The 576716-nt window shown below is 40.1% G+C and overlaps 4 protein-coding genes and 1 pseudogene across 18 annotated transcripts; 2 read left to right on the top strand and 3 right to left on the bottom strand.

Moving 5' to 3' along the window:
- Positions 7335-280480, bottom strand: TMEM178A (transmembrane protein 178A). 8 transcript variants are annotated; one of them, XM_005655244.3, is made up of 8 exons: positions 222700-222778; positions 199394-200737; positions 196959-197085; positions 118868-119287; positions 113555-113670; positions 22965-23078; positions 19514-19651; positions 7335-8322 (listed from the first exon to the last, which is right to left on the bottom strand). In XM_005655244.3, the coding sequence occupies exons 5-8, from the start codon at positions 113559-113561 to the stop codon at positions 8081-8083; spliced, it is 501 nt and encodes a 166-aa protein (XP_005655301.1). In that variant the 5' UTR covers positions 113562-113670; positions 118868-119287; positions 196959-197085; positions 199394-200737; positions 222700-222778; the 3' UTR covers positions 7335-8080. The 8 variants fall into 8 exon arrangements, with proteins under 8 accessions (XP_005655301.1, XP_020944004.1, XP_020944003.1 ...); XM_021088345.1 differs by lacking the exons at positions 118868-119287; positions 196959-197085 and adding an exon at positions 280375-280480 and having other exon boundaries at positions 222700-222788; XM_021088344.1 differs by lacking the exon at positions 118868-119287.
- LOC102166345 (melanoma-associated antigen B16-like) lies at positions 156721-158388 on the bottom strand. The gene is made up of 2 exons (XM_013987916.2): positions 158332-158388; positions 156721-157443 (listed from the first exon to the last, which is right to left on the bottom strand). The coding sequence occupies exons 1-2, from the start codon at positions 158386-158388 to the stop codon at positions 156721-156723; spliced, it is 780 nt and encodes a 259-aa protein (XP_013843370.2).
- On the bottom strand, positions 221950-222742 carry LOC102166222 (annotated as a pseudogene). The gene has a single exon (XR_001303324.2). The product of XR_001303324.2 is annotated as a histone H3.3-like (transcript).
- Positions 280605-478124, top strand: MAP4K3 (mitogen-activated protein kinase kinase kinase kinase 3). 7 transcript variants are annotated; one of them, XR_002342963.1, is made up of 35 exons: positions 280622-280983; positions 350678-350735; positions 380650-380740; positions 394148-394212; positions 399980-400035; positions 400636-400683; positions 404185-404227; positions 406085-406157; positions 411441-411572; positions 411765-411827; positions 411911-411992; positions 412095-412205; positions 414853-414931; positions 420304-420362; positions 421649-421711; positions 431519-431577; positions 433139-433171; positions 437728-437766; positions 438016-438069; positions 441836-441878; positions 443403-443562; positions 444945-445057; positions 448476-448517; positions 450563-450647; positions 452053-452132; positions 457435-457495; positions 457579-457696; positions 459581-459639; positions 460922-461025; positions 466020-466191; positions 469469-469537; positions 469620-469712; positions 473499-473594; positions 476004-476059; positions 476694-478124. XR_002342963.1 is itself a non-coding variant. In XM_021088335.1 (35 exons), the coding sequence occupies exons 1-35, from the start codon at positions 280888-280890 to the stop codon at positions 476779-476781; spliced, it is 2718 nt and encodes a 905-aa protein (XP_020943994.1). In that variant the 5' UTR covers positions 280622-280887; the 3' UTR covers positions 476782-478124. The 7 variants fall into 7 exon arrangements, 6 of the variants coding, with proteins under 6 accessions (XP_020943995.1, XP_020943998.1, XP_020943994.1 ...); XM_021088335.1 differs by having other exon boundaries at positions 473524-473594; XM_021088336.1 differs by lacking the exon at positions 433139-433171 and having other exon boundaries at positions 280605-280983; positions 473524-473594.
- Positions 480613-532296, top strand: CDKL4 (cyclin dependent kinase like 4). The gene is made up of 10 exons (XM_021087585.1): positions 480613-482809; positions 495555-495776; positions 499867-499988; positions 511522-511594; positions 520045-520135; positions 521404-521601; positions 523675-523757; positions 525391-525447; positions 527637-527771; positions 530480-532296. The coding sequence occupies exons 2-10, from the start codon at positions 495609-495611 to the stop codon at positions 530579-530581; spliced, it is 1029 nt and encodes a 342-aa protein (XP_020943244.1). The 5' UTR covers positions 480613-482809; positions 495555-495608; the 3' UTR covers positions 530582-532296.

Raw genomic sequence — 576716 nt, forward strand, 5'->3', positions numbered from 1 at the left:
CTGGAAACGTGGGAATTTCTCAAAGTGTCCTGTGAGGGGAGTACCAAGAAAGTAATTAAAATTGCTGTCATACCTTTAGGCTACTGCAAAGTCCAGGGTCTGCTGAAGGTCATTCATGTACGGAGAGGTTCCGGGCTTACAAAAATAGGTCTGGCATTCTTTACAGAATTACAAAGGGCAGTGACTGCTCTGATTTAGAAGGGCAGCATCTTGATTAAAAACTGCAGAGGAATAACTTCCAAGGGGAACCATTGCAGGGGCAGGGAGGGAGGCAGGGGAGCTGTGAACCTACAGAGATGTTTGTACTTTTGAAAAATAAGCTCAGATAGTGTATTCGAGGTTAAAAGTACACGACTAGCATTTGTGCTGGGAGCAACAGGCCAGAATCCAGACATTAGCTCTGCCACTTGATACCTTAGGGAGGCTTACTTTCTCCACCTATAAAGTAGGGGCTATAAGGTCAAGAGAAGATTTGGAAAGAGCATGGACTGGAATAGTCCCTGAGGAAACTCAGACAGTCCCTTTGGCATCTCATCAAAGTCAAGAGAATGGGAGAAAGCTTGAGAATCACAACTTTCTTATCTGCTTCTTATTTATAGCTAACATTTACAGGAACAAAGGAAACCCAGGAATGACAGAAACAGGCCTCCAGCACCATCCTCTTAGAATCAGTTGGTTTGAAAGTGGGAAGTGGTTTTGGGGTTTTTTTTGAGCAACTAGTAGAAGCCAGAACAAGTAGAAACTGGGGCCTAGGGAGAGATTAGGAAACCACCAATTATGCAGGTGTCTGGGTCCCTTTTGGCTCCTGGGCTTAACAACTTCACCTGATGTGATGGGCCGTGATGTGTGATGTGTTTCCTGTGTGGGGAATGAATTTTTCTTTTCTTTTTTTTTTTTTTTTTGTCTTTTTAGGGCTGCACCCATGGCATACGGGGGTTCCCAGCCTAGGGGGTCTAATTAGAGCTGTTGCTGCTGGCCTACGCCACAGCCACAGCCACGCCAGATCTGAGCCACGTCTTCGAACTACACCACAGCTCATGGCAACACCGGATCCTTAACCCACTGAGCGAGCCCAGGGATCAAACACACAACCTCATGGTTCCTAGTCAGATTCGTTTCTGCTGCACCACGATGGGAACTCCCAGAGAATGAATTTCAAGCCCACTGATGCCACAGCCCAGTGAAGTTGGGTTCAGGCATGACCAGATTTCTAAAGCAAGTATTTAGGTGCTCCTCACGGTCAACCAGACAGGCAAAGCCATAGGGGTAAAAATAAAAGGAGTTTTATGATTCAAAAACTAAACATCCTGAGTGTGACGTCTGCGATTATGAGAGAACTATTGTGTTATGTGGGAACTGTCAGTGGGGTCCCAAGCCCTTCTTGCCAGGACCCAATGGAGCCTCCATAAATCTCTGCTCCATCAAGGCTTCCATGCATTTTTCCAGAATCCCCAGAGGATGTCCTCCACATCTATGCAGTATTGAGGGAATTATCTCTATGGTCCTGTATAAACTTAGAATATTTCCTAAAGAGCCTGAGGGTACCATTCGTCCATCTTCACAACCCATGCTCAAGATGATGACATTGCCTGGGTCTTGCCCATCCAGAATGAGGAGGTAATGGGGCAGTGGTCTGTGCATTTTGTGAATGTCAGCCATGCCAGCCCTGATACAGGATGGAAACTTAACAAAAGCAGGCCAATAGCCTATCAGGGGAGAGTTAATCTGAGGGCGGCCAGTGTTGACATCTGCCTTTCCCATTCATGGGCAATCGATACATCTGTTCCTCTGTGGCTGGACTGAAATCTTCCCAGTCACCACGAATTGGTCAAGTTCACATTCAGACTAAATCCTATTTTCCAACTCTGCTAGAGGCAGCTTCTGGAGAACAACTTAGAAACCAAAAAGGACAAAGCTGGCCATTGGATCAATTAGAGAGAAGGTGCATCGGGGGCCACTGGACCAGAATTTCAACTATAGCTTTTCAATCCTGGGCTCCATTCACTTAAGGATTTATCCTAACCGAGGTGCCACCCTAGGCTACAGTGGGTTTGCCATAAAACTTTCTATTATTTCCTTTTTTCAAACTATGGCATCCCATTTTTGATACAAGATCCATAGTTTCATTAGTAAATAACCTAACCCTAAAATGATGCAGTTGTTAACCTTGATCATGTCTCTTCTTTTCTCCTCTCCATCTAATTTACTAGCATGCCTGGTCAACTCCATCTCTAAAATGTATCTGCCCACTTCTCTCCATCTTCATCACCATATTCACAGCCACCACTGTGTCTCCTGGCTTCCAGTAGCACCCCGCCCCCCAACCGCCACTGACTTCAACAGGTTTCACCTCCTCCAGTCTTGCCTTCTTCCAATCCATTCTCCACATGGTAGTAACACTGATGTCCATAGTTAAAGTAGAAATCCGATCCCATTGTTGTCCTTTAAAGACTGTCATTGCTTTCCACTGCCAGAATAAAACCCTTATGGTGGCCAGCAAAACTCAGCCTATCTTGGAAATCTCACATATTACACTGCCCCCTTGCTCTCACCCCTCTACCCATGGCCTTCTCTCAGTTCCTGTCTGCAGAGAGGCCTCACAAAAGTCCATGGGTAGCTCAAGGCCTTATACAAAGCAGGCAGTAATTTATAAAATATGCTGACAGAGAGAAAAAATAGGAGACAAAGACAGAAAAGTATCTTATTTTTTAGCCAACCAGTTTGTCTTTCTCTTATGAGTGCTTTAAGAACACATATTAAGTTTTAAAACAATTAAAAGCTTTGCTTTAAAGGTTGGCAAAATATAGATTGTATATAAAAAAGAAATATAGTGGATAGCTGTGTTTCCAGGATGCAGTGGGGGTGCCCTGAGCATCCTCAAGCATCTGCGGTTGTCCTGCAGCAAGGAGAAATTCTGGTCCAAGGACAGGGCCCTAGGGAAATTCATATAATCCAATTTAAAAGGGTTCTTGGTCAGCATAGCTATTTGCATTCAAAGGAAATCATTTTTGAAGCATTCCTTTCACAACTCCAATTAGAGATTTGAAACATTATTAGCACATAAATGGTAAAGCTTTAAATTGAGGTGTAGAACCGCATTGAGGTTACTAACTTAATATTGTCTGAACCATCAAATGTTCCATGGTATTTAGTTCATAACACATTTCAACTTGTATCTGGGTTAGTTTGGGTTAATAGTCCTTTTAATTATTCTAATGAGACTTCCTTGCTTGCCAAGCTATATTCTCATTCCATTTAGCCTATTAGATGACTGTCTGTTTTTTATGGGTTCCCTAGAATTGATGCTAAGGGAGTCAGTGCTGTCCAGGGAAGAGGAGAGTTTGTCTTTGTGACTCAGAATTCATGCATTTATTCCCCAAAGATTTATAAGCACCTGCTGGGCTCCAGGGCTACACACTGGAGACAAAACTTGATCAAGACACAGTTTACACACCTTGCAACAGTCTACAATCCAATGAGGGGGGAGCAGGTGATTACCACTCGGAGTGTAACTGGGCGGGAAAGGGGTTAAAGCAGTGTGGTGTCCTCATGATCATCGGCTTCTAGGAGGGTTATGTTGAAGCTGAGACAAAAGGAAAAGCCAGCGTGAGCCAGGAAGAGCACAAGTGGGTGTCCCTAACACAGAGGAAACAGTATCAGCAGCCAAGACGTACTGGCCTCCACTGGGTGGGTTACCTCGACCTTGTGACTTCCTGAGTCTCCAGGATCCCAGGTCCCTTCTCGACCTTAGCTCAGGTAACCTTCAGAATCAGGTTCCTTAGCTCAGGCGACCAAGGCTTACTTGAATGTGCACCTTTGTCAGATTTAAGGTTCAAATGGGAGAGCTTCCAGAGGCAAACTCATCCCTCCCCCACACAAAAGTTAATAATGTACTTTTGATGTCACTGAGGATAGATTCAAATGAGAATTATATGAAGTGGAATGCACAGCCAATGAAAATGTAGTTCAAACAAAACTTAATTTAATAACTGTGTTGAATTACCTTAATCCTGGATTTTTGAAATCATGTGGGGCTCAAAAGGGTGACTTCGATTTTTTTACTTGTACTTTACAGCATTTTACTAGAATAAGCTTCACGGGGCAAGAACCTTGGTCTGTTTTGCTTCATTCATGTTTCCCAAGTGCCTAGAATCCTACTAAGCACGTAGTAGGAATGCAATAAATATTTGTTGAAAGATATAATGACTTTTATGGAGAAATTACATCCTATGTAAGTCTCCTACCTCCTGGACTCCTAAGGATCCATGGTGCTGCAAAGAAGGAGGGAGTAGGGTTCCCTTGGAGTGGCTGCAATAGTTCTAACATTTCAAATAAACCGAGAACATTGTTTAAAGGAGGGGTATGCAGGGCCCATGGTTATCTCGTCAAGGTTTGGGGTAAAGCTCACCATTTTTTTTTTCTTTTTAGCGCCGCACACACAGCATACGGAAGTTCCCAGGCCAAGGGCTGAATCACAGCTGCAGCCACCAGCCTACACCATAGCCACAGCAACTTGGGATCTGAGTGTGTCTGCGACCTATACCACAGCTCGTGGCAATGCTGGATCCCCAAATCACTGAGCAAGGCCAGGGATCAAACCGGAGTCCTCATGGATACTAGTTGGGTTCGTTACTGCTGAGCCACGACGGGAACTCCCTATAAGTCCACTTTCTATTCAAAGTCCCTTCATGCAGGACTAAGGGGAATTTGCCCTCAATCATTACTGGGGACACACACACCCCAATGTGCCAATGTCCCCAGACCTTCCAAGGATCAGACTGGCTACCAATGAGAAGTCCATGATTCCAAGGCCTGGTCTCTCCCAGTCCATTGATTCTGCTGCTCTGAATCCATGACTGGGGTAGGAAAGCCACAGGAGCAAGGGCCCAGTATCCCTGGATACCACATAGCACCATCCTCCCCAAGGCCCTTACCACCTCAGGGTGAGCATGGACCCAGCGAATCCTGGGACTGCTGTCTTTTTCTCTGCCAGTCTCTGGGATGCCCTTGAGCAATTCCAGCCCACAAACTCAGATCTCTGGTCTGCCCTCCTTTTTGGACCCACTGCATCCTCACTTCAAGGAGCTTAGCTACCTCTGTTTCTGCCCTGACAAAAAAAAAAAAGTCCTCCCCCTGCCCCCAGGCAAAAAAACCCCACAACAGTGTGGCTACAGGAATGCAGCTAGAAGTGGGACAGAGACAACCTAGAAAGAATAAACCAATGGACTCAATTCTTCTGCCCGTGCAGTACCATGTGGCCACTTTAACCACTCTCCATTTGCAAGCCAACTAAGAAAACACCCCTAAGAGAAGCCTAAGGATGGGGAGGGGGGCGGCCCAGATGCCCGGCTTTGGCAACATTTGCTCACACTCCATGACAGTAAACAGAAGGCCAGGAATCTTGCTCCGAGCTCACTTGGGCTGAAAGGCAAGGAAGCTCTGTTCTTGCCAACACATGTTTGCATTCGAAGTGAATTCCCCTGGCTTCTGGGAAAATCTTTCTGGTGTGTGAACCCTTCAACCTTCTGTCATGCCGAGGCTTTCTTCCATTCACACCTCCAACCCCTAGGAAGCTTCTCAGAAACTTCAAAAGTCACTCACTCAGACGCTGCTCCAGTGGTTGGAATATAAATGTTCAAGAGTCTTGACATCTTCTGTGGGGCTCTCTAAAGAAAACTTCAAAGAAATAACTCCCCTGCTTTGAAATGTTCCCACGTACGTAATAAATTGAAAATAAATGCCCCTTTCTCTGTGTCTCTGATCTCATCCAGGGGGACGGGTTTATTAAACAGGCCTGAGAGATTGCCAGGGAATATAACCCCAGGCCTTGGCGAGAGCACCTAACCTCTTCGGAAAGGCTCATATGACAATATATGGACACTATCACTTGGAAAGCAGGCTTGATTTGGGGGGTGGGGGTAGGCAGATGACCCTTATTCTTTTACAAGTACCAAGTCAGGTTTTATGATGAAGGAGGAAGAAAAGCGTCTTTTGTGAAATTAAATCTGAAACACGGCTGTACTTCTGGCGCCTTCCCTATTTTACAGAGCAAATTTCTCACACGTTGTGTGCAGCACATAGGATAATGCTGGCGTTAAAAGGAAAAGCTTAGACGTTCGCTCGTGCCCAGCCTTCCAGGGAAAGGTAAGAAAACACCATGGAAGGGTTTGTGATTCCATCCTATACCAAACAGAGAAAAACGTGAGGCAAAAGCTCCGACTCTGCCCTTCAGCTTCTTCATCAGCAAAATGGAATAAGAGTACCTACCTGTACGGTCAGGCCACTCAAGACGGCGGTTCTCTTGTGCTTTGTACATCCCTTGAGCCACCAGACTGTTTCCCCTACACCCTGCTCACACCGATGTGCTTGCCTTCTGCCCCAGCCAGTGATGGCTCTAACCCTTAAGTCTGAATGGCTCCACACCTGTTGATTTATTGAGGGGAAGCATCTGCCCTCATGATGGTTGTTGACCTCTGGGGCTGTGAGGGATGTGCCCACGTTGCTGACTTCCCTGGTAACTGATGAAGCAACCTGATGTCAATTCCCCCTAAAAGTGGTAGCCTCCTTCTCCCCCAGGTAGGGAAGCTGCTGCCAAGTTCAGCCATCCATGGTGGGGTGCTGCTCCAGGACCTTTTGCTTCTGTTGTGTGAGATCTCCTGTTCAATAAACCGTGGCTGTCTCTGTTGCTGTATCCTGGCTCTTTCTTCAGTCTGGAGGCTGGACAACTAACTACAAGGCTTGCAGGCCTGTGGAGTGCAGCCCAACAGTACCTCATAGAGCTTTTGAGAGGATTAAATGAAATTATACCTGGAACAAACATAGCCCGGTTATTGAGTGCTAAGTGTCAGCTACTAAGGAGATCACTGCAGCTCTGGCCCAGGACAATCCCAGCTGCACATCAGAATTATCTGAGATTTTTTTTCAAAAAGACTCAAGCTCAGGCCCAGCTGCAGACGTTTGGAGCCAACTGGTCTGGGGTGGGACCCAGTTTAGGTACAGTTGAAGAATTAATCAGGTGATTCTAATGTGCAGCCAAGGTCAAAACCCAGGTCCAAGGATAAGGCCAGAGACTGTGAATCCTTATGGTTGGCTGTCTCCAGGCAGAACAGAGAGGAAGAGTGAGAGAAGAAAACTCAAAGGACTATGGAAAAGTTTGAAAATAAGTTTGGAAAAAGACGTATTTTGTCAACAGCAAGCGTGTGGCTGCTACAAAGGATCAATTAAAAAAGACCAACAGAAGGCCTGATGAGAACTATTAAAACAGCAGCGTTTCCACCTGTCCGAATGGCTATCTCCCTATTGCCACGGCTGAAAGACAGGAAGACACACCCAGGTTAACAAGGGGGCAGTTGTTTAATGCAGAAATCCAGTTAACATAAAGAGACAGGTTGAACGATAGACAGGACTTCAAATACTGCATAGTATTACAGATTAGTTCTTCCACGGTTGATCTGTTTCTCTTATGATTTTTGATACCAGCATAAAGACGAAGAAAAGACTTCAATTAAAAATAAATAAGGCAACAGAAGAACCTTCCTGTCACAAGGAACATCCACAAATAATGCACAAATACTTGGTGCTGACACAACAAGACACCATTAGGACAAGTTCTGAAGGTGCCGCATTAAAATTTAACAAGCACGGTCCAATGACAAGAAAATGATACTCGCTTTGTTATGAATCCCTTTGCAAATAGAAATGACTCTCGGGTAATTGTTATATACAAACTTTCTGAAATAAATGGCCATCATACAAATTTTTCCATCGAGGTCCCCTCTTGTTCCAAATTCAAATGCTCCATGGCACTGCTCCCCACACCTCACAGTCAAAGCATAAATAGTCATTAAAGCACTTGAATCCGCTGTAGTTTCGTCCTTGGAAAGGTATGGAGGTTTAGCAGGATTTGCTATCAGTCATCCAGAAGGGGCTGGCAGGCAACAGGCTGGAATGACCGTTTTTGGTCTATGACAAAAAAGACCGGTTTTGTGCTTAGGATGCTGACTCGAACTCTGCTCCGTCCCCTTCGAGAGTGGTCCGCACCGTGGACGGGCCACCGAGCAGTGAACTTGAGCGTGGACAGTCATACTGTGGAGTCCCTGCCAGACTTTAGATGTGCAATCTTGGTCCGGCTAATCAATGGGTAAGCGATGCAGAGACCTCCAGCTGTCACAATAAAGCCTAAACTGCACCAGGCACAAAAGATAGACCAGCTGTAGCCATGTTCCACATCATCAGGCAGGCTATAAATTAGCTTCGGGAGCCGGTTCAAATCATAGGAGATGCTGGCAGCGTAAGTGCAGAGGGAAATGGTGCAAAATATTCCTATAAATAATACAAAGAGAGCAGAGCCATCGGTTACAGTTTTGCCTGCTACAAGGCAAATGCCAGACAGGCCTTTGTGAAAAGCAAATCAACAGATGAGATGATCAGTCCAAATTAATAAAGGACCCACAATTCTTTCACTTGAGCTACTTCATTCAACAAACATTGGCAAAACCTTTATGTGCCAGACTATATGGTAGGTTCTGGAGATAGTGGAGTGGAAAAAAAAAAGGGGGGGGGGTAAATCTGATAACTTGAATTATTTAGAATTACCTCATTTAAAGGCTATGTAAATTTGAATTCAGTTTTTTATCCTTAAAAACTTAGTAAAAAATTTTAATTGAAGGGAAAAAAATCTCGTAATCACTCAAACCTAATAGAGATGGTTTTCATTTCCCTTTGATCCATATCTGAGTTGACACATTTTCAGACTGTTGCAATCATTATACTAAGTCTTCATTTTCTGATTACCATTATCACTGTGTTTATCACGTTGCCTGTGAATAAGATCTAAAATGAACTTTCACAAGGTTTTTAAGGCACAGAGCCTGGCACATTCTAGGGCCTCAAAAATCTTGTTTTTTTTTTTTTTATGAATGAATATAAGACTTTAACATAAATTAAATCCAGGAAGTTGGACTTCAGGTAAAATAGCTGACATCATATATTTCAAGGAGTTCATATAATTCAACCACTCAGAATGCAGGTAATTTGGGTGGCATAAGGACAATGGACAGACCCAGAATTTTATCTTTTTTTTTTTTTTTTTTAACAACACATGTTATGTATAATTGTTCTTTCAGGATACTAAAATCAGGATTCTGATGAAAACGCTTCAAAAGCCCCAAACACAGGATTTTTAGTACCCTAGGATGTAGATACTAGGGTATCTAGTATCTGGTAGCATGGGATCCCAATGAGGCAGTTGCTGAGTTGAAGGGGGCGATGAATGCAAAAACTGGCCCCAGTCAAGTATCCACTCAAGTTTCAGAATGTTCAGTTCTGTTCCAAGTCCTCCACGTTTCTTTTTCATACTTTGGTTTATCCCTGTTGTAATGGAGGTTACATACATTTGCTGGAAAATTGCTTTGGCGTGTTTTTTGGTTTTTTTTTGTCTTTTTTCTTTTTAGTGACGCACCCCTGCACATGGAGGTTCCCAGGCTAGGGGGCTAATCAGATCTGTAGCTGCCGGCCTACGCCACAGCCACTCAGGATTCGAGCCTCATCTGCGACCTACACCACAGCTCACAGCAATACCAGATCCTTGACCCCCTGAGTGAGGCCAGGGATTGAACCCGAAACCTCACGGTTCCTAGTCAGATTCATTTCCGCTGCGCCACGATGGAAACTCCTGGAAAATTGCTTTGGCAACCTTAGGGTTCTATGCAGCACCTTCGCAGGAGAACAGACACTGATTTGGGGACTGAGAGGCTTAAAAGTAACAGGACCTCCCCCCACTTCTTTTTAATAGAGCTTCGGAGATCAGAACACTAGCAGAAAAACAAACTCAGAGCAGACAGAAATGGCCATTTTCAAGTGCTAGAATTCTGCCTGCACTCAAATACATAAAGGCACAGTGCCTAAATCCTTTTCCAAATGTGCATTTAGAAAAGAAATGTTTTAAATTAAAAGGATGCTTGATCTGAGGTGATTCGATACCTCCTATTCTTTGCCCAAGTCTATTTCAGACTCTAAAGCGATTCTGTTTTTCTAAAAAGGATGAAATCTTGTCTTCTGACTTCTGGCTCCAGATTACTACGGTAAACATATCACTTTTTGAATTCTCCAAAGAAAAAGCATGATGGAAATAATTCCTTCACAAAGGAATGGTCCACTCAAAAACTGAATACTCCTCTGCTTTTTTCAAACCTTGTGAAGAGCAAATGTTCTTACATCTCCATGAATGTTTTCACAGGCATCTAAACAAAGACAGCGTTTGTATATAACAAGGTCCTTTTAATGAATGCTGGTAATAGAACAATGAGGCAGTTAGAAAAATTTGATCTCTGGAGTATCAACAGGTAAACTAGAATAATAGAATAATGACTACTTTACCGGAAAAACAGCTCTATTTTGCATTTAACCGACTGCACACAGCTGAATATCTAAGAGGCTTTTTACAAGTACATAGTTGGGGTTTTTTTGTTTGTTTTGGGGGCTTTTTTTGTTTTGTTTTGTTTGCTTCCTTGGGCCACACCTGTGGCATATGGACATTCCCAGGCTAGGGGTCAAATTGGAGCTACAGCTGCCAGCCTACACCACAGCCAAAGCAATGTGGGATTCAAGCAGGGTTTGAGACCTACACCACAGCTCACGCAATGCCAGATCCTTAACCCACCGAGCAAGGCCAGGGATTGAACCCTGATTTGATCCTCATGGATACTAGTCAGATTCGTTTCCACTGAGCCACAACAGGAACTCCCTACAAGTACATAGTTTTAATGACCTCTGAAAGCTTGAGTTCAAACTAAGACTTTTAATCATCCTTTGATGTCCCAACGCACTGGGCTGGGATGCAGGGAATGCATATTCTGGTCCCTAGCTCTGCTACTAATCACTATGTGAGTGTGACATGATCTAACCTCTCTTGAGCTTCCTCTAGAGGAAAAAAATGGGGGACTTGGTTCCTGAAGTCCCTTGCAGTGTCAAATTGCTGTGACTCTAAAATTGGACACAGAACATAAGCATTTCCCAAGATTTCCTAGCCAATCTAGTACTCAGTGTTAGGCAGCTAAATAAAAAATTGAATGTCATGGATTTTTCTTTCTGCATGTTTTCCTTTGGATTTTATGCTCAATGTTGATTTTATTAGCACCTCTCCCCTGCCAACTCCATAAAATTGCTTTTGGTGAAATGAATTTCAGCATAACTACCTCCAATTCATACCAAATAGAAAAAGATTATAAGGGACAACCTACCCTGAGGGCTTAACCTCAGGATGACTTTCTCTGCCCTGAGTGTCATGAGCACTGTGCTTCCCCAGGACACTTGGTTTGTACTTACCTCATGGACACTGTGAATGATGTCACTAAGAAAATGGCTTTATTTAACCGAGTTTGCCAGAGACCTGAAATGTCCCCCAAACTAAATTAGTGGCCCACCAGGAGCAGAAATCGGGGACTTCATGGCAGGTTTTTTGGCTGCTAATCTCACCCTTGGGTCTATCTTGCCTTGCGAACCTGATTGCTTGTCTTATTTTTATTCCTTATTAGTGTTTATTTTATCCTGAAATAGTACATACATCTCTGTGACACAAGATCTTTGTAGAAAAGAACATCATCAAACCTTGATGAAAATCTGCTGTATTTCCTGCTGCTTTTTACTCATTCAGCTGAGAGAGGTCACATGATCCCGCAAACATGCCCCCTGTCTGCCCTTCCCCCTTCCCACAAATGGCCCCAAAGCTCATCTTCGAGTGACCTTTTTCTTCCTCCAAGATGCTCTTGAAGTGGTTCTGAGTGAGAGAAAAGCAAAGGTGAACAAAAGAGCTTATCTAAAGAGCTTCCCCCTTCCAGACATTCACATCTCTAAGGAAGCTGGCAAATAGATAGCTATCACAGCTGTTATTGGTAGGATGGGCAGGGATGTTTCTGATTATTACAAAAAAATATTCAGAGAGGAGACAAAGCATTGTTTCCAGTGTTGACAACAAGCTTTTGGTAAAAGAGGCCTAACCCATTCAAGATATATATATATAATTTTTTTTTTTTGGCTTTTTTAGGGCCACAACCTGTGGCACATGGAGGTTCCCAGGTTAGGGGTCCAATCTGAGCTGCAGCTGCCAGCCTACGCCACAGCCACAGCCACGCAGGATTCGAGCCTCATCTGTGACCTACACCACAGCTCATGGCAACACTGGATCCTTAACCCACTGAGTGAGGCGAGGGATTGAACCCGCAACCTCATGGTTCCTAGTTGGATTCATTTCTGCGGCGCCATGACGGGAACTCCTCAGGATATTTTTTTAAAGGGGGAAAAGAAAAAGTGTTGTTTAAAGGATGAAAACATCTTTGTGGTCACTGGATGAGCAGTTTTAGGTCCATTTGGATCCTGTAGAATTCTACTTTAGTTCCATATGCATGTTTTACAGCTCCTCATGTCTTGGTTCTCTCAGGCTGTCATATCAACAAAGTCACACGGACCAGGAGGCTGCCACAACTGAAATTTATTTTCTCACAGTTCTGGAGGCTAGTCATCTGAGATGGAGGTCCTGGCAGGGCTGCTTTCTTGCCAGGCCTTTCTCCTTGGCTTAAAGATGGTGACGGTCTCCCCCTGAGCCTTCACAGTCTGCTCTCTCACTGTCTGTGTACAGATTTCCTCTTCTTTATAAGGACACCAGTCCTATTAAGTTAGGACCCACCTTAATGGCTTCGTTTAGACTTAATCACCTCTTTAAAGACCCTGTCTTCAAATACAGTCACATCCCTAAGTATTAGGGGTTAGAACTTCAACATGTGAGGTGGGGGGCATGCAATTCAGCCAATAACATTGTCTGTGTGTGTGGTCAGTGTATGAAGTATATTTCTACCCCTTTTACAGGCCCAAGCAAGATTTTACAATTAAAGTGTTATTTAATGTTATTCAAGAATTATTTGGGAGTTCCCATCATGGCGCAGTGGTTAACGAATCCGACTAGGAACCATGAGGTTGCGGGTTCGGTCCCTGCCCTTGCTCAGTGGGTTAACGATCCAGCGTTGCCGTGAGCTGTGGTGTAGGTTGCAGACGCGGCTCAGATCCCGCGTTGCTGTGGCTCTGGCGTAGGCCGGTGGCTACAGCTCTGATTCGACCCCTAGCCTGGGAATCTCCATATGCCGTGGGAGCAGCCCAAAGAAATAGCAAAAAGACAAAAACAAAAAAAAAAAAAAACAAAAAAAAAGAATTATTTGGAGTTCCCGTCGTGGCTCAGTGGTTAACGAATCTGACTAGGAACCATGAGGTTGTGGGTTCAATCCCTGGCCTTGCTCAGTGGGTTAAGGATCTAGCGTTGCCGTGAGCTGTGATCACCTCAGATCCCACATTGCTATGACTGTTCCACTGACAGTCTTCAGCCCCGGCTGGTGGTGCCAGGGGGAAGCGCTTCACAAGCCCCAAGCTCAGTACCAGCTACTGCTGGTAGCACCCTCAAAAGGGGGGATAATTACTGTTTCTGAAAAGCCCTGTATGCAGCTACTTTTCCTCTAAAATATTAAAAGGTTTTCTGCCAATATTCTTAATTAGAAGATACAGTGATATCACAGAATTACAAGACCAGAAGGGATATTTTCAGATCAGGACAGAAGTAAATTTATACTGCCATCCCAGATCATCAACCTAATTTCCTTCCCTAAACTCTTCACGGTGCCCATGGCCAGCTGGTACGATGAAAATTGGTAACTGGGCCCACTCTCTTGACTGTCCTCCTTTGATGTGCTTGAAAGGTGGAAAGGAATGGAAGCTGCTTCACCCTGGTTAGCCTGCTTGATAAATAACATAGCCGCGGAGTTCCCGTCGTGGCGCAGTGGTTAACGAATCCGACTAGGAACCATGAGGTTGCGGGTTCGGTCCCTGCCCTTGCTCAGTGGGTTAACGATCCAGCGTTGCCATGAGCTGTGGTGTAGGTTGCAGACGCGGCTCGGATCCTGCGTTGCTGTGGCTCTGGCGTAGGCCGGTGGCTACAGCTCCGATTCAACCCCTAGCCTGGGAACCTCCATATGCCGCGGGAGCGGCCCAAGAAATAGCAACAACAACAACAACAACAAAAAAAAAATAACATAGCCGCAACACCCAAAGGCGTAAACATTGATTTTTTTTTTTTCCACTCCTTCAAAAGATGGCCTGCTCATCATCCTGGTCTCTTTGCAATTCCAGAAAAAACGCCTCACACTCCTTTTCACACCGACTGCTCAAAAAGCCATTGCTAAGTTGCCTTAACCAAATGACTGGGCAGGACTAATGGAGACAGACAAAACGTCAAAAAAAAAAAAAAAAATCAAATAAAGATCCACAATCTGCAATTGTTAAATCCAAAACACATCCCATCTTTTTCCAAAAGACCGCAGCAATCTCATTGACCTGCAAACCCTGGCTCGATGTCACATAAGGCTATTTATAGTCCTTATTGATCCCACCTAGTGTGAATATTCATGTTTTGCTGCAGAAATGTTAATGCATTTGATTTCAGACTCTGCTAGAATGTTAGCTAATATAGGATATATACATAATATTACCTTTCTAAAATAAAACTTAAAAATATTGAAATCCAAAATGTACCCTGGCTCCAAGGACTTCAGATAAGGCATTACAGACCAATAGTTTTAGGTCACAATCAATGGATAACCTGGATAATTCAATACGTCTACAGAGGAGCCCCTTTTGGGAATGTATTGAAGCAAATCAGGGGGTCACCTAACATGAGCGTTACCCCTTCCTAAGCTTTGCTGGGGCAGTCTGAGCTGTCTCCTCTCTCTGCTGTCCCAAAGGCCCAGCCTCGTCCACAGGAGCCACTCAGGGCACAGCCTGTGGAGTGGAATGGAGGCGCCCATCAAGGCAGGACCAAGCTTTATCCAATTTTTGAGACCCCTAGTAAATGAAAAGATCATGAAAACCCTACAACAGAGACATAAAAAATTATACTTAAAATATAATCTGCTGTGAATAAACTAACACTTTAAAATATCTATATTGACATCGAGTGATAATCATCATTCTATCACAATGGCAACCTAATAGAATGTATCGTTTAAAGTTGATGGGAGGAGTTCCCACTGTGGCACAGTGAGATCAGCGGTGTCTGTGCAGCATCCAGATGCAGGTTCGATCCCGGCCCAGTACAGTGGGTTAAAGGATCCGGCTTTGCCACAGCTGCAGTGGCAGCTCAGATCTGATCCCTGGCCCAGGAACTCCACATGCTGAGGGGCAGCCAAAATAAAAACCAAAAACAAACACAAAGTTGATGGGACTGCTCACTCGCAGTGCCTGAAGGCAGTGGGGTCCGCTAACCTGCAGCCTCTTACCACTGGATGGATGATGTTTTATTCCCTTACTCCCCTGCCTGTGCCTGTGGCATGTGTGGAACTTGAGAGGACACGAAGTCCAAAGGCTACATTTGGGGCTCTTGGGGGATGTGGGGCCTGCCCCTGGCCCTGCTGGAAGACCCCTTGAGAGGCCCCAAGAAACAAGAGAGAAGTGACAGCCAGCAGCCCTGCTGTTCCAAACGTGGGTAATCAGGAGCTGTCTGTATGCAATAAGGCAGAAGCACAGAGATTGTTTTCAAGTTTCCATTTTAACATCTCAAACTGTCACATCAGTGATGATCTTCATTGAAGGCTGGCCTAATCAATTCAGGTAGAGACTGAAGACGCCAGCACATTAGAAGAGGCTAAGTTTAGCATCAAAACTCTGTGGGAGTGACGCTGACTAGGGCTGCTGAAGACATTTCTGCTTAATTAAAATCAATTCTTTTAACCCTTACTTGGGTCATCTCCTGCTGCTACAGGCGAAGGTCCTACAGCTAATTTATCTCATGCAACAAAGTTGCATAGTTCTCTCCATGTTCACAAAGGAAATGGAAAAGTATTATTTGTAGTAGCAAAAATGAAATAATCCTCCCTAAATCCCACAGTAAGAGAGCACAACACAGCAACTCTACTCTGTAGAAGAACATACAGCTATCAAAAGCTATTAAAAACCAAATACAGAACAATATAGGGACATGGAGAATGCTTATGGTATTAATGTCACATGGAGGCCCAGAAAACGAAATACTTTCCACGTGATGATGGACACAAACATTTTTTCTTCTAAATTTTTATTCTGAAATAAATATAGAGTCACACGCAGCTGAAAGAAGTAACACAGAGAGAGCCATATACCCATTGCCCGATTTCTCCCAATAGTAACATCATACACAGCTAGAGTGTAATAGCACAGCCAACAATGACATGATCCATCACCTTATCCAGACTTCACCATTTTTACACACACTCACTTGGGTGTGTGTGAATTTAGTTCTGTGCAATGTTACCACATGTGCAGATTATGTGACAGCATCACAGTCCAGATACAGAGTATTCCCATCAAAGTGATGCCCTGAGCTACCCTTTCAGAGCCATAGCTACTTCCCTCCCTGCAGTTGCTGTTTTTAATGAGACAAAGACTTGGATGAGATTTGGGCCACAATTAGGAAAGTATTTTAACAACCTAATTTTTCAGGTGGTGGGATCTCAAAGTGGATTTTCCCTTTATTGCAAAAAAAAAAAAAAAAAAAATGTTGTTTGGGCAATCAAAAAAAAAAGCCAATCAGTGTTATGTTGCCTGTCAATCCTTCGGAAACAATCATCAAACTATTGAACTTTAAGTTTATATGTTTGTGGTGAGTTTTTTGGTTTTCTGTTTTTTTTTTTTGTGGGGGTAGGGGGGGTTCCTATGGGTTTTTGCTTCTGTGGCTACTGTTCTGCTGGTTTTATTTTTCTCTAACAATTGTACAGGTGCTTGTGGTGATAAATTCCACCGAGCCCTGAGCCAGTCTGGCCTGGAGTTACAATGCACAGAAGGATCAGGAGTGAGGACTGAGCAGGGGAAGCCAGGACTGACCTAGTCAGGCAGGCTCCTAGCTCTCCTCTGAGCCAACCCAGAACCAAGCTCCCACCCTTCCTTCTTTCCTTTAAAACCAAACCAGCCCCTCCGCCTCCCAGGGAGTGCTCGCCAAGCCTGGTCCTGTGATTTATTTTAATGCCAACAATTGTTTTATATCTAAGAGAATCCTAAATTATTCATGTATTACCCATACAAAAAGTGTCTTTTAAAAACTACTACTACTGAGGCTTTCCTTTCATGTTCCTAAGGATGCCATGCAGGGCCTTTCCAGGGCTGGGGGAGTGAATCTGCATGTCTTTGATGTATATGAGGACAAGAGTTAGAAAAATGGGGGCTCAACTAATAAAGGGAGAGAAGAAAACAGGGGAGAGTTTTTAATGAAATCCCCTGGGCAGCACAGGCCTCTTCAACTCTGCTGCCCTCACCTGCTCTGTCTATAATTTGGATTTTAAATGAATCCCCTAGGCAAGCACCCACCCCATGGCTGGTCTTGTGGGTTCAAATCCTCCTTCAAAACCCGAGGAACTAGAATTTTAGCCTCCTTGGGCTACAGTCCTGCAGCCTCTGTATATTCACTCAAATCTGGAAAACTCAGGGTGCTTCTCTGCAGATTTATTCAGGAGCCAGTGACTTCTGCAGGTGTGTCTGGCGCTTACAACAATCATCCACATCCCACGTCGCTGCCAGTGACAGCGCCATCTCAAGGAAGGGTCTGTCCGTGAGGTGGGTTACCGAAGCTAACTGGTGGACCCACCCGAAGGCAAGCGCCACCTACCTGCCAGCTCCTGAAGCTATGAAAATGGTACCGGCCACCGAGGGGCGCCACTGCCTCCCCTTAACAGGGGCTTGAGTGAATGACCCAGTCGTGGTTACTTGACTAACAGAATTTCAGGGAAGCAGAAAATGCTTATTCAAAATGGCCACACATTTAGAGTAATACTACTTCCAATACCGCGTGTACTCTGTGAACCCGTTAACCTGGCATTCACTCATCACTCACGTACGCATTTTCTGTGAAGGAGCAGGAAGGAAGATTTCTTTCCTGGCAGCCACCTTCAGTCAATTTCAGCCATCAACTCAGCTCCTGACTCCTTCTTAGACAAAAACATCCTTCACCTGCTAATCAAAAAGACCTCAGTCGTCTCCGCACACCCCCTTCCAATCTCCTGATTTAAGATGAAGTCACTCCTGGGCTTAAACCCTCTTGGCGGCTTCCATCGCCCTTGAATTAAAACCTAAGCTACTACTTGCTTCTCCCCTCCTGTGATGCTGTCCTTTCCTTCCTTGCTCTTCAGCCACACACCTCTTCTTCTGTGGCTCATGGCACCTGCATCAACCCATCTCCGCCTTCAGGCTCAGTACTGCGGTTTCCTCTGCCTGTAGGACACTCCCTTCGGGGAACAGGGTCCCCTATTGCAACTCATTTTTCCTCCTCGTAGTTTTATCACCATCACATATTATTATTTGTGTCTCCCCACAATGGAAATGGAGGAGGATTTTGCCTGCCTCAATCACTGTGTGTCCCTAGCACCTACAACAGTGCCTGGTCCATAGTAAGTCCTCAAAAAATACCTGTGGAGTGATATGAATGAATGCTACGTGTGTAAAACTGACACCAATGACACCATCACTAAGAGACAGACTTAGAGTTAACGTTCAGCCCAGGGGGCATGGGCCGTGCTCACTTCTCACCCTCTTTCAGCTCACCAGCTTCTGGGAGGCAAAGGCCCACGTTTGCCCAGAGTGCAGGCCAGGGTTAGGGGCAGGGAATGAAAGAATGGGACAGAAAAATCAGACCTGGCTCATGTGCAGATGACACCCAAGACATTTCCATCTAACTTTTTTTTTTAAGGCAAACTTTTATTATTTTTTAAGGGAATACACGGATTTAGAAGATACAGAAGTCCCATTTATTAAATTAGGGAGGGACAAACAGAAGAGATGCTGCCCAGGCTGGTGTGCAGTGGCTATTCACAGACTGATCCCACTACTGATCAGCACGGGAGCTTTAACCTCTGTTTCCGACCCGGGCCAGTTCACCCCTCCTTAGGCAACCTGGTGGTCCTCATTTCTGGGGAGGTCAACGTACTGATGCTGAACTTAGTGCAGACACTGGATTGGCTTAGTGCACTGCAGTCCAGAACTCCTGGGCTCAAGAGATCCTCCACCCTCAGCCTCCCGAGTAGCTGGGACTACAGGCATGCACCACAGAGCCTAGCTCCATCCGTCCTTGTAACAGGCCAACATAGGGAAATCCGGGCTGCACTTTTTTTAGGGCCACACCTGCAGCATATGGAAGTTCCCAGGCTGAGGGTCAAATTAGAGCTGCAGCTGCCAGCCTATGCCACAGCCACAGCAACACTGGATCCTAACGCACTGAGCAAAGCCAGGGATCAAACCCATATCTTCGATATTAGTTGGGTTCATTACCGCTAAGCCATAATGGGAACTCCTGCACTTTCTAACACTTGTTTCCTTTAAATTCTATATTACCTACCAAATTCCAACAACTTTTGTTTTTCTCACAAGTGAAGAGAAAACTGACAGAGAACAAAGTGAAAGCTGCAGGCAGGGCAGCCTTCCCCATTGCCAGAAGTGTCAGAGATGTTCCCCGTACCTGTCATGAGGAAGAGGAGTCCGGCCACGTGCTGAGTCAGGCTTTCCTCCCAGAAGAAGCTGACCGTGGCTACGATGCAGCCACAGAGCAGGACGGCCACAGCCATGCCCAGGAAGCCAGCAGTGATTCTTCTTAAATCTAATCTCAAAACACAAACATTCAAAATAATAAGCAGAAGAAGAAGAGTCACGGAAAATTAGAGAATGAAGAGCTTTGCAGACATGGTGAAAGTTAATGAGGTACGCGGGCAGGTGTAGGGTCCACAGGGCCAAGCTGATTTAGGACATTCTCTTCCCCAGGCATTTCGTAAGAGGCCAGATGAGGTGTAACCAACTGAAGTGTCAGCATCTACCTTGTCTGAGTCCATGGAGAAGTCGACATCAAGTAGAAAGCAGACCAGAGGACACCAGGGTAAACTTGGGTAATAGATAGCAAAGCTACTTAGTACAATGAAGAGTGAGGAAGGTTTGCGAAATATTTTTATTATCCTTAAAAGAATGATAGAAATGTAGTGGTTAATTACACCCTGGTAGTGGCTATAATTAATCTGACTTTGGAGAAAGAGCCTAAAAAGTGAGCTACAGCGAAATATGGTTCTACCTATGCACCAAGGATGCCATTTGTTTTATTTTTTAGTTATATTTACTCCTGCCTATTTTCAAAAAGGATCTGAGAAAGTGAAGGCAATTGTTACTGAAATAGGGACCATATGTATATGCAAGAGAGCTGCTCACAAACGCTCTCTCCTCTTAAACATAAGCCTTATGACCCAAGCACCCAAGTACTCAGGTGAAGGAAGGACTGTTCCCATGGGTCAAGCCCCACTGTATACACAGTTGTCCAATGGGGTCCATCACAAAGGCACAACTGTAATCACTGGGCCAGGAACCCAGCCCCTCCCCCACCGTCTGCACCAAACCAAGAGATGGGCTGACTATACACACCTGGGTACACTTCCACTTTGCATGAACCCCACCCCACCCCTGCTGTCTTGCTTTTTTTCCATTTCCTCCCTCTCTTATTTTTTAAAACAAGGCCAATTTTTAAAATTGTGCCCTAAATTTCTATGATCCTTCTTAAAGCAACAGATTCCAAACCTAAGTCTGCCCCTGAGGCCAGTCAACAGGTCTGGGCAAGGTGGACAATGCGCACCTGTGCACACAAAGAGCCAAGAAGAGAGGCACACCCCTCTGCAGGAGTGTGGGCTGCTGCGAATGTGCTCGGGCAGCCGCCACCTCCTTGTGTGTTCCTGTTTCCCCCGCCCCCCTGTGACTCAGAGGTGATGTATAGAGGGTGCAATCCAGCAGCTTCCAGTCGGGCCCTTGTCACACATGGACCATCCGTTTCTTTTAAAGGGATTTCTCATTTCCAGCTCAGAGCATCTAAATTGAAGCAGGGCATCGCAGCCTAGAAGAGGAAGCATTGATACCACAGAGCTAGGGGTCAGAGGCACCGATCACTTAAAGGGTCTGTTTAATGTTAAGGTGTAAGTCGTTCTGAGACATGCAGTGTAATAATAGTTCAGCCACCATTATCTCACACCCTCCTAAATTCCCTGTGGTTCGAGTTTTATTTTTCTCTGGCCATTAAAAAGCACAAGGTTTGGCTATAACCCACGTGGGATTTGCCTTAGTACCAGACATGTTAAGTTTATCTGGTAAACATGGTGCAGATCACCAAGTGAGATTTTCCTGCAAAGAGCCATGCGTGAGACTGCCGAAAGCATCTTTCCATGCACTCCCCAAAGAGGCTTAAGAGGAGAATGCTCAATAATGCCTTGCTGAGCAGTAACAGGGTACAAACTCTTAAAGAGATAAGGCTTCATTATATATATGAATGGATAAACAAAGCGCAGGGAACTATATTCTATATCCTGTGATAAACCATAATGAAAAAGAATATGAAAAAGAACATACATATGAAAAAATACATATGTAATTGAATCACTGCTGTACAGCAGAAATTAACGCAACATTGTAAATAAACTACCCTTCAAAAAAATTTTAAAAAGAGAGAGAGAAGGTTCTCTTTCAGGATTCTGTGATGATCTTTTCTCACCTGACTAGAACCAGTAACTATGTGGCTTTCTGGATAGACGATTAGGGCAAAGAACTCCAAATATGTTCATAAAGAATTAAGATATAAGAACACTTAGATGAGGCTCTAAGTTCTACAGAGAAGTGGTCATTAAGATCAGCCAGCAAGAAAGAAGTTTCAGGAAGTCATACTATTAAGAAATAAAGCACATTTCATGGAGGTCCCGTTGTGGCTCAGTGAAAATGAATCTGACTAGCATCCATGAGGACGCAGGTTCGATCCCTGGCCTTGCTCGGGCGTTGCCATGAGCTGTGTTGTAGGTCACAGATGTGGCTCGGATCTGGTGTTGCTATGGCTGTGGCATAGACCAGCGGTTACAGCTCTGATGCAACCCCTAGCCTGGGAACCTCCACATGCTGCCGGTGTGGCCCTAAAAAGACAAGAAAGGAAAGAAAGAAAGAAAGAAAGAAAGAAAGAAAGGAAATAAAGCACATCTTAGCCAATGACTTTCCAAGTCCTAAATTTGTCAGTCATAAGATTTATAATATTACACCAGTGCTGTGGGCAATATCTTAAGAGTTTCCATTCACGTGTCTGAGATTCAAAATAGAGCCCTTTGATCTGCAAAGAGATTTCTCTTACAAAATGAAATTCTGTTTGGTTTTCTGTAGTGACTTTGGTCACCAAACAAACTCACAGAAGTCCTTGCTGCTTATGTCACTGGAAAATGACAATGTCAACCTCTGATTAGGGTAAACACGAAAAAGAATGAGGCCTCGTTTTTTGCTTTCCTGAATTATCGATCCCTAGGTAGCATGAATCGACAGTTTTCAGGTAAATATCAGCCCTCTTTGGGGTCGCACTGCATGATCCTTTCTAGAGTTTCACATTTTTCCTGGCAGCAACAGAGACAGTTTCTGCCATCAAAGTAACAGACACCCTCTGAGAAAACTGCCACATCCACTCATAAAGATATTTGAGCAGAAATACCAAGGTCTGAGATAGATACAGTAACTAAAATGAATATTGGATAAACAAAACAAAAATAGGAGCACCTAAGGTATAATCTCCTTGGTTTACTAAAACAATTGTCAGATCAAGGCCTCACACCGCATGACGTGGTGGAGGAATCACTCTGGAGGTGGCTTGTGTACATATCCAGCGGGGACAAACACATTTACTGCACTGTCCCACAAAGCCCCGCACCTGACTCTCACACCCTCGATCTGTAAACAAGTTGTGACCAGGGCACAGTGAGATGACCCTCTGCATCTCTGACCCTGTTGGTTGGGGTCCCAAGGGCCCCAGAGATCAGCATGGCATCTTTCAGGCCAAGCCTGAGAGGGCTGGTGGGAACTCTTTTTTGTTCAGAAAGACACCGTTTGCTCACTGACCCTTCCCCAGAAATACTCACGAAGCAGGTGCCATTCATCTTGCTGTATTGTCTTGGTCAAATTGAAAGGAATGTTTCGTAAGCGGATCGGCTGAGAAAAGTGGTACTTGATAGCTGTACATCGCTGCGCAATCCCTTAAAGGAAATAAGAAATGCGATTTACTTGCCTGTGCATTTGTAATAGAATTCTCAAATTGAAGGCAGGATGGATAATGTGCCCTACACTGGGCTGAAGAGGGAGGGCATAAGAATCTCATGATTACTCTCATTAACAGAGGCAAGTCAGAGCAGTAAAAACCCCAAACAGGAAATAATTTTTAAAATCAACTTTCGTTTTTGAATATATTAAATTTGGTAAGGATCTAGACTCCCCTAATTGTTCTTTCAACACTGAATCTGTATTAACTAAACACAAAACTCCTCAAGGAGAAAGGGCCTAAAAGTATACAGACAGTTGGGAGAAATCAGCTTGGAATTTTAAATTAACACAGATAAACTTCACGAGTCCAAATATGAGCCAGCCTCAAACTCTCAAATGGGCTGAATCAAAGAGTATGTTAGGAAGTGTGTTACTGGGAAACTAGAAGACATTTTTCCATAAAGAAACTTCTACGTGTTGGTTCCAGTGGTGATTAGGTCTCCAGACAACCCACAAGAGTCTAACTAACCCTAGAGCAGCTGATGTAATTCTTAATACAAATTGTACTGAGCTGAATTCTAGGTCCTGAGCGAAAGAGTAATAATAAAAGTAGAAAGGAGGGAAACAAGTTTTGCCTCCCTTTTCTGGTCGTAGGCACAATATTTTGAAATAGCCAGATGGACCCACTGCTTTATCTAGTACCGTCTAGCCTCCCTCCCAACCCATGCTTTCATTGCAAAAATTAACACAGGCCTACTTTCCCCCAAAGTCTTCTGAATACCATGAAGGTAGCTATCCTCCCTTCAAATTAAAACAAAACAAAACTTCCTTCTTTCCCTGCAATTCATTTTGGTCAGTTGTTTGGATAAATGCGATCTGATTAGATTAATTTTAAAGAGCTGTGAGTGAAGTTAATCCTTTAACTCTGGCAGCTGTTAAAACAAATCCTCATAGATGCAAATAAATCTCTAGTTGGTAGAATTTGAGTAAATGTAAAAATAAAGTGACTTTTAAAAAAAAAATCAGGCATCGAAATGGGGGAGATTAGTATTTCAGCACAGTTTACATCCTGAGATAGTTAGTCCCTGATGTGAAGGCGGCTTAGGATCATCTTCCCTAAACAGTTTCTCAGTCATTACTGTGCATAAGAATCCCTGGGAGGCTAGTTGAAACTAGCTTCCTGAAAGCTATAAAATTTGGTTGTGATGCCCGTTGTATACCTATAAATGTCATAAAATTCAGAAAAAAATATCCCGTGATAAACCATAATGGACAGGAGTATGAAAAAGCATATATGTGTATAAGTTAATCATCTTTCTGTACAGTGAAATTAACACAACATTGTAAATGAACTATGCTTCAATAAAATACATTTTTTAAAAAGTAGCTTCCTGGACCCCACCCAAGATATTTAGATTCAAAAGACTTGGGATAGAGCTAGGAATCTAAATTTTAATAAACAGCCCAAGTAATTCTGATGCAGGCAGCTGAGAAACACTACCCAATTCTATCTCTGCTTTTTGGAGCTTTTTTTTTTTTTCTCATGAAACCACAGAGTCTCTAAAAGCTCCAGGCTCTTTATTTTTCTCTTTGTTTTTTCAACATAGGCCCTTGGCCGTGGTTGTGAAGTCTAAGGCATATAAGTTCAGTGTTTACATATGAGTTATGTGTTCATAAGTCAGAAAATGCTTGTACTTACAAAGAGCAAATGATCTGCTATGAGAATAATAACACATAACAGACTGCAAATGTATTAATAGCTCGCATTTGTATTTTTAAAAACTACCGTTCCACTTGATACTCATCCTCATCCTCAGGCTAACCTTGAAGCTCTGTGTAAGCAGGAAGTGAAGGCTAAAGCAGAGTTGAATGCATGCCGCAATGCACACACACAGGGCCCTTTGGCAAAGACTGGAGGACTTCCTGGTTTCAGGCATTTAAGGACACTTCTGTCCAATAATTAGCTTCCCATGAAGCTATCCAAGCAGAGACTTCAAGGGCTACATACAACAAAGGATACAGACTTTACAGAATTAGCTCAGGAGAGTCACTAAAGAAATAAACAGCAACAACACAAAAACATTAACAAACACTGAAGAGGAGAGAATCTAATTTTTACAGTTGCTACATTATATTATTTCGGATGCCTAATTTTTTTCCCCAAAATTCCTAATTCATCCCACTCCCTCCCCTTCCCCCTTGGCAACCGCAAGTCTGTTCTCCATGGCCATGATTTTCTTTTTTGTCAAAAGGTTCATTTGTGTGTATATTAGATTCCAGATATGTGATATCATATGGTATTTGTCTTTCTGACTTACTTCACTTAGTATGAGAGTCTCTAGCTCCATCCATGTTACTGCAAATGTTCTTTTTTACGGCTGAGTTGTATCCCATTGTGTATATATATCCATATTCTTAATCCAATCATCTGTTGATGGACATTTAGGTTGTTTCCATGTCTTGGCTATTGTGAATAGTGCTGCAATGAACATGTGGGTGGGTGTGTCTTTTTCAAGGAAAGTTTTGTCCAGATATATGCCCAAGACTGGGATTGCTGGGTCATATGGTAGTTCTATGTATAGTTTTCTGAGGTACCTCCTTACTGTTTTCCATAGTAGTTGTACCAATTTACATTCCTATCAACAGTGCAGGAGGGTTCCCTTTTCTCTACACCCTCTCCAGCATTTGTTATTGTGGATTTATTAGTGATGGCTATTCTGACTGGTGGGAGGTGGTACCTCGTGGTAGTTTTGATTTTTTTTTTCAAATGCCTAATTTTCAATTAAAAAATACAAAACATACACAGAAAAAAAAAAAGAACATGTGGTTCAAATATGATGGGGGAAATGCCAGTCAATAGAAATTATCACGGATGAAGCTGAGACACTGAACTCACGGAACAAAGATTTTAAATCAGCTGTTTGAAATATGTTCAAAGAGCTAAAAGAAACCATGTCCAAGGAACTAAAGGCAAGTATGACAATGATGTCTCACCAAATACAGAATACCAATAAAGTGATAGAAAGTGTGAAAGGAAAAAAGAAAAAAATATATAGAAGTTACGAAGTAGAAAACTATAATGACTGAAATTTTAAAATTTATTAGAGGGGCTCAAGAGAATTTTGAGCAGGCAGAAGAAAGAACCAGCAAACTTGAAAACAGATCAACTGAGATCATCCAGTCTGAGGGGAAAAAAAAGGAAAAAGAATAAAATGAATAGAGCCTCAGATAGCAGTAAGACACCATCAACCACACCAACATAAGTGTAATTGGAATCACAGGAAGGATAGAGAAAAGGTGACAAAAAGAATATTTAAGAAATAATTGTCAAAAACTTGAATCTACACAAATTTGATGAAAAACATGAATCTACATATCTAAGTAGTTTGATGAACTAAAAATAGGTTAAACACAAAGAAATCCATATCCAGACACATCATCATCAAACTGTTGAAAGCCAAAGATAGAGAATCTTGAAAAGAGCAAGAATGGAGTTCCCATCATGGCTCAGTGGGAACAAACCTGACTAGTAACCATGAGGACGAAGGTTTGATCCCTGGCCTGGCTCAGTGGGTTAAGGATCCAGTGTTGCCATGGGCTGTGGTGTAGGTCATAGATGCAGCTCAGATCTGGCATTGCTATGGCTGTGGCATAGGCCAGTGGCTGCAGCTCCAATTTGACCCCTAGCCTGGGAACCTCCATATGCCACAGGTGTGGCCCTAAAAAAGAAAAACAAAAGAAAAAAGACAAAAAATAAAACAGCAAGAAAAAAAGCAATGAGTCATGTATAAGGGCTCCTCAAAAGATTAGAAGCTGATTTCTCATCAGGAAACATGGAGGCCGTGGAGTTCCCTTTGTGGCTCAGGAGGATAAGAACCTGACATACTATTCGTGGGGATGTAGGTCTGATCCCTGACCTCACTCAGTGGGTTACCAGAGCTGTGGAATACGCCTGTAGCTGCAGCTCCAGTTGGACCCCTAGCCGGGAACTTCCATATGCCACAGGTGTGGCCCTGGAGAGAAAGAAAAAGAAAATATGGAGGCCAGAGGAAGTGGAATGACATATTCAAAGCACTGAAAAGAAAGATTATTAACCAAGAATTCTATATGCAGCAAAGTTATGCTTCAGAAATGAAGAAAAAAAAAATAAGACATTTCTAGTTAAACAAAAACTGAGAGACTTTGTCACCAGCAGACCAGATCTACAAGAAATTATAAAGGGACTCCTTCTGAAACAAAAGGGCAGTAACTGAATCCACATGAAGAAACAAAGGAGATTTGTAATGTTACAACATAGATAAACATTTAAATGGAATTACATTAAATGTAAATAGACAAAACACTCCAATTGAAAGCAGACTATGACTGAAAAAAACAGCACGATGCAACTATATGATGTCCGACATACTTCAGATTCAAAGATACAAGTAGGTTGGAAATAAAAGGATGGAACAAGATACATACCATGCAAACAGGCATAAAAGAGAGATGAAATGGCTATACTATTATGAAACAAAATAGACTTTAAGATAAAATTGAAAATTGTTACGAGAGGCAAATAAAGACATTTTATAATGATAAAAGGGTCAATCCACTAAAAAGATGTAACAGCTAAAAACATATACCCACTTACCAAAAGAGCCCCCAAAATACAAGAAGCAAAAACTGACAGATCTGAAAAGAGAAAGAGACCATTTAACAGCAATATATGGAGACGTCAGTACTTCACTTTCGTTAATGCCAGAACAACTAGACAGAAGGTCAGCAAGGAAACAGAAGACTTGAACACCACCACAAATCAACGAAACAAAACAGACACCTATAGAGGACTCCACTAAATAACAGAATACACACTCTTTCCAAGTGCATGTAGAACACTCTCCAAGATCCCACATGTTAGGCAATAAAACAAATCTCAGTACATTTAAAATAAAGTCATACAAAGTATGTTCTTTGACCACATATAATGAAATTAGAAATAATAACTGAAGGAAATATGGAATTCAGAAATTTGTGGAAATTAGGTAACTCCCAAAGTATGCTTCTAAACAACCAATGAGTCAAAAAAAAAAGAAATCACAAGGAAAATTTAAAAACACTTTGAGATTAATGAAAACAAAATCACAGTATATCAAAATTTATGGGATACAGCTAAAGCAGTGATTAGAGGGAAATTGATGACTGTAAATGCTGTAAGTTTACACTAAAAGAGAAATTTTTTTTTTTTTGTCTTTTTGCTATTTCTTGGGCTGCCCCTGCGGCATATGGAGGTTCCCAGGCTAGGGGTCGAATTGGAGCCATAGCCACCGGCCTACGCCAGAGCCACAGCAACACGGGATCCGAGTCTGCAACCTACACCACAGCTCACGGCAACGCCGGATCGTTAACCCACTGAGCAAGGGCAGGGACCGAACCTGCAACCTCATGGTTCCTAGTCAGATTCGTTAACCACTGCACCACGACGGGAACTCCTAAAAGAGAAATTTTTAAATCAAATCTAGCCTGACTTTCCACCCAAATACAAAAAAAAGGAACAAACTAAGCCCAAAGTAGAAGGAGATTACATAATTAAAGTGGAAATAAATGAAGTAGAGACTAGAAAAATAAAAAAAAATAAACAAAACCAAAAATTGGTTCTTTGAAAATATTAATAAAATTGGCAAATCTTTATCTAGACCATTTAAGATAAAAAAAGACTCAAGTTATTAAAATCAGGAATGAAACAGAAGACATTATTAACAATCTTATAGAAATAAAAAATTGAATAAGAAGAGTATGAAAAAATTATATGCCAACAATAGATAATATGGGTTAAATGAGAACTTCCTGGAAAGATACAAACTACCAAAACTGACTCAAGAAGAAATAGAACAGGTGACTAGAGCTATATCCCTTAAAGAGCCTGAGTTAGCAATTAACTTGTAAAAAAATTTTCCATAAAGAAAAGTCCAGGACCAGATGGCTTCACTGGTGAATTTTAAATTAACAATGTTTCAAAAACTTTTCAAAAAAAAAAAAATAGAAGAGGATAAAACAATTCCCAAGTCACTATATGAGGCCAGTAATGTTCTGATCCAAAAAAACACAAAGGCATCATAAGAAAAGAATATTAGAAAATATTTTTTATGAATATGTATTCAGAAGTCCTCAAAAAAGTACTAGCAATCTGAATTCAGGAACATATGTAAAGTATTGTACATCATGACCAAATGAGAATTATGCCAGGAATGTAAGGCTGATTCAAGATATGAAGATGAATTAATATAATATACCTTATTGATAGACTAAAGCACAAAAACCACAAAATCATCTCACAGATGCATTAAAAAAGCATTTGACAAATCCTTTTGATTCTCACCAAAATCCCCTATGAGCTGGATATAAAAATAGGTCTTATTAGCTAATGGAATTAGGTAGGTAGAAAAAATCTGAAGTTCAGAGAGGCTAAGTAACTAGCCCAAGCCCACAGTGCAAAGTAATAACCAAACTTCAACACATATGCTATTACCCAAACTTTACATAATGCTCACTCAGGAAATTTAGAGATCCTTAATCTTTCAGAACTGCATTTTATTCTGTGGGTAGTGAGAACAGCAGTTATAAAATGAACTGTCAGTTTGAAGTGAAAAACAAATTTTTTCAGTTTAGTACAAACATATGCTCTTTTGGAAACAAAGCTGATACCTAATTGAGGTTTCTGCCTGTAATTATCCATGTTCTTCAGTACATGTTAAATACTGGACTGGTTCATGGCTGACTCAGTGGCTTTGTCCTACCTGCATCTCAGATGGGCTGAGATGGGGTATGGACTGGGGAGAAATTCTTCTCTCGGACGCAGACCAACTCCTGTGCTAGGGAAATGTGTGGTCCCTTTTACATTATTGCTAATATTCTCAGAGCCCATCTCCTCCTCTGCCCCTTGCTGGGAACAGCCCTGATCCCAGTGGGCAGAGAAGAGTAGCAGAAAGGAGGCAGGCAGCCAGCCCAGTGCTCTCCTGCTCCCCCAGGAGAGCCCCACATGTGCCAGGAATGAGGTAAGCTGTGCACACATCACCCAATTACCTTTCCTTCCGCACTAGGCTCCCAGGCTAAATTTAAATGGCCAAGAACTCTGAAATGAGAAGAAAAAAGAGGTGGGGAGAATGCCAAGGTCTGGACTGGAAGGTAACAAGCATTGACCCCCAAATCCCAAAGACTGGGAATCTGGTGGTGAACCCACGGCATCTCCCTTGAGTTTGTGGGGGAAAAAAAAGAAGAAAATTGCTTTACAGCCCTGGAGCTCCACTCCCTTGCAAAGTGATTAGAGCCTTCAGGCAGAATTAGAAGAGAAAGATGGTGTAAAGGACAGATCAGCAGTAGTGTCAGAGTCCTGCCGTTAGCTGTTTCATTTCCTTATTCTTAAGCACTTGTTCCACTGCCACAGCAGAAAGTCAAACAGATTCGAAAAGTCTATTATTAAGTGTTGGCTTCCTACAGTACGCACATAAAACTGACAAAGGAAAGCTTGACAAAAATCACACAGGAAAAGACTTGTAGTCCCTGGATGGCTTGCCCGAGACAAATGAAGTCCTTTTGGTCAAAAGACAAGAATACGTATATATACAGACGGCAGTAATGTATGTAACAGAAGTTCCATGCGAGGTTCTGTTTGGGAGTGATGCTGTGAGAATCCACAAGGAGGCATGAGATTCAAATCTTTCCAAAGCCATGCCTGTGAACTTGGAAATGAACTGGCTTTCCGGGGTTGAGCGAGTCTGGCTCTCAGAAAAGGAACACAAAAGGCATGAGCTCACAGCACCAGATGGCATCACGCAATGGGGGGAAGAGACACGCGGGGGGTGGAGGGGGACAACTTGTGGTCTATATTTAGTGATTAATTAGCTTCTTAAAGGGCCAAGGAAAGTCACTTTAACGATGATATAAACCACAGAATAAGATATATAAAGATGGCTTGCACAGGGGTTAAAAATGGGGTGCCTGGACTGGCGAACTTCTGTTGTTTCTGTTGCTTAGAGAAATGAATCAAATGCTAAGTTACAGAAACCCACACTCAAGGTTAAATGAGGGAGAAAAGTGAGAAAGAGCAGAAGAGGCTGTAAAGAGTTGTTAGAATCCATCAACGATGAGTCTATGCCATGGCTAAAGGCCTTGCAGTCAGCCAGGCTTGGATTGGAAGCCCAGATGCGTGACTTTTGGCAAGTTACTTAACCTCTCTGAGCCTCAGTTCCCTAATCTATACAAGAGGAGGGAATAATGGCAGATACCTTAGGGGGTTATTGTGAGGAAAGAAAGAGATGTAGCACAGGATGTGGCCCGCTCTGAGCACTCAATACATGGCAGCACTGGATTATGAGTTATCTCTCGGCAACTGCCCACATTCACCAACAGAACCATTGCCACAGGCTAGGAGTCTGAACTCTAAATAGGCATCGAAGATCCCTGAAGATAAAATAGACACATGAAACTGCCTGAACAACAGTCTGAACAGTGGCCCTCATGTTTCCTCTCCATTCTCACCACCCCTCAAGACTCCTACTAAAGAGTCTTCACTTCACTCCTAAACAGCTGGCCAACTGGCCTCCTTGCCTCTCTTTTTCCACCATCCCCCCCACCCCCACCCTGCTCTTAGATAAATCTGCAGTGTGACGATCTGGGGCCTCTGGAGCCTCAGTTGCCCATATGCAATGCAGAATATGAGCACCTTTAAGATTTGGGCTGTATCTACCCGCCTTTTACAGAATCATGAACTTAGTACATTTCTTTGAATTGGTAACTGGAAGCGGGACACCCCTTTACCTGACATCATGGAACACTGCACTTTTTTTTTCTTTTTCTTTTTAGGGTGTCAGTTGTGGCCTAGGGAAGTTCCCTGGCTGGGGTCAAAACAGAGCTGCAGCTTCAGGCCTAGCCACAACCACAGCAAAGTGGGATCCAAGCCACATATGAGACCTGTACCGCAGCTTGCAGTAATGCTGGATCCTTAACCCATTGACTAAGGCCAGGGATCCAACCCACATCCTCAAGGACACTAGTCAGTTCTTAGCCACAACAGAACCTCTGATATATTTATTTTATTTTTTTTAATTTTATTTATTTTTCTAAGGGACATACCCATGGCATATAAAGGTTCCCAGTCTAGGGGTCCAGTTGGAGCTGCAACTGCCGGCGTACACCTCAGCCACAGCAACACGGGATCCAAGCCACGTCTTCGACCTACACCACAGCTCACGCAATGCTGGATCCTTAACCCACTGATCAAGGCCAGGGATTGAACCCACATCCTCATGGATAATAGTCAGGTTCATTAACTGCTGAGCCACCACAGGAACTCCCCCAAAGTATTTATTTTAGAATTACGTATTTATTTAAAATAATAAGGTGCCTGGCATAAAGTAGGTGCTACATAATTGTTTATCAAATAGCTTTCCTGCTGTTCCAAGGTATCAACTTCCACACTTGGGCAAACAGAAGATGAGAAAATCTCTAGTGTTCCCTGAGAGCAGTCAGCCTGGGGTTTATACCATCCAGCTCTGCTCGCCCCTTTTGAGAACATGCCAGCAGCTTCCCCCTGAATAAAACCCAGGCTCTGGGCCACTATCATCTATCCCTGGCCCCCAGCTCACTTATATTTACCTGTGACGGGTCCCTAGGGGCTACCCCTCCCAGATGTGTCCCTGGCAGTGTCATGCCCATTTCTTCCTACACCTACAGCCTTCACCTTAAAACAATCCAAAACTTAACAAGCCCTCCAGGCCCACAGGCTTCATTCAAAAAGCCATGCAGCTCACTCTCTTCTCTCATTTTATTCTGATGTTAGAAATGAGCCACACAATCTGGCTCTAATTACTCAGCCTTTATTGTTTCCTAATAGATCAGCAAGTCTGCCTCCCCCCGAACATCCCAAGTTCCTTAAGAGCCAAGGCTGTGACTTCATTCTGAGTCCATGACATTTAAGAGGTACATCAGCCACAGGTGCGGACAACCAGAGTCTAACTGATGCTTCAGGTCTTCCGGCAGACAAAAGGGTCAGTGAATAGTCTGCACTATTTCCTAGAACATTTCAAAGGCACCTTGGAGTTCCACAACTGGCCCATGGTAGAAATATGAAGACCTCTTTCCCCATCAGCTCTGCCTGCACACATCCCAGTTTAAAAAGAAAGACCAATTGTGGGGTCTCAGGGCAGGGTGGTTCTTGTCTGAGAGGTTTAATTTCAGAGGGAGTAGACAAAAGAAAAGGTTTTCCTCATCACTTCCTTGAATGAGTCTGAAAAGCCCTCGCTTATATATATACATAAAAAAATAAGTACAGTAAGCTTAGGAGCTTTACTATAAAAAGTAGCTGACTTTGAACCCCGAAATGACCAAAACCAGTCCTGAAGGGCAAAGCCATCATGAAGTCTCCAGAATTGAAAGGAGAGAGATAGAAAATCAGTAAATCAAGAGTGGCACTGTCCAGTGGAAACAGAAAGCAAGTGACATAATTTTAAATTTTCTAATAGTCATACTACAGAAATAAACAAGTGGCATTAATTTTCAGATTTTTAATTTAACATGAAATTAAGATTCTGAAATTTATTAATGAGGTATTTCACAAGCTTTTTTTTCACACCAAGTCTTTGAAACCTGGTGTGTTTTCCCCTTACGGCATCTCTCTTTTCAGATGAGTCTCATTTCAAGCTCAGTAGTCTCATGTGGTTGGTGGCTTCTGTACAGGAGAGAGGAGAGTTCCAGATGAAAATGAGTAAGACTCCAGTGAAAACAAAAGCAACTAAGAGCAAGTGCCTAAAAGGTATGAATGTTATTCTTTGCTTACATTCTCTCTCTACAACATACGAGTTTGTTCTACTATAATTACTTTGTATTATTAATGAAGAATCAACTTCTTAGAAGCATAAAGTTATAGCTGTATTCACTCTATATTCTCTTTGGAGCAAGACAGTCTGGATTTGCATTCTGGCTTCAGCAGAGTCTGATTAACTGTGTGCTCTTGGCCAGTTACTTAACCTCTCTGGGCATCAGTTTCTTCAGCTGTAATGTATAGACAGTAATAGTCCATCTATCTCACAGGAGGATTCAATATATAATACTTATATAATACTATTAGTGTAATTATTATTATCATTATTATTATTGTTATACTATTTCTACTTCTTTATTTACCTGAACAAACCCAGACAACCAGACTATTCCTTATAGGCAAGACTCAGGTGACTTCGTTGAACTGTAAACACATGGTTTCTGGGGGCCAAAGAAGGAGGGTTCAATGGCATGTCTGATGGATTCAACCTATCGCAGAATAGTGAATATCAGCACAAGAAATTGGAAAAAAAAAACTGACGGTGGAAAAATCCAAAAATAATACTGTTCAAACAGGCTTGATCCTATGCAAAGGTAGAAACTGTCATCAGGTTAGGTTAGTGGATGATGACTAGTTGACTGAATTAAAATTTAAATTCCCTTTAATTTAGTTATGTTTCCGTGTCTACAACAAAAAGTAATAAAATATTTAAAGTTTTCAAACCAAGGATTCTCAGGTTCTTAGAACCATCATGGTGCCCAGTCAGTGATGTAGCTGGTGGGGTAGGGACTGATGATTAGAGGCTGGAGAGAGGATGTGGCTTTACTTGGTTTACAGGGGATCTCAGCCCAGCTGGGCACAACTCCACCTCTCTCTCCTTCCCTGTTCTCTTCTTCCCTGCACCTCCCCTTTCCAGCAGGAGACAGGAGAACCAAAATGTGAAGGCAGGTCCTATTCTCTTTTCTCCATCTCCAAGTTGCCAATGTGGGAAAGGGGGAAATGATTTTGCCACTGGAGAGAGGGCAGACACATCAACCAATACCCCATCCCATGCCTTGTTCCCTCAGCCCCATCTCATGTGAAACCAAATACAGCCACCAACTCTGGGGACACAGGACCACCACATAACCTGCTGTTTCCCCTTCCACAGGGGATACTGTGTTATGGGGACAGGCCAACAGTCACTTCTAGTTACACTTGCTCTGGTCCCAACATGCTGACCTCAGAGAGATCAGTACAGTCTGGACAAAAACCATCTTACTAGTACATGGGTTTCAAGCTGCTGTTAATTCACACTTGACATTAAAATCCCCTGGACTCAGGAAGGCATCCAAACAGTCAGTGTGGGAAGCAGACCTAAAAGCTTTCTTCCTTCTCCAGTCCTCATGGCTTTGCCATTCATGTGAACATCAATGAATATAATTTTTTTAATCAAAAAATCAAAACTGTGTACTCTAAATATTGAGAGAAACTTGGGAATATTAGGTTTTTTGTGCATTTAAGATGGGCACATAAGAAGCAGCATGCAAGAGGACAAACTAGGGAGTTCCTGTTGTGGTTCAACGGGTTAAGAACGCGACTAATATCCATGAGGATACAGTTTGATCCCTGGCCTTGCTCAGTGGGTTAAGGATCCTGCAATATCACAAGCTGCGGTGTAGGTCACAGAGGCAGCTTGGATTTGGCATTGCTGTGACTGTGGCACAGGCCTGCAGCACAGCTCTATATACTGCAGGTGTGGTCCTAAAAGGCAATAATAATAATAATAATAATAATAATAATTTTTAAAATAAAAAGAAATAAAAATTTTAAACAGAATACAAACTAGAATATTGGCTTGGCAACCAGCTACATGAATTAGAACAATAAACTGGACCACTCTGAGCCTCCACTTTGTCATTTATAAAATAGAGTTAATACAGTATCACAGAATCCTCATGAGGATCGAATGAGATCATATATATAAAGCGTCCTAACAGGTTTAGTCTGTAGTTGATGCTTAATAAAGGCCAGTGTCCATCCTCCCCCTCTCCTCCTGTCCCCTTCATAAGCAGGGACCAGTAAAGTGTGAGGCCGGACCTGAGGGACTACAGTGAGTTCATCTTCCTCTCCAGCATTTTGGAAAAAATTAGTGGCCACTACCTTTTGCCATCAAAAGTCAGTCATGTTATCATTTATTTTACTCATTTTACTCCTTTGTTCACCAAACATTTATTTTAGCAAGTGCCTTTTAGATGGAGGACTGACTTTCTGAATCTAGAATATGGTTCCACAAAAACTGAAAACTAATACAGTGAAACTAAGCCACAACTCTGAAATGGGGGAAGGGAGGGAGAGACAGAGAGAGGGAGCGACCTCCCATCTGCCACATGATGACCTATAAATATTGACGACTTTAGCAATTTTCCCAACCACTCAGAAAAGAGCAACTTGCTGGAGAAAGGCTGCCTGTTTTAGAGTTGGCTGGGGGTGTGCCAGGGCAAATTCTCCTTAAAAACAATGCACTATGGGCCCCTTCCAGGTGCCTTGATAGAACCCTTCATATTGAGCTACCCTTTCAGAAGTTTGTCTCCTTCATGCAAATAAGGCTTGGATCAAACTGAATTGACTAATGGCCACCACACATGGCAAAGAGGACAGCAATGTTTGGGATAGCTGATTTATGAAAATGAAGACAAGGGCAATGGCTCTGCTCAGACTGTGAAAAAGTCTAAACACATTTGCTCCCGTGAACAATGTTCTCGTGTCCCCTTCACCAGATGGGCTGCTGGATTTATGATGGGATGTGTCACAGATACACATCAAGATAGATGGAAACTAGGAGTTCCTTTAAAGCCCGCCTTTGGGATCTGAAGGAGAAAGCTGTCCTCTCATTGGCTTAGCATTGATAGAGTTGTATTCCTGGGCTTTAATAGATGATTGCAATCAATTTCAAAAAACAACATAAACTGCTTTTAAATAATAATTTTTTTTTTTTTGTCTTTTTGTCTTTTTGCCATTTCTTGGGCCACTCCCACGGCATATGGAGGTTCCCAGGCTAGGGGTCTAAACGGAGCTATAGCCGCCGGCCTACACCACAGCACAGCAACGCTGGATCCGAGCCGCGACTGTGACCTACACCACAGCTCACAGCAACAACAGATCGTTAACCCACTGAGCAAGAGCAGGGATCAAACCCGAAACCTCGTGGTTCCTAGTCGGATTCATTAACCACTGCGCCACGACGGGAACTCCTAAATAATATTTTCAACATTTCCTAAGTAATGATCAAGGCTAAGCAATGATTGGAGTTCCCACTGTGGCGCAATGGGATTGGCAGGGACTCTGCAGCACCAGGACGCAGGTTGGAAACCCAGCCCAGCACAGTAGGTTAAATGATCTGGCATTGCAGCAGTTGTGGCAAAGGTCGCAACTGTGGCTAGGAGCTGATCCCTGGCCCAGGAACTCAATATGCCATGGGGTGGCCAAAAAAACAGGGGAAAAAAAAAAAAAAAAGGCTAAGCAATGATTACGCAAAACTAACAAGTTTGAACTTCACTTGCTTTTACTTCCTCAGCCTACCCTCTCCTAGTTAGGTGGCCTGGTAGGTAGCAGGGACAAGAAGCAAAGGAGCAAGAAATCTCCAAATTGGCTGAATTATCAAGGATTCACCCAGTAAGAGCTGAGGATAGCATTTACCACCTTCCAGTGGTAAGAACCTTGTGACAGAAGAAGCCAAAGCTCAAAGCCACTTGCAGCAGTGGTGGGAAGATGAAAATCAGGGCAGGGCCCTCTGTCTTCAGCAGCCTTTACCACCATTCCCCATGTGTTCTGGCTCCTCCGACAGCTCCGTGGGCATCTCTAAATCACGACATAAATCTGCAGCCAGAGAAGCACACTTTTGAGACTAACCAGAATTGCTTTATTGTAGGTATAAGAAAATGATAATCATGCTTTTATTTATTATATAGCCTGTGATGCTGTATTCAAAGAGCCTTGTCATGCACCCTTGTAAGTTACATAAGACAGATATCCTGCCCCCTTTGCAAATAAGACACAGAACACTTAAGGGACCTGCCTTCAGCCACGTAACTAGCAGTGATGATAATTTACCAAGGGCTTGCTATGTGCCAGGCTCTATGCCAAAAGCTTTACCCACATTTTCCCCATGAGATAAATTCTGTTTTACAGGAGAGGAAACTGAGGCTCAGAGAGGTTAAATAACCTGCCTGAAGTCCCACAGCTAACAAGGGACAGAGCTGGCACTGAATGTGCATCTGCTTCCAAAACAAGCTCTTACGTATCTAACCAGACTGTCAGATGAGAGTCACTATGACGACATTGGATTATGCCTAATTAGTTCTTTTACGTGGACAAGGACAGAGCAGGCAGGTATGGATGGACACGCGGCATTGCTTTTATCTTAATATTAATTTGTATATTTCCATCCCCTTTGCTGTCACACTGCCCTCTACCCACAGGCAAGCAAAAGCAAAGACTGGAGGAAACCACTGTCCAAGCGCTGCAGACAAAGATTTCTTTCCCTGCTTGCAGAGCAGGTTTTCAGGTGCCTAAACCCCTGACCAAGGCAGAGGGAAAACAGAGGTGGCACAGGAGTAGCTAGGGAGAGAGTGGAAAGTGTGGGAAGGACGGGACAGTCATCTGGGGCAAAGGCTCCACCCCAGGGCCCCAGACTCACCCACAGTTCCCAGATGCGGGGGGTATGGGAGATTCATACCTAAAGTGCCCCCTTGGCCAAGTGGAACTGTCTCCTCCTACAGGAACCTGTATGTGGGGGGAAAGGGGGTCCACTCCCCAGTCACACAGTCTAAACTAAAGCCCCCATCCTTCTTCCTACCAGAACTACCCTCCTACCCACAAAGTTCAAGCAGTTGAAACAACACTCAGCTGCTTAAGCCTGCAACACAAATGCACTTCTGGTCCAGTTCCAATGATGGCAGGAAGGAGGGTGGCAATTCTCAGTTTTCCACCTGTGCTTATCACGTCTAGTCCTCACAAGTCCTTGTCTGAGGACAAGGACAGGATGAGGTAAGGTGCCTATAGTCCACGGGCTGTACCTTATTTACTATTGTTCTCATTGCACCTATTGAGTTCACGCAAACACACACACACCGCCACATTTCAGCCCACACTTTACCCACAAAATATTTCCAGCCCTAATTTTACATCAAGCAGCAGAATGGCATAGACAACTGGGCTGGGGTGGGGGGGTGGCGGGGAGTGCCATTAGGCAGTTTTGCTAAGCATCATTTCAATCAGCTATTTGAGGATACGGTGCTAAGAATCCAGGGAAGTAGGCAGCGTTTATCAGAATCACAAAAATTAAAGGCTAACCCCAAGCCCCCATTCATCTAGGTGGGTCAGCAGGCAGGCAAGAAGCCTCTCATCGGCTCTCCACCCAGCCCCCCCCGCACCGCCCCCCCAGCCCTGTGCTCAGTGAGGCCTCTCCTTTAGCTGCCAGCTCGCCCAGAGCTACAGTCCATTAGCATTCCTATCACTCCCCGCCACCCAAGGGGAAAAACTTCCAGCTGCCTCGGACTTAAGCATCACCCTCGGCACCATAAGCCTGAGCCTGTGCATAATTGACAAGGAATATGTTGATAAGGAGTGGGACTGTTCCAAGTTTCTGAAGGATAACTAGGTAATTAAAAGAAAAACCTAATTTAAGAAATTTCGGAAGAAATGTTTTTAAAACTCTCTGGCAACATCTTTTATGGATTATTCTCTTTCACAGAGACTTCCCTTTTGTCTTTAGTTTTCAAAGCCTGGGGATAGATAGCCAGTGCTCCAGGGCATCCACCATCCCCAGCCTCCTCTGAGGGTAACTTTAAAAGACCTGGACTTGGAGTTCCCATTGTGGCTCATCGGTAACAAACCTGACTACTATCCGTGAGGACGCAGGTTCGATCCCTGGCCTTGCTCAGCGGGTTAAGGATCTGGTACTGCTGTGAGCTGTGGTGTAGTCACTGATGCAGCTTGGATCCTGTTGCTGTGGCTGTGGCATAGGCCAGCAGCTATATCTCTGATTTGACCCCTATCTTGGGAACTTCCATATGCCACATCTGCAGCCCTAAAAACCGAAAAAGCCAAAAAAGCCAAAAAAAAAAAAAAAAAAAAAAAAAAAAGGTCCTGGACTAGAGACAGAGAGGCCAGAGAGGCCACATCGGTTGCCCTGCAGGGCTCATAAGAATGTGAATCTTCTCAGGTCCAAGCACCTGGTGACTTCTTGGTCACAATTTAGCACAGTGCCTTCTGAGGACCCTGACACCCTGGTCAGCAGCCGCCCTTACTTTTAACGGGCAAAAGGCCTCAGAGAACACCAGGAGTTCTCAGGAACACGGATGTGCTGAGAGAAAATCAGTCCCCACCATGCTGCCTGCTTCTGGCTGCAACGCTTCACTTCCTGGCTTGGTTTAAAATCTTACAATGAGCCAGTCAGCTGCCCAAATGCATCCTGAGACACAAGCAAACATGTGGAGCTCCACCACCACACACCAGGAGGCCCATCACCTCCCACTGGACAGCCTGGACCAGCATGTTCTTCATTCCGCACGGCCCCCTCTCCCCAAGGTTGGCTTAACATTAAATTATGGCCCCACTCCTGTAACCTTTATGAAAATCTCTGAGTCTTAGTTAAAATGAGGCTGATAATGTCAATTTCATAGGCTCTTCCAGGGAGAATGGGTACTTTCAATGCAGGATCACCTCTAATCCACGCCTCCTGCATTGCCCCACTTGGTGACATTGAACTAACTTGGTCTTCTCCAGCTCGATTTGTTGAGGGCTTCTCTTTCTTCCTTTCTTTCTCCTTTCCTTCCTTTATTTCCTCCCTCCCTCCTCTCCTTCTTCCTTCCTTTTTTTTTTTTTTTTTTTTTTTTGGTCTTTTTAGGGCTGAACCTGTGACAAATGGAAATTGCCAGGCTAGGGGTCAAGTTGGAACTGCCTGCCAGCCTATGCCTGCATTACTGCTGAGCCACAACAGGAACTCCTGCTGAGGGCTTTTCTAACCTCAGCTATCGGACCTTGTGATCTCCCCCCAGTCCAATCCTACTTATAAACTGAAAACAAACACAAGTCTACCCTCCAAGAGCTTAAAGTCTAATAATAGCACACATAGATGCAAAATTACAAGTCTGACCTATAGGAGAAGCACACAGTGCCAAGACCATAGGAGAGGGTACCTGAGTGCTGATGGAAATGTGAGGAGTCCAGGAAGGCTGAGGGTCCAAGAGTCCAATGAGCAGGATTATCTTCGTGGAGCAGAAGGAAAGGCGTGTACCAGCGCTTGGGTAGAAGAAGGCATCTCAGACTGGGGTGCAGAGGCTGAGGAGGTGTCAGGGAGGAAGATGCTAGAAAGGAGGGTGGGGGCTAGATCACAGAGAGCCTGAAGGTGGATCAAAGCTTGGCCTCAGTGGTAGCCATCACAGACGGCAAATGATGAGAATCAATGATCAGAATTAGTTTGAAAACAAATCAGCCAGAAAACACTTGCCTCTCTTATCCTAGCATGGAAAATGGACTGGAGAGGGCCCAGAGTCATCTAAGTGACACAGATACAAGCAGGTCACTACAGAACTGCCCAGGGAAATAGGTTCCCAACGCGGAAAAGACAGAGAAGAGCTTCCGGAGTGAATTTTAAAACAGAGCCATGGACTTCCTGTCGTGGCGCAGCAGAAACAAATCTACCTAGGAACCATGAGGTTGCAGGTTCCATCCCTGGCCTCGCTCAGTGGGATGGGATCCAGCATTGCCATGAGCTGTGGTGTAGGTCACAGACTCGGCTCAGATCCTGCATTGCTGTGGCTATGGTGTAGGCTGGCAGCTGTAGCTCCAATTAGAGCCCTAGCCTGGGAACCATATGCCACGAGTATGGCCCTAAAACGAAAAAAAAATCAAATAAAATAAAATGGAGCCAGAGTCTGCCAGGTCACAAGGGTGGTGGCCTTAGAGATGGGAATGAGCATTCCAGACAGAAGAATAGCAAAAGAGAAGAAATGGAGGTAAGGAGTGTTTCCAGGGACAGACAGGACAGGAAGTTGGAGCGTAAAGAGTGAGATGGAGCGTGATGAGAAATAAAGAGCTAAGAGGGAGGCTGGCAGAGACCAGGCAGGAAGACCTCCTTCCCCCACTGTAAGTCCTCATCCAGCAAGTTATCAGGAGCCACAGACGGGTTTAAGCAGACAAGTGATAGGATCGAGTTTTATTTCTGGTAGATGATGGCATCAGGAGGACAGAAAAAGGGATGTGGGGAGAGACAGGCAGATTAGTTACCTAGAAGGCTATGCATGCACACATTAAAATACTCTGCAGATATTAAAAACAATTAAAGTTGGAAAATCCTTATGGCTTCATGCCGAATACAAGGCAGTATGTATCATATTATCTCATATATGTCTTTGGATATATATTGCACAAAGACTGGATGAAAGAAATCAAACGTTTAACAGGATTAGATAACAAAGTCGCAGGATAACAGTTGATCTTTGTTTTCTTCTTTGCAGTTTTTTGCATTTTCTATAATGAGCGTGTGTTTATGAAAGCTCATGATTAGAAAGAAATAAAGATGTCAATGACATGGAGTCAGCATGAAGGGTCCTAGCAAGCGGATAGCAACAATTTACATTTCACAAGTGCCTGACATTTAGTGACCCTAAATCTTAAGCCACAAGATAAATATCATTCTGTGTTCACAGAGAGGAAAATGAAAAACAGGGAAGCAAAATGATTCATTTAACATGACACAAAGGGCTGGGAGGCCGAAGCAGATAGGAACTAGGTAGATGTGTGTACTCTTGAGCCGGGTCGATTCTTCTTGCTGAGAAATGATTTGAACAGAACAGATCATGCACAATCCAATAATTAAGATAGCCAAAATAATTAGAACCAGCCCAACAGACTGCATGATTATCAGCCCACGTCAATAAAGCAGTCAATCCAAAGCTGTGGATAAATAAGGCTGCAGGCTACACTGCTACAAAGACTGTAGTTCCTGACACAGAGACTGTAGTTCCTGACACTTGAGTATGATTATGACAGTATTTTTCTAGATATGAGGAGGGGCCAGCCTCCGCAGGAAAGAAAGCAGAAGTGGCTCCCGCACTGTGCCCATCCTCATCCTTCCCAATGGTGTTAAAAGACAGGAAAAGGCTGACACTAGTGACATGCAATGGTGGCACATTTAACCCCCATGCCCAGAGGGGTGGCACTTACAGTTCCTTTCTCTAACAAATGATCATCTCATGGCTGTTCCTCGTACCTCCTGCACCCCCAGGAGTTCCATAAACACAACCCTGGATGAAGCCACAGCTACAGATATCAGACCTTCCTGGCTCCCCGCTGCTTAGGATGAGCTCCCACCCCCCTCCTGGGCAGGGAGCTGTGGTCCCAAGATAGAACCAGGCTTGACTGCCTTTCTTCCACAAGCCCCCAGAAAACACAGTGAAGAGAGCCCCTTGGGAGACCTGTCCATGTGATGCCTATTTCTTTCCTTCTTTGTATCTATCTATGTATCTATCTCAGAAAACCTTAGAGAAACCCAGTGGTATTTTTTAATATGGATCCAAGAGGCTAAAAGAATTCTCTTGGCTTTGTTGCATGGGAGAGGTGAGACCATGGAGAGGGAGGATGGAGGAGGTAGGAGGCTTCCCCAAATTGCTAAACTTGCAGATTAAAGTGCAAATGAGTCAGCGGCCAAGTTTATGCTGTGCTGGAGGACTCTGTATTTTTCGAGCTAATAGAGCAGCAGTTACCGTAATCACACAGGAAGTGAATAACAAATTTACATTTTCTTGATCTACCCGCAAATGATCTTGAGGATGGACAGAAGAACAATTAACTGGAAGGTCAGCATGCACGGGTCCTAACTCAGCCTTGCCACTGCCAATCCCCTGTATCTGCTTTATCTAAAGAAGGCAGCGATAGGCCGTCATGGTGGAGAACGGCTGGCAAGCCAAGGCTGTGAACAGGATGACTGAGTGGGATGCCCTGCAAATGAGACCTGGCCCTGCCTGTCAATCACCTGCACATCTTCCCCTAAGGTGATCCTTTTCTATTTCTGGGCCCTCTTGGTGTCCCTTGGGCCAGGTCATTCCTTCTCAGCTCTCATTCTATTCTCTCCTCGAAGGAGGATGGCTGCAAAGCTAACATCATCCCATAAATAGGAAGTGCCAGACACCTTGGTACTGAACTTTTCCAAGGGTCGCTTATAGCCACACAGAACACCCCAAAGACCTCAGGGATGTCACTACCTGAAGAAGTCCCCAAATCTTCATTCTCAGGGGTGCCTCCTGAAACATCACCTAGAGATTACTTGCCCTAACTTCTGACCTAATTCCAATTTGCTTCATCCACGACCCCCTGTTCCTAACCCATTAGAAGCAGCAATACAAAAGGGAACAGACAACAGAAAGAGGAGAAAATGATATTTAGGAAAGCAGCAAGCATAAAAAAAATCAGAACTGGCACAATCATTTTTGTGAAAAGGATAATATACTGCGTTGTTCAGCTCTGAGGCACATAGTTCCACACACCTCTCTCTATTCCTCAAGGGCACCTGGGTATTACATCACAGTTCATAATGACAACCTTGAGTCATTCAGCAAAAGTGAAATTTAGCACTCTTTCTGAAGGCAGAGATGTGCATAATGATTGAATAAGTATAATCCATCCAATTGGATAAGAACAAGCTTTTGAGGCACAGAAAGGTAGGTTTTTAGCTATCTAGAAAACTCCCTCTTTCCTTCCCGATCCTCTAAACAAATCCTAAAATGTAATAATTTGGAAAACTCTTTGAAATCGTGGAGTCCAACATTTAAAATGCAAAACTGAGATCTAGAGAGGCTTAAATGACTTGCAGAGGTCCCCCAGGCGGCAGAAAAGCCAGGACCAGGCCTGTCACTCCCAGTTCCCAGGGCTGCTCATCACCCCCACCCTCCACCTGGACACCTTGCCCTCCTTATAAACAAATGGTATGAGCAGCAGGCCCAGTGCTATTCCCCTCAATCACATACGCTTAGTCAGAAAACGTGTCTCCTTTTTCTCTATGTTAAAACTGCTTTGAGTTACGTGGAAGGAATTTGCTGTGTTAAATTAAGATGCCTTTTCTTACGAATTCCATGAATATCATATGGCTTCGACAGAGTAATTTCAGTTTCCTAGTTCATAATCTCCCATGGATTTTATAAGACTCTTCCTAGTGGGACTGTTTGTAAGGGGAAACAAACAAACAAAATTCCAAAAGAATGAAGAAACATTCTAAGAAATATATTCCCAAATCAAGAGACTAACATTGAGACCGTTGCTGTGATGACTTTCATTCTTCATGGAATGGCCTCTCCCCATCTTCCCCATCACCATTCAGTGCAGTTTTGCTTACTTGTTTTGAACGGGTTTTTGTTTGTTTGTTTGTTTGTTTCTCTCTCTCTTAGATAACCGTCTGAGTCTTCCAAATGACCAGGATGCTTAGGATGGGGCAAAGGTCAGGTGGTACACTCCGCAGCTAAGACCATATCCATGCTGACTTCTGGAACTCACATTGTCTCTCAGAGGAACCAGCCTGGGAATGAAGCACATGTTTGGGCTCCTCTACCTCATCTCTGTGCTGTGTGGAAGGATTTCAGGAAAAACAACTGGTCCAATCAAGCATCCAAAGTTGCGCAGCAGATCTGCCATTATAATCACCGCCATGGACAGCTAAAGAGGTCTACCTGGGCACATCCTTTCATCTACATAAAGGAGAAAATTCGGGGTCAAGGAAAGTCATATCATGCTCGAATGTTTTGAATAGGGCTTTCAGTGAAATGAACTATTATGCCAATTATAATATGTGTTAAGCCACCTAAAATATCATGTGGGGGAAAAAAACAACTGAATAATCAAGATTCATAATGTGAATTAAAGTGATCAAAAATAACTTCCAGGCATTTAACACAGTGCATTATTAAATTCAGAAAACGCATCTCTAAAACTTTTGAACAAAATGAATCATAATAGATAACCGTAGATTTTTCTTTGCCTTCACATGGATTATGAGTATTAAATACTCTCGTGAAGCAAAAAAAGGAATAAAAGGAGGAGTTTTTTTCCTGTGAAGAAAAAAACAGTATGTGATTTTTTTCTTTCATCAAATTCTTGCAAAACTTCTTCAGAGAAATTTAAAATGAGCAAGTAAGGCAAAATTTAAATTATCCCGTGCAATTTTCTAAAGAGGACTCCTTTTTCGCTCTCTATTATAAACTCTAACTTCAGTTCCTAAAATCAGATATAACTTACTATTACCAATTCCTTGTGAAATTACCTAAGAAGAAAAAAATTATACAGTTAAGTCCTTCCAACCAAATGGCAAACACTGCTCCCACAGAAGCGAATTCCTGGAATAATATAGAAAGTCCCGCTTCCTCCTATGAAACCCTCAGGAAATGAAAAAGAAAATTAGCAATAAGAAAGCATGTCACATTCAAAAGAGCAAAGGAGAGACATGTGGTGAACCACTGAAAAGAGAAAAAGGTAAGCAGGTCCTAATGCTTACCTGCTTCTAGAGAGAACTGACCTTTTTCCAGCCTTACACTTTGCTGAGTTAATTAAGCTGCTGTTTTCTGGGCATCCTATAATTACAGCCAGTTAAGGCTACAAGAGACCCAGCAGGTTACACCAATCCAACCTCTATATTTACAAATGAGAAAATGAAGATCTGCTGAGGTGAGGTGACTTGTCCAAGGTCACATATCTAGTTAACAGCAGAGGGAAGAAGGTGCCCCAAGTCACCTGACTCCTGTCACCTCAATAAACTGGGAAATAAGCTTGCTGAGAGGGAGATCATTTCAGCACACCAGAAAAGCCACCGGTCTCTTGGAGAGCTATCACAGCTTGGAGAGGCCGAAAAAGCACTCTCGAACCCCACACGGTCCTCCAGGCTTTTTTCAGCACACAGGACGGATGACACAGCATCAGAACAGCTCAGTGAAGAGCCTGATGAAGGGCTGCCACCAAGAGCTTTCCGTGACTCATTCCAGCTTTCTGCTAAAAGGAACTGTGTCATTGGACTTGCAAGAGTTTTACTGAAAAACAGAATATGTAATAAGCCAAACCTGTACAAGGAGGAGTTCCTGCTGTGGTGCAATGGGTTAAGAATTTGACTCAGTGGCTTGGGCCACTGTGGAGGTGCAGGTTTGATCCCTGGCCCAGTGCAGTGGGCTAAGGATCTGGTCTAGGTGGCAGCTATAGCTCAGATTCAATCCCTGGCCTGGGAACGTCCATGTGCCACAAGTGCAGCCATAAAAATGGAAAAAAAAAATTACAAAACTGTACAAGAAAAAACTTGGAATAAACTTGGGAAAACACTATCCATCTACTGAGTTCCTATTTGAAAAACCACCCAACTAAGTCCTGCGTGAGAAGAGAGACAAAGGAACAGTTCCTTGAAGGTAGGGACTCCCTGTGGGATATAAGCACAATGACAAGAAAATGGCAGTAATAATGTAATCCTTTTGTTAAGGATTAAGAACATTTTATGAGGAAAATCCTCCATAAAGAAGCATCCTGTTAATTTTACACTGACTTTTTGAATACTTGGAAAATAAAAGCACCCATAAATGCTTTTTTTTAATAAACATATACTATTACTGCTTTTTTAAAAATGCCAAATACCTTGTCTTCTTTGACGTATTAGCGTCCTGGTCTTTGAAAGCTTAGAATAATTCTCTCTTCTCCTTGCCCCTGAATTGAATGAGAAACACTGGAATGAGCAAAAAAGAATGGACCAGATACAATGGTAATTTGAATCAATCCAGTGCAATTTTGTCAACAGCTATTCTATGGGAAGATCGCCATGTGCCAGATACTGATCTGGGTGGCATCTGTCCCTGACCTTAAGGTAGAGGGTAACATGGGCAAGGAAACAAACCACAGTACCATGTAGAAAGTACTATAATAGAGCTATGTACAAAGCACACTGGGGTCCTAACTAATAAAGCAATTAATTCCACAGGTAATGAGAGGCTAAGGGGAGAGTCAAGGACATCTAGAGAGGAAATAACAACGGCACTAGGAGGCTTTCAAGGAAGAGTGCTCAGATGGATGAGAGGCAGTGGTATTTCAGGCAGAGGAAAGAAGCTCCTAAAGGACACAGAGCGAAGGGCACACATGCTGAGGGAAGAACAAATGGTCTGGTAGAGCCTGATTCTATATTTCATAACCAGAAAGGGAGTTGGAGCCATAGCATAAAGGCTTTATTACGACCTCCTAAGAAGTCTGGACTTGTAGATGTGGGCAACACAAAACCATCAGAGATTTTTGTTTGGGTTTCGTTTCATTTTGAGCACATTAACTATTTGACAGTGTGCAATTCCGTCTACGGCCATACCACCCCCAACATGCCTGATCTCGTCTGAAAGTGTGCAATTCTTTTTCATTTATACACGGCACAACCATTCCCATGACCTAACTCCTGAACATTTCTATCAACCCACAAGACAACCCTATATCCATGAAATGGTCCCTCCGCATTCCTTCCTCCTTGAGTTCTGTCTCAATGGATTGGCTTATTCTGGATTTCACATAAATGGAATCACACCATTCTTTCCCGTCTGTGTCTGGCTTCTTTCCCTTAGCATAATGTTTTCACAGTTCATCCATGTTGTAGCATGTATCAATACTTCATTCCTTTTAATGGATGTGGGCAATAATTCTATTATATAGATACAGACCATTTATTATCTGTTCATGAACAGCTCACCTCATGCATACTGGGGTTGCATCCACCTTTTGGCTACTGTGAACAGTGCTGCTATGAATGTTCATGTATGAGTTTTTGTTTGAGTCCCTGTTTTCCATTCTAGGGTATATTCCTAGGAGTGGAATTGCTGGAGCATTTGGTCAGTCTATTTTTAACTTATTGGGGAATCCATCAGACAGTGATTTTTAATCAAAAGAAAGATGTGATATGTATTTTAAAAAGATAAATGAACCTCATAGATAATTCAAGAAATAAGATCCCAGAGAGATGGTTCCCCCAGAGATCCACCAAATAATTGTTCATTTGCTCCTTTCTGCTCTCCTCTCTTTCCTGCCTCCTCATTTACTTTTTTTCTTTTTGAACCTACAAATTGGCATGCAATCTGGTAGTCCAAATATATGTCCTCCCACATACCTTGTGGCTCAACAGCATCTTTTAAGGCTTCTGTGCTAAAATCCTGCTAGCTCAGCCCATCTGTAATAGTTCAGATTGTTTTCTTGCTTTGTAATTCCTTCTCTAAGAGGTGTATCAAGCTTTAATAAATAGGCTTCTCCGTTTCAAATGAGAGGTCCAAGGGAAGCATAGCAATTCCATCAGGAAAAGTAAAGTGCCCAGGTGTGGTCTGACTTGAACATTCCCGCCCAGATGCCTGGGCTTCATCTCAGCATACCCTCCCTCCATCCCACTCCTCAAATTCAGAAACATATGTTGCCAAACAACCACTTCCTCAGGTGGCCTTCTGGGTTTGTGACAGCACCAACCTCATTAATCCGATGTGTATTAAATTTATGACAATTGCACTATCGGACCACAGAGTGCATCGAAATCCCCTAAAACATGCAATTTTGAACATTTTACATTCCATTTTTTTTTTAACTGCAATAATGAGTAAGCCTCCTTAAAAACAACCATGCAAAGTCTGGGTTACTAGAGGTTAAAGAGTCACAAACAGCTCTTCCAAAAGCAAAGCACAGGGTTTTCAGGGTGCTTCCATATACCCGTGAAGAATAGCAAAATATTTGATCCCTGGCCTTGCTCAGTGGGTTAAGGATCCTGCGTTGCCGTGAGCTGTGGTGTAGGTTGCAGACACGGCTTGGATCCCGCGTTGCTGTGGCTGTGACTGTGGCCGGTGGCTACAGCTCCCATTTGATCCCTAGCCTGGGAACCTCCATATGCCACGAGAGCAGCCCTAGGAAAAGCAAAAAGACAAAAAGAAAAAAAAGAATAGCAAAATATACCACCCCAAAATGTGCCACTTTGGCTTAAGAATTATTTTGAGCTGGAGGCAATTGAGAAGAAGCAGATATAAGGAGTTCTCTGCCCTTCTCTTACGGGCCTAAAAACAAAAAATAAATTTGTAAAGGTGCCCCTCCTTTTTTCTATCAGGAAGAAGAGAAGTTAATCACCAGAGATAACTCTAGACCCTTCTCAGCCAGAGAAAGTACCAGTGGGATCTGCATAACAAGCCTTACTAATACTAGCCCTTACCTATCATAAGTTTCTCCTTATGTTTGCCTTTGCACACCATGTCAGCCCTAGAAACTCAAAGTCCTTTTCCTTTGCCTTGTCACTCTCTAAGATGCCATATAAACCCAAGTTCAAACCATCATTTTGAGTGACCCATCTCTGAGGGCTCCATATGCATGACACCCATGTTAATAACTTCTGTTTTTCCCTTGTTTATCTATCCTTTATCAGTCAATTTATAGGGACCTAACCTGAGAATTTAGGAATATAGAGGAAAATTATGTTTTTTTCCTTCCCTGTTCCTATCAGGGCAGGATGTGGAGAGAACATAGTAAATCTGGAAGAGCTATCGAGAAATCTGTGTTCTCCTCTCAGTCCTGTTCTACCTATGGAATGATCGCAGTTAAGACAGGACTTCCATATGGCTGTGTACACAAGAGCCAGGCTTCCTTAGCTAACATTAGCCGGACTTTGTCCAGGTGTCAAGCAGGCAAGTGCTTCCTGGGGAGACTGAACCCTTAACCTTTATCAGTGGTCTAAGGGAATCATGATAATCTCATTCTACTTGCCAGGGATTGGTTTAGGAATGGTCATGTGACATACTTCTAACCAATGAGACCCGTGGGAAATCTGCAGGGAAACTTCTGAGCAATGACTTTCACATTAAGAATGGTTTAGAAAAATGGGTGAGTTCCCATCATGGCTTAGCCGAAATGAATCTGACTAGTATCCATGAGCACGACGTGGGTTCGATCCTTGGCCTCACTCAGTGGGTTAAGGATCCTGCATTGCTGTGGCTGTGGTATAGCAGCTTCAGCTCCTATTCAACCCCTGACCTGGGAACCCCCATATGCTGTGGGTGTGACCCTAAAAAAAGACACTAAATAAATAAAAAGAAAGAAAATTGGGGCATGGCCTCTCTCCTGCTTCAGCCTTTGAACTATTGCTGTGTGAGGAAGTGACTGACAGCCCTGCCAGTGACAAGCCTGACGGCAAAATCACCTATGTTGCAATAACTAAAGCCCAACAGAATTCAATCTTTAATTAACCAGCCTAGGTACAGGCTTCCTGCAGATTCTTGTTATGAGAGATATTACATTTTCCTTGTAGGTTAAGCCATTTCTCTTTGGGTTTTCGGTTATTTGGCACTAAAAGATCCTTAACTGATAAACCCACCTACATGAGGGGATAAATGTTTACCAAGCACTTTATTAATAGCATTTTTAAAAAATTAGACTCACGACCCAAATTATAATGTTTCTTACCTGACATTTTCGGGTATAAAAACAACTCCAGAAAGCTACATACAGGGGAGAACACTTGCCCAGGGGGGGGGAAAAATAGGTCTGCCATTTTAACCTGCAAATAGAACCGGAAGAGTGCTAAAACAAGAACTGTGTGAGAATTTAGAAATAAAAACATGCTGTAAAAAACACCCATGCCACAAATCTACAAAATGAAAATCTGGGGCATACTAGTAAGAAGCACTCACTTTCCCTCATGGCATAATCAAATATGACTGCAGAAGCATCTGTATGCGAAGTTTACCGACTAGTGAACTACTCTGTTTAATGCCTCTCAAGGACTTGCAGACAGATATATTTAATAACTCTGTCACATTTGGAGGGCAAACCAAACTGACCTTTTAAGATTTCTCCTGTTGTTTTGTTTGTTTGTTTAACTTTCTGAAATCAGGTGTGTTGGAACTGGCTCAGAAGACTAACAGGTAATGAGTTATTAATACAGCTCCCAATTTCCAAATCAGTGGTTGCGTCTGGGGAGACTGAAGTACACAGGCTCACTGTATCCATCAGCTCCCTATACCAGCCTCACCCCCAAGAAATACACAAACTGGATAAAGCCCCCCACTCCCAGAGCCAATCAGACAAAGCCTCTCCTTTTTTTTTTAAATGATTTTTATTTTTTCTATTACAGTTGGTTTACAGTGTTCTGTCAGTTTTCTACTGTACAGCAAAGTGACCCAGTCACAAACACACACACACACACACATTCTTTTTTTCACATTATCCTCCATCATGCTTCATTACAAGATATAGTTCCCAGTGCTATACAGCAGGATCTCATTGCTTATCCATTCCAAAGGCAATAGTTTTAAGCCTCTTCTATATAAGATCAAAGGGCTGCCTCTATCCAAGTGACAGACTTTGTTTTCTAAATTAAAATTGATTCAAGATTACATGGATAACAACATCCCCTCCTTCAAAGGCATTCTGAAAACACGCTTTCAGAGAGAAAAGGAGGGAGTTAGAGCTGGATGCTAGGAATTACATGTAATTGACAGACATTTGTAGCGAATGTAAAAATCCACTATCCCAGTACCAGAGTAAAAAAAACTGGGTGAGGATCACGGCTCAAAGTTCCTTTCAATTCTATGAATCTTTGATTCTACATGTGCTTATCCATTTTTCTCCAACCAATTTGGGTTTGTTTCAAAAACAAAAGGTAACCCTTGAGAAAAAAAAAAAAAAAAGGGAGAAATGCATGACTTTGATGCTTCTTCAGTAGACATCTTCGGGCTAGATTTATCTTTTACTGGTGAATAGTAAACGGTTTCCTTGTGCCTTTTTTGTTTTGTTTCAAATATCTGAACGAAAAGACAGTATTTTTCAGAAATGTTCATGTTAGCAGTCACTGTCATTTCTTCTGCCACTTTAGTTCAGCCCAGCTCTTTATTTTTCTAGTATTTGTTAGTTTTAGCTTCTTTCAACCAATATTTCCATTGTCTGAACACCAAAGTTTTCCTAAAATACATTAGATGCTAAGGATTAAATAACCTGGAATAAGTGATTAAGTATCAATGATAAAAAACAAATATTGAGCTTCAATTGGCCCAGACTCAATTATTCCCAATGGCCATTATATTTTTGGTTTCTTCCCCCCTACAGCTTATCTTCTGCTATGTCAAATTGTGGCTCTGATGATCAGTTCCATAATATTTCAACCACATGAAACGTGATCAGTTCTGTTGTTTTTCAGGATAACTTCCTTGAATGCCATTTAACAGGCTTCACATGCTTAAAATGACAAGTGTAAATATTACTATAAGCAGTTTTCAAAACTGTGAGAACATAAGAAATGGCATTCAAACTCAAATTAACCAACAGCTCCTCCCACCCCCTTCGACCCTCCTCCTCACTATTCTGGGTGAACCTAGAGCAAAACCTCACGGGACAAGGAGGACATAGCATCCATGTTTTTTACTAAGCAGCCTCTTATTTTCAAACTCATTTCAAGGCTCAGTACCATTTGCTGGCAGGTTTTTGAGTGAAGCAAATGCTCACATCTCCAACACCAAATAAAAATCCCCTAAAATGTAGACAAAAGAGATCCAAGTCACATTCCACCTCTCACTCTTACCCCATCCCCACTCTCCTAACCTTGCTTGTGGCAGACCCTAAGTATGCAGGTCAGGCGCTGACTGGCACGGCAGGCAGACGGAAGCATCTGCTTACATTTGAGAGACCTATCTTAAAGGGACAAGGAAGTGTTCTGGAATTATCTATACATCCAGAATTTCCCACTAATACTTCTGGAATCCCTTCCCGGTCTACCTGTATGGTGCTGAATAACTTGGAGAAACTAAAAGAGAATATATTACATCCTTTGGTCCTTAGAGAAGAAATGAGTTGATTGATTTTCATCTATGAACAAAATACTTAAAGTCTGAACACTGGGGGACATCCAGCAAGTTACAGAAAATAATTCAGTGTGTCCTCAGTAAGTCAAGATAAAGGAAAGTGAAATATGGTTTGTATTGTTCCCTTTTTTCACTTGCTAATGCATTCCCTGATGGGTGTCCCCATGACATTATTGTTTGGTCTGCAGTCAGCTTATCTGGCTGAGTTACAAGAAAGATGGAGTGAGCCTGTAGTTTCCGTTTGTTACTCTGTAGCAAACAAAGACTGTCAGCCTCATGACTGGGGATGGATGCAGACTCTCTCATGCTCCAGGAAGTTCAGTTATATCCTTTTAGTTAAAACTTGCAATAAAACAGATTAATCACTGCAATTACTTTTAACCACAGGAAAACATTGTAGGGAAGCGAAAAACCATCATAAATTTTACCAGGTTTTGAAGATAAAGTCCCTTTTCTATTGACAAACGCTTTTACTTTGATCAAAATCTTTACAACCAGTTGTACAATGCTTTAGACAATAGCAATGGTCACACCTGCTAGTATATGGAAGTTCCCAGGCTAGGGATCGAATCCGAGCTGCAGCTATAGACAGACACCAGATCTTTAACCCACTGTGCTGGGCCAGGGATCTAACAAGCAGCACCACAGAGGCAACACCTGGTCTTTAACCCACCATGCCACAGTGGAAACGCCCCAAAAATGTTAATTTGTAGAAAAAACTAACTTGTTGAACCTAAAGCAAATCTCCAGGGTTAAAATGATCTTATCTGAACTGCCAAAAATTATCAGACTAATGTTTTACTCCAAAGGAGATATATTTGCCATCTGTATTATTTGCCAAAGGTCCAGTCTGGTTGCTTTCAGCTTTTTTCCTTCCATTTCACCAGTTGCTTTTGCAAAGGGGAGGGAAGTGAAGGAAATGACCAAATCTCATTATTTTTATTCTTTTAACCAGCAAGTAAGACAGGAAAATGGGCTTCAGATGGTCATACAATTGCGTATCAAAGTACAGTGGAATCTCTCTGAAAGATAAGGTGGACACAAGAAAGAGGAGCTCAAGGAACAAAGACACAGCCAACCCAAAGTCACAGCTTGCTTGGCAGAGGACACAGATCAGGAACCTTGGTGTACACTGCACTGCGGTGCACTCAAAGATGAAAGGAGAGCTCATTCTTGGTAACTGTTGGGAAAACCCTAGGACCTGCCTAAATTCCTTCAACGTCACCACTCCTCATGGCCTCCCACGTAGCACTGACACTGAGAGTCTCCATTACCCCCTCAATGGCACGTAACTTCCAGATGCTCCCCCAACAAAAGCCTATCTTCTATGGCAATCAGGAACACTTGCAATTTTGAGCAGTCTGCCTGATGGGGTTTAAGGGCCCTTTTTGAGCTCTGAACAAGAAAAATCAGGAGAGAAGGAAAAAAATCATGGAGACTTGGGTATAATTGGATGTGAACTTTCTATGGCATAGCAAAAAACTCATCTGGTTTTCCCCTCAAGGCCATTGCTAAATGTTATCCATAAGACATGGTGGATACAAATGTCATTGACTCTGGCCATTCTGATGACAAACCACTTAAAGCACCATCACTTCTGTGTTTATACATCATTTTAAAAACATGACTTCCCTGTGGGGATGGAAAGAATGGAAGCAAGAATCTTTTTACTTTTTTTTTTTTCCTAGCAAGTATCTTTTTAGATAGCAGAGTGGTGAGTAAGAATTTGATTTCCATGCACGACAACCTTCAGGAGTGTTAGCAAGAGGGTGTGTTGAAACATAGGGTGTCACACTTGGGTATGTTCAGCCTCAAGACACCACAGGACAAAACCGCAAATCTAGTCATTAAGAGTTATATAGTATGAACTGGCAACTGTTTAATCAGAAAGGCACAGGTTATACTGTGTCTAATGCCAGAAATGATACAGGAGTTCCCGTTGTGGCGCAGCGGAAACGAATCCTACTAGAAACCATGAGGTTATGGGTTCAATCCCTGACCTCGCTCAGTGGGTTAAGGATCTGGCATTGCTGTGAGCTGTGGTGTAGGTTGCAGACGCAGCTCGGATCCTGTGTTGCTGTAGCTGTGGTGTAGGTGAGCAGCTGTAGCTCCAATTTGACCCCTAGCCTGGGAACCTCCATATGCCATGGGTGAGGCCCTGAAAAGCAAAAAAAGAAAAAAAAAGAAAAAAGAAATGATACAGAAATAAAATGTATCTACTTTTCTCCCCTGTGCAAGATGAATATATGCGATACTACAGTGCACATATAGGGAGACCCACCACAGAGTTCAACCATGATGGGGGTAAAAAAATGATCCTTCTGCCCAGATGAGAAACTCAGCTTTGCTGATGGGCAATGAGAAAGGCAGTCTTCCTGAGTTCCCGTTATGGCTCAGCAAGTTTAGAACCCAATGCAGTCTCCGTGAGGATGAGGGTTCAATCCCTGGCCACACTTGGTGGGTTAAGGATTCAGCTGCTGCCACAAGCTGTGGCGTAGCTCACAGATGCAGCTCAGATCCAGTCTTGCCATGGCTGTGGTATAGCTCTGATTCCACCCCTAGCTTGGGAACATCCATATGTTACAGGTGCAGTCGTAAAAACAAAAAGGAAAGAAAAGCAGTCCTCCAAGAAGAGTGTATATGTGCCAGGGGGTAAACAAGCATCCAATTGGAATATGGGGTGAAAATAGTTGAACTTCTTTTTCTATTTATTACTCTATCCCATCAGAGTTTGCTTTCATCTGTGTTTCATGATGTATATGTTAGTTCAGTCCACGCACCCAATTTTAAAGTGAGAAAATATAAATAGCATAGAATGATGCTTAAGACAGTTTTGGTGGAGCTCCCGTCATGGCTCAGTGGTTAACGAATCTGACTAGGAACCATGAGGGTTCGGGTTCGATCCCTGGCCTTGCTCAGTGGGTTGAGGATCCGGCTTTGTCATGAGCTGTGGTGTAGGTCGCAGACGCAGCTCGGATCCCGAGATGCTGTGGCTCTGGCATAGGCCAGTGGCTACAGCTCAGATTAGACCCCTAGCTTGGGAACCTCCTATGCCACTGGAGGGGCCCTAGGAAAGACAAAAAAAAAAAAAAAAAGACAGTTTTGGTTATCATTTGCCTTGAGAAGTAAAGAAAAAAAGGAAATCTTTTTTTTTTTTTTTTTGCTTTTTAGGGACACACCCACAGCATATGAAAGTTCCCAGGCTAGGGGTTGAACTGGAGCTACAGCTGCCAGCCTAGGCCACTGCCACAGCAACGCCGGATCCCCGACCCACTGGTGGAGGCCAGGGATCGAACCTGCATTCTCATGGATGCTAGTCGGATTCATTTCTGCTGAGCCACAACAGGAACTCCGAGAAAAAGGAAATCTTAATGATATCCCCAGCACCCCCAAATGAGAGGAATCCCTCTGCCAGTAGCATCTTCTGGTCCAAGAGAAGGTCTGAGAACAGTATGTGAACTAATGGGTCAGCAAGGAGAAACAGTGCTTGCCTCTCAGATTTCCCAGATACATCTGCTCTTGGGAGATAATTATTCTAACCAAATGATACTCTGGTCTACAAATGAGCTGAAGAAAATCATCAATCTCTTTCTGTGTCAGGTAGAACTTGGTGGGTCCTGTACAGACTATTAATTTCATGGAAAATAAGCCAACAGGGGAAACAGATAAATCATTAGTGGAGTGAAGAAGAGACGCAATAAATTCCTACCAATTCTCCTACTTTCTTTTTCTTGCAGAGAGCAAAATGACAAAGTATTTATGTCCTACTGTCTTTGATATCTCTGTTTATCTCATTAAAGGAAAAATGCTTCTGAAACCACAAGGACATGTTCTATTTCAAGTTTCAAGAATTCAATCCCAAATGATTTACACAAGTTAACAGTATGCCTACAGAATTTTAATCTCCACATTTCTGAAATTCTATCACTTTTAATTTCATAAAAAACAAAACACCACAACATTCATTTTCCTTATTTCAGCCAATATATAACATTAGGATTTGGTTGACGTGAACAAGGTGCATTTGAAAAGTAACACTGATTGTTCTTAATGAAAAATTTTTTTCAATTAAAGTTAAGGCTAGTAAGAACAGTTGGCACTTTTGATATCATTTCAATGACTAAATCTTATTCAAAATTAATTTCTCCAAAGTTCCACAGAATGTATTTGCAAAACTCATTAATGTTTATTTATTAAAGTCAGTGTTTTCAGTAACTGATAGAAGCATTATATAGTGTTTCCAACTCAGTCTCTTTCCATCTGTCCTCCTATTTTACTGTTCATCCCGTTGTTTAAACATAAGAATTACGCTTGGAAAAGACCAGCCGGGCATCCCCCAAAGGGCAGACTCTCCCCATCACTTTGCACCGCATTTTCTGTCATTCACCTACCAGTACCAGCAGCCTTCCCAAAGTGTCCCTCCCGCAGCCCACCAAGATTAGTTACTGAGCAATCCACTAGAAAGTAACTCTACCACTTACGTAAGTTCTATCACGGCAGTATTTTTACCCACCTTGTTCACTCTTATATCTTCTGGAACAGTATCTGACCCACAATATATATATATATATTTACTGAGTGAACAAATTGGATGAATGAAGGAATAAAGAACCTATCCCCCCCCTTTTATTTTTGTCTTTTTAGGGCTGCACCCCCGGCATATGGAGGTTCCCAGGCTAGGGGTCGAATTGGAGCTATAGCTGCCAGTCTATGCTACAGCCACAGCAAAGCAAGATCTGAGCCAGGTCTGTGGCCTACACCACAGCTCATGGCAACACCAGATCCTTAACCCACTGATCGAGGCCAGGGATCAAACCTGAGTCTTCATGGATACTTGTGGGGTTCGTTAAGCACTGAGCCACGACAGGAATCCCCCCCCTTTTTTAGGGCCACGTCTGTGGCATACGGAAGTTCCCAGGTTAGGGGTCAAATCAGGCTGCAGCTGCTGGTCTACGCCATAGCCTTGGCAGCTCAGGATCTGAGCCACATCTGCTGGGAACCTTAACCCACTGAGCAAGGCCAGGGATCGAACTCGTATCCTTATGGACACTATGGCAGGCTCTTAACCCATTGAGCCACAACAGGAACTCCTAAAGAACCTCTCTTTCAGTCACCTCCTCTCATTTCCTGGGCTCCATGTACCCCACGTGCCTTACTTGCTTTCTGTGATTTTTACACATAATGTCTTCTTTCTAATGTCACACCCCCAGTGGCACAGGGGACCTAGGGCCCTACCCTCTAAACCCATTCTCTCAAGTTCCTACCACAAGGCTCTGTGACTATTCTAGCTTCCAAGTGCTAGTCAGAGGATAACTTCATCTGCATAATTACCAGAGATAGTCTTTACTTTGACCAGCAAAACTTGCTTAGCACCAAAAGTTAGCTGCAAGAAGGGCCCCCAGGGAAGAATAATTTAGTCAATTGACCAACTCAAATACAAAGTCTTCCTAGTACCACCTTACACATAATAGGCATTCAGTGGGCATTTATTGCACTGGCTAGTAAACCATAATGTGAATCTAATATCTCTAAAGCATTTGTAAGTTCCCATGTTATCCAAGAGGGCAAGATAGTGAAATGTGGCCTGGTCAATACTGTGCTAGTAAGAGAACTTGCTGCTGGAAAAACAATTTAACTCAAACCATTCTGGTGAATGGTCCTTTGTCAGCCTGGTAGAGGAGCACAGAGTCCCAGTCTTGGTTCTTAAAGGGTTTATCAATAAGTTTATCTCCATTCTTATTGAAGGTCCTAGTTGGAAATCCAGTCTAGACCTCCTAAGGTCACTCTGGGCTAGAAGTAAACTAGAATCACAATGAACGGGTGACAATCAGAGAATATTTCACAATTTTCCCAAATACTTGTCCCAATGCGACGGTTGCTTTTCTGGCTCAAGTGATTTCTCTTAAGTAGATTAACATTACGGAGCCTACACATTGCATTTCTAAGCCAGTCTCTCATTGTCCACATTGAATGTTCCTTTTTCCTCTACATCTCTCAAAAATACTTGCCCCGCCTCCAATAACAGGAAGTGCATCCAATTCCAATTGTGAGAGATGTTCCGTGTTAGCAACTCTACATTTTCCCCTCCGCAACTTTCACCTACCTCCTGGCTTTGTGCTCTAAGTCCACACAAAGAAAGGCTGACCTTTTTCTCACTCAACAGCTCACAAATATGCCAGACACATCTTATGGCCTTTTCCACCTCTCCCCATTCTCCCATCTGGGTCTACTTTTCTTCAAAACGTTAGGACTCATAAGATAATTTAGAGAAGAAAGTAAGAATGAAACATGGGACCTCGATTGCTCAAATTTTTAATTAAATGTGATGTCAATTTCTAGTTATATGGAGCTCATTTAAGAAATTCATACCACAGACACTAATGTCAGATGCCAAAACAAAGGTAAAAATGTTTACTTAATATGGGTGTCCAAATCATCTTGAGGTTTAGAATTATAAAATTCTAAAGCTGTTCATTTCACCCATTCATTTCACAGATGATGAAACCGAGATCCAGAAGAGTTACGTAAGTCGCCCAAGATAGACTCCTAGCAATGCTGACAGTCCTTGAGGTTCTTTTGGCCATGGCCCAGACGATAAATTATGAGCCCATAACCTACCGAAGGTTTGTCAGTTTCTCCAAACTCCTCATGTCTTAATAATGTCAGCTCATTAACTTCCCAGGAAGCTAAATTTACATTGTCATTATTACCACCATGACAGATTTTAGAACTAGAAAATCCCCTAACAATAGCGAGCCTTCCTACTATGGACAAAATAATTGAAGGCCAAGGAGGCCCGGACACATGTTAGTCAAGGAAACACTACCATTGAGGGGTAAAGCCAGCAACGGAGCCCAGGTCTACTGATTATAACCTAGAACTCTTTCGTGCTCTATACCAAGGATTAGCTCAACACCATCAATATTATAAATCTGAGATTGGTTTAATATAAACATACATTTATGGCTAGAAAACTATAATTGTTTTAACTAGTGCACAAGTTGTATGGCTTATGGAAGTGCTAGGCTGGACATCCATTTGTCAGAAAGATTGTAGAAGACGGAATGGAACGATGGGTGGGAGGTTGGGTTCAATGACCTCTAGAGTCCCTTTTACCTCTAGGATTATTCAATTCTGGACTACCAGGGAGCTGGGCACCTCAGCCAGCCAGGGCACATGCAGAGGTGGGGAATGAGCAGTATCCTAGGAGGCTCTCTCTCCTGCCCTTGGGGTCAATGAACTCTACCCTCCTCTTTCACACATCATTCTATATCCAATTTACATGCAAGCAAATACTCCAGGCACATGGAGAGAGTAAGGAAATGCAGCTCTGTCATTTCCAAAGACAGACTACACTGCTTAGCTTTCAAAATTGCCTTGCCTAAATGAGCATTCCATAACTGAGCCTCTGAATTCAGCTTTTACAGTTTGTTCATGTACTCCGCTACTATCAGAATTAATTATGCAGTATCTTCACAAGAAGAAATCAGATTTGGAGGAGAGTTAGGAAAGGAAAGAATAAAGTGAAGGAAGGAAGATTACTGTATCTGATTTCTCCCCCCACCCCCGCCCCTACCCCAAGCACAGGGAGTCCTTCCACACACAGACAGATTTCAGATTTCAGATGGCAGTCCCCAGCTGAGCTAGCAATGGGAAGGAGGAAGTTGACATGTTTGAGAAATGAAGAATGCGCCAACTAACAGGACTCTGAGGCCAACATGTTATTAACCCCGTCCTCTCTATGCAATTCCACTACAAACTGGAATTCGACACAAATCTGTTTCTCTGCCTTCTTGAATGGCTACTAAATATTAAAATGTACTGATTTTAGACTTTTTCTTTTTTGGCAATAATGAGTACAAGGGAAAGAAGGTGGGATTTTTCATCTCAGAGAAAAAGAATTATACTAAGGGTCAAGCTCTGAAAGTTAGAAGGAAGCTTCAGCAATAGGATTGTCACACTGAATATTTTTACATGAATGAGATTACAAAAAAAAAAAAATTCAAAGGGTCTGATTACACACAAGGGAGCCAGGTGTTCCACAGACTTCAGAAGAGCAAATTGATGCTCTACAACTCAGCTTCAAATAACAAAACAACAACAACAACAAAAGCCTTGCAAGGTCTCACAAGTAAAAGATGGAGAGACTCCATGCGAAATCCGGAAAGCTCTACTTTAAAAGGCTTGGACGGGTTTTCCACTCTCCTCGACCTGGTGTGACTGGACACGGGGAATGGTGTGCCTAGTCATAAGGAAGGTTGGGAAAAACTATATATTCTATCTGCATTCAGCTGCCTTCACTGATGCATTAATGTTATCTAAGGTCTAAACTAAAGGAACCCTGCACTTGGAGGGTTTGGAGGAAGGTTCCTCCCCTGGCCTCCTTAGCTCCCCATCAGCCTGTCAGACTGGCATGACCACATCAGTTCTGTAGGCTACCAACATCAGCACAATACTAGAAAAAGCCCTTTTCCTCCTCTTCGGAGGTTTGCACCACTTTTCTTCCAAAGGTGTTTCTAAAAGGGAAGCACAACTTGAAACAAGGAGCCCGCCTGCGAAAGGTCGGGGTTTTTTTTTTTCATTGTTATCCTCCTGGGGTGCAGCGTCCAGAAAACTGACACATGCATTCCAAGTCAGGCAGGTGTACAAAGACAACGAAGGACGAGAAACCAGGAAGAGAGGAAGGCAAGGAGACAGAGGCAGGGCTCTGGAGTACAGATTTGAGGGAAAAGGAAGAGGAGGATGAGAGGGAAAAAAGAGTGTCGTGGAAAGAAAGCAGAGCAAGAGAGAAGAAAGGAGGACCGGGAACGAAAGAGTGATAAAGGAAACGGTGGGGAAGATGAAAGAAGGTGCCAGGGACGCGGCAGAGAAGCGGCCGTGGGGACCGGGGCGCCCCTGGGGAGCTGCGCTCCACGCGCTGGTGCTCAGGACGCAGGGTGCGTCCGCCACTCACCTTTCAGGATGAGGGTGTCGATGTCCCGGTCGATGCCCAGGAAGTAACACTTCCTCCAGAGGCCGGAGTAGGTGGCGAAGAGCGGCCGGCCGCACTCGGCGTCTAGCCCGCCGAGCCCCAGCAGCGAGCGCCAGGACTCGGGGTCAGCGCGCCCCGGGCCGCCCGGGAGCAGCCTGCGCCCCAGGGGGGGCGAGTCCCGCAGCGGCAGGTGCGACAGCGGCATCAGGCGGTTCTTCTGGTCCGGGGGGTCGGCGCCGGCGCGGCTGCGCTCGCAGCTCTCCTTGTGGCGCCGGGGGTCGGTCTCGTACCAGTGGTCGGTGAAGATGGCCGTGACCAGCAGCCCCAGGGAGCAGAGGCTGAGGCCGAGGCTGAGCGCGGTGACGAGCGCCCGCGGCTCCATGGCTGCCCGCCCCGCCGCGGCCGCCGGTGGGCTCGCGCGCCGCCGCCAGACACAATGCACTTGGCCTCGGCTCGCTCCGCGCTCCCTCCCGCGCTCCCCCACCTGCCCCCACCTCCTGCCCGCCTGCCAGCCCGCGGCCTCCCCGCCCTGCTCCCGGCCCGGCGCGCTCCCTCCCCGGCTCCCTTCCGACCGCGCGCCCGCCCCCTCCCCGGGCCGCCGCTCCGCGCCTCGCCGCGCCTCGAGCACTTCCTTGCTCCCTCCGCTCCCGCAGCCCCCTGCCTCCTTCCTGGCACCCCCCACCCCCGCTCTACGGCTTCGCCCCTCCCCACCTAGCCGTCCAGCGGTCCACCCCGCTCTCCTGCGACCCTCCTTCCCTTTCGAATCCCTCCTCGTCGCCCTCACTTTTCTCTCCTCCTCTCCCCTTAACCCTGTCCCTACTTCCCCCTTACTTTTCTTCAACTCTTTTTCCCCACTCTTTTTGTCCCTCTTTTGCCCCCGCTCCTGTCCCTTCCTATCCCTGTCCTCGGCTCGAGGATTCTCTCCAGTTACCCCTGAGCGCAATGCCTGCCTTCCTCTCCCCTCCAACGACGTGAAAAGACATCAACAGCATCAGACTCAGTCTTGTCACTTGTCCAAGTTGATTTTGATCAGTGTCCCGTTTTGTACCCAGAAGCAAATCCCATCCAGGTCGGGCTGCGTAGTGATCAATTTAACTCTCAGGAATCTCCCATCTGGAGCTGAATACCCTTTCTCCGCCTCCTAAAGGATGCAGCCTCTGCGACCCCTTGGCCACTCTCTGGCTGCGATCCCCCCCTTTCCCTCTTACTCGCCCACGGCAAGCTCTCAGCGCTCTCTCCGCTCCAGCCCCTCTTCTGAAAGAAAAGCAAGCGAGTGTCACTGGAGCGAAAGACCAATGGCCAGAGATTTTTCTCCTACTTCACTTCAGCCTGCTGGGAGGTGGACTTCTTCGTTGACCACCTCCTGGAATTTCTAGAAATGCATAGGATCAATAAGCCCTTGCAATGGCACCTGCTCTGTGAGGTGATCGTTGCCCTTGAATAAAGAAAATCCTTAGTAATAAATCAAAGGAATGATTTTTTTTTTCCCCTCCAATGCGAGTTTCTTGCCTGGGCTGGCAGGGTCGACAGCGACGACGCAATACTGCACAACAAAGTCAACATCTCAGCTTGCTTCTGTTTTCCATGGTACTCAGGCGGTCACAGATGTTAATTCTGAGAATGGGAGGCGGATTCACATTTTCTAAAATGAGGAAACGTGAGGACGCAGGGTCCTGAAAGAGTTAATCGCTTGTGTTGTGGCGTCTCACCACAGAGGACCAATACCCTTGTGCCACTTAACGCCCTAGGGGCCACATCACAGACAGAGAACCGTGCTGTGAAAGCCCAGGATGCCAATGCTTGTGTTCTTATACGATGAAATATTAATGATCTAAAGATTATAAGGCATTCATTAGATGCTAAATGTCATTACTCCACGATTTAATGGGACTTATTAATTAGTGCCCCCATCAACTGATATTAATGTGACATATATTTCCTCTGAAGTGACGTCTGTAAAGGTGGTATAAGAATCTTGCTGGGATTTATTTTCATTGCTGTTTGTACTCAGCACCTTCAGAGAGTACCTTTCTGAGCTTCTCAGTTCAGATAGATCACTTAAGCAAATCTTACAGTCATCGTGGAACCCCATGTGCATTTCTGCTGACCCGACAATGTGAATTATTACTTGGATTTTCTCACAGCTTCAGCAAGATCTATGGTGAGCTCCAGTCTAATTAAGGAAGACAAATAATTATAATTTTAGTGTTCCTCTCACCTATAAGCTTTTCCTTAACAGGAAACGCTAAGCTCATCAAAGGAGTCTTATCTAGATTTACACAAAAATGATGAGACTTAGAAGCTTTCTTTTATTTATACTCTATAATATGTGTAAAATCCTAAAGCTTTATGGATACACAGAGAGAATATCTTTAACTGTTGAGCCCACAGTTGACAGATGAAATTCGCTTAAGTTGCTACGTGTCCCTCCATTTTTAAAAATGCCTCTTGAGATTACAGAACTTGCAAGTCCCAAGGGTGGTCAAACCTTTAGCAACTCTTCACCCTCTTTTCAAACACTGATGTACTACAAGCAATAAACATTCCGCCAGATTTCAGAGTCACCTGATCATATTCATACCACAACCATGTCCTCAACTGGAGCCAACAAAAGGAAAGCTCTTTTCCAGGCACATCTGTTTAACTTAGAAGAAAAAAATGTTCTGCTCCATTTTCCTAGCCAGAACCCTTTGATCATACCCATCTCAGAAAAGTAGCATTATCCTTGAAGTTCATTTATGACTATGTTTAAGACCAGTCTCAGCATATAATCTAAAGGTTACTATATGATGGATTACCCTTGACAGTGTTTCATAAAAAATGTCACACATTACAAATATGGGCCAGCAGCATGTAATGAGAGCTCTGCCTCTGCTGGTGCAGCATTAACGGCATCAGCAGCCATGTGACATATGATGTGTGCACAGGTTTTGCTACAGCAACTGTGTATTGCTTCATCCATGTTTGTAAAATTTCTGTTTTGGATAGTTCCAACAGTGAAATATCACCCACTAGCCCCTCTCTGGTAGGGGAGTAGGAAATACAAAGAGGAATACATGGCTCCCATCTTCAGGATGCTCTCAGTCGAGTGGCAAGAGACAGACGCATAGATTTTTCTATGCACTCTGGTAGAAATTGGAACAAAGTGTGTGAGAACATAGACAATGAAAAGACTAACTGCCTGGGGAGTTGGGAAGGCCACTTAGAGACAGTAACTAGTGAGTTAGCTCTCCAAAGATGAGTTCAACTTTACCCAGAGGAATAGATCAGAAACACCGGCATTATGATCAGAATATAACTCTGATTTATGTAGCTACCTGACAGATTTGGAGGCTTCCATATTTGAGGCCACTGTCAAAGAAGAATGCTTCCCTACATTTTGAAAGCATAAGGTTGACATGTTCTAACCCCTGACCACAAGCTAAATACTTGCAGAGGAGAAGCAGAAGTCTAAGCCATTTGTGGCCACTTTGATGGAACTAGAGACTCTCATACTAAGTGAAGTAAGTCAGAAAGATAAGGACAAATACCATATGATATCACTAATATCTGAAATCTAATATATGGCACAAATGAACCTTTCCACAGAAAAGAAACTCATGGACTTGGGACTTGGAAAACAGACTTGTGGTTGCCAAGGGAGGGAGGTGGGAGTGGAATAGACCGGGAATCTGGGGTTAATAGGTGCAACCAATTGCATGTGGAGTGGATAAACAATGAGATCCTGCTGGATTGCACAGGGAACTGTATCTAGTCACTTGTGATGGAACATGATGGAGGATAATGTGAGAAAAAGAATGTACATATACATATGTGTGTGTGTGTGAGAGAGAGAGAGAGACTGGGTCACTTTGCTGTAGGTAGAAATTCACAGAAAGCTGTAAACCAACTATAATGGAAAAAAACAAAAATCATTAAAAAAATAAAAATAAAGGAGGTGGGGGTGGTTAGGATCCAGCATTGAAGATCTGGCATTGCAGTAGCTGTGGTGTAGGCCAGGAGCTACCATTCTGATTTGACCCCTAGCCTGACTACCTCCATATGCGGCAGGAGTGTCCCTAAAAAGACAAAACAAAACAAAACAAAAGTCTAAGGCAGAATACAGTCACTGTACAAGGGCATTCCACCTGGCAGGGAGTCAAGATGACAGGGGATCAAATCCAGTCAGAACACTGAGGCATGTATCAGCTGTGGTGGTACTCTGCCCTCCACGTTTTCAAACTTAGCTTGTTCACTTGTCCTCAATTTCTCTTTGCCATCTCCAGATTTGATATCACCAGTATCTCCCTTGCAGAATAACACTGTGCTAAAATGATAGGGATGGAGTGAGAGAATTTCCACCCGGATGTCTCACTGTATTGTAAAATTCAGTGTGTCCAAAGGTCCACTCTTATATTTCCCTATGGCCCCACAGCCCTCCTCTCTTCTCTCTCTTTCTTGCATGGACTCATCAATCAAGTGACTCAGACTCAATATTTTAGAATTATCTATTGCATTCACAAAGTGGTAGGGATTCCTCCTGGAACTCTTTGTAACCTAACTTTCCTCTGTGTTTCAACCATTGCTGTCACTGTGCCTCTGTCACCTCACATCTGGATTATTATTCCCAGTGCCCTCCTTGGCCTGAATGATTTCAGGATAGCTGGATTCATGGGCAGCTCTTCCTGAAGTTATCCTGGACACTGCTGCCACATGCATCTTCCTCAAACATTGTTTTCATGATGCTCTGCTTCAGCATAACTCTCCTCCCTAGGTTACAGCAAATTCTCCTCCATATTACTCTACAGCCCTTCTGTGTTACTCTGAGTATTCCCCTAGCATTTAAACATCCCATCTGATGTGTTGGCTATGTTTAAATATTTAGAAAACAAAACACTTTTGCCTTCTCCAAATACACTTATCACAATATCTAGGTGCTTTGTGACATTCATTGTATTTCTCTCTACGGTCAGAAATTTCTTAAGTAAATATTTTCTTACAAAAAAAGTATACACACAGAGAGAGAGAGAGAGAGGTCTCCAATTATCACAGAGCTTTGGCAATGATTTATTGACATACCTGTCCTAAGCTAACCATGCTAACCACGAATACCCTAAAAGGCATTCACCATTTTGCCCCAGTGCTGCCACTAAAAGCAGTATCTTTCCTCATTTCAAACATTTAGATTCCACAGGATTTAGATTATGCAGTTCAACCAAAACCACACACCGGATTTCATAAAGAGCAGGGGTTTATTCTTGGTACTCGCTAACATTTTTCCAGTCTTGAACATGAGGATGGAGTCAATGATGTCGATCTACAATATGTTATTTATGCAAATCATTGAGGTACCTCATATTAACGTCATATTCTAAACTGTTCCCCTACAACAATTTTATTTTAGTTTGACAGCATTTATTGAGCACTTCCAATGTGAAGTTCTTGTGCTGGGTCCCACTGGGTTAAGCGAAGATGAGAAAAACCGTGGCCTGTGCCCTCAGGGAGTCTTGGGTTAGGAGAGGAAGGAGAGAGGGAGATGCAAGGGGTTGTAAAGAGGGATGCCTGGGCTGAGTGCCATCACAGAGATGCAGACAAAATTCAACAGGGAAACATGGTACAGAGAGGCCGATTTCCAAGAATGTGGTAAAGCCAAGGAGACTAGATGCTATGTGAGCGAGGCCTGGGAAGAAGCAGGGTATTTTCTGTATATGTGTCAATTTAGTCCAGGGCAAAGCCAAAAGTAAATTTTAGAAGCAGCACCTACCATGGGGCTTCTCTCTACCCCACGCATGTGGTAATTCATCTGACCATTCTGTCACTAAGTAGAAGCCTGGAACCAGAAAATACCACAAAGACCCAAAATAGACAGTGCCTGATAAGTTTCTCATTTCACTGACACACCATGGAATGTCACCATTCTTTTTCACATTTCTGGATTAAGCTGTTTCCTTTTTGGAGCCTTTAAGCACATATGGTGGGAAAAAAAAAAAAAAAACCCACGTTCAAAGAAAACCCATAACCATGTTAAGTCCCACTCACAGTGTGATGTTTTAGCAGATGGAAGCTCATTAATTGCCATACCTAACTGGATTCCCTGCCTTATCTGTAGGTTTCTAAGTTGAGGGCTAATTCAACTCATCCGGGCCATGTCTGACAACCAAGGCAGCTGGACATAACGAAGATATCCAGTTTCTCTGATTCACAGCAGCCTGTGAAACTGCCTAGGTGAACAAAAAAGCCAGTGTTTCCAGGCATCTCTCTCCTTTTTCTTACTTTCAAAGCTCTCTCTCAGTTGTGTCTGTCTATGTAAAGGCACCAGGATAACACAGGGCACTGGAGTCAGATCACCTGTAAATTCCAGCCCACTGCTCCTTACCTGCTCATCCTTACCAGTCACACAACCTCTCTGAATCACAAGTTCTGAAAAACAGGGATATCAATATCTACCTCTTAGGATTAATGAGTCCTAATTACTGCATACTAATTATGTTTCCTCCCACCATCCATGTTATGTTTACTCCATCCATGTAAACACAGAAACGTGCTTCAGAAAACCCGTCATCTAGGGGTTCCCCCTTGTGGTGCAGCAGAAACGAATCTGACTGGGAACCATGAGGCTGCACGTTCGATCCCTGGCCTCGATCAGTGTGCTAAGGATCCAGTGTTGCCGTGGGCTGTGGTGTAGGTCGCAGACATGGCTCAGATCTGGTGTTGCTGTGGCTCTGGCGTAGGCCAGCGGCTACAGCTCCGATTAGACCCCTAGCCTGGGAACCTCCATATGCCACAGGTGCAGCCCTAAAAAGCCAAAAAAAAAAAAAAAAAAAAAAAAAAAAGAAAGAAAACCCATAATCTAATTGTAGTAAGCCCACATCATTTAAATGCCATAAATACAAATAGCTAAAGAAGTTCTTAATGGCATGATTTTTTCATATTACTTATACATCTTATTCAAGTAGGAGAGGCAATCTACCACCCTCATTCGTTCAGTTAACATCTACTGAGCACCTATAAGCCAAGGAGAGGGCATCCTAGGCAGAGGGAACTGCCAGTGCAAAGGTCCTGATGCATGAAAGAGCTTTTTATCACTGAGGAACTGGAGAGATACCACTGTAGCTGGAGATTCAATAGCAAAGTCAGTCTACAGCCCATTCATGTGTGGCCTTGAAGGGCATTCTGGGGAGTCTGGACTTCGGTCAAAGAAAAACTTTGGAGAGTTTTAAGGAGGAGGGGGCATGAGTTGATTCATATTGTCAATGCCACAGACGAATAAGTGAAAAATGAATTGGGACTAGGGATGGCAAATATGAAAGCAGAGAAACGAGTCAGGAGACTATGGCAATAGTTTAGACAAGGGCTATTAGTAGCTTAGACTAAAGAGATAGCAGTGGAGAAAGAGAAGTGGTTCAAGGTTGAACTCATGGAATATCTGTGAGTCCAGATGAGGAAAAGGAGAAATCAGGAAGCAGGCCCACATTTCTGGTTTGAGTGTTTGAATGGTGGGGTATCATGTACTTAGGTGTGGAACATTCTTGGGAAGGAAGTAAAAAATTGTTTGGGGCAGGTTAAGTTGGAGATGCCATTTAGAAATCTCAATCAGAGGTATGAATCTGAGAGTAAAGGCAGCAGTCTGGAAGGAAGATTTAGATCTTAGAGATGTCAGCAGATAGGTGTTAAATGCATGTTTATATTTAAATTCACAGGAGTAGATGAGATTGCTTAGGGGAGAATGTAGCTAGAAAAACTAGGAGGTTCAGGCCAAGACAGGCTCTAAGATGTTGGAGACTTTAAAAGTTCCATGAGGGGAGGAAGAGCCACAGAGAGGACCAGGAAGGAAGATAGAAAGGAAATTGAGAAAATGCATGTCCCCAAAGCCAAAATAGGAGAGTCTAATTATATGCTTTGATGACACAGCAACAAGACAATATAGAGTTCGGGCTGTGGGGTCAGAGGGACTTGGATTCAAATTCTATGGGATTATCTTGTGGGAAGCAGGATTTTTTTAATTTTTTTATTTATTTTTTTTTATTTTTTGGTGTTTTTGTCTTTTCTAGGGCCGCACCTGTAGCATATGGAGGTTACCAGGCTAGGGGTCTAATCAGAGCTGTTGCTGCCGGCCTATGCCAGAGCCACAGAAACTCGGGATCCAAGATCTTCCTGTGACCTACACCAGAACTCACAGCAATGCTGGATCCTTAACCCACTGAGCGAGGCCAGGGATCGAACCCAAGACCTCATGGTTCCTAGTTGGAGTTGTTAACCACTGAGCCACGATGGGAACTCCAAGTGTACTGTCAATTTTCTACTGCGCAGTGAGGTGACCCAGTCACACATACATGTATACATTCTTTCTTCTCACATTATCATGCTCCATCGCAAGTGACCAGACGTACTTCCCAGTGCTATACAGCAGGATCCCATTATTTATCCATTCCAAAGGCAATAGTTTGCATCTATTAACCCCAAATTCCCAGTCCCTCCCACTCCCTCCCCCTCCCCCTTGGCAACTGCAAGTCTGTTCTCCATGTCCATGAGTTTCTTTTCTGTGGAAAGTTTCATTTGTGCCATATATTAGATTCCAGATATGTGATATCATATGGTATTTGTCTTTCTCTTTCTGACTTACTTCATTTAGTATGAGTCTCTAGTTCCATCCATGTTACTGCAAGTGGCATTATTTTGTTCTTTTTTATAACTGAGTAGTATTCCATTGTGTATATATACCACATCTTCTTAATCCAATCATCTGTCGAAGGACATTTAGGTTGTTTCCATGTCTTGGTTATTGTGAATAGTGCTGCAATGAACATGAGGGTGCATGTGTCATTTTCAAAGAAAGTTTTGTCTGAATATATGACCAAGAGTGGTGTTACTGGGTCATATGGTAGTTCTATGTATAGTTTTCTAAGGTATCTCCATACTGTTTTCCACAGTGATTGTACCAATTTACATTGCCAGCAGCAGTGCAGGAGGGTTCCCTTTTCTTGTGGGGAGCAGGATTTACTTAGCCTCTCCAAGCCTCAGTTTCCTCATCTGTAAAATGAGGATCAAAGTAATAATATCCATCTTATAGCTGCTATGAGAATGGAACACATGAAGAAATAAAGCATTAGCAGCACAGTGAATGTCAAGGCTGACATGTAACAAGTGTCCCTGTGTACAGCAGCTGTTGTGATTGTTATTACTTACCACCCCCAACAATAATATCCGTTGGCAGCTCACATCTGCTGGCCATGATCCTGTGCATTACAGAACATCCTCCTAAGAACTGTGCCCCATTGAAAAGCCTGGAGGTTTACCTTAAGGCTCCCACAAACATAAATCGTCTGTAGTATTGGTGGAATGATGGGCGTTCAAAAGTACAAGAAAACATTATGTGCTTGCGATTGGCTATTTTATTACGAGCCCATAAAGGGTGTTTTGTGAATAGCCAAAATAAGCTGCCAGAGTCCGATAAGGTATCTCCATTTCTCAAGGTCTCTAAATGGACTAGACAGAAAGGCCTCTGTAGAAAATGACTGCCTGTTTTTATGGATTCAAATCATATGAGGGAAATAGAGGGAGAACCTGGAGGTTCCCTCCCCATGCAAGGGGCTGGGGAAGCCAGAGAGGACAGGGGGCCATTAAGCCAGCAGTAAACAGCATCTGGATGAGAGAAGAAAAAGAGACAGCCTCTTCTAAGAAGGGCGGAGAGAAAAAGGCAAAGACACAGGAAGGACTCAAGACCCAGCCAAGATGCGGCCCCTGGAAGCCAGAAGGCAGCTCTCCATAAAGGATGGGAAATCCAAACTTTGCCCACATAACCTAAGTCGACCTTCCTGATGTACATCCTCAAGACCAGGAGATAAAGACTGAGTCGTGTCCCTGAAAATGATGACTTCAATGCAGGTCTGGAGGCATCTGCCCCTGCCCCCACCTGAGAGAGCAATGGCACCACCCTAGACAACGCTTTCTTCTTCCTTCAATTCTTTTTTTTCTTTTTTCTTTTTCTTTTTTTTTTTTAAGAGCTGCATCTGCTGCATATGGAAGTTTCCGGGCTAAGGGTCAAATCATAGATGCAGCTGCCTGCCTGTGCCACACTCGCAGCAACCCTGGATCCAAGCTGCATCTGCAATCTACACCACAGCTTGTGGCAATGCCAGATCCTTAATCCACTGAGCCAGGCCAGGGATGGAACTTGAATCCTTACAGAGGCTATGCTATGTCAGGTTCTTAACCCACTGAGCCACAATGGAAACTCCTTCCTTCAATTCTTGACTTGGATAAGCCTCTTGAAAAATTATTTGAATTTGGGTAATCATTAGCCAGTATGTGAAGAGCTACCATGAATCAGATACTTGGAAGAATACCTAAGAATATATAACAGAAGCTCCCATAGTGGCTCAGCAGAGACAATCTGACTAGTATCCAGGACGGAGGTTCAATGCCTGGCCTCGCTCAATGGGTTAAGGATCAAGTGTTGCCATGAGCTGTACTGTAGGTCACAGACATGGCTTGGGTCTGGCGTTGCTGTGGCTGTGGTGTAGGCCGGCAGCTACAGCTCCAATTCGACCCCTAGCCTGGGAACCTCCATATGCCACAATGCGGCCCTAAAAAGACAAAAAGACCAAAAAAAAAAAAAAAGAAGAAGAAGAAGAAAAGGATGCGTAACAATGTGTCATGTTCCTTGCAGCTCTCAGCATGCCAGCATTTCATCAGGCACTGTGGAGGGCTGTCATCCACATACACAGTGCTTGGAGATCCATCCAGTTCTTTTGGAAGGAGTAACCAGTTTGGCAAGACTTGGCCCACAACTCCCCACAGTCGCACCTGAGCCCCTGTACTGAATGGGTGCCACGTGGCACTGATGGTCACTCAAGTGGAGAAGCAGATGAAAGATTGAGGACAAATTACCATCTCACTATTGGGATGAAGAGGTAGGACCTTGTCAGGGTCAGATTTATGAGGCTGATTTAAAAAGAGAGAGAGCAAATGCACCAATGGCCAAAAAGGAGTCCAAGTAGGTGGCTTTGATGTATGAGTTCCATCTGCCTAATTTATTCCGTGTCTGTAGTCAGCATGTGATCGAGAGCCTTGGACAATGTGAGTGGCAAGTCAGGAAGGGGGCTGACAGTAGGGGAGATGTTGCTTAGTGTTTTCCAGCCAGGCCACCATGTGCCCTTATGAGACCCGTGGAAACAAAAACACAACAGAGAAGGATTTTCTCCAAAGAATCCTGGAGGTTAGCCAAAAGAGATCCTTGAAGTTGTAGACCTTGAAGTTGAATCCCAACTTCAGGACTTTCTAAATATTTAGGGAAATTCTTTCATTTCTCAATTTTTTCCCCCTGAAATCTGCCTGGCTCTTTTTGCCCTGAACATTGTGTGTGTAGTTTTAATTAGTGAGCTTTTTCCATGCTCACTCAGCAATCTACCCTTTTCCCTACCAATCACTTTGCAAAGAAGCCCAGGTGCTTTGTGTCAATAAAATGAGAATTGAAAATGGCTCTCACAGCAGTATTGTTAACTGGGTTTATAGAACACCTTTTTAAAGGTTATATTTGGATAGCAGTGACAGCAAACTAGATATAGAATCCTGACTGGGAAGGGCAACCCAAAATAGAGCCAGGATCGGGACTGAGGTTGTCTGGGGTTCCTGGGATCTGAAAAGAGATTTGGAGAAGAGAAGCTACAGAAAGTGTTCTCAAGACAAAAGAAAAAGAGATGACAATAACGAAGAGTGCATGGTCAAGAGATGTTAGCTACGTGCTATTATTCTATAAATTTGTAGGTAAAAACTGCCCAAGATAAGCAGTAAGCACAGGTCAGAATGGGCTGGAACAATTATTTCCCAGGCTGGTTCAGTGTAGGTTTAGGTATTTAATGGTTTGAATGGCTTATGCTTAGAAGAACGGCCATTTCCATGGTTTCCCTGGTCTTCTTGCCTACTGTTTGCCACCTCTTAGTCATGGAGGTTTATGGATTTATAGAACGATAGTACATAACTGACATTCCTTGATCGCATACTATTTACCAGGCATTGTTCTAAGCACTTTATATGTTTTTTCATTTAATCCTTGTAATAATCATTTATCATCATCATCACCATCAATATTCTTATTTTGCAAATGAGAAAACTGGAGCACAGAAAGGGTAAGTAACTTGCCCAAAGTCATATTCTTAGTAAATGGCAGAGCCAGGATTGAAGCCTGCATGCAATGACTGCACTCTTAGCTGTTATTTCTATCGTTATAGAGAAATGAAAGTGTTTTAGACCAGGTGATGACAGTGGAGTGGCAGTAAGTGGATGGATTCCAGATGGGTATTGAAGATAGTGTCAGCAGGATTTGCTAGTGCACACAATGTGTGCTGAGAGAGAGAGGAAGGGACTATGTGGAATTGTCATCGATGAACATGAGGCAGCTATGGAAAGGGTAAGTTAGAACAGTAACACTCTCAGGAGATAGGTTTGGGATGCACTAAGTTGGAATGCCTGTTAGGTATCTAAGATGCTGAGTGAGCAACTAGATATACACATCTAGGGTTCAGGGAAGGATTTCAGGCTAAAGATATAAATTTGGGAGCCACAGGATCCACATAAAGATAGTACCTTAACCATGAGATTAGATGACATCATCCAGGGAGTGAGTGTTGACAGAAAGAAAAGAGGGCCAAGGACTAAGACATGGGAAACTGCTGTAATTTGAGATCTGGGGGATGCGTAGGAACCAGCAAAAGAGAATGGAAGGGTGTGACCAGAGAGAGAGGAGAGGGTAGAGTCTGAGAAGCCAAGAGAAGAAAGTGTTTCAAATAGGAGAGAGTCATTAAGGTCTCAACGTTTCTGATAGGTCAAGCACGATGAAAGATGAGACTTGAGCATTGGAGTTAGCCAAGTGGAAATCTTTGGCGACCTTAATAAGAGCATTTTCAGCAGAGTGTTGGGGATGTAAGCTTGACTGGAATGCATTCAAGACAGAATAGGAAGAGAGAAGTTAGAGCAGTGGAGATCACTTTTCAAGGAATTTTGCTGTAAAGAGAAGGAGAAAAAATGAGTAATATTTAGAAGTGGCAGTTGGATTAAAAGAGGGTTTGTTTTCTTGAAGATGAAAAGATAACAGCATGCTTATATACAGATGGAAATGATCTGGGGGTGATGGGGAAACGGATGCAGAAAAGAAGCAGAAATGTTGGAGTGAAGTCAGCGAATGGGCAAGAGGGAAGAGATCTGGTAGCTAAGAGGAGAGTTCACCCATAGTACCAGTGGAAAGAATTCAGGACATGGTGACAGTCATGGGAAGATGGGTAGGTGGATGATTGGAACTTATGGAAGTTCTCTGCTGATTTACAACATGCTCTGCAAATGTGAATGTGTTCAGAGGAAGGAGAAAACTTAAAAATGGAGATGGCCAAAGAAGTATTGATGGGGAAAATGGGACTTGAGCTTTGAAAGGTCTATGAGAGTAAATTGGTGGAGAGGGAGATAATATTTCAGGAATGGAAAACCAGGCGAACCCAAAGATAGTTATGAACAAAGTATGTCTGTGGGATAGTGTCCACCTTGGTCTGGCTAGAATGGAGTGTTTTGGAGTGTTTGTGATGAAAAGTTTATGATAAATTTGGAAATAGTCATTAGATTCAGACAGTAGAGGGTTTAACCAACACTAAGATCTTAACTACCGAAGAAAAGAAGAATGACATGATGGAAGCAGAGAGGTTAGGAAGTAATCTGGCAGTGGTCATGAAGTGAGCACTGGGAAGGACTTCAGATTGCTCAGGCCTGGGTGACAAGAATCATGAGCGCAGCCTTGGAAGCAAAGAAAGAGATGCCAGAAACATTATGAATAAAGATAGTGAATAAGTCAACTTAAGGGGATAAAAAGAGTCAGACACAAATGCTAGAGATTCAAGCCAAGATGGCTAGGGCCATGATAGATCTGTTGACTAAAATAAATAAAACTTTTTTTTTTTTTTTTTTTTTTTTGCTTTCTAGGGCCCCACCCACATCATATGGAGGTTCCCAAGCTAGAGGTCAAATTGGAGCTACAGCTGCCAGCCTACACAACAACCATAGCAACGCAGAATCTGAGCCACATCTGTGACCTATACCACACATCATGGTAATGCCAGATCCTTAACCCACTGAATGAGGCCCGGGATCAAACCCACAACCTCATGGTTACTAGTTGGATTAGTTTCCGCAGCACCAGAACGGGAACTTCTAAACAAACTTTATATAAGCAAGTAGGTAAGCAAGTCAGGAGGGAGGACAGATTTGGAGGCATAAGCTCTGCCTTATGGGTCTGAGAGGAAGGAAGGATATCTGAATTGAAATATCCACCGGATAGAAAAGTAGATTCAGCAGGTATCTACCTAGTGGCAAACATGAGGAAAAGGATGAGGAACCCGAATCTGGGAGTTTGCTATGAGTGAATCAGGAGAACCACACAAGCCAGGGATGGGGAGTTTCAAGAAGGGTCTGGTCAGTGGTATTGAAAGCCATGGGAATATCCAGCAGCCGATAGAAGAGTGAGAAAGGGTCTCAGTAACATATTACCTGGGGCCTCAGCAGGTCATGGTCAATGAAGGAGTCAAGGCAGGAGTCAAACTTCTGGTGTCTTAAGGATGAATAGAGGTGAGGGAACAAAAATGATAACATGTTGATTAATTTTCAGGGAACATTGGGAGTCAAAGGAGGGAGGGAATCTTTCTACAGCTAAGAGAGGTCAGCTAGTTTAAAGGTTTTTGAAGACAGAGAAAGCTCATAGATATTTGAAGGCGAGACATGGAGAAGGAGAAATGAATGTTACCTCTGGAGTTCCTCTCATGGCTCAGTGGAAAAGAATCTAGCACCCATGAGGATGTAGGTTCGATCCCTGGCCTTGCAGTGGTTAACGAATCCAACTAGAAACCACGAGGTTGTGGGTTCGATCCCTGGCCTTGCTCAGTGGGTTAAGGATCTGGCATTGCCGTGAGCTGTGGTGTATGTCGCAGACATGGCTCAGATCTTGAGGTGCTGTGGCTCTGGCATAGGCCAGCGGCTACAGCTCTGATTAGACCCCTTGCCTGGGAACTTCCATATGCTGGAGGTGAGGCCCTAAAAAGACAAAAACAAAAACAAAAACAAAATAAAAGGATTCTTTTAAAAAAATAAAATAAAAATTTTTTTAAATAAATAATTTGAATAAAGAAAAATTATGATATAATATTGCTTACTAATAAAATGTCACTTACAGACTGATTTGATGTCAAATAGAGAATTGTTGAACATCTATGAATATCCCATTAGATCTGAGGGAGACAGAAGGGTAGAAGCTTCTAGGAGTTTCCTTTGGGGCTCAGTGGTAACAAACTTGACTAGTATCCATGTGGATCTATGTTCAATCCCTGGCCTTGCTCAGTGTGTTAATGGTGCAGTGTTGCCACAAGCTGTGGTGTAGTTCAAAGACATGGCTTGGATCTGGTGTTACTGTGGCTGTGGCATAGGCTGGCAGCTCCAATACCTGGGAACTTCCATATGCCACAGGTACTAGCTTGAAAAAAAATAAGGTAGAAATTTCTTCCTTTTTCTGTCTCATTGAGGTTACTGACTGTGTGGTTGTGCTAGGATCAAATAATCTGCCCCCACCCCCACCCCAAGAACCTATGAATATGCTACCTTACATGGCAAAAGGGACTTCCTGGGTGCAATAAGGATCTCAAAATGGGGAGATTATTCAGAATTATCCCCGTGGGTCCAATCTTATCACATGCATTCTTAAAACCAGAGAAAATTCCCTGGCTATAGCCAGAAGTGTACGATGGAAAAGGGGTTAGAGAGATGTATTGTTTCTGGCTTTGAAGATAGAAGAAGTAGGTCCCAAGCCAAGGAATGCAGGAAACCTCTCAAGCTGGAAAGGGCAAGGAAACAGATTCTCCCCTAGAGCTTTTAGAAAGGGATGCAGCCCCATGATGTCCACTACCTTTGGACTTCTGACCTACAGAGCTGAGGTAATAAATTGTCTTAAGTCTTTATGGTGGTGGCAGTTTGTTATAGCAGCAATCAGAAACTAATACTTTAGTTAAACTGCTTTCTTTTTCAGCCAGGTAGCCCACAGGTCACCACTCCTTCCCCTCCTCCCTGATTCTGTTTCCCCTTCACTCCCACTCCAAGGGTCTGCTGAATTCCAGCAGACCTGATAATTAAAATTCCTGGCAGCTGGAGAGTGAATGTCTGAACCAATCCCCCTGAACTCCGGGCATTTATTTCAGCTGAGCACTCATTCCCTCGCCCAAGGTACCACCCTGTCTGCCATCCAGGGAGAGGAAAGACTTCCTAAGGTTTGCAGTGCTTGCTCCAGAAAGCAACAGAGAAGCCTGAGCACCAATGATTGTGTCCGCTACAATCACAGGAAAGATGTATTTGATGAGTTCTGATTTGTGCAGAACCATGAGCTGTTTCCTACATCAAACAGCTGGGAAGTTGTGGGCTTTTTTAATTCAATTTCACTTTCATTCAAATATGGATCTCCACCCCTTATTTAACAGAATGGAGCATATGTAGCTATGGCCCTAATTATCTGAACCCAAGTTATCAAAGCCCTAAAGGCTGCCTTTGGGCTCCAAATATGAATTCTGAAAAAGGACCCATGTGTCCTGAGAGTTACTTATAAGGCAGGTGTGTATTGAATGAGCAGTTTTGATCCAGAAGAAGAATTTATTGTACAGGAGGAAGGAAGGACATCAAGGTTAACTAGTAGATATAAAAGGAGATAATAAATCTAGGGAATGCAGGCTGGTCATGAACACTTTATGGAGAAACTGAAGAATGCTTATATTCTTAGCACCATAAAAGTGATAAAAGTGAATGGTGTCAAGAACACAGTTGGGGTGTAGGCATAAAATGCACAAGGTCTGCCCCAGTCATTTTTGGTTGATAGTGGGCCTTATTTCTCTTGTTAATGATGTTATGATGAGAAAAAAAAGTCCTTTAAGTTAGTTATTAGAAACTGGATTCCATAAGCCCCATTTTGAGAGGCGATTTGAGTAGGGGTTTAGAGGAAGGTGGTTGTGTGGCCATGAATGAGGTCATGAAAGAAATTAGTTACCTCCCAAAGGGTTAAATTGGATTCTTCCAGCTGAGAAATTTCTGGCTCATAGATCCCCCTCCCCATTGCTTCTCTGGCTAAACCAGCAAATGGGTATAAAACATATTCTATATAAGCTTTGTCTTGCCAGGTCTATGTGGGAGAGTGGGAGAAAATTCCTCACGGGTGTGTACAAGAGGATAAAGTCAGTGGCGCTAATGACTCACCATAAAAACAAGACCAATGTTCAATAATACATATGGGCTAAGTTTTTAAGTAGACTTGCTTGAGGGTACCATACATTATAGCAAACAAATCTATTGATCCTGATGCTGTCTTTACATAAGTCATTCCTGAAAAAAAAAAAAAAAAAAGAAAAGGAAGATGTGCACTTAATTGTTTATTTCTCAGAGATCTTTCACTAGACAAGGGAAGGGGCAGGTGTTGAGGGTGGAGATGCAATAGTGTGATAAATCTTTTTCAACTTTAACAGGCACTGTTGTTGAAATTCCATGCTTATGTTAAGGTTTACGTTTTGTTTTCCTGCACCTTGATAAAAGGTATGTGCATATATCGACTTGCCTACACTCACACACATTTGCAAATATTCTACCTCTCAATTTGACAAATAAGCTAATAATGAATGTACGTATATGGGGGGAGGAGAAAGGGGCTACACAAATCCCACACCAAGAACCCATTGCCACCTGGTAATTGTATAACTCCACTGCAGAAGAACTGAAGAAATAACCTCTCTCATATGACAAAGTAATCTAGTGGTCTTGGAAGCAAACACATACCTGCCTTTCCCAAACTTACGAATGCCAAACCAGTGATCCACAATGAAGGTGTACTCTGTCAGTACACATAATATTCTACAGAGTGATGGGTAATATATCCAGTTTTTATTAGCACCCTGCTTGACAATTCCTTGCTTCCTTTGAAGGCTAACCTAATTTAGATCAGCCTGTAGAATACCTTTTCACTCTGAAGCTTTGACACCTGGGTCCTTGTTGACCCTGGAGAGACTGCCTCTCCCTGAGTAGGCAGACTCCTCAGTTAAGGAGCCCTGGAGCACATCTTTCATATGCAAACCAACAAAGCCATGCCCTTACCATCTCCCAATAAACTGGGCTTTCTCATGCTGAGCCACTGTCCCCTGGCCCATCCGAATCACCCCAGCGCCAGGGTACCAAAAGCCAGAGACAGCCCCTATATCCCAGAACCCACTGGAATGATTCAAATTAGCAATCCTAAACTTGTTTACCCTGCCTCACCTGTTTCTTCCCCTGGAAACCACAGATGGGCTCTTGCCCTCATTTTCCTGTGCTCATTCTGCCTCCTGACAGATCCTGCTGCTTCCCGCCTGACTTTCCCCTCCCCTCAAGGCATGGTGTGCCCCCCACCACTCGTGGGACCTGTGAATAACTATTTTTTCAAAGGCAGTCATTTATTGTTCTCACCGTTCCTGAATAAAAAAAAAGCTATGTCTTAAAACACAGCCCTTAGGGGGTAGGTTCATGAAAACTGTGTTGATTAATGAAGTGATTAGGATTCCATTGTTTGGGAGATGGTACTAATAAGACCATTAATTCAGTCATAAGAAAAGTCCATTTCTTTATGGACCAATTGCCTAATATGCACACTGCAGATCCAGTTATTAGCAAATATTTATTTAGCACTATCATTGTACCCACTAGAGCTGTATAGAACCACCTCTCTAATCCCAGTGGAATGCTTAGGTAAGCAGCTGGAATTACCAAGGCCAGGAAAAAAGAATCACAGTTCGACTCTGATGGGCCATAACCACCTGAGTTAGTACAGATGCACGATGTCCAGAGGCTTCCCGAGTTCCCACCTGTGCCACCTGGAAAAGAGGATCACGCATGGTGGGGATGACGTGACCATGCCACCTTGGGTTCCTTCCAACCAAATTGCAATAATTAGTCCTTTAAATCGCTTCACAAATATCCAGCCCTTTACCTTACACCTATACACACTAACAGAAAGGATGGTTTCCATATCTTTACAATGTTCAGTATCTTTAAACATATCCATGGGATTGTCCCAAAGTTAATTGGGGTGGGGTGGGGGGTAGGTAAATTCTGTCTAAACAATTATAGACTTTCATACTTAGAAAACTTCACCCTCCCAGGTTTATAGCAGAGGAACCCAAGACCTAGAAAAACAGTGATTTTTCTAGAATTAATGGCTAACTTGGGATTGGGATCCCTATCTGACTCCCACCGCAGTTCTGCCCTAACTAGTTGTGTGATTTAGAGCATGTCTATGAACTTCCCTAAACCTCAATTGCTTTTTCTGGAAACGAGGATAATAGTACCCCTTCACAGCTTTGCTGTATTATTCAAGAGATGAAAAGTACTCTGTGAACCATAAAATAGGAAATGAATAATGTATGTTATTAATAGTATCATTAAGCTGATAGAACAAAGGCCCAGGTTGATAAACAACGTGGACTTATAGTCCCACCTTCTCTCAGAAGGCAGAACACACACATCCTAGAAATACACTCAGGTGATATGCTTCATCTAAGAGCCCAAAGTGACGGTGGAACCTTTGTTTGTAATTATGAATTTACTCTTTTTGGCTACTGTTTAATCCCAGGATTACTCTGGGAATCTTGACTGAAAAGCTTTTAAATTATTTAATCTCCTTTTGCAAATATATATTTAGTTACAGAAGTAAAACATGTTAACTGCAAACTCATCAGCAAAACAGAACTTCAGGAAGCCAGGAGTTCCCATCGTGGCACAGTGGAAATGAATCTGACTAGGAACCATGAGGTTGTGGGTTCGATCCCTGGCCTCGCTCAGTGGGTTAAGGATCCAGTGTTGCCACAAGCTGTGGTGTAGGTCGCAGATGCAGCTCAGTTCTGGCGTTGCTGTGGCTGTGGCGTAGGCTGGCAGCTGTAGCTCCGATTCGACCTCTAGCCTGGGAACTTCCATATGCAGCACGTGCGGCCCTTAAAAAAAAAAAAAAAAAGCAAACACTGTAGGAAGCCAGAGTAGTGATCATCCTTCCCACACCTTCCCAAGCACAAAGGCAGCACACACAAAATTTTAAATCCAGAAGTGGGATCATATTTTATACGTATTGATGTTTTCCCCTCAGCAATCTACGAGGGTCATTTTTATTCAGATAAAGGCTGTCTGGCTGGTTTTTTTCACAGCTATATATAATACTCCGATGCATAAATATAGCATAATTTATGGCCCCCCTCCCACTTAGGTTGTTTCCAGTTTGTCATTCTTTTTTTTTTAATATATTTTTTTTAATTTTCCCACTGTACAGCAAGGGGGTCAGGTTATCCTTACATGTATACATTACAATTACATTTTTTCCCCCACCCCAGTTCGTCATTCTTTTTTTTTTTTTTTTTTTTTTTTGTCTTTTTTTGCCATTTCTTGGGCCGCTCCTGCGGCATATGGAGGTTCCCGGGCTAGGGGTCGAATTGGAGCTGTAGCTGCCAGCCTACGCCAGAGCCACAGCAACGCAGGATCCGAGCCGACCTACACCACAGCTCACGGCAACGCCGGAACCTTGACCCACTGAGCAAGGGCAGGGATCGAACCCGCAACCTCATGGTTCCTAGTCGGATTCCTTAACCACTGCGCCACGACGGGAACTCCCCAGTTCGTCATTCTTATACGTGATGCTGTAGTTAACTTCACTGGGGATATTTTGTGGACACTTGCTTGAATATTTCTGCAGAATTGATTCCTGGAAGTCAAAGAGCAGACAACTTTGGGAAGGCTCAGAGGACCTAGATGTTGGTATTTTCACTCTGTCTTGACTTTCACTGTTCTGTATCACCAACTATGCCTCTAGGCAACAATGGTGCCCAAGCCGAAAGGCAGATGCAGTCTAGCTGGTGCAGAGTCGGTGGATAAGGGCAGGAGAACAGAACTTGTTGTGTAAGAGGGGTTTTATGCTGTGCTCTGCAGAGTGACTCAGCCCTCGCATCATTTGCTACTCACCCTGTCAAACCTGGCATTCCTGCTGACTCTCGGCATCTATGTGTACAATGAGACTTTTGACAACACCAGCCTAGGGTTGCTTTAAACACACCAAGGAGGTCATGTCACAGTTAGTGAGCATTCATAAATAACTTCCTAATGAATAAAAACAAGAGGAAGCTGAAACTCCTATCTTGCAAAAAGGTCAGACTTGATCTCCATTTGGAGACAGGGAAAATCCATCTTTCATTAGCCAGGCAAGCCCTGGCTCACCCAAGGCACAGTTTTATCCAGTGGGCTGCTCACAACTACAGCCTCTCTCAGCTCCCACAGTCCCAACCCATGCATCTGAACTCCAACTCCTGGGAAAATACTGGAATAAACCCCATCTTTTGAAGTTGTCTTCAGCTTTGAGAAAATATTTTCAGGACTCCAGTTGTATTTACTGAACATTCATGGACCAAATTCTGGATGCATCCAATTTTCTACACCAACTGTAATTCACCTGCTACATGTGGACTTTTGGCTGTGCTATATTTTTCCTAAATTGAAACATTTCATATGCTCGAAAATCTCCCTGGTGTTCAAAAGCAAAATTTGTTTCTTATAAAATCTTGGCATCGCTATCATTAATTAACAGAAAGCAGAATGCCTCTGTGTTTACCTTTACAAAGTGTATCCATGCAATGCATTTCTCTCCCAGAGGCATGGTTTATTCCTATAGATGAGAAATTAGGCATGTATTAAAAATAAATGCATGCTTTCCACCAGCGGGGAAATTTTGAAAAGTAGACCACTGTATTTCATGGAAAGATATTGGACACAGGGGTGTGAAAATTAAATAGAGCTTCTCTCACTATGAGAAAGTAAATTATGCTAAATCATTCACTTTATCTGAAGCTCATTTTCTGTGGCTTGAGACGATTTGCCAAACAATGTACAGGCTGATCAGCCAGCCAGCCAGTAGCTATTCATGGGCCAGTTTTATGGCTGATCCAACTTGCTAGTCATATTGCAAGATAGACGTGTGTGTGCGTGTGTATACACATACACTATAACAAAAGGACTACATTACTATAACAAAAGGACTCACATAACTTTAGGGCTTAAAGTTAGAATTCTCTTAAAGACTAGTGCTGGAAAGTAAGATTATAACAAAGTTTCTCTGTGTGCTTTAAGTCAACATACTTTCAGTTATGGTATACCCAAATCCATGAACCATACTGTGAAATTTGTTACATTTCTATACGCATTAGATGACTTTAAATCATGATGATTTCTAGGTACAGCCTTGAAGTCTGGAACCACATTTTATATTATTTTTGCCTTTGTGCCTTTTATAACAAGGTTAGGGATATAAGTAAAACCGATAAATACTAGACATTGATACATTTGCTGACTTTAATTAGAGATGATTTTTTCCCTCTACTATTTATGTTCTATGATAGACAAACAAAATAAAATGCTTGAATTGAAAAATGCTTCTCAGAATCCTTCAGGTTTGTCCCTAAGAAGCAAGGGGCATGATAGGACTTCGAGTTGAAGGCCCTGTTGGCAGGTCTCTTTTCTTTCCCCCTTCTGTTGAAATCAGGGCCAGAGTGAAACAGAGAGACGCCATGTGTCCTGGGAGTGCTGAGTAACATCAATTCTATTAAATGGAAAATGGGACAGAGCCCAGGCTCAGGCAGGCAGGAGGCTCACTGAGGCCTTGGCAACAAAGGACAGGCAGGAATGGGCTTCATGAACCAGAGTACAAGGCAGACCAGCTGCAAAATTGAAGGTCCCGAGTCCAGGCTGACAGGTGCACACTCCCCAGCATATAAAGTGTCACAAGGCCCACAGTGTTCACCCCTGCTATCACCAGCCCTCACCTAGATCCCTGCCTGGCCTCTGTGCTAGGCCACCATTCATTTCTGCCCCAGTTTCCATGTGTGTACCCCTGGCCACCTGTTCTTTTGTATAGTAATGTACCCCTTCCCCTCTAAGCTCATGGCATTTCTTCTCCTTCCTTGTTTAGAGATGCTTAACTGCTTTTCTAGAATCACAAGTGTCACAGCCCTTCAAGACTGTCTTCAGCACTCACTTCTGTAAGTGCCCCCATAGGCAACCAGAACATCCAGCCCCAAGTGCCCAGCTTATGTTTTGCCCTTAGCTCTGGGCAGAAAGAATCAGACTCAGTCTCGAGACATAATCAGCCAAGGGCGTAGTGACGACAGGGTTGGTGCAGAGTTTTTGGATACGCAGAGTTTCAGCCCAAAGGGAGGAAGACAGTAGGCAGAGATTCTTAGAGCAGGCTTAGGTCAGGAAGAGGCTGTGGTCAGGGCTGGGTGATGAGGAAAATCGTGGGGCCCAGTATTGGTGGCCATATCACTGGTCATCAAGGCTGACTTGCCTAGTCCCAAAGGCAAGGCTGATACATTTCCTGCCAGGACTGATTTTGGAACTGAGGTGGACATGAGGTTGCAATTGGGACTGGTTTAAAATCCAGCCTTTAAGGAGTTAGGGAGGGCGAAGTCAGAAGACTACAGATGGTATGAGAAGCAAGTGATGTGGGTGCTTCTTGGAGGAGATGCAGACTTAAAACATGGCTATAGTATATTAAGACAGAAAACGCCTTTTATTTCCACTAAAAGAATTATGTTTGAGAGAACTTCTAAGGAAGGAGAAAAAAAAAAAAAAAGACGGAGTAGGTAGCAATTTGGGGTTTTTCAAACTAAACAGAAAATGGTTATGATAGTAGCTATAAACTTACAAGCCAAGAGCATTTATTTCTGGCAGGCATGTGCCTCGCTGAAGGAAAAGGAATAAATGTCCCTTTCAGAACTCACGAGTTCCAAGTTAAATGACAACTCTCTCAATAGAGCAGGTGGTTCAAAGGAAATAGTCAGGCCAGGAGAAGGCCTGCTGGTTCGAAGGGAACATCTGAACTCCCACACCAAGATCAAAAGATGTCCACCCCAAAGCATGTGTCCGTCATTTAATCCTCAACATGTAATCTGATTTGCTGCTCTAAGTCAATGCAGTAATCACGGCAGCAAAGACTTAAACATATGCTTCAAACCTGGATAATTGCCCAGAAGTAAAATGCATTGAAGGATCTGATATTCTGACATTTAATAAAAGTCTGAATTATATTTGCCATCTGCTGTGATTTAATTTTCTTGCGTTCAATATTTAATAAAACAATAGAAAATTATGACAAGAATCTTGTGCTATTCGGAAACTGCTGGATATGAGCCTGGTTCTGGGGTCAGACTGTAAAAGATTAAATCCCATTTTATCCACGTACTAGTTGCCTGACTAGCAAATTACTCAACCTGTCTGTCCCTCAGTTTTTCTCACCAGCAAAACAGGAATTATCCCCGAATCTACTTACCGCGGCTGTTGTGAAGATTAATAAACAATTACATACAAATTGCTTCAAGCACTGCCTGGCTTATAGAGAGGACTCAGCAAAAGTTAACTAAGTTTATTATTTTTTAAAGTGAAGTCAGGCTACTCATTCTTCTTCTGTTTGTTTTCTTGCTTGTTTGTTTCAAATAGCTATATACCAACATCTGCACATTTTCCCAGTTTGTTTCAAATAGTCTTCTAATGAACTCTTTTTAGAAAGAGAAGAAGTGAACCAAGTATAGAATGCAACACAGAGTCTGCAGTGACATTCGGTGAGAAGATACCTCATCAAACCTCAGCCACAGAGAAATCTGACTTTGGAGCATCCTTAAAACTGGCACCACAGAGTTCCCACTGTCCTTCAGTGGGTTAAGAACCCAACTAGTTCGTAGCAGAGGCTGGCCCAGATGACTGCTACGGCAAGCCCTGGGTCCCCTGCCCTGGGACGTGGGGATAAGTTTGGCTGTGAATATGTTGCCCCTGGGGGAAGAAAAAAAAAAAAGCCCCCAACTAGTATCTGTGAGGATGTGGGTTCCTTCCCTGGCCTCGCTCAGTGGGTTAAAGAACTAGCATTGCCACAAGCTGTGGCATAGATCACAGATGCGGCTTGGATCCGATGTGGCTGTGGTGTAGGTGGGCAGCTGGAGCTCCAATTCAACCCCTAGCGGAAGAACTCCACATGCCACAGAGGCGAGGCTGTAAAAAGGAAAAGGAAAAAAAACGAAAACAAACAAGCCTGGCACCAGCTTCTGAATTTGAAAAAAATTTCCAGAAAACACAAGGAAAGAAAGAGCTGATGAACAAGATAATGTAACGATATTGCTCAAATCTACCTCTGCCTTCCCCGCTGTGAGCCCCATGATAGCAAGAACGATGACATATTTGCCTCTTTATCCGCGAGGCCAGTTAAAATTTCAAGAACCTAGAAGGCATCCAGTGAGTATCTGGTGAATGCTGGTTGGTTGTTTAAATGAATGAAATTAGAAATGAGCCACAGACATGGCACTGAGCTCATAATTCATTCTTCATGAAGGTACCCCTGTAGCAAAGTACTTGTGAAAATAATGCTAGTTGGGGACAAGGATTGGGCTTCATTTTTCAGGAAAATTTTGCTGAGGGTTTTGTTTTTCTTCTTGGGTCTCTGATTATTTAGGTAAACAAGAGCACATAATAAGAACTCCCATTTATCGAGAATTTAAATGTGTCAGGCACTGTGTTAAACACAGTACATTTGATCTTATAGGAATTCTAGGCTAAGCTATTACAATTGTACTAGTTATCCAGACTGTGAAAATAGAGAAAAGGCTGAGTTTTTCAAAATCACACAGCTAACAAGCAGCTGACATAGGCCTGAAACCCAGCTTTATGCAATTCCTAAAGATCCTACTTTTAACTACTGTATTGCATTAAAGCTTCTTAAAGTCACAAAATATCAGAGGCTAAGAGGATCTTGCATATTTTACAGGTAGGGAAACAGGGACCAGAGGTATGAGATGTCCTGCCAAATATCACTTGATTCATCAAAGCAGAGCCAAGGACTACTCAGTTCTGACAATCCAAAACATTTTCTCTTGTACCTAATCACTTCCTTTTTATCAAAAGCAGCCCTGGTCTCACTTTGGTAAACCCAATCAATCTCTTTACTGAATGTTAGAAATTCCCTTACAGAAATGTCTTACTCTTATTTCAAAAGCTCAATCAATTCTTTTGTAATCCAAAATATGCATCATGAAATAAATTCCATGGGTTAGTAGTCTAAGCACTCATTTGGTTTTTTTCCTTTTTTTTTCCCCTCTACCTTCAAAATCACCACTCAGAGCATGGTGCCTGACACAGATGCCTTCCCAGGGATTGGGACTGATGGAGAAAAAGGAGAAAAAAGACAAGGTGCAAATCTATTTTCACAATCAGATCTCGCATTCACCGGATGATTGCCAAGTAAGAGATGAGGATGACAACAGTTACCTGATGAGGTCTAGCATCTTAACTAAGACGTCCATTGTGTCCGATCTATTTATTTAAGATGCCCATACTATACCAACCACGTGATGATGAAGGCATTGTTCACCAAACCAGGCTTTACGACTGATGTTAAAAAAAGTGCATATATGCAAAATGCAAACCTGACTACTTTCTTTAGTTTAAAAGGAGATGCTATCCCAGCATGTATGAGGGGCTGTTTTACTCCAGCAGTGATGGAGGTTGGATCACAGGCCCCGCACTCACTCTCCTGTTAGAATCAAGGGGTGTCTTCACAACGGAGGGGGGGAAGAGAAAGGATCCAGTTTACAGATAAAAGACAAGGGGAAATGGACATGGGATTTATATAGTCTCTTTGAATTCACCAGTAGAGCCCCCCGCCAATAGTGTCCTTTGCATATAGCTTGCATGGCAAAACATTGAATATGGGGAATGGGTAAAAGGGCCTAGTATTCTTTTCTATTTTTGGGAATTTGAAAACTTTCACAATAAAAGGTCTTTTTTTTTTTTCTCTTAAAGTAATCTTTTCTTTGGGAAGAAGCTTCCCAGAGTCTTATCTTAGTGACGATGCTCACCTAGGAAGCAGGGATTAGTAGAGGGCATTGGACTTGAACTCAGAAGTCCATGACCTCTAGCAGTCCAGCAACCTCTAGGGCCACAGAGCCTTAAGGATTCAGCCTTCTCTAACTCCTGGTTTGTTTCATATTCTCCCCTCCATTTGCTCCCATCTCCCCCTGATAGTCCTTTTTCATATCCTATTTCCTTTGTCTTCTTCCCCATTTCCCCAGGAATACAAGAACTCCTTGAGAAATGAGGTCACAACCCACTGAATGTTGAATCACCTAATACAGCGTCTGCCTGTGTGTAGTGCTCAGTAAGTACCTATGCAGTCGAGGAAAAAAGCCGCAGACAATGATTAGGTACACATTTATTGGCAATAGCCTTTTCTTACTACTGCTGTAGAGATTGAGATCTCCTAGCACAGTGGCTGGTGTGCAGTAAGCAGTCATTTAGTGGTAGCTGCTTTAACAACAACGATTATTTCCACTACCATTATTATTAACCATTTATCATATGCTGCTTAATCACCACCTGAAAGAAAACACTTATGGAATTCCCAATCACACCATCACTAAGTGGCAGAATTCACACCTAAGACCATTTGCCACCAAAGCTCATGCTCTTAGTTCTGCATCATTCTGATTTATTTGTCAGGTCACTGCCAACTCAATCAGTCCGTAGATGGCCCTACAAAGAGCCAAAGGTTCTCATTTATGGATGGTTATCCTCACCAGCAGGATGTCAGAGTCTAGAGGCAAGACACCTGGCACCTTCCACGAATGAAAGGATGAGGCTTCAAATGGTTCCAGGCTGCTTACACTCAATTTAATCCCTGAGCGAACAGAAAGAAACAAATAGCAGTCACTAGAATGCATGCGGTTGAAATAAATGTATATTTTGCTTGAGTTAGCATTTTCTCCCCCAAATGCTGTAGTGTCAGTTTACTGTACATGTACTTTTCTCTTTAGATTTAGTCTAATCATGACTATATTAAATCACATGGAGGCCACTAGTCCAGCAGTGTAGGTTTAGATTAAATGTTAAAATACCACCAGATTGGGACAATTTCCTTTTCCTTCATCTGCTTTTGAACTTCCCTTTTCCTAAGGAGCTGTGAAAGGCAGCTGTCAGGAAAGCTAAGGGTGTGGGTGGACTGGCTAGGCAAAGGGTGCAGAAAGGGATAATCAGTCTATCAGCTCTGCCTACTTCACTAATTTGGTGACCTCAGACCAGCCATTGCTTCTCTCTAAGCTTCTGTGTGTCCAGCCATACCTGAGAAAACTAGTGCCCAGATGCAGTGAGTTGGGAGTTCACATTTGCAAAGTATACTGAAAACCCACATAAGAGTTAATAAAAAGGATTTTATTACACACACAAATCTCCATATTGTTACAGCCCCTATTAAGAAGATATCAAGACGGGGAGTTCCATTGTGGTTCAGTGGTTAACGAATCCCACTAGGAATCATGAGGTTGCGGGTTTAATCCCTGGCCTCGCTCAGAGGGTTAAGGATCCAGCGTTGCCGTGAGCTGTGGTGTAGGTGGCAGACGCAGCTCGGATCCTGCGTTGCTGTGGCTCTGGCGTAGGCCAGCAGCTACAGCTCCGATTAGACCCCTAGCCTGGGAACCTCCGTATGCCGTGGGTGCGGCCCTAGAAAAGACAAAAGACAAAAAAAAAAAAAAAAAAAAAAAAGTCAAGATGAATCTCATATGGTATCACTTATATGTGAGATCTAAAAAATGATACAGGAGCTCCAGTCATGGCTCAGCAGAAATAAATCTGACTAGTATCCATGAGGACGCAGGTTCAATCTCTGGCCTTGCTCAGTGGGTTAAGGATCCGACGTTGCCATGAGCTGTGGTATAGGTTTCAGATGTGGCTTGGATCTGGCATTGAGTGGCTGTGGCGTAGGCCAGTGGCTACAGCTCTGATTTGACCCCTAGCCTGGGAACCTCCATATGCTGCAAGTGCAGCCCTAAAAAGACAAAAAAAAATTTATAGATAAAACATAAAATGATACAAATGAACTTATTTACAAAACCAGAAACAGAGTCACACACATAGAAAACAAACTTATGTTTACCAAAGGGGAAAGCAAGAGAAGAGATGAATTAGGAGCTTGGGATTAACAGATACACACTATTGTATATAAAATAAACAAATAACAAGGTTCTACTGCAGAGCACAGAGAGCTATATTCAATATCTTGTAATAACCTATAATGGAAAAGAATCTGAAAAGGAATATATATGTATAACTGTATCACTTTGCTTTTTATCATGAACAAAAGAGAACAATAGATCAAGACACCCAAAAGATATGCACCCAGCCCTGAGAGTTAGGGAGGAACAACTGGTCTTGTTCTTGTGTGATGCGCAAGGCTGAACATAATTAGTTGTGCAGTGAGTTGACTAGTTGAACGAACACTAATTCAACTCTACTGAGCACACAGAGTTGTCTTCAAATAACCCACTCGTGTTTTTAAGCTTCAGTTCAAGAGCCTGACCACGTATTATTTACAGCAACAAAAACTGAAACTGACAGACCCTAAATGCCACCTGACATCCGCAACCAGCAGATAGATCAACCTAAACTGGAAATACCTGCACACTCTATCCCAAGGCGCATGTGTGTAAACACCACATAGAAACGACCATATCCAGCCTCCATGCTTCCTTGTTGGTCTCTAAAACAAATGTTGTGACTCTTCACTGAGTTTGCCTCTCCCAACATCATCTTCATTGCCCACGCCCCCTCCTCCTCCCTGCAAATAACACTCTTGTTCCCAGAGTTTGCAATGATCTGGTTTAAGTAACTTAAATTATGAATTTTGGATGGCCCTAATCTTTCCAGAATAATTTGCATTTTTAAAATAGAAGACTCATTAACTTCAATTGACGTTCAATATAAAGGTTTTAGTTACATGCAGATGAATTTTTTTAGTATTAGAGTGTCTTGGTGAAATGCAAATTATTGAAAATAAATCAAGCTACTGCAAGCCAAAAAAGAACGTGCATTTCACTTGGCATGACTAGAGGAAGACCTTCCACCATCTAGATTCTGTGGGACTTTCAAGGAGGAAATCCCAGGCTTTCTGGGGAGGATAAAGAAAACCCATGAGAGAAGGACCCACAGAACTTCCTATCTGCCCTCCTTGAAGATGGCTCAAAACCTAAATAAGACAGACTGAATCATGTCCTGTATTTAGAAAGTCAGTGAGTGGCAGTCTAGATGTGAATCCTCATTCTACTAGTTAGGGCCTGTGGGTTTGGGCAAATTGCTTAATGCTTTTACATCTCAGTTTTCTTGTCTGTAGAATGGGATTAATTTTTATCCTGCCTCCTTAGGATTGTTGAAGGATTAAAATAAGGCATGTAAAGTTCTAGCATAGTACCTAGAACATAAAATAAGCATTAATTGTGGTCCTCTGTGGCCCTATTCAAGGAAAGGGTGTTCCTTGCTTTCTAAGAAACAGACTGGTTCCCTAGGCCAGTGGATTCTCAGTGCCTAAGAATCCCCTAAAGATATTGCTAACATGCAGATCCCATTCAGCAGGTCCGGGAGAGGTGGGGGGGCTGAGGATTTGCTTTTCTAACTAGTTCTGTGTAAACCAACGCAGCTGGTCCACCAGGATGGCGATGTTACCAATTCTGCCTCGGAGAAACCTGAACACACACATTTTTCCTACCTGTTTCCAATATGCAAAAGCACCCTCAATTAGCTGGAAAGCTTTAGGAATGAGGCTTTTTAATTACTTTAGATGTTCTCGCTAAATTGGGGCTAAATACCTCCATGTTTTCAGTTTCAGCTCCTGGAGCAACTGTGTCTAAAATATATTATTAGTTCACTTTTTGGCTCTGGTAAGTTCAGGACATAATTTAATCTTTCTTTGATGATTTCTGAGCACTTCACACCCTTGCAGCGCCTCAGGTCATTATTTAGAACATTCATTTTCATTGCCTGGCTCCATAGACACAAGAGTTATGGGGTAAGAAATTGAACTGAATTTGTTCAGACCCAGAGCATAGGCTGAACTCGTTGAATGGTTTTATGTGTTTCTACTAACTCTCTAGAAGGAGTGTCTTTTCTGGCCATAAAGTGAAATGAAGGATGCTCTTCTGGATACTTGAAGGGTCCAATTGTGCTCCAGGTGGTGCTACCCTGCAACAGAATAACACCGTGCCAGGGACACGGCCAGGGTCTCCCTGTCTTTCTTTGCAGGATCCTATAGGAAAGTCTTCAAGACCTTGGGGACCCCAGCAGCCCTTTGACCTCATCGCTTATGCAGATTCTCCTTTCGCCACCGTCTTGTCTTAACCCAGAACCAGGGCAGCTTCCAAGCCGTTTCTCAAATAAATACACATAAGACTGCTGCTACTGAACGTTTAGGAAAGCTGGGTTTCTCTTTAGCTTGTGGTGGTTTTACAGAGGGTTTCTGCTCCATGGAGTGGTTGTTTCTCAAGCTGTTTCAAATTCACAGGATCTATTAGGAACCACATGAGCCATGTCTAGCCTCGCCTGGCTATTTTTCTCAATTCAGTTCTATTTCCTTCCTTCTCCTCCATCTCCCTCCTTCCTTTCTTCTTTTCCTCCCTCCCAGGCATTTTTACTGAGGCTTGACAGTGGCGGTCACCCTCACGGAGAAGGCCACACCCTCGTCTCCCCTCCTTGCCCCCAGAGGTTTCTCTGTTAATACCAGTTGTATTCTTGTAGGAAAACTTGGTCTCCTTTTGATATACTTAAGTCAGGCTCCATTTCTCCCAAATATCCCCCTGACTCTGAATCTTTCCAAATGCCTGCAGGCCTCAGCACACAGATGTACTTACCAGAGACTGCTGAGAAATGCTCCTTTTGGAGCCTGAGGGAGATCAAGTCTGACCTCCCTGCCATTTGGGCCATCAGTGGACACGGATGTGTTTCCTTGTGACACCACCTATACCAGCCCCAAATAAACACGAAGCTAACTGCAGAAGTTTTGAAGTGTCATGTAGATTAATATCACACCATAGAGATATATGAGCCACGTTGTATTTTAAATGTTCTAAAGATACTTTATTCTGTTGGTTTGTTTTTTTTTTTTTCTTTTCTTTTCTAGGGCCGAACCTGCGATATATGGAAGTTCCTAGGCTAGGGGTGGAATCGGAGCTACAGCTGCCAGCCTACACCACAGCCACAGCAACACCCGATCCGAGCCTCATCTGCAACCTACACCACAACTCAAGGCAACACCAAATCCTTAACCCACTGAGTGAGGCCGGGAATTGAGCCTGCATCCTCATGGGTCCTAGTCGGGTTCGTTAACCACTGAGCCACCAAGGGAACTCCCTAGAGATACATTTCTAAAGTAAAAAGAAGCAAGTAAAATTAATTTTAATGATATACGTTAACTCAATATATTAACAATGCTATCATTTCAACAAGTATTCAACATAAAAAATGTATCAGTGAGATAGAGATTTTACATTCTATTTTCTACACTGAGTTGTCAAAATCCAGTGTATATATTAGACTTATTGTGCGTGCATCTCAATTTGGATCAGCCACACTTCAACGGCTCAGCAGCCGAAGGGGGGTCCTGACTCCCGCAGTAGAAAGAGCAGACCGCAGACGTTTATTGTGATTTCGGTAAAGGAGCAGGGTGAGGGGTTTTACAAGCATATCATAAAGGCTGTATCCTTAAAATCTTCAACAACTCTCGCCACCCAAGGCAACTGCTAAGACTCTCTCACGCAGCTCACCCCACCCCCCACAGCTCTGTCCTCCTCCCCAACTTGCCATTCCTGTCCTAGGCCCCTGACACTGAAAATGCTCCTCTGACTGCTTTTCCTCCAAGAATCAGTCCTCCTGGAATTATGGTGAGTAAAATTGTCTATTTTATTTGCTGCTTCTTAAAGGTTCCTGGTTCAGCTGGCACCAGCTCTACAGTCTCCCAGGTTTCTCGTGGGTGCCTGGGTGAGCACAAGTGATCCCCAGCCGGAAACAGATGAGCCAGTCTTCAGATGCGTGGGGGCTTCACCAAGGCAACCAAATCTGCCTGCAATGAAAACGCTCCTGCTAACCAGCCCACTTTTCAGATCCCTTCTCAGGACCGCTGCCAGCACTGCAGCTCTAACAGGAGAGTTATCAGGAAGAAAAAGGATTCTGCTCCTTGGCAAACACTATTCCTTGCTTCTGACACCTAGAGTCCTGGGAGTGAAAAGGTAGAGGACACGGAGGCAGAGCCCCATTCCCTGCACTCCCAACTTTATTACATTCAGCTATAGGGGCTACAGAATTAATCACGATCTGTTTGTACAACTTTTCTGTCAACACCAATTGTATCTACTCTTTGCTTCTCTAGGACTCAGGTGTGCTGTCCTCCAAAGACAATGCAGGTTGAGTTACAGCTACCTGCTGCCGGTGGTGAGGATAGAGTTGCTCTTGTTCGGCCCTATCTTCTCAAGTTTCCTTGGGAAATGCAAGTTTTAAATCGTTGCCTTGGAATGAAGATGGCAAACTTTGCTCATAAAACAGATCTTCTATCTATAGCAAATACATAAACATAATCACATGGAGGTAAGTAGCCTTGACTGTCTTGAGACACTTGGATCTGACTGAATGAACCTTCGTTATTACTACATCCACACAAAAGATATGGTTGTACCATGCGAGATCTACTCCCAAATGACCCGAATGTTCACAGGAATCCAAATCAACTACCCTCCCAAAGGTCATCCGGATCAAAAGAGACCTAAAGCTCATCTTGTAAACCCCTGAAGTTTTCTAAGCCAATGCAGTACTGGCAGAAATGGGTCATCCAGGGAGAGCCCAGATTTGAACAGCACTCGATTCAGCATCTTTCACCTCACATCAGTCACTCAGAAACCTTGGATGAAAGATTTGGCTACTCTCTCTACACCCTCTTGAATCTAAACATTAACAAATATCCAAGAAATATCAATTGCTCTTTTCATCTTTCCCCAGCTGAATCGAGTCATTCTAACACTGAAAGGCTTTTTAATATCTTTGACACACTCCTCCTCCTGTGTCTGCCAATATTATAATGTATTATTTGGCTGGTGATTTTTCTCATTTCTCATCTCAACTCAGCAGCCAGAACTGCTCCCCCTGACTTGGCAGAAGTTGAGGATGTCCATTCTTGCTGACTTTTGTGCCTGTTCATTGCCAAAAACCCATAATATTTAAGGTTTAAAATTTTTTCTCTGCATTTTTAAGGGGGGGTTTCCTTGTGGCCAGAAATACAATATTTTCCAAATTTATTCTATAGTTTATAAAGTACCTAACAAGATTCTACTTCCTTGCAACCCTCAAGAAATATTTACTTGTCAAGTGGGGGAGGTTATGCAAGAATTCTCTATACAATCTAACTGCAAATGTTTTGTTATTAAATATAGGGACACATTTTCCTGTGTGTGGTACAGAATCTGTTTCCTCTAAGCAAGTTCATTTATAATACTTCTCTCTGTTGATCTGGATGAATAATTTCAGAAAAGTTTAAGACAGCTGAGGCACAGTGGGAAAGGTGCCAATGAAATGGACTCTGCCACTAGCTAGTTATATCTTTTGGAAAGTCATTCAATATCCACAAACCACATTTATCTTCATCCATTAAAATAAAAGACTAGATTAGATCAATGGTTTCCAAGGTGCAGGTTCCTGGGGGCCTCCAAAGTCATGGAATCTCTAAATCCATGTGTACACCTAGTAGGCTATAGATAAATATGTCTCTACTCATATAGGTATAGCTCTTTGTTTCAAATACATGTAATTGTTGTTCTCATTCATAAAGTTTAAATTCATGCCAGATTATTGAAGCCATAGTGGCATATTATCATTAGGTACCATCTCAATCCATGGATACAGTAAGTTTAAGTCCTACTGAATGGGAATCCAAGAAATGTTGAGGTTGAAACGGGGTCTCACACTTGAAAAGGCTTGGTAACCTCTGTGGTATAATGATCTGTAAGATTCCTTGCAGCAACACAATTCTGTGCCTAAACATTTCTATTTTGACATGGGGGTCTTCCATGCTCCAACTCAAAGGCCAATAAGGGCAACAGCGGAGCAAGGGGCAGACTTGGAATAAATTTTAATTTGCATCATGCAAACCAGTGCTCTCTCTGGTCACATGGCACTCTAACTGCAAAAGCTCTTGCAGAAGAGAGGAAAATTCCAGATGGGGGCTATTACTGTCTTAGAGGATTTCTTGAGATTTTTTTTCTCTTCCTTGTTCCGTTCAGCTGCTTACTTCTGGTGGTATGTTTCTGGAATAGGCAATATATATCAACTATGACAGCCAAACATGAAGCACCTAGTCTATTCTCATTAATAGCCTTAGTGTTTTAACTTGAAACAAGAAGTGTTTTTTAAATAGGCATATGCAAATACTAAGCAAATTATACCTAAACCACTTCTTTTGGGAACCATCTAATTTTTTTCTGCTTAATATAAGCCTTAGGATAATCCTGACGGTGAGAGTTATTCCAAGGATGTAGTACTACATACTTATTTATGTAAGAAGTCAAGTTTAATGATTATAAAAATTAAAGGATGTGAATATCGTTTAAAGAAATAAAGAAGGAAGGGATAACTTCATATTTAAAAGATATGAATATCCTTTAAAGAAATAAGGAAGGGACAACTTGAAGGATGGACAATCTTTTTTATCTTTTGAGTCCCTGTATCCAGGCATGATTTTATATGTGTTAAATGGTGAAATTCCTGAATATAAAAAGAAGCATTAGAATTCGAAGAGGATCTTGACTGCCCTTCAACTAAAAGGGGTAGAACTGGAAATAATCACGGTCTATGAAATTAATATGAATAATACAGAATTGAAGAATATTTATATGAATGCATTTTCTAACAGTTTGGGTGGAAAGTGGGAAAGGAGCCAACAGAGCTACCAGAACATACTTTGTAAAGTGATAGATACCAATTTTTCCACTACCTTAAAATTGATGTTTTGGGAACTGGTTTATCAGATTAAATGTGAAGTTAGCAAACTACTAACTTATATGAAGTGGCTAAAAACGTCTGAGGAAGGACCCGAAGGGACCATTTGCTCCAATCTCAAGATGCCAGAGAGTAGTAGGCACAAAAAACTCTTAGGAAAAGAATGAAGCAAAATGGTTAAAAAGAGAGTTGGATCAAGATGCTCAAGAAATAAAAGTTTAGGCAAGATCAAAACAGCTGAATTAGAAGGTCCCAAAAGAGAGAAGGCACTGGTGAGTTTGTGACATATGACTAAATGGTTAGCTTGACAACAAAGAGAAATTTCAAAAAAAAAATTATTTACAGGAATAATAAAAGTGGAAATCAACACATTTTTAGTGAACATTATGTATCTGGCACTATTCTAGGCACTTGACTTTCTCATCTAATTCCACCTTCTCAGTCTGCTAGTAGGTATGTGCAGTGTGATCCCATTTATTAGATGAGATTGAAGTTTGCCCCAGAAGATCCAACCAAAGAGTGGCAGAGTCAGGATTTGAAAACAGAACTCTGGCATGATAGGTGCTCAGCATAACAATGCTCCAATTAGGGACCCTAATGGAAATAAAGAAGCAAGGGGGTTGGGGAGTAAGAGAAGTGCCTTTGTGAAATTCATGAGAAAAGTCTAGCTGCCCATGGAAGAAAGGTGACATGGTCTACCCCATAAAACAAGGGATGTGAGCATCATTTTAAAAGAGAGAGAAGAGGAGTTCCCCTCGTGGCTTGGTGGTTAACGAATCCTACTAGGAACGATGCGGTCGCGGGTTTTGTTCCCTGTCCTCGCTCAGTGGGTTAAGGATCCAGCGTTGCCGTGAGCTGTGGTGTAGTTCGCAGATGTGGTTCAGATCCCGCATTGCTGTGGCTCTGGCGTAAGCTGATTAGACCCCTAGCCCTAGAAAAAGGCAAAAAGACAAAAAAAAAAAAAAAAAAAAAAAAAAAAAAAAAAGAACAATAAATAGATAAAAGAGGGAGAAGGAAGGCATTAGTAGCAGAGGCCACTAATACTGCAACACACTGTTTATGAGATTTTTTGCAAAAGTTCTGCTGCAATGGCTGACAGAAGAATAGCCAAAGGCATGATTTATGCAATCTGGCAGTCTACCATGGAGAGGGCGGGAAAGAGCTGACAGTTGGTGAACTTAAGTCACAAAGAGGGGGTACAAAAGAAATTTACTAGATTTTGAGCAAGGAAAAGGCTTTTTCCCCAGACAACACAAATCATATAAAAACAAACTAGACAATAATACAAAGCAGCGTACTATCAAGGGGCATGGGAAATACTACTTGCGATACAGACTCTAAGTATAAGAAATCAGATATTGGGGCTAGATACTATCTTTGCATTTTATCATGCATTTTTTTTTAAAAGAACGATAACCCTAGAGCCTAGTTTGAAAAGCATTTTTAATTAGAATTCCATTAAACAAAAACCAGTAAGCATTCATTGAGTCACAGGGACAGTACTGGACTAAAAGTCCAGAGATTCAATATAACATTTCAATTTAATAAATTATAAATTTATATAATAAATTATATAATTAATTTTAATATAACATTTTAAAACAAACATATCTATTGCTAAATTTAATTTCCTCACTGGTATACAGGGAATAATATGAGGCTCAGAGGATCTTTATGAACATTAAATACAATGATATTTGTGAAAATTGCCACAACAATTCAATCTTCATCATCATCATTGTTATTCCTGCCCCAGTCCTACTTAGCTGTATGACCTTCACAACTAGAAAGTGGAACTGGAGATGAGTAAGTTAGACTAGATTGCCCCTTTAAACTCATTTTCTGCTAATATAAATCATTGCTTTTCTTCAAAATTACATAAATGTATTTTGTAATAGATAAGCCATTAAAATGTGTACGAACCCAGTATCCCCATACTTAGTGGTTAGAGAGGAAGAGAAATTAAACTGACAAGGAGAGAGGCAAAGCTGCCCATCTTACCCCTTATACTGTGTGTGGCATGCAAATCTGTCAGTAATAAGAAAGCATTTGTGAAATTTAAAAGCAGTGGAGTAAAATTTTGAAAGAAATATCAGTAGGCAGGCAGAGACCCCATCATAGCCTCATTAAAAGGACACATGTCTGTGATAATAGAATAACACAGCAATGCCTCTTCTCATTTGGTAAATTCCAACTGATTCTACAAAGCTTGATATAAATGTCTGTCACCTCCCCTGTGAAGCCTTCCCCAAAGGGTACTGCGTATATTATAGGCTTACCAGTCATTTGTAGTTGGTTGCTTTATACATCGCCAGAATGCTAGATCCTTAAGAATTAGAATAGCATCTTATTCAACTTTATGGCCTAGCCAACGACAGGGTCTGACATATAAAAGTTGCTCGATAATGCTGGTTTGAGAATTGATTTAATGAATTAAGTGAATATTAAAAATACAAATTACATGATAGAAGCTGGCTCTTAAGTCAGCAGAAAAGACTTCCAACTTCAAATGGCATCTGACCCAATCTTTCTAAAATTTTCATTGAAATATGTATGAATCCGAAGGGAAGGACGGATTAAAAACTGATGTTTTCATTGACTACCATTCTGATGGAACTGTACCGAAGAGTGAACTGTTGTGTTATGCTGCATGAGTAGAAAGACTGCCCATCCGGGGTTGGTGGGTGGGGGGGGGGGCACAAAGACCATTCATTTCTCCCAACTGTCTGGCTCACTGGAATAATAATGCAAGACCTGTCCCAACCCAGGAAATGGAGCAATGGCCTTTATTGACTAGCTTCTGCTTTTGGAGTCTGTCAGAATACTGTTATTTCCCACCTTCTCCAACTTATAAACATCCAACCTATGAACTATAGGTAAAAGAAACCAAAGCAAGTAGAATGGAATTTATAATCAATTATACAATCGAAAAAAATTAAAAATGGGAAGAAGCCTCAATTACGCAGATGTAAGGAGCCCACAGCGTTTCAGTGGGGGAAAAGATATGTACAAATAAAAATATTTTCAAGCATCCAAACAGAAAAATCAAGTTGTATAATAAAGGGGAGAAGTCAGGCTGATCACGAACTTCTTTGTATTATGTTAGAAGGAAATTAAGCAAAGTGTGCAGAATTTTGAGGGGCAAAACTTGTTATTCAAGGTTTTATACCCAGCTTTTATGACTCTTAGATGCAACTGAGAGGAAACTCAGTTCAAACTAGCTTAGGAGGAAATAAATGGAAACTCCTGCTGTGGCACAATGGGACCAATGGTGTCTTGGGAGCTTTTGGGATGCAGGTTCAATCCCTGGCCCAGCATGGTGGGTTAAGGATCTGGCATTGCCACAGCTGTGGCTTACTGCAGTTCAGATCTGATCCCTGACCTAAGAACTCCATATGCCTCGGGGCAGCCAAAAAACAAAAAACAAAAAACAAAAAAACAACAAAAAAAAAAGAGGAAATAAATGAATATATTGGCTCAAAAAACTTCTAAGTTAACTTCAAGTACAGCTAAACCCAGGGGCTCAAATATTGTCATTGTCATCCCTCTCAATCTTTCTCCACACCATTAACCCCATTACCTCCTGCTTTATCCTGGCTCTGCTTTTCTTTCTATATTGGCTTCATTATCTCCCACTGTTAAGTACACCTTCTCCCTATCCCAGGAAACATGGCCAAGGAAACAATCCCATGCCCATATTGTTTTAGCTCATGATTCAAATGGAAGACAGACTCCATGTATCCATGAGATTTAAAATCTCATTTAAAAAAAAAATACTTTCGTTGCTTGTATTCAGACCATGTCTAATTACCATGGATGAGAGGTTGGCCCATTATCGGTCACTCCTGGCTCACTCACTATTCCTGCAGCTAGGGGATACACTGTGATTAAACAGTCTCATAGGAACATAGTAAGATGGGATAGAGGCAGTTCTTTCACAGAAAGAAAAAAAAAAGTGGGCAAACAATAAGAACAAATACCAACTCTATTTCTCTCATGTTAACACAAGCTCATACAATTTCAAAAATCCTTCCACCTACTATTTGTCCAACTAATGCTAACTAAAATTACAATTACTCCAAAGAGGGACAACACAGAACCACATCCAATTAGCAACCCATCTTCCTATCCAAGATTTCCGGGTGATGTACACATCTCTGACACCCAGATATGGTTCCTCTTGATTCAATAACCTGTACTTTATATTTTAAAAATAATATTCATGAAACTGGAAATTTGAGCACTGGATATTTAATAATAATAATGAATCATTGTTAATTTTTAGGTATAATGATATTGTGGTGTTTTTAAAATCACTCATGACTTATTAACAAATGTAATGATATGATGTGTAGAATTTGCTTCAAAATAACCTGGTGAGTGGAAATATTCGTACAACCAGACTGACTATAAATTGACAATTGTTGAGGCTAGATACATCAGGGTTCATTATTCTATTCATTGTGGTTATTTAAAATTTTTCACAGTAAAGGCACAATAATTAGTTATAATTTTTAAAAAGATAGTTGAAATGATCGATGTAAGGATCCCCTACACTTCTATTACACAGTAGAGGGAAAACATGATATCTTCAATTAAAACTCCATTCAGAAAGGTGACGTGACATATGCCACAGCATGTACCAGATCCTACAGAATAGCACAGCAAGAATTTATGTCTTCACAGTGAAACCAATCTGACAACGTGAGGCTTATCCCTGTGCAAAGATCTCTCAAATTCATTATTCTTCAAGGCTGTGCCTAAAATAAATGTAAGGAAAAATCCTCCTGGAGGTCCTGCCCCTTAGCATCCCTCTTACAGTTAGGGTTATCACAAGGACCTGGAGATTGCCTTAGAAACTTAACAATCCAAGTTCTTTGGGCTGTCATATCTCTGGCAATTCAATAGTTTTAAAACCCTAGTCATCTACTGATTGAGCCTACTTCTATAGATAAAAATCAGAAATCCAGTCTGTCCTTGAATATAAACCAGATTATTTTGCATATCTGCCCCTTAACAGCAAATCTTAGCCCTCAGACTGAAGTATTGAGGCAGAACTAATCAGTGCTGTGCCCAGGCTGAACCCATTTGTTGGCTGTTTACTAGGAATTAATTGTACCTTCGCCACCAGCCAGTGCTCAGCAGGTTAGTTGGGAGAGGGGCATAAAGAATTAAGCTTCCAGATTTCTCTAAGTTCTCCTGAGTCCCCATCACATCCCCTACTCCATCTCCCACCTCCCAACCTCTGCTAACACAAACTTTGGTTTGGTGAAGGGCTTTGGGCCTTTGTAGTCCCACGAACCGCATGAATATCTGATGCACAGCCATCTTGGACTACTGTCCACATCCAAATGGAGGAAAAGCCTCTCAGCAAAGTTACATACTATTTCCTTCCTGCTTTCATAGGGACCAGTTTATACCAAAGCCTTTTCTTTTCTTGAAAGATATGCAAGAAGCAGACAACATCCTGAAATCTTGATGATTCTTTTAAATCTCCAGTCTCAGCAAGCACATGGTCTGAGTCTAAAGAAGGAACAGATGACCCTTTAACCATGTTTCGGAATCGCATAACAAAGATAGTCAATTTTCCTGCCCTTGGTATGGGTGTCCTCTCCATCATCCTGTGCTACACTTCACCTCCACTAAATCTTCACTCTAGAGTTTGCTTCTAGCAATGGCCTATTCCTAAAAGCAATTCCAGATTTACTTTTCAGTTGTAAAGGACAGAAAACCAACCCAAACTATCTTAAGGAAAACAAAGGAAAGGTATTGTCTTGTTTGACTAGAAGGTCCAAGAGTAAGATTTCTAGCACAGCTGATTCAAGATTTAAAACAATTCCCCTGAATCCACCCTCACTTTTTCATTCTCCTCCCTCCCAGTGCTCCCTTGCTCTCTCTCCATCTTTAAGATCTGCTTGTGTTTTTTTTTTTGTTGTTGTTTTATGGCCATACCTGCGGCATATGGAAGTTCCCAGGGCTAGGAGTCAAATCAGAGCTGCAGCTGCAGGTTTATGCCACAGCCACAGTAACGTGTGATACGAGCTACATCTGTGACAATGTCAAATCCTTAGCCCACTGAGTGAGGCCAGAGATTGAACCCACATCCTCATGGACACTATACTGGGTTCTTAACCTGCTGAGCCACTACAGGGGCTACCAAGATCTGCTTATTTCTGTTTGTTTCATTCTGTTTATGTTTGTCTCATCCTCTTTTCACATATGAACTTTGTTCACATGACAGGGAAGATGGCCCCTGGCAGCCCAACTCTTACATCCATATAGCTCACAATCACTACATACAATTTAATTCAAGGGCCCCAGTTGGCCAGTCCTATTTGGATCATATAAGTTATTAAGGACAAGTTATCACAATTAACCAGCTCTAGGTACATACCTACTCTGAAGTAATAACTGCACCAAAAACATATGGGTTGAAGGAGTAAATTTTCCTCAGAAAACAACAACAGGAAAAGCTTAGCAGAAAAGCACAACAGATATTCCTATATTCCAACATACTTGTTTTCTGTGCCTGAAGACATTCCCAATGTCCACAGAATCAGAAAATATATTATCCATTTATCTTTTCTGAAAAATGTATTTGAAGAATTCCATCTAACCAAAATTAAGATCCTAAAATAGGAGATGTTCAGATGCTAAAAAATACCAATGTACCCTAGACTTGAGAATTAGTTTTATTTGTGCTTTTGGGTAGACTTTGCCATCCTGGGGTGAGACTTGGTTCCTCTTTTTTTGGTTTTCAACTTAGCTTCAGTTTTGGTTCCTTTCCCAATTCCAAAAAAACTGATTCTGAAGTCACATCCTTTATCAAATGTTTCAGATAGAACCTCTTCTTGGATCTGACCAGTTAAACAACATAGTTGGTACATAACTACTAGGATGGATAAAATCCAAAATACTGACAACACCAAATGCTGAAGGATGCGAACAACAAGAATTCACTGCTGGTAAGAATGCAAAATGGTACAGCTACTTTGGGAGACAATTTGGCAGTTTCTTACAAAGTTAAACATAGTCTCACCATATGATCCAACAATCACACTCCTAGGTATTTACCCAAATGAGTTGAAAACGTATGTCCTACAAAAACCTGCACATAAATGTTTATAGCAGCTTTATTCATAATTGCCAAAACGTGGAAGCACCCAAAATGTCCCTCAGTAGGTGAATGGATAAATAAACTGTGGTACATCCATACATAAAATATTATATAGCAATAACAAAAAAATGAGCTATAAAGCCATGAAAGAGATATTGAAAAAACTTAAATGCCTATTGCTAAGTGAAAGAAGATGTATCCTACTCTATGATTCCAACTACAGGACATTCTGGAAAAGGCAAATCTATGGAGACAGTACAAAGATCAGTGGTAGCCAGCAGTTTGGGCTGGGAGGAGGGGAGATGAGTAGGTGGAGAACAGGGGATTTTTAGGGCAGTGAAACTCTTCTGTACGCTACTGTAATTGTGGACCCATGACATTATGCATTTGTCAAAATCCATAGAACCATGCAACACAAAGAGTGAACCCTAATTTAAACTATGGACTTCATGGAGTTCCCGTCGTGGCGCAGTGGTTAACGCATCCGACTAGGAACCATGAGGTTGGGGGTTCGATCCCTGGCCTTGCTCAGTGGGTTAAGGATTCGGCTTTGCCATGAGCTGTAGTGTAGGTTGCAGACGAGGCTTGGATCCCGCGTTGCTGTGGCTCTGGCATAGACTGGTGACTACAGCTCCGATTAGACCCCTAGCCTGGGAACCTCCATATGCCGCAGGAGCGGCCCTAGAAAAGGCAAAATAAATAAATAAATAAACAAACTATGGACTTCAGTTAATAAGACTATATTGATGTTGGTTCATCAATTATAACGAATACACCCTATCAATGCAAGATATTAATAATGGAGGAAAGTGAGGAAGGGTATATGGGAACTCTCTGTCCTTTTTGCTCACTTTTTTGGTGAACCTAAAACTGCTCTAAAAAAGTAAAGGCCAGGAGTTCTCCTGGGGCACAGCAGGTTAAGGATCCAGTGCTGTCATTGCAGTGGCTTGGGTCGCTGCTGCGTAGGTTTGATCCCTGGTCCCATGCCAGGGGCACAACCAAAAAAATAATAATAATAATAATAAATAAAGTCCACTTATTTAAAAAAAGAAAAAGAAGAGAAAACATAATTGGTGAAAGTGTCTTCTGGTAACAAAAATAAGGAAGTGCTCAAAAACAAAATGTGGGCATGTCAAAAGGACACAAGATCCAATCTGAAAGAGCTCCCAGTAGCCAAAGCTGGATCAACTTATATAACGAAATAAATAGTAGGGTTATATATAATCCAGAGAATAAAATAAATACCCATAAATCCATATTGACATAAATAAGATACAAATCTTCCTTGCAGAGGAATTCCAATTAAGAACTATAGAAGGAATAAGAGAAATAGAAAAACACCATTAGGGAGTTCCCGTCGTGGCGCAGTGGTTAACGAATCCGACTAGGAACCATGAGGTTGCAGGTTCGGTCCCTGCCCTTGCTCAGTGGGTTAAGGATCCGGCGTTGCCGTGAGCTGTGGTGTAGGTTGCAGACGCGGCTCGGATCCCGCGTTGCTGTGGCTCTGGCGTAGGCCAGTGGCTACAGCTCCGATTCAACCCCTAGCCTGGGAACCTCCATATGCTGCGGGAGCGGCCCAAGAAATAGCAACAACAACAACAACAAAAAGACAAAAGACAAAAAAAAAAAAAAAAAAAAGAAAAACACCATTAGAACACTACCATAATAATAGCTGCAGTCAAGATCTACCTGATGAGTGCTCAAATTAGTGGGTGATAGCCTGAAAAGAAACAGGATATTTGTATAGTCTCAAAATATTGTCCAAAAATTATTTATTCATTACAATGAGAAACTAGAACTGGGAGTTCCTGTTCTGGCACAGTGGTAACGAATCTGACTAGCATCTGTGAGAATGTGGGTTCAATCCCTGGCCTCAGTCAGTGGATTAAGGATCCAGCGTTGCCATGAGCTGTGGTGTAGGTTGTAGACACAGCTTCAGTCTTGCATTGCTATGACTGTGGTATAGGCCAGCGGCTGTAGCTCTGATTGGCCCCTAGCCTGGGAACTTCCATATGCCACATCTGTAGCCCTAAAATGCAAAAAAAAAAAAAAAAAAGAAAAAAAAAAGAAAAAAGAAAATAGGAACTATACAATAAAGTAAGGCAGACACCTTAAAGTTAATATCACTAGTAATAAAATATATTGAATCCCCACTCCTGGGCATCTATACAGAGAAAACCACGACTCGCAAAGACACATGTACTCCAATGTTCACTGCAGCGCTATTTACAATAGCCAAGATGTGGAAACAACCTAAATGTCCATCGACAGAGGAGTGGATCAAGAAGGTGTGGTACATATACACAATGGAATATTATTCAGCCATTAAAAAGAATGAAATACCAGCATTTTCAGCAACATGGATGGACCTAGAAATTATCATGCTAAGTGAAGTCAGCCATACAATGAGACACCAACATCAAATGCTTTCACTGACATGTGGAATCTGAAAAAAGGTCAGACTGAACTTCTTTGCAGAACAGATGCTGACTCACAGACATTGAAAAATTTATGGTCTCCGGAGGAGACAGTTTGGGGGGTGGGGGGATGTGCTTGGGTTGGGGGATGGAAATCCTATAAAATTGGATTGTTATGATCATTATACAACTACAGATGTGATAAATTTATTTGAGTAATAAAAAAAGAGAAAAAATAAAATAAAATATATTGACTCATGTATCCACCAAAATGCACCAAGGGAACATAACCCCTGAATCCTTCCCAAATGTGTAACTGAAATCTAACCATGAAAAACACATCAGGCAAATCCAAGCTGAGCAACATTTTACAAGCTATCTGATCAGACGCTTCAAAAATATCAAAGTAACAGAAGACAAAAAAAGGCTAAGGAACAGTCACCCATCAGAGAAGATTAAATGCAAGGAGATGGTGGCTGGCTCCTGGACCAGAAAAGGAACATTAGCAGGGAAATGAATGAAATCTGAATAAAGTCTGCAGTTTTGTTAAGAGGTTGTTTTTGTTTTTGTTTTGTCTTTTTAGGGCCACACCTGCAGCGTTTGGAGGTTCCCAGGCTATGGGTCGAATCAGAGCTGTAGCCACCAGCCTATGCCAGAGCCACAGCAACGCCAGATCCTTAACCCACCGAGCAAGGCCAGGGAGCGAACCCGCATTCTCATGTCAGATTCGTTTCCTGAGTCACCATGGGAATTCCTATTAATAGCTTTGTATCAACATCAATTTCTTCGTTTTGATCATTATATCATGGTCATGTAAGATGTCAGCATTAGGAAGTGAGGTGAAGGTATATGGAAAGTCTCTATACTCTTTTCGTTAAAGATTATTTCAAAATAAAAAGTTAAAAACAATAATTAGTATTTTCTGTGCTGACATTTGTTAGCCATCTAAACTGTCCAGGGGGGCTGGGAAAATTAATAAATAAATGTTTTGTGTTTTAAGATTTTTTTTTTCTTTAGGACCTCACCCACAGCATATGGAGGTTCCCAGGCTAGGGGTTGAATTGGAGCTGTAGCTGCTGGCCTATTCCACAGCCACAGCAATGTGGGATCCGAACCAGCTCACGGCAACCACTGATCTTTAACCCACTGAGCAAGGCCAGGGATCGAACCCACGTCTTCATGGATACTCGTTGGGTTCATTAACCACTGAGCCATGATGGGAACTCCAATAAATAAATGTTTTTAATTTCCCCAATGACAGAGTCATATATAATGTTATATAATCATTTTCACTGATAAGAAAACTGAAAAAAAGAATTTCTGTGTTTTAAAAGTTAATACTGGGAACTCCCTTTGTGGCACAGTGGAAACAAATCCAACTAGTATCCATGAGGACCCAGGTTCACCCCTGGCCTTCCTCAGTGGGTTAAGGATCCAGTGTTGCTGAGAGCTGTGGTGTAGGTTGCAGATGCATCCTAGATCCTGTGTTGCTGTGGCTGTGGAGCGGGCTTGCAGCTGTAGCTCCCATTTGACCCCTAGCCTTGAAACTTCCATATTCTGTGGGTGTAGCCCTAAAATAAATTTTTAAAATAAAAATAAAAGTTAATACTGAATGGCCCTAATACTTCGCAAGTCATCTTCCATTTAGACCTATGTTCTAGTGCCAAATATCAATACAGAAAATGTGGCCCCTTAACTAGGTTTTTAAAGCCTGATCTAATAGCATATTATTCCAAGATACAGGAAGTGGTACTTGGTTGCCTGGAATCACTGTTCAACCCTTAGTGGTCATGTGCTTTGGAGAAGAAACTCATCCTTTCCATGCCCCAGTTTCTTTATCTCTAAAATAGGGATCATTCTACCTCTCTCACAGGCTCTCCATGAGGACTAAGATGTTATTCAATATAAAGCACTTAGAATAGTGCCTGATCCTTTGTAGGCAGCAAATTGACATTAGCTGCTGTAATGGCTGCAATCATATAAACCACATAGAAGGTCTTGCTTGGTTTTGGAACTCCAGGTGACTTATATTGTCGTCTTTTATTTTTCTGTACTTTTCAAAATTGCTTTAATGCTTATATTATAAAAACAGTGGGCTCTTAGAAAAGATTCATATGTTTGTAATTTTTGTTTTAAAAAAAGCCATACACATATGTATTCCTACAACTTCCTCCATTCCTATCTCCTCCTTGCCTCAGGAAAGGACTGCCAGAACCTGCTCTTCTTTCCTCTTCAGCCTGGCTTCTCTCACAACATCACAATCTAGCTACCATTACCTTCCTTCAGGTACTCAAAATGTCATTTTCTCTCCGCCAAGCCTTTCTATTCTGTTCCTTTCTCAGTATGCGTTTCTCCACCACACTGCCAAGGTTGACATCTTTCCATCCTTCAGATCTCCGAGCGCATGTCTGTGTACTCATTCATCACTCATCCATGCCAAAGAGCCTTACTGGGCTGCTACTGTAGGCCAGGACCCCGAGGAAGAAGACGTGAACAAGGCAGACCAGGGCCCGGCAGAAAATAGCTGGCATGCTCATGCTGGGAGATCTGAGGGGACTTTCCACAGGGGTAGTTTAGGGGAATCGTAATGGATGGTCACCGTGGCCGCCACTGGGCTTGAGGAGGCAAAGGGAGGTAGGAGTCAGTGGAGCCTAGAAAGAAAGTCTGGGAAGGGCCCACCCAACAGGACCTGGGACTTTCGGTCAAGGACACAGCCATCCTGAGATGACTGCCCCAGGGAGGGAGCCAGAAGAACAAATCCCCAGACCCACTCTCCCTGCTCCCTCCAATCTCCTGCCAGTGCTCCACAGGAGTAAAACCCAATCTGGAGCCAGAGGTAAGGACCATAGATGTGGTCCACGTAGACTCATCTACTGGGTCAACATGCAGGGTGGAGAAGGGGGGCCATGGATCTGGAGGGACAAATGGAAGCCGTTCAGCACAAAGCTTACTCTCACAAAGCGTATATTCAGGGTTGGGGGAGACAAAATGAGAGCAATCGTTCAGTGAACCCTGACTATGTGCCAGGAGCATTCTAAGCACTTTACATATTATAACTCACTCCTCACAACAGCTAATGAACTCAAACAGATGAGGAAACTGAGAGACAAAGAGGTTAGAAACTTTGTGTAGCATTTATATGTGGAGGAATTGGTTTCAAGGCCAAGAAGTCTGGCTTCCCAGCCTTCCAAGACAGCTACTTTGCAATAGTGATACGGGCTTGCAAAAACAAAAATAAATTGGGATAAGGGGATAGAGAGTGATAAAGTTGCAAGGAGTAGAAGCAGGGTTGGGGTGGTGTTAGGAAGGGTATTTCTTTATTTGCTAGATGATCTTAGAAGACCTTTCTAAGGAAGTGGCTTAAGCTGGGACCTGGGACCTCTCACCAGAATGAGCCAGTCCTACAAAGAGTGACTCTGGGCTGAGGGAAAAGCAGACACAGAGGCCTGAAGGCAACCCTGGCTTATACGAGGACACCAAATCAGCTTCTGAGACTGGAGTCTAGGAAGCACGTTGTGAAATTAAGCTGGGAAGACAAGAGCCAGGAATGAAAACAATCAGAATGGAGTTCCTGTCGTGGCACAGTGGTTAATGAATCTGACTAGGAACCATGAGGTTGCGGGTTCAATCCTTGGCCTTGCTCAGTGGGTTAAGGATCCGGCATTGCCGTGAGCTGTGGTGTAGGTCGAAGATGCGGCTCGGATCCCGCGTTGCTATGACTGTGGTGTAGGCCATCAGCTACACCTCCAATTGGACCCCTAGCCTGGGAACCTCCATATGCCGCGGGAGCGGCCCTAGAAAAGGCAAAAAGACAAAAAAGAAAAAAAAAAAGAAAACAATCAGAAGGTATTAAGCAGGAAAGTGAAGTTATAAGAGTTATGTTTTCAGAAGATTGTTATGAATACTGGGCAGAAAAAAAAAATTGACTCAGGGATGGGCTGGGGAGGGGAAAAGACCCAGAGACCAGTTAGAAAACTACTGCAGTTATTCAGACAAGAGATGATGAGATCTTGAACCAGGCTAGCAATAGAGAATGAGAAAATGGGCAGATTCTGAGGACATTATGGGAAAGAATTGATGGGAGCTGGTGATAGATTAGAAGGAGGGAAGATGAAGAGAATTTCCTGAGAAAGATCTTGGGAAAATAACTGGTGGGATGTAGGAATGAAAGAATCAATGCTATCTTCCTTTTAACATCCCTATCAGACATTCAAGTAGAAATGCCAAGAAGACAATTAAATCTACAGTCCAGAGTTCAACAACTTCAGGGCAAAAGATCAAAATTTGAGGGTCATCATGTGTATATGTAACAGTATTAATTTAAAAATTCACTTAATTAGGAGTTCCCGTCATGGTGCAGTGGTTAATGAATCCAACTAGGAACCATGAGGTTGCGGGTTTGACCCCTGGCCTTGCTCAGTGCGTTAAGGATCCAGCGTTGCCGTGAGCGGTGGTGTAGGTTTCAGATGCGGCTTGGATCCCGCATTGCTGTGGCTTGGGCGTAGACTGGTGGCTACAGCTCTGATTAGACCCCTAGCCTGGGAACCTCCATATGCCATGGGAGTGGCCCTAGATATGGCAAAAAAAAAAAAAAAGAATTCACATAATTATTATTGCTGTTTAACATCTACATTTTTCAAGTAGGGAGCATATCATCCCCAAAACATTATACTATGGATATGGAAAATAGTTGGCATGAAAAGCCAAGAGGCAAGATGGGATTTCCTAGGGAGTGAGCATAACCAGAGAAGACAGCCAGTCTGTACACTCTCTAACATTTAAAGGTCTAATACAGCATGAGGGAGCAGCCTTGGAGTCTTAAGAAGCAGCTGCTGATAAGATGGGAGGAAAACCTGCAGAGGCCGATGTCACAGAAGCCAAGAGAGAAAAACAGTATCTCTGCAAAAAGTAAGACAAATGTGTTGAATGCTGCTTAGAACCTGAGTGACAAGAAGACAAAGAAATGGTCAGTTTGGCAAGAGGGGCTTTGTTGGTTGCCATGCTAACAAGCAGATAGCAGTACGTGCTTCAGGCTGACCCGAACAGCATTCATGGAGGGAAACAAAAACACAGGAGCAGTAGTAGGTGTGGGGATGCTCTGTTATAATGCACAGAGACCTAGTAGGACTGGACATCAGATTCCAGGAGAGGGGCCACACCATTGGCCTGAATGGTTTTTATCCTGCAGAACTGGGGATACAAAAGTGATATACTTCATGTAAATTTGGCTCCAGTCCTATTCTTCCAGCTCAGTATTTACTATTTAAGGTGGACGTGGCCTTTCTCCTGGACAGTAGGAGGCGGAAGTCCAGCTCTGGTGGGTGACTACTTAAGCAGTTGGCCATGGTTGGTTTTGATGGAGTCCAACTCCTTTCCTTTCCTTATCCAACCAGCTTGTATGGGAACAGTACTAGAAAAGTCAACCCTTACCTTTCATCAGTGATCTTGATAAGAAGAGCTTCAGTGAAATGGTGAAATGAATTGAAGAGAGTCTCAAAGAAGAGGAAATGGAAAAGCAAGCGAAGGCAACTCTTTCACGCAGTTCACTGTGAAGTAGAGCAGAGAAATGTCACATTAGCTACAAGAGTGGTACCCAAGGAGGGTTCTTTTAAGATATTCTGAAGCATGCTGATCTGAAAGATCCATCAGAAAGTGAGACTGCAGAATTGAAGTCCTTTGATAGCATGGGGACACTTCTTCACTCTAACAGGATGGCAGGAAGAGGACACTACTGATAGGTGTATAGATTTGGTGAGGGAAGATGAAGGTGTCTCTTATGATGCTTTTGTTTCCTTGGTCAAGGTGAGTCTAAAGATCACCTACTCTAAGATGCCTTCAAGGGACAACCTCCACCCCCAGAAACTGAGCCTTTCTGTACATTCCCAAAAACTTTCATTTATTTTACTGATAACACCGTATCTTAGGTTTTTGCTTACTTGTCTACATCTCTATCTAGGCCATTAGCTGCCTTGAGAATAGGTTATCTTGTTATCATGGCCACATTGTAGATATTCAACAATTTTTTCTTAGGGCCACACTCACAGCATATGGAGGTTCCCAGACTAGGGGTCGAATCGGAGCTACAGCTGTTAGCCTAAACCACAGCCACAGCAACATGTGATCTGAGCCGCATCTTCAACCTACACCACAGCCTATGGCAATGCCGGATCCTTAACCCACTGAGCAAAACCAGGGATTGAATCTGAGTCCACATGGATGCTAGTCAGATTTGTTTCTGCTGAGCCATGATGGGAACTCAACAATTATTTCTTAAATGATGGAACTAATTGTTATTTGCAGAAGGAACATGGAAGACAATTTTTCTTCTACTTTTTCTGTACTATCCAAATATCTACGGTAAGCATGTCTCATTTTAACAGAAGAAACAAAGTCAAAGTCAATACAATAAACATAAAGCTTAAACTGAAAACATAAGTACAGTACAATAGTATCAGAGACATAAAAGTAGGGAGTTTCCTTGTGGTGCAAAGGGTTAAGGGTCCAGCATTGTCACTGCAGCAGCTCAGGTTACTGCTGTGGTATGGGTTCGATCCCTGGTCCAACAATTCCATGTGCTGCAGGCATGGCCAAAAAAAAAATTTTTTTTTAAAGATGTAGAATGATGATAAAAAAATGATCTCATATATTATGCAGGGCATAAAAGGCAGAAAAAAATTGGCATATAAAGAAGAGGCAGAGTCTCCTTTTCTGCTCACTTGCATCTCTCACAAGTGTCCTATCTTAATAAATCTATCTCTTGACTAAAATAGAAAATTTTAAAAATGAAAAAAAGTAAACATGGAAGGATTCAAAGTTATCATTAGGATACAGATAAAGTTAATTGTGTAATTTATGGCATTAAATACATTTTCCATCAATTGCATTTTCATCCCATGAATGTGAAGCCAAGTTCCTCTGGTGTAAGAAAAATTCTTAAGATTTATGGACTGCAGTCCTAAGGTACTGCTGCATAACTTAAGTGTTTTAAAACAACAATAAACAGGAGTTCCCGTCATGGCGCAGTGGTTAATGAATCTGACTAGGAACCAAGAGGTTGCGGGTTCGATCCCTGGCCTTGCTCAGTGGGTTAAGGATCTGGCGTTGCCATGAGCTGTGGTGTGGGTCGCAGAAGTGGCTCAGATCTCACGTTGCTGTGGCTCTGGCGTAGGCCTGTGTCTACACCTCTGATTAGACCCCTAGCCTGGGAACCTCTATATGCTATGGGAAGCAGCCCTAGAAAAGAAATAAATAAATAAATAAACATTATCTTGCACAGTTTCTGTGTGTCAAGAATCTAGGAGCAGCTTAGTTGGATGGTTCTGATTCTGGTGGTTACAGTTGAGACGACAGCTGAGGCTGTAGTCATTCAAGGCCTGACTGGGGCTGCAGGCTCTCTTTCCAAGATGGTTCACGCAGAAACTGTTTATTTTGGGGCAGAAAGCCTTGATTCTTCCCACGGAGGCCTCTCCTCTCTTCAGTTATCACAACATGGTGGCTGGCTTTTGACTTTTCAACAGAGAGAACAAGACAGACGCCATAGTGTCTTTTATGATCTAGTGTCAGAAGTCACACACCATCACTGCTGCAATATCCTAGTATCAGCCCTATCTCATGTGGGAAAGGGCACGCGAGGGCATGAACTACAGGAGGTAGAGCTCCTCAGGGCCAGCTGGGAGGCCAGGTACCACATGGACCATAGGGAAAAACTTAGAAAAGGTCCTAAGTCTCCAACAGTACATCAGATCTAAATGAATGAGGCAAGTAAAGAGTCCATTTTGGTTCAATGCCTTGGTATTGAAAAGGCAGAAAATAATACCCATGGAAAAGCAAACATCAAATTCTACCTGCCTCTATTAAAAGACTGACCAGAAGTGTAAATCTGCTTTAAAATTTCCTTTGTTTTTTAGGTAAAAGGGGGCAAATATAAAAACACCTCCCAGAATACAACTGCAGAGTGGAGAATAAAGATTGGTAATCTCAAAAGGGAAAACCAGCCAAGTATATACAAAGTCATGAGTAAAATCTGTTTCCATTCAAAACAGAAATCGGTGGTGGATTTATCACTGAAGATATTTTTTCAAGCTTTTTAGAAGTTTCTAAGGAGATAGAATGTGTCACATAAAATATTAAAATAAACTTGTATCTGAGGTTTCATGTATTCGGTGCAGGCATGGTACCTGCCCCCTCCCCTAATTCTCCCTCCTCTCTTCCCCATCCCCTGAATTGAAATGTTTTACTCAATTCTCCTTTGTTTACATCCAGGGATCTGCCCTGGCTGCTATGGTCAAAATGCAGGGGCAGAATTACTAAATAATGGGGATAAGTGATGGAGAAGATAAAAGGATACAGGAGATTAGGAAAAATAAAGGAAGAGTTGATGACAAAACAGCCCCTAGGTACCGCAAGGAGGGGGTGGATGCTTTTTAATCCCCTTAGGATACAAGCAAGGAAGCAGAGACACGGTCGCATCTCTGCCTTCTCCTTTTCTTACAGAGGTTACTCCAGGAGCTAGAGTGATCAAACATCACTGAAGCTTTTCCCAAGATGTAGGATATTCAGTGCTAAAACTAGGACAGTCCCAGGCAACTGAGACAGTTGGGCACCATACCTATGGGTTTTTTTAAGCATATGCGAAATACAGGTTCACCTCTGGGCCCTTACTCCCTTCCTCCATGCACAGGACAATCATATATTCTTCAGAGTTCAATCCTTATAGAATTCAAGAATAGGAAGGAACCATACATAAAAGGATTTGAAAAAAGACAAAGCCACATCTAAACACTAAATTAATCACAGCAAAACATTTTTGGAAACTACACATTAGATTTCAGGGGAATGGCAAATGAGGGCAAAATGAATATTATGGGTAAAAAACAAAGGGCCTTTTTTCTCTTTTAAGTAGTGAGATAAAGCACTAAAACTAATGGTCCCGGGGATCAACTGAAATACAATTGCCAATACATGTTTTAAAAAAACAAACAAAAAAAAATGTCAGAAGAGCTGGATCAACAAGGAAAACACATTCTAGAAAAAGAGAAGAGGGAAATGGGAGGGGAAAGTAATATTAGCATATTCTGTTAAACAAAATTAATAGGCAATTGTAAGTATTTAAGCATTCATACTATGTAAATGCCTTTTGCAAATGAGATTATAGATTTGCTTGCAAACAGTAAGCATGCTAAATAAATGTAAGGTGCTATTATTTAAAACGACAATAATAACTAGTGGATAATATTGGCAGCAGTCCCTACAGAAATCTCAAGCTTCCAGGAAGATACTATCTACAAAGAACTGTGCACTGCTCACAGCATCCCCACAGCCAGAAGGGGCTTAGCCAAGGAGAAATAAACATTTCTGACTTCTCCCTTGAATTGAAATTGATTGGCTTGCTGGACAGTAACATGGTGAGTTTCAGGCTAGAAGTTAAGAGGACAGAATCTTTCAGCTTATGATTGCTCCACAAAGTTTCTCTATGGGGGCAGGACAAACTCCAACAGGGTCTCAGTTCAAGTAAATGGCCTCCAGCTCTGGTACTTGCAACTGTAAACATGTCTGTTTCACTCCAGTCCTCTCCTCCCCTTCATCTACAGAGCTGATGAAGCACAAGGACAGCAGGGGAAGCTGAAGTCACTGCATGTTTAGATCAGTTCTGCAGGACACAGCAAAATCTGAAATGGATTGTGACCTGCTGATAATCTTTCACAGCAAATCAAGTGATCACTGATTAAAAATAGCTTCAAACATGTATCGCACATCTATTTCAGGCCTCATTTTATTTGGAATGCAAATACTGCTGGAAGCCAGAGCTACATGAGCAGCAGCTGGAAATCTACTCAGACATTCCAGCCAATTCACGTCAAGCCCAGTTGGTGAAATTAATGCCATTCTGTGGTCTCAGTGAAGGAGAGATTATTAATTACACCCTACTGCCCAGTGGTTTCTATTATGGACACATCTGGACTGAGAGGCTCATTTGAAATCCCCAATTCTACTGCTTCCTCGAGCCTAAACCAAGTTTAAAAATTGATTTGTGAGGATAAGAGGGTAGCGCATACAAACTACCTCGCCCACAGACTCCAGGTAGGCTCTAATGAATGTCTGTCCTAGTTTCAAAGGCTCTTTCATGCCTCAGGTGCTCAGATTTTCCTCGGTATTTCTTACCAGTTCCTAAAATGCAGTGTTTGGACAGGCTTCTCAGTAAATAATAAATAAAACACACAAGCCCATCCCTGCACCTCAGGGCAAAGGAGTTTAGTTTCCACGGCGCCTTCAACCACCGCAGGCTGTGATATTTTCATCTCTCTGAAAGGAAGGTGGGCTGGGACCTCATCTGTTTCAACAGAAAGCCTTTCAAGGAATGTCTATGCCCTGCATCAAGAGACACGGCCGTTTGTTCTGATGAAAACTTCCCTCCAAATGATTGCTGACTCTTGTTTTGGAAGTGGGAGGGAGAGGGGGGATGAGTGGTGACTGCACAGTGGGAGGTGCCATCTTGAGAAGGGAATTAAAACAGATCATCAGTCAGACCCCAGGGTGGCTATTCAGATCCACTAGGCTTCACTTTTAGCCAAGGAGCCACTCTCTATTGCACTTAGACCTCAAATAGCACAGGTCCCTAGCCACCCCCACCCCTTGCCCCTGATGCTTCATACCACCTTCCCATGAGACCACCAGTATTCACAGAGCAGAGAGCATCATCAGACCAGGCAGCAGCACAGGATGGAGATGCAGGGCCAGGCTCACCTGGTGACTCAGGTGTCCCACAGGATGCAACACTGTGACTGAACAAGAGCTGGCTGCCCAAGGTGACCAGAAGCCAATACTACGGCATCAGCTTTTGAGAAAAGAGCTTCATGGTGAGGTCAACTGGCAAGGAGACCAGAAGCAAGACTCTCAACTCTGTCTCCTCTATCCGGGCTTCAGGGAGAAATTTAAAGGGTTAGTGGAATTTCAAATTCAGAAGTTGATTGGCTGGTCTTGAATTAGTCCATGTAAGCTACTCCTGCTGCTGGAAGCCAGATTTTCCTTATTGAAGGACTTTTCGCTTCATAAAGGGCTGTGGTGGCAACATTTCTATTCTTTAGGTTTGCACATTGAAGATTCTTGGTTCTGGGGTCATCCTGGAGACATGGGTTCCTGTGTTGCTCATGTTCGGTGCTGTCTCTGTAAAGTAACTCAAGGTTTGATTAATCAACCTATTTATGGAGACAAAGCTGGTTTAAGCTGGTGCTGTTTCAGTTTGATTAATCAACCCTCCATTTAAGGAGGCAAATCTAGTTTAAACCAACCAATGTTTTACCTGATGTGTCAAGTATCAGAAGCACTGGGAAGCTATGCTTCCTTATGCCACCATCCCTCAAACTTCCTGATGACTAAGATTCATTTTGAGTTTGTTCCTGTATGCCAAACCTCAAGGCCTCACCCTTTTTTAAAAAGTGTAAATGCTCTTAGGAGGAGACAACCATGTTTTATCAGTCACTTAACCCTGATAGTGGCTAAGCTTCCAAACTTTCTCTGATGGCAGGAATTCTGATGGGGTAAGTAATGTTAGACTGAGAGACTGAGAAGGGACTGTCCCTAAAGGAAGGCCAAATGATCAAGGACAATGAAAGTAAATGAACCTTATTCATTTAATTTTGCCTGGAACTAGCCTTGCTTTGTCCAACCTAATACAAACTACTTGGCTGATGGATCAACTTTAGAGAAATCAGCTTTGATAAGATTGAGGAAAATCAATCAGCTGAGGAACTTGAAAATTATAGAGCAATATATATATATAAGCTTAATTTTTTTGGTCTTTTGTCTTTTTAGGGGCATACCCATGGCATATGGAGGTTCCCAGGCTAGGGGTCTAATTGGAGCCGTAGCTGCCAGCCTACGCCACGGCCACAACACACAGGATCCGAGCCACGTCTTCGACCTACACCACAGCTCACGGCAACGCCAGATCCTTAACCCACTGATCAAGGCCAGGGATGGAACTTGCAACCTCCTGGTTCTTAGTCGGATTCGTTTCCGCTGCACCACGATGGGAACTCCCTAGAAGCTTAATTTTAAAAGTTTCTGAGGAGTTCCCTTTGTGACTCAGTTGTTAACAAACCCAACTAGCATCCATGAGGATTCAGGTTCTATCCCTTGCTTCACTCAGTGGGTTAAGGATCCCAGCGCTGCCGTGAGCTGTGGTGTAGGTCGCAGATGTGGCTCGGAACCCGCATTGTTGTGGCTATGGCGTAGGCTGGCAGCTGTAGCTCCATTTTGGCCCCTAGCCTGGGAACTTCCATATGCCATGGGTGCGGCCCTAAAAAAAAAAAAAAAGCCAAATAAAAGAGTTTCTGAGCTGCCAGAGCTGCTTAATGGTACCAATTAATGTGGGAGACTGTGACATTCCCTCCCCAGGAAGCATGTAAAGAGTCAGATTCGTTTCTGACAATGGTGCCAGACAGGGCTTTTCTGCCTTAGGCAGACATGGAACTAGACCAAACTGGAAGTCCATTCCAGCTCTAAGGGACTTCTGGTTTATTCAGCTATCTCACTGAGACTCCTGATTCTGACCAAAGAAGCTGAAGTCAGGGTGAGATCACAGCAGCCAAGCAGGAACACAGGTGCCCACAATTCAAAGGATTAGGAAGTCAGGCCACAACTCTTTTGTACCTCTTTGAACCCCCTGGCATCACAAGAGGGAACTCCACACTTATCTGGCCTAGACATAAAGATCCTTCAGAGTCGAAGTCACTGTGCAGACAGAGCCTCCGGCTCTGAAAACAGCCATATTCTGAGCTGCCTAAAGCCCACAGGATAGAAGGTGGTATCTTTAGGGAATTCCTTTTGCATGTCTCTACCATGAAACCAAAAGTTCAGACTACAAATGGTGCCTCCAGCTGGAGCTAGAACCAAGTCAAGGAAGAGAATGATAGGCTGGGGACAGATTTGGAAAGTAGGTGGAATCCAGATTTTCTCAACACTAAGGTTAAGGGTGGAGTCTGAGTTAAGAAATACAATAACAACAAAAAAAGCATAGTGCTGTGGAAAGACCAAGTACTTTAGAAGCAAACAAATTTGCATTCAAATTCCAGTTCTGGAGTTCCCGTTGTGGCGCAGTGGTTAATGAATCCGACTAGGAACCATGAGGTTGCGGGTTCGGTCCCTGCCCTTGCTCAGTGGGTTAACGATCCGGCATTGCCGTGAGCTGTGGTGTAGGTTGCAGACGCGGCTCGGATCCCGCGTTGCTGTGGCTCTGGTGTAGGTCAGTGGCTACAGCTCCGATTCAACCCCTAGCCTGGGAACCTCCATATGCTGCGGGAGCGGCCCAAGAAATAGCAACGACAACAACAACAAAAAAAGACAAAACAAACAAACAAACAAACAAACAAACAAAAAAAAATTCCAGTTCCACTTCAAGATCTTCAGCACTTTGTTTTCTGAGCCCTCATTTTCCTCATAGGTAAAATGAGGCAAATAGTTTTTTCTTTGAGAAATTATGTGAGAATTAAATTAGATAGAATATGGTGGGGAAGTTTGGCTGCAAATAAAAATCCTGTTCCCTATTCCCTCGGCCCAGTGACTGCAGATTAGCACCTGGGGAAGTTTTTTTTAATGCATTCCTATACCTAAGCCTCTCCTGAGCCAGAGACTCTGGTGTAATTGATCTAGGACAAGATATAGTCATCAAAATTTTCGAATGTTTTAAAATTCTCTTCAGAAGATTCTAATCTGTTCTCAAGAGTGGGAACCACTGCCCAAGTATATCCAAATGAGTATCACCCTTGGACTTGAAATTTTCTATTCCGGTTTAGGCAAATATTTTCTTCTCTGAGGCCTAATTTATTACTTAAAGAAGGGAAATAATATTCTGATTTTACAGGATTGTTTTGAGTATATAGATATTTAATACATCTCCTAAAACAAGTAACTGACAATTAAGAGATGTTTAAAGAATATTCATTTTTCTCTTGTCATTAGGGAGCACACTGGTGTCAACATATTAACAAAATAAATAAGGACAACAGACATGAGATATTACCAATCAGGCAGCTTTGAAATTAAGATAATTACTAGGCAAAACTGTCTTACCTATATTGTACTGGAACATGAGGGTAAATCCCAGGATAGGGATGGCAAATATGGTGTCCCTTTACCCCAATGTCCCCCAGCCAGGCTCACGGCAGACATGACTAATCACTTAACAGTATTCTTTCCTACTGAGCCCTGATGAGGCTGCAAAGCCCTTCAACAGACAACTCTCTCTCAGGCCTACTCTAACAAGTAGACCGCATGGCTTGAAACAAATCTGCCATCCTTATTTTAGGTCAGGGCTGTCTTAAACCTACGAATGAGATATATTTCAGAAATGATTAAGTGGGTTCCCTGGTTAGTAGGGAGTGTGTGGCCAAAGATAAAGGCAGACCCTGAGAGCCAGCCTTATGCAATCTGATAGGCAAACTAAGCTAAGAATCTATGCTTTCTGGTGAGGGCGGGGAATGCAGCTGGGAGGAGTCAACAGCAAGAAGACATGAAAGAGCCAGCACTGCAAGGGACTTGGTGCACTCAGGGGGTCCCCACCTCCCACAACTCCCAGAAAGGATTAAGTCCCAAAGCCAGATTGTTTCTCGGACTTAAGAAATGTGGAAGTAACTATGGCAGGGTTTCTCCCCTAAGGTGAGAGACAAAGGCCCTGAAGAGAAACACCCCAGAAAGCTCAAGTCAGTGGGTGAAAGCCAGACCTTGGTGCCTACAGGCTTGTCACAGCTGGGACCTCAAAAATGCCAAGGCCGTAGGACTGGTGCACATGGCTGGGACCCTTGCCCACTGCGCCTGCCCACGGACAGAGAACACTCTCATGGTGGAAGCCTCTGCTAATACTCCTTATGACTGATTAACGCCTTTTAAGGCCATAAGTGTGCTCACCTGTTACAAAGCAGCATTAGACCCTTCTGGGCAACACTGGGAAAGCTTTGAGCTGATTCCACAGCAGGCACATGTTCTAATAGCCTGTTAAAAAGTCTTCTGCTTGGGACTTTAAATAAAATTGTAGTTTGCTCCATCAATCTTTCTTTCTCTTTCTTCCTTCCTTTCTTTCTTTTAAGACCGAGGGCTGGAGTTCCCTTTGTGGCTCAGCGGAAACAAATCCACCTAGGATCCATGAGGATGTGGATTCGATCCCTGGCTTTGCTCAGTGGGTTAAGGACCAGGCATTGACGTGACCTGTGGTGTAGGTGGCAGATGCTGCATGGACCCTGAGTTGCTGTGACTCTGGCGTAGGCCGGCAGCTACAGCTCTGATTAGGCCCCTAGCCTGGGAACCTCCACATGCCACGGATGTGACCCTAAAAAGACAAAAAGACTGAAGAAAAAAGAAAAAAAGACTGAGGGCTTTCTTTGTAAAAATTCAGGAACAGGCGCAAAGAAGTAAGGCGACACTAAGTGGAGCAGAAGGTTGGTTTTATTCATTTGGACTTTTTCCCACCAAAATGTGTTACCTGCACCCTCTGCTTCCCTTCCCGGCATGGAGAACTCAGCACATCAACTGAGATCACAGGGAGGTGAGAGGGTTGAGGAAGTCGTGCAGAGGCATGAATACAGGGGAGGAGGAGGTGAGACACAGGGCCAAGAGAAGGTGGGATGTGGAGGTGGTAAGTAGAAGAGACAGCTGGCATGGTTGGGAGATTGAGCCAATAAGTAAATATATTAGGATAATAGGAGCCAAAATTCTCATTGCCAGGGAAGGTATTTATAAACATGGAAATGGGGAAGTCTAGAAAGAACCCTGAGGGGTTGGATTGGAACCACAGTATCAGTATAAACTTAGCTTTTATTATTATGTATGTTTCTGTATATAAATATGTTCATATATACAAATAGATATAGTTATAGATGTATACGTGTATATGTATAAACACAGATATAGCATACATATATCATATATGTGTGTATATAATATATACCTCCTTTGTCTGTCCATGGAGTGAATGAGACTAAAAGCAATGATACCTCAGTAGCAACTAACATAATCAGTGCCCAAATCTTGGTTTCTAAATATACCCTTGATTAAAAGACACCAGAGATCCTTAGAAAAATGGCTGATCCCAGGGCTGCGATAGGGAACGTACAAGTTGAACCGAAAACATCATCTTAAGCCAGAAAATAAGGAAATGCTTAATCAGCAATGGGGATGTGCAATAACATGGATGAATGGCAACATCGTTATGCTGAGTGAAAGGATTGTTACACAAAGGACATCTATATGAAGTTCTGGAACAGATATCTATGGTGGGAGAAAAATCAGAGCAGTAGGAGTCTGGTGGGGAAATGGTGATAGGCAGCTTAGTAAGGACCCCAGGGAAGGGGCATGAGGGAACTCTCAGGTCTGGTAAAGTTCTCTCTGGGTAGAAGTTTGAGTTATGCAGATGTACACATTAGGTAAAAGTCAACAAACAGATGCACCTAAGATTTGTGCATTTCCTGTGGGTAAATTTTACCTCAGAAGGAAAGAAAATGAACTATAAAGAAATATCTGACTACAGTTGTTGATATGTACACTAAAGCATTTAGGGGAAAGTGTACTGATTGATGTCTTCAAACTACTTTGAAATGCATCCCCCCAAATGACGTGGATCAATGGATGAAGAGAGAGAAGTAGGTTTGGTTTTTGTTTGTTTGTTTTGCTTTTTAGGGCAGCACCTGCAGCATATGGAAGTTCCCAGGCTAGAAGTCAGATCAATGCCAGAACTTTAACCCACTGAGTGAGGCCAGGGATCAAACCCAAATCCTTATGGATACGAGTTGGGTTCATCACCACTGAGCCACAATGGGAACTTCCGAGAAGTAGATTTGTGATGAAGCAAGTATAGTAAAATGTTTACTGTACAATCCAGATGATTAATACATATTTTCCCTGCAGATTTATCTGTTCTGTATGTTTAAAAATTCCCAGAATAAAGTGTTGGAAAAAAATTTTAAACCTTGCTGTAGACTAAAAGTAGAGCGGAATGAAGTTCCAAAGGAAAAATAGCATAATGCAAAGAGTTGAACCAACTGAGAAGCCCAGAGAAATTGCCCTGGAATATTTCTCCCTAGTGTGTGTCCTAAAAGAAATGAAATACATCTATGGGTCAGTTCTTCCCATCATCTGTTATGCTGAGATCAGTCAGAACAGAGCATCCATTTGACCCCCACAGACAGTATCCTCTAAACCACAAAATCAACCTAATCATTTTTACTTTCTCTTCTCCTGAAAGAGTTACCAGTTAACCAGTTACCAGTTTGCAAGAAAACAGCTTGTTTGGATATAACTGAATGTCCTTTCATCCCTATTCTATATCAGTAGTTATCTACCAGGGAGTGTGCCTCAGATTTGAATATATTATTTTTGCTAGTATAACAGTAATGCACACTATATTATACATAATGTTCAGCTAATTGCTTTCTGCCTATTATATCCCCAGACAGCCTTCCGTGTCAATACATATAAATTACATCATTGGTAAAATGGAAACATAATTGTGAATACAAATTAGTTAACATTTATAAATACCTTAGAACGATGTCTGGCACATAGTAATTGTTTAAGATTAGCTATTGTTCTTTCACTATAAAGATGTTTCATAATTTGTGTAATTTATTGACAGGCATATATAGGTTACTGTTAGTTTTTCCCAAATACAAATAATGTGGGACTGAATAATCTTATACATACATCTTGATATTCCTAGGGTAAATTCCTAGAAGTGGAAGTTCTGGGTCACAGAGGATGTACCCTGTACCAATTATATATCTCTCGTCTCTCAGCCAAACCCCATCCTCCCACACTTTTTTTTTCCCACCCTGGGGTAGGAATCTGTAAACTGCCTTTCCCAGACTGCCTTACCAGCTGGCTTCCAGGAAGATATTGCCAAATCCACCTCCAAAATGGCTGAATCAGTTTGAATTCCCACAAGAGTGTATAAAGGGTCTCTTAGTGAGTTTTTTAAAAAAGAAAAAAATGCATAGCTCTAGGGCCCCAATCGAGGCCTTTTAAGTAAGGATCTATAGGGGTGCAGCCCAGGCATCTGTGTTTCTAAGAGCATCACAAGTGATTCCAATGCACAGCCAGATAAGAACCACTGTTCTAGATCTTTGATGTTCCAAGTGTGTCCTTAGACCAGCAGTGTGAGCCCCGCCTGGGAGTTTGTTAGAAATACAGAATCTCAGAAGCTGCATCTTAACAAGATCCCCAGAGGATCCAAACGCAATTAAGGCTTGAGAAACACTCTATAAAGGATGCTGGCCGATGAGCAACAGCAGATCCAGTTTTGGGGACCTAAAGCTTAGATGAGTTGGGGACTCTTACTGAAAGAGAATACCAAATAACAAAAATAGAGAACAAATTTAATATTTATTTACAATAAAGAAATCATAATAAAATACTAATTTCTAAAACTGAAAAACTCCACAAACATCACAAAATTCAGGGAGAAAAAAATGATAAAACATGCTTCCTAGTGAGCTGCCTAAAATACATAATTTTTTCTAGATTTTTAGTCTTCTCTTTATATGACAAATTTTCCTATAATCTTTCTATAAAGAGATGAGAAAGATAATTCAGTTTACTAGAAATTTGCTTTTTCATTATTGATAATTTAGAAATTGTTATCTCTTTATATGACAAATTTTTCTATAATCTTTCTATAAGGAGATGAGAAAGATAATTCTTATACTAGAGATTTGTTTTTTTCCAGGAGTTCTCATCGTGGCTCAGCAGTAACAAACCCAACCATTATCCATAAGGATGCAGGTTTGATCCCTGACCTTGCTCAGTGGGTTAAGGATCCCATGTTGCTATGGCTATGGCATAGGCCAGCAGCTGTAGCTCCAACCCAACCCCTAGCCTGCAAACTTCCATACACCATGGGTGCAGCCCTCAAAGGCAAAAAGAAAAAAAGAAAAAAAAAAGGTTTTTTCCAACTTCCAACTCATTACGATGTCATACAACATTCTTAGAATTTTGTCAAATTTGGACTAGGCCCTATCCAGTTTCCTTTACCCATGAGCTAACAGCGTCACGACATTTCAGACTTCTTGCACAATGGCTATTTTTAAATACCCTTTGACCCAATGACACACATTACCTTTTCTGTGGTTTATGTCCTTATGCAGATCATTACTTTCAACCTCCTTCTGCTCCTTTGTTCCTTGTCCTGGAGTGTCCCCAATCACATAACTTTTCTTTCTCTTCTGTTATTGTTTTATGCATGTTTATTTTGCTGTTGTGATCCTGTTTCTTTATGATCTTTTTTCTGTTTACTGCTGTACCTGCAGCATATGGAAGTTGTGGCAACCATGAACCCTTAACCCACTGAACAAAGCCAGGGATCAAATCTACATCCTCACAGAGATAATGTTGGGTCCTTAACCCACAGAGCCACAATGGGAACTCCTCTGTCTTTATGATTTTGACCACCAGTTTTTAGCTTCTGTTGTGATAAGAGAGTTTTCAACGTTTTGAAATTTCTGCTAGTCTTCTTCCTTTTAGTTTAGGTCATCGCTTTCTAGTAGGATATATCCTTCCTTTCCTCTTTGAGTTTTAATGTATCACCCATTGTGAAAACAGATACAAAATTAATCTGAAAATAAGGCATGCACAAGAGCAAGCCAAATACATTTCTAAACTGTGTCTACAATGTATTGAGCTCCATAATAGTATAATCAAATCACCTCACTGATGCATAAAGGATTTCTGTCACTAGAACCCTTGTTTCTTCAGGACTTTTTAATGCATTATGTCAGTATTGCATGCTCTTTCATCTGACACCAGCAGAATTATTTCAACAAGATGTGTCAGATATGCTAAGACTTATTTTTGAGATGCATAAAAGCTGCAACATCATAGACTTTCGGCTTATAGTACTGCTTAAAGGTCTCTGCCCCTACAATCATGGGCGTTTTGGAAAATTCATTTTGAGCGCATACAATCAGAAGAGAGAAAACCCTGTGTTTATAATTGTATATGCTGCAGTATTGAGTATATTCCTGATGGAAGAACATTTCAATTTTGTTTGAGCATCATTGAGAACTAAATCCTCCATTTATAACTTTATGTGTCTGATGATGGGAAGAATTTTCAAGAGAGTAGCTTCTGGCTCTGTACCTTTCAAATCTTGTCTCTCTCCCAATCCCCACATGCTTCCAGTGCCAAGTGTTGTAGGATAAGCTCACCCCATGGCACCACGTGTGGCCTTGCACCTTCATGCCACACTGGTGAGTGAGCCAACACGTGGATGGCAGAAATATTCCTAGAAGCCATAACCTATACTAGAATAACTAGTGATGGCATAACTATACACAAAAGTAACTATAAAGCACATAGAAATATATCATTAAACTTCAAATCAGCATATCCTCAACCCAAGTGCCCTCTGTCTGAATCCCCAAAATGCCTGCAGCCACTTCAAGGCCACCCCACACCTGGGGAATTGTCATGAAGGGAGAGGGGGAGTAGAAACCAATTTCGGTTAAAACAGCTTACTTTTGAAACTTTTCAAGAATATACCACCATGTAAAAGATGTCGATGGGGCCCCTCCCGGGGCTTCTGAAAAGAGCTGTGCAAACAAAGCCTAAGCTTTGTTAAGTTCACAATCTGCCCCTGCAGAAGAGCACATGGGATCAAAATGATAAAGCAGAGAAATATCTTCAGAGATCCGTAGTCAAGCCCCCTTGATATAAAGATGGGGAAATGGAAGCCCTTGGAGGTTGTGAGACTTCCCCAGGATTACCCATTGGGTTAGTAACAGAGCTGGGACAGAAATCTTGACTCTAAGTCCACTGCTCTTTCTCTAGAGTGCTTCTAGGCTTGTAGGGTATTCCCCTTGAGACCTTTAGATGTAGTGAGCTAAACGTATGCCCAACGTGTATGGAAGGAAATAAAGCATGAGAAGAGGTGTCACTCCAGATTTTCTCAAGGCACATTACCAAAAAGAAACCCTTTACCCTGTGACCAGTCTCATGGCCTCTCACAAGGTCCTCGCCAAAAGAGACACTTTGCTGATCCATTGAATCTTACATAGCAAAGAAAAAATCCCTTCCATAAGTCATAACTCACAACACATGTGCTAATGAGATGTGGTTTGATACCAAAGTGGGCATTCTCTACCCCAAAGAAGGAAGGACTAGGTAATAATAATACTAATGGTAATGTTTGCCTATTACAAAGGCCTCATGCTGTGGCTCTATTATGATTTATGCCTTGAGATAAAGATTTAATATCCCCCACTTAAATTACAGTATCCATTGGGTTTTTATGGGCTGCGGCATAAATGTTCCTATACTAACATTTCGAAGCAGTCATTTCCACCCTGAAGATTTATTTGGTCTGACAATTCACACACACCACACAATTAACTTAAATATCAGCTCTCTGGCCATGTTCTATTGTCCTCATGCATGCAACAATCATTTACTGGATGCCCCTGCTGTGCTGCACACTGTCATAAGGGAAATAAGAGAGGTATCTCACATCGAAGAGGGACTATAAAGATGAAAGACACAGGGTGTTTGCCCTCGTGGAGCCTCTAGACAAGGGGGACGGGGACAGACATTGCTCTGCAGTATGGTAGAATCTGAGGGCAGAGAGGAAAGGAACCATCATTTGGCCGGTACAGGGAGATTCAAGAAGGCCGTGAAGAACTGACTCTGGAGTTCATTCTCAAAAGAAAATGGTCACCATAGAGAGAGGAGCAAGGGCATTAGAAACAGAAGGGCCAAACTGTTCAAAGGTTTGGGGATGTGAAGGAGAATGTTCAGAAGCCAGCTAAACATTTATGTAGGCTGCAACCTAGACGCCTGGGGGGCAGGGAGAATGGTGGCAGGGGAAAAGCCGAAATGCCAAGAGTATCTTACCTACCTGGGAAGGCTCAATGGATCAAGCTAAGGAGTTTAGACTTGCTTCTTCAGGAAAGGGTAAGCTTCCAGGCAGCGTGGTGACATGTTTGGATGTGTGTTTAGGAAAACCAAGTACAGGGGAGAGGTGTGGCAAAAGGTCCAGGCAAGAAATAAAAGAGCTTGAGCTAGGAAAATCCCAATGCCTAGGATGGCAGCATACACTGGCAAAAGATCTCAAGAGATATCTTCTGATAACCATCTCATTGTAAAAGTAGATAACTAGATTGTCAGGGCTGGAAAACCAGATTGGAGCTCTCCTTGTCTTCTTTCATACAGCAAGGAGTTATTTCCAACATAAAGTTCACAATCATTTCTACACGTAAATAAGAAGTGTCCCAGGATAACCAGTATCTGACCACTTTCTCCTGTTCTAGCCTGATGATGGCATTTTTTTTTTTTTTTTTTTTTTTTGCAGTCACTGGCGGGGGGCGGGGAGGGGGGGCTGGATCTAGACTGACCAGTGAGTCTGATTTGTAGAGACAATAATCATGTACGAGGCTTGGGACCTGAGTCTCAAAGCCGCTCCCTTCTAGGTCAAACAGGAAAACACAGAAATACACTGGCCCAGCGGCAGTGAATATATCAGATTATCACTGGACGAGCAAGCACTCAATAATCCCCCAAATGCAAAGTTCACTGGTAAAAGCCAAACTGGAGACAAAAGATTAAATTTGAGGACAAACAGGGCCTCTGCTCCCATCCTAAATCAACACCTTGGAGCCCAAACCCTTGAGCATGTCTATGATAAAGGGGCCCTCAGAATAGACTGCAAGTTAGCCACTTAGCCACGGGGATGGATGAGGTCTGTGGTGGGCAGCAGGACAAAGGGACAAAGGGAGAGTTACCTGCTCAGGGGGCTCTTTCAAGAGAGAGGGAGAAGATGAGATCCCTTGGTTCCTGTGTCCAGCCAGTGGATGCCAAAGGCCTTCCCTTAGATACAGTTATCCTTGTCAATCAAATGTGGCCAAGGAATTTTGCAGATTCTGACCAATAAGATTAACCAGGAGGTCCTAATAAGAGGATGAAGAGAGACAGAAACACCTTCTCCATGTGGTGAGAGGGGCAGATGTGTTTGGTGAAAGAGGTCACCAAATAGAAAATAGAAGGCCCAGTAAATGCCCAGATAAACAAGTAATCTCAGAATACAAGTATATCCCAAATATTGCATGGGATGTGCTTTAAAAAAATTTATTCATCATTTATCTGAAATCCCAATGAAACTGGGCATCTCACACTTTGGTAAATCTGACAGCCCTAGTGGAAGAATCCTCACGGCACAGACCTTTACATCCACACATCTGAATTAGAATCTGAAGGTTTTAGAAATAGAGAACTTGAAAATTACCAAGTCCATCAGCTTAAATGTATCCATGATGAGAGCAAGGAGACCCAAAAAAACCACAGTAGCTTGGCCCAAAGTCACACTTCTAATTAATGGCAGACCAGGGCATAAAATACATCTCTAGATCCTATTGCCATGTTCTTTCCCCTCTGTCACCCTGAGCCCCTTGGTCCCTTGGCTCACTAGCTCTGGAATTACATGAAAATTCCCTAAGGGCAAAGAGAATTATTTTTTAATACCTTCTCCCAATGCCTAACACAATGCTTTATGAGCCCTGGCAGCGCAATCGATATTATGGAGTGGCAGGCCGTGTGGCTAAATTACCTGGACGACTGCCACCTCTCTCCACTTCACTCACCCCTTCTGTGTCCTAAGCTTGTGAACCCGTTTGCGGGGCTGCTGGGAGGTTGGCACGGCCTCTAGCCAGGTGTGAAAATTGTCCCAGCCCTCCTGAGGGGCCATGAAATATGACTTTCTGAATAACACGCAGCCTTTGGGAAGGATCTTCTCTACCGAGGTAATGGGTTCGAGGAAAACACAGCTGAGACCTGCGAGGCTTCTGTGAAACGCAGTCGTATTTTAATCAGAAATTTCAGCTTCTTTCACAGCAAACCTTTGATCAGAGCTGCCAGCACAGAGCCAGCTGGACTTGTAGGATTTCTTTCTCTCCTTTCCCTTGCCTCCCTCTTGTGGACAAGCAGGCAAGTAGTTAAGAACAATGGACGTGAGGAGGTGAGGAGCCCTTAAACACACGCATAGAACAATAGATCCATGTCTCTGCCAAGTACATCACCTGTCCGCCAGCCCTTGACAAAGTGATGAAGTGGGGTGATCTTCATTGCCCTCTGTCACTTCTCCTAACCCATGCCACTGTCTTCTCCCTGTTCCCAGGACCTGGTCATCTGCCCCCTACCCCAGTCTCTCCTAGCCTCCCTCTCCCTGTTCCTGACCTCCTTCCACTGTACCCTAATCAAGACTTGGCTTCTTGGGGTCCCAATGCCCCCGGCAAGCAATTCCTTACCCCCCACCCCCACCTCCAGGGAACAAAGTGCATCATTTCAATTAGAGGAGGCTGCACAGTCTCAAGTTCCCATTGGGGCTCAGCAGAAATGAATCCGACTAGTATCCATGAGGATGCAGGTTCGATCTCTGGCCTTGATCAATGGGTTAAGGATCCTGCATTGCCATGAGCTATGGTGTAGGTTGCAGACAGGGTTCAGATCTGGCATTGCTATAGCTGTGGTGGAGGCCAGCGGCTACAGCTCTGATTCAACCCCTAGCCTGGGAACCTCATGTTCCACAGGTGTGGCCCTAAAAAAAGACCAAAAAAAAGTCTTAAGTAAGATACCAAGTTGCTTAAAGATGATAATAATATTTATTTAGTGCTTAATAAGTGTAAGCTCCTTTTGCAAAGCTCTCAATGCACATTATCTCATTTACATTCCTAATTGTCACAGCAAAACCAATGGAAGACGCAGTGCTTATGTCCATTTTACAGCTGAGGAAATCGAGGTTTAGAAACATTGAATAATACACTCGAGCTTTTACTCTAAATGACAGAACTGAGATTGGAATTCAGAAAATCTGACTCTAGATGCTAGAAAGCCCTGTCCAAGAGGATATCCTGCAGTAGTGGAAAAGTTCTGTGTTGTCCAATATGGTAGCCACTGGCCACAAGTAGCTACTGAGCATTTGAAATGTGACTTCTGCAACTACATTTTATTTATTTTTTGTTTTTTCTAGGGCCGCTCCTGCGGCATTAGGAGGTTCCCAGGCTAGGGGTCTAATCAGAGCTGTAGCTACCGGCCTACACCAGAGCCACAGCAATGCGGGATCTGATCTTCGTCTGCAACCTACACTGCAGCTCACGGCAATGCCGGATCCTTAACCCACTGAGCAAGTCCAGGGATCTAACCTGCAACCTCATGGTTCTTAGTCGGATTCGTTAACCTCTGAGCCATGATGGGAACTCCTGCAACTATATATTAAAATGTATTTCAGTTTACTTTAAATATCTGCAGAAGGCTAGTGGTAGCTCTACTGAATGACACGGCTTAGAACATAACTCCTGTGTTATTCTACTTACTTGCTTTCTCCTTCCCCACACACAGACACCCAAGCACACCCTGAGGGGGTTAGGGAGATATTTTGTCTACATCATTTCCCTGGCACTCACTCCACACAGATTTAAAGTAGATCCTGACTAGAAAATTGATCATTGATTTGTGTCCTCTTTGATGTAACAAGGCAAGGGAAACTGAATCTGTGGTATGAGAGATCTGAGCTCTTATCCTCACTCTGCTAGTAACAAGTCACATAATTTCTCTGAGCCTCGGTTTCTGCCTCTGTCCAAGGATAGACTGTACTCCCTGATCTCAAAGATCCCTTCCAGCCTTAGTGTTCTGCTGTTTGAAAGTGCCCCACAGAACCCCTCCCTGGCTCTCAAGGTGGCATATTGAAAACCAGAGCCCCAGGTGAGGAATCTGGTACCAACAGTGATCACCTGCAGGAAGTCAGCAAGCCTGCTTGATTGTGCACATCCAACACCCCATAATATACGGGGTTCTTTTTTTAGAACCCTAATCAGAGATTCCATTTGCATAATTAACATCTTTAGGAATAATTGCAAATGACACATCTGTTCACCATCGCCCCCTCCTTGGCAAACTACGTGTTATAAACACAGCTTCTTCAGCTCTGTAAACACTTGGTGCCTGTCCTTTGCTTGTTGCTTTAGTCACTCTCCACCTTGGGGTGGTGATAACCCTGTGTGACCTTTCCCTGCATGGTCCCATCCTTTCTGTCAGTGGTACTCAAACCATATTAGGACCTGCTTGCCACAACTACCCATTTTGACTGGCCACAGAGCATGATTCTTAATCTTGGTTCCCTAGACCAAGATTACAAAAGAAGTTCTGGATGCATGAAATTTTCTGAAGTTCTGGGTGAATATACTTGCATATGTAATTTCTGAGGAGAGTGTTCATGCCATTAAAGTTTCGATGGGTCTCCATGATCCAAAAAATTGTTAAGAACCACATGTTCCACAATTTCATTCACATGAAAGTCCAGAATGGGTAAATTTATAGAGATAGAAAGTAGATTAGTTGTTCCCTAAGGCAGGGGTGGAAGCGGAGTATGCAAAGAAGGATGAGGGGTTATCACTAAGGGATACAAAATTTCTTATTGAGGTGATGAAATGTTCTAAAATTGACAACAGTGCTCGCACATACCTGTGAATATTCCAAAACCCACTGAATTTTACACTTTTTTTACTTTTTTCATTTTTTTTGCCTTTTTGCCATTTTCTTGGGCCGCTTCTGTGGCATATGGAGGTTCCCAGGCTAGGGGTTGAATCCGAGCTGTAGCCACCGGCCTATGCCAGAGCCACAGCAACACGGGATCCGAGCCACGTCTGTGACCTACACCACAGCTCATGGCAATGCAGGATCCTTAACCCACTGAGGAAGGCCAGAGATTGAACCCGAAACCTCATGGTTCCTAGTCGGATTCATTAACCACTGACTCACAATGGGAACTCCAACACTTCTTTTTTTTAGATCATGCCACTTTATTGTATATTCTTAATTTTTTACTATAGTTGATTTACAATGTATTTAGAGTGGATAAGCAATGATTTGGAGTGGATAAGCAATGAGATGCTGCTATATAGCACAGGGAACTATATCTGGTCACTTGTGGTGGAACATGATGGAGGATAATGTGAGAAAAAGAATATATATATATGTGTGTGTGTGTGTATGACTGGGTCACTTTGCTTTATGGCATAAATTAACAGAATATTGTAAATCAACTATAATAAAAAAAGTTTTAAAAGACAATGTTCTATCAATTTCTGCTGTACAGAGAAGTGTGAATCGTACACTTTAAATGGATGGATTGTATGGTAGGTGAGTTGTATCTCAATAAAACTTCTTTAAAATGACTAAGGAGGAGTTCCCATTGTGGCTCAGTGGAAACAAATTCAACTAGTATCCATGAAGATGTCTGTTGGATCCTTGGCCTTGCGCAATGGGTTAAGGATCCAGCATTGCCGTGAACGGTGGTATAGGTCACAGACTTGGCTCGATCTGTTGTTGCTGTGGCTGTGGTTTAGACCAGCAGCTGCAGCTCTGATTGGACCCCTAGCCTGGGAACCTCCATATGCTGCAGGTATGGCCCCAAAAAGGCCCCCCAAAATTTTTTTAATAAAATAAAATGACTAAGGCTTTCCCACTGTGGCACAGTGGGTTAAGAATCCAACTGCAGTGGTTCTGGTCACTGTGTAGATGCAGATTGGATCCTCGTCCTGGCAGAGTAGGTCAACGGCTAAGAACGCTTGCTTAGAGAAAAGTGCTATAGACAATGAGGCTGAGCTCTCTCTACTCCCAGAAGGCCTTGGTGGTACCAAGCACAGTTCTTTATTGGAAGTAAGGCCACCTTTATGGGGGGCCTGCCATGGGGTATGAATTAAGGGTAGAAAGCTCTCTAGGCCAGTGCTTCTCAAACTTGAACAAGCGTATAAGGCACTTGACGATCTTGTTAAAAAGCAGATTCTGCTTCGATGTTCTGGGTGGACCCAAGACTCTCCTGGCGGTCCAATGAACACATTATGAAAAACAAGGCACTAGACCAAAACTATGGTACTATGTTGAGCACCTTTCGCCTCCCCCGAATCTCCACGCCATCCAGCTACTTAATTTCCTGAGATGTATAGCTCTGGGTACTTTCTTCCTGAATACAGCTTTCTTCTCAACTAACTTATCTGCTCTCCTGCTCTAGTGAACTAAGCCGAACTGCTTGGAAACCTCAAGAGTCCCCTTTATCCTTCTCCCTTTAAGCCTAAGCCAGATACAGACCCAATCAGTCATTAGTTTTATTTCCCCTCAGCCCCCCACTGGCCCAATTTAGCTCTTCAGAATGAGGTTGCCTTCTGTGAAAGGCACACCTAACTCAAACAGAACTTAGGCAAAATAAGTTAGTCCATCTGTGTGTCATCAATGTAAAATTTCCCTTGCTCACCCCACTAATGATTTCGCTTCTCCAGTACTGGATAAGAAAGGATGGGACCCTGTCAACTTGGGACCTCCTCATGTAGACTACACTGCCCGTGGTCTCCATGATGCAGTTGCCTCAAGAAAGACTACGGACCCCTTCATCAGCCTTATTCAATTTGAATAGTTTCACAGGTGCTACTACACTGTAGTGGACTGAAAAATATAATGATATTTTATGACTCCCATCAAGGAGTAGAGTCTGTTTCTCTGCCTTGAATCTGGGCTGACCCTATAACTTGTTTTCACCAATCGAATGTGGCAGAAGTGCCACTGTATGAGTTACAGAGCCTAGTCCTCATGGCCTGGCAGCTTCCTCCCTCTTGAAACACTACACTGAGAATGCCATATAAAGAACCCAGTCTAGGCAACTAGGATGAGAGGCTGATAGAGGAGAATGAGGCACCCCAGTCAACAGCCAGGACCATTTGAAGGGCATACCAGTGAATGAAGCCACCTTGGACCCCCCAGTTCAATACAGACACTTAGTGAGTCCAAGTGTAAACAACAGAGGAATCACTACTCAACCAACCCCCAGAACTGTGAGAAATAATACATCACTGTTGTTTTAAGCCACTATATCTTGAGGTGGTTTGCTATATACAATGTAGATAAATAAAACAGCTGGGATGATGAATTAGATAATACCTAAAGACTCTTCAGACATGATTCTGCGTTTTAAGAAATGTTCGGGAAGTGGGTGGGGTGGTGATTAAGGCTCAGTCAAGCTGTTTCTTCTATCTACAGGTCTTTTCTCCATCCTCAACAAGCTGGTTTCCACATGTGCTTGTTGCTGATCTGCCATGTGAAGAAAATAATGAATGTCCCCAAAGGGCCTCTTCACATCTTTAGTGACACTATTGTAACGGGGTGTCTTGCTTGAACTGCAGCAGGCTTTAGACATCTTTTAAGGGACGGGTGTTAGATCACATCTCCTCCATGCCAGTAAGTGCAAAGCCTGCGGGCACTTGGACTTAGACTGAACAAACCTGGCAGAGGGCTGATGTGGGCTGCCGAGTGGGAGAAAAGGAAGAGCAGGATGGCAATGGTGAGGATGGAGTAATAGTCCTCCTTCCCCTGACTTTGAGCTCATTGCATAGCATGAATTTTGAATCTTTAAGAAAAGAGGGGCATTCCCATTTTGGCTCACTGGGCTAAGAACCCGACTAGTATCAATGAAGATGCCGGTTTAATCCCTAGCCTCGCTGGCCTGGGAACTTCCAGATGCTGCATGTGCAGCCATTAAAAACAGGCAGATGGAAAGAGAGAGGAAGGAAGGAAGAAAAAGGGAAGGAAAGAGGAATTAAGGAGTTCCCACTGTGGCTCAGAAGGCTAAGGACCCGATATAGTCTCTGTGAGGATGCAGGTTCAATCCCTGGCCTCAGTAAACGGGTTAAGGATCTGGTGTTGCCACGATCCAAGGTTTAGACTCAGCTTGGATCCCCAGTTGCTGTGGCTGTGGTATAGGCCAGCAGCTGCAGCTCCAATTTAACTTCCTAATTGACCTCCAATTAGCCTGGGAACTTCCATAGGAAACAGGTGCAGTGATCAAAAAGAAGAAGAAGGAGTTCCCGTCGTGGCGCAGTGGTTAACAAATCTGACTAGGAACCATGAGGTTGCGGGTTTGGTCCCTGCCCTTGCTCAGTGGGTTAAGGATCCGGCGTTGCCGTGAGCTGTGGTGTAGGTTGCAGCCGCGGCTCGGATCCAGCGTTGCTGTGGCTCTGGCGTAGGCCGGTGGCTACGGCTCCGATTAGACCCCTGGCCTGGGAATCTCCATATGCCGTGGGAGCGGCTTAAGAAATAGCAAAAAGACAAAAAAAAAAAAAAAAAAAAAAAAAAAAAAAAAGAAGAAGAAGAAGAAAAAAAAGGAATTAGGAGTTTCCTGCTGGCTCAGCAGGTTAAGGATCTGGTGTTGTCACTGCTGTGGCTCGGGTCACAGCTGTGGCATAGGTTCAGTTCCTGGCTCTAGAACTTCCCTGAGGCAGGCATAGACAACCCCCCCCCAAAAAAAACCAGAATTATGTCAGGAGTTGAAAATCTAGGTAGACGTGCTGTTTTAGAGCCCTGGAGACATGGGTGGAAACAGGGTCTCTCTTCCTTTCTTCACCTGCCCCAACTCTGCCACACATACAAAGCACCTTGGGTTTCCTAAGAAGGGAAGACCATGGATGTGTCTGATGGGGTTGAATTCTCACTAAGGGTTGTCATCCAACATGGGGTCAGGGCCCCCCTCCCCCACAAAGAAGTCAAAGCATATGTGCAAATTCATTTCTGATCCCTTGTGATCTAGCAACACCCCAGGGACCCTCTTAAAATAACTAGAGGAGCCTCTGGAGAAAGGGTGGTAGAGGGCAGATAGAAATCTATCAGGCACACTGATGTGAATGTGTCCAAATGTACACACAGGCTGGTTACACATGAAATGAAGACCTATTTGAGTTTCTATTCTGATGGTCAAGCTCTCCATGACCCTGGATCAGACGTTCTGCTGTCCTCCTGGTGCTCTGTACATTCTTCCATTTTCAAGACATCTCTTTCTTTTTTCTTTTATGGCTGCACCCAGGACATATGGACATCCCTGGGCCAGGGACTGAATCTGAGCCACAGCCGTGTGACATATGCCATAGGTGCAGCAACACCAGATCCTTTAACCCAAGGCACCAGGCCCGGGATCACACCCGGGCCTCTGCAGCAAGCTGAGCCACTGCAGATACTTAACCCACTGCGCCATAGTGGGAACTCCAAGAGCTATTTTTCTATAGGTGTTTGAGGTTATATAAAAAAAAAAATGAAGCTAATTTCCCAACCTGGATATATATTTTAACTAAGTTGAAGATAAAGCTATGGAATCAAAGTTTGGAGCTCAGAGGAAGAACTTAGATTCTCTCCTCCAGCTACTCCCCTTTTGTTTATTTATGGTAGAATAACAGAGATGCTAGTGCAGGCATTTTACCTCAAGGAGGATACAAACCTTATTTCAACAAGGGAAATACAGGCATAAGTATTATGGACCAGGTTACCAGAAATAAACACAATTTGCCTGACTCAACTAGTTTTTTGTTATGTCTTGTTACTATTAGTTTCCTATAGCTTATTCCTCTAGTAGTCTAATCATTATAGGAATGCTATATGAACAATTTTTTGTGTTTGCTTATTTATTTTTTGCCCTCAGGGCATACAGAAGTTCCTGAGCTAGGGATCAAACCCAAGCTGCAGTTGCAGCCTGTGCCTTTGGCAACACTGGATCCTTAACCCACTGTGCCACAAGGGAACTTCCTATACGAACTATTTTTAAGTGTATACAGTTTAACAATTTGGTAATAGCTAGTAAAACTGAAGAAACCTTGTAACCCAACAATTCCACTCTTAGCTATAGACCCTGAAGAGAAAACTTCATGCATGGGCCTGAGGAGACTTCAGCAAGCTGTACTACAGCACTGTTTACAGTAGGGAAAACAAGTTTATCAATAGGGTGGAGTGAAATAAATTTAGAATTACTCATACAAAGCAATGCGGCAGTTAAAATCACTGAACTAGATCAATTGGTATCAAGATGGGTAAACTGCAACATCATATCAGAGGTAAAAAGTTGTTAGAGGTTATATACAGAATATATCCCAAGGATTAACAGTGAAAGTCTACCTTCAAAGGGGACTACATATTCTTTCTGCATAAAAAGCTAACTAATAAAAGTAATTTTAATCAAGAAAGATAAATTATAATGCTGTAATTGCACTTTTCTCTAGAGAGAAAGAGAAAAAGAATAGAACAGTGAGTGGAAATATGGAAATGTAGCTCTATTGCTTCTGAGGAAAGAAGGGAGGAAGGAAAGAGGTAAGGAGAGAGTCTATGCTAATATGGCAAAATGGCAACTCTTCAACCTGGTAGTTAATACATGAGTGTCAATTACATTTTTTTTTCACAGTTTTCTTGTATATTTAAACTATATTTCTATTTAAATTTTAAAACAGACTGCTCACCAGCAAAAGGACTTCACCCCCTCTGCTGAAGTGCCTTTTCACTTCCTGGGTTTATTAATGACCAAGGCACAAGTAAGCACATCCTTGGATTAAATGCTAATGATACTCATCTCTTCTCATTCCCACACAAGCTGTATTTTCTCCATATTATATACATGCATTGCCTTTGGTTTCTGCAGAGGACACTAGCCCCAGGAGAGGAGAAGAGGGAGGAAACATGAAACTATACCCTTGTAAGACAGAAAGAAACACTTGCTCTGTTAGAGCCCACTTTGGAAGGCTCTGTGTTTCTGTCACCTCAGGCATTCTGATTCATTCTGAGCATCTCCTCCAGATACAAGTCATTTAGCCAGCCAACAGGAGTAACAATTACTGCTGGCTTAAAAGATTGGTTGATTTCTCCCACGTCTATTTGCCTGCAGTTCTGGCTCTCTGACAAATTAAGTCAGATCAATTTGTACCCTAAAGAGTAAATGGGAGGATGTGATTATTTTCTGGTTCAATAGAAAAGCATTTCATTTCAAAAGGCTGCTGCATAGCATTTCTTTTGAGACTCACTATGAAGGGGTCAGGTCTATAGAGAGTAAATGATGGGTTCTCAGGAGGACCGCTTGGCTTTGCGTCCCACCTAAGCTTTGGGAACAGAGGCAGGATGTGGGGTGAACAGAAAGCACACTCCACTAAAAGGGAAGGCCCTACATATCCCTTTGTCTTAGTTCAGGCTGTTACAACAAAACACTGTAGATTGAATGGCTCAACAACAGAAATTTATTTCTCACAGTTCTGGAGGCTGGCAGGGTCTGAGGTCAGGGTCATGGTAAGGGCCCTCTTCCAAGCTGCAGATAGCGGACTTCTCTTTATATCCTCACTTGGCAGAAAAGAGAGATAGCTGGCTCTCTAGCCTCATCTTATAAGGGCATTAATCCCATTCACGAGGGCTCCACCATCATGACAAAATTACCTCCCAAAATCCCTATTTCAAACACCATCACACTGGCGTTCCCATCGTGGCTCAGTGGAAACATACCTGACTAGCATCCATGAGGACACAGGTTTGATCCGTGGCCTTGTTCAGTGGGTTAAGGACTCAGTGTTGCCATGAACTGTGGTGTAGGTTGCGGATATGGCTCAGATCTGGCGTTGCTGTGGTTGTGGTGTAGGCCAGCAGCTGCAGCTCCAATTTGACCGTAGCCTGGGAACCTCCACATGCCAAGGGGTATGGCCCTAAAAAGATAAAAACAAAACAATACCATCATATTGCGATTACAGTTTCAACACATAAATCTTGGAAGGGCACATTCAGTCCACTGCACCCATGTTGAAGGGATACCTTCTTTGTCTCAGAAACAGTGAGTCTTCTAAAAGAAAACATACTAAAGATTCTTGAGGACAAAAACCTAATTCTACTGGCAGCCACATCAAAATCTAGAAAATTTGTTGTATAGTCTGAAGTCAGAGAGCCTGATTCCTCCAGCTCCGTTTTTCTTTCTCAGGATGGCTTTGGCTATTCTGGGTCTTTTGTGCTTCCAAACAAACTTTAAAATATTTTGTTCTAATTCTGTGAAAAATGTCCTCGGTAATTTGATAGGGATTGCATTGAATCTGTAGATTGCCTTGAGTAATATAGTTATTTTGATAATATTGATTCTTCCAATCCAAGAAAAGCTACAGTCATCAAAACCATATGGTACTGGCATAAAGACAGAAATATAGATGAGTGGAACAGGATAGAAAGCCCAGAATTAAACCCACACACCTACAGTCAACTAATCTATGACAAAGGAGGCAACAATATACAGTGGAGAAAAGACAGCTTGTTCAATAAGTGGTGCTGGGAAAACTGGACAGCCACATGGAAAAGAATGAAATTATAACACTTCCTAACACCATACACAAAAATAAACTCAAAATGGATTAAAGACCTAGGTATAAGACCAGACACTATAAAACTCTTAGAGGAAAACATAGGCCAAACACTCTCTGACATAAACCATAGCAATATCATCTCAGATCCACCTAATGACAATAAAAACAAAAATAAACAAATGGGATGTAAACGTTTATGCACAGCAAAGGGAACCCTAAACAAAACAAAAAGACAACCCACAGAATGGGATAAAATCTTTGCAAATGAAGCAACTGACAAGGGATTAATCTCCCAAATTTATAAATACCTTCAGCTCAATACCAGAAAAACAAACAACCCCATCAAAAAATGGGCAGGAGATCTAAACAGACAATTCTCCCAAGAAGACATACAGATGGCCAAAAAACACATGAAAAGATGTTCAACATCACTAATTATTAGAGAAACGCAAATCAAAACCATTATGAGGTACCACCTTACACCAGTGAGAATGGCCATCATCAAAAAGTCTACAAACAGGGAGTTCCTGTTGTGGCTCAGCAGTTAAGGAACCCATCTAGGATCCATGAGGATGTAGGTTTGATCCCTGGCCTCACTCAGTGGGTTAAAGGATCCGGTGTTGCCATGAGCTGTGGTGTAGGTCACAGACGTGGCTCAGATCCTATGTTGCTGTGGCTATGGTGTAGGCCAGTGGCTACAGCTCCAATTTGACCCCTAGCCTGAGAACCTCCCTATGCTGCAGGTGTGACCCTATAAAAAAAAAAGGTCTACAAACAATAAGTGCTGGAGAGGGTGTGGAGAAAAGGGAACCCTCATACACTATTGGTGGGAATGTAAATTGGTGCAACCACTGTGGAAAACAGTATGGAGATTCCACAGAAAACTAAAAATAGAATTACCATTTGATCCAGCAATCCCACTCCTGGGCATCTATCCAGAAAAAACCATGACTCGAAAAGACACAGGTACTCCCATGTTCACTGCAGCACTATTTGCAATAGCCAAGACATGGAAACAACCTAAATGTCCATCGACAGAGGAGTGGATCAAGAAGATGTGGTACATATACACAATGGAATATTACTCAGCCATTAAAAGGAAAGAAATAATGGCATTTTCAGCAACATGGATGGACCTAGAAATTATCATGCCAAGTGAAGTCAGTCAGACAGTGAGACACCAACATCATATGCTATCACTGACATGTGGAATCTAAAAAAAGGACACAATGAACTTCTTTGTGGAATAGAAACTGACTCACAGACTTTGAAAAACTTATGGTTTCCAAAGGAGACAGTTTGGGGGATGGGGGGACACACTGGGGGTTTGGGATAGAAATGCTATAAAATTTGGTTGTGATGATCATTGTACAACTATAAATGTAATAAAATTCATTAAATAATAATAATAAAAGATCTAGAAAATTACTCCTGAGAAGGGACCAAAATCAAACAACCAACCCCAGAAAGTTCTGAAAAACAAAAAGGGAACAGAGGTGGGGAAACATTAGAATCAGTTTGGTCCTTGACTTTCTGATGCTCTTTGCTTACCTGCTAACAGATCTGTTGGTTGAGACACAGCCCTGGGGGCTCCTTCTGGGTTCCTGTTACTGAGGGCTTTCCCTGTGGGCTCTGCCTTCGCTGATGTTCGCTAACACCTGAACTCAATCTTCGGGGTTAGCCACAACCCCTGTTCCTGTATATTTTCCTTTCCCTCAGCCCACAGACTATACAATTGGTACAAAGGAGTTGGAATAACAGAGAGGAAACACTCTGGCTTTGGAGGCAGGCTGCATGGGTTCAGTTCTCCCCTCTGTGGTTTATCAGTTATAAGATCTTGATAAACAACCTACACTTCAATTTCCTCATCTGTAACACAACAGTAACAGTACCTTCTCAAAGGATTGTTCTTAAAGAACATGGTGGGTAAGAAGCCCTTAACACAGTACCTGATGTAGATCAAGCACCCTGTAGATGTCCATTGTGATTATTGCTGTTATTGTCCACTGCTTTGCCTATACAATGCTGTTTGGTTTCCTATGAAGGACTTGTGGATTTTAAATCCAAATTTTTGTGGGAATATGTGTTACCTAAGCATCAGATATATCCATTTTAGTGGGCCTCTAAGCTTAGAGGTTTGATAAAAATCTCCCTTTGAGGAGTTCCTGTCATGGCTCAGAGGTTAACAAATCCGACCAGGGACCATGAGGTTGTGGGTTCGATCCCTGACCTCGCTCAGTGGGTTAAGGATCTGGCGTTGCCGTGAGCTGTGGTGTAGCTCGCAGATGCAGCTCAGATTCCGCATTGCTGTGGCTCTGGCATAGGCTGGCGGCTATAGCTCCAATTAAACCTCTAGCCTGGGAACCTCCATATGTCGTGGGAGTGGCCCCAGAAAAGGCAAAAAAAAAAAAAAAAAAAAAAAAGACGAAAAAAAATCTCCCTTTGAGTCATTCCCATCCATGATGGAATTGTCATCCTCCCTTATATTGACCTCCATGGCAAAAAATAAATAAATAGATAAAGATCTCCATGGCAATCAGATATTTACTCTTGCTCCCCACCTCTACAACACTCTACATGAGATAACTTTATTCATGAGCACCACCATGCAGCAATGGACAAGAAGTCTAAAGGCAAGAGTTCTGGTTCTGTCTGTGGAGATAATGTGTTGTGTGTGAGCAATTTGTTGATGATGTCTGCCTTTCAGTTTCCTCATCTATAAAGTCCAAATCATTTTTCTTGCTCTATTTACTTCACCAGGTTATGAAAAACTGAAAAAATGAATGTGAAGATATGTTGACTCGTAAAGAGTAAGGAGGAAACGCAAAAGACTATGTACGGCCGGCTGGTTATTTTTTTATTTTTTATTTTTTTTGTCCTTTTGCCTTTTCTAGGGCCACTCCTGCAGCATATGGAGGTTCCCAGGCTAGGGGTCGAATTGGAGCTGTAGCCGCCCGCCTACGCCAGAGCCACAGCAACGAGGGATCCAAGCCGCATCTTCGAGCTACACCACAGCTCACAGCAACGCCAGATCCTTAACCCAATGAGCAAGGCCAGGGATCGAACCCGCAACCTCATGGTTCCTGGTTGGATTCGTTAATCACTGAGCCACAACGGGAACTCCCTGGCTGGTTATCTTAACTCTGGCATCTACATGTCCTTGAATGCATGAACCCAACAGTCTAACATGGTTAACGCCTAGAAAGCAGGAAGTATGTCTACATAATACTGCTTTAATCAGCCTCATATTGTAACAACAAGGAACTTCATAAATATCATTGATAATGGTGGATCCCTGAATAAATTTCTATCTGTAAATTGTTCATTGCTGCCACATATTATATAAACTTGGCAAATTAAAAGATTTCCAGTCTTTTTTTTTTTTCTTTTTACAGCCAAACACGTGGTATATGGAATTTCCCAGGCTAGGGGTAGAATCAGAGCTGCAGCTGCCAGCCTATGCTACAGTCACAGCAACACCAGATCAGAGCTGCATCTGGAACCTATGCCGCAGCTTGTGGCAGCACCAGATCTTAACTCATGAGTGGGGCCAGGGATCAAAACTGCACCCTGCAATGCCAGGGTTCTTAACCCACTGAGCCACAAAGGGAACTCCAAAAAGCCTTACTCACCATGTACACTTTCTGGTTGGTTTGTATATAGCATTTGTAACTGATTTTAAAGTTTTGGGGTTTTTTTTCATGAAGGATTGCTAGGGGACAAATACATTTTTGGCTTGTATTCTTTTTATTTTCAAAACACAACTGTCCTGTAAAGTATTAACCAACTTTGTGTTATCTGGCTATATTTTGAAAGATTGAGAGCTGTAGCCAAGCCCATTTAAACTTTGCAATGGGGAATGGTTGCCACTTGTGAACATTTTCTTTGTGTTTCTAAGACTGGGCTAACACCTACTATTATCATTATCTCCTGCACAGTCCCAACAGAAATGATGCTTACAAAGTAAATTGTAAATAGTGTATTTGCAACAAGCATTTCCTGCTGCTAAAGACTTATGAACACCCTGCTTCATATCCTTGAGCAATTTGGAGATGATTAATCACCACTCCTGCTTAGAGGATGCAAATATAAGCAACTAGGGAAAATGCATTTATTGATATTAATGGGATTTATTTCAGATTTTTTTGTAAGTGTTCAGTCTCCCTAGTTATGGTGAGACTAGAACTCTCAGACCCTTTTGTTCCAGGGAAATGACTATGTCCTTATCTCTATGCCTTTGTTCATACTGTTTCCCCAGCCTGGATGCCCCCATTCTTCCATTATTTCTATATCTGTCAAAATCCTTTCATATGCACCTACTCTGTGATACCTTCTTCCCACCCTAACCCCAGTCCAAATCTCCCTTCCCTAAGTTCTCATAGCAATGTACTTGTATCACTGCACAATGTTTTTTTTCTATTTTGCTTTTTAATTCTTCATCTCACGCAGAATTTTATGTTTCTTGAAGGACTTTCACCTATGTCATTCTGATTTTTCCCTCTCTCTCTTTTTTTTTTCTTTTTAGGGCTGCACCCACAGCATATGGAAGTTCCCAGCCTAGGGGTCGAACTGGAGCTACAGCTGCCAGCCTATGACACAGCCACGGCAACACAGGATCCGAGCTACATCTGCAACCTACATCACAGCTCATGGCAATGCCAGATCCTTAACTCACTGAGCAAGGTCAGGGATCTAACCCGCATCCTCACAGATAGTAGTTGGGTTTGTTGCCACTGAGTCACAACAGGAACTCCTCTCTCTCGCGCTCTCAATACAGCCCCTCATGATGCTTTGCACATAGTAAACATACAGTAAATAATAATTGACAGATCACAGCAGCCATAATGTACTCAGTCAAAGAGCATTAAGTACTGCCCTTATACTAAGTACTCCCTGGCTTGTGCCAGATTCTGAAATTAGAAGAGAATAATAAGGACAAGTAAGACATGGTCTAATGAAGGAGACACACACACACACACACACACACACACACACACACACACACACACACACACAATTACAACACACTGTGATAAATGCCCTGATAAAAATATCCAAAATAACATGAAAGTACAAAAGAGAGACTGATTCCAGTAGGGGGAGTCCAGACAGACTTTACAGAAAATGCAAGCTCCAAACTTCAACTGAAAGAAAGAGAGGAATCTACCAAGTGACAGGGGCGTGGTGGGTGTGAATGGCAGTAAAAGGAAAGGGGGAGTTCAGGGATTGTATTAAGAGAGAGAAAGAGGAGTTCCTGTTGTGGGTCAGCGGCAACGGACCCAACTAGTATCCATGAGGACGCGAGTTCAATACCTGGCCCCACTCAGTGGGGAATGTGGCATTGCTGTGAGCTATGGTTTAGGTCACAGTCTTGGATCCCATGTTGCTGAGGCTGTGGTGTAGGCTGGTAGCTACAGCTCCAGTTTGACCCCTATCCTGGGAACTTCAGTATGCCACAGGTGCAGCCCTAAAAAAATAAATAAATAAATGGTAATCATTTGTGAAAAAGTCATGGAAATGGGAAAAGGATGGTGATGGGGCAGATGGGTAGGGGTCCTATGATTGGAGCCTTGGGCAGGTAGTGGTGAGGGGGTTGGGGAGAGATGGGCTGGAGAGAAATAGAGCCAGGTTGTGAAATATTTTCTATGCCAGGCTAAGGCACTTCCCCTTGATCCAGCAGGTGGGAGACCTGTCTTGGGTTTTGCAGCAGGAGAGAAAGTGGATCAGACCTGGGTTTTAGAACGATCATGCTGGCGGCCAACAGCTCAACTGACCATCATTTTTGGCTTTGGCTTCAATTTCCCACCCTGGCACTGGTGTTTCACTGTACTCTGAGGAATTTAGAGCAAATGAGGATGAGTTCCCAGGAACTGTTAATTCCCTTTAACACGTCAGTCCAAAGCAGTCGAATTCTCAGAACATAAATTTACTTTGCATACTTTCACGTAGGCAATCACAGTAAAATAAATGTTGTTAATTAGTGTTGGTCTTAAAGACTAACAGCATTTAATTTCTTCCCCCTTCCCCATGAAACAGTATTGCATTTATAAGGAGCTGGAAAGGAAGGGAATGGCAAGGGAAATGTATGAATAAAGCAATCACAGTAGTTTAATTAAGTGAAACTCTGCCAGCTGCTGTGAATGTGACCCAGTCTTATTTTGTTTCTATTCCAATCATCCTTTCTAAAGAAAGAGAAACGAGCCTAGTAAGAATCTTCCTACACTCCTCTCTCCCCATACACACCCCCCTGCGTGCGTGCGCGCACATACACACACACACACACACACACACACACACACACACACACACACACACACACATATGCACATGCACACTCTTAGGCAAACTAGACCTAAATGAAATCGTTTTTTCAGATCAACAGTAAGAGGCAAAGGGAGTAGTTGGCAGTGACCCTCTGAGCCTTGCTAACAGCACCTAAAGTGCTTCATGGATCCTGCAGGGAGTGGAAATATCCCAAAGCTTCCAAAACCAGGAAAAAAGCAGTGGGGGAGGAAGGATGCTCTAATTCTCAATGGGTTCTGCCACCCTTCGGCTAATCTTAAAGAGCAGGGAGGGGCCTTGCTATGAACTGAAAACCCTAATTTCCTTAAATACCATGCTCTGTTTTTCAGGACCCCAGTCTTTAACAGCCCAGAGTACAAAGATCTCATTCCAAATAGCCAGCTTCCTTTTTCCAGTCCTTTGAGGGGAAATAATCAGCCTGTTCATTTTAACTGCTGACTTATCTCCATCCAGTGAGAGCAACAGTTCAAGTCTGGACTGGAAAGTCAGACCTCCCAGGTTCTGATCTTTAATCCACAACTTTCTGTGTGCTTTGGGGGCAAACCACTTACCCTCTCTAGGCCTTGAGTCGCTCCAAAAGTTTGTGAGGTTGAAGTAACATAATGGGTGTGTCTGGCACCAAATAAGGACCTCGTAAATATTAGCGACATCAGCAACAAGTGTCAACAAGACCTAATTACCTACTACTTGTTATCTAGTAATACTAATTAGTGTGAATTGGTTTATCAAGTTGCTTTAGAAATAGAACTGTAGAGGGAGTTCCCATCGTGGCACAGCGGGGAATGAATCCATGAGGATTTGGTTTGATCCCTGGCCTCATTCAGTGGGTTGAGGATCCCGAGTTGCTGAGAGCTGGGGTGTAGGTTGCAGACATGGCTCGGATCCCGCCTGTGGCTATGGCATGGGCTGGCAGTGTAGCTCCAATTTGACCTCTAGCCTGGGAACTTCCATATGCCATGGGTGCGGCCCTAAAAAGCAAAAGCAAAAAAAAAAAAAAAAAGTCAAAGAACACTAAATCCAACTTTTCCTTCAGAAAAGGAAACTGAAGTTCAGTGATCTACCCTTGAATTCCTGCCTCTTTAGTGATCAAACAGGACCCAGAGCCCAGAGTTACTGATTCTAGTTAAGTGCCCTTTCCACAGTGTTATGCTTTGCACTGTAAGAGAAGAACTGAAAACCACAGAAGGTCACTGAGTACCTGAGAGGCTCAGGTCAGTTATACACTCAGCTCCTATATATAGGAGTGCAGTAGACAGTGTTGAGCTTAGGGTTAGGATGTCCAGCTGAGTTTTCTCAAAACTGAGGGGGTTCCAGGGACATAGCACTTTGAGTTCTAAAACCAGGACAGTGGCAGGTAAACCGGGCAGTTGGTCACCTCACTTAAGGCAGACCCTTGATAACTATTTATGGAACAGGGGAATGTATGTCTCCTAAGTACCACTTTAGTTTTCTGTATGAAGGTGCTGGCTTATGCTGGGACAGGGAGACATGCATGAAAAAGAGAAAGGGGAGGGGAGTCTGGCCCCTTGGGTCAACAATGAGAAGTCTGGTTGTCCAGAAAACTGTATCTTCTTGGTCTCTCAAAAATGGATCCCTTGTGAGAAAAGAAAAACTGAAAAGTAAAGATGAACCATGATGGACTCTGTCTAAAGGAAAAAGACAGAAGATTAGCCAATAAAACACAGCCACAGCCAGGGGCTGACAGGCCCTGGCTCATTTTTTCTTGAAGCCCCCTTCTTAGCTGAGGTCTGGGAATGAGGCTGGGGCTCTCTCTAAATGTGGACAGGGACATCTGCTCTGTTCCAGAGCAGGGACACCCCGTGTCTGCACCTCCAAGGGCTGCACGGCACAGCTAAAACTAGGAGAAAAAGCTTCAAACCTGGAGAACTAACACTGTCTGAGAGATAGAAATGGAAGGAGAGAAGGAAAAATACAGCCAGCCAACTGCTTTCAGAATAATTAAAGGATTCTTATACTATGAGTCACAGGCAGTGTAGAGAGACGGTCAGGAAGTACAAAGCAATATTTCAGGGCCCAAGATTTTGCTGTGCATAAACACCCATCACTGTCCTTCCAAAACAAAATGGTGTTTCCCTGAAATCTAGTGCGGCATTAAACTGGTAAAATAAGTGTCTTCCCGCCGCAATTTATATAAATTGTATATTAGCAATATGGTTTTTGTTCAGTCTGTGGGTTAAACCCTGAAACACATAGAAGTTATTTATTCCCTTTTTATTTATAATAGTTTACTACCCAAACTCTACCTGATGGTGAGAGGTAATAATCATGCCCACTGATAATTTTTAATTTCTTTTTGGAAAGTTTCCACTTCTACCGAACACTCTTTCAGATGATCCTAGGCAAATCACAGCCCTCCTCTGGACCTGAGCCTTGTCCTCGATTTAAAGAGCTTCTTCCTGTTTTCCCATTCTATTCTATGACAATGGAATAATGGAAATATTTTGCCTATACTCTCAACACAGCATTGAGGCTCCGACTAGTCTCAGACTGTTCTTAGAACTTAGATCTATAACAGACCCAGGAAAAGATGAATGGGACAGATGCCTCGACCTCCTAGAAGCTAGATTTAGGAGCCCAGCAGAGATTTGCCAGAATTAACCAGACCAACCCTCCAAACACCAGACATGTATAAAGGGCAGGACTTGGAGTTCCTGTTGTAGCTCAGTGGTTAACGAATCTGACTAGGAACCATGAGGATGCAGGTTCAATCCCTGGCCTCGCTCAGTGGGTTAAGGATCCGGCATTGCCATGAGCTGTGGTGTAGGTCGCAGACACGGCTCGGATCCCATGCTGTGGTGGCTGTGGTGTAGGCCATCAGCTACAGCTCCGATTCAACCCCTAGCCTGGGAACCTCCATATGCCTTGGATACAGCCCTAAAAAGAAAAACAAAATAAATAAATAAATAAATAAATGGCCAGACCATCCACCTGGTCTCCATCCAATAACTTTACTTGTTTCTGTTGCCAATTCACGAACAAGTTATTCTTGCAGCTGGACCAAGATCACTGAACCAGAAAGAATAAAGTCCATATGTCCCATGATGAAAATTGGCAGCCAGTCTGGGATTTCCTTCCCCAGCAGGGCTGTGGGTATGGATGCTTTCAGCCTAAAATCAACTCACTAGGACTATACCTGTTGTTCGTTTCCCACTCTCATCAATAGTAGGCTTTTTCTGATCTGCCACTACTGCTTTTCCTGATGCTTAACTAACTGTACTAAGCAGGGTAAAGTGTAGATAAAATTTAATAGAGATGGAGTCTGTCTGAAAGATCCCCTCTCTTTCTCTCTGAGCATGATTTTGGCCATGTCTGTACCTCCTCCTGCTGCCTGAAGGTCAATAGGACACTACAACCTGGGCACCCCAGCTAGAATTGCCACTTCCATGGTATTAGCTCTAGCCCTTTCCAAAACCACGTTCCAATTCTTTGGAGTTACCTCTCTCTGTCCTATTATTTTCAGGGCCTTTACAGCCACCAAGCTAATGAATCTTAGTTAATTTAAACGCTAGTGAGGGATTCTGGTGTATTTGCACCTTAAGTCCCTCTTTTTTTTTTTTTTTTTTTTTTTTTTTTTTTGTCCTTTTATCTTTTCTAGGGCTGCACCCAGGGCATATGGAGGTTCCCAGGCTATGGGTCTAATTGGAGCTACAGCTGCCAGCCTATGCTACAGCCACAGCAACAAAGGATCCGAACCGAGTTTGCAACCTACACCACAGCTCAAGGCAACACCAGATCCTTAACCCACTGAGAAACCTCATGGTTCCTAGTCAGATTAGTTAACCACTGAGCCATGACGGAAACTCCTAAGTCCTTCACTTTTGTTAAATCAGGAAAGTTATATAATAGTGGAACCAATGTCTTACCCAAAGTGCTCTTCTGAAAATAGCAGAGCTGGGATTCAAAGTGGTCTGGCTCTAGGTCCAGTTTTCCCACCACAGCAAATAGATGGAGCTGCACTCAAAGACATTTTTTTCTTTCTTTCTTTTTTGTCTTTTTCTAGGGCCGCATCTGCAGCATATGGAGGTTCCCAGGCTAGGGGTCTAATCGGAGCTGAAGCCACCGGCCTATGCCACAGCCACAGCAACATCAGATCCCAGCAACCTACACCACAGCTCACAGCAACACTAGATCCTTAACCCACTGAGTAAGGCCAGGGTTCGAACCCTCAACCTCATGGTTCCTAGTCGGATTTGTTAACCACTGAGCCACAATGGGAACTCCTTTTCTTTCTTGTTTGTTTTCATTTTTGGCTGCTCTGAGGCATCTGGAGCTCCTGGGCCAGGGATCAGATCCTAGCCACAGTCACAACATAAGCCAAAGCTTCGGCAACACCGGTCTTTAACTCTTTGTGTGGGGCCTGGGATTGAACCTGCATTCTGGCACTCCTAAGACACCGCTGATCCTGTTGTACCACAGTGGGAGCTCCAAAGATATTTTTTCTTAAGATGTGCTAGCTGTTTTTGATCTGAGATCCTCAGTCTTTCTCTACTAATGCCTTATTTTGAGGTGCGCAACTGAGCAAGTAAAATCTGGTAACTCTTGGCAATATTCTCCAGGAGAACTCTCTGCTCTCTATAGGAGATCCATGATGTCAAATATAAAATAGAACATTGCTTCAATTGCCTTTATCCAGAGGGTCAATTCCTATACTGTGAACAAGAACTATCTTCCACATCTGGTTGCATATACTTCTCTAGATCACCACCCAAGATACAAACAACCCTAAGGACTTCTGAGAACATTTCCAGTCAACTGAGCAGAACATTTCCCAGACTGTCAAATGAAGTAGAGAGATATCAGAACAATCTGAATAAATAATTATAGTCAAATAATTCCTGGCTCCATAAGCCATGATGGTAGAAGAGGATCATTCTGCATTCTCCCCAGCTCTTTAAGGCATTCTATAAGTCCCAACAGCTAGATACCAGACTGATAATGTAGAGAATGCTGCCCTTTTATTTTTGTTGAGAAGAAGGTCTGACAATTTAGCAAGTGCAGTTGCATGAAACAGAAAGCATAATTTGTCTTAAGAGAGTCTAGGGAAGTTTTATCCGTAAGAAATGCTAGTATATTTCTTGGAGCAAGTTGTTTTGGTTTTCTTTTCCCTTATGTATACAAAGATCTAATGAATTACTTGGGAAAAGAAGTCAAAGCCTGGGGTGAGTGGTAGAGAAACCATTCTGTAACTTTTGCCTTTTTCTACCTCCACTTTAAATTTTCTTCACTTTTCTTTCATTAGAGATAGGAAAGAGATTTATAAATCTAAAAGAATTTAAGATACAAATATCTCTTAGAAAGTCTCCTTCAATGATTATGTAAAATATGAAAATGCTGCATAAACTTAGAAGTCAGAGCTGCTAAGAGGGAATCCAATTGGTATTAGGATTCATTATAAACTAAAAGTCAAGAGACCAAGAGCTTAGGATAAAATGGCAGGTGGGATATACAGTGTCAGTGGGTTGCTGTGGTCATGAGCAAGCAAAAGATGCGGGAATCAAAAGATCAAGTATAAGAGGAAGGAGTGAGTAGGTCCATGGGTCACAGCAGACAAAGTCAGGAGCCAAGAGGTCAAGTCCATCCAAGGAATGACTCCAGGAAGCAGAGACCTTTCCAAGTGGGCCTCACCTTGGGACAAAGGTTCCATTCCACTTTATTTACAAATTCTGCCTACATAGAAAACAGCCTAGGGGTGAATCAATGAGCAAATGGATATTTCTAATGAAGAGGAAAAGGAAACAAAAAATAACGAACCCCAGAAGCCCACCAAACATGGCATACTCGCTTGGTTTTCACAGCTCTTTGAGAGAAAGTACAGCATATTTTCTGGTTGCTTCTCACCTTTTGTGCATTTTGCTATGTTTGGGGAGTTCCCTGCCTTATAAGTCTTGCCTCTCTAAAGTCAAGTCAGAAAATTTGCTTCCCCAGAGACCTTGGCAGCTAGAATACAGGCATAAAGCCTAGGATCTGCCACTAAGACGCTCCTAGGCAACAATTTAAGCAGAAAAGATGAGCCAGAGGAAGGAGGGGATGCCTGGAACCCATTTTCTGACAAGGGCAGTGGCAGAGGCATCCAGTATTCTGGGGTATCAGTTGTTGCAAGATCAGTTCCTGGCCCAGAAGAATCAGTGCTGGCAGAGTTGCAGCAGAGTGTACATTTCTGGCAGCCATTCTGTGCTCTGGGGGGAAGTAGGGTCAGTAGCTTCCTTATTGGACCACTTCTGCAGCATAGTTTCAGGCCTTGACCCCAAAAGCTTAGCCTCATGCCTGACTCTCTATGCCTGCCAACTACTCTGTGAGCTACCCAATATCTTTTCTACTTAATCAGCATGAGTCAGCTGCTGTTGCTATTAATTAAGAGCTCTGAGTGTTTAGAGATAAGTATTGCTACTATCTCTTCTCCCTGAATGAAGACCAAAATTGAAAAATGATTTGAAAAAAAAACTAAACTAAAAGGAAAGTAACTCTCCCAAGGGCATAAAGTTCATAAGTAGCAGAGGCAGAATTTGAAGCCAGGATTGTCTGACTATAAAACTGGTGTTGCTTCCCATTTATAACTGGAAAAAGACCAGGGCAGGAGCACTTATGTGGGGTTGGGTAGAGAACAACTTTCATTTCCTCCAATTCCAGATACCTTAGTAGTTGGGATACCTTTTCTCTCTTTGCTTGTGCTCAGTCACTTTTCTGACTTAACTGTGTGCCAATAAGCATATGGACGATGCTAAAGATAAATCAGCACCACCAACTTCCATTGCTACCTTCAAATATTGCCGTTCACACTTTGTAAGGGGTGGGACCACGGTCTGTGGATTGCTGAGGAGGTGGCCAACTGTTTGGGTTTTGTTTACCATTGCTTTTGATGAGTCACAGCAAGTTATGCATTATTCATAAACTTTAGGTTTGAAGAAAGTTCCCTTGTGCAATTTCTGCTCATTGGCTCCTCCAACCCAAGACTGAAACAAGTAGCAGCAGATCATGAAGTACGTAACCCCACCTGCACTTTCTAATTGTGTAAACTAATACCCAGAGAACCAGACAGGTTGGAAGAGCAGGTTTTAATTCAGAGTTCTGCCATGTGTATTAAAAAATGAAAACTGGGCGTATTGATAGATACATAACAAACTGGAAATAATCCATTGGCACCTGAAAATTCCAATATCCCTTAAGGTGAAAAAAAAAATAAAAACAAAAAAGATCTTAAGCAGGCGCTAGGAGTTAGAGCAGTTCAAACCAAAATGTGAAGTAGCAGAAATCTGTCTTTGAGCCCTCAAACTCCCATTCTCTCCTCTTTTATTCTTCTCATGGCACTCCCCACTTTTCTACCCCTCAAAAACCTAGATTTAAATTCTCTCTCCCACCAAACTCCATTCAACAACCCACTCATTCACCTTCAAACCAAGGTACAAATGACTAACACCAACTTTAAAAACGACTCCTTTTTAAATTAGGCATTTATATATAAACTCAGTCAAAATCTTAATTACAGGGACTACATTTTGGGATTTTTCTGGAGGGTCTAATTTATTAAGATTTATTTCTCTTACATTCTCCAATAACATAAGCAAATGCATATATATGTCATCTAATTTTACACAACAGCAGATTTAAAAAGATAGGAGAAGCCAAGAATTGACAATCTTTTTTTTTTCTTGAACCCAACTATCTTACTGCTGAGTTTTTTGACACTTCCAAGAAAATGCCTATTCAAGTGCCATGTTATCTTTTCCAGATCCCAAAAGAAGATGGTCAATTTTACAATGTTTTACGAACAAAACTTGTATTCTTAAATTCCATATACAGCAATAATGGTATGACCAATGTCATTCATAAACTTAGATTCTGAAACTAATGAAATGTTACATTAAAAGGAACAACATTTGAAAACAGCCCCAAAGAAGATAAACCTATGTTAACATATAGAAGAGGGACACAAAACAGGATACACTGTGTTCCCTAGAGCCGCACTCCAGCCCTCCACTACGTAGAAAGTTGACTGCTGCTTTTAATGGCAAAGTGAAGAATCTGCTTCACATCTCACTATGGGTGGGAGGAGCTGCTGGACCTGGGACTGGAACATGCCCTGGCCTTGACGCTTGTGCTAATACGGGTGGCAACTCTAGCTCAGGCTCTCTCAGCTTCATCTTTCAAAGTCTCCTCACACTGAGATGGGAAGGAAGTGGGGTCAGACTCCTGGATCTTGGTCAAAAATTCAAGCAATTTCATTTTGCTGGCTTCAGCAAGGACTCTTGGGCCCCATAGGAACTCATCATGTGGAAGATCACTGTTGCGCACCTGGTGGTACTCTTGGTACCCCTTCCTCACTAAATCCTTGGTAATGAACTTTCTGGGATCCCTGAAGATGAAACGCTTCCTCCCAGAATGTAAGTCCATTGTATTCAGGACTTCCGAGATCTCCTCCTCAGTGGCATGATTGCCCTTCATGAAAATCATGCCCAGGATAATTATCAGGAGGCTAGTCTCGGGCCTGCCCTCATTACCACTGAGCCTGGCATCATAGGTGAGGCCTAGTTTGTTGACGAGAGCATAGCCATGGCTAGTGGGATCGACTTCCTTCACATCTACCCCGAAGACCAGCTCTAGGTGTGCAGAGGGCTCTCCGAGGATCTCAAGGAAGTCATCCTTGTGCTCTCTGATAACATCACTAATCTGTCTGCCTTTGTGATTGGCTCTCTTTTGATACTTTTGCAGCAGGAACCGCACCAACAAATTCACCTTCTCATCAAGAGGGTCTGTGGACAAGTTCTGAAGAGGACTCTGAAGAAACTGAACCACCCTCCTTTTCTTGGCTGCTGGAGTGCTCACCTGATTTGCTTGATAAGAAGGCTGTGGTGACAGCATAAGCTAAGCAGGCACTCCAAGGACCCTGGCAAGCACTAGGTGCCCCAGCAGCCAAAGCCTCCTCCAGGTTGCCAGGCGTTAGAGAATTGGAGGAGGAGGGAGAAGCCTCCCCTGGATTCTCGGAGGCATGTGCAGCCCCCAGGCCCTGGGCATGGTGTTGTTCCTGCCGGCAATGTGGAATCTCCCAACTCTGAGACATTCTCACTCTGGTCAGTGGTAGCAGGTGGGAATGTGAGCAGGAAGGTGTGTAACAGAGGACCACAACCTTGACTCCTGGCAGGGTCTGAGACTCCTCCCTCCACTCACCTGAGGCAGCAGTCCTCAGAGAACGCCTCCCCCTCAACTTAAAGAGGCTGGAAGTCCTCCTTTGGCTGACAGGACGCTGCAACCCTCACACCAAGGCCTTCACCTTCCTCAGATTCCTTGACTCCTGGCAGGGTCTGGGATTCCCTCCTCTGCTCACCTGGGGCAGTAGTCCTCAGAACAGGCCTTACCTCTTTGACATCTGCAGGGCCTAGGACTCCTCTCTCTGCTGAAATTAGGCCTCCTCTTTCAGACCAAGATACTCACCATTCTTAGGTTTCCAAGGCAAAAGCCAGGGGAAGCCACCCCCTACCCCAACTCAGCTCATCTCCCCCACACACACACAACTCGGCTCATCCCAGATCTTGTAATGGAGTTTCCAGCCACCTCTGCCTGCCCACCTGGGTTGGGTGGTTCCCTCAGTCCTCACTTGGCATCTTCCCACAATTCCTGGAAGGGTCTGGGATACCTCCATCCACTCAGTTGAGCCGGCAGTCCTCAGAGCAGGCCTCACTTTCCTTGACACTTGACCAGTCCTAGGACTCCACTTTTGGGGGATGGAGCCCTCGCCTGTCGGTACCGGCCGTCGCCAACCACCCTCCCAGGACTACATTTTGTAGTGGACATCAGTCATTTGCAGTTGCCCCCAAATCCTTTTTTTGATTCTCATACCAAAAATAGTATTCTTCGATATATGCATAAAAAGTAGGTAAAAATTGTGATGGTCAGTTTTACGTGTCCATTTGACTGGGTCATGGGATGTCCAGATATTTGGTTTAAACATTATTTCTGAGTGTGTCTATGAGGGTGCTCTGGGATGAGATTAGCATTTGAGACTCAGTAAAGCTAACTGTCCTCCCCCATGTGGGTGAAAACCTAAGTAGAATAAAAGGCTAAGTGAGAAAAAATTCTTACTCACTGCCTGATGGTGTTTGAGCTGGGACATTGGTCTTCAGCCATCAGACTCAGACTAGAACTTTATCATGGACTATTCTGGGATTCTAGGTTACTACTGACTATAGATCTTGGGACCTCTCAGCTTCCAAATTCATATAAGCTAATTCCTTACAGTAAATCTCTAGAAGATAGATAGATAGACAGACAGACAGAGAGACGGATCCTCTTGGTCAGTTTCTCTGAAGAACCCAGGCTAATACACATATGTATTCATTATAAAGTATTAGAAAATAATGAATCCTTGTTGACCTACCACCCAGTTCAAGAAGTAAATTGCTATTGTTCTTCCCGTTTCCATTCTCCAGCCTCCTTATCAGATATCCAAAAATATTTTAACACCTTCTTAACATTTTGATAGTTCCTCACTCTGTAGATTCTGCCTATTCAACAACAAATAAACAAATTAAAAAGTTGTATTTCCCAGTTCTTATGCAGGATGCCTAGGGTAACGGATATTCCACCCATCAGATGTACCTATAATTAGACTGATTCAAAACTACGTTATACAGCAAAGAGGCAGGGCATGAGGCATATTTCTAGCATGGATCGGAACCAGCAGTGTGGTGGCTTCCTGATCATAGCAGATGCCGTAACTCCTTCGGAAGGACATTTTGGAATGTGGAAACGCACTCTGGGGTTCTTCCTGGAAGCTTACCAGCAGTCTGTTTCTCCTACCTCTATAATGATTCTTTAAGCACTTTATCCCCAAATAAATTCCTTTCTGTTTAATTAACCAGAGAAAATGCATTGACTACAACTAAAGAACTCTGACCAATACAAAAATTGGACTACACATGATCGCAAACAACAGATTCAAGGACATAGAACATTTGATTGACTATGTGACCTATTTGGGTTTGAATTAAGTATTTGGGTATCATTAAATGATGGAACACTAGTTATCCATGGTATGTGAGGTAGTAAAACAGCAACATAAATGATTATCTTTTGTCATTTGGAATAAAGTGTCTACTGAAGCCAAAGTTTTGGTTTCCCATTTGATTGCTTTCCCACTTACACCACTATGTGGGGCTGAGGAATACAAGAAATGGGGGTTGGGATGGCTGCCTCTATAAGTATCCATGAGCTTTCAAAAATAAAGGCTTGGAATTCCCTGGTGGCTTAGTGGGTTAAGGATCCAGCATGACTGCTGCAGCTCAAGTCATGGCTACGGCTCAGCTTCAATTCCTGGCCTGGGAACTTGTGCATGCTATGGATGCAGCCAAAAATAAATAAATCAATAAATAGAGATAGGCTAAAGAATTTAAATCTCATATCAAGGTACTGTTAGAGAATAGGTAGCTTCTAGAACTACTCTAAAAGAATTTCTTCTGTCTTATAGTCACAAGTTCATCATGGCCAAATGCAAAGCAAATGGAGAGTCAGATCTGGCAAGGTACTAAATTTCAATGTAGGTTGAATTTATGTCCTCACTAGATATCTTGGGTGAAAATTAGGTCATTATTCGGGAAAGAGAGGGCCACAAGAATTGGAATGAAGGCATTTGAGAGGATCTAGATGATTCTGAGAACCCTCAAATTCTGTTGCACCTCTCTTACCAAAAGAAGTAGTTTGTCCTCCCCTATCTGAAGATGCTTGTCTGGCCTCATAGAGACCTCATCTGAGATAGTTATCTCATACAGGAATTCCAGTTCTCACACCTTACGCCTGTGACTCTTCATTTCCTGCAGACTTGTAACTGATTCCAGATCTAGCATGCCCTTAGGGGCCAATTTAGAAAGTGGAACATTGAAGGCAAAGATTCACAGGTCAAAAGAATTAGAAGATTTTGCTAAAATATTGGCAAAGCCTAGAGAATATATGGGGTATTCTACCAGAAACATAATTTTATGCACCAAATTATTAGCATGGGTCCACTAACCCAAGAGTCTGGATTCATTCTCCTTAGCTTGAGCCAATTGTTAACTCAGTTGTTTGACTGAAACGTGGATTCCACCGTGGCCTATCACTAAAGGAAGCTGAAACACTATGATTCCAGAGACTTAGGGAGATAAGAATGGTGGGATGGACTTATCATACACAACATCTAGCAAATGCCGGAGCTAAGCCTAGCGAACACTCCCTTTTCCAAGGCATTGAGGAAACATTGATGAAGAGAAAACCAAACCCCTTCAAGAGTGCTTTGTTGAGTTTCTACTATACTCTGGGGATGAAGGTGGAGATATTGCTATTAAAGTTAGTTCCCGTTGTGGCGCAGTGGTTAACGAATCCGACTAGGAACCATGAGGTTTCGGGTTTGATCCCTGGCCTTGCTAAGTGGGTTAAGGATCTGGTGTTGCCGTGAGCTGTGGTGTAGGTCGCAGACACCGCTTGGATCCTGCAGTGCTGACGCTGTGGCATAGGCCAGCAGTTGCAGCTCCAATTGGACCCCTAGCCTGGGAACCTCCATATGCCGTAGGAAGCGGCCCTAGAAAAGGCAAAAAGGCAAAGTAAATAAATAAATAAATAAGTTAGTTCCCTGATTTCAGCAGGGCTGATGGATGTAAAGGGGCAGACACTAAATAGCAGGATTTAATTGCTAGAAAGAGAATAGATGTGATTATTGTAATAGCAGAATGACTTGACTTACAGGGATCTTTTGATGGTGGCTAATTGATCACTATGTTTCTATAAACTGAACTAGATGGGCAGCCTCTGAAGGATATACTTGACCTGTAAAACTGAAAAAATTCTAAGCCTGATGAACCTAGACTTAAATCATCATTCCTGACTTAAATCATCATTGGAGAATCATGGCCTGTCTTTCAACATCCAGACTCTCAGTTCACTGAATGAAAAGGAAAAACCTTGAGGAAGGACCTGGTAAGAACATTGTAAGAACCTAGGAAGATCTTCTACTCCTTCACCTGCATACATTTACCAAGAAAACTGTGTACTAGATAAAGGGAACTACCTAGACTTTTCACAAACTATCAACATGGCTTTGGATTTATGCTAATCCCTAGGGAACCAGCATGTCACTCTTTTCCCCACACTCACACTCAGAGCAGAGCCTTATATATGGGGATCCTGTGATAAATGGAGTTTGAGTTCAAGTCTATCTCATGGTGGGAGCAAAGTTTCTATTAATCCAACCTCTGGTTATTTGCTCCAGTTCCCAAACTACAGTCTGAATGAATAAATCAAGTATATAGCAGAATCTTCAAATTGACTTCCTGACCCAAAGTAAGTACAACTGGGACCATCCCCTTCTAACAAAAGAGTAAACCAAAAGCAATGCTTCTTCTTCTTTTTTTTTTTTTTTTTTTTTTTTTTTTTGTCTTTTTGCCATTTCTTGGGCCGCTCTCGCGGCATATGGAGGTTCCCAGGCTAGGGGTCTAATCGGAGCTGTAGCCACCGGCCTACGCCAGAGCCACAGCAACGCGGGATCCGAGCCGTGTCTGCGACCTACACCACAGCTCACGGCAACGCCGGATCTTTAACCCGCTGAGCAAGGGCAGGGATCGAACCCGCAACCTCATGGTTCCTAGTCGGATTCGTTAACCACTGCGCCACCACGGGAGCTCCAGCAATGCTTCTTTTTGAGAGGATTCTGGAAACAAGAGTCATCATCAAAGAAAACTAAAGGAATGCTGATTTCTATTACATCCTCATTTAACTCACCTGCTTAACACGTGCAGTGACTAGATGGATGGTGGAGCATGATAGTAGCTTATCAAAAGCTTAATCAGTAACTTCTGTTGCTGCTGCTCTTCCTGGAGTTGTCTGTGCTGGAGCAACTTGACAGTACTCTGGCCATCTAGTATGCAGTTATGAAGTCTACAAATGCTTTTTTTCTTTATTGTAATAAGCCTAAAATACCAGAAGCAACTTGCTTTCATGCACAGGCACAACACCTTCATGTCCTGCCTCTAAGCTACACCAATCCTCTTTGCTTCTACTACGTGTGAGAAAAAGGACTTCTGTCTTGTATAAGTGTTATTATTAGTCTCCTGTACTAATGGCTAAACAAAGCTCCTAACAGACGTATGGACCATGTTGAAATTCACACCGTAGTCAATGGATATGGAAAAGATTTGGAGACATTTGGGCTTTTCCTATTTAATAAATGCCCAAGAATGTGACTTCAGAGTCAGATTATTTTTCTCGGAAGCAATCCGAAAGACCATCTTGACTATAACAGTCCACATGCTTCTGGTTCACATGCAGTCAATTTAGGTGGGAGATCAATCAAACATCCTAAGTTTTGGGGGGGCTTTTAATCCATCAAAGTGGTGGTTAGGGTGAACTGACCAGTTCCATAGAATTGATGAGTCAATTCTAACCAAGCCCTGAATAGATTCAGTCTGTGAGACTCACCTGCTCTTGATTAACAAAATGTCCTCATTTCCACCATATAATAGCAATCTTTAAAGTTTGGGGTTTTTTAATGCAGACACAGCCACACATACTCCTTTTCATTGGTTCTGGAACCAATACATAATTTGCTAGTTTGACTGAAAGCTTAGTCTCTCTAGACCTCAGTAGTCAAAGAATAATAACACTACATTCACTATAAATTCCATCAGTAGAGGAGTTATGAAGATGAATGAGGCAACATTGGGCCAATTTCCTGTTTTATGTAAATCTAAAACAAAGTCGGAGTCACATGGGATTAGAACGACAGGCGCTATTTTTTAGATTCCCAGAAGAAAGTTACTTATCAACAAAACTTGGCACAATTTTGAAACATAACAGCATCCATCTTATTGGCCCATTGACTTTCTGTAGTACATTGTGGTGCTTCCCTTATTATTTTACATCCAGAGCCCCAGAAAGATTAATGTTACAAGTTAAGCAAACAGTGGGATATTTACAGCTTAGTTGGTGCATATTAAAGTTCTTTCCTAAGTCCAGCTTCCTGAGGACCCCAGGAGAAGGTCACACATGTGCCTGGAGTATACTTTCCATAATGTTTAGTTCACAGATTAATGTCCATGTTCAAAAGCAGGAAAGATGAGAAAAAGCTACCATTTGTCATTCGGAGCAGGGGTGTAGAGTGGTGAATCAATTTAGAGAATATACTGTCTATGAATAAGAAAAAAGATCTGTACCCAGCTCTGGGTCAGAAACAAGCCTTGATTTAATAGATGAGAAGGCAGCGGTAAAATATCACTTCCAAAGGGATCTGATGGTTTCTCAATTTTCAAAATATCATCTCCACCAAGAAGTCTTGTGGAGAATGTCAGATAGAGGATGCTAAAGCCACTGAGGCCCTTGAGAAGCTTTATTTCTGTGACACTGGGGAAGAAGGGAGTGAATTCTAGGTGATGCTGTAAAGTGATTATCATGGGACCCTTTTCAGATCTGGTAGCATAATGAACATATAGACTCTAGGTTATTCATGAAGAGTAGCAGAATATGCCACCCAGAAATATAGCACTTTGACACATTGATTATTTTGAGCTAAAGACAACTGAGAAGCAGCAGACGCCAAAACAGTATTCTGCCCCGCCCCTATTTGCCTAAAAGCAGAATATAAATTTGTAAAAGTTCTCCTCTCTCCTCTATTCCAGGAAAGGCAGAAGTCAACCATCAGAGACAACCCCAGAGCCTTATCAGCCTAAAGATGGCATCAGAGGAATCTGCATAAAAAACTTGACTAACTAACACTTATCTTCTCCCAATCCCCTTATATATTTACCTTCCCCAGTTTGGCCCCCTAGAAACAAAGTCTCTTTCCTTTGTCTTGTCTTTTCTTTAAAAACACGTTGTTCTTTTGTTAAGAAGAATATAAGCCCAAGTTCTAACCATCTCTTTGAGTTAACTCATCTTTGAGGGGTCACATGTGAACATACAAGGTCCATGTTAATAAACTTCTATTTGTTTTCACTCTCAATCTGTCTTTTGTCAGTCTGATTTGCAGAGCCCCAGATGGAGAACCTAAGAGGGTAGAAAGAGAAAGAATTTTGTTCCTCGTCTATACCTAGATTAGGTCATCAGGAAGTCAGCTGTCACATGTAGCTGAACATTCACCATGGATCAGAAATTGGACTATGATGGAAGATACACACAGGGTAAGACAAGGAGTCTTCAGCGAACTCATAATCCAGTAGAGAAGACAAACATGCAAGCCAGCCATTAACATAGAAGAGTTTTCCATCTCCACCCACCCCTCACCTTACACACATATACCCACATAGAAAATGCCGTCTTTCTCGGCCCACTGGTCCCTTCCTGGCCATTGGAGAAGTATGAAGCTTTCCCAGACAGTTCCAATGCAATCTTGGAGGAAGAAAATATAAAGACTGAAGGAGGGGCTTTGCTTATGAAGTGAGACCAGACAGATATACCAATAAGAAGAGGCAAGAGAACGGGAGGGGAGGGAGAGGAGAGAGATGGAGAAGGAGGCGTAGGAAGGGCTCCAGAGAGCTGTGGAAGTGGGTAAGATTGGAGAAGAAAGATGAAAGGAGTTTCAAGAAACACTGATGGGTGTGTCCCGGTCTTCATTCCTTTTTATATAGCTTGGCAACTGTAAGGTAAAGATTGGAGTTCCTCTTCATTGCTTTGGTCTGCTTAAGCTGTTTCTTTTTATTCTGTGTCCTTGCAGAGACTAGACCACATGGGACTTCAGGAGCAGTACTCAGCATCCCCCTGGATAAAAACCCTCTATACCAGAGGGCACTTTTCACCAAAGTTTCTCCAACGAACAATAGTGTGAAGAGCAGAGGTTAGAGAGGCTCAAGACATATAGTCATTATGAAAACTGGAAAATCAGATAAACATTGAGGACACCACACCAGAGTCAGTGCTACAGAATATGGGAGAATGAACATTTAAGAGGCAACATGCCAGCTGGAGAACCAGTCTGGGCGGTAGAGCAGCTTCTCAAATTGTAACCAAATACAATCACCCGAGGACCTGGTTAACATGTAGATCCTGCACCTCACACCCATTAGGATCGCTTCTATCAAAAACCAAACCATAAAATAATGTTAGCAAGAAGAGAGAGAAGTTGAACACTGTTGATGGGAATGTAAAATGGTGCCTGCCATTTCTGTGGAAAACAGCATGGTGGGACCTGAAAAAACTAAAAATGAAAGTACTCTATAATCTAGCAATTCTACTTCTGGATATGCCCCAAAGAACCAAAAACAGGGTCTCAAGGAGATATCTGTACACATGTTCATAGTAGCACTATGCACAATGACAAAGAAGTAGAAACAACTCCAGTGCCCACCAACAGATGAATAAACAAATAAGCTGTGGTCTGCACATACAATGGAACATCATTCAGCCTTAAAAAGGAAGTTCTCACACATTACAATATGGATGAACCCTGAGGCATTATGCTAAGTGAACTAAGCCAGTCACATACACTCAAATACTATAATTTCATTTATATGAGGTACCTGGAATAGTTGAATTCATCGAGAAGAATAGAATGGTGGTGTATGATCAGGCCACTCAATACAGTTGTTCTCTTATTCTTTGTAATCCCCTGCTCAACCAGTCCCTGCTTCACCTATACCCTACTCATACAAAACATGCTTGCCCCTTACCTCTTAGGCCAGAATGGCTCCACCTACTAGTTTATTAAAGGGAAATATATGCCCTTGTGATGGTCATTAACCTCATGGCTGTGGGGGATGTGCCCCACCTGCTGGTTTCCCTGGTAACTGATGAGCCAACCTGACATCAATTCTCCCTATAAATGGTAGCCTGCCACCCAAGTAATGGGTTGCTGCTATGTTTTGCTTGGGGTGTTGCTCCAGGACCCTTTGTTTTGGATGTGTAAGATCCCCTATCCAATAAATCATTCATGTCTCTGTTCCTGTCTCCAGGCTCTTTCTTTAGTCTCGATGCTGGGCAACTGCAAAGCTTGCAGGCCTGTGGGGTGAAACCCAACAGTGAAATTCCCCAGGGCCTGGGGAGAGAAGGAATGGGAAGTTGTTGTTTAATGGGGGTAGCGTTTCAGTTTTGACTGCACAATAAGGTGAATATACTTAACAGTATGGAACTATATAGTTCAAAACGATTAAGACAGTAAATTTTATCTTATGTTTGCAGAAGACCCTTTGTATTCATGGGTTCCACATCCACAGATTCAACCAACCATGGGTTGAAAATATTTGGAAACAAAAATTTCCAAAAGGCAAAACTAAAATATGCCACTTACCAGCAACCATTTTCATATCCCTTACATTGTATTAGGTATTATAAGTAATTTAGAGATGATTTCAAGTATACTGGAGGATGTTTATAGGTTATATGCAAATACTATGCCATTTTATGTAAGGGACTTGGGCATCTGTAGATTTTGGTATCAGCCTGGCTCCTGGAACCAATCCCTCTCAGATACTGAGGGATGACTGTATTTTTACCACTATTTTTTAAAAATGTATATGCAAATTCTTATTCTGAGATCTGGAGTGGGCTAGAGATTATGCATTTTGGGGGGATCTCTTTAAAGTTCCAAAGCCTGGTCTACACCCTAGACCCATTCAATCACAACCTGTGGGTATAGATCCCAGGCATAGGGCATTCCGAAGCTCCCCATGTCATTCCAATGTGCAGTCATGTTTGGGAACCACTATTCTCCACTGAACTGATTTTCATGGAGAATCCAATTCATTCTCTTCTAGTAAAGACCTGATTGCACAGCCCAGAACAGGGGCTCTCAATCCAGGCTATAATTTAAAAGCATCTGAGGAGCATTTTAAGGTACCTGCACCTTGGTTCCACCATTTCCCACCTCCTCAGAGATTCTAATTTAATTGTTCTTGAGGAAAGCTCAGGCATGGGTAGTTTTTAAAGCCTCTCAGATGATTCCAATTGAAAACTCATAGCTGAGATGTTTCCCCGTTCACTGCAGCCTTCTGCTGCGCCTGCCACTCTGCTTTCTTCTTTAACCCACCTGTTCAGCCTCTGCCCTTTTCCTGTCCTCTGTGCATCCCACACTCTGACATCAGTTTGATTATCCAAGTATTAAAGTGCAGCTGATGACTAAGGGAGCACAGTTCCTACTAATCAAGTGTATCTGCAGGCACCGAATGCTGTCAGAAATCACTGCTCTACTCCTTTTGTGCCAATCAGCTTCATGCCTAGAAAATTTTCATCTGTGACCACAAACCACACAGTTTACTTTAGCCTCACAAATGCATTCATTCCTTACAAAAGTTACAGAAAAAGTGCTTGTTTGTGCAACTTGTCCTACTACTGGGCATGGGGGAGTTGGAGGGGGCAAGGGATTTCGATAATACATGTAGGCCAACTTGCCTGGACCACACGGTGCCCAGATATTTGTTGAAACATTATTTCTGGGTATGCCTATGAGTATATCTCCAGACGAGATTAACTACAGATTAATCTGTAAACAGAGTAAAGCAAAGTGCCCTCCCCAGTGTAGGTGGGCCCCCTCTAATCCACTGAAGGCCTAAATAGAATAAAAAGCTGAGTAAGGAGTTCCTATCATGGCTTGGTGGTAATGAACCCAACTAGGATCCATGAGGAAGAAGGTTCGATCCCTGGCCTTGATCGGTGAGCTGAGGATCCAATGTTGCTGTAAGCTGTGGTATAGGTTATAGACGCAGCTCAGATCTTGCCGTTGCTGTGGCTGTGGCATAGGCTAGCAGCTACAGCTGCTATTTGACCCCTAACCTGGGAACTTCCATAAGCCTCAGGTGCAGCCATAAAAAGACCAAAAAAAAAAAAGTTGAGTAAGAACAAATTTTCTCTCTCTGCCTATCTTTGAATGGGGACTTTGATATTCAGCCTTCAGACTCGAACTGGAACTGGAACCTACACCATCAGCAATTCTGCTCCTCTGGGCCTTCAGACTTGGAGGGGACTATATCATTGGCTTCCGTGGGTCTGGACTCAGCATCCACAATTGTGAGAGCCAACTTCTATATATACATATGTATGCCTTATATATGTTTATATATGTATGAATGCATATATGTATACATACACACATATACATGCATCTTATTGGTTCTGTTTCTCTGAAGAACTCATACAGTGTGCACTAGTAGTATTTCATACATTCATTCATCGCTCAAAGCATATATTTATGGACAGCGTATTATGTGCAGACACAGTTCAATATATTTCAATAAAATCTGCATACACTCTCTCAGCTGTGGGAGCCACGCTTTTTCAGCCTAGTATAAAACTACAAATACCTATACCTTATGTACAACATACAAATTCTATACAGATTAGTGTCAGTGTTGTAAGCAGAACTTTAGCAACCAGACATCATATTAAGTCCCCACCTCTAGATGTTAGACCCAGAGGGTCATGGCAGCTCAGGAGCACAGCGTCAGGCAGACCAAGGAGAAAACATACTTTATAAACACTGATTGCTTCTTGTTACACCTTGCTAATGTAATCTGTGTTGCAGATTAGAATTAGCATAATATTATCAGTAATGCCAGGCAAAAATGGTCTGAGCTGCCTTGTTGTTTGTGGTTTTGGTTTTGTTCTTCAGGAACTTGCTTTAAGAAGGGCATAGCAAGACCTTGTATTTTCCTGCCAGAGTTGCAAGGGAGAACAACTTCTCTGCCTTTTTATTTTTCAAAGAATAAATTATGAGTAATGAGCTACATCACTGCATCATGTACGACTGCTCCTGGCCAAAGAACATTTAACAAAATTCTGGTAAGTCACAATTTTTTGTTGTTGTTGGGTTTTTTTTAAGTTCCCTTTGACCTTTTAGATCAAAAACTGTGACTAACAGTAATATTTGGGCCAATTCCATTTATGGTGTGCTATTTGTAAAGAACCTAAACTGTGACCATTCTAGAAATTGGCGTTTATATACACCTACGCCTAAGTACAACCCTTCCAAGCGCTAGTTTTCTGCTGATTACATGTGTGCCTCACTTACCTGCTGTACTTTACTATAAATCTCTCATAGGCAGAGGCCTTCCCTGTTCAATAGGCTATATTTCTTGCCTGCTTGGCTGCTCGACTTTTGCAGCTCTTTGACTATTGTTCACCCACCTCCTTTAACATTGAGAAGTTCAGACTACGGAAGAGACTCTAGCTACTGATTCCCTAGTCAACCTTGAATGCAGAGGGTCCAGCGGCACTTGCTGGATCCTGGGAAAATTCCTGCTGAGGAGGTAGGGAGGATGCTTGGTCTATATCTCCCTCGGAGTTCCCAGGTAGCCTAGCGGTTAAAGGATCCAGCGATGTCACTGCTGTGGCTCATGTCACTGCTGTGGCACAGGCTCAATCCTTGGCCCAGGAACTTCTGCATGCCACAGGAGGTGCCAAAGAAGTAAATAAATAGATCTCCACTCTGAATGTGGCTCACTCTCTTAGACACGCCAGCCCCTTTCCTGTTGAAAGACATCCCCACTCTGACGTCAGCTTGAACACCCTGGACTGGGTCTCCACCTCATGTCTCTAGAACCCCCTTATTCCCAGACCTCTCTCCTGAAAAACTGTTTCCTGACTAAGATATTAGCTCTCAGATTCACTCAAAAGTAAAAGGATTTAAGCTGAAAGATTTAATTAAGCTTGTAATTTTTCTGGTGGTAGAACCAAGGGCTGAGGTTGTGGTTTTGCTTTTTCCCCAAGTGTAGAAACAAGGATGCGGTGATCTCTGCGCTCCTGACAGACTCTTGGAAGTCATTTCTCCCCCTGAGATAGAGTAGCACTGACTATGAATACCCCTTATTAATCCCATTTTCACTTATCCCTGATTTTTTTTTAATTTTTAAAATTCTTTTTTTTTCCCCTGATTTTATTTATTTATTTATTTATTTTTGCCTTTTTAGGGCTGCAACCCCTGGCATATAGAGGTTCCCAGTCTAGGGGTCCAATCAGAGCTGTAGCCACTAGCCTATACCACAGTCATAGCAACTCGGGATCCGAGCTGTGTCTGTGACCTACACCACAGCTCACGGCAACGCTGGATCCTAACCCACTGAGCAAGGCCAGGGATCGAACCCACGTCCTCATGGATGCTAACTGGGTTCATTAACTGCTGAGCCATGACAGGAATTCCTTTTACCTGATGTTAGATAGTTCCATCTTTTCTGTTGCACCTCCCCAGGTTAATTATAGAGAAAGATGATGAGTTTTTTTCTTAAGTACTTAACTCAAGAGTGGTTCAAATATTCAACTTGCAAGTACTTGAGATTAGGATGCATGAATTGCATCTTAAGGAAAGTTCAAGGTAACTTTATTTTGTGCAACTGATATTTTTGTGTTTTTCCCCCATTAGAATATCTCCATTCTTTTTCTCTGAATATAAAAATACTTGCTCATTCTTACAAAATTCGGGCAGTATAGGGACGTATACATAAAGAAGTGAAAATTATCTACAATCTCACCATCCAATAACTTCTATGAATTTTTTAAACTGAGTCATAGTTCACACACCATAAAGTGAACAATGGGAGTTCCCATCATGGTTCAGTGGTTAATGAACCTGACTAGTATCCATGAGAACACAGGTTCAGTCCTTGGCCTTGTTTGGCGTTACCATGAGCTGTGGTGTAGATTGCAGACGTGGCTCAGATCCCATGTTGCTGTGGCTGTAGCGTAGGCCGGCGGCTACAGCTCCAATTGAACCCCTAGCCTGGGAACCTCCATATGCAGCGAATGTGGCCCTAAAAACACACAAAAAAAGTGAACAATAAAGAGGTTTTTAGTATATTCACAAGATTGGGCAATCATCACCACTATCTAGCTCCAGAACTTCTTCAGCCAAAGAAACCCCTGTACCTATTAGCAGTTATTTCCCACCCCTTGTCCCCCAAGTCCCTTGCAACCACTAACCTACTTTCTGTCTTTATGAACTCTCCTATTCTGGACATTGCATTTAAATGAGCTCATACGTCACTAATATGTGAGATCTAATAAAAATGACACTAAAGAACTTATTCACAAAACAGAAGCAGACTCAAAGATTTTGAGACCAAACTTCTGGTTATCAAAGGTGAAACATTGAGGAGAGGGATAAATTAGGAGGTTAGGATTAATATATACTATACATAAAATAGGTAAGTAACAAGGACCTACTGTATAGCACAGGGAAGTCTCCTCAATACTGTGTAATAACCTCTATGGGAAAAGAGAAAAGGAATGACTATATGTATATGTATAGCTGATTTATTCTGCTGTACCCCTGAAACTAACACAACATTGGAAGTCAACTATAGTCCAATAAAGGTCTTTAAAATGATGTCATATAATACATGATCCTTTCTGACAGTATTCTTTCACTTAACATAATGTTTTTGAGGTCCATCCATTTTGTAGCAGGTAACAGTACTTTACTCTTTTTTATGCCTAAACAAAATTCTGTTGTATGAATATACATTTTTTAACCATTCATCATTCATTGATGAATATTTGGGTTGTTTCCACTTTAGGGCTATTATGAATAATGCTTCTATGAACATTCATGTACAAGGTATGTTTTCAATCCCCCTGGCCTAAGAATATTTTAATGAATAATGAATTTCAGACATTTTTCTATGCACATCTATATTTATGGATAAATATATTGTGATACATTATTGTCCCCAACTATTTACTCCCATTTTCCTATAGGAGAAAGAATTCCTGGAGGCAATGAATCAGCTGCCAAATGACTTGCACTGCCTCCCCAGGGAAGAATATCTATCGGTACCACGTTATCACCATGCCAACATGATGCTTGCCTTGGCCAATGGTCCACGAATGGATATAATACACTGCAAGTCTGAGAAGTTTTAGAGCCACTGTATGTTTCTGTGAGCTGTCCTGCTCTTTCCCTCCACTGTGGGTAGGAGACTGCTTCCAGTGTGGGTCCCAGAATAAGAAGACACAGAAGCTAAAACGCAGCTAACGGTAGCCATTAACAAAATGAAAGAGTAATAAATTATTATTACAAGTCACTGAGATTTGGGGGTCATTGTTTCTGCAGCAAAGCTGATTAATGCATAAATAAATAATTTATTATCTGCTTTTCCCACTTACTGATATGGCATGGACTTTTTTTAATTATTCTTTTTAGGGCTGCACCAGTGATATATGGAAGTTCCCAGGCTAGGGGTTGAATCAGAGCTGCAGCTGTCGGCCTACACCACAGCTCACAGCAACGCTGGATCCTTAACCCACAGAGCAAGGCCAGGGATCAAACCTGAGTCCTCATGGATATTAGTCGGGTTCATTAACCACTGAGCCACAACGGGAACTCCAGCATGGGCATTTTTACAGATGTAAGTTTATAACAGTGGTGTTACTGAAACTAAGGTCAAAATGGACTACTGTGGCTTGTTCCAGATGACAAAATTAGTAAGAAAGACAAAGTCAATTTTATATCCTTGTTCTGATTTGTAATCCTGTTTTCTCCTTTTTTTTTTTTTTTTTTTTTTTTGGTCTTTTTGTCTTTACTAGGGCCGCTCCCATGGCATATGGAGGTTCCCAGGCTAAGGGTCTAATTGGAGCTGTAGCCACTAGCCTATGCCAAAGCCACAGCAACTTGGGATCCGAGCCATATCTGCAACCTAGACCACAGCAAGGCCAGGGATTGAACCTGCAACGTCATGGTTCCTAGTCAGATTCGTTAACCACTATGCCACGACGGGAACTCCATAAACTTTTTTCTAATTAAAGCAAAGAGGCGGGTAATTTGGGACATTTTGGTGAGGTTACAGGACATTTATAAAGATCCTCATGCAACTGCATGATTGTTGGGCTGAAAATCCCAAACTCTTTCATGAGTTAAAGAGTTAATACTTAATTGGAAAATTGTAAAAAGCTGAAATGTATGTGTTGTGCTTTTTGCAAAAAGTTTCTTTTTTCAAGCAGGTAGCATATTATAAGTGTTAATCCTTATTCTTTATCTCTGCAGCCTTCAGGTCCAGGATCAATACTGAAAAATTAACTAGTTCTCTGCTTTCAATCCATTTTGTGTGCCTCACCAAATTGCCACTCTGCTTTGCATGATTTAACACAATTGTCTGCCTTTGCCCCAGAGGCTGAATGCTTAGCCTGCAAGGAACCACAAATGGAAGGAAAGCTTGGCCAGCATCTGCCCACACTTCGTCTGGTTTAAGGCAGTATTTCCATCTCTTTTTCTATCTTAAACTTGTAAATAAATAACAGTTTCGCATAATTAATTTTCAGAAAAAAAGGATTTTGGTAAATCACCACTATTATTTAATATTAGCCAATAGCTTACAAATTACCACGGTTAAAACATAGAAGTTTTACTCTTGATATCACTTTCAGGTAATAAAATAGCCACTGGTAGACTTCAGAAGCCTGAACCCAATACAGGAAGAATTTTCTTTCCTTATGTTATACTGAATAGGCAAAACTCCATTAAAAATAATTGATTTTCATGCTTTAATAGAGGTGAGAATAGTTAGGTAAGAACTTTCTTTCACTAATTTCTTTTTCTCTCTGATCTACTGGCACTTATATACATAGCTATGACCAGAATGCTACAGGTTATAAATCTTTTATATCAAATCTATTTTATATTTATTATGGCATTGGCCTTTAGAGATGAGCTTAGTCTAATTGCCTGAACTTACTAGCAAGAGAAATAATATCCTTAGAACATAAAGAGCATTCCCTAGGTCATGAAGCAGGTGGCAGAGCTGGGCCCAGCACTCCTGTCTCCTGACCCTTAGTCCAGGGATCTCCTCTCGCTCCAGGCCACTCCCTTAGCAAGTGAATAACTGAGAGGGAATTTGTTAAGACGTGCTCAAGATTGGAATAAAATGGCACCACTGAATTTTCTAGAAAGGTGAACAACCCAGGGAAAGTGCCCTATGAGTGGGCATGAGCCCTACAGGGAATAGGAACATAACAGCTGCTAAGGTGATGGATAGGAGCAGATATGCGCTCTTATCTAGTGACAGAATTATGACCAAGTAAAGTTTCTCCAGTCCTCATACTGTCCCCCTCAGTGGGACAAGCCAGGGCTAGTCAGAGCAATGGGACATGGAACATGAGGGAGCAGTGGTTAAGCCACTGCTAACGCAGTAACCCCTGAGTTCAGCAAGATCTGGGTTTGGTCTATGAGAGGAAGGACCAACTTTGACCCCACCTGTGGCCAAGATGTTAAGCATTCTCCCCATTCAGCCAGGAGCCTTCAGTACCTGGATCTGAAGGGAGAGACACATCCTCCGGCCAGACTCACCAGTGTCCACACTGCCCCATGACCACGTATCCTCTGGAACTGGGAGAAAGCTCAGAGGAAACAAGACCTTGACAAAAGGGGGAGGAGAGGAAACTACACTCAGCAGTTAACCCCCAAATAATACTACCCACTCTGATCCAAGCTCAAGCTTTTAAGAGGGACTTAGAAATGCCCTTCATGGGAGGCTCACACAGGGCTTAGTCCATTTGTTTTTAAACCACCAGGTTATTCTTAGGCACAGTGTTTCATAAGGTCCCCAAGATAAGCCAGTGTTTGGAAGGCTAAAAAGGTGAGACACCCAAGCTCAGTAACAGGACTGGTGGAAAAAATTAGGTCACTCATTGTTCTAAGGCCTCAGAGGGCCCCCTTTCTAAACGATTTTGCTTTTTGAGCTTTAGACAATGGCTAGGGGCATGGGGTGGGAGGAGGAAACTCAAACTATGAAACAATGTGGAAAACAGACGTGGTGTGAATCATCATCAAAAGATCTTTTTGATCTAAGTAGAGTTGTAAATCAGTAGAATTTCTGGTAGATTATAGACACAGATTATTCTTGGCATTTGAAATTTCTTTCCCTCTTCTCCTTTCTCTCCCCCAAATAGCCTCTGCTCACTGAAAAAACAAATCCAAAGTGCCAAATAAATCTTCGCTCTGAGTACAAAACTCCAATGTGCAGGCACTCTGTCACTGCTTGTTATTACACAATTTCTGTTTCCAAAATGTAATTTTCCCCTCTTTTCCTTTTAGACTTCTCCCACCTTTTGTACGTCCGATCACTTGTTTCTCAAAACATACCTATTAGGCAGGTCAGGGAGAGTTTTGTCTGCACATTCCGCTGGAACCCAGAAAGTGAGGTTCCATGGCAAGATCAAGGACACAGAGCCAGCCAGGAAGACAGCAAGATCCTGCAAGAGCCTGCAGCCAGCAAAAGCTTGGAGCCCTCCCACCCAGGGTTCTGCATGCCTCATTATTAAACGCCTCTTGAAAACACTTGCTGAAACTGGAGTTCCTCCAGCTTTGACTGTCACCGTTAAAATTATTAATGTTCCAAGAATCCAGAAGCCCAACTAGAGTTTTCTTGAAATACCTCACCATGACTGAGGCACACTCAGTGTGAAGTGCCATTAAACTCACTGCCCATGAACCAAACAAGACAAGAGAGCTACAGAATCTTACTTGTGAAACTAAAGGGAAATTCAAAGACATTTTCATTAGCCTGAGCTTTTCACCCACTTTACAGTCGCTCCTCTGTTAATGGAGGAGACCCCATTCCAGTACCACTCTGGTCTCAGCATCATAAGTTCCAGAGGGAGAAATTATATCTGAAATGTTAAGATGTGTTTAGGTGCTGGCTTTTTTAGGAGGGTGTTGGTGATCAATCCTCTATCTCACCAGCCCCTTGCAATCTAGGTTTTGCAATTACTCCTTTCACGGTAGGATGGGAGCCCAATGGGAACTACCAAGGGCTGGATTCAGAAGTATCATTCTGTTCCCATGAAGCTGAGCTCTGTGGGTTCCAAGTGTAACCCTACCCTCAGGTAGCTCAGAAGCTAGGATCACCTCCAATAACATTGTCAGCTGTTGGTCTTCCTGACCATGACCCTGAGCTGTAAGGATCAGAGCTGCTGCATGAACTTCATTAGTGTATTCCCCTGCCCACCCAGGCTTCCTATTGAACATATCTATCAATACAGGGACACTAAATGGGATTTAGAACACAAATCTGGTGCTCCAAACCAACATTTGGACTGTTTACTATGAGAAACTTGGGGCTATAACTTTAAATTCTAACGAATCATTCATCCTGAGATGTTTGATACCAAAGCAAGAAGTCCTCAAAGGTTGATCCTGGATGCCATCAGCCTGAATCTCTCTGACAACAGCACACAGGGAAAAACACCTGCTTTCTAATCTCATTTCCATCCGTAACTAGTCATCTGACCAAGTCACAGGATCTCACTCAGCCTTCTCAGTTTCCTTAGCCAGGGAAAAGCAATACTTCACACTTTAACTTCAAATATTTCAACGATGACGTTAGGAAACACAGACAAAGACACAAGGTAAAATGCAATGCACTGTGTTCAAGAGGGAGATGTCTGGTATTTCCTTGTTCACTTGTGCTAGCATCCCTGCCATGTGAAAACTTAAAAGACCCTGGTCAGCCAGAGCCAATGTCAACCAGATTTTAATCATCACCACTGCAGCCTAGGAGCTGTCTGTTAATATTCTCTGAAGCCTTGGTGTATTTCTTCACTTTCCAATAACAATAATACATTTGCATATGTCTTCATGGGGTGTGTGTGTGTGTGTGTGTGCGTGCATGCGTGCGTGCGTGCGTGTGTTCTTATCTAAACATTTCAGTGACACAGGAACCAGCCTTCAAGGGATTTTTTAAATGTGTTTCCTGTTAAGGACATCTTTTTCTCAGACCTTCTCTCCAGCGTCTACTTAAATCAAAGGCTGCTCTGCAGCCTGTGTGTAGCCTGAGCTTTTATTTAACCCTATCTTGCGATGTTAAGGGACACAAATGAAAAGGAAGTGTTGAGATGGCAACTGTTTGGAAAGCAGCCTGGAGGTGCAACAGAGACCTCTGTTACTCAGCTTGAAAATGGCCATGGCCTCCATATATTAAAAAATAAAACGAATAAAAAAAAAAAAGTCTACAGATTTTTCCACAAGTAATTTCAATAGAAAAGAGAGAGAGGGGAGTGGATTAAAAAAATTGAAAAGAGACATGGGAGTTCCCTGATGGACCTAGCAGGTTAAGGATCCAGTATATCACTGCAGCAGCTCAGGTCATTGCTGTGGTGCAGGTTTGATGCCTGGCCCAGGAATTTCTGCACGCCACAGGCACAGCTAAAATAAATAAAATAAAATAAAATAAAATAAAATAGACTGAAGGTCATACATTGATATGTACCCCCTGATGTAATTCCCCTGAGAGGGACGCCTTACCCTCTGTGACATTCTTCCCAAACCCATAGCCCCAGTCTGGTCATGAGAAAACATCAGGCAAATCCAAACTAAGGGACTTTCTACAAAATACCTGATCACATCAAGACAAACAAGACTAAGAAACTGTCACAAATCAGAGAAGCCGAAGAGGTCATGATGACCAAGTGTACTGTGGTGTCCAGAACTGGATCCTGGAAGGGGAAAACTGGTGAAATCCAAATAAAGCCTACAGGTAGTTAATAGAAATGTCCCAAGGTTAATCTCTTAGGTTTGACAAATACACCATCAATATGTAAGATGTTACCATTAGGGGAAATTGAGTGAAGGATGCACAGGAACTCTGTATTATGTTTGCAACTTTTCTCTAAGTCTACAATTATACCAAAGTCAATGGTTTATTTTATTTTATTTTTTTATTTTTTGCCTTTTAGGGCTGCACTCATGGCATATGGAGGTTTCCAGACTAGGGGTCCAATTGGAGCTGCAGCTGCTGGCCTATGCCACAGCGACAGCACTGCAGGATCCAAGCGTGTCTGTGACCTACACCACAGCTCATGGCAATGCCAGATCCTTAACCCACTGAGCAAGGCCAGGGATCGAACACACAACCTCATGGTTCCTAGTCATATTTGTTTCTGCTGCGCCACGACGGGCATTCCAATAGTTTATTTTAAAAAGAAAGAAAAAAAGACTTCATAAACTTACCAACCAATCAAATTGTGGGACTTTATTTGAATCTTGATCCAAGAAATTATTTTTAAAAATTTGTTTATGAGACAACTGGAAATTTAAACACTGGATATTTGATTATATGAAAGAATTATTAATTACTTTTAGGTGTGCTAATGGGATTATGCTTATAGCTTTTTTAAAGCAGTCTTTATTTTTTTAAGAGACACAATCCACACTATTTGTAGATGAAATAATACAATGTCTTAAATTTGCTTCAAAAATAACACAGGAAGGGGAAGTTGGTGAAGGTGTCAAAAGCATGAAAATGGGTGATGGGTATATGGGAGATTATTTTATTTTAACTGTCTTTGATATGTTTGAAATTTTCCATAATTAAAAACAATTAATTTAAAAGATTCCAAGGAGGGGGTTTCCTTGTGGCTCAGTAGGTTAAGGACCTGGCATTGTCACTGCTATGGCTCAGGTTGCTGCTGTGGCACAGATTCAATCCCTGGCCCAGCAAAAAAAAAAAAGATCCAAAGAAGAAAAACCTCAATCCCCTACATTTTGATCACATAGCAGTAACTCTGCTGCTATACTCACCACCTCAGCAACCCCCCAATTATATTCATGCAGCCTCCCATTCTTACCAAACCCAGAAACTGGCTTTGGGATCAAAGTTCTCTCCGAATCTCCCACTGACGTTTGCCCCTGAAACTTGCTCAGAGGTACCAGAGCATTATCACCCAGCTGGGAAAAAAGCCCTGGGAACCTGAATAGATTTTCCTGCATCTGGTAGCCGCAGGAGCCACTGGAGCCCAGCAGTGAGGGAAGAGGGTGTTTATTGTGAGTCCAAAGGCAGCCACATCCTTCAGCCAATTCTAGAAGCAGAGAGGTCCCTCCTCTCTCTTAGCGATGGTTTTGACATTTGAGTTCCTTTCAACCTCAAGCAAATTGGATCTAAACTCAGATGAACAGGAAGAGAAGTGACGACGACGAGACAAGTCAAGGCTTAATTTTAATGCAGAGCTTTTTTTCTTTCCCAATGCAGAAGTCTTATTAAAGAAACAGCAGGATGCTGACAGGAAACTGTTTGTAAGTAGAAATAACACTTATTATAACAAGTCAGAACAGCAGGCAGATAGGTTTGTTTGTTTGTTAATTATATCTGATTTTATTTCCTAATGAATGCCTTCAGAAAGGGGGGGAATCATTCTGACAGATGTTAGAAACCAAATTTTAAATCCTCTTAGAAAGAGGATATGAAACAGGAGCAATCAGATTCTATGAAGCAAGAGGAGGTCTCCTCCAGCCCCTTTTGTTGATCAGATCTGTGAAGCTTAATGATTTATAATCCTGTGAATGAGGATCTAAATTCCTGCTTTAACTGATGCCTGTGTCAATTGATGCAGAGAGTCTTTTGCTCACCTAGGGGAAGGTACGGATCAAGACATGCACGGAATGCACGTGTAATTTGCCAGGATTTATAACAAGTCATCTATAGCTCTTTTCTATGTATGATATTCCCAGAGAGAACAAAATACATTTGCCTTAGAGGAAAGTGTTAATTTTATCCAGATTAACTAACTAAATGCTTGCATAATCATGAATGGAAAGAGATATACAGCTTTTAAAATGAGGACTCAAACGAGAAAGCAAAAAAACTATTTGGGGAGCAGGGTTGGGAATGAATTAACTAGCCAGGGTGTTTTTAAATTGCCCTAGAGGTGAATTAAGTCTCCTGCTTTTTGTGAGAAATGAGCAATTACTAAAAGGAGGCAGCATAGTTCACATCTTGGCATTTTTATCCAGAATTAAGGTTTCACATTATACATTCCCACTCTATATGGCACTTATAATGTAACACAAATACCTGCAAAAGCAATCAAGAATACCTTGGAGATCACATCTATGCAGACAGAGCAGTCTGAATCATTTAGACCAGAGCAAAAACACATGTGCTAGATAAAATACAATCATTAACGGAAAAAGATGTCATCTAGATAATTCAAAGCTTCATCTCAGTTCCCAAAGGGATTGCCCTCCCTCCTTTCCCTTGGCACTTCGCTTCATCCAGACCACCTTCAAAACTCTGCTTTGGGACTTCCCACTGTGGTGCAGCAGGTTAAGGATATGGCATTGCCACAGCTGTTGTAGCTGCACCTGGGATTTGACCTCTGGCCCTGAAACTTCCATATGCTGAGGGTGCAGCAAAAAAAACAAAAGAAACGAACAAACAAACCAAAAAAACACACCTGCTTTGAATGGTACCTCCTCCAGAAAGTCCTCCCTGGTTAACTGACCTGACCCTTTCATTTTGCTCCTTTTTTTTTTTTTTTTTTTCTAGTAACACACGCACCATGTAGAAGTTCTCTTGCCACAGCTGCAACCAGAGCCACAGCAGCAACACCAGATCCTTAACTTAATGAGCCATAAGGGAATGCCCTCATTTTGCTTCTCTGCCACAAGAAACATATCTGTGTTCTGCATTTGGCCCGTAATAGCCTGTTTTATATCATTAAGGTGTTTCTCTGTCTTCGTATCTTTATCTACCCCCTTATAGCAAAGTCTTTAAGGACACCACTGTGTCTTCCATTTGTTGGATATTTCCCCAGTATGCTCACCGATCAGAAAGAAGGACTCTCAGGAATGTTGCCTATCAACTGTGTAGAGCCAGCCTCCAACTGGTGGCTTGGGCTTGGGCTTTGAGTCCGTCTAAAAGTTTGGAGGGAGAAAAATGTGAGATTATATAAATAATTTTAATGAGATTCTCTTAAGACCTCCCTGAACTTCTTTCATTATCTGTTATGTAGAGATAATGTGAAATTCCCATTCCTCCCCCCAACCCCGATTTTCTGTAAACTGGCTATTCTTGTTTTTTATTGAATTGAGGGTTTCTTCAGGCCTGCTTTCATTTTGCTAAGAAACTCAAAACCCAGCCTGTGGGCTAGATGCAAGGCTATGTCAGCCTGGATGCCAGCTCAGGGCAGCAGTGCTTCCTTCTCAAAGGAACTGGCTTGGCCACATTCCGAAGTTAATGCAATGTCTGCAGCTTGGGGAAGTTTGGCACAAGAAAGGGGTCTGAATTCCTACAGCCACTGACTGGGGAGCCACTCCTTCTGGGGAGAAAGAAGGAAATGAAATTCTTTATCACATTCTCAAGTCCGTGGAATTCTGGCAAACAACAGAGACATGTTTAATTCAAGATGGGGCTGAATTAAGATAGAGCCAGAGATAGGGAATTGATTTCCCAGGGATTGACGTAAGATATTTTCTCTTTGAAACATTTTGAAAATGGAATTTCTTACCCTCTCTTTATTAGTATCCAATGTATTCTGGAGCCTTCCTGAGTCTGTTTTAGCCAAGACGTTTAGGCTTGCACTTAGGAATGAGTGTGAGTTGGGATTTGGGATTTGTGAAGAAATGTGTCCCTTTTGCTTCTGAGCGCCAAGGAGAGCAATCCAATCAGTAAAATGTCTCTCATCTGCTTTCTTTCCACCAACATCTCACAAATCCCTTCCAAGTTTATAAGAAAACCAGTGGAAGAAGCCATGCTGACAATGAAGGGAAACTAGGCAAATTAGCTCAGGTGTGGAGTTAGGAAAGCAATCAGGCTAAGGGTTGGGACAATTAAAGAAAATGCTAAGAGAAGAACATCCAGCTGACAGCACCAGGGAAATACCCCAGCTGCCACATCTTGATGATGCCGAGTAGTGGGAGATACCCAAGAACAGGAAACCAAGTGATGGGCGCCATTACCAAATGTCCAGTGACCAGGTTCTGACCCTCTCTCCAGCACCCATCAGCTGGGTCTTGGCAGCATCTTTTATGCCTTCTAGACCTGGGTTCTCCCATCTGTAAAATATGCAGGGCATGGGCATATGCGCTGGGCTTAGTGCTCTGCTATCACCATCTTGAATTTCTTAATAACAAGGGACCCACATTTTCAACTTTTACTGGGTCCCACAAATTATGGAGCCAGTCATGAAACTGAAAGTGAAATATTAAGAGGTTCTGGTTAAATTAATTGATTCATTTATATTATTTTGTTTTAAGCTGTCTGTAAAATTATTCTATGAAATCAGGGTGATGAGAGGATGAAAACTTTTAGAAAGGGACCACACTTTAAACATGCTTTATTAACAAATAGTGTGGTCTTGATCAATATGCTACTCCAATTAACCGATAAGGTTAGCTGATCTCCTCCATATAGATTATCTTGATGAGACGCTGAGTCACATAATAAACATGAAAACATATAATGAAGGTGTTTTAATCTCCCAGCTCTTTCAATGTCAGGAGATGCTCGTTCTGCAGTAAAAATTCACATTGAACAACACAACATATAAAGTATACAGCTGTTTTAGTTTCCAGTGATTTTAGCAATGTCCACAGTACTAGTCCTAACAAAAAGAAAACACATATTAATTTTATTTTTTTGTCTCTTTAGGGCACACCTCCCCCAATCTAGAGGTTGAATTGGAGCTGTGGTTGCCGGCCTACACCAGCCACAGCAACATGGGATCCAAGCCGAGTCTTCAACCTACACCACAGCTCACGACAATGCAACATCCTTTAATCCATTGAGTGAGGCCAGGGATCAAACCTGCATCCTCATGGATACTACTCAGATTCGTTTCCTCTGAGCCATTACGTCCCAAACACATATTAAAGACCAAATATGAGTTGGGATCTTTGTTAGACTTGGGTTTCAGATTTAGTGTTAGGATAAAAGTCAGGATTAAAGTTAGGTTTAGGATTAGGGATAGGGGTTGGGAATGGGATTAAGGCACAGTACCTGACCTGGAGACATATTATACATAGCAACCAAGGCAGATTATTCTGTGGATAGATAATATACACACGCTTGCAAACACATATGCACACAATAGAAAAAAAGAAAGTTTGTTTAGGGGCCACTGAGCCTCAGAATATTGTAGGAGTTCAGGGGAGGGCAATCTCAGAAAGCAGGAAGCCAGTCTAAATCATCATGGGGGCTTTGGTGACAGTAGAGTGGACCCCATGGTATCCCTTGTGGTTGGTTCCTGTTCCAGTTTGGGAGTCACCATCGAGTCAATGAAAGTGCAGTGACCCCATTTCCTGGGAGGCTCTGACTAGTCCTATGGAGTCTCAGAGGTGAACCAGCTGAGATTCTGGCTTCCACACAGCTCCAACCCAAGTGAGTGAGGAACCCAGAGCACCTCCCCATGACCACCAGCCCCGCCACCTGCCAGCTGAGTGACAGGAGGGCTTTCAGAGAAGATGAGTCAATAGGATTCTCTTTGAGTTGGTGTTGGAGACAGTGAAAAAATGAGAAAAATTATCAATCAGAAGAATCAAAAGAAGGAATAGTCCATCATTGCTCCAGGTAATGGTGAGGTGAGGATGTGACATCAGGTAGAGGCCCCAGTTTTACTCATTAGCTGGCTGCCCGGCAGTCCCAAGATCTTCCCAGTCCTATTTACTTAGACCAAGTCACAAACAATAACGCTGCCCAACTTTTCCAAAAGTAAAGGAACATGCAGCATCATTTTGCTTTGCTTGGAAAACAACACTGATTTGCAAGATCCAAACAGATAAATCACTGAACAATCCTTGACTTCATAAAATGCCTTAACCACAACATGGCCTTAAAAAATAAACTCCCAGAGTGGCGCAGTGGTTAACGAATCCGACTAGGAACCATGAGGTTGCCCTTGCTCAGTGGGTTAACGATCCAGCGTTGCTGTGAGCTGTGGTGTAGGTTGCAGATATGGCTCGGATCCCGCGTTGCTGTGGCTCTGGCGTAGGCCGGTGGCTACAGCTCCGATTGGACCCCTAGCCTGGGAACCTCCATATGCCGCAGGAGCGGCCCAAGAAATAGCAAAAAGACAAAAGAAATAAAAAAAAATAAATAAATAAACTCCCATGGTAGTACATTTTAGGTAGAATTCGATGTCCAAAAAAAAAAAAAAAAAAAAGAATTTATATGCAACACTGAATCAGGACATCTACTATGTAAAGTCAGGTAGCCTTGTCGTTGATCCAAGTCATAAAAAAAATATGAAGCAGTCATTCTTCACCCAGATTATTCAATTGAGAAACCTGGAAGAGCAATCTAAACAACAATCTTCCTGTCAGTGGCTATATTATTAGACTGCAGGTTTCCAGTTTCCTGCATGTTGACAGGAAGCTGATCTCCTGAAGTAGAAAGAATAAGACAATGTATACCCATGGGATCATTTCTTCAGCCCCATTAAATATTAGTCAGGACTGGCTTGTCTACATATAGCCCCTTCCACTGCAGGGAAACGTCTGAAGTAACAGACTGCCATGCGGGGGTTTCCAGGAAAGTTCTAGAATGGACTATTTAAGTGATGATTTGTGAGCACTTAGAAATGATGAAGTGATCACTAACTTGTATTTTCTTGAGCAGTCATACTAAATGATTGATGGAAAGACTCATGTGAAGCTGGAGGGGGGTGCCTAACAGTATATCACAGGTTCTTTCCTGCTCAACATTTTGTCAATGTCTGAAGCAAGGATTTGAAAAGCCCTGTTATCAAAATCATGTAGTACACAAAGCTGGGAGGCTAACATATTAGGGAGCAGAATTTAGATTTAGAGAGTTTCAATAGTATGGAAGAAAGAAATAGATGCAAACAAAATATAGGTGATAAGGGATAAATGCAAAATTTTGCATTTAGGGGAATTCCCATTGTAGCTCAGTGGTAATGACCCTGACTAGTATCCATGAAGATCCGAGTTTGATCTCTGGCCCCGCTCAGTGGGTTAAGGATCTAGCATTGCCATGAGCTGTGGTGTAGGTCACAGACGCAACTCAGATCTGGTGTCACTGTGGCTGTGGGTAGGCTGGCAGCTGCAACTCCTATTCAACCCCTAGCCAGGGAACCTCCATGTGCCACAAGTGCAGCTCTAAATAGAAAAAAAAAAATTTTTTTTTTACATTTAGGATTGTATATAAAGGAAAAAAATCTGACTTGATGGAAGATCATGTGATAGAGAACTAGGTGTCTTAGCTGGCCACAGGCTGTTAGGGACTCTAAACAAAATATAGATGTTAATATAAACAACAAAAAGCTAATGAATTCTTGGCAGTTAATAATTAGTTTCTCCTTGTTTATCAAGGATTCTTCTTTTCTTTATACTCTTCTGAACTTTTCCCAGTTTTCTACAATGAGCATATGTTTGTTTTGTTTTGTTTTGTTTTATCTTTCTAGGGCTGCACCAGAGGCATATAAAAGTTCACAGGCAGGGGTCGATTTGGAGCTGTAGCTGCTGGCCTATACCACAGCCACAGCAACTCAGGATCCTTAACCCACTGAGCAAGGCCAGGGATTGAAAACACGTCCTCATGGATGCTAGTCAGATTCATTTCCGCTGAGCCACAACAGGAACTCCTGTTATTTTTATAAACAGAAAAAATTACTCTTAGTATTTGAAAATATTTGAATGACTGTCTATGGAAGTTGAAGCAGGCTATTCTGTATACTTTTAGAGGCTGGAACTAGGAAAAACAGCTAGCATCCAGTTCATAGTGGAGTGCGTTCCTATCCCTGAAAGTATCCACATAAACACTGGCTAAGTAGAAAGGTAGCACAGCATAGCACAGTGGCTAAAGACCAAGCTGCCTGGGTTCAAATCTTGACTGTGTCACTTTATTCATATGACTTAGATAAACATTCCACTCTTTCTCCGTCTATAAAAGACGGATGATGGTAACATGCTTACCCATACATTTGCAAAGGATTTAATGGTTCATCCACATCAATGGTCTTAAGACAGTAACCGGCCTATGCTCAATAAACAACTATTTTATCTGTCAGGAGTGGCATGAGAAAGATGTCTGCTTTGCTTGAGAAATTAAACTAAATGATTACCAAGGGTTCCCTCCAATTCTATAATCTTATTGTTCTAGTTTGGGCCATAACTCCTCCTCATAAAATACTCTCTTATTACCTAAGCCTGAAGTTCTGAACAGAATCCTGATCTGAAAATTATTTCAGGAGAGGAAGTGTCCACAGGAGGACAATGTCCAAAGGTTACGTAGTATCTCGTGAGTTTCATTACCAATAAGAGGAAGGAGGCCCAGCAGTGGTACCAGATAGATAAACCAAATTCATGATTGAGGTTCCAATGACTAGACAAAGGTTCTGGTATGGGTGAAATAGCCAGAAGAAGAGGGAGCCAAAGGAATTACAAAAAACAAAATTCATTCATTTATTCATCCATTCATCTATTCAATAAATATATTTACTAAGCAATACTATGTATATAATAAGCACTGTGCTGGTTCTAGAGACAGAAAACCAGGAACAGTCCCTGCCCTAATGGAGTCTATGGTTAGTGGGAAATTTATTTGAACTAAATAGTCACACCAATAAATATAAAATTACAGCCATGATCAGCAGATGAAGGAGAAGTACCCAAGGTTATATGGTAGAGATTTGCCTTGGTCATAGAAGTCAGGGAAGACAGCCCTGAGGAAGCCATGGCTGAGCTGGGATTTGAAGAAAGTGGGGAAGTTACAAGATGAAGAGGGGGAAGAGCCTTCTGGGCAAAAAGCAATTGGAGAGGGGGAGGCATAGCAAGTAAAAGGAAGTGAAATAAGGCCGGAATGGCTAGTGTGCAGGAACTGTGGTGCAGCATGGTTTGAGACAGCTAGATAGGTGCAGGTCGGGTTAAGATATAGTATCCTAGGCGTTCCCGTTGTGGCAGAGCGGAAACGACTCCGACTAGGAACCATGAGGTTGTAGGTTTGATTCCTGGACTCACTCAGTGGGTTAAGGATCCAGTGTTGTGAGCGGTGGTGTAGATCAAAGACGCGGCTCAGATCTGGCGTTGCTGTGACTGTGGCGTAGGCCAGCAGCTGTGGCTCTGATTCAACCCCTAGCCTGGGAACCTCCATACGCCGAGGGTGCGGCCCTAAAAAGCCAAAAAAAAAAAAAAAAAGAAAAGAAATGTATTCTATAGTAATGGAAAGGCGTTCAAGTATTTTAAACATTCTCAGGCTGGGTGGGGGTGGCCATGAAGATCAGACGAAGAAATCACTCTGGATACACTGGGAAAGGGGTAGGTCAAAATGACAACGGATAGACTAATAAGGAGGCTTTTACAGTATTCTAGGTAAGAGATGATAGTAGTTTAGGATAGTGGGAAAGAAAGAAGGGAGAAGAGTGTGGATGCAGGAGAGGTTTCGAAGGCAAAATTGAATGTGAAGGGTAAAGCAGAGGCAAGGGTCCTGGAGACTCCAAGTCCTCACCTGCTTAACCCTTCAGTGAGATAAGGAGCACCCAAGAGGTCTGGGGTGTAAGATCAGGAGTTTTGGGTTTTGGACGTGTTATATTTTAGCTGGTGAGATGACCAAGTAGAAACCTTAAGCAGGGTTGGATATGTGGGTCTAGAGCTCAGAGAAGAGATCTAGTTACAGAAACATTTTTTGGCATAAACAAAATACAGAGTAAGAAGAGAAGAATGCCTTGGGGTAAGCCTTGAGTATTTTAATATTTACTGACTAGAGAAGAATAGATTAAGGCTGCAAAAGAGATAGTAAATTAGCTGTCAGAGAAAACAGAGGAAACCAGAAAAGTCTTGCGTCAACGAAGCCAAGAAAAGACAATGGTTCCAGGAGGGGTGGTAAACAGTGTAGACTCCAGCTACAAGGGCAAGGACGAGGAATGATCTTAGCACAAGCTGTTTGGTTGGGCTGATGGGCAACTTAAGGAGTAAGTGAGAAGTGAACAGATAAAGTCCACAACTATAAATATTCTTTCTATAAGTCTCTGTAAAAAGGAGAAGAGAATGTGAAGGTTGAGGAGAATGTAGGATTGGCATAGAGTTTACTCCACTCCCAATGGAAGTCTTCATTATGCTGTAAAGCCAACAAGAGGAATCCAATTGAAACTGATAATGAAAGCATGCTGAGAAAGCAAGCAGCACAGTGTCGGGATAAGGGACTAAAAAGGATTCATGGCTGGGGACTTGGCTTTGACCAGGGAGATGAGGCAGACAGAACTGCCTAGTGACAGACTGGTCACAAATGGCAGGAATCCATTGATGTTATAACAATGCTGGTGGAGGAGTTCCCAACGACGCTGCAGGTTTGATCCCTGGCCTCACCCAATAGGTTAAGGATCAATCCAGTGTTGCTGTGGCTACGGTGTAGGCCGGCAGCTATAGCTCCAATTAGACCCCTACCCTGGGAACCTCCATGTGCTGCAGGTGCAGCCCTAAAAAGACCAAAAAAAAAAAAAAAAATGCTGATGGAGAGAGAAGCAGTTGGAGCAAAGCTCCATGTTGCTCCCTGGTTTAGGCTTCCAAGCAAAATATCTGTGATTGTGAGAAGTTGGTATGGTACTACCAAGGAATCTTAGCTCAAGTATCAAAATTGGGTCCTTTCCCCTTATAGAAACAGCAGTCGACCATGGGGAATTCTTATTTCTTTCTCTTCTTTTTTTTTTTTGTTTTTTTTTTTGTTTGTTTTTGTCTATTTGCCATTTCTTGGGCCGCTCCCGCGGCATATGGAGGTTCCCAGGCTAGGGGTCTCATCGGAGCTGAAGCCGCTGGCCTACACCAGAGCCACAGCAACGCTGGATCCGAGCCACGTCTGCAACCTACACCACAGCTCACGGCAACGCCGGATCATTAACCCACTGAGCAAGGGCAGGGATCGAACCCGCAACCTCATGGTTCCTAGTCGGATTCGTTAACCACTGCTCCACGACGGGAACTCCTCTTTCTCTTCTGAGTTGAAATCCAGGCCAATTATTTTCTGAGGAAATGATATCAGATATGTTTCCTCACTCAGGTCACAAGATCATTTCCCAAAACCATAATATTTTGCAAATGAACAAACTGAGCTGCATCCTTAGTGATGATTCATCTCAACCAAAACGTAAGAATTTGGAGTTTGCATGAGTACAACTTTCCAGTGTTCTCTAAAGTGCAGAATACCAGCATGGCATGAAGCCATCATCTGAGACACAGTGTCTTCAGACAGCCACTCTCAGACCTTATGAAGTCACTGCAGGGAAGGAAACCCAGTCTGTCTTGAGCATCTGCTAGGTGCTAGGCTCTGTGTCGGTCACCTTGGCAGACATTATCTCAATTAGTCCTCATAATAATCCATGACTTCTGGATCTGAGCTTCTACCCAAGATAAGAGAAATCTGCTTTGCTGCCTTTCTGAGAGCTCCAGGCTGGTTCTTTTACTTTCCTAGTGGCCTTCATGTACGGCCCTGGGCTAACCTGGCCTGCCAGGCCCATGATAAAGTAGATTTTTGAATATATGGCAGTATGTTTCCCTGAGCTTTTCCATACTTCTCCCAGCCAACCCAACTGCCAGGAATGGTCTTAAGTCTTATCTTAACTTTCCTTTCTTCCATTCCAGAAGAACATTTGTGACCATTGCCCACTGAAACCAAAGTACAGAAATGCCATGTGCTTAAAATAAAAGGTAGGAGGGGGAGTTCCTGTCATGGCGCAGTGGTTAACGAATCCAACTAGGAACCATGAGGTTGCGGGTTCGATCCCTGCCCTTGCTCAGTGGGTTAATGATCCGGCGTTGCCGTGAACTGTGGTGTAGGTTGCAGATGCGCCTCGGATCCAGCGTTGCTGTGACTCTGGCGTAGGCCAGTGGCCACAGCTCCGATGAGACCCCTAGCCTGGGAACCTCCATATGCCGCGGGAGCGGCCCAAAGAAATAGCAAAAAGACAAAAAAAAAAAAAAAAAAAAAAAAAAGGTAGGAGGAAGGATTTTTCTGAGTACTTACCAGAGACCTGATACATTATTTATTTTATTATTTATTTACTTATTTATTTTGCTTTTTAGGGCCACACCCAAGGCATATGGAGGTTCCTAGGCTAGGGGTCAAATAGGAGCTACAGCTGCCAACCTACACAACAGCCACAGTAACACGAGATCTGAGCCACGTCTGCAACCAACACCACAGCTCACGGCAATGCTGGATTCTTAACCCAGCAAGTCCAGGAATTGAACCCGCAACCTTATGGTTCCTAGTCGGATTTGTTTCTGCTGTGTCACAATGGGAACTCCAACTTAATACATTATTAATTTTTTAAGCCAACAATGCAACCTTTTATCAAAACAATGCAACCTATTATCAAAACCCTTTTCATCTCTCAACTGACAGAACCAGAGCAAGCCACTGAGCAGGGCTTCTAAAAGGAAGTGAGGGGAGTTCCCATCATGCAGAAGTGACTGACTAGCATCCAAGAAGATGTAGGTTCGATCCCTAGCTTTGCACAGTGGGTTAAAGATCCAGCGTTGCCATGAGCTGTGCTATAGGTTTGCAGATGCAGCTCGGATCCTGCGTTGCTGTGGCTCTGGTGTAGGCCAGCAGCTGTAGCTCTGACTGGATCCCTAGCCTGGGAACCTCCACGTGCCTTGGGTACAGCCCTATAAATAACTAAATAAAATTAAATAAAATTTTTTAAAAGGAAGTGAGGTTTCTAAGAAACAGGAGACAAGTCTCTTCTCCTCTCCATTTCTCCAACAACATATTCAGTCCGTCCTTGCCACCGGGGACACTTGGGACCAACACTCTCTTTGATCCTAGTCACCCTACTATAATTACAAGACCACCTATGAAAATACCTCAATATTCAGCTTTATGTTTTGAATTTTTATAAATTTTTCTTGGTATCTTATTTTTCCCAGTTTTATAATCAGGTGATACAAGCCTAAGTAGAATGCTGAAAATCGATCCCAGACTTATAAAATCCCTGAACAGTTTGTTCCTAGGAAACAGCAGCTCCTACCCCAAAGGATACTCCTTCGCAGGGCAAATAAACACAATGTGCCTATAACCCCAGTCCCCTGAGGACTGCTGAAGTGGATCAGGGATTCAGACGGCCTCTCCACTCCCATCTGAGAGGAATTCCTACTTTCTTCTCTCTCCCGCCTTTGTCTGCCTGCCTCCACCCGCCCCGGCCCCCAACACTCCCCACACTTCCAGTAAGTTTGCACCAACCTGTCCCCCATTGAGTTCAGTGATGAATCAGTCAATAAAAATGTATTGAATACCAGCTACATGTAAGACTAGATTACCTTTCATTACCTATGTCTGCATAGCTCATTAGAAATGAGAAACATGACTCTTTGAAAACACACATTGTAGAAATGCTGAATCATAATGATATCTAATAACAACACATCAGCCTAGGTAGAAAGCAGGTTTTACAAAGGGGGATAAAATTACCTGCGGAGTAAAATGCATCTACTGAATAAAGCAAGTCAGCAGCCAGACACGTGTGCTATTTGTAACAGTGAAATTCTTTTTTCAGCTTTTATGTCACACCTGGCATTCCAAGCCTATTTCTCAAACACAAGTTACTTTGAAAGCTTTTCTTTTTTAATAAACATGCAACATTATTTTTTTCACTAGAATAATTTCAAGTTATGAGCTCTTTTCCCAAAAAGGTCAGATAGAAAAAAAAAAATGTTGATATGAACATTTTTTGGTAAGTGATTGATTAATTCATTCCTTAGTAAGCTTGTGTTACAGGCCTGCCATGCTTCAGGCATTAGGCACTGAGCTACCAGGGTGAGCAAGATACAGCCGTGCCCACAAGTAGCTCACAGTTTAGCAGGCACCTACCCAAATTACAGCAAGTGTTAACAAGTGCCCTGACACACATCTGTGAAGTCATTACAGTAGAGGCCCAAAAACCCATCACATTGGGTTATACCTGAGAAAGGTCATGAAAGACTTTACAGAAAAGATGGAAAACAATCACTTGACCAAAAATGTGTGACATTTCAGATTTGCATTCAAACATGTTTCTATAAGTTCTGTCATTAAGTAACTAATTTCTCTAAATACAAAAGAATTTGTTATTTCTGGCAGTCAAACTTAGGAACTGAGGTACTGGCTCAATCGATATGTGACTTTTTCTTTTTTATTTTTAAGGCCCCACATGCAGCATATGGAAGTTTCCAGGCTAAGGGGTTGAATCAGAGCCGCAGCTGCAGCCCCATGCCACAGCCATGCCAGATCTGAGCCATATCTGTGACCTACACCGTAGCTTACACCTCACAGACATTATGTTGGGTTATTAAACCACTGAGCCACAACGGATCTCCTGTGAGATAGGCTTTTTTTTTTTTTTTGGCCACATCATGGCATATGGAAGTTCCCATGGTAGGGGCTGAATCGAAGCTGCAGCTGCCGGGTTACATCACAGTCACAGCAACACCAGATCCGAACCACATCTGCGACCTACACCACAGCTCACGGCAACACTGGATGCTTAACCCACTGAGTGAGGCCAGGGATAGAAACCAGCATCCTCATGGATACTAGTCGGGTTCGTGACCACTGAGCCATAACGGGAAACTCCGTGTGAGATGTTTTTAATTGAGGTTTGTGGTTTGTATACTATTCTACAGAACAAGCCACCATTGCCGTCAAACTTTTCTAATTCTCAGTTGGCTGATCTACACACAAAATAAAGCAACAGTTTCAATACATTCTGGAAAAATATTTTCTACCCCAGTATCTACTAAAGTTGTGACTTCCTAGAGTTGTGACTTCACTATTTAAAATATATTTGGTGGAGTTCCCGTCGTGGCACAGTGGTTAACGAATCCGACTGGGAACCATGAGGTTGCGGGTTCGGTCCCTGCCCTTGTTCAGTGGGTTAACGATCCAGCGTTGCCGTGAGCTGTGGTGTAGGTTGCAGACGCGGCTCGGATCCTGCATTGCTGTGGCTCTGGCGTAGGCTGGAGACTACAGCTCCGATTAGACCCCTAGCCTGGGAACCTCATATGCCACCAGAGTGGCCCAAAGAAATAGCAAAAAAAATAAAATAAAATAAAATATATTTGGTGAGGAGTTCCCGTCCTGGCTCAGAGGTTAACGAATCCGACTAAGAACCATGAGGTTTCAGGTTCGATCCCTGGACTTGCTCAGTGGGTTAAGGATCTGGCGTTGCCATTGCTGTGAGCTGTGGTGTAGGTCGCAGACGTGGCTCGGATCCCGCATTGCTGTGGCTCTGGCGTAGGCTGGCGTCTACAGTTCGGATTAGACCCTTAGCCTGGGAACCTCCATATGCCGCGGGAAGCGGCCCTAGAAAAGGCAAAAAGACAAAAATAAATAGATAAATAAATAAAATTTAAAAAAAATAAAATATATATATTTGGTGAAATCTGAATAAGTTCATAGTTAATAGTTTTGTACTGATGTTAATATCTTCATTTGGAAAATTGTACTATGGTCACATAGATGTTAAAATCGGAAACTAGGGGAGTTCCCCTCGTGGCGCAGCAGAAACGAATCCGACTAGGAACCATGAGGTTTCGGGTTTGATCCCTGGCCTCGCTCAGTGGGTTAAGGGTCCAGCATTGCTGTGGGCTGTGGTATAGGTCACAGACACGTCTCGGATCCAGTGTTGCTATGGCTGTGGTATAGGCCAGCAGCTGCAGCTCCGATTCGACCCCTAGCCTGGGAACCTCCATATGCCACAGGTGCGGCCCTAAAAAGACAAAAAAAAAAAAAAAAAAAAAGAACCCAACATAGTCTCTGTGAGGTTCTATCACTGGCCTCACTCAGTGGGTTAAGGATCTGGCATTGTTGCAAGCTGCAGCCTAGGTCACAGATGCAGCTTGGATCCTGCATTGTGGTGTGGTGTAGGCCAGCAGCTGCAGGTCTAATTCGACCCCTAGCCTGGGAGATTCCACATGCCACAGGTGTGGTGGCAAAAAAATAAATAAATAAAATAAAAAAGGGCAAATATATGTGTGCATGAACAGATATATTTACATGTCTTTTGAGATCAATGCTACACAAAGTATGTCCCAGAAACTCTTTTGGGGGGAGGGGCTTTGGGTCCCCCATCCATGGGGTTTATTCCACAGTAGTTTATTTTATACCTCTAAGATCTTATTTAGAAGTGCAGCTGTGTGGAGCTCCCGTTGTGGCTCAGTGGTGAACGAATCCCACTAGGAACCATGAGGTTGTGGGTGTGATCCCTGGCCTTGCTCAGTGGATTAAGGATCCACTGTGGTGTAGGTCGCAGACACAATTCAGATCCTGTATTGCTGTGGCTCTGGCATAGGCCAGCAGCTATGGGTCCGATTTGACCCCTAGCCTGGGAACATCCATAGCCGGAGGAGCGGCCCAAGAAATGGCAAAAAAGACAAAAAAAAATAGAAGTGCAGCTGTTAATATCCTTCTTTTTTTTTTTTTTTTTTCAGTTTATTTAAAAAAAAAATCCCACGGGCATTTGGAGGTTCTCAGGCTAGGGGCTGAATCGGAGCTGTAGCTGCCAGCCTACACCATAGCCACAGCAATGCTGGATCCGAGCCGTCTCTTCAACCTACAGCACAGCTCATGGCAACACCAGATCTTTAACCGACTGAGCAAGGCCAGGGATTGAACCTAAGTCCTCATGAATGCTAGTCAGGTTCGTTTCCGTTGAGCCACAAAGGGAACTCCTAATAAAAATATTTTAAAATATGAAATAATGCTATTTGCAGCATCATGGATGGACCTAGCCAAAGTAAAGTGAAAAATGAACTGTTACCTAAAGGAGGGTATGCGATGAGGGTACAGTTTATAATTGCTGAATGTTAAGGTAAAGTTTTGGGGTTTCTTTATTCTCTTTCTATACATGCTATCTTTTCCATAGGAATAAAGTACTTTGTCCTACTCTTGAAAAACATTTTTTTAAACCTGAAGTATAATTGATTTACAATGTTGTGTTAGTTTCAGGTGTTCAGCAAAGTGATTCAGTTTTATATATAATTATATGCTTTGTATCTATATACATATATATTACTGTTCTGATTCTTTTCCATTATAGATTATTACAAGATATTGAATACAGTTCCCTGTGCTATACAGTAGGACCTTGTTGTTTATTTTATATATAGTAGTGTGTATCTGTTAATCCCAAACTCCTAATTTATACATCCCCACCCATCCTCAATATAGAAAGTACAAACAACCTAATCAAAAAATGGGCAGAAGACCTAAATAGACATTTCTCTGAAGAAGATATACAGATGGCTAATAGGTTCATGAAAAGACACTCAACATCACTAATTATTAGAGAAATGCAAACCAAAACTACAATGAGGTATCACCTAACACCAGTCAGGATGGCCATGATCAAAAAGTCTACAAATAATAAGTGCTGGAGAGGGTGTGGAGAAAAGGGAACCCTCCTACACTGTTGGTGGGAATGGAAATTAGTAAAACCACTTTGGAAAAACTGAAAATAAAACTACCATATGATCCAGCAACCCCACCCCTGGGCATACATCCAGAAAAGATGAAAGCTCTAATTTGATAAGATACATGTATCCCAATGTTCATAGCATCACTGTTTATAATAGCCAAAACATGAAAGCAACCTAAATGTCTACTGGCAAATGAATGAAGAAGATGTGTGATAATAAACACAATGAAATATTACTCAGCCATAAAAAAGAATGAAATGATGCCATTTGCAGCAATATGGATGGACCTAGAGATTATGATACTAAGTGAAGTCAGAGTAAGACAAATACCATATATTACTTATACGTGCACTCTAAAAAAATTACACAAAAGAACTTATTTACAAAACATAGACTTGCAAACTCTTTGTTACTAATCAAACTAAATATGGAAACTGAAAGAAAGCATTTAGAAGCTTTTTTTTTTTTTTTTTTTTTTTTTTTGTCTTTTTGCCTTTTCTAGGGCCACTTCCCACAGCATATGGAGGTTCCTAGGCTAGGGGTCTAATCAGAGCTGTAGCCACCAGCCTACGCCAGAGCCACAGCAATGCGGGATCCGAGCTGCATCTGCGACCTGCACCACAGCTCATGGCAACACCGGATCCTTAACCCACTGAGTGTGGCCAGGGATTGAACCCGCAACCTCATGGTTCCTAGTCAGATTCGTTTACCCACTGAGCCATGACAGGAATTCCTAGAAGCTTTTATAATAGTTTAACATTTCCACAATATTTAAGCATATGATTATTTTCCTAGAAATTTATTTCTACTGTACCTTTAAAAAGTATCAATCTGTATTAAAATTCTCCAGAGAAACAGAACAAACAAAATGTGTGTGTGTGTGTGTGTGTGTGTGTATTTACATATACAGAATTCCTCCTTGTTCAGGGGAGTTCAGTCTTTGTTCTGTTAAGACCTTCAAATGATTGGATAAGGCCCACGCACATTATAGAGGCAATCTGCTTTACTCAAAATCTACTGATTTAGTTGTTATTCTCATCCAAAAAAGCACAGAAGCATCCAAAATAATGTTTGACTAAATATCTGGGCACCATGGCCCAGCCAAGTCAACACAAGTTATCACTTAGTCCATGAGATAGTGGAAGGTAGCTTGGGAAGCACTGTACAAGATAACCTTAACAGTTATTAACCAAATAGTTCCATTAATAAAAACATTCAAAGATTGCTGCTTGTATGTGGGAACAGGGCAAATACTGTGAGCAGTTCCTTGGATGGTCTAGGGAAAAAAATAGAATCACTTTTCCTTACTCACCCTTGAGCTTAAGCCATTAAAATTCACCTTTGCTCACTGATACAGTTTGTATTGTTCTAATTCTGAGGTTCTCAAACTTTCTCAACTCACAGCATCTTAGTATCTCAGTAATTTTTTCACAGAGCACCTAGTCAAAGAAAAAAAAAAAACTAACATAAATCTCATTAATCCAGTTAGATAGGTCCCAACAATTTAGTTGTTTGAAAAAAATAATACACATAAATTGAAAGAAAAAATATTTCCTTTTTTTTTTTTTTTTTTTTTTTCTTTTTCTTTTTCTGTTTGGCCACTCCATGGTATATGGAGTTCCCAGACCAGGAGGGATCAGATCCAAGCCACAGCTGCAACCTACACCGCAGCAATGCCAGATCCTTTAACCCACTGTTCTGGGCTGGGGATGGAACCTGTGTCCTGGCGCTGCAGAGACGCCGCCAATCCTGTTGCACCACAGCAGGAACTCTTAATTTTATTCTCAAGCACAGTTATTTATAAAAGGATGTCTATGCCACTTGGGCACTGAGTGTCTTCTCAAACCTTCACCTCAAACCTTCTCAAACCTTCAAATTCACCTCGTGTTCCAATTGATTTTCACTTCATAATTGCATTTTATAACAGCTGCTGAAAACCCAGCTTCACAGAGATAAGACATCTTTGAAAGGAATGCAGCACAATCTAATGTTGAAACTGTGAACTGTCTTGACTGAGTAGTTCACCTGTGGCCAAGAGACGTCAAGTATCACCATGTCTCCCGTGACATTTAACATATGCCACAGAGCCTCTGTGAGTTTGCTGAGCTGTCCTGGGCATCTGGCGCCAGTTTGGGATTCTTGGCTCTATTCTTTTTTCCATTTTTGATTCTGTTCTCCCATTTGCAAAATCTAAGCATCCATTTTAAGTGTCTAGCAATGATCTCTATGAAATCTGGGGTTAAGCAGAATGTAAGATTTACTGTCATGTTATAACTCTGACCTTTCATGGCTAGCACTCAAGAAGCTGTGTTTTTCCTCCTCTGTTCTTTGTTTCTGGTGAAGGCTGTAGAGGCCTAGCAGGCCCCCAGTGGCCAGGCATCCCAAATATGTGTCTCAGAGAACATAACAATCTTTTGCTCTCTCATATATTTAAACAAAAATACAGTTTTTCACCAAGCTCATATATAGATAAAGAGAATAGATGGGTGGTTTCTGGAGGAGTAGGGAGCAGGGGAGACAAAATGGATGAGGGCAGTCAAAAGGTACAAACTTCCCGTTATAAAATAAATAAGCCATAGATATGTAATGTACAGCATGGTAACTATAGTTGATAATACTGTTTTGCATGTTTGAAAGCTGCCAAGGGAGTAGCTCTTAAAAGCTTTCAACACAAGAAAAAAAAATTTTTTTTGTAACCATTTATAGTGATGGATTTAACTACACTTATCATGGTATTCACTTTGCAATATATACAAATATCAAACCATTCGGCTGTATACCGGCAAACAATATGTTATATGTCAATTAAACCTCAATGTGGAAATGCTATAAAATTGAGTTGTGATGATTGTTGTACAGCTATAAATGTAATAAAATTCATTAAAAGTAATAAAACATTTAAAAAGAATACAGTTTTAAACTCGTCGTGTTATCTTTTAACAGACAATTAGCTCAAGACTGAAGGCTGAAGACTCAAGACTGAAAGCAGTACAAAAATAGGTACTTGACAAAGGGAATTTAGTACCTTTCTCAATCACATATTAATCTAATCCTGATTTTTCTATCCAATTGTATTTATTTCACTCATCCTAAATACCTTTCATTATAGTCCCCGGGATCATGTAAGTGGCTCTAGCAGCAATACTTTGGGATTTAAGCATAGTTTGAAATCTTTGTTTTTTTCGTCTGGGCCAATAACATCTCTTCGTCATTACGCTTGTCATCATTATCATCATCATATGAACTATTTATCCTATTTGGCTGGGACCAACAGTTGGAGAGATAGCTTCTCTCTGTCTCTTGTTTCTAGCTTTTTCCTGGCTCATTTGCCACAGGCGGAGGAAGAGAGAGAAAGAGAGCAACTCCTATGTCCTAGGTATCAGATTGTCTCTTCCTGGCAACAATAAAAAGGCTTTCTCTGTGTGTGCGTTTCTTACTGTCTCCCCTCCTTTTTATAAGATACCTTATGTTCTCTTATCTACTGCTTATTACCACCTTCCTATAGTTGGTACAACCTACCTTTGATATTAAGCTACTGTCATAATGGAAACTACATTCCCTCTCCAAGGATAAATCCAAGCTTATCAGAACACAATTTTTAAAACCTCTTTCATACAAAACAGCACACAATTTTAGATAGTGGCACAGAGCCACCAGGACACCAGGACAGGTAGCTGATGCCAGAAGGCAGGAGAGCAGTGCCCTTCACTGCTGCACTCATTTCCCCCAGCCTGATGTTGAACTTACCCTTTCTTTCTTGTTGGAGATTTTCTATAAACCAGATGTCAACAGATCTATTGGATTCTTTATACTTTAATCTGTTCAATATTTCAAAAGTGTTGAAAGAATTAGGCATGTTATTCATTCAACTGCAGCTACTTTCTGATAACCTGGGGAGGGGATTAGCAGGATACCTGTTTGAGGCAAGGTAGCCCAGAAGCCACCTCACTGTGTTTAGACTCCAACTGGCACACAGCCTGCAGTAGGAAGGCTGATGGATAGTGTTCAGTAAAAATTAAAAGCCTGGGAAAAGTACAGGCCCCCGGGCCAGAACAAAGCAACTGAAGTGATGGTTCCATTTGAAAGTAGAGGTGGGAGGTTTTTCTTGCCCTGCTCCTGGGGATAAAAGCGAAGTCCACACTTCTTGGCAACAGTGATTAATTCCTCATCAGACGGCCTCCTGCTTTTCCTGAGCTGATGTCTTGAGTGGTAAATGAAGTGTTCCTCAAAGGGAGAGCTGATAGAGGAGGAAACAGAAAAAGTACAACCGAATTCTCAAACATTAGCCGCATTGTAAAACAGGAGGACATTTTCAGAAGCAATGAGAGATCAGCTCAACCCCAAATCTCCCTCAGACACTCTTTTTTTTTTTTCCTTCCTGACTCATCTGAGTTTCTTTAGGAAAGCCTGGTGAGAAGGGATTAGGAAGCAGGCAAGCGAGCCAGCCTTTTCTGGCAACACGGGGCTTTTTGATTTTAGATTCTGCAAGTCTTCAAGAACAGACTCGGTGTGCTAGTGTTCTAGGCTGGAGGCCAGCCACGGTTCAGCTACAGATGAAGCGCATCAGATGGCTGGTGCTGTCGGCCAGAGACCCGAGGACTTTCCTGGGGCTGCCCCTCTCCGGAAGTTTGAAGATATGGGGACAGGTTCGCCTTCTTGAAATGTGCAAATGTCACCAGCCGGGGGTGGCAGATGCCAAGAGGCGTCTGAAAACAGATCTCCATCTGGTAATGGGTCAGGCTTCCTGGGACACAGATTAGAATAGTTGGAAACAAAGTGACGGAAGCACTGGCCCGGCTTTTCACATATTGTTATGGTCTCTGGGTCATTTCCTGCTTTTGGAATTTATTTCCTTTCCAGGTTCCACAAAACCCGATGAATACAAGAAAGAGGTTGGGATTTTTCTTTGCCTCGGGCCCAGCAGAAGGGCAGCTCTGCATCTGTGAACTTGTGCCTCTGAGGTGGCTGCCTCTTCACTACTCCTGTCTGCTTACACCAAGCCTGAGCGTGATATTAGGGAAGCTTCAGGAGTGGAAATATAAATTAGGGAAGGGAGCCATCTCCAGTTAAGTCAGGTGAATCCTCTGGTTCCTAGAAAACAAAAAGGGAAAGAATAGATTGGGAAGGGTACAAATGATGTTTTTTGGAGGAGAACTTTTTACTTAACAGTACTCCCTTCAGGGACATGGTCCCTCTTGGTAAGAAACTAAAACCAGAGAGTTTCCGTCGTGACCCAGTGGTAACGAACCCGACTAAGATCTATGAGGACGTGGATTTGATCCCTGGCCTCGCTCAGTGGGTTAAGGATCTGGCGTTGCCATGAGCTGTAGTGTAGGTCACAGACAAAGCTCTGATCTGGTGTAGTAGGTATTGCTGTGGTATAGGCCAGCAGCTACAGCTCCAATTCGAACCATAGCCGGGAACTTCCATATGCTGCGATGCGGCCCTAAAAAAGACAAAGAAGCAGCTAAAATCAGCTCCACACGGCCCTTCCCCTAACCTCCAGTTACGTACTGACGAAAGTGACATTTGCTACACAATTGTGATCTGATTTGTTTTTAGTGGTATTTAGTTCCCACTTTGTCCTCTGAAAGATTTAAGGTAGCAACAACTGTCTTCCTGGCAGCATTTTTATGCTTGTTTCAGGCACTTTGAAGCTGACATGAATCCTTTTTGCACAATTTCTCTGCAGCCCCCAGTATGCCTTGAACAGCTCCTGTATTTCTGCAGTGCAGGCACGCCCCAGAGGTCAAGGGCTGCAAGAACTGGTCAGAACTTAAAGCAGAGGCTGTTGCCACTGGTGTTTCTCTGAGTCTGAAATGGTCTGTCTGTTTGGAGAGTGATGCACAGTCACAAGTTCCTTTCTGAAAAGCCAGCTCATGCAGTCCTTGCTGTCAGGAGGAAGCTTGAGGAGTCTGTTCACATGTCCAGAGCCCATCTCTCTCCAGACTGAGATCAATGCTCACAGCTTTAGAGGAAGGGGCCATTTTTGCCCCCACCCACAGTCTAAGCACAGCCAAGCTGGCAGCAAGTGCTTTGTCAACGCAGAGGAAGCAGCAGCTGGTGATCAGCCTTTACCCTGGTGGTCCCCTACTCCATCCCCAGAAATAAGAACCCAAACTCCCTCCCCTCACCCACTGCCTTGACAAGAGGCCAGGTTAACACTGTGGCTCAGGAGTGAAATCAAAGTGACCTTCCCGAATCCTACCATTTCACTGGGTGTCCACAGAAAGGGTCTGTGATCTTCACAGCGATGTTTCCAACATTTAGGAAGTTCTGGGGGAAGGAAGGAAGTAGCTAGGGACAGAGTTGGCTCCATAAATAAGCAAGGTCAGAAACACCTCTGAGGTATGATTTTCAAAGCAGTGAGAAGCCTGCCGAAGGGCCGCGATTTTCCTCCACAAAAGAGCACTCAGGTAGATTAAGGTATTATGTTTCCACATAAAAGTACAACCTGGGACTGGCTAACTTTCTAAGCCTTTGCTCTTAAACTTCAGAGAGTCTGATTGCACAGGTCTGGCAGGAGGCCAGGGAGCTGCATTTTTATCAAGCCCATCTGCTGATGCTCGTACAGGTGGTCTATGGCTCATACTTTGGGAAACCATCTGAAAGAACTGGGAATCATTTTCTTGTTAACATGGATTAACTGGTAATACAGGAGAGCATTGCACTTGGATTCCAAGCCAGGCTTTGGCACTCTGTGCCGCCATGGGCAAGAGAGTTTAATTCTCCAAGACTGAAGTCCTCAGGACCAGATGGTGACCTCTAAAAATTTAGTTGGAGGAGTTCCTGTCGTGGCTCAGCAGTTAACGAACCCGACTAGCATCCATGAGGACACAGGTTCCATCCCTGGCCTTGCTCAGTGGGTTAAGGGTCTGGCATTGCCATGAATTGTGGTGTAGGTCGCAAACGCAACTTGGATCCCGAGTTCCTGTGGTGTGGCTGTGGTGTAGGCAGGGAGCTACAGCTCCTATTCAACCCCTAGCTTGGGAATATTCATATGCTGCAGGTATGCCTTAACATTTTTTTTTTTTTTTCAAATTTTTACCTCTTTTTTTAAAATTCTTTTTTTGCTGTCCTGCAGCATATGGAAGTTCCCTGAGTCCAGGGATCAGATCTGAGCCACAGTTGTGACCTACTCCAGATCCTTTAACCCACTGTACTGGGCCAGGGATCAAACCTATACGCTGGCGCTGTAGTCACGCTGCTGATCCCATTGATTCACAGCGGGAACTTATGCTTTACCTTTTATTTTATTTATTTATTTATTTATTTTAGGGCCATACTCAGGGCATATGGAAGTTCTCAGGCTAGGGGTCGCCAGATCCGAGCTGCATCTGTGACCTACACCACAGCTCAGGGTAATGCCACATCCTACTGAGTGGAGTCAGGAATCAAACCCACACCTCACAGATACTAGTCGGGTTCATTACTGCTGAGCCACAATGGGAACTCCTGCCTTACCTTTTAAATTCTCAGATAACCCTAGTATCAATAGTCCCATTTTAAAGATGAAAGGACTGGGAGTTAAAGATGTTGGAAAACTTTCGTAAATCTCTAAGGTTATATATGGTTATCAAATGCTTGAACTGAAATTTGAACTCATGTCTACTAAGGTTCAAATTCTACATTCTACAAAACCATTCATAACTGAAAATTATGCTCTTGCCATTATGAGGGCCTAGATGTTTTAAGACCCTCCAAATACTCTCACCTCTTCCTGACCTTCATCCATACCTGTTATACCTATTACCCCTGTTACCCGCTTTATTTCAGAATCTCACCTCAGTTTTGATTTTTATTCCATCCCTGGCCTGTAACCAAACCCTCGGTCCTGCTCATTTATTACAACCACCAATTCTTTCACCCCGGGGTGAAATACCATCACCTCCTATGCCCAGGAGGATTTTCTGGTCCATAATTACTCTAGCCACTGATGTTAAGACCCATGGGTCCTAAAGAACGCAGCATATTCCCAGAGGTTTCTATGGATTAGGAATCTTCAATTTCCTGTTGTGGCTCAGTGGTAATGAATCCGACTGGTATCTACGAGTATTCAGGTTCAATCCCTGGCCTTGTTCAGTTAAGGATCTGACGTTGCTGTTGCTGTGGCTGCGACATAGGCCAGCAGCTGCAGCTCTGATTCAACCCCTAGCCTGGGAACTTCCATATGCATCGGGCGTGGCCCTAAAACAAACAAACAAACAAAAGAATCCTCAAGTGCTTAAGAGGCATTAGTGGACTCACTGATTTGAGACCCCTCCCCTCACCCCATCCTTGCACTCCTTAGCCCCCATCCCCAGGTATCTTCTCACATCAGGGCAGAGGTGCAGGAAACCTGGATCAAGTCAGTACCCTTCTCTTAGGAGATGCCCCCTCAAACCTCAACTTCTTAGTCATAGTGATTATTCTGGGAAGCTGGGCACCCCCTAGTGGGAGTAAGGGAGAGAGAAGACAGGCTTTTGATGCTGTTCTCAATAAACCACCCACCCCCAGCTTCCTGCCCCTCCACTGCCTTTGCCTTCCAGCCCATCACGCTGCTCTCAGAATGATTCATTCTTCCCACGATGACTGGGCCTTTTGCCCCATAAAGCCCTCCCTGTTTTTACCGACATAATGAACTAAAATTAAGCAGACGGCAACTCCAGCAGAACAGCAGGAAAAACTTCCTTTGGTGAGAGCTCTTAAAACCCTGCAGTCCCTTATAAGGCAAACCACGACCTAACTGCACTGGAAAAACAATAGAGAATATCTTGGAAAGATATTTTTGGAAGTGAGGAGGAAGAGGGAAAGGCTACTTTCCTGATTTCAAGATATTTGTTAATGCACACATCTGACCGCCTCAGCCCAATTTCAAGACTTATATCAACGCCCTGGACTATGTCTTACCTCTTCTAAGGCCAAGGGAATACTCAGCTTGACACATTTTGGAATAAACAGATGAAGCCCTGTCCTAACAGAGGGACAGTCTCATTGTGGGACATTCTGAATACTTGTTACTATCGCTCTTTAAAGACCATGGCCACAGCCAGCCTGCAGGAGATGAGCTCTATAAGATTGTAATCAATACACCATTTTCTAAGTACCTACTATATACAAAGCTCAGATGGACCTTATCTTATGCATTTCAAAGATCTGCTCACATTTTGTACAGTCCTTTGTTCAAAGAAGGGCTTTAATGAGAGAGAAAGAGCAAGCTAAATTTATTCAAGTGCATGCACTAAGAATTCTTCTGGGTATATCCACAGTCCATATTATAGCTGAATATCTGATCATTTGCTCACTGGGCAGGGGTCACCCAATCTCAGCCTGCAGCGCAATGCCTGTCCCTAGGGGATATTATAATTACATAGAATCTCACCTCCTTATGACTTTGGTTGCTGTGGTCTTTCTTGTTGCTGGATTTGAGTGCCCATTCAAGTTAATATTTTCTGATAAGTTCCCCGAAATCTTGCTCAGAATCCTAGCAACTCCAGGGCAGAAATTCCTCTGCTATGGCTCCTGCCTCATCTTGAACCACATCGCTTAGACAGTCTAATCTCCTAACTGCTTATAATGTTGATTCCTTTCATCTTTTCTGTCAGAGCCATTTGATGCTGGTCATCTCTCCGAAAACCAAGAACTCTGGAAGAATCCCTCCCCTCAAGCACTTCCATTTTTGTGTCTTGATTGGCAGCCTTCCAAACTCAGCCAAAGCCTCACAGAAGGAAACTCTGTGGAGGGTTAAAGGACATATCGGACACCAGCTCCCTGGACAACTGGGAGACAGGGAAGGGTCAAGGATGTGTCATGGTCAGCCTTTTGGGCCTGACAGCAGAAGCTGGGGCTCCTTCCTGCATAACTTGGGCTTTGAATTAAAGACATTTTTTATTCTGGAGACCTGGGAACTTCACTCTGGTTGGAACACTCAAAGGGTGAAGTAAGGGTCTCAGCTGGCAGGAAAGACACACTGACCTCTAGCCCTAGTGCTTCCTCCAACCTTGGAAAGACACAGAAACTGTGGTATGTTAGCTGAGTCATCGTTAGTGCTTCTTTCAGGTTAAACTGTTCTTCATCACTTAAGCTGGCTTTGACTTTGGAAGAAAAGGTGCTGATGTGTTTATGTCCTCAGAGGAGAAAACATAATGGACAGAGAATGAGAATTAAAAGGAATAAACCCTGGAGTTCCCGTCATGGCGCAGCGGAAACGAATCCAACTAGGAAACATGAGGTTTCGGGGTCAATCCCTGGCCTCGATTCATGGGTTGAGGATCCGGCGTTGCCATGGGCTGTGGTGCTGGTTACAGATGTGGCTCGGATCTGGCGTTGCTGTGGCTCTGGCATATATCCAGCGGCTATAGCTGCGATAGGACCCCTAGCCTGGGAACCTCCGTGTGCCACGGGCACAGGCCTAAAGGGACAAAAAGACAAAAAAAAAAAAAAAAAAAAAGGAATAAACCCAAACTAGTGGCAGCTTTGGGTGGCTGGAAAAGAAATACTCCTTAGAGAAGAGGCCCCAGTTCTGACAGTTAGAGCTATGGGAACTTCCACTACTTATGTCTCTATTTTAGAAGAAATAAAAAACAAATCATAAATCTAAAGATAAAGGTGCATTTATCTGGCAAGAGGACCAAACAAGCTGTTACATTCCAAACAGATATTAGGGCTGCTTTTTTTTGAGGGCCGCACACTGGCATATGGAAGCTCCCAGGCTAGGGGTCGAATCAGAGCTGTAGCTGCCAGCCTAGACCACAGCCACAGCAATGCAGGATCCAGATTGCATCTGTGACACTCACTGCAGCTCACAGCAATGCCAGATCCTTAACCCACTGAGCAAAGTCAGAGATGGAACCCTCATTCTCATGGATGCTAGTCAGGTTTCTTACTGCTGAGCTACAACAGGAACTCCAAAAATGGAGACTTTTTTTTTTTTTTTGTCTTTTTCGGGCTGCATCCGCGGCATATGGAGGTTCCCAGGCTAGGGATCTAATTGAAGCTATAGCTGCCAGCCTACGCCAGAGCCACAGCAACACCAGATCTGGGCTGCGTCTACAATTGTACAACACAGCTCATGGAAATACCACAGCTCACGGCAATATGGGATCTATAACCCACTGAGCAAGGCCAGGGATCGAAACTGCAACCTCATGGTTCCTAGTTGGATTCGTTTCCGCTGCGCCACAATGGGAACTCCTAAAAATGGAGACTTTTTAACTTGCCAGTAGAAGCATTTCTTTCCTGAAAATCATCATCAATTAGGTTAGACACCAACACAAAAGAAAAGGTTACCCAAAAATATATTTTTTTCCTTTTTAGGGCCTGCGACATATGGAAGTTGCCAGGCTAGGGGCTGAATCAGAGCTGCACCAGCCAGCCTACACCACAGCCACAGCAATGTGGGATCTGAGCCTTGTCTGCTACACCACAGCTCATGGCAACATCAGATCCTTAACCCAATGAGCGAGGCCAGAGATTGAAACTGCGTCTTCATGGATACTAGTTGGGTTTGTTGCCGCTGAGCCACAACGGGAACTCCAAAAAATGATTTTCATACAGGTAAGGAAGCAGTAACTTGGGCTGTCTGTAGAGAGCTGGACTCCTAGCAAGGGATGCTTTCCAAGAAAAGAAAGGTGTGCAACCAGAGCAGTTATGAGAAATTCAGGTGTGTACTTAGTAAAGATGAGGAGAGGGTGGTTCAGCTGGCCCAGAACTGCACCAAACAGAAATCAGTGGTTATGGAGCTTGGGAGGTGCCCAGACGAGATAGGGCTGGTGGATCAGGCACTCCTACAAGGCGGTGCTTGTAGGAAGGGGGAGAGGTCTAAGCTGCCTGCTACGCCTACAGCAAGTTAGATAGATATGCATTATCTGCTTGTATCCCCCCCAAGGGTAGGGAGTTATGTGCCCACTTGAGGTCTCCCCGGAAACACAGGTATTCCTTAGATGGCATCCAAGGAACCAGGTGATGGCTTGAACTCTGGCCAGAAAGGCAGGGTGTGTGACACCCAAGGGAGTTGGCCGGAGTCACTGGGAGTCATTGGGACTCCACTCAGGCAGAGGAGGATGGGGTGTGTCATGTCCAAGAAGGGTGGGTATGAGCATTCCAGAGCCTGGAGAATGTTTACAGAAGAAGCTTTAGTAAATACTGACTATAAGTCACTCTGGCTGTCCTAAAACCTTTTCTCCAGCTGAGTTTCTGGTTCTTTTAGAGCTACAACTAAACTAAAGGATATTCTCAATAAAGTTGAAGCCAAGAGATAGCCACAGACTGGATGAGATGGCCAGATCTGCAGCCAGGCGATAAGACAAGCCCCTTTGACTTGAAGGAGATAGTTATGTTTCAAAATCATAGTAATGGAAGGTAAAGCAAGCAGTCCAGGCCCTCAAAAACTTAATTTTCTTTCCCTCACTTCTGGGAAGGCTGTAAACTTTCACTTGGTCCTTCCGACTTTTTATTTCCTGGGATGTGTTGGAGCCAGTTTGTACCACCTCCCAACTCTGTGTTCAGCTCCCAATCAGCCATGGAGGGAGTACTTACACTATGGAAATTGGTCAGCGCTACAAATCAGAGCTTTGTATTTGTTTCTGGAGAGCCACTTGTTAAACATTTACAAGTACACCATGCCTGTAACTGAAAGTTCTTACAGGAGAGAGGGGGCAGTGAACTGAGGGGGGGAATGACGTCAGCAGGTAGGGAGGGATGATGAAGGTCAGAAAGAAGGAAGGAGTAGATTGCCAGGATGGGTTGTCTTCCTCACAAACACACTCCCTAACACAAGCCTTGGATTCAATATTTATCAGTAGTTCAAGAAGAACCTGCTGTGTGTCTACACACAGGCAGATGTTATTTTCTGTTGACTGGAGTGGGGAGGTGTTTTATCTTCCCATTGAACATTTTTTTGAGGTTTATGATATAGGATATAATAACCTAGGTACAGAGCGTTTTTCCTATTATGGACTTAAGGTATTTTCATGTAGATTCAATCCACTTTTCCTCTTCTAACCTCCTCCCCCCTCCCCCCGCCCCATATAACAGTATGAGCTCTCCTTCCCCTACTTGTGATTCCCATTGACCTTTGGATGCAACATCTCACCTCTTATAAAACTATCTCTGAGCTGGATAACTATTACTCCCTCTACAGCAGGTTTTTCTTTTTTTATCATACATGTGAATCACCTGGGGAATCATGTTAAAAAGCACATTTGCAGAGTTCCCACTGTGGTGCAACAGGATCAACAACATCTTGGGAGCCCCGGGACACAGGTTCAATCCCTGGCCTGGCACAGTGGGTTAAGGATCTGATGTTGCCACAGTTGTGGCTTGGATCAAGACTGTGGCTCAGATCCAATTCCTGGCCCGGGAAGTCCATATGCCTTGGGTGACCGAAAAAAAAAAAGAAAAAAAGAAAAAAAAAACAGATTTGCATTCAGCAGGTGCAGCTGGGAATTCTTCATTTCTAAAAAAAAGCTCCCAGAAGCTATTGGTGGTGGTGGTCAACAGATCATTCTCTAAGCAGCAGAGCTATAGCCTGAAAACATAATTAGTTTTGCGTCCAAGAATCATCCCTCCCTTCTACCTCTTCTACTTTAAGAAGTTCCACTTACATCTTTGGAAGAGACAGCCCCTCACAGGAGATTGGAGCAGGAGCAGGATCATAATCCAGCAACCAAATCTACATCCCAGGTGGTTTAGATTCTCTTTTAAGAATTTTAACTAGAAGAGTTCTCGTCGTGGCTCAGTGGTAATGAACCTAACTAGTATCCAAGAGGACACGGGATCAATCCCTGGCCTCGCTCAGTGGGTTAAGAATCTGGCATTGCCATGAACTGTGGTAAAGTTCACAGATGCGACTCAGATCCCGAGTTACTGTGGCTGTGTCATAGGCTAGTGGCTACAGCTGGGATATGACCCCTAGCCTGGGAACTTCCATATGCTGCGGGTGCGGCCCGAAAAAGACAAAAGACACACACACACACACACACACAAAAAAAAAAAAAAAAAAAAAAAAAAAAAAAAAAAAAAAGAAAGAAAGAAAGAAAAGAAAAGAGAAAAGAATTTGAACTAGAATTCTGTCCTAGCCCGGGCACCTGCCCCGCTGCGCCACACATACACACACCGCAAAAAGCAGAGCCTGAGACAGAAGTTTGAACACGGCAATTTATATGGGAATCCCAGAGAAAAAAATGCAAGAAATGGGGAGTGAAAGAGAAAAAGGAAGAAAAAGCAATACTAGGATATGTTTGTTCTTGAAGTGATTCCAGCAAAAGGCAGCAGGTGCTCAATCCCACAGGACCTTCTAATGGGCCTTATGCTATGGATCTCAGTACTATTTCAAGCATCTATACAGCCTTTCCTTTATGAAATTATTGATTAGAGAGTTCCCGTTGTGGGTTCCAAACCCAACTAGTATCCATGAGGACTCAGGATCACTCCCTGGCCTCACTCAATGGGTTATGGATCCAGCGTCACCGTCACTGAGAGCTGTGGTATAAGTAGCAGACTCGGCTTGGATCTGGTGTTGCTGTAACTGTGGTGTAGGCCGGCAGCTGCAGCTCAGGTTCCACCCCTAGCCTGGGAACATCCATATGCCATAGGTGCAGCCCTAAATAGAAAAAAAAAAAAAAAAAAAAAAATTACCGATTAAATACTTGGTAAGCCTTTATTTTTCAGTTTTCAAATAATGACTTATTTCCCTAGCATGGTTAGTCAGCAATACATTTTTTTTTAATAGGATTATGAACTCATGGATTTAAATATATTTAAGACACTTCAATCCACTGCAGTTATTATTCTAATCAGTACTCAACTTACCACATCTTTGGTCAATAGAAGTTTATTCCTTTTGGTCCCTGAGTTTTCCTAGTACAACCCCAGGAGTCTTTCATGGCTTCCTTCTTTTCTGGTGTGATAAGATATCCAATAGACCTTTCTGTGATGATGGTAATGTTTTGTATTTGCAGTCCATGATACTGTAGCCACTAGCTACAGGTAGCTATTAACTACTTGAAATGTAGCTAATAAAACTGAGGAATTGAATTTTAAACTTTAATGTTGATTGATTTTATTTTAAATAGCCACATTTTATTTTAAATAGCCAACTGCCACCATATTGGCCAACACAACTCTATTTTGTAACAAATAAAGAAAATTAGATACAGAGAAGCAATAGGATTTGTCTTATAATTCAGTCCTTATCATTGGACTAGGTCAGGGACTGAATGCATCTACATAATCTGGGAAACCGTTGTCAAATACTGATTTCTGAGCCTTACCCTCAGATTTTCTGATAAATTGTGTTCTGAGGTGGTGCTCAGGAATCAGTTGTTTTAACATCATGGGATTCTGATGAGCAGCTAGGTTCCAGAACCACTGTATTAGATTACTGGAATGTAATATTTATGTTACAGCTATGGTTCATTGAAGATCATTCCAATGAAGCAACTCTACATCTTTAACTCCTCGTGGCCAGTTTCAGAACTTCTCAGAAGATCACAGCACGCTGCTAGTTAGGAAATCAAGAGCTAGTTATGGACTCAAGATCTACAGATGCTTGCAGAAGCTGGCCTCTCTCTGGATTCAGTACAGCCTTCTGGCCTTAGTCTGTTGTGCCTGCTATAACACAAATACCAAGACCGAGGAGCTTATAAACAAAGGAAATTTATTTCTCACAGTTCTGGAGGCTGGGAAGTCGAAGATCAAGGCACCAGCTGATTCAGCGTCTGTTACCAGAGTCTGCCTCCTATACAGACATCTTTTCACTGAGGCCTCTTTTACAAAGTCACTAATCTCATTCATGAGGATTTTGCCCTCATGATCTAATCACTTTCAAAAACCTCCACCTTCTAATACCATCACCTTGGGGGGTGAGATTTCAACATATGAATTTCGGGGATAGAAACATTCAGATCTCAGTATGGCCTGCATTCATCCATCCATAATTTTAAAAGACACAAAGCCAAGCCAAGAGTGGACAGCCTTCACCCTCAGATCAGCCTTCATAACCCACTGTACCACCTGTGTATGTTGAGAATTGTGAAAGAGCTAAGATTTTACCCTGTTTATACAACAAGTCAGCCTACCACAGATTCATGGAGGCTGGCAGAAGCCATCAGACTCCTGGGCCAAAGCTAAAGGACTTCATTTCACTCCACACAGCAAGTGACATAAGATTTATGTTCATGTCATTTCCCCCTTGACCCCCAGTTACCACGGGGGTGACAGGATAGGCCAGGTGGATACTACACACACTGTGGGTTTCCAACAGAGCTAAAGATCTCCAATCTTTATAAAGGGCTGCAAGTAAACATACCCAACTTTGCCCCACAGGGAAACATTATCTTTATGATAAAGTAAACAAAACTCCCTTCTGCTCTAGAGGGAGATAATGTCTCTACCTGCCAAGGCTGTTCAATAGACAAACACCCTAAAAAGACAGTCTTCAACAAAAGGCTGCCATTTCCTTTGCTTGAACACAGGCAGAAACATGAAAGACCCATGAAAATTGTCTCCCCACAGTGCAAACCCCAGGGCACTATTCTTGGTTCATCCTAAGCACAGTGAACCCCTAGAACCTGAACCGAGACTAAAGTACCTAGAAGACTTTGGACTTGGCTTTGTCCCCTGGTGAGAGGTTGAAGAACCCCCTGTTCACTGAAGAACAATCTCTGAAGTCACACTATCTGGGTTCACATCTCAACTATATCACTTACTTGCTGTATGTCATTGAGAAATTTATTTAGCCTCTCCATCTTTCAATCTCATCTATAAAATGGGATTATAATAACACCTACCTCAGGGTTAGGTTATTACAGCAATTTCTTGAGATTACAAAGTTAGTATAAAGATTACATGAGATTGTAAAGATTACATGTAAAGCATCTAACACAAGTTTCATAGCAAGTCCTCTGCGAACATTAGCCATTGGTATCATCACTCTTTTATTAATGCCTTCTCATGACTTTTCCTATCCTAGTGGACCTACTTGCTTATATAGAACCCCAACATTCATTGGCTTCTTTGGGCTTAGCTAAAATGTCCAGTCCTAGCCTGCACTCTCCCATTGTAAGCTGAAAACCAGTCTGACATCCTGATGGGTTTTCTCTTTTCCAGTAGTGGGCAAATTATGGCCTAATAATCCGAATACAATCTGCTCCTCCCCCTTTTTTAAAATAAAATTTTGGGGAGCCCAGCCACTTCTGTTCATTACATATTGTCTAAGACTGCCTTAGAGCAACAACAGTAGAGTTGAACAGCAAAGCCTAAAATATTTACTATTTGGTCCTTTAAAGAAAAAGTTTGCCAGTCCTTTCCCTCTGTCTATCTGCAGCTGTATATCAACCCCATGCAACAGTCTTAGGGTTACTGATCACCAAGGGGACCAGGTAAGGGTGGAAATGAGTCACTGCCAGTTCTCTCCATTAGAAAAACCCTTCCAAGGTACTATTAGCAGAGAAGGCATCGGTTTAACCTTTTAAGAACAGTACTTTATATTATCCTTCTCTGAATTGGAGTAGTTACATAGACCATCATTTGGCTAATATCCATTCAGCCAGCAAAACTAATAAACTTTCTGTGTGTCAAATGATTAGCCTGAAAACAGAACACTATTTCTAAAGGAAATTTCCTTTTATTAAAGGATTTTATCAAAGAGCTCTAAAAATAAAATTAGCCTTTCAAATAAGAGTAAATATAGATAGAATTTATCACTTTCATTTTCTCCATAGATATCCTTGACATGTTAATAATTGCCTAATGAAGACAGACATTTGATGAATATTTATGAGGATCATGGTTGATGAATTTGAGCCATGAACTATGCATTGAGTACTGGATTTCAGAACAAAGTCATAAGATACAGTTAGTCTGTATGCACTGAATGACCATTTTGTATTAGGCCCTCGACCCACATAGAACTTTCGTGCAATACGTTTTCAGGGCAGAGAGACAGAAAGTTACTTGAGAAACCCAGCTCTAACCAAATAACACAGATGCTTTTATATTGTTCAGAGAGCAGGCATCAACAGCCTTCTGAAAACAGCCCCAAAAATGCAAAAAGGGAAGTTCCCTTGTAGCTCAATGGGTTAAGAATCAGGCGTTGTCACTGAGGTGGTTCTGGTTACAGCTATGCATGGGCTTAGTCCCTGGCCTGGGAACTTCTTCATGCCATGGGCAGGGCCAAAAAAAAAGTTCAAAAAGGGTAAGTAAGGAGGGAGTATTTGGTAAATAGTGGATTTTTTTTGTAATGACAATATAGTATTTTAGAAATTTTAAAGAAAAATCCCCTTTATCCCTGTACCCTAGTACATTTGGCTTTTTGTGTTCATTTTGGTGTATTCCCATTTAGTCGTCGTCCAAATGCATACACATGTTCACATATGGTTGACTCTTAGTGACAGTTTATCCTAATAGGAACAATTTTTAAAATGTGTCCAAAGGTTGATCCAAAAGATGTTCATCACAGAGGAATCAATAGCATTGTGTATAATAGCTGTAAGTGGCTCTCAAAGCCTGCTGCACATGGGCACCACTTGGGGAGGTTTTCTAATGTGCCAGACCCACCTGCCAAACATTTTGATTTAATTAGCCTGAGGTGGGATCAAGGAGTGAGTATTATAAAGATCCAACTCTGGTGTGGCTGTGGCTGGCAGCTGCAGCTCTGATTCAGCCCCTAGCCTGGGAACTTTCATATGTTGCAGGTGCGGTCCTGAAAAAAAGAAAAAGAAAGAAAGCAAGAAAGCAAGAAAGCAAGAGAAAGAAAGAAAGAAAGAAAGCAAGAAAGCAAGAAAGCAAGAGAAAGAAAGAAGGAAAGAAAGAAAGAAAGAAAGAAAGAAAGAAAGAAAGAAAGAAAGAAAGAAAGAAAGAAAGAAAGAAAGAAAGGAAGAAAGAAAGAAAGAAAGAAAGAAAGAAAGAAAGAAAGAAAGAAAGAAAGAAAGAAAGAAAGAAAAAGAAAGCTCCCCCAGGTAATTCTAAAATGCAGCCAGGCTGAGAACCTTTGATCAAGCCCAATGCCTTAATTTTACAAGTCAAACATCGAGGCCTGGGGTGTCCTACAAACATGCTGCCCTTTCCTCAGCCAGAAGCTTCCTGGGGCCCTGGAAATCCCAGTAAATAAACAGCTGCTTAAAGCCCCCCTATAAAAAATAAAACACTTGGAGCTTTCGTTGGATGGGCAGGTGAGATGTACTCCAGGGTTCTGTGAGTAAGGATTTAGCCCTTGCAAAGCAAAGAATAAAAAGTCCTTGAAAGAGTCAAGGTCTGTAGGTGTGGGGTCTGGTATCACAACTTCAATTGGAGCTTTATCTTTGGCCTAGTTAGGATACACTGTCCAAGCGGTTGGAACTGGGTTCTCTCAGCCATCCTATCCTCAGCTGAACATTCAACAGAATGACTACCAATATTTAGAATTCTTCTTGAGTATGTGGGCTCCAAAACTGAAGACATAACTTGCTCCCTCATTTCTCTCTTCCACATGGTTGAAGTTTGAAGGGCTGCTGTATTGTCTCTCCCTTTGGGACTTTCCTCTGGAACTGGAGATTAATCATTATGCAAATATTAAATACTTTGAAAGTTCGAGAAAGGAAGGGAATTTGTTTAAGCAATTCTGTTCTTGGAGTTTAAATGAGAGATAACAAACAGCTGCTGCGATTTGACCTGCATTCAAATTCTTCAGTAGTGTTTGTATGGTTATCAAATTATTTTTAATTCTTCTTTGAGACTTATATGTACCTTTGCCAAAATTTGTATGGGTTCCCATACATTTCCAAATAAACTGACCATCACCCAGCCTGTCTGTATTCCTCCCAGACTTAAACGCTGTTCTGGGAAAAGACAGATTAAAACATTTCTCACTTGGAATGCTAGCTTGACTGAGATGTCATTTAGATTTTTTAAATAGCCTAAATGCCTGAGGTGCTCTGAAAAGAAATGCTGCCGAGTCTAGTGTTGCCTAATAAATAGGGCAAGTCATGCTCACTTAGGCACAGCCTGGAGGTAAAAACAGTCTTCACTCAGCCTGAAGGTCAAAACTCCTCGTCTTCACTGGTTGTATTTTCTCCATGTCCTCACAGGTTTCTGAACAATAGACTACTAGTTAATAATTCTTTATATTAAACTTCCCCTGTTGGAATCACGGCATGGTTTCTCTCTCCTGATCTGACCCATCCTGATACCAGGCCCTCAACAGACTCTGAGTTTGCTGAGAGCAAAGGAAGTGCTGCGGGGCTGGGACTGAAGCCAGGCAAGCCAGACACATAGGTTCATGGCCTTACAGGGTTATTCACGTGCAGGGTGGGCACTGGAGGGTGGATGCCTCCCAGAATGCTGGGCTTAGGTCATGTGTTTGTCTCTCCCTAATCCAGGCCCTGCTGTGCTCTTTTTTTCTTTTTCTTTCTCTTTTTTTTTTTTTCTTCAGAATTTAGTCTAACATATTCCAGAGAATTCTAGTTAGTACTTGCTATGGGCTGAATGTTTGTTTCTCCCCTGCACATACACATTTTGAAGCCCTAACCTACAATGCAATGGTATTTGGAGATGAGATCTTTGGGAGGTAATTAGGTTTAGATGAGATCATGAGGGTGGGGCCCTCATTTGGGGATTAGTGCCCTTATAAGAAGAGAAAAACAAGGAGAGCTCAGGCTCTCTCTTTCCACATACACTCACCCAAGGAAAGACCATGATAGCACACAGAGAGGCCAGGAAATGGGTCCTTGCCAGGAAGTGAATCTGCTTTGATCTTGGACTTCCCAGTCTCCAGAATTAAGAGAAATAAATGTCTGTTGTTTCAGCCACCCAGTGATGGTATTCTGCTATCAGCCTGAGCACACATAGTGCTCAATTAGCATTTAGTGAAAGGCTAGATTACTTTCTCTTTCAGAATCATTTCTCTAAAACAGCTTTAAAAAACAGTTGAACCTAGGAGTTCCCGTCATGGCGCAGGGGTTAACGAATCCGACTAGGAACCATGAGATTGCGGGTTCGATCCCTGGCCTTGCTCAGTAAGTTAAAGATCTGGCATTGCCGTGAGCTGTGGTGTAGGTTGCGGACGTGGCTTGGATCCCACGTTGCTGTGGCTCTGGCGTAGGCCAGCAGCTACAGCTCTGATTCGACCCCTAGCCTGGGACCCTCCATATGCCGAGGGAGCAGCCCAAGGAAAGACAAAAAGACAAAAAAAAAAAAAAAAAAATTGAATCTAGAAGCAGTATAGTGTGGTAACCAGAAGTTAGACTTTAGGGGTTCCTGCTGTGGTGCAAGAGGATCAGCAAGCAGCATCTTGGGAGCACTGAGGCACAGGTTCTATCCCTGGCCTAGGACAGTGGCTTAAGGATCTGGCATTGCTGCATCTGCGGCTTGGGTCACAGCTGCAGCTTAGATTTGATCCCTGGACCAGGAACTTTATGTGCCAAGGGGCAGCCAGAAAAATGGAAAAAAAGTTAGTCTTGTAGACCCAGGGTAAAACCTATCATGAACCTGGTCTAGTTATTCTCTGTGCTTCAGTTTCTTTAGCTGTAAAATATACATAATAATACCTACTTCATGGAATTATGGAAAGGATTAAATAAACTTATGCATGTAAAGATTTAGCTCGACCCCTCAAATGTCAGCTTGTAGTGTTGATAGTTAAAGTCACTCCCCATCAAAGTAACTAAAATTCCCCCTTCTCTGAGCCACAAAATGATGAAATTAAAACCCAAAATTCAGTATGTCAATAATTAGTCTTTCAGAGGAGTCCAAAGTCACAAAGGTTGAACATTGCCTGTGTCCCAAGAGCCAAACCAAAGCCAAAGTAAACAAAGTTTAGGAAGGAATGTAAAAAGCAGAGCAATGGCATCAATGGCCTTTCCCATAAGAGAAGATTGGATTAGAGTAAATATTCAGTCTGTTCTTTTTTTGTTTCCCTTTCAAAAAGTTGAAACTTTTTTTAAATTCAATTCAATGAAGATGTTTAATGCTTCTTTCATGTTCCAGGAATTATGTTAGGGAGTAAAGATTTAAAAATAAGATATCCTTGCTCTCAAACAGCTGAAGGTCTTGAGATACAGAGATAAGCATGTAAACAAAGCAAAGGTTATTTTGAGTGACGGTTACTCTAACGGAGGTGAAGTCCACAGGCTCTGCAGGAGAGAAAGGGTAGGGACCTGGCAAGGTCAGAAAATCCTTCCAGAGTAGAAAAGGGTAATATTGGTATTGCTATTGTCCTGCGAAAATGGAAAGGGAAGAATGGAAGGCATGACTTGCATTTTTCTTCCTTTCTTTTTTTTTTTTTTTTTTTTTTTTGTCTTTTCAGGGCCACACCCATGGCATATGGAGGTCCCTGGGCTAGGGGTCGAATGGGAGCTGCAACTGTCAGCCTGCACCACAGCCACAGCAACGCCAGATCCCAGACGTTTCTGCGACCTACACTACAGCTCACGGCAACGCCAGATCCTTAACCCACTGAGCAAGGCCAGGGATTGAACATGTATCCTCGTAGATTCTAGTTGGATTCGTTTCCACTGAGCCACAACAGGAAATTCTGACTTGCATTTTTTAAGTGACTAAAACAAGTTGTTTGTGATGCGACCAACAAGGTCTTAATTGCCAAAATATACAACAGTTCATATAACCAAAAAAAATGAGCAATCAAATAACCAAAAAAAATGAGCAACCGAATCAAAAAATGGGCAGAAGAACTAAATAGATATTTCTCCAAAGAAGATATACAGATGGCCAGTAGGCACATGAAAAGATGCTTAACTTTGCTAATTATTAGAGAAATGTAATTCAAAATACAATGAAGTATCACCTCATGGCAGTCAGAATGGCCATCATTAAAAAGTCTACAAATAATAAATACTGGAGAGGATGTGCAGAAAAGGGATCCCTCCTATACTGTTGGTGCGAATGTAAATTGGTGCAGCCACTATGGAAAACAGCATGGAGGTTCCTTAAAATACTAAAAATAGAACTACCATACGATCTAGCAATCCCATTCCTGGACATTTATCAGGAGAAAACTCTAATTTGAAAATGTACATGCACCCTAATGGTCATAGAAGCACTGTTTACAATAGCCAAGACATGGAAACAACCTAAATGTCCATCAACAAATGAATGAATAGGAGTTCACATTGTGGCTCAGCGGTAATGAACCCAACTAGTATCCATGAGGATGCAGGTTCTATCCCTAGCCTTGCTCAGTGGGTTAAAGATCCAGCATTGGAATTCCTGTCGTAGCTCAGTGGAAATGAATCCGACTAGGAAACATGAGGTTTCGGGTTTGATCCCTGGCCTCACTCAGTGGGTTAAGGATCCAGTGTTGCCATGAGCTGCAGTGTAGGTCACAGACATGGCTCGGATTTGGCGTTGCTGTGGCTCTGGCATAGGCTGGCGGCTACAGCTCCGATCAGACCCCTAGCCTGGGAACCTCCATATGCTGCGAGTGCGGCCCTAAAAAATTAGGACAAAAGACAAAAGACAAAAAAAAAAAAAAAAAAAAAAAAGATCCAGCATTGCCATGAGCTGTGGTGTAGGTCTCAGACAGGGCTCAGATCTGGCATTGCTATGGCTGTGGTATAGGTCAGTGGCTGCAACTCCGATTAGACCCCTAGACTGGGAACTTCCACATGCTGCAGGTGCAGCCCTAAAAAGCAAAAGAAAAAAAAAGAAAGAAAGAAAATCAAATGAATGAATATAAAAGATGTGGTATATGTGGTATAAATATAGGTATATATGCTATATATAGCAAATCTGACCTAAATTTCTTCATGAAATTTACCCAAACCCAAATGATTTATTATAGCACATCTCTAAAGCACTTCTACCAGGTTATCAGTTGTAGCTACAAAAAATAACACAAGAAAATGTTCTTGTATTTATACCATCCTTAGCCTCATACATAAGACTCTCATCACAGAGCCTATCACACCGTTGTCTCTTTCTCTTCCTCTGGTACAAGTTGTAGAAATGAAACCATGAACTGTGCAGGCAGATCAGGAGAAAATAGCTGAAAGGAGGCTATCCAAAGACAACAGGATAGAGAGTTACAGGCTGATCACCCACAGGCATGACCCACAGTTTTCTCCAAACCATGATGCCATTGCCAGTTATGGTTTCACCAGGAACTGACCTTGGCCCAGAGCCTTCCATTCACTTGGCCAGGGTCATTGCACACCTGAGAGGTGATTCCTAGCCAACAGACATACTCTTCATAGTCCCTTTAATCAAGCCTTGTATTGATGTTGGAGAGAAGCTCATTAAGAGTCACTAAAGGATAGAACTGGAAACTACGGAACTAGGATAGGAAGAGTAAGCTACATAAAATGGGAACCCTTGAAACAGTTGTACGAACACTCCCAGGGGATGACTTTGACGCGAAGGGTCAGAGGGAAGCAGGACATGTCTATCATGGCATGTCTACTTAGATTCTGATGTCCAAAAAGGAAATTTATGATATTTGAACACACACTTCCTGATTTGGGAAGGAATAATAATGAGATGAATAGATTACTATGTGCTGAGCACCCTGACCAGTACCCTGGAAGTACTCAATAAAAAAGAGCTGCCACTATTATTACCATTTAAAATATGCTCCTTATCATTAAGACTAGTTAAGGATGTTATTTAACACACAACACATTTTTGTACATAAGGGTCTCCTAAGGCGGGCACAGGGTAGGCTTAAAATGGCCCCCCCAAAGATACCAAGTCCTAATCCCTGGAACCTACAAATTTTGCATTATTTGAAAAATCAGTCTTTGCAGGTGAGATTAAGTTAAAGATCTTGAGATGGAGGAGATTGTTTTGGAGTACCTGTGGGGGCCCTAGATGCAATCCCAAGTGTCCTTATGAGAGAGAGAGAATTTACACACACACACACACACACACACACACAGGCAATGTGAAGATAGAGAAGAGAAAAATTTAAAGATGTTGGTCTTGAAGTGGCCTTAAAGATGGGCATAATGAAGCTACAAACCAAAGAATGCTAGCAGCCACTGGAAGCTAGAAAATACTAGGAATAGAGTCTCTCCTGGAGCCTCTGGCTACTGTACCACAAGTCCTGCCAGCACCTTGAATTTAGCCCCTTGATACTGAGTTTGGACTTCTGGCCTCCAGAACTGTGAGATAATAAATTTTGATTGTTTTAAGCCATCATATTTGTGGTACAGTAGCCAAAGAAAACTAATACAGGCATTACCTAGCTTGTCAACCTAGCAAAACCGCTCAGTAAACTGTTGTCCAGCATGAGTCCTAGGTAATGGGTATTAATTGAATTAATGGTGTGCTGATCAATCAGGACTCTGGTAGGGAGGGGGAGAGAAGAAGCCCTGATTTTTAGCAGATGCCAATTCCTGCGTGATAAATACCTCCACTACGGCCCTATGCCAGAAGCTTAACATCTGGTTTGCACATTTCTTTAATACTTAACAATCAGCTCTCACAAGCTGGTAGGAGCCGACTTCAGCACCTCCCAAGTAGAGGTGCTCTAAACCACTGGCAAAGTTGCCTTCAAACTGTATTGAGCATAATTTAATTTCTCCTTGATAATCCTGAAGGGTACTTCATGGTATCGTAGTTCCTGAGAGTCAACATGGGGAACATTAATTACTGTTGCACTGTGTATGTGCAGAGTTACTAATCAACAGCATTGGGGTGGAGAGCTTAAACCCTGAAAGGTTGAGAAGGAAAAGGCAGAACAGAACGTCCTGTCGGTTGTCAGTGTCTGGTTTTATTCCTTACGGAGCTCTGCAAGGAATCCAGCAGGGGCTATCTACTCCCTTAGGTAAATTTATTACAGTATAAATAGTAACAGCAGTGACAGAAATCATAATCATTTTCTTCCAATGGAATAAGGCTTTACAATTTTCAAAGTGAATTGGACTTTCACCTTCAGGAAAATAGAATAGAGACTTTATCTCCAGAAAAAAATGATGTGTGTGTGTAAAATTCAGTCTCTCTCTCTTCAGCCCCATGCTGCTGACTTCTGACTAGCATTCCAGTTGTGCATATCTGGGGCTTGGGAAATTTTCCTAGTTCCTGGGAAGGAAATTAACTAAAACATACAGACATCTCTGGCAAAAGTTACAATTTCACATAAAAACTTCCTTGCAATAACTTCACATATTGCTTCCCCTGGTGGAAGCAGTATCTCTAGGGAAAGCTTGGGTCTAAAACGACAACCCTGTTTTTAATGAAAATGAGAGCTGCAAGGCTGAAACCAGCAGCCTTTATTTCTCAAGGAGAAGTCTCCATCCTAAAAATCACTTTTTACAGATGATGTCATGACAGAGGTAAATTCCTCCAGATTTTTTTCTTCATGTTTTCAGAGAAAAACATTTGAAAATTTCTTTTTTTTTTCCAGAAAAATTTAACAGGTTTATTTATAATTGTTATAAAGTTGAACTGCTGAAACTTGTTCACTGAAACATTTTGACTTGCATTAATGCTTTATGTCCCCGCATTTATATTAAAAATTCACACACAAATGAAAATGGAAAAACTGCCAATACCTGATTTGTCCCCTATTTTTCCACTTGTAATCATATACTTAGATACCTTTTGACCCCATGGAAAAAAAATATCTAACGTTCAGAACTACCAATAACAGGAAGAAGAGAATTTTTTTTTTTAAAGAATGAAATGTTTCCCATCATAGTGGATTCTTAAGCATGTTCTCCACGTATGCGGCGTGCTAGCTGGAGGTCTTTTGGCATAATTGTTACATGTTTGGCATGGATAGCACACAGGTTGGTGTCTTCAAAAAGGCCAACCAGATAGGCCTCACTTGCCTCCTGCAAAGCACCAATAGCTGCACTCTGGAAGCGCATATCTGTTTTGAAGTCCTGAGCAATTTCCCGCACCAAGACGCTGGAAGGGAAGCTTGCGAATCAGAAGTTCAGTGGACTTCTGATAACGTCTAATTTCACGGAGTGCCACGGTACCAGGCCTGTAACGATGAGGTTTCTTCACCCCTCCAGTAGAGGGCGCACCCTTGCGAGCGGCTTTTGTAGCCAGTTGCTTCCTCCGTGCTTTACCACCAGTCGATTTGTGGGCGGTCTGCTTTGTACGAGCCATGGTATAAAGACCTCCTTACTTACCCCGCTTCTCCTTTGGCTGGAGCTCGGCGAGCTAGAGGCGGCGCTGGCGTTGGCGAGCGACGGCGGCGCGGCGGCGGCTGCGAACATTTCTTGAGTGAAAAAATAAGCAAATATGGTTACTACTCCTGCAACTCAAAAGTGTTTCCTGCAGATAAGACATTCCAGAGTATTTGCTATTCACATGAAATTGGAAGTGGGGGTGATCACTGGAGAAAGGATTGACAGATTGGTGGTTATGTTATCTATTCATAAATTAGATTGGTTATGGAAATCAATGCTCTCAAATTTCAAAATGTGTTATATATAGCATATCTACAATATATAAAATATGTATATATACATGTAAATGTATATTGTATATACATAAAATATGTATGTGTATTTACATACACATGTAAGTATATATTTATGGAAATAAAAGCAAGACAGTTATCCTTGCTAGTAGAGGACAATAAAACCATTTCAATAGTAAAGGACGAGGTTACCACTTCCGTTTCAATACAGTTGTAGTGTGTGCTGTTTATGTTCCCATATATACAAGGACCAGGACCTAAACCACAGGCTGTCTGATGCTGAACTTCAAGGTGTACTTTATTTATAAAAGATTTTCAGAACACATTTGTTGATCATCATAATGATGAGATGGTATTAAAATGTTTGACAAACACCAACTGCAGACAACATGTTCATTCCCTATAGGAAGGGGAAGGTCAGAGCTAGGAGGCTGAAGGAGTAGACTTAGGAAGCTTCAGTCCTAAGAATGAAGAATGACAGGGAGCCAGTTCAAACCCTTTGTGCCACAGGCTTTGTGGTACAAAAGGAGATAATCTGCTGTGTGTTTAAAATAACAAAACTAATAAGAGTCTGAATTTTGCTACTGGATTGACTAATTATTTTGCTTGTAAAATTACGTAGACCTTGCAGAGAATTTTAAGAAAATCTTTGCAGCGTACATATGTATAGGCCCTGTTGGTGACTTCCTTCCTTCTAATACAAGGCTATAAAAACACAAATTTCTGGAGATTGCTCAGAAAACTAAAAACAGAACTACCACCATTTGATCCAGCAATCCCACTCCTGAGCATCTATCCAGAGAAAACCATGACTCGAAAAGACACAGGTACTCCCATGTTCATTGCAGCACTATTTGCAATAGCCAAGACATGGAAACAACCCAAATGTCCATCGACAGAGGAGTGGATCAAGAAGATGTGGTACATATACACAATGGAATATTACTCAGCTGTTAAAAGGAATGAAATAATGGCATTTTTAGCAACATGGCTAGACCTAGAAATTATCATGCTAAGTGAAGTCAGTCAGACAATGAGACACCAACATCAAATGCTATCACTGACATGAGGAATCTAAAAAAGGACGCAATGAACTTCTTTGCAGAACAGATACTGACTCACAGACTTTGAAAAACTTATGGTTTCCAAAGGAGACAGTTTGGGGGTGGGGGGATGCACTGGGGGTGTGGGATGGAAATCCTAGAAAACTGGATTGTGATGATCATTGTACAACTATAAATGTAATAAATTCATTGAGTAATAAAAAATTTTTTTAAAGGACACAAATTTCTGTCTATAACAACTTTATTTTATTATTTTTTTTTATTTTTTGTCTTTTTTAGGGCCACACCTGCGGCATATGGCAGTTCCCCCAGCTAGGGGTCTAATCAGAGCTGTTGCAGCCAGATCCAAGCCGCATCTGTGACCTACACCACAGCTCACAACAATGCCGGATCCTTAACCTACTGAGCAAGGACAGGGATCGAACCTACAACCTCATGGTTCCTAGTCGGATTCATTTCTGCTGTGCCACAACGGGAACTCCTGTCTAAAACAATTTTAACTCGCACTTTTCCACGACAAGTGAGTATGTGGGATTCAAATAATCCCACACAAGATTCTAATAATCAGATGTCAAATATAATGAGGTAGGAGAACAAAGAAAGAGAGTACGAGAAATAATCCACAGATAATCCACTAATCTCTTAAATTAGAACATCTCAACAGCTACTCCAAGAATTTCATAGCATGTTCTTACTCTTGGATAAAATCTGTAACAAAAAATGAGACGGTCAAAGGATAACAGCAAAAGCAATCAGGAGAATCATGATTTTATAGTATTCCTAAACCAAAGGAAAAATCCCTGAAGAGTGAGAGGAACACGATGTTGGATTAAGATATAGACCTATGTTTGAATCCTGGTTGTCCATTTACAAACTGTGTAATAACCTTGGGCAATTCACCTAATTCCTCTGAACCTTAATTTCCTCTTTTTTTTTTTTTTTTTTTTTAGGGCCGCACCCACAGCATGTGGAGGTTCCCAGGCTAGGGGTCGAATCGGAGCTATACCTGCTAGCCTACACCTGCATCCTCATGGTTCCTATTTGGGTTCGTTAATCACTGAGCCACAAAGGGAACTCCAATTTCCTCATTCCTTAAGTAAGATAATTACACCTATTTCATAAGGTTTTTGAGAAAATGTACAGTAGAAGCTCAATCACTTTAATCTTCACCCAACAGATAGGAACGCCTGCTGTGCAGTTTTCTTTGAGGCTGTGAGGAAGTGGATACGGATTTCTGTAGTTGATTTGTGCCAAGAGATATAACTATTTGGAGAGGCAGGAAGGGCTGGAGGTGTGTGAAGGCTCCCCCGCTCCGATAGTTCATTTATACACTTCTGTCACCACCAGAGGAGTCACCTGGCTGTGGTTAAGGCTTCACTGAAATGGTTTGCATCATTCACATTCCCATCTGGAGAGAGGAAGCCTGGACATTTCTGCCCTGCCTTTCAGCATAGAGTCACCCACTGCCCACCTCCAGGAAGTCGTCTGAGGGGCAGGTATCATATGGTGGTAAGAGGCCTTGTAGCTGACACTGTTAGTTCTTTGCGCATTCTATATATCTTGTTTTTGGTTGTTGTTACTGTTGTTTTGTCTGCTCCTAGGGCATGTGGAAGTTCCTGGGTCAGGGACTGAACCTGCACCACAGCAGCAACCCGAGCTGCTTCAGTGACATGCAGGATCCTTAACATACTGAACCACAAGGGAACTTCTATGTATCTTGTACTAAGAGGCAGAACAGCACAGCGATGAGGAGGGCAGGTTTTGATGCCAAATAGACCTATTTACTTTCTTTCTTGGCCATGCCCATGGCGTATGGAAGGCCAAGAGGGCCAGGGATCAAACCCACACCACAGCAGCAACCTGAGCCACAGTAGTGACAACGCCAAATCCTTAACCCACTAGGCCACCAGGGAACTCCCAAACAGACCCATTTTCAAAGCCTACTTCTGCCATATGCCAGCTCTAAGCCTCAATCTTCTTCTTCTTTTTTTTTTTTTTTTTTTTTTTTTTTTGCCTTTTTAGCGAAGCATGTACAGCATATGGAAGTTCCCAGGCTAGGGGTTGAATTGGAGTTATAGCTGCTGGCCTACACCATAGCCACAGCAATGTCAGATCCAAGCCTCGTCTGCGACCTACACCACAGCTCACGGCAACGCCAGATCCTTAACCCACTGAGCAAAGCCAGGGATCAAACCTGCAACCTCATGGTTCCTAGTCAGAGTTATTTCTGCTGCACCACAACATGAACTCCTAAGCCTCCATCTTCTAAACAGTAAATGATGTTCACAATAGCATTTATCTCATAGGGTCATTAGGAGAATTAATGGCCAACATATACTGAGTGCTGTCTCCACATGAGTATCATTCTAAGGACTAGAACTCATTTCTCACTCAACTCTGTGAAGTGTTAGTATCCGCTTCTACAGGAGCAGAAGCTGAAACAGTTTCTACTACTTACCCAAGGACCCAGAGCCACATTTGTTTGGCTCTGTGTCCATATTGTGGACTACTATGCAACCCGGCCTAAGAAAACCAAATGAAATAAATGCTCTTAGCACAATGTCTGGCACTTAGAAACCTCTTCATATGTGGTAGTTGTGTACTCTATTTAGCTACAGTATATCTGAGACTTTATGAATTCCTGTTTGGGTTGCCACCTGAACTTCTCTTGGATATGTTCACAGCATTTGTAGTCTGGCTCATCAATAGATAAAGTCACAATGCAGATTTCTGGGGGCCATTCTGGCTGAATTCTCCCAAGCCACTGGAAATATGAGTGAACAACTGGGCAGGCTGGTCAGCAGGACCTGCAGTAAGTGTTATTCATTGCCTGGGTAATTTGACACTTGACCTCACCAAACCATTGAGAGATCAGTTTTATGGGCGACTAACTTCAGAACTGGTGAATCCTGCCAAAAACTGTGGCTGTCACTTAAAAGAGTACATTTTTCTATGTGATAATTAACTATGTGAGTTATAAACTTAGACACATAACTTGCAAGGAAATTATTTTCTGTTCATTGTACGTGGGAGCAGGAGAGGAGTGAGGAGAGAAGGAAAGTTAGAGGTTAATAGTGTAATTATGCAAATATCGCAAGTGGAGAAAGAAAACAAAGTGACAGAAAAAGGAATTATTAAGGGAGATGCAATTGCATTTTATTGGATATACTTTTACCACCATTTAATCCATGTAGCTTTTCTGAAAATCAAGACTATCAAAGGGATCATAAAGTAATTCTACTCTGTGTCAATTGTGTTTTGTAGAGGAAAGAACAAAGGTTCTCAGGCATTACAACAGATGGGCTGGAATTTTTTTTTTTTGTCTTTTGTCTTTTCAGGGCTGCACCCACAGCATATGGAGGTTCCCAGGCTAGGGGTCCAATCGGAGCTGTAGCCGCCAGCCTACACCACAGCCACAGCAATGCAGGATCTGAGCCATGTCTGCAACCTACACCACAGCTTACAACACCGGAGGGAGTTGTTGTAACCCCACTGAGGGAGGACAGGGATCCAACCAGCGTCCTCATGGATACTAGTCGGGTTCATTAACCACTGAGCCACGATTGGAACTCCATGGGCTGGGATTTTAATAATAGCCTTCATACTCATCAGCTGTGCAAACCTAGGTGTGTTACTTAACCAATATGAGTAGAAATTTCCTGATATCTAAAATTCAAATATTATCACTCATCCAGTAAATTTGCTGTAAGGATTAAAGTGTGTTTAAGTTTTGTCATATAGAAGACACTCAAAAAATGGTAGTTCGAGAGTTCCCTGGTAGTCTAGTGGTTAGGACTTGGCGCTTTCACCACTGTGGCCTGGGTTCAATCCCTGATCTGGGAACTAAGATCCCACATCAAGCTGCTGCACACTGTGGCCAAAAATAAAATAAAATAAGTGGTAGTTAAAGTCAATGTTATTATTATGTTTGATTGGTTTCTTTTCTTTCTTTTTTTTTTTTTTTTTTTTGTCTTTTTGCTGTTTCTTGAGCCGCTCCCGCGGCATGTGGAGGTTCCCAGGCTAGGGGTTGAATCGGAGCTGTAGCTGCCAGCCTATGCCAGAGCCACAGCAACGCTGGATCCGAGCCGAGTCTGCAACCTACACCACAGCTCACGGCAACGTTGGATCCTTAAACCACTGAGCAAGGAGCAAGGGCAGGGACCGAACCCGAAACCTCATGGTTCCTAGTCGGATTTTGTTAACCACTGCGCCACGGACGGGAACTCCTGATTGGTTTCTCTTCAAGTGAATTTCTGTGACCTAAATGAGGAAGCTTATTCAAGGCATACATCCAGATATTTCTTAAAGGGGATTTTTTTCATCCAAATTATACGCATCAATATTGTTTACTTGAGTGGAAGAAATTATAGAATGGAAAACTGACTTTCTAATGACTAAACAGAATTAGTTAAATAAATTATCCAATCAGTGCCGGGGGGGGGGGGGAGAAAAAAAAAACAAAAACAGGGTTCAAAGGTTTTTTCCTGTCTATGGGTTCAATTTATTGCTACAACCCTCTAATTTGTTTTAGCTGTGGGGATATGGTCATGCCACTTCCAGTTTTACCAAGGAATTGGAACTATATTTCAAAATACAGACAATTGGATTTAAAAATCACTTTTATACAAATGGAACTCATTTACAACTAGTTATTCAAATATCCAGCAACAGCATAACAAAAATTTAGGCTCTTCATTTAATTAAATTCTCCGTTTACTATTCCCTGGAAGTAGTTACACACATTTGGGAACTGCTCTCTTTCATGTATTTAAAATAGCATCTAACATTAAGACAGTCATTTATTAAGAAGTAACTTGCTTGAGTTCCCATCATGGCACAGTTGTTAACGAATCTGACCATGAGGTTTCGGGTTCGATCCCTGGCCTTGCTTAATGGGTTAGGGATCCGGCGTAGCCGAGAGCTGTGGTGTGGGTCGAAAACTCAGCTCGGATCCTACGTTGCTGTGGCTCTGGCGTAGGCCAGCGGCTACAGCTCTGATTAGACCCCTAGCCTGGGAACCTCCATATGCCTGGGGAGAGGCCCTAGAAAAGGTGAAAAGACCAAAAAAAAAAAAAAAAGAAGAAGTAACTTGCTGATCTGAAAGTGCTGATGTGATTTCAAAATGTATTTAGGATGACTCCAACTCACTGAGGGTTATATACATAGATTTGGGAAATAAGAAGCTTATTATAGGATTTTCATAGCTATCTCAAAAATGGCAAATGAAGATAAATTGCAGAAATCAGGACTACATGTTGTAATCAAAAAGGAACCTTTCTACAGACTGAAACAAAGTTGGAAAATAAATGAATGGAAGATTAAACAATGAAGTCTGAGTAATATTACTTGTTCCCCTGTGATTAAAGCCTGACAGGAACCATGAGTCAAAATGTAAACACATGCTAGTTATAGTGGCCCTCACTAGTTTATCTTTGGTAAACCACAGCTGCCTCAAACTTACCATTGAAAAGGTGTTTTAGGGAAATGAAACTAGCCACAACCTTTTTTGTCATGCATGTGATACGTTATTCATAATAAGCAATTCTTATGAGAGGAGTTAGCTTACTTATAATATTCTAATGACTTTTTTAAATTATGCAGAATATACTTATATAGACTCCTTCATCTGAATCTAAAAGTCAACTATATTTTAACTTGAATATATATATAATTTTATATATAAATATAATTTTATTTATATATAATTTTTATATAAATATATATGTAACTTATTTATATTTTTCATACCTAATTCATACCTAATTTCATACCTAATTTACAAAGTATTTAAGAATTTTCCATTATGTGCTTAATTTTAAAGTTTGAATTTTTAGATGCCTTCTTTTTTCTGAGTAGTGTTTTAGTAATACACTACTACAAACATACAGAGGGGAGACCAAATAATATATTCCAAGAAAATGTAGTGTAGATACTAGTCTGATTTGTTTCCACTGAGCCACGCAGGAACTCCAAGAATGTAGTATAAATGAGGGGAATCCAAGTATGGAATCAGCTAATTGTAGTAAAGCTAATGTTTATTCAGTCCTTACTATTTGCCAAACACTTTAGAAGAATTATTTCATTTAACTAGCAATCCCAACATGACAGAATCCCAGTGTAATCTCAAATTATAAGAATAAAGAGTTTTTAAAATCCTAGTGATTAACAAAGAATTAAGTTCATAAATGAGAACAGAAGGTCTTTTCCAGGTGATTTCTTGGTGATCTGTAAAATTAACATTTTCCTAAAATTAACTCTATACTGATATATACTAATCATATATCACCCATGTCTATAGCCAAATTCTAAGTGATTTCTCTGCTTTGTTAGTCTTTTTTTTGGGGGGGCCACATATGCAGCATATAGAAGTTCTCAGGCTAGGGATCGAATTCGAGCTACAGCTGCCAGCCTAGGCCACAGCCACAGCAACTCCAGATCCGAGCCGAATCTGTGACCTACACCACGGTTCACGGCAACACTGGATACTTAACCTACGGAACAAGGCCAGGAATCGAACCCGAATCCTCATGGTCCCTAGTCAGGTTTGCTACTGCTGAGCCACAATGGGTACTCTTGTTAGTCATTTTTAATCAGCTTTTATATGAAACTTCCTTTTTGCAGGTCCAAATGAAGACCAAAACATAAAACTTCCTTTTTTATACTTTCAGCTAATTTTCACTAAAGTATACTGTCATCAGAAACCTACTGCTAAGTCTAAAAGATCTTCCATGATTTGCACTTTTCATTACCTCCTGTGCTCCAAGCTCTGGGAATATAAATAGGGCATGAACTCTGTCCTCAAACAACATTCAGAGACATGTAAACAACCATGGCAAATACAACGTGCAATATATCACACACTAGAGGTAGACAGAATGGAGGCAAAGGAGGAAGTAGTCAATTTTCACAGAAAGAAAAAAAAAAAAAGAAGATTCTAGAAGGCTCCATGGAAGCAATGATACAAAAAGTAGTCTCTTAAATGTAAATGAAAATCTGTGGCTCTCAGTGGTTGTTCAGTTTACTTGCAGGTTCAATCTGCTTTTTGGTCAAAAGATGAATTAATTTCTAAAAAAAGCATAGGATTCTATATCTAAGTCACCCACTAGTCTATACTATTTTACATCCTATTCCTGATATTTCTGTTTCTTCTAGCACTTATCTTGACTTTGTTATTTTCTTTTAAGTAACTAATCAGAGTGTTTTACTATCAACATGAAAATCCTTTGTAAAATACTTAACAATGCAACCCAGTGATGCCACACCTAGGTATATAACTCTCACAAGAAGACATGTACTAGAATGTTTATTTCTGCCTTGTGTGTAAGAGAAAAATAATGGAAACAATTGAAAAGTCCATGGAACAATTGAAAGACAATGGGTAAAATATGTTCTTTTTATACAACGGAATGCCATATAGCAGTTTAAATGAATAGAAGATATATATTAATCCATGTTGAGTGAGAACTTGAGAAGAAAGAATATCTTATTTAATAAAGATGGAAAACAGACAACTCAATACTATGTATTGTTTATGGATGTATGTATAAGAATTTAAAAAAACACAAAAATTAGAACTGGAACTTTAGGATAGGTGTTAGCTCTACAGATGGCAGGAGAGGCATGGGACAGGTTGGTTACAGGGGCTTTAACTGCATGTGTAAGATTTTAATTTGGAAGGAAGGAAAAGAAAAGAAAGTAGAAAGGGAGAGAGGGAAGAGAGAGGGAATGAAGAATGAGATCTAGATAAACATGGCAGAATTTTATTATATGCCTGAGCTGGATGGGAGATACATGATTTTTTGTTATATTATTCTCTATACTTCTCCGTGTATTTTAAATATTCTCTAGTAAAATTAATGATGTGCTAATTTTTATAATATTAATCTCCAGTGTTATTAACTAAATCTAATCGTCAAACAAAAATTTCAAAGTAAAAAATTAGCAAACTGCACACATAATTTTCTAGTTCTACTAGTAAAGAAATGTATTTGCTCCTAGGGAAGATAATATGTGCAGTGTAACTTTCCCATTCCCTTTCCAGAGCATCCTTAAGGAAGACTAAGTGGGTGTCTTGGTATTACAAAGGCAAGTATTGGTGTTAATGAACTACTCTGCTATGAAGCAATTTGTGATCAAATGAAAGAGCTCCTCGGAGACCAATGAAGGATTGACAATTTGCTCAACACTTCTTCCACTTTTTTTTCCTTTTCAAGTACCCTCAGAATTTTTAAGTTCATAGTTCAGCAGGCCCCCAAATGGAGATGCTTAATGTTAATTTTTTTGCTGATAACTAAATTATTAGTTCCAGAGGCAGAATTAAAGCATCAATATGGCAAATCAAAGAACCAAGGTCAAATCCATGTCAGGTCTCTGACATCAAAATAGGATGAAGATCTAAAGAGTGCTATTTTTAGGGAAAAGAGCCCAGAGCTGGGAGGATGGAGACTTAGCCCCTGGGGCTAAATGCTACTCCTAGTAGGGTGGTTTTAGAGGATTTCCTTAACCCCTCTAAACCTTCATGTCCTTGTCCTATAATTGTATCTGATAATTTTAAAGTTCTTTCTAGGTCTAAAAGCCTGTAATTTGTGTTCTAAATCATAGCAACATATGAGCACTTAGATTAAATCATGAGTATTTAAGATATTTTCATTAGAGATTTTCACAAGTCTGATAAATGAGGTAAAGCACTGAAGGAATTCAGTCCCAACCCTCAAAAAGCTCAAGGTTTTGAAGGAAAGACAGACAAAGATCTGGATGTAACTATTGTACTAGAGGCATATACAATGTGTTACAAGATCAGATAAAAGCACTTAATCCTAACTAGGGAAATCAAGAAAGGCTTCCTGGAGGAAGAAAAGCTTAAATTAAATTCTAAAGGATACACAGGAAATAGCTAAGGGAAGAAGCAAGTAGGAACTCCATATGAAAACGTAGAGAAGTAAAATGAGAACACGGGTTATTTCAGTAAAGAGCAAGTAGTGTGGTGTGGATGTAATTCAGAGTAGGAGAATAGGGCAGGAGAAAGAGTGATTTAGGGAAAGGTCAGATCATAAAAGTTATTGAATGCCAAGAGTAATGAGGAACCACTCTAAGCCAAGAATAGAGATCAGATAAAGTGAATTTTAGCTAAATCTTTCAGAAAGCTCTGCGGCTGACAGATTGAGAACATGAGAGACTAGAATCAAGGAGACCAGGTATAAGATACCAATACACTAATTCAGGTAACAACTGATGAGGGCCTTTGCTAATACAAGTGTTTTGATTCTCCAAAGGGCAGAAAAGGATAGATCCTGGAAAGCATATATTGCTGAACTACATTTTTCTCTTTAGAAAACCCTGCAAAAATCACCTGAAGGGTCATTGGGAAGCTTTGGAAAACGTGTTGAATGGTTGATCACTAGGAACCACTAATGAACCACACATGGTTTACCCAAACCAAACTCCTTCCCTTGCGATGGAGCTGCCAAAGTGAGAGATCAGAGAAGGAGGTGATGGATGTGTGCCTTGACTTCTCTGCTTTGGTGGCTCTGTTTCATCGTGGAGTGTGGGCACTAGCACCAACCCCTGCTTTGTTTTTGGCTTTGCCCTACATCACAATAACCTCAATGAGGAATTCATTGTAAGAAATGTTAGGACCTCAGTGAGACCCTCACAACTCAGAGATGGGCCTTTAAGTCCCCCAAAAGTTCAAATGAAAGGTACTGGGTCATGCCTAAAAATAGTTTCCCATTTCAGAGGTTATGGCAGCCAAATTACCCATGAGCCTTGACACACACCACTCTGAATGTGCCCTGATCTCATCTATGTCAAGAATTCAACATAATATTCCAGATGAGAAATGACCGGCCCCTCAAAGCCAACTGATTTGTTTCATACCAGTTATTCTCAGCTTTAATTCTTTTTTTTTTTTCTTTTTTTTTCTTTTTGTTTTTTCAGGACTGCACCCATGGCATATGGAGGTTCCCAGGCTAGGGGTCTAATCGGAGCTACAGCTGCCGACCTACACCACAGCCACAGCAACGCAGGTTCCAAGCCATGTCTGCAACCTATACCACAGCCCATGGCAACACCGGATCCTCAACCCACTGAGCAAGGCCAGGGATCGAACCCACAAACTCATGGCTCCAAGCAGATTCGTTTCCACTGCATCACGACGCAAACTCTCAGCATTAATTCTTATGTCAGTTTGTACCCATTCCCAATGGACAGCTATGGATTCCCAAGATTCTGCCAGGCTCTCTCTTCCACACCACATTCTTTCCCACCCTTGGGCTTTTGCACAGCTGTTTCTTGACTAAAGGTACCCTTCCCAATTGCCTAACCTCTATGCTCTTAGCTCTCAGCTGAAGGCCTTCCCTGACCATCCTACCTAAAATAGGGTACCCCTAGGTTTCACTATCTCTCATCCTTGTTTTCCTTCATTCAGGACACTCATTCCAGCCTGCACTAATTTATTTGCCTGATTTCTTATTTGGTTTGGTTTGGTTTGGTTTGGTTTTGTCTTGTCAGTCTCATCACAAGAATTAGAATTCCCTGGAGCTCCCGTCGTGGTGCAGTGGAAACGAATCCAACTAGGAACCATGAGGTTGCTGGTTCAATCCCTGGCCTTGCTCAGTAGATTAAGGATCTGGCATTGCCATGAGCTGTGGTGTAGGTCGCAGATGCAGCTTGGATCCTGCATTGCTGTGGCTATTGCATAGGCCAGCAGCTGTAGCCCCAGTTAGACCCCTAGCCTGGGAATCTCCATATGCCACGCATGCAGCCCTAAAAAGAAAAAAGAAAAAAAGTATTAGAATTCCCTGAGGGCAGGAACTCATTCTGCTTTATTCATCACTGTATCACCAGCATGTAGCATGGTGCTTGGAACATAGTAGGTTGTTGATTAATATTTATTGAATGAATGAGTGAATGAATGAATGACTCTCTGGCTTCCTTGATTCAGACAAGACTCACTTATAAGACTCCATTTTGCCTCAGCCTCTCCACTTTGCTTTTTGTTGTGACCAACCTTCTCGCCCACACAGTATCCTATTTCACCCCTCACCCCTGCCTGGTTTAGCCCTTGCAGTCTTGACCTTGTCCCTCAGGCTACACACGAGCAATGTGTTTGTCTTGGAGCTGTTTCTCTTGCTGCCTCAGTGATCAGCCAGAGCTGTTAACCTCAGTTGCTCTTTGCTGCCTTCACTTGTCAAAAAACAAAAACAAAACAGCCAAAACCATAGCTGCCTTGGGATCCTACAGCTAATCCTTGAGAACTGGCTCTAATTATCAAATTTACAGAAGGCACAAAGTTGACAGTGTGGCTAATACAATGGTAAATCAACACCACAATGACCTTCACAGATTGGTCGATCACATCTCTGGAAAGTTGTTCTCAAGCTGGGTTCCATACTTTAGGAGGAAGAGACTGAAAAGTTAAAGTATGTCTAGGAGAGCATGATAAGTTTGTAAAACTACTGGAATAGGAATGGGGCTAAACATCCAGACTCTGGGGCGAGGCTGAGTTTGAATCCTGGCTCTAGTACTTACTATGTAATATTTGGTCAATTAATTAACCTTGGGTCTTGGTTTTCCCAACTGTGAAGTGGGGCTAATAGCAGTGCCCATCTCATAGAATTATGAGGGTTAAATGAGTTGATGCAGGCAAGGCACTTAAAATAACATTAGACACATACGAAGTGCTATGTGACTGTCAGATATTATTATACGAAGAATGTTATAAAACTGTATTTGATTCACTACTCCTCAAGACCCTTGGTATTTAGAATATGGTCTAAGGCCCAACAGAATAGGCTTCATCTGAGAGCTTGTTAGAAATACAGAATCTCAGGCCCCACCCTTGACCTACTGAACTAAAAAGGACACAGCAGGAAATAAGTGGGGAGAGACAGAGTAAGATGCCAAGTCGATGTAAAAAAACAAATTAATTTTTTCATTCTTCTTTATTCTCCCCCATCTCCAGTTCTGTCTCCCTGCCCGCTGCCCCCCCCGCCCCCGTCTTCTTGCATAATACTTTAAAAGAGAAAGACACACCAGTCAGAGAGAAGCAGCAACAAGCTTGGAGAGTGTGCCCCCTACCAAGTGCAGCACCACCTGGGCTGCTGTCCCAGATAGTCCTAGGCTAAAGGAACCCCAGACAAAAGCAGCCAACAAGGTTCTCTCTCTTCACCTACCAGAGAGCAACATCAAAGAATCAAAAGTGGGCTGAGGGACAATGGTGAGGGGAGCAGGCCAGGCTCCTGACTCCTCTTACCTCTCTGGCTCCTGAAAGGAAGAACTTCCCCAAAGGCAAAATCCCAGCTTGACCAGCTAACTGTGCCCTGTACTGCAGCCAAGTGGTATGTCCCTATTCCGGACCTGCCTCATCCACTTGGGAGGAGGAGAAGGAAGCAGCCAAGGGAAGAGAAAAGAACCTCAAGCTGCCTGGGGGCCCTCATATTGAAGAGGCCAGACGAAAGGGTATGTTTGAGTTCCCACCATGAGACTCACCCAGGGGAATCCAGACAAGCATATCGTCAGGTCTGGCTCAAAATGGCCCGTGATGTCTACTAGTGGACACCCAGGTTCCTCCTCGTGAAGCACTGTGACATGTAAGAGAAACATAGAAAGCTTGGTAAATGGACAGCAAAGATGTCAAGGAAATATGGGAGGAATGGATTCTTATTTGGTTCTACTTTGAAAGCAGAATAGGCAATTTTTTTTTTTTTTGGGTCATTTTTTTAGGGCTGCACCCATGGCATATGGAGGTTCCCAGGATAGGGGTCGAATTGGAGCTGTAACCGTTGGCATACACCGCAACCTCAGCAATGCCAGATCCAAGCCACATCTGTGACCTACACCACAGTTCATGGCAACGCTAGAGACTTAACCCACTGAGCAAAGCCAGGGATCACACCTGTGTTCTCATAGATACTAGTCAGATTCGTTTCTGCTGAGCCACTACAGGAACTCCAGAATAACTAACTTTGAAACATCATATTAAGAGAAGTTTGGCTGAAATGTAAATGCTGTGGAAAGGCAAGACCATTAAAAAGGAAAAAAGTTTCACCTTTTTTAAAGGAAATATGGTATAATACAATTTTTTTTTTTTCCCTTGTCAAGGCCGCACCTGTGGCATATGGAAGTCCTGGGCTAGGGATGAATCGGAGCTGCAGCTTAAGCCTATGCCACAGCCACAGCAACACCAGATCTGAGCCCAATCTGCAAACTATGCCGAAGCTTGCAGCAATGCCAGCTCCCTAACCGACTGAGCAAGGCTGGGGATTGAACCCTCATCCTCACAGACACTATGTTGGGTTCTTAACCTGTTGAGCCACAATGGGAACTCCCATATACAGTTTTTTAATATCATTTCTGTGCATTTGGTTTCCTAACTAGAGTATAAGATACTATATTTCGGGGGCCATATCTTTTTCTTTCAGTTTCCCCCAAATAGAACCTAATACACTGTATTGATGCAGTCAGTGCTCAAAAATGCACTGCAATTCAGGAGATGCTGATCTCACCAGAACTTAAAATGACTTAACAGTAATCAGATGATTAATAGCATTAATACAAAGAAAGTACATGGCACTAAAAGACCAGAATCTGTCACAGTCTTTTTCCTCTTGCGTTAACCAGGTATTTACACGGAAGGCATCAGGTGGGGATTGTTAGGAAAAAGTACAAACAGATAAAAATTGAGAACCCTTGTTGCTCCTCTAATTTTCTGAGTCCTGCTCTTAGTCACTTAACATTTATTAGGACTTCGATTTCCGTATATGAAATAAAGGTGGAAGACAATAGCTAGCAAAGCAAATAAAATCGACAGACATAGGCATCATAGACATATCTGGGCAGAAATTCTTTTCTGTTGAATTTCCTGGCAGAGAGATCCCTGGTTTCACTTTGGCAGTGTCACAGCTTCCCAGGTTGTCCCACATAAGGAATTTATCAACTACCTGCTTCATTTGAAAAATGAAGAAAATGAAAGTGGTCAGTGAAGCCTGATTGAATATTTGGGAAAGATTCTAAATCCATCAAGGTTCACAGGCAAATCAACCTTTTTTATACCTGCTAATAAGCAGCATTCTAATATAGATGGTCTAACACAGAACTTGAGAGAGTGAGGAAGAAGAGGTCACATACAGACTTCAGGGTGTGAAGGGAATGGGGAGATAGGACGAGATATGGAATCAGTTGGCATCCGTTTGGTATATGGCATCCAAGCTGCAAAGATCCCTCCTGCCAAGTGAGGGAATGGGAAAGGGAGTAGGAAAAAGAAGAGAATCCAAATTGTCCTGATTTACTACACCCTAAAGAGGCCCAAACAAGGTCTCTGTATGGATTATAAACAACAGAAATGTATTTCTCACAGTTCTGGAGGTTGGGGAGTCCAAGACCAAGGTTCTAGTACATTCACTGTCATCTATGAACCACTTCCTGGTTCATAGATGACAGTCTTCTTTTTCTTCTTCCTTTTTAAAAAAAAATTTTATTGAGGTATAGTTGATTTACAATGTTGTGTTAATTTCCACTGTACAGCAGAGTGATTCACTTATAAATAAACATATGTCCATTCCCATAAAGGTTACCACGGAATATTAAGTAGATGGGAATTCCCCCTGTGGCTCAGCAGGTTAAGAACCTACCATAGTGTCCATGAGGATGAGGGTTGGATCTCTGGCCTCATTCAGTGGGTTAAGGATCTGGAGTCGCCACCAACTGTGGGCATAGGTTGCTGATGCTGCTAGGATCCTATGTTGCTGTGGCTATGGCGGAAGCCGGTAAGCCAGCAGCTGCAGCTCTGATTCGACCCCTAATCTGGGAACTTCCATATGTCACAGGTGTAGCGCCCCCCCAAAAAAGAAAAAAAAAAAAAAAACAATATTGAGTAGACTTCCCCGAGCTACACTGCAGGGCCCCCTTGACCATCCATTCCATATACAATAGTGTGCGCATGCCAACCCAAGCTCCCTATCCATAGATGGCAGTCTTCTCATTGTGTCCTCACTTGGGGGGAGGGGCAAGAGAGCTCTCTGGGGTCTCTCTCTCTCTCTTTTTTTTTTTTTTTTGTCTTTTTAGGGCCGCATCCATGGCATATGGAGGTTCCCAGGCTAGGGGTGGAATCAGAGCTGTAGCTGCTGGCCTACACCACAGCAACAGCAATGCAGGATCCAAGCCACGTCTGAAACCTACACTATAGCTCACAGCAACCCTGGATCCTTAACTCACTGAGCAAGGCCAGGAATTGAACCTGCATCCTCAGAGATGCTAGTCAGATTCATTTCTGCTGAGCCACAGTGGGAACTCCTGAGGTCTCTTTTATAAGGGCATTAATTCCAGTCATGATGGCTCCACTTTCACGACATAATCACCCCCAAAGCTCCCACCCCCAAGTACCACCACAATGGGGATTAGGTTTCAACATGTGAATTTGAGGGTACACCAACATTCAATCTATTGCAATATACTTGAAAGGGTAAAAGAGGCCTATCTTCTTCCTAAGCTCCTCATTACTATCCAAAGGTCAAAACCAGTTATTGTTTTAAGACTGCATTGTAGCTTAATCTTAGTTGAAAGAGAATGACACAGGCTGATGTTTTAATGTCAGGATGGTAGCAAGAAAATCTGGTGCCAAATGCGAAAGTTTATTATATCAGAAGTGGGATGGAGAAGCAAAGAATCAACAGGAACATATGTAACACATATGCCCCCAAATTTTCTGTTATCTCATGATGAGTATATTTGCTGAAAGCAGTGTTTCAGGAAGGCTACACCACATTTGGGGGCTATGTTAAGTAACAGAGTGAAGAGGGAGAAAAAGGAAATAGAATCTTATCAAGAAGGAAATGAGTCAAACAAAAGCAAAAAAATCTCTAGAATACTTGTGAAGCCAATCTGTTTAGAAACCTTAGAGACCCTTAAACTTTTGGGGAGGAGAATCATCAATCTAGGCCCTTCTTGGTTTATCATTTACAGTTCTGAAAGTTAGCCAAGTTCAGTGAGAACCACAAGATTGTATTTTGTTTTTTATAGTATTGCCGGAACAACAGCTTATGGGGAAAAAAAACAACAGATTTAAATTTTCTTCTAATTTTAACACATCATAAAGGTGATGGCATCTATTTCCTGCATAAACCTGAGACGCAGCTTTCCAGAACAAAAGACAAACTAAGAAACCAAACAAAATGATTTAAAAATCTACAATCCTTAAAATGAGCTCTTAAAAACGATACTCTTTTTAATCTCAGTCAGTTACTGTGTTGTAAGTGATCCTTTTGCATAGTGCTTATCAATGCAGAAATGTGTGACAACTTTAATCATTTTCAGTCCTGCAAGTTATTTGCAATAAAATTAGAAACTCATTTCTGTTTTGCTTTATTGTTTTTTTCAAATTAAGAAAGTGCCATTATCGGAGTTCCCATCAAGGCGCAGCGGAAACGAATCTGACTAGGAACCATGAGGTTGTGGGTTGGATCCCTGGCCTCACTCAGTGGATTAAGGATCTTGTATGGCCAGGAGCTGCGGTGTAGGTCGCAGACACAGCTCGGATCTGGCGTGGCTGTGGCTGTGGCATAGACTGGTAGCTGTAGCTTTGATTAGACTCCTAGCCTGGGAAACTCCATGTGCCGTGGGTGTGGCCCTAAAAAGCAAAAACAAAAAATAAAGAAAATGTCATTATCTTTAGCTCCATCTCCTCTAATTCTAGCAGTATCTCTTGAACCTGAACACTTGGCATGTGCTACCTCCAGCTGACACATCCCATATACAATTCATATACAGGAAGGGACTTCCCAACCCACTCTTTCGTCCTTCTTTATTTCAAAATTACAACTCAGGGTTCAGTATTACACATTTATTATGGCCACTAGAAATTCTTTTTTTAATTTTTAAAGGGATCTTTGAACATTTGAATTGATTATGTCTAAACCACAGAATTATGGAGTTATAGGCAACAGCCCTCTCATTTTACTTCAGAGGTTAAGTGACTTGCATCATTTAGCTCAGTAAATAGAACTCAGGTCCAGAACTCAGGTCTTGCTCCCAGGTGACTAATCCTGAGTGTGTGTACTACAAGATAAACACAAGTAACAGAGTCGGGTTCTTTGTTGAGGAGAAAATGAGAATCCACGTTAAAATACCATTCAGCTCCATAGGTTTCCAGGCTATTCCAGCTCTGCTCTAAATGAATAGGAATGTGTAGATTTTATAAACAGAGCTACATTTTCAAATAAGGGAAGAAGACAAATGCAGCCACATAGGAGGTATGTCTGCTAAAAAAAGCATGTGCCTCTTCTCTCAGAAAATCTTCATATATATTTTCTTAACTTGAGAAGTCAAGCTAAATTTGATTAAGCACATTTCTACATATCACGTGAACCTACCACTAGTATAGAAGAAAGAAGAAACCGAAAGAAATGCCACATACTTCATGGTGTGATTCAGTTTCTTTCCAAATGATACTTCCTTTGAAATGGCATAGATCTGGAATCTGCCTTTTGGAAAATGCTTCTTTTCAATTTTCAAATATAATTGTGATGTAATTGATCTAATCTGCATTTCAAAGCTTCTAGAGCTGAGCTTTCCACCAAAACTAAGCATGAGATCTCCTTTTATGGACCAAAATAAAGAAGAGTGTATTGAATTATTAGACAAGTTTTTGTTCTTTCCTTCAAATATTTGCATGAATTATTCAGGCCTTGTATGGATGGAGCTTTGAAATATTCAAATTCCTTGAAATATTTCATTATTTAAGGTCCATACTTATTAAAGTGTGTAGGATGTACTTTTCCTGTGAAAGTGCAGATTCAATTCAATTATTATTCACTTCAGTAGAGATTGTATACAGAGCAGAGACTCAGGTGATGGAAGAGATGTAAAGATAAGCAAGGCACTCTTCAGAGATTTTACCCATGGGAGAATACAAAGCTATAAAATACTTGCAAGCCACAGTTATAGGGTTTATAAAGAGAAGAGATACCTTCCAGCCGGGAGCTAAAGGAAAAACTTCAGAGCGCACCTGGCATTTCAGATGGGCCCTGGAGGACCAACATAAATAAGGGAGCCAGGAAACGAAGGGGCTGAGATCTCCACTTAACTCAGGCTCTCATTTTCATCTATGAAACCCCTTTTAGGCATGATAATGCATGCAGTCATCTTCCTAGGCAGGATGCGAGCTCCTCTGGTATAAACCTTGATCTGGTCCCCCATCTGGCAAACACATTCTGACTATCCCAGGAGCCCCCTTTCTGAGGGCTGCTCCTACACTCCTTCCCCACAGAGACTCTGAGCGTCACGAACAGCCCTAAAGAAGGAGTGCAGAGCAGCAATCACAAGCTCATCAGAACTCTTACACATACCTGTCCCTTCCATCCCTTGAGTCCTGCATGTGGAAAGATAGAATCCAAAGCTGCAGATCTGGCCAGAAGTGTGGCCATGCGACCCCACCCCTACTTCCAACGCATCCATGCTGCCCCAGGAGAGAGTCCTTAACTTAGTGTACAAAACTTTTCTGTCCAGCTTCATTTCTTTATTTAGGCTGGGCCTGCAGCATGCAGAAGTTCCCAGGCCAGTGACAATGATGGATCTTTAACCTGCTGAGCCACCAGGGAACCCTCAGTCTCATCGATCTCCCCTCTCCCTGGCCTTACAAGACCCCAAAGCACACACATACACAAATGCTCACTCACTCAAAGGCACCATGTTGTATTTTGTTTCTGTTTGCTTGTGCTTCCTCTTCTATTTGGAAAACAAACTCTCTTCCTTGGGTTGTCAAAATACTTCCTACTCAACCTTTAAGTCTCAGCTCAAATGAATTTTTTATTTTGACAGTGTCCTGCTCTTCTTTTTTTTTTTTTTTTTTTTTTTGTCTTTTGTCTTTTTAGAGCATATGGAGGTTCCCAGGCTAGGGGTCCAATCAGAGCTGTAGTTGCCAACCTACGCCCCAGCCACACCAACACCAGATCCAAGCCACATCTTCGACTTATACCAAAGCTCACGGCAACACTGGATCATTAACCCATGGAGCAAGGCCAGGGATCGAACCTGCAACCTCATGGTTCCTAGTCAGATTTGTTTCCGCTGTGCCACAAGGGGAACTCCATGTCCTGCTCTTTCTAACAGAACAATTTAGCCTTTCTGAGCTGACCCCACAGTGTGTGATCAGCACAACACTTCATTCTTGATGTTTTGTCTGTACAATAAAGGATTATTTCTCCTTATTGGGGGTAGGGGAAAAGGAAGAAAACTGTGAATATTTATAAGATATAAATAAGTTAAGTTATTACAAATAATAACTATTAAATTATATAAATTATATAAAAAAGTTGTTATAAATGTTAAGTCTTTTTTGGAGGAGGGTGTCCAAATTTATAAATTTTGACACAAACATATCAAAATACTGCCACATTTAACTATGCTGCTACTAGGAAGACACTGAAATGGTCTAACAGAGGAAAGAGAAGGGATCACAACAGGTATGTGAACAGTGCAGTGGCAAGAAAGAGGACATTCAAGGAAAGAAGATCAAAAGAATGTGTAATCAACTGGCTCTGGAGAAAATAGGATGGGTATGATTTTGACACTTTGAAACTAGGAGAAGGATAGCATCTGTGATGGACTTTGGAAGGTTCAAAAGGGGAGGAGATTTGATGAAAACGAAGGACATGAAGTGGAACAACGATTATGGGATAAACATAGGGACTCATTTTAGAGATTACTTAAGACATGGGAATGCATAAAGGGAAGAGGGAGTGAAACCAGAGGGCAAAGGCCTTGGGACAGCTACAGTACCAAATGAGAGGGGGAAATGAAAGCAGTTTTTAAAAAAGGAAAAGTCAGAAGAGGTAATGAACCAGGACAGGGGAGCATCACATTAGCCAAAGGCAGAGGTGGGTAAAAGGAAGCAAGCAAGGTCAACAATGCTGGTTGCTGCAGAGGAGTGAAGAAAGATGAGGACTGAAGGAAAAAGCCATTGAATTTGGTGATTGCAAAATGACAGTGGTGACCTCAAATAGAGCAGTTTCCCAGAGAAAGGTGGGAGGTCAGGAAGCTAGATCGCAAACAGTAGAGAGCAAATGGGAGTTGACTTATAGCCAAGATGGCATTTTGAGGAACATCCTAATCCAAAATGATAGTGATAACAGATGAAATATAAAGTGGGAGCAACATCAGGCATGTTCATGCTCAAAAACACCTCTGTTGCCCAGAAATGGAATGGACATAATACAGTAAGTGGCTGAGAACTGTACACCTGCCAGATTTGGCCAAAAGCAAACGAAGGCATTTAGGACCTGGTATTAGGGGCTAACCCTCACCTGAAATCAAGGGCCAGATAGGGCTGCCCTGTTGAAAGGAGTTGCCTAAGGCTACAGGTTTGTACAAATAGACATACCCAAGGAGGATGGAAGAATCAGACACAGATTCACAGCCAGAATTTGACTCTGGAGAAGAGATTGCATCTATACCACCACTACAAGGATCTGGCCTGGGAGTCCCAGGAACGAGATGGAGAAATCACAAAACTACTAAACAGGGAAGGTTGAGTTTGGAGGGAAATAGAAAGAAAGGAAGGCCAGCAGGGAGGAAGGAAGGAAACTAATGCTAAGCAAGAGAGCCAAAAGCAGGAGCAATAACATGGAGAATTCACAACAGACAGGGAAAAAAAAAAAAAAATGGAAGGGAAATTTCTAAGACCAAAGAAAAGAAATCAGATTTAAATATGGAAAATATTGAAAGAAATTTAAATATGGTAGAGTGGACAGGTCTTGTTTTTTCTCTACCCAGCAACCCTGTCCCCTTCTTTCTTTTTTTTTTTTTTCTTTCTTTTTTTTTTTTTTTTTTGTAGTTATTTTGTCTCTTTAGGGCTGCACCTGTGGCATACGGAGGTTCCCAGGCTAGAGGTCGAATCAGAGCTGAAGCCGCCAGCCTATGCCACATCCACGTCAGATCCAAGCTGCAGCTGTGACCTACACTACAGCTCACAGCAATGCCAGACCCTTAGCCCACTGAGTGAAGCCAGAACCCACAACTTCATGGTTCCTATTCGGACTGGTTTCTGCTGCACCACAACAGGAGCTCCATGTCTTCTTCAATATGCATACTCTAACCCACTGACTAAAATGATTGGTTCAGAGATAAACATGTGACTGAATCAACCAATCAAAACCATCCTAGAATTTTTTCAGGTAGCGACAGCTAACACTAAAAAGGAAGTTTTGGGTATTGCTGAGAGAATGTCATATAAGCCTTAGGCTTCCCACATCTTGTTACCACACAGGGAGACCCTGCCTAGAAATGGAACTAAGACAGAGGGAAGGACACTGGAGGAATTGAGAAAGCAAGACCAAGATCTAATGGTAATGTATGATATCCTGGATCCAGACATATTGGCTTCTTCTAGTTAAGTGAGCCCATAACTTTCCCTTTTTTGGTTAAGTTGATTCCAATGAGGCTTCTGTTATTCTTATCTGAAAGAGTCCTGAGAAAACAGAAGAGACACCGTTTCTATTTCCATTTAACAAGATCAGTTATCTAGAAAATCCAAGAGGGAGTTCCCGTTGTGGCAAAGAGGAAAAAAATCTGACTGGTATCCATGAAGATTCAGATACAATCCCTGGCCTTGCTCAGTGGGTCGCAGATCTGGCATTGCTGTGAGCTGTGGTATAGGTCACAGACATGGCTCAGATCCTGTGTTGCTGTGGCTGTGGCACAGGCCAGCAGGTGTAGCTCAGATTCGACCCCTAGCCTGGGAACTTTCATATGCTTCAGGTGCAGCCCTAAAAAGCCAAAAAAGAAAGAAAGAAAGAGAAAATCTAGTTGGACAACTGAAAAACAATTAGAAGCAATGATGCAAAATAAACATACAAAAAGTAAAAAAAAAAAACAAAAACAATTATTTTAAAAATAGAAAGTGTGATAAGAAGAAAAAAATAGGTTCCATTTACAATAGCAACAAAAACAACAAGACAGCCATCAAAAACAGCGCATAAGAAGATATGTGCCAGAATTATAAGAAAAAGTTGGAAACCTAGACAAAGACCTGAATGGGAGGGCTTAATGTTGTCAAGATAACAACTGTCCCCAAAGCATCCATAAATTTGATACATTTCCAATAGAACAAAAATTGATCAATAGCTCGGGAAAAAAAAGAGCTCAGAAATGAGCCCATGTTTATAGGAATTTAGTACATTACAAAGGTAGTGTTGGAGTTCCTGTTGTGGCACAGTGGAAATGAATCTGACTAGGAACCATGAGATTGTGGGTTTGATCCCCGGCCTCATTCAGTGGGTTAAAGATTCGGCATTGCCGTGAGCTGTGGTGTAGGTCACAGATGAGGCTCGGATCTGGCATTGTTGTAGCTCTGGCTTAAGCCAGCAGCTATAGCTCTGATCAGACTCCCAGCCTGGGAAGCTCCACATGCTGCAGGTGTGGCCCTGAAAAGACAAAAAATAAATAAATAAATAAAATTAAGGTAGTGTTTCAAAACAGTAAGGGAAAGAATGGACTGTTTAATAAATGATGTTAAAACAAATGGCTATTCCAAGACATTGAAGCAACTTAAATATCCATCAACAAAAGAATGGATAGAGAGAATGTGGTACATATAAACAATGGAATATTATTCAGCCATAAAAAAGAATGAAATAATGCTATTTTCAGCAATATGTATGGACCCAGAGATTATCATATTAAGTGAAATGTCAGAAAGAAAAATATCATAAGATATCACTTCTATGTGGAATCTAAAAAAATGATACAAATGAATTTACTTACAAAATACAGTCTCAGATTTAGAAAACAAATTTATGGTTACCTTAAGAGGAAAAGCTAGGGGGGAGGGATAAATTAGGAGTTTGGGATTAACGTATACATACTACCATATATAAAATAGAAAATCAAAATCAAGAACCTACCGTATAGCACAGGGAACTACTCAATATTCTATAATCATCTAAATGGGGAAAGAATCTCAAAAGAATGGATATATGTATGTGTATAACTGAGTCACTTTGCTACATACCTGAAACTAATGCAACACTGTCAATCAAGTATACTCCAATATAAAATAAAATTAAATGAAATAAAAAAACAATTGGCTAGTATTAGAAAAATTAAGTTACTTTTTTTAACTTCACATTACTTATTAAAATAAACTCTAGATAGATTTGGGTGAAAAAACAAAAATATTATCAAACTATTAAAAGAAAACTATTAAAATAAAATATACAAAAGACTACGTTTCTGATCATGAGGGTAGGAAAGATCTCCTGAAATATTCAAAATGCAAAAGCCATAAAGAAAAGGATTGGGGAGTTCCAATCACGGTGCCGTGGAAATGAATCTGACTAGGAACCCTGAGGTTGCAGGTTTAATCCCTGGGCTGGCTCAGTGGGTTTCAGTGGGTTAAGGATCCAGTGTTGCCATGAGCTGTGGTGTAGATCGCAGACGTGGCTTGGATCCTGCGTTGCTGTGGCTGTGGCATAAGCTGGCAGCTGTAGCTCTGATTGGCCCCCTAGTGTGGGACCTTCCACATGCTGAGGGTGCAGCCCCAAAAAGCGAAAGCAAAAAAAAAAAAAAAAGATTGGAAAAGATTAAGAAATCTCACTTTATTAAAACTTTAAATCTGTTCAACAAAAGAAACTATAAATGAGATTAAAATGCCAGTGAGACTGGGTGAGAACTTTGTAACATACAAAGCAAAGGACTTGCTCTTATATAGCCTCCAAAAAAAAAAAAAAAGACAAACAAAACAGAAAAATGGACAGGGAGTTCCCTTTGTGGCTCAGCAGGTTACAAATCCAACTAGTATCCATGCGGGTTCTGGTTCAATCACTGGCCTCATTCAGTGGGTTAAAGATTCGGCGTTGCCGTGAGCTGTGGTGTAGGTCGCAGATGTGGCTCGGATCCTGTGTTGCTGTGGCTGGCTGACAGCTGCAGGTCTGGTTCGCTCCCTAGCATGGGAACTTCCATATCCTGCAGTGCAGCCCTGAAAAGCAAAAAAGAAAGAGAGAGAGAGAGTGAAAGAGAGAGAGAAAAAGAAAAAGAAAAAGAAAGGAAGAAAGGGAAAGAAAAACGGACAAAAAATATGAACAGGCAATTCACAAAAGAGGAAGCATGAATAGCAGACATTTGAAAAGATGCTCTGTCTCACCATTTTAGGGGAAAATGCAAATAAAAACATGGGAATATCATTTTTCATATTTAATTAGCAATAAGTAAAAAAGATTGATGTCAAGCATTGACAAGTATGTTGGAAAACAGATGCTCTCTTAAACCACTTCTGGGAATATAAACTAGGCAAACCCTTTTAGAGAACAAATTGGGCAGTAGTCCTTCCAATTTTATTCCTTTTTTTTCGTTGTTGTTCTTTTTTTTTTTTTGGGCCGCACCCATGGCACATGGAGGTTCCCAGGCTAGGGGTTGAATCAGAGCTGTAGCTGCCAGCCTACACCACAGCAACAGCAATGCCAGATCCGAGCCGCATCTGCAACCCAGACTACAGCTCACAGCAACGTCGTGTCTTTAACCACTGAGCAAAGCCAGGGATTGAACCCGAGTCCTCCTGGATACTAGTCAGGTCCACTGACCACTGAGCCACAATAAGAACGCCAGCCCTTCCAACTTTAGATGCATCTATCCTTTGACTCCACTATTTCATAGCTTGGTATCTACCATAGAAGAATACTTGCATGTGTGCAAAAAGGAAGTGCTACAGGGCTGTTCATTGAAGCACTCTCTGTAGTAGTAAAAACCTAGAGCAACTTAAATAATCATCAAAAAATGAACAGTTAAATCAACAGTGATGCATGTGTGTTATATAAAGGTACGCAGCAGTTGAAAAGAATTAGAACACACTGACATAGAAAAATCTCCAAGAGACATGGCTACATTTAAAAAACAAAAACAAACAAATAAAAACAAGCAAGTTGGACAACAATCCATACTATATGATACCACTCAGCTCAGGTCAATGCAAAATTCCCTCTCTCTCTAATTCTCTGTAAGTGTGTGTACATATCTATATAAATATGTAAGATACACATAAATAATACAGATATTTAAATATTTGAAAAGATGAAAAGATACAGTCCAAAGTGAAATCTGTGTTGGCCTAAAGTTGGAAACTGAAATAGAGGTGGGAGGAGGAATAGAAAGGAAAATATTTGACATACCCGTAGTGTGTGATTTTTTTTTTTTTTTAAGATCCCTTGTAGCTTTATGAATGTAGGTCTTCAATCTTTTTAGGAAAAGACCCTTCCCTTTCTAAAAGCCTGCTCCAAATCAGGCATCTGCGCCCCATGCGATGCATTCCAGACTAGCTGCATTCCTGGTGAAGCAGTGACTCAGCCCAGTGTGCCCTCAGGCCAGGCGGGGGGGAGGGGGGGGAGTCATTCTGTGCCTCAGTCCTGGGTCAACATTCGCTCAGACAGACCATGGGCAAGTCAGTTTCAGTTCCTTTCTCACCACCAGCTCAGTCTGGAAGCAGTTACCTCCTGATGGAGTGAGAACAAGGGTGCAAGCAAATTGCCACCCTAGAGGCCACCTCCTCCCTTCCTCTCAGTGCTTCTGGTAACCAGCCAAACCCGCCATGGCAGTGAGGAGGTGGAGACTTCAAGGCAAATGCTTGTGGACTTTGTGCACAGCTCACAGCAAAAGGGCAAGCTGAGAATACCATGGCTGGAAATTTTTTACTGCCGTCAAGTGTTTCTTGCCTATGTGGCAGATTACGTACATAGATTTTCTTGCACTCTTTTTGGCAATTGTAGGGCAGACAAAATGGCCCTGCACCATGAATGAAACCCTTGCTGAGTTGAATTACAGACTGTAAAGACAGATGGAACTGGGAAGGAGGACCCAAATGCTGTGAACAATCTCTTTAGGAGAATGCCTTAAAAAAAAAAAAAAAAAAAAAAGCCTTACTTAACATCAGGACGTCCTAAAAGGAGAGGAAGTCATCATGTGTAAAACGACTGTGTAAATTACACAGCTTCCAGGGTACAACTGACAACATCATGCTACTTCCTAAACATTGGATTCCCTTCTCCTTTCTCTACTTCTACCCCCAACATAATCTAAAACAATCTTCTAACAATTACTAAACTAGGGGAAAGACAAACCACGCTGGGAAGGAAAAAAAATAGCAGCTGTTCTAGATACGTTTTTCAGAGTTTGTTGAAGTTATTTGTCATTTTCCTTTCTTCTTGGCTGCCTTGACAGCCCTTCAGGATTTTGGCTGGTTCCAAGCACTGCTCAATAAAGACCATTCCAGAGAAGTTTCATATTCCTAAGATTCCTTACATTTCTCTTTCTTCCCTTTAGGAAATGAGGTTGAAAAAGATGAAAAAACAGCCCAGATTGCACCATTTCCTATGCAACTTTCTTGCAAAGCAAGCTGTGCCTCCTTTTCCAACAAGAACAGAGAGAGGCAGTTCTGGCTGGGAAGTGGGCGTTGGGGCCTCTGGAGCAGCAGGAGGACTATTTGTCTTTTGAAAAGTCCCCAGCAGCTCCAAAGGCTGTTTGAAAACTTTTTGTAAAGGAGGGGAGGAAAAGGCAAAAAAGCAGACTTTGGTGTGCTCAGCCATTCAAAAAGCCTGTGACTGCACCATGGACTTCATTCATTCACCACATGTTTATCCTGTGCCAGCCTCTGTTCTAGATGCTAAGGGTAGAGCAGCAAAGACAACCATGTGTCTGATCCCTGCGGGGAGTGTCTGTGAGGGTGAGCATGGGGGCCGATCTATGAAGAGAGCACCAGGAAGCCCTTTCCTGCTTCCTCTCAGCTGGGTGCATGCTGGTCCCCCCCTCTTTGGGCTCTTCCTTCTCCTGTGTCCTTGGTTTATTATTCCCTTCACCTTTCCCCTTTATAATCACATGTCCCTTTGTAAACATCAAAGCAGGACAAGGGAGCTGATGAAAATAAGGCCTGTGACTCATAGGAGGATGTTTTTCTCTTTTTCTTTTATACCACCCTCTTCTCTGGAGAATTTTTTCATTATGAGACTAACTTGCCTCCTCTTTTTCAGAGATTCCTCATTTTAGCTATGCTTGTTGAAATCTACTCTCAACCTTCCACTGGTGTTACAAGCCACCTACGACTTGCCTAGCCCCTCAGAGTAGCCTGGCAATCATTTCTTGTTTCCCTATGCAGTCTTTTTTGTGGTTTGTTTTTTATCCTTCATTTAGACTATGCCCAAGAAATCTCCATGCCCCTCAGAGTTCTTTACCCATAACCCAATCCCAACCTTCACACTCACCCAGTAAGACTCAACAGATGACAGAGAACATGGAAACCAAAAGAATGCCATGGAGTTCCCGTCGTGGCTCAGTGGTTAATGAATCCGACTAGGAACCATGAGGTTGTGGGTTCAATCCCTGGCCTTGCTCAGTGGGTTAATGATCCGGCGTTGCCGTGAGCTGTGGTGTAGGCTGCAGACACGGCTCTGATCCCGTGTTGCTATGGCTCTGGTATAGGCCGGTGTCTACAGCTCTGATTAGAACCCTAGCCTGGGAACCTCCATATGCCGCGGGTGTGGCCCTAGAAAAGGCAAAAAAGACAAAAAAAAAAAAAAAAAAAGAAAAAAGAAAGAAAGAAAGAAAAGAACTCCTTCCATTTCCAGTCACCTGCTATAGCTAAATGTTTGTGTCCCCTGCCCCCTAATTTGCATGTTCTGCTCTGATCGCCAATGTGATGGCATCTGGAGGTGAGGTCTTCCAGGGTGATCAGGTCATGAGGGTAGGGCTGTCATGACTAGGATTGGTGCCCTTCTATAAGAGGCCCCTCTCTACTCAATATTCTGTGATGGTCTATGTGGGAAAAAGAATGAATGTGCATACATGTGTAACCAAATCACTTTGTCGTACAGCAGAAATTATCACAACATTGTAAACCAACTATATTTCAATAAAACTTTAGAAAATGAAAAAATAAAATAAAATAAAATAAAAGAGGTTCCAGAGAGGTCTCCTGCCCAATTTCCTGTGTGAGGACACAGTGAGAACAAGGAAGTAGGCTTTCATCAGACACTGAATGTGCTGGCACCTTGATCTTGGACTTCCTAACTTTCAGAACTGTAAGAAATAAACTTCTGTTGTTTGTATAATTCACCCAGTCTATAGTATTCTGTTACAGCAGCCTGAAAGGACTGAGAGAGACACCATGAGGTTACCTGCACCTGCACATGTTTTCCACCCCTGCACAAAGAAAGGGCATCCTGTCACCAGAGTCACCACATTTAACCTTCTCAGGGAGAACACTCCACCAGTTATCTCTTCTTCACCTCCCCTTCCACTTCTCCCCCTCTGGCCAGATCCCTTCCTTCAGCCTAACAAAAAAACCCTGGCCTTTCCTTGTGTGAACTACCTGCTAGAGCAGGTCCAAAAACAACCAAAGGTGCATATTAACAATAAAAAGAACCAGGACAGGATCTACATAAAGATACTCTTAATCGACTTTGGATCTTTTGAAATTATCCCTCATGTCTTTCCTTGTCTCTCATATTCTACTTTCTGGGGTATTTTTATCAACTTCTAATACTTCCAGTGAATTTTTTTTTTTTTTTTTTTTTTTTTTTTGCTTTTTTAGGGCTGAACCTGAAGCATATGGAAATTCCCAAGCTAGGGGTTGAATTGGAGCTGCAGCTGCCACGCTATGCCACAGCCACAGCAACGTCAGACTTAAGCCAAGTCTGCGAGCTACACTGCAGCTCGAAGCAATGCTGGATCCTTAACTCACTGAAGGAGGCCAGAGATTGAACTCACATCCTCATGGATCCTAGTCGGGTTTGTTTCTGCTGAGCCACAACAGGAACTCCCCTTCCAAAGAAATTTTTATTTTGCCAATCATCCTTTTCTTCACCAAGACTTCCTCATACGTCTGATCATTCTTTTCATAGCATCCTTGCTCTTGTTTTAGGTAGGTGATATCCTCTCAAGTTTCTGAAAATGCTAATTAGAGGCAGTTGGGATTTTTTTTTTTTTAATAAATTTATTTCTTTCTTTAAGTTACCTCTGTCAGCCTTGTGGTCTCCTCATCTTTAATAGACATATACCAACAAAACAGACATTCTATTGCTGCTCTAGGTCACATTTCTGAAATCCAGAAATTTATCTTTAATTGCCTAATGAACAACTCTAACATTCTAAGGGCACCTCAAACTGAACTCATATTTTCTTCCAGACTTGTTTTTTCCTTTCTTTTCTTTTCTTTTTTTCTTTTTCTTTCTTTTTTTTTTTTTTTTTTTTTTTTGTCTTTAGTCTTTTTAGGGCTGCACCCACAGCATATGGAGGTTCCCAGGCTAGGGGTCTAATCGGAGCTGTAGCTGCCTGGCCTATGCCACAACCGCAGCAACGCCACATTGGAGCCAAGTCTGTGACCTATACCACAACTCACTGCAATGCCAGATCCTTAACCCACTGAGCAAGGCCAGGGATTGAACCCGAAATGTCATGGTTCCTAGTTGGATTAGTCTGTGCCACGACTAGAACTCCAGACTTGTTTTTTCTTTGCTCTCACTAAATGGCACTACACTCAATTACCTGAGTAAGAAACCTAGGAGTAATTCTTGACTGGCTCTATTTTTCCTTACCTATATCTAGTATATTAATTCCTAGTATAGAGGTCTCAGCTGACCTTGGGGGAGCTCCAAAGCTGGGATGACCTTTCAAAGTGGTCTCAAACTGGGGCTAAGGGACCAAAGCTTTATAGCCCTCACTGAGCAATCATTGGATGCCAGCCACCTCAAGGAGACATAACTTTGAGCTAATGGTTCTTTTTAGCTAAGGCCCTCCCTCAAGAGGGCTGCTAGCTGGTGGTAGGAACAGCACTCCCAGCAGCCAGGGGAATAAGTCCTTCATTTCTGAGGAGGGGTCCAGGTGACACACCTCAATGTTGGCCTCAGAGTGGCCTGCCCTCATCAAGGGGTTTACTTAGCATCTCCTTCAGCTCTCACACTAAGCTATGACCTCCACTGCAGCTTTTTTTCAGCAATAAATGACGTTTTAGAGTCTATCTGCCCATCCTTAGTTTTATTGCCTCATTTTTCTGAGACCTAGGCTGAAACCAGGGATGCTATTTAAACCTAAGATACTTCTGGGAGTTCCCATTGTGGCTTAGCAGTAATGAACCCATCCATGAAGATGTGGGTTCAATCCCTGGCTTTGCTCAGTCGGTTAAGGATCCGGCGTTGCCACGAGCTTTGGTGTAGGTCACAGATGCAACTCAGATCTGGCATTGCTGTGGCTGTGGTGTAGGCTGGCAGCTGCAGCTCCAACTCAACCCCTCGCCTGGGAACTTTCACGTGCCCGGGTGAGGCCCCAAAAAAAAGCCTAAGACACTTGTCATGTCCTTGCTGCTGCTGGCTAGGAAGAGGGCATCCTCAACTCCTTCCTAGAATACAGCTGTTTCTTATCTGGCCGTTCTATCTCCATTATCAACCTCGCCAGTTTTTTTTTTTCCTCCACATTTTAGCCTAAGGGAGATTCCAAAAGCACATATCTGACCAGCTCAATCCCTGCTTTTCCTTTGCCCTCACAGATAAGGTCTAACCTTCTTAACAAGGCTGAGAAGCCTACAAGATTTGATTTGAGCTTCCTTGTCTAGTCTGATTCTCTTAACACTCCCTTATCCCTCAGCACTGTACTTGCTGCTCCTGCAAGAGTAAAGCACTTGCAGTCTCCATTAATGACCACTGGTTTTTTGACTCGGCGCTTTTAAAATATTTCTTTAGATTAGAAAGTATTGAACTGCTTCCCTGTCCATCTATCTCACTTGAATATGAGCATCTTAGGAGCAGAGAGACATTTCCCTGTTCTTACACTAGGCACTCAATAAATATTAAATGAAAGCATGAATATTCTGGAAAGGATTTATGGCCTGCTGCATGGTTCTTTATTAGCAAGGGCTACTGAACATGGAAAAATACTCAACCTTACTATTAAAAAGGCACTCTGAAACAAGGAGGTACAATTTTTCACTTAGAAATTGGCAGAGTTACTAACAACAATATTTGAGCCTAGCAAGGTTATGGTGAAATGGGTACTCTGATATACTGTGAATATCAGAGAAGCATTTGGCAATATATGACAAGTCTTGAGATGCACAAACCATTGTCCTTAATAATTGCACACTTATATACTATCCTATATAACCAGAGATTGAAGTAAAGATATTCATCATTATATGTTTCTCCATTATATCTGTACCTTTAAATTGTCCATATGTTCTAAATTGGCTCTGTTATAATTTAAAAATGAGCAAAATGTTAATAAAATGCTCATAAAGAGTTGGGAACCAGTCTCTAGGCTAGCCCAATGATTCTCAGTTCCTGGTATTCAGACTCTTGGGGAGTTCCCTCTCACATTGTTCCAGAGTTGATCTGTGTGGCCAATAGAATATAGCAGAAGTAATGACATAACTTTCTTTTTTTTCCTTTTTTTTTTTTTTTTTTTTTTTTCCAGGGCTGCACCTGTGGCATATGGAAGTTCCCAGGCTAGGGGATGAATTGGAGCTACAGCTGCTGGCCAACACCACAGCCACAGCAATGCCAGATCCAAGCCTTATCTGCAACATACACCACAGCTCCGGCAATCCTCAACCCGCTGATCAAGGCCAGGGATGGAACCCACATCCTCATAGATCATAGTTGGATTCATTTCCGCTGCACCACAATGGGAACTCTGACATGCAACTGTCAAGATAAGGTTACGTAAGACTCTACAGTATCCAAGTTAGCCTTTCTCTCAGATTACAAGCTCTTGGGGAAAGCCAGCTGCTATGTTATGAGGGCAGTCTATGGAGAAACCCACATAGCAAGACATTAAGGGCACTTGACAAAACCACAAGAGTAAGCTTGCGAGTAGATCCTCCAGCCCCAGTCAAGCCTTCAGATGACTGCAGCCCCAGCTCACATCTTTGTGTGTGTGTTTCTTTTTAGGGGTATACCTGTGGCATATGGAAGTTCCCAGGCTAGGGGTCAAATCAGAGCAGTAGCTGCTGGCCTACACCACAGGCACAGCAATGCCAGATCCAAGCCGTGTCTGCAACCTACAACACAGTTCACATTAACGTTGGATCTTTAACCCACTGAGCAAGGCCAGTTATTGAACCCACATCCTCATGGATACTAGTATGGTTTGTTAACCACTAATCCACAATGGGAACTGCAACTTTCTTTTTTTAATGGCTGCATCCATGGCATGTGGAAGTTCCCAGGCCAGGGACCGAATCTGAGCTGCAGTTGCAACCTACACCACAGCTGTAGCAATGCTCAAACCTGCACCTCCACAGTGGCCTGAGCCACTGCAGTTGGAGTCTTAAGCCATTGTACCGCAGTGGGAACTCCCTAGCTGCAATCTTGATTGCAACCTCATGAGAGACCCTGATCCATCCAGAACCAAATGGTTAAGCTCCTCTTGGATTCTTTTTTTTTTTTTTTTTTTTTGTCTTTGTGTCTTTTTAGGGCCACACTGACGGCATTTGGAAGATCCCAGGCTAGGAGATCAAATCGGAGCTGCAACTGTCAGCCTATGCCACAGCCACAGCAATGCCAGATCCTTAACCCACTGATCGAGGCCAGGGATTGAACCGCATCCTCATGGATACTAGTTGAGTTCATTACCATTGAGCCATGACAGGAACCCCTCTTTCTGGATTCTTACTTTAAGGAAACCATGAGAAAACAAAAGCTTATTTTTTTTTTGTTTTGTTGTCTTTTTGGGGCTGCACACATGGCATTTGGAGGTTCCCAGGCTAGGGGTCCAATTAGAGCTGTAGCTGCCAGCCTGCACCACAGCCACAGCAACACAGGATCCGAGCCTCATCTGCAACCTACACTACAGCTCATGGCAATGCCAGATCCTTAACCCACCGGGTGAGGCCAGAGATTGAACCTGTGTCCTCATGGATGCTAGTCGGGTTCGTTGACTGCAGAGCCACAACAGGAACTTCAAATGCTTATTGTTTTAAGCTGCTAAATTTTGAGTATGGTGATCAACTGTCCGGTTTTACCAGGACTGAGGGGTTTCCTGGGATATATGACTTTCAATGCTAAAACTAGGGAAGTCCTGAGCAAACTGGGACAGCTGGTTACACTAGTATATATATATATATATATATTTTTTTTTTGCCTTTTTGTCTTTTCAGGGCTGCACCCACAGCATACAGAGATTCCCAGCTAGGGGTTGGATTGGCACTACAGCCACAGCCACAGCAACGTGGGATCTGAGCCACATCTGCAACCTACACCACAGCTCACGGCAACACTGGATCCTTAACACACTCAGGGAGGCCAGGGATCGAACCTGTGTCCTCATGGATGCTAGTTGGGTTCGCTAACTGCTGAGCCACAACAGGAACTCCCTACACTAGTATTTTTAAACACAGCGTTATTCAAATATAATGCACATACCATAACAATTGCCTATTAAAAGTTAAATGGTTTTAGTATATATTCAGAGTTGTGCAACCATCACCTTAATTCAATTTAAGAACCTTATAAAGAAATCCTGAAAAAAGCCCCAAAAGAAATCCTGTACTCTTTAGCTTTAGTCATCCCCTAGTCCACCCACTCCCTCCAGCCCTGGGTAATCAACTAATGTACTTTCTGTCTCTAGTCATCCTAGTTTTGAGGATGATTTCTTATGCAGCAATAGAGGATTACTATAAGGCTATGGGTAATGGGATAAAGGATGCTTGTGGTTGGTTTTTTTTTTTTTTCATTTTCAAAGCAAATGGTAAGTTTTTAATGCAAAAATGTATGTTTTATTGTTTTGGTTTATTTCTCTGCAAAGTATTTTTTTTATTACTCAATGAATTTATTACATTTATAGTTGTACAATGATCATCACAGCAATTTCATCCCAAACCCCCAGCACATCCTCCCACCCCCAACCTGTCTCCTTTGGAAAGGGATGCTTGCTTTTTAATCACTCTTTTACTTCATATTTCACTGAATTTTGCAAATTTTCTACTATAAGTGTATCTTCATTTAATGTAAGGAAAAAAGTCATAATATTCTAATTTATTGAAAAGATGATGTGTGATTTCATGGAACCTATTTTGGCCCACCCAGTATCTTTCTATACCCTGTTCTTCTGGTAACAACACTACCCCTCTTCCTTAGGGAAGTGTCTTTCTCCAGTTTCAGGTTGTTCTGATGTGGCTGCCAATCAAAGGGTGAGGTGAATACTTAGGCCAGAATGACCAGATTTTCTCTTCCAACAATTTGAATCTTGAGTAGAGGCACATAGTCATTTAAAACTAGTCATCAGGAGGCAGAATCCTAGACAGTTTGTTGGGGAACCTTTTTTCTAAATTCTCTATAACTTTTCTAGTTCCTCTTCTTTCCTCTTGGGCATTCAGTAATTCCTTTGATTCTGTAAGTTACTCCTGTATGACTTCATAAATCTCTTTTTTTATTTAAGTTAATTTCTGTTGTTTGCAACAAAAGAACTCTAACTGATCCTAATACTAGAAAAAAATTTGAGGGTATAGGGTAAGGTTTACCCCCTCAAAAAAATCCATAAATCTATCACTCCAACACAAAAGTTTTTTTTCCTATTACCTACTGGTTCATTTTTACATAGTTAGAATCATGATGTACATATCATTTTATATTTTGATTTTTCTAACTGGCATTGAACCTGCAAAATTTTTTAGTGTTTTTAAAAAGTCTATTCATCATTTTAAATGTATGTTATTATCTTGTACTGGTATATCATAATTTATTAAATCTTGATCCACTGGTTGGATATTTGGGTAAATTTTAGCTAGCAGACATAATGTTTAATATGAATATTTTCACAGCAAAGCTTGTGCTTCTGTTGAATTATTTCTTTCCTTAGGATAAATTTACAAAATTGAAAAATGGCTCAGCTATGGTATTATCTTATTCCTTTCATGCTTTTGATGTGTTGCTTTGTAAAGTGAAAGGTGTTTTCATGCTACAAGTAATATTCTGTTTTGTGTGTTTGGATTTCCATTTATAAGATTCCTTAGTTTGGGCAAATTCATACTTTTTGTTTGTTTGCTTAGGGCCACAGCTGCAGCATATGGAAGTTCCCAGGCTAGGGGTCGAATCGGAGCTACAGCTGCCAGCCTACACCACAGCCAGAGCAATGCTGGATCCGAGACAGGTCTGCGAACTATACCACAGCTCACAGCAATGCCAGATCCTTAACTCACTGAGCAAGGCCAGGGATTGAACCCAAGTCCTCATGGACACTAGTTAGGTTAATTACCACTCAGCCACAACAGGAACTCCCGGGGAAATTCAAAGGAACAGAATTTACTTAGTTACAAATTGTGCTCTGTATTATGACATTATAATATTATTCACATGATTACAACTATTTATATAAACTTTTTTTTTTGTCTTTTTGCGATTTATTGGGCCGTTCCTATGGCATATGGAGGTTCACAGCCTAGGGGTTGAATCGGAGCTGTAGCCACCGTCCTACGCCAGAGCCACAGCAACGTGGGATCTGAGCCCTCATCTGCAATCTACACCACAGTTCATGGCAAAGCCGGATCCTTAACCCACTAAGCAAGGCCAGGGATCAAACCCGCAACCTCATGCTTCCTAGTCGGATTCATTAATCACTGAGTCACAACAGGAACTCCTTAAATAAACTTTTTATTGAATATAACATACATAAATAAAATGGCACGAATCATAAGGGTAGATCTCAATGAATTTTCACTAAGTGAATACACCCATTAACCAGTATGAAGATCAAACAGGACTAGGCATTCCCTTGTGGTGCTGTGGGTTAAGAATCCAGCACTGTCACTGTAGTGGCCCAGGTCGCTGCTTTGGCATAGGTTTGCTTCCTGTCCTGGGAATTTTCACATGCCATAAGTGGGGCAAGAAAAAAAGATCAAAGGGGACTACTAGCCTTCTAGAAGCCCACTTATGCTTCTACCCAGTTATAACTTTCTGTCAGATAACTACAATCCTGACTTCTATTACCATAATTTAACCTCTTCTCTTTTTGAGTTTTAAATAAATGTAGCCTCTTGTATGGTTTCTTTCACTCAACATTATGTTTATAAGCATCATCCATGTGTAGCAGCAGTTCATTCATTTTCATTCTGTGTAATATTGCATTGTGCAGATACATACCATTTATTTATCTATTCTACCGTTGAGTGAACATTTTGATTGTTTGCAAATTTTAATTACTACAAATAGGACTAAATTTTTTAGGTCACAGGTTACATACACTCAGCTTCTGTATAAACTGCCAAACAGTATATATATTCTGTACATACTGCCAATTTACATCCTCACCAGCTGTGTAAGAGAGTTCCAGCTGTTTCACATCTTCCGATTTTGACTTGTGTTTTTTCACATTTCTTGGGCACTTAGATATCCCCTCTCTCTCTCTCTTTTTTTTTTTTTTTTTTGGATTTTTAGGGTCACAGGTGTGGCATAGAGAAGTTCCCAGGCTAGGGGTCAAATTGGAGCTGCAGTTGCAGGCCTTACACTACAGCCACAGCAACAAGTATCCTAGTTGCATCTTCGACCTATGCTACACAGAGATAATGTCAGGTCCTTAACCCTCTGAGCCACAATGGGAACTCCAAACTTGTAGATGGATGGATAGATAGATAGATAGATAGATAGACAGATAGAGTGGGAGAGGAGTTCCCCTTGTGGTGCAGTGGAAAGGAATGCAACTAGTATCCATGAGGATGCAGGTTCGATCCATGGCCTTGGCCAGTTGGTCAGGGATCCAACGTTGCTGTGACCTGTGGTGTAGGTTCCAGATGCTACTCGGGTCTTTTGTTGCTGTGGCTGTGGCATAGGTTGGCAGCTGTTGACCCCTAGCCTGGGAACTTCCATATGCAGAGGGTCTGGCCCTAAAAAGCAAAAGAAAAAAAAAGTGGGAGAAAAACTCTCTTTTATACTAGAATTCTAACTAATAAATATGGAAGCAATTATCGGACTAGAAAATCATCATTTTGCAATCATCATAGTAATTATTCATTCAGAAAAAATCATCGAAGATGTTTAAAATGAGTAGATGAAAGCTTAATGAAAAGTAAGATATTGACACAGTTCTTAAATATTTCCACACAGGATACTTTTAATTACATAGGGAAAATAGTAATTTTACAATAGAGGAACTGACAGACATCACCTGAACTAGTTGATTAAAGTCAACATTACCAGCAATGGGACAAACCAGCACCATGGGCACCCTGATGGAATATACTGACACAGATACAGTATCAGTTCTGTGGTATTCCTACCAAAAATGCATTATCTGAATCTATTCATGAGGAAACATTAATAAAGGTATTTCTACAAAATAACAAGCTTGTACTCTACAAATTTTTATAGTTATAAAATAAAAGGAAAGATAATGAGCTATACTGTATTTAAAAAAAGACATGACAGCTAATGCAATGTGTGGTCCTGGATTGGATCCTGGACCAGAAAAAAATGCTTTTTAAAAATTTTAAAAGATAGTTCCCATCATGGCACAGCAGAAACAAACCCGACTGGGAACCATGGGGTTGCAGGTTCGATCCGTGGCCTTGCTCAGTGGATTAAGGATCAAGCGTTGCCATGAGCTGTGGTGTAGGTCACAGAGGCGACTTGGGTCTGGCGTTGCTGTGGCTCTGGTGTAGGACAGCAGCTACAGGTCCAGTTCGACCCCTAGCCTGGGAACCTCCATGTGCCGCAGGAGTGGCTCTAAAAAAGGCAAAAAGACAAAAAATTAAAAAAAGAAAAATATAATAACCAAAATAAAAAATTCATTAGAAGCAGCCAATAGCAGAATACAGGAGGCAGAAGAATGAATAAGCAATGTGGAAGACAGATTAGTGGAAATTACGAATTCGGAACAGAAAATAGAATAGATTGAAAACAAATGAAGAGAGTCTCAGAGAACTCTGGGACAACATTAAACACACCAACATCCCTATTATAGGGGTGCCAGAAGGAGAAGAGAGAGAAGGGGACAGAAAAAATATTCCAAGAGATAATAGCCAAAAACTTCCCTAAGATGGGAAAGGAACCCCTCACTAAAATCCAGGAAGTACAACAAGTACCATATAAGATAAACCCAAGGAGGAATACCCCAAGACACATATTAATCAAACTGATCAAAGTTAAAGACAAAGAGAAAATCTTGAAAGCAGCTAGGGAAAAGAAACAAATAACATACAAGAGAACCCTGATAAGGTTATTGGCAGATTTTTCAGCAGAAACTCTGCAAGCCAGAAGGGAGTGGCATGATGTACTTAAGGTGATGAAAGAAAAAAACCTCCAACCAAGATTAGTTTGCCCAGCAAGGCTCTCATTCAGATTTGAAGGAGAAATCAAAAGCTTCACAGATAAGCAAAAGCTAAGAGAATTCAGCAACACTAAACCAGCCTCACAACAAATACTAAAGGAACTTCTCTAGGCAGAAAAGAAAAGGCCACAACCAGAAACAAAAATACAACAAATGACAGGGCTCACCAGTAAAGATATATATACAGTAAAGATGCGAAATCATCCACGCACAATTATGCCACCCAAATCAGAAATCGTGAAAAGAGGAGGGTATAAACAGGACACTGGAGATGTACTTGCAATTAAGAAACCAACAACTTAAAACAATATCATATATATATATATAGAGAGAGAGACTTTTATATCAAAACTTCAGAATAACTGCAAACCAAAAATCTACAATTGATACATAAACAAATAAGAAAAATCAACTCAAATACAACACTAAAGATAGTCATCAAACCAGAAGAGGAGAGAACAAGAGAAGAAGGGAAGAAAAAAGAGCAACAAAAACAAATCCAAAGCAATTAATAAAATGGCACTAAGAACATACATACCAATAATTACCTTAAATGTTAATGGACTAAACGCCCCAGCCAAAAGACATAGACTGGCTGAATGGATACATGAGGATGCAGGTTCAATCTCTGGCCTTGCTCCCTGGGTTAAAGATCTGGTGTTGCCATGAGCTGTGGTATAGGTCACAGACATGGCTCAGATCCTGCACTGCTGTGGCTGTGGTATAGGCCAGTGGCTACAGCTCTGATTCGACCCCTAGCCTGGGAATCTCCACGTGCCACAGGTGCAGGCCTAAAAAGACAAAAAAAATTACTAGTTTGCTAAGAGTTTTAAATCATGAATGGATATAGAATTTTATCAAATTTCTTTTCTGTTCCTATAAGGATGATCATATACATTTTATTTTATTAATTGGGTAAATAATAAGACTATTAATGTTAAACCAACCTTGAATGCTTGAAATAAACACACATTTTGTGGTTTGTTTTGTTTTGTTTTTTGCTTTTTAGGGCCATACCCTGGCTAGGGGTCTAATCAGAGCTACAGCTGCTGGCCTACACCACAGCCACAGCAACGCAGGATCTGAGCTGTGTCTGCAACCTACACCACAGTTCACGGAAACGCTGGATCCTTAACCCACTCTGGTGAGGCCAGGGATGGAACCTGCCACCTCATGGTTCCCAGTTGGATTCGTTTCTGCTGCGTCACAAGGGGAACTCCTAAACACATGTTTAATTATTGGATTTGTTTTGCTATTTAATTTAGAATTTTTTATCTCTGATAAAAGGGAAACTGATCTATATAATTTTCCTTTTTTGTAATGACCTCAGGTTTGAGGATCAACATTTTATTGACCTCATAAAATGAGTTGGTATTTTTATATTCTCTGAAAGAGTTAGTATAAGATTGTTGTTATTTCTTCCTTAAACTTTTAAGGAAGACTTTAATGGTGAAGGCGTAAGAATCTGGAGATTTACTGTGTGAAGACTTTTAATCACATTCAGTTTCTTTAGTAGATATAGAACTATTCAGGTTTTTTTTTTTATTGTTACTTTATAATTTGGGTTGTCTAGAAATTTTTTAGTGTTACTTTATAATTTGGGTTGTCTAGAAATATCCCATTTCATCTGAATTTTCAAAGGTATTAACATTAAATTATCCAAAATAGTTTTACTTCAACTTTGTAGTGTCTATAGGATTCATAGTTATATCCCCCTATTCAAGTCTGATAGAGGTAATATGTACCCTATTTGGGTTTTTTGTTTGTTTCTGTTTCGTATGTATGATCAGTCCTAACAAGGGATTTGTCAGTTTTACTGTACATTTTTTCCATTAATTTCTTTCTCTTCACTTTACTATTCCTTTTTAAAAAATATTTTCTTCAGGTTTAACTGGTTTTTCCTAGGTCCTCAAAATGGATACTTAGGTAATTCTTATTTAAAGCCATACATTTTAGCTTTTATGTTTCCCACTAAACATAGTTTTAACTGCATCTTACAATTTTTGATGTCATATTTTCATCATAATTTAATTCAAAACATTTTCTAATTTTCATTGTGATTTTTTCTTTAATTATTTAGAGATACATTGTTTCAGAACACTGTAAATCAACTATACTTCAATAAAACTTTGTAAAATAAAAAGAAATACATTGCTTAATTTCTATGTGTTAGAGAATATTGCAGTTGTCTGGTGCAGTATTCCATATATATCAATTGTGTCAATTTTTTTAGTCATGTTGTTTAAATGTTGTGTATCCTTATGAATTTTTGTCTCCTATTCTCTCAGTTTTTGAGAGATGTGTTAAAAGCTCCTACTGCTATTGTAGATTTGTTTATTTCTCCCTCAAGTTTTGGCTTTTTTTTTTTTTTTTTTGCTGCTTCTTGTATTTTGTAGTATATTGCTAGTTATGTGCAAAATTAGAAGTGTTATACCTTCCTGATGGCTTAATATTTTATTACTGTAAAATTCGTTTCTAATAATGCTTCTTTCCTTAAAGTCTACTTTATGTTATTTATAGCTATACAAGCTTTCTTTGTGTCGGTGACTGCATACAATGTCTTTTTATTCTTTTATTTTAAACTATTCTGTTTTTTTATTTTTAGAATTATAGTTGATTTACAACTATTCTGTGCTATAATTTTAGATTATTACTCTTGCAGCTTTTGTAAAAAGCACATATATTTTTAAAACCAGCATGAAAATCCCTGGTGGCCTAGTGGTTAGGACTTGGCACTTTCACCACTGTGACCAGTGTCTGGGAACTGAGATTCCACATCAAAATAAATAAATAAGTAAATAAATAAATAAAGATAAACAAAATTAGTGTGAAATCTTCATTTTTTAATAGATCATTATGCCATTTATATTTATGGTAATTAATGATATATTGGGGTTGATAGCTAACATTCTACTATTTTAGTTTTTCTTCTTTTTTTTTTTGCCTTTTTGCCTTTTCTAGGGCCACTCCTGCAGCATATGGAGGTTCCCAGGCTAGGGGTTTAATCAGAGCTGTTGCTGCCAGCCTACGCCAGAGCCACAGCAACACCAGACCCAAGTCGCCTCTGTGACCTACACCACAGCTCACAGCAATGCTGGATCCTTAACCCACTGAGTGAGGCCAGGGGATCGAACCCACAACCCCATGGTTCCTAATTGGATTGGTTTCCACTGCACCACAATGGGAATTCTCTTAGCTTCTATTTATTCCACTTGTTACTCATTCCTCCCTATTGTCTTTCTTGCCTTCCTTTGGCTTAATTGAATGTTTTCTTTGTATTATTGTTTTCTATATTTTTATTATTTATATATACTTTTACTATTCCTTTTCTTTCTTTCTTTCTTTCTTTCTTTTTTTTTTTTTTTTTTTTTTTTTTTTGCTTTTTAGGGCTGCACCTGCAGCATGTGGAGGTTCCCAGCCTAGGGATCGAATCGGAGCCACAGCTGCCAACATACACCTCAGCCACAGCAACACAGGATCCGAGGCATGGCTGCAACCTACACCATAGCTTATGGCAACTCTGGATCCTTAACCCACTGAGTGAGGTCAGGGATCAAACCAGAAATCTCATGATTACCAGTTGGATTTGTTTCCACTGCACCACAATGGGAACTCCTACTTTTACTATTCTCTTAATAGCAACCATGGAGTTTACAACAGGTACCCTTGATTTGTTTCAGCTTAGTATAAATTAATACTTTTACTACTTCTGAGACAACATATCCTTGCTGGCATCCCCATGAGAGGTCTGCACCATTTTGATCTGTTATTTGGGAGTGGACATGAGTCTTCCCCATTTATGGAAACTGACCCTTGTCTGGTCTCTCCTCCTCTATACTCAAGAGATCCAAATTCTCCTGAAGTCAAGCCATTCCCACTTTCTAGGAACACTTCTCCTTCCAGATAATTGACTCTTCTGCCTCTCTAAGATTTTAGAAAATCACCACATTTTAACCTTCCCTCTAGAGAAGAGAATGGACAAATGCTTATTTTTCCATGACAGCCCACGACAAGAAAACAGAGGTTATTTCTTAATCAACTGCCAGACCTACTAATTTTATTTGGGTTTTGTGGCCAGGACTTAGAATGTAACCATAATTAATCACACTATTTCCATGGAAAATCAGTTCCAAGTTATACACACTTATCCTTTAGGAAACTTTGAGAACCCAGTGTATTCATTGGCCATATTATCTGTATAACAGTATTTCTCTTGCTTCTCTTTATTTAAGGGAAAATGGTAGAGCTCAATGGTAAGGTTCATTATTACTATAAAAATATTCTGTCCACCACTTTAAGGCTTTGCTTGAACATTAATGCCTACAAATGAGCTGAACATGAAGGAATATATGATCTCTTATCAAACTGCAAAATAATTTTGTATCTTTAGTTTTCTTTGTCAGGACACAAATGACAGAGATAGAGAGGGGTAATAATTTCAAAGATATAACCTCCCTGAAGCACACTGTAGAACTAAGAATGCAGTCATATACAAATTGTACCAATATTTTCTTAGGTCAGTCTTCCAAGGCAATTGAAATAAAAGCCAAAATAAATAAATAAGACCTAATCAAACTTATAAGCTCTTGTACAGCAAAGGAAACCATAAACAAAATGAAAAAGACAACCTACAGACTGAGAGGAAATATTTGCAAAGGATGTGACCACAAGGGCTTAATTTCCAAAATATTGGGAATATCATACAGCTCAATAACAACAACAAAAAAAAAACCCAATCAAAAAATGGACAGAAGACCTAAATAGGCATTTCTCCAAAGAAGACATATAGATGGCCAAAAAACACATGAAAAATGCTCAATGCTAATTATTAGGGAAATGCAAATCCAAACTATGATGAAGTACCACGTCATACCAATCAGAATGCCATCATTAATAAGTCTACAAATAACAAATGCTGGAGTGTGAAGAAAACCCTCCTACACAGTGGGTGGGAATGTAAACAGGTGTAGCCACTATGGAAAACAGTAGGTAGGTTCCTCAAAAAAAAAAAAAAAATAGAGAGATGCCATATAATCCAGGAATCCCACTCCTATGCATATATCCATACAAAACTATAATTCAAACATACATGTACCCCAATGTTCACTGCAGCGGTATTCACAAGAGACAAGACATGGAAAGAACTCAAATGTCCATCAAAATGAATGGATAAAGATGTCATATATACATATATACATACATACATACACACAGACACACAATAGAATACTACTCAGACATAAAAAAGAATGAAATAATGCCATTTGCAGCAACATGGATGTACCTAGAGATTATTACACTAAGTGAAGTAAATCAGAAAAAGAAAGGCAAAAACCATATGGTATCGCTTATATGCAGAATCTAAAATATGACACAAATGAACTTATCTACAAAACAGAAACAGACTCACAGACATAGAGAACAGACTTGTGGTTGCCAAGGGGGAGTGGGAGGGGGATGGATTGGGAATTTGGGATTAACAGATGCAAACTATTATATATAAAATGGATAAACAACAGGTCCTACTGCATAGCACAAGGAACTATATTCAATATCCTGTGATAAAGCCATAATGGAAACGGATATTAAAAAGAATATATATATATGTATAACTGAATCACTTTGCTGTACAGCAGAAATTAACACAACACTGTAAATCAACCACAATAAAAATGTTTTTAAAGGCAGACATAAATACAGATGTAGGTAAGGTTTAATTTAAGGAACTGTATTTTGGGATTGTAGCACTTGGACCAAAGAACCATGAGATAGTGGCCTGGATTAATAAAACATCACAAAGGTCCATTAGGAAAACACTCCAGGGACAAAATGGTAGTAGTTTTGAAATAGATCATAGCACCTGCTGCTTTCGTTAAAAGTAACTTTACTGATTCCTAAATTATCTCATCCTATGCTAACTGACTTTTCATTTTGAGAAGATATAATGAAGTCCAGACCTCTGGACTTCATAACATTTATTATGTTCTTTAGCTTTCATCATGGGTTGCTATAGACTAATCTTTTACTCTGCGGTGTCAGGTAAGGTGGTTACCTTAAGTACCAAGCACTTTTTACAAGATGGACTAAGGTTAAATTGAACTCAAAGAAAATTTTTTTTCCAAAAATCCTTTCCTGATTCCATAAGTGGTACATCTTTTGTTTTTTAGTTTTTTTCCCTGGATTACCATTCCCATGTTTAGTCCAACAAACGCTGGAATGAAGGCAGAATAATAACAAGGTATATTTGGTTATAATTATGCATCATAAGAGGAGTGTTTTTCCAAAATACTTTGTTTTTCCTTTTTTTTTTTGGACTTCTTGCGGTATATGGAACTCCCAGGCCATGGATCAGATCTGAGCCACAGCCTCAGTACGAAGCCAAGGTTGCAGCAATGCTGGATCCTTAATTCACTGTGCTGGGCCAGGATCCAACCCATATCCCAGCGCTCCCAAGATGTTGCCAACCCCATTGTGCCATAGCGGGTGCTCCCAAAGTAATTTGTAAGTTTGACCTACGATTATCTGAAAACTAGATACAACCTATAAAACCATTCAACAGTCATAACATGAATTTTTTGAATCTGCTTTTCCCCATAAGAGATCATCCACACTTAATCATTCAAGAGCTGATTATCCAGAATGTGTAATATACAAACCCGTTATTTCTTCTTTTCCCTTCTGCTGCATAATTTTTGGTCATTTCACAGCTCATTAGTATTCTCTCTCTTGGAAAATAAAAGCAAATGTAGCTCAAACTAGTGTTTTCAACTTTCTATGTAAAGGTTGTATAGGACGGGTTGTAATTATCGGTTTATATATCACTGCTCTTTAATCAGTATCTGGTTAGGCTCCACTGGGCACTGGGGAAGAATTAAAGACATTTAAGACATTGTCCCTGCTCTTATGGCTCTTACAGTATAAATGGAGAAACAAGGCTTATGCACAATAAAGTTAAATATTAAAACAAGACAATATGTATTTAAATAACAGTATGAAAGAATCTGGTCATACATACATAACATGAACTTTATGGACCCACGATGGTTTAGAAAAGCAAGAGCATAGTATGATCTGAGAAGATTGTCACAGAAATTCTCAATAAGGTAGTGAGATGAGGTACACATCAAAGAATGGATGGAATTTCAGCTTGGGAAAAGGGGGAAAAAAGAAAATTCTGCACCAACTAAAAAACACAAAATCCCAGAATTCCAGGGTGTGAGATGTACAGTTGCTTTTTTTTGTTTCGTCTTTTTAGGGCCATACCCATGGCATATGGAAGTTCCCAGGCTAGGGGTTGAATCCAAGCTGCAGCTACCGGCCTACACCACAGCTACAGCAACAGAGGATCTGAGACATGTCTGTGACCTACACCACGGCTCACAGCAATGCCAGATCCTTAACCTACGGAGTAAGGCCAGGGATCAAACCCACATCCTAATGGATACTAGTCAGGATCTTAATCCACTGAGCCACAATGGGAACTTCCACAGATACTTTTAAACGAAATATTCCAAGAATACAGAATATAGAAAATTATATAACAAGTTCTTTTATCTTTCCTATCCACTTTGTCACATATTTACTGTTTGCTATATTTGCCTCAAATCCACCCGTTAAAAAACAACAACAAAAAATCTGGCTAAAGGCTTCTATGTACTCTATCATTTCCCTACTTTCTCAGTGAAGGTAGGAACTATCTTAAATTTGGAATTCACCATTATCACACATATTTTTATTTTTTTTAATTTTTTGTCTTTTTGCCTTTTCTAGAGCCGCTTCCCACAGCATATGGAGGTTCCCAGGCCAGGGGGCCAATCGGAGCTGTAGCTGCTGGTCTATGCCAGAGCCACAGCAACACAGGATCAGAGCCATGTCTGCAACCTACATCACAGCTCATGGCAACGCTGGATCCTTAACCCACTGAGCAAGGCTAGGGATCGAACCCTCAACCTCATGGTTCCTAGTTGGATTCGTTAACCACTGAGCCAAAACAGGAACTCCTATCACGAACATTTTTAAATGTTTATGGTAAATGGAAATATGTAGTACTGTTTCATGTATTTACATTTAATGCAGGAGTACTCTTGTGGTTCAATGGATTAAGGATCTGGCTAAGGCGAAAGCTGGATCCCTGGCCCGGGAAATTCCACACACCACAGGCATGGCCAAAAAAAAAGTTAATACACGATGGCATACTTAATGAATCCTCTACCACTTTCTTTTTTTCACTCAATATTCTATTAGTTGAGATTTATGCATATTCTAGTTCTAGTTCTAGTTCATTTAACTATAATATTGTATTCCACTATGTCATCATACAACAATTTACTTATGCATTCTCAGGTTGATGAACATTTAGGTTGTTTCCAATTATTTTCCTGTTATAGACAATGCTTCGGTGTCTATTTGTCTCCTGCATTTGAGGGAGACTTTCTTGTATGTACAAAGAAGTGAAATTGTTAGGCTGTAAGATTCTAAGGCCATCCTTAGCTTTAATAAATAATGAAAAATTGCCTTCTGACGTGGTTGTACCAATTTATTCTCCTCCCCATAGTGTATGATATTTCCCATTTCTTCCTTACTTTTGCAACTCTGATGACTACATCATAGGCACAAAACAGCCAGAGTACCCCAGAGTCAGTTCTTCCTGTAAATTAGCTCACTGTGTAGGTGATGCTCAGCTTTAGATCCAACCATGAACCAGTCCAGCCTGAGTTAAGAGGAGATATCAAACCTCTAGGAGAGAACTGGAGAAGAGCAAAGAAAGGACTGGTTTAGTGGTTGAGGGTTGGGTGCATATTTTATTAATTTTTGCAGCTCCAATATCTAATACAACCTGAAACTCAGTAATCAAAGCTCAGTTTAGATGTTAAATTGACTGGAACTAATTATAAACCCTGATTTGCTTCTGGTTTTCACTCCTCTGATCTTCGATTTCCCCACCAGTAAACTAGGGATGATAATAAATGGACCCATTCCAAAGATAAAATGAGATATAATTATGAAAACATTTCTAAATGCTAAAAGGCGATACAAATTGTCATAAAAGGTTTGAAAGCTACTTCTGTGTTGTGACTTCTCAGATATGACCAGATAATATTTAAGTGGTTCAGAAGTACTGACAAATTTCTCATTGGCATTCTTATTGCAAACCTAATTAATCCCAGGATCCCACCTACTTCAGACTCTGTTCAGGATCACATATAAAGATACACCATAATCTTGAGTTCCATTCTATTCTCTCTAGTCCCCAAATATAAACCTACATACTCTTTCTCTAGGACCCAATTTATTGGGCTCTTGGTTATTTTCTCCCTTCTCGCTTTCTTCTAATGCCTTTAAGGTAGATTTAGGTCCTTTCTGGATAAATTATCTCCCTTGTCTTCTCACTTCCCCACTATCACGTCTCCACTATCCTTTGCTTAAATTCCATATCACAAATATACGAAGCAAAAGCAAGCTGGAAAACACTGCCTGGGGGAGAATGGATACATAGTCATATCTTAATAAATCATCCCACAGCATAAATTTTTTTTATGGAGGTCAGTAACATTATTTTCCCTTTAAATGTTTAAAAAACAAGATCCAGAAACATTTTCTACTCTTCTCAAGTGGCCTTCATTAAAAAAAAAAAAAAAAAAATTTGCTCACCATTGCTCTACACTCTGACTCTCACTTTGAAATCTCATGATTCCACCATCATTCTTTGTATGACTCAAATTTACATGTCATGGTCTAATTTCCTGTTGCACTTTCTAAATCTGTCACTATCTTTGCAATGGCTTCTCCTTAATGCCCTTTCATCTTCTCAAACCGAGTATGCTTAAAAGTGAGTTCACACTCATTCCAAATTTAGCTTCCCCCAGGACTTCCATATTTCCATTGTTGGCATTTTAAGAAGTATATTTCTTGGCCAGGTGTGGTATTATCAGAAGAGAATGGGGCCAGAGAGACTAATTAAAAGGCTTGTACCCCATGGCAAAAAAAAAAAAACAGACTTTGCTCAGATTTGCAGACATGGTGTTTGGACTTATTTGGAAGGGCCAAAGAGGACTCTCTTTAGGTGAGAGGTAAGTCCTGAATATTGGCATCAGCAATGTAAGAGTGTTATAATATTAGGTATTAAAAGTTCATACAAACATTTTCAGATATCGATGCCCAGTTAATGGTGTTGATGTTGAGACAGAGAGAATGCCTGTACACAGCTCCACACTTATGCTGAGAAGGATGATTCACAAATTTCATATGAGCTTAGCCATTTGTAAATGAAATACAAAGCAGTGGGGAAATTTTCATGAGTTTCCTTCCTTCCATTCCTTTTACAATGAGAACAATTATTCCATCAACACATGTTTAAAATATTTCTGATGGGATCAGATGCTCAGCTGGGAACGTTCATACTACCAGACGAGTCTTAATTTAAACATAATTTTTAAAAAACAGTGTGTTTAAGTAACCCAGATGGTCAGATTCCAGTCTGAAGTTTTGGCTCTAATGCTGAGAAGTGGCCTTGATCTAGCTGGGCTTTGCCATGAGCTCAGGCCCAGCAAACAGATTTGTTTCCTGGGGCAGAGATCTGGGTCAGCTTGAGAAGTGGGTTACCTTCACATCTGTCATGGGCTATGAGCAGGGGGTAAGGAATAATGAAAAACTCCTGGTACACTATCTTAACTGGGGCTTTTTATTTCTTCTTCTTCTTCCTCTTTTTTATTTTGGGGGGGGTCTGTTTTGATCAGGAGAAAAAATCCAATCTATGTTTAAACCAAATTAGTGGATTTTTTTTTTTTTCCTAAAGAGGCGAACTTTCTAGATCGATGAGTGGATTGCTTTACTACAGGTTTTGCTGGGAGCGGGGGTTGGAGTCCTCCTAAGGGTATAATTATAACTAGAATAAAGCTTCTAAAGACAAGACCAGCAGGGTAACATGCTGGGCCGTAATCTACCCTGGAACCTCACTGCATGTAACCACATTTGCTCTGGGTCAACTCAGTTTGGCCCAACAGTGGCCTTACTCTGTACTTGAGAACTAGGGAACTGGGCAATACCCTTTAACCAAGGGCAATTTTAGGCTAGATGTTATAGGAAAGGGAACCAGGGAAACACTGTGCTCTAACCCATCAAGGGATAAAAGGTGAATATAATTAGGAGTTTCGTCAGTAAGATTATCTTGGCATATATCTTGTATCCAGCCTATATTCAGCCTGCCCTTCCTTACTTTGTATTTATAAGTATTAAAAGTACTTCAATACTTTGTTGTCAGTTTTTTAGAGAGCCTGTACCCCTCAAGAATTAATTGTGTCTAAGAAGATATCAATTACCTAAAGTGCAGGCCCAAAAGCACCCCCCTTGAAATCTTGGCTTTTCAAAAAGATAGGAGGTTCTTGTCTACAAGATCTCACCTGGTAGCAACACTGGGTAGAGATATTTTGTGTTCTGCTTTGTTGGTATCTCTCCTTGGTGATGAGAGGATGATTTGCAATCTGATAAACTGCAGGCGGGGCGGGAACTTCATTGTAGAATCTATGACACCAGGCTTCTCGTCCCTGGCACTTTATGACAATGGGGATCAAGAACACTTCTGATGATCTAACTCACAGGGGAGTAAATATGTTTTTTGGAGATGTTTCTTGATGGGGACCCAGACTGGACCTGAAAATTGTATAATTATAGATTTATAATCTGATCCCCTGGAGTTTGGCAGCACAGTGGCCCTGAGTTTGTTGCAACTATAAAAAACTGATTCATAGTTTAGGCTACAATATAGTGTTGAGATAATAGGTAGTTATAGTCCTCCTGTAATCAACACTGCCCAGACTGCATGTGGAATACTGTGCTTGTACCAGAGTTTAGAAAGATATTAATACATTAAATGTGTCTATATGAGGGAGGTTCAGATGAAATATATGAAGACTATGATGTCTAAGAAAGGCTGAAGGGGATCTGGAAGAATATAAGAGGAGACACAATAGCAGAAGTGAAACTATGAACGTCAATAATTAGGTCAGCACTGACCCCCATGATGACAAATCTAATGATACTTTTTACTTCCTTCCTACTTAGACTCTCTTTGGCATCTAACGCAGATGATCATTCTCCCTTAAAATTCCCTCCTTCTTTGTTTCATGGATACTAACTGAACTAGTTCCAAAGATGGTAGAGTAGAATTAGAAATGCAAGAGACTTTTGTGTGGAAACAGCTGTGAAGAATAAAGCGAACTGGGAGCAGGAGTAAGAGGGAAGAGTCTTAGACTGCAGAGCAGCTCTGAGAAAGGCTTAGTGAGGTCGATGAAGAATGGTCAACAAAGCTCAGTCATTGGCTGGGAGCATCTGGGGAGGGCCAGACCTCTGCATCAACGTTATGATGGATCCAGAAGACATGGTGGCTGGAGGCTGTCAGGCACACTCCTTACAGCAGGTGCTTCTTTGAAGGGAGTCCAGAGTGCTGCATTTCTATGGCTGCTACACAAAACTCCATTTCTACATGACATACCAGGTGCCACCTTCCTGGCCTCCTTTGCTGAGTTTTCTTCTTTTGCTCACACTCTGAATGTTGGGGTTCTCTAGGATCCCATTTTCTGCCTATTCCATACATCTTCCCTATGAGAATTCATCTCAACCTACAATTTCAAACACTACCATCACTGAATGTTGACACTCATACCATATGCTAACTCAGGTCATCATTTTCTCTCACCTGCTACAAGGGTCTCCTAACCTCCATCTCATCTCCAGTCTTGCCACCTGCCTTCAATTCATTTACCACCTGTAGCTAGTGGGATATTTCTAAGGCACAAATAAGATTATACCACTCCCGTGCTGAAAACCCAGCAATAGCTCCCATGTGTTTTTAACAAAAAAAATCCAAATTACTTAAAACAATTTGCATATCCCTCGAAGGAATGGTCCTTGTTTATTACTCTGGCCTCATCTGTTATTCACCCCAAAGAGCTACTTTGAGTGTAAACTTTCTACTCTCAATATGGAGTATACCTTCTTACCTGGCTAATTCTCTACTCGTCTTTCAAGTCTCAGCTTAGAGGTCCCTTCCTCTGTGAAGGTGTCCATAGTCTGCAAAGACTAGATTCAGTGTCCCCTTATGTGACCAAGAACTATATAATAAAGGGCAGGTAGAATCTTTGTCATGCATATACAGAGGGCAGTGAAACATGACTCAGATCTTAATACTGGAAATGTAATGAGGGACAATATTTCACATATCAGAACTTCTCTCAGGGAATATACTATATAAAACAGGAATTCTATGATAGTCTGGTGTGGGTGATAGTTCTCCAATGATGTCAGCATAACTCAGAGCAGTATTAATGGGTGGCAGAGATGTTATGATCCTTGGGGACAGTCCCACACAAGGAAGAGCTGTCCTACCCTAAATGCTAATGAAACCTTCATTGAGACACACTGTGCTGGGAGGTAAGCAAATTTGGGAGCAGAGCTGAATTGCTCAGAATAACAGAGTGGAAGCTGAGAGCTGGTACCTGAGGACTTCCACCTGCACCCACTCCCCATGCAGCACTCCACCTCATCAGTAAATAAATGTTGAATACATGCTTTTAAAATTTTCCTTTTAAATATATTAAAAATATTTATAGTCACTGAAAAAGAACCAAATTGTTAGGCCAAGTGACATCAAACACCTCCTTCTTGTTCTGCTTGTCTGCCCCCTAGTACTTATCTCACTGTCAAGAAATTATCTGAGAACTTGTCTATATCCCTAACTTGAGTTCAGGGACCATTGCATTGCCAAAACCCAATATATGTTTGGCGTACAATAGATGCTCAATAAATATTTCTGAACTCTAATTCTTCAAATTTAAAAATTATCCCTGACCTCTTTTCTAAGTTTCAACTCTAATTTTCATTAGTGCTAAGTATAAAATGTATCAATTATTTTACATTTTTTATTTGAGCACCTCAAACTTAACAGATACAAAACAGAATCATCTGCTTTGATCCAGCGTTAAAATCCTCGCCCAGGAGTTCCTGCTGTGGTGCAGCAGAAACAAAGACAACCTGGAACCATGAGATTGCGGGTTTGATCCCTGGGCGTTGCCATAAGCTGTGGTGTAGGTCGCAGATGTGGCTCAGATCTGGGGTTGCTGTGGTGTAGGCTGGCAGCTGTAGCTTCAATTAGACCCCTAGCCTGGGAACCTCCATATGTTGTGGGTAAGGCCATAAAAAGACAAAAAAGAAAATAAAAAATAAAAAATCCTCCCCCAAATATCCCCAGTTCCTCTTATTATAGCAAATGCTATCATCTTTTTGGGATCTTCTCAATTGTTTAAGACAGAAACCTACTTATCATTCATGTCTCCTGCTCCCTTACCTCCCAGAAACTGGCAATTCCATCTTCTAATTATTTCTTGGTTTCTCTCCCTCCTCTCCAACCTAGCCATCCCTGGCCTTAATTCACGGTCTCTTACATGTGTTATTGCATTTGCTTCCTCAATTATATCTCCATCCCTATCCTCATGACTGTTACCATCTAAAACATTCTAAAATGTACTCAAAAATAACACTAATTAATACTTTGCATGATTACTGTGGTGCCAGTACTACTACAAGGGACATGGAGTTCTCAGGCCAGGGATCAGATCTGAGCCAAAATTGTGACCCAAGCCACAGCTTTGGCGACGCTGGACCCTTAACCCACCATGCTGGGCAATCAAACCTGTGTCTCAGTACTCCCAAGACACTGCCAATCCAGCAGTGCTACAGCAGGAACCCCCACGTATTCTCCTTTTGACTCTTTTAATAGCTCCAGTTTGAAATAACTTCCCCTTATTACTGCCTTCTTACTGAAGACAGAAATGAAATTTGAACCCAGGTAGCCAGGCTCAGAGCTGTGATAGCTAGGCCAGGCTATATAACCTCCTCAAAGTTTCTCATATTGTTTCACAGACATGCAGGGGTCTTATTCTCCTTCTGTAGTGGATGGCTTTACTTCAGTGAGTCCTTTTTGAGCTCAGGTTGGCTCAGGATTCCTTTCCCAAAGCTGCTGGTATATTGAAAATGTGAGTGGTGGATATAAGGCCAATGAGCCAAAGGGGATCCAGTGGGTTATTAGACAAGATGTCCTGAGGATGAAACTGAAAGCTGGTGTGGAGACCAAGGAATTTCTAAGCCACAGACCCGTGGGGGATGTGCTAACAGAAAGATGGTCTGGATATGGTGACAACCGCCACTGCCCATCTTAGCCTTTATGTACTTCCTACTGCGTTTGATGCTTAATATGGGTGAGTACTTTAAGGGCTTGGGCTAAGTGGCCACCTCCTCTATGTCCGTCTGGCAAACTCCAAAATAATCTTCAAGATTTAGCTTTAGCATCATTCCTATACCTTCCCGTCTACATTTATGCCCCTCCTCTGCTTTGTGAGACTGCAAATTTCTTGAGGGCAGGCACAGTGGTTTTTCTTCTTTGTACTTTGCACCACTGGAATCTAATCATCACTGACTCAAATGGTTACAGGGAGGGAGATTTTGGCTTAGCATGAGAGAAAAATTTTAAAGTATACTTTAACTACAGGCTACTAGCTAACAGTCTGGCCCTTGTGTCATACTACCTCTGCTCAAATTTCAGCTGTGTTGCCTTGAGCAGCTTAATCTGTGCCTCAAAAAAAAAAAAAAATTGGAGCTAATAATGCCATCAAGTTGTAATCAAGTTGTGAGAATTAAGTGAGATAATACATGGAAAGGACTTGGCTCAGTTCCTGGCACTCTTTAAGCACGTGGGAATGTTAACATATATTTTTTCTATTATTTTATGACTATTCACTACCACCATCTCATAATGAAGCAGGGTGTTTTAGAACAGTGAGTTCTACTTTACTGAAGGTATTCCAGCAGCAGTAAATTCATGAGAGATGCTGTAGAAGCAGTTTATGACTTCTAAGAATGCTTCTAATCGTAGAAGAGGGATGCTATTTCTCTGATTCAAAGAAAGTGTGATTATTAGTGTTACTTCTAGTGAAATTGAGGAATGTTAGAAAAAAAAAAAAAGACTTCGGCTTTGGCTCTATGTATATACTACAAAGGACAAATATTTTATTCTTGATTGCAAAAGCCCTTTTATTTATGTTGTAATCCATATGGCAAATCAGGCCCTTACATGCAAATCCATGTCTTTTCTAAAGGCCTAGCTTGGCCCTGCCAAAATGGAACAGACACAACTTTAAAGATTCAGCCCTACTGAAATGTCTTTTCCCTTTGAAAGAAGTCTATTAGTGATGCAAATGCAAAGTTATCTGCACAGATGACAATCCAAGCAAACAAAACAGTGAAACCATTAGAACATTCTTACGCAGGATTCAATCCTGAGAATTTGGCTTTCTGGTATTAAAAAGGCAGAGAAAGAAAGAAGAACTGGCTCCTATTTGGGATGCTTTATTAGGTCTGCTTATCTGAACCCTGGGCTAATTATCCTCATGTTTGGCTTAAAGAGGCCAAGCAATTCTCCAAAAGTGGACAGGCTGAAGGAAGGCCTACATTCTGGGCAAGTGCCTTAAACAGGCAAAAACAGGGTCCTTAGCCACGGAATAACATTTATAGTCAGTTTTCAAGATACCAGAGCTTTAAGGCAGATCCACTTAGAAGAACCTGGAGTTCCCATTGTGATGCAGTGGGTTAAGAATCCAACTGTAGTGCCTAGGGTTGCTGCAGAGGCATAGGTTCAATCCCCAGCCCTGTGCAGTGGGTTAGAATCTGGTGTTGTCACAACTGAAGATTGCACCTGCAGCTCAGATACAATTCCTGGCATGGGAACTTCCACATGCCATGGGTGCAGCCAATAAAAAAAAAAAAATAAGATGAAGAAGAAACCCAAAGATAAGTACTCATCAGGTAGCAATTTAAGTGATGATGTTCATAGTACTGATACTTTAAAATAATTAAAAACTAGACAACTGAAAGTCGGCTTGTACAGGTCAAGAGATGGTCATTTCCCAACATCTTTCAGTCAATAGATGCCCAGAGCAAACAACTTGAGAATTTAGTAAACATGCAATCTTGCCATAAGCCAAAGGATTGAAAAGACAAAAAAAGTATGAGGCAGTTAACTCTAAGTATTTCACTTGACTATTATTTGATTATACTTATTTTATCCTCAACTGGTTTGATAAGACCTAGTTTCTCAGGGAGCCATAAGGCATTTGGGAACATTAATGTTCAGAAGATGTGGAGCCTAAGAGTATTAGGAAAGCGTTTCTGAAGCAAAGCTCCAAAGTGGTATTGCCAAAGTGGCCATCACCTACCTACTTGATCAAAGCTTTTGAGAATGCCTAGTGGTCAATTTATCGAGAACAAAAATTAATCCCCCATACCCACATGCTTTCTTGGACAGATGGTAAGAGCTGGTGCTAGTGTTCACAGAGATGGCACGCAGTGCTTGCAATCTGGGTCTTATGCAGGGTGGGGCTTAGGGTAGGTAAACTATAGAGCTTCCATATCATCACGTGTTGACATTTCAGCTGTGGGAAGGGATCTTGTCCACACTTCACCCCAACCCTCACCTCTCCTCCAGAAGGTTGCTTGACAGCTTACACAGTCCCCGCCCGGGTCTTTGATATCCAGACGTCTCTGGTCAAGGTCAAGCTTTAGTGCTGGGCTCTGTCTGCTCCCACGCCCTTCATGGAGGCTAGCTGGAGGCCGTTTGGCGCATTTTCTCTCGTGTTTTCCCACGCCCACCGACTCCTCCCAGCCGCCCTCCTGGCCTATCTTCTTTTGCACACTGGCAGGTCAAGTCCAAGGGCCTGAGTGGACCACGCACAGCTCACTTTCCCAAGGGCTTTCCTCAGGACGACCCCTGAAAGTCTGTGGTAGTGGGCTGTGTTCTATATGTAGCTGTTTCTGAAAAAAAGAATAGTTTGGGTCACTGGTCGTCTTGCAGATTAAAACTATGCTACCTGCTTAGGATGTGGACCTGATGAGGCGCTGGGGGAATGAGAGGCCACCAAGGGCTCTTTTCTGCTTGCCCCCCTCCCCCAGTCCTTCCCCCCGGCCGGTGGTCCCAGGGGCACGCGAACCTTTTCTGGCACCTCACGGCAGCCGTCGCGCGCGGGTCCACGGTCCGCTCGGGCCGGGTAGTGCAGGCAGTCTGCCCTAGCTCGAGAGGCGCGCGAAGCGGAGCGCGCACCGGGCGGGCCGCGCGCGGGGTCGGAGAGCGCTCCCTCCGGGATCGCGGCTGCGCAGTCGCGCCAGAGCCGGGAAAAGAGGGAGGAGGGTGGAGGAGCCGGAGTAAGGGGAGGGGGAGGAGCGGCGAAAGCGGAAGCCATGTTGGAGTTTCACCCGGAGCGAGGGGCTGCGAGCGTTCTTCGCTCCGTGTGGGTGTGACCCGGGTTCGGCGCCGCGGCGGGCTGCGGGGGGCGGGGACGGTTAGGCCGGTCGTCGTCGTCCGCGGCGGCGGCCGCAGCGTGGGGCCGGGCGATTGTGACCGCCGGGGGAGCAGGGGGCCGGCTGCGGCTCCCACTCTCCGTGTGGCCCCCTGAGCGCCCCCCTCCCCTGCTCGGGAGGGAGGCGGGGGGCACCCGGGGCCCGCCATGAACCCCGGTTTCGATCTGTCCCGCCGGAACCCGCAGGAAGACTTCGAGCTGATTCAGCGCATCGGCAGCGGCACCTACGGCGACGTCTACAAGGTGAGGGTGAGGGGCCGCGCGCCGCCGAGGCCTCGGGGGCGCTGACCCGCCGCGGGGAGGGCCCGGGGCGCCGGCGAGCCGCTGCCTCTCGGCGAGAGACGCTGGCGTCCGGGAGCCGTGGGGGAGGAGGAGCAGCGGGCGCCCAGGGCTCCGCGGCCGTGCAGCGAACAAAGGGCCAGACGATTAACCCGGGGACCTCCGAGTCCTTACCTGATCTTGCCCCGGACGCACATTTCCCGGGGAGGGCTGACCGGCGGCGGCTACGCTGCTCATCCGCGCGCAGAGAGGGTCATCGCGTTTGTTGCATTGGCAGGATCCGGGCGGCCAGCCGGACCGCAGGGGTTTGGCGTCTGTCAAACCTGCGTGCTTCATGCGGACCTGGGGTTGTCCGCGATGCGTTGGCAACTGCTGTCCTCCAGACCTGGTGGTGATTGCACTGGGCAGCCGACATCGACCACCCCTCAGCTTTTAGCCTCTTAGCGTCCGCAGGCTAGTTTCTTTTAATTTTCCAAGTAATGACTTTGTTTTGTAAAGAAAGAGAGATCTAGTTAGTATAACTTTCTCTCTCTGACGAAAGAGCAACTTTGTTTTCTCCAGCTCAAATCGGAATATGGTGCTTTATTAAACTTGTTTTTGCTAGTGGTACATAGGAATCAGCTTTTTTTTATTTAGCAAATACTTAGGAAAGGTACTGGTATGACAAGGTGAGGATTCAAAGTCCATTAGTAGTACAGCATTCCTGTTGTAGAGGGACCACTTCTAAATGTGGGAGATAAATCATGCTTCCCTGGCCAGCTCAACTCTTGGCCCCGCAGAGACTGCCAAGAAGAGGAGGCTAGTGCCAAATGTGGCAGCAGTCTTGATTTGGTCGAGTATCTTCTTACTTGTAACTGAAGTGGAACTCCTCCTGTTTCACATAACACCTGAAGCTGTGCAAGGGAACTAATTTTACTTTGGAAAGTTTAGTCTTAACTTTCTTTTGTCCAGATTGAAGCGGTAGATTTTTGCTTTTGCTTCACTGTAACACATATGGTAAGGTAGGTATTTAGTACAGTGCAGCCAGTAATCTGCATTAGTCTTGTTTTGTGGATGATTTGCTTTCCATCATCACTTATTTCACCACTTTTCTGCATAAAACAACACGGGTGCCTTGCATATAAGGTACTGTGCATCTTTCGAAGCACTTGGGTTATAGTAGTAAAAGAGACATCTTCCCAAGTCTTACTTGTCTTTATTTTTTGGAGAGGAACAATATTAAATAACCATTGAAATAATTTTATTGCAGTTTTATTTTGTGCTGCAGAGGAGAAGAGAGGATTAGGATTAGGGTTATGAGAGCATATAACAGAGGGACCTCATCTCCTCTGAGGAGTCCGAGGCAGTGAAGAGGGGGATATGCCAGTTAGAGGGAGCATGATCTGTGAAGGCTTGGAGGCCCCAAGGAACAGGGTAAGGATTTAAAGAAGGCATGTATGGCCTGAGCAGCCAGAGGGGGATTATGGTTTCAGAATCATGCAGGCCTTTTAGGTCTTATAAAGAGATGGGACTTCTCTTTAGCCCAAAAGGGAGCCATTGCAAAGGTTTTAAGTAGGAGAGTGAACTTAGATTTGGATTTTTATCAGGTTTGCCTTCTGTCGTGTGGGGAATGGAGATGGAGGGCCAGGGGTAAAGAGCAGCTAGGAGGTCACTGTGAGAATGACCATTATGGTATTGTGTTTGGAATTTGTAGGGATTGTGAAAGTCGAAGTGAGTGGATCCAGGTAGCTTAGAGGTGGTTTAAGGGAGTCTGGTTGTATCCAGATACAAAGTTAACTGAAACTTTGCTGATGTGTCAGACTTAGGTGGCATTGTGGACAGTAAATTCTTTTTCAGTTCTTTGCAAAAATAATTGGCCATTATTTACTATATTTAGAAAAAAACAGCTGGTAGTTAAGCCACATGATTAAAAAGTAAAAAAAAAAAAAAAAATTAGGGCCTGTGATTTCCTAAGGACGTCTAAGTACAGTACAGGCATAAGTTGATTATTGTTGTCGTCTGTTTAAAATAATGATAATATAAGCTAACATTTGTAGAGTGCTTATTCCTTACCAGGCACAGCTCTTAAGACTTCTCCATGTATTAACTTACTTAATTCTTACAACAATCCCTGAAATAGACCCTGTTATTAAGTCCATTTTGCAATGGAAGAAACTGAGGCACAGGGAGGTTATGGTAACTTGCCAAAGTTGGTAGGTGGCAAAGCCAAAATGTGAACCAGTTCCTTTAGCCACTGCATTCTTAACCCTTAGGCAGTACTGCTTTTGTCTGAAGACGGGATATAGACAGATAATATATTATCGAATTTCCAGTGGAGAAACAGAGGCACACACTTGGTTCAGTATTTCATTTGCAACCACACTTTGAGTTAAAGTGGATCTTTAAGTAGTAGTTGGAATACCTAACTCCTGCTGTGCAGCCAGGCCTCACTGTTTTTGTAGAGTCTGCCAAGGGGACATCAGATAATAAATGCTTGATCCCTGCCTGCCAGACTCTTAATACCAGGGGCCCAAAGCAGAGAAACGCCGTGTGGTTTTTGGCATCATATCCTCTGCTTGCTAAATAACCAAAGGCTTAAACTATTTGTATTTTTGTCTGAACATAATCATGTTTATGCTGTAAAGATAATAGGTTTTTTTTTTGTTTTTTTTTTTTTTGTCTTTATTTTTAAGGCTGCATCCGAGGCATATGGAGTTTCCCAGGCTAGGGGTCAAATTGTAGTTGTGGCTGCTGGCCTGCACCACAGCCATAGCAACATGGTATCCGAGCTACATTTTCGACCTACACCACAGCTAAGCTCACGGCAACGCTGGATCCTTAACCCACTGAGCGAGGTCAGGGATCGAACCTGAGTCCTCATGGATACTAGTTGGGTTCGTTAACCTCTGAGCCACAATGGGAACTCCGATAATAGGTTTTTTTGCATTTGTTTTGCTGTTTTGAGTTTTCATTAATTTTAGAAATGGTGGTAAGTAGAGAGGTGTGCATTAAAAGTTTTTTAAAAAGCCAGTATATATAATTTGCTCCTTAATTTGTTAGTGTTTAGGTGCTAAAAATGGAATGATCTGGTTAAGTAAATAAGTTAGAGACCTGATTATTTATAGTCATTCTTAGAAGGTTGGTGTTTTAAGGGACTTTTATTTTGAATACTATGTCCTACCCAATTTAATAATATGCTTATTATATTTAAGGTGGCTTGATTTAGTTAAGAAGTACTGAGTTAGGATGTGGAAGATCTGGTATGTGTTAGCTTTGTGGCCTTGTAAATTCATTTAGCCTGTCAGAGCTGTTTTGTGAAAGTATTACCATCATATGCCCTTCTATTTATGGTGTTAAATGACTTGAGTTTCACTCAATAAATAAGTTTTCATTTTTTTGAGGCCCCAAAATGCAAAAATACATTTCCTCTGCACTGTATTAAAAATACATGAAAACATAGGTTAAAAGGTCATACATACTTTCAAATGTCCTGTAACTCTGGGCTTTATCTGGTAGATGGAAGTGACCTAGGGACCTGGGAGTTAGAGCTAGAAAGAGCTCTGTGCTTAGGCCTCAGGAGGCCTACAAAACCCTCTTAAATTAATAGGCTTAATGTTGTATGTGTGTATTTTTTCTGGAGAGATGGCTTATGTTATTCATTATGTTTTCAGAGAAGCCCATGTTCCCTGAAAAGAATGATCTATTGATTTGTCTTTTGAAAAAGATTTTTTGGATAAGTTAGGTAGTTCTATACCATATCATGTTTTTTTTGCTTTATTTTTATTACTCAAATGAATTTATCACATCTGTAGTTGTATAATGATCATAACAATCCAATTTCACAGGATTTCCGTCCCATAACCCAAGCACATCCCCCCGCCCCCAAAATGTCTCCTCTGGAGACTGTAAGTTTTTCAATGTCTGTGAGTCAGCATCTGTTCTGCAAAGAAGTTCAGTCTGTACTTTTTTCAGATTCCACATGTCAGTGAAAGCATTTGGTGTTGGTGTCTCATTGTATGGCCGACTTCACTTAGCATGATAGTTTCTAGGTCCATCCATGTTGCTGAAAATGCTGGTATTTCATTCTTTTTAATGGCTGGGTAATATTCCATTGTGTATATGTACCACATCTTCTTGATCCACTCCTCTGTCGATGGACATTTAGGTTGTTTCCATGTCTTGGCTACTGCAAATAGTGCTGCAATGAACATGGGAGTACCTGTGTCTTTGCGAGTCGTCGTTTTTTTCTGGATAAATGCCCAGAAGTGGGATCGCTGGATCAAATGGTAGTTCTATTTTGAGTTTTCTGAGGAATCTCCCTACTGCTTTCCACAGTGGTTGCACCAATTTACAGTCCCACCAACAATGTACCTAGGGTTCCTTTTTCTCCACACCCTCTCCAGCACTTCTTGTTTGTAGACTTTTTGATGATGGCCATTCTGGCTGGTGTAAGGTGGTACCTCATCGTGGTTTTGATGTACATTTCTCTAATAATGAGTGATGTTGAACATCTTTTCATGTGTTTTTTGGCCATCTGTATGTCTTCTTTGGAGAACTGTCTGTTGAGATCTTCTGCCCATTTTTGGATGGGGTTGTTTGTATTTTTGGTATGGAGCTGCAGAAGGTGTTTGTAGGTTTTGGAGATGAATCCCTTGTCAGTCGATTCACTTGCAAAGATTTTCTCCCATTCTGTGGGTTGTCTTTGCATTTTGTTCAGGGTTTCCTTTGCTGTGCAGAAACTTTGAAGTTTGAGTAGGTCCCATTTGTTTATTTTTGTTTTTACTGTCATGACTCTAAGAGGTGGATCTGAGAAGATGTTGCTGTCGTTTATGTCAGAGAGTGTTTGGCCTATGTTTTCCTCTAAGAGTTTTATAGTATCTGGTTTTATATCTAGGTCTTGTGTCCATTTGGAGTTGATTTTTGTGTATGGTGTTAGGGAGTGTTCTAATTTCATTCTTTTCCCATGTGGCTGTCCAATTTTCCCAGCACCACTTATTGAACAAGCTGTCTTTTCTCCATTGTATATTCTTGCCTCCTTTATCATAGATTAGTTGGTATACCTTATCATGTTATCAGCATTTATCAACACTAATATACTTTTCACCTGTGTTACTACTTTTTTTTTTTTTAGGGCCGCACTTGTGCCATATGGCAGTTCCAAGACTGGGGTTGAACTGGAGCTGCAGCTGCCTGCCTACACCACAGCCACAGCCACAGCCACAGCCACACGGGAATCCTTAATGGACTGATCGAGACCAGGGATCACATCCACAACCTCATGGATGATAGTTGGATTCTTAACCCACTGAGCTACAACGGGAACTCTGTTGTGCTATTTTTTCTTAGGCAGTTTTCCAATTTAATTTGTTTTATTCCTACCCTTAGAGTCTTTAGGTCCTGATGTCTTTCTAGATTTATTGCTCAAGAGAAGATACTAAAGCAGTAGATGTAAGGCAAGGTTGTTTTGAAGGACCGGTCTTAATGTGTTTCTAAGGGAATATCTCATCTGGTCTCCGGGCTTTAGCCTGGTCCCTGTGAACGACTCCCAGATGTCTCCAGCTTGTGTTCTCTCCTGAGTTCTGGCCCATTGTCTCCAGGTGACCTCTTCACAGACTACATTTTCCTCCAAATGTGTAACTTTTCTCATAGCCTACTTTTGTCAAATGTCCCAGTAATGACAGTTTGCTAAGGCTTAAAGCCTTGGGATCATTTACTTCTGGACTGAACTTTGTCAGCATTTTCCAAAGTGTCACTAGGGCACTCACGGAAAAGCAGTACTATGAGTGTATCAGAGACTGAGGAGTCCTATTGTAAAAGAAACCGGTGACCTTTGCTTAACCCAGGAAACTCCAAACTTACTTGACCGAGGCATTCTTTTTCTCTGTAATACTGATTCCTTGTCCTTAGAATGGGTGTCTTGTAGAACATGCTTTGGAAATGTTGATATTGATTTTATCTACATGTGTTTGGGAGCCATTCCCTCTGAAGCAGAGGCTGTAATGTGGCTAAACTCCAAGGTAGCATTCTCATGGTAGTCTGTAAACAGACTGGAGTCTCTATGAAGGCTGACAGAAGAAAAATTGAAGAATTTAACAGTGAAATCAAGACATTAATTCATGGAGTTTGCGTTGTGGCTCAGTGGTAACAAACCTGGCTGGTATCTTTGAGGACTCAAGTTTGAACCCTGGCCTAGCTCAGTGTGTTAAGGATCTGGCATTGCCGTGAGCTATGTGGTATAGGTTGCAGACGCCGCTCAGATCCCCTGTCGCTGTGGCTGTGGTGTAGGCCAGCGGCTGTATCTCCAGTTCCACCCCTAGCCTGGGAACTTCCATGTGCTGAGGGTGCAGCCCTAAAAAGCAAACAAAACAAAACATTAATTTGTATGTTCAAGAATTTACTGAATTATAGGTTGGCTTATTTGTAACTGCATCTTTCAGGGAGGTTCTGATATTATCAAACACATTTTTTTCATTATAGTCAGGATTTATAAGAACTTTTTTGGAGGAGTTCCCATCATGGCTCAGTGGTTAACGAACCCAAGTAGTATCCATGAGGACGCGGGTTGGATCCCTAGCCTTGCTCAGTGGTTTAAGGATCTGGTGTTGCCATGAGCTGTGGTGTAGGTTGCAAACGTGGCTCGGATCCCCATTGCTGTGTCTGTGGCTTGGGCCAGCAGCTCCAATTCGACCCTAGCCTAGGAACCTCCATATGCTGAGGGTGAGGCAAAAGCCAAAAAAAAAAACCAAAAAAAACAAAAAAACAAGAACTTTTCTGGAAAACTCAGTTCTAATACCTTGCCTCTTATGGGGAATGTGAAGACCTTAAGCATTTAGAAAAGAACAGCTGAAAGAAAATAGAATGTGGCTGTCTGGGGTATGTTCCTTTTTATTTTCATGGAGGACAAAGTCTAGGACCGGAGGAATTGGTCCTAAACTTCAAAAAGATTTTGAGTATTTAAGGTAAATTAGAGTTTTCTAGCACCAGTAGTTATTTGAGATGAAAAGTGACAGTAGAACAGCTTGTGGAATAATTTCTCAAGAGAGCTTTAAAACAAACAGGTTATCTGACTTTGATGTGGATCTGATTCCCTAAAGTAGGTACTTTACCTTCAAGATTTGGAATTTGTATATATAGTTACTTGTGAAGGAACATTTAATTATTTTGTACTGAGAATAAATAGTTAATAATTCTCTCATGAGAGTCCATTGCACATCCATCCTACACTGAATAGCTGGAATATAAAAGGAAAGGGTCTAAGGACTGTGCATGGAGTAGCAAAAATGACAAGAACTTGGTGCTTTATTTACAGGGAAATGAAACATGAACCCTACTTTTAGCTTTCACAGTTTGATTATTATTATTATTTTTTAATTTTAGGGCCATACCCTCAACATAATAGAGGTTCCCAGGCTAGGGGTGGATTCAGAGCTGCAGCTGCAGGCCTACTCCAAGCAACACTGGATCTGAGCTGCATCTGTGACCTACACTGCAGCTCACGGCAGTGCCAGATCCTTAACCCACTGAGTGAGGCTGGGAATCTAACCCGCGTCCTCATGAATACTAGTTGGGTTCATTACTGCTGAGCCACAGTGGTAACTCCTAGCTATCATAGTTTGAGATCAAAACCTTGTTGATTTTCTCTTTTCTAGCACATTAAATCTCTTCCTGGCTGAGGGATTGTTTTGACACTACATAATCTGGACAACCTACCTCTCTGTAGCACAGTATAGTGATTTAATAGGTGGGTTCTGGAGTCAGACTGCCTAGTTTCACTACCCACTAGCCGATTACATAATCCTTCTCTCTGTGCCTCAGTTTCCTCAGTTGTAAAACAGAGATCCTTAGAAAAGTGCTTAGGACAGTGCCTGTCACCTAATAACTCAGTAATTGTTAATTCCTGTCAATAGTATGATTTATTTTTCAATTTAATTTTTTATTTTGTAATGAAGTATACTTCACTTGTACAGCAAAGTGATTCAGTTATGCATATACAAATATCCATTCTTTTTCGGATTCTTTTTCCATATAGATTATTACAGAATATTGAGTACAGTTCTTTGTGGTATACAGTAGGTCCTTGTTGATATATATAGTAGTGTGTATATGTCAATACCAAACTCCTAATTTATTGCCCCCCCCCACCTTTCCTTTTTGGTAACCATAAATTTGTTTTTGAAAGTCTGTAAGTCTGTTTTTCTGTTTTGTAAATAAGTTCATTTGTATCATTTTTTAAGGTTGCACATGTGAGTGATATCATATGATATTTTTCTTTCTTTCTGACTTCACTTAGTGTGATAATCTCTTGATCCATCCATTTTGCTGTAAATGGCATTGTTTCTTTTCTATGACCAAGTAATATTCCTTTGTGTATATGTGCCACATCTTTTTTTTTTTTGTCTTTTTAGGGCCACACCTCATGTCATATGGAGATTCCCAGTCTAGGGATTGAATTGGAGATGCAGCTGACAGCCTACACCACAGCCACAGTAACACAGGATCCAAGCCATGTCTGTGACCTGCACCACAGCTCAGCACAACACCGGATCCTTAACCCACTGAGCAAGTCCAGGGATCGAACCTGGGTCCTCATGGATGCTAGTCAGATTTGTTTTTGCTGAGCCACAACAGCAACTTCTGTACCACATGTTCTTTATCCATTCCTCTGTCAGTGGGCATTTAGGTTGCTTCCATGTCTTGGCTATTGTTAATAGTACTTCAGTGTACATTGGGGTTCATGTATTTTTTGGAATTATGCTTTTCTCCAAATACATGCCCAGGAGTGGGATTGGGATTTTTAGTTTTTTAAGGAAATTTCATACTGTAAAAACAGTGGTTATACCAGTTTACATTCCCACTAACAGTGTAAGAAGGTTCCCTTTCTTGACACCCTCTCCAGCATTTATTATTTGTAGACTTTGATGGCCATCTTGACCAGTTCGGGGATACCTCATTGTAGTTTTGATTTGCATTTATCTAATAATTAGCAGTGTTGAGCATTTTTTTATTTGCTTTTTAGTCATTTGTATGTCTTCTTTGGAGAAACGTCTATTTAAATTTTCAGTTTTTGATCGTGTTGTTTATTTGATACTGACCTGCATGAGCTGTTTGTATATTTAGGAGATTAATCCCTTGTCAGTTGCTTCATTTGCAAATGTTTTCTCCCATTCTGCGGGTTGTCTTTTTATTTCGTTTGTGGTTTTCTTTGCTGTGCAAAAGCTTTTAAGTTTAGTTAGGTCCCATTGGTTTATTTTAGTTTTTATTGTCATTATTCTAGGAGGTGAATCAAATAAGATATTGCTGTGATTTATGTCAAAGAGTGTTTTGCCTGTTTTCCTCTAGGAGTTTTATAGTATCTGGCCTTACATTTAGGTCTTTAATCTATTTTGAGTTTATTTTTGGGTATGATGTTAGAAAATATTCTAGGGGAGTTCCCGTCGTGGCGCAGTGGTTAACGAATCCGACTAGGAACCATGAGGTTGCGGGTTCGGTCCCTGCCCTTGCTCAGTGGGTTAACGATCCGGCGTTGCTGTGAGCTGTGGTGTAGGTTGCAGACGCGGCTCGGATCCCACGTTGCTGTGGCTCTGGCGTAGGCCGGTGGCTACAGCTCCGATTCAACCCCTAGCCTGGGAACCTCCATATGCCGCGGGAGCGGCCCAAGAAATAGCAACAACAACAACAACAAAAGACAAAAAAAAAAAAAAAAAGAAAATATTCTAATCTCATTTTTTAAAATATAGCCCTCCAGTTTACCCAGCACCACTTATTGAAGAAACTGTCCTTTCTCTATGTATATTCTTGCTTCTTTTGTCATACATTAGTTGACCATAGGTGCATGGGTTTTATCTGGGCTTTCTATCCTGTTTCATTGATCTGTATTTCTCTTTTTGTACCAGTACCATACTGTTGCAATTATTGTAGCTTTATAGTATAATCGGAAGTCAGGGGGCCTGATTTCTTCAGCCCCATCCTCCCCCCCCCAAGAATAGTTTTGGCTATTTGAGGGTTTTGTATTTTCATACAAATTTAAAAATTTTTTGTCCTAGTTCTGTGAAAAATGCCATTGGTAATTTGATAGGGATTGCAATGAATCTATAGATTGCCTGGGGTAGTGTAGTTATTTTGATAATATTGATTCTTCTAATCCAAGAACATGGTATATGTCTTTCCATCTCTGTTTTCCATTTCTTTCAGCAGTGTCATAGTTTTCAGAGTACTGGTCTTCTGACTTCTTAAGCAGGTTTATTCCTAGGTATTCTATTCTTTTTGATGCAGTGGTAAATGGGATTGTATCCTTAATTTCTTTCTGATCTTTCATTGTTGGTATATAGAAATGCAAGAGATTTTTGTGTATTAAGTTTCATATCCTGCAACTTTACCAAATTCATTGATGAACTCTAGTAGTTTTCTGATAGCATTTTTAAGATTTTCTATTGTATCATGTCATCTGCAAACAGTGGCAGTTTTATGTCTTCTCTTCCAATTTGGATTCCTTTTGTTTCTTTTTCTTCTCTGATTGATTTGGATGGGACTTCAGAAACTGTGTTGAATAAAAATGGCAAGAGTGGACATCCTTGTTTCGTTCCTGATCTTAGCGGAAATGCTTTCTTTCAGCTTTTCACCATTGAGTGTCATGTTAGCTGTGTCGTATGTGGCCTTTGTTAAGTGGAGGTAAGTGCCCTTTGTGCCCACTTTCTGGAGAATTTTTAATCATAAATGGATATTGAATTTTGTCAAAAGCTTTTTCTGCATCTGTTGAGATGACCACATGGTTTTTATTCTTCAGTTGTTAATGTGGTGTATCACACTGATTGATTTGCAGATATTGAAGAATCCTTACATCTGTGATAAATCCCACTTGATCATGGTGTATGATCCTTTTAATTTATTGTTGGATTTGGTTTGCTAGTATTTTGTTGAGGATTTTTGCATCTATATTCATTGGTGATATTGGCCTATAATTTTCTTACTTTGAGGTGTCTTCATTTGGTCTTGGTATCAGGTGGCTCATAGAATAAGTTTGGGAGTGTTTCCTCCTCTGCAGGTTTTTGGAATAGTTTCAGTAGGATAGATGTTAACTCTTCTCTAAATGTTTGATGGAATTTGCCTATGAAGGCATCTAGTCCTGGACCTTTGTTTTTGGAAGCTTTTAAATCACAGTTTCAATTTGAGTACTTGCAATTGTTCATGTTTTCTCTTTGTTCCTGGTTCAGTCTTGGAAGATTGTACCTTTCTAAGGTTGTCCATTTATTGGCATTTAGTTGCTTGTAGTAGTCTTTTATGATCCTTTGTGTTTCTGTGGTGTCAGATGTAACTTCTGCCTTTTCATTTCTAATTTTATTGATTTCAGCCCTTTCCCTTTTTTTCTTGATGAGTCTGGCTAAAGGTTTATCAGTTTTGGTTTTTTTTAATCTTTTCAAAGAACCAACTTTCAGTTTCATTGATCTTTTATATTGTTTTCTTTGTCTCTACTTCATTTATTTCTGCTCTGATATTTATGATGTCTTTCCTTCTACTAACTTTGGATTTTGTTTGTTTTTCTTTCTCTAGTTGCTTTAGGTGTAGGTTTAGATTGTTTGAGATTTTTCTTGTTTCCTGAGGTAAGACCGTATTACTATAAACTACTCTCTTAGAACAGCTTTTGCTGCATCCCATAGGTTTTGGATCATTGTGTTTTCATTTTCTTTTGTCTCTAGGTATTCTTTTATTTTCTCTTTGATTTCTAAAGTGATCCATTGGTTGTTTAGTAAATATTGTTTAACCTCCATGTGTTTGTGTTTTTTACATTTTTTTCCTTATAGTTGATTTCTAATCTCATAGTGTTAATGGTCAGAAAAGATGTTTGATATGATTTCAGTTTTATTAAATTTACTGAGGCTTGCTTTGTGGCCCAGCATGTGATCTATCCTGGAGAATGTTCCATGTGTACTTTAGAAGAATGTATATGCTCGTTTTGGATGGGATGTTTTATAAATATCAGTTAAGTCCATCTGATCTAGTGTGTCATTTAGGGCCTGTGTTTCTTTGTTGATTTTCTCTCTGGATGATCTGTCCATTGATATAAGTGAGGTGTTGAAAGTCCCCCACCGTTATTGTGTTACTATCAATTTCTCCTTTTATGGCTGTTAGTTTTTGCCTTATATATTAAGGTATATCTATGTTGGGTGCATATCTATTTACAGTTATTATACCTTCTTCTTGGGTTGATCCCTTGATCATTAGATAGTGTTCTTCTTTGTCTCTCATAACAGTCTTTATTTTAAAGTCGAATGTCTGCTATGAGTATTGCTCTTCCAGCTTTGTTTTGATTTCCATTTGCATAGAATACCTTTTTCCATAGCCTCACTTTCGGTCTGAGTGTGTCCCTAGATTTGAAGTAGGTCTCTTGTAGACAGCATATGTATGGGTCTTGTTTTTGTATCCATTCAGCCAGTCTTTGTCTTTTGGTTGGAGCATTTAAACCCTTTACATTTAAGGTAGTTATCAGTATGTATGTTCTTATTGCCATTTTGTTAATTGTTTTGGATTTCTTTTTGTATGTCTTTTTTCTTCCTTCCTTCTTTTATTCTCTTGTATTTTGGTGACTGTCTTTATGGTTGTTTAGATTGCTTTTTCTTTTGTATGTGTGTAATAGTATTCCTTATTATTGCATATTTCTCCCACTACTTATCTCCTCACCTACTCTGCTCCTCATGCAGCTCCCTCAGTGTTTTTGCACTTTCTATCTGTGCTTGAAAATTCTCCTCGTCCAGTGGTTTGCTTCTTCATTTCCCTCAGGTCTCAGCTCAAATATCACCTTTTAATGCATCTGTTCCTTATCATCCTGTAAAAGACAGCTCTCCTTTTCTGTCTTTACCAAGGATGGGTCCAGATTTTGTAGGGCCTGAACTTCATACAGTAATTTAGGAGTCCTTAGGAAAATAAATAAATTAGAATTAAAAGTTTGGTGTGAAAGTGAATATTTATTTAGAATGAAAAAAAGATGTCCTGGTAAAATGCCATAACCTTAGAGTCAGGTCCCTTTTTTTCAGGCATTTAATCAAAACTGCTTTCATGAAGTACTTCCTGATAGCCACCTGGCTTTTCTTCTCCACCTACAACATTCTGCATATCCCAGTAACTCTCAACACTCATAGAGGGCCATCCAAGTGAAGAGGCCTAAACTTTGTTTTATTAGCTTAAAAAAAAATTCAGCTCTGCCCCTTACTGTTCCTAATTTTCCTTATAGTGTCTGTCACCTTATATTTATTTTTTTATTGCCTCTCTCTCCCCACTAGAGTGTAAGTCCAGGAAGCTGGTGGTTTTCTTCATGACTGCATCCCCAGAGCCTAGAAAAATGTCTGATGCTTGTTAGATTCAATAAATATTTGTGGTAGTTCCCATTGTGGTGCAGTGGAAATGAATCCAACTAGGAACCATGAGGTTTCGGGTTCGATCCCTGGCCTCACTCAGTGGGTAAAGGATCTGGTGTTGCCATGAGCTGTGGTGTAAGTCGCAGACGTGGCTTGGATCCTGCGTTGCTATGGCTGTGGTGTAGGCCAGCAGCTGTAGTTCCAGTTAGACCCCTGGCCTGGGAACCTCCAAATGCTGGGAGTGTGGCCCAAAAAAACAAGAAGCAAAAAAATGAAAACAAAAAATTTGTGGAATGAGTGAATGAACTGGTATGAGAAGAACAAACCATGTGCTACTACCTAAATTCAGAAAAAGGAGATAATTTTTTCTCATTCGGAGAGATCACAGCAGGTTTTAAAATGGAGATGACATTGGGTTTGATCTAGAGCTTTGGCTTCAGTGAGTACAGAATGAATTGTGGATTATTATTAGGCCTAAACTAAATCAGTAGGCTTAATATATCTTCTGCATACTAAGCAGTGTTCATAACTTATATGCAGATAAGGATGCTCTGTCATTTTAAACTAAAGATCTTTAGTGACTAGTGAATATACATAGCCATTACATACTGGGTTTTTTTGAAAATATGATTAAATTTGACTGCTAAGCGGGAAGAGAACTTTGTTTACCAATACCAAAGAGCCTTAGATTTGAGAGATGAAGTCATGTTGTTTTCTGCTTTAGCTTTGTCTTTTACAGTCTTTTTTGTTCTGGAAAATTCCATGTTTCATAGTTCCAGCTGCCTTGACCTGAGATTATAGGTTTGGATTTCTAATGTGCAGTTAGAAATTGTCCTTATTCCTTAAAATCTATTGGAAAAATTTTAGATCTTGCCATAAATTTAGGTATGTCCAAAAAAGACCTTTAGTTTGTTTAAACTGTTCTTATGAAACTTGAGGTGGGAAGAAAGTTCTTGCTGTATAAATCATTCACATTTTCCTGCTGAAAGAATCTTCTCTTCATTGCTTATAGACTAAAGTACACATTATTTAAGTTGGAGTATAGTTGCTGTACAATAATATATGTAATAGATGTATAATATAGTGATTCATAATTTTCAAAGATTATACTCCTTTCATAGATTAAGGGCATTGTCCTTTTTGCCCTTTGGCCCCTTAGGATGAGAAAGTTTTGATTGGAGGAAGCAGGGAGAGAGGAGGAAAGCAAAGGAGAGAAGGGGGTTGGGAGGTGTATTCTAGGTGAGTGTAACTATATGAGTAAAGGTTTAGAGACTAAAAGGGAGTATTAACTAACATGGAAAACTTGTTTGGGGGAGCATGGAGAAATACAACTTGCTAGAAGAGGCAGGGCCAATTTATAAACTTCTTGAGAGCCAGGTAAAATTAGGAAGAGGCAGGGTGTTAGGAGCACTGAAGGCTTTTGTACAAGAGGTAATAATGTTGAAAGTGCCCAGGGTTATTCTGGCAGTCATAATGAGAATGGATCAGAGAATCAGAAGGACAAAAATAACTGCTAAATACAGTTTGCTTCAGAATACCTTAATGTTCTTAAAAGTTACTGAGATTGCCAAAGTTATTTATGTTAACTATATTGCTGTTGACTGTGTTAACAATTATGCCTGAGAATTTTTTTCAAATATCAATTTATTAAAAATAAGCCTAGAGTTCCCACTGTGGCTCAACAGATTACAAAGCCAGCTAGTATCCATGAGGATGCAGATTCAATCTCTGGCTGTGTTCAGTGGGTTAAGGATCCAGCATTGCTATGAGCTGTGGTAGAGGTCAAAGATGAGGCTGGGATCCCGTACGGCTGTGGCTTAGGCTCCAGGTGCAGCTCTGATTCGACCCCTAGCCTGGGAACTAGGGGTGTGGCCCTAATAAACAAAACAAAAAAGTAAGTTTTTTAAAAAACCTATTACATGTTAATTATAAATGACATTTTATGAAAAATAACTATTTTCCAAACAAAAAATTTATTGAGGGGGTTAGCATTGTTGTACATTTTGCAAATCTCTAATATTTGGTTAAATAGAAAAACAGCAGATTCTAAGTTCTGCTTTTTGATTCAGTCTATTGATGTATTTTGTTTTGGTTGGCATGTGAAGAAAATCTGGTCTCAAAACATGTATGTATTTGGAAAAGGAGAATATTTTAATAATTTTTTCAAGTGATTGTATGTTTGATACTTCTCTACAACTTCGCAGTTAGTAGCTGCTGCTTCTTTTTTTCTCCTCCTTCTTTATTTGGCTGCATCCATGGCATGGAGAAGTTGTTCCTGGGCCAGGGATCAAACCCAAGCTACAGCAGTAACCTGAGCCACAGCAATGACAATGCCGAGTCTTTAACCACTAGGCCACCTGGGAACTGCAGCAATTAATAGCTCCTTAAAAATTAATTGCAAATGTTGAATCCAAGACCTACTGTTAAAATGCTATTTATTAGTCTATGGATCGTTTTTACCTGTCTATGATTTTTTTAAACATCTCACATTGGTCATTGGGAAAATAGGAATTTGTAGCATTATGCAGACCTTCCCAGAGTTGCCCCATTTCAGTACATGGTATCAAAAATCATCAGTCATCTCTTCAGAACATCTTAAAGTTGATGGTAGATACAAATTTTCCAAGATTCAAATTTCTCTTTTAAAAGTACTAAATGCATCACTTGCAACAAATAGTGTTGGTTTTTTTCACTGAACTGACAGATTCATTTAGTTCATTTTCAAGAAAATGTCACATATCGCAGCATGAAGAATCACAGTTTGTCAGTTCTCTCAAGTAAAAATGGTGTTCTGTGCAAAAAGTGGCTAGCTCAGTTTGTAGCTCACAATCACAGGTGCTGTTCTTTGAGATAGTCATTGTACTTGGTATGCAGAGGTGCTTTATGCATTTCATCGAATAGAATAGTCAGATGATAGTATTTAAGGGTCAAGATATAGTAAAATCAATAATGTTTAGGCTTCAACAAGGACATTCTTAAATGAAACTGGCTTTTTTCCCCCAGTGAGCGCATGGTAGTGAAGAATACAGTGACTGCTATACATTATGGGGCCTCTGTCTTGATTTGTGCTAAGGCCCCTTCAGTTTTATCACCATTACTTTTACACTATTAGTGCAAGTGTCAACGCAGTGAAAGGGGGCCAATAACATGTCAGTATCATTATGAAAATAGTTTTGACCTTTCAGACCATCAGAAAGGAATCCCAGGGACCTCCAAGGAATCACAGTACTGTGCTAGAAGATTGTATGAAGTAAGGTAAGGGTGAAGTTAAGTGATGATGGATCAGAGAAGGCATATAGTAGTGAAGAACAGAAAGGAAGGAACAGATAGATGAAAAGCATCTTGGAGAGAAATTTGACAGGACTTTGTGGGGAAATAACAAGCTTGGAGAGAGATGAATTGAAAGAGGTGTTCATAATTTTAAGCCTGATTGGGGAGCACACAATAGGTGCTTTATAAATATTTGTTTAAATTAATAGTGGGAGAATGGCATCAGTTACAAAAGACAGTAACGTTGAGAAAGGGGAGCTATGAAGTAGTTTGAATGTTTTATTGGAGAAAAGATGCTTGTGAGATTTCATTTTTTTTGCTGTCATTATTCTAAAGAAACAGCAATAGTAATGACTTATGTTTTGTGGAGAATAACAATTCTTTAGCAGTGTCTTCAGGGACTGATAGAAACTGATAAGGGTCAAAACCTGTTTCCCACCTCTTATTGAGAGATTAGCGGGAAGATGTACAAAGATATGTCCTCCTGTTGAAGAAACATGCTACAGATTTGGAAGGTAATTTTTATAAGGAATTAGTGAATAAGACAGTAGAATATGGCTAGATATTCTTATTCTGGAATAACTTTAAAACGTTTTTTGTTTATTCTGGTTATAAGATATACATTTTAAAAGAAAAACCAGAAGTTCCCTTCGTGGCTCAGCAGAAATGAATCTGACTAGCATCCATGAGGACGCAGATTCGATCCCTGGCCTCACTCAGTGGGTTAAAGAATCTGCTGTGAGCTGTGGTGTAGGTTGCATACGTGGCTCGGATCTGGCATTGCTGTGGCTGTGATATAGGTCAGGGGCTGTAGTTCCTGGTTCGACCCCTAGCCTGGGAACCTCCATGTGCCATAGGTGCGGCCCTAAAAAGAAAAAAAAAGAAAAAAGAAAAAACAGACAAGAAAACTGTAGGAAAAAAAAAAAAAAAGATCAATAATCTTACTCCCAAGAGATAAATACTATTAGTATCTTGATTTTTTTTTATTGGTTAACAGATATTTTACAAAACTTGTATTCTGTTGCATATTTTCAAAATTTAATCAGAAATTCTCAGATGAGTTTTGACATATATACTGTGCAACTCATGCCTTTATTAGCCTTTTCTTAACCTCAGAAAGTTCTCTTCTGTCCCTTCCCAGTATGACATCCCCCTCTCCTCCCCATCCTCAGCCATTGCAGTCACTGTTCTGATTCTGTCACTATAAAACTCTTCTAGAATTTGATATACATGAATCACAAATAAATTGCCTTGGCACCTTTGATAAAAATCAGTTGGCAGTACATGTGTTAGTATATTCTGCACTCTGTTTTGTCCTGTTGAGCATTTGGCTTTATTTTCAGTAATACCTCACTGTCTTGCTTACTGTAGCTTTATAGAAAGCCTTGAAATCAGGTAGTGGGTCCTCCAACTTTTTTACTTTTTCAAAATTATTTTATCTATCCTAGGTCCTTTACTTTCACCATACAAATTTTAGAATCAACTTTTCAATCATATAAAAGAGCTTTCTAAGATGTTGAATTTTTATTTTGAAGTAATTATAAACTCAGCAAGTTGCAGAAAGAGTGCAAAGAGGTCTGTTGGACCCAACTCCCAGCTTTCCCCAGTGGTGACATCTTTACCTAACTACAGTGCATTATCAAAACCAGGAGATCGACTGACACAATGCAGTTAACTAGAACTTAAGAGTTCACCACTTTTTGTATGCACTCATTTGTTTCATGTCTTTGCGCATAATTTTGTGACATTTTATCACATATCTAACCTACTGGGATGTTATTGGGATTATTATGGGATCTGCAGCTCAGTTTGTGGAAAATTGAAATTTTTTTTGTCTTTTTTAGGGCCGCACCAGGAGCATATGGAAGTTCCCAGGCTAGGGGTTGAATATCAGAGTCACAGCAACGCCAGATCCAAGCTTCGTCTTTGACCTATACCACAAAAACACAGCTCATGGCAACGCCGGATCCTTAGCCCACTTAGTGAGGCCAGGGATCGAACCTGTGTCCTCATGATTGTTAGTCAGATTTGTTTCCACTGAGCCATGACAGGAACTCCGAAAATTGAGATCTTAACAGCATTGAGTCCTCTGATCTGTGAATATTTTATTTCTCTCCACTTAACTTACCTCTCCTTTAACTTATCAGTGATTTTTTTTTTTAATTTAGAAATTTCATCCTTAGCCTTTTCTACTAATGTTGTGTAGTAAAAGATATCTATTAGGTAATACTGCTTAAAAGTGGTTCAGTAATTGTAATGTGAGATGGATTTTCAGTTTTTATTAGAATCTTCACTGTACTAGTGACACCTGATTTCCTTTGATTTAACCTTGAATATTTTTAGCCTTGAACATATGGACTTTTTTTTTGTCTTTCTTGGGCCAGAGGTTCCCAGGCTAGGGGTTGAAACAGAGCTGTAGCCGCTGGCCACAGCAACGCCAGAATATTGATTGCATAGAGTTCCCTGTGCTGTACAGCAGGTCCCCATTGGCCAGGCATTCAAAATCCAAGCCACATCTGCGACCTACACCACAGCTCACTGCAGCTCCGGATCCTTAACCCACTGAGTGAGGCCAGGGATCAAACCCCCAACCTCATGATTCCTAGTTGGATTCGTTTCTGCTGCGCCATGATGGGAACTCCCTGGACTTCTTTTTTTTTTTCTTTTTTTTGGTCTCTTTTTGGCCACACCCTTGGCATATGGAGGTTCCCAGGCCAAGGGTCCAATCGGAGCTGTAGCTGCTGGCCTATGCCACAGCCACAGCAACGCCAAGATCTGAGCCATGTCTGCAGCCTACACCACAGCTCACGACAACACCAGATCCTTAACCCACTGAGCAAGGCCAGGGATAGAACCCACAACCTCATGGTTCCTAGTTGGATTCGTTAACCACTGAGCCACAACAGGAACTCCTGGACTTTTTTTTTTTTTTTTAATTGGCAAATGAAAACGGGGAAATTAAAAGGCTATCCACGTCAACTATATTATCTAAAGATTAAAACAGAGGGTATTTTTTTCCTATATTAAAAAATTTTATTGAAGTAGAGTTGATTTACCAGTTGTGATCATTTCTGCTGTACAACAAAGTGATTCAGTTACACGTATACACACATCTGTTTTTTTTCAGATTCTTTTCCCATATAGATTATCACAGAATATTGATTGCATAGAGTTCCCTGTGCTGTACAGCAGGTCCCCATTGGCCAGGCATTCAAAATACAGTGTGCATGTGCCAATCTCAAATCCCCAGTTCATCCCTTCCCCGACCCCACCTGTCGCCTTTGGTAACCATAAATTTGTTTACAAAATCTATGAGTCTGTTTCTGTTCTGCAATAAGTTTATATGTATCTTTTAGATTCCACATGTAAGTGATATCATGTGATGTTTTTCACTGTCTAACTTAAGTTAGTATCTCTAGGTCCCATCTATGTTGCTGCAAATGGTATTATTTTATTTCTTTTTATGGCTGAGTAATATTCCAGTGTGTGTGTGTGTGTGTGTGTGTGTGTGTGTGTGTACGTGTGTGTACACATACCACATCTTCTTTATACAGCATATATATGGGTCTTGTTTTTTTATCCATTCAGCCAGTCTATGTCTTTTGGTTGGAGCATTTAGTCCATTTACATTTAAGGTAATTACTGATATATGTGTTCTTATTGCCTTTTGTTAATTGTTTTGGATTTGTTTTTGTTGATTTTCTCTGGCCCTTTATCTCTTGGCCTTTTTTCTTCCCTTTTGTTCTCTTGTGGTTTGATGACTATCTTTAGTGTTGAGTTTGAATTGCATCTATTGTAGATTTTTGGTTTGTGGTAACCATGAGGTTTTGATGTAGGAGTCTGTATATACACACAAGATTGCTTTAAGTTGCTGGTCTCTTAATTGCAAATGCATTTCCAGGATCCTGCATTTGTACCTTCTTCTCACAATTGCTGCTTTTGGCGGCATATTTATGTGTGGATGATTTCCTACCTTTACTAATGCTTACTGGTGAGCCTCCTCATTTGTAATTTTCCTCTTTCTAGTTGTGGCCTTTTCTTTCTGCCTAGAGAAGTTCCTTTAATATTTGTTGTAAAGCTGGTTTGGTGGCTCTGAATTCTCTTAGCCTTTGCTTCTCTAAAACAAACAAAGGATATTTTATATGTATGTGTGTTTATATTTATTTATATGTATGTGTGTTTACTTGCACATGCTTTGCAAAATTAATGTTTTTGTGCTTATTTAAGGAAAATAACTTAAAGTTTACTTTGTCCTTAAGTGAAAAATAAACAACAGTGTATTTGATTGTTTAGGAGATCCTAAGTAACTTCTTTTTAATCTTGAGGAGCTTATTATGATTTGATTTGGGAAGCAAAATACACTGAAATGGAGCATTTAAAGAACATTTCTGAGGCAGTATTTTAACAATTAAAAGAGCAATGGCATGTTATAAATGCTATAGAAATTCAGTTTCAGGAAAAGGTGAGTTGGGGTTAGTTTGGTAAAAAGACTTCCTTTCAGGAATAGCAAATCTTGGCCTAGGAGGCAAATATTTAGGTTTTCATTTGTAGAGAACCTTTTGTTTGTGAGGGAAACCATTCCAAAAGAGTAGATATGAATAAAAATACAACTTTGTGACTAAACTGAGCAAAGAGGTAATGAGACATTCTGACTAAAGCAAAGGTCCGTATTTCAAGATGTGATAGATAATGTTTCAGATATCCAAGATACAGAGAACTGAATGCTTGGAGAATGTGCACCTCATTTGATTTACTGTAAAATATTTTCCAGATTCATTAGAGCCAGTCTTGTCTTTCTAACTTTCTTGGGTTACTGTTCTGATGGTATCAGTGAGTTTGATTTCACCCTTTTCCCCTCTTTTGGCATAGAAGTTAAACATTTTTAATCTTTTGATGGTTACCTTAAATTTTCAATGTGCATAATAAAGTTAATATCTTTCTTTTCTCTTTCTGATCAGTACATGGACTTCAGAATGATTCAGTTACCACCTTCCTATTTTGTGCTTTTGTGTTTTAATTTTGTTTTTGTCTCCCATTTGAGTGTTTATGATCATGTTTTATACAGATAGTGCTCTTTTATGTTTACCCATACATGTTTCCAATTTCTTTGCTTACTCTTGGTTTTTGCCATCTTACTCTGTCATTTTGGCTTTAGTTTTCTTCTTCCTGGTGAGCATTATTTGGTAGGGTTCTCCTCCACCTCTTCCTTTGACTATGTAAGGTAAACTCAGTCTCTCTCTCTTTTTTTTTAACGTCTCTATTTTGTCCTAGTTTTTAAATCATAGTTTAGTGTGGTTATGATTTAGAATTTTAGGTTGACAGTTATTTTCTCTCAGAACTTTGAAGATATTCTGTTGTTGATGCTAAGAAGTCTTGTCAATTTTAATTGTTGTTCCTTGTAATTAATCAGTGTTTTCTTTCTGACTTTTAAGATTTTTTTCTTTGATTCTGGTATCCTGTGGTTTCAAATTGATGTTGCTAGATGTGGATTTAAGTAAAAATATTTGTTTGTTTTTTTCTTTAAAAACTAAATTATTTCATCAGTCCTAGAAAATTCTTAGCTGGTATTATCTTTGATTGTTATGTACACATCCTCCCCTTGGAACTCCTATTGTATATTTTATTCTTGTATTTTTTCATGTCCCATAACATCATGATTTTTTTTCAGCTCTTTATTCTGTCTTGCATTCTGGTTATCTTCAGTATTTTCAATTGTGTCTGTGTCTAATCTGCTATGCAAAATTTCTTTTGCTTTTTAAAACAAAAACTTTTTTTTTTTTTTTTGTCTTTTTGCCTTTTCTAGGGCCACTTCCGCGGCATATGGAGGTTCCCAGGCTAGGGGTCTAATCGGAGCTGTAGCCGCTGGCCTACACCAGAGCCACAGGCAATGCGGGATCCCAGCCGCGTCTGCAACCTACACCACAGCTCACGGCAATGCCAGATCCTTAACCCACTGAGCAAGGCCAGGGATCGAATTTAAACTCATAGGAAAAATGAAGGGAATAATACAAAGAACTCTCATATACCTTTGCCCAGTTTCACCAGTGGTTGACACTTTACCACAATATACTTTATCATTTTTTCCTCTCTCTCTCCCCTCATAATTATTTCTCAACCATTTGAGGGTAAATTACAGACATCATCATCCTTTACCCATACACAACTCAATGTATATTGCTCGAAGTAAATATTTTCACTTAAATAAAACCACAGTACAGTTATCAAAATCAGAAACTTTTAATGTAAATGTAGTACTGTTATCTGATCTAAGACCTTATTCAAATTTCTACCAGTGGCCTTCATAATGTCCTTAGTAGCATTTTCCTCCCTAGTTCAGAAACGAATCCAGGATCATACATTCCTTTCAGTTTCTAAGACTGGAGTCTTTTTAAATCTAGAATAGTTTTTCAGCCTTTCTTTGTTTTTCTAGACACTGACATTTCTGAAGAGTATGTGTCATTTATTTTGTAGAATGTCCTTCATTTTCAGAGTGTCTGGTGTTTCCTTTTAAATTCAGGTTACAGTTTTGGACAGAAAAGTATGTAAGTGATGATGTGTACTCAGTGAATCCTATCAGGAGACACATGATGTTGATTTGTCCCATTATTAATGTTAGTTTTGATCACTTGGTTAACAGGTTTCTTTATTGTGAAGTTACTTTTTTTTCCTTTAGTAATTAATTAGGAATTTGTGGGGACATATATTCTGAGACTGTATAATATCTCCTTCCTCATCCAATTTACACCCATTAGTTTTAGCATCCATTGCTAGCTCTTAGTTGAATTATTACTCTAATGATTGCAATGTAGTGGTTTTCCAACTCCATTAATTTCTTCTACATTTATTGGTTGACATTCTGTTGTGATGAAGAGCTTTTACTTTTCATTTTATTTATTTTTGGACTTAAGGATTCTTTTTTTTTTTTTTTTTCGTCTTTTTAGGGCTACACCTGCGGCATATGGAAGTTCCCAGGCTAGGGACTGAACTGGAGCTGTGGCTACTAGCTTACACCTCAGCCACAGCAACATGGAATCCGAGCCACGTCTTCAACCTACACCATAGCTAGTAGCTGTGGCTACTAGCTTACACCTCAGCCACAGCAATGCCGGATCCTTAACCTACTGAGCGAGGCCAGGGATTGAGCCCTCATCCTCATGGATACTAGTCAGGTTTGTTACCGCTGAGCCACCACAGGAACTCGTGGACTTAAGGATTCTTATTTTATTCATTGAGTCTATTTAATCACTATCACTTATTTTAATGGTCAGACTATTTAAGATTTGGATAGCTGGATTCTGTCTTAGCTCGGGCTGCCAAAACAAAATACCATAGACTGATGGCTTAAACAACAGAAATTTTTATTCTGACAGTTTTGGAGACTAGAAGGCTAGGATTAAGGTATGCCAGCACTGTTGGTTTCTGGTGAGGGCTCTCTTCATGGTTTGTAGATGGCCCTCATCTACCTTCTTATTGTGTGCTCACATGGCAGAGAGGAAATGAAGCTCTCTTGTGCGTCCTCTTCTAAGGACACTGATGCCATATGAGTACCCCTACTCTCATGATCTCATCTAAACCTAATTATCTCCCAAAGGCCCTATCTCCAAACACATCACATTGGGGATTGGGTTTCAACATATGAACTGGGGAGAGGGAGACACAGTGCAGTCCACAGCAGACTCAGTTGCTTTTTAAATTTTAATAATTACATTTCTAGAAGTTCTGTTTTACTCTTTTTCAAATTTGTGTAATTTTTTGCACAGTTTCTTGTTCTTAAGGTTTTGACCCCTTTTTATAACTTTAACATACTTATTAACACTCTCTTTCAAATTACTATTCTGTATTTTCAGATTCAGAGAGGGGTTAATCTTGCTGTGTGTTGGTTTGTTGTGTTTGCTGATTCTCACTTGTGGTACTTTTTTTTTTTTTTTTTTTGGCCATACCCAAGGCATGTAGGAGTTCCCTGGCCAGGGACTGAACCGAAGGCGCTATAGTGACAATGCCAGATCCTTAACCTGCTGCACCAAAAAGGAACTCCTATTTTAATTTTGAATTCATCTGAAATTTCTGTAAGAATCTTTTGTGACTCAAGTTATGCTTTTAGACCCATCAGGAACCAGAACCCATTAGATTCTAGGACTAATTTTTTTTTTTTTAATATATTTATTTATTTATTTATTTATTTATTTATTTTGTCTTTTGTCTTTTTTATTGTTGTTGTTGTTGCTATCTCTTGGGCCGCTTCCGCGGCATATGGAGGTTCCCAGGCTAGGGGCTGAATCGGAGCTGTAGCCACCGGCCTACGCCAGAGCCACAGCAACGCGGGATCCGAGCCGCGTCTGCAACCTACACCACAGCTCACGGCAACGCCGGATCGTTAACCCACTGAGCAAGGGCAGGGACCTAACCCGCGACCTCATGGTTCCTAGTCAGATTCGTTAACCACTGCGCCACGACGGGAACTCCTAGGACTAATCTTTATGTTGATTGCTCAGTTTGGAATTTCCGACACCTTACAGGAAGTGCAGTTTTGAATCCCAGACTCAAATGAGCAAGAAACTCCTGGTTTTGATTTTTTTTTTTTTGTCTTTTTGAGGCTGCACCCATGGCATATGGAGGTTCCCAGGCTAGGGGTCCAATTGGAACTGTGGCCGCTGGCCTACGCCAGAGCCACAGCAACACAGGATCTAAGCCACATCTGCAACCTACACCACAGCTCATGGCAATGCCAGATCCTTAACCCACTGAGCAAGACCAGGGATTGAACCTGTATCCTCATGGATGCTAACCACTAAGCCAAACAGGAACTCCTTAGTTTTAACTTCTTAAGGGGCTTTTTTCTTTCCTCCTTGTAATAAATATCTTCATACAGAGGTTTTTATGTCAACGTAACTTTTCAACTCTTTCAGATAAATACCAAGGAGTGCAGTTGCTGGGTTGTGGTAAGAGTCTGTTTAGTTTTGTAAGAAAATACCAAATTTTGTTCCAGCGTGGCTGTACCATTATGCAGTCTCACCAGCAGTGAATCCTGTTCCTGTTGTTCCACAACCTTGTTCAACATTTGTTGTTGTCTGTATTTTAGATTTTGGCTATCCTAATAGACGTGTAAAACAAAATCTTGTTTTAATTTGCAGTTCTTAGTGACATTGATGTTGATCATCTTTTCATATGTTTATTTGCCACCTGTATATCTCATTTGGTGAGGTGTCTCTACAGGTCTTTTGTCCTTTTTAAAAATTGAATTGTTATCTTACAGTTGAATTTTAAGAGTTCTTTGTATATTTTAGACACAAGCCTTTTATCAGATATGTTTTGCAGCTGTTTTCTCCCATCTCTGGCCTGTCTTTTCATTCTCTAACAGTATCTTTTAGCAAAGAAGAAGTTTTTAATTTAGTGAAGTCCAGCTTATCAGTTATTTCTGTCATTGATCATACCTTTAGTGTTATGTTTAAAAACCCATTACAAACCCAAACCAAGGTCACTTAGGTTTTCTTTTATAGAACTTTTATAGTTTTGCATTTTATATTTAAGTCGGAGTTTGTGAGCAGTGTAAGGGCTGCATTTAGATTCTTTTTTTTTTTTTTTTTTTTGCATGTGGTTATCCAGTTGTTCAGTACCATTTGTTGAAAAGATCAACCTTTTCCATCAAATTGCCTTTGTTCCTTTATCAGAGATCACCTGACTATATTTGTATGGGTCTATTTCTGGGTTTTTTGTATTAGTTTTCTGGGGCTGCCAAAACAAAGTATCACCAACTGGATGGCTTAAACAGCGGGACCTTATTTTCTAGTTCTGAAGGCTAGAGGTCTGAGATTAAGGTGTTAGTAAAGTTAGTTTCTTCATTGGTCTTTCTCTTTCTCTCATAAATGACTGTCTTCTGCTGTCTTTACGTGGTCTTCCCTCTGTAATTGCCTGTGTTCAAACACAGATAGTTTGAGGTTATTAAAGAGTAGCAATTTGGAGTCAGTTATAGCATAGAACTAGGGAAAGTAAGGACTGGGAATCCATTGAGTCTAGTTAGGAGGGTGTACTTTCTGTCTATAGAGTTGTTTTCTGGAGTCGTTAGAATGGTTGGGAGTCTATCCTGTTTACAAGTGATTCAGAAGGTAAAAGGAGATGGCGACATCTTCTGTAGTGTCTTGCTGAGGCGTTTCATCCTGTTACTTCTTCCTAGTTCCATATCTTTCATATCCTTCTCTTAGTGTGTTCCCAGGCGTACTTTTTTTTTTGGTCATGCCCACCGCTTGTGGAAGTTCCCGGGCCAGGGATCAAACCTTTGCCACCACAGCAACCCAAGCTGCTGTGCCACAAGGGAACTCCTGCCCAGGGAGTACTTACTGAGCATCTGTGCTGTGCTTTGTACCATAGCTGATGCTGAGAATGTGATCCTTCTTCTCAAGGAAGTGACAGACTGAGTATGGGTATAACACTTAATAATTTAAATCAGCATAAACATGGAACATTTTTGATTATGTATTGAATTATGTGATTCTTGATAGAAGTTCAAAAGATCAGAAAATAATTATAGTCCGTGGCCAAATAGGAAAGCCTTTTTTTTTTTGTCTTTTTGCCATTTCTTGGGCCACTCCCGCGGCATATGGAAGTTCCCAGGCTAGGGGTCGAATTGGAGTTGTAGCTGCCGGCCTACGCCAGAGCCACAGCAACACAGGATCCGAGCCGCGTCTGCAACCTACACCACAGCTCACGGCAATACCGGATCCTTAACCCACTGAGCAAGGGCAGGGATCGAACCCGCAACCTCATGGTTCCTAGTCGGATTCGTTAACCACTGCGCCACAACGGGAACTCCAGGAAAGCCTTTTAAGGAGAAACAGAATGAAAGTTGGGATTTAAAATGTGATTTGGAGTTCCCACTGTGGCATAGTGGGTTAAGAATCAAACTTTAGTGTTTCGGGTCCCTGTGGAGGTGCAGATTGGATCCCCAGCCTAGCACAGTGGGTTAAAGGATCTGGTGTTGCTACAGCTGCAGCATAGGTTGCAACTGCAGCTGGAATTCAATCCCTGGCCCAGGAACTTCCATATGCTGTGGCCATAAAAAATAAATGAAATATAATACAATACAATAAAAAATTTAAATAGGTGAAGTGTAAAGGCATTGTAATTGAGGTGACTATTGGAAAATGAAGACCTGATAGGGAGAGGAATAAGCAAGAAGGGATCATGCAGGAAGTAGGTCAGACTGCATTAAATGATTTGTATTGAGAATAATGGGAAACATTGGCTATTAATAACAACAACAATAATAATAACAAATAACAGTTATGGAGTACTTATTATGTACTAGGCATGGTTCTGTGTAAATACTTTTCAGGTATTCTCATTTTAATCCTCACAGCTTTATGAGGTAGGCATTGTTAGTTCCATTTTACAGATGTGGAAAGCAAGGCACGAAAAGAAGGATCAAGAATAGGCCCAAAGTCATACATCTAGTACGTGGTGAAACCAGGATTTCATTCAGGCAGTCCTAACTTCAAAAGCTACACTTTTTAGTAACTATGTTTTGCTATAGAGAGGTGGGTGAGACCAAAATATGTCTTGAGAAACCATCTTTAGCATATAAATTAAGTATAATAGACAAAAGGGAACCATTGAAGATGTTAGAACGGAAGTGTAGATAGTGAGCTGTGTGATGACAGGGACCACTTCTTAGTCCAGTGTGGGATGGATGTGTGAGATATCATGTGGACAGTGAATCCTCAATCTGATATTTCAGATTATCTGGAACGTGGTGTACCAATCCAAGACTGAATGGTAAAGACGTGAATTAGATTAATTAATAACAGGGAAGTTTGGGGCATAGATAACGTGGAAAGATGGGAAACTTGAGTAAGACAAGCTGTGGAGTTAGATTGTAGACAGGTTGCTTGAGATAATATATTCATGTAGAAAAGTGTCATCACATTCCCCCACCTCTCAACCCCTGCAGTGGTAGACCAGCTGATTTGAAGGGACCAGGGGGGAGAAACTAACGAAATTACACGTGAGACAGCAAGAATTCTATTGTGATGGAAAGCAAAAGAAGGGACATCTTGTGCCCCAAGTTTACAGATAAAGAAGAGCTCTCATCTAACTTCCTCTTCACTTTTAATATCCAAGAGATTCAAATAATTCGAGATTCAAATAATTCAAATTCATGGGTTTTTTTGTTGTTCTGTTTTTTGTGGGGGAGGGGGCAGCATGTGGAAGTTCCCAGGTCAGGTACTAAAACCCAAGCCATAGCAGTGACCTGAGCCAGAGTGATAACAATGACAGATCCTTAATCCACTGAGCCACCAAGGAACTCCGCAAGATTCATGATTTTAATCTTTCTTTTGAAGTGTCATATATGAGTGAATGGGTGAAATACGCCATAAAAGGCCTATGCTTTAAGTACACATGTATGTGAAAGTTACGGTCTTTAGGAATAAGTTTGGTATTACAAGTTACTGAATATTTTCTAGTTGTAGCAGGTAAGAATAATGGAGTAGAGATAGAGATTACCCACTATTGTTATCAGAGTTTTCTTTCAACACCTGTGCCTCTTTAAATCCTTTGGATTCCTGTATTCCTTTCAGTGCCTCAGGAATAGGTGACTTACGTCTCCCACTGTCCCTCTACCTGAGGGTTCACACTCCTCTCCCTCCACATCATTCTTAGGAGATGACAGAGTTAGTGGAAAGAAGAGAACATCGAAGGTGCCAAGTGATAGAATCCCAGATGGACAATGTCATTACTAAAACTTATTCATCTTTCCCGTTGCTTCTGCTGCATCTGTCCCTACTCCTGCTCCTCCACCCTTTCTGCCTTTAATGAAAATTCAATCCTCAGACTTTTACAGAGGGTTGAGTAGAGACTGTAAAAGTTTTTTTTTGCAGAAGCAGGCCACACACACTTATGTTTACTTTGTTAACAGTCATTGTCATTTTATTTCACAACCATCACGTTGACATTTTTCTTTGGGATCTCATGTTTCTAATTAGTGCTGTGATGTTCATTGGCTAACCCTGCCGAAGTCTGCTAATCAAATAAGATGTTTTGATTTGGAATGTTGAGATTTTTTTTTTCTTCAGTAAACTGGGGTTATATGAGGCTTGGTTATATGAGGCTTTCAAGAACCAAAATTGAAGGTTACTCCTAATTACTGGGCAAAGTGGCTATTTTTACAGTAGTTTTGTATTGTTTGTGTTGAGAGTTCCTTAGCTGTCTGTATCATGTTATAAGACAGTATTTGAAATAAAATTTAAGGAATATTTCTATAGCATAACCTGTGTTTTATAAGAAGTGATCCTATAAAAGATGTGAAAGTTAAATCTATGTTTTATAAAATTTTAGCCAAGGTATTTGTAAAATATAATTTAACTTATTCTCATGGGTTTTAGAAAAGCCTGGAAACTAACCTTATTTTATGTGGCAGTAAAGGGATCTAGTTTTTTTTTTTTTTTTAGCAACATTGTTTGAAGAAATTATTTACTTGATAATGTTCAGCTGTTTTGGAAGGCAAATACTTTTTTGTTTATCTGGCCGACATTTAAACTCACCTTTTTAAGCTCATACCATTAAAAAAATTTAGTTTACGGAGTTCCCATTGTGGCTCAGTAGGTTAGAAACCCAGGGGTGTTCCTCTGAGGATGTGGATTCGATCCCTGGCCTCACTCAGTGGGCTAGAGATCCGATGTTGCCATGGCTGTGGCGTAGGCTGGCAGCTGTAGCTCTGATTCAACCCCTAGCTCAGGAACTTCCATATGCCACAGGTGTGACTAAAAATAAAATTTAAAAATAAATAATAAAAATTTAGTTGAATCTTTAATTCTTTGAATTAATTGAGATTTTTCGAAAAACATTTTAAACAATTTTTAGATTTATAAAAATTCAGAAAGATTGTAGATAGTTTCTATAAACTCCTCACAGTTTCCCCTTTTGTTAACGTCTCTCCTCTCCATGGTACATTTGTCTGCACTGAGGAACCAACTTTGGTACCTCATTAACTGAATGCCATTTATTTGAATTTCACTGTTTTTTCTCCAACATCTCTTCTCTCCCGGGATCCCATTCAGGATACCATGTTAACATTTTTGTCATCATGTCTCTCTCTCTCTTTTTTTTTTTTGGTCTTTTCGTCTTTTTTAAGGCCGCACTTGCAGCCTATGGAGGTTCCCAGGCTAGGCGTCTAATTGGAGCTGTTGCTGCCGGCCTATGCCAGAGCCACAGCAATGCAACCTACACCAGAGCTCACAGCAACGCCGGGTCCTTAACCCACTGAGCAAGGCCAGGGGTCAAACCCACAACCTCATGGTTCCTAGTTGGATTCATTTACACTGTGCCACGACGGGAACTCCCCATCATGTCTCTTTAAGCAGAATTTTCCTCTCTTTAGCAGTTTCACAAACTTTGTGATGACCTTAACAGTTTTGAGGAATGCTGATCAGGTATTTTGTAGTGTGTCTTTTTCCATTAAGGTTTGTCTGATGTTTTCCTCATGGTTAGGCTGGGGTATGGATTTAGGGGAGGACGAAGTATCCAGTCTATTAAAAGGACTTATTCCTGCTGATGTTAACCTTGATCACCTGGCTGTGGGGATGTTTTCTAGGTTTCTCCACTATAAAATTACTTTTTCCCATCTTTCCATGTTATGCTCCCTGGAAATCATTAAACCCGTACATTTTGGGGGTGACAAGCTCCATCATTTTTGAGGGAGGGAGTAGCTACATAAATGACCAGAGCTTTTCTATATGGAGATTTGTATCCTTGCCCTTCAGTTATTTTATACCACTATGCATCTATTGGTATTTACTTTATATTCTGCATTATAATCCAGTACTCAAATTGCTCAAATTGTTCCAGTTTAGCCGTTAGAAGCTCTTTCAGGTTGTCACCTGTGTCCCTTTGATATGTCCCCATCATTTTAATTCTTGCTTGCTCTGGCAATATAAAATGTCTCAGGCTCATCAAGTATATTCTCTGCACAGCCTTAGGATCAACCATTCTCCAAGGATTCCAGGTTCCTTTTATTGGAGAGCAGTATAAGAAACCAAGATTTGAGGAGTTCCTGTTGTGGCTCAGCGGGTTACAAACCTGACTAGTGTCCATGAAGATGGAGGTTCGATCCCTGGCCTCGCTTAGTGGGTTGAGGAGCCAGCATTGCCATGAGCTGTGGTGTAGGTTGCAGAATTGGTTCGGATCTCGCATTGCTGTGGCTGTGGTGTAGGCCGGCAGTTGCAGCTCCGTTTCAGCCCCTAGCCTGGGAACTTTCATATGCTACAGGTGCAGCCCTAAAAAAACAAAAAAAAACAAAAAAAAAAAAAAGAAAAGGAAGAAAGAAACCAAGATTTGGGCTGCATGTGCTCATTCTTACCAGTGAGTCATCACTTCTAGGCCTTCTCAGTAGATGGCTCTAGGAAATACATATATATGATAAATACTTTATACATTATATATGTAATAATCTTATATATTATATAGTAAATACTTAACACACATATATATACATATATTTCTAACTCATTCATACATATCTGTAATTATTTCTGTATCTATCTATTCATTTTAAGTTAAACATGAATTTATATTGATGTCTCTGAATCCAGTCCAGTCCCACATGGTTCATTCTAGCCTCCTCCTATTGCTTATTCTAGCCTCCTCCTATTGCCTTCTTCTCTAATGGTAAGAAACCTGGCTCCCAGCATCTGCCATCCATTTATGTCTTTGTTCAATTTCGGTATATCTGTACAGCTTTTTAGAAGTTGTCACAACTCTGTTTTACAGGGTTTCAAACCAAACTGTTTTCATAGTTCAAGTTGCCCATTTACTCTTTGAAATAATAATTATGACCGTAGATCATGTGCTAAGCATTTTTCTAGCACCTTTTACCTGTAATAACCATTTTAGTCTTAATCCATACTTGATGTAGGGTCTTTAATTATCCCTGTTGTGTAGATGAGAATAGAGGGGCACAGAGAGCTTTGTGATTTGCCTTGGAACTCCCAGCTAGTAAGTGGAAGGGCAGCAGTTGAACCACAGGCAGCCTGTGGAGGCCGTGCAGCTGCACTGCCAGAATTAGGTGTGTGAAAATGCAGAGCTATGCAATACAACACAGAGTTGTGTTGGTTTCTAAATTTGTTTAATATTTTTTGGCAAAGGAAGGAGAATTGGAAGTGATTCAGTGATAACAGAAAAATCCCCAAAGTATTTCCCTGGACATGAGAGGGGACATTGGTTAGAAAATAATAAATTTTCTTAAAAAGTCAGCCATGCAGTGAAACTGTATAGTAAAGGAGAAAAACTTGTTTTCTTCTGTGTTAGTTGAGATTGAGCTTGTGAGGAAAGGAGTTTATGCTTTTGAAAATGTTCTGGCATAAAATATGGACAGCTCCCTCCTTTCTGCTCCAAATCCTCCACCACTATTGCCAGAATATTATTTTTTCCTGCTGGTAGAAGCATGTGGTTCTCACCCTCTTCAAATATGTCCCTTACACGGAGGGGAAAGGAGTGGGTCAGAACTGTAGTTAACAAAGGCATTTATATGGCCGCTGATCAAGTCAAGAACCCAGTCAGTTGAAGGGATTTCACAGGCCAGAACTATCAAATCTATGTCTGGTTTCACTGGCCAGCTTATACAGAAAAGCTTGATTATTCTGGAGCTTTGTTTTCAGACACTATAGTCTTCCCCTTCTCCCCACCCACCCCAGCATGTGACTAAAATTTTTTAGCAGCTTTATTGAGATAAAAGTTCACATACAATACCATTCACTCACTAGAGGGTACAATTATGTGAGTTGTACAACCCTCTGACTTAAGTTTGAGTCTTAAGATCAGAGAGAAGATACGATAGGTGGAATTTATTCTTCTGATGTATATATTTTATATAATTTGTAATTCTGTTTTTATATTAGCTGCTATTAATGGACACCAAAGGTGACTATTATTGCCTAACTTTATTAACTTATAGGGATTGGAGAGACGTAAAAACCATTAGAAACTATCAAAGTATGACTTAATTTGTTTAGTCCACTTTGGAATAATGCATATTGCCTTGTTTTCACCATAATTCCATTTTCCTTTCTTTGCTTTACTGACTTCTTTTCTCCCACTCAGTTTTAAATGGCATCCAATCCCTTAAACCTGTTTCAGCTAAGTCATAATTAAGCTGAAGCTAGATTCTGTTTATTACTTGTCTACTAGTAGATGCGAAGGGAGGAGATCTTTTTTGTAATTCCCATTTCTTTAGTATGGAACAGGTTCAGTTTCCTCTGTTGCTTATGCAGAGTCAGATCATCTAGCATAGAAAATTTGAAGGAAACTTTTTTTTCCTTTTTGGGGCCACATGTGTGGCATATGGAAGTTCCTGTGCTAGGGGTTAAAGCAGAGCTGTACTGCCGGCCTGCACCCACAGCCGTAGAATGCCAGATCTGAGCCATGTCGGTGGCTTACATTACAGCAACACTGGATCCTTAATCCCCTGAGCAAGGCCAGGGATTGAACCCACATCCTCATACATACTAGTCAGGTTTGTTACCACTGAACCACAAAAGGAATTCCCATGAAGGAAACTTCAATCATTAATTCTTATGCTTATTTAGTTGGGCAATGTGCTTTTAAAATGATGACCATACATTTGGAACTGTTTGAGAACTGTATTTTTTTTTTTTTTTTTAAAGCACCTCACTTCCTAGAAGGAGTTTGGACTTTACAGATGTAGGCTGTCATTTCGCAGAAAAGCATACCTGGTTGTGAACCACACCCAAGTTGGAGGCCATTATACCTGGCTTATCATAGAATTGCTTTTAGCCTCTTAAACTTCATAGTTCTTCCAAAAATTGTTGATGAGAGTAGTTCATTTTGAATAGATGAATTACCATTTACATAATATTTGGTGTTCATACAACATGCAAAGTATTATATTGGTGGTACATACTCCTAAAAGAATTGAGACACAGGGTAGAAAATAGAGCTGTGTAAGCAGGTGGCAGTGGAGGTGGGATATGGGGGCAATTTCTCAAAAACAGTACTGGCACATTTTCTTAAAACAGTCTTCTGAAAAGTTTGCCTAATATTGTTGTAAGTAGCAGTTTTGTATTGCTGCTTGCCTCTCACATCTACCAGAATGATATCTAAAAACTATTTAATAGAACATTTTAATGTAAAATTCTAAAATTCCCAGACGCTAGGATTTGACAGTAAGATATTCACGTTCCGAGCAGGATTTTTTCCCCAGCATCTGGATATCACAGATCTTCAGAGAAGATTGGTGCCTCTTTGCTTCTTGTTTTTGGCTTTTAATGGAAAGTTTGGTGGGTATGTTTCTGATTTCCAGACTGAATTACTTCTATAAAGATTAGGAGCATGTTGCTTGTTGTAAAATTATCAGGGCAGAGGGAACATCATATTTATCTGTGACAGAATGTTTTAATGCCATCCATGATGATCTCATTGTTTGGCCAGCAGATTCTCCTTGAGCTCCTCCTCTTTCAGGGTCATCTTGGGAAAGTGTAATGGGAATGACTGCGTGCTGATTGTATTCTCTTCCATGTAGTTCCTGTTCCTAGAACCTGCACTTGTACTATGTTTGCTGTTCCATGTGCAGCAAGTGGATTCTCAAAGTTAATCTCAGTCTTTGTAGTGACTGGCTATGACATGGTTTTGGCGATTAGTCTTTGGTTTCAGATATTTTGTGGTTGTACTTACTTTTCTCACCAATAACAGTATCTGACCACTCACTCTGTACTCCAGGTACACTGGAGTTTTCAGATTTCTGCTCTAATCTGGGTCCCATCCTCCAGGCATGAGGATAATGGTGGAGAGACATTGAAGAGAACCTTGATTCTGCTCCTAGCCCCTTCATTACTTAGAAATATGATTGTGGTTCAGTTACTAACTCAGGGCTCTTGTCTTTTTATCTCCTGGTAAGTTCTCTTTTGTTTGTATTGGAATTTGGTTATTCCTGTATTCATTATCTTTTGGTCCAAGGACTTTAGCTTGGCTCTTTCACTGCCACTGTGTGCTCTTTGATTAATTTCTTTATATTCTGAGTAAAACTGAACATCAGGATGCAGTTTCTACTTTTGCTGAGAAAAAATAATATAATGTAATCTTTTGTTGGATCTCTGATGGTAACTCCAGAGAGGTAGACAGGAGTTATATTACAAGTAATGACAGTGAAAAGATGCAATCTTTTTTTTTTTTTTTTTTTTTTTTTTTTTTTTTTTTCAAGGCCTCACTCATGGCATGTGGAGGTTCCCAAGCTAGGGGTTGAATTGGAGCAGCAGCTGCTGGCCTATGTCACAGCCACAGCATCGCCAGATCTGAGCCCCGTCTGTGACCTACACCACAGCTCACAGCAACACCATATCTTTAACCCACTAAGCAAGGCCAGGGTTCAAACCTGAGTCCTCATGGATACTAGTCAGATTCATTTCTGCTGAGCCACGATGGGAACTCCAAGAAATCTTAAAAATTGCTGAAATAGTTTAATATTAGCCAAGGAGATGCTTGCTTGGTCACATGACCAAATAGGAAGTAAGCCTCTTGAACTGGAAAGTTGAATTTGAAAATAAGCGCTACTGATTTTTTTTTTTTTTTGCTTTGTGACCTTGGACACAATTTATCTGTTCCATGCCTTGGTTTCATTTGTGAGATGAAAATAAAAATAGTACTTACCTCAGAATACTGTTGTGAAGTTTAAATAAAACATTTAAATCTTAGTACATTACCCTACACTTACTAAGCATTCCATAAATGTTAACTATTATCTTAACAGTATTTGTTCCTGTTATTTATTATGTAAATCTGATCCTGTATTCATGGCTCTGTCTAGGAAAGCCCTTCTAAATATTTCCAGGGCTTTTTGTTTGTTTTTATTTTAGTATCAGCCTGTATCAATCATAATCTCGCATCCAGGTTTTGTTTGTTTTTCCTCCTTCATAGCATTAATCAGTCTGATATTTTGTGTGTGTGTGTGTTTCCCACAACTAAAATATAAACTTTGCGGGATCTGGGACCTTTTCTGCCCTGTTCGTTGTTAAATCTTCGACTTCTTGTGTAATCCCTGGAGCACATAGAAGCTCAGTAAATATTTTGGAGGCAGACCTTAATTGCTCCAGTTAACTGTTTAGGGTATAGCTGAGGGGACATGGCAGTGACTTTGCAGCTGGGAGTTGTAGACATTTCGCCCTCCTCTCAAGCTATTTTGTCCTCTTTTTTCCAGTTCCCTGACTTTCTGACTGTTGATTTTGTCCCCGGAAGTATGTTCTCCTCTGACATGATTCTTCTTAACTTGTTTGGTACATAGTATCATTTCCCAAAATTTGTTTTTTTGGAGCATTTGATTCTTAAAGTGATCGATCCTTAATTAAAGGATTAAAGATTCTGCGATCAAATGAGTTTGGGAAATGCTGCTATTCCTTCTTCCACATGGAGATTCACATTATATATTAATATATTAAAGACCTATAATAGAGGTACTTTTAGATGTTGATCAGTTATTTTCCTAAATAAATTGATCATAAATGTAAACACTTTTTAAAAATGTTTTTACCTCATAACTATAATTTCCCAGTTCCACAGAACACATTTTGGGAAATGCAAGGGCTATCCTAGTGCTAAAAAGCCCGGTTTACCCTCTCTCAGTTCCTTCCTGTGTAAGATTATAAGGTCAGGAAAATTAAAATGAAATAATGAGAAAGTGCTTTGTGAATTTTAAAGTGCCTTAAGGCATTTCATTGTTGTCAAGTACTTAAACCTTCTGTTAGCCACCATGGATCCGAGCCGAGTCTGTGACCTACACCACAGCTCACGGCAACGCCGGATCGTTAACCCACTGAGCAAAGGCGGGGACCGAACCCGCAACCTCATGGTTCCTAGTTGGATTCGTTAACCACTGCGCCACGACGGGAACTCCCAGAGAACTCAGAATTCTTGATTCCAGCTATTTGTGATATATCCTGCCGATCTAGCAAGGGCCCTTCTTTTACTTAAATGCAGTGGCCTGTCCCTTGTTAAAAGGCAGATGAGCAGTCCTTCCTCCAATATTCTAAGTTACTGGCCTCCCACCTAGACCTAGGTATAATAGAAACCAAAAAGAGATCAACCAAAGTTATTTCTCTGATGTAATCAGGAAAAGGAACAAATATGGATATAAACAGCATTTTGTGGAGAGAAGTTTTTCAAAGTACCTGTAACAATTGGAATCCCTTTCTGCTGTTTTTAGTGCATTGTTGGAATTAGTACTTTGAAACTATCTACTTAAGCACTGTTGACCCTCTTAAAGCTATTTCTTCCCTTAACCATACCATCCTTACCTTAGTGCCTGTGAATTAGAGGTATGTCTTTACTTTTATTGTAGTACTAGGTAAATAGGCATTTATTTATACAGACTCTAGCATAAACAGTGACTGCATGTAGAATATGGATAGTGTTTTTCAATCTCTTTCTGTCCATAGTGTTAAATTACTGTGTCTTCTTTAGTTTTTAACTCTGATTTTATCTCAGTACCTACTATATTTTATTTTTTCTACTCATTTCTGTTCTCTGAATTCTAAATCTTTCTGGAGAAGTTTATAAACTGGATGTTTTTACTGAAGCATCTAACTTCAAGTGGATTTTTGTTGAGATTCCTGTGCAGTACCTACTTTCATACCTTCCAATTATTTTTATTCAAGATTCTGCATTTGATTTTTTCAAAATTAAACAGAAATTCAACTAATTGTACATCTATTTTGTACACTTATTTTATATACAAGCACTACTGTACTAGGTTCTGGATATAAAAATATAAATAAAACAGTCCAGGAGCTCACAGTCTAAATAGAAAATAAGCATAGAAGTTCCCATCGTGGCACAGCGGAAACAAATCTGACTAGGAACCATGAGGTTTCGGGTTCGATCCCTGGCCTTGCTCAGTGGGTTAAGGATCCGGCTTTGCCATGAGCTGTGGTATAGGTCACAGATGTGGCTCAGATCCCATGTTGCTGTGGCTGTGGTGTAGGCCAGCAGTTGTGGCTCCGATTGGAGCCCTAGCCTGGAAACTTCCATATGCCTCGGGTGAGGCCCTAAAAAAGCAAAAAGAAAGAAAGAAGGAAAATAAGCGTAATAACAGTGTGATTTCATTTTAGACGTATATTTTAGATTCCATGATGTGGTATGAATACAGATTCTTGTTGAGGATGCCAAGAAAAGTGACAACGTGGAAATGGTCTTTAAGGTCTTTTTTCCCCCTTTTTAAAAAATGCTTTATGGAGATGTAATTGACATACAGTAAACTGCACATATTTAAATTTATGATTTGGTAAGTTTTGATATACATATCACAAACCCTCAAACCATCACAGCAATCAAAATAATAAACGTATTCATAATCCTCAAAAGTTTTTTTGTGACACCATATAATCTTTCTTGCCCCTAACTGGTCCCCAGGAGACCACTGATCTGTTTTCTGTCAATTTAGATTAGTTTTCAGTTCCTAGAATTTTATACACATGGAATCAAAGAGTATGTACTGTCTTGTCCAGCTTCTTTAATCTTTTTTTGACTTAAAAATATTTTATCGGAGTATAGTTTCTTTACTTGCTTAATTATTGTGGCATTTATTCGTGTTGTTGAGTGTGTCAGTATTCCTTTTTATTGCCAAGTGTTTTATTGTAGGAATATAAGACAACTTATCTATTCAGGATTCTTTTTCATGCTCTTTTTATTTAAGAAGTATTTGCTGAACTCAAGGTCACTAAGATTATCTCTTAAGATTTCTTCCTGATGTATTTTTTAAAATAGTTTTTTAGCTTTGTTGAAGTATAGCTTACAAACCATAACAATTACTCAGGACTGTATTACAGTCTGATTTCTAGTAAATGTATACAATCGTGCAGCTGTCTCTACTGTGTGATTTAGAGGACTTCCCTCACTGCTAAAGGTTTCTTTATCTCAGCTCAGTCTGATTATGATGTGCTTTACTGCTTTTCTGCATATTTCTTGTGCTAGGATTTAAGTTTTCTTGGATCTGTGGATTTACAGTTTTCATGAAATTTGGGAAAAATTTGACCATTATTAAAATTTTTTTTTCTGGGAGTTCCCATCATGGCTCAGTGGAAATGAATCTGACTAGCATCCATGAGGGTGCAAGTCCAATCTCTGGCCTCGCTCAGTGGGTTAAGGATCTGGTGTTGCTGTGAGCTGTGGTGTAGGTCACAGATGTGGCTCAGATCTGGCATTGCTGTGGCTGTGGCATAGGCCAGCAGCTGCAGCTCTGATTCGACCCCTGGCCTGAGAACCTCCGTATGCTGTGGGTGCAGCCCTAAAAAGAGAAAAAAATTTTTTTAAATAATTTTTTTTTCTGGTTGCCTGCTTATCAGTCTGCTTGAAGTTGTCCCACAACTATCTGATACTCTGATAACTTTATTCCAGTCTTTTCATTTTGCATAGTTTATATTTATCGTTTTTTCAAGTTCATTAACCTTTTCATCTGTGATGTCTAATCTGCTGTTGTTCTATCCAGTATATATTTTACCTCATTTATTTTAGTTTTCGCCTATTAGTATGATTTGAATTTTTTTTTAAATTACATGTTTGTAGTTAACTTAGTCTTTGCTTTCTTTAACAAAGGGAATATAGTTATACTATTTTATTATTTTTGTCCTTTATTATCTTAATAAAATTTTCATTGTTATAATTTTTTTTTCTTTTTAGGAGTTCACTTTTGTCATATGGAAGTCCAGGGCTAGGGGTTAAACCTGAGCTACAGCAGTGTTGGATCCCTTAACCCACTGAGCGAGGCCAGGGATTGAATTTATATCCTCATGGACACCAGATGGGTTCTTAACCCACTAAGCTGTAGCAGGAACACCAAAATTTTAGTGTCTAGTAATTATTTTTTTGACTCTGTTCTTGATAGGTTTTCCTTCTCATTTTATGAGTTGATGAGTTGTATTTTCCTACTTCTGTACATGTTCAGTAATTTTTTTTTTTTTTTTTTTTTTTTTTTTTTTTTTTTGCTTTTTAGAGCCACACCCATGGCATAGGGAAGTTTTCAAGCTAGGGGTATAATTGGAGCTATAGTGGCTGGCCTATGCCACAGCAACACAGGATCCGCACCACAACTGCCACCTACGCCACAGCTCATGGCAATGCTGGATCCTTAACCTACTGCGCAAGGCCAGGGATCAAACCCACATCCTCATGGATACTAGTCAGGTTGGTTTCTGCTGAGCCACGATGGGAACTACTTTTTTTTTTTTTCATGCTCAGCAATTTTTATTGGATTCTAGACATTGTGAAAATGTGTTGGATGTTTCTGTGTTCTTGAGTTTTGTTCTGTGGACCTTTGTGCAGGTAAGTTGCTTTGGAAACAGATCCTTTAGAAGTTTGTTTTAAAGTTGAGTTAGGTGGGAACTGAGCATCCTGTAGCTTCGGGCTAATTTTTCCCAATACTGAGGTAATATCTTTCTGAATACTTTTACTCATTGCCTCTTAAGTTATGAGGTTTTCTTCTCTAGCTAGTGAGAATATGAATTATTCCTGGCCCTTAATGAGCTTGAGGAGTTATGCTGTCTCCTCTTTCCTAGTAGTTCTGTCTTAGGCCTAATGCACTGGCCTAATGGTACTGAGCTGAAAACCTGAGGTGGAGATGGACTCTCTGCTAATCTCTGAGGCTGTCTCTCTGTGGAGTTCTCTTTTGGGTACTGTGTCCTGCAAATTCTGGCTGCCTTGGTTTTCCCATGTTCCTAGCTTCATTGCCTCAACTCCGGGAGATGATCAGACCATCTGGATTCTCCCTCCCCGCCCTGAAGCCTGAGAATTATCTCTAGGCTATAAGCAGGGACAGTTGTAGAGCTCAGTAGGGTTTTGTTTTTCTGTTTTCAGGAATCACTGTAGTTTACTGTCTTAGTTCAGTGTCAAACCTTTTAACTGTTTAATATTTTATTTTTTTAGTTTTTTCAGAGGGAAGGGTAAAACTGTTCATAGGCTGCCCTATCTTCTCCAGGTTAGCATACTTTCGGAACCTAAAATAAAAAGCAGAGTAAATTCATAGGCACTGGAAGACACAGAAACAAAAAGAAGGGGTAGGACTTGTATAGAAAAAAGAGAGAGAGGAATGACTGATTAGTAAAACCTGAAGTTGGATATTTGAAAAGAAAGGGAAAAAAGACAGGTTTCTGACTGAATCACCTAAGAAGGAAAAAAGAGGGCATAAATAGTATTTATTTGTTGACTATTATTTGGAAAAAAAGAGGGCATAGTTACCAATAGAGCAGATATTTTAAAACTCTTAAGGGAATATTATGAGCAATTTATGCTAATAAAAAGTGAAAACCTGCTAGATGCATGGATGATAAAAGTCAAGACAGAGTCCGGACTGGAGACCATTGCAGTAACCCAGAGAAAAGATGATGGTGGCTAGAATCCTACGGCACTAGGAGTGGAAACAGCAATGAAAAGACTGAGCAGACATTTGTAATCCTGGGAATGGAGAGGTGGGGAGTGTCAGAGAAGGGTTGGGTGTGGGGTATTGGATGGTATTGTACAGTAGCATTACATCCCAGGAATAGCAGTATTTGTGGAGGTGAATTTGAGGTATGTGGGGGGACAAGTGGCATTGTCTTATTGATATATGGGTCTTGAACTTTGAAGAGGAGTCTGGGTAAATTGCCACAGGATTGGGTTCTTGTTTCTAAACTCACCAGCTTGTTTTTGTGAATCTGCCTTTAAAACATTCCCAGATATATAAAATACCTATTTTTATCAGATTAAACCCTCCCCCATATAAATATTATTTACCCAGCTAGATCTTAGGTATCAAGAACAAAGATCTTACTTAGAGCAGTTTCTTCTAATAAACACTGAAATGTATGCTTGTAAGAGGAGCCCTTAAATTTTTGGCACAGTTTTCTGTAACTACTCAGATTTCTCTGAGTGATGTGGGTGTAACTTAGATTCTGATTCTCTAAAAGTCATTTGCCAGGCTTATCTGACCCTGATCCTGGGTGTCTGGGGCAGCCTTTGCTAGACTGTAGCCCTTTCATCTTACTTTTCGTTTCACTAATTAGTCTCTAAAATACTTTTTAAATGAGCTGCTTTATGTTAGTTAGGTGCTAAATGTGGACTTTCCTTTCCCCTCCTTCTGGTCCTAAGCAAAACTCCCAGCACCCCCCAAAGTTGGAAGCAAGATGTCCTTTTGTCCTGTCATTTTTTTGTTCCTTTGGAAGAAGAGACTGGCAGCTATTCGAAGTGAGCTTCCCTCCTCTGCTTTCATTCCTTGACTGGATTGAAAGCTACTGCTTACCAACTCCATCCTGCCAGTTTTAGAATAATCCCAGCCTGACCTGCGCTGAGCTGACTGTTACTAAAACCTTTATCTATATTGTCAGAAGCATTTACTGCCTGTCATAAGTGTTCGCTCCTCCTGCTGACTTACATATTGACAAGTAAAATGCAACTGTGTCTCCAACTAGGCAAAGAATGGTATGCGAATGGTGGTATACTTTTTGCCAAATAGTGCAGTGTGAATTTTCAAAGTTCAAGAGGTCCTCTGGTTTTAATAAATTACTTTGAAATTTAGTATGAGAATATAGACAAGTGTGATCTGATGTTTCACACAGTGATTAGAATTGTAATTTTAGTTAGTCCTTTAAATATCACTCGAGGAAAGGCTTATACCATAGTCCAATAAAATTTTTTGACCAAACATTAACCAGTTTTTTCTTTCTATTTCATATTTGTTAACTTATGATCATTTGAATAGGAAATAAATATATTTGTCCACATGGTTCAAAATAAAAATGCTATTTTACAGAATTTATACCCCCCGAGAAGTCTTGCTCCTACCTACCTCCATGGATTCTTCCTCTCTAACCAATTACATGTAACTATCTTTACAACTTTCTACTTATTCTTTCAGACTTTCTTTATGCAAATAGCTAATTCAAATATATATTCTTATTTTTTCTCCTTTTATTCAAAAGGTAACATACTAATATTTTTTGCTTTGTTGTTTTGTTTTTCATTTTTGTAACTTGGAGATCTCTCCATATCTGTACATAAAGATCTTCCCTTTTTTTGACTGTGTAGTACTCAGTTGTGTGTATGTGCCATATTTTATTCAACTAATCGTCTGTTGCCAAGCACTTGAATGTGTTCGATTTTTTGTTGTTATAAACAGTTTTTGTAGTGAATAACCTTGTTCATGTATTATTTTGTGTGTGTATAGGTGTCTTGTTTAGAGTCCTAGAAATGTGTTTATAGGTTGAAGGGTAAATGCATCTGTAATTTTGATAGGTGTTACTGTATTCCCCTCATATAAGGGCTGTACATTTTGCATTTCCACCAGCGGTGTACGAGGATCCTTGGAACACTTGTTTCTTCACAGCTTGGAAGAGTGGTTGGCCTTAGATCATATTTCGCTTCTGATAAATGCTTCTCACTTGTGTTTCCATGAGTTAGGCTAAGGATTTTATGTTTGTTATCTTATTTGTATTTGTTTTTTATGTAATTTCTTCATTTTTCTATCGGACTATCTCTCTTGTTTGGAAACTATGTGGCTCTATTTCTGAACTTTTCTGTTTTATTCTGTTGGTCTGTCCATTCATTTGCCACTTCTACACTGTTTTAACTCTTGAGGGTTTATAAAATATGCTTTGATATCTATTAGAGTTGTTTGCTCATTTTTTTCAGAGTTTTCTTGGTAATTATTGCTTATTCGTTTTTCAGTAAGATCTTTATAAGCAGCCTCTCTAGTTCCTGGAAGGAAAACAAGTTGGTATTTTCACTGAGTTTGTGTAAATTATAAATTACTGTAAGAAGAATTGATACCTTTATGATGTTTACTTAGTCTCTCTCTCCAAGAATATGATTATAGTTTTCTCTTCATTCAATTCTTTTTTTTTTTTCTTTTTTTGTTGTTGTTGTTGTTGTTGTTGTTGCTGCTATTTCTTGGGCCGCTCCCTCGGCATATGGAGGTTCCCAAGGCTAGGGGTCGAATCGGAGCTGCAGCCGCCAGCCTACGCCAGAGCCACAGCAACGCGGGATCCGAGCCGCGTCTGCAACCTACACCACAGCTCACGGCAACGCCGGATCGTTAACCCACTGAGCAAGGGCAGGGATCGAACCCGCAACCTCATGGTTCCTAGTCGGATTCGTTAACCACTGCGCCACGACGGGAACTCCTCTTCATTCAATTCTATTTTCATTTTTAAAGGTTTTTTTGTTTTGTTTTGTTTTAAGTTTTCTTCAGGAGTTCCTGCTGTAGCAGTGGGTTAAGAATCTTACTGCCACAGCTTGGGTTGCTGTGGAGGTTTGGGTTTGATCCCTGGCCTGGCACAGTGGGTTAAAAGGACCCAGTATTAAAAGGCATAGGTTGCAGCTGCAGCTTGGATTTGTCCCCTGGCTCTAGAACTTATATATACCACAGATGTGGCCATGAAAATAAGTGAAAATAAATAAATATAATTTCCTTCATTAGCTGCACACTCTAGTTAAGAGAAAATGTACAAATATTTTATTTTTTTGTCATTTAAAGTGAGGTCTCAGTCCCTCCCCCACCCTTTTTTTAAACTAAACAAATGGGAAGAATTATTTGCTAAAATGTTTTCCAGAGCCCTGTGTTATGTTTGGGCTTCTGATTCTTTATATGATGAGTGTGAGAAAAGTAAGAAAATTGGAAATTGGAGTAAGTGTAGAGTGTCACAGTAGATTTTAGTAAACAGAGTCTTGTTATGTCACAGTAATAAATGAAAATTGACAAATATGGTAACATAAATGTCCTTATATTTGGAAAATGACATTCATCTTCAAAAAGCAAAGTCTGTAAACTATTAAAGACAAATTGAATAGCACTAATAGTGAGAAAGGAAACTGATAATGTAGCCTAGGCAAGTCAAAGTATGTGATTCCTCTGTTGTATAAGAGAATAATCTCAGGGCCATCCATCCCATTTTCCTTTTTAGATATAATGTAATTAGTGAGAACCTGATGGTTGACTGTGTGTATTGATTGACAGTGTAAACTAAAGCCGGTATCATCAGGTAATGGAAAAGCTACTTGCTATATATATCCTGATTAAAGCCATTATAAGTTACGAATGTGTGTTTTTGTGTTTGGAGGGTGTTTTTTGGTAAAATCCACTTCTTCCATACTTGTTTTAGATTTGTCAACAGAAAATGTTTACTTTCCACTCTTAATTTCTGTGGTACTTTTCACACATTGAGAGTCCTGCGGGATGGGTTTATTGCACATTATGATACTAGTGCCTCATTATGAGTTGGTATTACCTCTTGAATGGAAACAATGGCATCAGCTTTTCTATTTATTTTTTTTTTAAACTGGGTATTAGAATGCTAGAAAGTTGGTTAATTTCATCAGTGTATGGCTAAACTACTAGTTTCATATCTGCTCTTAACACTAACTCAAATGATAGATTCTGGTTGCTGTCACAGTGGAATCATCCTTTGTTTTTTGCTTCAGATTGTTGAGAACTGGGAATTAAAAAGTTTATTTTTATGTGTTTGTACTTTAAAGGTACAAAATCTTGGTCAAAAACACATTTTGCATGTAATAGCAGATCATAATTGTATCATCAGAGAATCCCTCCATGACTTCCTTATTATCGAAAGAGGATTCTCCCATTTTTTCTTAGAATGTGCATCATAATTTCCAGCCCTATATTTGTTTTTCTTCCGTGTTAGACTATCTTCCTCTAACAGCTCGTTTTATAAAGAACATCTTGCACAGAGCCTGGCATTCAATATTTGTTAAGTGAAGCAATCAGTTCATTTTTAAGTGTTCTCTAATGTTTTCCTCAAAAATGAAATTGAGGCTCGAGTGATGTTCACAATTGAATATTTATTTTTTTAATTTTTTTTTTTTTTTTTTTGTCTTTTCTAGGGCCACTCCCACGGCACATGGAGGTTCCCAGGCTAGGGGTCGAATCGGAGCTGTAGCCACCGGCCTACACCACAGCCACAGCAACGTGGGATCTGAGCCGTGTCTGCGACCTACACCACAGCTCATGGCAACACCAGATCCTTAACCCACTGAGCAAGGGCGGGGACCGAACCCGCACCTCATGGTTCCTAGTCGGATTCGTTAACCACTGCGCCACAGCGAGAACTCCGAATATTTATTTTTATATAAGGCAATTAAAAGTGTATATGATGTTTGCATAATGAATATTCATTTTCAAGGAATCTTATTTTGAGTAAAGTTCCTAGTTATGGGTAATTTCGTGATTGAGAGCATAGCTTTTTGGAATCAATACAGCCTGGGTTCAAATTTGTTAACCAAAAACAAATTTTTTTTTTTTTTTTTTTGCTATTTCTTGGTCCGCTCCCGCCATGTGGAGATTCCCAGGCTAGGGGTCCAATCGGAGCTGTAGCCACCGGCCTACACCAAAGCCACAGCAACGTGGGATCCGAGCCGCGTCTGCAACCTACACCACAGCTCACAGCAACACCGGATCGTTAACCCACTGAGCAAGGGCGGGGACCGAACCCGCAACCTCATGGTTCCTAGTCGGATTCGTTAACCACTGCGCCACGACAGGAACTCCTAAAATAGATTTAATAATGCCTACCTCATAGGGTCATTGTGAAATAAATGAGCTTTACACATAGCTCTGGCACAGTGCCTGGCACATAGTAGGTGCTTGGTAAGAAGCAGTTCTTTAGTTTTTATTGCTGGTGTGGTCATGTTTATTGTCATATTCTGAGCAGTACCATCATTTGTGTGTTGAATCAAGAACAAAACATTTCCAAGTAGGAAAGATGTAAAATTATAAAAAATGAATTACAGCATCTGTAATTAGAATGCTCAAAATATATTACTGGTATGAGTTAATTTATTAAAGATATCTGAAAAACTTTTAGGATCAACAATAGCAAAAAATCCTTTCAAGCAGATCAAGCATTATTAGCTATTTAAGTAATTAGCAAATACACTTTTTGAAGGTTGTGGGGTATTTTGTGATCATCAAAGATTGGTTATACTTTTTGAGCCCCTCTGATATTATTAACACATAAAAGAGGTTACTATTTTTATCTGCTTCACACTTGAAATTGTTAGAGTAGAAGCTGGCAGAAATCACTGAAAGGACCTAGTATCAGTATTTGCAAAACTGTTGAAAATATAGACCAGGAGCTGAAATGAGTGCTTTGACAAAAGTACCATAACATAATCGTTCTGTCAGTCTCATGAGTTATTGTTTACCTTATAGTATTTAATCTTTAAATTTGCTTATTTTGAAATGCCAAGTTTACTAACTGGAAAATACATGTGGTTTAGCAAAGTTGCATTTCTTCATATAAATCTGTGCCTTTTCAATTAGAAAGAAGCCTTAGGGACATTCTTTTATGTTTTCATGGAAAAGCATAAAACCTTAGGTTTTATTTGGTTCTGTGTGTGACATGGTACCGCTGAAAGCCTTCAGAGATGGAGAATCTGCCAGTACATTGAATAATTTAGCTTAAATTGTGTATGAGTCTCATCCTTGGTTTCTTGTATGCAATTCTCTATGTTTAATATAGATTTTTGTGGTGCCTTTAACAGTTGTTAGCACAATTTTCTTTACACTTACGCTTTTCTTTTTTTGTTTTGTTTTGTTTTTCCTTTTTTGGCCATGCCAGCAGCATATGGAAGTTCTCCAGCAAGGGTTCAAAACTAAGAGGCATCTGTGACCTGTGCCACCGCTGTGGCAACATCCTTAACCCACTTCACTGGGCCAGGGATTGAACCAGCAATGTCATAGAGACAGTGTAATCCACACTGCCACAGTGGGAACTCCTTTTTTTGTTCTTAATAATGCATGCTTTTTTAAAAAATTAAAAAACAGAAAAGCGAGAATCCCTTCCTTTAGCCTCTTTCTTCCTGTTACCCATATGCGACCACTGGTTACTGATGTATATACATTCCTAGAGCTTTTCTATATGTTTGGACACCGTGTGTATATGTCTGGGTGTGTGTATGCTACACAAATAAAATGTTTTATTTTTAATATTATAACATCATTCAACTTACTCTTCTAATTCAGTACCATGTTATGGAAATCTCATTATGGCAGTACATAAGGCTCTACTGCTTGTGGTATTTCATTGTATGAATTTACCATGATTTTATTTGATCACTTTCTTCTTTTTTTTTTTTTTTTGTTGTTGTTGTTGTTGTTGCTATTTCTTGGGCCGCTCCCTCGGCATATGGAGGTTCCCAGGCTAGGGGTCGAATCGGAGCTGTAGCCACCGGCCTACGCCAGAGCCACAGCAACGCAGGATCCGAGCCGCGTCTGCAACCTACACCACAGCTCACGGCAACCCCGGATCGTTAACCCACTGAGCAAGGGCAGGGACCGAACCCGCAACCTCATGGTTCCTAGTCGGATTCGTTAACCACTGCGCCACGACGGGAACTCCCTGATCACTTTCTTAATAATGGAAATTTAGGTTTAAGTTTTATTAGAAATATTATTGCAGCAAACATACATTTATTTATTTATTTTTTAGGGCTGCACCCGTGGCATATGGAGGTTCCCAGGCTAGAGGTCAAATTGGAGCTGTAGCTCCTGGCCTACACCACAGCCATGCCAGATCCAAGCTGCATCTGTGACCTACACCACAGCTCGTGGCAATGCCAGATCCTTAACCCACTGAGCGAGGCTAAGGGTCAAACCTGCATCCTCATGGGATACTAGTCAGGTTGATTTCTGCTGAGCCACAATGGGAACTCCAGCAAACATTTATATACCCACATCTCTGTACATTTTTTAGAATATTTGTGGAACAGATTGTTAGAAGTAAAATTATTAGGTTAAAGGGTATATGTTTTTAAATGATTAAAACTTGTTCCTTAAATTGTTGTTCCAATATATACCCCAGTCCTGAATATATGGGAATCTCCATTTTCCTCATATTTTTCCGTCTACTCATGTCATTCATTCGTTTGAGTTTTGCCAAACTGATATGTATTAAAAGTGTTCATTTACATTCTTTGATTTTTACTGAGGTTGATTTTTTTCTAATATTTATTGTTTAGATTTATTCCATAGATTGCTATTTAGTATCTTCTTTTTTCTAGTTTCTACTTAATTATTTTGCCATATACAATTCTTAATTTGTTTTTTTTTAATTTTAAAGAATTTTAATACAAACTTAATGTAAACTATTTCAGTCCCTCTTTACATGTAAGACACTGACTCAAAATACTTTTATACCGTTTTTTCAAGTATTGCACAATATAGGTACAAAATTAATATTTACAATTACATTTTCTTCCATAATATATAGCAAAAATCTTTAAACTTTTAACAGAAAATACATTTTTTTTTGAAAAAGCAAATATTCGTACATTTTAATTCCACCACTAAAGGAATATCCTGTACACAATTTTTAGAATAGTTGATGTCTTTAAGATGGATATTTTACAATTTCAGTAAAAAAAATACAACATGAAGCTGCTGCTGTCACAGATCACTGTAGTAAAAAGATATAAATGCAATACCATGTCGTAGAAACAATATATATATATCCTCTGATATTTTACAAACTTTGTACTAAATTAAATTATACAATTAGAAAAGACCAATAAACCTGCTTATTAGTGCCAATTTTTTATAAAAAAACAAAATCAGCCATGTCCTTGCTATATCTTAAATACTGTAAGAGGCCATATCTGAGAGTATACTTTAAAATATACAGTCAGTATAAAATAACTTTGTGCTTGGTTGGCAATGAAAAATGATGCATGTTTTATTTTTGTAACCAAGCTTGAATGTATTCTTACTATAAGCTTAAAAAAAAAAAAAAAAATCCCAAGGAGGTTATAGAAAAAAATCCCCCTTGGGGCCAAGACAATTCTTAATTTGTATGTGGTCAAATATGTTGCTATTTTACTCTATGACTTCTAGGTTCATGTTATGTTTGAGAGGCCCTCACTTCGTGATTATCAAAATGGACTAAGTTTTTTTTCTAGTATTTCAATAATTTTGCTTTTTACATTTAAGTCTTAAAACATCTGAGTTTATTTTTTTAAATTTTTTATTGTTTTTTTATTGTTATTTCCTCCAACACAATTTTTCCCCACTGTACAGCATGGGGAGCCAGTTACACATACATGTATACATAATTTTTTCTCCCATTGTTGTGCTCCGTTGTAAGTATCTAGACATAGTTCTCAGTGCTACACAGCAGGATCTCATTGTAAATCCATTCCAAAAGCAATAGTTTGCATCCGTTAACCCCAAGCTCCCAATCCCTCCCACTCCCTCCCCCTCCTCCCGGGCAACCACAAGTCTATTCTCCAAGTCCATGATTTTCTTTTCTGTGGAAAGGTTCATTTGTGCTGTATACCAGATGTGAGTGATATCATATGGTATTCGTCTTTTTCTTTCTGACTTACTTCACTCAGTATGAGAGTCTCTAGTTCCATCCATGTTGCTGCAAATGGCATTATTTCGTTCTTTTTTGTGACTGAGTAGTGTTCCATTGTGTATATATACCACATCTTCCTGTTGATGGACATTTGGTCTTGGCTATTGTGAATAGAGCCGCAGTGAATATACGGGTGCATTTGTCTTTTTTAAGGAAAGTTTTGTCCAGATATATGCCCAAGAGTGGGCTTGCTGGATCATGTGGTAGTTCTCTGTATAGATTTCTAAGGTACCTCCATACTCTTCTCCGTAGGTGTTCTGGTTATGGCTCAGTGGCTAACGAATCTGACTAGGAACCATGAGGTGGCGGGTTTGATACCTGGCCTCGCTCAGTGGATTAAGGATCTGGCGTTGCTGTGAACTGTGGTGTAGGTTGCAGACGTGTCTCAGATCTGACGTTGCTGTGGCTCTGGCGTAGGCTGGCAGCCTACAGCTCCAGTTAGACCCCTAGACTGGGAATCTACATATGCCGTGAGTGCGGCCCTAGAAAAAGACCAAAAAAAAAAAAAACTATATATGAATTTATTTTTGAGTATAGCAAGAGATGGGAGTTTAACTTTTTTCCTCAGTTGAATTACAGTTTTTCTAGAAATCACTGATTTAAATTGCTATCTTGCTTTTTCTTTTTCTTTTTTATCTTTTTTTAAGGGCCTACCTGCGGCATATGTAAGTTCCTAGGCTAGGGGTCGAATCAGAGCTGCAGCTGCCGGCCTACCCAAAAGCCACAGCAACATCAGATCCAAGCCACATCTACAACCTATATCACAGCTCACGGCAATGCCAGATCCTTAACCCACTGAGTGAGGCCAGGGATCCAACCTGAGTCGTGGATACTAGTCAGATTTGTTTTCACTGAGCCACAGTGGGAACTTCACTTTTCTAATTACTGTATCTTTTTAGTATAATTTAATACTTGGTACAGCAGTTTATCCTCTTCATTAATCTGAAAATTTTTTCTTGGTTAATCATACATTTTCACTTCAGGTGTATTTAGCATTTGTGTATTGGGATGTCATGCCCTTATCTCTTTTATTTAGGCTCTTTGTGAATACAAGGCTTTTAGACTCAGGTATTTTGCACTTAAACAGAAAGGCTTTGATCATATTTTACCCTCTGACTTATTTCCTGCATCTATAATCACTGGCTGTTACTGCCTCTTCCCTTTTCTGTTTGCCATTCTGTTCTCTTTTAGCTTCTTACCAACACACCTGCTTGATTGTCTGCTTTGCCTCTGCTTTTCATCTTTTTCATGGAGCTTCTAACCTCCCATCAGGTTATTAACTTAAGTTTCTTATTTCTCAGCCCTTTCATTATTGTTGGCTACTAAGAGTGTACTTCACAAATGCCAAACCTTTTTTTAAAAAAATCATTCTTTTGGAGCTTTTTCATTTGCTGAGATTTGTAGTAAGTCTTTTCTTATAACTGATATCTTATAACTGAGATATCATTGGATAGTCATTATGATTGTGTGTTTCTGTCATGCACAATTTGAGGTAACATACTTAGTGGTTTTGCTATCCTTGCCCTAACCTTTCAGCTAAGTCCTTAAATGTTGTACCAGGCCAATGTAATCAGACCAAGTTTGAAATTATTGGTACAATTAACTGCACAGTCCCTACTGTTGGATAACATCTTCATGGAAATTTGTATTTCCAACATGGATAATTTTTAAAATTTGATTTTACATTAATAATTATTTGCTTTACATAAATGTCATCTAACTAGATGTTTACATGTGATGCACACTCCTACTTGATTTTAAGTGCTTTCTTGCTGTTTTTCCTAAATTCACCTGGTATAGTCCATTTAAAGTAGATTCATGTAGATTTCTCAGTATTTTCCCATATTACCCATATTTTCATAGTCCCTTCACTGAATTAAGATAGTGGAAAACAAAAGCACTAATTTAATCCTCACAACTACAGTGAGGTAGTCTACCTCATTTATTATCTCTATTTTACAGATGAGGAAACTGGCACATGGAAGTTAAAGAACTGCCCAGTATCATATAGGCTACTGAATGTATTGTGTGTATTCCTAATAAATGACAGAGCTGGAATTCAACCTCACAGAACATACCCATAACCACTATGCTATATTATCTTTGTATGTATTTGTTTGCAGCTTAATGGATTCAAATTCCATCTGACTCAAAGGAAGGTCCCTTTCCAGGCCAGATTTAAGAGACTGGGAGGAGGATATTACACCGACCAAGGGAGACAGAAATTCATTGTCCAGTTTCCTTACTTCAGTCCTTAAAAACCTGTGTGAGATTATCACGGGAAACCACAAGCTGTCCCACCAGAATGGGTACCTGAAAATAATACTCATCAGTACTGGTGAGATCACTTTCAGTTATTGTCAATGATCTGGGTTTCCAGCTGCTGCCAGACCTGTCTCTGTTTGGTCTTGTCTTTGGCCTCATAACCACATTCCCCATCTTATTCTCTTATTCTTTTTTCCATAGTCTGCTCTAATGTTTCTTTTTCCCAGCCAAGCTATTACATAACTTATTTGAGGAGATGCTGTCTTGATATTTGGCAGCCTGCGTGAGCTCAGGTCCAGCTCTGTCGGAGAGGATGGCCTTGCTGCATTGTGGTCCTTTCTTGAGGACTGTTCTAGACACCTCTGGAGTGACAGTGCAACAGAAAACATAGCTATTTATCCCTGGAAATAATTGCTCAGCAAATGCAATGTAGGTCTTGTTAATTTTGGCTCTGGACAACCACAAACTGGAAAACGTGGATTAAAGTAGAATTTTAACCATTTACGTCCATTCCCACTAAGTTTCTGTAGTTCATACAGTCACTGTTTCAGGCCTTCTCTAAACAGTATGTCCTTAGAGGCTGACCTGCCTTCTGTTGGCCCCTCTTTTCAGTTTATCCTCTGATATCACCAAAGTGTAATTGAAACAAAAGCCCAGTAATAACAGAAGCAAATGAGATGTGATTAAAGGGTTTTGGAAACAGGAGAAATGTGGAAAAAATGATATTCATATTCTTTATCCTATAATAATGAATTTTTAGTGAAAGAAGGAAAAATAGAAAAATTTTATATAATTGGACAAATGTTTCTTAAATCATTGCTTGGAGTACTTTGTGAAGGTAACACTCATAGATTTCATGAAACTGAATTGGTTTGTCTTATAAATATATCTGAGTTTGGAATTTTGTGTCAGAAAAGCATACGTATGTCCTAATATCACTGATTGGGGTGAGAGATATACATCCAGCACTCAAATGTGGGCACATATTCCAGTAATTTGTTCACTCATTCTAGATCTAAACAGATTTTTAAATTTAAAAGATGAAGATAAAGTTGGCTGTTACATTGCCTTTTTTTTTTATGATGGGTAGATTCTGATTTTTACAGGCAAAAATGGGATTCTCAAATGAATAGGTGCTAGTTTTCATGATTGATGTATTTAAAGGGTATATTCTTTTTTGTAAAATAGAAATTATCTTTTTTTTTTTTTTTTTTGGTCTTTTTGCCATTTCTTTTTTTTTTTTTTTTTGGTCTTTTTGCTATTTCTTTGGGCCGCTCCCGCGGCATATGGAGGTTCCCAGGCCAGGGGTTGAATCGGAGCTGTAGCTTCCAGCCTATGCCAGAGCCACGGCAACGCAGGATCCGAGCCGCGTCTGCAACCTACACCACAGCTCACGGCAACGCCGGATCGTTAACCCGCTGAGCAAGGGCAGGGACCGAACCCGCAACCTCATGGTTCCTAGTCGGATTTGTCAACCACTGCGCCACAACGGGAACTCCTTTTTGCCATTTCTTGGGCCGCTCCTGCGGCATATGGAGGTTCCCAGGCTAGGGGTCGAATCGGAGCCCTAGCTGCCGGCCTACGCCAGAGCCACAGCAACGTGGAATCCAAGCCACGTCTGCCACCTACACCACAGCTCACGGCAACACCAGATCCTTAACCCACTGAGCGAGGCCAGGGATCGAACCCACAACCTCATGGTTCCTAGTCGGATTCATTAACCACTGAGCCACGATGGGAACTCCAGATAAAAATTATCTTAAACATATTTAAAAATAAACAGAAGGCGTCTAGTAAGATAAAGATCTTATTAGATAGATTTTTATGTGTTTTTATAATTAATCTGTACCACCAGTTATATGAATAAATATTCTATTTATTTAACATGGTATTTGCCACCAGTCATTTTTCATGTTTTATTTTTGTATTTGCTTTATTCATAGGTGAATTCCACAGTGCTTTAATTAAAATACATTTCCTAACAAGCTCACTTACCAGCTTTTCTAACCCAGAGCACATTAGGAGGTAGGCATGCCCTAAGTACACTGACAGTGAGAAGTACTACCACAGACCACCTGACAAGAGAGGGAGAAACCAAAACCCATCAAATTCAACTAGCTGAGCAGTCGTATTTATTTGGAGAAGTGCATCTAACCCTTAGATTGTGGATACCTTTGGTATATCTTATGGAAGCTGTGGACTTTCTTCCCAGAAAGATTTACAAACATATATCTGTTTACATTTAGTGTTAGAGGGTTCTTGGGTTTCCTAAAACCCATCCTTGGGCCTCAGGTTAAGAATCCATGATTTAGTAAAGGGGTAAATAGCTTTATGTACCTCAGTAGCCTTTAAGAGCATCAACTTATGACAGTTCATAGATAACTGACACTAAGTTTGCAGAAAAATGTTAAAATTTGTACCGCACAATTAGTATACAATATTTCTTCTTCGAATTAAAAAAAATATATATTTTCCAGACTTCCTGTCATGGCTCAGGGGTTAGCGAACCCGACTAGCATCCATGAGGACACAGGTTCGATCCCTGGCCTCATTCGGTGGATTAAGGATCTGGTGTTGCCTTGAGCTGTGGTGTAGGTCACAGATGTGGCTCAGATCCCACGTTGCTATCTATGGCTATGGTGTAGGCTGGCAGCTAGAGCTCTGATTCGACCCCTACCCTGGGAACCTCTATATACCATGGGTGCCACCCTAAAAAAGACCAAAAAAAAAAAAAAAAAAACATTTTCCACTTTCTCATTATCTGGAAAACCTGATATTCCTCAGGGATACTGGTTAGTGTGGTGGTATTTTGCATTTGCATAAAATAAGCTGTTTTAGCATTTTAATAATAGATGTCCCAGAGTCTTTTTTGTGTGAGTGAGATTATGAGCATCTCTTTGTAAGCCAGTGTTCAGAGATGTCAAATTGGTACCTTGTAATCATCCTGGTGGAAATGTTTACAGTGCTGAAATAAGTACTACCAGTCAAGGCTTGCTCTGCCCTTATCCTCCAAACTAGTTTTTATTTTTATTTATGTATTTATTTATTTATTTATTTTTGTCTTCTATGGCCGCACCCACAGCATATGGAGATTCACAGGCTAGGGGTCTAATTGGAGCTGTAGCTGCCAGCCTGCACCAGAGCCACAGCAACTCGGGATCCGAGCCGCATCTGCGACCTACACCACAGCTCGTGGCAATGCCGGATCGTTAACCCACTGAACAAGGCCAGAGATCGGACCCACAACTTCATGCTTCCTAGTCGGATTTGTTAACCACTGAGCCACGACGGAACTCCAAAGCTAGTTTTTAAATACTTAGCACATGGTATTTAATTACTCATTCAGGAAAAAAAAAAATTTTTTTTTTTGAGTGCCTATTGTGGTCCACACACTTTTCCTAGGCACCAAAGATAAAACAGTGAATAAAAAGTATTTGCTTGGAGTTCCTGCTGTGGCGCCACAGGATTGGTGGCATCTTGGAAGCACTGGGATGCAGGTTTGATCCCTAGCCTGGCACAGTGGGTTGAGGATTGGCGTTGCCACAGCTGTGGCTTCAGTGGCTTTGATTGCAGCGGTCAGATCTGATCCCTGGCCTGGGAACTCCATATGCCACAGGGCAGCCAAAAAAGGGGGGAAAAAAGCATTTGCTTAAGTAAATACAGATTTCTAAATCTTAAATTTCCTAATAAAGACTAATGGAAATATTGGGAGCCCCCCAGTCAGATCATGGAGCAAAACGTGGAGTCAAATGAACAAAAAATAGATATCCTTACTGGAGAATCTTCAGAATCTTTTAATGTGCTACTATGTAATATTACTCTCTAGGAGGAGACTAGAGTATGTATTATTTCCAAGAAACTTTTTCTTTCTTTCTTTCTCTTCCTTTTCTTTTTTTTTTTCTTTTCTTTCTTTCTTTCTTTTTTTTTTTTTTTCTTGCAGAACATATTTAACATCTTTGAGAAATACTCTTCTGTTGCTCCATGGCAGTCACATCCCAGATATTAGTAATTAGTGTATGAAGGGCATTTACTCAGGGGTGTAGGCCAGAGTGTAGCCAAGACTTCAGAAGGCAGACCTTTCCACCATCGGTTTTATAGGTGGTCCATTCATAGGTTGTGGATTGAATTATTTTACTGATGGTGTCCTAAACCATTCTATCATATTTTCATTTCCAATATTTAAATGAAAAAGCATCTTATGTAATGAGAAAGCACTGTTCTACTTATATTGTTATTAATTTTAGAAAAATACTTTTCCCTTCTACTCTGCAGTTTCTCATTTGGGGACATCTAATTGTATGTGCATGTGACTTTCTGCTACCACCTGTTCCCTGTTGCTAGATTTCTTTTCAGCACTGGGTATCTCTTGCTCCACAACCTTTCCCTGTAATGGGAATCTCTGAAACTCCATTTGTCTACCACTTTACTCTCATTTGGCTGTAGTGTTTCTCAGAAGTGTGACTGATGGACAGTTGCATCACAGTCACCTGAATTGTTATTATGTTCATGGTTCCTAGTCGGATTCATTTTCACTGCACCACAACGGGAGCTCCTGGTCTTATTTCTTGAATGATGTTTTTACCCGAGAATGTTATTCTAGATTGATTTACTTTCTCTTTGTACAGTGTTATTCTGACTTCTCTTGCTTCTCTGAGAAGTCTGATGTGTTGTTCTTTTGTGGATAATTTGACCCCTCTTCTCCATTGGTTTTAAATAGCACCTCTTTGTCTTTGGTGTTTTGCAACTTCATATGATGTATCCGGATGTGTGTGTATTTCTTTTTTGTTTATCCTCCTTGTGACTCTTGTCTCCCAAATCTGAGGTCTTCTGTCTTCCATCCATTCTGGAAATTTTTCAGCCACCATCTCTTGAAATATTGCTTCTCTCTACTTTTTTCTTTTCTTTTCCTTCTGAAACTTTAATTAGATATGTGTTAGTTTCTTTTATGAGATAAGATGATTTAAAAATATCTCTTAATCGCTCATCTCTTCTATCTCTTTCTGCGCTGTTTCAAATATGTCATTTGGTTTACTAATTCTGTCTGTATCCGCTCAAATTCGGTTTTTAATTTCAAGATTTATATTTTTTGTTTCCAGAAATTCTATTACGTTCTTTATTCCTGTCTGCCAAATCATTTTTGTTAGCCTCTTGTTTCTGGCTCATGTATTTAATACCTTTTTCAGTCCTGTAAACTTTTAAAGCATACTTAGTTGTAATTTTATAGTATGTATCTGTTAATTCCAAAAGTTGAACTTCTTGCAAATTTAATTCTGTTGTTTATAACTTTTGTGGCTCTAGTAGTTTTGTTTCCTTTTTGTTTGATAATTTTGTTTTAATTTCATAATTGGCTAATACTAATATTTAGGAATCTCCTTGGGGGCATGGGTTGAAACTGCAGAAAATTTGCTTCTTTTTTTGACTGGTGCCTTGTGTTACCACTAACACAGAAACAGCTTGAATTCATTTCTTGGCCTGAAGCTCCTGGTCCTTGAGAGAAGTGTAAATTTATACTCACCTGAGAACAGACTACAATTATGAATTTGAATTTTCAGGGAACCCCATTCCAGTGAATGTCTGATTCAAACACTTGGTTTTGTTTGTTTTGTCTTTTTGTCTTTTTAGGGTCGTACCTGTGGCATATGGAGGTTCCCAGGCTAGAGGTCCAATTGGAGCTGTTGCTGCCGACCTACGCCAGAGCCACAGCAACAGCAGGTCTGAGCCGCATCTGCGACCTACACCACAGCTCTTGGCAACGCCAGATCCTTAACCCACTGAGCAAAGCCAGGGACCGAACCCGCAACCTCACGGTTCCTAGTCGGATTCGTTTCCACTGTGCCACAACAGGAACCCAAACACTGTTTTTAGTTTGGTCTTTTTGTTAGTGGACAAGACACCCCCTTCTCTCCCCTCTATTCACTGAGTGACCTTTTAAGTGCATTGCTGGGTTTGTGCATTTGTCTCAATTTCAACTTTCACCAAGTCCAATAAAAATAAATATTCAAGTCTCTAGATTCCAAGGTTAATCTGAGATCATGGCTTTAGCTCTTGTTCACCACTCTGATTTCATTTGGTAAATGCATTGAACAGCTATTTTTGAGATAATTACTATTTTCTCTTGTTTTCACCTCCTGTGGGTTTCCTTTTGAGTTCAGCAGTGCATTTAAAAGAGTAACTGTTGGAGTTCCTGTCGTGGCTTAGCAGTGACAAACTGGACTGGTATCCATGAGGACGTGGGTTCGATCCCTAGCCTTGTTTGGTGGGTTAAGGATCCAGCATTGCTGTTTGCTGTGGTGTAGGTCGCAGATGAAGCCCAACTCGGATCCCGTGTTGCTGTGGCTGTGGCATAGGCCAGCAGCTGCAGCTCCAATTCGACCCCTAGCCTGGGAACTTCCATATGCTGCTAGTGCAGCCCTAAAAGGACAGAAAATTAAAAAAAAAAGAGTACCTGTTGGACGTTCCCTTGTGATGTAACAGGTTAAAGATTTGGCATTGCCATAACTGTGGTGCAGGTTGCACCTGTGGCACGGGTTCAGTCCCTGACCCAGGAACTTCCACATGCCGCCTGCTCTGCACCCCCGCCCCCCAAAAAAGAGTGTTTGTTGTATCATATCTGCTGTATCTAGGTTTGTAATAGGAAGAGTTTTCATACCTAGTCTTATGTGTTTCTGGAAGCAAAACTTCAGGGGATTTTTTTTTTATACACACTGGTGTTTGAGCACCTTTAGGCTAGAAATGCTGCTGCTATAGCTTCTATAGAGGGAAGTGGGAATGTGGTTATTTGGCCCCTTGTGGTTTCCCAAACTTAATGCCACTATTCAGTTTTATCTATATTATTAATTCATTTGACATTTGTAGTCTGCCAGTTACCACTGAAAAGTGTTATTAATATGGAACAAGTAAAAAAAAAAAAGAAAAAAAATGGAACAAGTCTATTTTGAATTCCAAACAACTTAAAAATTAAACTTTGAATTATAACTTATTACTGTGGTTTTTTTAATCAGTTATAGATTATTTTCCATGTCTATATACAATCATTAGCTGTTAAATGCATTAAAAAGAAAACTAGTATGGTAGTCTCAATTTTTTTTTTTTGAAATTAGCATCGTACAGCTCTAAAAATTCAGATTTTCAACATCCTCTGGTTTCAAGAAACAAAGAGCCATTCAAGTTAATTTAAGAAAAGAGAAGCTATTGTAAAGATGCATGTGATATGGAACTGGGAAGTTGTTAGGAACTCAAGGCAGCTTTGGAGATATGTTTTTTTCTCATAGTCTCTTATTTTTTCTGTGCCTTTGTTCTGTTCTGCTGTTTTTAAATTGTCTCCTCATTGTGTCTTTTCTGTTTCTTTAAATCTTTAGTTTGCCCCAGGTCCTACTTGGTAAGACACTGTCACAACTTTATGGTATCTTTTTCACACTGGGTTATGTTGCATGGTGGTTCAAACTTCTTAGAGCTGTCATGTCTAATACAATTGTCAATGTACACATGGCTGTTAAAATCAAAATTTAAATAATGTGTAAGATCTGTATGCTGCTAACTATAAAACAATCATGAAAGATATCAAAGAAATAGAGAGTAGTGTTCATGAATTGAAAGATTCTGCATAGTAAAGATGTCAGTTTTCTACAAATTGAACTATAATTCTAATCTACAGAATCTCAGCAGGGTTTTTAAAAATAAATATAGAGACAGAGATTCTAAAATTTCCATGAAAAGGCAAAGGACCTAGAATAGCTAAAGGAACTTCTAAAAAGAAAAGTTAAGTTGGAGGAATCACAATATCTGACTTAACTGTAAAGCTATAGTAATCAAGATTGTGTGTCCTGTGGGTAAGGAATAGACACAAGATCAATGGATCAATGTAGAATCCACAAATAGACCCACACAAATATAGCAGCTTGATTTTGACAAAGGTGAAAGGCAGTTCAATGAAAGAAAGACCATCTTTTCAACAAATAGTATTGGGATTGTTGGACATACGCATGCAGAAAACAAACAAAAAAAAAGGAATGTTGGCCTAAACTTCACAAAACAAAACTAAAACATACATTAACTCAGTGTATCACAAATATAAATGTAAAACTTGTTCTTTTAGAAGAAAACATAGAAGAAAATCTTTATGACTTAAGGTTGAATAAAGTCTTGGACATGACACCAGAAGCATAAAATAAAAGTTGATAAATTGGACGTCATTACAAGTTAAAAACTGTTGCTCAGTGTGTTTGTTTGCTAGGGCTGCCATGAAAAAATACCACAGACTGGGTGGTTCAAACAATTGGAATTTTATTTTCTCACAGTCCAGGAGTGAGGTGTCATTAGGACTGGGTTCTCCTGAGGCCTCTCCTTGGGTCATCTAAAACTAATACAATGTTGTATGTCAATTACATCTCAATAAAATTTTAAAATATTTAAACATCTGAAACATTATAAAGCCCTTCACATTTAAATATCGAATTGCATGTGCAAATAATTAAATACAGTCCAACTACATTTCATTTGATTACTAGCTACATGTAGCATGAGGCTGCAGTCATGAACAGTACAGGACTAGAACATTTCCATTAATGCAGAAGATTCTAGTGAGCAGTGCTGTTTTAGAGTGGGGGTCAACCACTTTTTTCTGTAAAAGGACAAGATAGTAAATAAATGCTTTAGGTTTTGTGGTCCGTGTGGTCTTCATTTAAGCTGCTCAGCTTTACTGTTGTATTGTGAAAGCAGCCATAAACAGTACTTGAATGAACATGGCAACCAGCTATAATGGAAAAAATTAAAATCATTAAAAAATAAGTAAAATAAAATAAACATGGTTCTTCTCCAGTAAAGCCTCATTTATAAAAAACAGGCATGTTTGCTGACCCTTATTTTAGAGAATCCAATTGGCCTTTTCCTTTTTCATGTCATCTCAGGGTTTATAAGTAGAGTGATCTTATGATTTATCATCCAAAGTTAAATAAACGTTTAATTATAAACTTGAGAGTGAAAATGGGCACTGCTAATAATTCTGCTAGGACAATTAGCATAACCTGGGAGTGTCCTGGGCAAACCAGACATGTACATCACTTGGCCATCAGTCTTCCTGTGAACTGCTTGCCCTGGTAGTAGCCTCATACTTAGTCCAAGTAAGTTGGAAGAGCAAACAAAACTTCCTTCATCAGGGACTCTGGGTTAGCTGTTCCCCTCTGAGAGTATTTATATGGGAGACACCCTAAGGTTTGGCCTGCCCCATACATCAAAATAGTCTGTTTTCTGTCCCTGTACCTTTACTCACGCTTTTCTTTCTCTGCCCTCTTTCCCATCCCTCTTATGTTTGTTATAATCTACCCCATCTCTCAAACCTCTGCTTAAATGGTATTTTCTTCATAAAAGCTATCCCTGTAACACCCTTTTTAGACTTAGAAGTAGGTATTTATATTTTAGAAAACTCACATGGCACAGTGCCTTAGACCAGGTCCCTGAACTTAGCTGAGCATCAGAAACACCTCAGTAGCTTTAAATACAGATTCCTGTGTCCCACCCTAAGTCCTTTGATTAATAATCAGTGGTGGTAGTTTTTTTGTTTGTTTTGTTTTTAAACTCTTCATATGATTCTTGTATAACTAGCCAGCTGGCTCAGTATTTGGAGTCTGTTAATTTAGACGTACATTATTTTAGGTAAACATTGACTTTTAGAATTAGAAGGGGAGTTCCCGTCGTGGCGCAGTGGTTAACGAATCCGACTAGGAACCATGAGGTTGTGGATTCCATCCCTGCCCTTGCTCAGTGGGTCAAGGTTCCGGCGTTGCCGTGAGCTGTGGTGTAGGTCGCAGACGCGGCTCGGATCCCGTGTTGCTGTGGCTCTGGCGTAGGCTGGCAGCTACAGCTCCGATTTGACCCCTAGCTTGGGAACCTCCATATACCACAGGAGCGGCCCAAGAAATAGCAAAAAGACAAAAAAAAAAAAAAAAAAAGAAATAGAATTAGAAAGAAACTTGGAAATAGTTTTTTTTGTTTTTGTTTTTGTCTTTTTGCCGTTTCTTGGGTCACTCCTGCGACATATGGGGATTCCCAGGCTAGGGGTCGAATCGGAGCTGTAGCTGCTGGCCTACGCCAGAGCCACAGCAACGCAGGGTCCAAGCCGTGTCTGAAACCTACACCATAGTTCACAGCGATGCCGGATCCTTAACCCACTGAGCAAGGTCAGGGATTGAACTCGCAACTTCATGGTTCCTAGTCGGATTCATTAACCACTGCGCCATGATGGGAACTCCAGAAATAGGTTTTTTTCACTTTATTTTTAAACTAGAAGGAGAAAACACAAGGGAAATTACTTGTTCAAATGCCCTTGCTTGTTACTGGCAGAGCCAGCCCTAAACTTTGCATTTTTTCATTCCCCTTTCAGAACCTTTCTGAATAGTATCCTTTGACTGCCAGGAGATGCTTGGTACAAAGCAGATGATCAGATCTTTTATTGGCAGTTATCTAACTCACTTTATGTAGTAGGTAACACAGTTTTTACTGCATAATGCTTGCTTTTTGATTGTTGTTTACTCCCGTTCTCACACTCAGGGAACACTTTGCTGATAGTTGGTGATAACTCAGCAATCAGCATGAAATCATCTCAGAAAAACCCTTTCCCAAACTTGTGTTAATATGAATATCTTCTAAAAAGTTGAGTGAACCAAACTGATTTTTGGGACAGTTTGAAACATAATAGTTTCCAAGAGCTCCTTTAAAATGAGATCAGCAGGAAAATCTGCAGGATCTTCCTCACCATGCCCACCCTCATTTGAGAAAGGTTATTACCCAGGGATGTCTAAACTTGAATGGGGCTCAGGAAAGGCTTGTGGGAAGTGATAATAATCCAAGCTGAGCTTTATTTTTTTTAATTTTTTATTTTTTTTGTCTTTTTTAGGGCTGCACCCACAGCATATGGAGTTTCCCAGGCTAGGGGCCTAATCAGATCTGTAGCCGCTGGCCTACACCACAGCCACAGCAATGCCAGATCCGAGCCGCATCTGTGACCTACACCACAGCTCACAGCAACGCCAGATCCTTAACCCACTGAGGCCAGGGATCGAACCTGCAACCTCATGGTTCCTAGTTGGATTCATTTCTGCTGCACATGACGGGAACTGCTAAGCTGAGCTTTAAAAGATGTTTAGGAGTTAGGCTGGGGAAGGGAGTTAGGGAAGGTGTCTAGGCAGTAAGTGCCAAAGGGCAAAAGCATGGATAGCATTGGGGAATGGCAAATTGTTTCATTTGGCTAGAGCATAAAGTGCAGATTAAGGAGTGACTGGAAATACATAGGCCAGGTAGTAAACAGTCTTATAGTTAAAATGCCGTTTCACAACTATCCATCTGCAAAAGAGTAAAATATGAGCCTTGCCTGACACCGTATAAAAATTCATTCAAAATGGTGGCTCCTAAATCCAAATGCAAGAGCTAAAACTATGAAATTCTTAGAAGAAAACATAGGAAAAAATCTCTGTCACCTTGGGTTCTAGGCAATAGTTTCTTAGCTGTAATACCCAAAGCATGAGCAACTAAAAATAGGTAAGTTGGATTTCATCAAAATTTAAAAATTTTGAGCTTCAAAAGAACACCATTAAGAAAATTAAGAAAACTGAGAGTGGAATTAAATATTTACAAGTCATGTAACCAAGAAGAGACTTAGAGCATGATCTATAAAAAATGTTTAAAAGTCAGCAATAAAAATATGATACAATTAAAAATGGATGAAGACTTGGGTAGACATTTTTCCAATGAAGATGTTCAGATGACAAGCATATGAAAAGATGCTCGGTATGATTCATCATTAGTGAGTTGTAAGTCAAACCATGAAGAGATAGCACTTCACACCCACTAGGAAAGCTAAAGTTAAAAAAGCTAGGTAATAATAAATATTGGCACCAATGTGGAGAAATTGGAACCTTCATATGTTGCCGGTGATACATTAAATGGTGCAGCCACTTTGAACAAAGTTTGTCAGTTCTTCAAAAAGCTAAACATAGAGTTACCATGTGATTCAGCCATTCCACTTTGCGGTCTATACCCAAGAGAATTGAAAACATAGGTCCACACAGTATTCAAAGAAGCATTATTCATAAGAGCCCAAAATGGAAACAACCCAAACATCCTTCAACTGATAAAAGGATAAAACAATGTGGTTTTTCCCTACAGTGACCTGTTATTTAGCAGCAGAAGGAATAAAGTACTGATAAATGCTGCAACATGGATGAACCTGAAAACATGCTCAGCGAAAGAAGCTAGTCACAAAGGACCACGTATCTATGAAATAGCCGTAGAGACAGCAAATGGACCAGTACCAGTTGTCAGGGACTTGGAGGGGAGGGTAGAAGGAATAGGGAGTAACTGCTAATGGGTCTGGGGGGTTTCTTGGGTGATAAAAATGTTTCAGAATTAGATAGGAATGATGGCTACATAATTAGTGAATATACAAAATTGTCTGATGGGGGTTTGAGTTTGTGTCTTTAAAGCAAGGGTGTGTACTCCTGAAAAGTTTTAAACTCAAGAGCATATCTGAACATCACTGTCGGAGCGTGTGAGAAAGGTGGTCAAGTCAGTGATGTGGCAGAAGCCTAGGTCTGGAAGCTGAGAATATTTATCCTCAATTTTCTGCGCTGGACAAATCTGTAAAATTTACATTACTGATACCTATTTAGAAATTTCTAACTTTATACATGATATTTTATGATATTTATCTTGTTCTCTTTTTTCTTGTCAATTTCTCTTGGTGATTGAAAATAGAATAGCAGGTACAAGGTATTACCAGATCATTTACCTGTGTTTAACCTTGATTCCTATGAATTTAGAGACAGCAAAATATGATTTATTTTAGCTAGAAATCCAAGATTCTTGAATTACAATGCTTTAAACACCTTTCATTAATAAACATAAGGATTTTGATAAGGAAAGGCTCAGAAATTCAAGTTTCCTTAGGGTTTTTTAATGTTATTTTTCTTCCCTTTTTTGTGAATTACCTTAATTCTGTCAAATAAGTTACATGTTGGAAAATATTTTAGAAGCCAAAAAGAGCAATAATCATTTTAGCTGTCTTGTTTTTTTTATTGACACTAAAGAACCAATTGTTATCCTTTAGAAATTTTTGGCCTGGTTTAAATTTTGAAAAATTGTATCCATAAGTCAGGCCTACAGTAAATAATTGACTTCAGTAAGCTAATTATCAGTAGTTTATTGTCATAGTTTTTCTGTTAAATATGTGCTGGTGTTAAATCTATTTTTAGAAGAATGCATTGAGTACTGCAGCCATTTTGGACAGTTTAACTTGTCAGTAGAGAGTGTGCCCCCTTGTGGTCAGTTGGGAACAAAAATTTCAACTATAAAAATAGTCATCCTAGCTTTCTTGGAATTCTTTTTTTTTTTTTTTTTTTTTTTTTGCTTGTCCATAGTGGAATTATCCATACTCTGAGTTTCTTTTCAATAAACAGAAAATAAGACCATAGCAAAGTTTTAAAAATGGAGAATTGAGAATTAGAGTAATGTATTATTTTATTTAGAGAAGTGCTAAAAAAGATGTGGATTAAAGGACAAAGGATCAAGGAGGAACCTAACAGAAAAGATAAATGCAGTGTGAGGAAAGGCAAGTAGTTCTGATAGTGTTTGAGAAGATTTATGGCTAATGTTAATGTGATGTACTTGAATATTTCACAAGTACACTCTGCTCCATCTTCTTTACAAAATGCTCCCAGAATGATACTCTAATTTTACATCTATATATCTTCTCATCCTAGGGAAGGGAAAAAATAACTTATCTGGCACTATTTGTAATGTCTTTCATGTAATGGAAATTAAGTTTAGTTTGAAATAAATATTCAATTCTATTGAACTGCCTATAATAGGTTGGCATCGTTAGTGTTTATTAAAGAATTTTTTCCAAAAGGAATCAATTTTCCCCAAAAGTTTTATTTTAATTTTTTCTTACATGTTTTAATGCCTTTGTTCTTTGAGTTTAAGGGTTAAAATTTATATTTCAGGAGTGGCTGTATCTCATATATATGTCTTCTTTGGAACTGATTTTTTTAATGCCCCAGTATTCTTAGAAGGATTCCACTCTTGATGCACTTGTCTTCCCTTGTAGGTGATTGATCTTTTTGCTTTTTAGGGCTGCACCCGTGGCACATGGAGGTTCCCCAGGCTAGAGGTCAAATTTGAGCTTTAACTGCCCGCCTATGCCACAGCCACAGCAATGTCAGATCCAAGCCGCATCTGCAACCTACACCACACACAGCTCATGGCAATGCCGGATCCTTAACCCACTGAGCAAGGCCAGGGATCAAAACCTTCGTCCTCATGGATACTAGTCAGATTCGTTTCCACTGGAGACGAATCTGAGCCATGGAAACTCCGATTCACTGATCTTAGCATTACAACTAAGATTAATTCTGGTCACCTGGATGAATCTTTCTGTGATCAGGGAATATATTGGTTTTCATCTATTGATATGAAAATCAATTTATTAATTTTAGTAAATAGTTTAAAATATTATTTTGAAATCTAAGTATAAAAAAATCTTAAATCAACAAAGAATTACTGCCATTTTATACAAATTGAAAAGACAGTTTCCGCCTATTTATATTACCAGCAGTCTAATATTATGGATATTTATTTATTTTCTTTTTATGTCCACACCCATAGCATATGGAAGTTCCCAGGCTAGGGATTGAATCTGATCCACAACTGCGACTTGCAATGCCAGAACCTTTAACCCATTGCACTGGGCCAAGGATCGAATCACACCTCTGTAGCTACCCAAGGCATGCAATCAAACCTAACCCACTGCACCACAGTGGGAACTCTCTGGATTAATTTTTTAAATGATTTTCTTCTTCTTTTTTTTTTTTTTTTTTCTGCTCATGCTCACAACATGTGGAAGTTCCCGGGTCAGGGTTCAAACCAACGAAGCCACTGCGGTGACAAAGCCAGATCTTTAACACACTGTGTCACAAGAGAACTCTTATTTTTATTTTTAAATATATGGGTGTAAAAACATATTTGTTTTGTATTGAACTGCACTTCATTGTACTATAAGATGTGTTAAAACAGACGAAAGGGAGTTGTTTTTATAGTTATATAATGCTCTTTGCTTTCCATATTCTAATGTTTTAAAATTTAAGAGTTTCCATTGTGTCTCAGGAGTTAATGAACCCAACTAGTATCCATGAGGACATGGGTTCGATTCCTGGCCTCACTCAGTAGGTTAAGCATCTGGCGTTGCCAAGAGCTGTGGTATAGGTTGCAGACATGGCTCGGATCTGGCATTGCTGTGGCTGTGGTGCAGGCCGGTGGCTACTGCTTTGATTAGACCCCTAGCCTGGGAACATCCATATGCTGCAGGTGCAGCCCTAAAAAGACAAAAAAATAAAATTAAGCTAGTTAACCAATTCAGAATTTTACCAGCTTTTGATTGAATGGTAATAGAGGTAATACTCATTTTAAAAGCTTAGACTTGGAGTCGAACTGTTTGGATTAGAATCACAGCACTGTCACTTATTAGCTAGCAGTGTGGCCTTGACATGTTCTGCAACTTCACTTCTCTGTGCTTCAGATTCCTCTCCTGAACATGGGAGTAATATTAGTACCTACCTCATAATGTTGTTGGGATTAAATGAATTAATATAAGAAGACTTAGAATAGTGCCTGGCACATAATAAGGTCTGTGTATGAATTAGATATTATTATCACCATTATTAAATTTTTACATGGATCAAAGTTGAAATCATTGTGAAGAATATATTGTTTGTTTTGTAAATATAAATCATTTTTGAAGTTCTTTAAAAAACATTCCTGGGAGTTCCTGTCATGGGTCAGCGAAAATGAATCTGACTAGTATCCATGAGGACATAAGTTCGATCCCTGGCCTCACTCAGTGGGTTAACAATCCAGCGTTGCCATGAGCTGTGGTGTGTAGGTCGAAGACGTGGCTGGGATCTGGCATTGCTGTAGCTGTGGTGTAGGCCAGCAGCTATAGCTCTAATTGGACCCTAGCCTGGGAATCTCTGTATGCTGCAGGTGTGGCCCTAAAAAGAAAAAAGACAAAAAAAATACATTTCTGGGACTTCCCATTCTAGTGCAGTGGAAACAAATCCAACTAGTATCCATGAGGATGTGGGTTCTATCCCTGGCTAGCTCACTGGGTTAAGGTTCCAGCGTTGCCATGAACTGTGATGTAGGTCGCAGACTCGGCTCTGATCTCTAGTTGCTGGCTGTGGTGTAGGCTGACAGCACTAGCCCCATTCGTTCCCTAGCCTGGAAACTTCCATATGCCAAAGATGTGGCCCTAAAAAGAAAAAATTCTTCTCGATAATTGAAAATAAATAGTAAGCTGAAGTGACATTTTATAAAGATTTTCTGGAACCTTTTTTCACAATTTCTTTCCTTCTTTTTTAGGCACGGAATGTTAACACCGGTGAATTGGCAGCAATTAAAGTAATAAAATTGGAGCCAGGTAAGTCAATTGAAATTTGATGTTTCTTACTGCCGTCAGCCACTGGTTATCTTTCAGGCTTGTTTTAATGTTTGGTCGACATTTTCTCATGGTTTCCAACATCTGGCAAATAGGACCCCTGTCTACTCTTTCCTCCACCTCTTTTGAGACAGGTAGACACCTTGCCCAATTCTTCCCTAAAAAATAACAAATAATTGCGGGATGGAAGGGAGCTCCTAAGGACACTTAGTTCTTTCTGGACTCAATTTTGCTAACTTGTCACAGATTGATAGTGGTGTATTTCTAGATTAACACTGTTGGGCGTGGGGGTGGGGGGAGCAGTGCAGTGGAAAGAACTGAGATTTAGTGGTTGTGGTCCAGTTCTTTGCATCCCACTCTCTTACTCTCTGAACTTGTGCAAGTAACTACACTTCTGAGTCTGTTTCCTGTATAAACCAAGCTCTCACATTTTATGGATCCTTAATACTGTAATCATTGTTTTTTTGCCTTCCACCTCGAGTAGCTTATAAAACTCCTAAGACTACACAATAAATATTTTTTCTTTTTTTTTTTCTGCTTCAACTATGCTCTGTCCCTGAGTTCCCCTAACCCCCTGTAAAACTAATATCTTTTCTGAACTAACTACATACTCTTAAAAACCCTTTCCCTCTCTTTTTCCCTCCCACCATAAGTGTCCTAGTGTCTAGACTGAGTTCTATGGTGATGATAGTGCCTTTTTGGTGGTGCCTTTAGGTATAGGCACCAGTCCATTCCATAAATTTTTTTTAAGGATAGACAGATTTTTCTTTTGCTTTTTAGGGCTCACCAGTGCTATAAGTAAATTCCCAGGCTAGGGGTCGAATCAGAGCTGCAGCTGCTCGCCTATGTCACAGCCACAGCAACTGAGCCTCATCTGAGATCTACACCACAGCTCATGGCTGTATCCTTAACCCACTGAGCAAAGCCAGGGATCAAACCCGCATCCTCATGGTTACTAGTCAGATTCATTTTCCACTGTGCCACAATGGCAACTCCTGGCCACTTTCTCTATGTAAGTCAAGATGGAAAATATTTTAGGGTTTTTTGAACACATGTGGTCAGTCTCTGTATATAGTCCTCTCTCTCCCTCTCTCTCTCCTTTCTCACTCCTAAAATGTAAAAACTGTTCCTTGCAAAAAAAACTGTTCTTAGCAAACCAGGCCACCTGCAGCAGAAGTTTGCCCACCCTGACTTAGATCATCAGTAGACTTTTTAGAAGTGCCATTAACATTAAGATGAAGGATGTATTGACAATGGGAACTAATCTTTTTAATTTTATTTTTAAAATTTTCTTTATTACTCAATGAATTTATTACATTTATAGTTGTACAATGATTCATCACAGTCCAATTTTATAGGATTTCCATACCATCCCCCAAGCATCCCCCCACCCTCCAAACTGTCTTCTTTGGAAACCATAAGTTTTTCAAAGTCTGTGAGTCAGTATCTGTTCTGCAAACAAGTTCACTGTGCCCTTTTTTCAGATTCCACATGTCAGTGAAAGCATTTGGTGTTGTTGTGTCATTGTATGTCTGACTTCACTTAGCATGATAGTTTCTAGGTCCATCCATGTTGCTGAAAATGCTGGTATTTCATTCTTTTTAATGGCTGGGTAATATTCCATTGTGTATATGTACCACATCTTCTTGATCCACTCCTCTGTCGATGGACATTTAGGTTGTTTCCATGTCTTGGCTACTGCAAATAGTGCTGCAATGAACATGGGAGTACCTGTGTCTTTGCGAGTCGTCGTTTTTTTCTGGATAAATTCCCAGAAGTGGGATCGCTGGATCAAATGGTAGTTCTATTTTGAGTTTTCTGAGGAATCTCCCTACTGCTTTCCACAGTGGTTGCACCAATTTACAGTCCCACCAACAATGTACCTAGGGTTCCTTTTTCTCCACACCCTCTCTAGCACTTCTTGTTTGTAGACTTTTTGATGATGGCCATTCTGGCTGGTGTAAGGTGGTACCTCATCGTGGTTTTGATGTACATTTCTCTAATAATGAGTGATGTTGAACATCTTTTCATGTGTTTTTTGGCCATCTGTATGTCTTCTTTGGAGAACTGTCTGTTGAGATCTTCTGCCCATTTTTGGATGGGGTTGTTTGTATTTTTGGTATGGAGCTGCAGAAGGTGTTTGTAGGTTTTGGAGATGAATCCCTTGTCAGTCGATTCACTTGCAAAGATTTTCTCCCATTCTGTGGGTTGTCTTTGCATTTTGTTCAGGGTTTCCTTTGCTGTGCAGAAACTTTGAAGTTTGAGTAGGTCCCATTTGTTTATTTTTGTTTTTACTGTCATGACTCTAAGAGGTGGATCTGAGAAGATGTTGCTGTCGTTTATGTCAGAGAGTGTTTGGCCTATGTTTTCCTCTAAGAGTTTTATAGTATCTGGTTTTATATCTAGGTCTTGTGTCCATTTGGAGTTGATTTTTGTGTATGGTGTTAGGGAGTGTTCTAATTTCATTCTTTTCCCATGTGGCTGTCCAATTTTCCCAGCACCACTTATTGAACAAGCTGTCTTTTCTCCATTGTATGTTTTTGCCTCCCTTGTCATAGACTAGTTGGCTGTAGGTGCGTGGGTTTAATTCTGGACTTTCTGTCCTGTTCCATTGATCTATATGTCTGTCTTTGTGCCAGTAACATAAAGTTTTGATGGTTGTTGCTTTGTAGTATAGTCTGAAGTCAGGGAGCCTGATTTCTCCAGCTCCATTTTTCTTTTCCAGGATATCTTTGGCTATTCTGGGTCTTTTGTGCTTCCAAACAAACTTTAAAATATTTTGTTCAAGTTCTGTGAAAAATGTCCTTGGTAATTTGCTAGGGATTACATTGAATCTGTAGATTGCCTTGGGTGGTATAGTCATTTCGATAATATTGACTTTTAATTCAAGAGCGTGGTCTTTCCATCTATTTGTGTCATCTTTGATTTCTTTCATCAGTGTCTTATTGTTTTCAGAGTACAGGTCTTTTGTCTCTTTAGGTAGGTTTACTCCTAGGTATTTTATTCTTTTGGATGCAATGGTAAACGGGATTGCTTCCCTAATTTCTCTTTCTGATCTTTCATTGATAGTACATAAAAGTGCAGTCGATTTCTGCAAATTAATTTTGTATTCTAGGACTTTGCCAAATTCATGGATGAGCTCTGACAGTTTTCTGGTAGAGTCTTTAGGATTCTCTAGGTATACTATCATGTCATCTGCAAATAGTGATAGTTTTACTTCTTCCTTTCCAATGTGGATTCCTTTTATCTCTTTTACTTCTCTGTTTGCTGTGGCTAGGACTTCCAAAACGATGTTGAATAGTAGTGGCAAGAGCAGACATTCTTGTCTTGTTCCTGATATCAGTGGGAATTCTTTCAGCTTCTCACCATTGAGAATGATGTTACCTGTGTGTTTGTTATATATGGCCTTTATTATGTTGAGGTAGGTTCCCTCTATGCCCACTTTCTGAAGGGTTTTTATCAGAAATGGGTGTAGGATTTTGTCAAAGGCTTTTTCCGTTTCTATTGAGAGTATCATGTGGTTTTTATTCTTCAGTTTGTTAATGTAATGTATCACACTGATTGATTTGCAGGTATTGAAGAACCCTTGCATCCCTGGGGTAAATCCCACTCGATCATGATGTACTATCCTTTTAATGTATTGTTGGATTCAGTTTGCTAGTATTTTGTTGAGGATTTTTGCATCGATGTTCATCAATGAAATTGGCCTGTAATTTTCTTTTTTTGTGATATCTTTGTTTTTGGTATCAGGGTGATAGTGGCCTCATAGAATGAGTTTTGGAGTGTCCCTTTCTCTGTGATTTTTTGGAATGCTTTCAGAAGGATAGGTGTTAGCTCTTATCTGAATGTTTGATAGAATTCACCTGTGAAGCCATCTGGTCCTGGACTTTTGTTTGTTGGAAGTTTTTTAATCACAGTTTCAATTTCAGTGCTTATGATTGGTCCATTCATCTTTTCTATTTCATCTTGGTTTAGTCTAGAAAGATTGTACTTTTCTAAGAATTTGTATATTTCTTCCAGGTTTGAATCTACTATTCTTTATTGGATATTTGAAATTGACAAAATCTGAGGTTTAAAAAAATTAAAGATTTGGCATTTGAAGCATGGTCTCCATTTTTAATAATTAAGCAGTGGCTCTGTTATTAATAAAGCAGTCTCTAATTAGAAGTAGTGCACATGTACATCATTCCCTCAGATGAGTTCAGCATCTTCTCTTTCAGCAAGCCTTCCTCCTCTCGTCTCTGGTCTGACTAAGATGACTCCTCTGCAGGAATAGCTCTGTTATAGCACTTAGCACAGCTATATTGTCATTCTAGAGTTGCCTTTCTTTGTTCCTAAGTTTTAATCAATTTTATGTTCATAGCACTCAACTTAGGGTCAGTGCACTGTACTTACTTAAGACATCTTAAAATTTCCTTTAAAAAATTAGGGACTTAAAATCTTACTATTCATCAAATCATTTATTGTCTTATGTTGTTAATCTTGAACATTGCCTTGTGTATATAGATCATTGTAATTAAAGAAAACACAATTAAATAAAAAGAAAAAAATTTAGTCATGTTCTGCCACTCAGAGATAACAAGGGTTATTACCATATATATGTTATTAGATATACACAGAAATTTAGTTAACATGTATTCCCTTCTTATATGTACATAGAAGTCACCTGAATTTTTATATTTAATATCTTCGTTTTAACTTGTTTATATGCTGTAAGAAATGTTTAACTTGTTGGTGAGCTTAAAGTATATGACCCAGTGGTTAAGTGCACAGAATGTAAAAGCCAGGCTATTGGATTCTAGTCTGGCCTGACCACATTGCTTAAGCTTTCTGGAGGATTTTCTGTTTCCTCATCCCTAAAATGGGGATAATAGTAGCTTCCTCTTAAGGTAGAGATTAAATAAGCTGATAGCCAAAGCACTTTAAAAGTTTCTTTAAAAGTTAAATATTAATTTGCCATAATGACCTAGCAGTTTCACTTGTATAGATCCACACATACAGCAGCATTCACACGCCAGTGTTCACAACAGTATTATTCATAATGGAAGTTGAAAACAACCTACCTGCCTATTGTCTGGTAAATGAATACACAAAATTATGTCCATACAATGGAATACTTTTCAGCAATAAAAAGAAACTGTTCATACATGCTATGACATAAATGAACCTTAAGAATGGGTAAAGTGAAAAGAGCTAAACGGAAGAGACTGCTTAGTGTATGATTGCATTAACATGATGTGGTCTGAAAAGGCAAAACTGTAGAGTCAGAAAGTGGGCTGGTGTAGAGGAGGGTGGGGAGGAATTAATAGTTAATGGAGGTGAGGGATCTTACTGGGGTAATAGAAATATTCTAAACTGATTTGTAGTGGTGGTTCTGCAACTTGGTGAATTTACTAAAAAAAAATTGAATTATGCACTTTATGGATGAATTATGTGATTTTTAAATATGCCTTAATACAGTCATTAAAAATCCCACAATACCACTGTCATCTTTTAACAGTAATAATAATAGCAAATGAGTTTCACACATTGCAATTAGTTGATGTCTCAAATTTCTTTTATATCTATAGGTTCATCTCATTTATCTTTTTCCTTCCTTTTTTTTTTTTTTTTTCTTTTGAAGAAACTTAGCCACTTGTCCTGTAGAATTTTCCCCTCAGGCTAGCTTTTGCCTGTTGCCTCCCTGAAGGAACATTTAGTGCATTCTTCTGTGAGTTGGTAGTTAACCCTAGGAGACTGATATGATTCAGGTTGTATTTGGAATGTTGTGAGTGAGGAAACCTTCATTGGGTATAGTCAGATTTTTCTAAATTAGAACTCTGATGGCCAGTTTTCAACTTTTTGAAAAACAAAAGCCAAATCTGAAATAGTCAAGTGAAATGGAAAGGATTTTAAGAATTTGCATCCAAAGGTTTTTTTTTTTTTCCCCTTTGTCTTTACAACTGATATCCAATTTGAACCTGAAGCTAGATGAAAACTTCCTTGGACAAAATTTTTTTCTTAAATGTGCAGTTGGTTTTAATATCTCATCGGGGCCTCTAATCTTACACGTGTGGCTTTAATTTGTCCTTTAATTAAGCATCAGTCTATAACTTTTTACCTTAAACTGCAAAGATGGTGTTTGATTGTTATAATAAAAGTAAAAAAGAAAAAAATAAAAAGAGGAAACTAAACATTCATCATTCTACTACCTGTATAAACACTGTAGACTTGTGATTTTTTTCCCAGATTTGTGTGTGTGTGTGTTTCTGTACAGGCATCCTAGGTTTTTGGTGGTTTTTTGTTTTTTGTTTTGGACTTTTTGTGTTTTTAGGGCCACACCTGCAGCATATGAAGGTTCCCTGGCTAGGGGTTGAATCAGAGCTATAGCTGCCAGCTTACATCACAGCCACGGCAATGCTAGATCCGAGCCACATCTGCAACCTATGCTACAGCTTACAGCAACCAGATCCTTAACCCTCTGAGCAAGGCCAGGGATCAAACTCACATCCTCATGGGTACTAGTCAAGTTCAGTTACCGCTGAGCCACAGTGGGAATTCCCAGGAATTGCCCTTTTGGAACTTAAATTAATATTATGTCTAGAGTAGACTATAAAATCCTCCCTGAAGAAGTCTTTGTCCCCCTTTTTTTTTCTTTTTTTACCATGCCCATGGCATGTGGAAGTTCTTAGGTCAGGGATCACGCCTACACCATAGCAGTGACAACACAAGATCCTTTACCTACTAGACCACCCAAGAACTCTTGAAAAGGGTTTTTTAATGTTCAAAAAATCCTACAATTTGTGAGTTCGGTTGCTGGAGTTCTTACACTTTGTGGAACAAAGAAACTTTCTAGCCTTTTGTAGGATACTCATTCTACTTGCTGGAGAAAATGGGGGAAAAACATTTGTTATTTGTAAGGTAAAATAAAATCAATCTCCAGATAAACAAATTAACCCTTTTTATGTGTTTAGTTTGGATCTTTGATATATATATATGTGTATATATATCAAAGTACTGACAGGTCCTTTTAAAATTTACAACCAAGAAAGACACAGCTATCATGAGTTTGTTTTCTGTGTCGGAAGAAGTTCAAGGGAGAAGAATTTGTAAGCGTGATTCAAACAGGCCTAGAAATCAGTAGAGAATGTGCAGAACTTGGATTAGTAGAAATTCACTTTCTTATTAGTGTTTTTCCAGATAGTAGAATTATCTTTCTTAAATTCATGTATTCGCATAACAACAACACTAATAATAAAAGTCACAGCAGATTAAAGATCTTTCTCATTCTGCATAGTATGCCATCATATGGATATACCATAGTTAATTCAGTGACTGTACTATGTGTGAGCCTTGAGGTTGGTTCTAATACTTTTCATTTATAAATAATGCTGCATTTAAAATTTATGTCACCCCTATTGATAAATGCTTTAACAGAAATGAACCACGGAAACATTATGCTAAATAAAAGAAACCAAACAGAATAGGTCATATATTGTATATTTTCACATATGAAGTATACAGCATAAGTAAACCTTTAGGGACAGAAAGCAGATTTGCTGTTGCCAGGGGCTGAGGAGAAAGGGGAATGGGAAGTGACTGTATAGTGTGTATATGGTTTCCTTTGGGGGTGATAAAAATGTTTTGGAATTATATAGAGGTGATGGTGACAAACATTGTGAATGTACTAAATGCCACTGAATTGTACACTTTGTAATATGGATTCACCTCAATAAAAATCATGTATTTTCCATGTAATTAAATCAGCCTCTTAATTTATTTTTCTGGTTGGTTTTGATGCTCTTGACATTTCAGCCCCTGGTTAGTCAATGCATCTTCAAATGCTTCCCACAAAGAACACACCCTGAAGTTTACCATTTTAACGACAGTGTGGGTAAAGTACACCTTGTCTAATTCATACCTTTTTTTGATTGCCCCATCAGATTTAATATTTTTTTACTTCCTCCATCTTTCACTTTGCAGAGTTATGTATTGTTTTTCTGTTACACTGTAGAGAGTTGAAGTCTAATGAGGCTAGAGCTAAAGTATCCATGTGGGAAAATGGGGGGCGTGGTCCAGGATGGGAGTGGGTTACAAAGGATAGAAGCTAGAACGATAATGTGATACCTTCTATTCCATGTCAAGACATCTAGAGCTGTGGGTCTTAGAAAGTTATTAGGGAGAAGACTAATATTTAGTCTGTGTTTTAAATATAACCAGCAGTCTGTGACAAATGTACTGAAATGTAAGTTAATACTGGAAATGGGGAGACTAGTTGAGAGGTATATTGAAAAGGTTATTAGGGTTCGGATTTACTGCTGTAACAAAGAAACCCGCAAATAAAGTGATCTAAATAAACAAGGTAGGAGTTCCGTTGTGGCACAGCGGAAACAAATCCAACTAGGTACCATGAGGTTGTGGGTTCGATCGATCCCTGGCCTTGCTCAGTGGGTTAAGGATTCAGTGTTGCCATGAGCTGTGGTGTAGGTCGCACACGCAGCTTGGATCCCACGTTACTGTGGCTCTGGCATAGGCCAGCGGCTACAGCTCTGATTAGACCCCTAGCCTGGGAACCTCCACATGCCACGGGTGTGGCCCCAAAAGGACAAAAGACAAAAAAAATAATAGAATAAATAAATAAACAAGATAGACATTTATTTCTCTCTCATGTAGCAGTTCTGACATGAGCACAAGTTAGTAGTTTAGTTCTGTTCCATGAGGTCATTCAGGGGTGCATGTTCTTTCCATTTTATGCCGTCACCCAGTAGAGCACTCATTCATCTGCTTAAGTGAGTTTAGGTTACTAGTATGTTCCTCTTTAGTGGAAAAGATACAGATTTTTTGGGTTTGGTTTTTTGTTTTTGTTTTTGTTTTTTTGTCTTTATAGGGCCGCACTGCAGCACATGGAGATTCCCAGGCAAAGGGTCTAATCCGAGCTGTAGCTGCTGGCCTACATCAGAGCCACAGCAACGCCGGATCCTTAACCCACTGAGTGAGGCCAGGGTTTGAACCCGCAACCCCATGGTTCCTAGTTGGATTCATTAACCAATGAGCCACGACAGGAACTCCCGAGATACAGGTATTTTAAGGCAAGCAGGTTTTCTTTAAAGGAAATGTGGTTGGAAGTCATATACCAGTTCTACTCACTTTTGGTTGCTAGAATTTAACTTTTGACCACACAAATACAAGAGAGGCTGGGAAATGTGGTCTTTAGCTAGGCAGCCATGTATCCAAGAAGAAGAATGGCTGTTAGAGGCACAAATAATCGTCTACCCCTAAGAGGCAATTTGAGTGTTATTATGAGGATTTGAACCAGGGTAGTTATAGTAGGGGTGGAATTGAGAGGTATTTAGAAGGTAGACTTACTGGAATGTATTTCCATTCATTTGAGACATGTTGATTATGATGTGTTTAAAGTATAGTTGTAAATTTGATCTATAGGTCTGGAGCTCAGGAGAGAAGTCTTGGCTGGAGGCATGGATTTGGAAATCATTGGTGTTTGGTAGTAGTTGTAGTTAGAGAATTTCAAAAAGAAAGAAGTCACGAGTATGAGATGCTGCTGTAATATCAAGTAGAATGAGAATTTATGAGGCCTTTGATTTGGCTCTTAGAATCACATGGGCCTTTGCAAGAGTAATTTCAGCAGAGTCATGGGGTGAAAAATAGATTGTAGTGAGCTGAGGAATAAGTGGAAGTCATGAAAATGAAACAACTCTGACTTTTTTAAAGAAATTTGGCCGTGAAAAGAGGAACTGGTTTAATATGAGACAAGCAAGGTTAAGGGAAGGTCTTCACTTTGAAGTAAGTTTGAGCATGTTTGTAGGCTGAAAGGAAAACATGAGTGGTGATGGAGAGAATAAAGATATTGAAGAGAGCATATAAATGATGGAGCAAGGTTCTGAGAGGGCTTGAAAGAAGATAGAATCAGGTGGGACCTCTCTTGAAAAGAAAAGTACCTCTCTCGGGATCACAGCTTCGTAAAGGGTCAGCACTGGGCACAAATAAAGGTTAGCTTTAAGGTTGAGGAGAAGGTAGTGAAAGAAGATCTTTACAGGAGTTCCCATCATGGCTCAGCGGAAACGAATCTGACTAGTATCTGTGAGGACACAGGTTCAATCCCTGGTCTCAATCAGTGGGGTAAGGATCTGGCGTTGCCATGAGCTGGCTGGGTGTAGGGCACAGACACAGCTCAGATCCTGCATTGCTGTGGCACAGGCCAGCGACTACAGCTCCAATTTGACCCCTAGCCTGGGAACTTCCATATGCTGCAGGTGCAGCCCTAAAAAGACAAAAAAAAAAAAAAAAAAAAAAAAAAAAAAGAAGAAGAAGAAGAAGATCTTTACAATAGTGTCTCTATTTTCTCAAATATAAGAAGGTAGGTTCTTAGCTGAGAGTGAAGTACAGGTGGGTAGGTATGATATCTGAGGAGTAATGGAAATGACTTTTTATTGTTGTTTTAGCCATTTTAAGAAATAGAAGAAACCAACTGTTTAACAGTGATGGGACTGCTGGACAGTGTTATATATCTAATTGAGGTTAAAATCAACAATTTTTATTATGCCCATTGACATATCTATGCTCCTATTCAAGAGCTGCCATTAGAACATCACCTAAAAACCATAGGCCATCAATTTTCACCTGTTTTTCTCTAGAAATAAGAATTGTGAGGAAATTAGTGTTAGGAGAACGAGACATGGTTCTACTCCAGGGTAGCTAAGCTTGTCTCTATTTTAAAAGCTGCCCATAAATGAATATCCTGTCCTATTATGTTATTTCTGCATCCATGTTACCTTTTCCCCAAAAGTCTCAGAGGATAACTAGCATATGTTCATAAACTTATCTTCAGTCTTACTCATAAAGTGGATAGAAAAACAAACCTGAGAAATACTGGCTAATGTTGTTTAATGAGAGACAGAAGTACTTTTATGGAAGAGAGGAAAGCAGTACCCAGATATGTCACTTCATAATCTCATCCTCCTGCATAAAGTCGTCTTGATTCCCAGTATGTACTAGAAGCCAGTGACTTCTGATATTTAACTTGAAATGCTGCTTTATAAATATAATTTTAATGTTTATTGTGCTCTCATACCAGTATAGGAGAAAGTCCAGTTTCCATTTAAGACTATTGCTTCTAACAAAGCTCACACTTTCTTTTCTTTCTTTTTTCTTTTTTTTTAAGGCCTCACCACCCATGGCACATGGAGGTTCCCAAACAAGGGGTTGAATTGGAGCTGTGGCCACTGGCCACAGCCACAGCAACACCAGATCCCAGCCTCATTCAGATTCATTTTGCTGAGCCACATGAGAACTCCAAAGCTCACATTTTCTTGATATTTTATAAATTACATTGCAGTACTGGAGGACTTCACAATAAAATAATAGCCCATACTTATTATCTCTTGTAATTTTTATGATAGCCATTCCAACAGGTGTGAGGTGATATCTCATTGTGGTTTGATTTGTATGCCTTGGTGATAATGCTGTTGAGTACCTTTTCATACCTGTTGGCCATTTGTATCTCGGAAAAATGTCTATTCAGTTCCTCTGCCCACTCAACCCTTTTTTTAATGACCACACACTCAAGGTATGTGGAAGTTCCCAAGACAGGGATTGAACATGAGCTGCAGCTTTGACCTATGCCACAGCTGCAGCAGTGCTGGATCCTTTGACTCACTGCACGGGTCGTGGGATCAAACCCATGCCTCCATAGGGATCTGAGCCACTGCAGTTGGATTCTTAGTCCACCGCACCACAGCAAGAATTCCTCCTCTGCCCATTTTTAAATCATATTGTCTGGGGTTTTTTTCGCTGTTAACTTCTGTGAGTTTTTAATATTTTTGAATTAACTCTTTCTCAGATTTGATTTTCTGATATTTTCTCGTCTTCTTTTGATTGCCTTTTCATTTTCTTGATGGGTCCCTTCACTGTGCACAAGCTTTTTAGTTTTTGTCATAAAAAGGGCAAGAGATAAGCAGTGAGGATGTAGAGAAAAGGGAATCCTTGTGCACTATTGGTGGGAATGTAGATTGGCACAGCCACTATGGAAAACAATGTTGAGTTCCTTTAAAAATTAAAAATAGAACTGCCATATGATCCGGAAGTTCAACTTATGAGTATATATCCAAAGGATATGAAAGAATATTAAAGAGATTTCTGCACTCCCATGTGTATTATAGGATTGTTCACAGTAGCCAAGGTATGTAAATAATATGTGTCTGTGGATGAATGGATAAAGAAGATGGAATTGTGTGTGTGTGTGTGTGTGTGTATGTGTATGTGTGTACATATATACATACATACATATACATATGTGTGTGCATGTATCTATACATATACATGTTACTCAGGCAAGAGAAAAAGAAGGCAGTCCTGCCATTTGCAACAACATGGATAAACCTTGAGGGAATTATGCTAAATGAAGTAAGCTAGCACATTAAGTCCATAACCTTCACTGGAGTAAGTTAGGTTTCTTCAAAAAGACAGTAATATCCACCCAAACTGGATACCTTTTGTGGAGAATTGCTGCATAATAAATCAAAAGATAAATTAGTAAATAAACTATTTTCTGAAGAGCATAATATAATCAGTTAAATTAATTAGCAAACACTCTGACATAAAATGGAGGCAGGAATCTCAACGGAGAAAGTCAGAATCTTGTCTGGCCATTTATCAGTCTGGAATAGCAGGCACAGATAAAACCTCAGACTTAACAGGAAACAGTATTTCCCCCAAGAATGATAGAACTGTAAAGTGTCATAACAAACCCTGTCTTTGAGTGACTGTGGCTTGCCTGTTCACTGAAAAACTTTATGCTGGAAAATCAGACTATCAGAAGCTTCACTTGTGTTGTAATTATATCATCAAGAATAAATCATTACACGCTTGCTTGGAGAATCTTTTTTTTTTTTTTTTTTTTGTGATGGTACAGTGATGTTTATTTGCACTTGAGCAACTTTTATAGCCAAAAAACAAAAAACCAAAGTACTTTATTCAGTGAAATTTTATAAAATATTTCTGTTATCCCTGCAAAGTTATAATATTGTCTTGAAACACAGCACGATAAGCATATATCTAAGACTCTTCACTTCTTTCAAAGATAAAATTCACGGAAATAAATTGAAACCTGACAGTGAAAATGTACTTTTGAGCATAATTTCAGATTACCATTTGGTAGGTGAGGGAACAGAACACACCATTAAGGGAAATCTCAGGAAGTATGTGTTAGTGATGTTTCAGCAAATATATTATATGAGCTTTCATAGAACAACAATGGCTATTGTCTCATAAATAAAATTTAGAGAAACATTTGAGCATGCACTTGTGTCAGTAATGGCAAATTGTTTTCTCCAGTATTCCTTCCTTTCTATATCCTAAGACAGAGAATTGGTTTTTTGCTGGGCACAGACCTCCACGAACAAAGACCACATTTCTCAGCCTTCTTTGTACTAGATGCCGTCATGTAAACAGAAATTTTATATTTGCCTGGAGAATGAATCTAAGTCTTTTTGCCAGAGTGAGGAGCAGTCTTGATTTATAGCCGAGACACACAGCTTCAGATAAGGGTTTCTGGACACAGCATTCACATCTATCTTAACTTTGTAGTTCCTAGGGCTCACTTTGCTCACTCTGCAGTCCAGTCCTGAAGTAGACCCCTTTACACACAACTCCTGCTTTGCTCTAAGTCTATCAAAACACTGCTTCATGTCAATTTCACCTAAATTCCACTTTCCCAAATCTTAAAACCCTCTTTTCCCTTGTTGCGAGAGATGGACCTAGATTCCCCTGGTGTGCAGTCTTCCTTGTTGCAGTTGGTCAGCAGACCTGCTCTTGTCAGACCGTAGGCTTGTTCATGTGGTCTTTAGGCTAATAGGGCTAGCACTCTGCTAACTCTTGAAACTTATGTTAAAAGAAAATTTTAGAAGTCCCTGTCATGTCGCAGTGGTTAGCGAATCCGACTGGCAACCATGAGGATGCAGGTTCAATCCCTGGCCTTGATCGGTGGGTTAAGGATCCAGTGTTGCCATGAACTGTGGTGTAGGTCGCAGACGCGGCTCGGATCTGACATTGCTGTGGCTCTGGCATAGGCCGGCAGCTACAGCTCCAATTAGACCCCTAGCCTGATATGCCTTGGATACAGCCCTAGAAAAGACAAAAAAAAAAAAAAAAATTAAAAGGATCCAGATAAGAGCTTTGTGGTAGAGCTTGCTAGAACAGAACTCACAGATAAGTATGTTAAAGCTTCACTTTCAAGTTCTTATAAGGTGTTTGTTTTTTGGTTTTTTTTTCTTTTTGTGTTTTAAAGTCAGAATTTAATAGCCAATATGTACTTTTTAAGTCATCTATCTAGGTGGTTGTCAGTGTTTTACAATTTCAAATTTTTGGCATAGAAAATATCTGGTGGCAGGAAAGTATTACTTGAACAATTTCAGAAGCCTTACATCTCTTATTGCAGGAAAGTAGGCACAGCATTTGTAGTTTACCCAAAGTCGCATGTCTTATTTGTGGATCTGATTCCTCTGACTCTTGACACATTGTTCTTTAGTTTTTCTGCACCAAAGAAGGTATTTAATTAAAATTACTTGCAGTTACTCATTGAGGTATTGTTTACAGCTTTGGCTGTAAAATACAAATGCAGACAGATAATACTGATGAATTAGGTAGCAGCTCATGGAAGAAATTCTTCTAAATGGGGAAGTTCATTCCTTTTCAAACACAGTGAAAAATACAGTGATTGATGGCCAGGAATATTTATGATGAGAAAATAGGATATTATGTTTTGTCTCCATGAGAGCAGTGTTTATTAAATTGTAGAACAAAATTTTTAAACTGAGAATAGATATCAGTAAGACCCATTCCACGATTTTTTGATGGATCTCTAAAGTTAAATGTTATGAATCTTCTTTCCTTACAGCTTTTTTTAAAATTACATTTTCTTTTCTTTTTTTTCTTTTCCTACTGTACAGCATGGGGACCCAGTTACATATCATGTATACATAATTTTTTCTCCCATTGTTGTGCTCCATTGTAAGTATCTAGACATAGTTCTCAGTGCAACACAGCAGGATCTCATTGTTAATCCATTCCAAAAGCAATAGTTTTCATCCGTTAACCCCAAGCTCCCAGTTCCTCCCACTCCCACCCCCTCCCCCTGGGCAACCACAATTCTATTCTCTGAGTCCATGATTTTCTTTTCTGTGGAAAGGTTCATTTGTGCTGTGTATTAGATACCAGATATGAGTGATACCATATGGTATTCGTCTTTCTCTTTCTGACTTACTTCACTCAGCATGAGAGTCTCTAGTTCCATCCATGTTGCTACAAATGGCATTATTTTGTTCTTTTTTATGGCTGAGTTGTATTCCATTGTGTATATATACCACATCTTCCTAATCCAATCATCTGTTGATGGACATTTGGGTTGTTTCCTTATCTTGGCTATTGTGAATAGAGCTGCAATGAACATGCGGGTGCATGTGTCTTTTTTAAGGAAAGTTTTGTCCAGATATATGCCCAAGAGTGGGCTTGCTAGATCATGTGGTAGTTCTCTGTATAGATTTCTAAGGTATCTCCATACTGTTTTCCATAGTGGCTGTAGCAGCTTACATTCCCACCAACAGTGCAGGAGGGTTCCCTTTTCTCCACACCCCTCCAGCATTTGTTATTTGTGGACTTATTAATGATGGCCATTCTGACTGGTATGAGGTGGTATCTCATGGTGGTTTTGATTTGCATTTCTCTAATAATCAGGGATGTTGAGCATTTGTTCATGTGCTTGTTGGCCATCTGTATGTCTTCCTTGGAGAAATGTCTATTTAGGTCTTTTGCCCATTTTTCCATTGGGTTACTGGCTTTTTTGCTGTTGAGTTGTATAACTTGCTTGTATATTCTAGAGATTAAGCCCTTGTCCATTGCATCATTTGAAACTATTTTCTCCCATTCTGTAAGTTGTCTTTTTGTTTTCTTTTTGGTTTCCTTTGTTATGCAAAAGCTTGTCAGTTTGATTAGGTTTATTTTTGTTCTTATTTCTGTTGCTTTGGGAGACTGACCTGAGAAAATATTCATAAGGTTGATGTCAGAGAATGTTTTGCCTATGTTCTCTTCCAGGAGTTTAATGGTGTCTTGTCTTATATTTAAGTCTTTAAACCTTTTGACATTAGTTTTTTTGAGAGGTAAGAGAGGTGCTTTCTCCCCCTTGATCTTGCGTCAGAGTGGCAGGACTTCAGGGAAATGACTTATCTCCTCCTCTGCCTGTCTCCCTGAGAGCAGTGTTAGTAAGTCCCTTACCACCAGTTGTTTATTCAGTGCACCATGTGTTTATTGCCTTCATGAAGAGAGCCATTGTTACATCATTTATGATAATTACTTTCCAAAGGTTAATCACAGATTGCCTAGCCGCTCTTTAGTATGCTAGAGCCAGATCACGTCATAGTCAGCGTGAGGCTGACTATACTGGATAGATCAGATACTTATAGACTGCAAAGTAATAATACAAGGACTTTTATTTAGTATATCTGCAATTTCTTCCTCCCTCCCAATCCAGTGCCACTTTTGTGATTTAGTTTCATGAATATTTATTTAGCACTCAATTTGCTTAGAGTAGACGGTGACAAGACATGGTTCCTGCCTTCAAGGAGCTTGTTAACCAGTGTGTATACTAACCAGAATGCTTGTGTAAGTAGCCTAACTGTAGGGATTTACCCATTGAGCAGAGTGTGTGTATATGAGTGGCAATAAGGAATGATAGGGTTGTGACTAGAAAAACTTCATCGGTTCACAGGTCTTTGAATAGCTGGCTTTGACTATTAACTTGTGAAATACTCTGGGTAGAGACTATCAAGGCAAAATGTCCTGTGAAAGGACTCTTAATGGGACAGAGGAGCTAGTATATCTTGATTCACTTGGTGGGTTCCTTAAAGGTTGTGAGTTCATTTCACTTGGGGTAATTAAGAAAGGAACAATTACGCCAAGTCTTTCAGGCTGGCTAGGATTTTGCTGGGAGTATAAGAGAATGAAGGGTATTTCATATGAGGATAATGTGAAAGCAAAGGCGCTGTTGACTTAGTAGGCTTGTTTGGGAAATAGTAGTTTCATTTAACTGAAGTGGTATGCTTTGTTAGGGCATAGTAGGCAATAAGATGTGAAAAGCAGATTGACGATGGCTTATGGAGAACCGTAAATGTCAGCCCAAAGATAGACTCCACCTTGTGGATGATGGGATTTTTTAAAAGAGGTTAGTAACACAGTCAGTATACACAGGACAAATTGGAGAAGAGAGACAGACCCTTGTAGTAAGAAGAGCTTTTCCTATTACACCATCCACACTTGAATAGTATGGAAGATAGGGATAGGCAAGATTTTAGAGTGAAAGAATAGGACTTAAAATGCTGGAGGAAAAAAAAAGGAGTTCCGTTGTGGCACAGCAGAAATGAATCCAGCAAGTATCCATGAGGATGCGAGTTTGATCCCTGGCCTCACCCAGTGAGTTGGGGATCCAGTGTTGCCGTGTGCTGTAGTGTAGGTTGCAGACGTGGCTCGGATCCCGAGTTGCTGTGGCTGTGGCATAGGCCAGCAGCTGTAGCTACCCTTCAATCCCTAGCCTCAGAACTTCCATATGCTGTGGGTGCAGCCCTATAAAGCAGAAATAAAAAAATAAATAATAAATAAATGCCAACAGGTGACAAGGGAAAAGGAAGAGGTCCAGTCTATCAATATTAGAGGCAGGTGTATGTCAAAATTGAGTTTATGGGGAGAATAGTTTTGCACCCTTTTGATTTTAGGGAATGATAGCTTCATTAGTTTTATTTGGTTGTAGTTTATACCTACATAGCCTCAACAACAGATCAGGAGCCTAGAAAACTTTATTTTAAAATCAAGTCTTGTGAGGAGTTCCTGTTGTGGTGCAGTGGAAACAAATCTGACTAGTATCCGAGAGGATGCGTGTTTGATCCCTGGCCTCGCTCAGGGGTCTGGCGTTGCCATGAACTGTCGTGTAGGTCACAGACTCACTTTGATTTGCATTGCTGTGGCTGTGGTGTAGGCCAGCAGCTATAGCTCCGATTCAACCCCTGGCCTGGGAACTTCCATATGCCAAGTGTGCAGCCCTAAAAGTAAGTAAGTGAGTAAGTAAGTAAAACAAGTCTTCTGAGAGGACAAGAACGCCCTAGGGCTTAAAGCATCTCAAAATTAGAACTATCCCTCAACAATAGACTGTGGTTCTCTTTGGTAAGCCTGGTGAAGATGGTTTTACCTGTGTATTTTTCACTTGGTTTAAAATCGATGCCATGCTTATTAATTTCCCTTTTCTGTTCTTACTCCAGAAACATTTTTGAGCCTACATGGAGAGATTCTAATTGTGCTGCCATAATTTTTAATAGAGTAGAAAGGATAGAATCAAGAGGACTCTATGGGGAATTCCCTTCTGAGTTATGATACCTGCCTTAGTTTGGATCTTCCATTAGAGCTTCACGGGTAAACCTAGCTCTCAGTAGAAGAGCTGATTTCAAGTAAGAGAAAAGGGGACCTGACAGGCTAGTCTGGACTCTAGGATTAAGCCATTCTTCCGTCACTACCTGGAGACCCATCTGTTCCCGTTTGGGGATGCTTTCTCAAATATTCCTTTAATATGAGAAGGCAGTGGAATTTGGTTCTTTGAGGGTGAAAAAAAATCTTAATGCATGAGGCACAAATATACATATAGTACATAAACAGATTTAGAGAATATCTGTGGCATTAAACTTTCATGAGGAGAGGCCATTAGGAAAACAAGGTTTATAAACACTGCATTAGAGTAGGACTCTTGAGAGGGGGGATCATGTTTACTTTAAATCAAAACTAAGCCTAATCATCTGATAAAACTGTTTGGGGTATACGAAGCTGGATATTTTGATCTTTTACCGTTTAGTTTCATTAAGAGAATTTCTTTTTCTTTTTTTTCTTTCTTTCTTTTTTTTTTTTTGCTTTCTTTTTTTTTTTTTTTTTTTTTGCTTTCTAAGGCCTCAGCCGTGGCATATGGAGGTTCCCAGGCTAGGGATCGAATCAGAGATACAGCTGCCTGCCTACACCACAGCCACAAGCAAGGCGGGATCCGAACCATGTCTGTGACCTACACCACAGCTCACTGCAATGCCGGATCCTTAACCTGCTCAATGAGGCCAGGGATCCAACCCGCATCCTCATGGATACTAATGGGGTTTGTTAACCACTGAGGCATGACAGGAGCTCCTCATTAAGGGAATCTCTGATTGATTCTGTTGAACCCAGGTTCAAAGTTGATTCATAACAATTTATGCAAATATAAGTGATACTTAAGCATCATTAATCATGAACACTTACTAAAAGGCTTTAATGAAATGGGCCACAGGTTATGTTAGAAAACAAAATTCAGGGAGTTCTCTTGTGGCACAGTGGGTTAAGGATCTGATGTTGTCACTGCTGCAGCCTGGGTAAATTTGAAAATCTAATTGGCTTTTTTCAACAATTCATGAATCAGGCAGCATCCAGTCTAGCAACTGGCACAGCACTCTAGAGGTTGTACAGAATGGAAGGTTTTTATTGGAAGAAGGGTGAGGCACAGGACCTTTAGCGAAGGAAAAGGAAGGATTATTCTCAGGCCAAGACACCTTTTTGGGGGGAAAGGGAATGGCAAGTGTTTTTTTCATACATATTGCCTTTTCTTCATCAGAGAGGATGGAGAGGGCCCATGTAGCAGATTACCTCCTTGACCTCCTTGACGCTGACCAGGAAATTCCAAACTGGTTCCTTAAGATTACATTGCTGGTGAAGATTGAAACTGCTTTTAGGTTAGGTATTAAATGTAGGTTTGGTAGCATGGGCCTTAGCACAGGTGATGCCATTTTGGGCCTGTGGTTTTTCTCTTTGTCAGTTATTTTCATCAGATGAAATATTTGAAGAGTCCTTTTTATTTTCAATACTTAGAAATATAAATATTGTAATTTTTCCATAGTTGAAATATTGAGAAATCAGTAGGATTATTAGAAACTTCCTTTGCATTTCTGTGTGGTATTAATTGAATGATGTTCCGTTATGTGTATATACACACACGCACACACACACCCCCCATGTTTTCTTTGTCCGATCATCCATCAATGGACTTAAGGATTGTTTCTACCTCTTGCCTGTTGTGAATAATGCTGCACTGAATATGGGAGTACAACTATATCTTCGAAATCCTGATTTCAGTTCTTTTGGATAAATACTCAGAAGTGTTATTGCTAGATCGTATGATGGTTCTATTTTTAATTTTTTGAGGAACCTACATTCTGTTTTCCATAGCAGCTGCATCATTTTACGTTCCCTCCAAGTGTTCAGTTTCTTCACATCTTTATACTTGCTATTTTTTAAATTTTTTATATTGGCCATCCTAATAGTATAAATTGATACCTCATTGTGGCTTTGATTTGCATTTCCTTTCTGATTAATGATTTTAAACAACTTTTCATGTACCTCTGGGGCATTTGTAATGTCTTCCTTGGAGAAATGTCTATTCAAGCCCTTTGCCCATTTTTAAATAAGGGTTTTGTTTTTGTTTGTTTTGGGGGGGGGGATTTTTGCTATTGAGTTATGAGTTATGTATATATTTTAGATATTAACCCTTTATCAGATGCATGGTTTGCAAATTTTTTCTCTTATTCTTTTTTTCTCTTTCATTTAAAAAAATTTTTTTCATCGTAGTTGATTTACAGTTTTTTCTCATATTCTTTAGGTTGCCTTTTTTCTCTGCAGAAGCTTTCTAGTTTAATGTAGACCTACTTGTTTATTTTTGCTTTTGTTACTTATTCTTTTCATGTCATGTCCAAGAAGTCATTGCCAAGACCAGTGTTAGTGAACTTTTCCTCTTATGTTTTATTTTAGGAGCTTTATAGTTTCTGATCTTGAGTTTAAGTCTTTAATCCATTTTGAGTTGATTTTTTAACATGGTTTAAGAGAAGGGTCAAGTTTTATTTTTCTGTATGTGGATATCCAGTGTTCCCATCACCAATTATTAAAGAGACTATTCTTTCTTCATTCTGTAGTCTTGGCATCTTTGTTGACCATATGTGTGTGGGTTTATTTCTGGTCTCTCCATCATGTTCCATTGGTCTCTATGCCTTTCTTTATGCCAGTGCCATAAGGTTTTTATTACTGTAGCTTTGTACTATGCTTTGAAATCAAGGAGTGTGAAGCCTCTGGTTTTGTTCTTCTTTTTCAAGATTGTTTTGGATATTCGGGGTTCTTTGTGTTTCCATGTGACTTTTAGGGTGTTTCTCTCTCTCTTTTTTTTTTTTTTTCCTATTTCTATATAAAATAAAGGAGTTATTTAAGGTTTGACTTTAAGGTTTTATAGTTGTGATTGTGCACATTTCATGTCTCCTTAAGTCTCTTAAAGTCAAAGAAAGTCTTGTTCATTTTTTTTATGGGGATTCCATTGAATTTGTAGATCACTTTGGGTAATATGGAAACTTTAACAATATTAAGTCTTCTAATCTGTGAACATGGCATGTCTTTCCATTCATTTATGTCTTCGTTATTTCAATAATACCTTGTAGCTTTAGGTGTACAAGTCTTTCAGCTTCTTAACTTTATTTCTAACTATTTTCTTCTTTTTTATGAGATTGTAATTGAGGTTTTCTTAATTTTCTTTCCTTACTGTTCATTGCTTGGGTGTGTAAACATAACTGATTTCTGTATGTTGATTTTGTATCCTGCAACTTTGCTGAATTTGTTTATTCTAACAGTTTTATTCTTGTAGAATAAGTTTTCTACATAAAAGATCTTGTCATCTGCAAGCAGAGATAATAATTTTACTTCCTCTTTTCTGATTTGAATGTTTCTATTTTTTTCCTTGTCTCTCTGGCTATAGGACATTGACCATGACCCCAGGGAGATAAAAGAATTAAAACGATGAGCAGTCTTCTGGGCATATCAATTCCTAAATAAGAGCACTTATTTTAGAGCATTATTTTAAAATAGTACCTGTTACAAAACTGTTTCCTCATGTTTATTTTTTCAGGGGTATTAAATGATCATTTTTTTATTTTTTAAAAAAGATTCAATTAGTATTTTGATTGGAATTACATTAATTCAGACATTGATTCATGAAAAAAATTGTCATCCTTAGCAAGTAAATTCTGCTTATAAAGTGAATTGTCTTTCCTTCCCCCCTCCCCCCGGTCTTTTAACTTCCAAAATACTTTATTTATGGTCTGCGTGTTTTAAAGCTTATCCTTAGGTACATAATTTAATTTGATTTATTTATTCTAACTTGTTAACTTGAGGATTTTTCTAAAAAAAGTTGTTTGTTTTTTCAGTTGATTTTTGTTCGCTTGTTTTTTAGGAACACAATCGTATAGCAAGAATCTTATATTTCTACTGTTTATGCCACCTTATTTTTTTCACTTGTGGGTGTCAATCGCTTAGTACCTTTAGAGTAATTCATTAACTTCAGATTGAATACCAGCTTTTATGTATTGGGAGACACAGTGAATAGGTAACAATATATTAGATGTGATAAGTGCTGTGGAGGAAAATAAAGCAAAGTAAGGATGTCGTGGGGTTGTGGTTGTGGATTGCTATTTTATGCAGGGATATCAGAGGTCTCATCCTAAAGGCAACAGTTGAACAGTGCCCTAGAGGAAGTGAGAAAGCAAGCTAGCTGGGAGGAAAGGAACACTTCAGGTAGCTGGATAGAAAGTGCAAAGGCTCTGAGTCAGGAGCTATGTATGCTATTCACAGAGGAGCCTGGAGGCCAGTGTGACTGAAGCAGAATAGAGGGAAGAATAGTAGGAGAAATGGCATAGATTATGGAAAACAAATCATACTGGCCAATAATAATAGAGGTAGTTATTATTGAATGATTGTGTATGATGCCTTGTTCTAAATACATAACAAATATTCTTTAATTCTGAAGAGGGAGGCACTGTTGTCTCCATCTCATAATGAGGAATGTGAACTGAGAGAAAGAGGAAATATGAATGAATTTGCCCAAGATCATACAACCAGAAAGTTGTGAAACCAAGTTTCGTAGTTCAGTATTTTGATTCCAAAATACATATCCATAATCATGATACTTGTGTTAGATATGGTGAGTTCAGCATCAAAGTATAGATTTAATGTTATAGAAATAAGGGAGTTATTTAAGGTTTGACTTTAAGGTATTATAGTTGTGATTGCACACATTTTACGTCTCCTGTGAGTCTCTTAAAGTCGAGGAAAGTCTTGTTCATTTCTGGAACTCTACCCATTGTCTCTAGTATGTTCTCTTTTATATCATAGTAGTTGCTGAGTGTATGATGGTTATTGAATATCTTCTCAACAGAGAACTTTCTGAGAATAACTGTTTATCTCTACCCAAATGAAAGCATTAGATATTTTCACAAATAATGCACACAATTACACACACACATCACTTTACAGACTTAAAAGCTAAATGAAATCAGATATATAACAACTTAACTTGCTTTTAAACAGATTAAAAATTATAATTAAAAGTATTTTAAATTCTAATCTCTGTTAGTTACCATGTTAAATAACTTTTGATACAACAAAGAATTATTTCATTATCATGACATTTGTTAACACACTTCTGGGAAACCACGTCAGCTTCTCAGAGTCATGAACATGTTAATCATTTAGAAGAGAAAAATAAAGATGACAAAAGGAAAATTAAAAAAAAAAAAAAAGAGTTGTGTAGTGTGGGTCACCGCTGTGGCACAGGTTCAATCCCTGACCTGGTAACTTCTGTGTGCCGCAGGTGCGACCAAAAAAAAGAAATGAGAGCATAAATAAACAAATGGGACCTTAAAAGAGAGAGAGAGAGATTTGAAATAAGAAACAGGGAGTTCCCATTGTAGCACAGTGGAAATGAATCCAACTACCATCCATGGAGATGCAGGTTCGATCCCTGGCCTCGCTCAGTGGGATAAGGATCTGGTGTTGTCATGAGCTGTGGTGTAGGTCACAGACACGGCTCGGATCCTGAGTTGCTGTGGCTCTGGCAAAGGCCAGCAGCTACAGTTGCAATTCGACCCCTAGCCTGGGAATTTGCATATGCCGCAGGTTCAGCCCTAAAAAGCAAAAAAATAAATAAATAAATAAAATAAAGAAAGAAGAAACAAATAAAATAAAAAGTAATTGAGGGTGACCTGTAAGCTCATTCACTTCATAGGAGAAAGAACTAGGGAAAAAGAAGATACACAGTTTATAAGTAGACCAAGACTTAGTTCTCTAAAGACATGAGCATACTTGTCTGTTGGTTCACCTCCCAATATGGATACTCTTTATATTTTCCCTGTTTGTTTTTCTTACACATCAACTGCCTTCATATAGTTACTTGGACGTAGATAACTTTTAAACCGAAATTGTAATGCTGCCTCCCAGCCAATGGTTCTGTGTTGACAGCTTCACCATATTTATCACTACAGTATTTGTATAATTATTATTTGCTTTATTGAATTTTCTGCTTTTTTTTAAGAAAATATAAGTGGATGGTTTTATTAAGTCAGAGTGCTTATGTTAATGATAGGAAGAGTAGGTCTTAAATATTTAATACAGTTGACACTAGTGAAAATAATTATGCATACCAAAAGGGCAGTCAGTTGGATATCCATTTGATCTAACAATTATGTATTATTGGAAGTTCCCTTGTGGCACCACGGGTTAAGGATCTGGTGTTGGCACAACTGTGGCACAGGTTGCAACTGCAGCACAGGTTCAGTCCCTGGCCCAGGAACTTCCACATGCTGTAAGTGCAGCCCAAAACAAAAAGATCATGTATTATTTTTGTCAAAGAAAAAAAATAAAGAATTGTATGAAATGTTGAAAATACAGTGATCGTCAGTTCGTATCTGAAAGGCAAGGGAGTATTAGGGATTCTGTGTTTTATTGTAGTTTTAGGAAGAGACCCATCCCATAACATTCAAGTCTTCTCTTTTGCTCTTACGTATTTGGCTAAATGTAGCTTTTTATGGGAAAGCGTTTTATATAAAGTAAATTGTATAGAAATAAAGAAAATAAAAGTGCCTTTAACCTTGTTCATTATATCTCTGCTCTGTTTATAAGAAGGACAGAGTCTCTTATTTGTTAATCCCATAAAGCATTTGCGAAGCACCTGTTATGGTTTAGACAACCTTTTTCATTAATGGATGGTAATAATTGCTTCAGTTTAGGATAATGCTAACTACAGTAATAACTAAACTAGAACATATCAGCGGCTTAACGTAATAAAATTTTATTTCAAATTTATATAGTAATTTAGTACAGATGTTCATGTTTCTAGGTGATTTCTTTATTTTGATGACTCAAGATCCAGACATCTTCCATTTTTCTGGGGCCTCACAGGCTTGTGTAGCCTGTTGATGGGGGAAGAAAGAGTAGGAAAAGAACACATTATTTTTGCTCACTTTCTACTCAAGAGAACTAGTTTCTTGGGCACATCACATTGACTGGGAAATGTTGTCTTTTGACTGGATAATTGCCTCCCACTAATAACTTCCACACTGGAAGGGAGAACACAGATTACTTGTGAAAGGCTAGCTAGCTCTGCCACAGTGATAATGTTGAAGTAATCATCTGTTTCTTATGGGTACTGTAATAAGGTACCACAAACCTGGTTGTAGAAACAGTAACACATTTATTCTCTTAAAGTTGTGGAATTTAAGAGTCCAAAGTGAGTTTCATCAGTTCAAGATCAAAGTGTTAGCAGGGCTGTACTTCCTCTGGATGCTCTATAAAGGAAGAGTCTTATCTCCTTGCCGTTTCTAGCTTTTTAAATTTTTTTATTATTTTTTATTTTTTTTCCACTGTACAGCATGGGGACCAGGTTACACATACATGTATACATAATTTTTCCTCCCATTGTTGTGTTGCAATGTAAGTATCTAGACATAGTTCTCAGTGCAACACAGCAGGATCTCATTGTTAATCCATTCCAAGAGCAATAGTTTTCATCCGTTAACCCCAAGCTCCCAGTTCCTCCCACTCCCTCCCTCTCTCCTCCGGGCAGCCACAATTCTATTCTCTGAGTCCATGATTTTCTTTTCTGTGGAAAGGTTCATTTGTGCTGTATATTAGATACCAGATATGAGTGATACCATATGGTATTCGTCTTTCTCTTTCTGACTTACTTCACTCAGCATGAGAGTCTCTAGTTCCATCCGTGTTGCTGCAAATGGCATTATTTCGTTCTTTTTTATGGCTAAGTCGTATTCCATTGTGTATATATACCACATCTTCCTAATCCAATCATCTGTTGATGGACATTTGGGTTGTTTCCTTATCTTGGCTATTGTGAATAGAGCTGCAATGAACATGCGGGTGCATGTGTCTTTTTTAAGGAAAGTTTTGTCCAGATATATGCCCAAGAGTGGGCTTGCTAGATCATGTGGTAGTTCTCTGTATAGATTTCTAAGGTATCTCCATACTGTTTTCCATAGTGGCTGTAGCAGCTTACATTCCCACCAACAGTGCAGGAGGGTTCCCTTTTCTCCACACCCCTCCAGCATTTGTTATTTGTGGACTTATTAATGATGGCCATTCTGACTGGTGTGAGGTGGTATCTCATGGTGGTTTTGATTTGCATTTCTCTAATAATCAGGGATGTTGAGCATTTGTTCATGTGCTTGTTGGCCATCTGTATGTCTTCCTTGGAGAAATGTCTATTTAGGTCTTTTGCCCATTTTTCCATTGGGTGGTTGGCTTTTTTCTAGCTTTTTGAGCTGCATTCCTTACATTATCTCATTGTTGGCCTCTTCATCTTTAAAGCCAGCAGCATAGCTTCTTGCTCATTGCCTTCTTATAATCAACTCTCCCTCTGCCGCCTCTTATAAGAACACTTGTGATTTACATTTAGGACCTACCCAGAAAATTGATAAGCTCTCCATCAAAGTATCCTTAATTTAATCACACCCACAAACCCCCTTTTGCTGTATATCATAACATTCACAGGTTTTAGAGGTTAGGACCTGACTATCTCTGGGGTCATTATTCAACCAACTACAAGTAGTTAACTTTTATTGAACACTTAATGTGTGTCATGTTTATCTGAGAATTTTGCCAGTATTAGTTTTGTATTTTTCTGCCTGTTTACTTGATGTATTCATGATCTTTACTTGTAGGCTTGCCTATTTTTCTCAGTCAGTTGTGGGTTTTTTTGTTTGTTTGGTTGGTTTTTTTTGCCATCTTCTGGAAGATGTATTCTTAACTTTAATGTCTAAAAATTTTATCCAAAAAATCCTAGAGTCTTAGAATTAGAAAGAATTTTGAGAGATTATCTAGTCTAATCATCATGCTCTGCATTGTCCAATTAGGTGTTCTAGGATTTGGGGGAAGGTGCCTGTTAATTTATTCTTTAGAATGTATTTCTCTTGAACTTTGAAGAAAATCCTTTAAATCTATTAGGCTCTTTTGGATTATTAATGCATTAGACTGTTTTGTTTTGTTTTGTTTTTCCCTACCCAAATCTACCTTTTTTAGTTACCTTTAAAAATCAAGTTGTGAATTTCCCCCCCTTTGGATTTTTTTCTGCACAAAAATATTGAACTTAATTTGGCCATTGCATTTATCATATGGAGATAGTTTAATAGGATAAAAGGATGCACTTCGGATCAATAGCATTTCCTAGGAAAGAGGTAGTTTGAAGGCTTAAAGCAACTCATAGGTTTTAGTAAAAAGCACAGGAATAGGAAACAAAGAATTATGTAAAACATACTAATAACTTACACCAAAAGCAGATGCTGCTCCTAATTTAGAATCATTATGAGAAGGAATTATGTGCTGTCATAGATTCATTCGGGCAACAGCTTTAATGATTGCATTAGGTGCTAGGGATACAAAAATGGCAAAGGTATCATTCTGTCCTAGAGGAAGTAACATTCCAGTGAGGACACTGATGCAGAGATGCTGACAGGTGTAACAAAAAACACAATTCAAGGTGGCTTAAACAATGCAGGGAATGTATTGGTCATGAACTGGCATATCTGAAAATTACCACCAAGGCAGATGGGCTTCCTGTAGTAATTCAATTGCATCATCACATGCCTTCCTCCTTCCCCCTTTTCCTTTTTCTTCTCAGTGTTTTCTGCAGATCAGCATTGTTCTAAAGCTGGCTCCCTTGGAGGTTGTGTGATGACTAACAGCTTAAGGGCTGCCCCCAGAGAGTTGCTGTCCTCTAACCATTAAATTGAAATCCTAGAGTTCACTGTGACTATATCAACTTTGATCTCATGTAACCCCGAAGTGTTTGGTACAACCCTGAAAATTGGCTGTATTATCTTTATTATGGTTTTATTATTTTTCTTGGATTTTTCTTAATATACTGAAAATCAGGAATTCTTACTGGTGGGAAGTGAACCCAGAAGAAAATCTTAGTTCAGTGATTTTCTTTTGAAATTTTGAGAGCATAAAAATGTCCTATTCTCCCTTTGGAGATCTTTGATTTTGTATTCATTTCATTGCAGAAATTCTGAATCTGACATACTCTCTCTTCTCTACTATTTCTTCTCTTGTAACTGGGACAGTAAAGTGGGTTTTGATATTGGGCTCAAATGGCTCATGGTTAGGCTCCTTCAAGTCTCAGTTACATTTATAATAGGAAAATACCAGGGCCGGAAATGTCAGGGCTTGGCCATAACAACCTCATATTTATGATTTGAGCTTTAGTTTGGGAAACCTGTTTTTAACTTTGCCACTAATATACATTTAGTCAGACTATTCATAGTATATGATGCTTTAAAAACTGAATTAGTAGTACAAAGCTACTTTGATTTAAATGCAAGTACTTCCACATGTTTTCTTTCTGCGTAGTCTTTGGTTTACCACATTTGCATTCATGGCAGTTCTGTTTCTCTCTATGACAAGTGTTCATTCAGGAGTCAGCATCTGATACTGTTATAAGATTGCCAGATTTTTTTTTTTTTTTCGTCTTTTTGCTATTTCTTTGGGCTGCTCCCGTGGCACATGGAGGTTCCCAGGCTAGGGGTCAAATCGGAGCTGCAGCCACCGGCCTACGCCAGAGCCACAGCAACGCAGGATCCGAGCCGTGTCTGCAACCCACACCACAGCTCACGGCAATGCTGGATCGTTAACCCACTGAGCAAGGGCAGGGACCGAACCCGCAACCTCATGGTTCCTAGTCGGATTCGCCAACCACTGCACCATGACGGGAACTCCAAGATTGCCAGATCTTATTTTGAAGAATTTGGGCAGGGAGAGAGAAGAAGGTGAGAGATTATTTGCTAAATAGTTTGACTAGGCTTAAATATAATCCCATTTTGCATCCCAAAACAGCTGGAACAGGGCACTAAAATATAGGATAGGCCTGCATATGTAGGACAACTACTAGAGTGTAGACCGCTCAGCTCTACAGAGAGAGCTATGGAGGTAGACTTGATATTCCCAGTGTATAAGGGTTCCTGGCCTAACTTTAAAAAGAATTACTTCTTTGTGCAAAATTATATTAAATGTTATTTGCTAATAAAGGGGGAAAATGTATGTTTTCTAGTGAAATACGATGATTACATCCAAGGTATAATAGTAATAGTAGCAAATGCTTATCTAGTGCTTACTCTGTGTCAGATACTATTCTAAGCATTTTACATACATTTAGCCCACTTAACCCTTCCAACAGCCCTATGATATAGGTTATTATTTTTATCCTCATTTTACAGAGGAAAAAAATTGGCACAGAGAGGTCAAGTAACTTGCCCAAGTTCTCACAGCTTAGTAAGGGACAGAGTTGGGATTTTCATCCACATAGTCTGGGACCAGAGTTCATGCTTTTAATCACTGTACTTTCTTTCTATCAAGCAAGAACTGAAATTGTCATTAGAAGCAATATCAAAGTTACTTATTATGTTTTGAAACAAGTCAACATTTTGAAATTTACCTATTAAATATTCAACATGCTTATTTTCTTATATTCTAGGAGAAGACTTTGCAGTTGTGCAGCAAGAAATTATTATGATGAAAGACTGTAAACACCCAAATATTGTTGCTTATTTTGGAAGCTATCTCAGGTACATTGTTTGTTTCCCTTATGAAAAGCAGTTAATCACCTAATATATTTAACAAAATAAAGTTAGCTCTAATACCGTGTTTTATAGTTTTCTTCATGCTTTGAAAGTAGGATATTTTCATATGAATGGAATTTTTCTTTATGGCCTCTTTATGTTCATTCTTTAACCAATATCATAGTCCATGATTTGACTGTTATTGTTGGAATTCTGGATGTAGCTTCAGTGAAGAAGTTGGCAAGTAAAAACTGACTTTTATGGTTAGTCTTCCTGTGGTAGACTAGAGATCTACATACACCATTCTGTTGCTCCTTTCTTCTAGTCTTGGGTGAATTTAGAAAGTATATCTGCCATTTTTAATAGAACCTTTTTTTCTTTTGTGCTTCTAACCTCAAGGTATTGCATCATCCCTTCCCTTCATTGTGTCCAAAGGACTGGGAATTATAATTATTTCCCTAACTTCTTATTTTCCCAGGTCCTGAAGTGAACTTAGAAAGACTGTGAATTACACTTCTTGTTTTGGTTTGGCAGGACCAAGTCAAGTTCCCCAGATCATATTCCATAGGAGGTGACCTCAGGGTCAAGTCTTATATTTCCATTCACTTCTCTGTAGTTATGAGTTGAATACTGTGACCTAGTTGTTTTCAAGGTTGCTTCCAAAAGGAAAGGATTGGAGAATGATTTCTTAGATATTGTTTAAAAACTCTTCTGTTTGGTTCCCATATACTGTAGGATAGATAAGGATGTAACTTACTGCAGCTCCCATTCTATGCATGAGGCAAATACAAAACACTTCTCTTCTGATGCAGGCACAGCATATGGAAAAGACTGGGCATTTCTGCCCTCTCTTCTTTCCAGCTTGTGAAAAGCCAACCGGACCAACTCTTCTTGATTCTAACCAGTCTTGGACAGCTTTGATTGCCCACCTTCACTGAGGTCGAAGGGTGGGATTAATGGAAACTTTAGTTCACTTAGGGACAGGCACTACCCCCAGGTCAGTGACTGTTAAACATTTTAAATGGGTTCTTTAATAGCCAACTTAAAACTACTTTAATGGTGAGTGATTCAGACAACAACCTAACTACAGTTCCTGCATCAGTTTTTATTTTATTGACAGACCCAGCATAGTAACTATCAGCTGAAAGAAATTTCTTAAAATCTTTTAAGCTCATGATGCAAATAATTGATTGCTGCCAACATGTTAAAATCATCACTTCAAGAACGGTTTGATTTACTCTTCTGGTCCTAACAAAATGACCCTACATAAACTCATTTGGGAAGAGCTTTACCAAGTTTTCTGCCCCCTAGGGGCAAAGAGGTCTTTTTTTCTTCTTCTTCTTCTTCTTCTTCTTCTTCTTCTTTTTAAGAGTTTTTGTGTTTCTCCAGGGACCCTGAACTGATTTTTTTCTCAAACATGATCATACTTTTAGAAGTATGGGACCTTCCAAAGCCTAACCTATTATTTCAGGGTAGTCCCATCCATTTACATGGCACACTTGGTGTAGTGAAATAAGCATGGTTGTTTTGCCCCAGAAACAATAGTGTAGTTGGTGGTTTAGAGCTTGATTTCTGGAGTCAGAGTGTGGTTGCTTGAGCCATGACTCCATCACTTACTAACTTTGTGACTTAATGGCAAATTACTTAAAACTGTGTTTTATTTCCTCACCTATAAAATAAGGATAATAGTAATAGGTACATTATGTGATAGCTATGAGAGTAATCAGTAAATACAAGTAAAATTTTAAGAACAGTGATTAGAGGAGTTCCTGCTGTGGTGCAAAGGGATCAACAGCGTCTCTGCAGTGCCAGGACGCAGGTTCCATCCTAGGCCTGGCACAGTGAGTTAAAGCTTCCAGCATTGCTGTTGTTGCTGCCTAGGTCGCAACTGTTGCTCAGATCTGAATTCCATATGCATTGGGGTGGCCAAAAAAAAAGAACAGTGATTGGGACATAATAAATCCTCAATAAATGGTAACTGCTATTACTACTCTATTGCTGTAATTACTAATAACTTTTTAAAAGACTGTCAGATTAGTGCCTTATTCGATCTTTTCAAAATGCTGTTAGCAGAGTTCCCATTGTAGTTCAGCAGGTTAAGGACCTAGCATAGTCTCTGTGAGGATGCAGGTTCCATCCCTGGCCTTGCTCTGTGAGTTAAGGATCTAGCATTGCTGGCATTGCTTCAAGCTGCTCTGTAGGTTGCAGATGCGGCTCAGATCCGGTGTTGCCATGGCTGTAGTGCCCACCTCAGTCGCAGCTCCAGTTCAACCCCTAGCCTTGGAACTTCCATATGCTGCAGGTGCACCCATTTAAAAAGAGAAAAAAAAATGCTGTTAGCAGTATTACTCTATAATGAGTATTATTTCCATTTTACAAATAAGGTGTTTAAGAGAGTTTCACAATGAATATTTACTTCACAGTCTCATTTCAGGTTACTGACAGAGGAAGTCCTAGTTCTTTCTGTGACAGTATGCTCATGGGTCACATGACTTTTGACTTGGCTTTTCTACTTCCTTGCCAGAAAAGCTGACCAAATAAACTTCTAGCACCTCACCCCCTCCTCCAAAACAAAGCAAAACCAAAAAAACTAACACTAAACTAAACTGGAATTTGACTTTCTGGGTTACTTAGGCAAGAGCTTTCCCACACAGGTTAAGCAGCAAAATGTTTAGTCTTGTTGCCAGAATGCAGAATTCCTTTGGGGTTTGTATCCATTTTTGCTGAGATTTGGGGCAAAATAGCACAACTCCATAGTAACACAGTGTTTAACCTTAACTTTTTTTTTTTTTTAATGGAGGTTCCCAGGCTAAGGGTCTAGTCGGAGCTACAGCCACCAGCCTACGCCACAGCCACAGCAATGTGGGATCCAAGCCAAGTCTGCCACCTACACCACAGCTCACAGCAACGCTGGATCCTTAACCCACTGAGCGAGGCCAGGGACCAAACCCGCAATCTTATGGTTCCTAGTTGGATTTGTTTCCACTGCGCCATGATGGGAACTCCCTTTAACCTTAACTTGGAGACACGCTACAAGAAAGCCAGTTTGAGATTATGCCTTACAAGATTGCACTTTTAGATTTCAGGAAACATGTATATTGACTATATCTTGAGTATCCTTTTTCTAAAGTAAACTTTTTTTGATTGAAGCATAGAGTACATACAGAAAAGTCTACAAATTGTTTTGTGTATAGATTGATGGTTTTTTTTTTTTTTAAAAAAAAGAGGGTACTTTTATTTTACTCTAAGAATACAAAGAGCAAAATAGCCCAGAAAACATAGTGAACAGACAAAATTAGGGGTTTGGGGTTTTTTTCATTTTGTTTTTTGCTTGTTTTTTTCAGTGAAGCTGTGGTCATTTGGAGTTGTGTGATCTGATACAGGAGTACTGGTTTAAATAGATGATTTTATTCTGTAACTGGTGTAGTTGATGAAAGTCATACAAGAGCAAAGGATGATGTAGTATAATATAGAACAGTAATTACTCCTCTCTTTCTCTAGCTTTTCTCTTCTGCAGGGATTCTTCCTAATTAAAGTCTAGACTCAGCCAAATTTGGAGTATGAGATAATGATTATTAGCCTTGTGGGTGTTAGAGCTGGAAGAGACCAAAAGGACTTGTCACTTAGCCCACTGTTTTTACTAATGAGAAAAGGGAGTGCTGGATAAATGACTTCTTTAGGTTATCTAGCTATTCATTATTGGCACTGAGATTTACACCTGACTCTGCAGATACCTGGCCAGCAGTCTTTTTGATATACATATTAGTCCGGAAAGGGAAAATTTAGTCTCAAAGAGAACATGATTTCTTGAATTCTTATTACTGAATGATTTTATTTTATTTTTATTTTATTTTATTTATTTATTTTTTGGTCTTTTTTTTTTTTTTTTTTTTTTTTTTGCCATTTCTTGAGCCGCTTCTGCGGCATATGGAGGTTCCTGGGCTAGGGGTCTAATCGGAGCCGTAGCTGCCAGTCTATGCCAGAGCCACAGCAACGAGGGATCCAAGCCGAGTCTGCCACCTACACCACAGCTCACGGCAACGCCGGATCCTTAACCAACTGAGTAAGGCCAGGGACCGAACCCGAAACCTCATGGTTCCTAGTTGGATTTGTCAACCACTGCGCCACAACAGAAACTCTCATTACTGAATGATTTTACAAAAGGCAAAGAAAGAGCTTCTTTATTTGAACCTGATACAACCCCCCCCAAAAAATATATACTGTTCTTAATAACTTTCTCCCTTCTATCTTGTTGCCATTACAGCCTATATAACTAATTTAGACGAAAGATTGGAGAAATTGAACTAATGTGGTTTTGACCATTAATAAGTTTCCCCTCCAGGAAATGAGACTAACCCTATGAATTTACTGAATAGATGACCAGGATATAATCAAGTTCAGAAACCTATTTTATAGCAGGGTAGCTACCCTCACTTCCCAGAGAAATATTGAGACTTGGCTCCTGTAAAACAGAAGCCTAGTATTCTCGACAGGGGCCTTCCTTACTTGCTCTTTAATATCATTAAAAGCCTGTGTTCATTACGTGCCTAATTGCATATACTGTACAAGCAGCACTGAATAGGTAACATTTTTCTCTGGAAGTGTAAAATTTAAAAAACAAATAGTCCTGGTTTGGTGTATATTTTTATCTATGTATTTGAGTGTATATCTATAAAACAATAGCTTTAAATCCTCATAGACCTTTTCTTTATTCCCAGTAGAGTTTAACTATTGTTTCTTTTAAGCAAAATGATTTTAACATCGGATTCCTTCTAGGCATTTCTTAACCCAGCATATCCTTTAAGAATAAATTAAGAAAATTGAGGAGTTCCCATCATGGCTCAGTGGTTAACAAATCCAACTAGAAACCATGAGATTGTGGGTTCAATCCATGGCCTTGCTCAGTGGGTTAAGGATCCAGCAATGCAGTGAGCTGTGGTGTAGGTTGCAGATGGGGCTTGGATCTCACATTGCTGTGGCTCTGGCGTAGGGCAGGGGCTATAGCTCCGATTTGACCCCTAGCCTGGGAACCTCCATATGCCACAGGTGTGGCCCTAGAAAAGGCAAAAAGACAAAATAAAAAAAAAAAGAAAATTGAGACATTCCTTTATAGATCGAACTCATAAAACTCAGCTTGAATATCAGCAAGTGATCCTCAAAAGATAAGCCACTGGACGATCAAATATGTGGAGTTATAGTGTCAAAACAGTTTTAAATAGATATTTTAAACCTTTGAAATCCAGAGTACTAGTTTAGATAACATAATTTAGCTCATATTAATACTATAAGTCACCACTATTTACAAAGTATTTCTACATTATTTCTTAGAATGTATAGAGTGCTGTATTGATTTCTGGAGGTACTAAGATAAAGATAGTTCCTTGCTTATTATGGAATAGAACCAATAGACATGAGTAAATAAATTGCAACATAATATTCTAAGTGCAGTAATCATTTTGATGTAAGATACAAAGTGGTAAAGATGGTAGAATATCTGATTTTGTCAAAGTGAAGAGAATTAGAGCCAGCTCTATAAATGATGCGATTCCCAAATATTGGGTGTTAAAGGATTAGTAAGCATTTACTGTGGTGTATGTATGAGTGTAGAAAATTGTAATTTCTGAGAAAGGAAATGCATGCATGAGAAACACCATGAAGTGTTCCAGAGACAGTTCATAATCTCGTATTAGAGCTTAAGAGAGAAAAGATGTAGTTTCAGTAGATAACGCTGAAAGATTTAGGCAAAAAAGAAACCTTTTATATGTATTGAGCATGCTTGTTGAAAGGTTTTAACACAGAGTTTAGTATATTCTATGGGGGATGGAATTGGAGTATAGATGATAGAGGCAGGGGGTTAGTACATTTATTATAGTGATCCAAGAAAGAGATGGTAGTCTCTCGAGGTATATAGAAACTGGAAGACATTTTTTTCTAGAGCCAGAGACAGGACTTGCCAAGGAAACCATAGAACCTTAACTGGAAATGCCCTTTCGAATGTTCACACTATGAAAATGAAAATTACAGTTAAATCACTATAATTTATACCCAGCAACCCTCTTTTTTTTCTTTCTTTCTTTCTTTTTGGTCCTTTTTTTGTCTTTTCAGAGCCACATCCGCAGCATTATGGAGGTTCACAGGATAGGGGTCTAATCAGAGTTGCTGCTGCCAGCTTACGCCAGAGCCACAGCAACACCAGATCTGAGCCACCTCTGAGACCTACACCACAGCTTACGGCAACACCGGATCCTTAATCCACTGAGCGAGGCCAGGGATTGAACCCGCAATCTCATGGTTCCTAGTCAGATTCGTTTCCATTGCACCACGATGGGAACTCCACAACCCTCTTTTTTTAAAAAAAGAAACTTAATTTTGGAATATGTTAATCTATATAGAAGTTGCAAAGATAGTACAAAGAGTTCTCTTAGCTTTCCCTAATGTTAACATCTTACATAACCATGGGACATTTGTCAAAACTAAGAAATTAACATTGGCACAATACCATTAGCTAAACTAAGATGCTTCATTCAGATTTCACCAGCTTTTCACTAATGGTCCTCTTTTGTTTTTAGTTTCTGTTTACACTGATACAAACCACATTGGTTTCCTTCAAGTGCAATCTTAGTAGTAGTTGTACCAGTTACTTCAGGTGCCTTGTAGGATGGTTGGCATTGTCCCTGGCCTTTAAGAGATAGTTGCCAGTAATATCTCCCTGAGTTGTGACATTAAAATGCCTCTAGACATTGGTTTTTTTGAGGGACAGAATCACTCTCAGGTGAGAACCACTGCTTTAAGTGAGAAATTTGGTGGAACTGCCTTATGAGATACCAGAAAAACCTGGGGCTTTTTCTACCAAACATTTGTTCTGAAGGATGCTGACATTTGATTTGAAAAAATGAGTCTACGGAAAAAATTAGTTTGGCAAAATAGTGAACCAAACAGAATTAGAGAAGTTGTATTTCTTTTTTTCTTCATCTTCCCTCTCCCCTCTGCTCTGTTATCTTCTCCCCTCTTTCCTCCTCCCCATTCTCCCCTTCTAACTTTTTCCAGCCCATTTCTTCTCCTCTTTCTTCTCTTCCTCTTCTTCCACCCACCTTTTCCTCTCTCTCCAGCGACTCCTCCTTCGCTTTCTCCTCCTATTCTGTGCCCTGACACCACCCCTGTTCCCTGGGCAGTATTTCTCAAAGCCCTTAAAATACCAGTAGCATTGTTACCTTCTAAGAAAACACTAACTATAGGATATGACATTTCTAAAACTGATTTAACTGTACAGTGATTTCTTTTTGGAAGCATACTTCACATAGGACTGCTGTCCAATAACCTATTCTTTGGAAAATATTATGCTGAGCTGGGGGTAGTTAGATATAGTTATAGAGAAATAGGTCACCTTGTATCCCCTGAAAACAGAGCTATCCCTCATTGCTAAAGGAAAGCAGATGGATGGGTTATGTATAACTTTTCGGAATGCAGTAGTTTTTTAGTATCTGTTTAAAAATGAACCAAAACATTTTAAATTCAGCTCACATTTAAAATAAGTTATCCTAAGTTAAAATATCCACCAGTTATCGAACTTTCATTTTTCACATTGGTGGTTGAGGTTACAGTTGAATTATTTTGCCGAATATGGTGGAAAAGCCATTGGCAAGTGTTCTGGTCAACAAGATAACCAACAATCAAGTATAGGGATCAGGGGACTGCAGCGAGGAACGTGGCTCTTCATCCTCTCCCAGGGGAAATGACTGAGTATGCCACTTTCTAGCAAACACTCCAGCTATTTATTCTTGTTGATCATGCACACATTTTTTTGCCCACCTCCCCCCAGCATTCTGAAGTTGCCGGGCCAGGGATTGAACCTGTGCCACAGTTGCTACCTGCACCACAGCTGTAGCAATGCCAGATCCTTAACCCTCTGTACCACGTGGGAACTTCCAATCATGCGCCCATTTTATTGTACTTTTTAAATCCTAGTATATTTGGGCACAATATATAAATATTTAGTTTTTTCAGTCAGTATGGGAAGATTTAAAAGTGTGTTTTAGAAATGATAATTTAATGTAATAGTTATTAGAATGTTAGTTCATATATGCTCTAGTAAACATCAAGCTAGAAGATGAAAATAGTAAACTATTTCCCTCCTCTGCTTATTTTTCTGTTCCTTACCAGATAGATAATTTTACAGAATAAGAAAAAAGAATTCTAAGGATTTGTTGTGTCAGCAATTAATCATGATACATGGAATATTTGCCTCAGTGGTTAGTTTAATTTCAATTCAAATACCCAAGGACAAAGATTTCATAATTTATTGGCCTACATAGCATGGACTGATTTGATTCAAGTCCTTTCCTGTTAGGCAGATGGCTTGGTGAATGACCAAAAGCAAATGCAGATTTACCATCGAAAGAGACATTCAGGGAGCAGATGGAAGTCATTTTTCTAATAGACTCTGAGTATTGCAAGCTTTTTTGATAATACCAGACTTAACTAAATAGAATGTTTAAAAAGGTAAAGTATTCTAGGCATCTTAAAAAGTAAATTATTATGTATATAATTGTGATTTTTTTTTTCTCAGTATGTAGGTTGGAAAGTAATTTTACATAGAGTGAACAGAAAATTGTGTTTTAAGCAAGATGGGAAAGTGGGTAGAACAGCTGCAAGTAGAGGATGGTGAAATATGTAAGAAAGAGAACTTGTTTCCTGCATCCATTATCTTTACAAAGGAGAATTGCTTTCAATCTGGAAAGGGTCGGAAAAGCATTATTAAGAAGGAATTGAGAAAAAGAACAAAAAAAGAAAAAAAAAAAGAATTGAGGAATTCCTATAGTAGCTCAGCAGAAACAAATCTGACTAGTAACCATGAGGTTGCAGGTTTGATCCCTGGCCTCAATCAGTAGGTTAAGGATCTAGCATTGCGGTGAGCTGTGGTATAGGTTGCAGACGTGGCTTGGATCTGGCGTTGCTGTGGCATAGGCCACCAGCTGAAGCTCTGATTCGACCCTTAGCCTGGGAACCTCCATGTGCCACGGGTGCGGCCCTAAAAAAAAAAAAAAAAAAAAAAAAAAAAGGCAAAGAAGGAATTGAAGCGCAGATAGGTGAGTAGATCATTATAGAGCATCCAGACACTTTAAATGAATCTAAACATTCAGGTTAGTATAAATTGTATTTCAGTATTTCATTACTATACTGAAAATGTAGCAGACGTATTTGTCATCCACTGTCAGTGAGTGTCTTTTGACAAATAGGAGAGGTGTCAAGAATTAGTAATCAGCATTGACCAATTTACAAAGAAAAGGGAAAAATGATTAATAAAAAAAATATATAAACCATTAAACGTGATGTCAGTCGTCTGTCCCCAGCAAACATTTAAGATAAAGTATTAATCGGATAATTAGTGAGTGCTTATGAAAAGGAAGTGGTAATTAGCATAACTTTAGAGGTTATATCAATCAATCCCATCTCTCTTCTACTTTTTTTTTTTTCTTGAAAAAGAAAAAGGTAGGAGTTTCCACTGTGTCACAGCGGGTTAAGAATCCAACTGCAGTGGCTCGAGTTGGCTGTGGAGGCACATGTTTAACCCCCAGCCCTGTGTGATGGGTTGAAGATCCAGCATTGCTGCAACTGCAGCATAGGTCACGGCTGAGGTTCCGATTCAATCTGTGGCCTAGGAATTTCCGTATGCAGTGGGTGTGCCTGTGAGAGAGAGAAAGAGAAGAAAAGGCAGTTTTGTTTATTTACACTTTCACTGCAGTTCTAGGAGCAATTTAAGGTGTCTTCTCACATAAATACACAAGATGAAATATAACAAAGGAATAGAAAACAGCTTATGTTTACTGGCTTATATTCCAGGTCCTGTACTAAGAAGTGTATATTTTATTTCATTTTATCCTAAACAGATCCCCAAACCACCATTCAGGCAGTTTTTGTAAGATGTGAGAACTCCCCACTGCCTGTGGCTTAAGCACTTGGGACAGATATTTTACATGAAAGATTCATGTGTGGCAGATATGAAAACATTTTAGAGCAGCAGTTCTCAAAACGTTTGGTCTTAGAGCCCCTTTTTTTACACTCTTAAAAATTATTGAGTATCCCAAAGAACATTTGTTTATGTGGGTTACATTTAGTGATATATACTATTTAGAAATTAAAATAGAAAAATTTGAAACGAATATATAAGCACATATGCCAGTAGCTGTCAGAGATATGGTGTCATCATCACACTTCCTGTAGCCTTTGGAAAATGCCTCTGTATTCTCAAGAGAGAGGGCAAAAGGACAAATCATTTTTAGTGTTATTAGGAAAAGGGGTTTGACCTTGCTGACCCCTCAGGGGCCTCTCTCAGACCACAGTTTGAGAACCATTGTTCTAGAGGAAGGATTCAGTCGAGAGATGAGGCTATAGAATCCTGCATACACATATCAAATTGGAATCTGAGCATCATTCCAAAGAATATGGGTTAATGAACTTGCCTTACTCTCACACATCTCCCTTTAAGCAAAGGCACAGAGAGGTGTCAGATGGTCATTCTGAGCAGTCTACATAGTTAGAGTGCCATTCATGTCATCAATGGCAGAATTATTCCTCATCATGAGGAGGGGGGAGTTCCCTTCATGGCATAGGGGAACCGATCCAACTAGTATCCGTAAGGATGCGGGTTCCATCCCTGGCTTCCCTCAGTGGGTCGGGGATCCGGCGTTGCTGTGAGCTGTGGTGTGGTTGCAGACTTGGCTCAGATCCTGTGTTGCTATGACTGTGGCATGGGCCGGTAGCTCCAATTCGACCCGTAGCCTGGAAACCTCCATATGCTGTGAGTGCAGCCCTAAAAATCAAAAATATATGTGTGTGTGTGTGTATATATATATATATATATATATATATATATATATATATTCCTCATGTTCCTAAGCACCTTAGTGAAGTCACTTGTACAGGTCAAAATAGTTTATAAGCAAAGCTCTTGTGGTACCTACCTCTGGAGGGTAGACTCTTGACTGGGTTCTTTCTAACCAGTCACTTCTAGAGTGTGTGGGGGTGGGGGCGTATGTTTCCAATTAAAAATAATGTCACACTGCCTGTGCTGAAGTATGTTAAGTAAAATAATTGGAGAGCTAATAAGATGCATGTGAAAAAAAATTTTTTTAAGAAATGAAATTTATAAAGGAGGACAAAGTCCTATGCATAGTTTCAGTGAACCAGATATGCAAAATGGAGTTGGAAACTCATGGGACATTTTTAAAAATCCAGAGGTTTTAGTTAATTTCAAACTGCAAACCAGCAGTTGAATGTAATTGCTAAGAAACTGAAGAGAGCCTTTAGCCAAGTTAATAGAAATATAAGTGTTCAAATAAAGGGGAGATAAATGTTAGGTTCTCTGGGGGATTTAGATTTCTCCTTGTATAACAGTCCCCAGTCATAAACGCCTTCATCATTTTCGATGAGGCCACACATCTGCCAGCCCCAGACATCCATTCTGAGAGTTAATTCAAACCAGGCCACTGGGCAGCTAGTTCACACTTTACCTATCAGCTGTCCTGCCTCAGTTTCACTGGTATGTGGACCACCTGTGAATTTTAGGTCCTAATTTCTTTTTCTGGGCTTCACTTCTTTAGCTTTGCCTCTTGAATCCATGGTACTTTTTTACTCTGTACTCTTAGGTTTGCTGACCTTCACACTCTGATAGCCTGTGTTCCTTTGTTATATGGAGCATGGTCCATTGCATTCAACCAGGTCAGCTCACCTCTCACCTCTCAGGTCTGCCTCGTCACACCCCACTGCCATTTGTGGTCCCCTCCTGATAACAACTCTGCCTGTAAATGCACTGTTCTGTAGTACTCAGAATGGTACTTGATTCTGGTGTCCAGTTTTTAGAGACATTGACCAACTAGAGATTATCTAGATGAAGGTAACTAAACTGAGGAGTCTACAAACTGACCATTGTTTTACAGTATGACCTCAGCCTATTCCAGCTTCATTTCCTGCCTCTGTCTCTTCAGATAGCCTGATAGTGTCCAACTCATACTAAATCACCCAAATCACACTAAATTTCTCAAATGTGGCATCTTCTTTCAAATTTTCATTCTTTTACGCCTACCCTTTCTCTTTTTCTTGGTGGTGAGTTCCTGCTTTAACTTCAAAACCCAAGTCAAATGTTATTTCCTCCCTTAAAGTTTCCATTAACTTTACCTCTGGATTCTCACAAAACCTTATACATACCTGGATTATGCACTAATCAAATTATAATCCAGTCCAAAGGTCAGCAGAATCTTTCTGTAAATGCCCATGTAGTAAATATTTTAGGCTTTGTGTACATTGTGTGTTTCTCTCTGCCACAGTTGTTTTAGTACAGAAACAGCCATAGATAATGTGTAAATGAATGACTATGTTCCAGTAAAACTTTATATGGATACTAAAATTTGAATTTCATCTAATTGTCACTTGTCAAGATATACTATTCTTCTTGTGATACATTCCCCACCCCCATTTAAAAATACGAAAAACCTTCATAGTTCTTGGGCTGTGCACAATCAGGCAGCAGGTTAGATTTGGCCCACTGGCCATAGTTTGCTGACCCTGGATCTAATGGATTTATTTATTCTTTCAATCACTCATGCATGCATTCATTCATGGAATAAATATTCATTTGCTGGATAGCCTTCTACGCACTGTAAATGCAGTGGTGAGAGAGACAAACATACCATTAAGGCAGAATTTTTCTTCTCCGTTAGTCTGAACTTGCCGAGTTCAGAGACTTTGTGTTCCATCTCTGCTTCCCAAGAATAGTACATTTCCTGGTACATTTTGAGATGAAGTAATGAATGATTCAACAAAGGAATGAACAAAGGAACAAGCCATTAAATCTTTGCTAATTATTTCTCCTGTGACTCTATGATATGTGAATGTGAAAGAGAAATGCTACTAAAGACAGGTGAGTGACAAATTTTTAACAGAGGTTATTTTGGAAAGATCTTTGTTGTGTTTAGATATGAAGGTAAATTTTACATTTTGTCTGTCAATGAGAGCACAAAGTGATATACGTTGAGATGTATTGCTATTCTGTGATGAACCTTCTACATAATTTTTGGTGTGAACCTTTTAATTAACATTTAACTATTGTAAAACAGTCATAGGGTAGATGGCAGTAAACTGAGGGAGGGGAAATTTAGTTTTTAACTAAGGGGACATTTTTTCTCATTTGGATATGCCTGATGACATCTTTATATCCTACAGATGGTATATTTTAAGGATTAAAACCTTGAGTTATAGTAACACATTGTATTAGTAATCCTTTTAGAGATTAGCTTTTCTCTTAGCACTTTGCATTTATATGGTTTTTCAAGGTATTGGCATACGACCTTAATATACTTGTTACTTCAGATTTTTTAATCATGAAAATGTGATAACATGCTTATTTTCTTTTTATAGGCGAGATAAACTTTGGATTTGCATGGAGTTTTGTGGAGGTGGTTCTTTACAGGATATTTATCATGGTAAGATCCAAGTTATGTGTTAAAGAGATTAAGTCGAATTTCTTAAAATATAGTTATTTACTGGAGTTCCCACCATGGCGCAGTGGATTAAAGGATCCGGAGTTGCTGCTGTGGCTCAGATTCAGTCCCTGGCCTGGAAACTTACATATGCCACAAGTGTGACCATAAACTTTTAAAAAATATATGTAGTTATTTACTATGTTAAATATTAATATTGTTTTGAGGAAAACATGTGTTATTTGGATACATAAATAAATTTAAGATATATATAGATGAAAGGAGCTTTTGCTTTATAAATTGAGAAATTAGATACAGTTGAATTATTTGCCAATTCTAAAGAATTATGTATAGTTAGTTCAGTTGGAATAGGACATATATAGATAGTATTTCTGGAAGCTTGTTACAAATTCAAAAAGCTATTTCCCCCTGTTATCATCTTCATTTTGACTAATTTCTCTTCCCTCGTTTCCACACTTATTGATTTAATTTCCTTCTCTTCCTGAAGAGTTCTAGTGGTAAACTCTCAGTCTTTGACCCTCATTCTCAAATGATAGTTTAAATGGGCATAAGTGCATTTTTTTTAATATTGACAGGTCTTTTCTGTCGGCATTTAAAGATAGTGGACTGTTGATTTCTAGTTTCTGTAGTTGTTTTTACCTTCTGTCAGTCTAACTATTGATCCTTAGCAGGTGATCATTCTTTCTAATTGCTTTTAGGACTTTTCTCTTTATTTCTGGTGTTTCTAGTATCTTCTTCAAATATTTTCTCCTTCAATTTATCTGATCCCTCCATCAAGAATTTCAGTTAGATGTACATGAGATCTTCTCCAGGTCTCTTAAAGTCAGCTTCATATTTTCTGCTTTTTAATCCCCCAGTTAAAGCACAAAGGATACTCAAAACCATCTTCCAGTTCACTGATTGTATAGCTGTAATTACTGCATCCACTACATTGGTGGGTTTTTTTTGCTTGTTTGTTTTCTTTGTCTTTTTAGGCTGCCCTACAGGATATAGAATTCCCAAGCCAGGGATCAGATCTGAGCTGCAGTTACACTTGCAGTAACAACAGATCCTCAACCCACTGTGCTGGGCCAGAGATCTGGGGATCAAACCTGCATCCCAGTGCTCTAGAGATGCCACTGACTGCGTTGCACCACAATGGGAACTCCAGTCCACTAGGTTTTAATTTTTGATGACCATATCTTTCATTTCTAGAAATTATTTTGTCCTATTTCAGATCTCCCACCATTTTTTTATTTGTCTTATTTGTTTATTTATTTATTTTTGCTTTTTAGGGCCACATCCTCAACATATGAAAGTTCCCAGGCTAGGGGTCGGGGCTACAGCTGCTGGCCTATGCCACAGCCACAGCAGCTCGGAACCTGAGCCCCATCTGCAACGTACACCACAGCTCACTGCAATACCAGTCCCCAGCCTGCTGAGTGAGGCTAGGGATCGAACTCCAAACCTCATGGATACTGCATCACAATGGGAACTCCTTGTCTTACAATTTTTCACTTCTTCTTTTACATCTTTAGTTTTTTGTTTGTTTTTGGGGGGCCACACTCAAGGCATATGGAGGTTCCCAGGCTAGGGGTCAAATTGGAGCTACAGCTGCCAGCCTACCCACAGCCATAGCCATACAGGACCGAGCCACGTCTGCAACCTACACCACACCTCACGGCAATGCCAGATCCTTAACCCACTGAGCAAGGCCAGGCAGGGATCAAACGTGCATCCTTGTAGATCCTAGTCAGGTTTGTTAACCACTGAGCCATGAAGGTAACTCCTAGCTTTTTTTTTTAAGCACACTTATTTTTTAGTCTTCGATTGTTAGTAATTCCATCAGATATATATGATTGGTCTTAGGTGTCTGATTCTGCTTTCTTCATTAAGAAGTAAGAAAACCAGTTTGGTTTCAGAAATAGGTTGTCATGATTATTACTCCATTTCAACCCTCTGATGGAAGTAACATAGTAATATGAGTTTGTTAATCCTGATTTGTTTATACTGATTAGCAACTGGTACAGTAGAAAAAAATGACAATGTTGTAACACCTTCAGTATTCTCAAACATGCATGCTAGGAATTAACATGCTTATACAAAACCCCAAACCCTATCTTTCTTTGTATTCATTCCTTTGACTGCACCCAGGTTTATACCAAATACTCTCCTCATTGAAATGTATCCTCTTGGCTACAGTTTACTGTGCTATCTACTTGCATAGCCATATAAGTCATGTGCCTCCCTTTCTATGTGTGTCTCTTCGCTTCTCTCTTCTCTCTCTCTTTCATCATGTTATCAATCTATGGGGAGTAGTGTAATATCTTGGATTACCTTATTTGGTGGAAGAGAAGTTCTTCTTTTCTAATAACCACAGTGTTTATGGGGATTTTGTTTGTTTTTTTGCAGGTATATACAAACCATATTTTGATCCACCATGCAACATTTTCGATTAAAGCCTTTTTTATTATTATTTCCACTTATTCCTAAAGTAACATTAAGCCAATTTTTTATTTTGTTTTACTATCCTTAATTCCATCACTTACTCCATATGATTTTTTTAATTTAAATTTTCTTAAAAGGGGGAACTATATTCTGTTGCTTTATAACAGTGATCTTAAAAATTATGATCTTAAAACATTTATTATCTCACAGTTACTGAGAGTCAAGAATTTAACTTGACTCTCAAAACATCCATCAGATCTTTGGTGCATGTCAGAAGGTCCTTGAAATTTGGTTCTATCCAAAATATCCATTCATGCCACATGGTTTTGGACAGGGCCAAATATCAAGGACCTTTCGGGGGTTTTTTCCTTTGTTTTTTGGGTTTTTTTTTTTTTTTTTTTTTTGCTTTTTAGGGCCGCACCCACACCATGTGGAGATTCCCAGGCCAGGGGTTGAATTGGAGCTGTAGCCACCGGCCTACACTGCAGCCACAGAAATGCTGGATCTGAGCCACGTCTGTGACCTACCTACACCACAGCTCATGGCAACGCCGGATCCTTAACCCACTGAGCAAGGCCAGGGATTGAACCCGAAACCTCATGGTTCCTAGTCAGGTTCGTTGACTGCTGAGCCACGACAGGAACTCCTATCAAAGACCTTTTGGCATGGACCAATGTCTTATGGACATTTTGGGCAAAACCAAACATAAATAAATATCAAGGGCTTTTTGGTGTGGACCAAAAGTCAAATGGATCAGATGTCTGCTAACCAGGTGACTATAGCTCATGGTTACTTATGAGGTTACAGTCTGGTAGCTCTTGGCTAGAACTATAGTTATCTGAAGGCTTGACCGAGATTGGAGGATTTGCTTCCAAGATGATTCACTTACATGGCTGTTGGCAGGAGATGTCAGTAACTTGCCACGTAGATCTTGCCATAGGACAGCTTGAGTGTCTTCACAGTATGGCAGTTGGCTTCTTCCAGAGCAAATGATCCCAGAGAGCAAGGAGAAATCCACAAAACCTTTTATGATGTAGTTTCAGAAGTTGCATTCTGTTACTTCCCCCACAATTTGTTTTTTAGAAGCAAGTCATTTCTGTCTTACTCACACTTTCGAAGGAGATATACCAAAGAATTCACAGACATATTTTAACCACAAGGATGGGGAAGGTGGGGCAAATTTTGAATTTACATTTTTTCACGAGTTTTTTCTTTTGTTTTTACATTAGAAAATTTTATTGTTTCAACGTGATATTTTTATATCTATTTTTCATTGAACATTTTTCTTCCTGTTTAACAGTGTCCTTTAACAACTTTGTACATTCTGTTTTATCATTTGTGATGAATTTTTTTCTCATTTATTTTGTAATTTTGAGATCATCTTCAGTGGGAATTCTGTATGGCTTTTGAGAGTGTGTCTTTCTGACAGTGTTTTTTGTTTTGTTTTGTTTTTTCCTGGGACCCCAATGACTTCATTATTTTCAGTATATATGGTTGTGACAAATTCTAAGAGGAGATATTTTTTTCCCCTCTCCAGATCCCAGGCCATGACACACAAATCCCTAGACATCTTCTGGTACTTGTCTACTATTTTAATGAGGATGTAGCCCTTTGAGGATTCTGGTTTTATGTGGGTGTTTGTTTTAACTCTTCTTCTGCAGACCTATGGCCTTTAATTCTGTGCCCATGTAGGGGATAAAACTAAAGACCTAGCTTACCAAGATTGGCCTTCCCTACAACACGACTAGAATATTTGACATTTTTACCATTCTGTTTTTCATTTTCCTTTTTGTTTTTGGCTTCTGAGAGAGTCTCTTACTGTTTATGAGCTTAGCTAGGACATTTAAAGGATTATTTAAAAAATTTTTACTGTCATTTCTAGATGTTGTTTTCAGGCTTTTCAGGTTATCTTGTTTGCCATATTGTGGGAACAGACATCTCAAGAAGGCCTGTCTTACTGGATGAGAGTAGGTTTATAAGCCACAGAAATTAGTTACTATATGGCTTATCCTCAGCCATTTAAACTTAACCTTGTCCCCAAAAGAATCTAAGGGAAATAGATTTCTCTCTTCCACCGTTGTAAAATGCAAGTACTCTGAACTAGACATGCTTACAAAGCTATGAAGTTTGTATAAATGGGAGATCACCATCTAGCACATGATTTCATGGTTGGAATTTAGGTCAGTCTCTAAAATAGTTTCTCTCACCTAACTTACTTCTTTATTCTAAAGTGATTTGACAGCAAAAAAAAAAAAAGAAAGAAAGAAAGAAAGAAAACTATCTAAATGTCTTTCATAGTTGAGAGATGTGCACAGAGGAAATACTATTCAAACATGATGTTAAACTATATATAGATAGATAGATATGGAAAAATATCCATAAGTTAAAAAAGGCAAGTTTTAGAATTGTATGTGTAGTATGATTCTATTTATGTTTTTGTGTGTGTGCAGTGCATACCTGGACTATATATAAAACCTCTGTGCATAAAGTCATCTGGTAGATGATAGGCCAAACTATTTATACTATTTATTATTGAGTAACACTAGTTTGGATGAGGAAGAGACCTATCTCTGTGGGTTGGAATTATTTGTGGTGAACATATATTAACCTTATACCTATAAAGCTAATAATTTTAGGGGGAAAGTATTGATTTTTAACCTAGCCAAAATACATGTTATATGTCAATTTATTAAAAAAAAGATTTAATCAGAACTAGCTAAACCTCTTGACCATGCTTTTTTTTTTAAACACTTCGAGGTAATATGAGCCGGTGTAAAAAGAAAAATGTAATTAATTTCGGTGACTTTTTAAAAAAAAAAAAAAGTCTTTTTTTTAGGGCCTCAGATGTAGCATATGGAAGTTCCTAGGCTAGGGGTCGAATTAGAGCCACAGCTGCCAGCCTACACCACAGCCACAGCAACTTGGGGATCTAAGCTGTGTCTGTGACCTACACCACAGCCCAGGGCAACACCAGATCCATAACCCACTTAGCAAGGCCAGGGATTGAACCCACATCCTGATGGATACTAGTCAGGTTTGTTACCACTGAGCCCTGATGGGAACTCCTCAGTGACTATTTCAGTGTTTTGTTTATTCCATAAACACTTACTGAGCAGCTTTCCATTTAGGGACTCTTCTAAATACTGAGAAAACAATTGAGCAAATCACATTTTTAAAAATTCCTGCCCTCAATGGGAGCTTACATTTTAGTAGAACTTAAATATATTAAGTCTGTTACTTAGGGGAACTTGTACAACTTTGTCTCTTATTGAAAAAACATACTTCGACTAATTGTATTAACATTAATTTTCTCTTCTTATAGTAACGGGACCTCTATCAGAACTACAAATTGCATATGTTAGCAGAGAAACACTGCAGGTAAATCTGATACTAATTAATAAGTGATGTTCTTTGTTAAACAAAATGTTTAATTATTGTGCACTGCCTGTTAAGTAGAGTAAGGATTAAATATTCTAGTTTAGTAAACACTTGATTTTAGTACATTTTAATGTTGTTTGTGTAATAAACTCAGATTATATTTGCAGATAAATACTTTAAAGCTTCATTATAATATACCTCCTAAAATTTAAGCACTATGGATTTGTTATTAATTTATTTTTATGTTCCTCTTAAAACCGAAGAAAGTCTTGAAAATTAAACACTCTTGTGGGGTTAAAACTCATTCTGTTACTTACTAATTAGATATTTAAGAGAGTTATTTCAAACTGTTGGCAGAGTTTAGTGAAAATTATTTTTTCTTAGAAAAAAGAGTGGTTCAAACTGAGCTCTGCCTCTTTCATTTTCTTAATTCTTTTATCTTTTCGGATATTCCAGTAAAATAAATTGATTGTCACTAGTGCTTTCTGTAATGAGTAAATAAATAAGAGAGAATACTACTCATTTGATCACTTTGAATCCCAAAGTGTGCTCTGTAGTAAAATCTTGTTAATTTCTCTGTTTTTTTTTTTGAAACTCTAGGGATTATACTATCTTCACAGTAAAGGAAAAATGCACAGAGATATAAAGGTATATACATCATATGTATAACCTAATGACCCTTTCTTCATTTTTAAATATTCCAATCACACTGTTGAGCAAAATTGTCTCGACTACTCTGTTTTATGAATTCGTTACCCTAAAATGTTACTATAATAAAATTGAGTGATATTTTGAAAGGTTTTATTAATTTTTTAATAGTAGCTCTGTTGAGATACAGTTCACATACCATAAAATTCACCTTTTTAAAGTGTACAATTGTGGATTCATGTTTTATATAACACATTTTAGCTTATTTGTAGTTATTTGTAAAATGCAAATTAGATCCATAGCTTCCATCAGGCTATAGTCTTTAGGAAGTTTCCTGCTTTGAATATTATGGTAAACTTTGGCAATCTTAAGGAACTGTCATTAATAATGTATCAAAATGGGTAAATTAAACCGTGATGTTTTCTACTGGTCTTAGATTACAGAGGACAGCGGGTACATTGGGCATGCTGTTATAAACCACTGCTGTGGCAAGACTCTGGAGTTATTTCCAAAGATACTGCCGTCTCCCCAGCTTAGATGTTTTCTCCATTCATTTCTTTTTCTTTTCCTTTCTTCTTCCTCATTCATCTTTTCTCTTACTTTGTGTTTCCCCCTTTTGTTTTCTGAAGTTTTCTCTAGCATAAATGTTCTAACCCTTTTTTTCAGGGGCAAGGGTAGATTGGAGACATGTGCTCTTTGCATCTCCATGAATTTGAAAGCCATGGACTCTCTCCTCAGAAAATGCCCTTTTGCTCATGCCTTCAAATTTTGCATGAAACTTTAGTGGACACTCACAATACCTGCTAAGATCCTCTGCTTTAAGTATTTTTCATAAGCCACTTAAAAAACAAAGAGCCTTGGATTCAAAAGTAGGAGAGATCATAAGAAAATAAGTAAATCGGGAGTTCCTGTCGTGGCTCAGTGGTAACAAACCTGACTGGTATACATGAGAATGCAGGTTCGATCCCTGGCCTCGCTCAGTGGCTTAAGGATCCAGCATTGCCGTGAGCTGTGCTGTAGGTCGCAGATGCAACTTGGATCCCCAAATGGCTGTGGCATAGACTGGCAGCTACAGCTCCGATTTGACCCCTAGCCTGGGAACTTCCATATGTTGTGGGTGCAACTCTAATAAGACAAAGAAAAAAGAGAAAAGAAGTAAATCAAAAAAGATTCTGTCATTGGCACTTTAATGATCTGGAAGGATTGATTTTTGTCAGAAATGGAGGTGGGAGGGAACGATGTGAGGAAAAATATGCAGATCAGAAAGTTTGGGGTCATTTTAGGGAGCATAAAAGTTGTACCAGATTATTAAAAAGAAGAGAATATAGGAAAGTGATATAGGAGATGGGATTGGCCAGGTGGTTTTGTGCTCGTTACACAAGAACTTATGGTCCCAACTTCAGAGTTTGGGCATAATTGGGTAGATGCTAACCATCGCCACTGTTTCTACCCTGTCTAAGCCACCATTATATTATATCTCACCTGGACTTGTGGAGAAGCCTTCTAACTGGTCTCTCTGCTCCCAGTCTGGAGTGGTCCTACAGTCAGTTCTCACAATCAAAGAGATTTTTTTAAAATCAGATCTTGTTACTCTCTTGCTTATATACCACCGTTGGCTTCCTGTCATACTCAGTATAAAGTCCAGGTATTTTTACCAATGCCTATAAGGTTATATGTGGTCTGGCCCCTGTTTTCCTATAATGTGACATCATCTCACATTCCATTTTTCACTTTCTGTTCTAGCCACACTGAACTTGCAGTTCCTAGAATATGTCAAGTTCGTTCTAGTCCCAAGACTTTGTATTTGCTGTTCCCTCTTTCTGGAATGTTTTTCTAGATTTTGGCACAACTCTGCACCCACTCTTCATCTAGATCTCTGCTTAAATATCACTGCCTTAGAGAGGGCTTCCCTTCCTGCTTTATTTATCTTAAGGATATTTATCTCTACCTAGCTTTGAATTGTTTGTTGGTTTGTTCATTCATTCATCTGCGTGTGTATGTGTGTGTGAATTTTTAGATTTTCTTTCTCTCCTACTTGGATGTAAATTCCATGAGAGCTGGAACATCTATATTACTATAACCCCAGACCCTGAAATAGCACTTGTTTGGTAGTTGTCCCTCAGGGAGAGAGGGATGAATGAATGCATAAATGGATGGGTGGATGGACGTATCTTAAGTACAGGTGACATGATACAAACTGTAATTTAGAAAAATAAATCTGGAGGTGGAGAAAGACCAAACTGAAGACTCCGGCATATGTTGAAATCCCTATACTGATTTCTTTTTTTCTTTTTTTTTTTTTGTCTTTTTGCCATTTCTTGGGCTGCTCCCGCGGCATATGGAGGTTCCCAGGCTAGGGGTCGAATCGGAGCTGTAGCCACCGGCCTACGCCACAGCCACAGCAACACGGGGATCCGAGCCACGTCTGCAACCTGCACCACAGGTCACGGCAACGACGGATCCCTAACCCACTGAGCAAGTCCAGGGATCGAACCCTCAACCTCATGGTTCCTAGTCGGATTCGTTAACCACTGAGCCAGGACGGGAACTCCTCCCTATACTGAATGCTTCTTTTCCATTTTTTATAATTTCTCCTTTTATTCCTTAAAACTATAGTAATGTCAGGGGGTACAGGTTTGGGTTGCTTCTTCCTTTTTTAGGGGCTGAAAGGGGCTTCTTAGTATTTTTCCTCTGAACATAGACTTACATAATTGATTGCATCCTGAACTGTAGGTGCTGCTTTCTTTTGCTTGCTCATTTAAAAGTTGCTGAAAAGTGGAGGGGGGCCAGAGGAGGGGTGCCTACAATACCTTTGGAAAGTGGTATTTCTACCTCCTCCAAAAGCTTTTAGTTTTGTGAAGATGAAGTAGTCATTATCACCCTCTTTGAGCTTAGGTCAAGAAGCAAACATAACTAAAATGCTACCAGGTCATGCGAACAGGTGACATTTAAATTCTGTGGGCTTGTAGCTAGTTATTTATGTACTGAATAGCCCTAAACTCTGAGCCGAAGACATTAAGATGGACAGCCCCACAAGACTAAGTAGTAAGATTCAGTCTTATACACTAGCACTCATTTAGCTAATGTTAAGTTCCTAGAAAGGGAGATGTGTTTTGGTGTTTGAAGCAGGAAGTGGCAATGAAGTTCAAAATGTAATTCAAGGAATTGAAAAATGCGGCTGTCCTAACTTTATAGGATAGTGACAGTGCTTGATTGGTAAAAAAATAACATTGAGATTAAAACTAATGTATCATTTTCATAACATTCATATTATGTTAATAGCTTTTTGCAAGGCAGAACATTTTATTAAGATAGTCAAATTGTCTAAAAAGTGGACTTTTTCCTGTGAATCTGATTTGATATTTTAATTGGGCATATTTTAAATTGTAAGTATTTCTAGGTCTAAGGCCACCACTTGTGATTATTTTAAACATATATGTTTATTAAATTGCTGTCTGATAAAGTGTTTCCTACTTTAACTAAAATGTTCTCACTTTGAAGGGAGCTAATATTCTATTAACGGATAACGGTCATGTGAAATTAGGTAAGTAAATTTGAATTTTGTCACTGATGCAAATTTATTCCAAAACATAGTAAGTGTATGTTTTCATCTCTAGGACTAGGTGTCTCCTCCCTCAGCAGCATCTGTATATTTTTAGGTAGAAATCTCATTGCAGGACATAGGTCATCTCCCTATATCTCTTTCTGCTTCTCTTAAATGGGGATAAAGTCTGTCTTTCACTTGATAGATTCACTGTCGATATAGTGAAATAATATCACTTTTGGATTCTTTCACCTCTAACCCTAGGAATGGGACATCTAGTAAGAAAATTACATTGTACATTGTACAAAATTACATTATACAAAATTACTGTACAAAATTACATTGTAACTAAAAAATAAGGCAAATAAACAAAAGCCATAAAAATCAATAATGCTTAAAATCCTACTTACTTACATAAGCTTTTAAAATAAAACACCATATTGCTTATATAAGAATGTAATTTAGATGCAGAATGGTGCTTTATTTGAAATGTAACTTTTATTTTGGAACTGTTGGTTGTCAAGTTATGATTAAAACAGTTCAAAACCTAGATAATAACTTAATTTGAAAGTTGAGGAGTTCCCATCATGGCTCAGCAGAAATGAATCCGACTAGAATTCAATCCATGAGGTTTCAGTTCAATCCCTGGCCTCGCTTAGTGGGTTAAGGATCTGGTGTTGTTGTGAGCTGTGGCTTGGATCCTGTGTTGCTGTGGCTGTGGTGTAGGCTGGCAGCTGTAGCTCCGATTCCCTGGCCCAGGAACCTCCGTATGCCATGCGTGTGGCCCTAAAAAGAAAAGAAAAAGAAAAAAAAAAGTTGAGGACAGAAAACATGTACAGTATGTACAATATGTAGACAAAGTCATGTGTTTTAGGTATTAAATGAAATATTTAATAATAAATATGGAAGTTATTTAAACTGTAAAACTATAAAAGAGATAAATATTTTAAAAAATTTATCTTCTAAAACTATGATTAAAAATAAATCAGTAAAAATATGATTAAAACTATCTTGACCCATAGCCTATAATAGGACTAAGCAGATTTTATTTTTTTATTTTTTTAGCAGATTTTAAAGTATGATAACTTACATATAATAAAATTTTCCTAAGCCAACTCTAAAAATGGGAAAAGCAGTTATTTAATTATTTAACTATTGATGGTTAGTGAACAGTTTAATATTTTGTGACAATATTATGTACCTTATTCAGAGACATCCAATGTATAATATATCTTGGTTTATAAGAATTTAGAAATCATCATTAAAAAACTGGAAAATATTAGGATTCAACATACTTAAAGAATAGCAAACTGACATAAAAATAAATTTCCCGATAGTGTTTGGTATTGGGATTAGAATGTATTGCTAAAGTAAGATTTTTGGGAATATTCTATTTGAATGTCTTTTCAAGGTAGAGATTTACCAGTAGATTTAATGGCTTTTTTGATGTCACTTGTCATGTGTGGCAGAAAATGAGTGTATTATATTCCTATTTAAGTCTCCTCCAGTGATTTGCCTTGAATTTCAGGTCCTAAGAATTAGAAATTAAAACATTAAGTCAGTCAGGTTAGATTTTCTCAGTTGTCTCTTCTTCATCCAAACTACTTGATCTTGACTTTTGTTGTCATTTGATTCATGTGGGAATATATGGAAATCTATATGGATGTCATATACACTGTTTTGTTACATTTTAAGGCTAGTCCATTAAAGTTAAACATTTTAATGTGATGTCCAAGAACATCTCGTTTCTGTGAAATTAGTTTAATGAAAATAATTATTAAAAGTTTCTTCTCATGTTACTTTAAATGATTTTACGTTCAGTTTTATTTTCTAAATATTTCGTTTCTTTTTTAATAGCTGATTTTGGAGTATCTGCTCAGATAACAGCTACAATTGCCAAACGGAAGTCTTTCATTGGTACACCATATTGGTAATTGTATTTTAATTGATAATTTAACTTTTTCTATTGTCACTGTATGCAGCATTTATTAAAAATTGACTTAATGGTCAAAATTAAAACAGATTATGAAGTCATCAACAAGCTAAGTAATTTAGGCGTGTACACTGTGGGTAGATTAAACAGTCATGGAATATTCTAACATGTTGTTTTTCATTCAGTGGAAAAGGCTTTAAAGATTGATAAGGCTTTTAGAAATCTTGCTATAGTTCCAGTTTTGCTAGAAAACCAAACTCTGGTCCTGCATACCTTACATGTATCTTCTCAGATCCATCCATATTATGATGAATTTTCCAGTATTATTGATGATATTCCCTTGCTCAAAAGTTTTTGACATATCTTGGTTGCACACAAGGTCAAAACATATTTTTTGGCATTTGGAGACTTGTGGTGTCTGGCCTCTCTCTGCCTCTTTAGGTTTAAGTCCTACTAGTCACCTCCACAGACCTCTTCTCTAGCCATGTTTGTCTGCTCAGTATTCTTTGATCATTCATTTACTTGTTCAAGAAATGTTTTTGACCGCTTACTATGTGCTAGATATGCTGTTAGGCATTGTAAATATAGTGGTGGACAGGTATAGAGCTTTTTTGTTCATATCATTACGTTGAAGTTAACAGCCCTCTGGAAATCTTAAGTGCTCCATTCCTCCTCTGATGTCCCCCTGGTATGCCTCAGCACTGATCTGGATGACTGATTTTCATATTGAAGAGATGTACCATCTTTATATTGATTCATCTTTTTATCAAACAGATATATATTTTAAAAGTCAAATAGTGCTAAAGAGACTTACTGAAATTCTCCTAGTTGTGTCTTCTGTCATCTCTAGCATTATCTGTTGTTATTTATAGGCTTTGTGTTTATGATAGGTGAGGATTTTCGCTCTCTCCTTTCATCATTCAGTCTGTACCCTTTCAATGTACTTGCTGAGTCAGTTATTATAGTTATTACATTTACTATCTTGAAAAACTTTTTTCTTTAATAACTTCATCTTTTATTTGCTTAGTTTTTATTTTTAATCCCTGGCAAATGCTTCCATACCCTCCCACATTCTGCAGTCTTTCAGATTGACTCTATATAATGTTCCACACGATAAAGCCTATCAAATTTGTCAGTCTTGATTTTGGGTTTTTTTAGTTTCAGTTTGGTTTTTTTCCTTATTAAAACTCTTCCTGGAGTCCTCCTACCTTCTCTTCCAATCTGAATTGTTTATTTTCCAGGTCTTTCATATAGCTTCGACTTGGGAATTCATTTTCTGGAATCCAGTGCTGCTTCTTTGATGAATTTCTCCCTGTCATTAGGTTTGAAACTTCCTGAGATATTTGAGGAGTAAAATTTTTGAGACTCTGCCTGTGTAGCCTCACACTTGATTGATATTTATCGTTGTTGGCATTTGTGCTTTTCTGTCAGGATTCATGTCTTTCAGTTCTGGAAAATATTCTTGTATTATTTATTTGATAATTACTATACTTTTTCTTGCTCTCTTTCTGGAATTCTTTAGTTCTACCTTGGACCACTTGGATTAATCCATTAATTTTCTTAAATTTCTCTCACTTTTTAAAAATCTTTTTTGTTTTACTTTCAGTAAGATTGCCTCAGCTTTTTTTTTTTTTTTTTTTTTTTTTGTCTTTTGTCTTTTTTTGTTGTTGTTGTTGTTTTGTTGTTGTTGTTGTTGTTGCTATTTCTTGGGCCGCTCCTGCGGCATATGGAGGTTCCCAGGCTAGGGGTCGAATCGGAGCTGTAGCCACCGGCCTACGCCAGAGCCACAGCAACTCCGGATCCGAGCCGCGTCTGCAACCTACACCACAGCTCACGGCAACGCGGGATCGTTAACCCACTGAGCAAGGGCAGGGACCGAACCCGCAACCTCATGGTTCCTAGTCGGATTCGTTAACCACTGCGCCACAACGGGAACTCCCTGCCTCAGCTTTTGAGACACATGCTTTCATAATGGAGGCTTCCCTCAAATGTCTGGTAATCCTTGACTTCTGGTTACACTGAAGAGCTGGACACTTAAAGCTGATTAACAGCTGTGTGTGCATGTGAGGCAGCAGGAAAACCTGGTTTTAGTGTTCCTGAACTGAGCAGGTAAAGGAAGCTGAGGAACTCATTGGTCTACACACAGACTTCTGCTATTCCCAACCCGTGCTCTCCTTTGTTCCTGATATCTCTGGGTCTGCAGCCCCTCATTCAGTTTCTCTTGGTGTGGATCCTGTAGGAATGGGGAGGGAGTAATGGGTGGGCCTTGATGGATGAGACGAGGGATCTGGGGGACTAACTGTTCATTATTTAGCTTGATATTTTTGAATACACCTGTTTTCTGCCCCAGTCTTTACTTTGTAAGATTGGAACCCTAATTTGTCAGTCTTTCTGGGATTCTTAGAGGCTAAGAGTCAGCTAGTTGGAATATAGTCATCAGTAAAGTAATAACTGATACACACTAAATTTTACTTATTTCTGGAGTTCTTTTCTTCCATACACACTTAGGTTTATCCTTCCTTGTCTTTGCCACATCATTTACAATTACTTTATTTTCAGTCCAAATATGTTCTCTGTATTTTTCGAAGTGGTATGTTTACATTTCTCTTTTTTGTTCTTGTTGTCTGGGGTCAATTTCTGGGAAGAGTAAGAACTTAAAGAGCTGTGTGTTATTATTTTTAGGTACACTGTCTCCTGTTTGATTTTTAACATCTGGAGGAACTCAGTGACTCTCCAGGGTCTAACATGATTCCCTGCACTTCCTTATTAATGTTTGTTGATGATAACTGATCTCCAACTACAGCTTCAGAGATTAAAAACTAACATCATTCTTCTGTTGATAGAATAGGTAGTATCTTGGGAGCATGTGAAAGAGTGAATTAGGCAAAATAAAATTTGGGAGCATTCCAACTCTCAGCTCCCTTTTGTGTGTGTGTTTTTAGGGCTGCAACTGCGACGTATGGAGGTTCCCAGGCTAGGGGTCAAACCAGCTGTAGCTGCTGGCCTACAGCACAGCCACAGCAATGCAGGGTCTGAGCCGTGTTTCTGCAGTGTACACCACAGTTCACAGAAACACTGGATCCTTAACTTACTGAGCAAGGCCAGGGATTGAACCTGCATCCTCAAGGATTCTAGTCGGGTTCATTGCCACTGAGCCACAACAGGAACTCCATCAGCTTCCTTTCTGGTATCGTATCTTTCCTACCTAAACTCTAGGGATGTAGAATAGAATGGAATGTCTCATGTGTTATGACTAAGATTGGCGATTATTCAGTTAATCAAAAAAGTCTGTGGAATTGGCAAATCTCAAAACCAATACACTACATGTGTGCCTTAAACATTTTATTTCAGTTTCAGACATGTGAGTGTACTTTTTTTCCTTCAATCTTTTGATATAGGACCAAGGCCTTTTCTTTGAGTGGATAACTTGGAGTTCTGTCTTAATAATGTAACCCATACCCATGTCAGTCAACCTGCATTTCCTGGTTTGTGCTTCTCTGAAGTGCATTGAGAGGAGTTCCCTTGTTGTACAGCAGGTTATGGATCCACTGGGTCAGGTTGTTTCTGTGGTACAAGTTTGATCCCTGGCCTGGGAAGTTCCATATGCTTCGGGCACAGCTAAAAAATAAATAAATAAATAAAGTGAGAACCTAGACATTATAAAGCCTGTGACTTTTTTCCAGTTAGGTTTATTGAAGAATAAATTTAGCCTTGTTAAGTATACAGTTCTAAGAACATTGAGAAATGTGTACTCTGTGGTAGTGGCATTTCTATCACCCAAGAAAGTTTCTTTTTTCCCCTGTTTTTGTCCATCTCTAGCCTCTAGCAACACCTGATCTGATTTCTGTCTCTGTAGTGTGCCTTTCTGTGTCATACAGATGGAATTATGCAGTCTTTAACAGCTGTCGTGTTCTTAACCTAGTTTGCCAGGGGTTTTTTTGTTTGTTTTGTCTTTAGAAACTTATCTTTAACAAGTTTTTCTAAAACGTACACTTTAATTTTCATAGCAACTGACTCTTTTTACCTCAAAATAAATGGTTTTATAATATTTAGTTAAATTATGTATTCATAATGAATAGATATAGCAAATGAACAGGTTCTGTGATGACTCAGGTGACTGTGATAAGCGTACAACTTAACTGGCAGCGGTAGAAGTGCATGGGGTGGCATCTTTCGCTGTGTTTTTGTAGAGGAGGGGAGAGCAACAGCTCCCTGGGTGAGCTAATTAAGGATACATCCATCACCTGTGTGTACTTCAGACTCGGGGGCATCTCGGAGACCAGCTGGCTGGAAGGAAACCAGCTGTCAGTCAAGTTACAGCTGACATACCTTGAAGTTCACCGTCTTATGATCATTTGGATGTTCATAAAAGCTACTTTAAGAATAAAAATATTTTAAGATAAAGTGTTTTGAATTTAGAGGAATTTGGGGTGGAGAGGGAGAATAACTTGACTGACTGACTTGACTTTCCTGAAATCATACCAGGAAGACAAACATACTTGTTAAGACTGCCTATTTAAATTACACTTTTGATATGAGTTGAAATGTTCATCTCCGTTCTTTTCAGAACTACTGCTTAAGATTCGAATTTTTTTTATATTTGAAAATATAATTATTTAATCATTCAAATACAAATTTATAGAGGTAAAATTAGAATAAGACTATAGCAAGGTTAAAAGAAACCCCCGCCAAAAATACTGAATTTAGATAACTTTCCTCTGAATATATTTTTTAAAAGCAGACACTCATTTTTAGAACTTGCCACCATCCAATTAATTTTATAGTAAATATGAGTTAAGTACTAAATGACAAAACAGCTGTTGGTGCCCCAATAAATGGATTTAGTCAAGTGAAAACAATCAGAGGGCAGCTTGCAGTTTATTGGTGTTTAAGGAGATAGAGCTAAAAATTATGAATTATTTATTGTAACATGTTATTTCTCTATAGAATTTTGCATGTATAGTATGAGCAAGAGAGATTGGAGTAGGGGCAAATTTGGTACATGTTGCTCTGTTACAGCTGTAAATATTTATAAACCTTTACAGTAAATCACTTAACAAAGTAACAACAGAGAAACCATTAGAGGCTTGGAAGGGAGAAGTCAGTGAGGTATTGAGATCTTGGGAAATTTGGGCCTTTTAAGTACTACATATTTAGTTTTTAAATGTCAGGGCCTAAATAGGCCTCAACCTAGATAGTGATGGTTCTTTGTGCCTCTGGTAGGAATATGAAAGTAATGTACAATGAACAGGTTTTTCTTTTCTGGAATATTTCCTTCAGGATGGCTCCAGAAGTCGCAGCGGTTGAGAGGAAAGGCGGGTACAATCAACTCTGTGATCTCTGGGCAGTGGGAATCACTGCCATAGAACTTGCTGAGCTTCAGCCTCCTATGTTTGACTTACACCCAATGAGGTCAGTGCATCATAGTTGAAGAACCCTATGCTTAAACTGAGGTCCTCCCTCTCCTAGTATTATTTATTATGTCATGAACACATAATATTCTTAATCTTGCTTTCCCTTATTTGGGAATAGTAGTAATAGAATTAATATTATATATTAAAATATGCAATCTTAAAATGTAGAATGATTGTTGGTTTTTTTCAGAGCGTTATTTCTAATGACAAAAAGCAATTTTCAGCCTCCTAAATTAAAGGATAAAATGAAGTGGTAAGTATTTTTTGTGTTACTTTTATAGTCGTAAGCAAAAAAAAAAAAAGAAATTTTAAAATCTGATTTTCAAAATTTCTTAGGTCAAATAGTTTTCATCATTTTGTGAAAATGGCCCTTACCAAAAATCCAAAAAAAAGACCTACCGCTGAAAAGTTACTACAGGTATTATTTTTTCCCTGAAATATGTCTTTTTTTCTAAAGGTAAAATGTCACTCAATCAGACTTCTGTTAAGTGTTGTGTACTATATTGTTTTATTTTTATAGCACCCATTTGTCACACAGCCTTTGACACGGTCTTTGGCAATTGAATTGTTGGATAAAGTGAATAATCCAGATCATTCCACTTACCATGATTTTGACGATGATGATCCTGAGGTAGGAATTGTTCTTAACAACTAGTATATTTAACATATATATATGTATGCATCTCAAAATCAATTTTTTAAAGTTCTGGGTCTGGTTTAAATAAACTCTTGAAGGAAGAATTAACTCTCGCTTTGCCTGTCCTAGGGCAGTCATGTGCTGGATTTTTTCTGTTAACTACTTAGACTATTTTCTGAAAATGGCAAAGGCAGAACCATCTAATTCACTTGTTAAAATTACTGTAGTTATTTTAAAGTAGTCATTTTAGATGAAGTTGCCATATATATTATTATCTGCTGTGAAAGAGAATGCAAATGGGAAGCACCTACACAAGATGTTAGAATATACTCAAGCTTTCTATTCCTTGTCTTTTCAAAAAGAATCCTGATATGATACTTCATGACCTATTAGTGGTTATTAGAAATTAGAGCATTGACTTGGTTGTGACTAAAATCCTAATTGTTTACTATGGAAGTGTTTAAAATGAGCCAATATAGTTTGAGAACTAAATAAGCCTAGTATGATGGGAGCACATTGATATAAATGGAAGCTTCACCTCGGTTAGCATATTTAACATTCCTAACTCAGCTAATAGTTGTGGCACTTAAGATAAACTCAGCATATGTGACATGTCAGAATTCTGTTATTGGGCCTGTAATTGAGCTGAATAGCCTTGAACTTGACTGGCTTTATGGAAGACACTTAAAATGGTATAAATTTAATTGATGATGGAAGGAGTGATAGCTCTCAGTGGTCAGAAAGATGGTCTCAAATTGGTTTTGGTCAGAGAGAACCTTTTTATCAATTCACCATTGTTCTAGCTTTTCATCTTTATGCAATTCTAAATAAGCTGCCTTCCTTTTGTTTAAAGGTCTGGAAAAGTGTTTAGAAACAAAAGAACTTAAGAAATGTAAAGTATTATTGTATTACTGACTTTATACTAAGGAGAAATTTGTTTTTGTTGTTTTGCCTTACAAATTCTTCTCTAATATACAAGCATTCCTTGATTTGTATGGTAGTACAGGACTGTAAAAATGACCATGTGGGCTAAAATCCTGCAAGATGATCTTAATAGTCAGTAAGAAAAATTATGTGTTCTGTGACCTTAAAGATTTTTTATCAAAATTTAAATGTCAGTTTTAAATGTATAGGGAAGTAAAAAATATTAAAACTAATATTTTATTAAGTACATTTTGATTTAAAATATTAGAACCTGTGAGAATTAATGTATTTCTCTGTTTAAAAAAAAGTCAGCTTTTCATTTAGCATTCCCTTGTAGTTCCTATTAGAGAAGTCCCATGTGTTGAAGTAATTGTAATTCTGATTTTTACTTAATAATGTTTCCTTCTCTGTGTTTAACCCACTTACTGTGTATATTATAAGAATTTAATAAGTTTATATCTATGCCATTTAAACTAGAAAAGTAACATTCTCGTGAACAAAGATTTGATCCATGTTCACTGATAACAGCAATCTGTGTAACTAACCTAACCTGATACCTAATTTTGCTTTTTGTTTTTGCCCAAACATTGTCATCAAAAGTCCAGAGTTTTTCTCAGTTCTGCCACTAACTAGTTGAATGTCTTCATCTATAAAATGAAGATTAATAGTTGTTTCACAAGTTTCTTTTGAGAACAGAATGAGCTAAGGTATATGATAGCACTGTGTAAACTACAAATCACTATGTACGTGTAAGGTTTAACTTCTTAACTTTTAAAATTATTTTTGCTACTGTTTTACTATCATTGGTGTTTTAAGTTTTGAGTCTTTTCGATTCATAAATCTTTATTTCCTGAGAGGTGCCCGAGAATGGTTAACATGGCTCCTGTTCTTCATTTGCCTTATAGAATCTTAAGAATTTCAGCTCAAATGTTTATGATTACATTTCCCACAAAGATATGTGTAAGAGTGTATGTCCTTCAAAGGTAATAACTTCAGAGATAGTATTTCATACAGAGAAAAAAAAACCTATTTGGTACATGAAATAGATGGTGGCATCACCTCTTAAGGTGAGACCTTAGAGTATATAGGACGGAGTTGCAGAAGCTTTTTATACAGGACCTCTTTTACGAAATAATAGTAAGTAATTACTGCTCTCCAGGCTATTCATCTCTGAAATTGACAATACACATAGAGAGATTTTTAATATAATAAAGTAAAAGGAAAGAAAATAGAGTGCTGCTTCTATAAGAAAAAAAAAATAAGGAGGTGGGAGGGGTATGTTTCCCAAGTAAAAAAGCCATAAGTTATTAATGCCTTTTGCATTATTTCATTTCATTTATCTCATCTTTCTTGATATACGAAGTTGAGGCAGATTTCTTAAATCACAGTTTTCTCCTCTACAACAGAGAAAGCTAGCTGCAGCTTTTGAACAGCCATTGAGTTGTTTAAATATTCAATTTTGAATATTTATTTATATTTAACTCAGAGAACATTTATTGGGAACCTGCTATGATAAAGTATATCCCTAATGTTAAGAAGTTCCCAGTTTGAGGAGTAAGAAGCTTTCAGTTCAGGGTTGTCTCTTTTTTGTTATTATTATTAATTTTACAAAGTCATTGTATTTTGTTCCCATTTTTATATAAAATGAAATATTTCTTTCATATTCAGGTAATTTTGTGGGCCAGACTGACTTGTCATTGATTTTGTTCTTTCCTAGCCTCTTGTTGCTGTACCACATAGAATTCACTCAACAAGTAGAAATGTGAGAGAAGAAAAAACACGCTCAGAGATAAACTGTAAGTGTATACTATATACAGTTTATAATTTAACAGCATAAAATAGGATTTCAGGTTGTAATTTAGTTGCCATTATTATTGCTTCATTTTCTTCCCAATAGTTTTTCTTATCAGACCCTTTAAAAGACAGAGTTTAATTAAAGCAGTGAAAATTTAATTTTCCTTTTTCCTGGGGACTTTTTGGTGGCGGCTGAGAGGGTGTATTAATGTCATTATTGTTTGGGAAGAGGGGTAAAATTCCTAGAATAGGCAGGATAGAAGTAATCAAGGCAATGCTCTCTAAACTTTCATGTGTGTAGAACTCACCTAGAGGGCTTGCTAAAATACAGTTTCTGATTTAGTATATCTGGAGTGAGACCTGAGGTTCTTTACTTCTAACAGGCTCCCAAGTTAGACATATGCTGCGATGGTCTAAGAGCCACACTTGAAGTAGCCAGGAGAGGTAGAGGTCTGAAGCTAGCTTGGCATCTGCGTAACCTGAGAGCCTTTGAGAGTGGGTTCTCAGATCCCACTTTTCCACAGAAACTGATTCATTAGCACTTCCTTTAAAAAGAACTCTACCTTTTAAAATAGCTCTCCTGGAGTTCCCATTGTGGCTCAACAGTAACAAACCCAGCTAGTAACCATGAGGATGTGGGTTCAATTCCTGGCCTCGCTCAATGTGTTAAGTATCCGGCATTGCCAGGAGCTGTGTTGTAGGTCACCGATGTGGCTGTGGCTGTGGTGTAGGCCAGCAGCTCTAATTCAACCCCTAGCCTGGGAACTTCACGTGCCGCATGGGCAGCCCTAATTTAAAAAATAAAATAAAATAAAATAAGCGTAGTTTAAAAAAATAGAGTAAAATAGCTCTCCAGGTAATTCTTGAACAGCCAAGTTACAGGCCCAATGAGACAGACCATTTATGTGGGATCTGGTACCATCAAGTCATCAAAGATAAACTACTCCATCAGGATTCTCTGGAGGAGTTCCTGCTGTGGTACAGTGGGTAAGAATCCGAATACAGTGGCCCAGGTCACTGCAGAGGAGTGTATTCAGTCTTCAGCCCAGCACAGTGGGGTAAAGCATCTGGCATTGCCACGGCTGCAGCATAAGTTGCAGCTGCAGTTTGGGTTCAGTCCCTGGCCCAGGAACTTCCGTGTGCCACAGGTGCAGCCATAAATATTTTTTCAAAAAGGGGAAATCTGGAATAATAGGGTCTTAACTTTTTATCTTCTTCATGGAAGCATTAATTCCCTATGACTTAGAATGCTAATTTAGAACAATTAGGCTTATGAAGACAATTTTCATTGGGGATAAGTTAAAGTCTTATCCTGAGAACCTAAAATCCAAAATGACATTAGTGAGATTAGGTAGTGTGGGAACACAAGTTAACTACCGTTAAGAGACTGTTCCCAATTTTGAGCTACATTAGTCATGTTAGTAAAAATGTATTTCATACTTTAATTAAAATGAGTTTTTCATCTTAAAAGCTAAGTAATAAAAGTAGGAATAGGCACTATCACCATTTAATAGAAAATAAGAAGGAAATGAAGACATGAATATATTTACCTATGGGATGGAGCTGTACACCTAGTTAACAGCAAGCCCTGGATCTCTCAACTTCCAGCCCAGGTGTCTTTCACAGACACGGCTCCATTTCAGGAGCCACCTCAGCACACCTGTGTGGCCTTTACACCGGAAGTCCTTTGTAACCCTTCCTTTGAAATTTTGGCTGGACCATATATTGTGTGTTAAGTTCTTGGCAGTGTTTGGTGCTAGTGCTACCTGGAAATGTTCTTAAAGGAGGAGATTCTTGAAAGAAAGTACGATGTACTGTACAGAAAGCTCAGGACTAGGATTTGTACTTTGTTTCGCTACAGTTGGTTATGTGACCATGTAAAATTACCTTTATTGCTCCCTTTGAAGCCACACAATTTAAATTTGCCAGTTTCCACCCAAAATATTTTTCTGAAAATGACAACCTTAGTGGAGCATTTTTCCTTTATTTTTAATATATAAAAAGTAATTATAAGATGTCTTTGTCTTTTCTTTAATAATACAAAGGTAATTAGAGATGCCTTTGTAGTTGATTTAGAAAACCTATGTGTTCAGTATGATTGAAAATCTAATGTACTTTCTATCTTATTTTTCAATTCTGTTTAAAAATTGTATTGTCTGGACCATTCTTTACTAGTTTATATCAGTGATTCTCAGCTCCTTAACTGCATATGCATGTATGTGCTCTTTGAAACTAGGTGCCTTTTACCCCAGTTTTTCTGAGATTCTAATATGCCCTCCTCTTGTTGGCAGCAGCTGATACAGGATGGACATCTTCCCTACTCCCCTGTTTGCCAGCAAGAAAGGTGTCATATTCCCTCTAGTATGTTGAGGTGGCAACAGGATTAAAACCACTTTTAATAATTTTTGGATTTGATATTTTCTTATGTATTATTCTAATATCAGCTTTCCTAGGATATTTTATGATTTTATATGAGATATGATATGTAAAATATCAATCATGCTATTGATCAAGACAGACTTTGGAAAGAATAATTAGTTGTATGTATTTGTTCTTCTTGATAATAATTTATGTTTACAATTACATTGTGTCTCTCCATACAATCACAGTTTTCTCTTTATTAAAGTAAATGGTATTTAGGCAACACATATGTAAAAACTGACTCATTTTCAGAAAGGTTATTACTCTTTCCCTTTTAGGAAGTCCCCTCTGCCTTCAGTTAAATATGATAGGCGAAGACGCTTTAAGAAGAAATAATTATGGGACTCTTCTTATCTGCATAGTAGGATCAGTTTTGATACATAATGATGGGTCAGCAAGTGATCATATTGGAGCTGTTTCAAAGAAGCTAAGACAGAGTTTTCATCTGGATGCTAAAATATAAATTTATGTCATGTGGCTTGACATACATTCAAAGAGATAGTGGCTCAGCATTAACAAGCCCAACTAGTATCCATGAAGACATAGGTTTGATCCCTGGTCTCGCTCAGGGGTTCAACAGTCCAGCGTTTCCATGAGCTGTGGTGAAGTTCACAGATGTGGCTCGGATCTGGCATGGCTGTTTCTGTGGGATAGGCCGGCAGCTGCAGATCTGATTTGACCCCTAGCCTAGAAACTTCCATAAACCGTGGGAGCCGCCCTAGAAAGACAAATAAAAAATAAAAAATTTCTTATAGCAGAAGTGAATCTGACTAGAAACCATGAGGTTGCAGGTTCGATCCCTGGCCTCACTCAGTGGGTTATGGATCCGGCGTTGCCATGAGCTGTGGTGTAGGTCACAGACGAGGCTCAAATCTGATGTTGCTGTGGCTGTGGCACAGGCCAGCAGCTGTAGCTGTAACTCTTATCTCTTAGAGGCCTGGCCTGGGAACCTCCAATGTGCCACAGGTGCAGCCCTAAAAAGCAAAAAAAAAAAAAAAAAAAAAAAAAAACGAACAAACAAAAAAACCAATAGACAATTACAGATGAGTAGGAATTTTCGACATTACTAAGAGCTTCGTAAAGAGACTTCAACCTGAGATGATTGCCTAGCAGTTACTGGAACAGTAGCTGAAAGGTCCTGAGGCAGAAACTTGTCGTAACTTTAGGGAATTTGAGAGAACAGAAGAGTGATACCGGTGTGAGGTGTGATGAGCAAATCTCCATGGGAACTTTGCTGTCCGGGCCTCTCTTTCTGGCATGTGTTCCCCCAGAGTACAAGGGTATTGAATAGCTGCTACAGTCGGGGCTCTGTCTTGTGGTTAGTCTGCCACAGCATCCCCACACCCCTGGGCTCAGTGATTGTTCAGTCTGCTAGGCAGGCATGTTCACATTTGCCAAAACACAAGGCAGATAATGCATAAAACTGTCCTCATGTAACTTTATTACAGATATAATTTTTCTATTTTATGACAAGTATATGTAAGGGCTGTTCATTAGGCCCTCTATCAAGGTGATGTGTGTGTATGTAGAAAATATATACTTTAATACTTTACTGAAAGCTATTTTATAATATTTAATGTATGATCTTATGTGAATGGGTATGCGGAACCCACTCTTGAAGAGCCTGCTTATCTCTAAGGGCCAAAATTTGATACCTAGTGCACAACAGCCACAAAGAATGCACATACTTCACACACAACTGAAGATTTTGTAGAAGTATTTCTCTCAACCTTTTTTAGTTGTGCCTCTGTTGCTAAATATTCAAATCTCATGGTCTCCTTTAATTAACATTCATAGCAATCATAAGCTAAAATCAAAACAGTTATAAAATGATTGTACTTTGAAATCTCTCTCCATTTCCCTACCTTGATTGAGAATTACTATTTTGGCTGAACCTCTTACTGAGCTTGTAATACTGTTATGTTGAGCTGTGATATTATTTGTGACTATTTTTCTTCTTAATGTTTTATATTTTTGCCTCTTCTTTTATCTCAGTGGTCTTGAGTGCTATACCTAGTTTATAAGATCAGATAATGATGATAATGAGATAGAGAAATGAAAGGTAAAGATAGTGAATATCCATTAAATTAGAATAGCAGGGGAAAAGGTGAATGTAGTACAGTCAATTTATGTCTGCTCTAACTAGTTTACACTTTAGCTGCAGTAGTATATTATTTGTTCATTGTTATATAACAAATGACCCCAAAATTTAGCAGCTTAAAGCAATAAACAGTTACTATCTCACATAAGTTCAGGAATCCAGGACAGCTTAGCTGGGTGGTTCTGGCTCAGGGTCTGTCATGGAGTTAGAGTCAGAGTGTCAGCTGTGTTTGCAGTCTTCTGAAGATCTGACTGGAGTTGAGGATTTCCTTGCAACAATTAGGCTGAGGCTTCAGTTCCTTGCCATGTAGCCTTCTGAGGGCTGCTCACAGCATGACTTCCTCCAAATCAGGTGATCAAGTAGAGAACACTTTATCTCAGAAGTTATGGCCATCACTCTGATGTGTTCATCTGGTCACATAGACCACCTTGGGGATATGGGGAAGGACCACACAAGTTTATGAACACCAGGAGGGGAGGACTCAATAGAGACCACTTTGTAGGCTGGCTTCCAAAAAAGTACTATGCCTGAATTGCTGTCATATACCTAAATCCTGGGTTAAGATTGTCTCCGTTTTATGCTGGGTCACAATGAGGTAGCAAGTTAGATCCTGGCTGTAACATGCACATAATTTTGCTAATCATCTTTTTTACTATGGAAAAGGCCTAGAAGTATTAGTTTAAGATTTAACAGCTTGTACTTTCTTGGGTATTTTCCAGCTAACAGATTCTTTGTTTAAATCTTTGGATTGTGAACAGCATATGATAAATGGTAAAATAAAATGTGTTTTTAAATTATTGTATCATTAAGAATATAGAAACAGATCACGGTTTTACTTTTTATCTTTTTTAGTTGGCCAAGTAAAATTTGATCCACCCTTAAGGAAGGAGACAGAACCACATCATGAACTTGTAAGTAGTGTAGTCTTGGAATCTTAACACTGAAAATAAGTGTTTTAATTAGTTTTTGTATTATGTTGGTACTGACTACAAAAGCTAGTTATTCATATTTTCAAAGCATTTATACAAATAAAAAGGTAAGTATTCATAAAATTCAGAATAAATAAATCTGTGTTGCTGAGATTGAATATTTTCAAAATTATTTTCAGAGACTCTTACTAGTTTTTCTACTCTCTGATTAAATGTTTTTAATGCTAGCTCTTTTTTTCCCCCCATTTTTTTGCTTTGCAGTTTTTGAGGGACTTTATGCATATCTGTTTATTAGGATAAATGCCATAGTTTTAAACTAGAATGTTGGACCAGTAATAGCACCTCTTCTCATTAAGAGAAGAGGGCAAATTTCTAAATTTCTGGGCAGCTTTTTAAGAATATAAGCCTTTTCTAAACATTAGGGGGGAGTCCAATCTATTTGGAATACTGAAACTCAGGAGAGACTAGGTGTACATAGTAGATCAAGTTTATTATCATTTATTTAAATATTACTAGAAAATTCTTTTCATGATTCTTTTTTGTTAATGTTTAGATATTCCTTTCCAGATATATGATAAAATATTACATTCAGTCTCAGAAGCAAAATGATATGTAAACATTTGAGATGGTAATATTCTATGGAAGAATAAAAAATGATACTTAAACAAAATTAGTCCTAATGAAATTATTTAACCAGCACTCCAAATTATATGTTCCTTTTTTTTCCCTTTTCTACTTAATAATTAAAAAAAGCAATTGGTAATGAGTGCTCAGGATTGAAGTGGGAACTTTCTTCTTAAATTCAATGCTTATTTTAACCCACTCAACTAAAAGCATACAAAGGGAGTCTAGCTTTAAACCTAAGGAGCTGCTCTAATTCAGTATATCAGCATAGAGGAAAAGAAGGTTAAAGAAAAATTCTTAAAATGATCATGTTACAGTACTTAAGCCTGACCTTTATATAGAGGATGGAGAAGGTTTAGAAGAAAAAGTAATCATGGTATTTATAAATGCCAGTTGTTATTTTCTGCTTCTCTTTTTAAGTTAGCATTGCATGTGTTAAAATTCTATACTAATTTAGTAACTACGTTATAGAGCAGAGTTGTTGCACTGTTGCATTTTTAAAAGCTCCTTAATCTGATTTGCATTTGCCTTATACTAAAATTATGTTAGCAGGGCTTACTTCATTTGTGAAAGTTTCCCTTTGTGAATTTGTGGCTTTTAGTCTAAGTGTAAATAACTTGGGTTTCTTGGTCTCTGCTAAACAGCCCGACAGTGATGATTTTTTGGACAGTTCAGAAGAAATATACTACACTGCAAGATCTAATCTGGTATTTCTCATCTTCTGATATTCTTTGTCAGCATTGTTTTAGTCTTAATTGTTTTTAGGTTTTTTTAAATCAAACATATTGCCCAGTTTTAATGAACCAGTTGAAGTATTGTTTTACAAGTTCCTGCCACTTAGCAAGCTACCGTATATTAAGGATTATAGCTGTTTTTTTTCTACAAGTTAAATAAACATATTTACTCAAATACACTATAATGTTGCAATAAGAAATTAAAATGTTTTTTCTTTTATTGTAAAAACATTTTATTTTCTCACTCAAATACAGGGTTTTTTTTTTTTTAGAAATTACATTTTCAGGAGTTCCCTTTGTGGCGCAGTGATTAACGAATCCAACTAGGAACCATGAGGTTGTGGGTTTGATCCCTGGCCTTGCTCAGTGGGTTAAGGATCTGGCGTTGCCATGAGCTGTAGTGTAGGTCGCAGACGTGGCTTGGATCCCATGTTGCTGTGGCTATGGCATAGGCCAGTGGCTACAGCTCCGATTTGACCTGGGAGTGACCCTAGAAAAGGCAAAAAAAAAAAAGAAATTACATTTTCATACAAAAGTGTTTAGTTTGAATAATGTGACTTATTTTAGTGAATTGGAAACCATCTATATATGTACATATCCATATATTACATACATAATATATATATAACTTTAAAAATAATTTACCCCTAATTAATAGTGAAGTCATCTGGAATCTAATATATGGCACAAATGAACCTTTCTACAGAACAGAAGCTCATGGACTTGGAGAACAGACTTGTGGTTGCTGAGGGGAAGGGAGTAGATGGACTAGGAGTTTGGGGTTAATACGTGCAAACTATTGCATTTGGAGTGGATAAGCAATGAAATCCTGCTGCATAGCACAGGGAACTATATCTAGTCACTTGTGATAGAACATGATGGAGGATAATGTGAGAAAAAGAATATATATATATATATATACACACATGTATACAGATATATATGATTGGGTCACTTTGCTCTACAGCAGAAATTGACAGAACATTGTAAATCAATCATAATGGAAAAAATTAAAATCTTTTTAAAAAAGTGAAGTCAGGAGGAGTTCCCATCGTGGCGCAGTGGTTAACGAATCCGACTAGGAACCATGAGGTTGCGGGTTCGGTCCCTGCCCTTGCTTAGTGGGTTAACGATCCGGTGTTGTCGTGAGCTGTGGTGTAGGTCGCAGACGCGGCTCGGATCCAGCGTTGCTGTGGCTCTGGCGTAGGCCGGTGGCTGTAGCTCGATTAGACCCCTAGCCTGGGAACCTCCATATGCCGCAGGAGCGGCCCAAGAAATAGCAAAAAGACAAAAAGACGAAAAAAAAAAAAAAAAGAGAGAGAGACAAAAAACAAAACAAAATGAAAAAATGAAGTCAGTCTCAGATGAAATTTTAACTTGTAGCATTATATAATATCCAGTTTTCTCAGGCCAAAATTTGGGTTATGAAGATTCCCTGAAGTTACAAATATTAAGGCTGTCTTACCATTAGATAAGAAAAGATGGGAAATTAACCCTAGTAAATATTAAATTGTACTTTTTTTTTTTTTCGTCTTTCTGCTATTTCTTGGGCCGCTCCTGCGGCATATGGAGGTTCCCAGGCTAGGGGTCAAATCAGAGCCGTAGCCACCGGCCTACGCCAGAGCCACAGCAACACGGGATCCGAGCCGCATCTGCGACCTACACCACAGCTCACGGCAACACCGGATCGTTAACCCACTAAGCAAGGGCAGGGACCGAACCCACAACCTCATGGTTCCTAGTCGGATTCGTTAACCACTACGCCACGACGGGAACTCATAAATAGTACTCTTAATAGTTGCTATTGAATAGTTTTTTTCCTACTTCCATAGCTGATCAGAGCCGTAGGTGCCTCCATATTTACTTTTAGATTCCACTTTTCTGCCCTTTCTTTCCTTACTCTCCGCCTTAATAACATACCGCTTTCAAATCTGATTAGTTTAAATGATTCTTTATATAAATTCCTAAGTCTGTGCCCAATAACATTTGTAAAACATAAAAGAGATTTTAGACACAATTTCTCTTTTAGGAAAGTTGCAGTCTTGATGCAGAAAATACTTGTATGTGTAAACCCATAGCCATACAACAAAATACACTGTGCATTGCCAAAATTTTTTTTGGGTGGTGACTGTTGATAAGGAGAGGCTAACATATAATCGGTAAAAGGAAATCAAAGAAAGAGAAAAGCTTTTGGTTAATGTGGTTCATCTGGCTTCTGGGAGGGACTAAAAGACCGGTTTCATTGTTGTGTAGGAACCATTATAGATCCTTCACAAAGAGAATGGACTGGTGGCTCCTAGGTTTCATGGGAATTAATATGGGGACAGTCATTGGTACAATTTTGAGAGATGGCATATAAAGAGTTGAAATTATCAAAAGAGACAGTTAGTGAAATCTGTTGTAGAAGTAAAAGAACACAGAATCAAAAGTTTAAATTGACTGTGTTATTAATATTTTCCAGGTGGTAAAAAAAATACACAACAAAACCATAAATATACTACTTTAAAGTTATAAGTATTCTTCTCTCTACCCTGTAACTAGTCTAGTAACTTGAGCGTGTTGTGATGGCTCTGTCCACTAGAACTAACTCCACAATAATCCCCTAGAACTACTCCTTAAATAATCAGGAGTTTCTTATGATAGAGGGAGCAGCTAACAGGGGAGTCTTATGACAGAGGAGAATTTTAGGGACAGTAACCGTGGATAGTTCTGGCAGAAGAGGGATGAATGAAATGTGTCAGATCCTACCATTTATAAAATCAACCTTAAAAAGCCCACTTTTAATGATAATAAAAGCTAACATTTATCTAGAATTTTTTATAAACCAGGCATTGTTCTAAACACTTTAAATATATTAATTTATAATCCTTGTTTTACAAATAAGGGGATTTGAGGTGCAAAGAAGCTGAAATTGACTTTAACCATCCAACTCAACACAGTGGGGCTGGAATTTGACCTAAGCACCCTGGCTTGAGAATCCAAACCTAAACCACTATTGCCTCTACCTAACGTTGTCAGTATTTTTTTTCCCTCACTAATACTGGTCTTTTGTTCATGCTTTCTCTCTTTTTAAGCAACATACATGTTCTGTAGTTCTTTTGTATTGTGGTAATGTATGCATAACATAAAATTTACCATTGTAGCCATTTTTAAGTGTACAGTCCAGTGGCATTAAGTATATTCATATTGTTGTACAACTGTCACCACTGTCAATCTCCAGAACGTTTTCATCTCCCCGTGCTGCAACTCTTTACCCATTAAACAATAATTCTCATTACCCCTTCCTCAGCCCCGAGCAGTCGCCATTCTGTTTTCTTTCTCTCTGAATTTTTCTGTACTCTCAGAACCTCAAGTAAGTGAAATCGTATGTTATTTATCCTTCTGTGACAAATAATGTTAAGTGAAGTGACTGGCTCACTTCACTTCTGTAATGTCCTAACATCAAGATTCATCCATGGTGTAGCCTTTGTCAGAATTCTTAAGTCTGAATAATATTTCATTGTGTATATGATCACATTTTGTTTATTCATTCATACATTAGTGGACACTGGTGTTGCTTCTGCCTTTCGGCCATTGTGAATCATACTGCTGTGAACATGGATGTACAAATATCTGTCAAGTTTCTGCTTTTAGTTCCTTTGTATAACCAGAAGGGGAATTACTAGATCATATGATAATTCTATGTTTGCTTTTGGGAGGAATTGCCATACTGTTTTCCATAGCAGCTGCGTCATTTTACAATTCCCATCAACATGCACAAAAGTTCCAGTTTCTCCACATCCTCTTCAGCACTTATTTTCTGGAGAGGAGGTGTTATTGAAGTATAGTTCATTTATAATATTCCACTAGTCTTAGGTATATAACATAGTGATTTAGAGCTTTTGATGAAGATCACATTGCACTGTAGGTTATTATAAGATATTGGGTACAATTCCCTGTGTCATACAGGAAATCCTTTTTGCTTATCTATTTTATATATAGTAGTTTATATCTGTTAATCCCATACTCCTAATAACCGTCCCCCCTTTTGGTAATCCTAAATTTGTTTTCTGTCTTTGTGTCTGTTTCTGTTATTCGTTGGTATTATTTTTTAGATTCCACATGTAAGTGATGGCATATAGTGTTTGGCTTATTTCACTAAGAGTAATATTCTCTGGGCCCATTCAAGTTGCTGAAAACGGCAATATTTCATTCTTTTTATGGCTGAATAGCATTCCATTGTATGTAAACATCTTAATCCAATTGTCTGTTGATGGGCGCTTGGGTTGTTTCCATGTCTTGGCTGCTGTGAATATTGGGGTACATGTGTTTTTTCGAATTAGTGTTTTTGTTTTTTTGGTGTGAAGTGTCCATAGTTATTTCAGTCTCCTTCCTTCATAGTCTTAAAACCTTAGCACTGTGAACAGATACTTAGCACTCTTAACAAATACTTATTCAGGCCACTAGAAACCTGATGGACCCAAAATGTCTGTTATCTTAGTAGACAATTGGCACCAAAACAGCCCTAAATCTTTTGGGACCCAAAAGAAAGTAAGGGGTAATTACTCCCTTAATGACCTTGCTGTCTAAAAGTTGCATGTCATGAATGATTTCTAGTGCTAAGTGAATTCATCTTACAATTTCATAGATGAATTTAGAATATTACACCTTGATTTTCATTAATACAATTAATTTTTTTTTATAATTTTTTTTTATTTTCCCACTGTACAGCAAGGGGGTCAGGTTATCCTTACATGTATACATTACAGTTACATTTTTCCCCCCACCCTTTCTTCTGTTGCAACATGAGTACCTAGACAAAGTTCTCAATGCAATTAATTTTTTAATCAAGCGGTCATAATAATGAAACCAGAAGAACAAAGCATGATTTTTAGCACTGTTAGTGAATAAAAAAGGTCTTTAAATTTTGAAACATCCCTGAGTTTAAAAGAAAAAAAAAGGAAAACCTCAGTATAATTTGATAATTAAATAGTAAGAGTTTACCCATAACCATAAAAAGGGGTATATCCCATCTACAAGATGCTATCTTTATAAAAGATTGTCTTATGCATCTGCTCAGCTGATGTTAGTTTTTTCTAATTTGCCTAGTTTCACTAGACATTTTGGCCCATATACCAGTGAAAAATGTATTGAAAGGTAACTACAGTTCATCTTTGAACAACAAGGGGTCAGGGGTACCAGCAGTCAAAAATCTGAGTGTAATTCTATAGCCTGCCCCCCTGTGATCCCTCATCTTCAGATCCAACCAACAGCAGATCATGTGGTTTGTATTATGTATTTATTGAAAAAAAATCCTCATGTAAGTGGACCCATACAGATTAAACCCATATTGTTCAAGGGTTAACTGTATATGTAAAACACTTTGTTAAACTGCTATGGAGGAATATAAGTAGTAACATAATCAGTGCTCTGAAGAAACTTACAGTATACTTGAAAAGGTAAGAATATAATATTTGGATTATAATTAAAAACATGTCCAAAAGATAATATGCAATTTATCATTATCAGTAAACATAAGTGCTTTAAGATTGCCCCTGAGTTAGGTCAAAATTGAATAAAGTTATGAAGTTTATTCTGGAAAAGAAACTGATCAGCTTTGTTCCATTTTATTTTATTTTTTGTTGTTGTTGTTGTTGTTGTTGTTGTTTTTGTTGCTATTTCTTGGGCCGCTCCCGCGGCATATGGAGGTTCCCAGGCTAGGGGTCGATTCGGAGCTGTAGCCACCCGGCCTACGCCAGAGCCACAGCAACGCGGGATCCAAGCCGCGTCTGCAACCTACACCACAGCTCACGGCAACGTGGGATCGTTAACCCACTGAGCAAGGGCAGGGACCGAACCTGCAACCTCATGGTTCCTAGTCGGATTCGTTAACCACTGCGCCACGACGGGAACTCCAGCTTTGTTCATTTTAAATCTTTTAAACTGTTACTGGAAATTTTATGTTGTGTGGTCACTTTTCTTACCTATTATATATGAAGACAGTTTCTAAGGAGAACACATTTCATAATTGCACAGTAATAGGACATTTTCTAGAATAACAAACCTAACCTGATGGTACTCATTTCCATCCTTGCTGTACAAAGTCATGTTTATTCAGTTTGAGTCCCCTTAAGTCTTCTGCTTTTCTTAGTCAGAATACTGCCTGGTTAAATAGTGTTCTTACCCCACTTGATTTACTTATTAAGAAATAAAACAATCATTTTTGAGGCGTTCCTGTTGTGGTGAACAGGTTATGAACCTGACTAGTTACCATGAGAATGCAGGTTCGATTCCTGGCCTCGCTCAGTTGGTTAATGATCTGGTGTTGCCACGAGCTGTGGTGTAGGTCACAGATGTAACTCAGATCCCAGGTTGTTATTGCTGTGGCTGTGCATAGGCCGACAGCTGCAGCTCTGATTCAGCCCCTAGCCTGGGAACTTCCATATGCCACAGGTATCTATGATTCAGTTCTTTTTACTTCTGTAAATTATCTGCCACATTAAAAGGTATCTCCTGACACCTTACTTATACCATATTTTCTCATTTTTTGATGAGGTAAAAATTCTGCGATTTTCAGAGTTCCCTTGTGGTACAAGTTAGTTAAGGATCCAGTGTTGACACTGCTGTGACTCGGCTCACTTCTATGGCATGGGTTCAGTTCCTGGCCCAGGAACTTATGCATGCCGAAGGTGCAGCCAAAAAAAAAAAAAAAAAATTCCGCTACTCTTTTTTTCTTAGTTGAAATATATTGCTAAAGAATTTGTGTGTGTGTTTCTGAAGCCAGCTGTAGCAATTCTTTTGACTTCCTGCTGTTCTTTTATCAGGTATAGATTTTGCAGTCTCCAAAAGGGTTTTAAAAAGCAGTAATAAAATGTTCTTGGTCATATATTTTATTTTTCCAGGATGTGTCCGTATCACATCCACTGTTGGCTTTCTGTTCTTGCTGGCACCATGTTTTCTTAGATGCTCTATCCTAGATTTAGAAGTACTCCCTCTTTCATTAAAACAAACCGCTCAAGTTAAGGCTTTCTGACCCCAAAAGGAATTTTAATTGGGCTTAGGGTGACGATCTTAAATTTCTTACTGAGTGTTCAGTTTGAATTCATACTAGGCCATTGCATGTTTTCAGTGTTGTTGCTTAAGTCAAATACTGTGTATTGTCCTTCATTAATAAGCTAATGCCTGGTTTATACTGCTAATTTTTTATGTCTATCCTGGCTTGTTCACATGTATTCTTACTTAGCTAATAAAGAATAGCTAAGTTTTACCATCATTTTATAGGGTTATTTTGAGTGATTTTCCAAGTATAATTTTGATAGCATTTTTCTATTACAGAATAGTTTCCAAGTCCTTTTGGAAGGCATTTTAGATCACTCTTTCTTAGATTGCCCTAAAGATACATGAATGACTACTGACTTTGCCCAGGTTTCACTTTTCTTCTTTTTTATTTCTTCTCATTTTTCTTATGTGATTTGCTCTCTGAATTCCTGCCATATAATAAGTTCTTGGTTAAAAAAAATAGTTGAATTAAATAAGATTAACTACTTATTTAGAAGGATTTAGTGTAATCCTTTTACTCGATGACATGCCTAGCATATTGGTTTTTTTTTTTTTTCTATGAATGGAGAACATAACTTGATTAATGGAGAAGGAATTAATAAAGAATGAGACCCTTTCAGTTTTAGCTTTCCTGGTAGGGCTTAACACATGGCACATTTAATCATCAGCCTTGGATCTGTCGACAGCTTCTTCCCAGCCTTAATGTTGTTCTGTATTCAGACATATGCTTGATTTTCTATTAAAATATTACATTAGTTATTTTAGATTTTTCTCTTACCTTTCTAAATACACTACTGATCTCAGTTGATTTTTTTTTAATTATTATCATCAGTCTGGTAATTGTCATGTATCAGATGAGCTAGCTATTCTTAGGACACATCTGTATTTATGTAACTGAAACTGTGACCACTCTGCACAAATATATGCTTTTGAAAGCAGTCATTTGATTAAAGGCTTAAGAGATTATACTAACTAAGAGGTTGCTGGTCTGGTAGGAGGGCCCAGTTATGTGTAGCTGAAGAAAATAAACTTGAATTCAGAAGGATATTCATTGAGATTAGTTCTTCTCTTTACTAAATACCAAAGCTTAAAGGTTCCTGTATAAAGTCATGACCACATAAATAGTGCAGCATAATAATTGTGTGACAATCTTACGATAATAGCGATTTCATCCTATTAAGATATATCATTATAAATTAAAGAGAATAGGTATCCTTTTTCATTAGAATTTTATGTGATATCAGTCTGAGAGTTCACTAATCTTTTTTGTTTGTGATGTATTATCTTTTCTATCAATAATAAGAGTAATTATTATTATTATGCATGGAAGAACCCTATTACTGAAGAAGACAAAATTTGAGCCTTGTCTAAATCAGACTTTTTTGTCAGATTTTTTTTTTTTTTTGACAGGTCTTGGAGTATTTAAATGTTAAAGTGCTCTTCATTTAAATAAGATATATTGTTTAGAAGTCTCATATTCCTGGGCCTAAGTTTTTTGTGATCTAGACTTAACTGTGTGTCTTAACAAGGCTGAAGTTATCTATTTATAGGAAAATAAACAAATGGCATTTGAACAAGCATTTATTTAGGGCTTAATTAGTGTCTGCCAGGTACATGCTAGACCCCAGGCTGTAGTGAAAAAAGATGGATTTAACAATTCTCCTTTGTTTGAGAAGCTCATGGCCTGGCTACTATTTTTATAGACTTGTAAATAATTAAAAAGCAGTGTAAATGCTGGAGGAGAACTATGTGTTAAATGCTGTGGAGTCATGGAGAAGGTTGCACCTATCTTCCTGGACAGTCTTGGGAGGCTGCTCCAAAGGGATAACTTTTATATTAAGTCTTGTGCATCAGACAGACCTTAGAAAGCACTTAAACTATACCATATTCTAATGAAAATAAAATTCATTTAAAGTGTTAAATATTCCCCCTTTATTGCTAAAACAGTGCTTGAAATACGGTGATTTTCCATGGTTGTTGGAAAGCTTTTTTTTCCCCTCAAGAAGGCATTTGAGTCAAGCATATATAGTGTTAGTTCCTTAAAATTTCATTCCTTAACCTGTAACCTGCAACATTCAGTGGAAATGTTTAAATAGTTGAAGAACTGCCTTAAAAATATTCATGTGAAGTTTTTGCTATTTAACTCTTTAAAACATTACTCCAGGTCCTTAAATGCTGTTTACAGTCCTTTGCAAGTTCACATGTATAATTTACTTTAAAAGAGCAGTCTATGTTTTTATCTTTAAAAAATTATTACCTGCATGAAGCAGTAGTAGAAATGTGTGCATGTGTGTATATACTTAAAAATTGCAGATTTTATATAGAGAGACAAACTTAAGATTTTTGTTGCTTGTTCTCTTCTTTTTGTTGCTTCATTATAGCTTGAGAATACCTTATTTGAGCTTTTTCTCTTTCTAAAAACTGAAGAGGAGGAGAACTATGTGTTAAATGCTGTGGAGTCATGGAGAAATAGCCATAAATTAAACTTGCTTATGTTGTTCAAACAAGTTTCTAGAACAATATTGGACCTAAATAATAATATATAAAAATTAGGACTACAAACTTCTGAAATCTTTTATTGTTGGAAGTCCTACTATGCCTTCTTTTTAAGAACATATAGCAATACAGATTTATTTTTAAGTCTGGGGTTTCTCTTTTAAAAACAATAAAACAGTATATATTAATGTATCATGATTTGTGATATAGTACTATTTTACTAATTATTTTACTTTGTACTGTTAGGATCTACAACTAGACTATGGACAAGGACACCAAAGTAGTTACTTTCTAGGTGCAAACAAGTAAGTAGAATTCTTTTAAAATTAAATTTAAATTTGAGAATAATTAAATTGCCATAAAATATATATTATAGCTTAAATATTTATGGTAGTAAATTGTATTAGTCTGGCAGATACATTTTATAATATGTTTTAACTTTTTTAATTATGACTTTGCTAGTAATCTGGCGAGTAATTGTCATAATGGAGACAATCACATTACATTTTTTGTATCAAGCTACTTTTCAACCTTACTTGTTAAAGAAAACTAGGTACATTCCAACTGAAGATGAATATGTTTTGGCAGTTTATTACTTCTATTTGCAAAATTGATCTGTTTATTCCTTAATAACTTGCTTGCTTTGGTGCAGCTCCCAAATGTGCTGGTTTCTAAAAACAGCTGGAAATATTCACCCAGATTGTCTTAACTTTTTAGCTGTTAATAGTCTTTATAAAAGTAGATAATAATTAAAATGTGTCCGAAGTTTTTAGTTATCATTTATTTTATGCAAGAAATGAATCCAACGGTTATCCAAGGTCTACTCTACACCAGGCAGAGTCTAGATAGTGAGAAAGTACCACATGTCTAGGTAGCACAGTAGTGAAAAGGCAGCTTTCAAGGTGTAACAGTTAAAGTTGTTCATAGGCCTAAGTCAATAAGATATGGAGATGGGACTCTGCTTTTTACCATAGAAGCTCATTTCCTGAGTTCATGGTTAACTTACCATTATAAAAGCTAATTTATAAGGAAATACTTAAATTGCCAAAATCTCCCAGCTATGTAGGTATTATTTCAATAATCAGAACTACTTAAAATTTCAAAATGTAGTTTCAGTGACACTGGAGGATTAAGGCATATATATATACCCATATTTTAAGTTAAGCAGTTGAGAAATGATGACTAAAAGACAAGCTCACATTTAGAGATAAAATTGCAAAATCATGTCTTTCTCCCTTATTGTAACTAAATGTTTAAATTTAAATACTCTTTTCTTGACCTAGAAAAGGCTTTGCATGACAGACTAGAATAATGCGTTAGTTTTGATTTAGCTGAACTTAAGTTAAATACTATGATTTTTTTATTTCGTTTTGTTTTTAACCTTATGTTTCCTAAAATGGAAAATAGGTCCAAAATTGCCCTGATTGGAAAATGAAGTTTTATCTAAAGAGTAATTATTGGCTGTTTATAGCTTATCCCAAGTTATCAATGGACAACAAAGGAAAGTTTGTCTCAAAATAGGTTAGCAGTAAAAAATTTTGAAATGTTTTTTATGTTATTTTGTCTAAATTTGAAGTCACTAGTTTTAAGGATCTTATTAGCAAATTTTGATGTATTTTATGAAACTGAATAATTTGGGAAAATATTTTATTTTTCCTTTTTTTATTTTAAATATATTTTTTATTATGAACTTGTAAAAGTACCCCCAAAAATGGCCCATCACTAAATGCTTTTCCAGATTCCTTAGTTCCCATTGTCTGATTTTTGATTATTAGATGTTTTCATAATATATAGTTACTTTGGCTAGGTAAAATGTTAATAATTTGCCCAACCTTCATTTTTTGATTAATTGGATCCCTGCTTAAGGAACTGTATTCTATATAACGAATCACTGGCAAGGTAGGTTGGCCAAAAGTTTGACCTCTGGCTGTGTTTCGTGTACAGGTATATACATACATGTGACATGAGCATGGATGTAGCACTCTTATTGTGCCGATCTGTCTGCTTTATTCTTGTGACTAGGCAGTGTTTTAAAACTCACAGGATTTCCTGCTTTCTCCATAGGTGATCAGGCAGACAGATTTCCATTTATGGGTTTCCACCTATTCGAGACCATGCAGGAACTATCTACAATAGTTTTTTTTTTTTTTTTTTTAATAGAATGCCTATGTATTTTGACTTACTGGCCTGTTTTCTTTTCTTTTGAATTCTGTAATTATCGAGGTCAGCTTTCCTATTTAAAACCAGCAAAGTATTATTTTTAAAACACAACTCTCAATTATTTCTGATTTTGTTTTTAATGTAAAGCAAAAGTTCTGAAAATAAATTCTCTTCGAAAGACTTAAATAATAGTGAGAAGAAATTCCTGACATAATTAAATATAGTAGTAGCAAATGCCAGATCCAGAGTCAGGACTTCTTATAAACTATGTAACTTTGAGAAAGTCACCTCAATTTTCTCTAGTAAATGAGGATTATAATAGTACCTCTCTTAGAGGATACTAAGGGTGAAATGAAGTAATCATTGTAAAGCATTTAGCACATTTAGAGTTTAGTAAATATGTGTTGATTGTCCTTGTTTGTAGTATTTACTCAGTAAACAATTGATGGTAAGAGAAAAGTGAATATGAGGAATAAAATTGCTTTTTCGTTTTGAAGAAACAGGGAGATTTTTTGGTTTGTTTTCACATATAATCAGGGCAGTACTTACAGATTGTTTTGAGCCAGTAAGGCAGTTTTGAAAGATTCTAGTAACTAGCAGCTAACTCAAATATGCTAAATATTTTGGTAGCTATTTTTGATATTTCTCCCTATGAATTTCTTCATCAGTTTAATCTGTGTTTGTGTATTATTCCATTTTTAACCTTTTTGTCCAAATTTTAGATTGATTTAGTAATTCAGTATGTGAGGGCATCTTTTTTGTTTTGTTTTATTCATTACTTGCTCAAAATTCCGTATAGAAGGAATCCAAGTAGACTAATTGATAATGACATTATTTATTATATAGCATCCAGTCTTGGTGATTACATCAGTATCATTTTTCTCCAGTGCTCTCAAGATACAATATTTAGTACTAAATGAACTTTTCAGGAGTTCCCGTCATGGCTCAGCGGAAACGAATCTGACTAGTATCCATGAGGACTTGAATTTGATCCCTGGCCTTGCTCAGTGGATTAAGGATCTAGCGTTGCCGTGAGCTGTGGTGTAGGTGGTCACAGACATTGCTCAGATCTGGTGTTGCTGTGGCTGTGGCGTAGGCCAGCGGCTGCAGCTCCAATTTGACCCCTAGCCTGGGAACCTCCATATGCCACAGGTGTGGCCCTAAGGGGACTAAATAAATAAATAAAAATGGACTTTTCAGCAAATTTAGCCATATTTTATTTTCTCTTTTATAACGCTGAAAACCAAATCATATTTTCTCCTTTTCATAAAGACTTCATGAGTTCTATAACTTTAGTAACAAAATATCTTAACAGAAAGTAGGAAATTTACAAATAAATGAATGGAAAATATATATGGGTCCCTAGCCAATAGGGGAGCTGCTTTTTCATGTTCTCTTATTCTTATAGAACCTATACTCCAAGTTTTAAAAAGTAGAATGCCATATAACTCCAATTACATACAGTTAACTGAAAATAAACTACATTTTAAATTTTCCTCTTAATTATTTTCAAATGCTAATATTCTCTACTAGAAAAAGAGATGGACTTTTTCACATCTTCTGAGATGGTGTGAAAGCCAGCTGTATAGTTCAGAGATACAGTTATGTTTAATTTGGAAAAATAGTTTAAAGCAGTGCTTCTGAATTTTTTTTTTTTAGGGCCGCACCTGCGGCATATGGAGGTTCCCTGGCTAGGGGTCAAATTGGAACTACAGTTGCCAGCCTATACCACAGCCATGGCAATGCAGGATCCAAGCTATGTCTGTGACCCACACCACAGCTCACAGCAATGCCAGATCCTTAACCCACTGAGCAAGGCCAGGGATCAAACCCACATCCTCATGAATACTGGTCAGATTCGTTTCCGCTGTGCCACAATGGGAACTCCTGAAATTTTTAATCTCAGGATCCCTTTACAGTCTTAAAAATGATGGAGGGCACCAATGAGCTTTTATTATATGGGTTATAAATATCAATATTTATAGTACTAGAAATTTAAAAATACTTGTTTCAAACAGTAATGCATTCATCACGTTATAAAGTCTTATGTGTATATTAAAAAATTCCTCATTGTTAAGGATTAAATCAAATACCACCTCTTTTTGTTTATTTGTTTCATGTTTTTTAAATTCATTTTATTTGAATGCCACCTCTTAATGGTCCCCTCTTTGTAACACCATTTGGTTCCTCTCATGAGACTTAGAACTTTGAAGCGCCCCTGTATGTGTCAGTGTAATACAACGAACTTTCTGTTGAGGCTCACAAATAACGTTTTTTATGAAGAACAGCTATTTTTTCTGAAACAAAATAATATTAATAAAAAGTGGCTTTTTTTTTTTTTTAAATCTCCTTTATGTCTGGCTTAATAGAAGAGACCAGGATTCACATGTCTGTTAACTACTCTCTTATGATATCATATATCTCATAATCTCCAAAAACCTCCGGAGTTTCATTCTCAATGAAAGAGTGAATAAGAGTAAAAAAGTACTTTAGTATTATGAAAATAGTTTTGAACTTACCGACCCCATAAAGGTGCCTAAAAGACCTCCAGGATCCCCAGTCTACACTTTGAGAATTGCTAGTTTAAAGAAATGTTGCTTAAGAGTTCCGTCTGTGGCACAGCAGGTTAAAGATCTGGCATTATCTCTGAGTGGTGCAGATTTGATCCCCGGCCCAGTGCAGAGGGCTAAGGATCCAGTGTTGCTGCAGCTGTGGCTGTAGGTCGTAGCTGTGACTCAGATTCAGTCCCTGGCCCCGAACTTCCATATGCTATGAGTGTGGACAAAAAAGGGGAAAAAAAAAAAAAAGGAAAAGAAAAGTTGCTTAGCTGATAATAACAAAGAGAACAGTAAGTTCTTACTGTGTTCCGAATTACTATTCAAAGCATTTTACCTATATTAATTCACTGTATCTTCAGATAAACACTTTGACCTAGGTGCTGTTGTAATTCCCATTTACGGATATGGAAACTGAAGCTTAGGAAAATCAAAGTAACTTATAAGAAGCCACATAACTTAGAGTGTCAGAGGCTGTCTTTGCTTCTAACCTGTCATCATTATGCTATACTGCCTCTAGACAGAAGTCCTGCCTTCCTAGAGCTAGCCCTTGAGGAGCTTTGTGAATAGGTAATATATTGGACTGAAATACCTGACTTTTTATCTGCAAAATAAGGTTTGCAGTTAGTTTATGGTGTTCTTATGTCATTTACCACTCCAGATTTAAAACCTTGTCATTTTTTAATACTTAAATTGTTATTAAGCTAGCCTGATTAAAATATTTGAAGGCTAAAATCTATTGTATTAATTGTTCATACCAGCGAGCCATACCTTTCAGTTTCTCTGGTTTTATATTTTAGTAATTCTAAGGATAGTTTTTTCCACTATATGTTAGAAGGCGAAAATGATTGGACAGTACTATACCTTACAACTTTTGAGGAGAGTAAATCTGCTGAATCACTTTTACCAAAGTTATCTATCAGTAACCATATTTCTGTCTGTCTCATTAGCTTTAAGAAGGCTATTGAGTTGTTATGTTTGAAGAGTAAAATATATACTGCATGAACTTGCAGTGAAAATAAGGAAATTTCAGGAATGCCATTAGTTCTCTCTTACATTCCTGAATATCAAAGTTTTATAAATCGTTCCTAATGATAAAATCCTCGCACCTGGTCTGATACAGGCTTAGTCTCCCAAAAGTGTAAATGTGTTTGCCAGTACACCACTGGAGAACAGATACTTCAGGTAAGTGAGTGTCTTCTGTGAAAGCAAAGTGCTCCTACATTCATGTATTCACATCACATGCATGCATGCTTTTGCAGAGATCCAACATGCTGAGTTTCATTTTGTAGGATTGCCTGAGAGCATGATTTTTTTAAAGTGTGTCACCTTTCTTAAGAAAAAGAAAATATAATTTCAGTTGTCAGGTAAAATATTCCAGATAAAATGTGAATCCTGGAAACCCCTGACAGTGACGCTGCAGTTATTGTTTTGTCAGTCCTATTGTGACATTTCATGGTGGGTTGTCTTTTGCTTGAATTGGTATTTTTCAGTAAACATGAGGATTTATTTTGTTCATTTAAAATACATGTATGAGGAATACATTAATAACAGAGTAGAGATATCTCATTAAATAAATATAACTATAGTTTTATGGTATAGAGATGATCATTGTAGTAAGTTTTTGGTGAGTAGTAAAAAAGTAATTTAAAAATTTGTGGGTAAAGTTAAAATGATGGAAAATTTTACGTGGTATTTCTTTGCTTTATTAACATTTTTAATTTCTACTTTTCTCTTAAGGAGTCTTCTGAAATCTGTTGAAGAAGAATTACATCAGCGGTAATTTTAATTTTTAATTAAGCTTAAAATACTGTATGTCACAGAGTAGTAAAGCCCGTTTGCCCCCTTCTCTCTCATGTTAAGATTGCTTTGTTGTTTTGGTGTTGTTTTAATATTCTGAATTCTATAAACATGTAGAAGTAAGATTCTGTCCTGCGCTAGCCCTTCCTGCATTTTCTAAAATTTCTTCTTAAGCTGTCTCGGTAAAGTCCATTTAGTAACCTTGAAATTATTCTTCTTTGTTCTTAGAGGGCACGTAGCACATTTAGAAGATGATGAAGGGGATGATGATGAATCTAAACAGTAAGTTCTTTTTCCACTTTTGGTAAAAGGAAGGTCATTTAACCTGATTCAGTAAATCTGACAACTTATATTAAAATAATTTTAATATTTCAGTAATACAGTATCATGGGTTGTACCACAGTTTCTTTCCTTTTCTCTATTCTAATTGTATTAGTCGATTCGGGCATCTTTAACAAAATACCATAGATGGGTGGTTTAAACACCAGTTTATTTCTCACAGTTCTGGAGGCTGGGCTGCTGGCAATTCAGTCCCTTTGAAGAGCTCACTTGCAGGCGGCTGCCTTCTCTCCATGTCCTCCCCTGGACCTTCCGCAGTGGGTGCATGCAGAGAGAAATCTCTCTCCCTCTTATTTTTTTTTTTAAGCCACCAGTCCTGCCTGATTAGGACCTCACTCTTACGAGCTCAGTTAACCCTAATTACCTCTACAAAGCACTGTTTCCAGATACAGTCACATTGGAGTTAGGACTGTAACCTTTTTTTTTTCTTTTTTAGGGCCGCACTTGTGGCATATGGAAGTTCCCAGGCCAGAGGTCAAATTGAAGCTGCGGCTGAGGCCGCAACCACAGACAGCAGCACTGGATCTGAGCTGCATCTGCAACCCATGCTATGGCTTATGAAAAAGCTGGATCCTTAAGCCACTGAGTGAGGCCAGGGGTCGAACCTGCTGAACCACAATGAGAAGGCCAGGACTTTAACATATAAATTTTGAGTGGTCACAGTTCAGTCCAGATACCCCGCAAACTCATGTCCTTAACACATGCAAAATACAGCCATTCTTGGAATTCCCATCGTGGCACAGCAGAAACCAATCTGACTAGGAACCATGAGGTTGCGGGTTCAATCCCTGGCCTCACCCCGTGTGGGTTAAGGATCCAGCATTGCCGTGAGCTGTGGTCTAGGTCACAGACACAGCTCGGATCTGATGTTGTTGTGGCTATGGTGTAGGCTCCAATTGGACCCCTAGCCTGGGAACCTCCATGTGCTGCGAGTGTGGCCCTAAAAAGCAAAGAAAAAAAATTTTTTTTAAATACAGCCATTCCTTCCCAACATCCCTAAAAGTCTTAACTCATTCTAATATCAACTCTAAAGTCCAAAGAGTCATCTAAATCACCCTGTTGTACATCTGATGCTCTCTGGATCACCTTCAGGATTATTTTTTGCTCTGTTTGAAGAATAGAGCATGTTTGGCTAGCTCTATCATCCTGTCCTTTCAAATCCAAGGAGTCCCACAGCCTTCCTTCATTTTGTCTTTTTCCCTCTCCTTTTGTGACCACTCGTAAATTCTTCACTGAGTGTTCCCTTCAATGAGCACTCTTGGTGTTCTCTTCAGAACATGCTTTCTGATGCCATCCACTTCTAAGCTAATGTGCAGAGGCTGAGAGTTTTTTAGATTTCAAGTTCTGATTCCTTTTCACAGAATAATTCCTTCTTTTATTTTTATTTTTTATTTTTTTGCTTTTTAGGGCCACACCCATGGCTTATGGTGGTTTCTAGGCTAGGAGTCTAATCGGAGCTACAACTGCCTGCCTACACCATAGCCACAGCAACATATGATCTGAGCCGCATCTGTGACGTACACCACAGCTCATGGCAACGCCAGATCCTTAACCCACTGAGCGAGGCCAGGGATCGAACCCTCAAGCTCATGGTTCCTAATCAGATTTGTTTACACTGCGCCACAATGGGAACTCCCAATAATTCCTTCTTTTATTTTCAATTTTGTTAAAAAAGTTTTTTTATTAAACTATAGTTGGTTTACAATGTTGAGCCAATTTCTGCTTTAGATAATCCTTCTTTGGTTCATTACTCTTCTTTCATTTTATTTTAAGCAATAAGAAAGAACCAAGCTGCTCCTTAAAACTTTGCTTAGATATCTCTTCAGCTAAATATGAGCTTTATCCCTTGCAGATTTTCCTTCCACAAAAACACTAGACTATATACACAATTTAGTGTTTATGCCGCTTTGTAACAGGGATTACCTTTCCTTCAGTTTCTAGTAACACAGTCATCATTTCCATCTTAAGACCTCTCCAGAGTGGGCTTTGATGTCCATATTTCTACCAATATTCTGTTAGTGATTGTTTATGTATTCTCCAAGAAAACTTCTCACTAGCTCTCTTCTTTTCTCACTGACCTGCCACTCTTAATGTCCGTATTTCTAGTGTGCACTTCAGAATTCTTCCAGCCTTTAACTATGACCCAGTTCCAAAACTGCTTCCACATTTTTAGGCTTTATAGTGGCACTCTACCTCTTGGTAACAAAATATTGTAGGCTGAGTGGCTTGAGCAACTGAGATATGTCACAATTCTAGAGGCTGGGAGGTCCCAGGATAAGGTGCCTGCAGATTCAGCTCCCAGTGAGGGCCCTCTTCTGGCTTGTAGACAGCTGCCCTCTTGCTCTCTTTTCACATGGCCTCTTCTCAGTGTGTATGCACGGGGAGAGAGAGAGAGTTCTCTTCTTCTTATAAAGCCACCAATCCCGTTGGATCAGCTCCCTGCCCATATGACCTCACTTAACATCAGTTACCTCCTGGAAACCCCATGTCCAGATAAAAGCATTGAGGGCTTAGAGTTTCAGCATATGAGTTTTGAGTGGACGCATTTCAGTCCATAGCATTAGTTGATGGCAAAGAACTTTGAAAAAAATTTACAGAGACAGCAAACATATCCTGTAGTTTAATGTTGTAAATTAGTCATTGCTTGGTAGCTACTGTAATTATTAATACAACTACAAAGGATCTGACTGTATAGTTGATTAAGTTTCATCTGATATGTTTCAAAAAAGAAAATACTTTGGATATAAATGTATTTTTATGGGGCAATATTTTCACTTAGGTAAGTATCAAAATTTAGTCGTTTTAGATTTTTGTGTGGGAGACTTGTTTTTTTCTTTTTCCTTTTTTTGGCTGTACCTGCGACATATGGAAGTTCTCAGGCCAAGGACTGAATCTAAGCTGCAGCTGTGACCTGTGCCATAGCTGCAGCAACACCAGATCCTTAACCACTGTGCCACAGCAGAGACTCCTGTTTTTGTTTTTTAAGAAAAATTTGGTTTCCTGAAGTTCCTCTGTGGCTTAGCAGGTTAAGGATCTGTCATTGTCACTGCTGTGGCTCAGGTCACTGCTAAGGGGGTTTGATCCCTGGCCTGGGAACTTAGATATGGCCCAGGCATGGCCAAAAACAAAAAGATATTGTTTCATGGTAGTGACAAAAGCACTGATAAACAGTTGGGGACATTGATCTTCCTTTCTGCCTCACCACTCTGTGGCCCTGAATCACATCCCTTAACCTTTTTGGGCCTCAGTTTCCTCATCTGAAATTATTATGCTCAATAATATTTTTTATTTTTAATACTTCTAAAACTCTAGTCTTGAGTTTTAATGAATTTTATCTTCAGTCAATAAATTATGCCTATAATTTTGTAGAACATTATGAATTTCTTGAAAGATATTTCATAACTAACAGTAGTAAAAATGAAACTTATACTGTTATGTACATCATTTTGCTGTTTTTCCTTAAACCATGTGATGCCTGTGTTTTTATATTAATTAATTACCTTTCCATTTATATAAGTTGGAATTTTAGTTATCTTTTCCAATTTTAATTACTAGATATTTGAAGCCAAGAAAGCATGTCTAGTTACTTCTGAATAATACTTCATTTACTTGTTTATTTTCAAAATATCTTTGAAAAATTAATCATATTTTAGTAGTGATTTGTTTGTAAAATAAAGAATTCTGATTCTAAACTTCAATGTTTTTATAGTTCAACTATGAAAGCCAAGGTTCCCCCTCCTTTGCCACCAAAGGTAAGCAGATTTGTTTTTCATTTTGAATTGTGTGCGTGTGTCTGTGTGTCTGTGCGTGTTCCACTTCGACACTGTATGGATACTTACTCTAGCTTATTTTCACTTGGGATCCACAAAGAAAAATCATGAGGAAGTTACAAACTAAGTAGATGATTGTGTTTATTTTTATTTGTCAAATGACGAATTACCCAACTTGTCATTTGTTTATTCTAAATAATTTCTAGAAATTTTTGCAATAAAGTGAGTAAATCAATAGATTCATATTACACTTGGGTTAGAAAACTCATATCTTTCTTTTTTCTTTCTTTTTTTTTTTTCCTTTTTGGCTGCCCCACAGCACATGGAGTTCCTGGGCCAGGGATCAGATTCAAGGCACAGATGTTGCAGCTGCGGCAACGCCATATCCTCAACCCATTGTACTCGGCCAGGGATTGAACCTGCACCCCAGTGCTCCTAAGACATTGCCAATCCCATTGTACCACAGCAGGAATGCCAGAAAACTCGTGTTTTTGTTTTGTTTTGTTTTTGTCTTTTTGCCTTTTCTAGGGCCGCTGTCTGCGGCATATAAAGGTTCCCAGGCTAGGGGTCCAATCGGAGCTGTAGCTGCCAATCTACACCACAGCCACAGCAACACCAGATCCGAGCCTCGTCTGCGACCTACACCACAGCTCACAACAACACCGGATCCTTAACCCACTGAGCAAGGCCAGGGATCGAACCCGCAACCTCATGGTTCCTAGTTTGATTCGTTAACCACCGCACCACCACGGGAACTCCCAGAAAACTCATGTTTTTAATAAGTTTTTTTTCTTCAAAATCTATGACTGACTAGTAACTGATTTCCTGAGCATGGATAGAGGATAGTGGTTTATTATAGATATTTAATTTTCAGAATGTACTTTTAAATTGAAAATACAAAATAGGACAATAATTTTCAAAAATTTTTAGCAACAAAATCCTTTTGTCAAACAAAAAGGCATCATAAAATAATTAAATCCCAACTGATGGAATTTTTTTAAGTAAAATGAATTAATACAGGTATGATAATTTAAATTTACTGTATAAGTTCATATGCGTAGCAAATTTTAATTATAAAATGACCTGCATATAAAGCGAGTTGTTCCAAGGTTTGAAATCAGGAGTTAAAAATGAAAATTGGCGTCTGACCAGTGTAGATAATCCAGTGTATTACTATATTTTGTTTTCATTTTATACTTGAGAAAATCACAATTCATACAGGTAAATAACACTATTCTTGCTTGTTTAGTTTTACATTAACAGAAATATAACAGAGATCTGAATTTCAAAGAGATAAGTACTGAGCAGTCTTCCCAATAAAGGATACATCATAAGGATTTATAAATTTCCCAAACCTTCAGCTGACTGGAGGTTATTCTAACTGTATGCACAGAAAGTTTCTCGGGTGTAATGTTTACTTCCGGAAAGATATTTAGTATTTTTCATGTTTAATGAAACAGATAATTTCATGTTTAATCATAAGTCTCCTTTTCTGTATTATTACAGCCAAAGTCCATATTCATACCACAGGAAGCTCATTCTACTGAGGATGATAATCAAGGAACAATCAAGAGATGTCCCACATCAGAAAGCCCAGCAAAGCCATCCCAAGTTCCACCAAGGCCACCACCTCCCAGGTTACCTCCGCAGAAGCCTGTTGCTTTAGGTAATGGGGGACCAGAAGGTGAAGTACGAGTGTTGTCAGGTTTTCATAATGTGTGGGGAAAAATGGAGGGAATCCTTCTTTTAAGAAATTGCTTGAAATTCCTTTGAAAAGAGAAGGAAAGCAATGGCTCTCGAGATATTTGCTGCTTTTTGCCTCATAGTTTGAAGTGTTTTTATGACAGGGTTACTGTGACCCAGTCGGGGATATTTTGCCCTTTGTTTTTTATTTCATATTTAGCCTTTCCTCTTTTGGACAGATGTTTACATGCAATTAGTCATTTAGTTAGAGTGTGGCAACAAAAGAAATTAAAAGCTGAACAAACAAGGAAAATATGTTTTAGTCCTAGGCTACTTCTGTTTTAGAAAAAAAAGAGGGGAGTTCCCATCGTGGCGCAGTGGTTAACGAATCCGACTAGGAACCATGAGGTTGTGGGTTCGGTCCCTGCCCTTGCTCAGTGGGTTAACGATCCGGCGTTGCCGTGAGCTGTGGTGTAGGTTGCAGATGCGGCTCGGATCCCGCGTTGCTGTGGCTCTGGCGTAGGCTAGTGGCTACAGCTCCAACTCAACCCCTAGCCTGGGAACCTCCATATGCCGAGGGAGCGGCCCAAAGAAATAGCAAAAAGACAAAAAAAAAAAAAGAGGGAGTTCCCGTCATGGCCCAGTGGAAACGAATCTGACTAGGAACCATGAGGTTGCAGGTTCAATCCCTGGCCTCACTCAGTGGGTTAAGGATCCAGCATTGCCATGAGCTGTGGTATAGGTCGATGTGACTCAGATCCCGCGTTACTGTGGCTGTGGCAAGGGCCAGCAGCTGTAGCTCCTATTCAACCCCTAGCCTGGGAATGTCCATATGCCACAGGTGCGGCCCCAAAAAGACCAAAAAAAAATTTGAAATAAGAGAGGATACCTTGTCTAACTCATTTATTTCATTTAATCATTTTTAGATAAATGATTGTCAGTATTTGCTAGGTATTTGCCTCCAAATTAATACTAGAAGGTGCTGTTTTAATTCGTAAAATGTCTTATGTGTTACGTAGAAGAAGCAGTTAAAAAAAGAGCAACTAATGTTTCTTGGATAACAGACTGTGAATTGCCCCTTTCCTTAAAGTAGTTATGTATTCAATATTTTTTTCCTTTTTATCACAAGTTTATGTACTTAGATACAACCTGAATTTTAATTTGCCTATAAGAGAAAAATAGAGATAAAAGTAGAAGAACATATATATAGAACTTGTTACAGTACTAAATATTTTGATTGGGTAATCCAAATGAACGCTGAAACTGCCTCAGAGATATTTTTGTTTCCTACTTGATAATCTTCTGAATGAAAATTCTCATTAAAATCAGTCCTTTTTTAATATATTTAAACATATCCTTTTGAAGGAAATGGAGTGAGCTCCTTCCAGTTAAATGGTGAACGAGATGGTTCATTGTATCAACAACAGAATGACCATAGAGGCACAAACCTTTCAAGAAAAGAAAAGAAAGATGTACCAGTAGGTATTTATGTTCATAAGCTCTACCTGTATTTGTTTCCTTTTTCACTATTAAATTTTTTTCACAGTTATAATTAGTGAAACTATAGCAGTTATATATTTTATAATTAGTATATTTATATTTTAGTATGTTAATTATAATGACAATAGATTGTTTAAATCTTTAAAAAATCGACCTTGCTGTGGTAAATTTGAATGAAGTTTTTCTGCTATTTAGGCCAATTTGTTATATAGCCTATTATAAAATGTGACCTTCTGCATACAAGTAAACACTTAGTATTCTTGTGATTCCTGGAAAAATATTACTATTCTCGATGAGAATTGATCCTTATTCGTATTTCCTTTTACAGTCTCAAGAACTTAATGGAAAGAAGGACTTGGACAGATAAGGAAAGCCATAGCTTCTACCTCAGGACAAATTTCTGTTACACAATTTGTGATGTTACTACTCTTAAAGAAAATAATGGCGTTACCTGGTGGTGCGGCTCATGTCGCTGCTGAGGCAGGGTTCATTCCCTGGCCCAGGAATTTCCACATGCCGTAGACATGGCCAAAAAGAAAGAAAATGGCTAACAAGGAGGAAGGATTAAGATTATTTTCTAGTAGGGGAGTTCCCGTCGTGGCTCAGTGGTTAATGAATCTGACTAGGAACTATGAGGTTGCGGGTTCAGTCCCTGGCTGCTATGGCTCTGGCGTTGGCTGGTGGCTATGGCTCCGATTAGACCCCTAGCCTGGGAACCTCCATATGCCACACGGGAGCGGCCCAAGAAATGGCAAAAAGACCAAAAAAAATATGTATATATTATTTTCTAGTAGGTATAAAATGTCACTTCAGGAAAGATGAAATTAGCCTTATCAGCTATTCTTATTACAAATGTTAGGTAAAACACTATAACATAACTACTAAAACATAAATAGAATTTATCAGGGAGATTAAAATTTTTTGATATTTGTAAAATATTTGCCCTTGATCATTAGAAGACATTTATCCATTATCATGAAAACAAATAAAACAAAAAATCCTTAAAATTCCCAATTCAGCAGATGCCAATGAGATCATAAGACATATTTGGGGATAAGTTTCTGTATATACAAATATTTGTTACAGAGGTCTATAGGACATTTAATATGTTTATGTGCATATGGTTATGGGTTTGTGCAGTAAGAACATTGCTAAAGGCTTTTGTACTGTTCAACTGTTTTATAAGATTTTACTGTAGATTATGTCATACCATTTTTTATAATTTACTTAAAGTATTTGGGGTTATCCATTGTAACTTGTTAAACTTAGGACATTTATAACAAAAGCGAAATGTCCTTTAGTAATAGGGTTATGAAGTCTGTCCAACTGAATAGTGCCTTTTTGCTTTCATCAGTGTAAATTTTGGTAGCCCTGCTAATGTAGTAGTACAAAAATGCAGCTTAATGGCTCTGCAGCACAGTGTAATAACTTTTGAGAGATGAGTATCTTTTTTAATTTATGCATTTTAGTTCACTTTTTTCTGTTACCCCATTTTACTAGGATAAGGAGCTAGTAGTTAAACCAAGTCTCAATATTTCTGAAATAACCTATGTCGTGACTGTATCATATGGTAAAGAGTATCCATAGTATATTGAAACATGATTCCACTTTGTATAGCTTCTTCAAATTATTTACAGCCAGTATTTTCAGTACTTAAGTTAAATCTGACAGTCATAGCATTCAGAACTCCCTAATTAAAAATGATATTGTGGGGAGTTCCCGTTATGGTGCAGCGGAAACCAATCTGACCACTTACCATGAGAACACAGGTTTGATCCCTGGCCTCGCTCAGTGGGTTAAGGATCCGGCATTGCCCTGAGCTGTGATGTAGGTCACAGACACAGCTCGGATCCCGAGTTGCTATGGCTGTGACATAAGCCAGCAGCTGTAGCTCCCATTTGACCCCTAGCCTGGGAACCTTCCTTATGCTGCGGGTGCAGCCCTAAAAAGACCCCCCAAAAAAATGACATTTTGGGAGTTCCCATCATGGCTCAATGGTAATGTACCCCACTAGTATCCATGAAGATGCAGGTTCAATCCCTGGCATTGCTCAGTAGGTTAAGGATCCAGTGTTGCCGCGAGCTGTGGTATACGTCACAGACGTGGGGTGGATCTGGCATTGCTGTGGCTGTGGTGTAGGTTGGCAGCTGTGGCTCCAGTTCTGCCCCTAGCCTGGGAACTTCCTTAAGCTGCGGGTGCGGCCCTAAAAAGCAAAAAAAAATTAATTTAAAAAATGACATTTTGCTGAAATAGATGGGAGTTCCCTTGTGGATCAGTGGGTTAAGGATCTGGCATTGTCGCTACTGTGGCTCATGTTGCTACTGTGGTGTGTGTTCCATTCCTGGCCCAAGAACTGATGCATGTCACAGGCTTGGCCCAAAAAAGCATAGATGAAGTTTAGTAATTTAAGGACATCAATGTAAAAATAAGTACAGAAGTTATTTGCAAAAATGGAAAAAATTATCAGAAATCAATGCTATTGTTAGGCTGTATGTCCTCATAAACACATCTACAGAGTAAAATTTCAGTATTTTATTTCTTACGGGTGTAACACTATTTTATTAACTCTTAAAATTTCACTGACAATGTTGGTCATGCCTCATGCTCAGATTCTTGAAATAAGAGACATATGGACAGAGTTTTAAGGGTGCAATGTGAAACACAGCATAATATACTAACAAAATTTAAGAGGAGGTATAACTATATCTCTGTACTCAAGTATAGGCCCTGCAAGGAGAAGAAAAGCTCAGGACTGAAAGAGGTCCTTGATTGCTAACAGAATCTCCCCTTGACTTCAGACTTGAGACAAACCAGAGTCTTGTCAGCTTACAAAAACCACTGACTTCAGGACAAACAGTAACAGGATTGGAAAGAGCCAATTCAAGATTGTGGGGGCCAGTCTGGAGGCGTTGCCATGAGCTGTGGTGTAGATCAGAGATGCGGCTCGGATCCCGTGTTGCTGTGTGTGTTGTGTAGACGAGCAGCTACAGCTCCTGATTCAGTCCCTAGCCTGGGAACTTCCGTGTGCCATGGGTGCGGCCCTAAAAATGCAAAAAAAAAATCAAAAAAAAAAAAAAAAATGTTGCCCAAGACCCAGTGTTAAGGCAAAGAACAAGTTGATAAACAGTGAATAACTGTTTTCCAAAACACACAAAAACAGTATTTCTATGGGGACATGTATATAAATAGATGCAAAAAGATCTGGAAGAGTACACAGTAAACCATTTGGGGTGTTGGGGGACAGGTACTAGGACTAAGTGGACTTGTGGAAGGATTATAGGGAACTTCAGTATTACCTGTAATGTTTTGACAAAGAATTCCAATACACATATTTGAAATACAGTGTTGGTATCCCAAACAACAAGAAGTATAATCATGCATGTGTTCTTTTTCTAGAAACCTATTAGTAACGGCCTACCCCCAACACCTAAAGTACATGTAAGTATAAATATTAAGTAGATTAAGTTTTCAAACTAAATTCAGTGACAGATAATTGCCTGAATGTGTACCTCTCGTTAGACATTTCTGCTTATTCTAAAGAACCTCTATTATTATTGAAAAATATCTAGGAGACTGCTGACTCAAATATCATGATTACATCTGAAAAGTAGCTTTTCAAGAGAAAATTATGATAATTTACACATTCTAAAGCTCCTTTGAAAATTCGTTGTTTTCTTTGCATATATTTTCGAAGAAATGTGAAAAAGGCATATATGTATGTAGTAGAAAGTACAAAATATTGATGTAACATTTTTCTAACCTGTTTTCAATTATCAAAAACGATTTTAGAACTAGAAGGAGCATGGAAGGAGCATCTGGCCCAAACTTTATTTTGGCCATGAGTTAAACTGAGACCCAAAGGTCTTAGTCATCAAGATCACAAAAGTCCACCCAACTCACCAGACCTAGAACGTGGACGTCCTATTGTTATAGTCCTACTAGGTTTTTTATATTTAAGTATACCATGCTGTCTTTTTAGGCTTAAAATTATATTAATTCAGCATAATTTTAGGTTAGTATGGATAGAACTACATTTTTGCTGATACAGATCTATAATCTGAAACCTTATAGACTAGTTTGACAATGTCCATAGTTTTTCTAGTTCTGAACCTCCCAACTCTACTTTTTATTTAGCATTTTTACTTTTTAATTCTACTTTTTATTATAAAGATCTGAATAATTATACCTCATCTAACAAAAAGAATTGTTGATTGTAAAGGACTTTCGGACCTAGCAGATATATATACACACGTAGACAGTAGGGATGAGATTTCCTATTGAGCTGTGAGATAAAACTCCTTATCAGGTATACAGTTGGCAGAGAAGAGCTGATGACTGTGGACCAACTATACCAATTAGCTTTAGTTTGGAACTAATTTGATTGTTTTGTACATCATTTTGTCATTTGGATTTTTAGGGATTTAGCAGTACCTTAACATATGAATATTGGTACCTATCTTAAAGAATATTTATTAGGATTAGTTAAGTGACATAATTTCTGCCCTACACCATAAAAATATTTTTTACTGTTCTACTGCCTGATCGTATTGCCAGGCTATGGTTCTTTTAAGGGAACTAAAATCTTCAAAATACTGGTTGTTAGGTTTCTATGAGTAAAAAGGAAATCTTAAGATTTATTATTTTATTACTTCGATTATTTTGTGTTAATATTTTTAATCTTCTTTAGTCAACTATAATCACTCACAGTATTATCTCCATGTTCGTGAAGAAAACATTCCTACTCTAAAATCATGCACCAAATATTCCTTTATTCTTTTTCCTTTATGTTCTTGGTAGTAAAAGTGATTAAATGAGTAAGGTTTTTTGTATTTATTTATTCTAACCAGAACAATAATTTCAAAATTAACATTTTACTCTTTGAAGATCAAAAAATTTTCAAATGAATTGTTATATTTCATTATATGATATTTACTGTCTGAAAGGTTTGTAAATGAGCTTGGTAAATAAATACATTAACATCAAAGAATAAAGCTTTTTGTTGAATCCTTTCAGGGAAAATAATCAGATTGTTCAGTTTTTTTTAAAAAAAGTGGATCTCTATGTTTTGTTTAAAGTATACTTGATTTATGGGTCTTCATTTTTAAAATTACATATAAGAATTTCAAATCAACATACTTCTTCAATATCATAATATTAAATTGAAAGATTAATGTTATTTTTAGGCTCATGAAACCAAATAAGAAAATTTTCCCCTTTATAGAGATTATGATTTCCTTTTTACCAGAAAATATTGTATTACTCCTCATGTAGAACATACAAGTAATACTTATGTAAGCAAATTATTGTGCAGCATTGGTTGCTATTACTCTTTGTTGATTTGAGAAGATAGGAAGAATAAAATGACTCTCTTAAGTAAAGGCTTGTATCATCTGACAGTCCTTGTTGTGCCTGGAACTTCCATGCACTATAAGGCAAATGACTAGGACTCGATATATTTATTTGGTTATTTTGTGTTTTTCCAGATGGGTGCATGTTTTTCAAAGGTATTTAATGGATGTCCCTTGAAAATTCACTGTGCAACATCATGGATAAACCCAGACACAAGAGGTAGTCATAGATGTTTTTGTCTTTTATCTTTCTGATTGTTTAGTGTTTTCATGAAGCTGTGAAAGCACTCAGTTTTAATCACTTTCTGCATATCCTTCTGGAAAAAATATTTTCTTACAATTAAAAAAATTTTTCAGGTAAATATGTTTCTCTGTGTTATTAACAGTGTTTGAGATGACCCATGATATTAAAATTTCACTGTGTAGTCACCATATTAATGTATTGAAACTATGTACTCTGTGCCATCTATCTGTATAAAGATATACATGGAGATATAGAGAAACATAGGCCCACTCTTGCTTGCTCTCTCTCCTCTCCCACCCGACACACAACACACACACACATACACACACACACACATTCTTACTAAATCTTTTAAAAATTCAAGGTATAAGTACTTTTATTTCAGAGGTAAAGAAAATGACACTCAGGTTCATTGTTTCACAGCCAGTCAGTCAGTATTAGAGCTGCAGTTTGAACCCAGTTCAGTGTTGTCTGACCGCAGAGCTTGTGCCCTTCATCTCCCAATACTAATCCTAAATATGGGGCAGTGTAGGAATGCTCTTGGCAGTTGTTCTCAGCATACTTCAGTTTAGTCTGTAGAAGTTCTTCACCTGCTATTTTATGTTATCATAAAAACCAATCAAACAGGACCATGGCCAAACTTCTAATATCTTCTAGGAGGTATTGAGTACCCTAGCAAGTATCTAAGTTTTAGTTAACTTTTTAAATAGGTAATAGTCAGATCCTAGATTTTTGATATTAGTTTGCAATAATGGTCCATCTGCAAAAATATTTTAAGTCTGTATCAGTTGTTCTTGATTTACATTCTGTATGTCAGTTGCATTTGAGCGTCTCCAGGAGGGAATTTAGAAAAGAAGCTACAGGTTCTCTTCCATTCCTTGGCATCCCCTGATAAGCGGGGAGTCCTAGCATGCCGTTCTTCAGAACCTCTTTTCAGCAGTTCCCTTCCTGGCTCAGTGGTTAACAAACCTGACTAGGAACCATGAGGATGCGGGTTCGATCTCTGGCTTCGCTCAGTGGGTTGAGAATCCAGATCCTGCGTTGCTGTAGCTGTGGTGTAGGCCGGCAGCTGTAGCTCCGAATCAACCCCTAGCCTGGGAATTTCCATATGCCATGGGTGTGGCCCTAAAAAGCAAAAACAAAAAAAACTTCTTTTAAAAAAGTTTTCTTCACTGCTTTAAGGCTGATATCTGCATATAATCCAATACGCTGCGCTAGAGTTTCTAACTACTTATTTGCATTAAAATAAAAAATACTGCCTACAGACCATACCAATTCTTTTTTCACATGTTAATGTAGATATACTTAATTTTAGATTATATGAATCCATTCAAAAAGTATTTTATATGTCACAATCAGTGGAGTACTTTTCTCATTTCAGATCAGTACTTGATATTTGGTGCTGAAGAAGGGATTTATACCTTAAATCTCAATGAACTTCATGAAACATCAATGGAACAGGTATATTATTTTATATTTTTCCTTTTTTTAATTCTTTTTTTTTTTCTGGTCTTTTTAGGGACACACCCACAGCACACGGAGGTTCCCAGGCTAGGGGTCGAACCTGCGCTGTAGCTGTTGGCCCACACCACAGCCTCAGCAACACCAGATCTGAGCCGCATCTGTGACCTACATCACAGCTCATGGCAATGCCAGATCCTTAACTCTCTGAGCGAGGGCAAGGATCGAACCTGCATCCTCATGGATACCAGTTGGGTTAGTTACCACTGAGCCATGATGGGAACTCCAATATGGGGACATTTTTGATTGTCACAGTGACTCAGGGGAGGCTTTTGGCATTTAGTACCCAGAGGCCAGGAATGCTAAACAACCTGCCTATAGGAGTTCTGGTTGTGTCTCAGTGGGTTAAGAACATAGTGTCCTTGGGGATGTGGGGTCAATCCCTGGCCTCATTCAGTGGGTTAAGGATCCCACGTTGCTGCAAGCTACAGTGTAGGTTGCAGATCCAGCATTGCTTTGGCTGTGGCGTAGGCCAGCACCTGCAGCTCCGATTTGACCCCTAGCCCAGGAACTTAGGGCCACAGGTGCAGCCCTAAGAAGAAGGGGAAAAAAAAAAAACCTGCCTAAAAAAATGATAATGATAGTAATAGCTAATACCTATATAAATTTTACCGTATGTCAGGTACTATTTTTAAATGCTTTATATACATTAACTCAATCTTCACAGTGACTCTTAGAAGTAGGTACCATTATTATCTCGTTTCAAATAAGAAGTATGAGGTTCAGAAAGTAGCTTTTCAAAGATCCCAGAGCTGTTAAGTGGCTAAGCTGGGATATGGACCCAGGCATACTGGCTTCAAAGTCCATGTCCTTAAATACTTCACCACCCTGCTTGTCCTACTGTAATGCTTCTAGAGAGAAACACTGGACTTAGAGAAAGATTAAAGAAGTGGAATTGGCCAAATTGAATGACCAGTTCAGTGTGGAGATCATGGAGAAGTCTAGGTTGACTGGATTTCCAGCTTGAGGGACTGGGTGAATGACAGTCCACTAGGCAGGGTTTGTACAGAAGGGAAGTCAGTTTGAAGGAAATGATGGTGCATTGAGTTTGGTCACGTCGAGTTGTGGGTGCCTGTGGGATGTGTAACTAACTCTCCATTCTCAATCAATAAATTGATTTACAAATAAAATGGAGAGAAAAATCCACAAGCAAGGATGATTTCTTCATAACCAAACATTTCCTTTTTTCTTTCTTCACACTTTTTTTTTTTTTGTCTTTTTACAGCCACACCCACAGCATGTGGAGTTTCCCACCCTAGAGCTCAAATCAGAGCTATAGCCTCTAGCCTGCGCCACAATGGGAACTCCTCTTTACAACATTTTTTTTAAATCACGTATTCTAACCAGATCCTAAACTGTTTGATATACATAATCTAAATCCTTTTTTTTTTTTTTTTTTTTTTTTTTTGTCTTTTCAGGGCCATACCTGCGGCATATGAAGGTTCCCAGGTTAGGGGTCTAATCAGAGCTGTAGCCACTGGCCTACGCCAGAGCCTCAGCAACACGGGATCCGAGCCGCGTCTGCAACCTACACCACAGCTCATGGCAGCAGTGGATCCTTAACCCACTGAGCGAGGCCTGGGATCGAACCCATGTGCTCATGGATGCTAGTTGGATTCATTAACCACTGAGCCACGATGGGATCTCCATACTCTAAATCTTTTAACCTTGGAGTTCCCTGGTGGCTCAGCCAGTTAAGGATCTGGCTTTGTCACTGCTGTGGCACAGGTTCAATCCCTGGCCAAGGAACTTCCACATGCCCCAGGGACAACCAAAAAGAAAAGAAAAAAGAAATCTTTTAACCTGGAAGGAGATAGACAGTGAAGTGAATGAAAAATACATATGAACTAGGAAAAAAAGAAAAAGATCTCGTTATTTATAAAAATTAGTAAATAAATAATTCAAAGGTAGTAATATTCTTGGATATGTATATAGTAAGATATCTAAAATCACAGTACTGGTAACAATGTTAATTATAAGGAACAATGTTAATTATTATATTAATTGTAAAAATGTCACACGTAGGTGGAGTAAGCTTATATCAACATATTTAAGGGACAGTTGAGTGAAAGTACCCATCAACCCCACCCACCCCCAGTCTGCAGTAACTCCCTGCCATGAGTTAACTGCTAAAGCACCTAAGAGTGGAGTTCCCATTGTGGTGCAGTGGTTAACGAATCTGACTAGGAACCATGAGGTTGCAGGTTCGATCCCTGGCCCTGCTCAGTGGGTTAAGGATCCGGCGTGGCCATGGGCTATGGTGTAGGTCGCAGACCCGGCTCGGATCCCACGTTGCTGTGGCTCTGGCATAGGCGGGCGGCTACAGCTCCAATTCAACCCCTAGCCTGGGAACCTCCATATGCCGCGGGAGCGGCCCTAGAAAAGGCAAAAAAAAAAAAAAAAAAAAACCAAATAAATAAATAAATAGATAAAAAGCACCTAAGAGTGCTTTAGCACTTGAAATTGTACTAATTTTCAGAGCTAAACATGGCCATCAAAGGGTATATTTTCCCTCCCAGAGGAAGTCTGTTAGAGTTGAGAATGAATATGTGTGAGATCCTGAGTTTTCCATCTTAATGTGAAGTAGATTACTGGGTTGATTTTCTCTGTACTCTAGGAAAAGAAACTGGGTGGCATGAGTCTGCTAGATAGGAGAAGATGCTAAAAGATGAGAAAATGACACAAAACAGGATCTTGATTTAAAATTTTTTAATCTGCTGTCATTACTTACAGCTAAGATTTATTAAGTGCTCAGTGTACACCAGTATTCTAAGCATTTTACTCCTACAAGGAGCATCATGTTCACTCAGCACAGCAACAGTATTAGAATAGGTGCCCCATTTTACAAATAGCACTGAGACACAGAGACAAGTCATCTACCCAAGGCCACAGAGCCACTGAGAAAATAGCTGTCTGAATCTAGGCAAAATGCAGAACCTACTCCTCTTAAGCATTGTGTACCTTTATTATAAACTGATTATTTCACCCACAGCCTGTTTTGCTAAAGGAAGTAGACATTAGAAATCTAGAAAAGCTTTAAAGTTTTATTAAACATGATTAAAAATGAAAATCCACAGTTAATTCTAACACTTCAAAAACTTACGTAAATACTTTTGCATTGTCCTTGTGTCGATATTATTGACATATCAGGGTTGTGTCTTACCCTGGTACTTTATATATGCCTGTATCAAGCTAACTTACTTATGTTTACAAATATGTATTCTCAATCTACTGTAAGTTTAGTTCTAGCAATACTTTTAAAATATGTATTCTTGTGAAAATAAATTGAGTTCAACACTGAATTAAATAAAAACCAGTAACTTATACTGGTATGTGGCTTGAGATAAGTCATTACCACTTTCTTTTATCTGCCAGATTTTCTCCATATAGCCAGTGAAGTCTCAGTTATATTGTGAAATATTTATGAAGAGCATAAAGCAGGAAATGTTTATGTCCTTTCAGTCTGAGACATAAAGTTATAAGCAAGTTTTCCAAAATTAAAAACCACAGAGTGCCATATTTTACGTGTTCACAGAAATTATGTGTTTTATGTGGATAAATTTTGCAAACAAATGAAACAACTAGGTTTTATTTAAAATCGATTTTATTAGAATTACCTGGTGGCCTAGCAAAGGGATCTGTGGGTGTCACTGCTGTTGCTCCAGTCTCTACTATAGCGGGCTTTGATCCCTGGCCCAGAAACTTCTGTATGCCACAGGCCCAGCCAAAAAAAAAGTAAAAAATTTAAAAATTAAAAAAAAAAAAACAGATTTTGCTTTGTTTCTCCCCCTTTTCCTCTTTTAATTATTCAGGGCCATCTTTGTGACTTTGTGTCTTTTTTAAAGTAATGTCCTTAGAGGCCTTGATATGTTTCATCATTTGTCTCTTCCCTCTCTCCTTTCCCTACCCTCATCCCAGTCCGTTGGCGGTAACCTAATAGGAATTGCCAGGGCAAACCTAGCAGCCAAGCTTGTTTAACTCAGAATGCTTAGTTATATTATCGGTGATTCTCAGACTTAAGTATGCGTTAGAGTCACCTGGAAGGCTGGTTAAACCATATATTGCTGGACCCACCTTCAGAAAGTCTGAGATGAGACTTGGATTTCTAAATCTGTAACAATGCCCAGGTGTTGCTGATGATGCTAGTGCAAGGACCACTTTGAGACGCACTGATACACATAATGAAATATCTTAATGAGAGCAGTTGTTTTTTTTCCTTCAGAGTATATATAACTGTGTTCCATGAAATTCCCTTTGTTTTAATCCTAAATACTAATCACCATAAAGCTTCCAGAAAGGTACCTCTCATTTCTTATGTCCTAGATTTCAATAATCAATTTCATATGTGTCCTTTATGATTTGTGTTTTCATCGTTTTCTCTCTCAGCCTTTTTTTCCTCCATACAGAAACTGCTCGGGATATGGAAACACTGTCTCTTTTTTTCTCTCTCTTCTGCTTCAAAAGCCATGCATGTCCATATGCCTAGATAAGAACATATTTTTGGAATTACGGCGGAGAGTCTTAATTATTTAAAACCCCAGAATCAAAATAAGGAATAACATTGTGTGAAAATGACTATGTATAATTTAGGGTTACATAGTTTTTACCATAAGGAGAGTGAGCTAATCACTTAGATAATGAAATTATGCTGCTAATTTATTTTTATTCTTTATAAATGTGTGTATAACACCTTGTTTTAAATGCCTTATCAAAAACAAAAAAAAAAAAAAAAAAAAAAAAGGAATTCATGTCATGGCGCAGCAGAAACAAATCCGACTAGGAACCATGAGGTTTTGGGTTCAATCTCTGGCCTCGCTCAGTGGGTCAAGGATCCGTCATTGCCAGGAGCTGTGGTGTAGGTCGCAGATGTGGCTCGGATCCTGAGTTGCTGCGGCTGTGGTGTAGGCCGGCAGCTAGAGCTTCAATTAGACCCCTAGCCTGGGAACCTACACATGCTGTGGGTGTGGGCCCTAAAAAAAGACAAAAAAAAGTTATAGGTAAATGGTCTGGTGTTGCTGTGGCTGTGGTGTAGGCCGGTGGCAACAGCTCCAATTAGACCCCTAGCCTGGGAACCTCCATATACCACGGGTGTGACCCTGAAAGGACAAAACACACACACAAAAAAAAGTTTCTTTTTTAAGAACTGGCCTATTGACATGACAGTTTAGATGGCTAATACGTGCATATTTACACTGTTGTTGTCTGTTATCCTCTGTAAACTTTGTGCTTTTTTTTTAATCAGCTGTTTCCCCGAAGGTGTACATGGTTGTATGTAATGAACAATTGCCTACTATCAATATCTGGTAAGTCTTTTAGTTTTTAAGTACCTTGTAATTGTTTTTATTTATGTTATTAGTTCTTATGTCATATTCATTTTTCTCTACAGGTAAAGCTTCTCAACTTTATTCCCATAATTTACCAGGGCTTTTTGATTATGCAAGGCAAATGCAAAAGTTACCTGTTTCTATTCCAGCACACAAACTCCCTGACAGAATACTGCCAAGGTAACTGTGCTTTTAATTATGTTTTCATCGTTAAAGATACCATGTTAATTCATCCTAAAAGATAGTTATGCTACAGAAATTGAAAAAATACTCAGCTTACAATTGTAGAAATCATGTGTAATGAAAAAACTGTTAAGAAATAATATATTTTCACAAGTGTTTAATCACATTCTTCTAAAATTTTCTACTTTATGCTTTCCGATTACATCAGACATTTTTTTTCTGAATTTTTAATTGTTTTCTACAAGATTAACACTAATTTTTTTCTGGAACTTGCTGATAATTTTATATCTCATGTAGTGCTTTTGATGTATTTGTGTCAATTTGAATAAGATGAATTTTCCTCAAAGAGTTTTCTAAACTTAGAAAATTTAAATGACTTATTAAATGAAGATTTTTTTGTTAGAAGACGATTACTACTGGGAGTTCCCTTTGTGGCTCAGCAGTTAGTGAACCCCACTAGCATCCATGAAGACTCGGGTTCGATCCCTGGCCTCGCTCAGTGGGTTGAGGAGGGTTAAGGATCCCAAGTTGCTGAGAGCTGTGGTGTGGGTCACAAATGAGGCTCGGATCCCATGTTGCTGTGACTGTGGCGTAGGCCTGCAGCTACAGCTCTGATTGGACTCTTAGCCTGGGAACCTCCATATCCTGTGGGTGCAGCCCTAAAAATACAAAAAGACCAAAAAAGAAAAGAAGATAATCACTACTTAGAAAGTGAGGTGTTTTGCTTTTCTATTTTCAGGGATTTTTAATTATGTTCTCTCTTCATTTTGATTATTATTTTAATTGGACTTTATTTGTTTAGTGTTTTCTGAGTTTAGTATAAATTATATTTCAAGAAAACTTTATGATGTAACCATTCTTCCTTTACGTTACTAGTTGTAAAGCAACTAATGTATAATATTAGCTTTTAAATATCTTAAAAAATCTGTTGTTCATTGCCTAGTTTACAGTATAGCTAAGACTTACCACTTTGTGCACAAAAACTTTTTAAAATTTAACCTTTTGATGAAAATCTTTTAAAATATACTATAAGTTTTTCTGTCTTCTTAAAATAGATGACAGTGAGCATAATTGGATCTTTTCTTGGTGACTTAGTTGTGATTATGAACTTGATTTATTCTACTTGTACTGTAGTTTCTATAGTTGGACTTAGGGGTGTTGCGTCTATAACTGGTCAGGGAATTTCTTTCTACTTGTGTAGTTTACCATCCCCCTCTTATTCTCCCAGCTGCCGTGTTGTACTGTTGCTTTTCTACCTACTTATAGTATGTCTCTATTCAGCTTTCTAATTTGATAATCCTAAATTCCTGTGGGCATGGAAACTGACCTCCAAGCTAAGTAAAGAGCCCCGAAGAATATAAGGCACATGAACTTTAATGCACTAACTCTTTGATATTGTTTTGTCAGAACAGAGATCTATTCTCTTCCCAGTTTGTGGCTCATCTTTTTACTTTCAGTGGTATCCTTTGGTAAACTAAAGATAATAATTTATTAAACAAATTCATTCAACAGTTTGAATGCCACTCATAGTTTGAGATGTTAGGGATATATCAGTGAAAAAAAGACCAATTTAAGTTTGTCAGTATTTTCCTGCATGATTTACTTTTGCATTTTTAAAAGAAATCCCAAGGTCTTGTTCCTCTAAAATCTAAGTATTTTATAGTTTTGTTTTTCATATTTAAATTCTTAGTCCATTTGGAATTGATTGGAGGGGTGTTGAGAAATGTATCTGATATATTCTTATTTTTAATAAATGACCTATTATGCCAGGACCAGTTTTTGAATCACTCATCCTTTTTCTACTAGTCTGTAACATTACCATTCTCATGAAATAATAACTCTGCCTACATGTATTATATATTCATTTCCATTTCTATTTAGGAAATTTGCTGTATCAGCAAAAATCCCTGAAACCAAATGGTGTCAGAAGTGTTGTGTTGGTAAGTAAACTGTCCAAAATCATGTAGCTCTCCTGCTTTGCAGGGTGGATAAGAAAATGCTGTGATGCTCACATTTAAATCAGTAAAACAGTACTACTCCAGGACATTCTGCCAGTAATAATTTATGTTTCCCCCTTAAGTAAAATAAGTGTCTTGGCCATTCTATCTCCATGTAAACTAAACCTAATGTAGTACCTTGCACATATAGCTGTTCTGCAAATAATTTATTGAGTGGGTAAATGGAGAAAGTGGGATGACTTTATTACAGCACATTATCACACCCTGTTCTCCTAGGAACCTTTTACTGATCATTCACCATTCTGCTTAGTAATGGCTTAAGAGATTGCATTTATTCACTCAGCGTGTATTTACATACCCTTCATATGTGAAGCTTGTGATGTGAAGGTTTACCTGTTCACATACCACTAACCTGAAGTCCTCCCCTGATCCCCATAACAACTAGCTAATCTCTTTGCATCTGGCAAAAAAGCAAAAAATAGTTTCCTTTCCTCCTTTAAAAAACTCAGAGGCAATTCAGTTTTATTATTTGGAAACCTGTATCTTAAAATTTGATTAGTTTTCATGTACTGAGGACCAAAACATTACTGCCTCTAAACATTACTGCCAAGAACACCCTGAATCACCAGCCTCCACATGTGCTGGGCCTATCAATTTACAACATCTCCCCAAATCTACTGAGACGCTTCCTTCTGGATCTTGCTGCCTCAGCTAATCTCCCTGCTACCGCAAGACTTAAAGTCCTTCCCACCTCAGGCCCTGTAACAACCAGCAGCCTCATTCGTGCATACAAATAAACATCCTGCGAGTGATAACGGAGGTTCCAGTTACTACCTGAACTGGAACCTCTTTTTCATTCTGCAGTCTAATTAAGAAATTGAAAAAAAAATTAAAAATAAAAAAAACAGGAGTTCCTGTCAATGGCTCAGCAGAAATGAATCTGACTAGTATCCATGAGGATGCAGGTTTGATCCCTGGTCTCGCTCAGTGGGTAAAGGATCCCACATTGCCATGAGCTGTGGTGTAGGTCGAAGACGTGGCACAGATCTGTCATTGCTGTGGATGTGACGTAGGCCAGCAGCTGCAGCTCTGTTTCCACCACTGGCTTGGGAACTTCCATATGCTGCAGGTGTGGCCCTAAAAAAAATAAAATAAAAAATTGAACTGGCAGCCAGCTTTTGTTATTTGTACTTGGAGCATGCAACTATTACTATAAGGACTTTTTGTTCTGAAAGAACTTACATACACTTTTTTGCCTTGACAGTGAGAAATCCTTACACAGGCCATAAATACCTTTGTGGGGCACTTCAGACTAGCATTGTTCTATTAGAATGGGTTGAACCAATGCAGAAATTTATGTTAATTAAGGTAAGCACGAATGTCAATCTAAGTCATTTTTAGTATAAAAGCTTGCCAATTTTTCTGTTCTTTCAGGGAAAAAAATTTTTTCTTTTAATTCTCAAGTTAACATAATAATCTTGGATTATATGACAGAGTGGTGAAAATCTGCCCAATTGTAAGGAATTCAGTTGCCCTGGTAAAAGTTTTGAAAGACTAGACAGATAGTTCAGAGATTCAGCAGTAGGAGCTGGAATGAATCACATACACAGTCTGATGTCAGAAACAGGAGATTTTCCAGGTAATGTGCTCCATCGCAGGAGAGACAACCTGCTGTGATGGAGGTTGGTGTTTGGCCTAAAAAGACAAGGGATAACCATAATGAGGGGGAAATTCTTTGTGGTGTCTGCCTACCTGTTAATTTGCCCAGGCCTTCCCATGGATAGTTTTTTGTGCCTGAGTTTCTCTAGAATCTTTAACAAATATTCTTCAAAACATCTAATATTGTACAGCAGAAATTGGCACAACATTGTAAATTAACTATAGTTTACAAAAAAAATCTAGTATTACTCAGCTATAACCTAAATTTTGAGGAAAAATTTATTTGCAGTGTGTGAAGTCACCCTAAGGAAATATACAATATGAATTTTTAAGGTATTTTCTTTGCTTTAATATAGATTAGGTAGTCTTATTTCATGAGCATTTGATATCTCATAGAAGTTGGGATCAGAATAAAATCTGAGTGAATTCTTCCTAAATTGAATAATACAGAATTAGGATTTGATTTTAAAGTATTGGCTTCCTATTATTTACAATTTTATTAGTGACTAGGAAATTTAGTTTTAATTTTTAAATCAGTATTTATTGACCTCAAAATTGGCTGGGGCTAAAGAAATGAAAAAAGAGTTTAAAGAATTTAAAACCCATTGAGGTAGTATTTTCATAGACAAATTCACCAAAACAAAAATTTTTTAAACCAAAAGGTGAAGGGGAAGATAGCCTTATAAATTGTCAAAACAGAGCTTCTGAGCTCAGCCCATTTCTGGCCACATAGTTTTGTTCTCAGACCCTCTTTGGTTTTGCCTGTTTGATAAAAGCATGGCACATCCTGGACGAAGTGGTTAATGGTTAAGTGTATGTGGTTATTTTTCTACAACCCTTTCCTCCTCTGTCTGCCTCCTTAGTCTATTTTAGGTATCCCTCTCATTCCTAACCTCTGTCAGAATGTAAAACAGTCTTGTGATATCAGTTGTACATGGATACTAATAGTCTGATTAAACCTTAGTATGAATGAATTTAAGGTGTTACCTGATATGTTAAACCAATTATTCTAATATGCAATGAAAGACCCTTTTTTCTATTAAAAGAGTTTTATGTAGTCAGAGCACACAGGAGAATATGTACATTGAAGACATTGGAAGCCTAAAAATTATCTACCCAAAATTACTCTTTTCCAAGTAGATGATACCAGGGAGCCTGGCCCTGACCATTGAGGCCTGTTGCCAGTTATCCTAAGATGTTAGACTTTCAGTACAATTATGTTTGCAGGTCTCCTTCAAGACTCTTGCTCTTCCCACTTTCCTTAAACCCCCTGAGCCACAGGCACTTATTTACTTCCCTTAATCTTAACTCTCCTTTCTCTTCTCTGTGCTTCAGGTCTTTTGTATGTATATTTTTTTTCTATATTTGACATGATCTCAACTAGCATTTATGAAATTTCTATACTACAACTCTTATCAGATGTGTTCAAAAACATGCTTTATGTGTTCTTCCTCTTTGTGACATTTCTGAGAAAGTTTTTGCTTCACTAGACTATTTCCATCATAAATAAAAGTTGTAAATTGAAGCAAGATATAGTCACTGCCCTCAAGGACTGTCACCAAAAGCAGCTAGATTTAAAACTGTTATATAGGGAGATGCCATTGTGGTTCAGCGGAAGCAAATCCAGCTAGTATCCATGAGGATGTGGGTTTGATCCCTGGCCTTGCTCAGTGGGTGGGGATCTGGTGTTGCTGTGAGCTGTGGTGTAGGTTGCAGACACAGCTTGGATCCCGCATTGCTATGGCTGTGGCATAGGCCAGCAGCTGTAGCTCTGATTCGACCCCTCGCCTGGGAACTTCCATGGGCCGTGAGCGCTGCCCTAAAAAGCAAATAAATAAATAAATACATACATAAAACTATTATATGGGAGGAGTTCCTGCTGTGGCTGCAGTGGGTTAAGAATCCAACTATAGTGGCTCAGATCCCTGGGGAAGCGTGGATTCAATCCTCGGCCCCGCACAGTGGATTAAAGGATCCATCTTTGCCAAGCTGTGCTATAGGTCTCAGCTGAGGTTCAGATTCAACCCCTGGCCTTGGAACTTACTATATGCTGCAGGTATGGCCATTAAAAAAAAAAAAAAAGAAAAAAAGAAAAAAGGAGTTCCTGCCATGGCTCAGCGGAAATGAATCCGACTAGTATCCATGAGGTTGCAGGTTCAATCCCTGGCCTTGCTCAGTGGGTTAAGGATCCAGAGTTGCCATCATCTTTGGTGTAGGTCGCAGACACAGCTTGCTTCCCATGTTGCTGTGGCTGTGGCTGTGGCATAGGCCAGCAGCTGTGGCTCCAATTCGACCCCTAGCCTGGGAGCCTCTGTATGCTGCAGATGCCACACTAAAAAGACAAACAAACAAAAGCAAACTATTACGTGGGAATCTTCTCCTGTTAATGACTTATATATACTGCTTAGTTACATTGTTGGAAGCTAAATATAGAAGTATGCAAAATCTGTTGGTTTTCTTATTTGCTAAGAAAAAAATTAAACAGAAGCATTGTTTTCTTTCGGCCTTACTGCCTTTTCCACATTTCAGAGAGTATTTTAAATGTTTTTATTTTATTAAAAATAGGCAGGTTTTTTTTGTTTTGTTTTGTTTTTTAATGGCCATTCCTGAGGCATATGGAGGTTCCCAGGCCAGGGATTAGATCTGGGCCATAGCTGCAGCAGCACAGGATCCTTTAACCCACTGTACTGGGCCAGGGATCAAACCCACACCTCTGCAGCGACCCAAGCCCTGCAGTTGGATTCTTATTAAATCACTTGCCACAGTGGGAACTCCAAAATAGGACAAATTTTATCCATAGCATATCTGCAGGCAGAATGCTCCTGGAGAGGGGGCTTGGAGAGTTTTAGTGAAGGAGTATCTGTACATGTAGGATGGAGGCCCTCAGGTAGTCACAGGGAAGGAAGGATGTGGAAGTTACAGTGTGTGTACAGCTTCACAGTCCAGCCGCAAGGACCATGCTATATCTCCTGACACTTTAAGACAAGTAGGTACAGTAGCCTTATTTCACCTATTTATTTTCTATAGAATTTATTTTCTTTACAATTTACAATGAATTGCCAGATTAAAAAATAAATAAAATTCAGTAGCTTTTAAAGATACTAGCAATAGCCATTTGGGAAACAATGAAAAAAAATAGACTATTTATAAGAGCAACAAAAATACAAAATATATTAAGACTAGACTTAAGAGTTCCCGTTGTGGCACATCGGAATCGAATCTGACTAGGAACCATGAGGTTGCAGGTTCTATCCCTGGCTTCACTCAGTGGGTTAAGGATCCAGCGTTGCCATGAGCTGTGGTGTAGGTTGCTGACGTGGCTCAGATCCTGCGTTGCTATGGCTCTGGCGTAGGCCAGAGGCTATAGCTCCGATTAGACCCCTAGCCTAGGAACCTCCAGGTGTGGTGGTTTTTATAGGGCGGGTGTGTCCCTCTAAAAACAAAAGACAAAAAAAAAAAAAAAGTAGACTTAATAAAATATGCATAAGACCAATATATTCTTTAAAAAACAACCTTTTTTGTGAAGAAAACATTGCTAGCACCTCAGACCTCCTCCTGGTACCCCCCACAAATCATCCTTCCATATTTTCCATTTTTACTATATAAATATGCACCCTGAAACTTTAGTCTTGTCCCTGACTTTTCAGCAGTATGTGAGTGGAACCATAAACTACATACTCATTTGGGTTTGACTTCTTTTGTGCCATTATATTTGTGGAATTGTGGGATGTAGCTCTAGTTAGTTTTTACTGAGCTCTAATTTCCCATTGTATGAATATATCTTCATTTTATCCATTCTCCTGTTGATAGGCACTTGGGTTACTTCCAGTTTTTTGTTCTGATCAGTGCAGCTTGTGAATATTTTTGCATATGGCACCTGTGCATACGTGCTGTCATGTTTTCTAGAACATTTAACTAGGAGTGTTACTACAGGTTCTGAAGATTCATATCTTCAGCATTAATAGGTAATATGATTAACCAATGTGGTTGTACCAGTTTATCCTCCCGCCATGGATGTATTAGCAGTTTACTTCTCTCTCTTAGTAGTAGCCCTCGTTATTGTCATTCCTCTGGTGGGTATGTATAGTATTTTGTGGTTTTAGTCCCTGATTATTAATGAAGTTAGTGTAATAATTTAAACCTATGTAAAATTAAAATCAATGGCATTATAACTCAGTTAATTTATTGAATAGAATCACTTGAAATATGGGGCTAAACGTCTCTTGCTTGTGGGGTTTTTTTCTATCCACACTTGTAAGAGGATTGTCTCTTGCTAATTAACATTTCAGTTTTCTCATCCATGTTTGCTCAGTTAGATAAAGAAGGCAGAAGAGTATTACTGAAGCAGCACTGAATTGAGAGACAGGAGACTCTGCTACAGAGGGTGGGGGATGGGGGGACCCTGGACCAGCCATCCAATTGCTTAGTTTCCAACTCTGAAAAAAGAGGGTTGGACAAGTGATTTGTAAGTTCCTTTCCAGCCCTGATATGCTAAAAGTATGTGGTTTTACTGTGTTTAACCTAAAATTTTTATAATTTCATAATTTGGATTTTTCTGCCTACCTTGGGTTTCTGTGAGATGACCCAATCTTGAGAGAGTACTGTTTTGTGTATTTTCATAAAACTAAAAATTCTTTATAGTGTTCTCATGAAGTTATTTGGCTTTTGTTTTCCTTTGTTTAATATATTTTGTTTTTTTCTAGCACATAGATTTTCCCATACCGTGTCCACTTAGAATGTTTGAAATGCTGGTAGTTCCTGAACAAGAGTACCCTTTAGTTTGTGTTGGCGTCAGTAAAGGAAGAGACTTCAACCAGGTGGTTCGATTTGAAACAGTCAATCCAAATTCTACCTCTTCATGGTTTACCGAATCAGGTTTGTGATTTTTTTTATTGAATTACTAAGGCCATTATACAGACTGGTTTTATAAGTACTAAATTTACTATGTCGTTCATTAAGCAAAAACAGTGTATAAAAATCCAATCTTGAACAACACTTATTAAACTGGAAAAAGAAAAGATGACTTGCTTTGAAGTAGGTAATTTGACACATTTAAAATTTACTGGTGATTCCCAAACTTAACTATGCATCAGAGTCACCGGCTGGGCCCCATCCCAGAGTTTTTCATTCAGGGATCTGGAGTAGAGCCTGAGATTTTCATTCTCTAAGTTAAGTTCCCAGGTAATATTAATACAAGGACCACACTTGGGAAACCAAACATATATACACACATAAGTAAATAGGCTAATAGGAAAGCTGATTTATATAAAAGGAAAAGTTGTATTAAGTATAGTTTATTTACAATATATTTTTATAATTGATACACAGGTGCTACCCAGTAACTTTAATACATAGTTTAGTGATTTTTAAATAGGATACAAATTATAAATAAGCAGTAAAATATTTCCGAAGTATTTAAGGATGCTTGAGGAGAGATTATATATAATTTATTTCTTTAAATTTTGATCTACGTTATCCAGTTGTGTAGCAGATCCTTCTTTCATAGTTTGTATCTTAGGAAATATTATTTCTGATTAACGATCTTCTTACAGAAATTTGGTTATAGTTTGAAACTTCAATTGTGTTGTTGCAATCCATACAATATTGGCAGAACTTGAGTTTCATGGTAAATAAATCTGATTAAACTTTTACACTTAAAAAAAATATGACCTTGGAGTTCCCGTTGTGGCGCAGTGGTTAACGAATCTGACTAGGAACCAAGAGGTTGCGGGTTCAATCCCTGGCCTCGCTCAGTGGGTGAAGGATCCGGTGTTGCCATGAGCTGTGTGTGGTGTAGGTTGCAGACATGGCTCAGATCCCACGTTGCTGTGGCTGTGATGTAGGCTGGCGGCTACAGCTCCAATTAGACCCCTTGCCTGGGAATCTCCATATGCCGCGGGAGCGGCCCTAGAAAAAAAGATTAAAAAAAAAAAAAATGACCTTAAAGGCCTATTAATCTTTATTTGTAAAGCACTGCATTTGTGCTGTAAAGCAAAGGTCCTTTTGCTTTTTTCCCTTTAAAGATGACATCGTACAGTGTTTTACTGTAAAATCAACAGTGGCCATTGTAGAAGGTAATTTTTAAAGGTCTTACAAAGGCCCTCTGTCAGAGCCTTTGGCAACTTAAGGAAATGTTAACCAATTTGCCAATAAATATTTAATCAATCAGTTTTAATCAATATTTATTGGCAAATTGTTGAGTTTGTTGGAAACCTGGAAGGGTGTTCACTAAAGGAAAGAAATTAAGAGACTGAGTTTTTTGGCATTGAAAAAAGAAAATGATATAGACACATTCACAAAAGGCTAAAGACAATTACATGGCTTGCTGAAGCCCAGGAAACTTAAAATAGTTTTCCCTTGAGGTCACACTGTTGAAGGAAAACATGGCCAGCCCTTGGCAGCATATGTGGCTTCTCTTTGGCTCCCACAGATTCTCTGTTATATTCTCCCTTTCAACACCCGTCTTCCCTTTCAGACACAGAGTGAACTTCTTTCTAATTTCTTCCTCCCTACATAACAGGAAGGAATTGTTAGTTGATTAATATGTTATTTAGTGAATTTCAGTTGTCTTATTTCTCCCAAGCATTTTAATTTTAATCCTTTTCTACTAATTGTTAAATGAAGGGCATCATTTTCTGATGAAAGAATTTTGTACCTTCCTTCCCAGGAACTTTGGTTACTTCTCTTACCATAATGAAATCCTTTTATTAGAAGTTAAACGTAACGAATATAATGCCCCTGTGATTTTGAGATGAGTAAGAGAGAGAAAGTATGTTTAGGGTCCTATGTCAGCTGAAATTATAAGCTAGTGGTTTCCTAAATTCTGTTGCATACTAGAATCCACCTGAGGACTTCCATGGGTGGCCTACAGCATAACCACACGGTATCATCACCGCTACAGCTCTGGTTTGATCCCTGGCCTGGGAGCTTCTGTGTGCCAGCTGTAGAATCCATCTGAGAAGCTTTTAAAATTCCTGGTACCTCAGGTCATACACATCCCCAATTAAATAATACCTAGGGGTGACAGCTTCACATCAGTAGATCTCCAGAAGATTCCAGTGTTCAGAAACTAATTATTATAACCAATTTGTGAGTCTCGTGTTCCTGGCTTTCCATCTAGTAATGCTAGACTTGAACTAATTTTCATCAAGTGTGTAAGAGTTAGAAAGACCTGGTTGGTCTGATTTACAGGAGGCCTATTCCATAGCCTGCCAAACCTGGTTAGTTACAGAAGTACCAGGTCTAAAATATTTGTGAAGGTCTGAAATACAGCAGTCCTTACATTTATTAAGATTCTGAATACTATGGGAAGTAGAAAACAAGCAGGATAGATCAGACCCACTCTCCAGAAACAAAGGCCTGTAGCTCAGCAGTTTCAGTTTTGATGTTCATACAAAACATGGATAGCCTGTTTTTTGCTTCCTAAAAACTAAGTCATTTAAATATTTTGTTTGTAAGAAAACTTTGATAAATCATTATAAAAATAATGCTTCAGAGTTCCTGCTCTAACACAACAGAATAGTCAGCATCCCTGCAGCACCAAGATGCAGGTTCGATCCCCAACTGGCACAGTGTGTTAAAGGGTCTAGTGTTGCTGCAGCTGCGACTTAGGTCATGACCACAGCTCAGATCTGATTCCTGGCCAGGAATTGTATATGCTGCAGGACAGCCAAATAATAATAATAATGCCTCTTTGCATTTTTGTAGTACTTTGTATTTCTCAGAATACTTCTGTATTTCTTGAACCTATTTGTATTTGACATAATTTGATTCTCAGATTCACTCATTCAATAAATATTTATTGCATGTGCTAGCCACTGCATATAATGATGTACAGAGCACAGCCTTCTGCATCTAAAATCAGAAATTAATCATAGCCATAATATAGGAGATTAGACCCCTGATGTCACATATGAATAAAATAATAGCATCACCATAGTAGTGTCAATAACTCTACATTAAGCACTCACAGTTTAGCCCTTGCATCAGTGTTTGAACCCAAGCTGCCTGGCTCACACCAACTATATATGTATAGCTTAAAATGTATATCCATTTCAAATTCATAGATGTTCAGAATTATTTTTCTTTCACATCTCCATGCTTTAAATATTAGTATATTCTGTAAGTTTTATCAAGTTTGTTTGTGTTGCAGATACCCCACAGACAAGTGTTACTCATGTAACCCAGCTAGAAAGAGATACCATCCTTGTATGCTTGGACTGTAAGTTTTTATTTATGAATATCTTATTTTGATAAGATTTCTTTTATCTTAGTTTCTGAGTGGCTTTTTTTCCTCTCTCTAGGTTGTATAAAAATAGTAAATCTCCAAGGAAGGTTAAAATCTAGCAGAAAATTATCATCGGAACTCACCTTTGATTTTCAAATTGAATCAATAGGTAAGCCAAAGTTTTTTGTTTGATTGCATTATGAGCTTCTTAAAATAATTTCTCTGATAACTATTTGAAATTATAAAAATGTATTACTGAGGACTCATTTTTAAAAATAAAGGATATCTTGAAAATGAAGTATCAGTCTTTGCTTTTTATGTTCTCTAAAATAGTTTAACAACTGTGATGTAATCTGTAAATAGTGTTATCGTCCCTACATATTTGGCATTTTCAAAGTAAATAAATATCATTATTCATAACTTTGTTATGAATTTCCATTTTCTCTTAGACTCCTGTAGAGTTTCCCAATAAGTACTTTGAATTTTAGTACTTAATATATAATCTGTTGTATTTTTGCTCTTGTGTCTAGTGATCAGAGATCCATAAGTGTATGGAATTTCTTTCCTGCCATTTTACATTTTGCTTGATGAGAGTTTTTTCTGAAAATAGATTACTTACAGAATCAGTCTAAAATGCTTACCTTCAGGAGAAATAAAGTCAAATGGTCATAAAAGAAATAATGCTGGGGAAAATGAGTGACAATTAGTTTATTTATACACAGTTTTTCTCATATCCTTTTATCAGTAAAGATTCTTGTAAATGTATGCATTGGCAGAAGATAGAACCAAGGACAGATAATTCATTTGTCTTATTTCTGGTCCTGTTTTAACTCTTTCCCCCAATTAGAATGCCTCTCTCCCAACAAGCAAATTCTGATGATATCAAGAAGTCAGTTTTTTTGTTTTTGTTTTTTTGTCTTTTTAGGGCCGCACCCACATCATGTGGAAGTTTCCAGGCTAGAAGTCAAATCAGAGCTGCAGCTATTGGCCTATGCCACAGCCACAGCAACGCAGGATCCGAGCTGCACCTGCAGCCTATACCACAGTTCATGGCAACGCCAGATCCTTAACCCACTGAGCAAGACCAGGGATCAAAACCGCATCCTCATGGATACTAGTCGGATTCATTACTCCTGAGCCATGACAGGAACTCCAAGAAGTCGTCACTTTTGAGAAACATCTGCTCAAGATGTTAAAATGAAATTCATATTTAAAAACAAATAGGTCAAAAAACAAGACCAAGAAAGAACAGAAACTCAAAGGCCTGAAGCCAACAGACCTGTTGCCCTCCTGAGTGGTAAAGAAGACTAATGATGTGCCCCAGAAGATGCAGAACCAGAGCCAGGACTGTTATTTGAGTCACCTTCTGATTAAGACTCTGCCCACATAAGGCCTGGTGGTTTCATAGGTGATTTTAATCCACCCTGTCTTTTGCAAGCTGCTTCAGATGGTAAAGAAGAAATGCTGAATAAATAAGAGTTTAACACTATTGATAGTAAAATCAATTAAATTATATAGGAAACAAAATTACCCAATCTCTTAAAAATAGATTTTGGAAAATCTATATAAAATACTAGCAGGAATACCTGTCGTGGCTCAGTGGAAATGCAGGTTAATTCCTGGCTCACTTTCTCGCTCTCGCGCTCTCTCTCTCTCTCTCTCTCTCTCTCTCTCTCTCTCTCTCTATATATATATATATATATATATATATATATATATGACTAAGTCACTTTGCTGTACAGTAAAAATTGGTACATTATAAATCAACTACACTTCAATTAAAAAAATTTTTAATGTAAGTCATTCATGGTTTTTTAAACAACTTTTTAGAAGTTAAGAATAGGAGTTCCCATCATGGTTCAGTGGAAACAAATCTGACTAGTATCCATGAGGACACGGGTTCCATCCCTGACCTCGCTCACTGGGTAAGGATCCAGAGTTGCTGTGAGCTGTGATGTAAGTTGCAGATGCAGCTTGGATCTGGCATTGCTGTGGCTGTGGCGTAGAGTGGCAGCTACAGCTCCGTTTCAACCTCTAGCCTGGGAACTTCATATGCCGCAAGTGCAGCCCTAAAAAAGACCAAAAAAAAAATTAAGAATAGAAGAAAATGCCCTTCATCTAGCAGGGCCTATTAAAAATATCATGTTTAATGATTAAACTAATTCCCACTAAGTTGGAGAATGAGATACGGATATTTACTGTCATCACATTTCAACATCATCTTGTTAGACAAGAAAAGGGAACTATGAAGACTAGAAAGAAATAAGTAGGGAGTTCCCTTGTGGCACAGCAGGCTAAGGATTTGGTGTTGTCACTGCAGTGGCCCAGGTTCAGTCCCTGGCCCAGAAACTTCCATATGCCCTGTACATGGCCCAAAAAAAGAAAAGTAGAAATTTATTTTTTTGCTAAGGTTATGATTATCTACTAGAACATACAACTCTTAGAGCCAATAAGTGAATTCATAGTTGCTCAGTATGAGTAACACAGATGAACAACTTTCTGATATGCTAGTAAGATATGTAGGAAATAAATGTAAACATATTTAAGACGGTTATCTAGGAAATTCCAAATTATTATTAAAGGCATAAAAGAAGATTTGAACAAATGAACTACACCATGCCCATGGATAGAAAGACTGAATATGGGAAAGATGTCAGTTCTTAACAAGTTAATTTACAAATTCAGTGCATTTGCAATAAAAACCCCAACAAAGTATTTTGTGCCATTTGATAAGCTCATCTTAAAATTTATATAGAACAGGGAAAGCCTAAGAATAGTAAAATAAATTTTAACAAATAGTTGCCCAACTTGATGTTGAAACTTGCTATAAAGGCATAGTGATTAAGACAGTGTGAGATTAACACAGGGATAAGTAGAAGAGTGGAACAGAAGGGGAGGGTCAGAAATAGACCTACAGGTAAATGGAAATTTGTATCATATGTCAGTGGGGAAATGATAGACTATTGAAGAACAAATAATGACAGTATAATTTGTTATCTGCAGGAAACAAAATCAGATTTCTTCCTCACCAAATACACAGAAATACGTATGAAACATGTAAATTCAAAAAGCAAAACTAGGGAGTTCCCATCCTGGTGCAGCAGAAACAAATTAACTAGGAACCATGAGGTTGTGGGTTCAAACCCTGGCCTTGCTCAGTGGGTTAAGGATCTGGCGTTGCTGTGAGCTGTGGTGTAGGCCGGCAGCTTTAGCTCCAATTAGATTCCTAGCCAGAAACTTCCATATGCTGCAAGTGTGGCCCTAAAAAAGCAAAAAAAAAAAAAAAAAAAAGCAAAACTACAATTTTTAGAAGGTACATATATGCCTCTATCCCTGTAATTCTATTTATACGTATCTACCCTAGACAAAATTTTGCTCATGTATTTAAGAAGTATAAGAATGTTTATTGCAGCATTGTTTGTAGTAACAACTTAGGAACATCCAGTGTGTAAAAATTGGAAACATTCAATATAACGTTTACACTGGTAATGTGAACTTACCCATGTTGTAATAGTGAAAACATGCATGAGAACAATAATAGTGGTTATCTCAGGGAGGAAGGAAAGGCTAGAATGGTATAGAGGAGTATATAGGGATGCAAGCTCTATTCATTTGTATTTAAAACAAAAAGGAAATACAGCAGAATGTTAGGGTTTGAGAGTGGAATGGTGAATAAATTTTTCTATATGTGTGAAATATTTTAAACTATTATTTTAGCAAAGCAAAAATTGCATAGCAAAAAAATCAGTGATTTTCCCTTTTCTTGCCAAAAAGATGAATCAATTCTGTATAGTATATATGCTATATACTATTATATACTGTATAGTTCTATGTGGTAAAGAAGCCACTGTAAATATGGAATGACTATCATTAGTTATTAATTGAAATATTGCTATGCAAGATAGAAAGAGGAATGATATGATGCTTATCGGTTGAACTTTTGTACTATTAACAGTAACTGAGCTGTTCTTGCCTGCTAGTTTGCCTACAAGACAGTGTGCTAGCTTTCTGGAAACATGGAATGCAAGGTAGAAGTTTTAGATCTAATGAGGTAAGTAATCTTTTAAAAATTATGTTCATTAAATGGCCACAAAACATCAAATTGTACATCATACAACTCGTTTTAACTTTGGAAACTCCTAACTGATAAAAGGAATACTTGATTTGCTAACTTTATTAATATTTTCTATATTCAGTCTAGTAAAATTAATAGCACATACTTTATAGCCAACTCTCTCCAATCACCCAAACAACTTTAGTGCATATTTTATGTGCTTCCAGATAATCACTCTTATATTCAGAACAAGAACTTCCTAAAAAATGCTAAAAGTGAGCTCACCCTGATTTTCTTTCACCTTACCCAGACTGTCACCTGGAGCAAGAGTGCTGATGCTGGCTCTCTCTGTCTTGAGACACCTTTTCTACTATGTATTTGAGAAATAATGACCAGCGCAGGCTCTAAGTAAATAAAGGGTTCTACATTTCTCTCGAAGCCTCCTTGCCTCCTATTTCTCTTACCCTTATTCACTTGACATTTATAAGATTCTTTGCCCCTTTCTTTTCCCTTTTATTAATCTTTTATTAACCTATTCCTCTTTATTAACCTTAACTATATCTCCTTAGCCTTTAACTCCAGGAATAATTTAACTCCAAATCATGACACAGTCAACTCAGTTCAGTATTTACGTCAGAAAGTGCTGGCCTTATAAACATAAATAAGACTTGGTACTTGCCCCCTGGAGTATATTAGGCGAGTAAAATCATCATAAGTTCTTTCAATACCCCCAAGCCAGCCTCAACAGTGTAACTTTTACTTGAGCTTTGGAGAGAAAGGAAAACCTTTGGTGCCTTAAGAAAGTAGCTCCTTCATGTTTTAAACTGTCATTCATTAAGTGCAGCTTCTCTTCTAACCAGGTGAACAGCATAGCAGAGTGATCATGAGGGTGGTTTCCAAAAGAGACACCCGGATTCAGTCCCAACTCTGCTCTTCAGTAACTGTGATCATGCATATCACTTAACTTCTCTTTGCCCGTATTTTTTTAATCTGTGAATTGAGGATAACAGCATAATACTTCCTTCATAGGGTTGCTAAGATTACATGGAAGGAAGCATGCAATGTACCTAGGGTGGTGCCTGCCCTATAGTAAGCATTCAAGAAAGGAGGCTGCCAGTATGTTTCTGGGAGAAATTCCCGTAAGAGGGCTCACTTCTCAGGAAGATTTTTTTAAAGTCACCTGAGGGAATGGAGCATGGAGATAAGAATAGTCAACAGCTAATAAGCTCCAGGAAGAGAAAGAATGGCAGGATACAAGAGGGTGGTTTAAAAAAATAGTTTGCCCCAAAACCCACCTGAGGGGCTTTTTTAAACTACATACGCAGCCCAAGGATGATTTCAGTTTCAAAATCAAATTGTTTTTCAGCCTACCAAATTTTGGGAGGAGCTACTGCCATTATAATTGGGATGTTTTGCTCTCAGTAAGCAATAAACAGTGGGTTTCTCTTTCTTCTGTAGACTCATTCTTAATTCTCTAACTGGTAATTGGTTATACTGAGGACTTCTTTAAGGATATATGCCATCAGAAAATACTATTTCAGGAGACTGGGAAAAAAATGGGACAGAGAATTATTACCTACTGAGCACTTCTTAGCTAGGTTTTATACCAAATAATACCTACGAGATACCTGTGCGAAGTAGGCCTTGTCTCTCCCATTTTCAAGAGGCAAAACTTTTTCCAACAAATTGCATACCTTTTGCAGTCATCATAGCCAGTAAGTGGGAGAATTGGAATTTAAGCTTGAGTCATGAGTCTGTCCCATCACACCACACATAGCAGCCTTTTAAAAAAAGTACCAGACTTTAAGTGGCTTAATGCTGCAAGAGGATTGCTATTGGCATTAACATAACTCAAGAGGTGTTTTTGTTTTTTGCTTTTTATGGCCACACCCGAGGCATGTGGAGGTTCCCAGGCTAGGGGTCTAATCGGAGTTACAGCTGCCGACCACGCCACAGCCACAGCAATGCAGGATCCAAGCCGCATCTTCGACCTACACCACAGCTCATGGCAATGCCGGATCCTTACCCACTGAGCAAGGCCAGGGATCAAACCTTGCAACCTCATGGTTCCTAGTCGGATTCGTTTCCGCTGTGCCACGACAGGATCTCCCTCAAGAGGTTTTTGATACATAAAATGGACTAGGTGCTTTGCTTTTAAATTTTTTCCTTGAGGCCTACATAACAAGTAAATGTTTTATACTGCCATGTTTTATAATTCAAAATTAGCCACATTTTTCCTAGACTAACAAATGGATGCACCTTTCTGCTGACTTAACAAATTGTCATGAAGGAATCTGTTTCCATCTTAAGAATTATGTTTCTTTTCTCTAGAGTTCTAAATTAAATGCCCATATAAAGTTTTACACCTTTAATTTCAGAAATTAAATTGATATTTTAATTGAACAGGTAACACAAGAAATTTCAGATAGCACAAGAATTTTCAGACTGCTTGGATCTGACAGGTATGAAAGGGGGTTGTATTAAATACATAGTTCTAATCTGGCATGAAACTGGTTTCTTTTTCAAGAGAATTGAAATTTTTCTGGTAATATATTCAATAGCATATCTTTCACACAGTAAGAATTCACAGATCAGAAAATTATAAAGCCTCTGAGAATGTGCCTGATCTTCCAAGTAACAGGAATCTGCCATTGCTTCTTTTGCATTAAACATGATCTCTAAATTATGTTTACAGCACAAGAATATGCTAACAAACAGAGAAGTTTTTGGTTTTAGTACCAGTTAGGATTTGGGGGGGTTCTATTACTTTCTGATTCTCAAACGACAGATTGCTTTTAGAATTTATAATAAGAATTAAGTTCCCCTAAATTATTTCTAGTACAGGTTTTGCCCCCTCTGACTCTTAGAAGAACAACACTGGCTTAGAGGTGGGAAGTGGTGGGCAGCAAAATTACTTTCCTGAGCTGGAACTGACTCTTTAATCATAGTGACTTGCAAATGATTTCTGCCCATAGTCAAATAAGCAGCATTTATTGGGGCATATAATGAAGAAGGAATGGAAAATTTTTCTGCTAACATTAGGTTTCAAGAATAACTTTGTTTTGTTATATGTTTTTTGTTTGTTTATTATTTTAGGGTCGTGGTTTTGGAAAGTAGGCCAACTGATAACCCCACAGCAAATAGCAATTTGTACATCCTGGCGGGTCATGAAAACAGTTACTGAGAAATGTTGTGCTTTGACAGTTAACTGTAGAAAGAAAGAACACTACCACTGCAACATTAACGGATGCTTGAAGCTGTACAAAAGCTGCAGTTACCTGGCTTCAGTTACTTGTAATTTATTGTGGCATGAGACAAGATGGGAAAATTTTTGTTTTAAGTGGTATGGATATAACTAGCATATTGAACCACACAAGTGCTTAACTCATTGTTATGTAATCTTTGTACATATAGGCAGTATTTTTCTGTGAAACTTCATACTGCTGAAGACATACACTAAGAATTGATGTAGATAATGTACTTTTATGAGATGTACAAGTAAGTGTCTTATCTGTACAGATGTAAATGTTGATGAAAATGCAATTGGGATTAATATTTTAAGAATTCTTCAGTATATTCTTGGGTGTGGCTATATTACAAAATGGGATGCTGGCAATGAAACAGCACATTTAACACTATTGTATTTTTATTATATGTAATTTAGTAATATGAAGATAAATCTTGTAACTTTTAAAATTGTAATGGAGGCTGTAATCATTTTATAATCTTGTTTTTAATTTTAATGCAAGTACACTGGTGTGTTTATAGTTGCACAGAGTATTGATATGTGATGTATTAAGTCACAAAAGTAAGCTGTGACATTGTCAATATGCATTTGGCTCCACAACATCTTTTTTAAATGTATTTGGATTGTTTTCTATGTGAAACAAACCAATTAACCCTTTGTTGTAGTAACTGGTCTTTTTATAATTAAGCAGAATCCTGTAAGATTGCTTGTCTGTGCTTAAAACAATACCTTTGAAAAAAAATTGAATCACAGAATAGCGGTACCATGTTGTAACACTGCAGTTTTCTGAATTACAGTATGCACAAAGTATAAACTAGCATTATCAAAGTGTCCACACTCAACATTTCATATAATCACTTATAAGAACTATAACATTCCATAGAGTGAAGTGGTTCAAATTTCTAGTGGAACTTTTACTTTTTGTGGGCCTTATGATCATTTTCATGTTTCTTTTGATTTAGAGTATTAACACATGGCCAAAATGATTTAGTTACTACCTCATATATACAATATAATGGTTACTACACATCACAGGAACTTAGTTGTGGTTAAAGTCACTTTTGATTGCGTTTTTCCAATGGAATATGTATATACCAAGTTTTAGCAAAATACACACTTTTGGCTCTTTTTTGGTATGTGTTCTTTATATTTTAATGTGAGTATATACACTAAGAACAAACTAAATTGTGATTTATAGTCTTTGTTTATTTTAATTGGCAATGCTTTTAAATATGTTCCTGATTGTACATAGTGTAAAATAAACATGTTTTTTAACATGCTGTTGTATAGTAGCTTGTCATCTGGCTTAATCTGTATTTAATAAGACTAAATATATTAAGGAGAAAAAATTTTTAATTACCTTAAATCCTTAAGTAGCCATTCTTATCCCTCAGATCATATTTTTCTTTGATCTGTCATCTCAGTTTCATAAAGGGGTAATATTCACTCATTTGAGAAAGGGGCATCTTTTATAGAACCTTTAACTTCCTGATCAGGAAAATCAATAAAAACATTCATAATCTTTTGGTTAGAGCAGGGTTCAGGAAATTGCATTCCTTAACCCAATCCTGCTCAGTGCCTGTTTTTATAAATAAATTTTGATGGAACACATATTGATTTTCTTTAGCTGCTTTTACAAAAAATATAGTTTTCCCCAAAAAAATCTATATGACCCCCAGAGCCAAAAACGACCCCTTATAGAAAGAGTTTGCTGACTCTTGGGTTAGAGAAAGGAAGGGAGTATAGTTGAAAGTGCAGTTCAGAGGCAAGGAAGGGGAAGATTAGGTGGGAAAAACTGGGTTAGGATCAAGAGGTGACATTTCTACTCCTGTTAATGCTCTTGACTATGACTTGACTCTGAACAGTTTCCTTATCTAAAAAAAAAAAAAAATTTGACTTACGGAATTCCTGTTGTGGAGCAGCAGAAACAAATCCGGAACCATGAGGTTGCGGGTTCCATCCCTGGCATCCATCAGTGGGTTAAGGATCCGGTGTTGCCATGAGCTATTGTATAGGTTGCAGACGCAGCTCGGATCCCACATTGCTATAGCTGTGGCATAGTCTAGCAGCTACAGCTCTGATTCGACCCCTAGCCTGAGAACCTCTATATGCTGTGGGTGCGGCCCTAAAAAGACAAAAAGACCAAAAAATTTTTAAAAAATTAAAATGTGACTTATGATTTAAAAGTGGTAATGAGGAGTTCCTGTCGTGGCGCAGTGGTTAACGAATCCGACTAGGAACCACAAGGTTGCGGGTTCAATCCCTGCCCTTGCTCGGTGGGTTAACGATCCGGCGTTGCCGTGAGCTGTGGTGTAGGTCGCAGACTCGGCTCGGATCCTGCGTGGCTGTGGCTCTGGTGTAGGCTGGTGGCTACAGCTCGATTAGACCCCTAGCCTGGGAACCTCCATATGCCGTGGGAGCGGCCCAAAAAATGGCAAAAAAAAAAAGACCAAAAAAAAAAAAAAAAAGTGGTAATGAACCCAACTGGTATCCATGAGGACACGGTTTCGATCCCTGGCCTCACTCTGAATTAAGGATCCAGCGTTGCCATGAGCTGTGGTGTAGGTCGAAGATGTGGCTGGGATCCCACATTGCTGTGGCTGACTGGCAGCTGCAGCTCCAATTCAACCCCTAGCCTAGGAACTTCCATATGCCACAGGTTCAGCCCTAAAAAGACAAAAAGTAAATAAATAAATAACACAGAAGTTAATAATCATAGCAGTTTGTCTACATTTATCACTTTTTCCAAGTACATTGCAGCTAATCTTAGTAACTTCTAAAAATATATCTTTATCAGTGTAACATTATATGTTGAAAAACAGAGGCTCAAGGAAAAGATTTTCAACAAATCAATGTTCTATTCTTGGCATTTGGTTGTTGATCCTTTTCCTGAGCCACTGCTTTTCTAGTTGCCAAGTCTTCATATAATTTAACAAGTTACATAAAGGTCACATTTCAAAAAAATTTAACTGTCACATTTGACTGTCAAAATATTTCCCAAAAGTATATAACTGGTTGTGTATTATACACACATGGGCTTTTTAAAACTACAGACCCCAGAATCAATCTTTGAGGGTGAAGCCCAGTAACCTATGTTTTTATAAAGTACAAATGATTCTAACATACACTGGCCCAACATTGAATTTAAATCCATGTTTAAATGGATTTAAACATGGATAAGTGTAGTCCAAGTATCACTTGGCTCAGAAAGAATAAACTTTAATGACACTTAAAATGCAAATTTGGCAGCTCTACCCACTAACTTTTGATAGAGGATTTTGATTCACTCAAAGAGAGCCACCAACTGAAATGGTAGAAACAATCCATTTCCTCTCCATTGAAGTTCAAAGCTGTCTATTTTGTTAGCTAGTTTGTTAAATGTTGTGAGTAGAATGAGATCAGTTGTTCCTGGGCCTTTTCGCATTGTTCATCTTGCCAAGTGTGTTACTGATTTTAGTAGAGACCAGAAAATAAAGGACAGGTATCACTTTTCACCACTACTAGAAGAAAAATGAAAATGTGCTGTATTGGAGTTCCCATCGCGGTGCAGCGGAAATGAATCCGACTAGGAACCATGAGGTTGCGGGTTCGATCCCTGACCTCGCTCAGTGAGTTAAGGATCCGGCGTTGCCGTGTACTGTGGTGTAGGTCGAAGACTCGGCTCCGATCCTGCATTGTTTGGCTCTGGCATAGGCCAGCAGCTACAGCTCAGATTAGACCCCTAGACCCCTAGCCTGGGAACCTCCATATGCCACAGGAGTGGCCCTGAAAAAGACAAAAAAAAAAAAAAAAAAGGTGCCGTGTAAAATAATGGACAAACACTAAGACTATTACTTGAAGGAATATAACAGTTTGTCTAACACATGTGTTTGTGTACCAGATATTATTCTATGTGCTTTACATAAATTCTCCCACTAAAGCCCCAGAACAGCCCAATGAGGTGTAGGTATTGTTAATGCCATTTTACAGATGAAAAAACTAAGGCACAGAAAGATGAAATAACTTGCCCAATAATATAGCTGGTAAGTAGAGCTATGACTGGAACCTAGGCACTTGGCTTGATTCAAAGTATATACTCTTAACTACTGTGCTAAACTGCCACAAAGACTATATGCAGTATATTCTACTACCCTCTAAAGTACACTTTAGCCTTTCTCCCCTGAAATTATACTTATTTTCTCCAGGACTTGGATTTCAAATTCTGATCTTCACTGTCTCTCTGCAGCAAGAGAAATTAACTTTCTTAATTTTTTGCCTTATCACAAAGGATTTTCCTTTTTCAAAGTATTTTGTATAATAAAAGGATTTGCACAGAATTAATTCTACAGTTAAAGCTTATGAAATAAGCTAATCAAAAGTCTTTTTTACTCTTGCGAGATAATTCTTTAACCAACATACATTGATCATTTACAGTGGATCCAGGCACTTCACTGGCACTGGGGAAAAGATGGAAAAGGCATCATTCCCAATATTCCAGGAGCACACTGCATGAATAAAGATATTTAAAGAACAATGCAAAAGGCTGTACCTTAATTCTGCTTTGAGAAAAGGAAGGCCTTGGTGTAAAACATTAATTACATTTAAGCTGAGTTGTTCATAGATGAAGAGTTTAGCAAGTGCAGAAAAAAATCAGGGTAGAGAGCTATAGGCTAGACTAAGGCATGTGCAAAAATGCTGTCTGTTCAAGGAATAGTGATGTTAAATACAGCTGAGCTCAGGGTGTGAGGAGCAGAGTAAGGAGAAAACAAGGATGGGCCTGATTGTGAAGAGCTTCCTAATGAGGAAAGTAGCTCTAGTCAACTGTTACCAAAACTGCAGAGATCAAATACCATGAAGATGAAAAGAGCTGTTAGGTTTGTACCTACAGTGATCTCTTGTATCTTTACTGAGAAAATCACCTATATAGCATGATGGGGGCAAAAATAATGCAGAAATAAGTTGATGTGAGTTTATGTAGATTTTAGTTGGAGCATGTTTGGACTTAAGGAGATAGTTTTCTTGGTTTGTTTCGTTTCAAATAAAGATGGGAGATTAGAGCATAATTTCTAAGCAAATGAAGGAAGTGGAAAACTGAAGATAGATGAGGAAAAGGGAGAAAAGTTAAACCTCTGAGGGAAGAAGGGAAGTACGGACATCCTAAATCTAGGCATGATGGGGAGCATTTTACTGATGCCAAACAAAGTGTGTATGTGCTCATCGGCAAAACAGTATTTCTGAGTTCATTTTAGGAACAGAAAGGGTAAGCTTTGGCAAAAATTCTTTTCCAGTGTTAATACCTGTACCTTCAAATAGCATTCATCACATTGTTTGCTGGCCTTGCTTCCACTGCATGGCAAACATGTCTTGCTCTGAATCAGCCCCACACACTAGTACAATGCTTGCTGAATTATGAGAATGCAGCAATGAACCACAGCAAATAGATAAAGCTGCTTGTTGCGGAAAAGCCTACGGAAGGCTGCTGAAAAGCTATTGGACAGGAAGGAGGAACGGAAGAATAATAAGACCAATAATAGAGGTTCTGCCCACCAGAAGGTCTCTGCTCAGGCAGGAAAACAGACTAACCTCGACACTTACTCGTGCTTAATTTTAGTGCTCCTGAGGCCTTGGAAAATAAAGGGACTTAGCATAATCACAGTGTTATGGAAAAGCAGTCAAAACGTTTCCTGAGTGCCCTCCTCGGGGCAGCTTAAAAGGGTTCTTAGAGGCGATACTGCCCCTGCGTCCACACACTGAGGATTAAGGCTGGCCTCAAGGCGACCCTTGGACCTGTCGAACCGGGGCCTCGGGCTTCCCCTGCGGCGGGTGCCAGGAGGCTGGGGACCCGGAAGCCGCCCGCCCCGCGCGGCCCGAGCGTCCGGTTGCCCGGGTGACGCCGCAGCTGTGGTTGCCTGCGCAGAACCGCCAGCGCTGGGAGTCGGGGCTGCAGGGCTGCCTGAGGCTGCGTTGCGGTGGCCCTGTCCGCGCCGTAAGTGCGGGGGCGGGCGGGGGCCGGGTGAAGAGGGGTTTACACCAGGAGTGGTGGAGAGAGAAGTTGAGGCTCCCAGTTTAGGGAAAGTTCCCTGAGAGAAGGGGAGGGAGGCAGACATCCCCTCCGGCGACCTCGGAGGTATAAGCAGCGTAGGGGCGAGAAGCTACAGGTGGCGTGTGGCTCCCCCTCTGGCTGCACAACCCACTGGGTGCGGCCCCTGTTGGCTGGAGGTAGGTGCGGTCCTGGGGAGCAGAACCGCTGAGCTTTGGGAGAGCCGCTTTGGGAGATCCCTCTGTGGCCCAGGAGCTGGATTGTCACTACACGTCGACTAGTTGAGAGGCTTGGAAATCATGTGGATCATGCCAGACGTCCGGATGTGTTATGTATACACATGAAATGTGAGGTTTTTAAACAGAGTTACTTTTCTTGAGTTAGGTAAATGATACGGTCTTCTGGTTTTCTGGGGATGCTTTAAGTTGTTCAGTTGTACTATCAGCAAGACAAGTTTATAAACAGGGGTGTGTACTTTTGAAGTTCTGCAACCATTTATGACAGATGCAGAATGGTTTTATAGCCCATTTCCTTCGTCCATTTTATTAAATATAAATACATGTTTGGTTGCATTGGAAATAATAACAACATAGCAGACTGACTTTTAGCCTATAGAATCCGTACTGGCCTAGCCTGGTCTTGAAAAGGTCTACTTTACCCCCTCATTCCTACCGCCATTATTTACAGGAGTTTCCTATAAACTTAGATAAGGAAGCTAATGTGTTTTTTACCCCCATTTCCTCTCCGTTTCTTAATTTTGCTTTCCTTCTCTCAGTGTATTCTTTAAAGGCTGGCTTGAGCCCTCATGACCTTTGTGATACAATCATGGAAAATAATCTACTTCCAAGGGTTTTCTCTGTGTCTATGCGCATCCTTTTGCAAATCCTTAAGACTAAGGAAGTTAAATAGAAGATTTTCAAGGAATTTAAAGATCTTCTCAAGTATCTGTCTGTCTGTCTTCCTATACACACCAACTGGCCCAAGCCTATACCTATTTTTGCCTTTGTACACAGAACTTTATTAAAAGTCAAATTTTTGGTAAATTCTGAAGTCAGGAGATCCTAGCCAAGAGGTACATAGGTTCAGATTGAAGGTCATTAATGACTATGAAAAATATTTCCAATCCTTGAATCTATTGCCTGCCAATAGCTATCTCACTGTTTAATCTCCACTTCCTGCCCAGGTACTATATTAATAGCCAAAATGTAATTATTACCTTTGCTTAAAAGAGAAAGTCGTTTTACGTATTTAGTGGAATAGTCGAAGAATAAAATCATGATAGGACTTCAACAGACACCCAGACAGTGGGTAACCAAAGCAAGTCAGGTGTAAAATAATATCTAAAAAAGGAGTGGGGGAAGCTGTAACTCAGTATGTGTGCAGAGAAAGAGCTTCCCTTTGGGGTTGGGGAAGGCTAAGCAGAAAAGACGTTTGAGTTAAACTGCAAAAGATGAAGAGGATTTCGGGGTCAAACCTTCCAAGCAGCAGTCAGTATGAGCAGAGACTTAGGAACTTGAGAGTGTTTGGAGAAGAATCTGAGAAGCACTGTGGGTAAGGTACATTGGGACCAGGGTGGAAAGGACTTGCAAATATCATACTACAGTTTGAACTTTATTCTGTGGCAGTAGAAACCATAGACATTTTTGAGGAAGACCAATATCTGATTATACTGGTGTTTGAGAAAAATGTTTTTGTTGTAACTGAAATAGATATGCAGGGGAAAAGTGAGTTAAGACAGTTTAGTCCCACTGTATATAGATTTTTAAAATGGCTCTGTTTTGGAATTCCCATCATGGGGCAGGGGAAACGAATCTCACTAGGATCCACCAGGATGTGGGTTCAATCCCTGACCTTGCTCAGTGGGTTAAGGATCCAGATCCTGCATTGCTGTGGCTGTGGTGTAGGCCAGTGGCTGTAGCTCCGATTGGGCCCCTAGCCTGGGAACCTCCATATGTCGTGGGTGTGGCCCTAAAAAGACAAAAATAAATAAGTTAAATGGTTCTGTTTTGATATAACAATTTCAAACCTGTGAGAATAGTACAATGAATTCTTATACATCTACATTCATTGTTTACATTTTAATCCCATTATTTTATCATTTCCTTTCTATCTGTGTGTGTGTGTATATATATATATATATATATATATATATGCCTATTAATTTTTCTGAACCTTTTGAGAGTAAGTTGCAGACATCATGTCCTTTTACCCTTAAATTGTTCAGTGTATATATTTCCTAAGAAGTGGGACATTTTCTTACATAACCACAGTAAAGATTACCAACATCAGAAAATTTGATATCCACAGTCAGTATTTAGGTTGTACCAGTTATCTCACTATGAGTCTTTATAGTTGTTTTCATGTAAATGGACTCATACAATGTGTGTTTTTTTGTGTGTGTCTGACTTTTCTCACATAGCAGTATGTTTTTCTTTTTAATGTTTATCACATTATAGCATGTATCATTACTTGGTTCCTTTCTATTGCTGAATTTCATTGCATGGAATTTATCAGTTGATGGACATTTGGCTTTTTTTGTTTGGAGCTCTTATGAATAATGATACTATAAATACTTGCATACGTGTCTTCATGCAAATGTATTTTTTTATTTTTCCTAGGTAGATACTGAACAGTAGAATTGCTGTTTATATTTAACATTCAGGATAAATTTATGTTTAACTTTTAAGACATTGCCAAATTGTTTTGCAATGAGACTGGGCTGTTTGCATTCCCATCATTAATGTGTTAAGTGTTCCAGTTTCTACAGAGCCTTATCAATACTTGATAGTACCAGTCTTGTGGATTTTAGCCATTCTAATAGGTATGTGGTGGTATCTTTTTATGATTTTAATTTACATTTCCATAATGGCTGATAGCATCCTTTCATGTACTCATTAGACATCTGTGTATCTTCTTTGTTATGTGTCTGTTCAAATCTTTTGTCCAGATTTAAACTGGATTGTTTGACTTTCTGTTGAGTTGTATGAGTGTTTTTTGTATTCTGGATACAAATATTATATAAGATATATGATTTGCTAATATTTTTCTGTGCCTTATCTTCATTTTCTTATTGGATCAGTTTTTCTTTGAAAAGCAAAAAATTTTAATTTTGGTTAATTCTACTTTATCAATTTTTAATTTTATGGATCATGTTTTTGATATCCTATCTTAGATATCTTTGCCTAATGAGGTTACAAAGACTTTTTTTCCTGTGTTTTTTCCTAGAAGTTTTATAGTTTTAGCTCTTACATTTTGGTCTGTGATCCATTTTGATATATTGTGAGAGGTAGCTATCTCGGTGTTTTTTGGTTTTGGTTTTCTTCCATATTCCAATTGTCCTTGCTTTGTTTGATGAAAAAATATTCTTTCCTCTTTGAATTGCCTTGCCGTCTTTGTCAAAATCATTGATCATTAATCAAGGATTTAATTCTTGACTTTTTTGTTCCATTGATATATATGTCTATCCTTAAGCCAATACCATAGTCTCTTAACTTACCATAACTTTACAGTAAAATTAGAAGGTAATATACATCTTCCAAGTTTATTTTATTTTATTTTTTGCTTTTTAGGGCCGCTCCTGCAGCATATGGAGATTCCCAGGCTAGGGATCAAATCGGAGCTACAACTGCCAGACTAGCCACAACCACAGCAACGTGGAATCTGAGCCATGTCTGCAACCTACATACACCACAGCTCACGGCAATGCCGGATCCTTAACCCACTGAGCGAGACCACGGATGGAACCTGCAACCTCCTGGTTCCTAGTCGGATTCCTTTCTGCTGTGCCACAATGGGAACTCCTTCCAAGTTTATTCTTATTCCAAGTTGTTTTGGCTCTTTTGGGTCCAGTGCATTCCCACATAAATCTTAGGTTCATCTTGTCAATTTATAGGCCCCCCCAAAAAAAGCTTATTTTTTGTAGGGGTTCAGTTTAATCTATATTTGAACATATATGGAGAACTGACATCTTTTTGAGTTTTCCCATCCATAGCCATGGCATTTCTTTCTTTTTATTTAGATCTAATTTAATTTCTCTCAGAAAAATAGTTTTTTTTTTTTAAGTTTTCTGGACCATGCTTACAGCATGTGGAAGTTTCCATGCCAGGAATCAAACCTGAGCCACAGCAGTGACCCCACATCATGACAGTGACAAACACCAGATCCTTAACCACTAGGCCACCAGGGAACTTCGGTTTCCCTCAGAAATGTTTTAATTTTCAATAGGTACGTCTTTCACTTCACTTGTTAAATTTCATCCTAAATATTTTATTCTTTTGATGTTATTGTGAGTGGAATTTTTAAATTTCATTTTCAAATTGTTCGTTGCCAGTACATAAAAACACAGTTTTTTATTGTATATTATCTTATATTCTACTACATTGTAAATTTGTCCATTAGTTATAGTAGGTTTTTGCAGATTCATTAGAATTTTCTACATACGGTAGCATGTCATTTCCAGATAATGGCAGTTTTTTCTTTCCATTTCCAATCTGTATACTTTTCTTTTTTTTTTTTGTCTTTTTGTCTTTGTTGTTGTTGTTGTTGCTATTTCTTGGGCCGCTCCTGCGGCATATGGAGGTTCCCAGGCTAGGGGTCGAATCGGAGCTGTAGCCACCGGCCTACGCCAGAGCCACAGCAACGCGGGATCCGAGCCACGTCTGCAACCTACACCACAGCTCACGGCAACGCTGGATCATTAACTCACTGAGCAAGGGCAGGGACCGAACCCGCAACCTCATGGTTCCTAGTCGGATTCGTTAACCACTGCGCCACGACGGGAACTCCCCAGTCTGTATACTTTTAATTTTACTCTTTTTTTTTTTTTTTTTTTTTTTTTTGCACTGGCAAGAACTTTCAAAACAATGTTAAACATACGTGGTGAGGAGTTCCCATCGTGGCGCAGTGGTTAACGAATCCGACTAGGAACCATGAGGAGATTGCAGTGGCTACAGCTCCGATTCGACCCCTAGTCTGGGAACCTCCATATGCCACTGGAGCGGCCCAAGAAATGGCAAAAAGACAAAAATAAATAAATAAATAAATAAATAAATAAGTGGCGAAAGCAAATGCCTTTTTCTCAGTCTTCGGGGGAAAATGTTCAGTTGTTCACCATTGAGCATAATGCTAACTGTAGGTTTTTCACAGATGCCCTCTAAGAAGTTCCTTTCTATTACAGTTTGTTAAGATTTTTATCATGAAAGGGTGTTGGATTTTCTCAAATACTTTTAAAATATCTACTGAGATATTTGAGATATCTACATGTCCTTTGTCTTTTATTCTATTAATATAGTGTTTTACATGATTGATTTTCAAATATTAAACCAACCTCGCATTCCAGAGATAAATATGTCATAATCATGGCATATATCCATTTTATGTATTTTGCTAATTATTTTGTTGAGGGTTCTTGTGTCTATATTTATGAGAATAATGATTTATAGTTTTCTTGTGATTTCTCTGTCTGACTTTGTATCAGAGTAATATTGGCCTTATAGAATGAACTGGGAAATACTCCTTCATCTTCTGTTTTTTTGAACAGTTTGTAAAGGGTTGGTATTCTTTGAATGTTTTGTAGAATTCAACTATAGCCATCTGAGCCTGGGCTTTTCTTTACGGATAGGTTTTTAATTACCAGTTCAGTTTTATTTTTTTATGAGTTTAATCAGATTTTCTATTTTTCCTCGAGTCGCTTTGGTATTTTGTCTTTTTCGGCACTTATTTGTTCAATTAAGTTGTCTAATTTGGTTGCATAAAGTTGTTCATACTCTTCTCTTTTAACTTTTTCTGTAGGATAGTCCTGATTTCGGTATTTCTTTCTCTTTTCTTAGCTGAGATAAAGGTTTGTCAGCTGTATTGAAGTTTTTAAATAACCAATTTTTTGTTTTATTGATTTTTTGCTGTTGTTTATCTGATGAAGAATCAGTAAACATATTGCTATTCCATTGTATGTGAAGGATTTTCTCTCACAATCTTTAAGATGTTCTCTTTATCTTTGGTTTTCAGCAGTTTGATATGAAGTATCTAGGTATGGGCCTCTTTGTGTTTATCCTATTTGGGTTTTATTAAGCTTCTTGAATCTGTACATTAATATTTCTCACTAAATTTAGAAAGTTTTGGCCATCATTTCTTCAAACACTTGTTTCTGCGTTTTTTTCTCACTCCTCTCTTTGTGAGAATCTCATTACATATACGTTAGTACTATTGATTTTCTCCCACTGGTCTCTGAGGCTTTGTTCATCTTCAGTCTTTCATCTTTCATATTAGTAATTTTCTGTTTTTTTTAAATTTTTTGTTAAAGTATAGTTGAATTACAATGTTGTGCCAATTTCTGCTGTACAACAAACTGACTCAGTTACATATATAGATATGCATTCTTTTTTACATTCTTTTCCATCATGGTCTATCCCAGGAGGTTGGATATATTTCCCTATGCTACACAGTAGGACCTCGTTGTTTATCCTTTCTAATTTTTTTAAAGTATAGTTGATTTACAGTGTTGTGCCATTTTCTCCTATACAGCAAAGTAACTCAGTTTTATTTATATGTATATATACACACACACACGTGTGTGTACATATATGTACATTTATATATATTCATAATATATTTATATACCCACACACATATATGTATACATATACATTTTTTAATGTTGTCTTGGTCATTTTATATTCATCTACTTTCAGACTCACTGATCCTGTCATCTGTCATCTTTTTTTTTTTTTTTTTCTTTTTAGGGCTGTACCCGCAGCCTATGGAAGTTCCCAGGCTAGTCAAATCAGAGCAATAGCTTCCAGCCTATGTCACAGCCACGGGATCCAAGCTGTGTCTGCGGCCTACACCACAGCTCACAGCAACACTGGATCCCTGACCCACTGAGCAAGGCCATGGATCGAACCCATGTCCTCAGGGATACTAGTGGGGTTCGTGTCCGCTGTGCCACAACAGGAACTCCGTCTTCTGCCATCTTAAATCTGCTATGAGTCCATCTACTGAATTTTTCATTCCAATTGTATTTTTTTAATCCAAAATTTCCACTTTGTTCTTTTTTACACTTTTCATTTTTCTGTTAAGATTTCCCATTTATTGAGTCATTGTTGTCATATTTTCCTTTAATTCTTTTTAAAATTTTATTTTATGGCTGTACCTGCAGCATATGAACGTTCCCATGCCATGGACTGAATCCCAGCCATAGCTGTGACCTATGCCACAACTATGGCAATGCCAGATCCTTTAACCCACTGCACTAGGCTGGGGAGTGAGCCCACGCTTCTGCAGTAACCCAGGCAGCTGCAGTCAGATTCTTAACCCACTGCACCTCCTTTAATTGTTTAAATTATAATTTGCTTAGATTATTTGAACACATTTCTAATAGTTGCTTTTGTAGTCTTTGTCAGCAAAATCCAACACTTAGATCCATTTTTGTTGACTTTTTTTTCCTGAGTAGTGATCACACTTCCTTTTTCTTAGCATGACTTATAATTTTCTTTTTCTTTTCTTTTCTTATTTTTTTGGGGGCCACACTTGCGGCATATGGAAGTTCCCAGGCTAGGGGTTGAATTGGAGCTGCAGCTGCCAGTCTACACCACAGCCATAGTAAGGTGGAATTCAAGCCACTTCTTTGACCTATACCACAGCTCATGGCAACACTGGATCCACAACCCACTGAGTAAGGCCAGGGATCAAACCTACATCTTTATGGATACTAGTCAGATTCATTTCCTATGCACCATTGTGGGAACTCCCAACTTATAATTTTCTTAATTGAAAACTGGACAATTTGGATATTATCCAGAAATTCTGAATTCTAATTTTTTCCCTGAAAGTTTGTTTTTTTGTTTTGTTTTGTTTTGTTTGTTTTTTTTAATGAGTTGGTTTTTGTTTTTACAAACTGCCTGTATTCCAGAATCCATTTCCTCCTAAGTGTATGACTACTAATGTCTCTGTTCAGTTTTTTAATTTTTTTAGCCTGGCTTCTAAAAGTCACAACTCTGCATAGCTTAGTGGTCGCCAGTAAGTTGGGCAGTGATGGTGCTCAAACACCTGTAGCCATAAGTCTTTCACGCTCATCTAGTGGGTCAGTGCTGGGGGGTGCATTCAAAATTCAGTCGTTCCTCACACCTGCCCAGCTTTAACTTTTCTCAAGGCTTTCTCAGGTCTTCCCCATGTATGTCCATAGCTTCCCAGTTAGCTAGAGATGGGTGGAAAGCTAAAGTAGCCCTTCCATGGTTCTTTCATTTTTAGGATCTTCCCATAAAGTGCTGGCTAGTCTATACCTCACCCCAACTGGAACCATATTTTCAGGCTTGAAAAACTGGTTTCTTTCCCATTTGTTTCTAGTGAATTTGTAAGAATTTTACTGACATTGTTGTCACAAGTTTTCAGCCTCTAAGCCATATCAAACATATCTCCCTGGGAGTAAGACTGCTGGCTTATGGCCAATCCACATTGATAATACTATTGCACCCACTTAGCTGGGGTCCAGGAGTAGAGGATGGATGGCAGCAGCCTCTTGCAAGAGGCCACAGACTCCCACTGTTCTTTTGTTGTTTTTGTTGTTGTTGTTGTGCAAAACCCATTGGATTTTATTGTTTTCTTAAAATTTTTTTTATTAAAGTATAGTTGATTTACAATGTTCCTTCCATTTCTGCTGTACAACAAAGTGACCCAGCCACCCACACATACATTTTTTTTGTTCATTTTCCATCATGTTCTAACCCAAGAGACTGGACACAGTTCCCTATGCTGTACAGCAGGATCCCATCACCCATCTGTTCTAAATGTAATAGTCTGCATCTACCTACCCCAAACTCCTCATCTGTCCACCTCTCTCCCCCCTCTCCCCTGGCAAACACAAGTCTACCCTCCATGTCCACAATCTGTTTCTGTTTAATAGATCATTTGTGCCATATTTAGACTCCACATATAAGTGATATCATATGATGTTCGTCTTTCTCTTTACTTACTTCATTTAGTATGAGAATCTCTGGTTCTGTCCTGTTGCTGCAAATGGCATTATTTTGTCCTTTTTATGGCTGAATAGTATTCCATTGTGTATATATGTACCACATCTTCTTAATTCATTCATCTGTCAATGGACATTTAGGTTGTTTCCATGTGTTGGCTTTTGTGAATAATGCTGCAGTGAACATAGGGATGCGGAGTTCCCATCGTGCACAGTGGTTAACAAATCCAACTAGGAACCATGAGGTTGTGGGTTCGATCCCTGCCCTTACTCAGTGGGTTAACGATCCGGCGTTGCCGTGAGCTATGGTGTAGGTCGCAGATGCAGCTCGGATCCTGCACTGCTGTGGCTCTGGCATAGGCTAGCAGCTATAGCTCCAATTCAACCCCTAGCCTGGGAACCTCCTCCATATGCCGTAGGAGTGGCCCAAGAAATGGCAAAAAGACCAAAAAAAAAAAAAAAAATAGGGATGCATGTATCTTTTTGAATAAAAGTTTTATGTGGATATATACCCAGGAGTAGGACTGCTGGATCATATGATAATTATGCATTTGGTTTTCTGAAGTACCTCCATACTGTTTTCCATAGTGGTTGTACCAATTTATATTCCCACCAACAGTGAAGGAGGGTTCTTTTTCTCCACATCCTCATTTCTTGTTTGTTGACTTATTAATGACGTCCATTCTGACTGGTGTGAGGTAGTACCTCACTGTAGTTTTGATGTGCATTTGTCTAATAATTAGTGATGCTGAGCATTTTTTCATGTGCCTGCATGTCATCTGTGTGCCGCCTTTGGAGAAATGTCTGTTTAGGTCTTCTGCCCTCTCACTGTTCTTAAACGGAGTTCTGGCAGCTTATCATAAATAAATATTTCTCTGTTTGGTTTTCACTTTGGTTTGATTTCCAGATCCTTTAAATTGTTGTTTTTATTTTGGGCAATTTTGCTTGGTCTTATACTTGTGTTTTAGGAAGAGGATTTGCCAATCTCTTTATGCCATCATAGTCAGTCTGACCCCTTGTGCTTTTTTGTGGGATTTCTTTTTAAATAACTCTATTTCCTATACTGAAACCAGTCTAAGTTCTCAATCCCTAATTGGACAAATTTTGCTAAATCTGTTTTTCTAGGAAATTATTTATTTCTTCAAAGTTTTCAAAATCATTTGCATAGATGCCTGCAAAGCATTCTCAAGAATTTTTTAAAAAACTGTTATATTTTGATGGTTATTCCTTCTTGGCATTACTTATTTTGCATATTGTTGTTTCTCCTCTTCCTTAATTAGTTAATGATTTGTCAGTTTAAGTTTTTTCAAGGAACCAGGATTTGGGTTTATTCATTAGATCTACTGTTTTTTTGTACTCTCTGCTTTATTAATTTTTGTTTCAACTTTATTGTTTCCTTTCTTATGCTTGCTTACTTGCTTACTTTTTTCTTTTAAGGGCCGCACTGGTGGCATATGGAAATTCCAAGGCTAGGGATCAAATCAGAGCTGTAGCTGCTGGCCTACACCACAGCCACAGCCACAGCCACACCAGGTTAAAGCCATATCTGCAACCTACACCGAAGCTCATGGCAATGATGGATCCTTAACCCCTGAGCAAGGCCCGGGATCAAACCCATGTCCTCATGGATACTAGTCAGGTTCGTTACAAATGAGCCACAACAGAAACTCCAATAATACCTATTTTAAAATACAATATAATAGAGTTTTCAGAATATAGCCTGTGATGGACTTTCCATGTATTACGGAGTGTGTCTGCCTAAGTTTTCTTCCTTTTGTAAGAGAGAGAATAGAACCTACAACATCGAAGAAAGAGCATATGCAAAATAGGAGTAATCCTTTACCTCTTAAACACTTTTCCCAGGTGTCTGTTTTTATGGTTGCAGGTGAGAGTAGATGATTTCTTTTTCCACTGAGACAATCTGTAGATGGAAAAGACAATAATAGTGGAATTTAAAAAAAAGTATACTCATGTGAAACATGAGGATTTTTTTTTTAAGTGGTCAGCTTTTTCACTTGACATTTCATTAATACTAAGGCTTGGATAAAGTGGTTCTTCAAATGTGCATTCTTTGGAATTCACCAAAAGGCAGGAAAGTGTTGCGATTCAAATTGTGATCTCTGGAACCCAGCTTCCTAGGTTCTCATTCCTTGCTTGCTTCACTGTGCCGATTTTCTCAACCGTATAATTGAAAAAAATGATACCTACTTCGGACTTCCCATCTTGGCTCAGCAGTAAGGAACCCGACTAGTATCCATGAGGATGCGGGTTTGATCCCTGGCCTTGCTCAGTGGCTTAAGGATCTGGCATTGCCATGAGCTGTGGTGTAGGTTGCAATTGCGGCTTGGATCCTATGTTGCTGTGGCTGAGGTACAAGCTGGCAGCTGTAGCTCCATTTTGACCCCTACCCTGGGAATTTACATATGTGGAAGGAGCAGCCATAAAAAGACAAAAAAAAGCCCCAGTAAACCTACTTCATAAAATATTTGTGCAGATTATATGTAATTTGCATAGAACAATGGTATTTAATTGCAATTATTACTACTAGGTTATATCAAAAAGGTTATGCTGGAAAAAAGTGGCATGTGATTTTTGAGACTATTTAGAATTTGTGTTTTTCTGGGGCTTTTTGGTTTTTTTTTCGGCCACACCTGCAGAATGTGGAAGTTCCCAGCCACTGCAGTGGTGATCCCGGATCCTTAACCCACTGCACCACAAGGAAACTCCCTAGAATTTGTGTTTTTGTTTTTGGGTTTTTTTTTTTTCCCCTTTTCGGCAATACCTATAGCATAAAGAAGTTCCCGGTAATCGAATCTGAGCCTCAGCTGAGACCTATGCCACAGTTGTGGCAACACCATATCCTTAACTCCTTGCACCTGGCTAGGGATCCAACCCGCCACTTAGCAGCCACCCAAGCTGCTGCAGAGACAATGCCAGATCCTTGACGAACTCCAAGAATTTATGTATTTTTAGTAGCTAGACAGGTCTATTTAATTATGTTGGCCTTATTTGTTATTTACCATGTAAACCAGTTACCACAAAATTTATGAATACGTGATGCAAGACAGAAAAATCAAACCCAGTATTTCCATAGAATTCACTATGGATATGAAGGCATTCATGAAGAATTAGAAAAGTATGCCCTTTTTGTGCTTTATTATTATTTTCTCTAGGATCTAAGACTTTAAGGATTTGTTCCTTCATACATATAAAACTTAAGGGCAATAAATTATGCTCTAAAAAAGATTTTTATTTTTAAACGGCAGCTTTGTCAACTGCCATCTGACTTCTCTCCACCAGGTGGCAGTAGAGCACTTTGTATTTTGTCCTGTTCGCCATGCTTCCTAATCTCGGAAAAGATAAACACCGTATGCTAGACCATGCAGTGTCCCTTCACCTGGGTTTTACAGTATCATGTTTTAATCATTTTCTTGAGGATAATGTCAACAATAGATGGGATAAGCTTCCTTCCCGTAAATTCTTTTAGTTCAGCTGAAGTAAACACAAACCCATTATGAGAAACAATATGTGAGATCTTTGCAGAATCTAAAGAACTGCATAGGACTGAACTAAATTAGCAGACTAACATGCAGATATTTTTAAGTGTATTTAAAGTTAATTGATGGAAATAAACCTTTGGGGGCCTAGGCAAACTGGTCTTCTTTAGGAAACTGTGAGAGCACTGTCCTTGGTAACGTGATTAAGCTGAGTCATCTTATTTTCCAGGTGCAACACTGTACTGCAAGTCAGTCAATACGATAATTTGTCACTTCAACTCAAATGGAAAAGTATGAAAAACTGGCTAAGATTGGAGAAGGGTCTTATGGGGTTGTATTCAAATGCAGAAACAAAACCTCCGGACAAGTGGTAGCTATTAAAAAATTTGTGGAATCCGAAGATGACCCTGTAGTTAGGAAAATAGCTCTCAGAGAAATACGCATGTTGAAGGTAGGTTAACTTCCTGTGTACATCCGTAATATCAAAAGGTATGCCAACATTACGAAGAATTTTAAAGTGATTTCTTTTTCCATTGCACTTAAGTTTCTTTGTATCAGCAACTGTGTAAATTGATCATCACTTTGGGCTTTGGCCGCTCTGATATGTAACTGATATTTTGAGTATAGATTGTTAAAATACTGAAGTTCTTCCATTCTGGTTGGTAAGTATTCACTGACCCAAGTCCCCTCATTCTAGTGTTTACCCTCCTCTTCAGCCTGGCCTTCCCCCACCCCACCCCTACAACCCTACCCTACCCACACCCAAATCCTTCTCCCCATAAACCAGCAACTAAAAGAGCATTTCCTGGCACAGAGGGGCCCACAGGACCCTGCCAGGGCCCCTGTAGGCATCCCTGTGGGTTAGTCTCTGCCTGCGCTCCACTGAGACATATCGAATAGCGCCACCATCTGTGTATACACATTTTACACAAAGGCTTTGTTTTCACTCTGATAGGATTTGATGTGTGAGATTCATAAGTTCTCAATGTAAATTTTTTCTTACCCTAAAAACCTGACAGTTTTAGAGCCATAAAAGCTTAAAGATGCTTCTCACCCAGCACCCTTTATTTTGTTGGAGAGGGCAGTGCTTCTCAAACCTTAGTGCACGTGGAATCTCCTGGGGACCCTGTTGAACTGCAGACTCTGAATGCAGGAGGTCTGGAGTCAGCCTGAGATTCTGCATCTCAGATAAACTCCCTGTTGGTACAGAAGCCATCAGAGCTGTGATTTCCTCAGGAACACACAGCCGACCTTTACTTTTAACATGTGTCATCTGTTTTCAGAAAAACCCCAGAAATCTAGTTTTGTTTTGTTTTTTTTTAATTTTTTTTTTTTTTTTTTTTTTTTTTTTTGCCATTTCTTGGGCCGCTCTTGCGGCATATGGAGGTTCCCAGGCTAGGGGTCGAATCGGAGCCATAGCCACCAGCCTATGCCAGAGCCACAGCAATGAGGGATCCAAGCCACATCTGCAACCTACACCACAGCTCACGGCAATGCCAGATCCTTAACCCACTGAGCAAGGGCAGGGATCGAACCCGCAACCTCATGGTTCCTAGTCGGATTCGTTAACCACTGAGCCACGACAAGAACTCCAGAAATCTAGTTTTTAAAGGGAGATAATAATTATCACATCATTTGTCCTTTTCAAGTATTATTTGTAGCAGTGTTCCTCAACTAAAAAGTTTTAGCGTTTTGTTTAAAATATGATTTGATATACACAGAGTTTTCCAGAGCACATCCTTCATGATTTTTTTAAAAAGTTCCCTTTTACCTCAAAGCCAGCAGAGGGCGCTGGCCAGTCAGTCAGACAGTCACAGAACTAAGCTCCAGGGTGTGTCTAAACCTGGCAATGGGTTGTTTTCTAATAGTAGGTGCTTTTTTTTTTTTTTTTTTTTTTTTTTGTACAGCAGAAATTATCACAGGGTTATAAATCAACAATAATTTGATAAAAATTTTAAAAGATCAAATAAAATGGAATCATATGTATAACTGATCACTTTGCTGTACAGCAGAAATTGACACAATACTGTAAAGCAACTATACTTCAATAAAATTTTTAAAAAATAAAATAAGAGGAAGATGCTTTTTATTCAGCCCCTGCCACCAAGTCTTCAAGTAAAGTTAATGCTTGGGTAGCACCTCCCAGGTTTCAAATGCCCAACTTGAGGGTGCACTTTATTTTATTTTGCTTTTCAGGGCTGCACTTGCGGCATGTGGAGATTCCCAGGCTAGGGGTCAAATCAGAGTGGTAGCTGCCAGCCTACAATACAGCCACAGCAACACCAGGTCCAAGCCGCATCTGCGATCTACACTGCAGCTCACGGCAATGCCAGATCCTTGACCCACTGAGCGAGGCCAGGAATCAAACCCGAAACCTCACAGCTCCTAGTTGGATTCATTTCTGCTGCGCCACAACGGGAACTCCTTGAGAGTGCACTTTAAAAAGAAGCCAGATTCCAACTCACTCTGGTCTCCAGTGATGGCTCTCAGAATGTCCATCTTTCCTGCCTTTGGTATGTTTCACCCACATAAACCCCAAACAGATCCCTTCCGTGATAAATCTACCTTACCTTCCTACATACTCCTGTTATTTAAATTTGCTTTGATTTTCCCCCCTCCTAAATACCTGTTTTACTTTAGACAAGTCACTGTTTTCCTGAGCTAAGTTAATTTTATTTGCAAAGAAGATATAAATTGCCGTTCTACCCAAAGACAGGAGATTTGACGGGTAAAACCTTGCTGTTGCTTCTGGCTACAGCATCTGGGAATCCCTGACTCTCGTAGTACAGACTGTTTTGTTCCCATTCTGCAGTTTTTGCCTCAGCATGAAGCAACTGGGTTCCCTGTGTGACTCGTTTCCTCCACTGTTGCCCTTTCTGCACTTTTAGGCAGTGCAGCATATAGAAAACAAATTGATTGCATGCTCTGGGCATATCGTTAATGTATAACGGATTCCGTTTCCCCACACTATTGAGCAGCAGGCACATAATTGCAAGGGGATTTGTTGTTGTTGCTGTTGTTAAGCCATGCTTACAGTTACTGAGGAGAGGATACTGTGTAAGTCCCCATACTTAAGACTCTCTACTGGGCCTGCAAAATATTTGACTTCTACGATGTACAGAATGTTGTGTTCTCCCTCTCTCTCTCTTTTTTCTTTTTTGGGCCACACCTGTGACATATGGAAGTTCCCAGGCTAGGGGTGGAATCAGAGCTGCAGCTACTGGCCTATGCCACAGCCACAGCAACTCTGGATCTGAGCTGCATCTTCGACCTATGCCACAGCTTGCAGCAACACCAGATCCTTAGCCCATTGAGAAAGGCCAGGGATTGGTCCCACATCCTCACAGAGACTACGTCAGGCCCTTAACCTGCTGAGCCACAACGGGAACTCCTCATTATCTCCTTCTCTCTTTATATGTCTTTCTGAGTAAATGGTACATAGGGGTTGGAAAGTTGATCTCTCTACTATACTGGGAAAATAACAGAAAGATGAGTTATAAAGAGTAGTGATTAGATGTCCTGGTTTATAGCTTTTATCCCAGTGTTCAGAATGCTTAGCATCTCTTTTTGTATGGTTAACATCTTCTTTCAAAAGTGTACTGTTTGGGAGAGTTCCCTGGTGGCTCAGGGGGTTAAGGACCCAGCATTGTCACTGATGTGATTCGGGTCACTGCTGTGGAACAGGTTACTAGTTTGTATGTGACATTGTACTGTCACCTTAGCTATAGGCGGGGTAGCCACATGTGCTGATTTGCCTTAGATAGTCCTGGTTTATACTAGTTACCCTGGTTGAATGTTAAATTATGTAGTTACTTTAGTGGTAGATTATTAAATCAGGGTTTTTCCTTTGGTTTACAACATTAAACAGAGCTGCCTTGTGAAATACTTCAGTATGGGAATCAAATTTAATACATAAAGCATATAAGCATAAGAGAAAACAAGAGAACCAAAGAACAGAGCTTAAAACATAATGAATAAGTTTAAAACACTGACTAACTGTAGGGACCTCAGGATATGCAGTTTAATCAGATTTGAAGGTTGAGACCTTGGATCTCAGAGAGCCAACACTAAAATCCAGACGGGGCTCAAATCCAGCTGACGTTTCCATTAAATCCATAGCAATATGTAAGCTAAATGGGTATTGATGATTTTTATAGTCTTTTATTCAATAATCCCATTACCATTCTATATTCAGGTCATTTTATGACTCGAAAATATTTAGAATTTCCATTAAATGCATAAAGTTTTTTTTATTTTAGTGCTTATATTTTAAGCTATACTTTATTTGCTATCTCCAGAGAGATTCAAGCAGCTTAGTTACCCTTTATTATGGGGTACATTAGAGACAGTCTTAAATTTCTTCCAACTTTAAGATTCTATGAGTCTTACTAAGAGTGTTTCTCTTGTAACTATAACAAATTCTCTGCAAGAGATGCAGAGAGAATGCTGAGCGAGTCCTTCTACTGTTAAAATTGTAAGGGTCTGGGAGAAGCAGTTATGAGAAACACACCACTGAACTTTGTGTTTCAATTCCTTTACAGCAATTAAAACACCCAAATCTTGTGAACCTCATTGAGGTGTTCAGAAGAAAAAGGAAAATGCATTTAGTTTTCGAATATTGTGATCATACACTTTTAAATGAGCTGGAAAGAAACCCAAATGGGTAAGTAACTTAGAAAGTGAAGTCCTGCATGGCCAGTTCTTAGATTCATTATGTATGAAATAAACTGTGGCAAATTTCAAATCTGAGTCCCTTTCTACTCGGATGCATCTACAGGCTCCCCTCTCCAGTCTCAGTCAGGGTGCGCTGAAAGGGCAAATGAGTATTAACCTAGAGCAGAAATAATATACAGGATTTAATAGACAAATCGACTGCAAATATAAATCGCAGTGTAGTTCAAGGCTAAATTATATGTTAGATTGTCTGGATTCAAGGAATGAACCACAGTTCAATATTAGGAAATGTATTCATAGAATTCACTAATTGGTTAAAAGAGAAAAAATGTATATAGTTGATAAAATTTTGTCTTTTCTTTTCTTTTTAGAACTGCACCCGAATATATGGAAGTTCCCAGGCTAGTGGTCGAATCGGAGCTGTAGCTGCTGGCCTACTGCAGGATCTGAGTCACATCTGCGACCTACACCACAGCTCATGGCAATGCCAGATCCTTAACCCACTGAGTGAGGCCAAGGATTGAACCTACATCCTCATGGATACTAGTCGGGTTCATTACCACTGAGCCACAACAGGAACTCCTGGTTGATAAAATTTGAAAAGGTGGTTGATAAATTGAGTATCCTGTCCTGATTATTTAAATAAAAAAAAAAACCTTACCAAACTAGGATTAAAATACTTTCTACACACACACACACACACACACACACACACACACACACACGCAGAACTTCTTCAGATAAACAGCTAATTTTATATTCAGTGATTAAAAAACTGAAGAGACCATCATTCAAGTGAGAAACATCCCCAGGATGTTAGTTGTCACCACTGTCACGTTGTTCTGAGAGCTCTAGCCAATGTAATATCCTAGGAAAAACAAATAGGTTATATAATGTTGGGAAACAAGATAAAATTGCCATTATTTGCATGATATTATTGTTCAAAAAAATCTGGTATAACTGCCTAAAGAATTATCAAAACTAATGGAATTCGGTAGAGTGGCTACAGCATTCCAGATTCCACACACAAAAATGAATAGCTTTTTTAATCAGTCAGCACTTTAGAAAATCTGGTGGAGAAGGGTCCTATTCAAACATTAACGACAAAAATGTTTAGGAATAATGATAAAAAGAATTGTTCAAGAGTTCCCATTATGGCTCAGCGGGTTAAGAATCCAACATAGTCTCCATTAGGATGCAGGTTTGATTCCTGTCCTCGCTCAGTGGGTCAAGGATCCAGCGTTGCCGTGAGCTGCAGCATAGGTTGCAGATGTGTCTCAGATCCAGTGCTGCCTGGTGTTGCCGTGGCTGTGGCGAGGCCTTAGCTGCAGATTAGACCTCTAGCCCAGGAACTTCCATATGCTGTGGGTGCGGCCATAAAAAGAAAAAAAAAAAAAAGAATTGTTCAGACTCTGCCTAAAGACAATTCTAAAACTTAACTGAGGTACATGAAGGGTTTTATTTAAATGAATATATATTTGTAGATGGAAATATTCATTATTATTAAGTATTCTGCCTCATTTATTTATTTATTTATTGCACAAAAATCTAATCAGAATGCCAATGGGATGTTTTTTAACTTGAAAAAGACTAAAGCAAGAATTTTTTTATTTTATTTTATTTTTTTTATTTTTTTATTTTTTGGTATTTCTTGGGCCGCTCCCACAGCATATGGAGGTTCCCAGGCTAGGGGTCTAATCGGAGCTGTAGCCACTGGCCTACGCCAGAGCCACAGCAACGCAGGATCCGAGCCGCGTCTGCAACCTACACTACAGCTCACGGCAACGCCAGATCGTTAACCCACTAAGCAAGCGCAGGGACTGAACCTGCAACCTCATGGTTCCTAGTCGGATTCATTAACCACTGCGCCACGACGGGAACTCCAAGAATTTTTTTAAAAAGACAAAAGGGAACTTCAACTGCCAAATAGTCAATCATATTAGTTTTAGACCCCCTTTGACAAAAAATACCATAAATAAAACTAAAAAAGAAATGGCAAATTGGGTAAATCATTTGCCAGATGAAAAATTAACATAATTTCCTATCTACATAAGCAGAGTTTGCAAATCAGAGTTCTAGAAAGATTCACACCCAATTAGAATATATATTCATTCAAAAAAAATTTGGTGAATGTACTGAAATTTAATGTTGTTCCAGGATAGGGGTTATATATACGGTAGTGAACACACATACAAAAAAAGTTGCCTAACACGAAAAAGCAAATCGTAAAAACGAGGGGAGGGAGTATCCATTGTGGCTCAGCAGGTTATAAACCCCACTAATATCCATGAGGGTGTGGGTTCGATCCCAGGCCTTGCTCAGCGGGTTAGGAATCTGGCATTGCCCTGAGCTGTAGTGTAGGTCACAGACACAACTCGGATCCTGCATTGCTGTGGCTGTGGTGTAGGCCAGTAGCAGCAGCTCTGATTCTACCCCTAGCCTGGAAACTTTCTTATGTCGCAGGTGCAGCCCTAAAAAGCCAAAAAAAAAAAAAAAAAAAGAGAGAGAGGAAAAATGACCAGTACACTTATGAAAACGTTTATTTCCCTATTAATGAAATAAATTTGAATTTTAAAATAAGGTACCGTTTCTCACCTATCAAAATTGGCAAATATTTTTCAAAAGCCAATATATCCAACATGGTTAAAGTCAAATCCAGCACTCTCATCCACAGCTGGAGAGAGTATGTTTGGCCATGTGTGTGAAAATCATTTAAGTGGTTTTCATATTTTGACTAAGAAATTCCATGTAGAGAAATTTATGGCAAGAAAAAAAGTATATAGTTGCAAAAGTTAATACATCATTATGTACCAGCAAAAAAAAAAAATGGGACCATTCTAATCTTCAGATAATAAAGATTTGGTTAAATGTACGTTGGTGTATCTATACAGCGGAACACTATGCATTCAGTGCATTAAAAAGCAAGCTGTGGAATAGTTAACATTATGGGGAAGTATTCATAAAATGCTACATGAAAAAAATGAGGCTGCAATGTAGAATGTTCATTGTAATTGAAAATTTATTTGGAATTGTCCCAGTATTCTAGGAACTGCACATATTTTACCTTTAAAACAAAAATTAATTTTAAAAACAGATAAAATGATGAATTAATTCATAGTTCAACTTTATTATGAGCTCTATAGGGTTTTGTATGTTGGCTTAGAGGACAGATGTGTTCAGCCATCCTCCAAATTATTTTACAAATGAACATACATTTTCATAAAGTTAGAAATGTATGCTTAACTTTATATGTTGTTCAAGGCCCTAAAAATAAAACCCACACTAGGGAGTTCCCTGGTGGCCTAGTGGTTAGGACTCAGCACTTTCAGCACTGCAGCCCAGGTTCAATCCCTGGTCTGGGAACTGAGATCTTACATCAAGCTGCTGCATGCTGTGTCAAAAACAACAACAACAACAACAACAACAAAAAAGTAATCCATGTGCCAAAGACTGGATATCTTTCTCTTCTCTCTGTGCACCCTCCTGCCTGTAGGACTTAGTTCATGTTCTTCCTTTAATCTAGAATATTCTAACCTTTTCCACTTTCCCTACCTCTGTCATAATGTCTAAAATGTGAAATCCTAGGTGTTCTTACCCCCTCTGAGGTCCCTCCATCTGGGTGGAATTTCTTCCCTCTTTGAATGCCTATGGGATTTTATTTTCATCCCTGTTAACAGTACATATATGTTTTTATGTGCATACTTCTCCCTTCTTAGACAATAAGTTTTTGGAGTGCAGATTTATACCTAACTCATCTTAATAGCTTCCTTAGTGTGCAGCATTGTTCCTTTCATTCACTTCAGAAATATTTTATTGAAAACACCTCTGCTGGCGTAGAGGATAGAAAGATATAATGGCACAATCCTGCCCTCAGGAAGCTTAAAATGGAATGGAGAGACAGATATTCAAAGAGGCAATTACAAATGCCACAAGTACAGCTGTAAAAAGAAAGAAAGAAAAAAAAAAAAAAAAACTACACCTATCCACTGCTAGCTGGCCACAGCACACCCAGTACATCTGTAAGTCAAGTTTCTTTTTCTTTTTTTAAGTCAGCTTTACTGACTGAGGTCTAAATGACATGTAAAAGTCCTGGATTTCCTTCTCAGTTAACTGGTCGTAGAAAATTTCCCGTAGGACTCTTGGTATGGCTTGGTGAGGGGATAGCAGTAAATCATGAGCATCAAGAAATACATCAGTTAGGGGAGCGCCAGCATCATGTCCCAGGTGATGAAGCAGAGAGATCCTTCCTTTGAAATAGCTCCCTGATTTCATGGGGATGACGGAATCCCTGGGTGACAGAGGCCAAGAAGTAGTATTTCACTTCCAGAAGTTGATCTGACCATGGATTCTCCCCATCCAAACCATGGATGGGCAGGTCACTAAGATTCTAAGAGTTCTACGTAAAGCAGTGACTGGAGCCGGGCTTGCGTTACCATAGTATCCAGTTCACAGACCCACAGCCTCCTGAGTAAAGGGGAGCCAGCTATTCTTGGGAAATAGCTCTGCAGTAACATCACCTGTATGCACTTAATTCCTCCTCTCAGCTGACCCCAGATTGGTCCGGGGTCATTTGCCAGGATAGTCACCTATTGGGGAAAGAGAGCTACATGATCGTTCAGGAATTTCTGGGCAGTGCTCTGAAGTAAAGCCAATCACCAGTGACTTCAAAAGCCACTGTGGTTCACCAGTTTGTTTGGGGGAGGAGGTGGGGAGCGTAATGAGAGTCTGATGACAAATGAATTTTGACCTGAATCCATCTCGCAGGAGTCCTGGTAGGTCCAGGAGTCCATCCTTGGAGTCATGTCCCCGTTTCTGAACTGAATAGTGGAAATAGATACCCTAGCAAACGGGAAAAGAGCCAGTTGGCTCTGTCCCGAGGAGTGAGGGCTATGGTGGTAGGAGGAGCCTAGCAGAAGTGTCTGGCATGCTGTCTCTTTATTTACCGAAATGGAAAACTGAACGCAATACTGCAGATTTGGGGACGAGCATAGATTAATGCTACCATTAAACACTTGGAGGAGACAGAGTGAAAGTAAGTGAAAATAAGTGCACATGTTGCATGTGATGAATCTTCTCCATCACTCCCGTCTCCTCAAAACTTTGGATTTCCTCCCCTTCAGTTTGCTCATGAATTTCTGGCATTGCAACTTCATTTGGCTTAGGCAACCATTTAGGCCAGGTTTCAGTCAACCACGTCAGCCGTCAAGCAGAGTCCCTCTTAGCTGCTCCAGGGGGTTTACTGAAACCAGGCTCGCTAGTAAGTGTGCCCAGGTTGCTACAGTCAGCCCAGTCTGAAATCGTGTCTCCTCCTCTCTGGTCCTACCTTAATGAAAGCCATTTCCATATTCATTCTCCATTAGAAATTAGCAAAATGTTACAGTTCTTTTTGTTGAGTAAATCTTCTTTTCCCCTATTTGACTTTGCAGTTGACCCCTTGGGACACGGTGGGATCTGACTTTGGAGACATTGGGGGGTGGGGAGAGAGAGCCCGGAGGAGAATTGGCTTCCCTGGGCAGCACAGCCTCCTCGAGTGAGTTCCATTGCAGGTTCTCAACAGGCAAAACCAGGCTCGTCCACACGATCGGGGGCTGCTTCACATGAGAAGGGACCTTTGGCAGGAAGGCAGGATGCTCTCAGTTACATGCATACTCCCAAGTGTCACCTTTCAATTCTTGAAGTGTAACTCTGAGTTAATTAACTGAGATTAATTAATCTCACATAAATTCAAGCCTCGTTGTCGTTTAGCAGCCTGCAGGATTATTCTCAGCATCCGACTTTCAGTTATCTCAGGGTACTCTCAATGGTCAATGGAGTGAGTCTTAAAAATACAAGAAATTAGGGTAACCATTGAAACTTCTGATTTCCTAACTGTACTTTGAATCAAAATATCAAAGCCCTAAAGGTGTCCTTGTCTTTTTCTTTAGTTTTTCCAGTGAAGTGAGAACCAGCCAACCCACTGTTTTGTTTTGTTTTCTTTTCTTTTCTTTTTATAGCCACAGGTTGGAAGTTCCCAGGCTAAGGGTCTAATCGGAGGGGCAGCCGCCAGCCTCCACCACAACCACAGCAACACCAGTTCTGAGCTGCACCTGCAAGCTACACCACAGCTTTTGGCAATACTTCATGGACACTATGTCAGGTTTTTAACCTGCTGAGCCCCAACAGGAACACCCCCACTTTTCTTTTATTATTTTATTTTTTTACTTAATGGTACATTTCCAAATTGTTCAATCACATTCAGTCCAGCAAAGCCTTGCCTTAAATAGGCACTTTCTAGCAGATGCCCACAGGTGATTATGTAAATAATTGCTTCATCACTGGGTGCCCATTTACCAGTGTTCTAGCCACTCCTGATCACCATCCCCCTGGCCCCAGAGCCAGCTAAATCAGAGAGCCTGCATTCCCAAGGCCCTGACCTGGTTTCCCATTCCCACTTCTGGTGTCATATTCTGAACTAGTCAGGATTCAACGGCAGAATTCACCCTAGCTAATTTAAGCAAAAAGGGTTTATTCCAATGTCTGAGAGGGCTAGGGAAGGAAGCTTAGCTGAGGATCGGCTCGGGACCGGTTACCATTCTAGGCCCTGGAGCTGCAATAATGGACAAAGTGAAGCCCTTGCAGAGTTACAAGCTTGAAGAATAAAATACATGGAGGAATTAGAGAATGCCTAGTGAAGGGAGTAGGAGGAACAACAAGCACAAAGCTCTGGAGGCGTAAACAAGCCTGGCCTGATTGCGGAACAGCAGACGCTAACAGGGCTGGAGTGGAGGTGGGTGGGTGCGAATGTGGTAGGAGATCAAGGTGGGGGGGTTAATAGAAGTGAAATCATTCAGAGGCTGGTGAGTCATAATAAAGGTTGGGTTTTTTATTCCAGGATAACAGCGGTTTACTAAGGACTCAATTCATCTTGGGTACTGATAACGACATCGAGTTTTCCATGTCCAGTTTTATAACAAACTAGAACAGAGATAATGGGCTCTGATGTTGGCGCTGGGATCGCCCTGAGTGGCTAAGAGAGCAGCCCCTGAGCAACCCAGGCTGAGTTCCCTCACCTCCGTTGCCCTTCTTACCCTTCAGGCTTCAGCCAGGATGTCTGGTTTTCGCTTTCAGACCCTCACCGTTCCTGTCAGTGTTTGTGCACTTACCCAAGTATACTCTTTAAAAGCTGAGCATCGGTTGATAGCTATGGAAGGTTTTATTTCATCCCAAAATACGTTTGAAAAATGCTGACCGTGCCTGACTAATGTTGCAATGCTTTATCTTTCGGGAATGGGCACTGTGTGAGTCTATTGTCTCTGATAACTATCTTCTCTTCGTGAGACCAGTGGTATTTGTTTGTCATTGTTATTTTGTATAAATGTTATTTTGCTTAAAATGGAATCTGCCTTCTTGGAATCTGAGCTCACTAAGGATTCTGTTTTGCACAGAGCGGTGACACCCCTCTTCCTCAGCAATCACTGGGGAGTTTCCTGTGGCGTTACCTCATACCTCATTCCATGTTATTAACCCAAACACTAGGGGTGCTGCCAGTTTCTGAACCCTCGCACCTACCTGGTTTCCCAGTTCCAGTCCTTGATCCCCTGCACCCAAAGTCCTTAGACCCACCCTGCATTCTGTTTCTTCAAGAACAGGGTTGAAATTCCCTGGTGGCTCAACAGGATCCAGCATTGTCACGGTTGTGGCTCAGGTCACTACTGTGGTGTGGATCCAGGAGCTTCCACAAGCCACAGGCAAGACCAAAAAAAAAAAAAAAAAAAAAAAATAGTGACTCTTGCCATTTTGTTCCAGGGGTTGAAATCCGCTTCCCTTACCAGTCCCACACTAATCTAAATCACCAAATCGCACCTGAATTATTAAATCATCCTCCTAATTAACCTCGCTGTATTCACTTTGCCCCCAGAAATTCATTCTCTGTGTTACATGTGCCTTCTTGCATCATTTCAATGCTTCTCTTTGAAATTAAAGTGCAGATTCCTGCCCAGAATGGAGACGGCCCTCAGTGCTCTGGCCGCTGCCGGCCTCACCGTCACTCAGGCTTTGGCCCGCAGGCTGCTACACTCCCAGCTTTCTCACCTCAGGCCTCGCCCTCTTCTCTTGAGGCTCTTTCTGTCTTTGCACTGGGTCTCAGTCCCACCTCCTGGGTTCATCTGACCTCAGACCTTCATCTCCTGAACCCATGTGGATGTTAAAACCCAGAAACTCAGGGGAGGGACTTCTCAATGAGCTTACAAGGTGTCATTCATTTTCACACAGAAGGAAAACCAAAGGCACAGATCACTTGCCCAAGGTTATAAAACTAGGCAGCAGCACAGCCAGGAGTTGAACTCTGTCTCATAGCATACAAGTGGCTATACTGTCTTTCTGCCTCTTTAAAAAAATGTGAACAGTGCTGTCTCAGGTTTGATGCTAGGTAAAGGGGAGAGAAAGATGAAGCTATATCGGAATTCAGGGTAGGAAACAGAAACCGCTCTAGACATTTTAAATGGAAAGAGATTTAATACTGAGAATTAGGTGCTTTCACAGTATTGAGACGAGCTGGAGTCAAAGGGCTGTGACCAGACCGATGACGTCAAGGGCAGGCCACCATTGTCTGAGACAGGGAGACAGCTCTGAGAAAGTACCTCCACCCAGCTGTCGCTTTTTCTTGGCCTATATGATGCCATACCTGAGTCACAGGCCATCCCGTTGTTCTGCAAGACCAGTGACATCTGCGTGTTGAGTTCAGTGTTTTTTGTTTTTTGCTTTTCGGTTTTTTGTTTTTTTGTTTTTTTGTTTTTTTTTGTCTTTTTAGGGCAGCACCCGTGGCATATGGAGGTTCCCAAGCTAGGGTTTCCAATCAGAGCTGCAGCTGCCGGCCTACACGCCAGAACCACAGCAACACAGGATCCAAGCCATGTCTGCGACCTACACTACAGCTCACTGCAACACCAGATCCTTAACCCACTGAGCGAGGCCAGGAATCAAACCTGTATCCTCGTGGATCCTAGTTGGGTTTGTTAACCACTGGGCCACAACGGGAACTCCTGAGTTCAGTGTTATAAGTGTTCTAAACACATTTTTTTTTTATGGCCACACCCATGACACATGGAAGTTCCTGGCCTAGAGATTGAATCTGAGCTGTAGGGATTGAATAAACGCTGGATCCTTTAACCTACTGTGCGAGGCCGGGGATCAAACCTGTGCTTCTGCAGCAATCCTAGCCACTGAAGTCAGATTCTTAACGCACTGTTCCACAGCACAAACTCCAAACAATGATTTAAATATCCAAATATGATAAAATATTAAAACTGTTTGGAATATTAGATAATTTTACATTTTTAATCAAAATACCCTTACAATAGAACATTTAGTAAAAAAAAAGAATAGTCTTGTGTTTCAGACTTTTGAAAATAGGCCAACAACAGCCTCATTTTCATGAATAGGGTTGAAAAGCAATCAACACACTAAGAAAAATATTTTCCTCATTGATGTAGACTCTGATCTACATGGAGTCTTCATAAATCAATTTAAAGAGGAGTAAATAGACCGGTCAAAAAGCAGTCAAGGCCATGAACAGAAAATACACAAAAAAAGTTTAATGTTCAATAATGTGAAAATCAAAATCATTAGTCATTAATGAAAGGAAGTGAGTGAAAACTAAAATGAGATATTTTTCTAGTTTAACTTCAGATTGGCAAACGTTAACACTGGCAAACCTGAATATTGGCAAGACAGTGAGGAGATAGGGCTTTAATGCACTGATGTTTGGTGGGTGTATACATGTGTCCTTAAGGTGGTTTGGCCATCCCTAACTGTGAGGGCCTCATCATGGGACAGTGGAAGGACATCTTAATGGAAAGACATCAACAGAAGAGTTAAAGGTAGAAAAATGGTTACACAAAATAGACTAAGTTCTCCCAGACAGAATGCAACTTTCCCAGATCCCCAATTCCCCAAAGGAAAAAACTTCCCAATATTTTCCAGGCAGAGTGAGGATTCTGCAGGGGCAAGAAGCTCCCAGCCTCCCATTCTGATAGGCCCTTTATTCTCTCTGACCTCCCCTGGCTGTGCACCTGCCTGCTTACCAGGCCTAAGTAAATGTTATAAGACAACTCTTGCACATGCTTGAGTGTTTGCCACCAACACGAATTGGATGAACTGAAGGTCAATCTTCAAGGATGCTCTCTGCCCTGCAACACCAGGTCTCAGGTCCACCTGAAGTTCATAGTTGCCGGATCAAAGGGTAACACGTGCCTACCATTGGTCCCAGAAATCCCACTTCTAGAACTTACCATAAAAGATAATTGCACAGCTGGCATAAGGTGGATGATTAGATATTCACTGAAGTAGATGGGCCAGTAGATGGGACTGATGTTCTTTCTAGAAATGAAACTTGGGTCAACCTAATTGCTTATCCATGGGGACTGTATGATGGATACATCCATGAAATAAAATCCTGAGAAACTGAAATATATGTATTCATGTTAGTATCTGTGCTTCAATGCATAGGATGCTTCTGAAAGAGGCAGGGGAACTTGCAGAGGATGAAATGAAGGACCAGGCAGGTGTGAAAGAGAATTCTTCATGGGTATTGTTTTAACCTAAGAAATTTTGGAGTTTTCGTCATGGCTCAGTGGTTAACGGACCAGACTAGCATCCATGAGGATGTGAGTTTGATCCCTGGCCTCGCTCAGTGGGTTAAGGATCTGGCGTTGCCATGAGCTGTGGTGTAGGTCCCAGATTCGGCTCGGATCCCACGTTGCTGTGGCTCTGGTTTAGACCTGCAGCTACAGCTCTGATTGGACCCCTAGCCTGGGAACCTCCATATGCCTCGGGTGTGGCTCTAAAAAAAAAAAGAAAGAAAAAGAAAAAATTTTTGAGGAGTTCCCATTGTGGCTTAGCAGACACAATCTGACTTGTATCCATGAGGACGAGGGTTCAATCCTTGGCCTCGATCAGTGGGTTAAGGGTCTGGAATGGCTGTGAGCTGTGGTGTAGGTCACAGACACGGCTTGGATCCGGCCTTACTGTGACTGTGGTATAGGCCGTCAGCTACACATCTGATTCGACCTCTAGTCTGGGAACTTCCATATGCTGTGAGTGCGGTCCTAAAAAGACAAAAACGAAGAAATTTTGAACCATATGAATGCATTTATTTAATATTAAAGTTTAAAAGTAAATGCAGAGAGAGGGAGAGAAACAGATTCCTAAAGGGACAACCTCTTTAAGTTGCAGTAATTTTAGGGGGGAGGGATAGCAAAATTGGAGTCAACACTTTTTATTCCTTTACTTTTCTATATTGTTTGAATTTTCATGATAACCACGTATCATTTTTACAGATGTAAAATTTTCATATTGCCAAAGAAAATTATGCAACTATAATGAAAAAGTAATACACAATTTTCATTAAAACAACATTTCCGAGACTCATTTTGCACTGCATTTGTTGACCATGACAAGCCACACCTATTTAATTTCTGTTCCCAGTTCTGCTCCTAAAACCCCATCCTAGAAGTTTTCATTTCCTTTTTTCTTTCTTTCTCCAGAGTTGCTGATGGAGTGATTAAAAGTGTGTTATGGCAAACACTTCAAGCTCTTAATTTCTGTCATAAGCATAATGTAAGTAACATTTTCTAATGTATTTGCTAATTTCCTTTTGATGACTCTTTTCTTCTAAACAGCCCAGGGCTCTGTTTGAATAGCTAATGACGGAGGGAAAATAAGAACCAGAAAAGCAAAACAGAAGAAAGTTACAGAATATGAGGAAAAGTAATGCATTATTCATGGCCTTTTTCCAATTTCTATAAGAACCAAATTACTCATTCCTTGTGAATTTAAAGTTTGTATAGACTTAATGTTTCCTTTTGCCACAGTACTAATGATTCCTATGATTATTTTTAAATTGGGTTAAATTAAGTTTCAGGGTATCAGAAGGGTAGCTTGCCAGGGCACTTGATTTTGTTTTGTTTTGTTTTTATGTCTTTTATTCTGTAGCAGTCGCTTTCCCCTACCTTTTTTCCCTGTCGTTAGTTTTGTGGAGCCATGGTTGTCAAGCTTGCGCATGCATCAGAGTCACCTGGAGGTGACACATTTTGCCAGGCCCACCCATCCGCGGAGTTTTCGATTCTAAAGATCTGGGATAAGGCCTGAGAATTTGCATTTGTAACATCTTCCCCGTTGATATTGAAGCTGCTGATCTTAGAGCCATTCTTTGACTACTACAGTTTTATAGAAATTTTGGCTGATTGCTTCCTATGTGTTATTTAACTTTTTCTTTCATTTACTATAACTTCACATTTATATCAGAGGCTTGATCATACTCAGTTCAGTTTTTCAGTCAGGAAGACTTCATAAATAGTGCCGTAGATTTCTTATTGTGTCAATATCATGAGGCAAGTAATGTCTGGATATATTTCCCATTTTTAATCATCTTAATATAGATAAGTGGGCTCAGAGGTGTTCACTTGACACCCTCCACTATCACTTTCCCTGCCAATCTTTTACTTGGTTTTAGCATTCGTAGATGATTATTACCTCTATCCAGTATTTCATTAGGGTTAAACGGTGATGCTTTTCTAATTCTGTTATTCTGTCTACATTTATTAATTGGAACCTTATGGAGAAGAATTTACCATCATGGACTCTGGCTACTATAAAGTACAATAACATAAATACATGATTCTTCCCTTTATTTGCCAGTTCTCAGAGTGAGGAGCTGTTTGGTGTTTTAGCAACCTCTAAGAGTGAACAATGGGGGAAGTGTAGGGCATCATTATAAACTTAGGGATTTTATGTATTTGATATGTTTCAATCCTTTGCAATCCTAATTCTCTCCAAGGTTCAAACTGTTCCATCTTAGGCCAACGAGAGCTTCTTTAAGTTGGCTCCTTTTGCTATAATGATAGTTTAAAAAAAATAATAACTTTTTGCTATAATGATAGTTTAAAAAAAATAATAACTCTAGGAGTTCCCGTCGTGGCGCAGTGGTTAACGAATCCGACTGGGAACCATGAGGTTGCGGGTTTGGTCCCTGCCCTTGCTCAGTGGGTTAACGATCCGGCGTTGCCGTGAGCTGTGGTGTAGGTTGCAGACGAGGCTCGGATCCCACATTGCTGTGGCTCTGGCGTAGGCCGGTGGCTACAGCTCCGATTCGACCCCTAGCCTGAGAACCTCCATATGCCGCGGGAACGGCCCAAAGAAATAGCAAAAAGACAAAAAAAAAAAATAAAAATAACTCTAGACCTTTTGAGTTAGTGCCTACACAGAGGCAGCATTGAGGCAAGAATACAGACTACCAGATGGTCAGTTTTGATGCCAGCAGAATATCTATCATAGTACATCTTGAAAAAGAGTACAAGATCATGGAATTAAATCAATACTTAGGGAAAGCTTCCTTTAGTTTTAAGAAAGTCTGTGAGGTTTTTTTGTTGTTGTTTTGTTCAGTTAGAAGCTTTTATTTTCTATTGATAGTGTATAGAATGATACTGTTCACAGGATACATAAACCTGTTTTTCATGATGCAAATGGTACTTTCAAATAAATACTAAAGATGATGCTGAATTGAATCCACATCTCTGTTGCTTTCCACCATGCTATGAGCATCATTCAAGTTCACCTAAGTTTGCTGCTAGGGTTTTATAAGTAGTTAAAATGATTTTTTTTTTTTTTGGTCTTTTGTCTTTTTTTAGGGCCGCACTCACAGCATATAGAGGTTCCCAGGCTAGGGTTCCAATTGGAGCTACAGTTGCTAACCTACACCAGAGCCACAGCAACGCCAGATGTGAGCTGCATCTGCAACCTACACCACAGGTCGTGGCAATGCTGGATCCTTAACCCACTAAGTGAGGCCAGGGATGGAACCCACAACCTCATGGTTCCTAGTCAGATTCATTTCAGCTGCACCACAACAGAAACTCCTAAAATTTTTTTTAATGATTTTTATTTTTTCCATTATAGTTGGTATACAGTGTTCTATCAATTTTTTACTGTATAGCAAAGTGACCTAGTCACACATGCATCTATACATTCTTTTTCTCACATTATCATGCTCCACCACAAGTGACTAGATATAGTTCCCACTGCTATACAACAGGATCTCATTGCTTATCCACTCCAAATGCAATAGTTTTCATCTCTTAACCCCGGATTCCGAGTCCATTCCACTCCCTCCCCCTCCTCCTTGGCAACCACAGATTTTTATTTTTTTCCATTATAGCTGGTTTACAGTGTTCTGTCAATTTTCTTCTGTACAGCATGGTGATCCAGTTATACATACCTGTATACATTCTTTTATCTCACATTATCATGTTCCATCATAAGTGACTAGACATAGTTCCCAGTGCTACACAGCAGGATCTCATTGCTAATCCATTCCAAAGGCAATAGTCTGCATCTATTAACCCCAAGCACCCCATCCATCCCACTCCTTCCCTCTCCCCCCTCCCCTTTGGCAACCACAAGTCTATTCTCCAAGTCCGTGATTTTCTCTTCTGTGGAAAGGTTCATTTGTACCATATATTAGAGTCCAGATATAAGTGATTATCATATGGTGTTTGTCTTTCTCTTTCTGACTTACTTCACTTTGTATGAGAGTCTCTAGTTCCATCCAGGTTGCTGCAAATGGCATTATTTTGTTCTTTTTTATGGCTGAGTCGAATTCATTGTGTATAATATACCTTATCCATTTTATACACATTCCATTGTGTATATACCTTATCCAATCTTCCTTATCCATTCATCTGTCGATGGACATTTGGGTTGTTTCCATGTCTTGGCTATTGTGAATAGTGCTGCAGTGAACATGTGGGTGTGTGTCTTTTTCAAGGACAGTTTTGTCTGGATATGTGCCCAAGAGTGGGATTGCTGGGTCATATAGTAGTTCTATGTATAGTTTTCTAAGGTATCTCCATAGTGGTTGTACCAGCTTACATTCCCACCAACGGTGCAAGTAAGTTCCCTTTTCTCCACACCCTCTCCAACATTTGTTATTTGTGGACTTATTAATGATGGCCATTCTGACAGGTGTGAGGTGGTACCTCATAGTAGCTTTGATTTTGCATTTCTTTAATAATCAGGGATGTTGAGCATTGTTTCATGTGCTTTTTGGCCATATGGATATCTTCTTTGAAGAAATGTCTATTGAGGTCTTCTACCCATTTTTCAATTGGGTTTTTTGTTTTTTTGTTGTTGAGTTGTACGTGTTGTTTGTATATTTTGAAAATTAAGCCCTTATCAGTTACATCGTTTGAAACTATTTTCTCCCATTCCATAGGTTGTCTTTTTGTTTTTGTTTTTTTCTAATGATTTCCTTTGCTGTGCAAAATCTTGTCAGTTTGATTAGGTCCCATTGGTTTATTTTTGCTTTTATTTCTGTTGCCTTGGGAGACTGACCTGAGAAAACATTTGTGCGGTTGATGTCAGAGAATGTTTTGTCGGTGTTCTCTTCTAGGAGTTTGATGGTGTCTTGTCTTATGTTTAAGTCTTTAAGCCATTTTGGGTTCATTTTTGTGCATGGTATGAGGGTGCATTCCAGTTTCATTGATTTACATGCAGCTGTCCAGTTTTCCCAGCATCACTTGTTGGAAAGACTGTCTTTTTCCCATTTTATACTCTTGTCTTCTTTGTGAAGATTAATTGACAATAGGTGTCTGGGTTAATTTCTGGGTTCTCTATTCTGCTCCATTGGTATGTATGTATGTTTTGGTGCCGGTACCACACTGTCTTGATTACTATGGCTTATAAGTAGTTAAAATGATTTTTTTTTTTTTTTTGGTCTTTTTGCCATTTCTTGGGCCACTCCCACAGCGTATGGAGGTTCCCAGGCTAGGGGTCTAATCGGACCTGTAGCTGCCAGCCTACACCAGAGCCACAGCAACAGGGGATCCGAGCTTCATCAGTGACCTACACCACAGCTCACTGCAATGCCAGATCGTTAACCCACTAAGCAAGGGCAGGGATCAAACCCGCAACCTCATGGTTCCTAGTCAGATTCGTTAACCACTGTGCCACGACGGGAACGCCTGATTTTTTTTTTTAATTCTGTTTACTGTGTTTGTACATTATCCCTATAATCAGACACTTTCCTGTGTGCTGGATTATAAGTTTGAATGCAATGTCTGTGACTGATTTAATCTTTATATCTCTTTAATATCTGGCATGGATCTTTTTATATAAAATGTGCTCAGGAAATATTTATTGAATAACTGAATGAATAAAAGAATGAATGAAAGAATCAGTCAATCAAATCACCTACCTTATTATGACTTACTATTTCCAGTGGACCCAAACATTATTGTAGCTCAGTGCAACTACCACCATTTCTCTGCTTGAACAACACATTCTATACCTTAAATTAAAAATGTTGAAAATTTTCAATTTAGAATCTATAACCTTTATTAAAAATGCGTGATTTTGGAGTTCCTGTTGTGGCTGAGCAGTAATGAACCCAACTAGTGTCCATAAGGATGCAGGTTTGATCCCTGGCCTCACTCAGTGGATTGAGGATCTGGTGTTGCTGTGGGCTATGGTATAGATCACAGGCGCAGCTCGGATCCTGTATTGCTGTGGCTGCGACATAGGCTGGCGGCTGTAGCTCCAATTCAGCCCCTGGCCTGGGAACCTCCATGTGCCACAGGTACAGCCCTAAAAAGAAAAAAAAAAAAGAAAAATGATTTTTCAGGCAAACTTTCTTCCTCCAACATGGAAATGACTTCTGAATTCTGACTATCCCATTTTCTTATGCTATGGTAAGCCTTTGTGTATCTATTTTTTTTTTTTGATCTATTAGCTAAAATGCATGCAATGGAGAAAATCTAAATCATATATTAGCTGTTACAATACCACATCTAAAACCTTTGTATACTCTCCTGATTTTTAAAGGAACCCTCGTGATACTTTCCAGAATAGAAAAGGCAATCTGACCCAGTGGTATTACTGAAGATTGATAGCCTTTTTATGTGCAGAGTAGTGAGCATAACCAAGAAAGGAAGGTTGCAGTAGTAAGAGATTAAGACCCTGCTACTCAAAGTGTGCTTCATAGGGGTCACCTGAGAGCTCGTTAGAAAGGCGGAATCCCAGGCCCATTCCAGATCTACTGAATCAGAATCTGCATTTTAACAAGATCTTGTGACTCACGTACTCATTAAATTTTGAGAAGCCCTAGATGTAAATACCTACTCATTTTGTTCTTTTTTACCTAATAATATGTAACTAGAGTGACTGTTTAGCATGATTATGAACTCATGGATTTTTGTAAATTTGATGTATTGATTAGAGAAAAAGAACTTCGTGTCAGAATGACGAAATTACAAAATGTGGGTGTGTCTGGCTGTGGCTCGCATCGCATTGTCTTCTTGATGTCATTGTCCTGTTGCCAAGGAAGAGGTTTCTTTCCTCGCTCATTGCCATATGAGCATCCGCCCATGAGGCTCAAAGAACAACCTTATCAGACGTCTCTATAAAGAAGCAGCTTCTGATGGGGAAGTTTCCAGAGATAATTCTTAAAATTAAGGGGCAGGTTTAAAATACCATGGATATCTCTTCTTGCTGGCCTGTGAGACTGTAAAAATGAGATTTTTGCATGAGCCACCGTAACCTAATTTACACAATGTTTGCTAAAAGCTGCATATGAAACCCAAGTTTATTAAAATGTTTCGGCGACACCGACTTGCAATTTTCTTATCCTTTGGCGGAAAATAAGCTGATCGCCAGAGCCATTGAGAGTTTGCACAGAGTACAGCTTTGCAGTGGAGCAAGTGAATGCTGCATGTCTAACCACCTTCTGTTCTCCATACTCTAGTTCTCACTGTTCCAGTGATTTTCACTCTTTTTCTTTTTTCAATATTCCAGCTAACCTTTATTTATAGCTTCTCTTACCTGTACCTACACTTATACTTTTTTCTGTTTCTTTGGGACTTCTCAATACTTCAGTTGCCTTTGTAAGTTTTGGTTGGAAAATAAGTAGCTATAAATTTCACAAAGGAAATTTCATTTGTATATTTAAATAGGCCAATAGACAGGCATCAGTGTAAGTCTGCTTACTTGGCAATACCACACAGAGACCAGGAATTTTAAAATTTGATGCAAACTCATTGAGAGATATAAACTATTATTAAATCACTGTTATAGGTGAGTATGACTCAGTGTTAATCCAGTTTTCATAAATAGGTTGCCTAAAAAGTGGGATGAAAATTAGGTTGGTTTATATTATAACAATGTATTTTTAAAAATTAATGTCTGAGGCCTTAGGACTTTTAAGAGGCCTTAAAAGATTGTCCTAAATGCAGGTTGTACGAATTATGAAACAGTTGACAGTAACTGAGACTAAATACAAACAAGCTTCTGGTACCAGTGCCATTTTTGTGTCCCAAAATGAATTTAGGGTTCAACCTTCTCTCCTCCTTCTATAAAGAAGCAAAAACAAACAAACAAACAAAAAAACTATTTCAATATATGCATGTAAGGATAACTTGATCCCCTTGCTGTACAGTGGGAAAAAAAATAAATTATTAAAAAAACTATTTCAAAATCATTGGTTTGACAGGAAAATTTAAAGGGACTGATGGCACCCCAAAAGAGTGAGGCAGAAGGAGCTGATTATCACAACACTGTAAATCAACTATACTTTCATTTTAAAAACTAATTAATTTTTTAAAAGGAGCTGATTACTGTGAAACTTAATGACAGAGGCCATGTGCAATTGTAGCTTGTTGCAAGGATGAACTGATCCATGTGAAAGTGCTCTGAAAAGTACAGGTTGAGCTGTATGAGAAGAATGACCTCATTTTAACCTGTGGCTTCTTTGGATGGAGGACGCACAAGCTCAAGTTCTTTTTTTTGTTTTTTGTTGTTTTTTTTTCCTAGAGGATGAGAGTTTAATCACTTTTTTAAAATTATTTTTTTTTATTTTTTATTTTTTTATTTGCTTTTTAAGGCCGCACCCATGGCATATGAAGGTTCCCAGGCTAGGGGTCAAATTGGGGCTGTAGCCACTGGCCTATGCCACAGCCACAGCAACGCCAGATCTGAGCCATGTCTGCGACCTACACCACAGCTCACAGCAACGCCAATCCATAACCCACTGAGTGAGGCCCAGGATCGAACCTCCAACCTCATGGATACTAGTCAGATTTGTTAACCGCTGAGCCACGACAGGAAGTCCCTCAAGTTCTGAAGACTAGGGTGGGAGTCGTTTTCTCCCACATCATCTACAACGTGGAGTAGCCATTTCTGGATTAATAGTGACAGGGGCTCCCTCAGCTCATCTTCAGCCGCATCTGCAGTTCAGCCCTCTCTCATCCAGGGAGCAGCCAGCCTCTGCCTCACTCAGGATGATGCAGGGAAGTCTTCAAGCCTAGAAGACTCTCCCAGTGCCGACCTGCTCCCCCAGGAGCGACTCTTAAGAGGATCATGTGGTTACGTCTCAAGAGAGCTGGTCGTGGTTCCACATTAGCTTCTTGTCGAGGATACTCGTCCTCTGAGGCTGAATGCTCTGGGTACCTCTTGTCCATAGGTGACCTTACCTCCCTGCTTACCCAGAACATTTGCAGTCTATGGTCCTAGCGTAGTTAATTAATGAGCTCCCTTTCACACATCCTGATAAATAAAATGGTCACTCTGATAAATTTCATTTCTGGTGTCCTTTGAATGTTTTTCTAGTTTCTCAAATCTGCAGTATTTATGCAGCCTGAATGATAATTCTTAGGTGGCAGCCGTTCTTATTAGAGGCATGCTGAGTGTAACCTCATTCAGGGTTTTTCTTCTTACTTTTTAAATAGGGCTCAACAAAAAATGGGAAGAAATAATTATATAATATTCCATTCTCCAAAAAAAAAAAAAATTCAGTTTTCCTATCCAGTAATTTCAATTTCTTCTCTAATATAGCAACTTTTAGTACTTTTGGTATAATAAGATTTACATGTAAAAAATTACCAATGTAAGTTTTTGGAAAAATGAAAATAAAAGTTTGTGCTTATCTCACAGGCTGTGTTTATCATTAAAACTAGTAGTTAATGTTTATTATGCTTTATTGTTTTGGTAACTCAAGGAAATAATTAAGTTTTTTCTTATAGTGTATTCACAGAGATGTAAAACCAGAAAATATTCTAATAACCAGGCAAGGAATAATCAAGATCTGTGACTTTGGGTTTGCACGAATTCTGAGTAAGTAGCAATTTTTTACTAACTTAATCCAATTCAGATGATTACGAAATGATAAATTCTCACTTTAGATATGGAATGTATGCTAATTGTTATGTTGTTATTATTCAAAAAAGAAAGTTTCACTTTAACCTTTTAGTTAGTACACTAGTTTGCATTTGAACCCCATCCAACTATAATTTATTGGATGTCACATTTATGTGCTTTGCCCTGTAGGAAAGAAAGAGAATTACAAGATACATTTCTGGTCTTCATGCATTTATAATCTGAAGCAAAAGAAACAAAAGAATAATACAAGATGATTGACAATAAAGTACTAAAGTGAAGGTGCAGGAGTTCCCTGGTGGTGTAGTGGGCTAAGGGCCTGGTGTTGTTACTGCAGTGGCTCAGGTTGCTGCCATAGCTTGATTCTGATCCTTGACCTGGGAACTTCCCCATGTTGCGGACACCACTAAAGAAATAAAAAAATAAAATGAAAGTGCAGAGGTTTCCCTGAAGAGAGATATTAATGTGCTCAAGAGCAGCTGGGAAAAACTTCATGGAGCTGGTGTGTGCAGGAGATTAAATTGAAAATTAAAGAGAGAATTCAGAGACAGTGCTGAGAAAAAAGAAGTCGTCATCGTGGAGAGGGAGGAACCAAAGGGAAAGGGGGACAAATAATGATTTCTCCCTGGATCTAGAACTGTGTAGCAGGCAAAAACATGCATCAGCAAGACACATTGCAAAGTGGGTGTGCACATAATCAGTGTCCTGATAGGACCCAGACACAGAGGATCTGGCAATGCATTGGGAAGCTGGTCTATACTTGAAGTTACGCTATAGAAATTCTCACTACCTGCCCCATGCCCCTCTCTATTTGGGATTGTATAGATTTTAACTAGCTAAGGTACCTTTGGAAGTTAATTTTTTTAATTAAGCTATCATTGATATATAATATTATATTAGTTTCAAGTGTACAGCATAGTGATTCAGTATTTTCACAGATTATACTCCACTATAGGTTATTATAAGATAAAGGGGCAATGCAAGATAACTGTGCCATACACTGTATCCTTATTGCTTATCTAGTTTAAATATAACATGGAAGATGAATTTACTATCTGAGTGCGCAGTGTAACTGTTTACTCCATTAGGGCCTCACTGCATTAATTGTTGGGAGTATAGTGCCTTCCGAGAATTACTGAAGCGCATCTGAATGCCTGATGTCCTCTTAGGAGTAGTTCCTCTGTTGGGAGAATGTGACCCACCTGATCTGATTGGTGCGTTTGCAGTTCCAGGAGATGCCTACACTGACTATGTCGCTACAAGATGGTACCGAGCTCCTGAACTTCTTGTGGGAGATACTCAGTATGGTTCTTCAGTCGACATATGGGCTACCGGTTGCGTTTTTGCAGAGCTCCTGACAGGCCAGCCACTCTGGCCTGGAAAATCAGATGTGGACCAGCTTTATCTGATAATCAGAACACTGGGTATAAGTTGCATTTTATGGCTTAGAAAGTTGCTAAATCGTTATAGAAATAGTATGTCATTTTAATGAACGACAAGAGCTTTCTTTTATCTCTTTCTTTCATCAGGTCTATTCAAGTAGGTTTCTGGGTTGCAGCCAAAGCCCAGCCTTTTTCTCAATGTGCACAGACCTAACCCCTCTCAGCAAGGAGTTTTCAGATGCATTTCCAAGTCGAGTCAATTAGCCATGGAATAAACTATACATTTCTTTTCGTTTCTTTTTTTTTTTTCTTTTTTTTTTTTTTTTTTTTGGCTTTTTAGGGCCGCACCTGCGGCATATTGAAGTTCCCAGGCTAGGGGTCAAATTGGAGCTACAGCGGCCGACCTACACCACAGCTTAAGGCAATGCTGGATCCCCGACCCACTGAGCGAGACCAGGGATCAAACCCGCATCCTCATGGACACGAGTTGGATTCATTTCCACTGTGCCAAGACGGGAACTCCCAATTTACATTTATTTTCCTTATCATCCTAAGATAGGGCTAAGGATATGAGTCAACTGCATTAGAGTTCACTCTAAAGATACTTAATCCAATGCAGTTTCTGTCCACTGTAAAAAAGTTTTCCCTTTTCTCTAGAGCAAGGATCAGCAAACTCTTTCTATAAAGAGACAAATGGTAAATACTTTAGGTTTTACACTCTATTCAGCCTCTGTTGCAACTCCTCAACTCTGCTCCTTTATTTAAGAATTTACAGGGGTTCCTGCTGTGGCACGGTGGGTTAAGAATCCACCTGTAGCGACTCAGGTCACTGCAAATTATAAATTACTTTCACACACACCATACTTTTCAGTCTTAAGAAAAGCCCATTAAGGACATTATAGCATTTTTCATTGTGCCTCTTTTTACAAATGAGGAAACTGAGGCTCTGGGAGCTTGTGTGAGTGATCCAAAATCATGCAATCAGTTAAGTGCAGAAGAATGGGACTCCAGTGGTATCTTTCATGAGCTTTCATCACATCAGCATCCTTGGCACTTATCTACTTCCACCTAGTTGGAAGAGAACATAAACCAAAAGATTGCCTGCAGCTTTACACCAGTAGCATGAATGCAAACCAAGGGTTCATCTACACACACGATGAGTATTTATCTATTCCTTCCCAAGGCTCTCCTGGCAGCATGGCTACAGGACGAGGGAACTACTGCTGTCTGGTCTGATGCAGTTCTCTATTTGGTTCCAACACATTTTTCTTTTTTTCTTTCTTTCTCTTTCCTTCCTTCTTTTTTTCTTTCCTTCTTTCTTTCTGTCTGTCTGTCTATATTTTTAGGCTGAACCTGCGGCATATGGAGGTTCACAGGCTAGCAGTCAAATCAGAGCTGTAGCTGCTGGCCTACACCACAGCCACAGCAACACAGGATCCAAGCCATGTCTGCAGCCTACACCACAGCTCATGGCAATACCAGATCCTTAACCCACTGAGCGAGGCCAGAGACTGAACCTGCATCCTTATGGATAATAGATTTGTTTCCTCTGAGCCCACAACAGGGAACTCCTCCAATACATTTTCCTGGCAAATTCTGCGGCATGAAAAATGTGGGGGAGAGTGTCTTTACAGGCTTATATTGTTTAACTGATTTCCTATAAGGGTTGTTGTGGAAATTTACATTAGGCAGATGTTAGACGGGCCTGATTTTGAATCCTGGGTCCGTCACTTAACGACCATGTGACTTTAGGCAGGTTATTTAACCTCTGAGCCTCATTATCTCACTGGGACAGTGGGAATTAAAAATAGCAACTGTTGTGAGATGGTTGCTAGATTGAATGAGACCATATATGTAAAGCCCTCCCCAATACTCTCTCACCTTCTCTTTTGGTGGCGGCTGAATGGCAGACCAAACCATATGTGGCAAAGAGCATTCCGAGGGAGCATTGCCCTCCATGAGAAGGCATGTTTTTGCAGTGACCCATTCCTCCCAAATCTGGAGGGAATGATCAGGCTTGGTATTTCTTTCACATCTGAACCTTGGAAGTAGCCGTTTAAGCACTATGTTAATTTTACTAAATTTATCATAAATTATGTTGTTTGTGCTTTACAGGAAAACTAATCCCAAGACATCAGTCCATCTTTAAAAGTAATCAGTTTTTCCATGGAATCAGTATTCCTGAACCCGAAGACATGGTAAATTGTTCAGTTTGGGTGTTTTGTTACTTGTGTTGCTACTTTCTTCAAAGGGGGAGTTGTTGCTTTTTTTTAATATTTGTGCTCTGGGCTTCTGTTTTCCTTATGACACACTGACACAGATCAAAGAAACTATATAAAAACTACATAAAATGAACCAGAAGAATGCTTTAAAAGTTTATGGGTCCTGTCAATTCAAAGATTAATTTTTGATTTGAAGTGAAAGTATGTTTAGTTCACTCGTAAATACAAAAGACCATTTAGTCAAAACATTCAGGTACCTTTCCTTGAAACAACTATTTTCTCATAAACAGTACTTACCATAGTTGTTTCTCTTTTTCAGCTTCTGAAACAAGCTTAAATCAGTAAAAACCATTTCTTCACAACATGTATTTTGACATAGAAGTTTATTCCCCAAAATGATCCTCACTATATTCACATCAAAACTCCAAAGAGTTCCTGCTGTGGCGCAGTGGGTTAAGTATCCAGCTGGCAGCAGCTGGGGTGGTTGCAGAGGTACAGGTTCAAACCAGTGCAGTGGGTTAAAGGATCTGGCTCTGCCACTAATGCAGTGTAGGCCCAGATTCATTCCCTAGCCCAGGAACTTCTATATGCTGTGGGTGCAGCCATTAAAAAATTTTTTTTAAATGTTTAAAAACCCTCCAAATCTCAGTGATCACCTCTGCAGTCTTGCTGTGGGTCTTTGCCTTTCTTTGGAAATCTAAGAATGACTGCTTAACCCTCTTACTCTCTGTAGTCATTGATTCCTATCTGGATTACCTATGTTTGGGTTCTGATTTTTAAAACCCATATGGTGTAGATTCTGCCTATAGAGTGAAAGGAGAGGAGGCAAGTGCCATGCTCCAGCTGTGTTAGAGACAGCAGTGCCGGGATGTGAAGAGTCTGTAAAGCCAGGTCACGATTTATGGCACCTATGAACCCAACTTCTCTAAGCACTCTGTTCATTTTAAATTTATTTCATATACTACCTTGATTTATATACTGGATTTCTTTTTATTATATTTGTTAAAATAAAGCTTTTAACAAATACAAGTTGAAAGCTACAAGGCTAGAGGTTGACTTTCAAAAGAATATTTATATATGTTTAATTTAAAGGCTAAACTAACAACTCACATGCACCTGCTGCCTAGTTAAAGGAGAATATTGCCCTTATCTCCGAAGCTTCCCCCTCCCCATATGCTCCTCCTCAATCCCACCTTCATCCTTCTTCTCAATTTTGTGTTCATTATTCCATTGCTTTCTGTGATGTTCTTCTTCGTGCAGTTCTGTGTATTTTCATTAAGGTTCAAAGCATCCCTATAAGCAGACCTGGCATCCCTGTAAATAGATATTATGGTGCTCTTACAGGATTTCAAAAGGGGACTTTTGGAATGGACATTTACCAAACACCATTGTAAAACATTGTGAAATTAAGAAAACAACTTCAACTTTACCTTTCTCATTATATGATAGTGCAAAATTATGTAAAAAGACAATATTAAAAAATCTTTAAAAGGAATTATCTAACCTACTAGGGGGTCTTTCTCCAAAGTGTTCTTGATACTATTATATTCAGTATATATTACTTCATTGGTATGTAACATTGAAATGCTTTACTTTTTTTTTTTTTTAGGAAACTCTTGAAGAAAAGTTCTCAGATGCTCATCCAGTGGCTTTGAATTTCATGAAGGTACCGAAGAAGCAATTATAACCATTACTGACTGCAAATCATAATGATTGAAGCTGGTAACTCTAGGAAGGGAGGGTAGACAGTAGGGAAAATAATGTCAAAGTAGAAGGTAGTCATTAAAACTGTTAAATAACTATGAAATAATTACAGTTAAAGAAATAGTAGTAGTTTAAGTGCTGATCTTCCTAATATGTCGCATTACAATTAATAGAAGATAGGAGTCCCTGCTGTGGCACAGCAGGTTAAGGACCTGGTGTTGCTGCAGCTGTGGTGTAGGTTACAGCTGAAGCTCAGATTCAATCCCTGGCCCAAGGAACTCCATATGTTGAGTGTGCAGCCAAAAAAAAAAAAAAAAAAGAATTGAGATGTACCAGACTTCTATGAAAATTGCTTTTAAAAAGAATATGAAATATTTCATTAATAATTTTCAAAATATTACATGCTGAACTAACATTTTAGATCCACTAAGTTAAATTTAAATGTTTTTTTAAAAAATTAGTAGAAGATCAGGAGTTCCCATCATGGCTCAGTGCTTAACGTACCCAACTAGGATCCATGAGGATGTGGATTCGATCCCTGGCCTTGCTCAGTGGGTTAAGGATCTGGCATTCATGTGAGCTGTGGTGTAGGTCGCAGACGCGGCTCGGATCCCGCGTTGCTGTGGCTCTGGTGTAGGCTGGTGGCTACAGCTCCAATTGGACCCCTAGCCTGGGAACCTCCATATGCCTTGGGTGTGGCCCTAAAAAGCAAAAACAAAACAAAAAAATGTTAATAGATCAGAAAAACAAACAAAAAATCAGTAAAAGATCATGCAAAATCAGAGCTTTGCAAACACCATAGCCCCATACCAGGGCCAAAAGGGACAGTCAAAGAACAAAGTCTAATAAACAGCATAAGAAACTCATCTATGACCAGTCTGCCATTCATGCTTGACCAACTGAGGCTATGCCAAAAAGTGTGACTCTTCCATTCAGCGTGGATACTGAAAAGCTTTAGTGGGATAGAGATGGAGATACTAGTAAGGGTATCTATCTTTAACAACCAATTAAGCTATATTCATAGCAGTGGCTTCCATATCACTCATCATAGTGACTACTCATCAAAATCAACTTTTTAAAAATACACATTCCAATAAATAACCTCAGATTTACAGAAGCTGAATCTCTGACTAGGACCTTGGAATTTGTATCTTTAAACCTCCCCATAGGTGATTATGATAAGCAGCCCAGTTTGAAACTCTGATCTGGAAACTGGAGCCACCTGGATGACCTAGAGTCAGCTTCGTAGAGCCACCTTTGTGCTAGTGCTGGTCACTGCCCAGGTGCTATCCAGGGTGCTGGATTCCTTCAGTCTGAGTCCTCCTGAGACTCAGAGCCCAACACTCTGAGCTCTCCAATTGTCCTTACCCTGTTCCACTGGACCTTATCTGCCTTTTACCTGTCTCACTGCTCTGACCTACCCTAACTCAGAACCCTGTAGGCCCTGTCCTGGAAGTCTAACTTTTCAACCTTGTTCTGGACAGGTTGGTGATACACCTGCAATTTAGCAAAACCCGCAAGGGTTTGGGGAGGATATCAAGCATTGCAAGCCCAATCCATTCTCAGCTGTCTTCTCAAACTTCTCAAACTTCTCACAGGTATTAGATTCACCCAGAAGGCTTGTTAAACACAGATTGCTGGATCCTAGCCCCATGCTTTTGATTCAGTAGGTCTGGGGATGGACCAAAGAATTTGCATTTCTAGCCAGTTCCCAGGTGATGCTGATGTAGCTGGTCCAGGAACCACATTTTGTGGCATCTGACAAACTGTTTTGACAAGTGATGAAGAGATGTCCTTGGTGAAACATACCTGATCTACATTTATCACCTTCAAGATATTGAATGTTCATCAAGTCTACCCTCAAAAGACTTTGAAGTGGCAAAAGAAGAATAATTCTAGTTATTAACAAGTTCCAAGTACTGGATAACATACAGACTCGAAGATTTTCTAAATTTGTATCTGCTCTATCAAGTTACTATTCAGGGACAGAAATTATGCTGTAAAACTGGGTTGCGATGATTGTTGTACAACTATAAATATAATTAAGTTCATTGAGTTGAAGAAAATTAAAGTTATTATTCAGAGTCTTGGAGCATAGTAACAAAACAGGCCCATTTTTAATACCTTCTCTGCTCTTCTTGTCTTCCAAAGGAGTGTCTGAAGATGAATCCAGATGACAGGTTAACCTGTGCCCAGCTCCTGGAAAGTCCCTACTTTGATTCTTTTCGAGAGGACCAAATTAAAAGAAAGGCACGTAATGAAGGAAGAAGCAGAAGACGTCAGCAGGTACCTCCATTCAAAAGTTAAAGTGCCATAAAAACGGTTCTTTTTTCCCTTTTCTACCTTTCAAAGTGAGACTAGGCAGACACTAAGACCATTTCTTTGCATGGGTTTAGTTGTATTTGTTTGTCCAATAAATATTGGTGATTGATGTAATAAAACCGTGAAAACCATGAAAATGTCCAGGTTGTTGCAAAATCTTATTCCAAATACACTTAAATCAAGTTACTGTACAACTCTTTTGTTGCACTGATTGGATATTCCCCTGCCAGGCCATGTACCCAAAACACAACCAGCATTATGGAAGAATCTCAGTACCTTTCCGTAGCCTCCAGATGCACAATAAAGGAAACTTGACCCTTCTATCTTTTCACCCATGACAGGCACCTTAGTCTGCCTTTTCTAGGCTTTTCCTGGAAGCCAAGGACAAGCTCTGGCCAGACACAAAGGGATGAAACTCAGATATCTGAATCTGAGAACCAAATCCTGTCCTAAAATGTGCTGTCTTGCAGAATAATATGGTGACTATCAAGATGAACCTAGATTCCATGGCTTATTAGGCAGCTACCCTTTACTTGCTTTCGGAAAACCTGAAGTTAAAATGTGAACTCCAGGGAAGTCGATTTCTTTGGGTTTGGATTTTTTTCCCTTCTCCAGCACCTAAAACAATATCCGTCACATGGAAGGTACTTAATAAATATTATCCAAATAAGTAAATAAGTGCACAGTGCTTATTAATAAGCCAAGACAGTCATTTTCCACTTTTCAGAGACCTTTGTCACATTTTAACTGCTTAATCCTCCCGCCTTTGACCTACACTTTTGTTCACTTATCCTCTCATTAGCATCTTTACTGTAGAGGAAGAATGTAGTCTCTTTTAATAGTTAAAATAGAAATTTCTTGGGAGAGAAAGATCAAGCTAATCAATAAGATGACAGGTTAGAATGAATTTCTGTGCGTCCAAAGTCTTTATCCAGGGAGTTCCCACCATGCTCAGTGGTAACGAAACCAACTAGTATCCATGAAGACACAGGTTTGATCCCTGGCCTCGCTCAGTGGGTTAAGGATCCGTCATTGCCGTGAGCTGTGGTGTAGCTCACAGATGTGGCTCAGATCTGGCGTTGCTGTGGCTGTGGTGTAGGCCGGCAGCTGCAGCTCCAATTCAAACCCTAGCCTGGGAACCTCTATATGTCTCAGGTGCTGCCCTAAAAAGACAAAAACCAAACAGAACAAAATCTTTATCCAAAATAAAAATCTACCTTTTTATTACACAAGCCATTAACTGTTAAAGTTATGTGTTTGTGAGTCAAGTCCAATACAACTTACTTAAATAACCAAAAAATTAGAGTTTGTTCAAAGAAGTCTAAGGCAGCGATTTGAAATACAGTGTGAATTTTGTGTGAAAACACTGTCCCCTCAAAAACATCCCACCAGCTCCCCCACCTTTGTCCTGGGAAGATGAAGGGCAGCGAGGCTGCATCCTGCTTCTCGGTCCCTGATTCACTTTCTTCCACACTTGCCTCCAGGTAGGTGGAGATGCTGCCCTGCCCTTCCTGTAAATCTGCAGGTCACAGCTATGCTACCCTTTCCTTGATATGTGGTGGCGCATCTGATACAGATGAGAAACTCTACAGAAGGTCTTCCCAAAGACCCAGGACAGCGGGAGGAAAAGAAACACCAAAGGCAGCATGCACCTAGATAAGCCCATTGACAAAGCTGAAGTCGCATTCTGTGTCCTTAGCCATCTGAATCCTGACCACCTCTATGTGGCAGCCCCACTAGAGCCCCCACCACGAGACCACGCCCAAACATCTCCCTCCACCAAGTGGCGTCCCTAGAGAGCAAGGCCCAGAGAAAGACAGGGATGTCTTTCAAGTTCTGGTTTTCTTTCTGAGCAGGCACCTCTTTCCTGGACATTTTACCATATCAGAAAATAAACTGAAAATTCAGAAAGATCTTTTCCATGCAGCGTGGTTTCACCTTGTGAGTTCAAATGTCTACATCGATCTTAGTGTTTTTGTTGCCGAGTGGATGACCAACAATTTCCTTAAGACTAAATATTGTTGAAAGTTGATAGTGAAGAGGTTTTAAGTCTTTGGTGTCCTGCCAATATCCTAAAATTAATATCTCAAATTAAAAATTTGAGGTGAGTAGAATGTAGACTCATGGAAGTACTTTGTAATAGCTGGTAGGCCTCTATCTTTTGTTTTATTTTATTATTATTTATTTGTTTATTTATTTTTTTTTGCTTTTTAGGGCTGCACCCATGGCATATAGAAGTTCCAGGCTAGGGGTTGAATCGGAGCTACAGCTGGTGGCCACAGTTCACGGCAACGCCAGATCCTTAACCTACTGAGCGAGGCCAGGGATCGAAACCGCAACCTCATGGTTACTAGTCAGGTTCATTTCCGATGCGCCACAACAGGAACTCTAGGCCTCTATCTTTTAAACACCAACTAGATACTCAGGAATGAGTTTGTTGAAATAAATTATAGTGCATCTCTGAGAATCCTAGAATAAATAATAGAAGCTAATTTTCAAGTGTCAGAGAATCATAATTTTTGGAAAGGTAACCTTGCTTAATTTTAAAATTGATGTCTTTTGACATCCTTGCACCATATGTATCCTTTTTGTTTTACTACCTTTAAATCGAACTGTACGAATAGGAATTGTTTTCAATTTACTTTCTTATTTTTGTCTTGTTCTGCTATTAGAATCAGCTGTTGCCTCTCATACCAGGAAGCCACATCTCCCCCACACCTGATGGAAGAAAACAAGTCCTCCAGTTAAAATTTGATCATCTTCCAAACATTTAGGAAAATGTTCTTTCAAGTGTAAAGTAATTTAATACGTACACATTTTTGTACAAGAGAGATAGGGATTCTTAGTGTTTCAAATGCAAATGAGCCATATGAAAATTAAGATGCTTTCTAGAATTGTTTTGCTCTGATCATTACTGATTTCTCTGCCTGTGCTTTTTACATGCCAACTTTATATTTTAGAACGTTTTCTTTAAATGTTATAAAGTCTGAAACTGCACATATGGAGGAGACATTTTCCATTTCATCAGAGCAGCCCCTCCTGAGGCGATTTGTATTGAGAATTTGTGAGCTTATCCTTTGATTTATGAAAAAGACTTGCATATATCATCTTGCTTCAGCTGACCACCTAATGTCTTAGAGCAATATCAGATAGCTATTGTTTGTGCAAGGAATAGCATTACGTTTCCGCATTTTAATTCACTCTTATTGTAACCAAGTCTGTGAAATAATGCTAGTGTTTTATTCTGTGTTTTTATCTTGGTTTAAGAAAGGAACCTTGAAATGTCGTCTAGGTTTATTCCTTAATTCCAGGGCAGACTCTACTTTCTCTGTTTCCTGAGACATGGATGATTCTATTTTTAAAGCTAGGTAGAGAAAAGTCCATACATTTACATAGAAAACAATGGATGAACTACAAGGAATTACCATTCTTGTGACGTAACACCTAGGATAATTGACTGCTGGCTCTGCTGCTGTCCTTTAGTGCATCACAGTTCCTTAGCCTTTTCTCCTCCTGACTAAATCATCTCAGTACCTAAGCATAGCCTCCTGGGGTATTTTCTCAATCTCTCACTGTCAAGACCCTCTTCCAAATGCTTGCATCTATAGCCTGTGTAAACTTGTGTAGCCCTAGCCTTGTGCATCTTGGTCAGGTCGGGTTTATAAACACTTCCAAGAGCAGGGAGATTCTCTCTCAGTTACCTTCACTTTGTCTCTCATCAAACAAAACACCTCCGTAAGTGAGCCACTCTTTTCCCAAGTAAACTTGACAGACATACCCATAATGCATATATGCATGCATATATATAAATACGTACTTAAAAATTTTTAAAGAATCATAGTAAATGCCTTTTATCTTGAACATCTAAAAATGATGCAGAATATTTGAAAGTACTTTTAGTTCAGTAAAAAGGAGCTCTTGTAAAATAATAGCGTGGGGCTGTCTATCACCATCTGTCGTAAAGGCACAAAACAGTGCTGTCTCTATCAATAAATTTTAAGAGTATTTCATGAACTCTGTTCTGCTCCTGGGTCTAGCATGCTCACCTGAACATTGTCAAATTTCGCAAATATGCATAATTCCAGAAATTCCTTGTATTTGGCACCAAGACACCAAGCATAAATTGTTATGAAGAAGATATAGTAATACCTTATGTTCATCTCTAAAAGTCTATTACACATATAAACATGTCTCTGGAAACTTCCAGAGAATCTCATTCCGTTACTTGGGTGCATCTCTTTATTAAGGAATCATGACATCTAAACAAGACTTCCTTGCTCACTGGAAGGACATTTCAAGTGGGCTTATTTGGATATTTAACATTCTTAGTTATTCGTGTGACTATAAGCTGCTAGGATCTTTTTGTTTTCACCTTATTATCCAGAATGTGCCTCTTCATATTTGACTGTTTCTTGAGTTTTTAGTGAGATGACACTACAAGTATAAGGAAAATGAGAAATAAAAGATAAAAGGCACCTCTGCTTAAAGATTTCTTTTTAGCTTTCATTGTGTGTTTTTTTTTTTTTTTTTTTTTTTTTTTTTTTAGTCATTTAAGCCTTCTGTTGCCAAAGCACTCAGGCTTCTCCAGCTCTCCTAAATGTATTTATAATATGTATAAGATAGATACACACACACACACACACACACACACACATCATATATGCAGAAATTAAGACAACACACAAGACTCCACTATCCATTTTATAATTGCTTCAAACAAGAATGGAGTTTTTGGCAGAGGTTAGTAGGGTAACTGTCCTCTCTTAGTTTTTGCTTATGTTTAAGAATCAATTCAGGAGTTCCCGTCGTGGCGCAGTGGTTAACGAATCCGACTAGGAACCATGAGGTTGCGGGTTGGGTCCCTGGCCTTGCTCAGTGGGTTAAGGATCCGGCGTTGCCGTGAGCTGTGGTGTAGGTTGCAGACGTGGCTCGGATCCCGCGTTGCTGTGGCTCTGGCGTAGGCCGGTGGCTACAGCTCCGATTCAACCCCTAGCCTGGGAACCTCCATATGCCGCGGGAGCGGCCCAAGAAATAGCAACAACAACAACAACAAAAAAGACAAAAAGACAAAAAAAAAAAAAAAAAAAAGAATCAATTCAAACTAGCATTTCTCTCTCAGTTTTTTTCCTTAGACAAATCCATCATTTAGGTATCACTGGAGAGAGGAGAGAGGAACATGTCTAATGCTTAGAAAAATGTTCTCATAACAATGATATTACCTGAAGAAAAGGAATCTTTTTTTTTCTTTTTTCTTTTTTTTTGGGGGGGGCACACTCTCGGTGTATGGAGGCTCTTAAGCTAGGGGTCGAATAGGAGATGCAGCTGCTGGCCTTCATCACAGCCACAGCAACGGGGGATCCGAGTCATGTCTGCAACCTACACCACAGCTCCTGGCAACGCCAGATCCTTAACCCACTGAGCGAGGCCAGTGATTGAACCTGTGTCCTCTTGGATGCTAGTCCCGCTGGGTCACGACAGGAACTCCAAAAAAGGAATCTTCTGATGACATTTACTTATCTTTCCCTGGGTGACCCAGGCTGTGGAGCACCCCAGCTGCCTGTATCACTTGGGGGCACACATCTCAAAGTGAGACTCTTTTCTCTTTGAAGTATGTCCTTCTCACCTCCCTGCTACACTAATTCCCTTGCATTTCTCAGCCGCACGGAAAACAGCTGCACTGGTGCCCAGATTAAGTAACGACTTTTGTAAAAGTGATGCCCCAGGCTCTTCAGAGAAGCTCACAGGATTCTGTAACCATACATTTCCTTTTACAGTCTTGCAGTTTCTGGCTTACCTGGGCCTTGCCTCACCCGTGCCAGCTTCCAGGCCTTTTCATTTATTTATAGAGCTCTTTCCCAGTGCCATCCAAATTCTGCACTGTCACAGTGAGTGGCAAACCTGAATACTCTTTGTCCACCTCTGTGTGACCTTTTGGCACCCTGGTCCCTCAGACTTTTCACACAGGTGTCCCTGGAATCTCCAAGTCCATCCTTCCTCCTTCTTTCTTTTCTTTCTCTTTCTTTCTTCCTTCCTTCCTTTCTTTCTCTTTCTTTCTTTCTTTCTTTCTTTCTTTCTTTCTTTTTTTTTTTTTTTTTCGTCTTCTTGCTATTTCTTGGGTCGCCCCTGGGGCATATGGAGGTTCCCAGGCTAGGGGTCTAATCAGAGCTGTAGCCACCGGCCTACACCAGAGCCACAGCAACATGGGATCCGAGCCATGTTTGCGACCTACACCACAGCGCATGGCAACACCGGATCCTTAACCCACTGAGCAAGGCCAGGGATCGAACCCGCAACCTCATGGTTCCTAGTCGGATTCGTTAACCACTGCACCACAACGGGAACTCCTCTTTCTTTCTTTCTTTCTTTCTTTCTTTCTTTCTTTCTTTCTTTCTTTCTTTCTTTCTTTCTTTCCTCTTTCCTTCCTTCTTTTTCCTTTTTCTTTCATTTCTTCCTCTTTCTCTCTCTTTCTTTCTTCTTTTCCTTCTTTCCTTTTTCTTCCTTTCTTTCGTTCAAAGAGCACTTTACAGAGAATTAAAAATGCAGACCTTACTTATTCTTGGTACTTCTGCTTCTTCAGGGAAAGACATTTGATTCGACTGAATCAGCCTTCTGAGCTTCTTTGCCTGGACTCTGTCTTTGGTCTCCATTTCAATGTAATTGTTGTGACGTCTTGTCCCAACCACAAAGCCCATGTGGGAGTCACTTTTTGAAGTTTGTTTTAACTAGACCAAATCATTAAAAAGTTATGTTGAAGAGGCTTTTGAATACTTTGGATGAGGGAGATGATTGCAGAGAGGGAAGAACAAAGCTCCCAGGGCAGGGAAAGAAGAGGTGAGCAGAGAACAGCTCTTCCCTGTTCTAAGATAGTTATCTCATAGCTCTTCGATTGCTCTCACAGAGTCCCCAAACTACAAGACATAAGAAAATTAATATCTTATTTTTAGTAAGATGAAAAAATTTTTTTTTCTTTTTAGGGCTGTACCCTTTGCATATGGAGGTTCCCAGGCTAGGGGTTGAATCAGAGCTACAGCTGCTGGCCTGCACCAGAGCCACAGCAATGCCAGATCCGAGCTGTGTCTTCGACCCACACCACAGCTCACGGCAACACTGGATCCTTAACCCACTGAGCGAGGCCAGGGATCGAACCTGCGTCCTCATGGATGCTAGTCAGACTCGTTTCCACTGAACCATGACAGGAACTCCAAGATGAAAAAATTTTAATTCTGAACATGTTTTGTGGTCCTTTAGCATACTTGCCATAGAAGTACAATTTTTCAAGAAAGATGGCACTTTCTTAGTCGTTTGTCACCACCAATGATTTCTTGTCCTGGTTTTGGAACAACCTGAATGGCACAGAGTTCTCCCCCTAAAAAAAGTATTTTTAAAATTCTACAGACAGTAAAATGAAAACATTGCGTTGGGGGGAATAAGGTATTAGCTAAATCACAAAGACACAAATCTTTAATGCATAAAAGTAAATGCCACTCACAAGTTAAAGTAATATTCTGGGTATGTGTGTGTAGTTGTCTTCTACTAAACTCATTAACTCAACAACTTGTTTTAATAGAATACTAGGGAGTTCTCGTCGAGGCACAGCAGAAATGACTCCAAACAGGAACCATGAGGTTTTGGGTTTGATCCCTGGCCTCGCTCAGTGGGTTAAGGATCCAGGGTTGCCTTGAGCTGTGGTGTAGGTCACAGACAAGGCTCAGATCTGGTGTTGCTGTGGCTGTGGAGTAGGCCGGCGGCTACAGCTCCGATGGGACCCCTAGCCTGGGAACCTCCATATGTCATGGGTACGGCCCTAGAAAAGACAAAACAAACAAACAAACAAACAAACAAAAAGAGTGGTAGTTTAAAGAATAATAGAAATAGCATTTGCTCTGGGACAAGAAGTTCTAGGCCTGGCTTGCAACCCTCTGTGTAGCCTTGTCACAACATGTGAGTTTTCTTTGCCTACATTTTCTCATTTATAATGTAAAAGAATAGGTAAACTAGATGATTTCTTAGACAACATGTGAGTTTTCTTTGCCTACATTTTCTCATTTATAATGTAAAAGAATAGGTAAACTAGATGATTTCTTAGACTCCCCTTCAGCTCTAAACTCTGTGATTCTCTATAGCACATGGTATTTGTGTCCTGGACAAATCTCCCACTAGAGGAGGCTTTCTAGAGACTGTTTAACAATACAAAGTTAAATTTTGCTCTTTACGATCTAGCCAGGACTCAGGATCTCTCTCTCTCTCTCTCTCTGTGTCTCTCTCACTTTCTCTCTCTTGCCTTCTTTCATACACACACACACAACCACCCCCTGCTAATTCTATCAAGTCAATAGCAGTTTACAGGCAACCACCTAACAGAGGTTAAATTTTATAAACAAAAGTGGATTTCAAAGCTAATTATCACTGGATTTTTTTTTAATAATGTAAATCAAACAGGTGTGCTTTCAAAATGCAGAGTAATAGGTAATCATTCTTTGCTGTTGTAATCTAACTCTAATTAGCTTGGAAATGACATATGTTATACTAATTTAAGATATCCATTAAGGCAAAGAACATTCAGTACATTTCTAACTTCAGTAAAACTTTTAGTAGTTTCAATAGATGATAACTTAATGGAATTCTACAAATAGATCTGAATTATATCTGTTTTATATTTCAACAACGTGGATGAAGGCTCACTCATCTTTATGTTTAATTTATAATTTAAACTTACCAAGCTGAGAATTACCCTTTTTTTTTTTTCTGTCTTTTTGCCTTTTCTAGGGCCGCTCCCGTGGCATATGGAGGTTCCCAGGCTAGAGGTCCAGTTGGAGCTGTAGCCACCGGCCTACGCCACAGCCACAGCAACGTGGGATCCGAGCCGCATCTGCGGCCTACACCACAGCTCATGGCAACACCAGATCCTTAACCCACTGAGCAAGGCCAGGGATCGAACATGCAACCTCATGGTTCCTAGTCGGATTCATTAAACACTGAGCCACAACGGGAACTCCAAATTGGCCATCTCTTTTAATAGGCATATAAATGACTTGTATTTATAAAGTTAAAATTCTTCTTTTCTGTTGTGAGCCGTAGTCACTGACCATATCTCTAAATTCTGTCACATTGAAGACATGGTGTATCTACTTCTGATTTTAGAACACATTTGTATAAAAGCAGTTCTATTTCAAATCACATGATATTATAGCTGTATTTCAGTTAGCATTTGATAATTAGCATAATGGCAACTTATACCACTAAAAACAATTCACTACAAAGTAGTTTTAGTTGTATTATGTTAAATACACATAATATCTTTTTAATTTATCTTATTTAGAAAACCTAAGTGTGGAATTAAATATTTGTTGACTTTATATTCACATACATAACTTTTACCTGATTATGTCCTTTAGCCTATTTTAATAAAAGAAATATTTCTAATTTCTGTTCAACTCAGCTATTAGTCCATTGTCTACTACTTTGTATTTAAACTGTCGCCTTCATGTGTAAATACCAGAATTTGTTATTTAATTTTCTATCATTTGGAATATCTGAACAGCTGACATGGCAACCTATTCTTCTCTTTGCCTTGGGCTGGGAATTTTTACAAATGGAAAAACTAACAAAATCTTTTCCAGTCTAACTGGCTAAATGGTTATCTCTGAGAACATCTTTACAACTTTACTTTGAGGCTGGAAGATTCTTTTTCTTGCATTTCAAATATTTCTCTGGCCCTTTATAGTTCTTAAACTATAAGATATGAAATGTTCTTGTACCTCCAAGTCCAAGCTATCGAAATAGTTTCTGTTGTAGATTTAAATAGGCAAAAAGACTCAAGACCAAACTTAGACTAATGATCAAATGAGAGAAAAACAATTGATCACTTTTGGGGGCGGGGGTAGGGGTGGTTGTGTCTGTGGCATGCGGAAGTCCTGGGGCCAGAGATCAAACCCATGACACACCTGCAACCCAAGCCATACCAGTGACAATGCTGGATCCTTAACCTGCTGTGCCACCAGGAAACTCCCAGTAGGTCACTATTTAAATATGCTTCAGTTCTTTGGTTTTCTTTTGAACTAACCTGTCTGCTTTCACTATTTTTAAAAGCACTTATGTAAAAAGTGTGTGGTCAGTTATCTCCCAAGGTAACTGCAACAACTTCTCTCAACCCACATCAGTTTTACTAGGACACTTGGCCAGTCCTTTTATCAAGAGGTGAAGTCTCCCTCCCCTCTCCTCAGCTTGTGACCCATGACTTCCTTAGATGCTGCAGAGTTGCCCCTGTGCCATTTCTGGAACTAGCCCTTGAAAGCCCAACAGCTTCTGCTCACCCTCTCTGGGGAAGCCAGCCTCTGTGCTATAAAGAAGCTAAATGATTAGGTGGAGAGAAAGAGGCTGGAGGAGCACCAAGGGGGCTGATCATGTGAGCGAGCCTTCTTGAACCTTCCAACTCAGTGTAGCCACCAGCTGAATGTTGCCAAATGAATGTCCTTGGCAGCATCAAGTAGAACAGATTAACTGCCCAGCTGAGCCCAGTCAACCTACAAAATAGGAGAAATAATAAATCATTGTTGTTTTAAATCACTACATTTCAGTTGGATTTGTTATGCAGATAACTCAGAGTATGTTCTTAGGTTGTATATCACTGCAGTTGAGAAACACATTCTCAAATTATATGCAAACTTAAAGCATAAGGTCTGATGTTATTTAACCTAGAATTTAAAATATACTCTAGGGAGAGTTCCCACCATGGCGCAGTGGGTCAAGGATATAGCAGCTCAGGTAGCTATGGAAGCACAGGTTTGATCCCTGGCCCAGCGCAGTACGTTGTGGATCCAGCATTGCCACAGCTGTGGTATAGGTCACAGCTGCAGCTCACAAACGATCCCTGGTCCGGGAACTTCCATATGCCATGGGTACTACCAGGGGAAAAATAATAATAATAAAATAAACACACACACACACACACACACACACACACACACACACACACACACACACTCTCTAGGGAATCTGAAAATTGTTCTTCCCTGCTACCCATTGGCCTCTATCTTCAGATTTCATTTATCTTAGTTAAAGTTGCTATATTTCCAAGGGAGAAATCATCTCAGAAAACATGGATAGGTGTTCCCGTCGTGGCGCAGTGGTTAACGAATCCGACTAGGAACCATGAGGTTGCGGGTTTGATCCCTGGCCTTTCTCAGTGGGTTAAGGATCTGGCATTGCCGTGAGCTGTGGTGTAGGTTGCAGACGTGGCTCGGATCCCGCGTTGCTGTGGCTCTGGCATAGGCTGGTGGCTACAGCTCTGATTCAACCCCTAGCCTGGGAACCTCCATATGCCGTGGAAGCGGCCCTAGAAAAGGCAAAAAGACAAAAAAAAAAAAAAAAAAAAAAAGAAAGAAAGAAAACATGATGGCCACCCCATGTGGGAAACCTTATGAACAGTTTTTATTCCTGAGGCAGTAAGTGCTATGAGTGAGAAGGAAAGTCAGTCCTAATCTCTGAGAAATACTTGCACTGAGAGAAAAAAAGGAAAAGAGGGGAATTGTCAAAAGTGCCAGCTAGAGAAAGAATCGGTATTTGTCACTCGTCCAGCAACAGACTCCATCCAAAGACCTCCTTCCCACTGTTCCTCCATTCCTCTTTCCTTTTTTAAAAATTTTTTCTTATAGTTAATTTACAATGTTCTGTCAATTTCTGCTGTACAGCAAAGTGACCCAATTATACATATATATGTATATATATATGTATATATATTCTTTTTCTCATCTTATTCTCCATCATGTTCTATCTCAAGTGATTGAATATAGTTCCCTGTGCTGTACAACAGGACCTCATTGCCTAACCATTCTAAATGCAATAGTTTACATTTATTAACCCCAAACTCCCAGTCCATTGCACTCCCTGCCCCTCCCCCTTGGCAAACACAAGTCTGCTGTCCATGTCTGTAAGTCTGTTTCTGTTCTTTAGATAGGTTTATTTGTGCCATATTTTAGATTCTAGACATAAGTGATATATGGTGTTTGTTTTTGTCTTTCCAACTTACTTTACTTAGTATGAGAATCTCTAGTTCCATCCATATTGCTGCAAATGGCATTATTTTGTTCTTTTTTATGGCCAAGTAGTATTTCATTATGTATATGTACCACATCTTCTTAACCCATTCATCTGTCAATGGACATTTAGGTTGTTTCCATGTCTTAGCTATTGTGAATAGTGCTGCAATGAACATAGAGGTGCATGTATCTTTTTGAATGAAAGTTTTCTCTGGTTAGATGCCCAGGAGTGGGATTGCTGGATCATATGGTAGTTTTTTTTTTTTTTTTTTTTTTTCCTGTCTTTTTGCTATTTCTTGGGCCGCTCCCACGGCATATGGAGGTTCCCAGGCTAGGGGTCCAATCGGAGCTGTAGTCTCTGGCCTACACCAGAGCCACAGCAACGCAGGATCTGAGCCGCGTCTGCAACCTACACTACAGCTCACGGCAACACCGGATCCTTAACCCACTGAGCAAGCGCAGGGACCGAACCCGCAACCTCATGGTTCCTAGTCGGATTCGTTAACCACTGCGCCACGACGGGAACTCCTGGTAGTTCTATATTTAGTTTTCTAAGGTACCTCCATCCCATTTTCCATAGTGATTGTACCAATTTACATTCCCATCAACAGTGAAGGAGGGTTCCCTTTTCTCCATACCCTCTCCAGCATTTGTTATTTGTAGACTTATTAGTGGTAGCCATTTTGACCAGTGTAAGGTGGTACCTCATTGTAGTTTTGATTTGCATTTATCTATTAATTAGTGATATTGAACATTTTTTCATATGCTTGTTCACCATCCACATGTCTTCTTTGGAAAAATGTCTATTGAGGTCTTCTGCCCATTTTTCAATTGGGTTGTTTGTTTTTTTGCTGTTGAGTTGTATGAGCTGTTTGTATGTTTTGAAGATTAAGCCCTTGTCCATTGCATCATTTGAAGCTATTTTCTCCCATTCTGTAGGTTGTCTTTTTTTATTATCATGGTTTACTTTGCTGCGCAAAAGCTTCTAAGTTTGATTAGATCCCATTAGTTTATTTTTGGTTTTGTTTCTATCGCCTTGGGAGACTTAAAGAAGATTCAAAGAAATCAAAAGATATCCCATGCTCCTGGATTGAAGAATTACTATTGTCAAAATGGCCATACTACCCAAAGCAATCTACAGATTTAATGCAATCCCTATCCAATTACCCATGATATTTTTCACAGAACTAGAACAAATAATCCAAAAATTTATATGGAACCATGGAAGACCCAGACTTGCCAGAGCAAACCTAAGGGGAAAAAAAAAATAAGCAGGAGGCATAACTCTCCTAGACTTCAGACAATATTATAGTAATCAAGACAGTGTGGCACTGGTACAAAAATAGACATTCAGACCAATGGAACAGAATAGAGAACCCAGAAATAAACCCATACACTTATAGTCAATTAATCTTCAATAAAGGAGGCAAGAATATAAAATGGGGAAGAGATAGTCTCTTCAGCAAGTGGTGCTGGGAAAACTGGACAGCTGCATGTAAATCAATGAAACTAGAACACACCCTCATACCATGTACAAAAAAATAAATTCAAAATGGCTTAAAGGCTTAAACATAAAACAAGACATGATAAAACTCCTAGAAGAGAACATAGGCAAAACATTCTCTTACGTCAACCATACAAATGTTTCCTCAGGTCAATCTCCCAAAGCCTTTCTCTTTTTCATTCATCCTCCTCTCTGGCTATACATCTACTTTTCTCAGGTTTGAATTCCTATCCTATGTCCTCAGTTTCTTCCTTTACAAGTACCCATCACTCCACTCTGCTCTAAGACCTGCTTCCTTTATGTAGTCTCCTTCCTCCCACATTTGCTAATCTTCTCCTACCCGTAATTTTCAGGTCAGAGAAAACCATCCTGAATTTAATCTTGTCTAATGTAAGAACCCCCTGTAAAACATCAGCACTATCTCATAAAACTAAATTTCTTAGATTAAATTCAAATAAATCTCTAAAATGTATTTGTTTTTGTTTTAGAGAACAATATCTCCTTGGATGTCATACACTCCATTATTCATTCAATGTAATCCCATTTAGAGAAAAAAAAAAAATCCCTCACCAACATTGACTCCTATCAAATGTTCCCTCTAAATCATGGGTTCTTAGCCATGAATTGTTTTCAAGGGATACCCTCTCCATTTTCTTTCCTTCTTTCTTTCTTTAGTTTCTTTTTCAGCTGCCTCTGGGGCATGTGGAAGTTCTCAGGCCAGGGATTGGATCTGAACTGGAGCTGTGACCTAAGCCACAGCTGCAGCAATGCCAGATCCTTAACCCACTACACCACAACAAGAACTCCCCATTTTCAAATCCAGATTCCAAATGCATCCCAGGGCTACCATTGCCCCAAACTCCAGAGAGCTCTACTGGGCTAATACCTGGACAGCTCGTAGTACCTCCAGTCTCGGACAAAGGACCTTTTCCCCTTTGCCCTGCTACTCACCAGCCTGCCTTTTCCTACATCCTGAGCCCTTTATGACTTGAAACAGAGCAAGACCATGACTAATCCTACGCCACAGGCTGACTGGCCTCGAAGAGATAAAAATCCCTTCTTCATCTTGCCATAAATAGTTACGCATCTGGGTTCCAAAGTAATCCCACTGAGAAGTTACAGGGAGATAAAGTACTAGTTGGAATTTTTGTGTGAATTTGTTTAAAGAAATAGCTCATCCAAGAGTGGTTTGTTATCAGAATGTTGAGAAAGTGGAGGTGTGGGTGAAGGTGGATGGGACTGTTGAGTGGCTGGAGGGCTCATGAGGGTACTGGGTCTTTCTTTAGGGATTGGGAGTGAAGGGAACTGCACGGGGTGAGAGATGGAGGTGGAAACATGCCTACGACAAACCATGTCCACTTTGAAACTTTACCAGTGCCACCCTTAGCCCTGTTTCTTAAAAGAAACATGCATCAACGAAGCCTGAAGAAGGGGACATACCCTGGCTGGATTCTACAGCCAAGTCTGCTACTAACTACCTTGTTTTGAGCATGTTCCCTTCTTTCTGGCTGCTCAGTCTGTGATAAGAAATAGTCAAGCTTTGTTTTTGTCTGAGGTTGTTTTTTTTCTTCTGTACCTGTTCATATGAAGAAGTTCCCAGGCCAAGGATCAAGCCTGCACCCCAGCAGTGATCCAAGCCACAACAGTGACAATGCTGCATCCTTAACCTGCTGAGCCACCTGGAACTCCAAGTTCAGTGTAGTTTTTTTTGGGGGGGGGGAGTTTTTTGTTTGTTTTTTTGTTTTTTGTCTTTTTAGGGCTGCACCCGAGACATATGGGAGTTCCCAGGCTAGAGTCGAATCAGAGCTGTAGGTGCCAACAGATTCTTAACCCACTGAACAAACCCACATCCTCACAGATATTAGTTGGGTTCGTTAACACTGAGCCACAAGGGGTACTCCAAAGCTCAGTGTTTTGAAGGATGCCCCTGGCTAAGATCTTTTGTGGAGTGACATAGACAAAGAGCTGTCATCTATTTTTTGTCCTGTTCCTGTGCCCTCCTCGATCTTCCTTTTCTCAGGTCTGTCACCCATTGAATGGAGAGATGAGAACAGAGTAATGGCCCAGCAAAGGATTGTTGCTCTATCGGCTTCACCAAGAAGGAACTCGTCCTGTGTCCTTCCACCTTCCGGATCTATTCTGAGGTTTCCTTTCTCCATTCTCTCTGCAATAGAGAGCTGGCTCCATAGTGGTAAACGCAAAACCCTGCAGGGTACAGTTTCTTTGCAAAAGCCCCGCTTTTATTTTGTAAGCAAACCTAAGATAGATGAGGTGTTCGAGGGTTTAAGCCCATTGCTGGGCTTGTTTTTTTTTTTTTTTTATCAAGCAAGCAAAGTCTTTATTATAGGAAAGCAAATAGCTCCCAGAGCAGCTGGGAGAAGGGGAGAAGAACTCCTCAGCTCTCTCTTGTCCTATAGGCGTTTTCATTCCTTAAAGATGGGGGGGAGTACCAAAGTGGGATCCAGAAAGATGTGATTTTCTCCCACTGGCCTTGCCCAGTTTGGGTTTTGTTTTGTTGCTGCAGCTGTTTGGCTTTGTTTTGCGTTAGTAAGCACTTTAAACTCCTTACTGCCATAGACGATGGCAGACCATAAATAGACGAGCTGGACGCCACTCTGAAAAGGAAGAATACCTGTCTTGCCCAATAAAGTGCACAACATGCCCTTTGATCAATAACATTGACAAAGAAGAATACACATGGCTGAGAAAATAGCTATTAAGTACAAGCGAAATTGAAACTTCACTTTTCAAATTGCACAATTTCCAAAGATTAAAGTAAATCCTTGGCCAGGATCCCAAGAAGTCTCCATCTAGCAACCTTTCAGGAGATTTTCTGGCACTCTCAGTATGTAAAATCTCAGAACATTGTTTACAGTACTTTTATCTCAACTTGCTAACCACCAGTTACCTTATCTGGCATAAATTTACAAAGTGTTTTTTGTTGGTTTTTTTTTTTTTTTTTAATTTTCAGAATTTTTAAACCCATAAGGGAGCAATAATAACCAATGCAATTGACTATTTTAGGAAATTTGATGGGATCAGAGCTAGAGAGAAGCATTAAATAATGATAGACATCTCAAACCTTGAGTTGTGAAAAGGAAACATTTTAAATCAATATTCTAAATATAAATCAACCATTGTGTGTTGAAATAGAAATCATTGATGCCTTATGGAAGTAAATTGTGGCTTTTTCAATTCATCCTTAATTTCACCAGTTTATGCATTTCCACGTGTGTATTATTACGTCTTTTCTGTTCCCTTGGATTAACTGGTCCAAGGGAATTAAATTACAGTAAGCCCTTATCAGATGTCAGGTATTGTACTGGATGCTTTATATAGGTTTTCTAATATACTTTCCCAAACACTGTAGGAAGTAGGTATTATTAGCCGCATTTTACAAGTAGGAAATCTCAGGTTCAGAGATGAAGCCAGAATGTGGCGGAGCTGGCTCCAAAAATTTCAGAAAACTTCTACCCAACTTTTCACTTATTTTTGCATTTAAAGGTAGCAGGCATTTAAAGTTTGAAACTAAGTCCTTTGTCTGGGGGCATTTTCAATTTTCGCTGAATTCTTACATCCTGATACTCATAATTTCTTTAAGGTCATCATTAATTAAAATAACTATGTGAAAATACTGTGTCCTTAGCTAACTAGCCAGCCCCAAACTATAGCAAGCTGTTTGGTCTCTTTAACAGTAGGTCTCATCACACATGTAAATAAAGGCATCTGCATATTCCTCTTCTAAATATGCAGGGCCTGGCTCTATCCAAAGGGATGGCCCTGAAATTACCATGAAATGTTGAGCAGTATGGAATGTTACATTATGTGAGGTAGAATTTGAAACTGAGTCCTTTGTGAGATCACACTAATCACAGGGCCTTGAAAACCTGAAAGGACCCAAAGAAATGTCAAACACAGATTAAGCAAGTGGTCAAAACTGTTTTATTTAACCACTCGTGTCTCTTCATTGCCTTATTTGATAGTGGCTTTAAGGCAGTTTCTTTTTTTTTTATTTTTTTATTTTCCCACTGTAAAGGCAGTTTCTGTGTATAAAAATAATAAAATAACATGGGAGGATAATTTCCCAAAGCAAGAATGATGAAATGTTCTAAAATTAGAAAGTGTTGGGAGTTCCTGTTGTGGCGCAGGGGAAAGAACCTGATTAGTATCCATGAGGACACAGGTTCAATCCCTGGCCTCAGTAGGTTAAGGATCTAGCATTGCCGTGAGCTGTGGTTTAGGTCACAAATGCGGCTCGGCTCAGATACTGCATTGCTGTGGCTGTGGCATAGGCTGACAACTATAGCCCCAATTGACCCCTAGCATGGGACCTTCCATATGCAGCGTCTATAGCCCTTAAAAAAAAAAAAAAAGAAGCAATAAAATTAGAAAGTGGTGATGGTTGCACAATCTGTTAATATATTTTAAAAGAACATAGAATTATATATATTGAATGAATTTTATTACAGTTATAGTTGTACAATGATCATCACAACCCAATTTCATAACATTTCCACCCCAAGTCCCCAGCCCATCCCTCCACCTCCCAACCAGTCTCTTTTGTAAACCATAAATATTTCAGTGTATGAGTTAGTTTCTGTACTACAAAGTTCATTGTGTACTTTTTTAGATTCCACATGTAAATGATAGCATTTGATGTTGGTGTCTTACTGTCTGACTAACTTCACTTAGCATGATAATTTCTAGGTCCATCCATGTTGTTGCTGCAAATGCCATTATTTCATTCCTTTTAATGGCGAGGTAATATTCCATTGTGTATATGTACCACATCTTCTTTATCCAGTCTGACATTTAGGTTGCTTCCATGTCTTGGCTATTGTATATAGTGCTGCAATGGACATTGGAGTGCGTGCATCTTTTTGAGTCATGGTTTTCCCTGGATAGATGCCCAGGAGTGGGATTGCTGGATCAAGTGGTAATTCTATTTTTAGTTTTCTGAGGACTCTCCATACTGTTTTCCACAGTGGCTGCACCAATTTACATTCCCACCAACAGTGTAAGAGAGTCCCCTTTCTGCACGCCCTCTCCAGTATTTATTGTTTGTAGACTTTTTGATGATAGCCATTCTGGCTGGTATAAGGTGTAAAACTACCTCATAGTAGGTTTTTTGTGGTTTTTTTTTTTTTTGTCTTTTTGCTATTTCTTGGGCTGCTCCCGCGGCATATGGAGGTTCCCAGGCTAGGGGTTGAATCAGAGCTATAGCCACCGGCCTACACCAGAGCCACAGCAATACGGGATCCGAGCCACGTCTGCAACCTACACCACAGCTCACAGCAACGCCGGATCCTTAACCCACTGAGCAAGGCCAGGGATCAAACCCGCAACCTCATGGTTCCTAGTCGGATTTGTTAACCACTGCGCCACAACGGGAACTCCTCATAGTAGTTTTGATTTGCATTTCTCTAATAATGAGTGATGTTGAACATCTTTTCATGTGGCTTTTTTTTTGACCATCCGTATGTCTTCTTTGGAGAATTGTCTGTTTAGATCTTCTGCCCATTTTTTTTTCTTAGTGCTTTTTAGGGCCATACTTGCAGCATATGGAGGTTCTGAGGCTAGGAGGCTAATCAGAGCTACAGCTTCCAGCCTACACCACAGCTCATGGCAACACCTGATCCTTAACCCACTGAGCAAGGCCAGGGATTGAACCCACAACCTCATGGTTCCTAGTCAGATTCATTTCTGCTGTGCCACAACGGAAACTCCTTCTGCCCTTTTTTTGATGGGGCTGTTTTTTTTTTGGTATTGAGCTGCAGGAGGTGTTTATACATTTTGGAGATTAATCCCTTGTCAGTCACTTCATTTGCAAGGATTTTCTCCCATTCTGTGCTTTGTCTTTTCTTTTTGTTTAGGGTTTCCTTTGCTATGCAGAAACTTTTCAGTTTAATTAGGACCCATTTGCTTATTTTTGTTTTTATTGTCATGACTCTAGGAGATGGCTCTGAGAAGGTATTGCTGTGGTTTATGTCAGAGAGTGTTTGGCCTTTGTTTTCCTCCAAGAGTTTTACAGTATCCGGTCTTCTATTTAGGTCTTTAATTCATTTTGAGTTTATTTTTGTGAGGCGGTGTTAGGAAGTGTTCTAATTTCATTGTTTTACATGTGGCTGTCCAGTTTTCCCAGCACCCCTTGTTGAAGGGACTGTCTTTTCTCCAGTGCATATTCTTGGCTCCTCTGTCACAGATGAGTTGACTGTGGGTGCGTGGGTTTCATTCTGGGCTTTTCTGTGCTGTTGCACAGATCTACATTTCTGTCTTTGTGCCAGAACCATGCTGTTTTGATGACTGTAGCTTTGTAGTGTAGTCTGAAGTCAGGGAACCTGATTCCTCCAGCTCCATTTTTCTTTCTCAGGATGGTTTTGGCTGTCCTGGGTCTTTTGTGCTTCCAAAGAAACTTTAAAATATTTTTGTTCTCGTTCTGTGAAAAATGCCCTTGGTAATTTGATAGGGATTGCACTGACTCTGTAGATTGCCTTGGGTAGTATAGTCCTTTTGACAATATTGATTTTTCCGATCCAAGAGCATGATATGTCTTTCCATCTGTTTGTGTCATCTTTGATTCCTTTCATCAGCATCAGATCAGTTTTCAGAGTTCAGGTCTTTTGTCTCTTCAGGTAGGTTTATTCCCAAGTATTTTATTCTTTTTGATGTGATGGTGAATGGGATTGTTTCCCTAATTTCTCTTTCTGATCTTTCATTGATAGCATATAGAAATGAAGTTGAGGAGTTCCCATCGTGGTGCAGTGGTTAACGAATCCGACTAGGAACCATGAGGTTGTGGGTTCGATCCCTGGCCTTTCTCAGTGGGTTAAGGATCCGGCATTGCAGTGAGCTGTGGTGTAGTTTGCAGATGCAGCTCAGATCCCATGTTGCTGTGGCTCTGGTGTAGGCTTGTGGCTTCAGCTCCGATTAGACCTGTAGCCTGGGAACCTCCATATGCCATGGGAAGTGGCCCTAGAAAAGGCAAAAAGACAAAAAAAAAAAGAAAGAAAGAAAGAAAGAAAGAAAGAAAGAAAGAAAGAAAGAAAGAAAGAAAGAAAGAAAGAAATGCAGTTGATTTCTATGTATTAATTTTGTATCCTGCAACTTTGCCAAATTCATTGATGAGCTCTAACAGTTTTCTGATAGCATTTTTAGGATTTTCTAGGTGTAGTATCATGTTATATGCAAACAGTGATAGTTTTACTTCTTCCTTTAAAATTTGGATTTTTGTTATTTCTTTTTCTTCTCTGATTGCCATGGTTAGGACTTCCAAAACTATGCTGAATAGTAGTGGCAAGAGTGGACATCCATGTCTTGTTCCTGATCTCAGCGGGAATTTTTTTCAGCTATTCACCATTGAGAATGGTGTTAGCTGTGGGTTTGTTATACATGGCCTTTATTTGTTGAGGTAGGTTCTCTGTGTGCCCACTTTCTGGAGGGTTTTTATCAGAAATGGGTGTTGGATTTTGGCAGAAGCTTTTTCTGTGTCTATTGAGAGGATCATATGGTTTTTATTCTTCAGTTTGTGAATGTGGTGTATTGCACTGATTGATTTGCAGATATTGAAGAATCCTTGCAACCCTGGGATAAAGCCCACTTGATCATGATACACAATCCTTTTTTTTTTTTTTGGCTTTTTGCCTTTTCTAGGGTCTGCTCCCGTGGCATATGGAGGTTCCCAGGCTAGGGGTCTAATTGGAGCTGTGGCTGTCAGCCTACACCAGAGCCACAGCAACACAGGATCCAAACCGTGTCTCTGACCTACACCGCAGCTCACAGCAACACTGGATCCTTAACCCACTGAGCGAGGTCAGGGATCAAACCTGCAACCTCATGGTTTCTAGTCAGATTCTTTGACCACTGAGCCATGACAGGAACTCCTACAATCCTTTTAATGTATTGGTGGATTGGTTTGCTAGTATTTTGTTGAGGATTTTTGCATCTTTGTTCATCAATGATATTGGCCAGTGATTTTCTTTTTTTGTGTTATCTTTGTCTGGTTTTGGTATCAGGGTGATGGTGACCTCATAGAATGAGTTTGGGAGTGTCCCTTCCTCTGTAATTTTTTGGAATAGTTTCATAAGGATAGGTGTTAGCTCTTGTCTAAATGTTTGATAGAATTCACCTGTGAAGCCATCTGGTCCTGGAATTTTGTTTGTTGAAAATTTTTAAATCACCATTTCAACTTCAGTACTTATGATTGGTCCATCCATTTTTTCTATTTCATCTTGGTTGACTCTTTGAAGATTGTACTTTTCTAAGAATTTGTCTATTTCTTCTAGGTTGTCCATTTTATTGGCATAGAGTTGCCTGTAGTAGTCTCTTATGATCCTTTGTGTTTCTGTGATGTCTATTGTAACTTCTCCTTTTTCATTTCTTTTTTTAGTTTTTAATTTTTTTTTTTTTTTTTGTCTTTTTAGGGCTGTACCTGCAACATATGGAGGTTCCAAAGCTAGAGTCAAATCAGAGCTGTAGCCACTGGCCTATACCACAGTCACAGCAATGCCAGATCCAAGCCACATCTACAACCTACACCACAGCCCCCAACAAGGCTGTATCCTAAACCCACTGAGCGAGGCCAGGGATCAAACCTGCATCCTCGTGGATACTAGTCAAATTTGTTTGCACTGAGCCACAGTGGGACTCCTCTAATCTCATTGATTTGAGTCCTCTTTTTTCTTGATGAGTCTGTCTTAACGGTTTGTCAATTTTGTTGATCTTTTCAAAGAACAAGCTTTTGGCTTCATTTAACTTTTCTATGGTTTTCTTTGTTTCTATTTCATTTATTTCTGCTCTGATTTTATTATTTCTTTCCTTCTCCTAACTTTAGGTCTTGTCTGTTCTTCTCTATTTGTTTTAGATGTAAAGTTACGTTGTTTATTTGACCCTTTTCTTGTTTCCTGAGGTAGGCCTGTACTGCTATAAACTTCCCTCTTAGAACTGCTTTTGCTGCATCCCGTAGGTTTTGTTTTTATTTTTGTTTGCTTTTTTAGGGCCGCACCTGAGGCATATGGAGATTCCCAGTCTAGGGGTCGAATTGGAACAACAGCTGCCAGCCTATGCCATAGCCACAGCAACACCAGATCCAAGCTGCATCTGTGATCCATGCCAAAGCCACCACAGCTCATGGCAATGCCAGATCCTTAACCCAGTGAGAAAGACCAGGGATCAAATCCACAACCTTATGGTTCCTAGTTGGATTCATTTCCACTGCACTACAATGTGAACTCTGGTCCCATAGGTTTTGGACTATTGTGTCTTTGCTGCCATTTGCTTCTAGGTATTTTTAAATTTCCTCTTTGATTTCTTCAGTGATCCATTGGTTGTTTAATAGCATGTTGTTTAGTCTCCACCTGTTTGTGTTTATTGCAGTTTTTTTCTTGTTGATTTCTAGTCATATAGCACTGTGGTCAGAAAAGATGCTTGATATGATTTCAGTTTTCTTAAATTTACCAAGGCTTGATTTGTGGCCCAGAAAGTGACCAGTCCTAGAGAATGTTTCTTGTGAACTTGAGAAGAATGTGTATTTTGCTGCTTTTGGATGGAATGTTCTATAAATATCTATTAAGTCCATCTGGTCTAACAAGTCATTTAGGGCCTGTGTTTCCTTGTTGCTTTTCTATCTGGATGATCTGTTCATTGCTGTAAGTGGGGTATTAAAGCCCCCTCAATTATTGTGTTATTGTCAATTTCTCCTTTTAAGGTTGTTAGCAATTTCCTTATATATTGAATTGATCCTATGTTGGGTGCATTTATATATTTACAATTGTTATATCTTCTTCTGGGATTGATCCTTTGATCATTTTGTAATATCCTTCTTTATTTCTTATAATATTCTTTATTTTAAGGTATTTTAAGGTCTATTTTGTCTGATATGAGTATTGCTACTCCAGCTTTCTTTTGACTCCCATTTGCATGGAATATTTCCCTCCATCCTCTCTCTCTCTCTCTCTTTTTTTTTTTTTTTTTTTTTTTTTTTTTTTTTTTTTTTGTCTTCTAGGGCCATGCCCATGGCATATGGAGGGTCCCAGGCTAGGGGTATAATCGGAGCTGTAGCTGCTGGCCTACACCACAGCCACAGCAACACCATATCTGAGCTGTGTATGCAAACTATGCCCCAGCTCACAGCAACGCTGGATCCTTAACCCACTGAATGAAGTCAGGAATTGAACCCGCAACCTCGTGGTTCCTGGTCAAATTCATTTCTGCTGTTCCATGACAGGAACTCCTTTTTTTCCATCCTCTCATTTGCAATTTATATGTCTCCCTAGAACTGAAGTGGGTCTCTTAAGGACAGCATATATATGGGTCTTGTTTTTGTGTCCATTCATCCAGTCTGTCTTTTGGTTGCAGCATTTAGTACATTTATATTTAAGGTAATTATTGATATGTATGTTCTAATTCCCATTTAATTAACTGTTTTGGATTTGTTTTTGTTGGTTTTTTTTTTTTTTTCTTCCCTTCTTTTTCTCTTCTCTTGTGGTTTGATGACTATATTTAACGTTGTATTTGAGTTGCTTTTTTCTTATTTGTATGTGTATCTATTGTAGGTTTTTGTTTGCAGTTACCCTGAAGCTTTGGTGTGGGAGTCTGTATATTTATATACAAGATTATTTTAAGTTGTTGGTCTCTTAATTGCAAGTGCATTTACAGTGTCCTGCATTTGTACCCTCTTCTTCTCACAATTTCTGGTTTTGGTAGCATCTTTGTGTGTGGATGATTTCCTATCTTTACTATATGTATGCTTTTACTGGTGAGCCTTGTTAATTGTAATATTTTTGTTTCTAGTTGCGGCCTTTTCTTTTACACCTAGGGAAGTTCCTTTAATATTTCTTGTAAAGCTGGTTTAGTGGTGCTAAATCCTCTTAGCTTTTGCTAGTCTGTAAAGCTTTTGATTTCTCCTTCAAATCTGAATGAGAGCCTTGCTGGGTAGAGTAATCTTGGTTGGAAGTTTTTTCCTTTCATCACTTTAAGTATATTGTGCCACTCCCTTCTAGCCTGCAGAATTTCTGCTGAAAAATCTCCCAATAACCTTATTGGAGTTCTCTTGCATGTTATTTGTTTCTTTTCCCTAGCTCCTTTCAATATTTTCTCTTCGTCTTTAATTTTGGTCAGTTTGATTAATATGTGTCTCAGAGTGTTCCTCCTTGGATTTATTTTATATGGTATTTGTTGTGCTTCTTGGATTTGAATGAGTGATTCCTCTCTCATGTTAAGGAAGTTTTTGGCTATTATGTCTTCAAATATTTTCACTGGTCCTTTCTCTCACTCTTCAACTTCTGGCACCCCTATAATATAGATGTTGGTGCATTTAACATTGTCCCAGAATTCTCTTGGACTGTCTTCATTTCTTTGCAATCTTTTTTCTCTTTTCTGTTCCACATCATTGATTTCCACGAGTCTGTCCTCCACCTTGCTTATTTGTCATTCTTCTGCCTCCTATATTCTGTTGTTATTTTCTTCTAATAAATTTTTATTTGTTATCGTGTTTTGCATCTCTCCTTGCTTAAGTTTTAAATCTTGTATTTCTTTGCTCAATGTTTCTTGTAACTTATCAATCTTTGCCTCCAGTTTATTTCTAAAATCTTGAATCATTTTCACTATCATCTGTCTAAAGTCTTTTTCATGGAGGTTGATAACCTCCAGATCACTTAGCTGTTTTTCTGGGTTTTTTTCTTTCTCCCTCATCTGAGTCATAATTCTCTACCTTTTCATTTTATATGGATTTTCAGTGTGGTCTCCTTTTTGAAGACACTAGAGTTATAGCCTCTTTTGTTTCTATAGTCTGCCCCCCTTTTGGCTGAAGTTGGTATGGCAGCTTGCTGTAGGCTTCCTGATGGGAGGGACTTGTACCTGCCCACTGGTAGGTGAAGCTGATTCTTATCCCTCTGGTGGGTGGGGCTTTGTCTCTGGGTAAAATTAGAGGAGGCTGGATTCCTGGGGGGTCTTTAGGCAGCCTATTTGCTGATGGGTAGGGCTGTGATCCCACCTGGATTATTATTTGGCCAGGGGTTCCTCAGCCCTGATGGGTGGGGCCAGATTTTTCCAAAATGGCCACCTCTAGAGGAGCACACACTGATGATTATTCCTGAGACCTTTGCCTCCAATGTCCTTCCCCTACAACGAGCTACAATCACCCCCTGTTTTCCCAGGAGATCCTCCAAGAACTGCAGTCAGATCTGACCCAGATTCCTATGGAGACTCTGCTTTGCCCTGGGACCCAGTGCACATGAAAGCCTGTGTACCTCTTTCAAGAATGGAGTCTCTGTGTCCCCAAGTCCCAAGGAGCTCCTGCATGCAAGCCCCATTGGCCTTCAATGCCAAATGCTCCAGGGGCTCCTTCTCCCAGTACCAGATCCCCAGGCATGGGGACCTGACATGGGGCTCAGCACTCTCACTCCCATAGGTGAGTCTCTGTGATATCGTTACTTTCAAGTCTGTAGGCTGCCCACCCCATGAGTATGGGTTTGCTTATATCACATAGTCACCCTCCCATCATTTTGATATGGCCTCCTCTTTGTCTTCTGAAGTAGGATATCTTTTTTATAGTTTGTAGTCTATTTGGTTGAAGCTCGTTCAGCAATTTGTTGTAATTCTATTGCTTTTATGAGAGAGGCTTAGTGCCAGTCCTTCTTAGCACCAGTCCTTCTACTCCACCATCTTAATCCCAAACTGTATACTTTTTTTGAAAGGCCTTTTTTTTTTTTTTTTTGGTCTTGGTCACACCATGCAGAAGTTCCTGGGCCAGGGGTGGAACCTGAGCCACAGCAGTGACAACACCAGATCCTCAACCTGCTGAGCCTCTAAGGAACTCCCAAATCATATATTTTGAAGGAATAACATATAGTATATTAATTATATTTCAATAAAACTCACTTTTTTAAAAAGAGCAACATTTTGTTTGTTTTTTAATGGGAGAGAGGATAAAACCAAGGATTGATGACTTTTCAATTTTTATTTATTTTTATTATCCACAGTCTCTCTTCTCAATTCTGAATTAGAATATCACCAGTGAATTGGCCTGAGTCTCATTAGCCTAGTGAATCAGGAACATTGACCTACTGCCTCCAGTTCTCTATTGTGGAATATTAGGGCAGGTTTCAAAGTTTCTACTGGGCTTGGAAAATTGTTTTTGAATAAGATTCTGGAATATATTCTCAAAGAGAATGCATTTTTTTCCCAAGAGAAATTCTCTTGAGTAGATTAAAAGCCATAAACTAAGGGGTCCTACTGATTTCTATTAAGAAATAGAAAGTTAAATCTATTGCTTTTAATATATAAGCAAACATTCATATGCAAGCATACATTTCAAGCAAAATCTTTTAAGATTAGTCCACACAAACTGATCTAGCAATCCTCCTTCAAATTTATCATAGAATGTAATGAGCTCAGAAAAAGACTTGAAAACAAAGACATTCATTCTAGCATTATCATTATTTATAGTAACAGAAAGAGTTGAAACAAATCTAAATGTCCCACAATAGGAGAGGTTTATGGTGTGGTAGACTATTCTACGGCCCTTTAAAATGGGGTTTATATTTATTTTAAAAGCTATATTACTTTTCTGATTACAGAGACAATAATGATATACATGTTATTTAAAAATTTTCAATCACCAAACATTTCCACACAATTCCTCCTCTTATGACCAAAAATAAAGGCTTGGTGACTATTTTATTTGACCATCTCATAATACTGCTTTGCAGCTTACTTTTTTGTCCACTTCAGAAAGAATCTTTGTAAATCAATTCCTGCACATCTTCCTCACTAGCTTGTTTGATTCTTAATTTTGTTTTAAAGAGTGCTCAAGACTTAAAAAAAAAAAGTGCTCAAGACTTAGGGAGTTGTTCATGATATAATGTTAAATAAAAACAAAAGCAGAATAGAAAACATTACATACGGCATGATCCTCAGTTGAGTAGGAGGGGGTAGTGGCAAAGATTTTGCACAAATTCATATAAAAGACTGAAAGAAATACAACAAATTGTTAATAATGGTTAGTTCTAAGTGGTAGAATTGTGATTATTTTTATTTTCTTCTATATAATATTTCGTATTTTCCAAATTCTCTATGATGAGCATATTAAAAATAGCATTGGCTTTTTCTGCTTCCAAAAATAATTTAGGTTTCTTGTAAGCAATCTGGAAAATATGGATAATCCCAACTAAGAAAATAAGAAGGCACTCATGATCCAACTACTGTGAGATAATAATTGTTGCCTTTTAGATACATTTTTAAAACAACTTTGTGTGGGTATGTGTTTTAAAAAAATAAAATTATGGTGGCCATAATTTTTGTAACTGCCCTTTGTCAAACGTATTGTAAACATTTTAAAAATTTCAGTAACGTCTTCTACAAAATGTTCTTTTGGCTGCATAAGACCATAATTCATATATAGGATTCAGTTATTAAAGTTTTTGCTTTTGTAATTGATGTACTGAACATTTGTATGAATAAATCTTTGTGCATATATACTGTACAAAATTTTCATCTGGATAAATAGCTAGAAATGGAATTGCTGAGTCAGATGGTCTGCAAAATTTTAGTGCTTCTGATACTTATTGCCAAGACATTCTTCAGAAAAGATTTAGCAAGTTTTCTTCCCAGCAGTGGCATGAGAAAGTGGTCATTTTCCACACTTTCAGCAGTGTTAGTAAGCTGAAAACTAACTTTTATCATTTTTTTCTCTTAGTAAAAAAATGATGTTTAGTATAGAAAATTTAGAATGTACAAATAAGTGAAGAGAAGAAAAGAAAATTCACTAAAGTTTTTTTTTTTTTTTTTTTTTTTTTTTTTTTTGTCTTTTTGCCTTTTCTAGGGCCGCTTCCCGTGGCATATGCAGGTTCCCAGGCTAGGGGTCGAATCGGAGCTGTAGCCACCAGCCTACACCAGAGCCACAGCAACACGGGATCCAAGCCGCATCTGCAACCTACACCACAGCTCACTGCAATGCCGGATCCTTAACCCACTGAGCAAGGCCAGGGACCGAACCTGCAACCTCATGGTTCCTAGCTGGATTCGTTAACCACTGCACCATGATGGGAACTCCACTAAGGATATTTTTAACTACTGATTCTTTATGGATATGTATGTGTGTATATTCATATGCATATGTAAATATTTACTTCTTACTTTCATAAAATTAAATCATGTAATAAATAGCAGCTAATATTTATTAAGCATTAACTATTTGTTAGCCTCTATGCTATATGTTTAAAATAATCTCATGCTTCTCTATAATAATATTTTTAGTAGTTAACATATCTGTATTTTACAAAGGGAAACTGGGTAGAGAGATTAAGAAACTTGCCTTAGGTTCTATAGCTAATATGTGCCAGAGCTGAAATTAAACCTTTTTTTTTTTTTAAGATTTTTTGTTCTTTCGTCCATTAGGAGCCCCTAGAAGCTTTTGTATTTCCTGTCACGGGGGACGGTCAACTTTGCTAAAAGCCTAAGTACTGACCCAACCCCTTAAACGAGAGAATTTATTATTTTGAATCCAAAGGATGCTTGTATATAAATAAACTGGAGTTTCCCTCCTGGTGCGCAGTGGAAACAAATCTGACTGGGAACCATAAGGTTGCAGATCCATCCCTGGCCTTGCTCAGGGGGTTAAGATCCTGTGTTGCTGCGAGCTGTGGTGTAGGTCAAAGACGGGGCTTGGATCTGGCATTGCTGTGGCTCTGGTGTGGCTGTGGCATAGGCCAGCAACTGTAGCTCCTGTTAGACCCCTAATCTTAGTCTGGGAATCCACATATGCTGTGGGTGTGGCCCCAAAAAGACAAATAAATAAATAAACTATAAACAAACAGGGAGGGAGGGACAAATCTTCATTACAGAAGAATTCTAAACAATATATGTAGATACTGTTCCCTCCAGGAGGTGGAGCTCAGTCCCCCCCAGCCCTACTGTTAGTGTGGGTTAGATTTAGTGACTCTGTTCCAAAGAATAAAGCATGAAAAGGAAAAAAACAGTGACTGTAGGGACCTGGCAGGCAACGCCTGCCCATGTTAACATCACCAGTGATTGGTCACTTACCCCTTCCCCCCACACACCCAGATCTGGTGTGAAGAGATGGGTCCTTCCCTTTTTTTCCCACAACCCAAAACCCCAGTATAATCCTGAGAAAGAAAAAAAAAAGAAACCCAAACTGAGGGACAGTCTTCAAAATACCTGACCTCTGTACTCCTCAGAATTATCAAGGTGGTGAAATTCAAAGAGTAAGAAACTGTCACAGAGCAGAGGAGACCCAGGAGACATGGCGACAAAATGCACGGTGGGCTCCCAGATTGGAGATTGGAACAGAAAAAGAACATTGGTGGATAAACTAGTGAAACCCAAATAAAATCTGGAATTTCGCTTGTGGTAATGTACGGATGTTGGTTTCTGAGCTTTGACAAATGTATCAGGGTAATGTAAGTGTTAACATTAGGGGAACTGTCAGGCATATCTTTGCAACTTTTCTGTATCGAGAATTATTCCAAAATAAAAAGACTTTTTTTTTTTTTTAATTTTAAGAAAGCCTGCTTGTTTCAATATGAACACCTCTGGGGAGAGCAGAAATAGTTTGAAAATCCTTCCAGCTACGGCAGGCTTTTCAAACTATCAGGGTCTGATCCAGTCTCCTCTCTTTCTGTTACTGCTTCTTAGAGAAGGGTCTGGTGTCCAGCCAGAGTGAGGTCAAAGGGCAAAACACAGATGAGGCAGGGCAGCTGATCTCTAAAGACTGATCCCAGGGACTCCCAACTAGTTTTCCTGTTAGGGTTGTTTTTTTAGTTTCTGCAGAACTGAAAGGCTTCTGGTCACTGTTTTTGATTAGTCCATTTCTCTGACATATTTCTTTATTTTTTTCTTTTTTTACACCTGCAGCATATGGAAGTTCCCAGACTGGGATCAAATTGGAGCTGCAGCTACAGCCACAGCAATGCTGGATCCAAGCCACATCTGTGATCTACACCACATCTTGCAAAAACACTGAATCTTTAACCCATTGAGCAAGGTGAGGGATTGAACCTGCATCCTCATGGATACTAGTCAGATTCTTAACTTGCTGACCCACAATGGGGACTCCCCTAGATATATTTCTTTCTTTCTTTCTTTTTTTTTTTTTTTTTGATCTTTTTGCCTTTTCCAGGGCTGCACCCACGGCATGTGGAGGTTCCCAGGCTAGGGGTCTAATGGGAGTTGTAGCCGCTGGCCTACACCACAGCCACAGCAATGCAGATCCGAGCCACATCTTCGACCTACACCACAGCTCACAGCAACACTGGATCCTCAACCCACTGAGCAAGGTCAGGGATTGAACCCACAACCTCATGGTTCCTGGTGATTCGTTAACCACTGTGCCACGATGGGAACTCCCTCCCCAGATATATTTCTAATTCGATTATCAGTAAGCAAGGAGGTGGTGGCAAGGTCCACTCCTGGGTTGACTTCAAGCAACAGGGAAGGCTGGGTTGGATGCTCCTATGATGGTGCTGGCTGGTATCACAAGTGAGCATGGAAAAGAAAAGCCTGTTAAGATCACCAAGCCTTTCTAAGCTGGTCCCAGCCAAATGACTCCAGCAAAGTAAGGTGGGGAGAAGAAGGGTGGTTCTGCCATCAGTGAGGTAGTGACCAGAGAATAAATATACCATCACCGTTCACAAGTACATCATGGCAAGAAGAGCACCCCTCAGGCACTCCCAGAAATTAGGAAAATTCCTGGAAAGAGGTGGGAACTCCAACTGTGCACATTGACACTGGGTTCAGCAAAGCTGTCTGGACCAAAGGAATAATGCCCTACACTGTACCTGTGTGTGATTGTCCAGGAAATGGACAATGACGAGGGTGAAGACTCCACAAACAAGCTCTGTCTGCTGGTCATCCATGTATTTGTCACCACTTTCAAAACCCTACAGATGATGTGGACCAGAAGTAATTGCTGATTGTCAAAGTCATAAAACCTGGGGTACGGGGGAAAGAGAGGGAGAGAGATCACCAAGTACCCAGGGGACACCATAACCCTGTTTGTTATCTTTAGCTGGTCTATCTCCCCAATATTTCTTTAGATGAACCAGGGCTGTTTCCCTGGTTACAAAGGCCAACCCACTAGGACAAAGAGCACAGTGGTTGAGTTATTCCAGGAATTTGTAATGGCAAATGCCAAGTTTTCATGTGAATATGTGTGTATGTGTCCTCAGCCTTTGGAATAGAGTACTTGTAGATGTGTAGACTACTATAGCCCTCAACCACTTTGTAATCTGCTGCTTTCTCTTTTTCCCTTGATAAATCACAAGCATCTATCCATGTTAGTAAGTGTTCTACAAACTTTCCACAAATGTGATATTCTCAAAATGACTAGATAAGTTAAAGGAATTTAATTTATTCCTTCAAAATTAACCACACATCAAAGGAATACTCTGTTGTTGCTTAAAAGAATGAAGTAGCTCTCCATGTGCTCATATTGAACAATCATATTCTTCATATTGGAGAATTAAGTATAAAAAGCCAAGGGCATAACTGTGGATAGTAAGCTACCATAAAAGAAAAAATATATGCTTATATGTTCTTATATATAATAGTTATGTTATTATAATAATATTATTATATGTAAAATATATAGTATATACAGTTATTATTATATATAATATACTACATGCATAATATATATATACTATTATATATAATTTATTATATATGGAAGACTGTCCCTGGATTAATTTAAAGGGAAACTTGTATCAGCTGCCTTCAAGGAGGAAAATCAGTGGCTGGAAGGTAAGGATGGAAAAAGGTTTATTTTTTCCTGTATACCCTTTTATATTTTTATAAAAAAATTGTTAATACACTCATGAATTATTTACTTTAAAGGGATCATTTTTTAAATTACAACATTATACTTAATACCTGCTTAGTATGTACATTAGGCTGTTTCCAGTTATTACTATTATGTAGAACGCTCCATGCTATAACTTAGTAGCTAAATTTTTGCCTACATTATGCTAATTTCCTTCAAATGAATTACTGCAAATGAAATTGCTGAATCAAAAGGTGAGAACAGAGCATTCCTGACGTGGCTCAGTGGTTAACGAATCCGATTAGGAACCATGAGGTTGCGGGTTCAAACCCTGGCCTCACACAGTGGGTTAAAGATTTGGCATCCGGTGTTGCCATGAGCTGTGGTTTAGGTTGCAGTCGAGGCTCAGATCCCACATTGCTGTGGCGGTGGCGTAGGCCTGCGGCTACAGCTCTGATTAGACCCCTAGCCTGGAAAGTTCCATATGTCGTGGGTGCGGCCCTAGAAAAGACAAAAAAAAAAAAAGAAAAAAAGGTAAGGACATGTTTTAATATATATATGTGTGTGTGTATATTATATATATATGTATATATTATATATATATGTTTTTCCATTTTTGGTTGCCCCGTGGCATATAGAGCTCCAGGGCCAAGGATCAGATCTGAGCTGCAGCCTCTACCTAGACTGAAGCTGTGGCAACACAAGGTCCCTAACCCCCTGTGCCGGCTGGGCCAGGGATTGAACTGGCGTCCCAGTGCTCCCAAGAGGTCGCCAACCCCATTGCGCCACAGTGGGAGCACCATTTTTTAACATTTTTTGCTAAACTCTCCAGAAATGAACTTACATATTTTATTTCCCTTTATCCTCACTAACAAGAAAGAGGTTTTATTTCTTTTTACTTTGGTAGGATAAAATATAATGGAATATATACGTATACATATGTACATATATATGCATAATCATATGGTTTGCTTTGTTTCGCGAGGCACACAGGGATGGTAAGCTTTCAAGTCCTTGCATATATGCGTACGTCTTCATAGGTTTTATCAGCTATAGGTTAGAGTCAGTGTAATTTTCTCTCACAACTTTGAAGAAACGGCTCCATTACCTTGCTGGTCTTAAGTTTGCAACTGTCTGATTTAGACCCTTTCTAAGTTACCAGATTTCTTTCTTCCCCTCTGGAGCTTTTGGAGCTTGGTCTTCATATTAGTTGGCTTTCACTAGATTATGCCATGTAACAACCTCAAAATTTTAGTAGTTTATAACAAATATTTATTTCCTGCTCCTCTTACCAGTCCGTGGCTGCAGTTTGGCTGCGGCTGCTCTGCTCCAGGCAGTGGATTGAGAACAGGCTCCTGTGACTTCTCATTCAAGGATCCAAGCTAAAGGAGCCAGTCTCATGGAGATACGCCCTTCTCATTGCTGAGGATGCAGAAACAAATCGCCTGCGGGAAACTTGCAGTGCCTGTAGAATCTAGTGCCCCTCCCATCTGCTCATAGTCTGATGCTTAAGGCAGATCTCTGGGCTGAGCAAATCACAGGGAAGAGGGTGAATAAGTCTTCTCCTAGGAATTCTGAATTTTTTTCTAGACATAAATTCAGCTCCTTAATTTTTATAAAAATTCGACTCATGTAAAGCAACTTGCAGAGTTTCCGTTGTGGCTCAGTGGGTTAAGACCTGACATAGTGTCTGTGAGGATGTGGGTTCGATCTCTGGCTTCACTCAGTGGGTTAAGGATCCAGCGTTGCCGTAAGCTGTGGTGTAGTTCACAGACGCAGCTCAGATCTGGCATTGCTGTGGCTGTGGCTTAGGCTGGCAGCTGCAGTTCTGATTCGACCCCTAGACCAGGACCTTCCATATGCCGCAGGTGCAGGCATAAAAAGAATAAATAAGCAAATAAATAAATAAAGGAAGCAACTTGTGTGTAGCAGTTTTTAGTAAGTATGGGAAGAAAATGAGAAGGCAGAGGCAGGATATTTATAGCAGTGGTACCAAAAAAATTCATCGTATTTTAATTTTGGTGTTCACGAATGTAAAAGCCCTCTGACTCCCCTACTGGGAGGTTCTTTTTGCTCCCACCTCACCCCATGCAGCAACCATACATCTTGCTGTCTTCTCTCTCCTGTCCATCCTTCTATCACTCCTCCTCAGCCCCTCCCTCTCTTTGGTTCTTGGAATTTTGGGATTGATATTCTGGAACTTGTGCAGGAAGTGGGTGACCTGACAGAAGGAGATTAAACGTGCCTGCTTCAGTTATCTTTCTTTGTCTAACAAACCACCACAAATTTGGTGGCTGAAAACAACAGCCATCTTATTATCTCTCCCAATCCTGTGGGTGAGCTGGAGCCCAGCGGGATGGTGCTTTCTGCTGCTCTCCCTGGGGGTGTCTCACGCTGCTGCAGTCAGATAGCGGTGGGGCTGGAACATCCAAGGCGGCTCCACTCACACGTCTGGCTAGGCTGAGCCCAGGGGGGCCTCTTCTCTCTCCTGGGGATCTCTCCACAAAATACCTCCAGCAGGGCAGCAGATCTTCGAAAACATGTTTCCTCAGAGCTCCAAAATACTGCAAAATAGAAGCTACCAGGCTTTCCTAAAGCCTAGGCCCAGAACAGGCAGCCTGTCGTTTGTGCCACTTTTCTCTGTTTCAGGTGAGTCCCAGGGCCAGCCCAGGTTCCCTGTGGCAGGGAAAACACTCAGAAGCATGAGTAGCAGGAGGCCTGCTGTGTGGGAGGCCACCTTTGGAGAAAGACACCACGATGCTTTACCATAGCCCTCAATGGTGGTCATTCCTTTGTCAAGTGTGCTTGACAAAGTAGTAATAAAAGTTGGTACCATCTGGCATTATTAAATATTAAATATTATTAAATATTAAAGCATTGATACTGAATGAAATGTTTGTTATTATTTTGATTTTGTTTGTGGATTGAAGATTTTGATCACTTTTAGTCTTCATTTCCATCTCCTCTTCCAAACAGATACAGCATGATTTTAGTTCCTCTGCTGGATACCTTTATACCTTTTATATACTTTTTAAATTTTTATCTTAAAAAATGTTTTTATTAAAGTATAGTTGAGGCGTTCCTATCGCGGCTCAGAGGAAACATCTGACTAGTATCCATGAGGATGCGAGTTTGATTCCTGACCTTGCTCAGTGGGTTAAGGATCCGGGGTTGCTGTGAACTGTGGTGTAGGTCACAGATGCGGCTCAGGTCCTGTGTTGCTGTGGCTGTGTTCCTAGCCTGGGAACGTCCAAAGGCCACACATGTGGCCCTAAAAAAAACAAAAATAAACTATAGTTGATTTACAATGTTGGGTCCATTTCTGCTGTACAGCAAAGTGACCCAGTCTCATACATATACATACATTCTTTCTCTCATGTTATCTTCCATCACATTCTATCATAAGAAATTGATGTAGTTCCCTGTGCTGTACGGTAGGACCTCATTGCTTATCCATTGTAAATGTAATAGTTTGCATCTACCAACCCCAAACTCCCAGTTTATCCTACTCCGTCCCCACCTCCCTTGGCAACCACAAGTCTGTTCTCCATGTCTGTGAGTCTGTTTCTATTCTTACAGATGGGTTCATGTGTACCACATTTTAAAAATTTAATTTAATTTTTTTAAATTATCATATAATTGATTTACAGTGTTGTGTCAATTTCTGCCGAACAGCACAGTAATAATAGAGTTGTAAAAATCAATCAACTACATTCAATTCAAAAGGTGGGAGACAAAATTGGGCTATCATCTCCCCTCTCTCTACCTAACTTTTGTCTGCTACAATTCGCGGCCTCAAGGTTTACAGTGTCCAACAATTACACTTGCTTTCAATGCTTCTCTACAGACTAATTCTAAAAGTTCAAAAACAACAGACAGGGCAGGCCTTGGTAACCACTGTGAGAACTCACACTAGGACTTTGAATGAGATGAGGAGCCCTTTGAATCCTCTTCTGCTGCATCCTCAGCCCTGACTCTGCTGGCCACCTGCAGTAAATGTTTTCTACATGAAACAGGAGGGAAGGAAAAGAGGAGCAGGGGGAGGGAACAATTGTGGCCGTGTTAATCCACTGCACCTGCACAGAGAGCGTGGACGTGAAAGGTGGGCTGATCTTGGCAGCAGTTCCATGGAGGAGCGTACAGTACTGTTCACTGTGCGTCTGAGTAGAACGGTAAGATTAGATTTTTCCCTAAGTGTTGCATGCCAAAAAAAAACCGTCTTTCATTCAAATAATAGCCTAGGTGTATACAGAATTCCATATTTGAAATACTCTCCCTCATAATTTTAAAGGCATTGTTTCATAGTATTCTAGCCTCTAAGCATGCTGACAAGAAATTCTGGGTCAGCTTGATTCTTATTGCTTTATAGATTACCTGTTTTTGCTTTAGTTGGTGAGTCCGTTTTCTCCACTCAAAGTTTTTAGCAGTCCTCTCTTTATCTTCAGTCTTCAGAATTTTTACAAGGCCAAATTCAGGTATGGGCCTGTGTCCTCCCCTCCTTCCTTCCTTTCTCATTCTGTCATGTCTTTTAGTGCTGGAAAAAGCTTATATTATTTCTTTAAAAATTTTTCTTTCCTGTTTTTTCTGTTCTCTGGTTTCATAACATGTATGAGTCAGATGTTGGGTCACTTAGATTGAGCCTCTGTGTCTCATAACCTTTCTGGTCTATTTTCCATCTGTTTCGCTTTCCTCTCAGGTCATTTGTTTCTATCGTGGTCTCTTCTGTTTCAGGAATGTTTTTCTCATAAATCTGCATATGTGGGCAAAGCTTGTTGATTGACAGCTTCCCTTGAAGGCGAACAGCTGAGGATGGGGCTGGCTTGCCTAAATGCCAACACGCAGGTCTTTATTCTATGATTATAAAGCCATTTTGTTAGAGGGACCCCCCCCTACTTTGTGGCAGGGTTGGGTAAGAGAAATAAACACTTGTTGCCTGGTGTTGCCAGGTGTTGCCAGGTGGGCGGTGGGGCCAGGGGGCGGGCACTGGCTGGACTATGTGCAGCTGGGCGTTAATACCTGTCTCCTCAGCTCCCTCTCTGACTTTCCTCTCTGTACCTGGCATAGCCAAGCCATCTCTCCTGGGTTCTTCAAGGCATATCAGCTTTCTCCAGAGCTGCATCCCTTTGTCCATTCGCCACGCTGTAAATCCTTCCATATTTCATTATTTAGCCTTTCCTCATCCATTTGCCATCCTTCATAGACCTGTTGGCGTCTCTCATCTGCTCTGGCTTCCCCTCTGGTTCTCTTTGTCATTGCAGGTTTCTTTAACGCTACTCAGAAACCTCAAGTCTCTCCATTTCTCTGCTTAGAAAGTGCAACGCCATATCAAAAAGGGGGAAAATATCTAATATTTGATAAATCATTTTCTTCCTCTCCCTGTGTTCCTTCCTTGATTCATAAGGTAGCATCTGCAGTCTTTTGGGACAGTGAGGAGTGAGCCTCCATCTTTTCTTCCACCGGGCTCACCCACTCTTTCTGAAGAGCAGTAACAGGAAAAGCGTCTGACCTGTGGTTGGGCCCTTTCTTGTCTTTCTAGGATCAGCCTATCCTCGGCACACCTGAATTCTTTCTCTTTGGCAGATTGTGTCAGTGGGTCCAGTGTTAGCAGAGAGCAGTGGAACAGCCCTGGGGGTTGTCTCCTGAGGTGATTTCTCCATCTAGAAAAGAAATTAATATCATTACTCATTTCTGATGGAATTACCCTTCAATTTTTTAAAACCCACATTAACATGGTATTGAATATTTATTATCCATTTGAAACTTAAGTGCAAAGTGCTTACAAGGAGTAGAGAAATGGAGGGATTTCTTGAAATGGGCTTGAACCAAAAGAAGTGTGATGATTCCCAAAAAATAGGACACAAGAGTTATGCAGAATTACCTCCAAGTCATTCTGGTTGTATTATATTATCCACAAAATGGAAATATTTTCGGAATTCAGAAAAAGGAAAATATCAAAAAAAAAAAAAAAAAAGTGTAACGTGGAGTTCCCGTCATGGCCCAGTGGTTAACAAATCTGACTAGGAACCGTGAGGTTGCGGATTCGATCCCTGGCCTCACTCAGCAGGTTAAGGATCTGGTGTGAGCTCCGATTCCACCCCTAGCTTGGGAATTTCCATATGCTGTGGGTGCAGCATAGAAAAGACAAAAATAAAAAAGTGTAACAAGGTAACTGGATGTGAAATTGGATCTCAGAATGTTTTGAACTCTTATTGGAGAGAGACCAAAAAAGAATTAGATTGAACTTAGTTTAGGCTAAGATGGGCTCTTGGTGCCTCATATGTGGTGTAATTTATGACTAAATAACTCAGACATTGAGAAATCCACTGACATCACACTATTTGCCATTGGTTTTTTGCCCTCTGTTGCAGGGCAGGGAGTGGAGGGGAGAGGATTTCCCGTAAGGGAAATTGATATTCCACTATTGACCATCCTTATATAAGCTAAAGGCCCAAAGTGCTTTCAGTATAGGGTGGAGCCATAGCGTACAGCAGGCCAGCAATAAAGCAAAGCAAGGTGGGGCTGGGGTGGGCACTGAAGACTTAACTGTTAAAGCTGCTGCCTCAGAGTGATTTCCTTCCTTTGTCCCCCAATTTTCTGTAATATCTCATTAAAAATTATAGTGTGGTATTGATGTACAGAAATTAAAGAGCTTTCATATAGATGTGATGGAGCAGCTAAGGAAAGAACAGTCAAGGGATAACAGCCAAAGGGACCATATTGAAGTAAAAATCTAACATCTGTCATAAGGAGACTTCAAAATCCAGTGGTTCAAATTTCATTCAAGATTTCTGCTCCACACAGACACTCAGGGACCCATGTTGATGGGGGTGGGGGGCTCTGCCACCTTTTATACGTAGCTGCCAAGGTCAGTCTAGTCGTCGCCAATCAAGCCAAAAGGAAGGATGAGGAAAGAAAGTCCACAGCCAGGAATTTCCTCATAAGTAAGGAAGACAGAACTTCCTCACATGGTCCTTACTCTCCCTCCATTGGTTGGAGCTTCATCAGCACACCTAGGAGCAAGGGAGGCTCTGTGGTAAGAGGGTTCTTAGATTTTGATGGGCAGCCAGCTTGCTCTGCTACTGTAGTTACAGTACAGACCAGGTGATGCCTGTGGAGTGGTGAGACTGGCAAGGGGGCCCTGGTGCCAAAGGGGCGAGTGGTTCCTTGAAGACTTGACCAGAGTGGAAGATAACAAGAGAAAGCTATTCAGGGACTTGCCTGAGATAGTAAGAGCTGGAAAATAAAGAGGGTTAATTTCAAGCAACAATGTTGGTGGGGATTCATCACCCTAATTGGATTGAAGAATAATTTTTTTCTTTGCTTTTATTGAGAGGCAGTGTGACAGAGTGGAAGGAACGAGGTGGGCTAAACCTTAGTTCTATCTGCCACTTGAGCAACATTGAGTTTAGAAGTCATGGCAGTTCCTGTTGTGGAGCAGCAGAAATGAATCCCACTAGTATCCATGAGGATGGGGGTTTGATCCCTGGCCTCGCTCACTGGGTTAAGGATCTGGCGTTGCCATGAGCTGTGATGTAGGTCACAGACTCAGCTTAGATCCCAAGTTGCTGTGGTTGTGGCTGTGGTGTAGGCTGGCACCTGCATCTCCAATTCATCCCCTAGCCTGGGATCGTCCATATGCCATGGGTGCAGCCCTAAAGAGCAAAAAAGAAAAAGAAATTAGAGCTTTCTCAGTTTCCTCATCTGCCATTCCTCCCTAGCTTGCAAGATTGTTGGGAAAGTCAAGTGAAACAGGATTTTAAAGTCTTGTGTAAATAAAAAGTTATCATGCAAATATAAAGTGGCTCAGGATGGTAATAAATGTAGTCGATTTATCTTACTATGACATAACATAATGCAAGAATCTAAACAAAAACCTCAAAATCCATAGACCTTTAGCAAACTACTCTGCAAGTGAGCATCCTGGGTTGAATTTAGTAGTTAATAGTTTTCATAGTTTTCATGCTGCCTCAGACTCATTGTTTTTATTTTTTCTTTTTTCTTTTAGGGCCACACCCGTGGCATATGTAGGTACCCAGGCTATGGATCAAATCAGAGCTACAGCTGCCAGCCTACACCACAGCCACAGTAAGGCTGGATCCGAGCCGCGTCTGTGATCTACACCACAGCTCACAGCATGCCAGATCCTTAACCTACGATCGAGGCCAGAGATCAAACTGGCAACCTCATGGTTACCAGTTGGATTTGTTTCCGCTGCGCCACAATGGGAACTTCCCTTCAGACTCATTTTAGAATGAGGCAAAATTTGTATAAAAACATTAATCATAGACCTAGAGATTATCATACTAAGTGAAGTAGGTCAGAGAAAGGCAAATACCATATGATATCACCTATATGTGGAATATAAAATACAGCACGCACAAAAAAATAAAATATGGCACAAATGAACTTATCTACGAAAAAGTAACAAAGACATGGAGAACAGGCATGTGGTTACCAAAGGGGGAAGGAGAGAGGGAGGGATAAATTAGGAGTTTGAGATTAGAAGGTACAAACAACCATATATAAAATACTTAGACAAAAAATTCTACTGTATAGCAGAGGGAGCTGTATTCAATATCCTATAATAAACCGTAATGGAAAAGAAGATGAAAAAGCATGTATAATATATATATATATATCCGAATCACTTATCTCTACACCAGAAACTAACACAACATTGTAAGTTAATTATACTTCAATTTTTTAAAAAAGCTACATTAATCAAGGATCATAAAACTGAAGGAACTGAGATATAATCCTTTTACTTCCCATTTTTGCCACTTGGGTATGTGGCCAGAAGTTACCCAATATTTAGCAGCATCATCTTGAGCCTGTCAGAGTCTTCCTTTGGCAGGTCTTAGGTAAGGAAGGAACTTTAGAAGTGATTCATCTCCAGCTTCCAGTGACCACCTCTAAGAAACACAACCTCTCTGCAAATTAAAAGACAGACAAAAAAAAGGAGACTCCCAAATAAATCCCAAACCAAAATGCCACCTGTAAAGAATGAAAGAAAGAGATCAACAATTTTTCTTCAAGTCACTCTAACATCTTGAATCTATTCCCCAGGGGCTCAAATTGTTATCAGAGCCAGCCATCAGTAAACTGTGACAAAGGCCATTTATTTGCCTCTGTCTCCAGAACTTTTGCACAGAATCACGCTCACACTCCTAAGGCACCGGGGACCTAGAGTCATTTTGTTTTCTCCTTTACCCAAATGAAACCCCATTCCCAGGAAAGGAGCCAAAGCAGTCATTCTTCTTGGGTGTAAATGATTAGCAAAATGTAGCATTTTATTTCTCTCATGTTTAACAAGACAAACCTGTAAGCCAAAGGAATAGATCTCTGTGAAATTTCAGGCATCAGACATTGAGGGCTTAAGTGTCTATCTCCCAAAAGCTTCAAAATGCTTGTTCTAAGTTTGTATCTTTGCCAGTCTGTTAAATGAAAAATGATATCTTATGTTTTTACTTTGTGTTCCTTCAATTATGAGTTTTTGATACATGTTAGTGCCACTTATATGTTCTCCTTTGAATGTTGCTCATTCCTGTCCTTTGACAACTTTAGTGGGAGGCGCACAGGGCAGGGGGGGTCAAAACACCCAGGAATCAGCCCCAACCCACACATCTCAGTCCTCCGTTTCTTCATCTACAAAATGTGGGAGATGGTCCAGTTGACCGTGATATTCTCTAAGAGCTCTACAATGCACGACTAACCACATAATGACCAGTTTTCTGTACGTGTTGCTTAAAAATAATCTCAGACAAAAGTAAAACCAAAGCCAAAATCTTCTACTGCCCTTTCAGGCTTAATAAACAAATAGGGGTGACTCACCTGCAGCCTGCATTTGCTGCATCAACCAAGCCAATTTGCCTCAGCTTCTCCGTCTATACCTCTTTTGGCTAATTTCAAGGCGAGTTCTTACCTGAGGCCTTTATTTGCCTGAGTCATGTTTATAGAAATTAATTTAATAATTGCCTTTCTTAGATATTATATACTACATTCTCCTTAAGCGTGAGAATAAGAGTATATTAGATTCTATCTGCCTTGATTAAATGCTGTATACCACCTTAGCAGGCACAATGCGGTTCAGGTGATGAATTGTTAAAACAAGTACCTGCCATTCACCTGATTAAATCCAGACACATTGAATAGAAATGGTGGCTAAAATACCACAATTCTGGTTAAAAACTTTATTAGCTAAAAATCTTCCTTCAGAGACTCTGAGATAGAAGTTACTACAGAGATAGGAGTACATTGAGATTTTCCAACTGTAGATTCTACCTGGTAAAGAAGGAGAGAAGAAGAGTTCCTGCTGTGGTTCCATGCTATCAGTGGCATCTCTGCAGTGCCAGGCCTGGCCCAGTGGGTTAAATGATCTGGTGTCTTGCTGCTGCAGCAGCAGTGTAGGTCACGACTACAGTGGCTCCAATCTGATCCTGGCCCAGGAACTCCATATGCTGCAGGGTAGCCAAAAAAAGAAAAAGTAGAGAAGAAATTCTAGGTGAAAAAGTCAGAAAATACTACATTCTTTCCCATAAACTCACACAGAATGAGGCATACCCTATTCTCAATAGATTGTATCTTCCTAATTTTTGCTGTTTTGAAAGATTGCTGGAAAAATATATTACACTTGCCCGTTTTCAACAGCCTAGTCCAGAATGAACAGCCAGAGTTAGGAATGACATTGAGAATAATGAAGTTGAATGCTAACTGAAGCTCTCTAGAACTGTGCTGTCCAATAAAAGAGCCACAATGTGAGCCCTTGAGATGTGGCTGTTTCTAATTGAAAGCTGTTTGAGTGTAAAGTATGCACTTGATTTCAAAGATCATATAAAAGAAAGAGAATTTAAGATATCTCATTAATAGGAGTTCCCATTGTGGCTCAGTGGAAATGAATCTGACTAGTGTCCATGAGGACGCAGGTTCAATCCCTGGCCTTGATCAGTGGGTTAAGGATCCGATGTTGCCATGAGCTGTGGTGCCAGTCACAGATTGGCTCGGATCCCTCATGGCTGTGGCAAATGCAAGCGGCTACAGCTCCGATTCGACCCCTAGGCTGGGAACCTCCTTATGCCACAGGGGAGGCCCTAAATTTTTTTTAAAAAGACAAAAAATATATATAAAATAAAATATCTCATCAATAATTTTTTATCATTATGTGTTAAAATAATACTTTGGGTATACTGGGTTTAAAAATTTTTACCATATACTGCTAATATATCTATATTTACCAATTTTTAAAAATACATATATAAACACCAAGCTAAATCGTATGCTACAGGAAATATTTATTTTAGTTATTATTGGTACAAAAAATTTTGCTTTTACAAAAAATATTTTAGTGATAGCAATATAATAAGAGCAATATAATTGAATAGGTCACAATTGTAATTTCTGATTTCACACTTTCCAATGAAGCAGTCAAAGATCTGGTTCTATGTTCAGTTTTTTTCAATATATTTTTTTAAATTCTGTCAAAGCTAAAAAAAAATACATAAAAACAATATGTAGAAATACATTATTGGCTAAATTTACTAAATCATAATACTTGTTTTTCAATCCTAAAATTATCTAAATCTTCTGTTGAAATTTGGTTAGGAAAGTTTTCCATTTTCCCTAAAGCCCATCAGTTATTCTTATACAGTTAATGCGACATTGTCAAATTCTTATTTTTAACAAATGTGTTTAAAATCTATTTAAATGCTTCCCTTGTAAGATTTTTAAACATTATAAAATTCTGTTTCCAAAATTTCAGGTGTGCACATATGTGGGTTTTTATTTAAAGGTATAATTATATTGTTTGAGGTATTTTAAAAGTTATATGACTGTTACCCACTTAAATGAGGTACCTAGAAGGAGTTCCCTGGTGGTCTGGTGGTTAGGACTGACACTCTCACCGCTATGGCCCAGGGTCAGTCCCTGGTCTGAGAACTGAGATCCCACATCAAGCTGCTGCACACACAGCCAAAATAAAAAATAAAATATATGAGGTGCCTAGAATAGGCAAATTAATAGAGACAGAGAGTAGAATAGTGGTCATCAGAGGTTGGGGGAGAGGTGCTAAGTGCTTAGTTAAGACGGAAAATTATTACATTTGTGCAATATTTGAGTGAGAGGCCACATTCACATAACTTTTATTACAGTATATTATTATAATTGGTCTTTTATTATGGTTGTTGTTACTCTCTTGCCGTGCCTAATTTATAAATTAAACTTGAACACAGGTATGTACGTATGTACAGGAAGAAACATAGTCTCTATAAGTTTCGGTAATAGGGCAGTTTCACACATCCCCTGGGAGTCTTGGAGCATGTTTCCCATGGTATTGCTATTATATTGCTTTCCCAAGCATCTCCCTTATGGTCCAAGAATTCTTGAGAATTTTCAGATTTTAGAAAAATACACTGCGTTTTACTCTGTAGCATTCTATTTAATGGGGGTTTTAATTTTGAGGGAAAGAAATTTAGCCAGAAAGAGATTCTGCTTCGGTTTTCTACTAAAAAAAAGCCTAAAGGATGGATTAAGTCATCAATGCAAACTAAAATGTAAATCCCAAGCAAACCTTCTGGGAACCACACCCAACTTCCTGGGTAGTAAGGCTGAGCCTGGGGAAATGGGGCAGCCAGGGTTGCCCAGCAGTTGAGAAAGAGAGGGGGAAGGAGGATCTCATTTGTTGAACCCCTTCCCTGTGCCATACACTCATTTAGGAGCTTTACTGTAGTTGTGTCATTTAAAAACTATAAACAAAATATGGAAAAAGGATTTGAAGAGAGGTAAAACCTTGCCTATCTTCACCCACCAAATACAGAGTCACATCTTAGCAGGCTGACAACGACAGATTCCAGGAAGGACTGGGTGGAGGTAGCTGCCAAGAAAAGTCATCTCCTAGGAATGCTAGCACCTCCTCACCTTCCCCCCCACAACTACCCCCCCCAAACAGGTGGCTGGGCTTTTGCAAGACTTGCTTAAACAGCCAATTTAAAAAAAAAAAAAAAGTGTTTAAAAGTGTGTTTAATTTTGCAGAGAAGGTTTGATGTTTTACGATATTTTTAATTAGCTATTTTCTGGAGGTTGATTAAATTTGGAAATAATTGCACCTTGGAAACTATTCAAGAACCTCAGATTGGAAACCCCACTGCCTCAGGAATTTGGGAATGGGTTGTCACCCTGTGACCAATGTCCAGTCCTGAGAACAAACATCTTTTGTCTACAGAAGAGATCGTGGTCATGCAAATTTTTCTAGTTCTTCTCTGCCTGGAAAGAGAATCCCATCTGGCTGACTTCTCTTTTTTTCTCCATTTTCTTGTGTGAAATATGCAAAACACAAATGCCTGAGGCACCAGAGCAGCAGATTATGTCGCCTGTATATTGCAGATAAACCTGAAACAAGACAAGAAGTTAAAACTTGCCCTTGGGAGAAGCATGTAAAAGATACTTTATTTGCATAATAATAGAGAAATGTTAATAAGTCCAGGATAGAAAGACAAATAATTACAGGAAAGAAAAGAAAACTGCCAGTTTTGAAAAATTCAGTCATTTGGAAACTATAAGAGAAACAGTTTTAGGAGCAAGAGTATTAAAACAGGATGTGAACTCATAAGTTTTTAAGTTAAGATTGTTTTTTATACTGTTCAGATTATATGTCTAATCCAGTTTACGAAACACCTTCATTATACTCTCCAATATTCATGCCTATGAGCTAGGGAGCGATGTTGTTATTAGACTAATTTTGTAGTTGAAGAAACTGAAGCTCAGAACAGTTTTGCCAAAGGTCACACCTGAGTTTTAGTTGGAACCCATATGCAGGTCTTGACATTCAAAATACCTGGCTCTTGCCACAGTGTCCCACTGCTGCTGTTCTCTTCCTGAAAATATTATGAAACTAAATAATAAGTTAATCATAGAGCCAGCTCTTTAGTACATTATATTTACTAGTACAAATTTAGAAATGTGTAATACTGTGGTGGTGAAGAGCCTGGGTTGCTTGCCACTGCTTAGCAGTGTGACCTGGGGTGAAATACTAATCCTTGCTCTGCCTCAGTTTAGTCATCAGTAAGACTGGAATAAAACCATCTACCTCACTCACAGGGGTTTTGAAAGCAATAAGTGATCTCATATATGTTAAACATCTGATATAGTGCTTGGCTCATAATAATCATTTAATAAGTAAAATATCACTGTCTTTGCAAATTAATTTTTATGTTTAGGTTACTCTGAGAAGCATTGAAATCTTAATTATTTTGTTTTATTTTATTTTATTTTATTTTATTTATTTTGTCTTTTTGCCTTTTCTAGGGCCGCTCCCTCGGCATATGGAGGTTCCCAGGCTAGGGGGTCTAATGAGAGCTGTAGCCGCCAGCCTACACCACAGCCACAGCCACGCCAGATTCGAGCCGCATCTGCGACCTACACCACAGCTCATGGCAATGCTGGATCCTTAACCCGCAGAGCAAGGCGAGGGATCAAACCTGCAACCTCATGGTTCCTAGTTGGATTTGCTAACCACTGAGCCACGACGGGAACTCCAATATTTTTTTTTATAGTTTTTTTTTTTTTTGTCTTTTTTTTTTTTTTATTGTTGTTGTTGTTGTTATTGTTGCTATTTCTTGGGCCGCTCCTGCGGCATATGGAGGTTCCCAGGCTAGGGGTTGAATCGGAGCTGTAGCCACCGGCCTACGCCAGAGCCACAGCAACGCGGGATCCGAGCCGCGTCTGCAACCTACACCACAGCTCACGGCAACGCCGGATTGTTGACCCACTGAGCAAGGGCAGGGATCGAACCCGCAACCTCATGGTTCCTAGTCGGATTCGTTAACCACTGCGCCACGACGGGAACTCCGGGAACTCCAATATTAATTATTTTAAATAGTTAAAATTAATTTGCAAATTCAAGACATATTTCATTTACCCTAAGCATTGAGATATTTTAAGTAGCTATGTATGTGTTGTTACATGGATCCTAAAAACCATACACATTCAAGACTGAAACCAAATATCTCATGTTACTATCTCTAGTATGTCCTTGCAAATTAGCAACAAGCATTTCTTTTATCTGATTAAGGATCAGACCTCAGAGTTAAATTAATTAACCTAAAGTCATTACAAAACACTGATTTACACCTACTCTGAATCATCCTCATGTAAGAATCATAGGGACTTCAATATAACATTGCCCTTTCTAGAGTAATGGCCAAACTCACTTAGCTGGTTCACATACATTTATTGTGTAGAACATTATTTAGGTATCAGTTCCTTTCCCGTAAGTGTCGTGTAGCAGACTTTGTTCCTGCCCTCATGATTCAGTACAAAAACAGGAGAACACATATCTTGTGTCAGACAGCAAGGATGCTCTCAACCACTCCTGAAGCCAGATGGAAAGAACACAGGAACAGTTTGAAGAGTATTCATCAGATACATAAGGGACTATTTGAGCATCAAAAAGAATGGTGACTGTAATGTTTTGAGCACACTGAATTTCCCAAGTCTGTGAATCCAGGGTGTTGGGGGTGCGGGATAGAAAAAAGAGAGTAATGTAGGACAGAGTAAAGTTTTTTCAGTTGAAGAATGCCAGTCAATCAATCAACAAAAGGAAAAGGCAACTTAAGGAATGGGAGAAAATATTTGCAGACCATATATCAGATACGTGGCTAATACTCAAAATAGATGAGGAACTCAATAGCAACAACAGAAATCCCATTTAAATGGGCAGAGTAACTGAACAGACATTTTCCTGAAGGAGATAAACAAATAACCAACAAAGACAAGATGCTCAACATCACTAATCATCAAGGAAACACAAAACAAAACTGCAATGAGCTACCACTTCACACCTTTTAGAATGGCTATCATCAAAGAGAAAAGAAATAACAAGGGTTGGCAAGGATGTGGAGAAAAGGAAAACTTTGTGCACTGTTGGTGGGAATGTAAATTGTTACAGCCACTATGGCAAACAGTGTGAACGTTCTTCAAAAAATAGAACTGGGGAGTTTCCATCATGGCTCAGTGGTTAACGAATCCGACTAGGAATCATGAGGTTGTGGGTTCAATCCCTGGCCTCGCTCAGTGGGTTGAGAATCGGGCGTTGCTGTGAGCTGTGGTGTAGGTAGATCACAGACGTGGCTCAGATCTGGTGGTGGTGTGGCTGTGGTGTAGGCTGGCAGCTGGAGCTCCAATTAGACCCCTAGCCTGGGAAGTTCCATATGCCGTGGGTGTGGCCTTAGAAAAGACAAAAAAAAAAAAAAAAAAATAGAACTGTCATATGATCCAGCAATTCCACTTCTGGGTATGTATCTAAAGGAAACGCAAATAGGATATTGAAAATGTATCTTTACTCCCATGTTTATTGTATCATTATTCACAATAGCCAAGATATGAAAACAACCTTAGAGTCTGTCAGTGGATATGTATGTGGATAAAGAAGATGTGGCATGTACAAACAATGAAATGTTATTCGGACATGAGAAAGAAGGAAATATTGTTCTTTGTGAAAGAACCTGAGGGAATTGTGCTAAGTGATATAAGTCGGAGAAAGACAAGTACTATATCACTTATGTGTAGAATAACACTGAACTCAAAAACAGAGTAGAATAGTG

The sequence above is a fragment of the Sus scrofa genome, chromosome 3 (genome assembly GCF_000003025.6).
Source record: "Sus scrofa isolate TJ Tabasco breed Duroc chromosome 3, Sscrofa11.1, whole genome shotgun sequence".
Classification (NCBI taxonomy): Eukaryota; Metazoa; Chordata; class Mammalia; order Artiodactyla; family Suidae; genus Sus; species Sus scrofa.

Coding starts and splice junctions, on each gene's coding strand:
- TMEM178A (XM_021088341.1), bottom strand. CDS start 63,089: ATGGAGCCGCGGGCGCTCGTCACCGCGCTCAGCCTCGGCCTCAGCCTC. Junction 19,652..22,964: donor AGATGAATGGCACCTGCTTC/GTGAGTATTTCT, acceptor TTTTGAGATTAG/ATTTAAGAAGAATCACTGCT. Junction 8,323..19,513: donor ACTCCTCTTCCTCATGACAG/GTACGGGGAACA, acceptor TATTATTTATAG/GAATATTTTGCACCATTTCC.
- LOC102166345 (XM_013987916.2), bottom strand. CDS start 158,388: ATGTCCACTACAAAATGTAGTCCTGGGAGGGTGGTTGGCGACGGCCGG. Junction 157,444..158,331: donor GCGACGGCCGGTACCGACAG/GCGAGGGCTCCA, acceptor CTGTCACCACAG/CCTTCTTATCAAGCAAATCA.
- MAP4K3 (XM_021088335.1), top strand. CDS start 280,888: ATGAACCCCGGTTTCGATCTGTCCCGCCGGAACCCGCAGGAAGACTTC. Junction 411,993..412,094: donor CCGCTGAAAAGTTACTACAG/GTATTATTTTTT, acceptor TTATTTTTATAG/CACCCATTTGTCACACAGCC. Junction 441,879..443,402: donor CCCCTCCTTTGCCACCAAAG/GTAAGCAGATTT, acceptor GTATTATTACAG/CCAAAGTCCATATTCATACC.
- CDKL4 (XM_021087585.1), top strand. CDS start 495,609: ATGGAAAAGTATGAAAAACTGGCTAAGATTGGAGAAGGGTCTTATGGG. Junction 499,989..511,521: donor CTGGAAAGAAACCCAAATGG/GTAAGTAACTTA, acceptor TTCTTTCTCCAG/AGTTGCTGATGGAGTGATTA. Junction 511,595..520,044: donor ATTTCTGTCATAAGCATAAT/GTAAGTAACATT, acceptor TTTTTCTTATAG/TGTATTCACAGAGATGTAAA.